This window comes from Ochotona princeps, chromosome 1 (genome assembly GCF_030435755.1).
Source record: "Ochotona princeps isolate mOchPri1 chromosome 1, mOchPri1.hap1, whole genome shotgun sequence".
NCBI classification, from domain to species: Eukaryota; Metazoa; Chordata; class Mammalia; order Lagomorpha; family Ochotonidae; genus Ochotona; species Ochotona princeps.
This window is the reverse complement of record NC_080832.1, coordinates 116589575-117159380: the sequence shown is the minus strand read 5'-3', so window position 1 is coordinate 117159380 and position 569806 is coordinate 116589575. Positions and strand designations below refer to the sequence as shown.

General features: G+C 49.0%; 8 protein-coding genes, 2 long non-coding RNA genes, 2 other non-coding genes and 15 pseudogenes across 69 annotated transcripts; 21 read left to right on the top strand and 6 right to left on the bottom strand.

Moving 5' to 3' along the window:
* Nucleotides 1-1232: 1232 nt before the first annotated feature.
* On the top strand, nucleotides 1233-52471 carry LOC101525636 (tripartite motif-containing protein 26-like). 6 transcript variants are annotated; one of them, XM_058666290.1, is made up of 10 exons: nucleotides 1233-1360; nucleotides 11412-11501; nucleotides 37099-37191; nucleotides 40927-41412; nucleotides 44903-44998; nucleotides 45189-45419; nucleotides 46330-46352; nucleotides 50024-50139; nucleotides 51300-51332; nucleotides 51762-52471. In XM_058666290.1, the coding sequence occupies exons 4-10, from the start codon at nucleotides 40975-40977 to the stop codon at nucleotides 52454-52456; spliced, it is 1632 nt and encodes a 543-aa protein (XP_058522273.1). In that variant the 5' UTR covers nucleotides 1233-1360; nucleotides 11412-11501; nucleotides 37099-37191; nucleotides 40927-40974; the 3' UTR covers nucleotides 52457-52471. The 6 variants fall into 6 exon arrangements, with proteins under 6 accessions (XP_058522273.1, XP_058522290.1, XP_058522283.1 ...); XM_058666279.1 differs by having other exon boundaries at nucleotides 1234-1360; nucleotides 37099-37195; XM_058666307.1 differs by lacking the exon at nucleotides 37099-37191.
* A 39052-nt stretch (nucleotides 52472-91523) lies between these two features.
* LOC101535893 (patr class I histocompatibility antigen, A-2 alpha chain-like) lies at nucleotides 91524-114960 on the top strand (annotated as a pseudogene).
* Nucleotides 114961-115157: 197 nt separating this feature from the next.
* On the top strand, nucleotides 115158-115513 carry LOC101535658 (ATP synthase subunit f, mitochondrial-like; annotated as a pseudogene).
* A 6717-nt stretch (nucleotides 115514-122230) lies between these two features.
* LOC101523895 (patr class I histocompatibility antigen, A-2 alpha chain-like) lies at nucleotides 122231-548523 on the top strand. 46 transcript variants are annotated; one of them, XM_058666545.1, is made up of 9 exons: nucleotides 164952-165053; nucleotides 165335-165604; nucleotides 165810-166088; nucleotides 166625-166900; nucleotides 166989-167090; nucleotides 242989-243021; nucleotides 267505-267551; nucleotides 267775-267808; nucleotides 316807-316948. In XM_058666545.1, exons 1-7 carry the CDS (start codon nucleotides 164981-164983, stop codon nucleotides 267546-267548), a joined length of 1077 nt encoding a protein of 358 aa, XP_058522528.1. In that variant the 5' UTR covers nucleotides 164952-164980; the 3' UTR covers nucleotides 267549-267551; nucleotides 267775-267808; nucleotides 316807-316948. The 46 variants fall into 46 exon arrangements, with proteins under 46 accessions (XP_058522518.1, XP_058522528.1, XP_058522461.1 ...); XM_058666478.1 differs by lacking the exons at nucleotides 165810-166088; nucleotides 166625-166900; nucleotides 166989-167090; nucleotides 242989-243021 and adding exons at nucleotides 241320-241598; nucleotides 266456-266731; nucleotides 266820-266933; nucleotides 267324-267356 and having other exon boundaries at nucleotides 316807-316934; XM_058666525.1 differs by lacking the exons at nucleotides 164952-165053; nucleotides 165335-165604; nucleotides 165810-166088; nucleotides 166625-166900; nucleotides 166989-167090 and adding exons at nucleotides 220176-220262; nucleotides 220535-220804; nucleotides 221024-221299; nucleotides 221875-222150; nucleotides 242489-242599 and having other exon boundaries at nucleotides 316807-316946.
* Nucleotides 141108-143027, top strand: LOC131477952 (HLA class I histocompatibility antigen, A alpha chain-like; annotated as a pseudogene).
* LOC131480650 (peroxisome biogenesis factor 2-like) lies at nucleotides 156412-157731 on the bottom strand (annotated as a pseudogene).
* LOC131479934 (patr class I histocompatibility antigen, A-2 alpha chain-like) lies at nucleotides 170047-188658 on the top strand (annotated as a pseudogene).
* LOC131481961 (U4 spliceosomal RNA) lies at nucleotides 178104-178243 on the bottom strand. The gene has a single exon (XR_009246669.1). It is a non-coding gene; the product is annotated as a U4 spliceosomal RNA (small nuclear RNA).
* LOC105942502 (cAMP-regulated phosphoprotein 19-like) lies at nucleotides 188829-189227 on the bottom strand. The gene has a single exon (XM_036493822.2). The coding sequence runs from the start codon at nucleotides 189221-189223 to the stop codon at nucleotides 188885-188887; it is 339 nt and encodes a 112-aa protein (XP_036349715.2). The 5' UTR covers nucleotides 189224-189227; the 3' UTR covers nucleotides 188829-188884.
* Nucleotides 232457-233733, bottom strand: LOC101525395 (peroxisome biogenesis factor 2-like; annotated as a pseudogene).
* Nucleotides 235986-236480, top strand: LOC118758272 (ATP synthase subunit f, mitochondrial-like; annotated as a pseudogene).
* LOC131480697 (monocyte to macrophage differentiation factor-like) lies at nucleotides 249169-250995 on the top strand. The gene is given in 3 exon segments (XM_058666634.1): nucleotides 249169-249279; nucleotides 249387-249576; nucleotides 249579-250995. Coding segments are annotated over 3 exon segments (714 nt in total). The 5' UTR covers nucleotides 249169-249171; the 3' UTR covers nucleotides 249995-250995.
* LOC131479919 (ATP synthase subunit f, mitochondrial-like) lies at nucleotides 258736-259019 on the top strand (annotated as a pseudogene).
* Nucleotides 283651-315885, top strand: LOC101533943 (patr class I histocompatibility antigen, B-2 alpha chain-like; annotated as a pseudogene). The gene is made up of 8 exons (XR_009245676.1): nucleotides 283651-283754; nucleotides 284008-284277; nucleotides 284433-284708; nucleotides 285128-285389; nucleotides 285461-285549; nucleotides 315236-315257; nucleotides 315646-315678; nucleotides 315828-315885. The product of XR_009245676.1 is annotated as a patr class I histocompatibility antigen, B-2 alpha chain-like (transcript).
* LOC131480722 (uncharacterized) lies at nucleotides 313589-314895 on the top strand. The gene is made up of 3 exons (XR_009245767.1): nucleotides 313589-313654; nucleotides 313888-314163; nucleotides 314775-314895. It is a non-coding gene; the product is annotated as an uncharacterized LOC131480722 (long non-coding RNA).
* On the bottom strand, nucleotides 324344-325707 carry LOC131480681 (peroxisome biogenesis factor 2-like; annotated as a pseudogene).
* Nucleotides 341299-343322, top strand: LOC131480708 (monocyte to macrophage differentiation factor-like). Its single transcript, XM_058666635.1, has 2 exons — nucleotides 341299-341409; nucleotides 341517-343322. The coding sequence occupies exons 1-2, from the start codon at nucleotides 341302-341304 to the stop codon at nucleotides 342123-342125; spliced, it is 717 nt and encodes a 238-aa protein (XP_058522618.1). The 5' UTR covers nucleotides 341299-341301; the 3' UTR covers nucleotides 342126-343322.
* LOC131479914 (ATP synthase subunit f, mitochondrial-like) lies at nucleotides 351195-351496 on the top strand (annotated as a pseudogene).
* LOC131480622 (HLA class I histocompatibility antigen, A alpha chain-like) lies at nucleotides 403229-405172 on the top strand (annotated as a pseudogene).
* On the top strand, nucleotides 407695-409198 carry LOC131480608 (endoplasmic reticulum resident protein 44-like). The gene has a single exon (XM_058666633.1). It carries the CDS (start codon nucleotides 407857-407859, stop codon nucleotides 409075-409077), a length of 1221 nt encoding a protein of 406 aa, XP_058522616.1. The 5' UTR covers nucleotides 407695-407856; the 3' UTR covers nucleotides 409078-409198.
* On the top strand, nucleotides 431416-431726 carry LOC131479901 (ATP synthase subunit f, mitochondrial-like; annotated as a pseudogene).
* Nucleotides 441683-441822, bottom strand: LOC118758341 (U4 spliceosomal RNA). The gene has a single exon (XR_004995639.2). It is a non-coding gene; the product is annotated as a U4 spliceosomal RNA (small nuclear RNA).
* Nucleotides 446109-453417, top strand: LOC131479882 (HLA class I histocompatibility antigen, B alpha chain-like; annotated as a pseudogene).
* TRIM39 (tripartite motif containing 39) lies at nucleotides 470385-485812 on the top strand. 7 transcript variants are annotated; one of them, XM_058666349.1, is made up of 7 exons: nucleotides 470385-470801; nucleotides 472659-473118; nucleotides 474799-474894; nucleotides 481136-481366; nucleotides 482455-482477; nucleotides 482993-483108; nucleotides 483857-485812. In XM_058666349.1, the coding sequence occupies exons 2-7, from the start codon at nucleotides 472663-472665 to the stop codon at nucleotides 484402-484404; spliced, it is 1470 nt and encodes a 489-aa protein (XP_058522332.1). In that variant the 5' UTR covers nucleotides 470385-470801; nucleotides 472659-472662; the 3' UTR covers nucleotides 484405-485812. The 7 variants fall into 7 exon arrangements, with proteins under 7 accessions (XP_058522332.1, XP_004598810.2, XP_058522315.1 ...); XM_004598753.2 differs by lacking the exon at nucleotides 470385-470801 and adding an exon at nucleotides 470816-471338; XM_058666332.1 differs by lacking the exon at nucleotides 470385-470801 and adding an exon at nucleotides 470816-471338 and having other exon boundaries at nucleotides 471878-473118.
* RPP21 (ribonuclease P/MRP subunit p21) lies at nucleotides 486672-487856 on the top strand. Its single transcript, XM_004598792.4, has 5 exons — nucleotides 486672-486798; nucleotides 486880-486980; nucleotides 487057-487139; nucleotides 487461-487586; nucleotides 487734-487856. The coding sequence occupies exons 1-5, from the start codon at nucleotides 486742-486744 to the stop codon at nucleotides 487814-487816; spliced, it is 450 nt and encodes a 149-aa protein (XP_004598849.2). The 5' UTR covers nucleotides 486672-486741; the 3' UTR covers nucleotides 487817-487856.
* LOC118758273 (transmembrane protein 14C-like) lies at nucleotides 502251-502860 on the top strand (annotated as a pseudogene).
* On the top strand, nucleotides 534368-546852 carry LOC101523652 (uncharacterized). Its single transcript, XR_009245765.1, has 4 exons — nucleotides 534368-534479; nucleotides 544767-545062; nucleotides 545861-546136; nucleotides 546675-546852. It is a non-coding gene; the product is annotated as an uncharacterized LOC101523652 (long non-coding RNA).
* Nucleotides 548524-569806: the final 21283 nt, after the last annotated feature.

Sequence of the window (569806 nt, the reverse complement as noted above, 5' to 3'; positions counted from 1 at the left end):
AGTGACAGGCCTTTTCAGATTTCAGAAGGACGTGAGAGGGACTGGAAAGAGTTTATTTTAGCAGAGAGTCTTCAGGTTTGAATTTAACAATTCCCAAAACCCTAGGCAGTTTGTCAGGTAATTGTTGAAGAGCTTCTTGGGATTTAGCTAATTCAGCTACAGATTTAGTAAGGTGGAAGATTTCTTGGGCTGTCACTAGATTGTTAGTAGGGAGAGGTCTCCCATTAGAGCTTCTGAAAAGAGCTTAGTCCTACATTAGAAGGGGTGTCTCTAAAAAGTGTAAACTCTAGGGGTAGCAGGTTTACCCAGGGGAGACGAACTTCCTGGAACAACTTTCTAAGGTGTTGTTTAAGGATGTCATTAGGAGCCGGCTCTGTATCCAGGCAGGTGAAGCTGCTGCTTGCCACACCGGCATCCCGTATGTGTGCAGATTCAAGTGCCAGCTGTTCCACTTTGATTCAGCCTTCTAGCAGTGTGTCTGGGAAAGCAGCAGATGATGGTCCAAGTGCTTGGGCTCCTTCCATCCATGGGGGAGACACAGATGAAACCCCCAGCTCCTAATTTGGCCTGGCACAGCCTTGACCATTGCAGTCATCTAGGGAGTGAAACAGTAGATGGAAGATCCCTCCCCACCCCCAATCTGTCTCTCCCTCTGTGTCTGACTTTCAAATAAACATTTTTAATAGGCTTTTTAATTTTTATTTTTATAATTTTTATTTAAAAAGCAGAGTTACAGAGAGGGAAAGAAATATCATTCGTTCTCTGCTTCACTCCCCAAATATCTACCACAGCTGGAGCTGGGCTAATCCAAAGTCAGAGCCAGGAGCTTCTTCCAGCTCTCCCACATGGGTACAAGAGCTCAAGGACATGGACCATCCTCTGCTACTTTCCCATGCCATAAACAAGGAGTAGGGACACAACCAATGCCCATATGGGACGCTGATGCCACAGGCAGAGACTTGGTCTACTATGCCACAGCACCAGCCCCTTAAAAAATTTTTGGTAGATATATTCCTTGATGAGCAGCTTTGGTTTAAGCAAGAATTCATGACTGCCCCCTAAAAGTTAATTTATGTATGATGGGGGTATAGGAAATTGCTGTGACATGTTTTGTTGTGTTGAGGTTCTTGTGAATTTAAGTGAACTGGTACTTTCATGATGGTTAGTATGGCTGTGCTGTCACAGCCCTAACTATTTGAGCTTTTTTGCTTTGTAACACAAGCTGTGACCACCAAGTAGCTGATTGACAGTGAGAAAGCTGCTCCTTCACGCTGGCTGACTGAAATGCCACACTGACAGTTGTGCACTGAAATGCAAGCAGTCTGAGCCTTTTCCTCCAAGTGGACATCTAGAAGTGAAGGTAACACACCTTCCGGGGCAATGAACGCTGATGCTCAAACTGCTGTCTGAGACCCACCTCACTGTCTCCACTCTGCAAGGATTCACTCTAAAGGTCCCGGCTCCTGCTGGTGTGACCAATCCTTGACTTCACTGCATTCGCTGCTGTCCAGACCCACTGGGCATCACCCAGACTCATGGCATTATGAGTTTGTTTCTAGCACTTTGTGCTTGAGTCACTTTCTTTTTCCTAGTTTTGCCCATTTTTTCCTATGTTTCTTTTGCTTACTTTTGTTTATACTGCTTATGTATGCATTGCAATAAATCAAATATTTAGGAACTATCTTTCTTTATCTGGCTTCTATCCTTCATCTGCCCTTCTTGGAAAACTTCCTTGAGTTTAAAATTGTCACCACATACTGGGGAAACTGTCCTTCACTGGTTGGTTCTATAAGACAAAACTGTTACCCCAAGGGGCCAGAACTGTGGCAAAAGTTAAACCTTCACCTGTGGCATCAGCGTCTCATATGTGTGCCCGTTCATGTCCTGGCGCTGCACTTCCAGTCCAGCTCCCTGCTTATGACCTGGGAGAGCAGTGGAGGATGGCTCAAGACCTTGGGCCCCTATATGCACATGGAAGACCTGGAGGAAGCTCCTGGCTCCTGGCTTAGGATTGGCTTAGCTCTAGCCATTGTAGCCATTTGGGGAGGGAACCAGCAAATGGAAGATCTTTCTATCTCTCACCTTCTCTCTGTACCTCTGCCTTTCAAATAGAAATAATGAAATCTAAAAAAAATTTCTAAGAAAAAATGTCACCCCCAAAAAAGGCACCTTAGAAACTGAAAGGCAGCAGAGGCAGAATGGTTTCCCTGGCCTTCTCTTGCTTCCTTTGAGGTGGGCCGCAGAAGCTGGAGGTCCCCCGAGCTCTCCTTCCCTGGGGCAAGAAGGTCACTCTCTGGTTCACCACCCTCATACCCCACCCCACCCCAGCAGACCCTCATGTAGCAGGCACCCTGCCCTGCACCTGCAGGTAAGGAATGTCCAGCAGGGACACCTAGAAGCAGTGGCCCAAAGAGGCCTCGCTAAGCCACTACAGGTTTGTGATGGTTAGGTTGTCCCCATTTGCCCTCCCATCCGCTTCTGCATAGTTGTCCTTGAAAATGATCTTTCCAGTTTCCTTGGCTCCTCACCGTTGCAGGCTCTCAAGTCAACTGGGCTAAATACACTTAATATTTTAATATGGTTAATCTGCCTTTTGTTATAGGATGTTAGCCCTGAACTTTGGGATGGGTAAAGAAAACAGATCATTTTTTTCTCCCTTCTGCATAGTATAAGCTTATGGCATGAAAATATAGTATTCAGGATTTCAGGATTTTAACAATGCTAGAGTCCTTGAACAGTGGCCCCCAAACAATCAAAGTAGACATTTCACATTGGTGAAGATGCAGAGAATCTGTTCACATCTTTCGTGTGAAAAATATTTTGATGGTTAGGGTTATAATATATGAATGCCTCTAAAGTAAACGTTAAAAGTTGCATAAACTAAGCTGAATTCTAAGTTTCTATTTCTATTTTCCAACAGAGACATAAACTAATCATTTCTGTGTTACGATTTTGTTCCAAGAACTGGCTACAGACTGAAAAGTATCAGGCTTAGTGTCCCCTTTAAAAGGACAGAAAAGCATTTGAATGCTAGTAGCATTCATTGCTAGGTTTAAAAAGAAAATATTGTACAAGCTGAGTCAGTCTCTGTTACTTGCATTGTCTTTTAATATATTTGTATTCCAGAATTATTGCTTCTATATTTTAGTTCAAAATTTAGTGAAAGTATATATGATGATATATTCTATTTTTTATTTAAAAAAAGATTTATTTATTGAAAGTTACAGAGAGAAAGGAGAGACAGAAAGAGATCTCTATCCATTGCTGATTCGCTCTCTAAATGGCAAAAATGGCCCTAGCTGAGCTGGTCAGGAACCAGGAGCTTCTTCTGGGGGTTCCACATAAGCACAGGCAGTCTTGGGCCATCCTCTGCTGCTTTCCCAGGCCCTTAGCAGGGAGCTGGGTCACACAAGTGAGGCAGCTGAGACACAAACCAATTCCCATAGGGAAAACCAGCACCTTAGAGGACTAGCTTACTGTGCCACTCTGCCAGTCCCACATTCTAGTTTCAATATTAAAATTTCTAAGAATTGTAGGCCCTATGTAGTGATGGCATGGTTAATCAGTATGTGAAGTGGAATACTATCATGACATTTAAAAAAATACTATGGGAATTTTCAAACCTGCACAAAAATAGAAAATATGAACCATTGGCTTCAACAATGATCAACATTTTGCTTTCATTGTGCTGTGTTTTCTATTTCCTTTCCCACTTTTTTTTTCATAACAAGTCTTTTAAAGAAAATCCTGGGGCAATGCTGTGGCATAGTAGGTAAAGCTGCCACCCACAGTGCCAGCATCCCATCTGGGCACTAATTCAAGTCCCACAGCCACTACTTACTTGTTAAGAACCTTGGTATGTCCCACCTCTCTGTCCCAGTATCCCCACACAGTGTAACACTTAACAAACACTTCTTCCCTTTCCTACCCACAGCTTAGCTAACTAACAAGAGTTAACCACTGTGGTAGCTGTGACTCACCCACAGTGTGTCCTGTGTCCTGTGACACACTGTTTGCCTAAGAATTCCAGGATCCAGGCCCTGTGTTGTGAGTAAAGCAGCCACCAGAAACATACAGGCTCCAGTTTGTGTCTTGGCTCCTTCACTTCAGAACCAGCTGCTGTACCTGGGAAAGCAGTGGAGGATGGTCCAAGTGCTTGGGCCCCTGTGCCCACATGGGAGACCCAGAAGATCTGCTTCTGGCTTCAGAACAGCTCAGCTTCTTGGGCCATTGCAGTCATAGGAAGTCAGCCAGGAGATGAAAGATATATCTCTCTTTCTCCCCTTCTTTCTTTGAAATAAATACATCTTGAAAAGAAAAAGATCCTATATCTATTTCATTTACCTTGTGAAGTGCTTTTCTAATGGATAGGGTACTTTAAAAAAAAGATTTATTTGAAAAGCAGATTGACAGAGAAATATCTTCCATCCACTGGTTCACTTTCCAAATGACAACTGTGGCCAGAGCTGGGCTGATTAGAAGCCAGGAACCAGGTTCTCCCATGCAGGTACAGGGTGCCAGCTTTCCCAGGCCACAAACAGGGAAGTGGATTGAAAGTTCAGCAGCCAGGACACAAACTGGCACCTACATGTGATATCAGTACTTGAAGGTGGAGGGTTTAGCCCGTTGAGCCATAGTACCAGTCTCTGGCTTGGAATTTTCTCAAATACTAACATATGACTATTTCACTGAATAGAAACAGCCATACAATTGTTGATGGGAATAAAACAGATTTGCATAAAGATTAATGTAAGGTTTATTCCAGAAAGGATATAAGTTCCAAGGCCCAGGGGACATCTCAGGGTTTTTCCTACCAGCATGCCCCCAAGACCACCAAGGGGGTGAGGCAACAGTGTTCTTCTCCCACAAGAACCACTGGGGATGGCCTGTTGGAACAATCCCATTTTTTTTCAAATATTTATTTATTTTTATTGGAAAGGCAGATATACAGAGAGGAAGATCTTCCGTCCAATGGTTCATTCCCTGAGTGAGCACAACTGCTGGAGCTGAGCCAATCCAAAGCCAGGAGCCAGGAGCTCTTCCTCCAGGTCTCCCACGCGGGTGCAGGGTCCCAAGGCTTTGGGCTGTCCTCGACTGCATTCTCAGGCCACAAGCAGGGAGCTAGCTGGATGGGAAGCAGAGCCGCCGGGATTAAAACCGGAGCCCATATGGGATCCCGGCACATGCAAGTTGAGGACTTTAACCACTACACTATCACGCTGGGCCCAGAGCATGCCCATTCATTGTAAAGTGAGCATGACTTATATAGGCTAAGAATGGGGAAGGCAGAAGTGCGTTCCCCGACAGTCCCCCACCCAACAGTGACACTGTCACTGGCTAGAAGGCATGTCTAGCTCTCTGGACCCTCTAACCAAGTCACAGGTCATACTCTGCACACACAGCTAGAAGCTATGCCTCAGGTCACATTCAACACATGTGGCTGGTAAGTAGGTATGAGTCACATTGAACTTAGAGTTAATTATCAAGGAAGTCCCAACAGAGCTCCTCCAAGGATAGAGAAGGGAGACTGGGGTGTGGCCCACCGCTCTCTCCTGCATGACCAGTGAACAAGCCAGGTGGAGGTCTCAGTTAGCTGAAACCATTGCCAGGGATTTCTCCAGGAACATGGTGTGCTATGTGCCTATGACCTCCCACATACGCTAAGCAGGCAGAAATCCAGGGTGATCTCCCAGAAGGACCCAAGCCCAGTGACTTTTATTGAGTCTCAGGAAGTGTTCTAAAGTGGTCAAGTTCTAGTCAGAATGCATGTGTTCCCTAGTAGTAACTCTTCATTCATCCTAATAGAGTGGAAACACAGCCTTTAAGTTCCCAGGGTGAGTTTCCCTCAAGTTGGAGATTATGTTTTTGGAGTGGTTTTATCTCTGAAAAGAACCTACAGAATGAAAAACTACTGATTAATTCTAAGAAGGACATTTATGGCAGATAAGAAATACACAGATAAAGAACATAGGATGCATAAGTTTAAATGGCTAAGACAAAACAGACCCCTTTACACATCGCCTGAACTGAATGGCCCTGGCGTGTCAGAATGCTAACTGTCCAGACACTTCAGAAAGCCTCAGTAGACAGTTGTCTTGAAATCTTTACTAGCTTTCTAGGGAAGGTTTGATTCATAATCACTAATTTCATCATATCACTTAATAACCAGCTCATATTAAAATTCCCTGATCTTATCAAAGATGTCTTTTTATAGTTGAGTGATCTGATTTAGCCCCAAGCAAGGTTCATATGAATAAGGAGGAAAAATCACAACCTTGGAAACAGGCAAAATAATGACTACAAGCCCTTTGTGTGACATTGGAATACTTCTTTAAAAATATTTTTATGGGAAAGGCAGATTTTTTTTAAAGATTTATTTATTACAAAGTCAGATATACAGATCCAAAGTGAGCGCAGCGGTCAGTGCTGCGCCGATCCGAAGCCGGGAACCAGAAACCTCTTCCGGGTCTCTCACACAGGTGCAGGGTCCCAAAGCCTTGGACCATCCTCTACCGCTTTCCCAGGCCACAAGCAGGGAGCTGGATGGGAAGCAGAGCTGCTGGAATTAGAACCGGTGCCCATATGGGATCCCGGGGCGTTCAAGGCGAGGACTTTAGCTGCTAGGCCACGCCGCCGGGCCTAGAAAGGCAGATTTTACAGAGAGAAGGAGAGACAAAGAACTTCTGTCCACTGGCTCACTCTCCAAGCGGCCACAACGGTTGGAACTGAGCCGATCCTAAGCCAGGAGCCTCTTCCAGGTCTCCCACATGGGTGCAAGGTCTTTGGCCATCCTCTACTGCTTTCCCAGGCCATAAGCAGGGAGCTGGAAGAGAATTAAAGCAGCTGGAATATGAACCAGTACTCATATGGGATCCTAAAAAATAAAAAATAAAAAATAAAAAAAATAAAAAAATAAATAAAAACAAGGCAAGACTTTAGACACTAGGCTACTGTGCCAGGCCCAGAATACTTTTTTTTTTTTAAGAAGTAAGAATTTGAGCAAAGTTTCATAAAATGAAAAAAGAGACTACATCTGACTTTCTCTCCTCAGGCGAGAACTGAGAGCCTGGAATAGCTTCTAACAGGCTGCAGAAAAATTACCTGCTTTTCTCAGATAGCTTTACTTCAGGTTACTATTTTAGGATATTTAGAGTTCTCTTGAAGGGTTGACATTAACTTACAAAAAAGGGATATCAGTGCACATGCTTTTTGACCAGTGGATATTAAGTCTTGTTCAGTAGAGAATGAATGATGCATTCCAGGGCACCTGTTTGCTCAGGCTTTTCTGCTTGGGCTTTTGTTTCTTTAAACTGATACTCTTACTAATACATCTTTGATACATGCTCACTCCATACTTGTAAATGCCTTTATTTTCTGTTTTTGACAACACAGACTAAGTGAGTTTTATTATTATATTATTAAAAGATGTATTTCGGTACATGGTTCTCATCCAGGAATGAGAGGCTACATCTGGTTGGAGTCCTGCTGCTGGCAGGGTCTCAAGGCAGCACAGGGCATAGTGTGATAAGGGACAGAGTGAGCCTGTGCGGGTCTCCCCGGTCCTTCTCTCCAGAATTTAATCTTGTGAATTTCTCCTGGAAGACTTTCTCTAAACCCAATCACCTCCCAACATCCCTGCTTCTAAACAGCAGTCAGGTTGTTTCCTAACTCATAATACTCACTATGAGGACTAACTTCCAACTAGAATTTCAAAAAAAACAAACAGCAGTGTGGGAGGGATTTTGTTTTTATCCTCTGGGAAGTTATACTTTGGTAATACATGCTATTTTATTATTGTGTCACTTAAACCTCTTCTCATATATAGCAACCCACCTCCACTTTATTTTCCTACCATGAATTTCATGGAGAAATCAGTTAATTCATTCCATAGAAGTTCCACATTCTGAGGATATCCAGTTGCTTCCTCATGGTGTCAGTTAACTTGTTCTCTGTCCCATTGACATCTTGTAACCAGTATTAAATCAAGAGGTTTAATCAGGTTTGAATGCAATGTTTTTGTTTAAAGGTTTATTTTTATTGGAAAGTCAGATTTGCAGAGAGAAGGAGAGACAAAGGGAAAGATCTTTCAACCACTGGTTCACTTACCAAGTGCTCACAATGGCCATAGCCATTGAGCCAGTCAAGAGCCAGGAACTTCTTCTAGGTTCCCACACAGGTACAGGGTTCCAAGACTTCGGGCTGTCCTTGACTGCTTTCCCAGGCCACTAGCAGGGAGCTCGACTGGAAGTGGAGATTCTAGGACCTGAACCGGTGTCCATATGGGATCCTAGTGCTTAAAGGGGGGAGGATTAGCCAGTTGAGTCATCACACTGGCCACAAGTCAACGTATTAAGGTGAAAATACTTCCTAAGTGATATTGTGTATCAAATGCATTAGATTTAGGGGTATCTGATCACCATTTCACTTTGATGAGAAATATGATGGAAGATTTAGGTATTATAAGCCTAATCCCTCAGTTTCCCCTTGTGTCTATCAGAGATATAATGGCTGCTGATCTCCAGACTTGTTCCCAAGTCCTTCAAATGTTTTTGCAAACCACCAGTTCTGCTATTTTGTCTGCAGGGGGCACCAGAGTCACTGCAGGAACAGTGGCTGACTCAGATTCTGGTACCCTGCTTGCCAGTTCCCACAGCAAGGGCACAGCTTTGGCAATACCTGCTCTGGCAGCAGCTAATGAATCTCTGGCATCTGATATCTGCAGTGTACCATCAGCATCCTCCAAAGCTTCCTGAGTCACCCCTCCCTTGGGAGTCTACACCAGAGTGTCCCCCAGGATGTGAACAGGGAATGAGAACAGGATGAGAACCTACAGGGAAATGATTCCCCATTGGTGATATCCTCACCAGTTAGGAATGGGTGGGCAATGCTTGTGCCACCCACTTGAAGGTGTGACCAAGATTGGATACGCTATGAGGTGACAGAGAGCCCTAGGCTATGGGCCGGGGACCAAGGTGGCTGCTCTGGCTCTTCTGGGTGGCATAGACCAGCTGTAAACCATGGACATGGGATGAAGCTAGGGTGTTGCTCCCTTGTATCCTCTCCATGATCAAGAGGTGGTCACATTACACTTGATCTCACTGATGGTCTTTGGCATTGGAAATCAGTGATTTCACGTCCTGCTGGCTCTAAGACGCAGCAGGGTCTCTGATGTCAGGTACCAGATCCCATGAGTGTGTGTCCTGGCTTCTGCCCACATGTACCCTGTTAGGCCATTGTCTTTTCTGACTCTTGTAGAAAGAAAAGGAACATACCCAGACAAGTTCCATACGAGGCAGCTGTCACACTAAAGAAAACAGTCATAAAGAAATTCAAATCTATCTCTCTAAAGTGGTGAGCTGAGCAGCCCACCACTCAGAATGTCCAAATCCAGAGACTGGCTGTAACCCAGTCATGTTTCTTCTGTCCCACCGCCTCTCCCACTGAGACCCTCCAGGTCCCACCTGTATTAGCTGTGAGAGATGCATCAGAGTCCTGGGCACTGTCACTGCTCTGCGCTGGGACACAGTAAGCAGCAGAGAGAAGTCACAAAAAGTGAGGTAGGTGGGCTCCTCCATGAGCTGTGTACACAGGGTCTCAGAGTGTCAGGGATCACCCCGATCACCCTGACCTGCAGCCTGAGAGTAGATGCCCCCTTCTCTATCTGTCAGAAGGAAATACCCTTTGAGGGGCCAGTGAGTTGGAAGTGCTGTGAAACCCTAAGGAACTCCCAATCCCTGAATCCTTGTAGAAAGAAATCCTGGATCCAGTGAGGTTATAGGACTGAGGCTTCAGACGTGGGCCATGATGAGGACATTCAAGAAAAGCAGGTATGTGGGAAGCATGCCAGCTTCCCTACCAGTGGTGTGTCCTCAGTGGAGACCTTCAGCTGATATGATTCAAGTCCCTGTCACCATGGTCAGCAAGGTGATAGTTCCTTCCCTTATTTTCACATGTGGGACACAGTAGCATAAATGCTGGCATACACAGGACCTGGCTGGGGAGCAGGTGTAGATTGTGCTTTCTGTAAGTGAGAAATGGAACACTGGTGCCAGGGGCTTGAATCCCACAATGAGATCAATAGACATGAGAGCTGAGACCAATCTCTCACCCCTTCGCTATCTGAGCTCCTCTTCCTCTTTATCACAGCAATAACATTGCTGCCATGACTGTAGCTTCTATGAGAAGGCTAGTGAGGACTCTCACAATGAAGATGGTAGACTGTCCTATGTCAATCAGTGGATTCTTCAATGACCTCATTGTGCTTGAAGTGGCGAGACTGGCAGCAATTCAGAACTGTTGAACTATCAAAACCACTTGAGCAAGACCCTCAGAGCATGCCCCACATCAGGGACCTGGGGGGGGTGGGTGACTAGGTGGGCTTCTCCCTTAAACCCCCCAATACCTCAGATATATGAAGGAAACAATATGGAACTAATAGTCTTCCCCATTTTCCTGTAGCCCTTGAACCTTTTTACCCTAATCGACTATGTAAAGATTGTCAAAAATATAATTTAAAAAATGTAAACAAAAGATGGTAGACTGGGAAGATCACTCCAGGGGAGAGAGGGAAGATGAGGCGCCTGCTCTAGTTGGATGTGCTGTATTGTGCAGGGTGTCTATGGGGGAAGTTTGTTCTCCAGTCCGGCATTATGGGGCCCAAGGAGAGGTCTGTCACTGGGGTGCTGTCATTGGAATGACTCAAGGTCAGACCCTGAGTTCTAAAGTTAGAAAGGAGTCCCTCCCTGCCTCGTGACGTGGGCTCTACTCTACTTACCCCTGTCTTGAGCCCCTGCTGCATGGTGTCTCCTTTACTCCTTCCTGAGCCCTCACTTACCTGCCCAGGTCTCTGTCAGCACCAGGGTCCCTGAGAGCAGCAGGAGGAAAGATGGGAACCCCAGAGCCACAGAGCCCATGAGCCCCCATCTCAGGGTCTGTGGAAAGTCCAATCCAGACATTATAAGGGGGAACAAGCAACACTGACCTAAAAACCATTGGGAGTATGACCTAGGCTCATGTCACAAGAGTCCAAGCAGAAGAACCTAGGAGGCAGTTCTCAAGAGAAGGTTGGTTATTGAAACCTAGTTCAGCCTAGGTTTTCTCCATGTGTCCCAACTCCCCACATGATCATTCCTCTGTACCCACTAGCTATGTCCAGCCTTTGCCAGGCATTGAATTAATAAAACTGCCTGATTCTGAACTGTGCCCTCCAAACTAAGTTGTAATAAAATATTTCTTTTCCAAGACACTGCTGTCCCATATTTTAGTTAAGGTAAGGAATATGTAATGATACATTTAGATTTCTCAGTGTCTCAGATGGGATCTAACGCAGCCTTGCCCATTTCCTTGGCTCCATTCTGAACAAATGTACAGAAGGCTGAAGGAGCATCCGGAACTCTCTTGTATCATCACAGGTCCATGGTGTGTCCGAAAATCTCTTAGATCCAGAGTCCCTGTGCTCCTGTTTGTGCTTCTGAGAGTCAGGAGGGAACTCCTTCACTGAGGTAACCACACTCAGTTCACACAGAGTGGCGGGAGGCCCCCGTTCTTGTATCCAGTTGCCCAGAGACACTATTAGGTGCATGCCAAATGAACAATGTTCTTCACCTTTTTTCTGTTGACCAGTTATGCACTAATGGTTAAAATGTGGGGTCCAGATAACTGTGATTGGCTGGATCTCTGGACTAAAGCAACTGGACCTAAAACTGTGAGGATCTGAAAAACTTGTTTATTTGATGTGCAATTAGAGCAAACTTCCCAGGCTCAAATAGAAGCATCATCTAAGAAATATTTCAAGGAATCCAAGGAACTAAAAAATCTGATTTTATGTTTCTCAAAGAAAATAACTCCAGGGGCTGACGTGGTAGAGTTACAGATTAACCCTCCACTTGAAACACAGGCACCCCATGTAGGGACAGTTTTATGTCCTAGCAGCTCACTTCCGATCCAGCTCCCTGCTTATGGCCTGGAAAAGTAGCAAAGGATGGCCCAAAACCTTGAGCCCCTGCACTCCTATGACCTGAAAGAAGCCCAGGCTTCTGGTTTCAGATGCTCAGCTTTGACCTTTGTGGCCATTTGGGTAGTGAACCAGCAAATGGAAGATCTTTCTCTCTGTATCTCCTCTCTGTAAATTTGCCTTTCAAATAAAAACATATATATCTTTTTTAAAAATAGGAAAAACATGGATTTTTAAAACAAAGATAGATAAAAGATTAAAAGCAGTTCATTTAGGCAAAGAAACGTATGCTTATGCTCATAAAACCAAGTCAGCTGCTGCTTTCCCAGTGAATGAGGCAGCCACTCTTTCTCCTTGTCTTCCACCTGCCCCTCTCCTGCCCCCTGCCCCTCTCACTCCGCCTTCCTCTTCCTTCACTGTCTCCTGTCTTCTCCACACCCTGCTCCTTCCAACACCTCTAACTTCCTGTTTCTTCTTCATAGCTCCCTTTAAAATCCTAACCATAGGGTTGGGCACAGATAGGTTGCTTTCTTTCCTGTAATGCAAACAGAATTTCTTGCCTGAAACACTCCCTCAGTTCCCAGAGCAGCTCTTGACTTCTATCACTGGAACGATAATCCTTACTCCCTGAAGCCTAGCTTCTGAGCTTGTCACCAGCTTGTGGATGTGCTCCCAGGAAATGTCCAACTAGCCATGGATGTTCTTGGCAGAAACAGAAGAGACCTTTGAGAACATTGAGAGTTATGGGTCAAGGGTTCCCCAAATCAGAAGAACTTGAAGCAAAAGCATGAAAGGGCTCTTCCATCCACTAAGGGAACAGAAAAGCCATACAGCCTTGTTCCTCACCAGAGATGAGCCCTCCATATCTACTCTGAGACATTTGAACAGATCCTGTGTAATGACATAAGCAGTCTTCCTCTACCAATGAAAGCAGAGCAACAAATTCCAAGGAAAATCATTTCTGATGTAACTGGGTTTAGAGATCCACAAGGACTAAGCTTCAGCCACCATGGGGTAAACAACCAGGACTGCACGTATTCAGGCTCATGTAATTGCTGGCAGGTCTCCCCAAACAGGACACAGCTTTCTCACCAAGCAATACTTCCTTGTTTCCTCTAAGTAAAGCCACTGCAAAATGGCTATGGGGTCCTCCCTCAGCATCTGTGTTCCTCACTTGGTAGGACCCTACTTGTTTCCCCCACACTCTTCATTTCTACACCAGCCACTTGACTGTGAGCTCCTTAGAGCTGCTGGTAAGGATCACTGGAAGTCAGTAACTAGACAGGCTTCTCAATGAGGCCTACGAATTACAGAGAAGATTCCTGATATTGGTAATTACTAATTTTGGAGTACAGTTTCCTAAATTAAAACCATGCTCCCCGTGCTCCAACCTCAGATCCCGTCTCCCTCCCAACCCGCACTCACCCACCTGGGTCTCAGCCAGGGTTGGGGACCCTGGGAGCAGCAGGAGGAGGGTGTGGGGTACCATGCACCTTGTTGGTCAGCTGGGGAGACTGATTCTGGTGGCTCCACGCTGAGTTATAACTGGGATTGGGCGGCGGTGATTGGCTGTTCCCGAAACTGCTCGTCCAATGGGAGTGTGACCTGGGCATTTGTCATCAGTGTCCAGAGTGGAAAGGAGGCCAGAACTTCCTGGCTTTTCCTGTCCAGATCCCACACTCGCTGAGACCCTGAGAGCCACCCTGGGGATCTGAGCCTTTGATCCCAGGCTTGCCTTGGACCCCGCGTGTGGGCTCCTTTCCTACTGTCTTCCTGAAGCCACTAGGGGCTAATTCGGTGGTTCTCAGGTGCTTCCATTGAAACGAAGGATATCTTTGTGCTTTCTTAGTGATGACCCCAAAGAACAACAACTTGGGTTAGCATTGGGTTATGTACCAATAGTCACAAGTGTAGAAATGGAAACCACTCAAATATGGCTAACTCATCTAGTATATCCCACGATTTTTGAATGAATACTGTTTTTACAAGAAATAACTACTTCTAAAATAAACAAGATAGTGAGAATCTTCACTCTTAGCCTCTTCGAAGCTCCTTTTCATGTTTAGGTAGATTACCGGATTTTCACTTTTGTTCTACATTGAGCCCTTTTTTTTTTTTTTTTTTTGTAATATGTGAAGAAAGAAAATCAGCATTAGACAAACATGTGGGAGAACACCTTAATAATGTATTCAAAATATTGTGAATAGTTACCTTTGATCACTAAAGTGATCAAGTGCCAGCTTTTAAAGGGAGAAGCTGAAGCCCTACTGTTGGATATTTGGTTTTCTGGTGTTTTAAAACTTTTAGGTTCATCCTGCACACTGAGTGGATTTTGTGCTAATCATGACTTTTTAACGAGTACTGCAATATATTCTGTTGCCATGTTATTTATCTCCTATTGGCATTTAATTTTCAGATTATTTATCTTTTGTGATATCACAGATTCTAAGAGAAAAGATTGCAAGTATTAGAAAACTAAAATTTATGGTGATGGATACAATTTTTTCAAAACCTCTTTTCCTTTTTAAGGCTTATTTGCTATCTTTGGTAAAAACAACAACAACAAAACAAAAAAAGAGGAAAGAAACAGTGAATTACAAGTGAAAACAACCAACACTCATATTAGCCAATATGGGGATGTGTTCAATACTGTAAACATTTCAAGGTGCCTTGTTTCTGCATTTGCTCAGACAAAATTGTATACTACTCTAATATTTTCTCACTTCATTTCCTTTCTTTTTTCTCTCTTTTGTTTATTCAGAGACAGGGATGGGGGAGGTATGCCACTCAGATGGGCTAGGGGTGGCAGTAAGCTGTACTCCATGGCCTGGGGTCTGAGGTTACCTACCTGGCTCTGCTATGTTACCTGGACCAGCTGTGAGCTGTGGGCCAGGGTCAAGAGCTGCGTGCTACTGCTTGTGTCCTCTCTCTGTCCTGGAGCCTGGTCACCTGACCCTCCTTTCCATTTTGAGCATTGTGCTTGATCTCACTGATGGCCCTTGACACTGACAAGCAACCAGTGACTTCACATCCTGCTGCTTTTTAGACGCATCAAGGTCCTTGATGTCAGGAACCAGAGCCCATGGATGTATGTTCCAGCCTTGGCACCATGTACCCTGTTGGGCCACTCCCCTTCTGACTTGAGCAAACAGAAGGACCATAGCAAGTACACATGAAAGTTAGGTGTGTCTACCTCAGTCAACCAACCTAAGAACTCAAATACCTTTTTTTCTTTGCTTTTTATAAGTTTCTTTAAATGTTGCTATGCTTACAGAAATATACTCATATTGTCTAATAGAACACAATTCAACTTATAATTTTGACCAAAATCCTGGCACATGGTTTAAATTTTTTTTCAAAAGAATCTACAGCCCAGTTTATTTTTCTCTATTACAAATCTATAAAAGATTCCATCAGTGCGGCACAAAGAGGCAGCAAAAACCTTGAGAAATTTACCTTTGGTTTATGTTAGAAGAGTAATACATATTGCAATGCAAATATTTTTGTGAAATTGGTACAATTAAACATTGCAACATAATGTGTGTGGTTCACTGCAATGTGTCAATGCCAGTTTGCAAAGAAGGAGCCTGTGTACACCTGTGGAACTGCAGAGTCCCAGGAGATGGGTCCTATTAGGTCGTATTACACATAGACTGTGAATCTGAACAAACCCAGAATCAGATGATCTCTTCAACCTGAATTAATACTACCAGGTTGCTTCTTCTGCTGAGTCTAATGAGAAACCCAGCAGATTAAGCTTTTCATTAGGAAAAGAAGACACAAAAGAAGAAAATGAAGTTTTTTCCTAGCTTTTCAGTCCAGAGGTGGATAACTGTTAACAAAACCAGAGCCACAATGAAAAGAAACCTTACCAAAACAATACAATTCCCATGAATTATATATTAATATTTTTTTAAAAAGTAGGGCCAAAATAAGCAGCTCTAAAAAGAGAAAAAAATATAACTTAAGTCAGTGTCTGAGGCCCACATCGTTTCGCTGGTGTGGGAGCCCAGCGGAAAAGCATTTCTGTTCCTGGGTGTGTTTGCTGTTGGTTTTGCAGCAGGCCAGCCGAACAGAAAACATGACAGATGCCTCTCCTTTCTAGGCCAAAGGCCACCAGTGACATTACCACGTCCCAGGCTAAACTCTGCTGCTCCTGAGGCCCGCTTCCCTGTCCACCTGTGTGGATGAAGCCTGAAAGTTGACAGGTCCTGGGTTCAAATTTTGAGCTGGCTTGTGGTTCCTTACAAAGGACTCTTAAGAGCAGACAGAAGCTGGGAACTGAGGGAGCCCCATCCCTCTGATCAATGCCAGGAGCCCTCAGTGCTGGTAGCGGTAGGGTGGTACTCTGCCTGGGTTGTTTTTAATAGCTTCCTTTCAGCATATTGATGGTCTGAAATCCAAGGACATGGAACTTCCAGAATGTTGAGCTTTTCAACATCCACACACTACCCAGATGAGTCTGCCTTTATGCAACAGCCACCTACATTGCCCCATAATAACAAGAATTAGAAAGGTACATGAAGGCCCAGACAGGCGGGGGTGGGGGGTTACCTGGGCTTGCCTGTGCCCTCATGTACTGTACCACCAGACCAGGCCTGGGTCCTGCACCCATCAGCTGCAGACTTGGTGGCTATGATTGTCCTGGGATGGGGAATTGGGGATGTGTGGGAGGTGGTACAGTTGAAGAAGTTCATTACAGGTGAGGAATGACTTCTTCGGGACTTCTACAAAAAGAGCCATTGTAATTGCAGGCAAACAAGGGGGCTAGATCATGTGGGTTCTCAAACCAGGACATCTGCCCATGTGGGAGACCTGGACTGGGTATAGGACATTTAGGCTGGTCATGCAAAAGAACTAGATCTGGGCACAGATTCTGAGGGGAATTTATGGGCTTACACCGGTGGGACTACAATACCTACTTGTTTGTGCTAGACCTGGGGGTGATGACAGCTGAGCTGGGCAAGACCACAGAACTCACCAACACCATGAGAACTGGGGTTCAGAATAGACTGGGTTGGTCTAAGCTGCAGCACCTGCAGGTGCACTAAGAATTGCATGTGGGGAAGAATGGAATGCAGGATCCACCAGCACTCACAAAGGCCAAAGCTGAGGGAGGAATATGTTGGGCAGGGCCCTAGCACCCATTGATATGTGTGAGATCCGGGTCTGGGAGCAGGTCCGGTGGAGAAATTTGGGGGTTTCTCCTACTAGGTTGTAGTTCCTGCAGGAGAACAGAAGAGCAGGGGCTGGCTGTGGGCTAGAGCAGGCAGGGCTACCCTACAGTCAGCAGGTGTGTGGGCTGGATGAGGGGGAGGGAAGTGGAGTGGGCAAGACCAGGACAAGTTATAGCATTACACTGACATTTGTGGGAGCCAGGATGTGGTGTGGGCCATGCCAGGCTAGGCTTCTGTACCTGCCTGTTTGCATGAGAGCTGGGGACAGCTTGGGCAGGGCTAGGCTGCAGTACCCACCAGTCAGATTTGGAGCTGAGGGTGGGCCAGGCTAGTGCAGGCTGCAGCATTTGATGGCAAAGGCTAAGCTGGGTGATGGGCCATGCCAGCTGAGTCAGAGCCACCACTGGCAAACACAATATAAGTAGCTGAGAAGAGGTGTGATAGGGGAGATAATGCGTTGTGGGTTGTCTGCTGGGTTGTGGGTCCAGTTGTTGAGTGCGACAGCTGGAATAGGGGTGACAAATGGGCTGGGCATGCCTACAGCATCCTTTGGCATGGGTGTGGAGTAGGCCTGCAAACGTGTTGGATTGAACTAGTCTCCGGCACCTGTCAGTGCTGCTTAGGAAAGCCAAAGTGGATGTAAATGGGCTAGGCTAAGTCTCGGCACCTGTTAAACTACATGAGAGTTGAGTCTGAGGTTGGGCCAGGCAGAACTGAGCTGGGCTATAGCACCCAAAGGTAAGAGCCAGAATGTGTGTGGGTCAGTTGGGTAAAGCCACTATACCTGACAGAGAATGCCAGGATAAGAGGTAGACCAAGTCAGGCTGGGCCAAGCACCCACCAGTGTGCACATGAGATCTGGCACTGGCGGTGGCCTGACAGAGGAGCTTGGGGAACTCCTCTGTCAGAATGCAGTCCATGATGGTGAGCCCAAGAACTGACGCAGGGAGCAGCCCAGACCAGGCCAGGTTACAATACCCACCGGCATACTTGTGAGTCAGGGAGCGGAACTGGTTGGGCCAGTTCATAACACCCACTGGCAAATCTGAGAACCAGGATGGGGTTTGGGACAGCCAGAGTTGATACACAATAACAGCTAATTCACATTAGGGCCAGGACTGTGAGCTGGCTAGCTAAGCTAGAAAGAAAAGAATAGAAGAGAAAAGAAAAGAGAAAGAAAAAGAAGGAAAGAAAGCAAGAGAATGAAAGAAAAAAAGCAAAGAAGGAAGGAAGGAAGAAGGAAAGAAAGAAGGAAGGAAAGGCTGCTTCAGGCTAAATGATAGATTTTTCCTTTTCTTTCTTAATAGTAAATTCATTTTATTTTGATAATGTTTACATAGTTGAGAAGGATTCATGGATTCATGCTCATGTGGACTACAAATGGGGAGGACTGAAGAGAGGCAGAATGTGGATGAGACAACTGCTTCCAATCTCCTTTTCTTTTCTGGTATCTGGGGAAACTGGAGCGAGAAGGAGAGAAGTCCCACCCAGCATCCTAACTGCATCAGTACCAGGAGGTAGGGAACAGTTACCCTATCCAAGGGTACTGCTTAAGTGGTTTGATAGTTCTGAGATGCTGTTGATTTTGTTGCTCCAAGCTTTCGGAAATCCTTCTAAGGTCCATTGACTGACATAGTCCACCTTAGAGTCTCCATTCACCCAGATACTCAATATCAAAGCTTGGCTAGGACAGCTTTCCTCTTTGTTCTGTCCTCCATGGTACTAGATGTCCTCTGCAGACAGTAATGAACTGGTTGTCATGTTCCCCATGAGCGTCTAGGCATGCCATCAATTGCAGAGGCCTCAGCAACTGTGGAGATCCAGTTCTGACACATGCACTCCACAGTCAGACCACATAACCTCTAATTTTCACCATGGTTAGAGCTTGAGTCCAGTGATCCAGTAGGGGGTCCCCATAGAATCCTCATCAGAGGTGGCCCCGACATGGCTCCTGTGTGCCAGTCAATGTGGAGTCCAGCTCAGTCCATCACCCACATCAGCCCCCCCACACACACACTGGTAATTGCAGTCACCTGGTCAGTTCTGTCCCCAGCCCCATCTCTTACACAAATTAATGAATGTTGCATCATAGTCTAACCTTGCCCACACTATGTCTTCATGTACACCAATGGGAACTGCAGCATAGTTGGAATGACCCTTAATTACCTCCTCTAGGCCCACCCCCAGCCCTGGGTCCTGTGCATGCCAGTATGTGCTGCAGACTGATGCAGTCTGTCCCACATCCCATTAACCTCTTAAACACATCAATGGGCATTGGAGCCTGGCTCAACATAACTGACTCCATTATCCATCCCATCAGGAAGGTACCCACAGTTTCTGTACTAGGCCCACTCCCAGCCCCAGATTGTGTACTTTCTAGGTGGTTCTATGATCTAGTCTAACAGGATGTGCCTCCAGTCCTGGCACTTGCCAGCTGATGCTGCAGCAAAGGGCAACCAGCTTGCACATACCCTGGCTCATGCATGCACGAGTCGTTAGCCCAGTCTGACTCTCCTTTTAACCTAGCTCAAATACAAGCCAGCGGGTGTTGAATCCCTGCATTGCCTGATCGGCCCCCTGACTCAGCTTTCAGCTGCATAAGCAGTGCCTCATCACGGAGCCCCCACAGTTCTCTGGGCTTGCCCCCCAACCCAGATCTTACATGTGCTAGTTGGAGCTGTGCACCAGCTTTCCTCACTTTAGCATCCAGCAAGGGATGCTGCAGCCTGGTTCAGTCTGGCCTGCCCCAGCTTCCAGCTCATGATGGCAGGTCATATAGCCTAGACTAACCCAGCCGGCCACACAGTTACTCGCCCTAATGTGGATTGGCTGCTATTGTGGGACAACCCAGTCTGTATTGCACCCCATCCTGGTTCTCAGATCTGGATGGGGGTGCTGTGAGCTGGTTCAGGATGGCCCATCCCCATACCTGGCCCACATGTAAACAGGTAATGTAACCTGGCCTGGTCTGGGCTGCTTCTTGCCTTGGTTCTTCAACTCATCATCAGGAACTGCATCCTGACAAAGAAGTTCCCAAGCTCCTCTGTCAGGCCACCGCCAGTGCCAGATCTCATGTGCACACTGGTGGGTGCTTGGCCCAGCCTGACTTGGTCTACCTCTTGTCCTAGAAGGAACAGCACCCTGGCATGATCAACCCACACCCAATTCCAGCTCTTACCTTTGGGCGCTACAGTCCAGGCACTCCTGATCCACACCCAAACCTAGCTCTTGTGTGCTTCAGTGGGTTCAGAGATCTAACCCAGCCTGTCTTACACCTCGCCTGGCTCTTACGAGCACCAAAGGATTCTGGAGCCTAGCCCAGTCTGACATCCCCAGAGCCAGTACGCACCCTTGCCAAGGGATGCTACATCCATGTCCAGCCCAGTTTGTCATCCCCACTCTAATTCTCACACTCACTAGTGGGAACCACAGCCAAGCAGTGACATCCCCTTAGCTCCCCAATCAAACCTCTTCCTAGCCACAGATCTTGTACATGCTGGTGGTTGCTTCACCCCAGCCCGGCATAACCCATCACCCAACCTGGGCTTTGCCATCGGATCCTGCAGCCTGCCCTGGCCTTGTCTGTCCCCAGTTCCAACTCTCACTGGTGGGTGCTACAGCATAACCCTGCTCAGCTTGTCTCTATCCCTTTCATGCAAATCAGCTGGGGTGATAGCCTAGCATAGCCCAGCATGTTCTACACCCCATCCTGGCTCCTGCACCTGACAGTGTACTATGGTTTGGCCTGTTCTTGCCTGGTCTACCCCCTACAGAGCCAGTCTGCACATCTGCTAACAAGTGAAGCAGCCCTGCCCATCCTGATCAACACCCAGCCCTGATTCACATGCTCAACAGTTGGAGCAACAGCCAACCAGGGGAGTTCCCCAAGTTCTCCCACCAGGCCCACTCCCAGACCCAGATCTCACGAGTGCCAGCGGGTGTTAAGTCTTTATCTGGCAGTATGCATCCCTAGCCATGGCCCTTGTGTGTGTGCTAGTGGGTGTTGTTGCCTGGCCCACCCGATACACAATTCTTGGATGTCCCTGTGGGTGCTACAGCTTGGACCAGCCTGGCCTGTTCCCAGCCCCTGTAACCCATGAGTGTTGTTGAGTTCCATGGTGATGCCTGGCTCATCCTATCCATAACCCCAACCCTTGAGCAAATCAATTGGTATGGCAGTCCCACAGGTGGGAGCCCACTATTCCCCATAGAATCTTCTCCAGACTCAGTTCTCTTGTGAATTTATTAGTGTCATAGCCCAGTCCAACATGGTCCAGCCCCTGCCCCCAAACTCACTGGTAAGTAATGTGATCAAGCCCTGCCAGGCAGGACCCTCAGCCATTGCTTTTGTGTGTGCCAGTAGGCAGTGGTTGATACCAACAATCCCACTCAGGTCTCCTATGTGAGTGAGTGTATAGGTCTGACACCAAAAAGTCCTTTAGTTTCCCTCCTCTAAACCACCTAGTCTCAGCCCCCTCATTTACCTGCAAGTGCAGTAGCCAGGTTGGTAGAAGTCCTCCAGAAGTCACTCCTCACCTGTCACGTTCTCCCTCAGCAGTCCCCCCTCCCACACACCTACAGAAGCATTTCCCTGAGCAGTCCACAGACATGCATGCCCGGTCCTCTGCCTGCTTGCCCTTCCAGCCTGGTGCCCTGCCTGCCCACCCAGAGACTATACATGGGGCACCAGAACCTGTTTACTGGAATGCTGGTGTCTGCCTCTCGACATATCTTTAAAACATTAGAATAGGCAAGTGTGCTGGCACACTGGTATAGTTAACACAAATTTGGCATTAACCAGACCCAGGATGCCTGCCACCTATTCACTGCTTTTCTCCCAGGAGTGTAACACTTGCTTAGTTACAATGCAACCTAGGCCATTGCCTACAGCTGCTGATGTCAGAACCCCAACCATGAAGAGAATATGCCAGTCAGTAGATTCTGAAGAGATTTCATCATGCTTGGAGTGGTGATATTGGCAGCAATTCAGAACTGTTGAACTACCAAAACTGCATGAGCAGGACCCTCGGAGCATGCCCCACATCGGGGACCTGGAGGGGTGGGAAGCTGGGTGGGGCTTTTCCGTTTATCTCTTTCCTTACTCCGGATACAGAAAACAAAATAATATTTATGTGAAAACAATGGTCTTACCCATTTTCCTGTAGCCCTTGACCCTTTGTGCCCTAATCAACTATGTATAGATTACCTTAATAAAAGATTTTAAAAAAGGTTAGGTTTCGACCCCTCTAGTTTTCCCAGGCACTACTCCATGTCTATAAATATCTGCTCTCCTGCCTCAGCGATTACTTTCCTCCTCAGTGAACTACAGTCAAGAGTAGGCAAACGTGTTAAAATGTCCCCCAAGGGAAAAACTGAAATCTTTGATATAAATTTTTTAAGATTTTTTTATCCAGCTACTCCTCCATTTCTCTGCTTTCCATTTAAACTTGAAAATATTTTTTGTACTTTGTTTCCTTTCGTCTTTTCTTTACCCCAAAGTATAAAATACATAATAAGTCAAAAAGAAAATATTTAATGGCATATACACTTTAAAGTGTTACTAAAGATAATAGACATTTTTGTAGTCTCTTCGCTAGCAAATCAAAGCAGTGTGTTTCACTGCCCCACCTCTTTCAAGGTGTTAGCCTGCATTTCTGTGATAATCATTTTTTAGCCGTTCTTCACACTTCTTTTATATGCGTGTGTATCTCCAGGCAGGGTATTGTTTTTATTTTGCTCATATTAAAATTTCATACACATGGAACCATCCTCTATTTGTTCTTTGTGACTTGTCTTTGTTTCTGTGATTTGCTATCTTTCTTTTTTAAAGATGTGTTTACTATTGAAAAGTCAGAGTTACAGAGACTTGTAATATCTTCAGATATGCTCAGCTCTGGCCATTGTGGCCATTTGTGGCGTGAACCACTAGGTGGAAGACCTTCTCTTTCTGTACGTGTCTGTTCTCTGTCTGTTAATCTGCATTTCAAATAGTATTTTTTAAAAATTCTAAAAAATAAAATATCTTACAAACTAGTTTTTGAATATGTATACCATAGAATTGCTATTCCTATGATTAATATCTTAACTCATAAATAATAAAAAACCCACCAGTTCTTTTTAAGTAAAGCTGATTCAAAAATTACATGAAAAATAAATGAAGGCAAGCAAAGAAATTTTTTGTAAGAGTAGTTGAACTGAACTAAGCTTGCTAGATATGAAAACATTATGAAGCCTTCAAAATAAAAACGAAACTATGCAGAAATATAAATGAGCAAATTAAGTGCAAAGTCCAGAAATGGACTGTAGTATATAGTAATCCATAGAATGACAAGAGTGGGATCTCACAGTTCCTGACCCATAGCCTGGAAAAACAGTAGAGGATGGCCCAAAGCCCTGGGACCCTGCATCCCCTTGGCAGACCTGGACAAAACTCCTGGCTCCTAGCTTTGGATAGTGGGATCTCAAATCAGTGGAAAAGATAAATAAATGACTGTGTAGCTACTGGTTTGGGGATAGCCAGATGGCTACATGGAAAACAGTCACCATAACTCCCACTATTCAGCTTGGTAAATTCTAGTTAGGTCAGAGTTTTCAAAGTCAAAGAAAGTATTTTAATTTCAGAAGAATAAAGTCTTTTTGTGACTCAAAATCCCAAAAACTCATGAGAGAATATTAATAAACTGAAAGTAGAAGAATTAAAAGGGAATTTCCAATAGCAAGGAATATCATAAGAAAATTTTGTAAATGGCAACCCAACAATATTTTCAATGCATATGACAATGATCTCCCTAGCAAAAGCAACTGAAAATTGAAATGAGGCTACGAATCCTAGAAAAAAAATGGACAAGATCTACAGACAGTTCACAGTGTCCAGAGAATTCGAAAGAATCTTGGGAAAAGAGACGATGGTTGGCTTTAAATATTTCAGAAAAATACTCAACTCCATTAAGAAGCTAACTGCACAAGATGCCATCAGATTGAGACAAGTCAAAACTTTGACAGTGCTCTCTGTTGGCAGGAAACTAGCAGTTTTCATTTACTGATGCTAGGAGCACAGTTAGGTTATAGAGGGATAATTGGGTCACACTTGTCAGAGTTGTACCTGCATAACTCCCCGCCCCACAATTCCTTTTCCTACAGGGTACTATTATGTACAAGCATATTCACGGCAATGTATCTTACAAAAGAGAGGAGAAAATTCAAGCACCTGGATAATTTGCATGTTTGGCTAGATCAATCGAAGTATACACATCACAGAATCAAAAGATACATTTGTTTTGGTGCAACATTTTTGAGAATCATGTATTTTTTCATAATACACATTTCCATGAACTTATCTCTTAGTTGCATTTTCTGTAAACGTTTGGAAGTGCCCTAAACTCTGATTACTTGCTAAATAACGAGAATTAAGGGGCCAGTGTTGTGGTGCATCAGTTAGGCCACTGTGTCCAACATCAGCATCCCATTTGAGTACCACCATAGTAAGCCAGAGAAAGCAGCAGAAGATGGTCTGAGTGTTGGGTCCTTGCACCCACAGAGGAGATCCATGCAGTTCAGGTTCCTGGCTTCATCCTGGTTCAGCCCTGGCTCAATGTGTGGCAATTTGGGGAGTGAACTAGCAGGTGGAAGGTCTCTCTTTCTCTCTCTTTCTCCCTTCTTCCTTCCCTCTCTCCCTCCATCCCTCTCTCTTTCTCCCTCCCTTCCTCTTCCTTTTTCTCTGTAACTTGGCTTTCAATAAATAAATGAATATTTTTTAAAATATGCTTAGGGGAGCCTTTAAAACAGGGGGTTTGATCGTGTTCAGAGAACTCTAGAAAAGTAGGTTTTAGCAACAGGCTCAGCTGCATCCCACGCACTGGCAGTAGCAGCTGTTGGTCCACTCACTGGCAGTAGAGCTGGATGTGTAGGAGTAACAGTAGCCACCTCCTTGTAAGGACCTCCACAGTTCCCAATGGGATGGCAAGCACCAGAGACCTCGTCTCCAGGTGCGCTGTGGTCCGGGTTGTGTAGCATTTCACCTGCTTCAATTCCTGAATCAAAATAACTGTGTTTCGCCTTGCTGAGAGGGAGGGAAAAAGGAAGGAAAGATGGGAAGCCAGGCTGACTCTGACAAAGATCCCAAGAAATAGTTACCTGTAACTACCAGAAGGGAGCGCCATAGCCTTGTCTAACTAGCATGTTTCTAGCTTCCAGTTTTAAACACCTGAAAACACTAATTACACTATCTCGGTGGAAGACAATCACAAGGGGCCAGATGTCCCTACAGCGACTATGACTGCTTCTTGGTTGCGGCTGGCAGCAGTCACTGACTCTGAAAAGGTGATTCCCTGACCCAGGACACAGTGAATAATTGAGTTGTTCTCTCTGGTAGATCCAAGAATGCCTTGCTACCTCTCTCCTGTCCAGCTCATAATCTGGCACCTCCAGTTGGCAATCTCCTGGAGTCACCAGGGATAAGGCCCAGCTCTTGTCCCCTTTCTGTGTTAAAGGTCTCAATTTAGGATGCAGGGGAACCCCAGAACTCAGAGGCAAGCCTGCAGTGACTCCCCCCAAAACTGCATCGACTGGAGTTGGGGTCCTATTCCCTCAGCGCTGTTCTCAGAGGACTCCACTAAGAATTTGAGTGGGAACTATGGAACCCTGGAGGACAAGCTTTAGAGCCAGATCCCACCATCCCGATCTGTAAGGAGGCCTCCACCGGGGAAACTCCTCAAGTCCATTTCCCCCTTTCTCCTAACCACCCTAGAAGCTCACAGACCACTCTGTTTTCCCTGCCCTTACATGTGTTTCCATTCCCTGTCATGTAGGTCCACTAGCCTCTTACGTCTCTTCTACAATTTTCAGCCTGCCAGCACCTCAGGTCAAAAGCCAGCCACACATTTTCCCATGAGAAGGGGATCTACAGGGAGTGCAGCTCCTGGCAGCTCTCCTTTTTTGTCTTTCTCACAAAGAATCTCATGTCACTTCACAGGGCACTCTTATTCCAGTCCTTCCCATGAAAGCAAGAATATCTGTCTCATTTCTGATAGCCCACCTCCACTTCCAGCCAGAGACATAGACTCAAAGCCATGCCTATCTGACAGCATCTACCATCTACATCTGCAGGCATGTTTGGCTTTTTCCATGTAGTGCTGGTTGCAAGATCCCACAATTGTGGAACTTGTGGCTCCTGGGGACTTGCTGGTGCATGGGAGATGGGCTTGCACCATGCACAGAAGGGCAGGAAGGGTGGTAGTCTGGCTTGTGCTATCCTATGGGCCAGTTGCAGCTGTCCCATGGCAGGTAAGTGGGTTAGATGGAGCCAGAGAAACATAAATTGTCTGAAGCTGTCAATTACCAACCACTAAAGGTGTCACAGAGGAGCTTTCCACACAGTTAAGTTGGCCAAGGCAATTACTGCCCTGGGCCACCTCAGGGTCCACCAGGGAGCTGTCCAGCAGCAGCTGTGCTGAAGCTGTCAGATCCCAGCTCAGCTTCAGCTGTCAAACACCAACCCATGCTGTCTTGGGATCAACCAGGAGCTGTCAAATCTTAGATATTCCCCTAGCTACATACATTACCATGACAATGTCATCTGGCCTTATTTTACATACCCAAAACAAGAGACATAACAATTCCTAAGAGCTGTGTTTCATTGTGAGAGAATGTCAGTTCGGTAACTTGGTATCTGAAACACCAGGCACCACCATGTCTTTAAAATAAGTAGAAGTATGGAATAAATAATAGAAACATAGTTGCTACAGTCTTGGCTTTTATAGCTGTTCTCAAATCTCTGTGGACATTCTAGGCGTGTCCAACTACCCACTCCTCTCTGTTACCACTGCTCTCTGCATACACTTCAACATGTCAGGCTCTTGACCAGGTGATGAGACCCATTTCTATGGCTGCAGGATCTGAAGTGTTGGTAGTCTTGTCTTTATTGCAGTTGTTAGCTTCCCATTGACTAAGACGAGAGTACTAAAGGTCCCCCAAGAACCCTTCATTCAAAGCATATCCTCTGGCAAGTAGGATCATTTACACAAGACAGGACGTTGGCTCCCTTCTCTGCCTACTTGGTGGGTGACACAAACGACCCTAAAAGTCCAGAGTTGTTCCAGGTTCTAGTAAATTAGAACTGTTACTGTGTTTCCTGCTGGAAGTGTTCCTTCTTTGGGTACCACTAAAACCCATAAAGACACCGAACCTAAGATGATGATTTTGAGAAGCAAAAACCTCCAAGTAACTTACTGAGTCACATAGCAGCAGGGGCTGTTCCCAACTCCATCTCTGGACTTCCCTTCCTGTGTAATCTGAATGTGGAGTAGATGGCACCGTATGTTGGTGTGACAGGCCGGGTATGCACTCCAAATATATCCATGCCCTAATTTCCAGAATCTGTGAATGCTTCTTTATATAACTAAAGGGACTTTGCAGCTATAATTCACTCATATATCATTTTTAAAAAAGATTTGCTTGAAAGAAAGCAGGAGAGAGGGAGGAGGGCAGAGGGTGGGAGGGAAAGAAATGGAGAGAGGGAGAAAGGGAGGGAGAGGGAGAGAGAGACTCTTCCATCTGCTTTTTCAATCTTGAAATGGCTGCGATAGTTGGGGTTGGACCAGGTTGAAGCCAGGAACCAGAACTCCTTCTGGGTCTCCCACATGCATGACAAGGGACCAAGTACTTGAATCATTATCTACTGCCTTCCCAAATACATTACCCTGAGCCATCCTCCCCCACCTTCCCAGGCCACAAGCAGGGAGCCAAATGGGAAGTGGAGCACCCGGGACACAAACTGGTACCCATATGGTATCCCAAAAAATGCAAGGAAATTATATAACCGCTAGGTCATCATGTTGGGATGCAGAAGTGGCACTTGAATTGAACCATTCCCCCATGGTCTTCCGTACATGGCCATTGGTTAGGCCACAGAATGATTAATACAGCCACAAGATGAATCAGTGTAACAGATAGTGGGAGGTACTTCCCAGAATCTCTGACCTACCATCTCCTCCAGAACTCCACACTATTCCCTCAGCTGCTGAGAGTCGTGGTGGCTCAGAGTTCACAATTCTTCCAAACAGTGCCCTCTGCCAATGAGAACTGCCTTGCTCAAGGCCACGACCCCTTCCCAGGGCAGCCTACCACTCATGACTAGCCAATGTGGGGTTATAAACAGCTACTGCCTTTGCCCCACTGTTGGGTGACTGCTGTACCGTCTCTGCTCCATAGCCGCTCAGATCGCTGATGGTATGGCTGTGTCTGTATCACGGTCCAGCTTTCCCGTGTGCCCAATACTTCCTTCTTCACTTCTTCCAGATGTTGATTCTGATAGTACTCCCTAACAACTCCCTTCACAATAATCCTTGTTTCAGGATCTGCTACTTAGGAAATTCAGTCTGGGACAGAGGCTACTGGAAGCGGAATCTGAGAAAGTGGCCTTTAAACTGGAATTTTAGAGGTCTATAACCTGCGTGCTGGCTTTCCTCATTACTAGTGGCAGGAGAAACATTGATACCACCTGCACAGGTAGGAGTGCAACTGTTAAAATTTCCAGGACTGGAGAACTGGGTTAAAGTACAGTGGGAGGAAATGTACTGGTGGAGACAATGTATCAGTCACTTGAAAATGTGGAGAAACTAGAAATTATTTTTTAATGGAAATGGATGGCTGTGTGTGGGAGCTTTTGTTATTTTTAGGGAAAGGCTAAGATAATTCATCAATAGTTAAGGACTAGGTGTGAAATCCAAAGAACTTCCCTGGCAACATATAAAGAGACTGATCTCCTGCAACAGAAATCTTTCATCTTCTGACACACTTAGAATCCTGTCACGGCCAAGACTGGTTGAGGTCAAAGCCAAGAACTCCTTCTAGGTGTCCCCTGTGAATGGCAGGGGTTCAAGTACTTGAGCTGCCTGGCAAGATATTTCGGCGGAGTTGGAGTAAAATCAAAACTCGAACTGCCTCTCTGAAATAGAATACTCTGCCTCTCTGAAATAGAATACTCTGCCTCTCTGAAATAAAATACTCTGCCTCTCTGATTTGGATGTTCTAAGCAACAGCTTGGGTTTACACTGCACCACAACAATCATCCCCCGTGTTTAACTTTTGGAGGACTACCAAGGTATTTCCCATGGTGGCTGTTCCATTCTACATTCTCACCAGCAATACACAAAGTTTCCAACTTCACATCTTTGTCAACACTGCTTATTTTCCATTTAAAAATATTGTAACCATTCTCTTTTTGAAAAAAAGATTTATTCATTTCTCTTTATTGGAAAGACAAAGTTACAGAGATAGAAGGAGAGACAGAGAGAGACAAAGAGAGAGCTTGCATTTGCTCGTTCACTCTTGACAATGCCTCAATGACTGGAGCTAAGCTGATCCAAAGCAGGGAGCAGGGAGCTTCTTCTGGGCCTCCCAATTGGGTGCATGGGACCAGGCATCTGGGCCATCTTCTGCTGCTTTCCTAGGCTATATGCAGAGAGCGGGATCAGAAGTGGAGCATACAGAAATTGAATCAGTGTTCATACGGGATGCTGGTGCTGCAGATGAAAACTTTAGCCTGTTCTGCAACCATGCCAGCACCCTAGAACCATTCTAATAGATGTGAAATGGTATTTCACTGTAATTCTGATTTTGTTTCCTTATTAGCTAATGGTGGTGAACACCTTTTCATGTACCTATCAGTCATTTGTATATGTTCCTTGGAGAAATGTCTGTTCAAGTCTTTGCTCCTATTTGAATTATGTCTTTATTGCTGAGTCATAGGAGTTCTTTACACATTCCAGATATTAAGACATTTCCAGATATATTACTTGCAATTTTTCCCTTATGCACATTGTCATTTTGCTTTCTAATATTATTTGATGCACAAAAGCTCTTAACTTAGTAATATATCTATTATTTTCTTCCATTGCGTATACTTTTATGTCTAAGAAATTATTGCTAAGTAGCACATGGTAGATTTGAGTTTTTTAGACTTCTGTGTGAAGATGATGCTTAAAGTGTGGAGAATCAAGATGGCGGAATAGGGTAAGGACACATTTAAACAGACAGAATCGTTAGTCAGTGTGTAGCAGAGAGGGCACATTCCAGGAAGAGGCCGATGGCAGAAGGGCACCTGGAGGCTAACAAACATGGGAAAGTAGTGGACACAATGGTGTGGTGCTGCAGTGACCAGATGCCTTAGTGGCACTCAGTGAGCAGTGATCAGATCCACTGGTGGCCAGAGCTCCACCAGCAGGAGTTCAGCAGGTGAACCCAGGCAAAGAACTGCCTGTTTTGCAGATTTGTTTAATTTGACCAGTAGCAGAGACAGAGCAGCAGATCCTAAATAGGCAGTGTGGGAACAATATGGGTTTCACAGCTCAGACATTCACTAGAGCCACCATGAGGTGTCATTTTGTGTAGGGAGGCAAAGGCTATGGGACAGGACTCTGCATGTACTAAGCTAGGAGAAAACTCATTTCTGGCTTAGTGGATTGCACTGACATGGCATCCTACAGGTTCCACACAAAATAGGTCCAGGTAGCCCAAAACTAACAGTTAGCAGATCTAGAACTCTACAAGTGGCATATCAAATACCATTTTGTACAGGATGGCAAAGGTTATGAGACTTCAAAGACAACAGTGAGCTGCATACGTGCTTGTACTGGGAGCAAACTCACTTTCAGGTTAGGACATTGCACTGGCCCACAGGGAAATAACAGAGACTGTGGTGGGAGTCTATCACAAGAGCCCAGACCTGAAACATGCTGGAGGGAGTGGCACAAGTGACTACAAACAAAGAATTGGGTACCAACCACAATAAGTAAAATCGAACTATAGATTTGAGAGTGACAGAGCTCAGAAACCTATCCAAAGGAGAAGAATCTGCTAACCAGAAGTACAATGACCAAGAGCAAAAGAAGAGACAGAGGCACAATGAATATTACTGAGGACTCTCCTGCAAAGGAGCAAAAGCCTTTGCCAACCTTAGAGTTAACTGAGTACATCGAGAAATAGGGGATACAGAATTCAGAAAACTTGTTATAAAGCTTCTTATCAACAGTGAGAAGCACATACAGGAGTGAGTTCAAAGAATTAAGGAATATGTCACACAGGAAATAGCAGCACTGAAACAAAATCAAGCCAAATTATTGGGAATTAAGGATGCAATAGAGCAAATTTAAAAATCAGTGTAGGGGCCCGGCGGCGTGGCCTAGCGGCTAAAGTCCTCGCCTTGAAAGCCCCGGGATCCCATATGGGCGCCGGTTCTAATCCCGGCAGCTCCACTTCCCATCCAGCTCCCTGCTTGTGGCCTGGGAAAGCAGTCGAGGACGGCCCAATGCATTGGGACACTGCACCCACACGGGAGACCCAGAAGAGGTTCCAGGTTCCCGGCTTCGGATCGGCGCGCATCGGCCCGTTGCGGCTCACTTGGGGAGTGAATCATCGGATGGAAGATCTTCCTCTCTGCCTCTCCTCCTCTCTGTATATCTGGCTGTAATAAAATGAATAAATCTTTAAAAAAAAATCAGTGTAAAATCACAATAAGAAAGTACATGAAGCAGAAGAAAGAATCTCAGAATTGGAAGATATTTCTCATCACAATGGGGAAACAAAAAGCTGGAAGCAGAGCTGGGTGAAGTGAAAAAATGGTGTTCAAGAATTAAGAGATACTATTTAGAGGAAAAATGTAAGAGTTATGGGAGTTCCAGAAGGCACAGAAAGAGAACCTGAGTTTAAAAATGTATTCACTGGGGCCCAGCATGATAGTCTAGTGACTAAAGTCTTCATCTAGCACATGCTGGGATCCCATATGGGTGTCGGTTCACATCCCAGCAACCCCACTTCCCATCCAGCTTCCTGGCTGTGGCCTGAGAAAACAGTCTAGGATGGTCCAAAGCCTTGTAACCCTGAATCTGTGCGGGAGACCAGGAAGAAGCTCCTGGCTTCTGGCTTCTGATCGGCTCAGCTCTAGCTATTGTGGCTGCTTGGGGAGTGAACCATTGGAGAGATCTTCTTGCCTCTCCTCCTTTGTGTATCTCTTTCTCTGATTTTCCAATATAAATAAATAAATATTTACAAAAAATACACTCAATGAAATAATAAAAGAAAACTTCCCTAATCTGGAGAAAGAATTGGGAAACAACATTCAGGAGGGGCACAGAACTCCCAACAGGATTGACCAAAAGTGATCTTTACCATGACACATGACAATCAAACCCACTTCAGTCGAACATAAGGACAAGATCCTTAAATGTGCACATGATAAAAACCAATTGACATATAGAGGAAAGGCAATCAGACTCACAACTGACCTCTCTCATAGGAAACTCTACAGGTCGGAAGAGAATGGTGCGACATATTCCAGATTCTAAAAGGAAAAAATTGTCAGCTGAGAATAATATACCCAGCAAAGCTTTCCTTTGTCTTTGAAAATGAAATAAAATTCTTTCACAGTAAAGAAAAGCTCCAAGAATATGCCTCTTCCAGACCTGTCCTATAAAAGATACTTAAAGATGTTCTCTTGACAGAGAAAAGGAATAGCACCCACCAAAACCAAAGGCAAATGTGAAGGACATCCAAGTAAAATAACAACAGAAGGCTATATCAAACAATGAAAAATCCATTGCTAAAATGACAGGACAAAATTACCACCCATTCACATTAAGCCTGAATGTAAATGGCTTAAACACATCAATCAAACATCATAACTTAGATTGGGTCAAAAAACAAAACCCATCTATTTGTTGCTTACAAGGAGACACATCTCATTAACAATGATCAGTTTTTGATTGTTGACTGTTTCGTGATTTTTAATTTCAGGGAATGTATAGTAACTGTGTGATGGAGACTATTATATCCAGATGTGAGGATACAATGCAGTATGCATCTCTACTTCCAGATCAAAGATGGACTTCCACTGAAACTGTTAAATATATTTTGACAATAGGATGCTGGATTCTTTCAATCCCCATGCCCACAATGGCGGACTTATGACTGTTTGTGTGAAACTATACTGTTTATGGGGGAAATTACTGGCAGAAGAAGAGGTTTGGGGAGGGGGTAGAGGAAATTAAAGAGCATACGGAACTGTATCATAAATAATTTAAAAAATACAAAATAAGAAGAGGGGAATATACACACAAATCTTCACACATGAAAAAATGGATGTAGTAACCACCATTTGTTTTTTAACTTGAGAGGCAAAGAAAGACAGCCTAAAAATACACAGTCTTTCCAACATTTTGGAAAAATTTGAGAAGAATTAGCATCCATTCTTCTTTGAATGTTTGGTCAAGTTTACCCATAAAGATCACCCGTTTAGGATTTTTTTATGACTCATTTTTGATTATTGATTCAATCTCTTTGTGACAGGTCTGGTGACATTTTTATTTCTTTTTCACGTGAATTTGATAATTTCTAAGAGGAGGAATTTCTTGATGTCTTCTAGATCATGTAGCTTTTTGGCATAAAATCACTATTTTTATAAAAGATTTATTTTTATTGGAAAGTCAGATATACAGACAGGAGGAGAAACAGAGAGGAAGATCGTCTGTCCTCTGATTCACTCCCCAAGCAGCTGCAAGGGCTGCAGATGCACCATCCAAAGCCAGGAGCCAGGAACTTCCTCCAGGTCTCCTGCATGGGTGCAGGATCCCAAGGCTTTGGGCCATCCTGGACTACTTTCCCAGGCCACAAGCAGGGAGCTGTATGGGGAGCGGGGCTGCTGGAATTAGAACCAGCAACCATGTGAGAGCATGGCACATGCAAGGCGAGGACTTTAGCCATTAGGTTACTGTGCCAGGCAGCCATAAAATCACTCTTGCAAGATAGCTAGTAATGTCCTCATTTTCACTTTGGACCACAGTTGTGTCTTTTTAACTTTTTTTTTGTCAGTTTGGCTTTAGGTTTATCAATCTTGTTAATCTTTTCAAAGAACTGATTTGATTACATTGATTTTTTTTCTCTATTGTTTTTATACTTGCCATTTTGTTTGTCTGTGGTCCAATCTTCTTTTAAGCATTATTTTGATTTGAAAGACAGAGGGACAGAGACAGAAAGCAATCTTCCATCCACTGAACCAAGTTCCTCCTCTTAACCCCTACCCCCAGGAGCTTGACCCTCAACCCAGGTCTCCTAATGGCACTAGCTGGAAGCTAGAATTGGAAGCAGAGGAGTGTTAGAGCTGGGGACTCCTCTAGCACTCTGATAGTGGGTGGGCCCCTGGATTCTCCTTTTCATTTTTAAATCTTTAGTGCTTTAAAATGTACAGTTAGAAGAGCAGGCATTTAGTCTAGCAATTCAATTTGATTCCCAGCTTCAGCTCCTGATTCTAACTTTTTGCCAGCACAAACCCTGGGAGGCAACAGCTCATGGCTCAAGTGTTTGAGTCCCTACAACCTTCTTCAAGACCTGGGTTGAGTTCCAGGCTTCTGCTCTCGTGAGGGCGTTTGGGAATGTACCACTGTATAGGCATGCTCTCTCTCCCCTACCACTCAATTTTACCAAAAAAAAAAGAAAGAAAGAAAAGTATTTTAAACTTGATTTTGTTAATTTTTAAATTTTATTTTCCACGAAGTTTTCAGCATTTCCTTGTATTCCACCTTTGACCACATATTTGATATTGGGAAACTTCACTTTTGTCCCCATTAATTGGCTGCATGTTGTCATCAGACATTGGTAGTGTGGGATTGTTTTTTAAGGATTTATTTATTTTTATTGGAAAGTCAGATATACAGAGGGGTAGTCTGGCCCAAGAAAGGTTGTTACTGTCTCACATATTCTTTTGGGGGAAAAAAACACATGGCAAGAATTCTAGAATACTAATGGATATGGCTGTGAACCAGTTTCAGCACATCGCTGGGCATGTGTCCCAATTAATTCACCTTGCTGTCCCGCCCTGATACCTCATTTATGCCCCCTGAGTCTTACATTACAAGTTGGGCCACAGCTCCTACAGCCCTCACTGTGTATCCCTCTAAGTCCTCCCATATTGGATGTCAAATAGCTTTGGGCAGTTCTGAGAATCTGAGGGGTTCACAACAAATGCCTCTAAGATATCTCCAAAAGTGCTATGGGGGTGAACTAGGGATCTTAAATATAAACTCCAATATATGGTGTGAATTTCAGAAGCACCTACTCATCTAGATGGCCAAGGGCCAGACGTCCTCCCCTTTGCATCACAGGAATCCGTGGTCCTGCTGGGAACGTGGCTCCGCGTTGCCAGGCAACTAGGCTGCGTTTCCCAGCAGGCCCCCAGACACTGCACGGTTGGAGGCCGCCATTTTAGGCAGTCGTCTTTGCCTCCTTGATGTCTTTGTGCTCAACTGATCTGTAAAATGGGACTACGAGTGCCTTTGAGAACTTCCTCGCAGAACTGCTGAACCTTGCAGCACGGTACAAACAGAAAATTACTATAAAAGCATTCATAGCCCCCGATCCGCCTGGCACCACTGCTGGTGGTGGTGACCTGGGTGGGGGCAGTCAGAAGACAGATTCGCGGGTGGCACGCAGTGCAATGGCTGCTGGCCTTGGACTGCCTGCGTACAGGATTCCCGGAGGGGTCCTAAGGTGAGACGGGGCAGCCTGGATACTGGAGGCGCAGAGGACAGCGGGATTGATGAGGGGGTACTGGGCCTGTGACGGCTGCCGCACAGTTCGGTGCTACAGTGCTGGGTAGCCAGTCATCAGACCGGTGAGGGACCCATCCCAGAGGAGTGCAGGGCCTGGCCAAGCATTTTGGAAGTGCCAGGAGCTGACATAGGACAGAAAGAGACAAGAGGGCAGCCTTGAATGTTCAGGGTCACAGATAATGACTAAAACAAGAGCAGGAGTCCTGATGGTGTGGTGTGCAAATAATAATCAATATTCTCTAGGACATTTAGCTTTGTGAGATTAATTTTTTATGAATTTACCTGATCCCATTTAATCCTTTCTACAGTCCACTGGAATTTGGGGGATGATTATTAGTGTTATTATTGTCAACACCCTTTACTGGGGGATTGGTGAGCTGTGGGGAAATCAGAGATGAATGAAAGCCAAGTGTTGGGCCTGGCACAGTAACCTAACGACTGAAGTCCTTGCCTTGCATGTGCCAGGATCCCATATGAGCGCCGGTTCTAATTCCAGCAGTCCTGCTTCCCATCCCAGGCTTGTGGCCTGGGAAAGCAGTCAAGGATGGCCCAAAGCCTTGGGATCCTGCACCCATGCAGGAGACCTGGAAGAGGCTCCGGGCCATTGCGACCACTTGGAGAGTGAATCAGTAGAGGAAGATCTTCCTCTCTGTCTGTCCTCCTGTCTGTATATCTGACTTTCCAATAAAAATAAATGAATCCTTAAAAAAAAAAGTCAGTCGGCAAGTGCCTATGCCAACCTGGGAATTCCTTCAGGTCTGCTGTTGAGTATGTCTTAGGGCCTTGGGTATTGCTGTCTTCACAAGTTGTCATAACAGCAGCCCTACCATGGCCTACATGTTACTTCTCCTGGTTTATTGAGAAGGGCCCAAGGGTCCGTGGGAGTCACCCAGTGAATTCAGTGCTAGCTGACGGTGTTACCTGAGGACACCTCCACACCAGGCTTTTGAAGTTCGGTCACCTATGGTGCTATGTAACATTTAAGAGAGATGTACCTTAGAAGTGTACCCAACAGTGGAAACAAAACCAAAGAAATGGAGTTGAACGTGGGGATGAGAGAATTAAGGAGGAACAAAACATGGAGGCCACCCTCCCTGGGTACTCTAAATCCAGGCAGACTTTGTGAGTAGTTAACCCAGGGTTGAGATGAACTTGTGGGAAGGGACATGCCCGATCTGAGATCTGGCTACAACCCCTAGCCTTTGCATTTTTAAAATAAATATATATTTTAAAAAAACATTTTGTTTATTAGAAAGGCAGTTATAGAGAGGGAAAAAGAGAATGTTCCATCTATAGCTTAACCTGTTTGCCACTATGCTGCCCCCTGCGGGGTGATTTTGACGCCGCATCAACTCTGCCTTTTTTCCAGCACTGGTATAGCTCTTGAGCCCACCACTCTGTTGGAGCTATTGACTCCATGCGGACTTTTGTTGAAGATCAGACAAGCGGAGTGTTTTCCTAGGTATGTGAGTTTGTGTTCTGTCTTGGGTCTGTATTTTTGTTTTCCATCAATTGTTTAAGCCCATGCTGGTTGCTCTTCCCTCACTGGAGCTGCTCTGACAGCTTGAAGGTGAGTGAACTGGATGGTGTCTCAGAGGAGAGCCAAACATTTTGCTGTGGATGATATCCTCCTTCATGCTCTCACTGAGCAGCTATGACAAGAAGGTGGTAATGCTGTTCTCAACTTCCCAAAGGACAGGGGCACCAATGTCACACACTCCATGGCCCAACTCTGCTAGCCCTTGGTAAAGTATGACCACAGGAGCCAGCAGATAGGAGAAAGCTGTGGGGAAGGGTACAGCATGAGACTGTACTCTTGGTGGTGGAAGGTAAAGAAAGAGGATATTGTTGGAAATAACCTTCTGGATAGAAAGAAGAAATGAGGTAAGTATGTTGTAGATATTTTGTGGGAAGTGAATGCTGTGTAAAATGAGAATGGATGATTGAAATGAAGTAGCAAGCCTTGAGACAAGGGGCCTCCAGAGCAGTGTATGCAAGATGACTTCTTCCCAAGGGTGCAGGTGCCCAGCAGGGAGAGCCGATGAGAGCCCTCAAGCCAAGGAAGGATATAAGGGCGAGTATTTATACCAGTTCTAAATATGCTTGTCTAGCCCTTCATACCCATATGTACATTTGGAAGCAGAAATACTTCTTCACCACAGGTAGGTCCCTTATCAGATATCATCAGAGATCAATTGTTACCTTTCAGTGTCTCTTCTCAGGGAAGCAGCCAGGATACACCACAAGGGACATCGGAAGGGGAGAGGAGAAATGGGTGAGGGCAATCGATCCACAGATCTTGTAGCCAACATGGCAGCTCAGGAAGCTCCCCTCCCTGGGACAGTAGAAGCTGTTTTAATCTGGGAGGACTCCCTTGTGAGGGGCGAGGCCCTAACATTGCCCTATAACATTGCCCTAGTGACTTGAAGTGGGCACTTACCAAGGAATACAAACTTCATCCTTCAGGATGAACTGTAGTTTGAGGAAATTTTGATTCTCACCAGCTAAGCTGGAGTTAAAGCTCAAATCTTTCTCATTTTATGAGTAAATGTTCTGCATCAAGGAAAAATTTTGACAGATGAGGGGATGAGGGGCAAGAAAATAATGATGGAGTAAAAGAAAAAAAAAAGGAAACTTGTGCCTCCCATAGGAAATTTGGTTTTAGAGAAGTTAAAAGGGTGTTGTTTTGTGGCACACGTTTGTGAACTAGCTTACTTCCTATACAAGATAATTGACTACAGATTAAGATACTTCTGATAGGGCTCCATCATTCTGACATCATATTTCTGTAGAAACCTACTGCTTGCAAGACAGATCGTCTCCAATGTTTTGGAAGAATCAGGTGCAAACCCACCCAATAGCAGCAGTTCTAACAGACTCCTTTGAACAGGAAGAGATGGGGAGGAAAGATGGAATGAACATGTGGATGGGATGGTTGGGTTGCTTTAAGACTGTTGTTAATACAACAGAGTCACTGGTGCTAAGCCTTTGCCTGTAGCACTGGCATCTCATAGGGGTGCCAAGTTGAGTCCTGGATACTCCATTTCCCATCCAGTTCCCTGCTTGTACCCTGGGAAAGTAGCAGGGATAACTCAAGTTTTTGGACCCTAGCACACATGTGGGAGACGTGGAAGAAGCTCCTGGCTCCTAGTTTTGGACCAACTGAGCTCTGGTGGCTGTGGCCATTTGCGGAGTGAGCCAGCAGATGGAAGATTTCTCTGTCTTTCCTTCTTAACCTCCGCATTTCAAATAAAAATAAAATCTTTTTTTTTTTAAATACACCAGAGTTTGTAATAAAAGTTCCTTTCCTTACAATAGTTTTGTGTGTGTGTCTTTCTGTCTGCCTGCTGCAACCTGGGTGGCACAGGGAATAGTGAGCCCACCAAGCCGACCTGGGCTGGAATGGTGCCTCAAGGCCCCAGAGAATGAGCATCCCTTCTGGTCTTCTGGCTCCTTGGAGTGGAAGAGCAGGACGGAAGATGAGTGTGTGTGAGACAAGTTTCCTTGTGACTGCACATAAAGGCACAGGGGAGCAATATCGTGTAAAGTTAGCATTTACTTTTAAATGCCCAGTAGAATTCGCTAGTAAAGACGTGGGCCTGTGATTTTCTTTGTGTAAGTTTTAACTAGACTTTCAATTTCTTTTAATGCTTATTTTCCTACTGCCTTGTGGCCTCTGTGGTTTTCAGCTGAGAGATCTATCAGAATTTCAGTTATTCTGCCCTTGATGTGAAACGCTGTTTTCTTCTTTCTGCCTTCAACATTTGTTTTCATTAGTCTGTAATGAACTGAGTTTGATGTATCTGATGTGGTTTTCCTTGACATTATTTTGTTTGGTATTAATATCTTGGCATAAACCTGTCTTTTGCCCTATTTGGGAGGTCTTTGACCGTTCCTTAATATTTATGCAACAGCCTCTTTCTCCTTTCCTGGCACTCTAAGCTGTGCATGTTGGACTTCTTGAGATTGTTCCACAAGCCACCAAGTCCCTACTTTTGTTTTTGTGGTTTTTTTTCCTTCTTTATAACCTTAGATTGGATAATTCTTATTACATGAGCTTTAAATTTCATGTATCTCTTCTCTTTTATCTCCTTTCTGCTTTTGAGATCACACAGTAAAAATGTTCTTTCAAATACTGTATTATTCATCTCACTGACCAGATGTGGAGATGGTAGTGCGAGAGTTAGTGGCAAAGTTGTAGTGGTTGAGACCAATTGTTTTCCAAAGTGCAGGTTACTGTGCCTTGTATGATAATATCACATTTTTCTTTAATTCTAATATCTTAAAAGTGAGTAATAATTTTAAAATCAGAACATAGTACAAATAATGGGGAGTAAATAGTAGTCATTTTATGTATGTTTGTGTGTACAAAATAGACTGAGATGTGAATGAATTTCTTACTGAGAAGTTTCAACAATGTTTAAAAATAGTTTAAACTGTGAAGATGAGATTTCTCAGAATGAATAGTATACCTGTGGTTGACCACAGATATTTGTGATGCATAATTCTTTTGTTATTAGATGAATTTTAGGATGCAGTTACAAATGTTGTAATTCTTATTTTCCATCACAGGAAACTTAAAGATAGATAGATAGATAGATAGATAGATAGATAGATATAATTGGAAAGGCAGATTTACAGAACAAAGGAGAAATAGAGAAATATCTTCCATCCACTGGTTCACTCCCCAAATGGCCACAACAGCCAGAGCTGAGCAGATCAGGGGTCAGGAGCCTCTTCCAGGTCTCCCACATGGCGTAGGGTCCCAAGGCTTTGGGCCACCTTCCATTGTTTCCCAGGCCATAAGCAGGGAGCTGGATGAGAAATGAAGTAGCCAGGACAAGAACTGAAACTTTTTTTTAAATTGAGCTGAATTAAGAGCTTAGCAATATGCTCTTTGGACCATTTTGTGAATTTACTCTCTCATAACCTGAGTACCTCCACTTAATTAGATCTCTGAGCTCACTTTGAGCTGTGGTTTCACTTTGAAATGTTTTTAGCAGAACTAGTTGCTTGATATTAACACCCATCTAATCCTGCAGGCCAGGAACCTTTTCTGATTAGTGCCCTAGAATGAAACTAGATTTTTGAGGGAAAAGTTAGAATAGTCTGAACATAACACTCTTTTTCTCCCAGTCCCGTGTAGATGTTTGTGAAATTCATAGCTTCCTTTTTCTCTTCATGTCTTTCTTGCAAGTGAGTCTCACTGTGCAGGGGAGTTCTGCAGGCCCCGAGCTGGGTGATCATGGCTGCTGCCTCCCTGCTGAGGAACCTGGAGGACGAGGTGTTGTGCTCCATCTGCCTGGACTTCTTGAAGGACCCAGTGACCATCAACTGTGGTCATGTCTTCTGCTACCTCTGCATCATTAAGGTCTGTGAGTCTTCAAAGCAGTCACTGCATTGTTCTCTCTGCAAGATAGCTTTCAAGAAAGAGAACATCCACCACGTGTGGCAGATGGCCAGCCTGGTGGAGAACATCTGGAGGATGAAGATAGATGAGGAACAAAGAACTCGAGAAGAGAGACCCCCGGAGCAGCGAGCAGAAAAGCTGTGCGGGCGGCATCTGGAGCTGCACTACTACTGCAAGGACGACAGGCAGATCCTATGCGTGCTGTGCCGCGAGTCCCGAGAGCACCAGCACCACGCTGCCATTCTCTTGGAGAAAGCTGCACAACCTTTTCGGGTGAGGATCCCCAGCTCTGCCCTTGTAACCCTGAAAAGCTGTGAATCTTCAGGATAAGGTCAATTTTTTTTTAAAAGATTTATTCATTTCATTACAGCCAGATATACAAAGAGGAGAGACAGAGAGGAAGGGTCAATTTTTTTAAAGGTGCAAGTTTCATATACAATTTTTAAAAGATTCATGTATTTTTACTAGAAAGGCAGATATATAGAGAAAAGGAGATATAGAAAGATCCTCCATCTCCTTATTTCACTCCCCAAGTGACCACAGCGCCCCGAGCTGAGCTGATCCAACACCAGGAGCCTCTTCCAGGTCTCCCACGCAGGTGCAGGGTCGCAAGGCTTTGGTCCAATCTTCAATGCTTTCATAGGCCACAAGCAGGAAGCTAGATGGGAAGTGGAGCAGCTGGAATATGAACTGGCACCCATATGGGATCCTGAGCATGCAAGGCAAATATTTAACTATTAGACTATCACAATGGGCCCAGAATATGAATTTTTAAGTTGGGGGTAGAATATACCTGTGAAACCATCACCACTGTCAAAGCTATACACATATCCATCATGTCCCAGAGTCTCCTCTCTCACCCCCTTTTTTTTAATGATTTCTTTCCATGTGTGTATGGTAGCAGCACTTAAAATGCCCTTTTTGCAAATTTTCAGTCTACAGTATAGAAGTATTAGTCATAGGCACAGTGCTTAGGGTGGAATTCCAGAACTGACCTTGTATAACTGAAACTCTGGTCCCTCTCTCACCTCCCTGTCTCTCCTACCCAGTAGCCTCTGGCATCCACCATTCTACTCTGCCGTAGAAGCTCCACTGTTTGAGAACCTCATGCAAGTCAGATCATACAGTATGTGTCTGTCTTATTTCACTAAGCACTGTCTTCTGGGTTCATCTGCATGGCCAAAATGACAGGATTCCCTTCCTTTAAAGGGTAGATAATATTTCACTGTTTGTGTAGAACACGTTTTATTTATTCATTGATCCATTGCTGGACATTTAGCTTGTTTCCACAGGTTTGCTATCGTGAAAAATGTTGCACTGAACATGGCATGTAGCTCTCTCTATGAGATCCCAAATTCCTTTTGAATAAATACCCTGAAATAGGATTTCTGGATCATGCAGTAATTACATTTTTAATTTTTTGAGGAGCCTCCATTTTGTTTTTGTAAGGATTCTCAGTTTGTATTCCCACCAGCTGTCCAACTGTGCATCAGGGATCCCTGTCTGCATCCTCACCTCACTTGTGCTGTTTTGATTTTTAATTGTAAACATCACAACAGGGATGAGGTGATGGGCCAGATGCTTTAACATGAAAGTTCGGGGTAAACTGCCACTCTGACCTTGGATTAAAAAAACAAAAACCTGATTTGTTTCCTTATCAGTTTATGGCAGTCCGATTGCCTTGCCGTTTTGATTTCCAAGGTGTTCAGAGCAAAACTCAATCAGCAAAAGAGGATACCAGTATTACTGTTGCTTCTCATCATTGACAGAAAAGGGATTGTGAAAGTTTTGATTTTTTTTTCCTTGAAGGTGTACTTGTTTAATTAAAAGCAGAGTTACACAGAAAAGGGAGAGATCTTTCATTTACTGGTTCACTTCCCAAGTGGCCATAACACTGGGGGCGGAGACAGACCAAAGCCAGGAGCTGGGAACACTGAATCTTCCAAATGGGTGATGGGGGCCAAATACTTGGGTCATCTGCTGCAGTTTTCCAAGGCGCATAAGCAGGGAGCAAGATGGGAAGTGGAGCAGCCCAGACTTAAAGAGCCACTCACGGAATCCTGACATTGAAGGTGCTAACTTAGTCTGTTGGACCATAATGCCAGTCCACAAATTGAAACTCGAAAAGTTTATTTTTGTGAGGCGGGGGGAAGCTTTGAAACCCATGCACTTTCTTCTCATAAATGTATATTTTAATTGCTTTTGTTTTAAAGAATATTTATTGATTTATTTTAAAGTCAGAAGTAAAGGAGAGAGATTTTTCATCAGCTGGTTCACTCCCCAGATGGCCACAATGGCCAGTGCTGGGCCAAGCTATATGGCCAGGAGCCAGGAGCTTCATTTGGGTCTCCCACACTGGGAGCAGCAGCCTAAACTCTAGGGCTATCTTCCACTGTTCTTCCCAGGCCATTAGCAGGAAGCTACAGTAGAAGTTGGAGAAGCTAAGACATGAACTGAGACCCATATGGGATACTTGTATCATAGGCGGTTTTACCCACTGTGCCACAATGCTGGTTCCATAAACATGTGTCTTCTATGTATTTTTTGAGGACCCTTCTTGGTGGAAATTGTGCCTTCTGCTGTGAATAATTTTTGTAGAAATATTTTTGAGTATATCATATCTTCTATAAAATCTCCATTATTAATTTTCTTTAATAACCTAATAATGAGAGAAATGTTCTTTTCTCTGGGGATACTAGAGTTTTCTTTTTCGTAAAGTTACATTTTAAATATTTATTTATTTTAATTGGAAAAACAGATATACAGAGAGAATGAGATAGAGAGAACTGACACCCATATGGGATCCTGGTGCATCCAAGGCAAGGACTTTAGCCACCAGACTACCACACTGGGCCCTAGAATGTTTTCTCCTGTTTTCTAAAAAGAATTGCATTAACATGTCCCTTTTCTCCTTGACTGACAAAAGTCTTAAAGCAAATTTAGTCATTCTTTCAGTAATTCAGGATTAGCCTTCTCTTTTCATATTGACTTTTAAAGTATAATTTTGATGAAAAAGGAAAACATTAGTATATACATATGTGTGTATGGGGATACTAAAAAATTTATGGGAAGTGTATATTATAAAAATATGATGTATGGATTTCTGAGAACTTTTACACCAAAATAACTTGCTTTTAAATTCTGTTTTCCACGATTTTTTTAAGATTTATTTATTTTTATTACAAAGTTAGGTATACAGAGAGGAGGAGAGACAGAGAGGAAGATCTTCCGTCCTATGATTCACCCCCCAAGTGACCACAACGGCTGGAGCTGAGCCAATCCGAAGCCAGGGACCTCTTCTGGGTCTCCCATGCGGGTGCAGGGACCCAAAGCTTTGGGCCGCCTCGACTGCCTTCCCAGGCCACAAGCAGGGAGCTGGATGGGAAGCGGGGCTGCCGGGATTAGAACCAGCGACTATATGGGACCCCGGTGCGTTCAAAGCGAGGAGTTTAGCCGATAGGCCACGCCGCCGAGCCCTCCACAAATTTTCTGAAGTATTCTCATAAAAACTATAGCATAAGTCTCAGTGGTTGAGTAATGTTAATACATTATTACTATTTTGTCTCACTTCTAGACAACTGCTCTAAGCCAGTGCATCTCTCATTTTGTTTCTTCATCATTAATCTGAAGGGAAACTGCGATTTTTGCTATACACTATAAGGTCAAACATTGTCTAGTTTCATCCTGGAGTCTCTTTGTGTGCCCTTTTTTATTGAGGTCTTTTCTAACTTGAGTTTGAAATTATTCATATATATTTCCATAGGGTAAAATTCTAAGCCATCTGAAGGTACTGAAGGGAGAAAGGGATAGAATTCAGAATTTTCAGTCTACAGGACAGGATGAAATTCAGGCCCTGCTGGTGAGTTTTGAGTCCAGAGAGACTGTTGTGTGTGCATGGGAGTGGGGTCAGGGTGTGTGTGTGCTGAGGCTGAGGGGGAGGTAATGGATAAAATTCTTATTCTAAACGTATCCCCAGAAAATCTCAACTGTCTGGTGCTTGCTAACTTTCCAGAAAAAATTGTCTTTCTCTCTTTACTAATTTATTGTAGACAACATTCCAGAACCACAAGCAAGATATTGCTACAGTGTTTGAACAGGGCCATCAGTTCTTGAGAGAGTGGGAGCAGTACCTCCTGGAGTGGCTGGTGAGACTGGAGCAAGAGCTCACTGAAGGGAGGGACAGCCGTGTCACCAAAGGCTCAGAGGAGGTGGTCCGGCTCGGGACTCTGATCTCCGAGTTGGAGAAGGCGGCTCGGCAGCCAGCCCTGGAGCTTCTGCAGGTGAGGCATTAGCCAAACCACATCTGAACCCTTTTGCTCCAAGCTGTAGTGTTTCATCTTCAATAGCAAAAAAATTGGTCCAGAAGTCAAGACAGACAAAATTTTATTCTCGTTTTGTGAGTTCTTTATCAAGTCCATCAGCCACCCAATAGACTGCAAGCCCTTGCAGTGGGCAAGGGACTATAACATGTAATCGTACAGTATGACATCAAGATATGTATGAATAATTGAATGCTAAATCTTGTGACCTGACTGCAGGCCACAGGAATTCTAGGAAATTTAGAATTTAATCAAGGAAATTTTTACACAAAAATAAGCTCTTGATGTTAGCCTTGAAGAAAATGTATAGATTTGGATTATCAGAAAGGAAGAGCTGAACAGAAAGGAAGCTGAATCAGAAAGAAAGAGGGAAATGGATTGGTTAGAATCAGGTAAATGAACGTCATGATAAACTGGGAGGATGTGGGCAGGTGGGTGTAGGTGCAAAGAAAGCTGGACGGTAAAGTGGTAGGAATACAGGAAGGATCCATGTGAGCAGAGTGAAAGGAGCTACCTCTCTGGTAGAACGAGTTACAGGAAGATGCCACAGCTCGGTTGGGAGTCAGTGGAACAAGCTTTCCAAGGCGCCTGAGATTTCAGTCGTGACTTGATAGACAGAGGGAGATTCTTGGCAGATTGTGTGTAACTCTGACAAGGTGTCCTAGGGATCTAGCGCTCAGGGGAGGCAAGGAGGGAGAGGCACGGTCCCCCGCAAGCTGGTCCTATGGGGCACAGCAGAGCAGGCCCGGGTCCGTCAGAACAGCGCCCTCTGCAGTCTGCGACCCCTTGCTGCTGAGCCCATCAGGACTGGTGAGGGCTCCCCGCCTCCAGAACCCGATTGTTGTGACAGTCTGTCTCCTCTTCCTTTCAGGACCCAAGTGACATATTAAGCAGGTAAATGTATCTTACATTTTTAACAAATACTTATGATATCCCCTTGCTTTCTCTTGTTGTTGTTGTTTTTTGTAACATTTGACAAGAACTGGAAAAAGGGGTAGGATAATTGAAAAGGTGTTTCATGAAATATGGGTAGGAGTGCTGGGAAGGTTTTTCATTAAATTTATGTGAGTTAAGAGAAATGAAATGGCAGATTACAGAAGAGTATTGGAGAAAATGCAGAACTCTGAAACCCGGTTTCCTTTCATGCTATCCTTTTCTGTAGGGTTCGCAGGTGCTTCTTCTGACCACAGTTTCCTCTGTTGAGCACATTATATTATCAGATTGTCCTGCATGCTCAGCAGTGATTTCCTGTGCTCTGCCTGCTCACAGGGCGGAAACACACACACACACACACACACACACACACACACAGGGCACAGGATTCACGAAGTCTCTGGTACTGGGTCTGAGGAAGCATACATCAATATTTAACATAGGCAGTTTTCAAGCTCACAGCCACATGATACACAGGAGCTTTGGACACATTCAAAAAGTGGGCTTTTTTTTTTTAAGATTTATTTATTTTAACAGAAAGGCAGAGTTACAAAGAAGGAGAGAGAGAGCGAGCTCTTCCATCTGCTGATTCACTCCCCAGAGGGCCTCAATGTCCAGAGCAGAGCACATTTGAAGCCAGGAGTTTGCTTCAGGGTCTCCCACATGGGTGCAGGGGCCAAGGGACTTGGGCCATCCTCTGCTGCTTTCCCAGGCAAGGAGCTGGATGGAAAATGGAGCAGTGTCAGTGTCAAAAGGCAGACGTTTTGATTGTCCGCTTTTCATCTTTGGAGACATCCCGGGCTCTTGGCATTTATGAAGCATTTATCTGTGGAAGCAAATGGATAGAAAGGAAAGGAATGAGGTGCCTTACCAGAGCCTGACTGGGGACACTGGGCAGCCATGTCACCGATGAGTAATTACTTAAGAAATGAGGCCAACACAGAATGAGTAATACTTCTTGTCTGACCTATTTTGTCTGATAAAGTTATTGTAGTTCTCTTTCTATTCCTTATTTCTGAATCTGTATTTTATGTGTCTCTCATAAACAGTTTATTTTGTTTTTAGTAAATACATTCTGATGGCTTGTATTTAATAGAAATATTTAATATTTATATCTTCTAGAAAATTGCCATTTCACCTGCATTTTATAAGTTTTTTGCATAGGCAAAATTATATGCCTAAATGTGTGAAATTTTCTTATATATAAATACTTTTTATTTTGTGATTTTCTACTTTTATATCATTTACTTTCTGCCATTTTTTGTTTCTTTGTTTTTTAGAATTTATTTATATGAAAGGCAGAGTTACAGAAAGAGGAGAAACAGGGAGAGAACTAAGTCTTCCACCCTCTGGTTTGCTCCCCAGATGGCCACAATGGCCAGAGCTGAGTTGATCTGAAGCTAGAAGCTAGAAGCCAGAAGCCAAGAGCTTCGTCCAGGTCTCCCACATGGGTGCAAGGCTCCAAGGACTTGAGGCATTCTCTGCTGCTTTCCCAGGTAAATTAGCAGAGAGCTGGAAGGGAAGTGGAACAGTGAGGACATGAACCGGGGGCTCATAGGGGACACTAGCTCTGCAGACAGAGGATTAGCCCGATGAACCACCATACTGGCCCCTATTTTGAACTTTTGAATTTCATTTGTTGTTTAACATAGGATTTAAGAAAATATTTGTCACAAATGCTGCTTTTTAATAAGGCTTTTGTTTCGATAGTTTTAAAATCTTGCAACTAGAGAAAGTGTTGCTTTCTTCTTTTGTTACAAATCTGCAAAATTTCCATGTTGCAAATGTGTATGATTGTTTCAAACACTTGAAAAAAGGTGCAGGGTCTAGTATGGTAGCCTAGTGGCTGAAGTCCTCACCTTGGATGCGCTGGGTTCTCATATGGGTGCCAGTTCATATCCCAGCTGTTCCCCTTCCCTTCCAGCTCCATCATTGTGGTCTGAGAAGGCAGTAGAGGATGACCCAGGACCTTGGGATCCTGTACCCACAATTGAGATCTAGAAGAAGCTCCTAGCTCCTGGGTTTGGATGGGCTCAGCTCTGGCCATTGCGACCGCTTGCGGAGTGAACCACACATGGAAGATCTTTCTGTCTTTCCCTCTTTCTTGGTTTTCCAATAAAAATAAACAAAATTTAATTTTTTTAAATTTTTTTACTTTCTTTTTTTTTTTTTAAAGATTTATTATTATTGGAAAGGCGGATATACAGAGAGGAGGAGAGACAGAGAGGAAGATCCTCCATCCGATGATTCACTCCCCAAGTGAGGCGCAACAGGCCGGTGCGCGCCGATCCGAAGCCGGGAACCTGGAACCTCTTCTGGGTCTCCCACGCGGGTGCAGGGTCCCAAAGCTCTGGGCCGTCCTCAACTGCTTTCCCAGGCCACAAGCAGGGAGCTGGATGGGAAGTGGAGCTGCCCGGATTAGAACCGGCGCCCATATGGGATCCCGGGGCTTTCAAGGTGAGGACTTTAGCCGCTAGGCCACGCCACCAGACCCTAAACAAAATTTAAAAAGAAAGAAAATAAAACACAGCCACTGTTTTCTTGAAATAGAATTTCATATTCTATCTCCAAGATATTTTCCTTTGTAATTTTGTTTGGTTTTCATACTTGTGTTTTGGCTGTTTAGTATGTCCTAGACTGTTTAATGTGTCCTCTTAGAGAGGTCAGTTACAGACCCTTATAGAAATGCTTTCCAAATTGTAGGTTTTGCTTTTTTCTCCTGCCTGTTCTTTAAGGAGAACTATATCTTATTTATAGAGTATAACATTTTAGATAACATAAAATACCTTATATTGTTTGAATGTTTTTCTTCTTTGCTTTCAATCCCATCTGATAATAAGATCAAGACCTCAGATTTGTTTCATTTTGTATTTAGCCTATTTATTTCTTCCCAGCTTTAATCTTAATTTTAAAATTGAAAACTTCTTTTAAAAATTAAATTCAGGGCCTGGCACAATAGCGTAGTGGTTAAAGTCCTCGCCTTGCACGCACCGGGATCCCATATGGTTGCCGGTTCTAATCCCGGCGGCCCTGTTTCCCATCCAGCTCTCTGCTTGTGGCCTGGGAAAGTAGTCGAGGATGGCCCAAAGCCTTGGGACCCTGCACCGGTATGGAAGACCCGGAAGAAGCTTCTGGCTCCTGGCTTCAGATTGGCTCAGCTCCAGCCATTGCGGCCACTTGGGGAATGAACCATCGGATAGAAGATCAATCTTCCTCTCTGTCTCTCCTCCTCTCTGTATATCCACCTTTCCAATTAAAAAATTTTTTAATCTTAAAAATTAAATTTAAAATTTCATCTTAATTTTCATTTATCTGCTATTCATCTTCAAATCATTTCCTTAAAAATCATAACATTAATAGCATATTTTGAAGCACTTCTAAAGCAAAAAAAAAAAAAGGTGATGTTTTGTTTTGAACATTTTATATAAATGGCATGGTGGGGTGTAAGTGGCCCAATCTCAGAGCTGTCTATTTACTCCTTGATACTGGAACTGATGCTTGGAAGCTTAGCGCTTACCCTCTGTCGCTAGGGCCTGTGGTGGGTGTGGCAGGGTGGTTCCCCACACACGTGGGGACAGTGTGAACGCATGTTTTTCTGCTGGCAATTCCCACTGTGACCCTACTCTCTCCAGGTATCCCAGGAAGAAGTTCTGGATTGAAAAGCCTATCAGTCCTGCAATCAAAAAACAGGCAGAAGAATTTTCAGACAAACTTCTTTCTTTAGAGAAAGGACTCAGAGGCTTCCATGGTAAAGGAACGGATGAAGGGAGGGGTCTGAGCCTAGGGGTCTTGTTTTCTGATATTCCCTTTGATTTTGATTCTGCCTTTGCTCTCATGCCAAGTCGCTCACGCCAGGCAGAGGCACTGGGAAGGGAATCACAGTCAGTGCAAACCAGGGCGTCCTTTCATGCAACAGCCGAAAAATGTTGCCAAGGCTAAGGTAGAATCATACATCCCAGAGCTGTTTTTTTTTTTTAATTTATTTATTTCATTGGAAAGGCAGATATACAGAGAGGAGGAGAGACAGAGAGGAAGATCTTCTGTCCGATGGTTCACTCCCCAAGTGACCGCAATGGCCGGTGCTGCGCCGATCCAGAGCCAGGAGCCAGGAACTTTCCTTCAGGTCTCCCACGTGGGTGCAGGGTCCCAAGGCTTTGGGCCATCCTCCACTGCTTTCCCAGGCCACAGGGAACTGGATGGGAAGCAGGGCCACCGGGATTAAAACTGGCGCCCATATGGGATCCTGGCACGTTCAAGGCGCGGATCTTAACCATTACGTTATCACGCTGGACCCCCAGAGCTGGTTTCAAAAAAAACAAAATTCATATATAAAAGTAAAGGATACATATATTGGGAGGCTGAGGAAACAGCATGGCAGTTCCCCGCAAAAATTTAAAAATAGGATATGATCTCTTCACCATATTTCTGGATATGTACCCCAAAGAGCTGAAGGCAGAATGCTAATAAGATTTTCATATACCCATGTTTCTCACAGCGTTATCCAATAGCCAACAGGCACAAACATCTATCTGTAGGTGAATGGATAAAGGAAATACAGTATATCCATGAAGCAGAATATTGTTTCACCGCAAAAGGGAGGGGAAACCAGATGTGCTCCAAAATGGGTAAACCTTGAGGGTACTTACTAAATAAAGTAAGCCAGTCACAAGAAGATGGTATAATGTGATTCCACTTGACTGCTGTTGCCATGGTTACAGGAACAGATCACTGTCACCTGGACAGCTCTGGGTCTCCTGCTTTGTTTCCTGCATTGGCGTCTCTGCTTCGTTTGCGCTTCCATGGGTGCCCTGTCTGCTTTTAAAATTAGGTTAGCTGACACCAAGAAAACTTGCCCTAGAAATATGCGGTGGTACAATCTTTCACTGTATTTTTCTCCGTTCACTCTAGGAAAGTTGATGAGGGATCTGGAATACAAAACAAGTGAGTATACGGAAATAAGGCTAGACTTTTTTCCCTCAGAGTGAAATTTCCATTTCATCGCTAAGCTCCTTTACCTGTATATTATATCTCTAAAAAGGAAGGCCTGTGTCACACCTCTCTGTTATGAACCCCTCAGCTTTCAAAACCAGGAACTTTTGGGGTGCTTTCCCCAGAATTAATGATTCCAGTTCCTCTCTCCTTCTCTTCATGGATGTCATCATGTTGCCTGTGCTCTGTATTTCCTTCCCACGTTCTCTCCATTTTCTAGATATGGGAACCACCAGTAGTATGAGCACAAGGTCTAAAGCATTCTTTGTCTTGGTCCCCAGTGGGAGGCTCTACTCACTGTTAGAAAGGCCCCAGAGCACGTGGGTCAAATGTTGTTTACATATTTTATGATACCACACTTTTATCCCCTTATCCCCACAGTGAGGATCGTCCTGAATTCTCAGACAGCCAGTGGTTACCTGTCAGTGTCTCCAAATGGGAGGAGTATGATATTTACTGGCTCGTGGATGAACAAATACCAGCAGGGCCAGCGCTTTGATCCTGAGCCTGCTGTGCTGGGCAGCAGTGGCTTCACGTGGGGCAAAGTGTACTGGGAAGTCAAAGTGGATAGAATCTGGTGGGGGGCAGAGGAGGAGGAAGAAGCAGTGAGGTGCAGAGGCGGGGTCAGGGGCATGTTCAGCAGTAGCTGTTTTAGTGGATTCTTAGGCATCAGTGAGGGATATGGTGCTCCTGGCTATAGAAATGAGCATGAAGAGTTGGAGGAGGAGGAGTGGTCTCAGGGAAATGGAATATGGCTCAAATTCTGCATAGTAGGGGTGGCAAGAGAGTCGGTGGTAAGAAGAGGATTTCTCAACTTCAGCCCTGAGGAAGGATTCTGGACTCTGCAGCTGTCTTCAGCTGGGGTCTCTGTGTATGCTGGCTCTGATCCTTTCCAGATTCTGTCCTACTGCCCGAGGCAGATTGGAGTCGCTCTGGATTATGATGGAGGGAAGGTAACCTTTACCAATGCTAGGACACAAGAAGTCATCTACGAATTCTCAACTTCCTTTTCTGGGAAAATTTTTCCTTTTCTGTGGCTTAACTGCATGAGATCCAGACTTACACTGAGACCCTAAGACATGACCTTTTCATTTTTTATTTTCATTTCTCTTTTTTATTTTTCCCTTATTCCCCTATATCATTCTAACTTTTGATCTTGGCTAGATCGTCCTGACGGGTTTCCAAATCTGCTGCTGACTAGATCAGTGTGGTAGAGGCAGGAGTCTCATGTCCTCTCTGTTTTTGTCACTAAAGTGCGAATGATAATACTTAATTTCCTTTATCTATAATGAAAAGGTTATAATTTCCTGTACATATTTATTAAAATATATGCTGCTATTAATTTTTTCCCTTTGCCTTTGATTTAGCCCGTGTCTTCATCTGCCACAGAAACAATTGAAGAAATACTGGTTTTAGATTGGCAACCCCTGCCACTAATTGTAGTTGACTACAACATCTGAGAGACAGAGATCTCTGATGAGTTGGTTCACTCTCCCAGATGCTTACAACAGCAGAGGTTGAGTTCTGCCAAGCTAGGAGTCAGGTACTTAAACCCTCACTTGCTACCTCTCAAATATGCATTAGCAGAAAATTGGAACTCACACCTAGGCACACCAATTATAGGATGCAGGCATCCCACGTAGGGTCTCTTTTTTAAGCTTCATTTATTTTTATTGGAAAATCAGATATACAGAGAGGAGGAGAAACAGAGAGAAAGCTCTTCCATCCATTGATTCATTCCCCAAGTGGCCATAATGGCTGAAGCTGAGCCAATCCAAAAGCAAGAGCCAGGAGGTTCATCTGGGTCTCCCATGCTAGTGCCAGGTCTCAAGACTTTGGGCTGTCCTCTATTGCTTTCCCAGCCCATAAGCAGGGAGCTGGACAGGAAGCAGGACTGCCGGGACATGAACCGGCATCCATATGGGATCCCCACATGTGCAAGGCAAGTACCTTAGCCATTACATTACCACACTGAGCCCCAAGTAGGATTTTTTTTTTTGTCTTGACCTTGATAATTTTATTTTATTTTTTATTGTATTTTTGTTGACAATCTTTATATAGTTAATTACGGTAAAAAAAAAAAAAGGTTCAGGGGGTATAGGGGAGTGGGTAATAATATTATGTCCATATTGTTTCCATCATGTATCTGAGGTAACAGGGGATATTGAGGTAGAAGCCCCACCCAGTTTCCCACCCACCCCAAGTCCCGGATGTGGGGCATGCTCTGAGATCCTTGCTCAAATGGTTTTAATAGTCCTCCAGTTATGAATCACTGCCACTCGATGAGGTCGTCCACTGATTGACACAGTCCATCACAGAGTCTTCCTTTGCCCAGTATTTCGCTGCCAACATATAGCTGAGGAGGTTGATTGACTTGCTCTGTCCTCTGTCTTTTCTTGGCTAGGGTTCTGAGTCCAGCAGTTCAATTGGGGAGATCTCCAAAGAAACTTTGAGGTATTCCCAGACCAGATTCTTGTATGCTCTAGCAAGCACAGGGCCCGGCACAGTCCGTCACCACGATCAGCTGGTGGTTTCAATTGCTGGGTTGGTTCTGTTTTCAGTCCTGATTTCCACTGGAACCAATGGGTGTTGCAGTCCAGCCCGGCTCTACCCAGCACACACTCGGCTCTTGCATCAACCAGTGAGAGTTGCAGCCTAGTCGGGGCGACCCACAATAACCCCCACCAGGCCCACCCCCTACCCTGGTTTGCCAGTATGTATAGCAGACTAGTCCAGTCTGGCCCACATCCTATTTGGCTCTTGTACTTGTCAGTGGGTATTAAAGCTTAGTTCCATCTAACCATCTCCACTATCCAGCCCTCACGGATGTTGTTGAGTGCCTCTCTGTCTAGCCACCCCAGCCCCCGTCCTAGTTTTCATGCCTTCCCGCGGGAGTAGTGACCCAAGAGGGGGGAACCCACTATTTCCCTCCCAGGTCTCTCTCACTCCCGGTTTATGCACTCTTTGGGTGGTTCTGTGATTTGACTTGACAGAATTAGTCCCCAGTGCCAGCTTCTGCCAGTTGATGCTGCGGCTAAGCCCAAACATCCCTCACCCACTCTAATTTATGCTTGCATCAGCAGGAATCATCCGCCTAGCCTGGCTTTTCCCTGATCTAGTCCACGTGCAGCGCACAGGTGTTGCAGCCTTGCTTAGTCTGGTCTGTCCCCATGCCAGCCCAAGCTCTCCAGTGGGAGTAGCTGTCTGGCGAGGGGACCAGCCCCTTAATCCCCCCGCCCGCTCTGCCCCTCCCTTCCTGGATCTCGCGCATGCTGGTTGGGTGCTGCAGTCAAATCCAGTACAGGCAACCTCACCCTAGTGTTCCATAGTGTGCAATGGTTTTGTCGTGACCAGTCCCGGCTCGACCCACACTCTGTTCTGGTGTTTGGATTTACCAGTGTATGACATGAACTGATTCAGCCTGGTGTGCCCCTGACCCATGCCAAATGTATGCCAGTGGGAAACTTTCCATGGCCTATTCTGGGCTGTTTCCTATCATGCTTCTTGCGCTTACCTGCAGGGACTGTGTCCTGCCAGAGGAGTTGCCCAGGCTCCTCCATCAGAACCTCTCCCAATGCCAGATTTTGCGCATACCAGGGGGTCCTTGAGCCAGCCCTATTCAGTTCACCTCATGTCCTAGCAGGAACAGTGGCTTTTCCTGGATTGCTTTCACCCCGTTCTGGTTCTTGTTGTTGGATGTTTCAGCCCAGCCATGGCTCGTCCATACCCACGTACAGCTCACTCATGGCTCAATATGGGGTTGAGACACAGCCTAGTCAGTCCCACATCTACCCTGGTTCTCCAGAACACCAGATGATGTTGGGGTCTGGCCTGGCCTGGTGCATCCAATCCCAGTCCACACTAGTGCCTTGGGAGATTGCAACTGTTTCCTAGGCAGAATCCAACCCCATTCCAGCACACACGCCCCTTGGTGGGAACCTCAACCCAGTTAAGGTAGACCAGTAGGTGCAAGAGCATGGCTCGGCATGACCTGTGCTCCGTGCTGGTTGCTAGTTTTGCTTGTAGGCTAAGGTTTGCTCAGTCCTGCCCAGTACATTCTGTTCCATTACCAATTTCTTCAAAGGAGGAGTTACCACCATTGGGAATGTTAAGGATTGACTGAGATCCCAGAAGCACAGTGGGATCAACCTGGAACTACCTAAGCAACGATTCAGACAACGAATACCCCAGAGCTCCCTGGCCGCCAGCTATTAGCAGCTGGGTGGAGCTAGGAATTTTAACCCAGTTCCCAAGTTCCCTCATGGCACACTTACCCTGAGGAAAATGCTCTCTTGGGTCCTGGGTGAGGCCGAGGACTCGTTCACTGCCTTGCGGCAGTGTCTTTGGCGTGAGCCCCCAGCATTGGGTCCGACCCGGCAGGGGCACCCCCCCACAGCCGCCACACTGTGAGGAGCGGCATTTGCCCCCAAACCCAAGGCCCGAACCCCCAAGTAGAATCTTAACTGCTAGACCAAATCCTTCCTCTGATTATAAAACCATTAATGGCATGTTGGGATCATCACTCTATGGCCTCTTTTAATCCTAATTACCTCCAAAAGATCCCACCTCCTGATATTACTAACATATGAATCAGAGGATTAGTTTTCAATACATGAACTTTTGGAGAACATAATCAAACCATAACTTGGAGAAGTACACTCTAATAATGCAGTTGTAAATGGATGTTTTATTGAAAATAAAATCAAACAAATCAAAATCTCTATCAGTATAGCTGGAGAACTATTAAAACCACTTGAGCAAGGATCTCAGAGCATGCCCCACATCCGGGACTTGGGGTGGGTGGGAAATTGGGTGGGGCTTCTCCATCAATATCCCCCTTCACCTCAGATACATGATGGAAACAATATGGACATAATACTATTACCCACTTCCCTATACCCCCGGAACCTTTTTTTTTTTTTACCGTAATTAACTATATAAAGATTGTCAACAAAAATACAATAAATTATTGATAAAAAAACAAATCAAAATCTCTATCAGTATAAGCAAGTAGAAGTAACTGCTAACACTGTATGCTCCAATGTTTGACATTGCAGAGTTGAAGCAATTTACAACCATATTTTTCACATAACAGAGCAATTTTAACTAGTACATTTTAAGTGTTTAACAGTGCAGGTTCAGTAAATTGTAGGATGCAAGAGAACAACTTTTATGGGTTAAGAATCCAGATGCCAGCCCCAGCACAGTAGCCTAGTGGCTAAGTCCTCGCCTTGCATGCGCCAAGATCCCATAAGTGCACCAGTTCATATCCTGGCTGCTCCATTTCCCACCCAACTCCCTGTTTGTGGCGTGGGACAGCAGTGGAAGATGATACAAAGCCTCGTGATCCTGCACCCACATGAAGATCCGGAGGAAGCTCCTGGCTCTTGGCTTCGGATAAGCTCAGCTCCAGTCACTGCGGTCACTTGGAGAGTGAATCAGCAGATGGAAGAACTGTCTTTGTCTCTCATTCTCTCTATAAATCTGCTTTTCCAATAAAAATAAATCTTTTTTTAAAAATCCAGATGTTCCAACAATTTGGGTTTGAAATAACTGTTGAGTTGCAAAAGAATAAACCCAGAATTTGTCAAGACAGTGGTGAGACTGTTCCTCTTTAGAATTTTTTGCAAAGTGAAAGATCAATATTAATACAGCGATCAAGAATTGGAGTAGTTGAGACAAGTACAGAAATTGATATTGAGTCTCCTCTTTAACTGTAGTCTTTGGTTGAATATTACTTTGAGATGCATAGTTTTCACATTTGTGGGCATGTATCCATCTGATAAATTCTTGTAGCCTCTATATACTTGAATACTGGCCAAACAGTTGGTTGCTCCCTGAGTTTAGGGCAGAGCTTACATCAGACCATTAGTTACCTTGCAGGCAATGAATTGTACTTTCAACTTTGTGCTTCATACACATGTTTGCCTATTATTCTCCAACTATGAAGAAGCATGTATCACTGGAAACTGTGATCTCTCCTTTTCTGTGCCCAGATTTTTAGAAAGTCCTGCAAAAAAAGAAATAATTACAGTCTTCCACCATTTTCTCCTGAGACAGAATTCGCACTTTATAAAGCTAGTATAACCTTGCTAAAATCTGCCAAGAACAATACAAAAGGAAAATATCTGAAACTATAATTTACACCAACTGCAGCTAATGACGCATGTAGCATTTTAACTAGGCAAGTGTTACACTCCTAGGAGAAAAGCAGTGAATAGGTGGCAGGCATCCTGGGTCTGGTTAATGTCAAATTTGTGTTAACTATACCAGTGTGCCAGCACACTTGCCTATTCTAATGTTTTAAAGATATGCTGGGAGGCAGACACCAGCATTCCAGTAAACAGGTTCTGGGGACCCCATGTATAGTCTCTGGGTGGGCAGGCAGGGCACCAGGCTGGAATGGCATGCAGGCAGAGGACCGGGCATGCATGTCTGTAGACTGCTCAGGGAAACACTTCTGTAGGTGTGTGGGAGGGGGGACTGCTGAGGGAGAACGTGACAGGTGAGGAGTGACTTCTGGAGGACTTCCACCAACCTGGCTACTGCACTTGCAGGTAAATGAGGGGGCTGAGACTAGGTGGTTTAGAGGAGGGAAATTAAAGGACTTTTTGGTGTCAGACCAATACACCCACCCACATAGGAGACCTGAGTGGGATTGTTGGTATCAACCACTGCCTACTGGCACACACAAAAGCAATGGCTGAGGGTCCTGCCTGGCAGGGCTTGATCACATTACTTACCAGTGAGTTTGGGGGCAGGGGCTGGACCATGTTGGACTGGGCTATGACACTAATAAATTCACAAGAGAACTGAGTCTGGAGAAGATTCTGTGGGGGATGGTGGGCTCCCACCTGTGGGACCATACCAATTGATTTGCTCAAGGGTTGGGGGTGTGGATAGGATGAGCTAGGCATAACAATGGAACTCAACAACACTCATGGGTTACTGGTGTTGGGAACAGGCCAGGTTGGTCCAAGCTGTAGCACCCACAGGGACACCCAAGAATTGGGTATCGGGCGGATCAGCAGCAACTCCCCTGCTTGGCTGTTGCTCCAACTGTTGAGCACATGAATCTGGGCCTGGTATTAATCAAGACAGGCAGAGCTGCTTCACTTGTTGGCAGATATGTAGATTGGCTCTGTAGGGGGCAGACCAGGCAAGAACAGGCCAAACCACAGTACACTGTCATGTGCAGAAGCCAGCATGGTGTGTAGGACATGCTGGGCTATGCTAGGCTTTCACCCCAGCTGATTTGCATGAAAGGAATAGAGACAAGCTGAGCAGGGTTATGCTGTAGCACCCACCAGTGAGAGTTGGAACTAGGGACAGACAAAGCCAGGGCAGGCTGCAGGATCCGATGGCAAAGTTCAAGCTAGCTGATGGGTTATGCTGAGCTGGGTGAAGCAACCACCAGCATGCACAAGATCTGTGGCTAGGAAGAGGTTTGATTGGGGAGCTAAAGGGATGTCACTGCTTGGCTTAGTAAGTGGCTAATTGGGATGAACATGGATGTAGCATCCTTTGGCATGGATGTGGACAGGCTCTGGGGATATGTCAGACTGGACTAGGCTCCAGAATCCTCTGGTGCTCCTAAGAGCCAGGCTAGGTATAGGACAGGCTGGGCTAGATCTCTGTACCTGCTGAACCACACAAGCCCAGAGGGGAACCGCAGGGGCTCCCTGATGAGCTATTGCTTCTGCTGATGAGTCTGAAAGCTGAGTCTGGAGGCCGACCAAGTTGTGCAGGGATTCAGCACCTGCTAGCTTGAATTTGAGCTGGGTTAAAAGGAGAGTCAGGCTGGGCTAAGCAACCATATCCACTGGTGCACACATGAGCCAGGGTAAATGCGGGCTTATTGGGTTTTGCTGCAGCATCATCAGCTGGCAAGTGCCAGGACTGAAAGCACATACTGTTAGACTAGATCGTAGAACCACCTGAAAAGTAAAAGATCTGGGTCTGGTAGTGGGCCTAGTACAGAAACTGTGGGTACCTTCCTGATGGGATGGATAATGGAGTCAGTTATGTTTAGCCAGGCTCCAATGCCTGTTGATGTGTTTAAGAGGTTAATGGGATGTGGAACAGACTGCATCAGTCTGCAGCACATGCTGGCATGCACAGGCCCCAGGGCTGGGGGTGGGCCTAGTGGAGGTAATTAAGGGTCATTCCAACTATGCTGCAGTTCCCATTAGTGTACATGAAGACATAGTGTGTGGTGAGCAAGGTTAGACTGTGATGTAGCACCCATTGGTTTCTGTAAGAGATGGGGCTGGGTTTCAGGACCATAAAAAGAGTGAGGAAAAAGTACAATATAGCCTATCAAGATCAAATCTGGTAATTCATAGACAACAGATTCAAAGCGGCACTAAATAATAGTAAAACTACTATACCAAGGCATGAGGGGGGAATCGGGTGTGATCCTGACAACCTCTTAACAGGAGGTCATGTGCGTGGAGCAGGGGGGCACTCCAGGGTGGAGCAGGTGGCAAGGAGAAAGCCTGGATCCCAACCATGAAGACTCCCAGACCTTCACCACAAACTATTAATACGAGCAACAAGGACATATCCCAACTGCCAAGGAGGCCACAGGGAATTGGATGCCCTCGGAGGCCGAGTACTCTGAGGTCACCCACCCCCAACCGGAGCTTCCACAGGGGATGGAAGAAGTCCAAACACTACCGTACAGAAACCAACGTCATCGGAAAGACAACCAGAAGCCCTGAGCGGTCCGCAGAAACAGAAGAACAATAAACGTCCTTCGGGACCAGGGAGGAGAGCTTTCTCTGGTCCGAGCCTGGCTCCACCTCTGGACCCCCACCCTCCCTTGCAATGACCATCAGGATCGCTCCGAAAACCCCTCATAGCAAACAAACAATCATACAAACTAAAAAAACCTAAAATAAATAGACAAACAACAAAAAGTAGAGCTTGGAATCTGACAGGAAAGAGCTGGCATGGATTTGCTCATGCTCGCTGGGTGGGACACAAAGATTAGTCACTCCTCACCATGGTGTTGGGGATTTTCCTGCACACCCCCCCCAAAAAAAATGTTCTGCACCTTAATTGTTGACAAATGTCTTGTTAGAGTTACAAGCCAGTCTAGATTATCCTAAAATCTGCCAAGATCAGTAAAATTATATTTCAACACAACAAATGGCTAAATACTAAAATGAAATAGACACGAGACAGCTGAATGGTACCTTATAGCCATTTTAAGGTATATAGCAGCCGGTCCTGTATACAAACTAAAATTGAAATGTCAATGAGCAAATCATAGGTTGTGGTTAAGAACTTGTTTTTTGTTTTTTTTTAACATACTGGTTACGCAAAACCATGTCAATTCCATAATGTTACAAATTGCTGTTAATGTTATATTGGGACTCTTAATTGACCAGCTCTAACTTTGGACCAGAAATGGTCTCCCCAAGAAACTGTTCAACCCATCTGGACAATAAGTAGCTGGACTCTATGTTTGGTATATGTTTGCAAGGAAAGAATCTTGATTGAATTTGAACTGTAATACTGCACCAAGGTGGAGGAATCCACCAGGGGGGAGAGGCGTGGGGAGGGGTGGGGGGACTCCCAGAGCCTATGAAACTGTCACATAATGCATAATAATTAATTTAAAAAAAAAGAGACAGGGACCCCCCCCAAAAAAAAAAAGAGATGGGGCTGGGGACAGAACTGACCAGGTGACTGCAATTACCAGTATGTGTGTGTAGGCTGATGTGGATGATGGACTGAGCCGGACCCCACATTGGCTGGCACACAGGAGCCATGTTGGGGTCACCTCTAATGAGGTTTCTTTGGGGACCCCCTACTGGATCATTGGACTCAGAACTCCAACCACGGTAAAATCAGAGGTTATGTGGTCTGACTGTGGAGTGCACGTGTCAGAACTGGATCTCCACAGTTGCTGAGGCCTCTGCAATTGACGGCATGCCTAGATGCTCATGGGGAACATGACAACCAGTACATTAAGGCCTGCAGAGGACATCTAGTAGGGCAGACATCTGGAGGGCAGAACAAAGAGGAAAGCTCTTCTAGCCAAGCTTTGATATTATCTGGGTGAATGGAGACTCTAAGGTGGACTATGTCAGTCAATGGACCTTGGAAGGATTTCCGCAAGATTGAAGCAACAAAATCAACAGCATCTCAGAACTATCAAACCACTTAAGCAGTACCCTTGGAACATGCTCCACATAGGGGACCCTGAGAAGACATTGGGTAACTGTTCCCTATCTCTGGGTACTGGTACAGTTAGGATGCTGGGTGGGACTTGATCTAACTCTTGTTCTGGCATTCACCACCAGGTACAATGGCCTCATCCAACTGGCCCACACACGTTCTGGCTCTTACCTTTGGGTGTTATAACCCAGCTCAGCTCTGCCCGGTCCAACCTCAGACTCAATTCTCATGTAGTTCAACAGGTGCCGAGACCTAGCCCAGCCCATTTACACGCATTCTGGCTTTCATATGCACTGACAGGTGCTGGAGCCTAGTCCAATCCAGCACATTCTGAAGTCCAGTTCATACCCATCCCAAAAGATACTGTAGCCATGCCCAACCCATTTGCCACCCTTATTCCAGCTCTTGCACTCAACGCTTGGACCCACAACCCAGCAGAGGCATCCCTTTATCATCCCTATCACACCCCTTCCCAGCTACTTATATTGTGTTTGCCAGTGGTGGCTCTGACCCAGCCAAGCATGGCCCATTACCCAGCTTGGCTTTTGCCATTAGATGCTGCAGCCTGCACTAGCCTAGCCCACTTTCAGCTGCATATCTGAGGGTGGGTACTGCAGCCTAGCCCTGCCCAATCTGCCTTAATCCCTGGCTCTCATGCAAACAGGCAGGTACAGAACCCTAGCCTGGCATGGCCCACATCACATCCTTGCTCCCATACATACCAGTGTGTGCTATGACTTGTCCTGGCCTTGCCCACTCCACTTCCTTCCCATCCCCCAGTTAGCCAACACATCTGCTGATAGGTAGGGCAGCCTGCCTGCTCTGGCCTGCAGCCAGCCTCAACTCTTCTGTTCTCTGGTGGTATAGCACATTAGGGCACAGGCAAGCCCAGGTAACTGCCCCACCCCGCCGCCTGTCTGGGCCTTCATGCACCTTTCTAATTCTTGTTATTGTGGGGCAATGTAGGTGGCTGTTGAATAAAGGCAGACACTCATCTGGGTAGGGTGTGGTTGTCAAAAAGCTCAACATTCTGGAAGTTCCATGTCCTTGGCTTTCAGACCATCAATATGCTGAAAGGAAGCTATTAAAAAAGGCTCCATGCAGAGTACTGCCCTACCCCTGCCAGCTCTGAGAGCTCTTGGCATTGCTCAGCTTCTGTCTGCTCTTTTAAGTGTCCTTTGTAAGGAACCACAAGCCAGCTCAAAATTTGAACCCAGGACCTGTCAACTTTCAGGCTTCATTCCTCACCCCAAAGCTAAAGAAGCACACAGGTGGACAGGGAAGTGGGCCTCAGGAGCAGCAGAGTTTAAAGCCTGGGACGTGGTAATGTCAGTGCTGGCCTTTGACCTGGAAAGGAGAGGCATCTGTCATGTTTCCCAGCTGGCAAACGCACCCAGGGACAGGAATGCTTTCCCACCAGGCTCCCACACCTGCGAAATCACATGGTGCTCAAACACTGACCTAAGTTATTTTTTTTTTCTCTTTTCAGAGCTGCTTATTTTGGCCCTACTTTTTAAAAAAAATATTAATATATAATTCATGGGAATTGTATTGTTTTGGTAAGGTTTCTTTTCATTGTGGCTCTGTGTTTTGTTATAGTCTTCCAAGAAGGGTCATTTTATTTTTTAGAGTCACTTTTGAAACAGACCTCATCACACAACACCCCATGAATGCTGATAGATGGAAGGAGTGCCCGTAGGAAACCATCACCTCTAGACTGAAAAGCTAGGAAAAAACTTCATTTTCTTCTTTTGTGTCTTCTTTTCCTAATGAAAAGCTTAATCTGCTGGGTTTCTCATTAGACTCAGCAGAAGAAGCAACCTGGTAGTATTAATTCAGGTTGAAGAGATCATCTGATTCTGGGTTTGTTCAGATTCACAGTCTATGTGTAATACGACCTAATAGGACCCATCTCCTGGGACTCTGCAGTTCCACAGGTGTACACAGGCTCCTTCTTTGCAAACTGGCATTGACACATTGCAGTGAACCACACACATTATGTTGCAATGTTTAATTTTACCAATTTCACAAAAATATTTGCATTGCAATATGTATTACTCTTCTAACATAAACCAAAGGTAAATTTCTCAAGGTTTTTGCTGCCTCTTTGTGCCGCACTGATGGAATCTTTTATAGATTTGTAATAGAGAAAAATAAACTGGGCTGTAGATTCTTTTGAAAAAAAATTTAAACCATGTGCCAGGATTTTGGTCAAAATTATAAGTTGAATTGTGTTCTATTAGACAATATGAGTGTATTTCTGTATGCATAGCAATATTGAAAGAAACTTAAAAAGCAAAGAAAAAAAGAGGTATTTGAGCTCTTTGGTTGGTTGTCTGGGGTAGGCACACTTAACTTTCATGTGTACTTGGTATGGTCCTTTTGTTTGCTCAAGTCAGAAGGGGAGTGGCCCAACAGGGTACATGGTGCCAAGGCTGGAACATACATCCATGGGCTCTGGTCCCTGACATCAGGGACCTTGATGCATCTAAAAAGCAGCAGGATGTGAAGTCACTGGTTGCTTGTCAGTGTCAAAGGCCATCAGTGAGATCAAGCACAATGCTCAAAAGGAAAGGAGGGTCAGGTCACCTGTTTCCAGGACACGAAGAGGACACAAGTAGCAACACCCTGGCCCGTGGTTCATGGTCCAGGTCACACAGCAGAGCCAGGTAGGCAACCTCAGACCCCAGTCCATGGAGTATGGCACACTTCCACCCCCCCAGCACATCTGGGTGGCATGCCCAACCCTGTCTCTGAATAAACAAAAGAGAGAAAAAAGAAAGGAAATGAAGTGAGAAAATATTAGAGTAGTATACAATTTTGTCTGACCAAGTGCAGAAACAAGGCACCTTCAAATATTTTTTTTTAAAGATTTATTCATTTTATTACAGCCAGATATACACAGAGGAGGAGAGACAGAGAGGAAGATCTTCCATCCGATGATTCACTCCCCAAGTGAGCCGCAATGGGCCGGTGCGCGCCGATCCGAAGCCGGGAACCTGAACCTCTTCCAGGTCTCCCACGCGGGTGCAGTGTCCCAATGCATTGGGCCGTCCTTGACTGCTTTCCCAGGCCACAAGCAGGGAGCTGGATGGGAAGTGGAGCTTCCAGGATTAGAACCAGCGCCCATATGGGATCCCAGGGCTTTCAAGGCGAGGACTTTAGCCGCTAGGCCACGCCGCCGGGCCCCACCTTGAAATGTTTACAGTATTGAACACATCCCCATATTGGCTAATATGAGTGTTGGTTGTTCTCATTTGTGACTCACTGTTTCTTTGCTTTGTTGTTGTTGTTGTTTTTACCAAAGATAGCAAATAAACTCTAAAAAGGAAAACAGAGGTTTTGAAAAAAATGTATCCATCACCACACATTTTAAAGTTTTCTAATACTTAACAAGCTTTCCTCTTAGAATCTGTGATATTACAAAAGATAATTTGCAAATTAAATGTCAACAGTAGATAAATGACACAGCAACAGAATACATCGCAGTACTTGTTAAAAAGTCATGATTAGCACAAAATCCATTCAGTGTACAGGATGAACCTATAAGTTTTAACACACCAGAAAACCAAATACCCAACAGTAGGGCTTCAGCTTCTCCCTTAAAAGGCTGGCACTTGATCACTTTAGTGTATGATCAAAGGTGAATATTCACAATTTTTGAATATATTATTAAGGTATTCCTCCTACATGTTTGTCTGATTCTGATTTTCTTTCTTCATATACTACAACCTAAAAAGGCTCAATGTAGAACAAAAATGAAAATCCACTACTCTTCTACCTAAAAATCAAAAGGAGCTGCAAAGAGGGAAAGTGTGAAGATTCACACTTCTCACTATCCTGTTTATTTTAGAAGTAGTTATTTCTTGTAAAAACAGTATTCATTCAAAAATCATGGGATATACTAGATAAGTTAGCCATATTTGAGTGGTTTCCATTTCTACACTTGTGGCTATTGGTACATAACCCAGTGTTAACCCAAGTTCTTTTTCTCTTTGGGGTCATCACTAAGAAAGCACAAAGACGTCCTTCGTTTCAATGAATGCACCTGAGAACCACTGACTTAGCCCCTAGTGGCTTCAGGAAGACAGTAGGAAAGGATCCTACATGCCGGTGCCAAGGCACCCCTGGGACCAAAGGCTCAGACCCCAGGGTGGCTCTCAGGATCTTAGCGAGTGTGGGGTCTGGGCAGGAAAAACCAAGAGCGGGAAGTCCTGGTCTCCCTATTTCACTTTTCCCTCTCTAACCTGGGTCTCAGGCTGTGCTTGGACAGTCCAGACACAGATACAGGTCGTGCTCCCATTGGATGAGCAGTTTCGGGTGAGCCAATCACCGCCGCCCAATCCCGGTTATAAACTCAGCTCGGATCCGCCTGAATCTGTCTCCCCCACTTGCCAACTGGATCCATGGCGCCCCATCCTCCTCCTGCTGCTCGCGGGGGCCCTGGCCCTGACCGAGACCCCAGGCGGGTGAGTGCGGGTCGGGAGGGAGACGGGCTCTGCGGGGCAGGAGCGAGGGGAGCGCGGGGAGGGATCACAGGACCCCGGGGAGGCCCCTCTCCCTCCGTCCTTGGGGCAGAAGTCCCTAAGTTGGTCCTGCCGTCCTGCCCTTCCCTCACCCATCCAGCCCCTCTTCTGGGACCCTTTCATTGTCCGATCCTCCCAGCCAGGCCTTTATAAACCTCGGATTCTCGGGTTCTCACCTGGCTCCCCCTCCTGGAGGTATTTCTACACCACTGTGTCCCGCCCCTAAGGGCTATGTGGACGACATGCAGTTCAGTCGCTTCAACAGCGATGCGGAGAACCCTAGAGAAGAGCCACGGGCGCAGTGGGTGCAGCAGGTGGAGCCAGAGCACTGGGACAAGGAGACGAGCAAAAGCAAAAAAGACAAACAGATTTAATTTGAACAACTGAATACCCTGAGCAGCTGCAACAACCAGAGTGAGGTGGGTGAGTGATCACATCACAGTCAAGCCCCTCCCCATCCCAGCTTGTCAGGGTCTCTCCAGGACTTCACCTGTGACCCACTGGATGTGCCGCTTGAACACATCAAGAGCCAGGGCATTCGCTCGGGCTTCGTTATACGTTTAGATGATCTGACCTTCGTCTCCCGTCAGACTCTGATGAACTCTGACTAAGTGGATGTGTTTGTTCCCAGGGAGGGGACATATGACAACTAGGTTAACCTCGGGGCCTGGGGCCAGGTTCTCACATCTTGCAGGCAATGTTCGGCTGTGAGGTCGGGGAAGTCATGCGCCGCCTCCGCAGGTACAGTCTGCATGCCTACGATGGGGCTGACTACTTCGCCCTGAACGAGAAAACAAATTCATGGAACACTGTGCACACCATAACTCACATCTCACAGCCCAACTGGGTTGTGCAGCAGTGTGCCGTCTACCTGGAGAGCGAGTGCGTGGAGTTGCTGCATAGATTCCTGGAGATGGGGAAGGAGGAGCTGCAGCGCACAGGTACCTCCCACCCAGGGTTCCTCTCTGTCACCTGCAGCTCTCCCAGTCCCTTCCCACAAGTGAGAGCAAAACAGTACCCAGATTAGACCATTGCCCTCGCCCGACTGGAGAGGGGCAAGAATCCCTCTAGCTTTCTAGAACAAGTTGGGCCACCACTTCTCTGCAACATCCTTAAGGGTTCAGTGGCTCCACTGTTGGAAAGCTGGAGTCCCCTGTAATAATCAATCAGTAGTCCCCTTTGACCTTAGATGTCCTGGACCAGCACACAAATTCTCTGGAGATCTGACTCCGGCTTTCCAGTCTCTCAACTTCTACCCAGAATAGAACTTAAACTCCCTCTCAGAAACTAAAGCTCCATACTTTGTGCTGTCTGATTCTGACTCTAGAACTCTCCAAGGAAAGGAAAATTTTCCTAGATATCTGAGTCCAGGCTGCTGTCTGAGTTTTGCACTCAGGGACAGGAGCACAGGTACTCAGGGACAGGGAGGCTGCCCTTGCACACCCACTGATGCCTCCCTGGTGCTCTCCTGTGTCCCCTTCTCCAATCAAACATTAAAGTAAAGGAACAGGATTCTGACATTAGCAAGGAAGAAGGATTGCATGCTTTCTCACTCCAGATAAATTCTTGTTGGGTTCTTTGATTTCTTATCACTCCCTCTCCTGCTTTGAGTCCTGATAATCTTAGTGCTGAGTTAAGTAGAAAATCTTGAACTTGTTAAAACAGACTATAGGGCTGACATTGTGACACAAAAATTTGAGCAATACAGAAAATCAGTTAAACCAAATATGACTCTGTAAAGATGAATGAAATTGATGATTGTGAAATGTATGTAAACAAATACGTATGCAGATATCAATTTTATTTTTATGTTTATTAAAATGTATTATATATAGAAGCTCAAATAACCAGGATCAAGAAAATGGAACACAATTACTAACCCTACAATAATGAAAAGAATTTTAAAGTGTACTATAAACACTGTATGCCCAGAAACAGATAGCTTAGATAAAATGGACAAATTCCTAAGTGGGCACAAACTACCGAAGCCAACTCGAGAAGGAATAAACATTCTGAACAACCTGTAATAAGTGAGGTGAATCAATCTTTAGCGTTTTTTCAATACTCCCACAGAGCAAAGTACAGGTCCAAATGGCTTTATTAACAGTCAATAAAAATAAAAAAGTCATGTGGCAGCCGGCCAACTACACTGCTGCAGCAAGTGTGAGATTTGACTGTCTGCATTTGAATCTCAGCTCTGTCGGTTATTGTGCTGTTGGACATGCAGGTGCTTCCTCCATCTTCTGCGCCTCTGCTTTGTATGTAAACCGGGTTGACAATAGTAGCTTTTACCTTACAGGATCACAGGATATTAGAATACTGGACAACTGCAAAATATTTAGAACAGTGCCCAGACACATAATAAGCCCTACAGAAATGTTTGATTTGCAGAGAAATACTTCTAAATCTTAATCATTTTTAAGGATTAAATTCAATTCATTAACTCTTCCCAAAAAAGTGCAAGCAATAGTTTATTCTGTAAGTGCACAAGCAATGACAGTGCGTGAGGAAAGATACAGATCAATATCTCTTATGACTACAGATTCAAAAATACTAAAAAATCTGAGTTGACCAAAATCAGCAACACATACAAAGCCTGAGGCCCAGTGCGATAGGCTAGTGGCTAAAGTGCTTGCATTGCAAGTGCTGGAATCCCATTTGTGTGGCAGTTCTAATCCTGGGCTGCCCCACTTCCCATCCAGCTCCTTGCTTGTGCCCTAGAAAGTAGTGGAAGACAGCCCAAAGCCTTGGGACCCTGAACCCGCATGGGAGACCTAGAAGAAGCTCCTGGCTCCTGGCTTTGAATTGGCTCAGATCCCGCCGTTGCAGCTGCTTAGGGAATGAACCAACAGATGGAAGAGCTTCCTCTCTGTCTCTCCTCCTCTGTGTATATCTGACTTTTCAATAAAATAATAAACAAATGTTTTTTGAATTAGACATCATAATGAAGTACAACTTATCTCAAAACAGCACGTTATCTCAATAAAACATTTTAATAATCACAGAAAAAGTGCTTACTGCAAGTAAAACACATGAAAACTGAAAAATGCAAGTGAAACTATCTCCACTTGTGGGTAAGGAAACCTGAATTCTAAGGAATCCAGCGTAAAGTGCACTAAGAAGAAACCATCAATGTTACAGGAAAGAAGATTGATAAAATACCTTGATTTTGATATACTTAAACAATTCAAAGTGATATTAAGAAATGTATTCCATTTCATAGAATTGGAAGGAATAAAATACAGAACAGATTAAGCTGTTAGAGGAGAGAGCATCAGCCTTCATCTCTCAAGGAACTGTGCAATGTTTGCCAGCACTGACCTCCGCTGAATGGAAACCAGGCTGATTACACTTCAACAAAACGGCCTTACCCCATCCAGCCAGGACTGTCCCACCCACCTGTAGCTGAAAGTCTTCCAACCAGTGACACCGGGTCATCAAGTCTGCAAGAGAGGATTCCCACTAAGCATACAAAATTCAATGCAAGGCAAGAAGAAATGGGGAGAAAGGAAAATATAACATGATTGAAGAATAACAATCGTTTTCCAGGTTCTCATCCTTTAAAATGAACTACTAAACAAGTAGCACCACAAAACCATGCAACAGATTCACGCAGACAGTAGACATTAACCAGCCTCTGCCCTTAGCCACCAGGCTCAGGAAGGGAATATCGATGGTGGAAGAACCGAAGCCACACAAGAATCCAAGGCTTTACTCCTTTCCATAAGCCTGGAATGGTTTCTTCCACAACTGATGTTTCTATAATAAACCATTCCAATAGGTCAACATTGCCTGTAGAAGCCAATCAAACATCTGATGACAAGTGAACATATATGGTCCTGCACTCTGGAAAAATCAGGAATCTTCTGATCTGGACTGTGCTGCATTCCAGGTAGGGGTATGCTCTTCCTTCCCACAGTGTCATATTTGGAACTGCCATCTAAGGGCTTACATGGGATCAGTTTTCTAATAGGGAATCCTACAAAACAGTGCCCCAGACTGAGAACTACTTGACACCCAGAGCAGTCTAACACTGAACATACAGCCCAGAAGTCTACTGGGCCCACGTCACCCTGCAGGACACAGACTCTGCTAGCTGGCAGAGCAGTGAGATGGCCTCTTGGGTTGCAGCTGTCCTGTGATCTCACATGAGAGCCTGCAAGGATAGAGGTCATCCTTCAGCACAAAGAATACACCAAGGCTGAAAGCAACAGCTGAGTTAGGACAGAAGTCTGACAACCAGAGGTAGAAGAAAGTATAATTCTACAAATTCTAAGTCCAGGAACTCACATGCAGTTTGTGTTTTCCATGCTCTCAATGGATACTCCTATAAAAAGTCATTTCCTACAGGGAACACTACAAGAGTATAACTGCCACCTGTTCAATTGGGGATCCTCCTGCCAGTGGAACACCAGGTAAAAAAGGAGCCATTGTGAGGGCAGGAGCACTGATCCTCGCCTTCATGGGGAGCACAGTGTGAGCGTTTGGGTGGCCCTCAGGGATATCTCCTGATCTCTCACACTTATTTATGTCCAAATGAGCAGGTGTGGCAATCAAACGATGGAAAGGACAAGAAGCCAAGGACTCAGACTGCAGAGGGTGAGGACTGGGATCAAACCTCCAGGCAGGGCACCATGAGCAGTACAAGTACAACCCAAGGCTGAGAAAACTGCAGTGTTATGGAGAGCAAGACAGATGTGCCAGATACAAGCATAAGATGTAAGGAGGAGTCTAATAGCCAAGCTTGGTGACTTCAGATACACTCCAGGAACCACCAGACTGCATGGGAAGAGTCAGGAGCTTTTCAAATTGCATTTGCTCGCAGGAGTCAGGGATTTTAAAACCTAGCCCTAGGTGGTGTGTATTATGATTCATTCAACTTAAGTGGCTCATAATGCCAGAAACTTCAGTTCAGATCATACTTTAGACCAATCAGCTAACAAGCATATATACAGAAGCAGATACCTGAGGTTAGCTATGCTTGAAACTTAGTCAAGGAAACAAACTGGAGTCACAGCTGCCCACTGCTACTAGCTACTATCACCGAGCTGCACCCCATCACAGCAGATCCAGCTGAGCTGCCCGTTTAAGCCAAGTGGGGCATGGAGGGCTTTCACTTCTTACATAAGTGTTCTTCGTCATCTCCTTGAAACTGCAATTCACTGCATGGAGAAAACCTCTCGTTACTAAGAGAGCAGAACTGAGAGGATCGAGGTAAACACTGTAGCAGCTGTTTCTGGAACCACATCTGGATTCTGTTTCCCAGACAAAGTCAAGTGTGACAGCCCGGGTGCATGACATGGCTGAAGACTGCTGCCCTGTTCTCCAGTGACAGCCTGCAGCTCCTGGAAGTTGCTTGTTCCTACACAATGTGTTGCAAGGAACTTAGCCACTGGGCAAGGCACAGGGAGATCTAGCCTATAATCCGTGGAACTCTCCATGTTAGAACTCTAAACCTGGATGCTGCCCTCTTCCTCTGCACATTTCTTTTCTCCCTCACTTTCATGCTTTTTCTCTCCTCCTCTTCTTCCCTCATTTCAACTTCTTCTCCACCTAGAAAATTAATACTCATGGAGGCAAGCACAGTGGCAGAGAAGGCCAATCCTCCACCTGCAAACACCAACATCCCATCTATGTGCTTGTTCATGTCCCAGCAGCTCCACTTCCCATCCAGCTCCCTGCTCACTCATAGGGAAGCTGCAGAAGCTGGCCCAAAGCCTTGGGACCCTGAACATAAATGGGTGACCCAGAAGAAGCTCCTGATTTCTGGCTTTAGATCACTTAACTCTGGCCCTTGTAGACATTTGTGCTGTAAAGCTGCAGGTAAAAAAATGTTCTCTCATTTTCTCACTTGCCTTCTCTCTCTCTAAAAATCTGCCTTGAGAATTAATATGAATAAATTCGCTTTGAAAATAAGCAGGGACTGGATGGGGACTGAAGCAGCTAGGAAATGAAGTGGCACCTATATGAGATGCTGGTGCTGTCAGTTGGAAGATTAGCCAATTGAGCCATCACACTAGCCCCCAAATAAATACATCTTAAAAAAGAAAATGATTGGAAGCTAGCAGTCTGGCCACACTATTAGTATTTATCTGAGTGTAGCATGACGTGTTTTTGCCACACCATGCAACAATGCAGGCATCTCAATGAACAGAGTTATCTGTGATTACACTAGCAAAGGTATATAAGGATCTCTGTTGGACTCTAATTGTCGAAGCCAGTGGAAAGGGCGATTCTACTGTCCATGTTGGAAAGGCTTTTGATCATGAATCAATTCTAGCCGGTATCAAATCCTAGCCAGGATATCAATATTCTAACGAGTCTAGCCTAACTGCAAGAAGCAGCCTTCCTGGTCAGTGAAGAATTGGGAATCCCCACAGTGCCCATCAGAATCTGAGGGGTTATCTTGATCCCGGCTTCGGATCAGCTCAGCACCGGCCATTGCGATCACTTGGAGAGTGAATCATCGAACAGAAGATCTTCCCCTCTGTATCTCCTCCTCTCTGTACATTGGAGTTTGTAATAAAAAATAAATAAATCTTAAAAAAAAAAAAACGGGGAAGTCTGGTTTGCATTTCTTGGTCAACTAATCCTGGAAGAAGCAGGTCAAAGAGAACAGTTTTCCTAAAGAGTCCCAAGAAACTGAATGGAAACTCTCTGACACAGATTTCTTATTGGAACAAGCATGGTTTTAATTTAGGCAACTGTACTCCAAAATCAGTAACTACCAATATCAGGAATCTTCTCTGTAATTCGTAGGGCTATTGAGAAGCCTGTCTAGTTACTGACTTCCAGTGATCCTTACCAGCAGCTCTGAGGAGCTCACAGTCAAGTGGCTGGTGTAGAAATGAGGAGTGTGGAAGAAACAAGTAGGGTTCCACCAAGTGGGGAACACAGATGCTGAGGGAGGACCCCATAGCCATTTTGCAGTGGCTTTACTTAGAGGAAACAAGGGAGTATCACTTGGTGAGAAGGCTGTGTCCTGTTTGGGGAGACCTGCCAGCAATTACATGAGCCTGAATACGTGCAGCCCTGGTTGTTTACCCCATGGTGGCTGAAGCTTAGTCCTTGTGGATCTCTAAACCCAGTTACATCAGAAATGGTTTTCCTTGAAATTTGTTGCTCTGCTTTCATTGATAGAGAAAGACTGCTTATGTCATTACACAGGGTCTATTCAAATGTCTCAGAGTATTATGGTGCCATTTATTTTTGCTTTCCCAGGTTTGTTAGCAAGGAGCTGGATCAGAAATGGAATAGGCTGGACCTGAGCTGGCAAACAGCGAAGTTGCCAATATCCTAAGTGGTGGTTTAATTCACTATCCACAGCACCAACCCTTCCATAACCATTTTGTAATAAGTCCATCAGCATTCGTGATTCTCAACCAGACTGAGATCCATGGAGGAGAGATTACATACTGTCTCATTAGAGAGCGGTCTTCTTCCACATTGAAATGTTACCTGTTTCTGGGAAAGAAAATATATATTTCTCAATTACGAGACATGATATTGTGAGGTCATTTCTCTACCATAGGACTTCACCAGATAGAAGGTTCAAGGCATGGTTCTCAGCTCAGCATCACGAAAATCTCAGGATTCTGCTCTCTGAAACTACATTAATCTTTCTAATTTGAACCTAACGGAATTTGCACGTTTTGTTTTGGAGACTAATTTCAATTTGATAGTACCATAGAACCAGGCTTCAGCCAATACAACTAGCAGAAGAATCTTCAGTCCCATTGCTTGGGTCCTGTTCCAAAACCACGGCACCTGCTGCTGGGCACCAATGCCACTGACCATACCACTGCCAATGCAGGATGTGGGCCTCTGGTTAGAACTGCTAGCCCTACTGCTGCAGGAAATGCATCACTACTGCCACTCACATCACCCTTGCCAAACGCATTCCGCACGGTTTCAGCATGTTTGTGTCATGTTGTCTCAGGCATGTGACTGGATAGCATGTGACCATCTAGCTTCTGGAGCCAGAGTCTAATGCAGCATTCAGATGCAGTAATGTTGGAACAAGTAAAATTTCCTTCTTCAGGGAGAGAAATGGCCTCTGCCTCCTGGAAGGGCAGGGGCATGGAAATTTCTTGACAATGGGTTGGAGTTTCTGTCTAGTGGTAGAGGGTTAAGCAGGAGTAACCACACATTTCCATTCCTGGAACAGTGAATTGCTACTGGAACTTATTGTACCATGTAGACACCTCAGTTTGGCCAAGTGAGTGACTCATTAGTGGCATCTGTCAACTTACTCCCTTCTGTTCATATTGAAGTCTTGCTTTGATTTGCTCCAGTTCAAATTCTCAGATGAATGAGGCACACTACTGGATAGAAAAATGAATGCTTAAACTATTACCTTTCTTTTTTATAGGATTTTTAAAATAAATTAAGCCTAGGTCTGTATTATATACAGAGAATCTGCATTTACATTGGCATTTTATGTTACTTCTTGTATTTTATTGTACATGCACATATCTGCTAGGAGATAATTCATAAATGTATTAACTTTATGTGACTTTTCACAAAGATTGAAAAACATTTTTATGTAAATAATATGGTACTCATAATTCATTTACCAACAGCTCTGTGTGAACTTTTTTTCCAGATCCAAATATGACAGAAGTGCTCAAGCAGCTGACTATTAGCACTTCTGGAACAAGGTAAGGTGGAGTTTTACTGGATTAACTTCACTTTTCATTTTTGTATCTCTCCTATTGTAAGATACTTAGAAATAGTTCACAGGTCAGCATTATTCTACCGGGTATACTTTGAGTGGTTGGTCAAGTAGATGGATGGTACAGACAGATTTGTTTTAAATGCTTACTTATTTTCAATTTATTGGAAGGTTTAATCATTTTCATCGGAAAGGCAGATCAAATTTATGGAGAGAAGGAAAGACAGAGAGGAAGATCTTCCACCTGCTGATTTTCTCATCAAATGGCCACAATGACCAGAGCTGAACCAATCCAAAGCCAGAAACCAAGAACCAGAAGCTTCCTCCAGTTCTCCCACACAGGTATAACATTGGTCCCATAGCTTTGGGTAACTGCTTTCCCAATCAATAAGCAGACAACTGGATGGGAAGTGGAGCAGCCAGGACACAAACTAGTGGCCATCAGTGATACTGGCACTTGCAAGGAAAGGATTTAATCATTGAGTCATCATGCCAGTCCCACCCAACAGATTTAACTTATTCCAATTCTGCATCTTGTTAATAAATAATAATGCGTGAATTAAAGCCAGAAATCTCTCTTTGGAGGTGAAGAAAGGCTTCTAGCATAGTTACTCTAGAACAGGGTGCTTCTATGTATACAATAGAACCAAAACTTACAAAACAACCCAGCAAATACAATAAAGTGATGCAAATAGTTTTTAAATATTAATACTGGTCCTCTCCTATTCTTATTTTCAAGCATAAATCACACTTTTCTTTTTATGTAAGGAAGTTTTAATAAGAAATTACACAGCATAGATGAAATTGGATGGACTTGGATTTCAGGAATCAGGGGCAGGCTTGGTTTCACAAAATCAACCTGTAGTGCTAGCATCCCATAGCGGTACCAGTTTATATCACAACTGCTTCATTCCAGAACCAGCTCCCTGATTATGACCTGGAAAGCAGTGGAGGATGGCCCAAAGCCTTGCCCTCCTGACCATGTGGGGGACCCAGAAGAGGCTCCTGGTTCCTGATCTGAGATTGGCTTAGCTCTAGCCATTGCAGCCATTTGAGGAGCGGACTAGTGATTGGAAGATTCTGTGTGTGTGTGTGTGTGTGTGTGTGTGTGTGTGTAACTGTACCTTTTCAAACAAAACAACAGTAAATGTTTACCAAAAACTTCTTATGCATACTTTTGTAAAGTCTGATTTTTTTCCATATGTTTCAACCAAAATAATGAACAAAATGCAGAAGCTGATAGGGAAATCCAGTGGTTCTATAGAAAACTTCCTAAAAATTACGAACTCCAAAATTTTCACTTTCTCACCATACTCTTTTTTTAAAGATCTATTTATTTTTATTGAAAGATCAGATATACAGAGAGGAAAAACAGGGAGGAAGATATTTTGTCCATTGATTCACTCCCCAATGGCGACAAAAACTGGAGCTGAGCCGATCTGAAGGCAGGAGCCAGGGGCTTCTTCTGTCTCCTATGAGGGTGGGATCCCAAAGCTTTGGGATCCTAGTGCATTCAAGGTGAGGACTTTAGCCGCTAAGCCACTGTGCTAGGCCCTGATTTTTTTATTATTATTTTATTATGATACATTTCCATAGGATCTGAGATTTCCTTTCCTTGCCACCCAAGTCCCTGCCCCTTTGGTCCACCTATACTATTACAGTAGTGTAGTCTTTCATTAAAAAATCTCAAGTCTGTCATTCTGCTCTTTAAGTTTATCCTGACATTGTAGATATGGACAATGGTAGAGAGTCCATCATCCTATTGTCAGTATATATTTAACAGTTTCATTCGGAATCCATCTTTCATTTGGAAGTAGAGATGCATACTGCATGGTATCTTCACATCTGGATATGATAATCTGTATTACAGTTACTATACATCCCATTAATTGAAAAGCCATAAAATAAAATCAACAACAGAAAGAAACATAAGAAATTTACAACAACATGAAGTTAAATAACATGCTACTGAATGGCCAATGGCTGCTGAAGAAATGTGAAAAAAAAAAAAATCTTCTTGAAGCAAACAGCACTACTAAATGGTCTATGAGTCAGTAAGAAAATTAATAAAACAAAAATTTTGAAATGAAAATTTTTTAAATGTCAGAACCCATGAGATGTAGGAAAAATGGTATTGAAAGGCTGTTGATCTTACCTTATGTTAGAGAGAATATGATACTTGTTCTTTTGGGATTGACTTACTTCACTACACATAATGGTCTCTAGTTAGGACCATTTGGTCACAAATGGTAAAATTTCATTCTTTTTTTTTTTTAAAGATTTTATTATTATTGGAAAGCCGGATATACAGAGAGGAGGAGAGACAGAGAGGAAGATCTTCCATCGATGATTCACTCCCCAAGTGAGCCGCAACAGGCCGGTGCACACCAATCCGAAGCCGGGAACCAGGAACCTCTTCCAGGTCTCCCACGCAGGTGCAGGGTCCCAAAGCTTTGGGCTGTCCTCGACTGCTTTCCCAGGCCACAAGCAGAGAGCTGGATGGTAAGTGGAGCTGCCAGGATTAGAACCGGCGCCCATATGGGATCCCGGGGCATTCAAGGCGAGGACTTTAGCCGCTAGGCCACGCCGCCGGGCCCCAAATTTCATTCTTTTTAATGTCTGATTAGTATTCCATTGAATAGCTGTACCAGTTACTTTATCTACTCCTCTTTTGACAGGCATCTAGGTTTTTTCCATGTCTTTGCTATTGTAGATTGCGTTGCTATAAATACATTGTTACTGATCCCTTTCTTGTATACAGATTTTATTTCCTTTGAATATTTTTCCAGAAGTAACACAGCTGGGTCATGTAGCAGCTCAATTTTTAGTTCTCTTATTACTCTCCATAGTGGTTGTACTATCCCATTGGTTTCTAGGTCAGCGTCCCCTTTCTCCATCATACAGGCTAAACATGGGTGTGGTGTGGAATCAGGCTTTCCAACAACTTTTAGGATGGAGACTCTAGGGTCTTGCTGCTCTCAGGGGCCCTGGTGCTGACAGAAATCTTGGCAGGTGAGTGTAGTGTCTGGTGGGAGGAGACACCATAATAAAGGGGCACAAGACAGGAACATGTAGGAGGAGAGCACACTGAATGAGGCAGGGAGCTTGCTTTCTAACTGTAGAACTCAGCGTCTGATCTCCCTTTCCCAGAACTCTCTTCCCAGTCCACCACCTCCATCATGGGAGTCTTCACTGGCCTCTTCATTTGAACTGAGGTCACAGCAATGGTAGTCATGTTTCTGATAATGAGGAAGAGGAGCTCAGGCAGGGAAGAGGTGAGAGGTGGGTCTGAGTATTCAAGCCCCAGGCAGCAGTGCACCCAGCCTCACTTACAGAAAGCACATCCTGAATCTGGCATGATGGCTCAATTGCTAAATCCTCACATTGCAAGTTCTGGGACCCACTAGAGCTGTGGTTCCTGTCGCAACTGTGCCACTTTCCATCCAACTCCTTGCTTATGGAATTGCACTGGTTTGGGAGTGAAATAACGGTTGGAAGATCTTTCCTCTCCATCTCCTCTTTGTAAGTCTAGTCTGCCTTTCCAATATAAATAAATAAATCATTTGAAATTTTTAAGGAAAGAAAGCACCATCCACACACATGTTCTCCAGGTCCTGCGTAGGCCAGCACTTATGTTATTGTGTCCAGCATGTGAAATAAAGGCCTCTCTGTCTCTCCTTCTCTCTGTAAATATGCATTTCAATTAAAAAATCTTTAAGAAGAAAAGGAAAGAAAGGAATGACTTATCACCTTGATGACTATGATGACAGGGACGTGAGCTCCATCAGCTGAATGTCCTAGCTGAGGACATACCAGCAGAAGGGAAGCTTGCATGCTCCACACACATCTGCTCTCCTTGCAGATCCTTATCATGGCCCAGGCCTGCAGACACAGGCCTGAGAACCTCCCTGGGTGTCACAGCCCACGCAAATCACTGTCCTCTCACAGGGTATTTCCTTCTCACAGGTAGAGAAGCAGGGAGTTACTCTCAGGCTACAAGTAAGGATGAAGGGGGTGATCCTTTAGACCCTGGCAAAGTGTGTACAAGCCCACGGGAGAACTCGCCCACCCTGTAATTTCTCTGATCTCTGACGGCGGTTAGTGACAGTGCCCAGCACTCTGATGTATCTCTCACAGCTGATCGAGGTGGGACCTGGAGGGTCTCAGTGGGAGAGGGAGTGCGACAGAGGAAACACAACTGGGTTATGGCGAGTCTCTGGATTTGGACATTCTGAGTGGTGGGCTGCTCTTTATGACTGTTTTCTTCTTTGGTGTGATGGCTGCCTGAAATGTAACTCAGCGAGACAAGATTTGTTCAGGATCCTGTCACTGTGACTTCGGGATTTCCCAGTTTATTTCCGCCATCAGCATCTGAAGGTGTCTTTGTTCTGCTGTCACAGTGTGAAGAAATGTGGAGAGTGGCCAGTTCCTGAGCATGAGATCCCCCTTGCTTTTCCCCTCACTGTACTTAGAAAGCCGTGCCAGTCCCAGAGAGCAGGAGGAGCCGTGGACCGGGAGATGCATTTCCAGACCTGTTAAACTTTTGCCCTCTGTCTGTGACTGCTTACCGGATTGTTATTTTCTGTCTTTTCCCCAGTCATTTTCAAGGATCCAGATTGTGGGATTAACAATAAGGAAAGGTGCTGTGATTTCCCATTTTCATCAATTGCTGTTAGGTTTCCATTCTGTCTGTTCACCTATCCCTTCTTACAATGAAAGTCAAATATCAAGTCTTATAAGTCAGAGTCTAATATTCATTTACACTTCTTTGGAAAACAGGGCACATAAGGCTGAGCTGTGCATGATATATGAGGTGTAGGAGCAGAGTGGAAAAGAAGGAACAGCAATACTTGGGTGCAAAGTAGAAGCAGAGCTGACATCTGCATGACAGCCTGCTAGGCTGTGGCTACTGCAGGGCGATGTGTGTGAGGCTGTGTGAACGAAGAAGGTACCTGCTGGCAGGGAAAACTACTCCACACCGACCAGTCAGGCAGCATCTGCTGAGCACTCTGTCAGTCTTTATTTCTGCTACAGCTATAAATTTAAAAAGGCCAATCTTGGGGATTATGTTTTCCTGGAAGAGAACATAAATAAACTCAGGGTGCCACAATGCCTCAACTGGTTAATCCTCCACTTACAAGTGCTGGCATCCCATATGGACACTACTGTGTATGCCAGCTGCTCCACTTCCAATTAGCTCCCTGATGTGATCTCACATTGTGATTCAAAGGATTAAGCCACCTCAGTTTATGCCACCATTTCTAAGCCAGCATCCTCAGTTGGCACTGGTTCAAGTCCCAGGTGCTCCACTTCCAATCCAGCTCCCTCCTTAGGTGTGTGGGAAAGCAGAAAGAAGATGGTGCAAGTATTTGGGTCTCTGCCATCCACTTAGGAGACAAACATGGAGCTCCAAGCCTGGGCCAGCCCCACGGCCATTAGGGCAATGAACAGAGAATGAAAGATAGCTCTCTGTCTCTAATTCTGTCTCCCTGCACCTCTGATTTTCACTTAAAAATAAGTAAATAGGACCCGGCACAACAGCGTAGTGGTTAAGGTCCTCGCCTTGCATGCCCCAGGATCCCATATTGGCGCCGGTTCTAGTCCCATTGGCCCTGCTTCCCATCCAGCTCCCTGCTTGTGGCCTGGGAAATCAGCCGAGGATGGCCAAAAGCCTTGGCACCCTGCACCTAAGTAGGAGACCTGGAAGAGTTCCTGGCTCCTGGCTTCAGATTGGCTCAGTTCCAGCCGTTGCAGCTGCTCAGGGAGTGAACCATCGGAGAGAAGATATTTCTCTCTCTCTCTTCCTCTCTATATATCTGCCTTTCCAATAAAAAAATAAAATAATAAAAAATAAGTAAATAATGTTCATACAAAAAAAAAAAAACCCAAGCAAGAACTCCCATGATTATCCCTCTCCCAGTTCAAGAGGCACAATGTGGAGAAAGACGTATCACTTCCCAATTAGAAGAGCAAGAGTGAATTAAGTCCAGACTTACACTTGAAACCCAGCAGCAGGCCTGCCACAATAGAAACCAGCATCTAACAGGGCATTCCCACAAATTAATACTTCATGTGCTCTTTAGGCAGGTGCCTAAGGGGCCTCCTTCAACTGCCATGAAGCCGAGGAGGACTCCAGCCACCAGAGAGCACGGGAGGAGAGGGAACTCAGGACATTGCCCTATATGGCAGAAGCAGGTGCAGCTGTGAGACCCAGCAACTGGCAAAACCCAAACGCCTCTACCCACAGGCCGGAAATTACAGATGGAGCCTCAAAATTTCTCATGCATCAGAGATGTGCATTGCAGTAGGATAGACATGCTTTGGCATGTGCCACGATCAACTTCACAGGGACTGCACATGGCCCAATAACTGTGAAATTCCCCTGTGGTTTAGTGACAATTTGGTTGGTGAAAAAGCAGCAGGCTTTAATGCCTGTCCCCAAAGCTTGGGCAGAAAGCAAGAAACCACAGGACTCTGCATTGGAGCTCAGTGCTCCAATGGGTCAGATGCTAACGGTCCCTGTCTAGATCAGGACCTGTAGATGGAGCAGCTAGACTTGCCCCAGTATCAGGCAAATCCTTGTGCCTCAGCAGGATGGACTTATCTTGGTGTATATCACTGCCAGCCTCATGTGTGCCTGGGTTTTGACTGAGACTATGCAGTCTGTTGACTGTGAGACCCAGGGTGTGCCAGCTCAGTATCTGCCTGCCTACCCAAGAGCCTGTCTTTACCAACTTCTCCCCTTCCTTGTAATATGATTGTGCTTGTGAAGACAGTGGAAGATGGGTCAAGTACAAGGGCTTCTGCCACTTGTATGGGAGGCCAGGATACAATTTCTGGCTACCGGCTTCAGCCTAGTCCAGCCATGGCAGGTGTAGGAATTTGAGGAGTGAATCAGCAGATGGAACCCTCTCTGTCCCTGTGTCTTTCTGATAAAAAAGCAAAAATCTTTTCTTAAAAGCAGCAAAAGAAACAACTCAAAAGGATTCCTATCCACTTGGACAGCAGATTGTTCACCAGAAACCTCTCAGGCCTGTAGGGAAGGAAATGAGAACCTCACAGTACTGAAGGAGAAACACTGTGTACAGAACAGCTATCCTTTGAAGGAGAAAAAAGGACATTAGCAAACAACAGCCTAGAGAGATTATGACCACATTGGCCTTACAAGAAAAGCAAAGAGAGCAGGGAGGTACAAAACTGAAGTGTAGAAAAACTCACAGTAAGAAGAAAGTATCTGAAGATAAAAGAACCTCACTGCTAAGAGAAGCTTTTCAAATTCAGGTGCTCCAACATGATGACTGACATGGTGTATAAGCTATCCACAGCTTTGTGTGAAAACCACAAATTAAACAATTAAATATGATCAATACATTACTTTCTTGATTAATCTGTTTTTACTGGAAAAGCACATTTACAGAGAAAAAGAGTGACAGAAAGATCTTCCACCTGCTGGTTCACTCCCCAAATGGCCACAATGGCTGAAGCTTTAGCTGATCCAAGGGCAAGAGTCAAGAGCTGGGGTCCCAATGCTTTGACCCTTCCTTCACTGTTTTCCCAGGCTACAAGCAAGGAGTTAGATCCAAAGTGCAGCATCCAGGACATGAACCAGTGCCCACATGGGATACCAGCACTTGCACAGAGAGGATTAGTCAATTGAGCAATTGCACTGGACCAAAATACATTAACATTTTAAAGTACACACTATAGAAAGATGTAAAATAGTGAATGAAGAACTCAAAATGTGGGGAGAAATGAAGCATCATGTGTCTCTATGTATTTGTATTTATAAACTTTATTTTCCTATATCTATAAGCAAAGTCAGATTTCTGTCATTTCAAAATAACTTGCTATAACCAAAGTATTCATAAACCTTGTGAGTCTTTTGCTTACCACAAAACAAATTCTTTAACAGATTTACCAAAAACAATAATGAAAGAATTAAAATAATACTGCAAGAGAAAAATCACATAACCACAAAGGAAAGTTGTAGGATAGGGAGAAAGTAAGAGGTAGGAGAAGGAAAGAAGGAAAAATGAAAAGCAAAGAGAAAGAAGAATGGAGGAAAAGTGAAACTAGAAAAAAATAAATTGCAATAGTCAGATCTTATTAATAATTACCTTACATATCAAAGATCAAATTATTCAGTTAAAAAAGTGACTCAATGAATAATAATCACAAAAAAAATTAAAAAACAAGAAGACCCAACTATATGCTGTGTACAAGAAACTAATTTCACCCCAAAGTATACATACGAACTGAAAGTAAAAGAATAGAGTAAGACACCCCCTATTAGAAGGACTGGCACTGCCGTGTAGCAGGTAAAGTTGCCGCCTGTGATGCTGGCATTCCACATGGGCATTGGTGAGAGTCCTGGCTGCTCTATTTTCAGTCCCTCTCCCTGCTTGTGATCTCGGGAAGCAGCAGAGGATGGCCCAAGTTCTTGGGTCCCTGTGCCCATGTGGGAGATGCAGAAGAAACCTGAACTTCAATCTGCTCAGCTCTAGCCATTGCAAATATTTGGGGAATAAACCAGTGGATAAAGTATCTATCTATCAATATCTATCTATCTATCTATCTATCTATCTATGCCTTTCAAATAAATATAACATAAACCTTAAAAACAAATGAAGAATGAGTCCTATTTCAAATAGCTACCTGCTCCCTCTCGCACCACGCCCCCCCAAAAATCTAGAATTTAATTTAATCAAATAGGTAAAAGATCTCTACCAAAAAAAAAAAAAAACTGTTACATAGGCAGGTCTGTAAGACAGTGTTAAGTCACCACATGGGACACCCACACATTTCACGGATTTCTGCTTCAGCTATTCTACTTCTGATCCAGCTTTCCCCCGCTACATTCCCTGGGAAACTGCAGATAATGGCTCAAGTACTTGGGTTCCTGCCACCCACATGGCAGACTTGCCTTGATTTCCAGGACCCTGGTTTTGACTTAGCCCTAATCAGACTGTTGGTGAAGGAAAGTGAAAAGGACATGAACAAATACAAAGTCAAGCCAAGGACGTAAATTGAGAAAACCAGTATTAGTTAAAATGTCCTAACTACTCAGACCAATTTATAAATTGAATGTAATCTCCATCAAAATATCAGCAACTTTTCAAAGTACCCAAGTTGTGTGGGTAAATTTGTTAAAAAAAAAAAAACTTGTTTGTGGTAAGCACTAGATTTACTAAGTATTAAAAACCAAAGGCAGGGGGGATGGCACGAGGAGGGACTGGGGGAATCCCAGAGCCTATGAAACTGTGTCACATAATGCAATATAATCAATAATAATAAAAAAAAGACAAAAAAAACCAAGGGCAATCTTGAGAAAAAAAAGATCAAAGTGGGAAGCATTATATTAACTGGCTTTAAAATAGAATATGAAACTATAGAGACAGACAGCATAGTGCAGCAGGGTGAACCACCACCTCAGACACCCACATCCCATATGGAATGTCTGAGATCAAGTCTCATCCCTGCTTCTGATCCCTCATGCGGCTAAGCACCTGAGAGGCAGCTGATGATGTTTAAGCAGTTGGGTGACTACCACCCATCTGGGACTCAGATGGGTTTCCGGCTCCAGATTTCAGCTTGGCATAACCCCAGCTATTATGGGGAATTTGGGAAGTAAACCAATGGGCAGAAGCATATTCTCTCTCTCTTTCTCACTTGCTCTCTCTCCCTTTCTTCTTTTATTTAACTAAATACAAATGAACAAATAAAACCCTTTTTTAGGGACCAGCATGGTAGCCTAGTGACTAAAGTTCTCACCTTGCACACACCAGGATCCCATATGGGTGCAAGTTTGTGTCCCAGCTATTCCACTTGCCTTTCAGTTCCCTGTGTGTGGCTTTGGAAATCAGTAGAGGACAGCCAAAAGCATTGGGACCCAGCACCCATGGGGGAGAACCGGCAGAAGCCCCTGGCTCCTAGCTTTAGATTGGCTCAGCTCAGGTCATTGCAGCTGCCTGGGGAGTAAGACCAGCAGACAGAAGACCTTCCTCTCTCTTCTTCTCTGTGTAATCTGACTTTCCAATAAAAAGCAATAAAGCTTTTTTAAATGTTATAATATTAAAACAGCACACTATTGGCATAAAAACAAACACATGGAGCAATGGAACAGAATACAGATCCTAGACATGTCCTCTGCACACAACTCATCTTTGACAAAGGTGTGAAGAACACACATCACCCAAAAATAACATTTTCTAGGAACTCACCTCTTAAAATTAGCCACTACACAAATAGCACTAAAAAACCACGTGAACAGATTCACCAGAGTAGACATTTGCCAGCCTCTGCCCTTAGCCAGCTCAGGGCTTGCATACCAGGCTCAGGAAGGGAGTGTCTGTGGTGGCAGAGCTGCAGCCAGGCAAGAATCCTTGACCTCCTCTTCACAAGCATGGTTTGGTTCCTGCCACAACTGATGTTTCTATAATAAATCCATCCCAATAGGGCATCTTCGCTTTTAGAAGGAAAACAGTCCTGAACTCTGGAAAAATCAGGCATCTTCTGATCCGGGCTGTGTTGCATTCCAGGTAGGGGTATGCTCCTCCTTCCCACAGTGTCATATTTGGAACTGCCATGTAAGGGCTTACATGGGATCAGTTTTCTAATAGGGAATCCTACAAAACAGTGCCCCAGACCGTGGGAACTACTTGATGCTCTGTACAGACAGGCAGTGAGCAGGAATTCTGGAGTTCCACTAGACCCACTTCACCCTGCAGTATACGGACTCTGCCAGCGGGGGGAGCAGTGAGATGGCCTAATGGGAGGCAGCTGTCCTGCGATCTCACATGAGCCTGCCAAGGCTGGGTTCACCGCCTGAGCTCCCGGTGAATGTCTCTTCCCACCTGGTTGCTAGTGGAGTTCCAGCTGTCGATGCAATTCAGATCGCCACTTGCTGAATGCTAGTGGGGTATCAGTCACTGCAACATCACACCGTTTTGTCCACTGCTTTCCTGTGTCTGTCAATCTCCAATTACCCCTCTGCTGTTGTTCTGTCTTCTACTTTCTGGAATGGGCCCTCTCTGCTTCACACTAGGTAATGATTCTCCGCCCGTTTAAACATGTCCTTACCCTATTTCGCCATCTTGATTCCTTATTTAATTCTTCACTGACTCATAGATCATACAGCATCATCATTTTCTGCAAGATAATTCTTGATTTTATTTTTCATTTCTTTAGCAACACATTGGTCATTCAGTAGCATGTTATTTAACTTCTGTTGTTTGTAATTCCTTTTTTTCTTCCTGTTGTTGATTTTGTTTTGTAGCTTTTCATTTAAGGGGATGTACAGTAGCTGTGAGATTTGCAAAGCTTTTTGCTCTTTTGCAGGGGAGTCTTCAGTAATATTCCTTGTGCCTTTGTCTCTTCTTTTGATCTTGGTCATTGTACTTCTGCTTATCAGATTCTTCTCCTTGGGGAAGCTTTCCAAGCTGTGTCACTCACAGGTCTACAGTTGGATTTTACTTATTGCAGTTGGTACATGCCTCGTTGTTTGCAGTCACTTGTGCCACCTGTTAGTTATTTAAAACAGTTTAAGTTCCAGTTCTTAGGATATTATGATATTTTACACGCAGCTAATTCCCACAACCTGGTTCTTTACGGTGAGCTGAAAACACCAGATGCAACAAGGTATTTTAGGAGATTTATTCCAGCGGGGGAGGAAAAGGAGAAGGGGGGAACGGAGGCCGGAAGGAGGAGAGAGAGCTAGAGAGAGACAGCCACACCTGGGGGCCCTTTTTGTCTGCAAGGTGTGGGGGGCGGGGATTGGGAGGGATTGAGGGCAGGCCCCAGGGGATTGGTGCCTGCAGGTAAATGCCTTGGGATGATTGGTGAGTGGGCAGGGTTGGGGATGGGACTGGGGGAATTGGCGGTGGGATTCTCAGGTGAAATGCCAGGTTACTTCTGATTGGTGGATGGCTAGACCTGCGCGAATTTCATGAGATGCGAGGAAGAAGAAATGGCACTGGGTCCAGGGTACGATATTTGAATAACTCCTTACACCACCCCCTCCAGCGAGTTTCAGGTCTGGGTTCTTATGTTAGACTTCCACCATGGTTTCTGTAGCCCTAATCATAGCTCACCACTCACCACCTCAAGTGATTCAATGCTGAGGCTGCACCATTGTCTGTACAACCTTTCTCCCACTTCCAGTTCGGGGCAGTTCCCAGGATTAGGAAGACACCATGAGTCTTATATAACTAGATTGTTGGTGGTGCTGACCTTGCTGGAACCTGTTGGCCATTAGATCTGGTAACCACACGGACCCATTTTGACTCGTACAATGACAAAATCAGTATTTTCTCTGTGGGACCAGTGCAGTGACTGAGCTCAGTGAGTTCACTCCCAGCTCAGCACATGCACAGCTCACTGCTGTTCCTAAAGTCTTAAAACCTTTTCCACACTGTACAACATGGTGCCTGATGTGCCACTACTAGAGTTCTTGATCTGCTGGCCATCAGGTCTGAACACTACCAGGTCCTTTCTTGAGTGGACCCTGTAGGATGCCATGTTGTTGCACTTTGCTGAGCCAGAAATGAGTTCACTCCCAGCTCAGTGCATGCTCAGTCCTTTCCCATAGCCTTTGTCTGTCTAGACAAAATGGCGCCCAATTCGGTTTTAGTGTGCAGACTGGGCTGGTTACACACCACCCATCTGGGACCTGCCACTCTGTCTCTGCCCCTGTTGCAATCAAACAGAAAGGCAAGATGGGCCATTCTTTGTCTGGGTTCGCCTCCTGAGCTCCCGGTGAAAGTCCCTTTCCACTTTGGTACTGATGGAGTTCTGGCTGTTGATTCACTTCAGATTGCTGCCTGCTGAATGTCCTATGGTTTTGGTCACTGCAGCACCCCACTTTTGTGTCCCCTGCTTACTTGTGTCGGTCAATTTCCTGGTACACCTCTACTATCATTCTGTCCTCTCCCATTTCCTAGAATGTGCTCTCTGTTTCACATTGCCCAACATTTCTCCACTTGTTTAAATGTGTCCTTGCCCTATTCTGCTATATTGATCCTAGAGAATAACATTTTCTTATAGACAGATGTTGTATTTATGGCTGAACAAAAACAGCAAAGTGGTATTTGAAAATTGCAAAGCTGAGTTTAGAAAAAAACAGATTCTTCAACTTCTGCAGGCTATTACTTGAAAGATTCTGAGGCCTTAGTTGTAGGGATCTGGCTCAGTTGATCACCCACACCAGCCTATACACACATACACTAGTGGTTGCATTCACCCAGTCAATTCTGTCCCCAGCCCTTTCTCATATGGAAATCAGTGGATGCTGTGGTCTCAACTAAACCTTCCCTCCACACACTCAGCCCTCACACATATCATCAGGAACTGCAAACTAATCAGAGCAACCCCTATAACCCTCACCAGGCCCACCCCCAGCCCTGATTCCTGTGCTTGTTGGTATGTGTAGCAGGCACACATACCACCCCCATACCATCCACCTCTCATATGCACAGCCATGGGTGTTGCAGCCTACCTCAGCCAGATGAACCCTACTACCAGCCCATACTTACACTGTCAGGTGCTACTGCTTGTCCAGTCAGACCCACCCCCAGCCCTGGTTCTCATGTTTACTGGTGGTAGCCACAATCCATCAGAAAGGTGCCTACAGTTTCCCTACTAGGTCCACTCTCAGCCTTGGATCTTGCCCTTTCCAGGTGTGCTGCAGTATAGCCTGATGGACTTACCCCAAGTCTCAGTACTTGCCAGCTGATGCTGTCTTAAATCCCAATCAACCTGCACTTACTCTCCTTCATACATGTACCAATGAATATGGTTACTCAGCCCAGCCAGACTCTTCTCCTAACCCAGTTCACATGCAAGCCTATGGGTATTGTAGCCTTGCCCAGCCTAGTCTGCCCCCAGATCCAGTTTTTACACTCACCAGAAGGAGCAGTGACCTAGTAGGGAAGCCGCCACAGTCCCCCTGCCCAGTTTGCCCCCGCGGAGTCTTACATGTGCTGGTGGGTGCTGCACAGTCTGGTATGGCCAGCCTCAACTCGGCATTCACCGGTAGGTGCTATAGGCTGGCTAACCCATCCCCAGTATTGCGAGGGGATGTTGCAACCTAGCCCAGCATAGTCAGTCCCCAGTCCCAACTCTAATGTGAACTGGCTGGTGTTGTGGCCCAACCAAGTCTGTCCCACATCTGGTTCTGATTCTCAGATCTGCCAGTGGGTGTTATAAACTAACCCAACCTGACCCCTCCCCAGACTTGACTCACAAGTATGCCGGTGGGTATTGTAACCTGGCCTGGGCTGGGCTGCTCCCTGCCTCAGTTCTTGTGCTAACTATCATGGACTGCATCCTGACAGAGGAGTTCCCTAAGCTCCTCTATCAAGCCATGTCCTAGTGGCAGATCTCATGTGGGTGGTTGGCCCAGTCTGACTTGGTCTACCTTTTGCCCTGGCATTCACTGCCAGGTACAGTGGCCTTACCCAACTGCCCCACACACATTCTGGCTTTTACCTTTGGGTACCACATCCCAGCCTAGCCCTGCCTAACCCACCCTCAGACTCAGCTCTCAAGTAGTTCAACAGGTGCCGAGGCTCAGCACAGCCCATTTACACCCACTCTGGCTTTCACAAGCAGCACTGACAGGTGCTGGAGCCTAGTCCAATGTACCACATTCCCAGGCCCAGTCCACATCCATGCCAAAGGATACTGTAGCCATGGCCAGCACAGTTTTCCACCCCATTCCAGCTCTTGCACTCCACAATTGGACCACAGCCCAGCAGAGACATTCCTTTGGGATGACTCTTTCTCACCCCTATTACATCTCTTTCCAGCTACTTATATTGTGTTTGCCAGTGGTGGCTCTGACTCAGCTGGCATGGCCTATCACCCAGTTTAGCCTTTGCCAGGCCTTAACTCTTTTTTGGAAAAAAAAATTAAACCATGTACCAGGATTTTGGTCAAAATTGTAGGATAAGTTATTCATGTTCTATTAGACAATATGAGTACGTTTCTGTAAGCACAGGCACATTGAAATAAAGTTTTAAAACGAAAAAAGAGGTGTTTCAGTTATTTGGTTAGTTGACTGGGGTAGACAGATTTAACATTTGAGTGTACCTGGGTATGGTCCTTTTGTTTGCCTAAGTCAGAAAAGGGAGTAGCGTAACAGAATACATGTGGGTCAAGACCAGGACAAGCACCTACCAGCTCTGGTCCCCGACATCTGAGGCCCTGATGTATTTTTGAACCACCAGAATGCGAAATCACTGTTTGCTTGTCAATGCCAAAAGTCATTAGTAAGCTCAAGTGCAGTGCTAAAAAGGGAAGAATCATGTGACCAGCCTCTTGCTCATGGAGAGGACATGGGCAGCAACACCCCAGCCTCGTCCCACACCCACGGCTCACAGCTGATCCAGGCCACACAGCAGAGCCAGGCAGCAACCTCAGACCCCAGTCCATGGAGTAGGGCTCACTGCCACCCCCAGCCCATCTGGCTGGCATGCCTCCTCCAGTCCTGTCTCCAAAGAAACAAAGAGGGGAAGAAAAAAGAAAGTGAAGATACCAGAAAGTGAAAATACCAGAGTAGTATATAACTGTGTCTGAACAAGTGTAGAAACAAGGCCCTTTGAAATGTACACAATACTGAATATCTCTCCACATGTGTAACTCACTGTTTCTTTTTATTGCTGTTGTTTTTTCCAAAAGTAGCATGTGTGCTCTAAAAAAGGAAAACAGAAGTTTTGAAAACTTGTATCCACCATCATAAATTTTACAGTTTCCAATACTTGCAGCCTTTTCTCTTAGAATCTGTGATATTACAAAAGATGATCACTAATTCGCAAATTAGATGTCAACAGGAGAAAACCTAAATAATATGATCACACAATGTGTTACAGTACTTTCTGAAGTCATGCATTAGCACAAAATCCATTCAGTGTGCAGGATGAACCCGTGAGTTTCAACACACCAGAAAAACAAATATCCAACAGTAGGGCTTCAGCTTCTCCCTTACAAATAACCTTAAAAGCTGGCACTTGGATCACTTTAGTGTATGAGCAAAGGTGAGTAGTCACAATTATTTGAATACATTATTAAGGCATTCCTACTACATGTTTGTCTGAGGCTGTTTCTTTTTTTATATACTACAACGGGGAGGGAGGAGGCTAAATGTAGAGCAAAAGTGAAAATCCAGTAATCTTCTACCTAAACAGACAAAAGGAGCTGCAAAGAGGCAAAATGTAAAGATTCACTCTTCTCACTATCCTATTTGTTTTGGAAATAGTTATTTCTCTTAAAAACGGTACTCATTTAAAAATCATGGGATAGTTTAAATGAGTTAATCATATTTAAATGATTTCCATTTCTGAACTTGAGGTTATTGGTACATTTAGCCCAAGTTCCTTTTCTCTTTGGGGTCATCACTAATTCCGAAGAGCATAAAAGGATTCGGAAACCAAAGCGTCTGAGAACCTCTGATATAGCCCCCGGCAACCCTGGGATCAAAGGCTCAGATCCCGGACTGGTCCTCAGGTCTCAGTTCCATGACTGGTCTATGCTGGGGAAGCCAGGGATGGGCGGGTGGGGCCGGGGAGTCCTGGTCTCCCCTAGTACCACGTTCTCTCTAAGAATGGGAGTCAGGTCCTTCTGTCAGGAGACCAGAGACACAAACCCAGGTCGCACTCCCATTGGGAGGCCGGCTTCCGGGAGGGCCAATCAGAGCTGCCCAATCCCGGGTATGAAGTTGACAAGGTTCCCAAGGAATCGGAGTCTCCCAAGACTCCCAGCATGGGGTCCATGGCGCCCCGGACCCTCCTCCTGCTGCTCGCGGGGGGCCCTGGCCCTGACCGAGACCCGGGCGGGTGGGTGCGGGTCGGGAGGGAGACGGGCTCTGCGGGGCAGGAGCGAGGGGAGCGCGGGGAGGGACACAGGACCCCGGAGGCAGGACTCCACGTCCCGGAGCAGACTTCCTCACAGCGGGACTGCTGTCCCACCCACAAACGCCCAGACCCTTCCCAGTTGTCCATCCGTCTTGTAACCCCACGGACCCTTCCTCCCTGGCCACTCCAGGGAAGTGCGAATTCGGCGTACAACTCAGGGCGAGAGTCGGCCCTGGTCTCAGTACCTCTCTCTGCCAGGCCACCACACCCTGTGGTATTTCAGCACCGGCGTGTCCCGGCCCGGCCTCGGGAAGCCCCATTTCATCGCCGTGGCCTACGTGGACGACACGCAGCTCGGACGCTTCGACAGCGACGCCGAGAACCCGAGTGCAGAGCCGCGGGCGCCGTGGATGCAGCAGGTGGATCAGGAGTACTGGGACAGACACACAAAGCTCGCTAAGAAGCACACACACGATTTCCACGCGTACCTGAACACGCTGCGCGGCTACTACAACCAGAGCGAGGCCGGTGAGTGACCCGACCCCTCCCCACGTGCGCCCAGGTCGCTCCGGGTCCCCGGGGCCGGTTCCCCCACCCCGAGACTGCGCGCCCCGCAGAGACCGGAGGAGCCCAAAGGACACTCGGGTTTCGTTTTGGGTTTCCACTGAAATCGCGAGGGTCGGTGAGGGCGGGGGCGGAGCTGCGTGGCCCCAGCTGACCACGGGCGACGACAGTCTCTCACACGATCCAGGACATGTATGGCTGTGAGGTCGGGGCAGATGGGCGCCTCCTCCGCGGGTACAGGCAGTTCGCCTATGATGGCGCTGACTACCTCTCCCTGAATGAGGACCTGCTCACCTGGACTGCAGCCGACACAGCAGCTCAGATCACCCACCGCAAGTGGGAGGAGGAACATGTGACTGAGCGCAACAGAGCCTACCTGGAAGGGGAGTGTGTGAATTGGCTGCACAGATTCCTGGACTTGGGGGAGGAGCACCTACAGCGCACAGGTGTGCAGGGCAGATAGGGGCTGCTCTCCCCCACCTCCCCTAGGGCTGGGACTGGGGCTGTGGAGGAGGGGAGGAAAGTGAGACCCAGGCCTGTGTCCCTCTCTCTTCATGGTCACAACAGGGATGTACTCCTGGGTTTTGGTCTAGAGACAAAAACCCGCCCTTCCCTCAGTGTGGAGAAGAGAGGCCTGGGTTGTGCAGGCATAGAAAATTCTAAAAAGAATCCTCCTGGTGCCCTGGACTCCCATTGGGTCCTGGGAGCTAATCCTTTTCAGGCCTGTCCTCAGCCTCAAGCCAATGCGCTGAGAGATTCATTCCACGGTTTCTCAGTCTCTCAGACTCCGCTCAGAACAAAACCAAATCCCTTTCAAGCCATCAGAGACCCGAGTCCTCCTAGCCTGAACCATACCTGATTCTACATCTTTGCAGACAACAGATGATCCCATTGTCTTTATCCAGGCCAGGTCTGGGCCTGCACTGCTCCCCCCATCCCTGTCCTCCTGTCCACTCTCAGGATGGACACTGAGTGCAGCTTTGGTGTCACATGAAGAACATGAAAGGCCTGAATTGTTCAAATCTTTCCCTAGATCCACCCAAAACACATGTGACCCACCACCCAGTCTCTGACCAGAAGGCCACCCTCAGGTGCTGGGCCCTGGGCTTCTACCCCAAGGATATCACACTCACCTGGCACCGAGATGGGGAGGACCTGACCCAGGACATGGAGCTGGTGGAGACCAGGCCTGCAGGGGATGGAACCTTCCAGAAGTGGGCAGCTGTGCTGGTGCCTTCTGGAGAGGAGCACAGATACACATGCCACATAGAGCATGAGGGGCTGCCTGAGCCCCTCACCGTGAGATGGGGTAAGGAGGGCAGGATTGAGGAGCGTTCAGCAGGGGCGGGGCTGAGACCAGGCTGCCAGAGCCCCTCACCCTTGCTTCCCCTCTCAGAGCCTCCTCAGCCCACTGTGCCCATGTGGGGAGTCATCGCTGGCCTGGTCCTCCTGGCAGCTGTGCTCACTGGAGCTGTGGTTGCTGCTGTGATGATGAAGAGGAGGAGGAAGCGCTCAGGTAGGTCAGGGTGAGGGCTGCTTCTGAGTCTCCTGTCTGCCAAGAGGAAGGTAACCCTGCCCTGCCCCCTAACTGGGCCCTGGGTGCTCACACTGGCTCTGGTGTGAAGCACAAATGAAGGTGGAGGACAAACACTCCACGGGGATGACTCTGCTCATGAGGACCTGAGCTCCAGCAGCCCCAGGTCAGGGAGAGGTCCCAGCTCAGGACATACCTCCAGGAGAGGTGCCTTCTGACCCTTTGCTGAGTCTGCAACCACCTTTCTGGAATCTTCTCTGACATGACCCAGTCCTCTGGTCTTCCTCTGGGCTTCCTCTATGCAGGTCCCCAGGCCCTGCCTTCTTCTGCCTCTCACTACTTGTTTTCTCTCACAGGTGGGAAAGGAGGGAGCTACACTAGGGCTCCAGGTAAGCAGTGAGATGTGTTTGGGGGCAGGAGAATCCCCAAGACCCTTGTCTTTGTCAGATGCCCATGGGGAAGCTGCCCCGCCCACCCAGTAGCTCCTCCCTCAGCCACACCCCTGGGGCTCTCACCAAGTCCTGATTGGTTCTTTCAGGTGGGAACAGTGCCCAGGGCTCTGACTGCTCTCTCACAGCTTGAAAGGTGAGACCTGGAGGGCCTGGAGTGAAGAGGTGCTGGGGGATCCCCTGCATTTATACATTTTCATGTGTGCTATGCTATTTGTATCCCCATGTGCAGCAGTGACCTGAATTTGACACCTGGTTTCTGCATTGTGGGATCATTGTCTTATTTGGGACAGACTTCCTGAAGTCCCCATCATTGTATCTTCAAAAGCCCCACCCTCCCTTCCTACACAGGCATCTGAGTGTGTTCCTGTGGGCACAGTGTGTGGTTGGAGCCTGGGCCCCCCAGCCCAGCGTGGGCACCTCCGTCCCTGTCTCAAGTCAGGTGCACCTGCTGCAGCTTCATCCTTCCTGTCCAGATCTGAACAGCAAATCATTTTTCCAATTCCAATCCTGAGTGGTTCGTGAGAAAATTAAAAGTAAATTCCAACAATTGGACAGAGAAAATAAACAGAAGCACCAAGAACCTTCTAGAAGCCATGTATTTGCTGTGTTGAATCAACCGCAGGTGGGACAGGAGAGGCTGGGAGGCCCTGCATGAGGACAAGTATTTGCCCAGGTAGTCCCAAGCCCAACAGTCTTGTCGTGTTCACTACCAACCCGGCTCAGCTGCCCCCAGTGTCCTGGTCTTTCTGGTAGGATGTGCCCACCAACACCTGCCATCATAGGACCCAGCTGTGGCCAGACTATCCTACCTCTTGGACGCAAACATTGGAGGCTGCACGAGGCCAGGACAGTCAAAACTCAGGCTTACATTCAACACTTGTTCCTGTCTTCCTGTGTCCATTTTGTTCTTTAGTTTTGTTGGCTGATTGCATCTGCTCTTCCTGTGTGTGAGCTCTGGTGGCCTTCAGGTCTGTGTGTGCAGGAGGCAGTGGGAGGGAGGGAGGGAGGAAGGCAGAGGACACTTGTGAGAAAGCACAGGCCTCTTGGACACCAGCAGGAGAGGATGCTGCTCTACATCAGCCACAGGCTGCCTCTGTCTCGGCTCCACTAATGAAGCCACCAGTTCTAGAATGGGCAGGTGCAACATGTTCATCACTAAACTCTCATTATTGTGGGCCAGACCCAGTGCTGGGCAAGGTGGTCCATAGTGGGTGTGAGGGCTGGGGCAGTGGATGTCTCACCACCATGGTCAGCGTACACTGCCCTAAGTGGGTGACCCTGAGGAAGGTTGGAAGGACAAAATGAGTCACCAGCAAAGGTGTCTGGGCAGGTGCTGTGCTGGAAGGGGACGGCCAGTGCAAATGCCCTGGGCAGGAGCTAAGCTGCACACAGAGCAGGGAGCTGTCAAGAAGGCTGGGTCAGGCACCACCAGCCAGCAGGACAGGTGCTTACTGTAATGCCCAGCCCTGGCTCTGAGTGAGGTGCGAATCATGAGACAGCTCCGAGCAGAGGAAGGACATGTGCACCTTCTCCTGTCCAGGGCCCACCCTGGCTGCTGCATGAGGATGGGGCTGAGAGACTGGGAGGCTGGAGACAAAGTTCTAGGGGCTCCTGCTGTGTCCAGGCAGGGATGCCAGTCACTGTGATGGGTTTGGGCATGTGCAGGGTGGGAGAAAAGAGGTTCTGGAATCTTCTGCAGATGGATGCACAGCACTCCCTCTGGACGGCATCAAAGGAATGAGAAGGAGGGGCAAGGAGGACACCCAGGGCTTCAGGCTGTGTCAGTGGGGATGGCATCACTGTGAGAGAGGGTTGACATGGGAGGGTGGATCCCAAGGGGGTTGCCCAGGCATTCAGTGCAGGAGCAATGGGAGCCAGGACGTGGGTGAGAAGTGACACTGTGGGGCTGCCTTTGACCATGAGTCGGGGGATGAGGGTAAATCTCTGTACTGGAGACACAGTGGAGAGGTAGCTCCACATGGACCATGTTTGCAGTCTGGAGTGGAGATGGGGCACCCAGGAAGTGAGTGGCTATGATGAGAGGGTGCAGAACTGAGACCTGGACCAGCAAAGCTAAGTGGGGGAACCGAGCCCACAGCTTGAGCAGTTGCAGCGCTAGGGTCACTGTGAGAACCAGGGACCACAAATGTGCTGGAAGAGCCCTTGGGCACAGGGAGGGTTGGGACAGTCTAGAGTAGGCAGGACATCTCCATGTGGCTTAGGTGGTTGGTGACAGTGCCACCCCAGGTCACACTCTGGCAACAGGAGGGGAGACAGGACTCCCACCTAGGCCTTAGCCTCCCCTGAAGGGTGGTCACATGAGCACACCTGGGCCCTGGCTGCACATGGCGAGGGGACACTCTGGCAGAAACCTGGGTGCAGGCGGCCCAGCTAACAGCAGTTTTACTTATGATTCTCTAGGCTCACGAGGTGGGAAACACATGCACTCAGTTCTGAGCCACACCCCGCCAACCTCTGACTGTCCCCAGGCTGCTGTGCTGGGCAGGACTGTAACAAGGTGCTGAGTAGGGCAGGGAGTGTTAAGTCCAAGTCCCCTGTATGATCTCCAGAGAGGCCCCAACCTCACCGCTGGGCACCTTCCTGTTTAGCTGGGATGTCAGGGGGGAGGGGCAGTCACCACAGTCTCAGCTTGTGATATTTCAGCTCCCAGTGTTCACATCCGGACTTGACAGAGCAATGGTAAAAGGCACCTGCATTTTCTGAGAGCCCCGCGGTCAACCCTGCTGTCCCTCACCCTGGGAACCCTAGGCCTATGAGCAGAGAGCACCACGAGATGCAGGAAGGGTCAGATCATTATTTTTATTTATTTGAACATGTTTTCATCTTTGTGAAAAGGAGAGTGCGCCCCCATCCCCTGGCTCACTTTCTAAATGTTCACACAGCTGGGGGAGGGACAAAGCCCAGAGCCCAGAACTCAGTCCAGGTGTCCTGCTATATCAGGTGCTGCCTCCCAGGGTATGCACTGGGCAGACACTGGGTTGGAAGTGGAGTCAGGACACAGGCACTGAGAAGGGATTGGGCATCCCAAGCTGCAATCCACCCCTGTGCCAAGTGCCCAAGCTTACATCTGCGTTTTTTCATCACAGAGGAAATGAAAACATACGTGGTCAATCATGACACAGAACATTGGAGACACACAGTACACTCACCTTTGGAGGGACAGCCCAAGAGGATGGTTCAGGAAGAGGCCACAGCTGAGGACACTAAACCTCCCAGGATACTGCTGCCTGCCTCACATGGTGCCCCACACAGCTTCTCACTCCTTGAAGCCCACAGTGAAATCCAGGAGTTACTAAGTTACCCTTCCTTTGGCTGTTTGACACTGTAGCTGACTGAAGGCAGAGGAAATGCAGAGAACCTGGTTGAGGCTGCACAACCAGGAGCAGAATCCATGGCCTCTCCCTGGGTTGTCCCAGCTGGGAACCACAGCCCTGCTGCTGGGCACAGAGGGCACAGCTCACACCCCTGACCCTGGCCTTGGGCCTGCACTAGGACTGCTGTCTGTGCTGACAGCCTGGGCGTCCTGCATTTAGCACCTCTGAGGTGTGATGGAAATGCTTCTGTTGGTTCCAGAGGAGACAAGGTTCACTTCCTGGCTCCCTCAGAATTCCTCTCTCCAGGCAGGTCTCTAATCTCTGACACCAACTAGCAGTCCTGCCCTGAATCCTGGCAGGGACACCTGTAGTTAGTGTCCGACCCACAGGTGCCAGGCCCATCCTTGACACTGCCCTCACCTCCCAGGCCAGCTGCCCTCAACACCCACCTTAGTTAACTACTCTTCTGACCACTGTGGCCACAACTTGAGGTTTTCCACAGTGTTCCTCCCAGGTTGGATCATGTCCTGTAAAAACTCCCAGTCCCCAGGCAGATATTGTACTTCCTGTAACAGTCCACACCAAGGTCACAGAGGAGCAGCCAGATGAGCACAAGGTCTACAAGGATCCTGGTGTCAGGGCCGCTGTGTCCGTGGAGTTGGGCTGCAGCCCCTCCCAGCAGCTGACTGCATGGCCAGTCCAGGGGCTCTTCCCGACCCTTCCTTAGAGGTGTCCATGCAGCTTTCCTTACAGAGTCCTTCTTGTCAGAGTTTATGTTCGTCTGTTTGGGAGGTGAAGACTGACAGACCCATGAGAGGCTCCCCTCCACTGGCTCACTTCCCAGGAACAAGTGAGGGCAGTTTTGTCTCCCTCCGGTGCCCTTAGGATGGCCTCATCCACTGAAAACTAAAAGTAATAGGGGAACTAATAAAGAATTTAGAATACTGATTAAGCAAGAGAATAAGCATTTTGGACAAGAAACAAAAGGGTACAGATATTAACAGGGAAAGGCTGTTTTTATTTGGAGGGCATTTGACAAATTCAGAAAATCCCACCTCTGATTTTCTCAGGCTTTTAGCTGCAGCAGATCAGACAGGAGCCCAGAATCCTTCCTGCGGGGATCTGATAGGAGACGCTACTGCTCCCTCAGAAACTGGGGAACCTGAACTTCACATCTCTGAGACACATGACGACATGTGCTTCAGCCCCTGTGTGAATCAGGTCTTCCCATTCACAATAGCTATAACAAGTGAAATACCTTGGGGTAAATTTAGCCAAGGATGTGAAAGATCTCTACAGTGAAAGTCACACAACCTCAATGAAATACATGAGACACAAACAATGGGGAAAATCTTCCAAGATTCTGAATTAAAAGAATTAATATGATGCCCCAAGCAATTCACAAATTCAATGTGATCTCAGTAAAAATGCCAAAGTCATTGTTCACAGAGAAACAAGAACAAACCAAACCCCAGATTAGCAGGAGGAGAGAGATCAGAATCAGAGCAAACATAAATGAAAGTGAAATGAAGGAAAATGTGAAAGGTAAACAAAAATATAGATTGGTTTTACAAAAGTAAAATAGACAAACATTTAGCCAGACTAACCAAAAACAAAAACAAAAGCAAAAGCTTTGAGAAAAGCTCAGATAAGTAGAATTAGAAATTAAAATGGAGACATTACTGGTCCAGCACATTGGCTCAACTGGCTGATACTCAACCCCCAAGCACCTCATCCCATATGGACACTGGTTCGTGTTCCTGCTACTCTACCCTCCCCCCTCAGTCCCTGCTTGTGCCTGGGAGAGCAGACAGGAGCAGCCCAAAAGCCTGCAAACCTGCACCTGAGTGTGAGACTAGGAGGAAGCTCTTGGTTCCTGGCTCCACATCAGCTCAGCTACGGCCAGTGCACCATTTGGTGAGTGAACCAGATGATGGAAGATATAGATCCCTGATTCTCTTTTTTCTTGTACAATCTGACTTTCCAATAAGAATTTAAAAAAAGCCTTAAAAAATAAAAGTAGGGCCTGTCTCAGTAGCCTGGTGGCTAAAGTCCTCACCTTGCAAACTCCTGGATCCCATATGGGTGCCAGTTCTAATCCCGGGTGGCCCCGATTCCAATCCAGCTCCCTTCCTGCGACCTGGGAAAGCAGTAGAGAATGGCCCAAAGCCTTGGGACCCTACACCCACATGGAGACACAAAAGAAACTCCTGGCTCCTGGCTTCAGATTGCCTCAGGTCTGCCCATTGCTGCCACTTGAGGAGTGAACCAGCTGATGGAAGATCTTTCTCTGTGTCTCTCTGTCTGTGTGTAAATCTCACTTTACAATAAAAAAAAATCTTAAAATAAAAATAAAAATGGAGCCATTACTGCTATTCTAGAGAAACACAGAATCATAAGAAAGTGCTCTAAGGGCCCCCAACTTGGGCATTGATTCAAATCCTAAAGTCTGACGCTCCACTTCAATCAAGCTCCCTGCTGATGGCCTGGGGAAGCACCAGAAGATGGCTCAAGTACTGGTGTGATTCACTAAGGACATAGTGTAGGCTCCTGGCTTAGCCTGGGCCAGCCTTGGCTGTTGCAGCCATTTGTGAAATGAAACAGTGGATGGAAGATCTTTGTGCCCTGTGTCCTGCTCTCTCTGTAACTCTGCCCTTCTGAAATAAAGCCAGAAAGAAGAAAGACAGTAAAAAAAGAAAGAAGAGAGAGACAGTGAAAGAGAGAAAGAAAGAGAAAGAAAGAAAGAAAGAAAGAAAGAAAGAAAGAAAGAAAGAAAGAAAGAAAGAAAGAAAAAGAAAGTTGCCATGAAAATAATATATACTAACAAATTCTATGTGTCAAGCAAAAATAAAATGAGGGGCAACCTTCGGGAACCAACAGTTATATTGACACTGTTAAAGCTGCATCCCACACTGCAGTGCTCAGCATCCAGTCCAGTGTCCTGCTAACGCACACCCTGGAGGGAGCACATGGTCCTTCAAGCACTGGACCACCCACAGGGGAGACCAAGATGGAGGGTTGGACTCAGAATTCATTGTGAGGCCCAGCCCTGGCTACTGCATGTGGGGGGTGAGCCAGCACATAGAGGATCTCTCTCATTTGCCTGCCTCTGTCTGTCTTTTTTTCCTCTCTCTCTCTCTTTCTCACTCTGTCTAACTTTCCAGTGATAGAAGATTAATTTGTTTAGGATAAAAATAAAACCTTAAAATGAAACAACTATTAACCAAGGGGGGAAAATTCTCAGAATCAAATTTCTTTGATTTTTTTAATCCATAAAACTGCACAACAGAGAAATACTTAATTGAAATAATTAGTTTCTACATTTGCTAAGAGAGCATGAGGGTTATTTACTGACCCACCTATCAACTGCAGCCCCAAGCCACCAGCTCTTGGGCAGCCACAAGGCCAGTAGATAACATTCCAGATACCACTTCCTGAAGCCAGAGGAGACCAAGGGATTTTGCTCCCTTGGAATTATGAATGAACTGACACGTGAGAGCCATGGTAAGATTCACTCAGCAGCTAGTGTTTGCTTCCTTCTCTTCACTCTTGGTCAGGCCTGGACTCATCTCCATGACAATGCTGGTCACAGCATCCAAACACCTGCACTCCTCACAGATGGCTGGGACAAAGGACAACAGATGGGCAAGCAGCAGACACACTGCCCAGGCTGGGAAGGAGTGGACAGAGGGATAAGGCTTTGAGAGCTCCCACCTTCACTGAGGAACCTAGGAGCCCACAGGCTCCCCAGGGATAAATGAACACTCCAAACCTGGGGACCTGGGGCTGCAACCACTGGCTGAGCTGGAGGCTCTGTCTGTTACAAGAAACTGATCCTGGTCAGCAGTGCCAGGTCAGCATAATGAGGACATGTCTGAGGACAAAGGAAAGAGAAAGGTTTTCCTACATCAGAAAAGCTCCTTGAAAATGAGGACATAGCAGGACGTGGGGCACAGCTAAGGAGCAACAAGCATTCATTGGATAATATGAAAGCAGCAAAGGCTGTATAAGAGATGGGAACCTCTCCCAGGAGAAGGGGTTTGGTGCAGCTGCTTAAGCTCCTGCGTGTGAAGCCGACATCCCAGAGCAGAGAGCTGGTTCACATTCTGGCTGCTCTGCTTCTGATCCAGCTCCTTGCTGCAGTGCCTGGGAAAGCAGCAGAAGACGGCCCAAGTGCTTGGGCTCCTGACAGCTATGTGGGAGACCTGGCTGGAGTTCTGAGCTCCTGGATTCAGTTTGGACCAACCCCAGCTTTTATATCTATTTGGGGAGTGAACGGTGAATGGAAGAGCCCCTCCTCACACACACACACATCTCCCCCTGTCTCAATCTGACTTTCCTTGTCTCTCTGTCACTCTTCTCTCAAATAAATTTCAATGAGAAGCAGAACTGTAGCAGAGGGCCCGGCGGCGTGGCCTAGCGGCTAAAGTCCTCACCTTGAACGCCCCGGGATCCCATATGGGCGCCGGTTCTAATCCTGGCAGCTCCACTTTCCATCCAGCTCCCTGCTTGTGGCCTGGGAAAGCAGTCGAGGAGGCCCAAAGCTTTGGGACCCTGCACCCGCGTGGGAGACCCGGAAGAGGTTCCTGGTTCCCGGCTTCGGATTGGTGTGCACCGGCCCTTTGCGGCTCACTTGGGGAGTGAATCATCGGACGGAAGATCTTCCTCTCTGTCTCTCCTCTCTGTATATCTGACTTTGTAATAAAATAAATAAATCTTGAAAAAAATAAAAAGAACTGTAGCAGAATCACATGCATCTTTTTTTCCCTTTTCTCCCGTGGCAACACCTGAGCCTGTGGCTAACCAGAGTGTCTGCTCACACAGATCATTCCCACTCACTGGGAGCTCAGAAAGCCTGAGAGAGTGACTGAGGTTGCACAGTCCCCATCTGCATAATCAACATGCCCAAAGCGGGAAATCCTGACCCAGAAGGTGAAGGTGCAGGTGACTGAGGTCAGCACAGCGTGGGCTGCAGGCTGAGTGGGCTTCCTGCTGATGGCAGACACCAGGAGCTCTTAACACGATGCAGCCCACATTGGCTGAGACAGACATTTAGGGGCTCTCAGAAAGACACTGAGTGTGAGACTCGTACCAAGGCTAAGATCAGCTCAGGTGCTGGGAGCGGTGGCCACTGGGAAGGAAGAAACTGAGAAGACACAAAGGGTACTGCTTGCCATCAGAAGTTTTATTTATTTATTTATTTATTTATTTATTTATTTATTTATTTATTATACTTGAATGTTAGAGAGGGAAGAGGCAGTTGGAGATCTCACACTTAATTCTTCACTCCCCAGCTAATCAAAAAGCCACAGCCAGGCCAGGCTGCAGCAGGATTCACTGGCTTCCTGCAATCTTCTGATGGCTGCAGGGTCCCAGCTTCTGCTGCTCTTCCAGGCACAAGGGCAGGGAGCTGACTGAGAAGTGGAGCACACAGGACTCTGTTCCACACGCACATGGGACACATGGGGCATTGCTGGCAGCAGCTTTCCATGTTACACCACAATGCCAGCCTCTCATAAGAAAGCTTCAAAAATAATGAACTCTTTCAACTATCAGTACTTGTAAGTTTGGTTCAAACAAAAGCAAAAACTCCAAGCATGCAAAGGTTTATGGCTGAAGACAACTGAGCATTACAGATGATAGGTGAAGGTCAATCAAACTCAGGCCTCAAAGCATCCAACATGCCTGCAGCAATGTGAGAGAGACAACAGTGCCGAGCAAAACACAACAGCACACATCAGCCAGTGCACCTGCACGGTACCTGAACAAACTCTCCTCTCACCTCCTTCCTGGACTCCAGGACCCCAGGATGACCCCTGAGGGACTCTTGTACTCCCCTGCTCCCAGGCAGAACCTGGTCCACTCCTGCTGCAGGCAGAACACCCAGCCCAGCTCAGGCTGCATCACAGGGAACCTTCAGCTCTCTGTCACTGCTGCCTGGCCTGGGAGGTGCCTGTCCCTCAGGAGCATCCAGGACTAGGAGGCGGCAAGGACAGAGACCCCTCCCAGCCACACACAATGAACCAGGCGTGGCAGCTGCTGGGCTGATCCCTGTGTGTCCACCTCATTCATTCCTCACTCACTCAGTCCTGCCTCCCCAGCAGGGCCCGCCACAGGAGCACTGACCCTGCTCTTCAGCACCAGGATCCCAGGCCCCTGACACCACAGCTCACCCTAGTTCTGTACCCCACAGGGCCCCTCTCAGGGCAGGCATCCCTGACACACCAGAACCTCCTGCAGCAGGGCCAGCCCCTCCTGCTCGGCAGGTCCCTGTGGTCCCTGTCCCTGTATGGACTCGCTCCCCTGGTCACCATGGCAGCAGAGCCCTGCCTCTGCCCCACCCTCACACCTGCTCCTCCAGACTCAACAGTGAGATGCCTGCCAACATGTACATTTCCCACCACAAACGCGGTTACACACACATCATGGATAACCCACGTGGCATTCCTGCACTCACTCACGAATGTCAATTCTTTAATCTGCACTGATACATGGAGAAATGTAACTTATTCCATTTCATTGTTTTAATTTATTTTTGGCTTTATAAGTGACATCTACATTGCAAAAAGAATCTTAATTCACTGCATCACAAGGCTGGTGCATTTTATATTTTTGAAGATTTTTATATAAACATTTATTTTATATTTAAAGGAAAATTTGCTGCCAGAAAAGGACAGATGGAGAGATTTGCCCACTCACTGGTTCACTCACCAAGCAGCCACAATGACCAGTATTGAGCATATCTGAAGCCAGGAGCCAGCAGATTCTTCAGGGTCTCCAATGTGGGTGCAGGGCCCAGGGACTTGGGCCATCCTCTGCTGCTTCCCTAGACCATAACAGGGAGCCAGTTTGGAAATGGAGTAGTAGCAGGAATAAAAATCAGTGTCCGTATGGAATCCTGGAATTGCAGTCAACAGCTTTACCCAAAGTAACACAACAACTTCACCATTGTTTTCCAATTATGAGGTAAGGAAATAGAAGGACTCAGGATGTTGTTGATGAGACCACAGCAATGGGCGATCAGGCCCCTCTCTGCAGATGGTAGGCTGCCTCAGTGGAACCAGGGGACACAAGAGTCGACACCATGGCCTGCCAGCTTGGATTTCTCTTGGCATGGTCTGACGGCGCCACCTGCTGGTCATCTGGGACAGTCGCACTCACAAACCCCGGGGAGAGAACCAAAGTTCCAGGGAGCTTCTTGTCCCCTCAGGACCTCTCACTCCTCTCAAAACTCAGATCCAGCCCTTGTGGGGAGGATGCTGATGACACACGAGCACTCCTATCACCCCGTTTCTCAGCCCTGGCTCCTCTACCGAGTCTCAGTCCACATGAAATCCTGCCATTGCTGTCACCACAGAGCAAGGGAGCAGGGGGCCTCAGGGTGAAGGACCAGATCCAAGAGCAGCCCCCACATGCCCACAGGGCTCAGCCCTGTCCTCTAGGCCCACACAGAGTCACACTCGCTCCTTTTGCTGGGACCCCACTTGCCCCCCACAGGCCATGTCTATCCTGCTGCCCAGCTCCGCACTGCACTCAGCCTCCTCTCCCTACCAAGTCCTGAACCAGCGCTCCAACCTGAACAGCACACCAGGAGGCCAGGGGCATAGATGGCCCATTGCAGCAACCCTGGACAGCCTGAGCTGGCCCTGCCCTGCCTGGAAAGACCCAAGCCAAGGAGGTCCCGGGCCCTTGCCCTGCCCAGCTCCCAGGCTGCAAGATGTCCTCCTGCCCATGCAGACAGCTGCTCCCACAGGCTGTCATGGACCTGGGACTCTGTGGCCTCCCTGCCTCATCTTACCAGAGACCCAGCCAGCCACAGCCCTCAGTGCATCCTCTTCTAAGTGGCAACTCAAGGATCTGAGACCCTGAGCCAGACCACGCCTGCCTCTGCCTGCCCTCCATGCCCTCAGTTGGTCTCTGCCATGACCACCCTCCCTACAAGCAACCACCTGGACAGGGATCTCCATGTTGAGTTCCTGATCCATTTGTTCTCCTCCCAGCCCTGGGGATAGAGCACACTCTAGGGGCCTGTCCCCTTAAAGGAGGACTTGTAAAGATTACCAGCACTAGAACAGGAATCTTTGTCAATTCCTCCCACCCTGCACGCACTGCCACAGGGACAAGGGACACATTCTCCATGGGAGAGGCCTTGGAGAGGACAGGAGCCACCTCACACTTGCCCTACGCTGCCAGGGGTGTCATCTGGACAGAGTCTCCGGGCTAGGACACAGGGATCGTGTCCTCCCATGGTGCCCAGGCCACAGGAGCTGCCTGACCATGAAGCTGGGTCACAGATGAGAGTGTAGGGGACAGACCAGGCTGGAGGAAATGCCCCACACCGAGTTCCAGCCCCATGGCCCTGACCTGCACCCAGGCTGTGCCCCAGGCTGGGTCTGCACTGGCACACACACCCCAGGAACACCCCATCCCTCTCCCTTAGGCTGATTTCTACGGAGGCCATTACAAGGATTGTCCCTGATGCCAGCCCTGACACCTAGAGGCCAGGAACAGGCTCCGCCAGGCCCAGGATGGTGGGGAGGACAGACAGATGGCCTGACACACAGGATGGGGGCAGAGCATGGCCACAAAGGTGCTACTGTCACTCCTGTCCCTCAGCTCGAGCCCCAGGAGCCCTGGCACCACAGCACCCCCAGAGCAGCTGATTCCCTGCTCCCTGCAAGGAGATCCCTGGTGGAAGCCCGTGCTTGGAGGTCCCCTTCCCATTAAGCAGGGCATCCTGGGGCAGCGGGTACAGGGCCAGAGGCAGGGGAAGCCAGGACATTGTTCTCAGATAGCAATCTCTGGCCCAGCACATCAGGTCAAGTTCTTGGCTGGTGCTGCTGCCATGGCCAGGGCAGGGCTGGGTGGGACAAAAGACAGGTCCCCTGAGCTTTGGGGAGTTGGGATTGGGCTCCTTCCCCTGCACCGAAGAATCAAGACCTTGGCCAAGTGCTGGCACAGACTCAGACCCCAGTTGTGACCTTGGGCAGCTGAGTCCCTGAGGGCCCTGCACCAACACAATAGTCACAGTAGCGCTCATGACGCCTGCACAACCCAGTTTTCCAGACCGAGCAGGAGCATTTGCAGGGAGCCGTGCTGGTATCTGATCACACTAGGAAGAGAAGGTGTCTACCTAGTAGAGCACAGAGCTAGCCATGCACCTGGCCAGCGATGTCCTGTTCTAGACACCATGTGAGTCCCAGGGCTGTGGTGTCCGCACAGCCAGACCATGAGCCAAGGCTTCCCCTGCCTCATATGTCCTCAGCCTCCACTCTGGGAAATAGGACAGGAGAAATCCTCAAAGACCCAGGTGTTTCACAGCCCTGGTTCCCAGCTCGTGCTAACTCCTCCCTTCTCCTTGGCCACAGAAAAGCTTCACACACAGGAGACCTCCCTGGCCCCCCAAGACTCCCATGCTCCAATTACCCACAACACCAGAGAATGCGTCTGTCACCTGAGGGTTCCTCAACTGAATGAGAAATCAGGGGAAGGGAAAATGCAGCCAGAGCTCCAAGGAAGACAGAGGTACATTGTTTGTTGGGCAAGTGCAGGAAAGATTCCCACAGGCCTTGGGTCTGCAGGAGGAGGAGAAGGATCAGGAGGAAGAGGCCAAGACTCTCTGGGGTGTTGACTCTGTCAGTCACACACACACCTGCACAGTCCTCAGGGTAGCAAGTGTTATTAAAAACAGAGTGAAACCTCCTGGTGTCCACACCCAACTTCACCTAGACCCACACATGCTCAAGGAGCCCATCCCACAGCCAAGGACAGTGGCCAAGAGCATGAATCCCTCCTGTTGACCATGACCCATGGCCTACCCCAGGGCGACAGGAAGCTGAGGCCTCTTGGGCTCTCCCAGAAGCAGCAACTAAGGGAGAAATCAGAGAGCACATGCATGGCCTCTGCACCCAGCACACAGGGCCTGGGCTGCACAAGGCCACGCTGCCTGCTCTGAGGGTGACCTGACAGGTATACAGGCACTGGAGGAAGCTTTGCTGGCACAGCTGAGCCTCCAGGACTAGATCATCACTCACCTTCACCACTCTGCAGGTACCTGGCTCTTGTCCCTACATCCCACCAGGTTTTTTTTTTACATTTTGTTATTATTATTATCATTTTATAATACACTTCCATAAGCTCTTGGTATTTCCCTTATCCTCTCCTCAATTCCCCCCCCAACTTAGTTCCTCTATATTATTACTAAAGTATAGTTCTTCATACACAGTCATATGTCCATCATTGCAGGCATGGACAATGGCAGAGAGTCCAATATCCTATTGTCAAGATATAGTAAACAGTTTCATTGTAAGTCCATCTTTGTCTGGAAGTAGAAATGCATACTACATTGTATCCTCACATCTGGATGTTAGTCTCCGTTACACAGTTGCTGAACATCCCCTAAATGAAAAGTTGTAATATAAAATCAACAATAGAAAGAAAAATAGAAATTTACAATGCCATAAAGTTAAATGACATGTTACTAGATATGACAGTCTCCATTACACAGCTACTATACATCCCCTTATATGAAAAGCCACAAAACAAAATCAACACCAAGGAGAAAAAAAGAAATTAACAACACCATAAAGTTAAATAACATGCTACTAAATAACTAACGTGTAGCTGAAGAAATGAAAATCAAGAACCTTCTTGAAGAAAATGATGCTACTGCATAATCTACGAGTCATTGAATGATTTAATCAGAAGCAAGTGTTTTGAAGAGATGAAAGTAACCGAAAATATCAAAACCCGTGCAATATAATTTCTGCCGATCTTTGTTGGTGAAGTGTGTCTCTTCTAGGCAACAAATAGATGGGTTTTGTTTTTTAATCCAATCTACTAATCTATGACGTTTGAGCTTAAGTCATTTACATTCAGGGTTAATATGTATGGGTGGTACTTTGGTCCTGTCATTTTAGGAATGGGTTGTTCATTGGTTTAGTCTTCTGTTGTCATTTTGCTGGGATGTTCTTCCCATTTGCCTTTGGTTTTGGTAGGTGCTATTCCTCTTCTCTGTCAAGAGAACATCTTTAAGTATCATTTGTAGTGCAGGTTTGAAAGAGGCAAATTCTTTTAGCTTTTCTTTACTGTGGAAGAATTTTATTTCATTTTCGAAGACAAATGAAAGCTTTGCTGGATATGTTATCCTAGGCCGACAATTTTTTTTCTTTCAGAATTGGAATATGTCACTCCATTCTCTTCTTGCCTGTAGTTTCCTGTGAGAGATTTCCTGTGAGTTTAATTGGCATTCCTTTATATGTCAATTGATTTTTTTTCACGTGCACATTTAAGGATTTTTTCCTTATGTTCGATTGAAGATTGCTTGATGATCATGTGTCTTGGTGAAGATCGCTTTTGATCAGGCCTGTTGGGAGCTCTGTGCCCCTCCTGGATCTTGTTTCCCAATTCTTTCTCTAGATTAGGGCAATTTTCCTTTATTATTTCATTAAATATATTTGTAAAACCAGTTTCTCTTTCTGCACCTTCTGCAACTCCCATAACTCTTACATTTGGCCTTTTAATAGTATCTTTCAATTCTTGAATACTTTTTTTGGCCTGATCCAGCTCTGCTTCCAGCTTTTTGTTTGCTTCCCCCTGATGACAGGAAATACCTTCCAATTCTGAGATTCTTTCTTCTGTTTCCTTCATTCTGTTTTGGAGACTCTCCACTGTACTTTTAATTTGCTCTATTGTGTTCTTAATTTCTGAATTATCAGCCTTGATTTGCTTTATTGCTTCCTTAAATTCTTTGAACTCTTGTATGTGCTTCTCACTGTTGATCAGAAGCTTTAAAATGAGTTTTCTGAATTCTGTGTCCCCCATTTTCTCAGTGTCTTCCTCAGTGAACTCTGAGGTTGGCATAGGGTTTTGCTTCATTGCAGGGGAGTTTTCGGTAATATTCCTTGTGCCTTTGTCTCTTCTTTTGCTCTTGGTCATTGTACTTCTGGTTATCAGAGTCTTCTCCTTGGGGCAGATTTCTAAGCTGTGCCACCCATAGGTCTACAGTGTGATTTTACTTATTGCCGTTGTTATACAACTCTTTGCTTGCAGCCAATTTTGACACTCCCCCCATCAAGTTCCAGGTCTGGGTTCTTATGTTAGATTTCCACTATGGTCTTTGTAGCCCAGCTCCTGGCTTGCCAATCTCCACCTCCTGTGATACCATGCTGAGGCTGCACCATTGTCTCTGCAACCTTTCTCCCACTTCCAGTTGGAGCAGGTCACAGGATTAGAGACACCAGGTGTACTATATAGCTAGGTTGTTGTTGGTGCAGATCTTCCCGGAACCTGTTGGACATTAGGCCTGGGTGCCACAAGGACCTGTTTTGACCCATATGATGCCACAGTTGGCATTATTTTCCTGCAGAACCAGTGCAATCCACTGACCTCAGTGAGTTCTTGCGAGTTCAGCACATGCACAGTTCATTGTTGTCCCCTGCAGTTCTAAAGTGTTTGCCACAGTGAACAAAATGGTGCCTGACATACCACTACTAGAGTTCTTGATCTGCTGGCCATCAGGTCTGAGGGCTACCCAGACCTGTCTTGGGTGGAACCTGTAGAATGCCACGTTAAGCAGTTCACTGAGTCAGAAATGAGTTCACTTCCAGCTCAGCGCATGCTCAATCCTTTCCCTTGCCTTTGCCTACTTATACAAAATGGCGCTCAATTCAGCTTTAGGGGGCTGATGGGGCTGTGAAATCCACCCTGTTCTCACACTGTCCATCTGGGATCTGCTCTGTCTCTACTCCTGGTCAAATCAAATGGACCAGCAGGACAGACAGTTCTTTGTCTGGGTTTACTTCCCAAGCTCCCGGTGAAAGTCCCTTCCCACCTGGTTGCTGGTGGAGCTCCGGCAGCTGGTGGAGTTCAGATCACCATTAGCCGAATGCTGCTGGAGTATCAGTCACTGCAACATCACACCATTGTGTCTGCTGCTTTCCTGTGTCTGTCAGTCTCCAGGTACCCCTCTGCTATTGTTCTGTCTTCTCCTATTTCCTGGAATGTGTCCTTTCTGCTTCATCCTGATTAAATGTTTCTCCGTTCGTCATCCCACCAGGTTCTTCTGATACAGGCGTGTTTACCCAGTACCCTCCACTGAGTGATGTGGCCCCTCCCCTCCTCCTGCCCTGAGAGATGAAGCATCTGGTCCCTCCTGGTCTCTGTGGGAAAGCCGCCTTGTGCTGGAGGGGCCACTGCACAGGATTTTCCCTTTGGGGGGCTGTGCTGTCCCTGATGCCCCAGGGATAGCTCCCACCCAGGAGTCTCTGCTCACCCCTCAGTCTAAGGAAAACTGGAACCCTTGCCCCTGCTCAGCCCCCAGACTCCTGCTGCACTTCTCTTCTCCTCTGTAGAGTGATCACTGCCCACAGCATTGTGAAATGGACCTGTGTTGTGGGCTAAGGAGTTGATTAGTTACACTGGGCAGGAACAGGAACTGGGCTTGTGACTAAAAACACCTACACTACTTGGACTCATCTGTATCCAATTTCCTGGATAAATTAGGACTTGTGGGGGGGAAGAGTATATAAGGAGAGGTGAAGGAGCAATAAAGAGAGACTTTGGAGAGACTTCTACCATCACTGGTCTCCTATCAGTGCTTCATCCACAGACCCTCTCTCCCTGTCCACATTACTGGCTCTGCTGGTCGGAGCAAATGGTACATAACGGGGGCACAGCATAAGGGACAATCTGAGGGACCCCTGGACCTACGAAGGTGAGTTTGAATTAATAATTTTTCAGGGACATAAGTGATTTCATCCCCAGACAATCTCCCTGTCCTGGGCACAAGGAATCATTGGAGGGACCCCTGAGACTTCAGAGGCAAGCTTAGAATTAAATATTTTGCAGAGGCATAAGTAAAATTTATCATGGGACAAGAATTTGCTAAAGTGCAGGTGATTAAGGGAATCCAAGATCTGCTCCACTCACAAGGAACTGACACTAACATTAAGACCTCACAGAAGTTCTGTTACGGGGTGCAGCCAGTGATAGCCAGAACCCATTGACAGTGGGCAAATGAAATTTGGCTGTGTCCCCCAACCTCTGTCCTGAAGGTGGGTCCTACAGCAATGGAATAGGAATTACATCCTCAACCACTTCCCCACATCCTAAATTAGCCAGGATATTGGAAGTCCAATTAGTCTAGGGTTTTTAGCTATAAGCCTAGTTTCTGTTCCTGTCCATCCTAACGAGCGCTAATCAACTCCTTAGCCCACAACACTTAGGTATTCGCTCCTGCCCACCTGTGACTCACCTATCAACTGAGAGGGGACGGTATTGTGTTGTGTGTAACCACTCCCCTCACAAGCCCCTTTAAAAGACATGAAGCAGGGGCTCTCTCTCTCTTTCTGGCCAGGTCTGGCACCTTGACTCTTGGCTGACCCAGGACAGGTAATCCCCTGAGCATGGTCCCTGTGTGCTGCTTAGATGGGACAACGGTTATAATAATGTTGTTACTGGTTTGTGTGCTATCAGGAGTTCCATGAGAGGTGAGGCCTAGCAGTAGAATGTGGGCAAAGAAGCCAGGGAAAGGTGAATGTCTGCAGCTTTATAAGTGTGTCCAGGTTCTTTGTGAGTGTGTCCAGGTTATTTGTTGCATGTCTCTTAGGATAACATATATTGTTGGGGAAGCTGGGACATAGGTTTTCAGCTTAATGGATGGACTTAAGGATGATGACCATTTGTTTCTTTTGGGATTATGATTGGTTGGATTATGATTAGGTGGATTGCTGTATGGACTTGTAATTTGCTATTGTGCTCTGTTGTCTTTAAGCTTGATTAATAAAGACTCCTTAATAAACCTTAGACATGTCTGGTGTGATCTCGCTCACATCCTGCAACAGTTCATTGAAACTGTCTGCAACGTATCCCCATGGTTTGCACCAAGGTCCCAATACTTCCTGCCTTTTCTAAGTGACAGCTTTGTGGGGAATGGGGATGCACTTGCATGCCCCTCCCTGTTCCTTATTCAGGAAGGCAATTCTTCCTATGGAAATTATTAGTTCAATCACTCCTCTGGATTTAAGGACTCACTCACATGGGTGAACCTTAGTTCCTTGAATTTTAAACCCGTGTCTGCCTGTGTTATCCACCCTGTTTTTCTCTCTTACATACAGAAAACGCCTCTGAAGTGAATTGCACCGAGGTCAACTGCACCCTAACAGCATGTTGGAATGGCAATGGTGATACTGCTGTTGTCATGCGGCTGCCCCAAATCCTGCCTGTGCCTGTCAGGGCTAAAGAAGAGGCCTCTGTTGGCCTGATAAGGCCTAAAAGAGACTTTGACATAACAATGACCATCATAGCCAGCATTGCTGTGGCCTCAGCAGCCACTGCCACAGCAGTGGTGACCCTAGGACACCCTACAGCTACCACTGAGACCATGTACAAGCTTGTGGAACTGACTGCGTGAGTTATGGAACAACAGAACTCTATTGATGAACACATGCAGGTGGGCATGTTTATGTTGTAACAGCAGGTTGATTTGCTGGCAGAGGAGCAGCAGATGCTGTGGGATGTGGTCAGGACCTCTTGTTCTCTATCATACGTCTTTATGTTCGTAACACCTGTGTGAGTGCAAAATGTTTCCCAAGCCTGGGAGCTGCTGTCTGCTTATTACTACCAAGCTAAAGATACTCCTAGCTGTGGAACAGGGTTAGCAGCCTCCCCAAGTATGGTTTATGCAGCTGCAGCAGGCAATGCATTGAATGGCAGCCAGTGACAGGTAAGATGGACTGACCTAAGACAGGGGCTCTGAGTGCTACGGAGATTCCTGATGACAGGTAAGGCTGATGACCTGAGAGTCTACAACCTAAGACAGGTGCATTCAAATCTGCTTTAAAACAAAAACGGGAGACCTGTTGTGGGCTAAGGAGTTGATTAATGGTCATTGGGATGAGCAGGAACTGGGCTTGTGGCTAAAAGCACCTAGTCTAATTGTACTCATTTGTATCCAGTTTCCCGGCTTTAAAAAGGACTTAGGGGGAGGGGAAAGTATTTAGGAGAGGTGAAGGAGCAATAGAGACTTCAGAGAGACTTCTACCATCACTGGCCTCCTGTCAGTGCTTCATCCCCAGACCCTCTCCCTGTCAAAGTTACTGGCTCTGCTGGTCGGAACAGACCTATCCATTACTTTCCTTCATTGCCTAATCCCCATCAAGCACAAGTTCGAAGGACAGGCATGTGTTGTTTGCCAAGCACTCAGAATGGTGTCTACACAAAGGAGACTCCCATGAGTGTCTGATTCGTGAGTGAATTCCCACAGTACATTGACAGCACACAGGCTGTTGTTGACATTTAGGGGATTTTAGCCCATTACAAATATCAGTTGGTAACTTAACAATAGATTGAAGTTGTAAAAGGTCACTGATAAAAAAGCAGCTCACACTCCTGGCCAAAGTGTCCTTCTTCCCTTGGACACAGCTATCCTCCTGCCACACTCTCTCCTTTAGCTTCTCTCCTCTCTGTTGCCCTCAGCACTGCAGGGCAACTTCTGGGAAACAACAGATTCACCTTCCTGTTGGACAAGTTGAGTCCGTTCTCTTTCACTGACCTGTTCAAACCATCTGCCTGGGGATGTGTCTTCATCAATCAAAAGAGCCTGTGTGGAACACCTTGGGATTTCTCCAGAACAGAAGCTGCAGGCTGGGAGCCAACACAATCCCTCCCTCCACAGGGTGAGCAGTGAGGGCTACAGGAAGTAGCACCTGCCTCTGCTGCTCACTCCCAGATACCACATCCGGGACCCAGCCCCAAACAGAGGCCTCCTGCAGGAGACTAACGCTGGCTGCTGCTTCCTGCTGCTGCTTACTTGATTTTCTATTTGTTCCGCAGTAACCACATCCTTGTGAAATACATTTTGTACAAAGACACATCCACAGCAGGGAAGGACACTGTCATCAGTGAGCAGCGCTGGGAGAACCAGACCCCACAGGGGACACTGAGTGTGGAGCTGCAGCCGCTCCTGAGCACCTCCATGTGGACTGAAGACAGCAGTGACACACCTGAAGCTGGAATCTGGCAGAAGGACGTGGAGAGGGACACAGTCTGGCAGGGACTGGAGCAGAGACTTCTCCCATAGGACCCCAAACCCAGAGGCGATGGGGGAAATAGAACTTAGGGGCTACATCCACGTGAGCAGCTCCTACAGCAGAGGAAACAGGCCAGAGAGCCAAGGGACAGCCTCCCCTCCGGGAAAGTGTCTGCACATCCCACATCAGGCCAGAGGCTCATGGCCAAACATCCACAGGACTCAGCAACCAGAACTTCACTAATACAAGGACAAAGGACTGGCTTGGATGTTCCTCAGAGAAGACACACGGATGGCCAAAAGACACACAAAAAGTGTTCAGGGGTGGCACTGGGAGACACTGCAATGTGCCCTGGGGGTGGCAGGTGATGACTCAAGCCTTGTGTCTGTGTCTCCCACAGGAAGACCTGAATCAAGTTTATGGCTTCTGACTTTGGCCTAGCCCAGGTCCAGCTGCTGCAGGCATGTAGGGAGTAACCAAAAGATAAAAGATGTCTCTCCTCTCTCCGTGTGTGTGTGTGTGTGTATGTATGTGTATGTACATAATATGTATCTCTAACTTTCATAATAAAATTTTAAGAAAAAACACTTGAAAGAAATGACATTGAGGGGACACCAGGACTCCAAGATGGCATCAGTCATGCCACTGAAGAAGAAACTTATGGATGTCAGACTCACAGAGCTGCCGAGCTGGATACTGAGGCATCAGTGGAACATTTCATGAAAGGCTACCACCGGTGTTATACCAAGTACATCAACATAAAGAGGACGAGCATCGCCGGCATGAACATGGTGCTGGCAGGCTACGTGCTTTTCAGCCACTGCCTTTCATACAAGGAACTCCAACATGAATGGCAGCACAAGTACCACTGGAGAGGCCAATGCGGATGGCGCGCCCTGTATTCCCAACCCAGGCCTTCCAGGCCCACCAACCCTTTATATGGAAATGAATCATCACCAAATCCCTTCACTGTAAAGATCTAACATCCAATAACAATGATGAGAGAACAATTATGACATTGAATTTGTTATAATCCCACTGCTGTGGCTCCAAACACTACCACTTTTAGAGACAAGAATGTCAGAACTAATTTGATGCAGTTGATGTGTGGAAAAAAGCAACAGTTCCCCCAGAGTTGCCGAACAGCAGCAACACTAAATAACGAGGCACACTCTTTGGGGTCCTGGAAAAACCGGAACCACAACCAGACCCCTCACTGCCAAAAGCAGCCGCGTTTAAACCCCTCTCTTCGCTGCCCCTTTCCCCATTGGTCTTAGCTTTCCTCCCTGCTTCTCCAGACCTCTCTCCACCACCCTTCTTCCCATTCCTCTCCTCGCAGGTCTGCATTGCTTTTGTGCCCTTCTCTGCTGCTTTTCCCCGTTCTTGTCCCTGTCCTTCTTCTCCTGGTCCCTTACGCCTTAGCTTTTCCACCCCTCTTGCTACCCCATTCTTCTCGTTCCATCCATCATTCTTCTCCCCGTCTTTCTCCATAGTCCTGCTCCTCTCACTCCGGCCCTCATTCCTCTCCCCATCCACCCTCTCTTAGCTTTTAGCAGCTGCTTTTATACCACTCTCCACCAATCACTTCTCCCCATGGGTCCACTTGGCGTTACCTCATAGGCCAGCAGCAATGACATAATCACAGCGAGGCAACAGCCTATCCCTGTGACTTCCTGTTTACCTGCTGGCGAGACCAACTCCGCCGCCTGGCCCTGGGCCAGCCACCATCTTACAACAGCCCCTCCCAATCCCAGGAGCGGCTTTGGCACCCTGCTCCCCACACCCTAGGTTAAAAAAAAAAAAAATCAGGCCTCAGAGATATACAGTGACAGATCCAGATTTCACATTATAAGATTTATTTCTAGGGCCCAGCGGTGTGGCCTAGCAGCTAAAGTCCTCACCTTGAACGTGCCCCGGGGATCCCATATGGGCGCCGGTTCTAATCCCGGCAGCTCCACTTCCCATCCAGCTCCCTGCTTGTGGCCTGGGAAAGCAGTCGAGGATGGCCCAAGGCTTTGGGACCCTGCACCCTCGTGGGAGACCTGGAAGAGGTTCCTGGTTCCCGGCATCGGATCAGCACGCACCGGCCCGTTGTGGTTCACTTGGGGAGTGAAACATCGGATGGAAGATCTTCCTCTCTGTCTCTCCTCCTCTCTGTATATCTGGCTTTCCAATAATAAGAAATCTTTTTTAAAAAAAAAAAAAGATTTATTTCTAATATTCAAATGACAAAATGACCTACTCATCTCGCAGTGGGGAGACAGCAATAATCTATCGACTCATGCAGTTTAATGAATGGTTATGAAAAGATGAGAGATAAGTGTCAATGTGGTGTGTGTAAAGCCTCTGCCTATGATGCTAGTATCCTATTCAGGTGCTACTTTGTGTCCCAGATCCTCTGCTTCTGATCCAGCTCCCTGCTAATGCCCCTGGGAAGGCAGTGGGAGATGAGCTTGGTGCTTGGGCTGCTTTACCTGTATGGGAGACCCGGAAAGAAGTTCCTGGCTCCTGGCAGCAGGCCCACCCTGCAAGGTGCCATGAAGCTCCTTGGGAAGTGAGCAACAGGTGGAAAATGTGTCTCTCTTCCCCTCCTCTCCTTTCCTCCTCTCTTCCTCTTCTCCTCTCTCTCTGTAATTCTGTCTTTCAAATAAATAAGTCTTTGTCAAAATTAACAATATCATTTGCAACATAATGGATAGAACTGAAAGGCAATTATGCTAAATGAAGTCAGACTTAGAGAGACAGATGTGTGGATGCTAAACAAGCAAACAGGAGTCAGCACTTTGGAGTAGCAGGCTGAACTCCCAGTACTCATCTCACATGGACACCATTTCGAGTCCCGGCTGCTCCATTTTCCATCCAGCTTCCTGCTGTGTCGTGGAAAGTAATGGAAGATGCCCAAGTGCTTGGATCCCTGTCACCCACGGGGGAGAGCTGGATGAAGGCTCAGGCTCCTGACTCTGGCCTGGTCAGTGTCAGCCTGTGCAGCTCTCACTCTCCCTGTGTAACTCTGCCTTTCCAATACAGAAATAAATCTTCAAAACATAAAGAGAAAATAATGTAATGAAAAGGACATGGAAATCATAATTGACCATATTGATCAGTACACACTCCACACATGCATTATAATGCCACAGGGTGCAGAAACACATGCAGTAACCATGCATGTGTAGATCAGGGTACTTGGCATGTAAGGTCCCAATACTGAGTGTGAGGCTGGCCTAGCACGGATTCTGGTTCAGGACATTTCTCTCTCTCTCTTGCTCTCTCTCTCTCTCTCTCTCTCTCTCTCTCTCTCTCTCTGTCTCTCGCACCAACTCTGGAAAAGCCATCTGACTTGGTACACATGGCCCTGAGGAAAGGACCCGAGGCCTCTTCCACCCACCAGCCACCACAGGGGAGCCTTGCCTGCCCCGCCCAGCCTCAGATGGGGCAGCCCTGGCTCTCAGCTCCACTGCTCCCTGGGACAATCTGAGCAGAAGCCTCAGTCAACCTCCCTGCTTCCTGACGTCAGAAACCAGGAGCCAGGCAGGCAGGTGGCAGAAGTGTGATCCGCTCCCTTTGGAATATCCCCATCTCACCTCAGAGCCCCATTTGCCTCCTGGCTGCTCCACTTGGTACCCTGCTTCCTGCTGGTGCCTCCTGCGAGGAGGCAGAGGAAGGCTTGGGGGCTTGGACCCCTGTACCCCACCATTGAGGCCTGGGCAGTATCCTGGGCTCCTGACTCCTGCCTGGCCCAGATCCAGCTGCTGTGGCATCTGGGAGAGGAACAGCAGAAGCTATATCAAGCACATGAAAATAAACACATGAACAGTTCTATGTAAAATAGTGGAAGACAATAAACGTTTGTTTCTTGCTTCCAGATGCTAAATTCTGGAAACTTTCCTATGTGCCATACTGAATAAAACAGCTTCCAGACAGCATGAATTATTGCAATTTAATGACTCTAATAGAAATAAACACGGCAAACATGTCCTTTGGCTTTAAGATATAAGAATGGCCATGCTTCATCAGGGTACATTTCATCACTGTTCTACACTTGACTTTAGCCAGAGGGCAAAAAAGCAGTCATTACTGTTTAAAAGAATCTATCTGACCTTCCATTCTCAACCTGAATTCACTTGAATGTCAAAGGAAGGGAAAGCCAGGCAGCCTGATCTTATAGTGGCCTGGGCAGTTGCACACGGCCCTGTATTCAATCGACTGCTAATGTAGATGCCACTAGGAAGGGATTTTAAAAATGAAATGAAGGTCCCCATCAGCTGACCCTGAGACGGGGGTTGGTCTGGGTTGGTCTGTCCCATCTGGGGAGCCGTTCAAAAGACCGGGCTCTCCCTGTGCGCAGATTCACATGTCTGTCACTCTCTCTCAGTAACAGCCATTCTGACAGGACCAGGGGACATCTCCTCGTGGGTTTTTGTTTGCAGTCCCCTGACAGCTGATGCTGTTAAGCATTTTCCACGCAGGGGTCATTTCTAGTTCTTTCAAGAACTGCCTATCAGGTCTTTTGCCAATATCTTACCGTGTTTGGCTGGTATGGTTTTGTTTGATTGGATTGGGTTTAGTCTGGTTTTAGCAAATGCAAGCAAGATGTGAAGAAAGGGGAAATCGTATACAGTGTTGTTGGGATCATAAATTAGGACAACCATGATGGAAAACTGTGTGGGGACTTTTTAAAAATCTTGTAACAGCAATTTTTTGCATGATCCAGCAATCTCACTCTTGAGGACACAACAAAAGACATGGACTGATTGTGTCACAGTGGAATTCCTCCACAGCTTACAGCAGCACTGCTCACAATGGTCAAGATATGAAATCAACCAAGATTTCCATCATCACATGAATGGATAGAGAAAATATGGTATACAACACAATGAAATACTGTTCAGCTATACAAAGAGTGATGCCTTGGCCAGGGAACAGTGCCTAGTGGATAAGTCCTCACCTTGAACACACCAGGATGCCATATGGCCACCAGTTCTATCCCAGCAGCCCAGCTTCCCATCCAGCTCCCTGTTTATGGCCTGGGAAACCAGTCTAGCATGGCCCCAAATCTTTGAATTTTACACTCATGTGAGAGACCTGAAAGACGTTCCTGGCTCCTGGCTTCAGAAAGGTGCAGCTCCAGCAGTTGTGGTCACTTAGGGAGTGAATCATCAGACAGAAACTCTTCCTCTCTGTCTCTACGCCTCTCTGTACATCTGGCTTTGTAATAAAAAATAAGATAAATTTTGAAAAAAAGAGTGATAGAGTGATGTCTTGTCATTTGCATAAAGATGGTTGGAACTGAAGGACATCGTGCTGCGTAAAATGAGCCACAAAATAAGACAAATACCACATGTTCACCTTCATGTGGGAGCTGGAAATTGAAAAAATAAACCTTGAATATGTACAAAAGAGTAGGGGAGTTAGAGGAGTTGCTGTTAGATGATGACCACCGACCGCCCACCTGCTGGTGGAATAATATCGGCAAGTTGTTCAGAGTTATAATGGAAGCTTTATTGGAAAATCTGCTCCTGGGCCCGCTTCGCACAGAGGGGAGGGAAGAGGGAGGCGAAAACGGCATCTGAGATACGTGTGGAGGAATTTTAAACCCCTCTAGACACATGGGCAGGCAAAGGGGCTGTCTGTGCCAACTATGTAAAGAATGTTCATTCAGGTGCACCATTGGTAACTGGAATCCCGCCAGGTCAGTGATGTAACTGACTCCCATGGCCCCTCCTGTTCCAGGCTGAAGCCTGGGAGACATGCCAGGTCTGGAGCAGACCCTTGTCTCCAGTGCCCTGGGCAGCCATCAGTTGTAACCAAGATAAAGAGAGGGACTCAGCTTGGGTGCGGGCCAGTTGACACATGCCCCTCTCTCCACCTAGCCCCTGACTCTGGAGGACCCTGGGGCAGGGAAGGTGGGGCTCTAGAAGTGGGAGAAGCTCCCCCTGAACCCTGTCCCACAAACAGGACTTCAAGCCTCCACCTGCACGGAGCTGGACTCTTCCCCAAGCTCCAAGGAGGCTTGTGGAAGATTCCAACACCAAGACACCAACTCAGCTCCATGACAGCCTGCCCAGAGAGCAAGGCCACACCAGGCCTGGAGTCTGACCCAATGGGAACAAGGAAGGGGCATGTTTCTGAATGACCAGCTGTGGTAAACTGTGATGCAGGAATGGAAAGGTAGCAATATCCAGGCTCCAGTGTGCACCTGACACCCAGGGAAGTGTCATCCTTGCTGGAGGGATTTGTGAACTCTCGTGAACACTCCTCCCATGAGACAAAACCTTCTCCAGTGTTTGCTGCACTATTTCTTTTATGATTCGCACATTGATACAATTAGACCCCAATATAATCTTGGTCTGGTCTTTGAATTAATTGAGTGCTCACTGTCGGCAGCGATGACAATATGTGCTGTGGTTGCAACTTTGTCCTGCAGCCCCAAATCTGTGCTTATGGGCCCTGCATTCTAGAGGTTTCTCTAAAGTGAAATAAAGCCAGTAGATTGGGTCATGGAAAGGTGCATTTTTTGCTTTTCGCTTATTTATATGAAAGGCAGGGTCAGGAAGGCACTGTGGCACTGGGCAAGTTAAGCTGCCACCTGCAAGCCAAGCACCCCAGATGAGAGCACCTGTGTGGCTCCTGACTGCCCTGCTTGCTGCTCGTCCACCTGGAAAGCAGGGGAACATGGACCTGGTGCTTGGGTCCCTGCAACCACGTGGAGGCCTAGATGGTGTTGTGCTCTCCTGGCTCCAACCCAGGACATAGTGGCCCTTTGGGAGTGAACCAGTGGGTGAGAAATCCCTTGGGGATTTTCTGCTGCCTTCCCAGGTACAGCAACAAGAAGAGGGGTTGAAGTAGAACAGCCTGGACTCCAAGAAGCCCAGGATGTGTGATGTTGACCTTGCAAGTGGCACTTATCTCACTGCACCATAGCAAACGCTGCCGCTGAGCTGCTTTCATGAAGCAATGATCCCCCTGACTCACATCAGCAAGGCAGCTGACCACAGCGGGAATGACTTCCCTGGGTGGCAGGAGAGGGACCCTGCTAGTGTCCCAGTTCAGGACTGGGGGGATGGGGGAGAACCATAAGGAGAGGAGGAAATAATGGGGGAGGATTGAGAGGATGTGAGGACAGGGGCAGAGGTCAGGATTCTAAGGCAGTAGGTGCCCAGGGTTCCATGTGCTTTGCCCTGGATATTATCAGACATGTCCACAGAGCTTCCCTGGGATCCCAACATTCAGCATTAAATGCATCCTGTGGGGCTGCCTGAAATCTAATGTATTTCTGATGTGAATCAAATTGAAAATGAAACATGCACAACTTAGGCATAAATAATTATAAAAATAGACAAATAAAAATGGGCACGTCCTGATCAGGTCTCTCAGGATCCCTCAGCTGGCCCCGGGGCCTATCCTCTGGGAGGGGACATCACACAGGCCTGGGTAGCTGGGCACAGGGTCAGGCACAGTCCCTGGTACCCGCCTGGCCCTCAGGCTCTCAGTCCCAGGGAGGATCTGGGCCAGGGAAGCAAGTGCAGGGAGTCCCCACTTCCTCCAGGGTCACTTCCCCTCTTACAACTTAAGTGAGCTCCTTCTGCCTCAACACTAGTGACGCGGGCACATTTCGCACTCCCATTGGGCAAGCGGCTTCCAGAGACGCTTTTACACCCTCAGCGTGGAGCCACAGGAATCAGTCTCCACAGACTCGATGAATGGCATCTCTAGGGCCATGGACCCTCCTCCTGCTCGCAAGAGCCCTGGCCCTGACCGAGACCCTGGAGCGTGAGTGCGGGTCGGGAGGGAGACGGGCTCTGCGGGGGCAGGAGCGAAGGGAGCACGGGGAGGGGACACAGGACCCCGGGGAGCCGCCTCAGTGCCGCTCCCAGCTCAGAAGTCCCACTTCAGTCCATCCCGCCCTCCCTTCACCCAGACCTTTCGCCTCGTTCCTATTCTGTACCGTAAACCCTGGGACCCTTCCTCCACGGCCGCCTCAGGGAACTTTACCACCACCGCCTCTTAATCCTGGGGCGTGGAGTGGTGGGGGGGCGAGAGTCGGCCCTGGTCTCAGCCCCTCTCTCCTTCAGGCTCCCACTCCCTGATGTATTTCGTCGCCTGCATGTCCCAGCCCGACCTCAAGGAGCCCCGCTTCTTCGCCGTGGGCTACGTGGACGACACGCAGTTCGGGCGCTTCGACAGCGACGCCGAAAACCTGAGGATGGAACTACAGGAGCCGTGGAAGCACCAGATGGAGAACTACGTGGTCAACCACACAGAACTCGCTAGCAGCTGCACACGCTATTTCCGCAACTACCTGAACAAACAGCGCGGCTACTACAACCAGAGCGAGGCCGGTGAGTGACTCGACCCCTTCCCACATGCCCACATGCTGCCAGGTCGCTCCGGGTCCCTGCGTGCCCCAGGGAGACCCTAGGCGGTAGGAGCCCACGAGACACGCCCGGGTTTCCTTTCGGGTTTCCGTGGACAGCGGTGAGTGCGGGGCGCAGCTGCGTGGCCAGGGCTGACCACTGGCGGGGACAGGCTCTCACACGCTTCAGTTCGTCTATGGCTGCGAGATCGGGGCAGATGGACGCCTCCTCCGCGGGAATTCACGGTTCGCATACGATGGCACTGACCACATCGCCATGAATGAGGACCTGCGCACCTGGACAGCGGCTGACACAGCAGCTCAGATCAGCAAGCGCAAGTGGGAGGCTGAGGATGTGGCAGAGCATTACAGAGCATACTTCAAGAGGCAGTGTGTGGAGTTGCGACACAGATTCCTGGAGTTGGCAAAGGAAACACTAAATCACACAGGTGCACAAGGCTGGTAGGGGCTGCCCTCACCCACCTCCCCTAGGGCTGGGGTTGGGGCTGTGGAGGAGGGGAGGAAATAGGATCCAGACCTATGTCCACCTCTCCTCACCGCCACAGTGGGGATGTCCTCTTGGGTTTTGGGTTCAGAGACAGAGACCCACCCGTCCCTCAATGTAGAAGAGGGACCTGGGTGTGCAGGCATAGAAGATTCTGAAAGAATCCTCTTGGTGCCCTGGACTCTTACTGGACCCTATGAGCTGTGACCCTTCCCAGGACTGTCCCCAACCTCAAGCCAATGCACTGGGGGGATACATTCCAGGGTTTCTCAGTCTCTCTGCCTCCATTCAGAACAAAACCAAATCCCTTTCACCCCGTGAAAGACCAGGGGCCTCCCAGCCTGAACCATACCTGATTCTACATCTTTGCAGACAACAGATGATCCCATTGTCTTTATCCAGGCCAGGTCTGGGCCTGCACTGCTCCCCCATCTCTGTCCTCCTGTCCACTCTCAGGATGGACACTGAGTGCAGCTTTGGTGTCTGATGGAAAAACATGAAAGGCCTGAATTGTCCAAATCTTCCCTCAGACCCACCCACAGCACATGTGACCCACCACCCAGTCTCTGACCAGAAGGCCACCCTGAGGTGCTGGGCCCTGGGCTTCTACCCCAAGGACATCACACTCACCTGGCACCGAGATGGGGAGGACCTGACCCAGGACATGGAGCTGGTGGAGACCAGGCCTTCAGGGGATGGAACTTTCCAGAAGTGGGCAGCTGTGCTGGTGCCTTCTGGAGAGGAGCAGAAATACACATGCCACGTGGAGCATGAGGGGCTGCCTGAGCCCCTCACCCTGAGATGGGGTAAGGAGGGCAAGAAGGGGTACAGCCTTCAGCAGGGGTGGATCTGAGACCTGGGGTCAGAGCCTGTCACCCTTTCTTCCCCTCTCAGAGCCTCCTCAGCCCACTGTGCCCATGTGGGGAGTCATCGCTGGCCTGGTCCTCCTGGCAGCTGTGCTCATTGGAGCTGTGGTCACTGTTGTGATGATGAAGAGGAAGTGCTCAGGTAGGTCAGGGTGAGGGCTGAGTCTGAGTCTGCTGTCCCCCAGAGAGAAGGTCTGCCACAACATTCCTGGGAAGCACCATGCAGAGACGCCTGCACCCCCAGCTGGGCCCTGGGTGCTCACACTGGCTCTGGTGTGAAGCACAAGTGAAAGTGGAGAACACTCCACGGGGATAACTCTGCTCACAGGGACCTAAGTTCCAGCAGTCCCAGGTCAGGGGAAGGTCCCAGCTGAGGACATACCTCCAGGAGAGGCACCTCCTGACCCTTTCCTGGTTCTGTAGCCATAGTTCTGGAATCTTCTCTGAGATGACCCAGTCCTCTGTACTTCCTATGAGCAGGTCCTCAGGCCCTGCCTTCTCCCTGTTTCTCACTAGATGTTTTCTCTCACAGGTGGGGAAGCAGCGAGCTACACTAGGGCTGCAGGTAAGCACTGGGGTGTGTTTGGGTGTGGGGGAGTCCCCAAGACCCTTGCCACAGTCAGCTGTCCATGGAGAAGCTGCCCTGCCCACCTGTAGCTCCTCCCTCAGCCACACCTCCAGGGCTCTCACCAAGTCCTGATTGGTTCTTTCAGGTGGAGACAGTGCCCAGGGCTCTGACTGCTCTCTCACAGTTTGAAAGGTGAGACCTGGAGGGCCTGGAGCAGGAGAGGTGGTGGGTCTGAGGAGGAACAAAGGGGCTGGGGAATTCCTTGCATTTGCACATTTTCATATTGTGCTGTGCCTTTCACGTCCCCATGTTCAGTGACCTGAAATTGTACCTTGCTTCTGTAGTGTGAGATCATTTTCTTATTTGGGACAGACTTTCTGAAGGCCCCATCTTGGTGCCTTCCCTTCCTGCACAGGTATCTGAGTGTGTTCCTGTGGGCACAGTGTGAGGTGGGAGCCTGGCCCTCCCAGCCCAGTGCAGGTGCCTCTGTCCCTGTCTCAAGTCAGGTACACCTGCTACAGTTTTGTCCTCACCTGTGTAAATCTGAACAGCAATTCATTTTTTCCAATTCCAATCACAAGGGCTTGATAAGAAAATTAAAACAGAAAATTCCAAAAATTTTGCAGAGCAAATAAACTGAAGCACCAAGAACCTTCCAGAAGCCATATGGTTGCTATGTTGAGTCAGCTGCAGGTAGGACAAGAGAGGCTGTGATGCCCTGGGTGAGAACAGGGTTGTGTCCATGCACTGCTCAACCCATCAGGTTTTGTTGTGGTCACTGCAAACCCGGCTCAGTGCCTCAGGGTCCTGGTCTCTCCGGTAGGATGTGCCCATCAACACCTGCCATCACACGACTCAGCTGTGGCCAGGCTGCCCTGCCTCATGGACCCAAACAGTGGAGGCTGCACGAGGCCAGGGCAGTCAAAACTCACACTTGGATCAGCCCAGGGCTCCCATCTTCCTGTGTCCATTTTGTTCCTTAGTGTTGTTGGCTGATTGCACCTGCTCTTCCTGTGTGTGAGCTCTGGTGCCCTTCAGGTCTGTGTGTGCAGAAGGCAGTGTGGGAGGGAGGGAGGCAGGAGGGCAGAGGACACTTGTGAGAAAGCACAGGCTGCATGGACACCAGAGGGAGGGGATGCCACTATGCAGCGGCCACAGGCAACCTCTGTCTCAGGCTCCACTAATGAACCACAGGGTCTGGAAGGGGCAGGTACAACAAGCTCATCACTCAACCCACCTTGCTGTGGGCCAGACCCAGTGCTGGGCAAGGTCGTCCAGAGTGGGTGTGAGGGCTGGGGCAGCTGGCTGTCTCACCACCGTGGTCAGTGTGCACTGCACTGAGGAGGTGACCCTGAGGAAAGTTGGGAGGACACAGTGAGTCACCAGCAAAGGTGTCTGGGCAGGTGCTGTGCTGGAAGGGGACAGCCAGTGCAAATGCCCTGGGCAGGAGCTAGGCTGCACACAGAGCAGGGAACTGTCAGGAAGGCTGGGTCGAGGCACCACTGTCCAGCAGGCCTCGCACACGCTGGAAAGCTCAGCCCTGGCTCTGATTGAGGTGGGAGCCACAAGACAGCTCCAAGCAGAGGAAGGACGCGTGCACCTTCTCCTATCCAGGGACCACCTTGGCTGCTGCGTGAGGACGGGGCTGAGAGACTGGAGACAAAGCTCTAGGGGCTCTTGCCATTTCCAGGCAGGGATGCCAGTTACTGTGGTGGTTTTGGGCATGGGCAGGGTGAGAGAAATGAGGTTCTGGATCCTTCTGCAGCACTTCCTGTGGACTGCATCCGGGGAAAGAGGAGGAGGCAAGGAGGACACCCCTGCAAGTGGTCATTTGAGCACACCTGGGCCCTGGGCCACACACAGTGTGTGGCCGCTCTGACAGAGACTTGGGTGCAGGCGGCCCAGCTTGGAGTGGTTTCACCTAGGATCTTCCAGGCACAAAATGTGGGAACCAGAGGCACCCAGTTCTGAGCCACATCTCCCTCCTGACCTCTGACTGTCCTGGGGCTGCTGTGCTGGGCAGGACTCTATCAAGGTGCTGGGTGGATAAGGAATCCCAAGTCCAGGTCAGCTGTATGGTCTCCAGAGAGACCCCACCCTCACTGGACACCTTCCTGTTTAGCTGGAATGTCAGGGTGGAGGGGCAGTACTGCAGTCTCAGCTTGTAATGTTTCAGTTTGCAGTGTTCACATCCGGACACAGCTACAGTGAACATCAAGGCACCGGCTTCCTTAAGAGAGCCCACGATCAACCCCGCTGTAACTTACACTGGAACCCTGGACCTGTGAACTGAGAGCACTTCGAGATGGGGGAGGGGTCAGACCATTGTTTTTATTTATTCGAAAATTTTTTCATCTTTGTGAAAAGGAGTGTGAAAAGGGAGCTCCCCCATCCCCTGGCTCACTCCCCAAATGCCTACACAGCTGGGGACAGGACAAGCCAAAGTCTAGAGCATAGAACTCAGTCCAGGTGCATAATCGACTACCTCAAAAGGCCTGCACTGGGCAGACGCTGGGCCAGATGTGGAACCAGGACTCAGAGCACTGAGATGGGATCAGGTGTCCCAAGCTGCATTTCCACTCCTGTACAGAGTGCCCATGCCTACGTCCGTGGTTTTCCACCAAGGAGGAAATAAAGGACACAGGTGGTCAGTGATGACACAGGACACTGGAGACACAAGGTGTCCACTCAGCCAGGGGTTAGCCCAGGGAGAAGGTCTAGGAAGAGGCTCACAGCTGAACACATGGAACCTCCCGGGATCCTGCTGCCTCACATGGTGCCCCACACAGATTTCACTCCTTCAAGCCCCGTGAAATCCAGGAGTTACAAATTCACCCTGTACCTGGCTTGGTGCCTGAAGGCACAGGAAATACAGAGAACCTGGTTGAGGTTGCACAGCCATGAGCAGAATCCATGCCCTCGGGCGCGGCGGCATGGCCTAGGGGCTAAAGTACTCAGCTTGAACGCACCTGGATCCCATATGGACCGGTTCTAATCCCGGCAGCTCCACTTCCCATCTAGCTCCCTGCTTGAAGCCTGGAAAGGCAGTCGAGGATGACCCAAGGCTTTGGGACCCTGCCCCCGTGTAGGAGACCTGGAAGAGTTTCCAGGTTCCCGGCTTCGGAACGGCACAGCACCAGCCATTGCAGCTCACTTGGGGAATGAATCATTGGACGGAAGATCTTCCTCTCTGTCTCTCCTCCTCTCTGTATATCTGACTTGGTAATAAAATAAATAAATCTTTAAAAAAAAAAAAAAAGAATCCATGCCCTCACCCTGGCTGGTCCCAGCTGGGAACCACAGCCCTGCTGCTGGGCACAGAGGGCACAGCTCACACACTTGACCCTGGCCCTGACCCTGGCCTTGGGCCTGCACTAGGACTGCTGTCTGTGCTGACAGCCTGGGCATCCTGCATTTAGCACCTCTGAGGTGTGATGGAAATGCTTCTGTTGGCTCCAGAGGAGACAAGGTTCACTTCCTGGCTCCCTCAGAATTCCTCTCTCCAGGCAGGTCTCTAAACTCTGACACCAACTAGCAGTCCTGCCCTGAATCCTGGCCGGGGCACCTGCAGTTAGTGTCCAACCCGCAGGTTCCAGGCCATCCCATGACACTGCCCTCACCTCCGTGGCCAGCTGCCCTCACCTCCCACCTTGGTTACCTGCTCTTCTGACCACTGTGGCCACAACTTGAGGTTTTCCACAGTGTTCCTCCCAGGTTGGATCATGCTCTGTAAAAACTCCCAGTCCCCAGGCAGATATTATACTTCCTGTAACAGTCTACACCAAGGTCACAGAGGAGCAGCCAGATGAGCACAAGGTCTACAAGGATCCTGGTGTCAGGGCCTCTGTGTCCGTGGAGTTGGGCTGCAGCCCCTCCCAGCAGCTGACTGCATGGCCAGTCCAGGGGCTCTTCCCGACCCTTCCTTAGAGGTGTCCATGCAGCTTTCCTTACAGAGTCCTTCTTGTCACAGTTTATGTTCGTCTGTTTGGGAGGTGAGGACTAACAGATCCATGAGAGGCTCCCAGGAACAAGTGAGGGCAGTTTTGTCTCCACTCATGTGCCCTTAGGGATGGCCTCATTCACTTAAAACTAAAAGTAATGGGAAATCTGAAAGAACTTACAACACTGAACAAACAAGAGAATAAGCATTTAGGACAAGAAGTAAAGGGGTACAGACATTAACAGGAAAGGGTTGTTTTTATTTTAGGGCACTAACAAATTCAGAAAGTCCAAGCTCTGATTTCCTTAGGCTTTTAGCTGCAGCAGATCAGACAGGAGCCCAGAATCCTTCCTGCGGGGATCTGATAGGAGACGCTACTGCTCCCTCAGAAACTGGGGAACATCTTGAGAGGCAGACACATGACAACATGTGCTTCAGCCCCTGTGTCAATCAGGTCTTCCCATTCACAATAGCTATAACAAGTGAAATACCTTGGGGTAAATTTAACCAAGGATGTGAAAGATCTCTACAGTGAAAGTCACACAACCTCAATGAAATACATGAGACACAAACAATGGGGAAAATCTTCCAAGATTCTGAATGAGAAGAATTAATATGATCAAAATGTCCATGTGCCCCCCAAGCAATTCACAGGTTCAATGTGATCTCAGTAAAAATACCAAGGTCATTGTTCACAGAGAAACAAGAACAATCCAAACCCCAGATTAGCAGGAGGAGAGAGATCAGAATCAGAGCAAACATAAATGAAAGTGAAATGAAGGAAAATGTGAAAGGTAAACAAAAATATAGGTTTTGTTTTACAAAAGTAAAATAGGCAAATATTTAGCCAGACTAGCCAAAAAAAAAAAAAAAAGCTTTTAAAAAAACTCAGATAAGTAGAATTAGAAATTAAAATGGAAACATTACTGGTCCGGCACATTGGCTTAACTGGCTGATCCTCAATCCCCAAGCACCTCATCCCATATGGACACTGGTTCGTGTTCCCGATATTTCACCTCCCCCCTCAGTCCATGCTTGTGCCTGGGAGAGCAGACAGGAGCAGCCCAAAAGTGTGAGAACCTGCACCTGAGTGGGAGACTAGGAGGAAGCTCTTGGTTCCTGGCTCCACATCAGCTCAGCTACGGCCAGTGCACCATTTAGTGAGTGAGCCAGATGATGGAAGATATAGATCTCTGATTCTCTTTTTTTTCTTGTACAATCTGGCTTTCTAATAAAAAAATAAATAAGCCTTAACAAACAGGAAGGAGAACTTGGCGGACCTAGTGCCTAAAGTCCCGACCTTGCAAACACCAGGATCCCGTGTGGACACTGGTTCATGTTCCAGCTGCTCAACTTCCCATCCAGCTCCCTGCCTGTGGCCTGGTAATTCAGCAGAGAATGGCCGAAAGCATTGGGCCCTTGCACCAACATGGAGACACAGAAGAAACGTTTGGCTCCTGGCTTTGGTTCAGTTCAGTTCATTTCTAGCCATTGCTGCCACTTGAGGAGTGAACCAGCTGATGGAAGATATTTCTCTCAGTCTCTCTGTAAATCTCACTTTACAATAAAAATAAATAAATCTTTAAAAAAAAGAAAAAGGGAGATTTTACTACTAATTCTATACAAACACAAAGGGTCTACAGAAACTGCTGTAGGGGTCTCCCTTTTGGGCACTGACTCAAATTCTTCAAATCTGACAGCTCCACTTCAACCAAGCTCCCTGCTGATGGCCTGGGGAAGCACCAGAAGATGGCTCAAGTACTTGTGTTCATTCACTCAGCACATATCTTAGGCTCCTGGCTTAGCCTGGCCCAGCCCTGGCTGTTGCAGCCATTTACGGAGTGAACCAGTGGATGGAAGATCTTTGTGTCCTGCTCTCTCTACAACTCTGCCCTTTTGATATAAAGCAAGCAAGGAAAGAAGGAAGGAAGAAAGGAGAAAAGGTAGGAAGGAAGAGAGAGAGAAAGAAGAAGATATTACCATGAAAAGAAATAAATATTAACAAATTCTATGTGTTAATCAAAAATAAAATGAGGGGCAACCTTTGGGAACCAACAGTTATGTTGACACTGTTAAACCTGCATCCCACATTGCAGTGCTCAGCATCCAGTCCAGTGTCCTGCTAATGCACACCCTGGAGGCAGCACATGGTCCTTCAAGCACTGGGCCACCCACAGGGGAGACCAAGATGGAGGGTTGGACTCAGAATTCAGTGAGGTCCAGCCCTGGCTACTGCATGTGGGGAGTGAGCCAGCACATAGAGGATCTCTCTCCATTTGCCTACCTCTGTCTTTCTCTCTGGGACTTTTCAGTGATAGAAGGTTAATTCGTTTAGGATAAAAATAAAACTTTAAAATGAAGCAACTATTAATCAAGAAGGAAAAACTCTCAGAATGAGATTTTTCAGATATTTTAATCCAATAAAACTGCACAACGGAGAAATGTGTGATGAAAAGCGAGCTTCTACATTTGCTGAGTCCATGGGGTTATTTACTGACCCACCTATCAACTGCAGCCTCACGCCCCCAGCTCTCAGGCAGCCACAGGGTCAGTGGTTGACGTCACAAGCACCACTTCCTTACGCCAGAGGAGACCAAAGGACTTTGCTCCCCTGGAATTATAAATGAACTGACACATGAGGGCCATGGTAAGATTCACTCAGCAACTGCTCTTTGCTTCACTCCCTTCACTCTTGGTCAGGGCTGGACTCATCTCCATGACAATGCTGGTCACAGCATCTAAACACCTGCACTCCATAGATGGCTGGGACAAAGGACAACAGATAGGCAAGCAGCAGACACACTGCCCAGGCTGGGAAGGAGTGAACAAAGGGATAAGGCTTTGAGAGCTCCCACCTTCACTGAGGAACCTAGGAGCCCACAGGCTCCCCAGGGATAAATGAACACTCCAAACATGGGGAACTGGGGCTGCAACCACTGGCTGAGCTGGAGGCTATGTCTGTTACAAGAAACTCATCGTGGTCAAGTCAGCATAATGAGGACAAGTCTGCGGACAAAGGAGAGAAAAAGATTCTCACAATGTCATCACAGCTCCTGGAAAATGGGGACATAGCAGGATGTGGGGCACAGCTAAGGAGCAACAAAGGTTGACTGGCTGATCTGAAAGCAGCAAAGGTCGTGTAAGAGATGGGAACCTGTCCCAGGAGAAGGGGTTTGGTGCAGCTGCTTAAGCTCCTGCGTGTGAAGCCGACATCCCAGAGCAGAGAGCTGGTTCACATTCTGGCTGCTCTGCTTCTGATCCAGCTCCTTGCTGCAGTGCCTGGGGAAGCAGCAGAAGATGGCCCAAGTGCTTGGGCTCCTGGCAGCTATGTGTGAGACCTGGCTGGAGTTCTGAGCTCCTGGATTCAGTTTGGACCAACCCCAGCTTTTATATCCATTTGGGGAGTGAACGGTGAATGGAAGAGCCCCTCCTCACACACACACACATCTCCCCCTGTCTCTATCTCACTTTCCTTGTCTCTCTGTCACTCTTCTCTCAAATAAATTACAATGAGAAGCAGAACTGTAGCAGAATCACATGCATCTTTCTTTCCCCTTCCTCCCGTGGCAACACCTGAGCCTGTGACTAATCAGAGTGTCTGCTCACACAGATCACCCACACGCACTGGGAGCTCAGACAGCCTGGGGGAGTGGCTGAGGTTGCACAGTCCTGACTGCACAGTCAGTGTGACCAGAGGGGAATCCTGACCCAGAAGGTGAAGGTGTGGGTGACCGAGGGCAGCACAGTGTGGGCTGCAGGCTGAGTGGGCTTCCTGCTGATGACAGACATCGGGAGCTCTTAACACGATGCGGCCCACGATGGCAGCAGATGGACACTCAGGGGCTCTCAGAAAGACACTAGTGCGAGATGGGGGAGCCAAGGTTAAGCTCAGCTCAGGTGTTGGGAGCAGGGGCCACTGGGAAGGAAGAAACTGAGAAGACACAAAGGATACTGCTTGCCATGAGAAGCTCCATTTATTTTTTTTATTATTATTGGAATGTTAGAGAAGGAAGAGGCAGTTAGAGATCTCACACCTACTGGTTCTCTCACAAAACCAGGGCTGGGCCAGGCTTAAGTAGGATCCACTGGCTTCCTGCTTCTCCCCGATGGCTGCAGCTCCCTGCAGTCAGGCCAGCTTCTGCTGCTCTTCCAGGCACAAGGGCAGGGAGCTGACTGAGAAGTGGAGCACACAGGACTCTGTTCAACGCCCACGTGGGACACTGGCATTGCTGGCAGCAGCTTTCCATGTTACACCACAATGCCAGCCTCTCATAAGAAAGCTTCAAAAATAATGAACTCTTTCAACTATAGGCACTTGTAAATTTGATTGAAATAAAAGCAAAACCTCCAAGCATGTAAAGGTTTATAGCTGATGACAACTGAGCACTACAGATAATAGTTGAGGGTTAATCAAACTCAGGGTCTCAAAGCATCCAACATGCCTGCAGCAATGTGAGAGAGACAACAGCGCTGAGCAAAACACAACAGCACACATCAGCAGGTGCACCTTGCACGGTGCCTGAACAAACTCTCCCCCACCTACTTCTTGAACTCCAGAACCCCAGATAGACCTCCAAGGGTCCCTTGTACCCTCTTGGTCACAGGCAGGCCCTGGTTCACTCCTGCTGCAGGCAGAGCTCCCAGCTCAGCTCAGGCTGCATCACAGGGAACCCTGAGCTCTCTGCCACTGCTGCCTGGCCTGGACTGGGCCTGTACCTCAGGAGCATCCAGGACTAGGAGGCGGCACGGACAGAGACCCCTCCCAGCCACACACAATGAACCAGGGGTGGCAGCTGCTGGGCTGATCCCTGCGTGTCCACCTCATTCATTCCTCACTCACTCAGTCCTGCCTCCCCAGCAGGGCCCCACCCAGGAGCACTGACCCTGCTCTTCAGCACCAGGATCCCAGGCCCCTGACACCACAGCTCACCCTAATTCTGTACCCCACAGGGCCCCTCTCAGGGCAGGCATCCCTGCCACACCAGAACCTCCTGCAGCAAGACCAGCCCCTCCTGCTCGGCAGGACCCTGTGGTCCCTGTCCCTGTACAGACTCCCTCCCCTGGTCACCATGGCAGCAGAGCCCTGCCTCTGCCCCACCCTCACACCTGCTCCTCCAGACTCAACAGTGAGATGCCTGTCACCGTGTACATTTCCCCACCATACACACAATACACACATTTCATGGATAACTCACAGGGTATAGTTGCACTCACTCATGAATGTCAATTCTTTAATCCACACTGATACATGGAGAAATGCAATTCCTTCCATTTTGTTGCTTTGATTTCTTCATTTTGTCTTTATATGGAATCTTAACCCACTGCATCACAAGCCTGGCATGACTTTATTTTTTTTCTTCTTAAGATTATTTATAAACATTTATATTTTTTAAAGATGTATTTATTTTTTACTACAAAGTCAGATATACAGAGAGGAGGAGAGAGAGGGGAAGATCTTCTGTCCGATGATTCACTCCCCAAGTGAGCCGCAATGGGCTGATGTGCGCCAATCCGAAGCCAGGAACCTGGAACCTCTTCCGGGTCTCCCATGCGGGTGCAGCGTCCCAAGGCTTAGAGCTGTCCTCGACTGCTTTCCCAGGCCACAAGCAGCGAACTGGATGGGAAGTGGAGCTGCTGGGATTAGAACTGGCGCCCATATGGGATCCCGGGGCATTCAAAGCAAGGACTTTTGCCGCTAGCCCACAATGCCGGGCCCTATTTTATTTTTAAGAAGTAAATTCGCAACCAGAAAATGACAGATGGAGAAATTCTTCAATTCAGTGTTTACTCACCAAGGGCCACAATGAACAGAGCTGAGCCAACCTGAAACCAGGAGCCAGGAATTTCTTCACAGTCTCCAATGTGTGTGCAGGGCTGAAGGTTTGGGCCATCCTCTGCTGCTTCCCCAGACCATAACAGGGAGCTGGTTGGAAATGGAGTAGAAGGAATAAAAATCGGTGTCTATACGGGATCCTGGAAACAGCTTTACCCAAAGTGCCACAACACCTTCCCCATTTTTTTGCCAATAAGGAAATTAAGAAATTGAAGTGTTCAGGATGTTGGTGAGACTTCAGCATGGGGGAACTCAGATCCCTCTGTGCAGATGGTAGTCTTCCTCAAGTGGAACCAAAAGACACAGGAATAGGCACCATGGCCTGCCAGCTTGGATTTCACATGGCATGGTCTGATGGCGCCACCTGCTGGTCATCTGCAACAGACAGGCTCACAAACAGCAGTGGAAAGAACCAATGTTCCGGGGGCTTCTTATCCCCTCAGGACCTCTCACTCTTTTCAAAACTCAGATCCAGTCCTTGCTGGGAGGATGCTGATGCCCCCACGAGCATTAGTATCACCCCCTTTTTTAGCCCTGGTTCCTCTACCGCATCTCAATCCACATGAAATCCTGCCATTACTGTCACCGCAAAGCAAAGGAGCAGAGAACATCAGGGTGGAGGACCAGATCCAAGAGCAGCCCCCACATGTCCACAGGGATCAGCCCTGTCCTCTAGGCCCACACAGAGTCACACTCGCTCCTTCTGCTGGGACCCCACTTGTCTCTCCTGCTGCCCAGCTCCACACTGCACTCAGCCTCCTCTCCCTCCCAAGCCCTGAGACAGCCCCTCCCACCTGAACAGCACACCAGGAGGCCAGGGGCACAACAGGCCCAGAGCAGCAACCCTGGACAGCCTGAGCTGGCCCTGCCCTGCCTGGAAAGACCCAAGCCAAAGAGGTCGCGGGCCCTTGCCCTGCCCAGCTCCCAGGCTGAACTGTATCCTCCTGCCCCTGCAGACAGCTGCTCCCACAGGCTGTCATTGACCTGGGACTCTGAGGCCTCCCTGCCCCATCCTAGCACACACACAGCCAGGCCACAGCCCTCAGTGCATCCTCTTCCAAGTGGCAACTCAGGGTTCTGAGACCCTGGCCCAGACCATGCTTGCCTCTGCCTGCCCTCCATGCCCTCAGCTGGCCTCTGCCATGGCCACCCTCATCAAAGGCACCCTCCTGCACAGGGATCTCCATGTTGAGTTCCTGATCCATTTGTTTCCTCCCAGCCCTGGGGAGGGAGCACACCCTAGGGGCCTGCCCCCTGAGAGGGGGACTTGTAAAGGCCACCAGCACTAGAACAGGAATCCTGAGCAATCTTGAGGCCATGGAGAGGACAGCAGCCACCGCATACCTGCCTTTCCCTGCCGCAGGTGTCATCTCATCAGGGTCTCCTGGCTGTGACACAGGGACCGTGTCCTTCCATGATGCCCAGGACACAGGGTCTGCCTGACCATGAAGCTGGGTCATAAAAGAGAGGCAGGTCATGCTGGAGGAAGGACCCCAAAAAGAGCTCCAGCCCCATGGCCCTGACCTGCACCCAGGATGTGCCCCAGGCTGGGTCTGCACTGGCACACACACCCCACGAACTCCCCGTCCCTCTCCCTCAGCAGCTTCCTATGAAGGCAATCACAAGGATTGTCCCTGATGCCAACCCTGACCACCTAGAGGCCAGGAACAGGCTCAGCCAGGCCCAGGACAGTAGGGAGGACAGACAGGTGGCCTGACACACAGGATGGTGCAGAGCATGGCCACAAAGATGCTGCTGTCACTCCTGTCCCTCAGCCCAACACCCAGGGGCCCTGGCACCACCCTCACTTTGCCTGCACTGAGCCTGTGAGAAAAGACAGGCTCCTGTTCCATTAACAGAGACTCCAACTTTGCCAATCTCAGAGTTCACTGAGGAAGACATCAAGAAAATGGGGGATACAGAATTCAAAGTACTTATTGTGAAATTCTTATCAACAACATAAAGCAGGCATTCAAAGAAATCAAGGAATATGTCACACTGGAAATGAATCAAATGAAAGCTGATATATCAGAAGTGAAGAATATAGTGGAGCAAATTAAAAGTACAATGGAGAGTCTCCAAAATAGAATAAAGGAGGCAGAATAAAGAATCTCAAAATTAGAAGGTATTTCCTGTCACCAGAGGAAACAAGCCAAAAGCTGGAAGCAGAGCAGGGTCAGGCTAAAAAAAGTATTGAAGAAATGAAACACACTATGAAAAAAACCAAAATTGAAATGTCAATGAGGTGGTCACAGAAGGTGGCTGGGAACTCGCATTTACTTTTAACATATTGGTTACTCATTACTATGTCAATTAATTCCATAATGATGTAAATTTTTGCTGATGGTATGTTGGTTCTTTCAATTGACTGGGATGATACTCTGCTGGCTCTGTCTTCAGGCCAAAGAGGATATACCTAAGAAGATGTTGAACTTGACTGGACAATAAGATGCTGGACTTTATGTTTGGTATACGCTTGCAATGGGGGAATCTCAACTGAACTTGAGTTGTGGTTATGCAAAAAGGTGGAGGAATCCACCATGGTGGGAGGGTATGGGGGGGAGAGAACCCAAGTATCTATGTAACTGTGTCACATAATACAATGTAATTAATGAAGTTAAATAATAAATAATTAAGAAAAAAAAAAGAAAAAGCCAAATATAAAAGTTATGGGAGTCGCAGAAGGTACAGGAGAAGCTGGTTTTAAAGGTATATTTAATGAAATAAAAAGGGAAAATTTCCCTTATCTAGAGAAATAATTGGGAAACAACACTTAGGAGGACACAGAACTTCCAACACAGTTGACCAAAAGCAATCATCACCATGACACATGTTCATCAAGCTCTCTTCAATTGAACATAAGGAAAAGATCCTTAAATGTGCACGCGAAAAAAATCAATTGACATATAAAGGAATGCCAATCAAACTTACAAGAGATCTCTCACAGGAAACTCTACAAGCCAGAAGATAATAGAGCAACATATTTTAGACTCTATAAGCAAAAAATTGTCGGCCCAGGATAACGCACCCAGCAAAACTTTCCTTTGTCTTTGAAAATGAAATAAAGGTCTTCCACAGTCGGAAAAAAAAAAAAAAAAAAAAAAAAAGCTAAAGAATCTGCCTCTTCCAACAGAAAACTAAATCAATGAATAACCCATTGCTCAAATGACAGAACCAAATTACCACCCATTTGTATTAACCCTGAATGTGAATGGATTAAACTCATCAATCAAATGTCATGGATTAGTAGACTGGGTTAAAAAAAAAAAAAAAAAAAAAACATTTATTTGTTGCCTACTGGAGACACATTCCACCAATGGAGATCAGCGGAAACTATCTCATGGATTTTGATTTTTTTTGGTTAGTTTCATCTCTTCAAAATATTTTCTTCTGATTAAATTTTTCAGTGACTCACAGATCATACGGTAGAATCATTTTCTTCAAGAAAGTTCTTGATTTTTATTTATTCAGCGACTTCATGATGTTGTTAATTTCTTTTTATTTTTCTTCCCATTGTTGTTTTTCTTTTGTGGCTTTTCAATTAAGGGGGTGTATAGTGACTGTAATGGAGACTATCAGATCTAGTACCATGTTATTTAAATTCATGATGTTGCAAATTTGTGTTTTTCTTCCTGTTATTAATTTTGTATTGTGGCTTTTCATTTAAGGGGATGTATAGTAACTGTGTAATGGAGACTATCACATCCAGATGTGAGGATACAACACAGTATGCATCTCTAGTTCCAGACAAAGATGGACTCCCAATGAAACTGTTTATTTTATCTTGACAAGAGGATGCTGGATTCTCTGCCATTGTCCATGCCTGTAATGATGGACATATGACTGTGTATGAACTCTACAACTATACTATAGTAATAATATAGGGGGGAGGGAATTGGAGAGGGCATATGGGAAATCCCAGGAGCTATGGAACTGTATCCTAAAATGATTGTGACAACAGTAATAATAATAATAAAAAGCAGTAAAAATTTAAAAAAAGAAACAAGGATGTCAGAACTAATTCGATGCAGTTGATGTGTGGAAAGAAGCAACAGTTCTCCAGACCTCAGAGATGTCCAGTGACAGATCCAGAGTCCACATTATAAGGTTTATTTCTAATACTGAAATGACAAAATCACCTACTAAGCTGAGGAAGAGGGGAATAGCAATAATCTCTGTGTGTGTGTGTGTGTGAATTTTTTTATTGATTACATTGCATTATGTGACACAGTTTATAGGCACTGGGATTCCCCCCCACACCCCTCCCCAACCCACCCCCATGGTGGATTCCTCCACCTTGTTGCATTACCACAGTTCAAGTTCAGTTGAGATTCTTTCATTGCAATCATCTACCAAGCATAAAGTCCAGCGTCTTATTGTCCAGATAAGTTCAGCGGTTTCTTGAGGAGACCATCTCTGGTCTGAAGGCAGAGCTGGCAGAGTATCATCCCAATCAATTAAAAGCCCCGACATTACATCAGTAACCATTTATAATGTTATGGAATTAGTTGACATGGAATTGAGTAACCAATATGCTAAAAAAGAAAAACATGCAAGTTCTGAACCACATCCTCTGACTTCTACATTGACATTTCAATTATTAGTTTATATACAGCCGGGTTCTATACACCTTAAAGTGGCTATAGATTACTATTCAGCTGTCTCATGTCTATTTTAATTTTAGTATTTAGCAGTTTATAGCGTTGAAGCATGATTTTGCTGAACCTGGCTGTTTTTTGGGCAGTCTAACTGTATAACTCTAACAGGACATATGTCAACAGTTTAGGTGAACAGTTTTAGGAGGGGTGTGCAGAGAAATCTTCCATACCCCAGTGAGGAGTAACTAAGCTTTGTGTCCCACCCAGTGAGTTATAAGTGCATCCCCGCTGACCGTTTCCTGTCTGTTTCTAGGCTTTCCTTGTTCTCTATGTATTCTAGTTTTTTTTGGTTGTTTGTTTGTTTGTTTTGAGGAGTTTCTGGAGCGATCCTGATGGTCATTAGGAGAGAAGGTGGGGACGAGAATAGCAATAATCTATCAATTCATGAAGCTTGATGGATGATTATCAAAAGGTGAGAGATAAGGGCCCAGTTTGTGCAGTGAGTAAAGCCTCTGCCTGTGATGCTGGTATCCTATCCAGGTGCTGCTTTGTGTCCTGGATCCTCTGCTTCTGATCCAGCTCCCTGCTGATGCACCTGGGAAGGCAGTGGGAGATGACCCAGGTGCTTGGGCTGCTGCATTCATATGGGAGACCTGGAAAAGGCTGCTGGCTCCTAGTACCAGAACTACCCTGCTCCAGCCATTGCAGCTCTTTGCAAGAGCTCTTTGCAAGCTCTTTGCAGCTCTCAAGCAAATGTACAATGGCTCTCTCCTACCCTCCTCTCCTACTTTCTGCCTCAACTCCTCTCTGTCTGTAACTCTGTCTTTCAAATAAAGAGGTCTTACTCAAAATGAATAATAAATGGGCCCGGCGGCGTGGCTTAGCGGCTAGAGTCCTCGCCTTGAACGCCCCGAGATCCCATATGGGTGCCGGTTCTGATCCTGGCAGCTCCACTTCCCTTCCAGCTCCCTGCTTATGGCCTGGGAAAGAAGTCGAGGATGGCTTTGGGGCTCTGCACCTGCGTGGGAGACCTGGAGGGGGTTCCTGGTTCCCGGCTTTGGATCCACACAGCGCCGGCCGTTGTGGCTCACTTGGGGAGTGAATCAGTAGATGGACGAAAGTTCTTCCTCTCTGTCTCTCCTCCTCTCTGTATATCTGACTTTGTAATAAAAATAAATAAATCTTTAAAATTTTTTTTAATAATGAATAATACAATTTGCAGCATAATGGATAGAGCTGAAAGACATTTATGCTGAATGAATTCACATATGGAGAGACAGATATCTCCTGTTCTCCTTTATATTGTAGACACTAAACAAGCAAACAGGGTCAGCACTGTAGGGTAGCAGGTTGAGCTGACAACACCCATCTCATATGGGCACGGCTCTGGGTCCAAACTGCTCCATTTCTTGTCTAGCTTCCTGCTGTGTCGTGGAAAGTAATGGAAGATGCCCAAGTGCTTGGATCCCTGTCATCCACGGGGGAGAGCTGGATGAAGGCTCAGGCTCCTGTCTCTAGCCTGGTCAGTGTCAGCCTGTGCAGCTCTCACTCCCCCTCTCCCCATCTCTCTCTCTCTCCCTTCCTCTTCCTGGCACCAGCTCTGGAACAGCCATCTGCCTTGGCACACACAGCCCTGAGGAAAGGACCTTAGGCCTCTTCCACCCGCCAGCCACCAGAGGGCGCCACAATGAAGCCCTGCCCTGCCCTGCCCTGCCCAGCCTCAGATGGGGCAGCCCTGGCTCTCAGCTCCACTGGGACAGTCTGAGCAGAAGCCTCAGTCAAACTCCCGGGTTCCTGATGTCACACACCATGGGCAGGGCAGGCAGGCGGCAAAAGTCGGGTCGAACCAATCAGCGCCACCCGAATATAAAGTGGGCGTGGAGGTTCCCAGAAAAGTCACTTTAGTTGTCCCGCATGGGGTCCACGGCGCCCCAGAGCCTCCTCCTGCTGCTCGCGCTGGGCCTGTTCCTGACCGAGACCCTGGGGCGGATGAGTGCGAGTCCTGAGGGAGACGGGCTCTGCGGGGCAGGAGCGAGGGGAGCGCGCCGAGGGACACAGGACCCCGGGGAGCCGCCTCTCCACCGCGCCGGCAGACCTCCCCACTTCTACCTTTCCCCCATCGCCTCACCCAGTCCCTTCTCCACTGACCCTTTACTGTTTAGCAACACCAAGGACCCTGCCTTCCCTGCTGCCCCAGCGAACTTGGACCCCAGCGTACCACTCCATCCCCTCTCTCCCCCAGGCTCCCACTCACTGATGTATTTTCTCACCGGCGTGTCCCAGCCCGGCTTCGGGGAGCCCCATTTCATCGCCGTGGGCTACGTGGACGACACGCAGCTCGTGCACTTCGACAGCGACGCCGAGAACCCGCGGGCAGAACCTCGGGCGCTGTGGATGCAGCAGGTGGAGCAGGTGTACTTGCACAGGCACACACAGAGGGGTAAACAGCAGACGCAGATTAACATTGTGGACCTGAACAACCTGCGTGGCTACTACAACCAGAACAAGGCCGGTGAGTGACCCGACCGCGCCCCCCTCTTGGAGACTGAGGCCCAGAGGAGCCCTTGGGGCGCAACCGGTTTCGGTTCTGGTTTCGGTTTCAGTGAGGTGCGGGTGAGGGCAGGGGCGGAGCAGCGTGGCCAGGGCTGACAGTGAACTGGGGACAGGCTCTCACACACTCCAGAAGATGTATGGCTGCGAAGTCAGGACAGATGCGCGCCTCCTCCGCGGGTACTGGCAGTGGGCCTACGATAACAAGGACTACATTGTCCTGAATGAGGACCTGCGCACCTGGACAGCGGCTGACACGGCAGCTCAGATCAGCAAGCACAAGTGGGAGGCTGACGGTGATGCAGGGGACTTCAGGGTCTACCTAGAGGGGGAGTGCTTAGAGTTGTTAACCAGATTCCTGGAGTTGGGGAAGGAGACACTACAGCGCACAGGTGTGTGGTTCTGGTAGGGACTTCCCTCCCCCACCTCCCCTAGGGTTGGGGCTGAGGCTGTGGAGGAGGGGAGGAAAGTGAGACCCAGGACTGTGTCCACCTCTCCTCATGGCCACAGCAGGGATGTCCTCCTGGGTTTTGGGTCCAGAGACAGAGACCCGCCCTTCCCTCAGTGTAGAAGAAGGACCTGGGTGTGCAGGCATAAATGATTCTGACAAGAATCCTCTTGGTGCCCTGAACTCCCACTGGGTCCTCTGAGCTGTGACCCCTACCAGGCCTGTCCCCAACCACAAGCCAATGCACTGGGAGGATTCACTCCAGGTTTCTCAGTCACTCTGCTTCCACTCAGAACAAAGCTAAATCCCTTTGACCCTTGATGAAAAACATGAAAGGCCTGAATTGTCCAAATCTTCCCTCAGACCCACCCACAGCACATGTGACTCACCACCCCAGTCTCTAACCAGAAGGCCACCCTCAGGTGCTGGGCCCTGGGCTTCTACCCCAAGGACATCACACTCACCTGGCAACGAGATGGGGAGGATCTGACCCAGGACACGGAGCTGGTGGAGACCAGGCCTTCAGGGGATGGAACCTTCCAGAAGTAGGCAGCTGTGCTGGTGCCTGCTGGAGAGGAGCAGAAGGGAACACGAGGGGTTGCTTGAGCCTCTCACCCTAGGATGGGGTAAGGAGGGCAGAAATTGGTACAGCCTTCAACAGAGGCAGGGCTGAGACCTGGAGTCAGAGCCCCTCAACCTTCCATCCCCTCTCAGAGCCTCCTCAGCCCACGGTGCCCATGAAGGGAGTCATCGCTGGCCTGGTCCTCCTGGCAGCTGTGCTCACTGGAGCTGTGGTCCCTGCTGTGATGAAGAAGAGCTCAAGTAGGTCAGGGTGAGGGCTGGGTCTGAGTCTCCTGTCCTCTGGGAAGAAGGTCCCCCTGCCATGAGACAGAGCACAGACGCCTGCATCTCCAGCTGGGCCCCGGGTGCTCACACTGGCTCTGGTGTAAACCACGAGTGAAGGTGCACCATGAACACTCCACAGAGATGACTCTGCTCACAGGGACCTGAGTTCCAGCAGCCCCAGGTCAGGGGAGGCCCCAGCTGAGGACACACCTCCAGGAGAGGCGCCTCCTGACCCTTTCCTGGTTCTGTAGCCATAGTTCTGGAACCTTCTCTGAAGTGACCCAGTCCCCTGGGCTCCCCATAAGCAAGACCTCAGCTCCTGCCTTCTCCCTGCCTCTCACTAGTTCTTTTCTCTCACAGGTGGAGAAGAAGGGAGCTACACTAAGGCTCCAGGTAAGCACTGGGGTGTGTTTGGGGGTGGGGGCGCCCCAAGACCCTTGAAACAGTCAGATGCCCATGGAGAAGCTGCCCCACCCACCCTGTAGCGCCCTGCTCAGCCACACCCCCAGGGCTCTCACCAAGTCCTGATTGGTTCTCCCTGGTGGGAACAGTGCCCAGGGCTCTGACTGCTCTCTCACAGCTTGAAAGGTGAGACCTGGAGGGCCTGGAGGGGAGAGCTGGCAGGGTGAGGGGACACAGAGGGGTTGAGGGATTCCTTGCATTTGCACATTTTTTATTGGAAAGGTAGATGTACAGAGAGAAGGAAAGACAGAGAGGAAGATCCTCCATCCGATGATTCACTCCCCAAGTGGCCGCAACGGCTGGTGCTGCGCTGATCCAAAGCCAGGAGCCAGAAACTTGTTTCCGGGTCTCTCACGTGGGTGCAGGATCCCAAAGCCGTCCACTACTGCCTTCCCAGGCCACAAGCAGGGAGCTGGATGGGAAGCGGGGCTGTTGGGATTAGAACCGGCGCCAATATGGGATCCTGGCATGTTCAAAGCAAGGACCTTAACCGGGCCGGCATTTGCACATATTCATGTGTGCTGAGCTGTTCCTGTCCCCTTATATAGTGACCTGAATTTGTCACCTTGTTTCTGTAGTGTGAGGCAATTGCCTTGTTTGGGACTGAGGGATAGAACCTTGCTCAAGTCCTCATCCTTGTGTCTTCAAAAACCCCCGCCCTCCCTTCCTGCAAAGGCATCTGAGTGTGTTCCTGTGGGCACAGTGTGAGGTGGCAGCCTGGCCCTACTAGCCCAGCTAAGCACCCCGTCCCTATCTCAAAACAGGTGTACCTGCTGCAGCTTCATCCTTCCCTGTGCAAATCTGAACAGCAATCATTTTTTCCAATTCAAATCAGGAGGGGTTGTGAGAAAATTTAAAGAAAATTCCAAAAATAGGACAGAGAAACTAAAAAGAAGTACCAAGAACTTTCCAGAATCCATGTTTCCTGTGATGAATCTGTTTCAGGAAGGGACAGGAAAGGCTGGGAGGCCCTGCATGAGGGCAGGGATGTGCTCAGGTGGTCCCAAGCCCATCAGCCTTTGTCGTGGTCACTGCCAACTTGGCTCAGCTGCCCCAGTGTCCTGGTCTGTCTGGTAAGATGTGCTCATCAACACCTGCCATTTCAGGACTCAGCCATAGTGATGCTTGCCTTGTCTCAGGGACTTGAGGCAGTGGAGGCTGCATGGTGCCAAGACAGTCAAAGCTCACACTTGGGTTCAACCCTTGGCTCCTGTCTTCCTGTGTTCATTTTGTTCTTTAGTTTTGTTGGCTGACTAATTGCACCTGCTCTTCCTGTGTGTGAGCTCTGGTGACCTTCAGGTCTGTGTGTGCAGGAGGCAGTGTGGGAGGGAGGGAGGCAGGAGGGTAGATGATACTTGTGAGAAAGCAGAGGCCATATGGACACCAGTGGGAGAGGATGTCACTCTGCAGTGGCCACAGGCAACCTCTGTCTCAGGCTCCACTAATGAAGCCATCAGGTCTGGAAGGGGCAGGTGCAACATGCTCATCACTCAGGTCATCCTGCTGTGGGTCAGATCCAGTGCTGGGCAAGATGGTCCAGAGTGGGTATGGGAGCCAGGAATGCTGGCTGTCTCACCATCATGGTCAGCATGCACTGCCCTGAGGAGGTGACCCTGAGGAAGGTTGAAAGGACAAAATGAGTCGTCAACCAAGGTGTCTGGAAAGGTGCTGTGCAGGCAGGGAATAGGCAGTGCAAATGCCCTGGGCAGGAGCTAGGCTGCACACAGAGCGGGGAGCCATCAGGGTCGGGTGCACAATGAATGAAGCACCGTGAAGCAGGACACATGCTCACTGGAAGGCTCAGCCTTGGCTCTGAGTGAGGTGGGAGCCATGAGACAGCTCCGAGCAGAGGAGGGACGTGTGCACCTTCTCCTGTCCAGGGACCACCCTGGCTGCTGCGTGAGGATGGGACTGAGAGACTGAGAGGCTGGAGACAAAGTTCTAGGGTGTCGCCGCCCTGCAGCGACACTAAAATGATGAGGAATATTCTTGGAGGGCCAGGAAAAACTGGCAAAAGCGACTGCGTTTTAAAACCTCTCTTGGGGCCGGGCACGTGGCCTAGCAGCTAAAGTCCTCGCCTTGAACACCCCGGGATCCCATATGGGTGCAGGTTCTAATCCCAGCAGCTCCACTTCCCATCCAGCTCCCTGCTTGTGGCCTGGGAAAGCAGTCAAGGACGGCCCAAAGCTTTGGGACCCTGCACCCGCATGGGAGTCCTGGAGGGGGTTCCTGGTTCCCGGCTTCGGATCGGCGCAGCACCGGCCGTTGCGGCTCACTTGGGGAGTGAATCATCAGATGGAAGATCTTCCTCCCTGTCTCTCCTCCTCTCGTATATCCGGCTTTCCAATAATATTAAATCTTTAAAAAAAAAAAAAAAAAGTTCTCTGGTGCTCCTGTCCCCGTCTGTCTAAGCTTTCCTACCCGCTTCTTCGCCAACCTTCCTCACGTTTTCCACCTCCTTTCTTCCTGTTTCTGTAGTCCCCCCATTCCCCATGTAAAGAGCCACCAGAATGTCACGAACCAAAAAGACTTTGCTGAACCAAAAAGGATTTATTGCTGAAAGCGAGCTGCTTAAATACAGTTCTTCCACCAATCACTTCTGCACGTGGTCCACAGGGCGCTATCTGATAGGCCAGCAATCACAGGGCGGGAGAATTAGCCTATCCTTATGACTTCCTGCCTGCCCAGTGATGGGAACAAGTCCGGCCTCCTGGCACTCGGCCAGCCGCCATCTTGAAGCCCCTAATCCATGTGGGGTTGGCCACTCCCCACATCTCCCCCCTTTTTATTTAAATGAGGCCGTGCCTGTCTTAGGTAGCCCGCTGAAGGACAACCTCCTTACCCGTCATTGGGCGGCAGAGCTTCCAGCTCTACGCCCTGTCTTAGGTTGGTAGGTGTCCCCCGCAGGTCTTACCCGTCTTTGACTACCAGTCTAGCATGCTGTACCTGGGGGAAGGCCCCTGCTCCCAGGGCCATCAGGGCCTGTCACATGATGGCATTATCTTGCCCATGTTTTAGGCACATAAACCAGACATGTAGGAAGATCACGAGGCACAATAACCCTCAAAGGGACAAAAACCCAATCCAATGTCTGACCCTATGGACCACAGATTGTACCCGTAACAAAACCATTGTTCCACAGTAGCCACCTCAAACCGGGTGGCATAAATGGTTACAATTTTTCCACACAGCCAGCGTGTACATTATCAAACTGAACATCCAAATCCCATACAAATAAACTGAAAAGCTTCTTTAGCATATAAATTATCAAACTAAACATCTCGAGCCCCATTCAAATAAACTAAAAAGGCTTCTAAATAGATTAGCTGCAAGTTGGAAGCTGAGAGAACCTCAGATAACATGTCCACCTGTTCTTAAATCAAGTCCGCTAATTAGTTCATGATTAGCAAGCCAGTCCAAACATGTTGGTTAAACTGCTCCCGTGTCTGAAGAACCACAGAGGTCTGCCGCGCAAGAGCGTTCACAGTCATGGTCACCGGTGCAGCAGTCACTAGGGCCGCAATGGCCATGTTGTCAGCAGCGGCAGCCGTAGCTATTGTTGTCACAATGGCAGCAGTAGCATCGAAGTCATACTCTGGCCGCAGGTGGACTGACAGGTCTTCTTCTGCCGGAGTGCAGCTCCAGCCGGGTTCGGAACTCGCGAAGGGTGCGTGGAAGAGGCGCAGAAAGAATAAAGAAAGAGACGGACCACCAGGATTCCTTGATGATAGTGGACAAAGCAATAAAGCTGTCCGCTTTATTTATACAGAACCAGTCAAACTCTGGCTCAGACTTTCCATGTCATGGTCAAGTGGGTGTTTCTAAGGACAACCCTGCCACCTGCTTTACCCCAAAACAATAGAAATTCCTGGTACAGTTCTTATTCTACAACTTAATCTTGTATCACAAAGAAAAGGAGAACCTAAAGATTAAGGAAAGAATGAAACCCTAAATACAGGTCTCTTGATTAGCATAAGGTCAATGGGGACAGCCAAGACAGTAGGAAAAATAGAAGGCCCTTTTGTAAGACATTATTATTGACATTAACCTGCAAGCTCACATTGAGTAAAATTTTGGCCAACTCCACAATAGCAACCAATGCCTGGATGGATTAGAATTCTTCCGCAGGGTGGTCTGGTATCCATGCAAAGGAAGGTGGAACTGCATTCAGGTGGTTGTAGAGTCATCCGCCCGGGCCCTGCCTTACAGCGGAAAGTTCCTTGTGGCCCTGCCTACAATGGAACAATACTCCTCACACCCTCGTGTCCCCCACATCCACTGCACGGACCCCAACATTCTTCTTTAACCATCATCGGTCTCGGAAAATAGGTGGGCAGGCACATCACCACAGCCAGTGGGTACTCGGTTGTATTCCAACATTCTGAAGGAAAACAATCTATTCCACAAGTTAAGTGAATCCCTACCTGACTAGCTTTGCTAACAAGAAAACAGAAACATTGGCCTCAGGCACACAGGAGTGGGCCTAAAAGAAAAGCAATGCAATTAGCCACTGCTACCAAGCTCTCAAAAGTATCATTACCTGAAGGAAAATAGAAGCAATTCTGCAACTGGCCTCCAAGAATCATGGACATTGCTGCTCCTACAGCACAAACGGAGGCCTCAGCTCAAAAGAATTTGTGATTATACTCTGCATAGGATTTTTGTAGGAATACTTATGTCCTCTAAATGTACTGTTTTTATCTGTGGGAAAATTTTCCATACAGACCTGGAGAGTGCTCCAGTTGATTCGGGATGAAGCTGAAATTTTCCTAAGGTCTAATTAATCAATACAATGCAGGGTGATGGCACAATAGAATTACTAATATTAATACTCACCTGAAAAAATAATAACTAGCTTGTCCTTTGGGGATCTATATTAATCCCTTATTTCCCCTTTTCTGTTTATATAGCATAGTTTTCATTTTTTTCTTTCTACGCTTCCACAGCTTTATTGCCTCTTGGCACCATTTATTAGCCTGTTCATACGCTAACTGCTTTACCGAAGGCATTGCTGACTCCACCTCCCCAAAAATTCTCGAGGCAGTTTGAATGAGTCTAGCTACAAAATCAGCATAAGGCTCATTGGCTGCCTGAATAACCTTGGAGAGGCGTCCCTGTAGATCCCCAGTGCCTGTAAGCATTTTCCATGCCTTAGTGACAGTAGCACTTATTTGAAGATACTTATTTGCAGCAGTGTCTGAACAAAACTCTTGGTATGCCACTTTCCAATTTAAATATTGGCCACCAGAAAGGGTGGCACGAGCCAAATTCATAAAATCTATAGGCTGATAATATCTGTTGATTTTGATCCTCTAGGACTGGAAACACAGAGGAGGAAGACATAGTTTCCTTCCATCCCCACGGGGCATTGGCACTGCAGGCACATGCCCATGACAGCATGATCCAATGGGGTTATAAGCGGGTGGTGGGGGGGGAAGACGGCACTATTCCTGGCTTCAAAGAGTGCCGTACCAGCTCCTCCCCTGTAAATTCCTTTTCACTATCATTTCCTTCCTCGGAGTCAGAATCTACTTGGGAGGCTCGACTTCCACTTTCCGATAGATAATCCTCCCTAACACTAGAAGTTTCAACCACATTCAGTGGAGCAGATACAACTTGCTCATCTTCTACAGCCAAAGCATCAGATAATTTAAAATCTCACTTTTGTTCTGTCTTCTGTTTAGCAAGAACTTCCTCATACAGTGTCACTTTCATTTAAAAAAAAAAAAACAGAAAAAGAGGAAGTTACTGTAATAACAACTGAAGGAATAAAAACAATAAAATACATTGACTCATAAAACTCCATGGTGCTTTCGTCCTATAAAACCCTGAGCAGCTGAGGAAGGAGATTTAGAAGAAGCAGTGGTGCCGGCTCCGCAGGCCAAGATGCCTGCTCGAGGCGCTGCCACCACTGCAGTCACTCAGGTGCCGTTGAGCCACCCCGCCACTCTGGGCAATCCTGCCCCTTCGGGCAAATTCTGCCTCTCTGGACAATATTCTGCATCTCTGGGCTGTATTCCCGCCTCTCTGGGCTATGTCTCGCCTCTCTGGGCTGTATTTAACTGCCTAGGCAAAAATAAAATATACTTACGCTGGCGCAGGCTGGGGATACCCTGTATGTAGGTACCCTCTGCCGGTTTTCCACACGGTGAGGGGCCACTCTGACAGAGACCTGGGTGCAGACGACTCAGTTTCACTCAGGATCTTCCAGGCTCACAAGGTGGGAACCAGAGGCACCCAATTCTGAGCCACATCTTCCTCCTGACCTCTGACTGTCTCCAGGCTGCTGTGCTGGGCAGGATTCTTAACAACGTGCTGAGAAGGGCAGGGAGTTCAATTCAAAGTCAGCTGTATATAGGACTGGCGGCGTGGCCTAACGGCTAAAGTCCTCACCTTGAAAGCCCCGGGATCCCGTATGGACGCCGGTTCTAATCCCAGCAGCTCCACTTCCCATCCAGCTCCCTGCTTGTGGCCTGGGAAAGCAGTCGAGGATGGCCCAAAGCTTTGGGACCCTGCACCCGCGTGAGAGACCTGGAAGAGGTTCCTGGTTCCTGGCTTCAGATCGGCGCAGCACCGGTTGTTGCGACTCACTTGGGGAGTGAATCATCGGATGGAAGATCTTCCTGTCTCTCCTCCTCTCTGTATATCCGGCTTTCCAATAATAATAAATAATCTTTAAAAAAAAAAAGTCAGCTGTATGATCCCCAGGGAGGCCCCACCCTCACCAGGCACCTTCTTGTTTAGCTGGGATGTCAGGGAAGGGGCAGTCACTGCAGTTTCAGCTGGTGATGTTTCAGCTCCCAGTGTTCACATGCGGACATGGCACAGCCAAGATCAAAGGCACCTGTGTTCTCTGAGAGCCCCGTGAACAACCCCGCCTTCACCCACACTGGGAACCCCTGGGCTAGTGTGCAGAGAACATCTTATAAATGAGGGAGGTGTCAAAGAACTGCCTCACTCCCCAAATGCCCACACAGCTGGGGGAGGGAGAACCCATAGCCCAGATCTCAATCCAGCTGTGCTCATGCATCATCCACTTCCTCCCAGGGCGTGCACTGGGTGGATGCCCGGCCGGAAGTGGAGCCAGGACTCCAACAAAGCACTGAGACGGGACTGGGCATCCCAAGTTGTGTCTCTACACTGTGGTGAGTGCTTATGCGTAAGTTCATGGTTTTCCATCAGGAAGGAAATAAAGGGCACAGGTAGTTAGTGCCAACCCAGGACATTGGAGACATACAGTGTCCTCTCTTCTGGTGGGGCAGCCCAGGAGAAAGGTTCAGAAAGAGGCCACAGCTGAGTACACACAACTTCCCAGGATCTCTCGGGATCCTGCTGCCTCACATGGTGCAGCACATGGATTCTCACTCCTTGGAGCTCACAGTGAAATCCAGGAGTTGCTAATATAGCCTGTACCTGTCCATGTGACTGTCTATGTGACATGAGCCTGACAGAAGGCAGAGGAAATGCAGAGAGCCTGGTTGAGGCTGCACAGCCAGGAGCAGAACCCATTGCCTCACCCCAGCTGGGCCCAGCTGGGAACCACAGCTCTGCTGCTGGGCACAGAGGGCACAGCTCACACCCTTGACCCTGACTCTGGCCCTGGGCCTGACCAGGACTGCTGTCCCCATTGACTCTGATATTTACATTGGAGAGGTCACTGACAGCCTGGGGGTCCTGATATTACAGCTCTGAGGTGTGACAGAAATGCTTCCATCGAGAACGGCATGGTGTCCTAGTGGCCAAGTCCTCACCTTACACACACTGGGATCTCATAGGGTCTCTGGTTCATGTTCTAGCTGCTCCACTTCCCAGCCAGTTCCCTGATTGTGTCCTGAAAAAGCAGAGGAGGACAGCCCAAAGCCTTGGGACTCTGCATCTGAGAGACTGAGTAAGCTCCTGGCTCCACATCAGCTCAGCTATGGCCATTGTGGCCACTTGGGGAGTGAACTGGCTGATGGAAGATATTTCTCTCTGACTCTCCTTTCTTTTCTGTAAAATCTGGCTTTCCAATAAAAATAGATAAATATATTTTTAAAAATGATAAAAGGGGACTTCACTGCTAATCCCAGAGAAGCACAAAGGGTCATAAGAAACTGACTACTCTACTACTCTACTTCTAATCCAGCTCCCTGCTAGTGGCCTGAGAAAGTAGCAGAAGATGGCACAAGTACTTGCGTGCTTCGCCCTCATGAGAGACGCAGAATGTATTCTGGGCTTCTGGCTTTAACCCAGCCCAGCCCTGCATGTTGTAGCCATTTGTGGAGTGAGCCAGTGGTTGGAAGATCTCTGTGTCCTGTCTCTCCCTTTCTCTCTTTCTCTCTCTCTCTAATTCTGCCTTTCAAATACATCATAATAAAGAAATTACCATGAAAGGAACTATGTACTAACAAATTAGAAATCCTTAAGTGTCAATCAAAAATAAAATTAGGGCAGCCATTTGGCACCAACAGTTAGAACGACACTGGCTAAAACTGCACCCCACGTTGCAGTACTCGGCACTCAGTCCAACTTCCTGCTAGTGCACACCGCTAGAGGCAGCACTGGGTTCAATCACTGGCCACCCACAGGTGAAAACAAAACTGAAATTTGGGCTCCTGGCTTTGCCTGGTCTGGCTGTGGATACTGTATTTGGGGAGTAAACCAGCAGATAGAAGATGTGTCTCCATTTGTCTACTTCTGTCTGTCTCTGTGTCTCATTTTTTTCCTCTCTCTGCTTCCATTTGACTTTGCAGTAATAGAAGAAGCTTAATTAGTTTAGGATAAAACAAATGTAAGGGCATGGTATGAGAGCCTAGTGGCTAAATCCTTGCCTTGCAATCACCAGGATCGCATATGGGTGCCAGTTCTAATCCTAGCTGCTCCACTTCCCCTCGAGCTCCCTTCCTTTACTGGTCCAGTAAAGGAAGGCCCAAAACCTTGATACCTTAGACCCTGCAACCATTTGGGAGCTGCAGAAGAAGCTCCTGGCTCCTGGCTTCAGCTCAGCTCAGTTCCAAGCGTTGTGGCCACTTGGGGAGTGAATCAGCAGATGGAAGGTCTTTCTGTCTCTCCTTCACTCTGTTTATCTAACTTCCTAAAAAAACAAAAATAATCTTTTTTAAAAATCTAAAAATAAAATAAAAATTTAAGTGAAGCAACTACTAACCAAGGGAGAAAAGTATTAGAATTAAACTTTCATGAACTTTGTAATCCATTAAAATTACACAACCATGAGAGAAATATTGGATGATAAAACTAGATCTATGTTTGCTAAGAGAACATAAGGGTCATTTTTTTAAAAGATTTATTTATTGGGCCCGGTGGTGTGGCCTAGCGGCTAAAGTCCTCGCCTTGAAAGCCCCGGGATCCCATATGGGCGCCGGTTCTAATCCCAGCAGCTCCACTTCCCATCCAGCTCCCTGCTTGTGGCCTGGGAAAGCAGTCGAGGACGGCCCAAGGATTTGGGACATTGTACCCGCATGGGAGACCTGGAAGAGGTTCCTGGTTCCCGGCTTTGGATCGGCGCACATCAGCCCATTGCGGCTCACTTGGGGAGTGAATCATCAGATGGAAGATCTTCCTCTCTGTCTCTCCTCCTCTCTGTATATCTGACTTTGTAATAAAAATAAGTCTTTAAAAAAAAAGACTTATTTATTTTTATTGGAAAGGCAGATATATACAGAGAGGAAGAGAGACAGAGAGGAAGATCTTCTGTTCAATGATTCACTCCCCAAGTGACAACAACAGCTGGTACCATGGCGATCTGAACCTCTTCCAGGTCTACCACGCGGGTGCAGGGCTTTGGGCCATCCTCCGCAGCTTTCCCAGGCCACAAACAGGGAGCTGGATGGGAAGTGGAGCTGCTGGGATTAGAACCGGCGCCCATATGGGATCTCGGAATGTTCACTGTGAAGACTTCAGCTGCTAAGTCACCACGCCAGGCCCAGCTGGATCATTTACTTATCCACATGCCAACCCCAGTCCCACTTGCCCCAATTTACAGGTGCCACTTCCTAATGCCAGAGGAGGCCAATGGCATTTGCTCCCCTGGAATTATGAATGAGCTGACACATAAGGGCCCTGGCACGGTTCACTCAGCAGCTGCTCTTTGCTTCACTCCCTTCACTCTTGGTCAGGGCTGCACTCATCTCCATGACAATGCTGGTCACAGCATCTAAACACCTGCACTCCTCACAGATGGCTGGGACAAAGGACAACAGATGGACAAGCAGCAGACACACTGCCCAGGCTGGGAAGGAGTGAACAGACAGATAAGGCTTTGAGAGCTCCCACCTTCACTGAGGAACCAAGGAGCCCACAGGTTCCCCAGGGATAAATGAACACTCCAAACTTGGGGACCTGGGGCTGCAATCACTGGCTGAGCTGGAGGCTCTGTCTGTTACAAGAAACTGATCCTGGTCAACAGTGCCAGGTCAGCATAATGAGGACATGTCTGAGGACAAACCAAAAGAAAGGTTTTCAGACATCAGCAAAGCTCCTCGAAAATGAGGACCTAGCAGGATGTGGGGCACAGCTAAGGAGCAACAAAGGTTGACTGGCTGATCTGAAAGCAGCAAAGGTTGTGTATGAGATGGGAACCTGTCCCAGGAGAAGGGGTTTGGTGCAGCTGCTTAAGCTCCTGCATGTGAAGCCGACATCCCAGAGCAGAGAGCTGGTTCACATTCTGGCTGCTCTGCTTCTGATCCAGCTCCTTGCTGCAGTGCCTGGGAAAGCAGCAGAAGACGGCCCAAGTGCTTGGGCTCCTGGCAGCTACCTGGGAGACCTGGCTGGAGTTCTGAGCTCCTGGATTCACTTTGGACCAGGCCCAGCTTTTATATCTATTTGGGGAGTGAACGGTGAATGGAAGAGCCCCTCCTCACACACACACACATCTCCCCCTGTCTCTCTCTCACTTTCCTTGTCTCTCTGTCACTCTCCTCTCAAATAAATTACAATGAGAAGCAGAACTGTAGCAGAATCACATGCATCTTTCTTTCCCCTTCCTCCCGTGGCAACACCTGAGCCTGTGACTAATCAGAGTGTCTGCTCACACAGATCACCCACACGCACTGGGAGCTCAGACAGCCTGGGAGAGTGGCTGAGGTTGCACAGTCCTGACTGCACAGTCAGTGTGACCAGAGGGGACTCCTGACCCAGAAGGTGAAGGTGTGGGTGACCGAGGGCAGCACAGTGTGGGCTGCAGGCTGAGTGGGCTTCCTGCTGATGACAGACATCGGGAGCTCTTAACACAATGCGGCCCACTATGGCAGCAGATGGACACTCAGGGGCTCTCAGAAACACACTGAGTGTGAGACAGGGAGCCAAGGCTAAGATCAGCTCAGGTGTTGGGAGCAGTGGCCACCGGAAAGGCAGAAACTGAGAAGACACAAAGGATACTGCTTGCCATGAGAAGCTCCATTTATTTTTTTTATTGGAATGTTAGAGAAGGAAGAGGCAGTTAGAGATCTCACACCTACTGGTTCTCTCACAAAACCAGGGCTGGGCCAGGCTTAAGTAGGATCCACTGGCTTCCTGCTTCTCCCCGATGGCTGCAGCTCCCTGCAGTCAGGCCAGCTTCTGCTGCTCTTCCAGACATAAGGGCAGGGAGCTGACTGAGAAGTGGAGCACACAGGACTCTGTTCAACGCCCACATGGGACACTGGCATTGCTGGCAGCAGCTTTCCATGTTACACCACAATGCCAGCCTCTCATAAGAAAGCTTCAAAAATAATGAACTCTTTCAACTATAGGCACTTGTAAATTTGACTGAAATAAAAGCAAAAACTCCAAGCATGTAAAGGTTTATGCCTGAAGACAACTGAGCACTACAAATGATAGTTGAGGGTCAATCAAACTCAGGGTCTCAAAGCATCCAACATGCCTGCAGCAATGTGAGAGAGACAACAGCACTGAACAAAACACAACAGCACACATCAGCAGGTGCACCTTGCACGGTACCTGAACAAACTCTCCTTTCACCTCCTTCCTGGACTCCACGCACCCAAGGAGACTCCCAAGGAACCCTCATCCTCTTCTGCTCCCAGGCAGGCCCTCATCCACTCCTGCTGCAGGCAGAGCTCCCAGCTCAGCTCAGGCTGCATCACAGGGAACCCTGGAGCTCTCTGCCACTGCTGCCTGGCCGGGACGGGGCCTGTTCCTCAGGAGCATCCAGGACCAGGAGGCGGCACGGACAGAGACCCCTCCCAGCCACGCACAATGAACCAGGCGTGGCAGCTGCTGGGCTGATCCCTGCATGTCCACCTCATTCATTCCTCACTCACTCAGTCCTGCCTCCCCAGCAGGGCCCCTCCCAGGAGCACTGACCCTGCTCTTCAGCACCAGGATCCCAGGCCCCTGACACCACAGCTCACCCTAATTCTGTACCCCACAGGGCCCCTCTCAGGGCAGGCATCCCTGCCACACCAGCCTGAAATACACCAGAACCTCCTGCAGCAGGGCCAGCCCCTCCTGCTCGGCAGGTCCCTGTGGTCCCTGTCCCTGCACAGACTCCCTCCCCTGGTCACCATGGCAGCAGAGCCCTGCCTCTGCCCCACCCTCACACCTGCTCCTCCAGACTCAACAGTGAGATGGCTAACAACCTGTACATTTCCCCTGCATACAAGCGGTTACACACACATCATGGATAACCCACATGGTATAGCTGCCATAACAAATGTGAATTCTTTTTTTTTTTTCCCAGAGTATCCAAAATCTTTTATTTCTAGAGTTCAATTGCTTTCTAGGAAGTAGCAAAATGAAAGAGCATTCTTAGTAGTCATTTGACAAAACTGTCCATTATTATTATTGACATTGAAAATTGAATGTAATGACTTAAAAATACATTAACATAGAATCATGAGATAGTCATGCCTGAAAGAGAACAGAGGACAGTGGCTAAAAGCATGCTTTATAAAGGACAATTAAATGGCACATTTAAGATGACTAACATTACAGATTTAACATAATATGTTTTTTCCTCTGAGGAACCAATTTTAGTATTTAAAGAGCATTCACTTCAGATATCTCACTTCCTGATTTCAATGGTGAACACTGTGAACCTCTGTTCCACATTTAGGACAAGTGAAGTACATGTCAAATAAGAAACTGCTCAGCACAGTAATAACAGAAGACATGCTCACATCCTATGGTGTGAGGCATGGTGGGCCACTCTCCACACAGGGAACATTCTTTGCCATTGGCGGCTAGTGTGTTGTCACCGTTAGGAGTACCAGTAAGAGGGATGCACCATGAAGATAACTTGGCTTTCAACTTCTGGATACTGATTAAGTGGTAAAAGAAAAATCAGAAATTCAGCAAAACCATGCCAGAGGAGTTCTCTATTGATATACTCAAAGCCAATTTCTCGGACATTTTGGGGTTTGCAAAACACAGAACGAATTCCTATGAGTCGTTCTGTCAAAGTTGCAAATTTACCCCTTTGGAGGAAAATCAAAAAATTGATCAATTCACCTAATTTCAAAAGTCCAACCACAAAATTCAGAGACTGCTTGACTTTTTTGAATGATGCTAAGTGACAGTTTCGAAACAAATTGTAGCATCGTTCTAACCACCTCCCCCCAATCGTACAAACAGCGTACCACAGCTTCTGATTTTTACTTGGTGGCAGGTATTTCAGATTTGGGGAAAAGTCATTTTTGTACTGAATATTCAAAACTGACTGCCCCACAGTGGCATTTTTGGAGTAGATGGTGAACCTCAACAGGAAAAGCCACAGTAATGCTTTCACTTCGGGCTCAAAGTGGGCTCAGAGCCCTGGCTTAAATCCATGAAAGCACTGACTAAACTGGGACCAAACTAGCTGCTCCAGGGCCTTGTCTAGTTCAAGTGCATCCAGCTGACTTATTCTTAGAACCCTATTTGCACTCTTCATATTCTCTTCTCTGGGAGCCATGTCTTCTTTGATGGTCTGGATGGAGGACTTCTTTAGTAGTGACTCCTAGTAACAGGTTCCTTAGTGCTATTTTCCAAACAAATGACTGGACAAGAATGGTTTCTCACACTTCACGGCCAACTGCTTTCTGGAAGGTCTCACTTTCCGCCCTTCCGCCTGCTTCCTCAAGCCTCCACAGCCTACAACAATGGCAAGCGGAATTTTCGCTACAAGTTCTGTGAAATCCTTTGCTCATTCTTGCCAGGGGCTGAGCAGTCTGCCAAACGCCCCCGCTGCACATCTGGGAAACTGGCCTTGACCTGGCCGAAACTGGGTGACCCAGGCTTCCAGAGCTGGTGGGCTTCCGGCAAAATGTGAATTCTATAATCCACACTGATACATGGAGAAATGCAATTCCTTCCATTTTGTTGCTTTAATTTCTTTATTTTGACTTTATAAGGGAATTTTAACCAACTGCACTATAAGGCTGCCACCTTTTGTATTTTTCTTTTTAAGATTTTTAATAAGCATTTATCTTATTTTTAAAGGCAAATTTACAACCAGTAGGACAGATGGAGAGATACTCCCACTCACTAGTTCACTCACCAAGGGGCCACAATGAACAGAGCTGAGCCGACTTGAAACAAACAGCCAGGAATTTCTTCACGGTCTCCAATGTGGGTACAGGGCTCAAGGACTTGGACCATCCTCTGCTGCTTCCTCAGACCATAACAGGGAGCTGGATTGGAAATGAAATAGCAGGAATAAACATTGGTTTCCATATAGGATCCTGGAATTGCAGGCAACAGTTTTACCCAAAGTAACACAATGACTTCACCATTGTTTTCCAATTAGGAGATAAGGAAATAGAGTGTTCAGGATGTTGCTGGTGAGACTTCAGCATGGGGGAACTCAGGCCCCTCTGTGCAGATGGTAGGCTGCCTCAAGTGGAACCAAGGGACACAAGAGTAGACACCATGACCAGCCAGCTTGGATTTCACATGGCATGGCCTCATGGCACCACCTGAGGGTCATCTGGGACGGACGCACTCACAAACCGCCGGGGAGAGAACCAATGTTCCAGGGAGCTTCTTATCTCCTCAGGATCTCTCACTCCTCTCAAAACTCAGATCCAGTCCTTGCGGGGAGGATGCTGATGATACAAGAGCACTAATATCAGCCCCTTTGTCAGTCCTGACTCCTCCATCGCACCTCAATCCACATGAAATCCTGCCATTGCTGTCACCACAGAGCAAGGGAGCAGAGAACATCAGGGTGGAGGACCAGATCCAAGAGCAGCCCCCACATGTCCACAGGGATCAGCCCTGTCCTCTAGGCCCACACAGAGTCACACTCGCTCCTTCTGCTGGGACCCCACTTGCCCCCACAGGCCATGCCCATCCTGCTGCCCAGCCCCAAACTGCACTCAGCCTCCTCTCCCTCCCAAGCCCTGAGAAAGCCCCTCCTACCTGCACAGCACACCAGGAGGCCAGGGGCACAGCAGGCCCAGAGCAGCAACCCTGGACAGCCTGAGCTGGCCCTGCCCTGCCTGGAAAGCCCCAAACCAAGGAGGTCCCAGGCCTTGCCCTGCCCAGCTCCCAGGCTAAACTGCATCTTCCTGCCCCTGCAGACAGCTGCTCCCACAGGAGGCCACGAGCTAAAACTCCACGTCTGCCTGGCCCCATCCTAGCACAGACACAGCCAGGCCACAGCCCTCACTGCATCCTCTTCTAAGTGGCAATTCAGGATTCTGAGACCCTGACCCAGACCATGCTTGCCTCTGCCTGCCCTCCATGCCCTCAGCTGGTCTCTGACACGGCCACCCTCATCAGAGGCACTCTCCTGGACAGGGATCTCCATGTTGAGTTCCTGATCCATTTGTTCTCCTCCCAGCCCTGGGGAGGGAGCACACCCTAGAGGACTATATGCTGAGAGGGGGATTTGTAAAGACCACCAGCACTAGACCCCAAACCTAGAGGCGATGATGGAAATAGATCCAGCAACTGCCCCCACATGAGCAGCTCCTACAGCAGAGGAAACAGGCCAGAGAGCCAAGGGATGGCCTCCCCTCCGGGAAAGTGTCTGCACAGCCCACATCAGGCCAGAGGCTCATAGTCAAACATCCACAGGACTCAACAACCAGAACTTCACTAATACAAGGACAAAGGACTGGCTTGGATGTTCCTCAGAGAAGACACACGGATGGCCAAAAGACACACAAAAAGTGCTCAGGGGTGGCACTGAGACACACTGTAATGTGCCCTGGGGGTGGCAGGTGATGACTCAAGCCTTGTGTCTGTGTTTCCCACAGGAAGACCTGAATCAAGTTCATGGGATCTGACTTTGGTCTAGCCCAGGTCCAACTGCTGCAGGTAAGTGGAGGAGTAACTTGAAGATAAAAGATGTCTCTCCTCTCTCCGTGTGTTTGTGTTTGTGTGTGTGTATATATATGTATGTATTTGTATATAATATGTATCTCTAGTTTTCATAATAAAATTTAAGGAAAAAATACTTGAAAGAAATGACATTGAGGGGACACCAGGACTCCAAGGTGGCATCAATCATGAGCTGCCGAGCTGGATACTAAGGCATCAGTGGAGCATTTCATAAAAGGCTACCACCGGTGTTACACCAAGTACATCAACATAAAGAGGACGAGCATCGCCGGCATGAACATGGTGCTGGCAGGCTACGTGCTTTTCAGCCACTGCCTTTCATACAAGGAACTCCAACATGAATGGCAGCACAAGTACCACTGGAGAGGCCAATGCGGAGGGCGCACCCTGTGTTCCTGACTTGAGCTTTACAGGCACATCTCGTTCTGTGAGGAACTCCATCATCACTGAATCCTTTCATACTGTAACAGATCTAACACCCAATAAAAGATGATGGGAGAAAAATTACAGCATTGACCTTGTTATAATCCCACTGCTGTGGCTCCACAGACCACAACTTTTTTTTTAGATTTTTTTTTATTACAAAGTCAGATATACAGAGGAGGAGAGACAGAGAGGAAGATCTTCCATTCGATGTTTCACTCCCCAAGTGAGCGCAACAGCCGGTGCACACTGATCCGAAGCCGGGAACCTGGAAACTCTTCCAGGTCTCCCACGCGGGTGCAGGGTCCCAAGGCTTTGGGCCGTCCTCGACTGCTTTCCCAGGCCACAAGCAGGGAGCTGGATGGGAAGTGGAGCTGCCAGGATTAGAACCGGCGCTCATATGGGATCCCGGGGCATTCAAGGTGAGGACTTCAGCTGCTAGGCCACGGTGCCGGGCCCCACAGACCACCACTTTTACAACAAGGATGTTGGCCAGAATCAAGGTGGCAGAAAAGGGTAAAGAACACGTTTAAACAGACAGAGAAATGTTACCCAGTGTGAAGTAAAGAGGGGACATTCCAGGAAATAGGAGGAGACAGAACAACAGCAATGGATTTCCTGGAAGCTGACAGACACAGAAAACAGCAGACATAATGGTGTGGCGTTTCAGTGGCCAATACCTCAGCAACATTCAGTGAGTAGCTATCTGAATTGCAGCAACAGCCAGAATTCCACCAGCAACAAGGTGGAATGGGACATTCACCAAGACCTGAGGAGGTGAATCCAGACAAAGACCTGCCCATCCTGCTGGTCTGTGTGATTTGACAAGGAGCAGAGACAGAGCAAAGATCCCAGATGGGCAGTGCAGGAGCAGGGTGGATTTCGCAACCCAATCTGCACCCTAAAGCTAAATTGGGCACCATCTTGTTTAAGGAGGCAAGGGCTATGGGACAGTACTGTGCATGCTTGCTCTGTGAACTGCAACAACATGGTATCCTACAGGTTCCACGCAAGATAGGTCCAGATAGCCCTCAGACCTGACGGCCAGCAGATCAAGAACTCTAGTAGTGGCACATTAGGCACAATTTTGTTCGGTGTGGCAAAGGCCTTAAGACTGCAGGGACAACATGCACTGAGATCAGCAAGAATTCACTGAGCGCAGCGCACTGTACTGGTCCCACAGGAAAATAATTTCAACTTTGGCATCATATGGGTCAATATAGGTCCATGTGGCCCTCAGACCTAATGGTCAACAGGTTCTGGCAAGATCACTAACACCAACAACTTAGCTATATAGGACACCTTGGTGTCTCCCTAATCCTGAGACATGCTGCGACCAGAAGTGTGAGAAAGGTTGTACAGACAATGGTGCAGCCTCAGCACGGTATCACAGGACGTAGAGAGTGGTGAGCCACGAGCTGGGGCTACAGAGACCATGGTGGAAATCTAACATAAGAACCCACACCTGGAACTCACTGGAGGGAGTGGCACCAGTGACTGCAAACAAAGAGCCTAGCACTAATTGCAATAAGTAAAATCAAACTGTAGACCTGTGGGTGACACAGCTTAGAAACCTGACCCAAGGAGAAGAATCTGATAACCAGAAGTACAATGACCAAGAACAAAAGAAGAGACAAATACACAATGAATATTACTAAGGATTCCTGCAAAGGAGCAAAAGTCTTTGCCAACCTCAGTTAACTGAGGAAGACATCGAGAAAATGAGGGATACAGAATTCAAAACACTTGTCATAAAGCTGCTTATCAACAATGAGAAGCATGTAAAGCAGGCATTCAAGGAATTTCAGGAATATGTCACACTGGAAATGAATCAAATTAAAACTGATACATCAGAAATGAAGAATACAGTGGAGCAAATTAAAAGTACAGTGGAGAATCTCCAAAATAGAATGAAGGAATCAGAAGAAAGAATCTGAGAATTGGAAGATACTTTCTGTCACCAGAGGAAACAAACAAAAAGCTAGAAGTAGTGCTGGGTCAAGCCAAAAAAAAAAGTATTCAAGAATTGAAAGACACTATTAAAAGGCTAAATGTAAAAGTTGTGGGAATCCCAAAAGGTATAGAAAGAGAAGCTGGGTTTAAAAATGTATTCAATGAAATAATAAGGGAAAATTTCCCTAATCTAGAGAAGGAATTGAGAAACAACATCCGGGAAGGGCACAGAACTCCTAACAGTGTTGATCAAAAGTGATCTTCACCTCGACACACAATAATAAAGCTCTTCAACTGACATAAGAAAGATTCTCAGATGTGCACGTGAAAAAAGTCAATGACATATAAAGGAATGCCGATCACACTCAGAGCTGACATCTCACAGGAATCTCTACAGGCCAGAAGAGAATGTAGCGACACATTCCTGATTCTAAAAGCAAAAAATTGTCAGCTCAGGATAATGTACCCAGCAAAACTTTCCTTTGTCTTTGAAAATGAAATAAAGTTCTTCCACAATAAAGCTAAAAGAATTTACCTCTTCCAAACCGCCCTACAAAGGATATTTATAGATGTTCTCTTGACAGAGAAGAGGAATAGCACCCACCAAAACCAAAGGTAAATGTGAAGAACATCCCAGTAAAATAACAACAGAAGATTAAATCAATAAACAAACCATTGCTAAACTGACAGGACCAAATTACCACCCATTCATATTAACCCTGAATGTAAATAGCTTAAACTCATCAGTCAAATATCATAAAGTAGTACCAGATTAAAAAAACAAAGACATCTATTTGTTGCCTACACGAGACATATCTTACCAACAAAGATCAGCAGAAACTATATCTCATGGATTTTGATTTTTTTTAGTTTCAGCTCTTCAAAACACATTCTTCTGCTTAAAGTCTTCAATGATTCACAGATCATACGGTTGATTTTCTGTTTCATTTCTTCAGCATCACATTAGTCATTTAGTAGCATATTATTTAACTTCATGGTGTTGTTAATTTCTTTTTTCTTCCTGTTGTTGATTCTGTTGTGTCTTTTCATTTAAGGGGATGTATAGTAACTGTGTACTGGAGACTATCACATCCAGATGTGAGAATACAATGCAGTATGCATTTCTACCTCCAGGTTAAGATGGACTCCCAATGAAACTGTTTAGTATATCTTGACAATAGGATGCTGGAGTCGCTGCCATTGTCTATGCCTACAATGGTGGACATATGACTGTGTATGAAGAACTATACTATAGTAATAATATAGGAGAACCCAGTTAAGGGGGAGGGAATTGGGGACGGGATATGGGAAATACCAGGGCCTATGGAACTGTATCATAAAAGAAGAAGAAGAAGAAGAAAAAGAAAGAAACAAGGATGTCAGAACTAATTCAAAATTCAGATGCAGTTGATGTGTAGAAAGAAGAAACAGTTTCCCAGGTAAAGAATCAGGCCTCAGAGATATTTCTGGAAGTAATGGAAGTAATGGAAGAAATCTCAGAGAGGGAAGAACAGCAATAATCTATCGACTCATGCAGTTTTATAGATGGTTATGAAAAGATGAGAGATAAGGACCAATGTTGTGCAGTGGGTAAAGCCTCTGCCTGTGATGCTGGTATCCTGTCCAGGTGCCACTGTGTGTCCCGGATCCTCTGCTTCTGATCCACCTCCCTGTTAATGCTCCTAGAAAGGCAGAGGAAGATGACCCAGGTGCTTGGATCATTTGCTATGTGAGACCCAAAGAAGCTACTGACTCCTAGCGTCTGACCCGCCCTGCTCCTGCCATGCAGCTATTTGGGAAGTGAACAAAAGATGAAACAATGTGTCTCTCTTCCCCTCCTCTCCTCTCTTCCTCTTCTCTCTCTCTCTCTGTCTGTAACTCTTTCAAACAAGGAAGTCTCAGTCAAAATTAATAACATCATTTGCAACATAACGGTTAGAGCTGAAAGACATTTATGCTAAATGAGGTCAGACATGGAGAGACAGATGTCTCCTGTTCTCCCTTTTATGTGGACGCTAAAGAAGCAAACAGGGCCAGCACTGTGGGGCAGCAGGCTGAGCTCCCAGTACTCATCTCACATGGACACCACTTCAAGTCCCAGCTGCTCCCTTTCCTGTCCAGCTTCCTGCTATGTCGTGGAAAGTAATGGAAGATGCCCAAGTGCTTGGATCCCTGTCACCCACGGGGGAGAGCTGGATGAAGGCTCAGGCTCCTGACTCTCGCCTGGTCAGTGTCAGCCTGTGCAGCTCTCACTCTGCCTGTGTAACTCTGCCTTTCTAATACAGAAATAATCCTACAAAAAAGAAAAAGAAAATAATGTAATTAAAAGGACGTGGAAATCATAATTGACCCTATTGGTCAGTACACACTCCACAAACGCATTTAAATGCCACAGGGTCCAAAAACACATACAGTAATCAATCATGTGTGTATAAATCAGGATACATGGGACTTAAAGTCTCCAATTCTGAGGGTGAGTGTCGCCTAGCATAAATTCGGGTTCAGGACATTAAGCATGTTGGAGCTTCCATTGTTCTCTCTCCTTCCTGGCACCAGCTCAGGAAAAAGCCATCTGCCTTGGCACACACAGCCCTAAGGAATGGACCCGAGGCCGCTAACACCGGCTACCAGAGGGCGCCACAGCCCAGCCTCAGATGGGGCAGCCCTGGCTCTCAGCTCCACGGGACAGTCTGAGCGGAAGCCTCAGTCAACCTCCCTGCTTCCTGACGCCAGAGACGGGGGCTGGGCAGGTGAAAACAAGAAGGCGGGGCGAGTCAGTCAGCCCTGCCTGAGTATAGTCCGCACAGAGGTTCCCGGATAGTCTCCTCAGCCGTCCAGGATGGTGTCCCTGTCGTCCCGGACCCTCTTCCTGCTGCTCGCGGGGATCCTGGCTCTGACCGAGACCCGGGCGGGTGAGTGCGGGTCGGGAGGGAGACGGGCTCTGCGGGGCAGGAGCGAGGGGAGCGCGCGGAGGGGACACAGGACCCCGGGGAGCCGTCTCAATGCCACCCTAAGGGCAGACGTCCCCACCTCGGACGGTCCCGCCCTCCCCTCACCCAGACCCTTCCCCGCGGTAACTTTACCGTTTTGTAAACCTAAGGACTCTTCCTTCCCTGCCGCTCGAGCAAACTTAGACCCCGGCGTCCCACTCGGGGCTGGGATCGGCCCTGGTCTCAGCCCCTCTCTCCCCCAGGCTCCCACTCCCTGATGTATTTCATCACCGGGGTGTCCCGGCCCGGCCTCGGGGAGCCCCGCTTCTTCGCCGTGGGCTACGTGGACCACACACAGTTCGGGCGCTTTGACAGCGACGCCGAGATCCCGCGGGCAGAACTGCAAGCTTCGTGGATGCAACAGGTGGAGCAGGAGTACGTGGACATGCACACACAGCGTGGTGAAGAAGAGACACGCTCTAACGTTGTGTACCTGAACACCCTGCCCGGCTACTACAACCAGAGCGAGGCCGGTGAGTGACTCGACCCCTCCCCACGTGCGCCCAGGTCGCTCGGGGTCCCCGGGGCTGAGGTCCCCCCACCCTGAGACTGCGTGCCCGCGGAGACCCAAGCCTGGAGGAGCCCGGGTTTCATTTCCGGTTTCCTCTGAAATCCCCGCGGGTCGGTGAGTGGGAAGGGCGGAGCTGCATGGCCAGGGCTGACCGCGGGCGGGAACAGTCTCTCACACAATCCAGAAGATGTATGGCTGCGAAGTCGGGGCAGACGGGCGCCTCCTTCTCGGGTACTGGCAGTGGGCCTATGATGGTGCTGACTACATCGCCCTGAATGAGGACCTGCACACCTGGACTGCAGCCGCCGACATGGCAGCTCAGATCACCAAGCACAAGTGGGAAACTGGATGTCAAGCTAAGGACTTCAGGGACTATCTGGAGGGGGAGTGCATGAAGTCACTGCGCAGATTCCTGGAGTTGGGGAAGGAAACCCTACAGCGCACAGGTGTGCAAGGCTGGTGGGGCCTGCCCTCGCCCACCTCCACTAGGGCTGGGACTGTGGAGGAGGGGAGGAAAGTGGGACCCAGTCCCATTACACTCTCCACATAGCCACAGAGGGGATGTCCTCCCTTCCCTCAATGTAGAAGTGAAACCTAGACTGTGCAGGCATAGAAGATTCTGAAAAGAATACTCTTGGTGCCCTGGATTCCCACTGGGTCCTCTGACCCCTACCAGGCCTGTCCCCAACCTCAAGCCAATGCGATGGGAGGATTCACTCCAGGGTTTCTCAGTCTCTCTGCCTCCACTCAGAACAAAACCTTTTACCCCGTCAGAGACCTGGGGCCTCCTAGCCTGAACCATACCTGATTCTATATCTTTGCAGGCAACAGATGATCCCATTGTCTTTATCCAGGCCAGGTCTGGGCCTGCACTGCTCCCCCATCCCTGTCCTCCTGTCCACTCTCAGGATGGACACTGAGTGCAGCTTTGGTGTCTGATGGAAAAACATGAAAGGCCTGAATTGTCCAAATCTTCCCTCAGACCCTCCCATAGCACATGTGACTCACCACCCAGTCTCTAACCAGAAGGCCACCCTGAGGTGCTGGGCCCTGGGCTTCTACCCCAAGGACATCACACTCACCTGGCAACGAGATGGGGAGGACCTGACCCAGGACGTGGAGTTGGTACAAACCAGACCTGCAGGGGATGGAACCTTCCAGAAGTGGGCAGCTGTGCTGGTGCCTTCTGGAGAGGAGCAAAGTTACACATGCCACGTGGAGCATGAGGGGCTGCCTGAGCCCCTCACCCTGAGATGGGGTAAGGAGGGCAGGAAGGGGCAGAGCCTTTAGCAGGGGTAGGTCTGAGACCTGGGGTCAGAGCCCCTCACACTCCCTTCCCCTCTCAGAGCCTCCTCAGCCCACTGTGCCCATGTGGGGAGTCATCGCTGGCCTGGTCCTCCTGGCAGTATTGTTCATTGGAGCTGTGATGATGAAGAGGAAGCGCTCAGGTAGGGCAGGGTGAGGGCTGGGTCTGAGTCTGCTGTCCCCCAGGGAGAAGGTCTGCCACAACATTCCTGGGAAGCACCATGCACAGACGCCTGCACCCCCAGCTGGGCCCTGGGTGCTCACACTGGCTCAGGTGTTCAGCACAAGTGAAGGTGCACCATTTGCACTCCACGGGGATGATTCTGCTCACAGGGACCTGAGTTCCAGCAGCCTCAAGACAGAGGAGGTCTCAGCTGAGGGCACACCTCCAAGAGAGGCACCTCCCGAGCCTCTCCTGGGTCTGTGGCCACAGATCTGGCATCTTCTCTGAGATGAGCCAGTCCTCTGGGTTTCCTCTAGGCAGGTTCTCACCCCCTGCCTTCTCCCTAACTCTCTCTCACTAGATGTTTTCTCTCACAGGTGAGAAAGGAGAGAGCTATACTAAGGCTGCAGGTAAGCTCTGGGGTGTGTTTGGGGATGGGGGAGCCCCAAGATACTTGTCATGGTTAGATGCCCATGGGGAAGCTGCCCCACCAACCCTTAGCTCCTCCCTCAGTCACACCCCTGGGGCTCTCACCAAGTCCTGATTGGTTCTCCCAGGTGGGGCCAGTGTCCAAAGATCTGACTGCTCTCTTACAGCTTGAAAGGTGAGACCTAAAGGGTCTATAGGGGAAATTGGGTGGTTCTGAAGGGAAACTGAGGGGTTGGGGGATTCCTTGCATTTGCACATTTTCATGTGTGCTGAGCTGCCCCTGTCCCCATGTGCAGTGACCTGAATTTGTCACCTTTTTTCTGTAGTGTGAGACAATTGCCTTGTTTGGGACAGAGGGATAGAACCTTGCTCAAGTCCTCATCCTTGTGTCTTCAAAAACCCCGCCCTCCTGATGATATTTTGCCAGCCCTACTTTCAGACCAGGGATGGTTTCCCAATGAAACTGTTGAATTTCAGGGGTTGGGAGAATCCCAGAGCCTATAAAACTTTGTATAGAGCCTATAAAACTTTGTATAAAATGAAATAAATGTAGTTTTTTAAAAAATCTGCCTTTCCAGTAAAGATAAATAATAATAATTAAAGAAGGGTGCGGCAGCGTGGCCTAATGGCTAAGGTCCTCGCCTTGATCCCATATGGCCACTGGTTCTAATCCCGGCAGCTCTACTTCCTCTCTATCTCTCCTCCTTTCAGTATATCTGACTTTGTAATAAAAATAAAAAATAAATCTTTAAAAAAAATAATAATAATTAAAGAAGCACCATGAACCTTCCAGAAGGCATGTGGTTGCTGTGTTGAGTCGACTGCAAGAGATGATAGGAGAGATTGTGAGGCTCTGCAAGAGGACGAGGTTGTCCCCAGGCTGTGCTCAGTCCATCAGGCTTTGTCATTGTCACTGATCCGGCCCAACTGCCCCAGAGTCCTGATCTGTCTGGTAAGATGTGCCCACCAACACCTGCCATCACAGGACTCAGCTGTAGCCAGGCTGTCCTATCGCTTGGACCCAAACAGTGGAAGCTGCACGAGGCCAGGACAGTCAAAGCTCAGGCTTGGGTTCAGCCCTAGGGTCCCGTCTTCCTGTGTTCATTTTGTTCCTTAGTGTTGTTGGCTGATTGCACCTGCTCTTCCTGTGAGCTCTGGTGGCCTTCACTTCTGTGTGTGCAGGAGGCAATGGGAGGGAAGACAAGACAAGACAACAGAGGACACTTGTGAGAAAGCACAGGCTGCATAGACACTAGCAGGAAAGGACGCCGCTCTGCAGTTGCCACAGGCAACCTCTGTCTCAGGCTCCACTAATGAAGCCATCAGGTCTGGAAGGGGCAGATGCAACACGCTCATCACTCAGGTCACCCTGCTGTGTGTATCAGACCCAGTTCTGGGCAAGGTGGTCCAGAGTGGGTGAGGGCTGGAGCAGTTGGCTGTCTCACCATCATGGTCAGCTTTCACTGCCCTGAGGAGGTAACCCTGAAGAAAGTTGGGAGGACACCAGCAAAGGAATCTGGGCAGGTGCTGTGCTGGAAGGGGACGGCCAGTGCAAATGCCCTGGGCAAGAGCTAGGCTGCACACAGAGCAGGGAGCTGTCAGGAAGGCTGTGTCAGGGCACCATCGTCTAGCAGGCCTCGCACACACTGGAAGGCTTAGCCCTGGCTCTGAGTGAGCTGGGAGCCATGAGACAGCTCCAAGCAGAGAAAGGACGTGTGCACCTTCTCCTGTCCAGGGACCACCTGGCTGCTGCGTGAGAACGGGGCTGAAAGACTGGGAGGCTGGAGACAAAGTTCTAGGAGCTCCTGCTGCTTCCAGGCAGGGATACCAGTCACTGTGGTGGGTGTGGGCATGGGTAGAGTTGAAGAGATGAGGTTCTGGATCTTTCTGCAGATGGATGCACATCACTTCCTCTGGACTGCATCCAGGGAATGAGAACAAAGAGTCCAGGAGCATACCAAGGGCTTCAGGCTGTACCAGTGGGGGGTAGCATCATGAGAGAAAGGCGACCTGAGAAGGTGGATTCCAAGAGGTGCCACCCAGGTTTTCAGTGCATTAGCACTGGGAGCCAGGATGTCGGTAAGAATTGAGTGACACTGTGTGGCTGGTAGTGACCATGAATCACGGGCTGAACAGAAATATCTGTGTAGGAGACTCACTGGGGAGGTGACTCCATGTGAAAAACATTTGCAGTCAGGAGCAGAGATGGGGTACCCAGGGAGTGAGTGACTGTGATGAGACTGTGTACAGGGCCAAGCCCCAGACCTGCAGGGCTAAGTGGAGGGACCGAAGCCATAGTCTAACCATGCAAGCCTGAGGTCACTGTGAGAACCTGGAACTTCAGATTTGCTGAGGGCATCCCATGGTCACTAGGAGGCTGGACAGCCTGGAGTGGCCAGGAGATCTGCATGTCACTCAGGTGGGTGTGACAGCACCACCCCCAGAGTACACTCTGGCAGCAGGAGGGGCGATAGGACTCCCACCTGGGCCTCAGCCTCCCCTAAGGGATGGTCATGATGGCATACCTGGGCTCTGAGCCCCACACGGGTAATGACCAGCAGAGACCTGGGTGCAGATGACCCAGTTTCACTTAGGATCTTCCAGGCTCACAAGGTGGGACACACATGCACCCAGTTCTGAGCCACACCTCCCCAACCTCTGACTATCTCTAGGCTGCTGTGCTGGGCAGGACTATCAAGATTCTCGGTAGGGGGCCCGGCGGCGTGGCCTAGCAGCTAAAGTCCTCACCTTGAATGCCCCGGGATCCCATATGGGCGCTGGTTCTAATCCCAGCAGCTCCACTTCCCATCCAGCTCCCTGCTTGTGGCCTGGGAAAGCAGTCGAGGACGGCCCAAAGCCTTGGGACCCTACACCCATGTGGGAGACCTGGAAGAGGTTCCTGGTTCCCGGCTTCGGATCGGCGCGCACCGGCCCGTTGCAGGTCACTTGGGGAGTGAATCATCGGATGTAAGATATTCCTCTCTGTCTCTCCTCCTCTCTATATATCCGGCTTTCCAATAATAATAAAATCTTAAAAAAAAAAAAAAAAAAAGATGCTCGGTAGGGCAGGGAGACCCAAATCAAAGTCAGCTGTATGGTTCCCAGGGAGGCCCCACCCTCACCAGGCACCTTCCTGTTTAGCTGGGATGTCGGGGGAGGGGCAGTCACTGCAGTCTCAGCTTGTGATGTTTCAGCTCCCAGTGTTCACATCTGGACATGGCACAGCAAAGATCAAAAGCGCTTGTGTTCACTGAGAGCCCCACAACCAACCCCACTGTCACCCACACTGGGAACCATTGGCTCATGAGCAGAGAGGAGGTGTCAGAAAATTATGTTTATTTATTTGAATATTTCTGTCATCTTTGCGAAAAGGAGAGTGCTCCCCCATCCCCTGGCTCACTCCCCAGTTACCCACAGAGCTGGAGGAGGGGCAAGCCAAAGCCCAGAGCCCAGACCTCAGTCCAGGTGTCCTCATGCATCATCCACTGCCTCCCAGGGCGTGCACTGGGTGGACGCTGGGCCAAAGTGGAGCCAGGACTCCAACAGAGCTCTGAAATGGGACTGGGCATCCCAAGCTGTGTCTCCACCTGTGAAGTAATAAAGGACACAGGTGGTCAGTGATGACACAGGACATTAGAGACATACGGTGTCCTCTCTCCTGGTGGGGCAGCCCAGGAGAAAGGTTCAGGAAGAGGCCACAGCTGAGCACACAAAACATCCGTGGATCCTGCTGCCTCACATGGTGCAGCACATGGATTCTCACTCCTTGGAGCTCACAGTGAAATCCAGGAGTTGCTAATATACCCTGTACCTGTCCATGTGACTGTCTATGTGACATGAGCCTGACAGAAGGCAGAGGAAATGCAGAGAACCTGGTTGAGGCTGCACAGCCAGGAGCAGAACCCATGGCCTCACCCTGGATGGTCCTAACCCTGCATCTGGGGAAACACAGCCCTGCTGCTGGGCCCTGATTTTTACATTAGAGATGTCTGGGGGTGCTGATATTACAGCTCTGAGGTGTGACAGAAATGCTTCTATCAAGAACGGCATGGTGTCCCAGTGGCTAAATCCTCACCTTGTACACACATTAGGATCTCATAGGGTCTCTGGTTCATGTTCTAGCTGCTCCACTTCCCAGCCAGTTCCCTGATTGTGTCCTGGAAAAGCAGAAGAGGACAGCCCAAAGCCTTGGGACTCTGTGTCTGAGTGGGAGACTGAGTAAGCTCCTGGCTCCCAGCTCCACATCAGCTCAGCTATGGCCATTGTGGCCTTTAGGGGAGCGAACCGGCTGATGACAATATTTCTCTCTGATTCTGCTGTTTTTTTCTGTAAGATCTGACTCTCCAATAAAAATAAATAAACCTGTTTTTAAAAATGATAAAAGGAGACCTCACTGCTAATTCCAGAGAAGCATAAAAGGTCATAAGAAACTGATTACTCTACTACTCTACTTCTAATCCAGCTCCCTGCTAGTGGCCTGAGAAAGTAGCAGAAGTTGGCATAAGTACTTGTGTGCTTCGCCCTCATGAGAGACGCAGAATGTATTCTGGGCTTCTGACTTTAACCCAGCCCAGCCCTGCATGTTGTAGCCATTTGTGGAGTGAGCCAGTGGTTGGAATATCTCTGTGTCCTGTCTCTCGCTTTCTCTCTCACACTACATTTGTCATTCTTCTCTCAAATAAATTGCTTGTTTTAAAACTATCCCAGCATGATATCTTTAAGTGGGGTATCTATCTGAGGTAAGTGGGTGAGTATCCCAGGTGCTCAGAGCTGGGATTGGGGCCCTTCCACAGGGGGTCTGGCTGAGGGGGATTTCCCTCTCACCTTCATCTACATATGAGAATGAGTTCCCAGTAACACAGATACCCTGGGGCATCATAACCCATGCACCTGCCAGTGCCCCACTGTGGGCCCTCCCAGCCCAAAGCACAGGAACTAACACTCAGGCAGTGCCTGAGACAGCAGCACAAAGGGCACTGCACCCTCATGTCACCAAGTGATGGGCCAATAAGATGCAGAACTGCAGCAGGACAATGCACATCGTCTTTTTCCCTTCCTCCTCTGATGACTGCTGAGCTCATGACTAGCCAGAGTGTCCACTCAGATCACCATCACTCCCTGGGAGTTCAAACAGCCTGGGGGAGTGGCTGACGTTACACAGTCCCCACCTGCACAGTCAGCAAGACCAGAGGGGAATCCTGACCCAGAAGATGAAGGTGTGGGTGACCAAGGGCAGTACAGCATGAGCTGCAGGCTGTGTGGGCTTCCTGCTGATGACAGATACCAGGAGCTCTTAACATGATGCAGCCCACTATGGCTGCAGATGGACACTCGGGGACTCTCAGAAAGACACTGAGTGTGACACACAGTCAAGGCTAAGGTCAGCTCAGGTGTTGGTCCACTCCTGCTGCAGGCAGAGCTCCCAGCCCAGCTCAGGCCACATCACAAGGGACCCTGTAGCTTTCTGCCACCACTGCCTGACCTGGGCAGGGGGCCTGTCCCAAGGAGAAGTCAGGACCAGCAGACAGGAAGGACAGATCTGCTGCCCTCCCACACAGGCTCAGCCAGTGGTTACAGCTGCTGGGCTGCTTCCTGCCTGGGCACGCCACCGCTGTATGCTACAGGGCCACTGCTCAAGTTTCAGATCTGTGTTTCCTTAGGGTATCGGCAGGTGTTTGAGGAGTACATGTAGGTTATTAGCCAGCGGTACCCAGACATCCGAATTGAAGGAGATAACTTTTTAAATTTTTATTTTATATCATTTTATGATAGTTTTATAGGCTCTGGGATCCCCCCCAGCCCCTCCCCAATCCCTCCTCCCACACTGAATTCCTCCGTATTGTTTTTTTTTTTCTTAAGGTTTATTTATTTTATTACAAAGTCAGATATACAGAGAGGAAGAGAGACAGTGAGGAAGATCTTCCATTCGATAATTCACTCCAAGTGAGCTGCAACGGCCGGTACTGTGCCAATCCAAAGCCAGGAGCCAGGAGCCAGGAACCTCTTCCAGGTCTCCCACACAGGTCCAGGGTCCCAAGGCTTTAGGCCATCCTTGACTGCTTTCCCAGGCCACAAGCAGGGGGCTGGATGGGAAGTGGGGCTGCCAGGATTAGAACCAGTGTCCATATGGGATCCCGGGGTGTTCAAGGCGAGGACTTTAGCCACTAGGCCACTGTGCCGGGCCCAAATTCCTCCATATTGTTACAGCAATACAGATCATATCCAGTCATTATTCCTTCATTGCGGGTATGGACCATGCAGAGAGTCCAGCATCTTATTGTTGAAGGAAAGAATTATCTCCCTCAACCAATATATAGATGCATAGCATCTTTCCTGTCAGTCCTCAAACTAGTATTAATAGGCTTAATCATTGCTGGCAAGGATCCTTTTGCTTTCTTTGGCATGCAAGCTCCTAGCATCTGCCAGTGGGCCTAGGAAAATAAGGTCTATGCATGTATGATGGATTTCTTCTTGAGCAACATGATTGATAATCAGTGTATGTCAACAGGTGCATTTGAAATAACTTTAAATGGTGTGCCTGTATGGTCTCAACTGGAATCTGGTCACCTTCCATCCATGCAACAACTTAGCAGAAATAAGACCACAGTGTGGAAAAATAGTCATATTGCATCAGTGCAACATACAACTTCGAATTTGGAATACAGTGGTAAGGCTAGTGGTAGGCATAGGTGTTAGAAATAAAGGGATTGAAGGCAACATGAGGTCATTCAGCCTTGGTTTCGCCTAACACGTAGATGTTTTTAAGACCTTATTTGAGCAGTATGGCGGCTGTGGGGGGTGCCCCTGCTGGGTGGGACCCAATGCTGGGGATTCATGCCAAAGTCACTGCCGGAAGGCAGTGAACAAGTCCTCGGCTTCCCCAGGGCAGCTGGTGCACCAAGTGGTGCCAGGCTTTGCCTGCTGGCCGCCCAGCGTCGAACTCTGGGGTTTTTAAAATATGTAATTGCTGCCTGGGGACACCCATGACTAAGGCCAGTTTTAATGTAGGTGAGAAGTGAATTTTGGGTGACTCCCAGTGACAGGGTCATGAAAGTTTTAGGCATGCATGGGGACTGAGACCTGGTGGTTTGGAGGGAAGTATCCAGAAGATAATTTGGGTTAGACAGATTCACCAGCCCAATTAGGAATCCAGAGATGGGCTGTTAGCATAGAACATCACTGATCACCACACACCAGCTCACACCAAAGCTAAGGATGGGGGCCTCTTTGGCAGTGTTAGGTACCATTACCCAACTGGGTGGTGGAGTGGTGGAGTGGTCACATTTGGCAGGGTCAAGACACTATCCAGCACTCAAGAGAACTTGGTCTGGGGGTAGACTCCGTGGGGTTGTGTAGGCCCAACCCTGTGGAAATACAAGTCCCCCTGGTTAGTTCGCAAGCTGAGGTTGTGATGGACTAAGCTAGGTGTGACCATGCCACCTGCCATCACTCACGGGTAAAGGAACCCACAACAGTCAGGGCAGATCAAGGCAGCAGCACCTGAATGTGCATCCTAAAACAGGATGTGGGGTGGGCCAGGCTGCCACTGGAAGCAGGCAGAATGGGCAGGGCCGAACAAACCTTAACTCACAAGAAACAACAGAAATCATGTTGGAACACAGGTCATGCCAAGTAGGCCCTTGCACCTACTGATCTGTGTGAGACAGGGATGCTAAGCCACAGCATCTAAGGGGCCAGGACAAGTGAGGAGCTCTGCCAAGCTGATCTAAGGCTGGGAATAGGCCCAGTTGGGGAGCTAATGGGTACACCCTAGCTGGGTTGAGTTTCCCACCAAGGAGCGCATGGGCTGGAATTGGGACTGTGTTCTGATCAGGATACAACTGTAATCTCACTTGGCACAAGTGTGGACTGGGACTGGAAGTACCAAGCCGGGCCAAACTCCAACACCATTTGGTGTTCTGGAGGACCAGGGGAGATGTGTGACAGACTAGGCTAGGTCTCAGCCCTTACTGAACCATGTGTGAGCTGTATGGGGGTATGGAAGAGTAGTGGCTGGGTTGAAACATCCAACAGTAAGAACCAGTTTGGGTAGGGGCCCGGCGGCGTGGCCTAGCGGCTAAAAGTCCTCGCCTTGAATGCCCCGGGGATCCCATATGGGCGCAGGTTCTAATCCCGGCAGCTCCACTTCCCATCCAGCTCCCTGCTTGTGGCCTGGGAAAGCAGTTGAGGACGGCCCAAAGCCTTGGGACCCTGGACCTGTGTGGGAGACCTGGAAGAGGTTCCTGGTTCCCAGCTTCGAATCGGTGCAGCACCGACCGTTGCGGCTCACTTGGGGAGTGAATCATCGGATGGAAGATCTTCCTCACTGTCTCTCCTCCTCTCTGTATATCTGACTTTGTACTAAAATAAATAAATCTTTCAAAAAAAAAAAGAAGAAGAAGAACCAGTTTGGGTTGAAGGCCAGTCAGGAAAAGCCACTGTTCCTGCTAGGACAGGAGGCTCATGGACCCACTGGTATGCGCGAAATCTGGCACTGGGAATTTCTGATGGAGGAGCCTGGACAACTTCTCTGGCAGGACACAGTCCCTGCAGGTAAGCGCAAGCACAATAGGAAACAGCCCAGAACACACTATGGAAATTATCCCACTGGCATACACATGGCATGGATTGGGGGCAGACCAGGCTGAACCTGTTCACATCACCCGCTGGCGAACCAGAGCACCAGAACAGAGTGTGGGTCGAGCCAGATTCAGTTGCGACACATACCAGTACACATTAAGGAATGCCAAGAGGAGATGAGCCGTATCAGATGTGGTTGCAGCACCCAAACAGCACATGTGATAATCAGGGGGAGGAGGCAAAGCTGGCAGGGGAATGTGGGCTCCCCTGCTGGACAACTACTTCCATTGGAAAGCGTGAGTTGGGATGGGGGCAGATCAGACTAGGCAGGGCTATAACACCTGTGGGCCTCATGTGAGCTAGATAAGGGAAGGGCCACGGTGGGCTGACTGTTTCGACTGGTGCAAGCAAAAATTAGAGTGGGTGAGGGTTGGGCTTAGCCGTACCATTAGCTGGCAGAGACTGGCACTGGGAGCTAATTCTGTCAAGTCAAATGCTAGAACCACCTGGAGAGTACATAATCTGGGAGTGGGTGTGTCCTAGAAGGGAAATAGTGGGCACCTCCCTCGGGGTTACCACTCTCACTGGACAGCACGAAAACCAGGACAGGAGCAGGGGTGGCTAGACAGAAAGGCACCCGCCAGTAGGTGTATGGGCTGGATAGTAGGTTTGTTGGGTTGAACTAGGCTTCAATGCCCATTGACATGTGCGAGAGCTAAATGGGATGTAGGACAGACTGGACAAGCCTGTGGTACATACTGGCAAGCATGGGAACCAGGGCAGGGGGCAGAATTGGTGGGGGTTATGGGGAGTCGCCCCAACTAGGCTGCAGCTCCAACTGGTTTGCATGAGGACTGAGTATGAAGTGGATAGCATCGAGCTGGACTATAACACCTGTTAGTTCACAAGGAAGACAGGGCTGGAAACAGAACGGACCCAGCATGTGCATAAGCTGATTGGTGTGACGGACTGTGTTGGACTTTGTACTAGCAAACTCACGCAAGAATCAGGTCTGGGATCATCTCAGATGAAGTTTCTTCGGAGATCCCTTCAACTGAACTGCTGATCTCAGAACCCCAACCATGAAGAGCCAGTGGACTCTGAATAGGTTTCATTGCGGTTGGAACTGCGAGACTGGCAGCAATCCAGAACTGATGAACTATTAAACTGTTTGAGCAGGACCCTCGGAGCGCACCTCCTGTTGGGGATCTGGGATGGGTGGGAGGTTGGGTGGGGCTTTTCCCTTTGTTTCTCCCCTGACTCCAGATACAGGGAAAAATGATAATATTAGTGTGGAAACAATGGTATAACCCACTTTCACCCTGTAGCCCTTGACCCTTTGTACCCTAATCAACTAAATAAGATTATTTGAAAAAAAAAAAAAAAGATCTTATTTGAGGATATTTCAATGATTCATGGAACGAGGAGTTAAAAGTAGGTTTATTTGGATATAAAAAAAAATTAAAATATATATATATGAAGAATCTTCAAAATTAGTGCAAATGCATATTATGGAAAAGCTATGCACAGATTATGAATTTTTTTACACCAAAATAAACATCTTTAATCCTCTTTTCCATGAACTGTTTGAAATATTTTTGGACTTACATGTTGTACACCTAATGTACCATTCTGGATATTGGTCTGACAGTTCACACCACAAAACTCATTAAGGATTATCCTTTTTGTTAATAATTTAGATTATCTGTTAACAACATCTACTTCTTAATGTAGTGAAATGAAGCTTAAAATTACCTTTGTTAGACACTCCAAACTCCTTATTTTGCGCAAGTTGAAATGTCTTGCTGAATGTTTCCAGGGATCTGTCTTCAGCTGACTTTCCACTAGAGACACAGTTAACTTTATCGTATGTGAACATTCAAACCTTGGGCGTTGAATGTCCCATGGACCTGACAGGTCAAACTATGAAGAACCTAAGATTCAAATACAAATCTCTCCATGTTTGCCTTAGTCTGAATACCGTGTCTTTTGAAGAATAGCTTTAAGTGACTTAGACACTGCTAAAATTCAAACCCTTCCCTTTTATGTTTAATCATACTTAATTAGCAATAATCATGCCTCGGATAAACCCCATTGCCTATGATACTGCCACTGTGCAAAGCTTAGCCATATTTAAATCTAGAGCTTAACAGAATCTAGTGAAGAAAATCTAGTGGGAGACATGAATAAAAAATGTTAAGAAAAAATGTTAAACTATGGAAAGTAAGCTATTTATAATGCAGTGTTACTATATTCTTAACATTTCAATTTCATTGCTTATAAATTTTTAAAAAATTGAATTTATGGGCCCGGCGGCATGGCCTAGCGGCTAAAGTCCTCTCCTTGAAAGCCCCGGGATCCCATATGGGCGCCGGTTCTAATCCCGGCAGCTCCACTTCCCATCCAGCTCCCTGCTTGTGGCCTGGGAAAGCAGTTGAGGACGGCCCAATGCATTGGGACACTGCACCCGCGTGGGAGACCCGGAAGAGGTTCCTGGTTCCCGGCATCGGATCGGCGCGCATCGGCCCGTTGCGGCTCACTTGGGGAGTGAATCATCGGACGGAAGATCTTCCTCTCTGTCTCTCCTCCTCTGTGTATATCTGGCTGTAATAAAATGAATAAATCTTTAAAAAAAAAAAAATTGAATTTATATTCCTAATTGGATTTGTTGCTTATAAATTGGTATAACTGTATGATTTATACATGTATGTGCACTAGTGTATTAATTAGAATTCCATAGAACATGCTAGCAGGTTGGCTAATGTTATTGGACTTTTCAGTATAATTGCCATTATGGAAGAAATTGTTCATCATGCTAATAAAAATGCTAGTAAAACATGGTTTTATACCTCAGTGTGTAAAATGTGCAAGACAAGTATGCTTTGGGAATATAAATGGCATTACTTGCTTAAGACAGTAGGATTATTAATGACAACAGTTGATCAGCCTTTAACAGTGATTTACGATGTAATGGGATCCCAGTAGTATTTCTTATTTTGAATGTTAGTTTGGAACTTTGATTAACTGGCCAACATTCATTAATGCATATTTTAACATTAGCCCTCAGGATTTTTAAACAAGGTTTGATACTCTGAAGCTTTTATTTATTTGTTTATTTATTTATTTACATTTTTTTTGGAGAAATAAGCGAGGAATTGTAAAGTTTGGGGACTTACCTCTTTAGAATTGTGAAAATAAACTTTTATAATGCTGATGTGAGGAAAGAAAGAAAGAAAGAAAGAAAGAAAGAAAGAAAGAAAGAAAGAAAGAAAGAAAGAAAATAAATAAATCTATCTTCCCTCAGCTGGTTCACTCCCCACATAGTCACTACAGCCAGAGTTCACTCCCCAAATGGCCACACAGCCACAGCTGAGCAGATCCAAAGCCACAATCCAGGAGTTTCTTCCCAGTCCCCTATGTGGATGCAAGACCCAAGGACTTTAGCTCTCCCCTGCTGCTTTCCCAGGCCGTAAGCAGCGAGATGGGTCGGAAGTGGAGTCGCAGGGACACAAACCAGCACTGATATGGGATCATGGCATCACAAGCAACAGCTTTATATGATGTGCCTCGCTCTTTTTTTCATTTGGAGATTATGAAACTGGAGCAGCCAAGCTTCAATTTCTGCCTCTGGGAACTCTAGATTCCTTCCTGGCACCAGAAGATCCAGGAGTTGACAGCACAGCCTGACCATTGGGCAGCCTACTGCCATCGTGGTCTCTTGGTGGCCCCTGCTGGTTATCTTGGATAGACTGGCTCACACAAGGAGAGAAACCAATGTTCTAGGGGGTTTTTATTCCTTCAGGACCTTCCCTCCTCAGCTGCTCAAAACTCACATCAGCCCTTGTAGGGAGGAAGCCAGAGAATTTACTCTCACCCCGTTTGTCATCCTGGCTCCTCTCCAGCACCTCCATCCGCATGGCACCCTGTCCCTGATGTCACCACACAGCAACGGAGTGGAGGGCCATGGAGTGGAGGACCAGATCCAAGAGGGGACACGGCCCTCTCCCCCCTGCAGCCCCACATGCCAACAGCACCTTGGCTCTATCTTTCTGGTTCACACAGGACATGAGTGCCTACTGTCAGCAGGTATGACTCTATGAGCTGGAATTGCAACTTTGACCAACAGCCCTAATTTCCTGTGCTTAGGGGCCTTACATTCTAGAAGTTTCTCTAAAGTCAGATGGAGCCATCAGAGTGGGTCAATTTCAGGATGATTTATTTATTTATTTATTTATTTATATGAAAGGTGGGGTCAGGGCAGACACTATGGCATAACAGTTTAAGCCACCACCTGCAACCCAAATGTCCTAGATCAGAGCACCTGTGTAACTCCCAGCTGTCCGTCTGCTGCTGATGCAGCTGAGAGAGCAGGCGAAGATGCCCAGGTGCTCAAGTTCCTCCTCCCTCCTCACAGGCCTGAATTGTGCTACCTCTGCACTTCTTCAGCACATCAGACAGGGGTTTCCTCTCTCTCTCTCTCTCCCCCCACCTCCTTTCTCCCTCTTTCTCTATCTCCCCCTCCCTCTGTGTGTGTGTGTATGTGAAAGCAATCAAATTTAAACAGAAAGGAAGGGCATCAGGCAGCAGTTGAGCTGTTGCTAAGGATGCCTATTTCCTATGTGTCCATGCCCAAGCTTGAGTGACAGTACACTACCAAACTCAGGTTCCTGTTACTGTGCGCCTGGGAGGCCATGGTGATGGCTCAAGTATTTGGGATGGTGAAACACTTTGAGTTCTGTCTTCCTGACTTTCACTTGGCCCAGCCTGGGTTATTACAGTCGTATGAGGGGTGAACCAGCAGGTGGGAGATCTCTCTCTCCCTTGTTCCCTCTTAGTTTCTCTCTTTCCATTAAATAAACAAATTAATAAATAACAGGTGATGCATGAGCACTGCTGAGGAACTCACTGACTGCATTGCACAGCAGCAATCTTGAGATGATTAAAATGTGCAGAAGCTTCTACTTGATACACTCAGTAGCTAACTGTGCCTCAGGGCTTCTCTGGACAACATCATCCCTTCCCCACCCTTACACTGAGCATTCCTTGGCTATATTTCACTTTACATTACTGTTGAGTTATCACTTGGCTATGTTTCACTTTACGTCATTGTGAAATCATTACATGGAGAATTCCAGAAAAAAATTCATAAGCATTAAATTTCACACTTTTTCATTTATGAACTTAATGATTACCTAAAGACAGAGTGACACAAAGATGGCAGGAGCCCTTCTGTCTTCTGATTCTCTCCCCAAGTACCAACAAAGCTAGGTGGGGTCAGTTCCAGTTCCAGGAACCTGCAGCTCCTCCTGCGTCTCCCATGTGGTGGGAGGCACCCAAGCACCTGAGCCACCGCCTGCTGCCTCCCAGGCTGCACTGCAGGAAGCTGGAGCACAAGCAGAGGAGCCAGGCCTCACCAGGTTCTGATACTGAATGGGGGCATCCAGGGCAGAGATTCACCTTTGCATCCACTGCCTGCTCTGTGCTCCGGCGGACTTGGAGGAAATCTCTCACTAATTTGTCTCACATGGGGTGTGAGTCGTGTCTGTGTCCAGCCTGTCCACACTGCACTCACTGCACCCCTGTTAGGCACCTGGAGGCCTCTAGGGTTAGATGGACCTGGTGGTACTGTGTTCCTGTGCTCAGTGTCCTGAGCTGCCCCCACAGAGCCCATCACCCCCTCACTCCATCTCATCACACAGCCATCTACCCCCTCACACTGTCACAGGGAGAGGTACACAGCACCATGACACACTCAGCAATCACAGAGTTCCTGCAATGCATTGCTGTAACTGTGCTGTTTTATTATTGGACGCTGTTGCTAATATGTTATTGCTCAATATTTACACATTCACTTTGTCACAGGTGTGCACAGTGCAGGGGTCGGTGCTGTCCAAGTTATCAGCATCCCCTGGGGGTCCTGGGCTGCATTCCTGGTGGCCATGGAGGGACCCCGTGCTGACTGTGCTCTAGACTCACACAGTCTCAGAGATGAGGAGAACCCAGGGCACAGGTGCACTGTCTGGGAAAGTGAGCCTGGAGCAGTGGGAGTGTGGCTGGGACACTGCTCACTCTGAGGTATGAAGGGGCCACACCAACCTCTGTCACAGATGGGGTTCTGATCACTCAGGGGGTCACCTCTATGCAGCACATGGGGCTGAGAAACTGGAAAGTCTGGGCTCTGGGGGCTTTTAGATAAGACTTCCCAGGGGAGGGGAAGCCCTGGGTCTCCCCCTGTGCTCCCCAGGCCTGCAAACAATCTGCCTGTAAAGTTTCTGCAAGTGAGTTTCCTTCTAGAAGAGTCTGACTGGTGGTCAGAGGAGGATCAGCTCAGCTAAGGGAGACAGATCCTAAAAGAGAAGCGGCGCAGGGCCTGGTCAGGGTCTCTCCAGCCTATCACAGACATTCCCTGGGCAGTCTTAGGGAGGGGACATCACACTAGGTGCTGGGTGTAGGCCTAGGGACAGGCCAAGTCCACAGTCCCGGCATCCCCCTTGTGGTCTCAGTCTGGGGGCTGAACTGGATTACAGAAGCTGAGCAGTGGGGAGGCCGATTCTCCTTTTCACTTCCCTTCTCAGGAACTGAGTGAGTTCCTCCTGCCAGACACTCAACACGAGAACACGTCACGCTCCCATTAGATGTAAGGTTTCCAGAGTTGTCAATCAGCGCCGACAGACCCTAGTTAGAAAGTCAGAACAGAGTCACTCGATTCAGAGTCTCCTGAGAACCTGTTGATGGGGTTCAAGCCACCCTGGACTCTTCTCCTGCTGCTCGCAGGGTCCCTGGCCCTGATCAAGATCAGGCAGGTGAGTGCGGGTAGAGAAGGACTCTGCAGGCAAGTGGGAGTCAGGGGATGGGGAAGGGACAGGACCCGTGGAAGCCACCTCTCAGACGTCCGCACCTCAGCCCCGCCATCCCGCCCTCCTCTCATCTAGACCCTTTCCTGTCACAGGACCCCATGGACCCTTTCTCCCTGGTGACTCAGTGACCTCAGACCCCAGTGTCCAGCTCCATGTGGGAGTCGGCCAGGGTCTCAGCCCCTCTCACCCCCAGGCTCCCAGTCCTTGAGGTATTTCGACACCAGGTGTCCCGGCCCAGCCTCGGGGAACACTGCTTCATCGTCGCAGGCTACATGGATGCTACGCAGCTCCTGCACTTTGACAGCGATGCCTACTCTGCCACGATACCTAGGATGGAGCTTCTGGCACCATGAATGTTGGCAGGTGGAATGCCTACTCTGCCACGATACCTAGGATGGAGCTTCTGGCACTATGAATGTTGGCAGGTGGAGCCAGAGTACTGGGAGGAGCCCAGAATTTGAAAGATTCCAATTTACCCAAGACCCTCAACACCCTCCGTGGCTACTACAACCAGAATGAGTCCGGAGACAGGCCAGGGTCTCCGGGAGGCCATGTGGCATACCCATCGCTGACAGCCAAGGCATTGGCACTACTACTAGTTTCTGTAGAAAAAGGCTCAGCATCACTCCCGTCTGAGTCATGGGTCAGGATTAAGTGGGTGGATTTGTTGCTTGAGTGGGGTCGGCTGGCCCAGGGCTGACGTGGGAGGGGGCCAGAGCCTCATACCTTTCAAGCCATGTATGGCTGCCACGTGGGGCCCAATGGGCGCCCCCTCTTTGGTTACCTGCAGGGAGCCTATGAAGGCACAGACTACATCACCCTGAACAAGGACCTGCGCTCCTGGACCGCAACTGACATGGCAGCTCACTTCTGCAAGCACACGCTGAAGGCAGCAGGTGCAGCTGAGTGCCAAAGGATCTACCTGGAAGGCATGTGCGTGGAGTGGTTGCACAGATACCTGAAGATGGGGCAGGAGTCACTGTAAAGCACAGGTGCGCCGACCCAGGGAGCTGACCCATCAACTGTGGGTCACAAAATATGTACTTCTCACCAGGAGAGGACACTGGGGTCCAGGTTGCACCACCCTCACTCTTCTGAAGAAGAATCTTCCTGCAGCTCTGAGGGTTCCACTTCTTTAGGACAATGGGATGAACTCTCAGGAGAGGGATGGGCAGGCTCTTCCTGAAATACTGCTCAGCAGCATGGTGTGGTACACTCACCCTGAAATGTTGCTCAGCACACCAGAACCCTGCAGCAGCCTCATGCAGGGACTTTCTCTCTGCCTCACAATAATAGGCCTGATGATCTGACCCCAGTTTCTCAGCCTCCACACAGAACCAAGACCAGGGGCAATGTTCTCATCCCCCAGAGACCTAGAACTTCTTACTTGCTCTGGGTTGTCTCACCCTGACTCAAGAAATTTCCAAGAAATTTTCCAAGCTGTGGTGGTTGCACACCTTCCTGACCAGTCTCAGGATGGTCACATGATCGTAGTTCTAGTACACAGTGGGAGGCAATGCAAACTGAATTTCCTGATTCTCCTCAGACCCACCACCCCTTCTCTGACCCAGAAGCCACCCTGAGGTGCTGGGCCCTGGGCTTCTACCCCAAGGACATCACACTGACCAGGCAACGAGATGGGGAGGACCTGACCCAGGACATGGAGCTGGTGGAGACCAGGCCTGCAGCGGACAGAGCCTTCCAGAACAGGCAGCTGTGCTGGTGCCTTCTGGAGAGGAGCAGAGATACACAAGTAGGGCAGGGGGACAGCGCCTCTTAAGAGGTTGCAGAACCATCCTGGACACCTTCAGAGGGTCAGGACTCAGACATGGACATCGGGTCTCATCACTTTTGCTTCCTTCTGCAACTCCACCTCCTCAGGTCACCATTCCCATTGTGGGAATCATTGCTACTTTTGTGTGTGTGTGTGTGTGTGTATCTTTGGAGTTTGGTTACTGTAGCTGTGCTTGCTGTTGTGATGAAGAAAAAGCTCAGGTAGGAAAGAGGATTGGATCCCCCTATCTCCTTACTCTAAACACCACACACATACACACACTTTTTCTGCTCAGGGCTCTGTGAACTACCAGCTGGATAATAAAGGAAAAGTCTTTTACCACATTGTGAAAAATGGGTTAAAGGTTGAAATATTTGGACCATCTTCCACTGCCTTCCCAGATGCATTAGCAAAAAACTGCATTGTAAGTGGAGCAACCAGGACTTGAACCTGCACTCAAATATGGCTTGCTGTTTGCACAAGTGGTGGCTTAACCCACCTGCTCCAACATCAGCTCTCAAATCCGCTTTGCAAAGGGTCATGCTGGCTGTTGCGCTGAGAACAGAATCCAGACGGGAGGGGCAGATGAGGCAAGTGGGAACCTGGAAAGCAGAGGACTCTAGCTGGGAAGGTCAGTTACTTCATTCTTAGTGGGAGCAGGACAAACAGTGGTAAGTCACTGGATTCTACATAGAGCTTCAAAACATACTTTTTATAATTTCTTAATGGAATAATCAAAGGTCAAAGAGTTAAGAAGGATGCACAACATTTCATACCATGTAATTAGGAAGGTGAGAATTGTCAAGAGTGGCCAGGAGACATCTCTGAAAGGAGTGTGAGTGACGACACACTGCAGGCAGACAGTGTGGAGACACTGATGCTAAGATGTCTACTCCACCTGCAGGTGAATGGGGAGGATGGCAGTCAGACCAATCTGGAGATTTTTCAGGAAATGCTTGGGTTGTGGAACAGGTTGGTGAGAGGATACAAAAAAAAGGCGTGTTATAGCCTTAACAACTGATGAGGTCACCAATGCAGTAACTGGCTGTGTGAGAGCCAGGGAACAGACACTGACACTTGGACATTTCATGCTGAGCTGCCTGATGAGACCACAGTCTGGGAGCAGACTGCATGATTCTGGTGCTGTTTCAGGAAGACTTGCAGACCAGGGAGTCTCAGACCAGGCTGGACTTAGGAACCACCTGGACATCATTATAGGGGGAGAGACAGTCCAGCAGGAGATTTCTTTCTTTCTTTCTTTCCAACAGATTAAGTGTATTCCAATTCTGCATCTTGTTAATAGCCAATAATACATGAGTTAAAACCAGAATTTTTATATTTGAATATTTTTGCATCCAACCCAAGCCTCTCCCCCCAAGAAGTGCAGCCCAGACACTTGGGCTGAAAACACCAGACGCAACGAAGTGTCTTAGGAGGTTTATTCCAGCGTGGCAGGAATAGGGTGGGGGTGGTGGAAAAGCAAGGAGGAAAAGGAGAGGCTGGAAGGAAGAGAGACAGAGCCACACCTGGGGGCCTTTTTGTCTGTGATGTGAGGGGCGGGGATTGGGAGGGTTTGAGAGCAGGCCCCAGGGGATTGGTGCCTGCAGGTGAATGTCTAGGGATGATTGGTGAGTGAGCAGAGTTGGGGATGGGGGGTTGGGGGTGGGATTCTCAAGTAAAATGCCAGGTTACATCTGATTGGTGGATGGCTAGACTGGCGCGAATTTCGTGAGCTGTGAGGAAGAGGAAATGGCATAGGGTCCAGGGTGGGATATTCGAATAACTCCTTACAGTCCAAGGTTGGGCCGAGGCCACCTGGAGGATGCGCAAACACCCGAGTCTCCTTTGACCCCAGAAGTACGCACAGGACTACAGCAGGGGTGGAGGAGAGTAAAGGGAGTGTCTCTGACCAGTCCTCTGGGGTCAGTGTCTACACGGGGTGGGGTGTGACTGAGCAAGGGGCAGAGCCAGGCTCTCACACCTACACGTCCATCTGCAGCTGCAAAGTCAGGTAGAGGTAGCCTCCTCTGCTGGTACATTGAGGACGCCTAGGATGGAGCAGACTACAATGACCCTCAACGAGGACCTGCCTTCTGGACCGCGACCAACATGGCGGCGCATATCACCCAGTGCAAGTGGGAGGCGAGCAGTGAGGCTGAGCACCACAAGGCCTACTTGGAGATGGAGTGCATGGAGTGGCTGCACAGATACCTTGAGATGGGGCTGGAGGTGCTGCAATGCGCAGGTCCCTGAGGCACCTCCAAGGCTCTTCTTCATCCGCCTCCCGTGAGGAGAGGAGGAAAACGGAGACCATCAGAAAATTGCTATCCCTTGTGGCCAGAGGGGGATGAGTCCTGGATTTCCAGATCCTGAACTGGAGAGTAACTCAGAATTTCCGCATGCTGGCTCTGTCATCAGACCAGAGAGGGTATACCTAAGAAGCCGTTGAACTTGACTGGACAATAAGATGCTGGACTCTATGTTTGGTATACGCTTGCAATGGGGAAATCTCAACTGAACTTGAGCTGTGGTTATGCAATAAGGTGGAGGAATCCACCATGGTGGGAGGGTTTGGGGAGGGGTGGGGAGAACCCAAGTATCTATGTAACTGTGTCACATAATACAATGTAATTACTGAAGTTAAATAATAAATAATTTAAAAAAAAAAAAAAAAAAAGAATTTCCGCATGCTCTCAGAACCTTAAACCATCAGACTCTGCAGGAACAAAGTGGAAAACGGCTAGAATGAAACTGATCACCAGCGCCCTTTACCTGCACCTGTTTCCTCCTCCATGCTGCATCTCAAGTCTTGAGGGGGAGCGAGGCAGGCAGAGTTGAGTGCAGCTTTTCCAGGGTCTTACCTTAAGTCTCAGAGACCTGGGACTGACTGATTCTGGAACTTACCAGAAAAGGATTCTCCCTAACACCGGAGGCCAGGCTGGTATCTGAGTCTGCACACCTTCCTGCTGTCTGCCAGCCTTGTCCCTTCTCAGGCTGCTCACATGAGCCCTGCTTTGGTGCTCCTTGGGACTTAATGCAAAGTGTCTGAATTTCCTGATTCTTCAGACCCACCCAAAGCACACCACTCCATCTCTGACTGAGAAGAAGGTGTTGAGCCCTGGGCTTCTACCCCAAGGACATCACACTCACCTGGCAACGAGATGGGGAGGACCTGACCCAGGACGTGGAGTTGGTACAAACCAGACCTGCAGGGGATGGAACCTTCCAGAAGTGGGCAGCTGTGCTGGTGCCTTCTGGAGAGGAGCAGAGATACACATGCCACGTACAACATGAGGGGCTGCCTGAGCCCCTCACCCTGAGATGGGGTAAGGAGGGCAGAGCCTTCAGCAGGGGCAGGGCTGAGATTTGTATTGATAGTCTGTGGAACACAAAGGTAAAATTCCTGTGACTAGGTACTGTGAAAAGGTTTATTATCAGTTCTGAAGTTCATGGACATGAGGGCAACATCAGCTCAGCCTTGCCCTGGTGAGGACCCCATTCTAAGAAGAGAGCTCACCTCATGAGGCATGGAGGGGATCCTAAGTTTAGAACTCAGGGTCTGACTTGATTCCTTGCAAGGGCAGTACCCCCAGGACCTAAAGACAACCCCTACTCCCCACCTCCACATTGTCAGTCTGGGAAACAAGCTTCCTCCATAGACACCTTCACAACACAGCACATCCAACTAGAGCAGCCCCTCACCTTCCCTCCCTTTCCCAGAGTGCTCCTCCCAGTCCACCACTTCCATCCTGGAAGTCCTCGCTGGCCTCATCATAGCAAATGCACTTACAGCAGCAGAGGTCATTGCTGTGATAAAGAGGAAGAGGTGCTCAGATAGGGGAGGGCCGAGAGGTGGGTCTGAATATTCATGTATCACTGCCAGATTCAAGACCCAGGTAGCAGTGTGATCACCACACTTACAGAAAGCACAATCCACACACATGCTCACCAGCCAGGTCCTGTGTGTGCCAGCACTTACACTACTGTGTCCCATAGGTGAAAATAAAGGAAGAGGAAAAAAGCTGTTAGTTTCAAATGACTTAAAGAACGAAAGGAAGTAAGATGTGGATCGGCGATACAGTAAGGAGAAAAAGCGGTGAGAATCAGGAGATTCGTGCAGTTCAGCTCTTTTAATCAGCCAGCCAGCTTGCTAGCAACAAGGGAGGGTTTCCGATGAGGAAGGTCCTGTGGAGTGGAAATGTGATCGCCAGTGACCTCCGCTTTATCCGCGGCTGCAGCAGGATGTTGCTTGTTCTTCATTTTTGCTTTTGCCATGTTGTAATCCCCCAAATCAAAATATTTTTGCCCTTTCTGCAGTCGTTTTCTTAAGAAATCTGAGCCTCCAGGCTTTTGTCCCAGATGAGGATACCTTGCTTTTAATTTTGCTTCTTCAGCTTGCTCTGGACTAGTCACTTTATCTTCCATTTTCTTCTGCTCCTCTGTGGAGGCTGTCTCGGGGCCTTCCACGGACATATTGCTCCCTCTTCCCGACAACCCCTCTGCAGCTCTCCTTGATACATTTTCAAACCTGTCAAATTCTTGTCCTCCTCCTGGGAATGTTTATCGGATAGTAATTTTCTGTCTTCCCCCAGTCTTATTCAAGGATCAAGATTATGAGATTAGCAACAAGAAAGGGTGCTATGATTTGCCATCTTCATCATCTAAAAAAAAAAGATTTATTTGTTCTTTATTTGAAAGATAGATTTATAAAGAAGAGGAGAGACAGATCTGTCCGTCTCCTGGTTTGCTCTCCAAATGGCTGCCCTGGCAGGAGCTGAGCCAGTCTGAAGCCAGGAGTCAGGAGATTTTTCTTGAGATTTCACATGGTTGCAGGGGTCCAAGCGCTTGAGCCATGCTCTGCTGCTTTCCCAGGCCATAAACAGAAAGTTGGATGGAAAATAGAGCAGCCAGGACATGAACCAGCACCCAAATGGGATGCAGGTGGAAAACTAACTTATTGAACCACCACAGAGGCCCCCAAACTCTTGAATTTTTGAATTTATTAAACATAGTCTATAGGGCTGGCATTGTGGCACAAAAAGGTGAGCCAACACTTGACTGCCACATCCTATGTCAAGCACATTTCAAGCCCCAGCTGCTTTGTTTCCAGTCCAGGTTCCTGCTACTGTGCCTGGGAAGCATCAGAAGATGACCCAGTACTGGGGCTACTTATACCCATGTGGGAGACCCAGATGGAATTCCTGCCTCCTGCTTCAGCCTTGTCCAACCGTGGCTGTTACAACCATTTAAAAAGTGAACTAGTAGATGGAATTGCGTGTGTGTGTGTGTGTGTGTATGTTTTCCCTTCTATTTTTCTGCTTTTAAAATAAATAGATACATCTTTTTATAAAATGATTTTCTGTGGGGGTGTATCTCTCTTGAAAACCTGCATCCTGGCACACCAGTGCTAGCTCATAGCACCTGCCAATACATGTGAAAATTGAGGATGGGGATGAACTGGACTGAGCAAGGGTAGAGCACCTGCTGGTGAGCACAGGTACTGGAGGGATGGGCCAGGTTAGGGAACGATGCAGCAACCCCCTGACATGCAAAAAAACAGTGCTAAGTTTGAGCCAGGTAGGACTTCTTTGGGGTCACCTTGATTAGGCTGCAGTACCTCCCGTTGCACACAAGAACTGGACATGTGGTAAGGCTGTGCTGGGTTATGCTGAGGCTCCCACTGATTCATGTGAAAATCATGAATTTGTCCAGTCAAGCTGAAGGCAGGACTGACTGGGCAAAGGCACTTGTTCATACATATGTTAGCTGTTGCAGGAGGCAGACTGAACCTAGTCTTATCAAAGCTGGTACACATGAGAACAGGGTCTGGGGACCTACCGGGTGACATTTCTTTGAGGGCTTCAAAACTAAAGCACTCTGCTCAATCTCTGACCTCAGGGAAAATCATATAGAGATGTGGCCTAATCCTGGAGCATATGTTGCAGGACTGGACTACCTCAGTTGCTGAACCTCATGCAAGAATGGAGAACATACCCAGATGGGCGCACACACACACACACACAAAAGAGAGCCGGGATCCCATATGGGCACCGGTTCTAATCCCGGCAGCTCCACTTCCCATCCAGCTCCCTGCTTGTGACCTGTGAAAGCAGTCGAGGATGGCCCAGTGCTTTGGGTTCCTGCACCCGTGTGGGAGACCTGGAAAAGGTTCCTGGTTCCCGGCTTCAGATCGGCACAGCACTGGCCGTTGCGCTCACTTGGGGAGTGAATCATCGGAGGGAAGATCTTCCTCTCTGTCTCTCCTCCTCTCTGTATATCTGACTTTGTAATGAAAATAAATAAATCTTTAAAAAATTTTTTTTAAAAAGATTCAAGGTTTTAAATAGATTGAAACATTGAATGTGCAAAAATATATGTTAACATTGACCATAAGAAAACAGATGTGGTGGGGGTGGGAGCTAGTGCAAAGGAGCGACAGAAAGATCTTCCATCTGCAGGTTCTCTCCCCAAGTGGCCACCATAGCCACAGCAGAACCAATCTGAAACCCGAAGCCAGGAGTCGTTCCCTGATCGCTCATGAGTGTGAAGTGGAGCAAAGACTTGAACCGTCTTTGCTGCTTTCACAGGCCACAAGCAGGGAGGTGGACTGGATGTACAGCAAACAGCTGGGACATGAGTTGGCCCCCATATCAGATGCTAGCACTTGGAGGTATAGGATTAGAGTGTTCAGACACCACACAGGCCTCACATAATAATGCTTTGATCGGTCATATGGATAGATGGTGATCCGTAAGGGTTTATCTCACGATGATGTCATAGCTGTCTTATAGAAGCTTCTACACTGCCATAAAACAAGAAAATAACCTAACAAAGCATGTCTTAGAATCTATTTTTGCCAGTAAACAATACATAGCTGTGCACAAAGAAAAAACTGATAGAAAGGAAGCCAGAAATAGAAGACTTCACTTGAATAATACACATTCAATAATTAATAAACAGCTAATCAACACATCCAAAAGGAACACAAAACGCAAACAGCAATATAAACAATCCAGACCTAAAAGGCATTTGAAACACTGCACTGGAAACAACAGAAAAACATTATTTCAAGTACATGTGGAACATTCTGTGGGATAGCTTATACATTAGACCGCAAGGCCAGCATTAATAAACACAGGCTTCCAGAGAGTTGATGACTGAGGAAGGCAACAATATGATCTTTTCCACATAGAGACAACAATTTGAACAACTATTTGTGTATCAACTCACCTTCACAAGAGGTATGAAAGGCAGGTGAGTGTTGGTTTTCATACAACAATAAGAAAAAACAGTTTTAAGAAAGTAGGAAAGGGGATTTACATTGTAGTTCAGCAGATTAAGCCACCACAGGTTTTGCTGCCATTTCCAAAACCAACATCCTCTATGGGCAGTGGTTCAAGTCCCAGGTACTCCACTTTTAATCCAGCTCCCTTCTTACCCATGTGGGAAAGCAGATAGAAGCTGGTGCAAGCATTTGGGCCCCTTGGAAAAACTAGATGGAGTTCCAAGATCCTGGATTTGGCTTGGCCCAGCCCCAGACATTGTGGCTATTTGGGTTATGAACCAAAACATGGAAGATCTCTCTCTCTCTCTCTCTCTCTCCTTGTCCCTTTACCTCTGCCTTTCACTGAAAATAAATTAATTAATTTTACATAAGAAAGGAAACAAAGAAGAACACCCGTGCTTATCCCTCTCCCAGTTCCAAGAGGCACAATGTGGAGAAATACATCTTGCTTCCCATTTAAGAGAGGGAAACTAAATTAAGTCCAGTTCGTAGACTTGAAACCCAGTAGCAGGCCTGCCACAGTGATCAGGCCCAGTACAATACCCTATTTGCTCAAGTCCTCACCTTGAACATGCCGGGATTCCATATGGGTGCTTGTTCTAATCTCGGCTGCCCCACTTCCCATCCAGCTCCCTGCTTGTGGCCTGGGAAAGCAGTCGAGAATGGCCCAAAGCCTTGGGACCCTGCACCCGCGTGGGAGACCCAGAAGAGATTCCAGGCACCTGGATTTAGATTGGCTCAACTCCAACAATTGCAGCCACTTGGGGAGTGAACCAGAGATCTTCCCCTCTGTCTCCCCTCCTCTCTGTATACTTGCCTTTCCAAAAAACTAAAAATAAATCTTTTAAAAAAATAAACACTTGTGTTCAATGGTGCCCAATTGCCCTGCCCCAGGCCCATAACCACAGACTAAAAGTTTGGATTCTGTTTAGCCAGGCGTCACCTCCACCTGTTCCTGCCTTCTCTGGTACAAAGCAGAGTGAGACTCCAGGCACCAGGGAGCAGGGAAGGAGAGGGAACTTGGAACCTTGCCTTAAATGGCAGAACCAGGTGCAGCTGTGAGACCCAGCAACTGGCAAAACCCAAACGTTTCCACCCACAAGCCAGAACTTACAGATGGAGCTTCAAAATTTTCCCTCATAGTGACTGCACACAGCCCAGTAACTGTGAAATCCACTTGTCGCTTAGTAACAATCTCATTAAAAAGAAAAAGCAGTAGACATTACTGCCCTTCCCCCAACCTTGAGCAGAAAGCAAGGAACCACCGGACTCTGAATTTGAGCTCAATGCTGAGCCAATTAAATCTACACTGGCCAGATGCTAATCGTCCCTATCTAGATCAGGGCTTGCAGATAGAGCTGCGAGACTTGCCCCCGCATCAAGCAAAGCCTTGTGTCCCAGAAGGATGGACTTTTCTTGGTGTATATCACTGCCAGCTCCATGTGTGCCCAGGTACTACCCGACATTGTGCAGGGTCTGTTGACTGTGAGACCCAGGTGATGCCAGCTCTGTATCTGCATGACCACTCGAAGGGCTGACCTTATCACCCTCTCCCCATCCTTGGCAGATGGCAAGAACCATCTCAGTGAGTTTAGGAAGGGAGCAGAAGATGGCTCAAGTACAATATTATTTAAAACATCCATACAACTCAGAGCAATTACTAGATTCAATGCAATTCTATCAAGACACCAATAAGTTTTCAAAGGACTAGAACAAAACAGTACTTTAATTTGTGTTGAATTACAAATATTTCAATAACCAAGACAATCTTGCAAAATAGGTACAAAGAAGGCATTAGCTGACATGTAGGGGAGACCAGGATGCAATTTCTGGCTGTTGACTTCAGACTAATCTAGCCCTGCTTACTGCAAGCATTTGGTGACAGATTCGGAACCATTATCTAAGGGCTTAAATGAATACCGTCTTTTAGTAGGGAATCCTACAAAACATTGTCCCAACTGAGGAAACCACCTAACACCCGGAGCAGTCTGACAGTGAGCACAAAGCCTAGAGGTTGGTCGGACTCATTTCGCCCTGCAGTACAGGAACGCTGCCAGCGGGGGGAGCAGTGAGATGGCCTTTGGGCTGCAGCTGTCCTGTGATCTCACATGAGCCTGCAAGGATAGAGGCCATCCTTCAGCACAAAGAATACACCAAGGCTGAAAGCAACAGCTGTGAGAGGACACTGAGTGTGTCTGACAACCAGAGGTGGAAAAAAATAATTCTACAAATTTTAAGTCCAGGAGCTTACATGCAATTTATGTTTCCCATACTCTCAGCAAACTCTCCTGATCCAGAGAAGAAAGTTCCCACAAGGAACATTACAAGAGCTCCCTTAAACTTGGACTTATGGTATGACTGTCACCTGTTCATTTGGAGCTCCTCGTGCCAGTGGCGCAGTAGCTAAAGGGAGGAGCCACTGTGAGGGCAGGAGCACTGATCCTCAGCCTTATGGGGAGCACAGTGTGAGCACTCAAGTGGCCCTCAGGAATATCTCCTGTTTCTCAAACATCCATTTATGTCCAAATGAACAGGTGTGGCAACCACAGGAAACAAATAACGGTCAACAAGCCAGGGACTCAGATTATAGGGGCGAGGAGTCGGATAAAATCTCCAGCAAGGGCACCTTGAGCAGTACAAGTGTCACCCAAGGTTGGGGAGAATGCAGGGATTGAGAGATATGTTGGATGAGAGTGTAGGAGGTAAGGAGGAGTCCATTAACCAAACTTGATGACCTCAGCTCAGGCTACACTTCAGGAACCACCAGTGTACATGACAGGGAACAGAAGATTTTAGGCTCCCATTGTCATACAGCAGGCAGGAATTTTAAAACCAACTTTTGTGGTGTGCATTACAAACCATTCATTCAACCTAAGTGACTCACAATGCAATCAACTTAAATTCAGACCACACCGGGCCCAGCACGATAGTCTAGCAACTAAAGTGCTTGCCTTGCACATGCTGGGATCCCATATTGGTGCCGGTTCTAATCCCGGCAGGCCCTGTTTCCATTCCAGCTCCCTGCTTGTAGCCTGGGAAAGTAGTCAAGGAGAGCCCAAAGCCTTGGAAGCCTGTGCCTGCATGTGAGACCCAGAAGAGGCTCTGGGCTCCAGGCTTTGGATCAGCACAGATCTAGCTGTTGCAGTGGCTTCGGGAATGAATCAATGAATGGAAGATCTTCCTTTTTGTCTCTCCTGCTCTCTGTATATCTAAATTCCCAATAAAAATTTTAAAAAATTAAATAAAATCTTAAGGAAAAAATTCAGACCACACTTTAAGCCAATCACCTAGCAAGCATGTTCACAGAATCAGATAGCTGTTGTTAGTTATGCTTGAAACTTAGTCAAGGAAACAAAATGGAGTTACATGTGCCCACTGCTATGGGGTGCTATCACCTGGCTGTATCCTGTCACAGCAGGACCAGCTGGGGTGTAATCTTGAGCCAAGTGCAGCAGGGAAGGCTTCCATTTCTTCCATGAATGACATTTGTCATCCCCTTGAAACTGAATTCACTACGTGGAGGAAACCCCTAGCTACTGAGAGAGGAGAGCTGAGAGGATTGAGACAGCTGCTTCTGGAACCACATCTGGATTCTCTTTCCCAGGAAAAGGCACATGTGACTCTGTCCTGTGCATCATGCAGCTGAAGACTGCCGCCCCATTCTTCAGTGACAGCCTGCAGCTCCTGAAAGCTGCTTGTTACTGCACAGTGAGTTACAAGGAACTTACCTGCTGTGCAAAACACACGAAGGTGTGGCCTATAACCCGTTGAGATCTACGTGTTTGAACTTTAAATCTGAATGCTCCCTGCTTCCTCTGCACACCTCTCCTGTCTCCTCCCTCACATTCAGGTTTTCTTGCTCTCTCCTTCCTCCATTTCCCCTTCATCTCCACTTTGAAAATGGATACTCACGGGGACCTACATGGTGGCAGCGTCGGCTAATCCTCAACCTGCAAGAACCAACATCCCATATGGATGCCGTTTCATCTCCTGGCTGCTCTACTTCCCATCCTGCTCCCTGCTTACACATGGGAAATCAGCATAGGATGGCCAAAAACATTCAGATCCTGAATCCACACGAGAGACTCAGAAGAAGCTCCTGGCTCCTGGTTTTGGATCAGTTGAGTTCTGGACATTAAAGCCATTTGTTTGTTTTCTCACTATATATATAAAATCTGCTGTTTAAATGAATCTTATTTTAATTTTTTTTTAAAGCAAGAAGTTGGACAGGAAATGGAACAGCTGGGACTTGAAGTGGCATCCATATGGGACATCGGCAATGGCAGGTGCAGGATTAGTCAGTATGGCCATCCACATCATTAGTATTTATCCCAGTGTAACATCCTGCATTTGTGCCAACACAGACACCACCACATGCAGCAATGCAGTCATTTCATGCAACACAGTTACCCCAGATTAAACTAGCAAAGGGACCCAAAGATCTAAAGGCTCTAATTGCCTAAGCAGTGGAAAGGGCAATTCTGTCGACCACACTGGAAAGGTTTCTGATCATGTATCGATTCTGGCCAGGATCCCAATACTAAAACAAGTCTAGCATAACTGCAAGGATCAACCCCTGCTGGCCGATGGACAATTGGGAATTCCCACAGCTGCACTCATCTGATTCTGAGGGGTTATCTTGAGGGCATCCACCTCTGTTGGTGAGAGCACTCTTACATCTCGGGTGTGTTTTTGTTTGGAGACTGTTGTCAGTCTATAAGACACGTGTGCAGTTAAGTATCTCTCCTCTTTCACCATTAAGATGACTCTCTGTAGGGTGCTGGGGAGGATGAGATGATATTTGGGCCTACAAAAACTAGTTTGTTTCCATCAAAAGAAGGATTTTAGTCACGTGGTAAAAGTCGTCCCTCAAGGCAGCAGTGGCTCAGACCAGGATGTGGACACCTGCCAGGCTGTGGCTTCCTCTGTCTCTGGCCCTTGAAAATGGTGCGATTCACCCTGACTGTAGTGTGGCATGCAGGCATAAGTTTTACACTGGCAAAAATGCTTCCAGGAGAAGCAGTAGATGAACCACTTTCAGAGGCTGCATTCCAACAAGCAGTGGCTGCTGGTGCACGCCTGCAGAATGTGAGGTCTTCACATGCTTGCTCCAGCGCCCACATGAGGACAAAACAGACAATGCACAACATTTTTGGAGGAAAGCAAATTTTGCAGATATGACAGCAAGATGTGATTCAAGATTTAGGGAAGGGAAATATTGAATCACAGAAGTCAGGGCACTCAGGTATCTGTAGACAACTGGCCAAAGCAGCCAGGGAGAGTGTGCTGTGTTTACGCCACTTGGAGATAGAGACATTCCATGCGGTGAAAATGCAAGGGAAAGACTTCCTTAAATTTTTTGTCAACTAATTCTTGACAGAAAATTAACAGTTTTCCTAAAGAGCTCCCAGCAACTGCACAAAAGCATCTCTGGCAGAGATTTCCTTTTGGAGCAAACATAGTTTAATTTAAGCATCTGTGCTCCAAAATTAGCAACCAGGTAACTGATATCTTCATTTTGATATTCAGGGTTCATTTGTAAAGCCTTTGGGGATACTATCCTCCAATGATCCTTACCAGCAATTCTGGGCAAAATCAAACTCAGGTCTGTCAGTCCCAGCACAGAGCTGAATCTCTTTATCACTAAGTTGGAGGAGGGAAGAGAAGCAAAGTCAGCAGTGCCCTGTGTCTGTAGGAGCCTTCAGGATTATCTATATGGAGTGACTGAAGCTCAATAAGTTTTAAGTCTGTGTCACAACCTGACACTTATGAGCTCCTGAAGGAGCTGAGTTGGAGTCACCACCGTGTCCTCTGAGATAGTACCCATTTCCACACCAGCCACAAGCAGCGTTAGGTAAGGGCTCTTCCTGTTGCTCTGCTTGAGGTATGAGAAGCTGATCACCCAGAGCAAGACAGTTATGAGGAAATAGATCATCCACGAGGGCAGCTGGGCCACCAGGTTGGGTGGATTACACTGGCTGACACTGAGAGAGGAACAGGAAGGGGAACTCACAGTCAGGTACAGAAGTGAGGAGTGGGGAGGAAACAAGTAGGATCCCACCAACTGGGGAACACAGACTGAGGGAGAACCCCATAGCCACCTTCGCAGTGGCTTTACTTAGAGGCAGCCAGGAATATTAGTTGGTAAGAAGATAGTGCCCTGTGTTGGGAGATCAGCCAGTGACGACATGTACCTCAAATACTTGCAGTCCTAGTTGTTTACATCCACGGTGACTGAAAATCTGTGCAGGTCTAGATCCAGTTACAAGAGAAATAGTTTGCCCTTAAATGTGTTGCTTTGCTGTCATTGGCAGAGAAAGACCTGTTTTGACTGATTTATAAATAGGCAAGGTCTATTCATATCTTTCAGAGTCATTATACAGGACTCAGCTCTGCTTGGGTGCAAGGTGCATGACTTTCATATTCACCTTGTTGGGGTAACAGCACTTTCATCCTTTGGTTGCATGTACTATATTGTGGAATCCTTGACCCACAGCCAAGTTAATGTTCTCAAGGACTTTTCTCCTTCAGCAGGAGCAGAATATTACCTGAGAGCATGTCCACAAGCTGGTGGATGATTTCAAAAGCCAGGCAATGATGGGGTAAGAATCATGCTCCCTGGGGGATGGAACTTCCAGCAGCCTGCTGGCTCTGGGGATCTCAGGCCAGGGCATCTTCATGCTCAGATCCCCGACTCCAGCCAACACGTGCACGTGGGGAACTGTCCCCGGGCCGGCCTGCATTCCAGGGGCTGCTCCCTTCAGGGTGAGTACACCGAGGAGGGGTAGTCTCTGGGGTCCAGGCGGGCACAGGGTCTACCCACCACCACCATTGTGCGGGGGGTGGGATTGGGGAGGGGCTCAGCCTTGGGCCTGGGGGCTGGAACTTCCAGCAGCCACTGTGCTTCTGGGATGTGAATCAATCCCACCAGCAGCCAGCAGGCTGCCGAAAGTTTCAATCCTCAGACCCCTACCCCGTGTGTTTTAAATAGGAATTATTTTTATGAGAAAAACTTTCCAGGGCTGGCATGGTAGCAAAAGAGACTGATCCTCTCCCTGTGGCACCTGTTCCCCTATGGGCACTGGTTTGTGTTCTGGCTGCTCTATTTCTGTTATGACCTGGCAAAGCAGCAGAGTATATAGATTCCCCCCAATAAAGGCCCTTTTCCAACAGTCAGCCAATGCTCTTCTTTCCCTGGTCGGTGAATCTGACATCTGATAATCTGACATTGAGTGATTGAAAGCAGGAGCCAGGAGCCTTTTCAAGTCCCCCACTTGAGTGCCAGATCCCAAAAGATTGTATTCTTGAAACAGAAAGGGAAGAGTGATTTATACTTAAAAATGAAAGCAGGAGAGGACCAATATTATTATTTAAAAACTATTTGCATTACTTTATTTTTTGTTTATATGCTTATAAGATTTGGTTCTAACATATAAATAGAAGCATCCTGTTGCAGTGTAACTATGCTAGAGGCCTTACTTCATCTTCAAATAGACAAATTCTGGTTTTAATTCATGTATTGTGTAAGAACAAGAAGCAGAACTGGAATACATTTAGATCTGTTGGTACAAAAAAAAAAAGCTGACATCCACAGCTATCTACTTCACCATCCACACAAGGAATACTTGATAGACTAGTGCTGGCCTGTGGACTGTTTCTAAGTAGCACACAATGAGATATATACAGATATGGAGGGTAGGGGTTATTCAGTAAAACTCTACCTTACCTTGATCCTGATGTGCTAATCATAGTCAACCATCTGAGCACTTCTGCCATGTTTGGATCTGGAAAAATAAATTTTGCTCATCAGCTGTTGGTAAATGAATTAGGAGTACCAGGTCATTTAAATGAAAATGTTTTTATGACATTTGTGAAAAGTTACTCCTTGGTCTGCAGGCATCCTGAAACAGCACCAGAATCATGCACTCTGCTCCCAGACTGTGGTCTCATCAAACAGCTCATCACACAACCAGTCATTCCATTGGTGACCTTACCAGTTGTAAAGACTATGACATCTTTTACACCCTCTCCCTAACCAGTTTCTCCAACGCAAACATTTCCTGGAATGTCTCCAAACTGGTCTGACTGCCATCCTCCCCACTGTACCTGCAGTTGAGGTAGACATCTCACCATCAGTGTCCACGCTGCCTGCCTACAGTGTGCCCCCTCACTCACACTCCTTTCAGAGATGTCTCCTGGTCACTGTTGATAATTGTTACCTTCTTAGTTACATGGTATGAAACATTATATGTCCTTAACTCATTGACCTTTCATTTACACATTCAGAAATTTGACCATTTGACCGGTGCGATGCCACGGTCGGTATTTTCTTGTGGGACCAGTGCAATCCACTTACCTCAGCAAGTTCTTGCGAGCTCAGCACATGCGCAGTTCACTGTTGTCCTCTGCAGTCCCAAAGCTATTGCCACAGTGTACAAAATGGCGCCTGATGTACCACCACTACAGTTCTTGATGTGCTGGCCGTCAGATCCAAGGACTACCCAGACCTGCCCTGGGTAGAACCTGTAGAATGCCACGTCGTTGCAGTTCACTGAGTCAGAAATGTGCTCACTCCCAGCTCAGTGCATGCTCCGTCCTTTCCCTTGCCCTTTCCCCCTTACGCAAAATGGCGCCCAATTCAGCTCTAGGGAGCTTATTGGGCTATGAAATCCACTGTTCTCGCACTGCCTGACTGAGATCTGCTGCTCTGTCTCTGCTCCTGGTCAAATCAAACAGACCAGTAGGACGGACAAGTCTTTATCTGGGTTCACCTCCCAAGCTCCCAGTGAAAGTCCCTTCCCACCTGGTTGCTGGCAGAGTTCTGGCTGCTGGTGGAGTTCAGATCACCATGCTGGAGTATCAGTCACTGCAACACCACACTGCTGTGCCCGCTGGTATCCTGTGTCTGTCAGTCTCCAGGTACCCATCTGCTGTTGTTCTGTCTCTTGCTATTTCCTGGAACATGTCCTCTGTGCTTCATCCTGGCTAAATATTTTTCCGTCTGTTTAAACGTGTCCTTACCCTATTCCACCATCTTGATTCTTGAGCCACTCATTAACAAACTACATCAGCACCTGCAGAGAGTGGGGCAATCTTAGAGTCTTAGAGACTGACGTGATGGATGGCATTATCTGAGTGCTTTTGATAGTTCTAAGGTATGAGGTTGAGAAAAACTTTCTAAGATCTACTGTTTGACCAATTTCACCTTAGTACATCTGTAGGCTCAGGAACATGTGACAAAGCTTGGCCAGGAGGGTGGTCCAACTTGTTCTGCTTCCATTCTCTTATGAAACATTCTGTGTCCCCTGTTGGCCTACATTAGCTGGCTCTCTTGTCCCCAGGTGCTTTGGATCCTGCTGTCCATTGCATAGGCATCAGCATGAGGAGGCTCAGTCTTGACACATACACTACAAGGTTATAGCATGTATCTTGTGTTTTTCCCTGTGGCTGGGATTTGAGTCAATCAGTCTTTTTGGGGATGACCTCAGACTTGATTCATTTGTGTCCTGTGTCATGTTCTGGTTCTCACCCATGCTAGTGTGTGCTGTGGACTGGCCCATCCTGGCCCATCCCAATACCCATCTCACGCATATGTTGACTGGTGCTATAGCAAAGCCTGATCTGGCTTGCCTTTAGCCCCAGGGGTCTTGTTCAGCCCAGCCTGATATGGACATAGCCTAGCCTTGGCAGTCACTGGCAGGTACTCTAACCTAGCCTGCATCCATTCTGGCTTTCACCAGTGGGTGCTACAGTGTAGCCCAGCCTGACCCACCCCCAGACCTGGATGTTGTATGAACTGGCAGGTGTTGCGGCATAGTGTGGACTTTCTCACACCCATTCTGGCTCTTGCAAGTCCCAACAGATATAGGAACCTAGTCCAGTCTGGTATAACATCAAAATCAGCCTACATGCATGCTGAGGGGTGCTGCAGCAATGTCTTGGCTATTTAAGCCTTTTCAACTGATTGTGCAGGAAGCAGATGCCAGTGGGGCTGATAAGGAAATAAGGAAGCAACTGTTGGTGGGAGAAGCAGCTGTGGCTAATTATCAGGTGAGCAGCACCACAAAAGCAACCACATCCCCCCACTTCCTGCCAACCTCCTCTGGGTTATCTTTACATGTCCTGGGATTCTGAGACCCTAGACCAGCCTCTCCCCAAATTGCTCCAACATCCAGGGCTGGGGGAGCTTCTTCAAGGTGGAGACCTTGTGTGGCTGTGCCCAAATAGATGGGTCATCATCTGCTATCTTCCCAGAGGCAATAGCTGGAAGTTGGATCAGAAGTGAGGTAACCTAGTACAAAACAGACACCACAGGAGGCTGTTTATCTCTGCAATGGGCCACAGTACTGTCCTTCAACATGAATGTCCTTAACAGCACTGAACAGTACACTTGAAAGGAGCTAAACTGGTCAATGTCAAGTTATGTGTATTTTACAACATTTTTTGAAAAGGAGTGTAACCAAAGACTTGTGAAGCATCTTCAAAGGATCCCCTGGGTGGAACTGGAAGCTGGAGCTGGCCAGAGGCTGGGAAATCAGACATAAAAACTGTCTGTTTAATAAAGGATTTAAAGGCATAGTTACACACACACACACACACACACACACACACACATCTTGTATCTATTGATTCACTCCCCAAATGGCTCCAACATCTTGTGCTATGTTGAACTTCTTCAGGGACTCCCCTGTGTTTCGAGGGCCCAAGCATTTGGGGAGTCTTCCACTGTTCTCCCATGCCATTGGCAAGCAGGTGAAGTGGAGCAGCAGGGACTCCACAACAGAGAGCTGCTTTACCAGCTCTGCCACAGGCCACATCCCTTCTGATATTTGGATTTCTGGATCTCTGGAAGTTCTCTGGCATTAGGGATGAGTCCAAAGGTATTTCAACATATATTAATTTAGAAATGGAAAACATTAAAAATTGTTATATCCTTTGTGCTTTTTTCTTTTTTGTTATTATAGTTTTGATAATCGTTACATAGCTAAAAAGTTTCAAGGGCTACAGGAAAGCGGGTAAGACTATTAATTCTACATTGTTTCCTTCATGTATCTAGGGTATAGGGGGATATTAAGGGAGATGCCTGGGCTCCAAGGGCTTCTCCCTTCAGGGTGAGTGCACCGAGGGAGGAGATCTTGGGAGCTGGCAGGCCCAGGTCCACCCACCACCATCATTGAGTGGGGAGATGGGATTGGGGAGGGCCACAACCTTGGGTCTGGGGTTTGAAACTTCCGGCAGACTGTTGGCTGTTGCTGGCTGCCTCAGCTGGGGAGCTCTGGGGTTTTGGTTCTTTGAATCGCTGCTTAGGTAGTTCCACATTGAACCCACTGTGCTTCTGGGATGTGAATCAATCCTAATGATTCTCAATGACCGTAACTTTTCCTTTGAAGAACTTGTAATCGTTGAACAATGCTGAGCACCAAACACCAGTCCATGCAAAAGCTAAGCCTTGGGGCTTGTCTAGAAGGATAATATCCTATTACCTGACATGATGATGGATTAGGAGACGGTCACATTAGGCAGGGCCATGACATTAACTAGCACACTAGAGAGTCATATCCAGGGGTAGATTCTATGGGGGATGTGTGGGCCAAACCCTGTGGAAATACTAGCCCCACTAGTAAGCTCAAGAGTTGGGTGGGTGATGGACTAAGCTAGGTATGATCAAGGAGCTTGCCATCACTCACAGGTAAAGGAACTGACAACAGTCTGGGCTGGTCAAGGCAGCAACACCTGAATGTGCATCCTAAATAGGATGTTGGGTGGGCCAGGCTGCAATGTTCACCAGCTCATACAAGGCCAAATGGAAGGCCAGAATATGCCAGGCACTGGCCTAAAACCTGCAGGGCCTGTTCTCCCAAGGGTTAACCAGGAGTAGAGACAGAGCAGCAGATCTCAGTCAGGCAGTGCGAGAACAGAGTGGATTTCATAGCCCAATAAGCTCCCTAGAGCTGAATTGGGCGCCATTTTGCGTAAGGGGGAAAGGGCAAGGGAAAGGACGGAGCATGCACTGAGCTGGGAGTGAGCACATTTCTGACTCAGTGAACTGCAACGACGTGGCATTCTACAGGTTCTACCCAGGGCAGGTCTGGGTAGTCCTTGGATCTGACGGCCAGCACATCAAGAACTGTAGTGGTGGTACATCAGGCGCCATTTTGTACACTGTGGCAATAGCTTTGGGACTGCAGAGGACAACAGTGAACTGCGCATGTGCTGAGCTCGCAAGAACTTGCTGAGGTAAGTGGATTGCACTGGTCCCACAAGAAAATACCGACCGTGGCATCGCACCGGTCAAAATAGGACCGTGTGGCACCCAGACCTAACGTCCAACAGGTTCTGACAAGACCAGCGCCACCAACAACCTAGCTATACAGGACACCTGGTGTCTCTAATCCTGGTACCTGCTCCAACCGGAAGTGGGAGAAAGGTTGTACAGACAATGGTGCAGCCTCAGCACGGTATCACAGGACGTGGAGAGTGGTGAGCCAAGAGCTGGGGCTGTGGAGACCATGGTGGAAATCTGACATAAGAACCCAGACCTGGAACTTGCTGGAGGTTGTGGCACAAGTGGCTGCAAGCAAAAATTGTGTACCACTGCATTAAGTAAAATCGCATTGTAGACCTGTGGGGGACACAGCTTAGAAACCTGCCCCAAGGAGAAGAATCTGATAACCAGAAGTACAATGATCAAGAGCAAAAGAGACAAAGGCACATAAATATTACCGAAAACTCCCCTGCAAAGGAGCAAAACCCAATGCCAACCTCAGAGTTCACTGAGGAAGACATCGAGAAAATGGGGGACACAGAATCCATAAGACTCATTTTAAAGCTTCTGATCAACAGTGAGAAGCTCATGCAAGAGTTCAAAGAATTTAAGGAAGCAACAAAGCAAATCAAGGCTGATATGTCAGAAATTAAGAACACAGTAGAGCAAATTAAAAGTACAGTGGAGAGTCTCCAAAATAGAATGAAGCAAGCAGAAGAAAGAATCTCAGAATTGGAATATATTTCCTGTCACCAGGGGGAAGCAAACAAAAAGCTGGAAGCAGAGCTGGATCAGACCAAAAAATGTATTCAAGAATTGAAAGACACTATTAAGAGGCCAAATATAAGAGTTATGGGAGTCCCAGAAGGTGCAGAAAGAGAAGCTGAGTTTCCAAATGTATTTAATGAAATAATAAAGGAAAATTTCCTAATCTGGAGAAAGAATTGGGAAACAAGATTGAGGAGGGGCACAGAACTCCCAACAGGCTTGATCAAAAGCGATCTTTACCACGACATATGATAATCAAGCTCTCTTCAACTGAACATAAAGAAAAGATCCTTAAATGGCACGTGAAAATAATGAATTGACATATAAAGGAATGCCAATTAAGTTCACAGGAGATCTCTCACAGGAAACTCTACAGGCAAGAAGAGAATGGAGTGACATATTCCAGATTCTAAAAGAAAAAAATTGTCGGCCTAGGATAACATATCCAGCAAAGCTTTCTTTCATCTTTGAAAATGAAATTCTTCCACAGTAAAGAAAAGCTAAAAGAATTTGCCTCTTTCAAACCTGCACTACAAATGATACTTAAAGATGTTCTCTTGACAGAGAAGAGGAATAGCACCTACCAAAACCAAAGGCAAACAGGAAGAACATCCCAGCAAAATGACAACAGAAGACTAAACCAATGAACAACCCATTCCTAAAATGACAGGACCAAAGTAACACCCATGTATGTTAAACTCTGAATGTAAATGGCTTAAGCTCAATCAAACATCATAGATTAGTCGACTGGATTAAAAACAAGACCCATCTGTTTATTGTCTGGAGGGGACACACTTCAACAAAGATCAGCAGAAATTACATCACATGGGTTTTGTTGTTTTCTGTTGGTTTCATCTCTTCAAAACACTTTCTTCTGATTAAATCATTCAATGACTTGTAGATCATGCAGTGGCATCATTTTCTTCAAGAAGTTCATGATTTTCATTTCTTCAGCTATACATTAGTCATTTAATAGCATGCTATTTAAAACTCGGTGTTGTTAATTTCTTTTTTCTCCCAGATGTTGACTTTGTTTTGTGGCTCTTCATTTAAGGAGATGTATAGTAGCTGTATCATGGAGACTGTCATATCTAGTAACATGTCATTTAACTTTATGGCTTTGTAAATTTCTATTTTTCTTCCTATTGTTGATTTTGTATCATGACTTTTCATTTAAGGGGATGTACTATGAAATGGAGATGCAGTGTAGTATGCATTTCTGCTTCCAGACAAAGATGGACTTACAATGAAACTGTTTACTTTATCTTGACAATAGAATTCTGGACTCTCTGCCATTGTCCATGCCCGCAATGATGGACATATGACTGAGTATGAAGAACTATATGTTAGTAATGATATAGAGGAACTAGGTGGCGGGGGAGGGAATTGTGGAGGGGATAAGGGAATATGGAGCTGTACCATAAAATGATAGCAATAATAATAAAATGTAAACAAAAAAACAGGTCACAGAAACTGCCCAACTCTAAGAAGGGGTAAGAGAACTTTGAGGACGGTGGAGCCATATCTGTTTGACACGCTCTTTCATAATACATTCCTTGAGATCATCTGGGGGATGTAATGGGAACTGCAACACACAATTTGACAACCACTGCTTTGAGTCGGAAATGATAAAAAGAAATTAAGGCAGATAAAACAATACAAATTTATTTTTCGCTTAACTACTATGAAGAACATGCAAATGATTACCTAATACTTTAATAAGACTGGCAGTGGGGACAGTTTTTAGAGTACTGTAATACTCTAGATAGCAAATAAATTCGTGAATCAGGATGATGTTTAATATAACAGCCTGTGGGGCTGAGAATTCTTGGATTTAGATATGAAATTTAGAGACATAGCCAAAAAATCTTAAAAAGATTGCAAGCAAGCTAGTTGAAAGCAAACATCTTCAAATGTCTTGGATTTAGCTTGACTTAATAACACAGGTTTACATGCTGACAAGTTTTAAAAAAATAAAGAAGTGGCTCTCTTCATTCCTGCCTCCCTGAGTAAAATGAGAAAAAAAAATTGAAGGATTTGTCTCACCTAACTTCCACCATACCTCGACCTTTCCCACCCTAATTGGAGATTCACACAGGATGAATCCCTCTCATCTATGTAAATAATATAAAAAATATATTTTTAATTATTTAAAAAAGAAAGGGCTAAGTTACCACTCTGGTGACCATAGTGACTGGGACCTGAATCCCATCAGCCGAAGGTCCCACCCAAAAACACACCAGAAGGAAAGTTGGCCTGATCCCCTTACACCTGCTTTCCTTGGGTGTCTTCATCTTGGCCTAGGTCTAGAGGCACAGGCCTGTAAGAAACCTCCCTGGGTCTTAACAAGGTGTTTAGAGTGTCACAGCCCTTGTTCCTCACTGATCTCTCACAGGGTATTTCCTTCCAACAGGTAGAGAAGCAGGGAGCTACACTCAGGAAGGGGGTGATCCCTAACACCCTGGGACCGTGTGGACACAGTCCATGGGAGAGCTCACCCAACCCTGTAATTCCTCTAATCTCTCTGGTGATTGTTTGTCCCACCACAGGCAGTGACAGTGCCCAGGACTCTGATGTGTAGAGACACAGCTAATACAGGTGGGACCTGGAGGGTCTCAGTGGGAGAGGGCGGTGAGACCGAGAAAACAAGACTGGGCTAAAGTGATTCCCCGGATCTGGACATCCTGTACAGTGGGATGCTCGGGTCACCACTTTAGAGAACCATCTGAATTTGCTCATGATTCTATCTTTCTTTAGTGTGACAGCTGCCTCTATGGGACTCAGCAAGAAAAGGTTTGCTCAGGATGCCACCACTGTGACTTCAGGAGCTCCCTGGATTCTTCCTGCCATCAGCATCTGAAAGTGTTTGTGTCTTTGTTCTGTCCCTACAGTGTGAAGAAATGAGGAGACCAGCTGATTCCTGAGCAAGAGGTCTCCCTCGCTTTTTATCTCACATGCTTAGAAGGATCCATCAGACCCCACACAGGGCAAGGCTCCGTGGATCAAAATATGCATTTTCAGACCTACCATACTCTTGCCCTGCTTCTGGGACTGTTTACCAGAAGGTTATTTTCTGTGTTTCCCCCAGTCTTTCCCAAAGTTCAGATTGTAGGGTTAGCAACAAGGAAGATGCTGTGATTTCCCATCTTCATCAGTTGTTGTTAGGTTTCCATTCTGTCTGCTCACCTGTCCCTTCTTACAATGCAAATCCAACATTATGGCCTTATAAGACAGGGACCAATATTTATTTATCTTTGGTTGGAAAACAGGACACATAAGGCTGGGGTATCTTTTCTTTTTTTCTAAAGATCAATGAAAATATACTATTTTAATGAAAGTAATTATCCACAATAGTTCCTGCCCATAAAAATAAAGTAGAATAGAATAAGTTTAGATTATAGTTGTTGCAATTTTTTCCATATCTATATTTCTGAAAGAAAAAAACGATAATCAACTTATTCCAAATGTTTAAAGGTACAAAGATTCTTTTTTACTAGAAGGTGAGTAGTTCTTAACACAGTGTCTTTATAAATTTTATTTTGTCTTTTTTTATTTGTAGACGATGTTTACATAGTTGATCAGGGTGGGAAGGATCTAGGGTTAGGGAGAAGTGGGTGTGATCATTGTTTCCAAGTTTTCTATTTCTTCCCATTTCTGAGGGATGGGAGATATAGGGATAGGCCATACCTGGCCTCCCAAACATCCTAGTATCCGAAGATGGGGAAGGGCCACCTGATATCAAGACAGAGTCACAATAGCACATGTTCCAAAGGTTCTGCCCAGGTGGATGCAATAGTATCAAAATACTGTTGATCTTGCCGATTTATGGATGAGGAATCACTTCCATTGTCCATTGGCTGACACCATCGACCTTATAGTCTCCAATCACCCAGATATTTGCTGTCATCATTTGGCTGGGGTAGCTGTCCATATGCTCTGTTCTCCATTCTCTGCTCTGGTACCAGATGTCCTCTGCAGGCCCCAATGAGCTACAATGTCTTCCATGTGCACCATGGTCTGCCATTCAGCACTCCATCCTCTATATTGAGGAGGACCAGTTCTCCTAGGTGGGCTCATGGACCTGAGCCAGGCAACCTGGGCCATGCCAAACCCCCACCCCTGGGACTCACAGATCAAGCAACAACCTTGCAGGTGACCCCATGGCCCTGGACCATGCAGCCCAGAACCTGCTGGACCCCAGACTCACAGCGCCAAGATTAATGGGTCCAAGCCCCACAATACAGACAGACCTAACAACCCATGACCCTCTATGTCCCCTGCCCCAGGGGCTCAGGGAATCCAGCACCCTCTGTGTAGGCAAACCAAGGAAAAGGACCCACTGGAGACCCAGGTCCCACCTAAATCCCCACCCCTGGGGACCATGGAGCTGGCCTCCACCACACAGGCCAGGCCCAATGACCTAGACCAGGAGACCCAGGTTTTTTTGGATCCCCAACCCCTGGGACTCATGGACTGAACACCCACTGCCTCCAGACTGACATGACTCATCCTTCCTTGGTATCCACCAATGGATACCTCAACCTAGTTAGATCCAATCTGTCCCCAGGTTCAGCTTGTGCTGGTTGGTGCTGTAGCCTAGCCTTTCCCAGTAAGCTTCCAGTCCTGCCTTGAGCATAAACTGGCTGGCGTTGTGGCTGGACCTGGCCTCCCTGCACATTGTCTTGGTTCTAGGCTCTGCCAGTTGTTGTTATGAACTGGCCTGGCCTGGCCCAACCTCTAACCTGACCCACATGTATGCTGGCAGGTACTGTAATCTGGTTGGGTTTGGGCTGCTCCTTGCCTTGGTTCTTGCACTTACCAGCAGAGACTGCATCCTGACAAAAGAGTTCACCAAGCTCCTCTATCCAGTCTCCTCCCAGTGGCAGATCTTGCACATACTGGTGAGTCTCTGGCCCAGGTTGACTGTCCACCTGTTCTCCTGGCAGAAACAGTGTCCTCGCCCAATCGGCCCATACCCTTTCCAGTTCTTACTATTAGTTGCTGCAGCCCATCTACACTGGTCCGTACCAAGACACAGCTCTCACATGGTTCAGCAGAAGCTGAGATATAGCCCAGCCTGTTCTACACCCACCCTGACTCTCATGAGTATCAGTGGGTGCTTGAATGTAGCCCAGCCAGAACCTCCCCAGACCCAGGTCACACCCATGCAGAGGGAGATTGTAGCCATGTGCAGCCCAGCACACTGCACAAAATCTACCAATTACATTCACCGATGGGAATTACAGCCCAGCCAGAAGCTCCCTTAGCTCCCCAATTGTTGTGGGCTAAGGAGTTGCTTAATGCTCGTTGGCCAGGGCAGGAACAGTATCTGGGCTTGTAGCTAAAAACACCTGGACTAATTGGACTCATCTGTGTCCAATATCCTGGTTAAATTAGGACTGGGGGAAGAGTATATAAGGAGAGGTGAAGGAGCAATAAAGACTTTGGAAAGACTTCTACCATCACTGGTCTCCTGTCAGTGCTTCATCCCCAGACCCTCTTCCTGTCCACATTACTGACTCTGCTGGTCGGAGCACCCAACCAGGCCTAGTTCCAGCCACAGTTCTTGCGCATGCCAAGAGATTGCTGTTCAACATGGATGAGCCCACATACTCCCCTACAGATTCTACTCTCAGACCTGATTTACTCACTTATTTGTCAACTTCATGGCTTAGCCTCACAGAACCTGTTCCCACTTCTCATGCTGCTTGGTAGGTTCCAAGTTTTAGCCCTTTAAGTAGAGTGGCCTTGTCCATGGAAGTTCTAGAGAACTCATTCCTTACCTGGACCTGACCATAAGGTCTTTGTTAATCCACACCTGTGCCATCTCTCAGATTCCCTGTAAACCCACACCCCCAAGATTCCAAAGTACATTGCCAGGCGGCACACGGGCTTTGCCCAACAATGTTGGTGCCTGCAATGCCCAGCCTGGGTCTCCCCAGCAGCCATGGGTGCTCGACCCTGCTGGGAGAGTTGAGCACCCATGCCTCTATAGGTCAAACTCACCATTCCAGGTCTGCTTGATGGGTGCTACAGCCTATCCATCCTGGACCACTCCCAGACCCAGCTCTCATGTCAACCAACAGATGCTGCATTGTAGCCCAAACTGTCTAGCACCCTTTCTGGCTCTTGGAAGTGCCAGCAGGTGCTGCATCCCAGCAGCCAGGTCCTGCTTACCCCCAGACCCAGCCCGCCCACATGCCAGTGGGTGCTGCAGCACTGTCCAGCTTAGTCCAGCTCCAGCCAGGTCCTGCTTACCCCCAGACCCAGCCCGCCCACATGCCAGTGGGTGCTGCAGCACTGCCCAGCTTAGTCCAGCTCCAGCCTTGGCTCTCATGCTCACAATTCAGAGCTTCAGCCCAGCAGTGGAGTTCCTCAAAAGTCCCCTACTATGCCCACTTCCTGCCTCAGATCTTGTGCAGGCCAGGAGGTGCTGTTCAGCCCTGCTTAGCACAATCTGCCCTGACCATGATCAGTCCTGACCTTTGCATGTCTAGGACATGCTGCAGACTGGTTCAGCCCAACTTCCTCCCAGCACCGGCTCCCACACATTGTGAGTTCCACAATTTAGCCTGGCTCAACCAGTCACTACCCCCAGCTCTTCACGTAAACTGGTATTACAGTTCCACAGGTGCAAACCCACAAGTCCCTTACAGAATCTGCCCCCAGATCCAGTTCTTTCCTGTTCTGGTAGGTGCTCTGGACCAGGCTGACATTGCTTACTCCCTGATTCAAACTCGCAGGTGGGTACTACGGCCTATGCCAGTCAGGCATGCCCACCAGCCCCAGCATTCCTATATGTCAATGAGCATGGGATGATGTTACTTACTGAATCCAGGTGTCGCACCTGGGTGGGTGCTCTGCCTGACTCACACAAGCCCTCAGTCTCTCCCCCTCTAAACCCTACTGTCTCAGCTTTTTCACCTTCATGCAAGTGCAATGACCTGGTCTATGCAAGTATCCAAAAATCACTCCTCACCATACCCTCAGTGGCCCTCACTCAAGCCCATGCCCAGACCAACCTCCTTCTCTAGACAATCTAAAGCCCTCCTGCCATACGGTGCATGTCATACTTGGGAGTCAGGGTGGCATGCTGTGGCCTGGTGTCTCCTGCCTTTCCTGCATCTTTAAAAATAAATAGAAATAATAAAGTAAGAAACTGTTGGCACACTGGTATAGTTAACACAGGGTTGGCATTAAGCAATCACAGAATGCCCACCAGCTACCAGCTGCTTTTCTCCCAGCAGTGTTAACAGTTGCCAAGCACAAGGCTACCTAAGCAGTTGGCTACAGCTGGGGAGTAAATCCATGATTGATAGCCTGCTGCCTTCTCCTGAGTTATTTTGCCTTGTTTTCCATTATTTTCCATTTTTAATCTTACAAGTCATCACTGAATCAGAAATTCCTACAATGATTTCTTCATTTACAAGAATTCCTTTTTGCTTTTTGTATAAAAGTTTTTGGAAATTCTAATGTTTCATTAATGCCATATTTACAAACATTTTTAGGTACATTTTAGTAGCAGTGGCCCTGTTAGATCTGATAACTGCCTTCATGTTTCCACAAATCTTTCTTCATGTCAATGAGTTTATATTTATCATTGGAATATTGGAGAATGTGCTAAAGTGGTGACTCCTGTAAGACAGGGCATATGTCTTGTTACTTAAGCTCTTCATTGCATATTCAGTGTCTAACCAAACACATGATTCACCAGAGACCTTGGATATGCAAAGCATGAACAGACTTGGGGTGATTTTGCCAGTGAACTCACATAACACCTGGCTGTCTTGCCAGAGAACTCTGAGACACTAAAATAGTTCACTGGATTGGATTACTGAGTCACACCCACTCCCTGTTGAACAGCAAATGCACTAACAACCTCGGAAAAATCTCAAGTTTCACATCAGCTCTCTCACCTTCTCTACCCAATCCTGGTTTCTGCTCCGACCAGCACAGTCAGTAATGTGGACAAGGAGAGGGTCTGGGGATGAAGCACCGACAGGAGACCAGTGATGGTAGAAGTCTCTGTGAAATTCCCCTTAATTGTTCCTTCACCTCTCCTTATAGACACTTCGCCCACCCCACCTCACCCCGCCCAAGTCCTACTTTAGCCAGAAAATTGGTTACAGGTGAGTCCAATTAGTCTAGGTGTTTTTAGCCACAAGCCCAGATCCTGTACCTGCCCAGGCCAACAAGCACAAAAGAGATTTTTGCTTGGCACACACTCTATGGGCACATGCTCTACGGTGGAGGATCCTTGGCAAACTCACTTCTATCCTCTTCCCTTTCCTCCTCCTCAGAAGAGGGCCACGAATCTTCTTCATGCTGTTTCTGCAGAATTAGTCTGGTCTGGGGTTCCTTCTTTATTAACTTGGTTTGGGGTCCCCTCTGTGTTCCTACTCTGGCTTGGGGCTCTCTCCCCCTTCTTACGAATAATTTTTAAAGGAACGGTTGCACCAGCGCTTGAGGAGATGACAAAGCATTTTTTACCAAGCACCAGAGGAAAAAGGTGGCTACAAGGAGAGCAAACCATGGGGATACATTGCAGACAGTTTCAATGAACTTCTGCAAAGCCTTCAGCTTAAAGTCAGTGCCTTGTGACTGCAGCAGATCTCTGATTTCCTTAATCATCTGCACTTTAGCAGTTCTTGTCCCACGATAAGTTTTACTTATGCCCCTGCAAAATATTTAATTCTAAGCTTACCTCCAGATTTCCGAGGTCCTTCACATTATCCCTCTTACCCAAGACAGGGAGAAGGTCTGGGGATGAAATCATTTATGCCCCTCCAGAGTTCCAGGGGTCCCTCAGATTGTCCCTTGTGCCCTAGGACAGGGAAAGGGTCTGAGGATGAAGTTACTTATGCCCCTACAATAATTTTTAATTTTAAGCTTACCTTTGTAGGTCCAGGGATCCCTCAGATTGTCCCTCATGCCATGCCCCACATTGGGCACCATTTTGTTCCAGCCAGCAGAGTCAGTAACGTGGACAGGGAGAGGATCTGGGAATGAAGCACCAACAGGAGACCAGTGATGGTGGAAGTCTCTATGAAGTCTCTCTTTATTGCTCCTCCACCTCTCCTTATATAATCTCCTCCCCCCACCTCGTCCTAATTTAGCCAGGAAATTGGTTATAGATGAGTCTAATTAGTCTAGGTGTTTTTAGCCACAAGCCCAGTTCCTGTTCCTGCTCAGGCCAATGAGCACTAATCAACTCCTTAGCCCACAACAGGTTTCCCTTTCCTCATCTGCACAAAAAGATCATACACTGGGTTCTTCATGCTTTTTCTTTCTTTTTTGCTTTTTTTACATTTATTTTTCTTTTTTCTTCTTGATGATGTTTACATTATTGATCAGGGTGGGAAGGATTGTGAGTTAGGTAAAAGTGAGTGTGATCATCATTTCCAAATTTTCTATTACTTCCTTTTTCTGGGAGAGGGGAAATACAAGCAGAGAAGCAATACTCAGCCTCACAAGTGTCCCATTACCCAGGAATGGGGAGCAGTCACCCGATATCAACACAGGGTCTTGTGTGGTGCATGCTCAAAGTGTTCTGGTCTAGTGGTTTTGAAAATTCTGAAACGCTGTTGATTTTGCCAATCAAAGGTTGAGGAAATCCTGCCAATATCCATTAGCTAACAAAGTCAAACTTAGAGTCTCCATTCGGCCAGATATTTGTCGTCATCCTTTGACTGAGGTAGTCGTCCAATTTATTCTGTTTTTCTTCCTCTTCTAGGGTACAGATAACCACTGCAGGCCCCAGTGAGCTGCCATATTCTCAATGTGCATCAGGGCCAGCCATCCACTGCTCTGTCTTTTCCACTGAGGAGGACCAGTTTTCACAGACAAGCCCAAGACCCAGGCCCTGCCAGACCCTCCACATCCAGGTCTCACACTTAGCACTATTGTGGGGTGCAGCCAGTGATAGCCAGCACCCATTGACAGTGGACAAATGAAATATGGCTGGGTCCCCTATCCTCTGTCCTGAAGGTGGGTCCTAACAGCAACAGAATGATAATTCCATCCTCAACCACTTACCCATGTCCTAATTAACCAGGATATTGGATGCAGACAAGTCCAATTAGTCTAGGCATTTTTAGCTACAAGCCCAGTTCCTGTTCCTGCCATCCCAATGAGCACTAATCAACTCCTTAGCCCACAACACTTAGGTATTTGCTCCTGCCCACCTGAGATTCACCTATCAACTGAGAGGGGACGGTATCGCATTGTCGTGTAACCACTCCCCTCACAAGCCCCTTTAAAAGGCCCATGAAGCAGGGGCTCTCACTCTGTTTCTGGCCAGGTGCTTCCATTACTCTGGCACCTTGACTCTTGGCTGACCCAGGACAGGTAATCCCCTGAGCATGGTCCCTTTGTACTGCTTAGATGGAGCAATGGTTATAATAATGTTGTTTCTGGTTTATGTGCTGTCAGGAGTTCCAGGAGAGGTGAGGCCTAGCAGTAGTGGAATGTGGGCAGAGAAGCCAGGGAAAGGTGAATGTCTGCAGCTTTGGAAGTGTGTCCAGGTTATTTGTTGCATGTCTCTTAGGATAACTTACATTGTTGGGGAAGCTGGGACATAGGTCTTCGGCTTAATGGATGGACTTAAGGATAATGACCATTTGTTCCTTTGGGGATTATGATTGGTTGGATTGCTGTATGGACTTGTGATTTGCTATTGTGCTCTATTATCACCAAGCTTGGTTAATAAAGACTCCTTAATAAGCCTTAGACATGTCTGGTGTGATCTCGCTCGCACCCTGCAATAGCACCTACCGTGCAGGTTGGGCCAAGGACCTCTTCCTCTGGTGCTCACTGAGCCTCACCTAATGCACAGGCAAGACCCCTCATGGATTTTTTTTTGAACTACAGGAAGTGTTCCACTATTCCTAGCTATAATCATTATATTAATTAAAGCACTTAGATTCTGTCTAGCTATTTGACTTTATAAACCACAATTCAAGAAATATTCAAAATATATATCTATTTGAGATATGTATTATAACCTCAGGGAAAAAAATCTCAAACTGAATTGCATGCAACAAAACAGGTGCATTTTTAAATTGTTAAACTGTTTTACAAACCATCTTTAGAAATTCGTTTTTCAATTTCTAAACCTCTCAACATTCATGACAGTATATTTTCCCTGTCCTAAGCCAATATAGAATTAAATGATAATGTGAATTGCATAAGAACTGTCTGAAGCCTCTTTGAACTCTCAGCAATTACTTTCATTTTGCAAAGTTGATAGATGTACATTTTTATTCCCATTAATAACCACATGTTCTCACTTTTGTCCACTGTAATTACAACAATACTTGACTGACATTTATATTTCTTATTTTTCAACGTCTGTTCAAAGACTCTTTTTGGTCTTCCCATAGAGATGCACTTATTTCTGAGAAATATAAAGTGGTTTTTTTTTCTTTTCAGTTATTATTTGAAAGGCAGAATTGCAAAAGAGAGACAGAAAGAAAGTTCTTACATCCACTGGTTCACTGTCTAGATAGCAAAAACGGCTAAAGTTGGGCAGGTCTAAAGCCACTCAGGAGCTTCTTCTGGGTCTCTCATGTTGAGATGCAAACCCCAAACACTTGAGCACACTAGCAGGGAGCGTCTGTCCTTTGTCCATGAGAAGAAAGAAGGCACCGTTTCCCATTGCCAGGTTTCTTATGAGCCTGGAAAGGAAAGATGTTATTTTAAAAATAAAAAGATAAGATAAAACAAATATCCTAAGTCTCAGCTAAGAGGAACAACACCCTGAGGAAGGGGTCATTTGATTAACTGGTAGGCACAGAGGATTATATAAGACAGGGGAGGTGTGGCTTCCAACTCATGACACTAAGCTAGCTACCTGCCTGTCCCATCTCATTGCTCCCTCAGAGATTTATAACCCTCACTCTTAGGGAAACTAAAGAGTGTAAATTCATCACATCTTGGGTAACTACTTCCTGCTGACAGGACTTAAACACACTGCCTATCCCAGATTCAGAAATTTCTCTCTTTTCATCTAAAGGATTCATGTCACAAGCTAGAGAATTACCAGTCAGTGCCAATGATTGTGTTCCCTGTGTGTTCCTCCTTCCTCTGAGCAGATATTGGCTTTTGAAACAGACAAGTTTATCAATCAACATGAGCAAAACTGGAAAGCAACAGATTGCAAGTGGGGTGCTCCTTAACAAGTGAGGATTATATTTTATCCTTTCCCGAGTACTCTGTGTTGATAGATTGTTCCTATAAAGATTTCTAAACTAGCCAACTTGAGCATAAAAGCATTTAATGTACCTTTCAGAGAGCATACCACCATGAGAATAAAGGTGACAGATTTCTATTAATCCCTCCTGTTTTTCTTGGGGGGGGGTACCTCAAGTTGTTATTTATTTTCATTAAGGGGGAAAGAGGACCCTTTTAAATAGTGAAAATATACTTTATTTGTTTAATACAGTAGCTGCCAGCAATATACTGGTATTGATATTCCAAAAAGAGAAAAAAGAAACAACATTCCAGAAATTCTAAACAAAATACTCCAGTTCTGTTCAGTGTTACAGCTTGGGGAGTGGAAAAAAAAAATATGGTAAAAATAAAAATATGAGTGGCTCCTGTCTGGTTAATTTGTAGTGAATGTAATTTGAATGCTTTCTCCTCTTTGAATTCAGTACTGATTATAACCAGCGTAAGAAATTGGTGAATTAACAAACTTGATAAAATGCATATCAAAATGTTTATAAAAAATAACTTGTATTCCTCTCAGTTTCACTTTGTAAGTATTTTCTAAATGAACATTTTTAATGCACAGAAATAAAGCTGTCTACATACAACTCTGTAGAGGCTTGGAAGTTAACACAAGTAAAAACCACCTAGGTTGGTCTACTCAGCCTAAGCAAAAATGTCATCAACCGCTTACCTGTATACAGATTGTTCAAGGGTTTAAAGACAAGTCGTGAAAGCTAACGTTGGCAAGAAAGACAATTCTTACCCTGGATCAGCTGGAACAGCACAGACACCCCAGCTGCTGAACACAAAACTGCCTCGGCACCCGTGAGGAACAGTGAGGCCCTCCCCTTGGACTGTGTGTGTTCACTGCAGTGTAACCAAGCAGGGAGCACACGAGGGGTCCCCGGTAGTCGGAGGAACCAAACCCAGCTCCATTTTCACACTGTCAACCCCATACCCTATAGGAATTGCCATGGAAATTTCTATATCCCAAACCTCTGAAGATTTTAAGCCATGAAACCTGAGATGTAACATTAGCCTTTTTATGAGCTTTGTCTTTTACCAATCGCCATCCAACTTCCTTGACTAAGTTATAAAACCTTGTCTCTATGGGAGAAAAATAATCCTGTTTCATCAAAATTTCAGGATCTGCCTTCCTGAGACACCAGAGGGACAGCCACATGTAATCACTGGGCAGTAAAAACAAGGACAAGAACCATCTGGAGAGGAACTACCTCCTGGCCTGGTGATGTTCACCGCTGTCCTGGGGGGACATGGCCCTGACTTGGCACCACTGGGCCCACCACTCACTAAAAGGCACAGGTGCCCCCCGACCCCTCCTCTGATATTGTCACACTGGAAACCTCAAGACAGGGTTCAGCAGACCTCCCTGACACTTGCCTGGGCTCTGGAGTAGACAGGACACCACCACCAAGCTAGTGCACTGGGATGGCTCACAGACAACAGCCCTTCTGCCAAGAGCTGGACTGTGCTTCCTCACAAAACGGGTGTTCAGGTTCGTGGTTCGGAGCATAGAGTACTGAGACAGGTAAGGGCTTCCTGTCCTAAGTCCATTACAGAGAGCAGGACACACAGCGCTGCCACAGCCAGGAGGGATGCTGCCCTGTTACAGCATTCACATTTCCAAGAGAAAACTCTTGGAAAAAAGTGTGAAAGAACACTTTTAAAACCAGTGATATGCAAATTACCCAAAGTGTTTGCAGTCCTGACCACAGTCTTAAGAGCAGCCCATTTTGCTCAAAAATAAATAAATAAATAAATAAATAAATAAATAGTACATAGTAACCTTTACTTTCATCAAGTTCAATAGTTCCATTTCCCTTGTTAGAGCACAAATAATTCATGGCTTAGGACTACAATTAAAAAAAAAAACCCACACTCAATGCTATTCCTTCCTGTGGCTGTAAAAAGATTTAGCTCAAGGAAGTATACTGATTCAGAGTAGGCAAAAGTGCAGTGAAATACACTGTGGCAACTTCACATCAGTCCGGCGGGTGTGGACATGCCTTCACGCAGGACCTAACGGTAACGGAGACCAGCCGGGAACGGCCATCATGCACGTTGACCTCACGTTTCAGGAAGAATAGACTTCACACCTTCTCGCTTACCAACGTTAAATACACTTTAGGAGCAAAATTCACTTAATATTTTGCCAAGCCCACGTTAAACGTCTTCATTTCTTTGAGTGTGAAGTTTTTCCTAATCATTAACTAAACCAACTAAACATTAGTCTGAAAGATCTATAGAAGGGGCTCGGTGCCACCTCAGCAGCGCGTTTAAACCAAGGAGAGCGCGCCAGGGCGCTGAAGGCAGCAGCGCATCTCCACCCCGGCTTGGGCGCTCCCTAGCACTCCTCTAACGACAGCGCCAGCTTGGACCTGGAAAGCTTCACCCTTCTCTCTCACCTGAGCCTCTTTCTTGTGACAGGATGAAAGCTACTTCTGAATTTGAACTATTGGTACACATAATCCAACTTCTCTTTCTGTTTGGGGTCATCACTAATTCTGTAGAGCATAAACATCCTGAAACCAAAATGTCTAAGAACCACTGACTTAGTCACTGACTCTGTCTCAGGAAGACAGTGCAGAAGGAGCTTCTGTGCCAGGTGTTAGTGCAAACCTGGGATAAAAGGCTCAGATACCCAGGGTGGCTCTCAGTGACGCAGTCCCAGGGCAGATCTGGGCTGGGGAAGCCCAGCCTTGTGGAGTCCAAAGTCAAGTTCCCAATCACAAGGGAGTCAGATCTTTTGCCAAAACATTTGGGACACAGCACTGCCAACACTCCCATTGGACAAGCGGTTTTCGGAAGAGCCAATCAGCGCAGTCACTCCCATACTGATTTTAAAGTTGGAGCCCTCAGGCGGGAGATCAGTCTTCCCCAGACCCTCAGGATGGGGTCCAGGACGCCCCAAATCCTCCTCCTGCTGCTCGCAAGGGCCCTGACCCTGACTGAGACCGGGCAGCGTGAGAGCTGGTTGGGAGGGAGACGGGCTCTGCGGGGCAGGAGCGAGGGGAGCGCGGGGAGGGCACACAGGACCCCGGGGACAGGCCTCTGTGCCACCCCGGGAGCAGATGCCCCCACTTCAGTCCGTCGCGCCCTCCCCTCACTCAGAACCTTCCCCTCCGCCCCTTTACTGCTTAGCAATTCCAAGGACCCTTCCTTCCCTGCAGCCTCCACAAACAAAAATCCCGGGAATATCTCCAAGGTCCGGGTCTAAGCCGTTCTCTCCCTCCAGGTTCCCACTCCCTGATGTATTTCATCACCGGAGTGTCCCGGCCCAGCCCCGGGGAGCCCCATGTCATCGCCGTGGGCTACTTGGACGACACGCAGCTAGGGCGCTTCGACAGCGATGCCGAGAACCCGCGGGCAGAACCACAGGCCCCGTGGATGCAGCAGGTGGAGCAGGAGTACGTGGACAGGCACACATGGCAGGGTAAAGAGCAGACACACTTGACCCATCTGTACCTGAACACCCTGCGCGGCTACTACAACCAAAGCGAGGCCGGTGAGTAAGGCGACCCCTCCCCACATGCACCCAGGTCACTCCATGTCCCCAGGGCCAAAGTCTCCCCACACTGAGACTGCACGCCCCGCGGAGACCCTAGGCTGGGAGGAGCCTACAGGACACTCCCGGGTTTCATTTTCGGTTTCTACAAAATCCCCGCGGGTCGGTGAGGGTGGGAGCGGAGCTGCGTGGCCGGGGCTGACCTTGGACTGGTGACAGGCTCTCACACACTCCAGAAGATGTATGGCTGCGAGGTTGGGACAGATCGGCGCCTCCTCCTCGGGTACTGGCAGTGGGCCTATGATGGCGCTGACTACATTGCCCTGAATGAGGACCTGCGCACCTGGACTGCAGCCGACATGGCAGCTCAGATCACCAAGCACAAGTGGGAAGTGACAGGTGAAGCTGAAAGATACAGATCTTACCTGGAGGGGGAGTGCATGAAGTCACTGCACAGATTCCTGGAGTTGGGGAAGGAGACCCTGCAGTGTTCAGGTGTGCAAGGCTTGTAGGGGCTGCTCTTGCCAACCTCCCCAAGGGCTGGGGCTGAGGCTGTGGAGGAGGGGAGGAAAGTGGGACCCAGGACTGTGTCCTCCTCTCCTCATGGCCACAGCAGGGATGTCCTCCTGGACTTTGGGGCCAGAGACAGATACCGGCCATTCCCTCAGTGTGGAAGAGGGATCTGAATTGTGCAGACATAGAATTCTGAAAAGAATCCTCTTAGTGCCCTGGACTCCCACTGGGTTCTGTGAGCTGTGATCCCTACCAGGCCTGTCCCCAACCTCAAGCCAAGGCACTGGGAGGATTCACTCCAGGGTTTCTCAGTCTCTCTGCCTCCACTCAGAACAACACCAAATCCCTTTCACCCCATCAGAGACCTGTGGCCTCCTAGCCTGAACCATACCTGATTCTACATCTTTGCAGACAACAGATGATCCCATTGTCTTTATCCAGGCCAGCACTGCTCCCCCATCCCTGTCCTCCTCTCCACTCTCAGGATGGACACTGAGTGCAGCTTTGGTGTCTGATGAAGAACGTGAAGAACATGAATTGTCCAAATCTCCCCTCAGACCCACCCACAGCACACGTGACCCACCACCCAGTCTCTGACCAGAAGGCCACCCTGAGGTGCTGGGCCCTGGGCTTCTATCCCAAGGACATCACACTCACCTGGCACCGAGATGGGGAGGACCTGACCCAGGACATGGAGCTGGTGGAGACCAGGCCTGCAGGGGATGGAACCTTCCAGAAGTGGGCAGCTGTGCTGGTGCCTTCTGGAGAGGAGCAGAGATACACATGCCACGTGGACCATGAGGGGCTGCCTGAGCCCCTCACCCTGAGATGGGGTAAGGAGGGCAGGGAGGCAGAGCCTTCAGCAGGGGCAGGGCTGAGACCAGGGATCAGAGTCTCCCTATTCTCCCTTCCCTCTCAGAGCCTCCTCAGCCCACTGTGCCCCTGTGGGGAGTCGTCACTGGCCTGGTCCTCCTGGCAGTATTGTTCATTGGAGCTGTGGTCATTGCTGTGATGATGAGGAGGAGGAGGAGGAAGATCTCAGGTAGGTCAGGGTGAGGGCTGGGTCTGAGTCTCCTGTCCCCTGGAGAGAAGGTCCTCCTTCCCTCAACCCTGGAAGCACCATGAACACACACCAGCTCCCCCAGCTGGGCCCTGGGTGCTCACACTGGCTCTGGTGTAATGCACAAGTGAAGGTGAAGCATGCATACTCCATGAGGATGACTCTGATCACCAGGACCTGAGTTCCAGTAGCCCCGGGTCAGGGGAAAGTCCCAGCTGAGGACACACCTCAAGCACCTTCTCCTGGGTCTGTAGCCACAATTCTAGAAACTTCTCTGAGATGAACCAGTCCTCAGCCCCTGCCTTCTCCCTGCCTGTCACGAGCTATTTTCTGTCACAGGTGGGAAAGGGGGGAGCTACACTAAGGCTGCAAGTAAGCACTGGGGTGCATTTGGAGGTGGGGCAATCCCCAAAGCCCTTGCCATAGTCAGATGTCCATGGAGAAGCTGCCCTGCCCCACCCTGTAGCTCCTCCCTCAGCTACACCCCCAGGGCTCTCACCAAGTCCTGATTGGTTCTCCCAGGTGGGGACAGTGCCCAGGGCTCTGACTGCTCTCTCACAGCTTGAAAGGTGAAACCTGGAGGAACTGGATGGTTAGAGGAGCAGGTCTGAGGGGACAGAGGCGCTGGGGATTCCTTGCATTTGCACATTTTCTTTTTTTTTTTAAAGATTTATTTATTGGGCTCGGCAGTGTGGCCTAGTGGCTAAGGTCCTTGCCTTGATCCCATATGGCCGCTGGTTCTAATCCCGGCAATTCCACTGTCTCTCCTCCTCTCAGTATATCTGACTTTGTAATAAAAATAAAATAAATCTTAAAAAAAAAAAGGATTTATTTATTTTTATTGCTTAGTCAGATATATATATAGAGGAGGAGAGACAGAGAAATATCTTCCATCCAATGATTCACTCTCCAAGTGACCTCAAAGGCCATAGCTGCACCAATATGAAGCCAGGAGTCTTCCAGGTCTCCCACTTGGGTGCAGGGTTCTAAAGCTTTGGGCCGTCCTTGACTGCTTTTCCAGGAAAAGCAGGGAACTGGATGGAAAGCGGCGATACCAATATAATAACAGGTGTCCATATGGGATTCCAACGCATTCAAGACAAGAACTTTAGCTGCTAAGCCATGGCTGTGGGCCCATATTTGCACATCTTCATGTGTGCAGAGCTTTTCCTGTCCCCATGTGTAGTGCAATTTCTCACATTGTTTCTGTAGTGTGAGACAATTGCCTTGTTTGGGACTGAGGGATAGAACCTTGCCTAAGTCCCCATCTTGGTGTCTTTTAAAAGCCCTGCCCTCGGGCCCGGCAGGATAGAATAGTGGTTAAAGTCCTCACCTTGCATGTACTGGGATACCATATGGGCGCCGGTTCTAGTCCCAGCGGCCCCACTTCCAATCCAGCTCCCTGCTTGTGGCCTGGGAAAGCTGTCAAGGACAGCCCAAAACCTTGGGACCCTGCACCCGTGTGGCAGACCCAGAAGAGCATCTTGCTCCTGGCTTTGGATTGGCGCAGCACCGGCCGTTGCGGCTCACTTGGGGAGTGAATCATCAGAGATCTTCCTCTCTGTCTCTCCTCCTCTCTGTATATCCGCCTTTCTGCCTTTCCGATAAAAATAAATAAATCTTTAAAAAAAAAAAAAGCCCCGCCCTCCCTTCCTGCACAGGCATCTGAGTGTGTTGCTGTGGGCACAGTGTGAGGTGGGAGCCTGGCCCTCTCAGCCCAGCGTGGGTGCCTCCATCCCTGTCTCAAGGCAGGTGCACCTGCTGCAGCTTCATCCTTCCTGTGCAGATCTGAAGAACAATTCACTTTTTTCCAAGTCCAATCATGAGTGGTTCATGAGAAAATTAAAAGGAAATTCCAAAAATAAGACAGAGAAAAAAGCAGAAGCACCAAGAACCTTCCAGAATCCGGTGTTTCCTTGTTGAGTCCACTGCAGGTGGGACAGGAAAGGCTGGGAGGCCCTGGGTGAGAACAGGGTTGTGCCCAGTTGGTCCCAAGACAGTCTTTGTCGTGGTTACTGCTGACTCAGCTCGGCTGCCACAATATCCTGGTCTCTCTGGTAAGATGTGCGCACCAACACCTGCCATCACAGGACTCAGTCATAGTTAGCCCTGCCTTGTCTCACAGATCTGAGGCAGTGGAGGCTACATGGGGCCAAGATAGTTAAAATTCACACTTGAGTTCAGTTCTGGGCTCCCGTCTTCCTGTGTCTATTTTGTTTCATAATGTCGTTGGCTGATTGCACCTGCTCTTCCTGTGTGCGAGCACTGGTAGCCTTCATGTCTGTGAATCCAGGAAGCAGTGTGGGAGGGAGGGAGGCAGGAGGGCAGAGGACACTTGTGAGAAAGCACAGGCCACATGGACACCAACAGGAGAGGACGCCGCTCTGCAGCGGCCACAGTTGGCCTCTGTCTCAGCTCCACTAATGAAGCTGCAAGGTCTGGGAGGGACAGGTGCAACAAGTTCACATTACTGTGGGTCAGATCCAGTGCTGGGCAAGGTGGTCCAGAGTTGGTGTGAGAGCTGGGGCTGCTGGCTGTCTCACCATCATGGTCAGCTTTCACTGCCCTGAGGAGGTGACCCTGAGGAAGGTTGGAAGGACACAATAAGTCACCAGCAAAAGTGTCTGGGCAGGTGCTGTGCAGGCAGGGGAATGGGCAGTGCAAATGCCCTGGGCATGAGCGAGACTACACACAGAGTCAGGAAGGCTGGGTCGGGCACCACCATCCAGCAGGCCTCAAACACACTGTAAGTCTCAGCCCTGGCTCTGAGTGAGGTGGGAGCCATGAAACAGCTCTGAGCAGAGGAGGGACATGTGCACCTTCTCCTGTCCAGGGACCACCATGGCTGCTGTGTGAGGACAGGGCTGAGAGACTGCGAGGCTGGAGACAGAGTTCTAGGGGCTTCTGCTGTGTCCAGGCAGGGATGCCAGTCACTGTGGTGGGTGTGGGCAGAGTGGGAGAGATGAGGTTCTGGATCCTTCTGCAGATGGATGCACAGCACTTCCTGTGGCCTGCATCCAGGGAATGAGAAGGAGGAGGCAAGGAGGACATTCAGGGCTTCATGCCATGCCAGTGGGGGATGGCATCATGAGAGGGTGACCAACAAGGGTGGATCCCAGGAGGGACCACCCAGGCATTCAGTGCATTAGCAACGGTAGCCAGGGTGTTGCTGAGAATTGAGTGACACTGCAGGGCTGGCAGTGACCATGAATCAGGGGCTAAAGGGAAATGTCTGTGTGGGAGACACACTGGGGAGGTGGCTCCACATGGACTAAATTTTTGCAGTCAGGAGCAGAGATGGGGCAACCAGGAAGTGAGTGGCTATGCTGAGAGCATGCACAGGACCAAGACATGGGACCTGCAGAGATAAGTTTGGAACTGAAGCCACAGCCAAAGCAGCTGCAGGGCTGAGTTCACTGTGAGAACCAGGGACCTCAGATGTGCAGAGGGGATTCCATGGTCACTAGGAGGCTGGACAGTCTGGAGTGGCCAGATCAGCGTGTGGCCCAGATTGGTGCTGACAGCGTCGCCCCCAGGGCACACTCTGGCAGCAGGAGGGGAGACAGGACTCCCACCTGGGCCTCAGCCTGTGCTGAGTGCCCAAGCCTACATCCATGGTTTTCCATCAGGAAGGAAATAAAGGGCACAGGTGGTCAGTGATGACACAGGACATTGGAGACACACAGTGTCCTCTCTCCTGGGGAGCAGCCCAGGAGGAAGGTTCAGGAAAAGGCCACAGCTGAGCACACGGAACCTTCCGGGATCCTGCTGCCTCACATGGTGCAGCACACGGATTCTCACTCCTTGAAGCTCACAGTGAAATCCAGGAGTTGCTAATATACCCTGCACCTGTCTATGTGACTGTCTATGTGACATGGGCATGAAAGAAGGCAGAGATGTTGCTGACAGCTTGGGGGGCAGCGAAGGTTCTGATTTTGCAGGTCTGAGGTGTGATTTTGCACGTCTGTCTGGACACAGCATGGTGTCCCAGTGGCTAAATCCTCACCTTGCACACACAGGGATCCCACAGAGGCTCTGGTTCATGTTCTAGCTGCTCCACTTCCCATCCAGCTCCCTGATTGCGTCCTGCAATAACAGAGGAGGACAGTCGCAGGAGACTAAGAGGAAACTCGTGGCTCCTGGCTGCACATCAGCTCAGCTATGGCAAATGTGGACACTTCGGGAGTGAACCAGCCAGTGGAAGATATTTCTCTCTGATTTTCCTTTTTTCTGTACAATCTGATTTTCCAATAAACATAAATAAATTTGTTTTAAAAGATGATAAAAGGACACAAGACAGCTGAATAGTACCCTATAGCCATTTTAGGGTCTATAGAACCCAGTTGTATATAAACTAAAATTGAAATGTCAATGAAGTAGTCACAGGATGTGATTAAGAACTTGCATTTTTTAACATATTAGTCACTCAATACCATGTCAATTAACTCCATAATGTTGTAAATTATTGTTGATGTTGTGTTGGGGCTTTTAAGTGTTTGGGATGATATTCTGCCAGCTCAGCCTTCAGACCAGAGATGGTCTCCCCAAGAAACCGTTGAATGTATCTGGACAATAAGATGCTAGACTCTATGCTTGGTATATGCCTGCAATGAAAGAATCTTGACTGGATTCGAGCTGTAATATTGCAGCAAGGTGGAGGAATCCACCATGGGGGGAGGGAATGAGGAGGGGTTAGAGGAATCCCAGAGCCTATAAACTGTAACAAAATTAAATGCAATCAATTTAAAAAATGATAAAAGGAGATCTCACTGCTAATTCCAGAGAAGCACAAAAGGTCATAAGAAACTGACTAATCTACTTCTAATCCAGCTCTCTGTTAGTGGCCTGAGAAAGTAGCAGAAGATGGCACAAGTACTTGTGTACTTTGCCCTCATGAGAGACGCAGAATGTATTCTGGGCTTCTGGCTTTAGCCCAGCCCAGCCCTCATGTTGTAGCCATTTGTGGAGTGAGCCAGTGGTTGGAAGATCTCTGTGTCATGTCTCTCCCTTTCTCTCTCTTTCCCACCCTCTCTCTCTCTCTAATTCTGCCTTTCAAATAAATAAAATAAATCTCAAGAAAGAAACTACCATGAAAGGAGCTATGTAGTAACAAATTAGAAATCCACTAAGTGTCAATAAAAAAAAAAATTAGGGCAGCCATTTGGCACCAACAGTTAGAACGACACTGGCTAAAGCTGCATCCCACGTGGCAGTACTCAGCACACAGTCCAACTTCCTGCTAGTGCGCACCCCTAGAGGCAGCACTGGATTCAATCACTGGCCACCCACAGGTGAGAACAGAACTGAAATTTGAAGGTCCCCACCCTCTCTGGCAATGAGGGTCCCCACCCTCTGTCGCAATGACCATCAGGATCGCTCCGGAAACCCCTCCAAACAAACAAACAAACAAACAAAAAATCTAGAATAGACAGACAGAGAACAACAAGCTTAGAATCAGACAGGAAACGGTCAGCGTGGATTCACTTATACCTTACTAGGCAGGACACAAACATTAGTTACTCCTCACTAGGGTACAAAAGATTTCTATGCACATCCCTCCTAAAACTGTTCTGCACCTAAACTGTTGACATATGTCTTGTTAGAATTAAAGCCCGTCTAGACTACCCGAAAAAATAGCCAGATTCAGCAAAATTATGCTTCAACGCTATAAAATGCTAAATACTATAATGAAAATAGACACAAGACAGCTGAATAGTAATCTATAGCCATTTTTTTTAAGGTGTATAGAACCCGGTTGTATATAAACTAAAATTGAAATGTCAATGAAGAAGTCACAGGATGTGGTTAAGAACTTGCATTTTTTTGTTGTTTAACATATGTGACCAGAGGGGAATCCTGACCCAGAAGGTGAAGGTGTGGGTAACCGAGGGCAGCACAGTGTGGGGTTACTCAATACTATGTCAATTAAGTCCATAATGTTATAAATTGTTACTGATGTTACGTTGGGGCTTTTAATTGATTGGGATGATAGTCTGCTGGCTTTACCTTCAGAGCAGAGATGGTCTCCCCAACAAGCCCTTGAACGTCTCTGGACAATAAGATGCTGGACTCTATGCTTGGTAGATGCTTGCAATGAAAGAATCTCAACTGAATTTGAACTGTGGTAATGCAAAAAGGTGAAAGAATCTATCATGGGGGGAGGGTTTGGGGAGGGGTTGGGGGAAATCCCAGTGCCTATAAAACTGTATCACATAATGCAATGTAATTAATAATTTAAAAAAAAAAGAAAGAAAGCAAAGGGATTTACATCAAAAAAAAAAAAAAAGGAAGAAAGAAAGAAAAGAAATTTGAGCTCCTGGCTTTGTCTGGTCTGGCTGTGGATACTGCATTTGGGGAGTAAACCAGAAGATAGAAAATCTGTCTCCATTTATCTATTTCTGTCTGTCTCTGTCTTTCCTTTTTTTCCCTCTCTCTCTTTCCATTTGACTTTGCAATAATAAAACAAACTAAATTAGTTTAGGATAAGAAAAAAAAAAGTAAGGGCCGGTATGATACCCTGGTGACTAAATCCTTGCCTTGCAATCACCAGGATCCCATATGGATGCCAGTTCCAATCTGGCAGCTCCACTTCCCATCCAGCTCCCTGCTTGTTGCCTGGGAAACCAGTAGAGGAAGGACCAAGGCCTTGGGACCCTGCACCTACTTGGAAGATGCAGAAGAAGCTCCTGGTTTCTGGCTTAGCTAAGCTCAGCTCCAAATTTGTGCCCACTTAGGGAGTGAACCAGAAGACGGAAGGACTTTCTTGGTTTTCTTCATTCTGTTTATCTGACTACCTAAAAATAAAATGAATCTTTTATAAAAATCTAAAAATAAAAGTTTAAAAGAAAGTAAATAATAACCCAAGGGAGAAAAGTATCAGAATCACATTTTCCTGAACTTTGTAATCCAAATAAAATTACACAACCATCAGAGAAATATTGGATGAAAAAACTACTTTTTATGTTTGCTAAGAGAACATGAGGGTCATTTACTTATCCACCTGCCAATTCCAGCCACACTGGCCCCACATTCCAGAAACCATTTCTGGAAGCCAGAGGAGGCTGAATGCACTTTGCACCCCAGAGTTGTGGGTGAACTGACACATGAGGACCCTGGAGAGGTTCACTAAAAGTTGGTCTTTGCTTCACTCCCTTCATTCTTGGTCAAGGCTGCACTCATCTCCATGACAATACTGATCACAGCATCTAAACACCTGCACTCCTCACACATGGCTGGGACAAAGACAACAGATGGACAAGCAGCAAACTGCCCAGGCTGGGAAGGAGTGGACAGAGGCATAAGGCTTTGAAAGCTCCCACCTTCACTGAGGAACCTAGGAGCCCACAGGCTCCCCAGGGATAAATGAACACTCCAAACATGGGGACCTGGGGCTGCAACAGCGGCTGAGCTTGAGGCTCTGTTTGTTACAAGAAACTCATCCTTCTCAACTAAACTTGACTGTGGTTATGCAACAAGGTGGAGGAATCCACCATGGTGGGAGGGTTTGGGGAGGGGTGGGGAGAACCCAAGTACCTATAAAACTGTGTCACATAATACAATGTAATTAATGAATTAAAAATAATTTTTTAAAAATCAGTTACGTAAAAAAAAAAAAAGAAAAGAAACTCATCCTGATCAACAGTGCCAGGTGAGCATAATGAGGACAAGTCTGAGGACAAAGGAAAGAGAAAGGTTTTTACAAATGTCAACACAGCTCCTCGAAAATGAGAACATAGCAGGATGTGGGGCACAGCTAAGGAGCAAGAAACCTTCCTTGCCTGATCTGAAAGCAGCAAAGGTTGTGTAAGAGATGGGAACCTGTCCCAGGAGAAGGGGTTTGGTGCAGCTGCTTAAGCTCCTGCATGTGAAGCCGACATCCCAGAGCAGAGAGCTGGTTCACATTCTGGCTGCTCTGCTTCTGATCCAGCTCCTTGTTGCAGTGACTGGGGAAGCAGCACAAGAAGGCCCAAGTGCTTGGGCTCCTGACAGCTATGTGGGAGACCTGGCTGGAGTTCTAGTTTGTGAATTCATTTTGGACCAGCCTCAGCTTTTATATCCATTTGGGGAATGAACAGTGAATGGAAGAGCCCCTCCTCACACACACACACATTCCCCCTGTCTCTCTCTCACTTTCCTTGTCTCTCTGTCACTCTCCTCTCAAATAAATTACAATGAGAAGCAGAACTGTAGCAGAATCACATGCATCTTTCTTTCCCCTTCCTCCCGTGGCAACACCTGAGCCTGTGACTAGCCAGAGTGTCTGCTCACACAGATCACCCACACGCACTGGGAGCTCAGACAGCCTGGGAGAGTGGCTGAGGTTGCACAGTCCCGACTGCACAGTCAGTGTGACCAGAGGGGAATCCTGACCCAGAAGGTGAAGGTGTGGGTGACCGAGGGCAGCACAGTGTGGGCTGCAGGCTGAGTGGGCTTCCTGCTGATGACAGACATCGGGAGCTCTTAACATGATGCGGCCCATGATGGCTGCAGATGGACACTCAGGGGCTCTCAGAAACACACTGAGTGTGAGACAGGGAGCCAAGGCTAAGCTCAGCTCAGGTGCTGGGAGCAGTGGCCAGTGGGAAGGCAAAAACTGAGAAGACACAAAGGATACTGCTTGCCATGAGAAGCTCCATTTATTTTTTTATTATTATTGGAATGTTAGAGAAGGAAGAGGCAGTTAGAGATCTCACACCTACTGGTTCTCTCACATAACTAGGGCTGGGCCAGGCCAAAGCAGGATCCACTGGCTTCCTGCTTCTCCCTGATGGCTGCAGGTCCCAGCAGCCAAGCCGGCTTCTGCTGCTCTTCCAGACACAAGGGCAGGGAGCTGACTGAGAAGTGGAGCACACAGGACTCTGTTCAACGCCCACATGGGACACTGGCATTGCTGGCAGCAGCTTTCCATGTTACACCACAATGCCAGCCTCTCATAAGAAAGCTTCAAAAATGATTAACTCTTTCCATTGGTACTTGTAAGTTTGGTTCAAATAAAAGGAAAACCTCCAAGCATGCAAAGGTTTATGGCTGATGACAACTGAGCACTACAAATGATAGTTGAGGGTCAATCAAACTCAGGGTCTCAAAGCATCCAACATGCCTGCAGCAATGTGAGAGAGACAACAGCACTGAACAAAACACAACAGCACACATCAGCAGGTGCACCTTGCACGGTACCTGAACAAACTCTCCTTTCACCTCCTTCCTGAACTCCACGCACCCAAGGAGACTCCCAAGGAACCCTCATCCTCTTCTGCTCCCAGGCAGGCCCTCATCCACTCCTGCTGCAGGCAGAGCTCCCAGCCCAGCTCAGGCTGCATTCAGGGAACCCTGGAGCTCTCTGCCACTGCTGCCTGGCCGGGACTGGGCCTGTTCCTCAGGAGCATCCAGGACCAGGAGGCGGCACGGACAGAGACCCCTCCCAGCCACGCACAATGAACCAGGCGTGGCAGCTGCTGGGCTGATCCCTGCATGTCCACCTCATTCATTCCTCACTCACTCAGTCCTGCCTCCCCAGCAGGGCCCCTCCCAGGAGCACTGACCCTGCTCTTCAGCACCAGGATCCCAGGCCCCTGACACCACAGCTCACCCTAGTTCTATACCCCACAGGGCCCCTCTCAGGGCAGACATCCCTGCCACACCAGCCTGAAACACATCCAGAACCTCCTGCAGCAGGGCCAGCCCCTCCTGCTCGGCAGGTCCCTGTGGTCCCTGTCCCTGCATGGACTCCCTCCCCTGGTCACCATGGCAGCAGAGCCCTGCCTCTGCCCCACCCTCACACCTGCTCCTCCAGACTCAACAGTGAGATGCCTGCCAACATGTACATTTCCCCTGCATACAAGCGGTTACACACACATCATGGATAACCCACATTATATAGCTGCCCTAACAAATGTTAATTCTTTTTTTTTTTTTTCCCAGAGTATCCAAAATCTTTTATTTCTAGAGTTCAATTGCTTCCTAGGAAGTAGCAAAATGAAAGAGCATTCTTAGTAGTCATTTGACAAAACTGTCCATTATTATTATTGACACTGAAAATTGAATGTAATGACTTAAAAATACATTAACATAGAATCATGAGATAGTCATGCCTGAAAGGGAACAGAGGACAGTGGCTAAAAGCATGCTTTATAAAAGACAATTAAATGGCACATTTAAGATGACTAACATTACAGATTTAACATAATATGTTTTTTCCTCTGAGGAACCAATTTTAGTATTTAAAGAGCATTCACTTCAGATATCTCACTTCCTGATTTCAATGGCTGAACACTGTGAACCTCCGTTCCACATTTAGGACAAGTGAAGTACATGTCAAATAAGAAACTGCTCAGCACAGTAATAACAGAAGACATGCTCACATCCTATGGTGTGAGGCATGGTGGGCCACTCTCCACACAGGGAACATTCTTTGCCATCGGTGACTAGTGTGTTGTCACCATTAGGAGTACCAGTAAGAGGGATGAACCATGAAGACAACTTGGCTTTCAACTTCTGGATACTGATTAAGTGGTAAAAGAAAAATCAGAAATTCAGCAAAACCATGCCAGAGGAGTTCTCTATTGATATATCAAAGCCAACTTCTCGGACATTTTGGGGTTTGCAAAACACAGAACGAATTCCTATGAGTCGTTCTGTCAAAGTTGCAAATTTACCCCTTTGGAGGAAAATCAAAAAATTGATCAATTCACCTAATTTCAAAAGTCCAACCACAAAATTCAGAGACTGCTTGACTTTTTTGAATGATGCTAAGTGACAGTTTCGAAACAAATTGTAGCATCGTTCTAACCACCTCCCCCCAATCGTACAAACAGCGTACCACAGCTTCTGATTTTTACTTGGTGGCAGGTATTTCAGATTTGGGGAAAAGTCATTTTTGTACTGAATATTCAAAACTGACTGCCCCACAGTGGCATTTTTGGAGTAGATGGTGAACCTCAACAGGAAAAGCCACAGTAATGCTTTCACTTCGGGCTCAAAGTGGGCTCAGAGCCCTGGCTTAAATCCATGAAAGCACTGACTAAACTGGGACCAAACTAGCTGCTCCAGGGCCTTGTCTAGTTCAAGTGCATCCAGCTGACTTATTCTTAGAACCCTATTTGCACTCTTCATATTCTCTTCTCTGGGAGCCATGTCTTCTTTGATGGTCTGGATGGAGGACTTCTTTAGTAGTGACTCCTAGTAACAGGTTCCTTAGTGCTATTTTCCAAACAAATGACTGGACAAGAATGGTTTCTCACACTTCACGGCCAACTGCTTTCTGGAAGGTCTCACTTTCCGCCCTTCCGCCTGCTTCCTCAAGCCTCCACAGCCTACAACAATGGCAAGCGGAATTTTCGCTACAAGTTCTGTGAAATCCTTTGCTCATTCTTGCCAGGGGCTGAGCAGTCTGCCAAACGCCCCCACTGCACGTTGGGGAAACTGGCCTTGACCTGGCCGAAACTGGGTGACCCAGGCTTCCAGAGCTGGTGGGCTTCCGGCAAAATGTGAATTCTATAATCCACACTGATACATGGAGAAATGCAATTCCTTCCATTTTGTTGCTTTAATTTCCTTATTTTGACTTTATAAGGGAATTTTAACCAACTGCACTATAAGGCTGCCACATTTTATATTTTTCTTTTTAAGATTTTTAATAAGCATTTATCTTATTTTTAAAGGCAAATTTACAACCAGTAGGACAGATGGAGAGATACTCCCACTCACTAGTTCACTCACCAAGGGGCCACAATGAACAGAGCTGAGCCGACTTGAAACAAACAGCCAGGAATTTCTTCACGGTCTCCAATGTGGGTACAGGGCTCAAGGACTTGGACCATCCTCTGCTGTTTCCCCAGACCATAATAGGGAGCTGGATTGGAAATGAAATAGCAGGAATAAACATTGGTTTCCATATAGGATCCTGGAATTGCAGGCAACAGTTTTACCCAAAGTAACACAATGACTTCAACATTGTTTTCCAATTAGGAGATAAGGAAATAGAGTGTTCAGGATGTTGCTGGTGAGACTTCAGCATGGGGGAACTCAGGCCCCTCTGTGCAGATGATAGGCTGCCTCAAGTGGAACCAGGGGACACAAGAGTAGACACCATGGCCAGCCAGCTTGGATTTCACTTGGCATGGCCTCATGGCACCACCTGAGGGTCATATGGGACATACGCACTCACAAACCGCCGGGGAGAGAACCAATGTTCCAGGGAGCTTCTTATCTCCTCAGGATCTCTCACTCTTCTCAAAACTCAGATCCAGTCCTTGCGGGGAGGATGCTGATGACACAAGAGCACTAGTATCAGCCCCTTTCTCAGTCCTGGCTCCTCCACCGCACCTCAATCCACATGAAATCCTGCAATTTTGTCACCACAAAGCAAGGAGCAGAGGGCCTCAGGGTGGAGGACCAGATCCAAGAGCCGCCCCCACATGTCCACAGGGCTCAGCCTGTCCTCTAGGCCCACACAGAGTCACACTCGCTCCTTCTGCTGGGACCCCACTTGCCCCCACAGGCCATGCCCATCCTGCTGCCCAGTCCCGCATTGCACTCAGCCTCCTCTCCCTCCCAAGGCCTGAGACAGCCCCTCCTACCTGCACAGCACACCAGGAGGCCAGGGGCACCACAGGCCCAGAGCAGCAACCCTGGACAGCCTGAGCTGGCCCTGCCCTGCCTGGAAAGACCCAAGCCAAGGAGGTTCCAGGCCTTGCCCTGCCCAGCTCCCAGGCTCCAGGCAAGATGTCCTCCTGCCCCTGCAAACAGCTGCTCACACAGGAGGCCACAAGCTAAAACTCCACGTCTTCCTGGCCCCATCCTAGCACAGACACAGCCAGGCCACGGCCCTCACTGCATCCTCTTCTAAGTGGCAATTCAGGATTCTGAGACCCTGGCCCAGACCATGCTTGCCTCTGCCTGCCCTCCATGCCCTCAGCTGGTCTCTGCCATGGCCACCCTCATCAGAGGCACTCTCCTGCACAGGGATCTCCATGTTGAGTTCCTGATCCATTTGTTCTCCTTCCAGCCCTGGGGAGGGAGCACACCCTAGAGGACTATATGCTGAGAGGGGGATTTGTAAAGACCACCAGCACTAGACCCCAAACCTAGAGGCGATGATGGAAATAGATCCAGCAACTGCCCCCACATGAGCAGCTCCTACAGCAGAGGAAACAGGCCAGAGAGCCAAGGGATGGCCTCCCCTCCGGGAAAGTGTCTGCACAGCCCACATCAGGCCAGAGGCTCATGGCCAAACATCAACAGGACTCAACAACCAGAACTTCACTAATACAAGGACAAAGGACTGGCTTGGATGTTCCTCAGAGAAGACACACGGATGGCCAAAAGACACACAAAAAGTGCTCAGGGGTGGCACTGAGACACACTGTAATGTGCCCTGGGGGTGGCAGGTGATGACTGAAGCCTTGTGTCTGTGTTTCCCACAGGAAGACCTGAATCAAGTTCATGGGATCTGACTTTGGTCTAGCCCAGGTCCAACTGCTGCAGGTAAGTGGAGGAGTAACTTGAAGATAAAAGATGTCTCTCCTCTCTCCGTGTGTTTGTGTTTGTGTGTGTGTATATATATGTATGTATTTGTATATAATATGTATTTCTAGTTTTCATAATAAAATTTAAGGAAAAAATACTTGAAAGAAATGACATTGAGGGGACACCAGGACTCCAAGGTGGCATCAATCATGCCACTGAAGGAGAAGAAACTTATGGATGTCAGACTCACAGAGCTGCCGAGCTGGATACTGAGGCATCAGTGGAGCATTTCATAAAAGGCTACCACCGGTGTTATACCAAGTACATCAACGTAAAGAGGACGAGCATCGCCGGCATGAACATGGTGCTGGCAGGCTATGTGGTTTTCAGCCACTGCCTTTCATACAAGGAACTCCAACATGAATGGCAGCACAAGTACCACTGGAGAGGCCAATGCGGAGGGCGCACCCTGTGTTCCTGACTTGAGCTTTACAGGCTCATCTCGTTCTGTGAGGAACTCCATCGTCACTGAATCCTTTCATACTGTAACAGATCTAACACCCAATAAAAGATGATGGGAGAAAAATTACAGCATTGACCTTGTTATAATCCAACTGCTGTGGCTCCACAGACCACCACTTTTTTTTAGAATTTTTTTTATTACAAAGTCAGATATACAGAGAGGAGGAGAACAGAGAGGAAGATCTTCCATCCTATGTTTCACTCCCCAAGTGAGCGTAACAGCCGGTGCACACTGATCCAAAGCCGGGAACCTGGAACCTCTTCCAGGTCTCCCACACGGGTGCAGAGTCCCAACGCTTTGAGCCGTCCTCGACTGCTTTCCCAGGCCACAAGCAGAGAGCTAGATGGGAAGTGGAGCTGCCAGGATTAGAACCGGCGCTCATATGGGATCCCGGGGCATTCAAGGTGAGGACTTCAGCTGCTAGGCCACGGTGCTGGGCCCCACAGACCACCACTTTTACAACAAGGATGTTGGCCAGAATCAAGATGGCAGAAAAGGGTAAAGAACACATTTAAACAGACAGAGAAATGTTACCCAGTGTGAAGTAAAGAGGGGACATTCCAGGAAATAGGAGGAGACAGAACAACAGCAATGGATTTCCTGGAAGCTGACAGACACAGAAAACAGCAGACATAATGGTGTGGCGTTTCAGTGGCCAATACCTCAGCAACATTCAGTGAGTAGCTATCTGAATTGCAGCAACAGCCAGAATTCCACCAGCAACAAGATGGAATGGGACATTCACCAAGACCTGAGGAGGTGAACCCAGACAAAGACCTGCCCATCCTGCTGGTCTGTGTGATTTGACAAGGAGCAGAGACAGAGCAAAGATCCCAGATGGGCAGTGCAGGAGCAGGGTGGATTTCACAACCCAGTCTGCACTTAAAGCTAAATTGGGCACCATCTTGTTTAAGGAGGCAAGGGCTATGGGACAGTACTGTGCATGCACTGTGCTAGGAGTGAACTCATATCTTGCTCTGTGAACTGCAACAACATGGTATCCTACAGGTTCCACGCAAGATAGGTCCAGATAGCCCTCAGACCTGACAGCCAGCAGATCAAGAACTCTAGTAGTGGCACATTAGGCACAATTTTGTTCGGTGTGGCAAAGGCCTTAAGACTGCAGGGACAACATGCACTGAGATCAGCAAGAATTCACTGAGCTCAGTGCACTGTACTGGTCCCACAGGAAAATAATTTCAACTTTGGCATCATATGGGTCAAAATAGGTCCATGTGGCCCTCAGACCTAATGGTCAACAGGTTCTGGCAAGATCACTAACACCAACAACTTAGCTATATAGGACACCTTGGTGTTTCCCTAATCCTGAGACATGCTGCGACCAGAAGTGTGAGAAAGGTTGTACAGACAATGGTGCAGCCTCAGCACGGTATCACAGGACGTGGAGAGTGGTGAGCCACGAGCTGGGGCTACAGAGACCATGGTGGAAATCTAACATAAGAACCCACACCTGGAACTCACTGGAGGGAGTGGCAAGAGTGACTGCAAACAAAGAGCCTAGCACTAATTGCAATAAGTAAAATCAAACTGTAGACCTGTGGGTGACACAGCTTAGAAACCTGACCCAAGGAGAAGAATCTGATAACCAGAAGTACAATGACCAAGAACAAAAGAAGAGACAAATACACAATGAATATTACTAAGGATTCCTGCAAAGGAGCAAAAGCCTTTGCCAACCTCAGAGTTAACTGAGGAAGACATCGAGAAAATGAGGGATACAGAATTCAAAACACTTGTCATAAAGCTGCTTATCAACAATGAGAAGCATGTAAAGCAGGTATTCAAGGAATTTAAGGAATATGTCACACTGGAAATGAATCAAATTAAAACTGATACATCAGAAATGAAGAATACAGTGGAGCAAATTAAAAGTACAGTGGAGAATCTCCAAAATAGAATGAAGGAATCAGAAGAAAGAATCTGAGAATTGGAAGATACTTCCTGTCACCAGAGGAAACAAACAAAAAGCTAGAAGTAGTGCTGCGTCAAGCCAAAAAAAAAAGTATTCAAGAATTGAAAGACACTATTAAAAGGCTAAATGTAAAAGTTGTGGGAATCCCAGAAGGTATAGAAAGAGAAGCTGGGTTTAAAAATGTATTCAATGAAATAATAAGGGAAAATTTCCCTAATCTAGAGAAGGAATTGAGAAACAACATCCGGGAAGGGCACAGAACTCCTAACAGTGTTGATCAAAAGTGATCTTCACCTCGACACACAATAATAAAGCTCTTCAACTGACATAAGAAAGATTCTTAGATGTGCACGTGAAAAAAGTCAATGACATATAAAGGAATGCCGATCACACTCAGAGCTGACATCTCACAGGAATCTCTACAGGCCAGAAGAGAATGTAGCGACACATTCCTGATTCTAAAAGCAAAAAATTGTCAGCTCAGGATAATGTACCCAGCAAAACTTTCCTTTGTCTTTGAAAATGAAATAAAGTTTTTCCACAGTAAAGCTAAAAGAATTTGCCTCTTCCAAACCGCCCTACAAAGGATATTTATGAATGTTCTCTTGACAGAGAAGAGGAATAGCACCCACCAAAACCAAAGGTAAATGTGAAGAACATCCCAGTAAAATAACAACAGAAGACTAAACCAATAAACAAACCATTGCTAAACTGACAGGACCAAATTACCACCCATTCATTAACCCTGAATGTAAATAGCTTAAACTCATCAGTCAAATATCATAAAATAGTACCAGATTAAAAAAATAAAGACATCTATTTTTTGCCTACACGAGACATATCTTACCAATAAAGATCAGCAGAAACTGTATCTCATGGATTTTGATTTTTTTTAAGTTTCAGCTCTTCAAAACACTTTCTTCTGTTTAAAGTCTTCAATGATTCATAGATCATAAGGTTGATTTTCTGTTTCATTTCTTCAGCATCACATTAGTCATTTAGTAGCATATTATTTAACTTCATGGTGTTGTTAACTTCTTTTTTCTTCCTGTTGTTGATTCTGTTGTGTCTTTTCATTTAAGGGGATGTATAGTAACTGTGTAATGGAGACTATCACATCCAGATGTGAGAATACAATGCAGTATGAATTTGTACTTCCAGGCTAAAGATGGACTCCCAATGAAACTGTTTAGTACATCTTGACAATAGGATGCTGGAGTCTCTGCCATTGTCTATGCCTACAATAGTGGATATATGACTGTGTATGAAGAATTATAGTATACTAATAATATAGGAGAACCCAGTTAAGGGGGAGGGAATTGGGGATGGGATATGGGAAATACCAGGGCCTATGGAACTGTATCATAAAAGAAGAAGAAGAGGAGGAGGAGGAGGAGGAAGAAGAAGAAGAAAATAAACAAGGATGTCAGAACTAATTCGAAATCCCAATGCAGTTGATGTGTAGAAAGAAGAAACAGTTTCCCATGTAAAGAATCAGGCCTCAGAGATATTTCTGGAAGTAATGGAAGATGCCCAAGTGCTTGGATCCCTGTCACCCACGGGGGAGAGCTGGATGAAGGCTCAGGCTCCTGACTCTGGCCTGGTCAGTGTCAGCCTGTGCAGCTCTCACTCTCCCTGTGTAACTCTGCCTTTCCAATACAGAAATAAATCTTTAAAACATAAAGAGAAAATAATGTAATTAAAAGGACATGGAAATCATAATTGACCCTATTGGTCAGTACACGTTCCACACACGCATTTAAATGCCACAGGGTCCAAAAACACATACAGTAATCAATCATGTGTGTATAAATCAGGATACATGGGACTTAAAGTCCCCAATTCTGAGGGTGAGGCTGGCCTAGCGTAAATTCTGGTTCAGGACATTAAGCATGTTGGAGCTTCCATTGTTCTCTCTCCCTCCTGGCACCAGCTCAGGAAAAAGCCATCTGCCTTGGCACACACAGCCCTAAGGAATGGACCCGAGGCCGCTAACACCGGCTACCAGAGGGCGCCACAGCCCAGCCTCAGATGGGGCAGCCCTGGCTCTCAGCTCCACGGGACAGTCTCAGCAGAAGCCTCTAACTCCCGGGTTCCTGACGCCAGAGACGGGGGCTGGGCAGGTGAAAACAAGAAGGCGGGGCGAGTCAGTCAGCCCTGCCTGGGTATGGAATCCGCGTAGAGGTTCCCGGATAGTCTCCTCAGCCGTCCAGGATGGGGTCCCTGTCGTCCTGGAGCCTCCTCCTGCTGCTCGCGGAGACCCTGGCTCTGACCGAGACCGGGCGGGTGAGTGCGGGTCGGGAGGGAGATGGGCTCTGCGGAGCAGGAGCGAGGGAAGCGCGCGGAGGGGACACAGGACCCCGGGGAGCCGTCTCAATGCCGCCCTGAGGGCAGACGTCCCCACCTCGGACGGTCCCGCCCTCCCCTCACCTAGACCCTTCCCCGCGGTAACTTTACTGTTCAGTAAACCTAAGCACTCTTCCTTCCCTGCCGCTTGAGCAAACTTACACCCCGGAGTCCCACTCGGGGCTGGGGTCGGCCCTGGTCTCAGCCCCTCTCTCCCCCAGGCTCCCACTCCCTGATGTATTTCATCACCGGGGTGTCCCGGCCCGGCCTCGGGAAGCCCCGCTTCTTCGCCGTGGGCTACGTGGACCACACACAGTTCGGGCGCTTTGACAGCGACGCCGAGAACCCGCGGGCAGAACTGCAAGCTTCGTGGATGCAACAGGTGGAGCAGGAGTACGTGGACATGCACACACAGCGTGGTGAAGAAGAGACACGCTCTAACGTTGTGTACCTGAACACCCTGCCGGTGAGTGACTCGACCCCTCCCCACGTGCGCCCAGGTCACTCGGGGTCCCCGGGGCAGAGGTCCCCCCACCCTGAGACTGCGCGCCAAGCCTGGAGGAGCGCTCATCCGGATTTCAGTTTCGTTTTCGGTTTCCTCTGAAATCCCCGCGGGTCGGTGAGGGGGAAGGGCGGAGCTGCGTGGCCAGGGCTGACCGCGGGGCGGGAACAGTCTCTCACACAATCCAGAAGATGTATGGCTGCGAAGTCGGGGCAGATGGGCGCCTCCTCCTCGGGTACTGGCAGTGGGCCTATGATGGCGCTGACTACATCGCCCTGAATGAGGACCTGCACACCTGGACTGCAGCCGCCGACATGGCAGCTCAGATGACCAAGCACAAGTGGGAAACTGGAAGTCAAGCTAAGGACTTCAGGACCTATCTGGAGGAGGAGTGCATGAAGTCACTGCGCAGATTCCTGGAGTTGGGGAAGGAAACCCTACAGCGCACAGGTGTGCAAGGCTGGTGGGGCCTGCCCTTGCCCACCTCCCCTAGGGCTGAGGCTGTGGAGGAGGGGAGGAAAGTGGGACCCAGTCCCATTACACTCTCCACATGGCCACAGCGGGGATGTCCTCCCTTCCCTCAATGTAGAAGTGAAACCTAGACTGTGCAGGCATAGAAGATTCTGAAAAGAATCCTCTTGGTGCCCTGGACTCCCACTGGGTCCTGCCTAGGTTTGCCCTTAAGCCAGTGCACTGGGAGGATTCACTCCAGGGTTTCTCAGTCTCTCTGCCTCCACTCTGGCCAATACCAAACCTCTTTCACCCCGTCAGAGACCAGGGTTCTCCCATCCTGAACCATACCTGATTCTACATCTTTGCAGACAACAGATGATCCCATTGTCTTTATCCAGGCCAGGTCTGGGCCTGCACTGCTCCCCCATCCCTGTCCTCCTGTCCACTCTCAGGATGGACACTGAGTGCAGCTTTGGTGTCTGATGAAAAACATGAAAGGCCTGAATTGTCCAAATCTTCCCTCAGACCCACCCACAGCACATATGACTCACCACCCAGTCTCTGACCAGAAGGCCACCCTGAGGTGCTGGGCCCTGGGCTTCTACCCCAAGGACATCACACTCACCTGGCACCGAGATGGGGAGGACCTGACCCAGGACATGGAGCTGGTGGAGACCAGGCCTGCAGGGATGGAACCTTCCAGAAGTGGGCAGCTGTGCTGGTACCTTCTGGAGAGGAGCAGAGTTACACATGCCACGTGGACCATGAGGGGCTGCCTGAGACCCTCACCCTGAGATGGGGTAAGGAGGGCAGAGTGGACAGAGCCTTCAGCAGGAGCAGGACTGAGCCCTGGGGTCAGAGCCCGTCACCCTTTCTTCCTCTCTCAGAGCCTCCTCAGCCCACTGTGCCCATGTGGGGAGTCATCGCTGGCCTGTTCCTCCTGGCAGCTGTGCTCACTGGAGCTGTGGTCACTGCTTTGATGATGAGGAAGTACTCAGGTAGGAGAGGGTGAAGGCTGGGTCTGAAACTCCTGTCTTCTAGAAGGTTCACCTGTCCCCAAACCTGGAATACCATGTACACACACCTGCATACCCAGCTGGGCCCAAGGTGCTCACGCTGACTCTAGTGTGAAACACAAGTGAAGGTGGGGATGAACACCCCACGGGGATGACTCTGCTCACAGGGACCTGCGTTACAGCAGTCCCAGGTCAGGGGGAGGTCCCAGCTGAGGACACACCTCCAGGAGAGGCACCTCCTGACCCTTTCCTGAATCTGTAGCCATAGTTCTGGAATCTTCTCTGAGATGACCCAGTCTCCTGGGCTCCCAATAAGCAAGACCTCAGCTCCTGCTTTCTCCCTGCCTCTCACTAGTTGTTTTCTCTCACAGGTGGGAAAGGAGGGAACTACACCAAGGCTGCAGGTAAGCACTGGGGTTTGTTTGGGGGTGTGGGGGAGTCCCCAAGAGCCTCACCTTGGCCAGATGCCCATGGAGAAGCTGCCCCACCCACCCTGTAGCTCCTCCCTCAGCCACACCCCTGGGGCTTTGACCAAGTTCTGATTGGTTCTCCCAGGTGGGGACAGTGGCCTAGGCTCTGACTGCTCTCTCACAGCTTGAAAGGTGAGACCTGGAGAACCTGGAGGGGAAATTGGATGTGGCCAAGGGACACAGAGGTGCTGGGGGATTCCTTGCATTTGCACATTTTCATGTGTGCTGAACTGTTCTCTCTCTCTATGTGCAGTGATCTTGTCACTGATCTTGTCACCTTGTTTCTGTAGTGTGAAACAATTGCCTTGTTTGGGACAGAGGGATAGAACCTTGTTCAAGTCCTCATCCTTGTGTCTTCAAAAACCCCGCCCTCCCTTCCTGCACGAGCATCTGAGTGTGTTCCTGTGTGCAGTGTGAGGTGGGAGCCTGGCCCTCCCAGCCCAGCATGGACGACTCCTTCCCTGTCTCAAGGCAGATGCACCTGCTGCAGCTTCATTCTTCCTGTACAGATCTGAACAGCGCATCATTTTTGTAATTCTGGTCAGAGATGTTGGTGAGAAAATGACAAGAAAATTCCAGAAATTGGACAGAGAAAATAAACAGAAGCACAAACAACCTTCCAGAAGCCACGTGTCTGCTGTGTTGAGTCAGCTGCAGGTGGGATAGGAGAGGCCATGGGGCCCTGCGTGACGATGGGTTTGTGCCCAGGTGATCCCAAACCCAACAGTCTTTGTCATGGTCACTGCCAATTTGGCTCAGTGTCCTGGTCTGTCTGGTAGAACGTGTCCTGGTCTGTCTGGTAAGATGTGCCCACCAACACCTGCCATCACAGAACTCAGCCATAGTGAGGCTTGCCTTGTCGCATGGACCTTAGTCAGTGGAGGCTGCATGAGGCCAAGACAGTCAAAGTTCACACTTGGGTTGAGCCCTGAGCTCCCATCTTCCCCTGTCCATTTTGTTCCTTAGTGTTGTTGGCTGATTGCACCTGCTCTTCCTGTGTGTGAGCTCTGGTGGCCTTCACTCTGTGTGTGCAGAAAGCAATGGGAGGGAGGGAGGCAGGAGGGCAGAGGACACTTGTGAGAAAGCATGGGGACACCAACAGGAGAGGATGCCGCTCTGCAGTGGCCACAGGCAGCCTCTGTCTCAGGCTCCACTAATGAAGCCATCAGGTCTGGAAGGGGCAGATGCAACACGCTCATCACTCAGGTCACCCTGCTGTGTGTATCAGACCCAGTGTTGGCAAGGTGGTCCAGAGTGGGTGTGAGGGCTGGGGCAGCTGGCTATCTCACCACCATGGTGAGCATGCACTGCCCTAGGAGGTGACCCTGAGGAAGGTTGGAAGGACACCAGCAAAGGAATCTGGGCAGGTGCTGTGCTGGAAGGGGACGGCCAGTGCAAATGCCCTGGGCAGGAGCTAGGCTGCATACAGAGCAGTGAACTATCAGGAAGGCTGGGTCAGGGCACCATCGTCCAGCAGGCTGCGCACTCACTGGAAGGCTCAGCCCTGGCTTTGAGTGAGGTGGGAGCCACGAGACAGCAGAGTGATGTGTGCACCTTCTCCTGTCCAGGGACCACCCTGGCTGCTGCGTGAGGACAGGGCTGAGAGACTGGGAGGCTGGAGACAAAGTTCTAGGGGCTCCTGCTGTGTCCAGGCAGGGATGCCAGTCACTGTGGTGGCTGTGGGCATGGACAGAGTGGGAGAGATGAGGTTCTGGATCCTTCTGCAGATGGATGCACAGCACTTCCTGTGGACTGCATCCAGGGAATGAGGAGGAGGCAAGAAGGACACCTAGGGCTTCATGCCGTGCCAGTGGGGGGATGGCATTGTGAGAGAGGGGCGATCTGGGAGGGTGGATCCCAGAAGGGGCCACCCAGATTTTCAGTGCATTAGCACTGGGAGCCAGGAGGTTGGTAAGAATTGAGTGACACTGTGGGGCTGGTAGTGACCATGAATCAGGGGCTGAACAGAAATATCTGTGTGGGAGACTCACTGGGGAGGTGACTCCATGTGAAAAACATTTGCAGTCAGGAACAGAGATGGGGTACCCAGGGAGTGAGTGACTGTGATGAGACTGTGTACAGGACAAAGCCCCAGACCTGCAGGGCTAAGTGGAGGGACCGAAGCCATAGTCTAGCCATGCAAGCCTGAGGTCACTGTGAGAACCTGGAACTTCAGATTTGCCAAGGGCATCTCATGGTCACTAGGAGGTTGGGCAGTCTGGAGTGGCCAGGAGATCTGCATGTTGCTCAGGTTGGTGCAACAGCACTACCCCCAGGGTATGCTCTTGGCAGCAGGAGGGGAGACAGGAATCCCCACCCAGGCCTCAGCGTCCCCTAAAGGACGGTCACATGAGCACACCTGGACTCTGGTTCCCACACGGTGAGGGGTCCGCTCTCAGAGACCTGGGTGCAGACGACCCAGTTTCACTTAGGATCTTCCAGGCTCACAAGGTGGGACACACATGCACCCAGTTCTGAGCCACACATCCCCCAACCTCTGACTGTCTGCAGGCTGCTGTGCTGGGCAGGACTATCAAGGTGCTTAGAAGAGTGGGGAGTCCCAAGACCAAGTCAGCTTTATGGTTCCCTTGGAGGCCCCACCCTCACCAGGCACCTTCCTGTTTAGCTGGGATGTTGGGGGAAGGGCAGTCACTGCAGTCTCAGCTTGTGATGTTTCAGCTCCCAGTGTTCACATGTGGACATGGCACAGCCAAGGTCAAAGGCGCCTGTGTTCTCTGAGAGCCTTGTGACCAACCCCGCTGTCACCCACACTGGGAACCACTGGGCTAGTGTGCAGAAAACATCACAAGATGGGGAGAGGTGTCAGAAAATTATGTTTATTTATTCAAAGATTTTTTTTCATCTTTGCGAAAAGGAGAGTGCTCCCCCATCCCCTGGCTCACTCCCCAGTTACCCACAGAGCTGGAGGAGGGGCAAGCCAAAGCCCAGAGCCCAGACCTCAGTCCAGGTGTCCTCATGCATCATCCACTGCCTCCCAGGGCGTGCACTGGGTGGACGCTGGGCCAAAGTGGAGCCAGGACTCCAACAGAGCTCTGAAATGGGACTGGGCATCCCAAGCTGTGTCTCCACCTGTGGAGTAATAAAGGACACAGGTGGTCAGTGATGACACAGGACATTAGAGACATACGGTGTCCTCTCTCCTGGTGGGGCAGCCCAGGAGAAAGGTTCAGGAAGAGGCCACAGCTGAGCACACAAAACATCCGTGGATCCTGCTGCCTCACATGGTGCAGCACATGGATTCTCACTCCTTGGAGCTCACAGTGAAATCCAGGAGTTGCTAATATACCCTGCACCTGTCCATGTGACCGTCTATGTGACATGAACGTGACAGAAGGCAGAGGAAATGCAGAGAACCTGGCTGAGGCTGCACAGCCAGGAGCAGAACCCATGGCCTCACCCTGGGTGGTCCAAACCCTGCATCTGGGGAAACACAGCCCTGCTGCTGGGCATAGAGGCCACAGCTCACACCCTGGCCTGACATTGGCCCCGGGCCTGCACCAGGACTGCTGTCCCCACTGCCTCTGATTTTTACATTAGAGATGTTGCTGACAGCCGGGGGGTGGGGGAGGTGCCGATTTTACAGCTCTGAGGTGTGACAGAAATGCTTCTATTGGGGAACGACATGGTGTCCCAGTGGCTAAATCCTCACCTTACACACACTGGGATCTCATAGGGTCTGGTTCATGTTCTAGCTGCTCCACTTCCCAGCCAGCTCCCTGATTGCGTCCTAGAAAAGCAGAGGAGGACAGCCCAAAGCCTTGGGACTCTGCATCTGAGTGGCAGACTAAGAGAAAACTCCTGGCTCCCAGCTCCACATCAGCTCAGCTATGGCCATTGTGGCCACTTGGGGAGTGAACCGGCTGATGGAAGATATTTCTCTCTGATTCTCCTTTCTTTGCTGTAAAATCTGGCTTTCCAATAAAAATAGATAGCTATGTTTTTAAAAATGATAAATGAGACCTCACTGCTAATTCCAGAGAAGCACAAAGGGTCATAAGAGACTGACTACTCTACTACTCTGCTTCTAATCCAGCTCCCTGCTAGTGGCCTGAGAATGTAGTAGAAGATGGCACAAGTACTTGTGTGCTTCGCCCTCATGAGAGACGCAGAATGTATTCTGGGCTTCTGGCTTTAGCTCGGCCCAGCCCTCATGTTGTAGCCATTTGTGGAGTGAGCCAGTGGTTGGAAGATCTCTGTGTCCGGTCTCTCTCTCTCTCTCTCTCTCTCTCTCTCTCTCTCTCTCTCTCTCTCTGATTCTGCCTTTCAAATAAATAAAATACATCATAATAAAGAAACTACCATGGTACTATGTACTAACAAATTAGAAATCCACTAAGTGTCAATCAAAAATAAAATTAGGGCAGCCATTTGGCACCAACAGTTAGAACGACACTGGCTAAAACTGCACCCCACGTTGCAGTACTCGGCACTCAGTCCAACTTCCTGCTAGAGGCAGCACTGGGTTCAATCACTGGCCACCCACAGGTGAAAACAAAACTGAAATTTGAGCTCCTGGCTTTGCCTGGTCTGGCTGTGGATACTGCATTTGGGAAGTAAACCAGCATTTAGAAGTTCTGTCTCCATTTGTCTACATTGTCTGTCTCTCTCTATTTTCCTCTCTCTTCATCCATTAACTTTGCAATAATAAAAGAAGCTTAGGGGCCCGATGCAGTGGCCTAGTGGCTCACTTTGAACTCCTCACCTTGAACCCCCCAGGATCCCATATGGGCTCTGGTTCTAATCCCGGCAGCTCCACTTCCCATCCAGCTCCCTGCCCGTTGCCTGGAAAGCAGTTGAGGACAGCCCAAAGATTTGGGACCTTGCACCCACGTGGGAGACCTGGAGGAGGTTCCTGGCTCCTGGCTTCGGATCGGGGCAGCATCAGCCATTGTGGTCACCTGGGGAGTGAATCATCGGATGGAAGATCTTCCTCTCTGTCTCTCCTCCTCTTTGTATATCTGACTTTGCAATAAACATAAATTAATAAAAAATCTTTTAAAAATTTTTTAGATAAAAAAGCTTAATTAGTCTAAATAAGAAAACAATTAAGGACCCAATGTGATAGCCTAGTGGCTAAATCCTTGCCTTGCAATCACCAGGATCCCATATGGGTGCTGGTTCTGACCCAGCTGCTCCAATTCCCATTCAGCTCCCTGCTTGTGGCCTAAGAAACCAGTAGAGGATGGCCCAAATCCTTGGAAGCCTCGACCCTGCACCCACTTGGGAGATGCAGAAGAAGCTCCTGGCTCCTGGCTTCAACTCAGACCAGCTCCAAGTGTTGTGGCCACTTGGGGAGTGAACCAGCAGATGAAGGTCTTTCTGTCTCTCCTTCTTCTCTCTTTATATGACTTTCTAAAAAATAAAATAAGTCTTTTTTAAAAATACAAAAATAAAATAAAAAGTTTAAATGAAGCAACTACTAACCCAAGGGAGAAAAGTATCAGAATCACATTTTCCTGAACTTTGTAATCCAATCAAATTACACAACCATCAGAGAAATATCGGATGAAAAAACTAGCTTCTACATTTGCTAAGAGAACATGAGGATCATTTACTTAGCACCTGACAACCCCAGCCCCACCTGCCCCACATTGCAGGCACCACTTCCTCCTGAAGCCAGAGGAGGCTGAATGCACTTTGCTCTCCTGGAGTTATGACTGAGCTGACACATGAGGCCCCTGGAAAGATTCACTCAGCAGCTGGTCTTTGCTTCACTCTCTTCACTTGTTGTCAGGGCTAGACTCTCATCCCTGAAAATGCTTGCTACAGCCTCTAAACACTTGCACTAGTGGAGGAGCCGGGGAGGCGGGAGGCTCCGGGGCAGTTTAAGCGGCCTCCCTCCCGCCCGCCCCCAAGCCACCCGGTCTGGCCCCGGTCCTCTCGACCACCACCACTCTCCCCTCTTTACCCCACACCCGGCCTGGCCCACTCCGGCCTTGCGCAGTTGAGGGCTCTGCCTGGCACACAGGCCGCCTCCGGAGCAGCTGAAGCCCATGAGGGCCCTGCGCCTGGCCGCCGCTGCTGACGAGACGGAGCTCCCGGTCCGGAAGGAGTGGAGGATCAATGTGGTTCAACAATCGATTCCAGCAGTACATGAACCATCGAGCCCCAGCCAATGGCCGCTACAAACCAACTTGTTATGAACATGCTGCTAACTGCTACACACATGCAGTCATCAGGGACTGTGTGAACCTGGGGAACAATTGGAGTGTTCTGACCTATCGTCAACTCTTTTCTGGAATTCTCTTCTCCATGAAGAAAAAGATTAAGATCCCCAGTTCCTCATTGTTCCGGCCATCGTGGGCAGTGCCCTCCTGCATCGGCTGTCGGAGGACTGCTGGGAAAAGATAACCGCACGGATTTACGGCATGGGCCTCTGCGCCCTCTTCATTGTTTCTACAGTATTTCACATTGTGTCATGGAAAAAGAGCCACCTAAGAACAGTGGAGCACTGCTTGCACATGTGTGACGAATGGTCATCTGTTTCTTCATTGCTGCTTCTTATGCTCCATGGTTAAACCTGCGGGAACTCGGACCACTGGCATCTCACATGCGTTGGTTTATCTGGCTCATGGCAGCTGGAGGAACAATTTATGTATTCCTCTACCACAAAAAGTACAAGTTGGTTGAACTCTTTTTCTATCTCATAATGGGATTTTCTCCAGCCTTGGTGGTGACATCAATGACTAACACCGATGGACTTCACGAACTTGCCTGTGGGGGCTTAATTTATTGCTTGGGAGTTGTGTTCTTCAAGAACGATGGCATCATTCCATTTGCCCATGCCATCTGGCACCTGTTTGTGGCCACAGCAGCTGCGGTGCATTATTACGCAATTTGGAAATACCTTTACCGAAGTCCTACAGACTTTATGCGACACTTATGACCAGTGTGTAGTAGGTCTCCAAGCCAGTGTTAACTCAGTGATGGCACTTGGGATTGGGTGAGCGCTGAAAATTGCACAGGGAGAGGAGAAACAAGATAACTGCACTGACTTTAAGTATTTTGAATATAATTACTGTGAAAAGTATATAGAAGCTGTGATCTGGAATCTTCCCCCTCACGGCAAACAGTAGTGGATTAATCCCCCATTCCATTCCACTATCACGGAGAACTCTGAACAGACTTGGCCAACTGATGTTTACAAACCTGAATTTTGTATTTTAACTTTACAGATTTTTCTACATGGTTTTTCTAAATTACTAGGTCAGGTTGTCAAAGTCAGTGCAATACCCAATGTTTCCTTTTTAAGAAAAAAACAGTTTCTCTCTATCAGTTTCCCATTTGCTGCACAAAGAATCATGGGTGGAACTGACACTACTTTTACCATGTTTCATCTTGGAATAACATGGTTCTTTTTTAAATAGAAACTTTTAGTTTTTTGTAAATTTTTAAAAGCTGTTTCATTGAAGCGCATCTTTGCGGTTCCTCATTCATGTTGTAAATTTTTGCAGCAGTCAACATTCCACAAACAAACAAACATTATACCTCTTTGGATACTTTCATTAAGTGTGGAGAAATTGCCAATTTTACAAACTGCAGTTTTCCACACTTTTCTGCCAACCTCTGACTCTGAATTCAGTGCTGCTTTGGACCACACACTTGACCTAGAGTTTGGTTTACCAGTGATGAAAAAGTATTTTGATATTGTTAACTTTTTCAAAAGATCCAGCTTTTCTCAATGCCTTTGCTGTGTTGTCTTCAGGGTCTCTTACAAGAAGTGGATGCTCTTTATATTATGGTAGTGTTGTTGAGTTGGCCGTTGGCTGACAGCTCTTGACGAGCATTATGTGTTAACACTGAATGGCTGCTTTGTGGGTTTGGTGCCCAACAGTCAGGCCATTGTCATGTAGCTTTACATGCATAGTTTGATACTCATTTTAAATTGTGGAACTAGATGATAAGTTGACATTTCTGCTTTTCCATTGCACCTCCTAATAGAATGTGTTTTTTTTAATAGAAAAATATTTAAAACATTGTGTGGTTAGTAGAAATGTGTGTGTATATAGTCCACGAGTTATATCCTGCCTCAGTGGAGTGTTATTTATATATTCTTTTGGATTTTCCCAAAGTGTCTTAGATTAAGATTACTTTGTTGATTAATCTTTCTTTCAGTATTTTTAATAAATGAAATAACCTTGCCTTTAGGTTGGGTGCTGATCTAGCCTGTTTTCTAAGAATGGGGTTGAGCAATGGAATTGTCAGTTTGATGATGAAGCAGATTAACTGAAATTTTGTACTGATGTAGCATTAAAACGAGGTTTATTTTGTGTGTATATATATATATCCAGAACTCTCTAATTTGGTGAATTATACAGGAACGAGGAATGTATGAATGGATACTTGCTAATGAATTTAGGCACGGTACCCTGCGACAACATTAACCAGACCACCCCTATCTGCATGTTTCTGAACATCTGAATGCCTGTTCTGTAACTGTGTATATATTATTGTTAATATATTAACTTTTGTGGATTCATCTGAAGTCTGCTCAAAAGCAACACTGTCAAAACCACTAAAACATGTGTGAAAATTGTGCTGTAGATTAGAATAAAATTGTCACTTGGATTTGTTCCACTGTTTCTAAATTAAATGACTGTGAAAATTAAAAAAAAAAAAAAAAAACACCTGCACTCCTCACAGATGGCTGGGACAAAGGACAACAGATGGACAAGCAGCAGACACACTGCCCAGGCTGGGAAGGAGTGAACAGAGGGATAAGGCTTTGAGAGCTCCCACCTTCACTGAGGAACCTAGGAGCCCACAGGCTCCCCAGGGATAAATGAACACTCCAAACCTGGGGACCTGGGGCTGCAACCACTGGCTGAGCTGGAGGCTCTGTCTGTTACAAGAAACTGATCCTGGTCAACAGTGCCAGGTCAGCATAATGAGGACATGTCTGAGGACAAACCAAAAGAAAGGTTTTCAGACATCAGCAAAGCTCCTAAAAAGTGAGGACATAGCAGGAGCAACAAAGTTGGGTTGCTTCATTTGAAAGCAGCAAAGGTTGTGTATGACATGGGAATCTGTCCCAGGAGGAGGACGTTTGATTAACAAGCAGCTGGGTAAGCTCCTGCATGTGAAGCCGACATCCCAGAGCAGAGAGCTGGTTCACATTCTGGCTGCTCTGCTTCTGATCCAGCTCCTTGCTGCAGTGCCTGGGAAAGCAGCAGAAGACGGCCCAAGTGCTTGGGCTCCTGACAGCTATGTGGGAGACGTGGCTGGAGTTCTGAGTTCCTGGAATCAGTTTGGACCAACCCCAGCTTTTATATCCATTTTGAGAGTGAACAGTAAATGGAAGAACACACTCTCTCTCCCTCTCTCTTCTCTCTCTCTCTCTCTCTCTCTCTCTCTCTGACACACACACACACACACACACACACACACACATTCCCCCTGTCTCTATCTCACTTTCCTTGTCTCTCTGTCACTCTTCTCTCAAATAAATTACAATGAGAAGCAGAACTGTAGCAGAATCACGTTCATCTTTCTTATCCCTTCCTCCAATGGTGACACCTAAGCCTGTGACTAACCAGAGTTTCTACTCACACAGATCACCCACACGCACTGGGAGCTCACACAGCCTGGGAGAGTGGCTGAGCTCCAGCTGCAGGTGTGACACCTATGAATTTTAACCCACTGCATTACAAGCTTGGCACCATTTTGTATTTTTCTTTTTAAGATTTTTAATAAGCATTTATCTTATTTTTAAAGGCAAATTTACAACCAGAATAGGGCAGATGGAGAGATACCTTCACTCACTAGTTCACTCACCAAGGGGCCACAGTGAACAGAGCTGAGCCGACTTAAAACCAGGAGCCAGGAATTTCTTCACGGTCTCCAATGTGGGTACGTGGCCCAAGGACTTGGACCATCCTCTGCTGTTTCCCCAGACCATAGCAGGGAGCTGGATTGGAAATGCAGTAGCAGAAATAAGTATCAGTGTCCACATGGAATCCTGGAATTGCAGTCAACAACTTTACCCAAAGTAACACAATGACTTCATCATTTTTGTTCAATTAGGAGATAGGTCTCAGGATATTGTTGATGAGACCACGGCATTGGGACCATCAGGCCCCTCTCTGCAGATGGTAGGCTGCCTCAAGTGAAACCAGGGGACACAAGAGTAGACACCATGGCCAGCCAGCTTGGATTTCACTTGGCATGGCCTCGTGGCGCCACCTGCTGGTCATATGGGACATACGCACTCACAAACCGCCGGGGAGAGAACCAATGTTCCAGGGAGCTTCTTATCCCCTCAGGATCTCTCACTCTTCTCAAAACTCAGATCCAGTCCTTGCGGGGAGGATGCTGATGACACAAGAGCACTAGTATCAGCCCCTTTCTCAGTCCTGGCTCCTCCACCGCACCTCAATCCACATGAAATCCTGCAATTTTGTCACCACAAAGCAAGGAGCAGAGGGCCTCAGGGTGGAGGACCAGATCCAAGAGCCGCCCCCACATGTCCACAGGGATCAGCCCTGTCCTCTAGGCCCACACAGTCACACTCGCTCCTTCTGCTGAGACCCCACTTGCCCCCCCCCCCACAGGCCATGTCCATCCTGCTGCCCAGCCCCGCACTGCACTCAGCCTCCTCTCCATCCCAAGGCCTGAGCCAGCCCCTCCTACCTGCACAGCACACCAGGAGGCCAAGGGCACAACAGGCCCAGAGCAGCAACCCTGGACAGCCTGAGCTGGCCCTGCCCTGCCTGGAAAGACCCAAGCCAAGGAGGTCCTAGGCCCTTGCCCTGTCCAGCTCCCAGACTGCAAGGTGTCCTCCTGCCCCTGCAGACAGCTGCTCCCACAGGATGCCACGAGCTGAAACTCCATGTCTGCCTGACCCCATCCTAGCACAGACACAGCCAGGCCACAGCCCTCAGTGCATCCTCTTCCAAGTGGCAACTCAGGGTTCTGAGACTCTGGCCCAGAGCATGCCTGCCTCTGCCTCTGCCTGCCCTCCATGCCCTCAGCTGGCCTCTGCCATGGCCACCCTCACCACAGGCACCCTCCTGGACAGGGATCTCCATGTTGAGTTCCTGATCCATTTGTTCCCCTCCCAGCCCTGGGGAGGGAGCACATCCTAGAGGACTATACGCTGAGAAGGGGTCCTTGTAAAGGCCACCAGCACTAGAACAGGAATCCTGAGCAATCTTGAGGCCATGGAGAGGACAGCAGCCACCTCATACCTGCCTTTCCCTGCCGCGGGTGTCACCTGAACAGGGTCTCCTGGCTGTGACACAGCAACCGTGTCCTTCCATGGTGCCCAGGACACAGGGGCTGCCTGACCATGAAGCTGGGTCATAAAAGAGAGGCAGGTCATGCTGCAGGAAGGGTCCCACACAGAGCTCCAGCCCCATGGCCCTGACCTGCACCCAGGCTGTGCCCCAGGCTGGGTCTGCACTGGCACACACACACCCTAGGAACTCCCCGTCCCTCTCCCTCAGGCAGCTTCCTATGGAGGCAATCACAAGGATTGTCCCTGATGCCAGCCCTGACCACCTAGAGGCCAGGAACAGGCTCAGCCAGGCCCAGGACGGTGGGGAGGACAGACAGATGGCCTGACACACAGGATGGGGGCAGAGCATGGCCACAAAGGTGCTGCTGTCACTCCTGTCCCTCAGCCCAACCCCCAGGGGCCCTGGCACCACCCTCACTTTGCCTGCACTGAGCCTGTGAGAAGAGACAGGCTCCTGCTCCGTTAACAGAAACCCCAACTTTCATCCCCCGTCCCACGTGGGACCCTCCTCCCTGTGCAGGAGGAAGTGCCAGGAGACCCACCTGCCAGATAGTACCTCACCACCTCCCCAGCCAGGGAGACCCTATAAAAGGCTCCCCTTTGGCCTCTGGAGGTGACTTCCTGTGGCAGATCACACAGGGAGAACTGGTGGCCACCAGAGCAGGAGCAGCAAGGGACCCAGGCAGCCAGGCACTCAGTGTGGGAAAACAAAGCCTCCCTGTGCACATGGCACCTGCCCAGGCCCACCCCGTCCAGAGCTGCCCTGAGGCTCCACAGCACATGACACATAAGGTGAGCACCTGCTGCCTGCCACAGCACCCTCTCAGCAGCTGGTTCCCTGCTCCCTGCCAGGAGATCCCTGGTGGAAGCCCGCACTTGAAGGTCCTCCTCCCATCGAACAAGGCATCCTGAGCCAACAGGGATAGGGCCAGAGGCAGGGGAGGCCAGGGCGATGTTCCCAGATAGCAATCACTGGCCCAGCACATCAGGTTAAGTTCTTGGCTGGTGCTGCTGCCAAGGACAGGGCAGGGTGGTGTGAGGAAGGACACGCCCCCTCTGCTTTGGGGAGGTGGGACTGGGTGGGACAGAGCTCCTCTCCCCACCCTCACCCCCCACCCCAGAAATCATGATGCTGGCCAAGTGAGCACAGGCTCAGACCCCAGTTGTGACCTTGGGCAGCTGAGTCCCTGAGGGCCCTGCATCAGCATGACAATCACAGTAGCACCCATGACACTGGCACAGGCCAGGATTCTAAACCAAGCTGGGGCATTCCCAAGGAGCCATGCCCAATATGTGATCACACTAGGAAGAGCAGGCATCTCCCTAGTAGAGCACAGAGCTAGCCATGCACCTGGCCAGGGATGTCCTGCTCTGGACACCATGCGACTCCCAGGGCTATGGAGTCCACACAGCCAGATTGTGAGCCAAGGCCGCTCAAGCCTCCTATGCCCTCGGCCTCAATTCTGGGGAATAGGAGAAGAGAAATCCTCAAAGGCCCAGCTGTTTCACAGCCCTGGTTCCCAGCCCATACTGACTGCTCCCTTCTTCCCGGCCACAGAGAAGCTTCACCCACAGGGGACCTCCCTGGCCCACTAAGACTCCCATCCGCCAACCACCCACAATACCAGAGAACGCGTCTCTCACATGAGTATTCCTCAACTGCATGAGAAATCAGGGGAAGGGAAAATGTAGCCAGAGCTCCAAGCAAGACAGAGGCACCACGTTTGTTGGACAAGTGCAGCAAAGACTCCCACAGGCCTTGGGTCTGAAGGAGGAGAAAGATTGGGAGGGAAAAGCTGATGCTCCGCTGTGTGCTCTGTCATTCACACACACACCTGCCCAGGCCTGGGGTAGCCGGTGTCCCTAAGAACAGAGGGAAGCCTCCTGGTGTCCACACCCAACTTCACAAAGACCCACACATGCCCAGTGTGCAGTTCCCACAGCTAAGGACAGTGGCCAAGAGCCTGAAGTCCCTCTTTCCTCAACCTGATCCATGGCCCGCCCCATGGGGACACGAAGCTGAGGTCTCTTGGGCTCTCCCCAGAAGCAGCAACTAAGGGAGAAATCAGAGAGCACACATGGCTTCTGCACCCAGCACACAGAGCCTGGGCTCCACAAGGCCACGCTGCCTGCTCTGAGGGTCACCTGACGGGCCTGTGGGCACTGGAGGAAGCTATCGTGACCACGCTGAGCCTCCAGGACTAGCTCATTGCTCACAATCACCTCCCTCCAGCAGTGTCTGTAGGTCCCTGGCTCTCATCCCTACATCCCAGCAGGTTCTTCCAATGAAGGCAAGTTTACCCAACACCCTCCACTGAGTGATAAGGCTATCCCACTGCCCTGTCCTGAGGGATGAAGCATCTGGTCCCTCCTGGTCTCTGTGGGAAAGCCGCCTTGTGCTGGAGGGGCCACTGCACAGGCTGCTCCCTCTGCTGGGACTGTGTTGCCCCTGATGCCCCAGGGACAGTTCCACCTGGGAGTCTCTGCTCACCCCTCAGCCTGCAGAAACCTGGAAGCCCTGCCCACAGCCAGCCCCCAGACTCTTACCACACTTCTCTGTATACGGATCACCACCCACAGCATTGCGTAATGGACCTGCTCATTTTTTTTCTTCATTACTTGATCCAGTTCATGTGAAAGTTTAATGGACAGGCACATGTTGTTTGCCAAGCACTCAGAATGGGGCCTACATGGTGGAGACCCCCAGTGAGTATCTGATGAATGAATGAATTCCCACAGGCACTGCAAGCATATACAGGTTGCCATCGACAATTGGGGGATTCTAGCCCAGTGCAAATGCTAGTGGATAATTTAACATTAGATAGAAGTAGCAAATGGTCACTAATACAAAAGCAGCCTGCTCTCCTGGCCACAGGGACCTTCTCCCTTTTAACACAGCTCCCCGCCCTGCCATGCTCTCTCTCCTCTAGCTTCTCCCTTCTCTGTTGCCTTCAGCACTGCAGAACAACTCCAGGGAAACTACGGATTCTCCTTCCTGCTGGACAGGGTGAGTCCGTCCTCTTTCCCTGACCTGTTCAGAGCAATCCGCCTGGGCACGTGTCTTCATCACTCAGAGGAGCCTGTGCAGAACACCTTGGGATTTCTCCAGAACAGAAGCTTCAGGCTGGGAGCCAACACAGCCCTCTCTCAGCTGGGGTTGAGCAGAGAGGGCTGCAGGAAGTAGCACCTGCCTCTGCTGCTCACTCCCAGATACCACATCCGGGACCCAGCCCCAGACAGCGACCTCCTGCAGGAGACTAACACTGGCTGCTGCTTCCTGCTGTGCTTACTCGATCCTCTATTTGTTCCGAAGTAGCCACATCCTTGTGAAATACATTTTGTACAAAGACACACCCACAGCAGGGAAGGACACTGTCATCAGTGAGCAGCGCTGGGAGAACCAGACCCCAGAGGGGACACTGAGTGTGGAGCTGCAGCCGCTCCTGAGCACCTCCATGTGGACTGAAGACATCAGTGACACACCGGCAGCTGGAGCTCAGCAGAAGGTTGTGGAGAGGGACACATTCTGGCAGGGACTGGGGCACAGACTTCTCCCATAAGACCTCAAACCCAGAGGTGATGGTGGAAATAGACCCAGGGGCTACATCCACATGAGCAGCTCCTACAGCAGAGGAAACAGACCAGAGAGCCAAGGGACGGCGTCCCCTCCGGGAAAGTGTCTGCACAGCCCACATCAGGCCAAAGGCTCATGGCCAAACATCCACAGGACTCAACAACCAGAACTTCACTAATACAAGGACAAAGGACTGGCTTGGATGTTCCTCAGAGAAGACACACGGATGGCCAAAAGACACACAAAAAGTGCTCAAGGTGGGGCACTTGGACACACTATAATGTGCCCTGGTGCTCCGACCAGCAGAGCCAGTAACGTCATCTGACAGGAGACCAGTAATGGTTGAAGTCTCCTTTAGTACTTTCACTTCTCCTTACATACCCTTCGCCAACCGGTCCAAGTCCTTTAGCCAAGCAAGTGGATACAGCTGAGTCCAATTAATCTAAGTGTTTCAGCCTGTGCTTCTGCTGTAACCACAAGCCCAGTTTCTGTTCCTGCTCAGTTTAATGAACCCTAATTCACTCCTTAGCCCACAACATCCTGGGGGTGGCAGGTGATGACTCAAGCCTTGTGTCTGTGTCTCCCACAGAAAGACCTGAATCAAGTTCATGGCTTCTGACTTTGGCCTAGCCCAGGTCCAGCTGCTAAAAGCAAGAGGGGAAGTAACCAGAAGATAGACCTCTTTCCTCTCTCTGTGTGTGTGCGCGTGTGTTTAATATATATATATATATATTTAATATGTATCTAGTTTTCATAATAAAATTTTAACATATAATACTTGAAAGAAATGACATTGAGGGAACACCAGGACTCCAAGATGGAATCGGTCATGCCACTGAAGGAGAAGAAACTTATGGATGTCAGACTCACAGAGCTGCCGAGCTGGATACTGAGGCATCAGTGGAGCATTTCATAAAAGGCTACCACCGGTGTTATACCAAGTACATCAACGTAAAGAGGACGAGCATCGCCGGCATGAACATGGTGCTGGCAGGCTACGTGCTTTTCAGCCACTGCCTTTCATACAAGGAACTCCAACATGAATGGCAGCACAAGTACCACTGGAGAGGCCAATGCGGAGGGCGCGCCCTGTGTTCCTGACTTGAGCTTTACAGGCTCATCTCCCTCTGTGAGGAACTCCATATTTCATACTGTAACAGATCTAGCGCCCAATAAAAGATGATGGGAGAAAAATTACAGCATTGACTTGTTAAAACCACTGCTGTGGCTCCACAGACCACCACTACTTTTAGAAACAACAATGTCGGTGACAATCAACACACTGGAATAGAGTAAGGACATGTTTAAATGGATGGAGAAGTATTACCCAGTGTGAAGCAGAGAGGCCACATTACAGGAAATAGGAGAAGACAGAACAACAGCGGGGGGGTACCTAAAGAAGGACAGACACAGGAAAGCAGCGGACACAATGGTGTGGCGTTGCAGTGACCAATACCCCAGCAACAGCCAGAACTCCACCAGCAACGAGGTGGGAGGGGATGTTCACCGGGAGCTCAGAGGGTGAAGCCAGACAAAGAACTACTCATCCTGCTGGTCTGTTCTGTTTGAACAGGAGCAGAGACAGAGTGGCAGGTTCCAGACAGGCAGTGCGGGAACAGGATGGATTTCACAGCCTAGTCCGCCCCCTAGAGACAAGTATGTCATCATTCTGTTTAAGGAGGCAAAGGCTAGGGAAAGGACTGAGCTTAGGCTGAACTCCTTTCTAGCTCTGTGAACTGCAAAAACATGGTATCCTACAGGTTCCACCCAAGATAGGTGCGGGTAGCCTTCAGACCTGATGACCAACAGACCAACACCTCTAGTAGTGGCACATCAAGTACCATTTTGTATGGTGTGGGAAAGAATGCAGGGACAACAATGAGCTGCGGGTACGCTGAGCTCAGTAAGAACTCACTGAGTTCAGTGCATTGCACTAGTCCCACATGGAACCTAATTCTGACTTCGGCATCATATAGGTCAAAATAGATCCACGTGGCCTCAAACCTAATGGCCAATAGATTCCAGCAAGATTATCACCAACAGCAACTTAGCTATATAGGATTCCTTGTGTCTCCCTAATCCTGGGACCTACTCATGGGAAGTTGGAGAAAGGCCACACAGACAACAGTGCAGCTTCAGCAGGAAATCACAGGAGGTAGAGAGTGGTGAGAGAGGAGCTGGGGTAATGGAGACCATGGTGGAAATCTAACATAAGAACCCAGACCTGGAACTCGCTGGAAGGAGTGGTAAGAGTGGTAAGAGTGGTAAGATTGCAAACAAAGAGCTGTGCACCAACTGCAATAAGTAAAATCGAACTGTAGACCTGTGGGTGACACAACTTAGAAACCTGACCCAAGGAGAAGAATCTGATAACCACAAGTACAATGACCAAGAGCAAAAGAAGAGACAAACGCACAGTGAATATTACTGAAGACTTCCCTGCAAAGGAGCAAAATCCTTTGCCAATCTCTGAGTTCACTGAGGAAGACATCGAGAAAGTGGGGGATACAGAATGCAAAGTACTTGTTGTAAAACTTCTTATCAACAACATAAAGCAGGCATTCAAGGAAATCAAGGAATATGTCACAAAGGAAATGAATCAAATGAAAGCTCATTTATTAGAAATGAAAAATACAGTGGAGCAAATTAAAAGTACAATGGAATGGAGCAGGTGGATAGGAGGAGGCTTGTATCCCAACCCTGGGGACTCCCGGATCCTCACCAAGGACCATCAGTATGGGCACCAAGGACTACATCCTGGCTGCCAAGGAGACCACGGGGAATTGGAATGCCTTCGGAGGCCAAGAACTCTGAGGTCATCCACCCCCGTTTGGATCTATCACATGGCATGGAAGAAGCCCAAACCCTTCCTTGCAGGGTCCAAGGTCATCGGAATAGTAAGCTTCCTTCAGGACTAGGGAGAGGAGCTTTCTCTGGTCCTCACTTAGTTCCAACTTTGGATCCCCACCCCATCTTGCAATGACCATCAGGGTTGTTCCAGAGCTCTCCACCCCAAAACACACACACACACACACACAAATTGGAATAGACAGAGAACAACAAGGAAAGCTTGGAACCAGACAACAAACGGTCAGCGTGGATTCACACATGCCTTACTAGGTAGGACACAAAGATTAGTTACTCCTCACTAAGGTATTGAAGATTTCTCTGCACACCCCTCCTAATACTGTTCTGCACCTCAAGTGTTGACATATGCCTTGTTAGAGTTATAAGCCAGTTTAGACTATCCTAAAATCTGCCAAGTTCAGCAAAATTAAGCTTCAACACTATAAACTGCTGAATGCTAAAATGCAAATAGACATGAGACAGCTGAATAGTACCCTATAGCCATTTTAAGGTGTATAGCAGCCGGTTCTGTGTATAAACCAAAATTGAAATGTCAATGAAGTAGTCACAGGATGTGGTTAAGAACTTGCATTTCAAGCTGGGGCCCGACACCGTGGCCTAGCGGCTAAAGTTCTCGCCTTGAAAGCCCCGGGATCCCATATGGGCTCCGGTTCTAATCCCAGCAGCTCCACTTCCCATCCAACTCCCTGCTTGTGGCCTGGGAAAGCAGTCAAGGACGGCCCAATGCATTGGGACCCTGCACCCGCGTGGGAGACCTGGAAGAGGTTCCAGGTTCCCAGCTTCGGATCGGCGTGCATCGGCCCGCTGCGGCTCACTTGGGGAGTGAATCATCGGATGGAAGATCATCCTCTCTGTCTCTCCTCCTCTCTGTATATCAGGCTGTAATAAAAAAATGAATAAATCTTTAAAAAAAACTTGCATTTTTTTAACATATTGGTTACTCAATACCATGTCAATTAATTCCATAATGTTGTAAATTGATGTTGATGTTATGTTGTGGCTTTTAATTGAACAGGATGATATTCTGCCAGCTCTGCTTTCAGACCAGAGATGGTCTCGCCAAGAAACCGCTGAATTTATCTGGACAATAGATGCTGGACTCTGCTTGCAATGAAAGAATCTTGACTGAATTTGAACTGTAATACTGCAACAAGGTGGAGGAATCCACCATGGGGGGGGGGGGGAGGGTATGAGGAGGGGTTGGGGGAATCCCAGGGTCTACGAGACAGTGTCACATGATGCAATTTAATCAATAAAAAATAATTTTTTTAAAAAGTACAATAGAGAGTCTCCAAATTAGAATGAAGGAGGCAGAAGAAAGAATCTCAAAATTAAAAGGTATTTCCTGTCACCAGCGGAAACAAACCAAAAGCTGGAAGCAGAGCTGGGTCTGGCTAAAAAAAAGTATTGAAGAATTGAAACACATTATGAAAAAGCCAAATATAAAAGTTATGGGACTCACAGAAGGTGCAGAAAGAGATGCTGGGTTTAAAGGTGTATTCAATTAAATAAAAAGGGAAAATTTCCCTAATCTAGAGAAAGAATTGGGAAACAATATTCAGGAGGGGCAGAGACCTCCCAACAGGGTTGACAAAAAACAATCTTTACCACAACACATGATAATCAAGCTCTCTTCAATCGAACATAAGGAAAAGATCCTTAAATGTGCACATGAAAAAAATCAACTGATTGCCAATTAAACTCACAGGAAACTCTACAGGCCAGAAAAGAATGGAGTAACATATTTTAGATTCTAAAAGCAAAATTGTTGGCCCAGGATAATGTACCCAACAAAACTTTCCTTTGTCTTTGAAAATGAAATAAAGTTCTTCCACAGTCAAAACAAGTTAAAGGATCTGCCTCTTCCAAACCTGTCCTACAAATGATACTCAAAGAAGTTCTCTTGACAGAGAAAAGGAATAGCGCTCACCAAAACCAAGGGCAAATGTGAAGAAAACCCCAGTAAAATAACAACAGAAGACTAAATCAATGAACAACCCATTGCTAACATGACAGAACCAAATTACCACCTATTTGTATTAACCCTGAATGTGAATGGATTAAACCCATCAATCAAATGTCAGATTAGTAGACTGGGTTAAAAAATAAAACCCATCTACTTGTTGCCTACAGGAGACACATTCCACCAACGGAGATCGGCGGAAATATTATCTCATGGATTTTGATTTTTTTTTCATTAGTTTCATCTCTTCAAAACATTTTCTTCTAAATTTTTCAGTGACTCATAGATTATACGGTAGAATCATTTTCTTCAAGAAAGTTCTTGATTTTTTGTTTATTCAGCGACATAGTAGTCATTCAGTAGCATGTTATTTAACTTCATGGTGTTGCTAATTTCTTTTTTTCTTCCCGTTGTTGTAGAAAAAGAAACAAGGGGCCCGGCACCGTGGCCTAGCACCTAAAGTCCTCGCCTTGAACGCCCCGGGATCCCATATGGGCGCAGGTTCTAATCCCGGCAGCTCCACTTCCCATCCAGCTCCCTGCTTGTGGCCTGGGAAAGCAGTCGAGGACGGCCCAATGCATTGGGACCCTGCACCCGCGTGGGAGACCTGGAAGAGGTTCCAGGTTCCCGGCTTCGGATCGGCGCGCATCGGCCCGTTGCGGCTCACTTGGGGAGTGAATCATCGAACGGAAGATCTTCCTCTCTGTCTCTCCTCCTCTGTGTATATCTGGCTGTAATAAAATGAATAAATCTTTGAAAAAAAAAAAGAAACAAGGATGTCAGAACTAATTCGAAGCAGTTGACATGTGGAAAGAAGCAACAGTTCTCCACGTAAAAAAATCAGACCTCAGAGATGCCCAGTGACAGATCCAGAATCCACATTATAAGATTTATTTCTAATATTCAAATGACAAAATGACCTACTAATCTGAGGAAGAGGAGAATAGCAATAGGATATCAATTCTGCAGCTTGATGGATGGTTATAAAAAGGTGAGAGAAAAGGGCCCAGTTTGTGCAGTGGGTAAAGCCTCTGCCTGTGATGCTGGTATCCTATTCAGGTGCTACTTGGTGTCCCAGATCCTCTGCTTCTGATCCAGCTCCCTGCTAATGCACCTAGGAAGGCAGTGGGAGATGACCCAGGTGCTTGGGCTGCTGCATTCATATGGGAGACCTGGAGGAAGCTGCTGGCTCCTAGTACCAGACCTACCCTGCTCCAGCCACTGCAGCTCTTTGCAAGGGTGGCAGCAAATGTACAATGGATCTCTCCTACCCTCCTCTCCTACTTTCTGACTCATCTCCTCTCTCTCTATAACTCTGTCTTTCAAATAAAGAGGTCTTACTCAAAATGAATAATATCATGTGCAGCATAATGTATAGAACTGAAAGACATTTATGCTAAACAAATTCACACATGGAGAGACAGATGTCTCCTGTTCTCCCTTTTATGTGGACGCTAAAGAAGCAAACAGGGCCAGCACTGTAGGGTAGCAGGTTGAGCTGACAACACCCATCTCATATGGGCACGGCTCTGGGTCCAAACTGCTCCATTTCTTGTCTAGCTTCCTGCTGTGTTGTGGAAAGTAATGGAAGATGCCCAAGTGCTTGGATCCCTGTCACCCACGGGGGAGAGCTGGATGAAGGCTCAGGCTCCTGACTCTGGCCTGGTCAGTGTCAGCCTGTGCAGCTCTCACTCCCCCTCTCTCCCCATCTCTCCCTCTCTCCCTTCCTCCTCCTGGCACCAGCTCTGGAACAGCCATCTGCCTTGGCACACACAGCCCTGAGGAAAGGACCTTAGGCCTCTTCCACCCGCCAGCCACCAGAGGGCGCCACAATGAAGCCCTGCCTGCCCTGCCCTGCCCAGCCTCAGATGGGGCAGCCCTGGCTCTCAGCTCCACTGGGACAGTCTGAGCAGAAGCCTCAGTCAAACTCCCGGGTTCCTGATGTCACACACCATGGGCAGGGCAGGTAGGCGGCAAAAGTCGGGTCGAACCAATCAACGCCACCCGGATATAAAGTGGGCGTGGAGGTTCCCAGAAAAGTCTCTTTAGTTGTCCAGCATGGGGTCCACGGCGCCCCGGAGCCTCCTCCTGCTGCTCGCGCTGGGCCTGTTCCTGACCGAGACCCTGGAGCGTGAGTGCGGGTCGGGAGGGGAGCGCGCGGAGAGGACGCAGGACTCTGGGGAGCCGCCTATCCACCGCCCCGGCAGACCTCCCCACTTCTACCTATCCCCCATCGCCTCACCCAGTCCCTTCTCCACTGACCCTTTACTGTTTAGCAACACCAAGGACCCTGCCTTCCCTACTGCCCCAGCGAACTTGGACCCCAGCGTACCACTCCATCCCCTCTCTCCCCCAGGCTCCCACTCACTGATATATTTTCTCACCGGCGTGTCCCAGCCCGGCCTCGGGGAGCCCCATTTCATGGCTGTGGGCTACGTGGACGACACGCAGCTCGTGCACTTCGACAGCGACGCCGAGAACCCACGGGCAGAACCTCGGGCGCTGTGGATGCAGCAGGTGGAGCAGGTGTACTTGCACAGGCACACACAGAGGGGTAAACAGCAGACGCAGATTAACATTGTGGACCTGAACAACCTGCGTGGCTACTACAACCAGAGCAAGGCCGGTGAGTGACACGACCCCTCCCCACGTGCGCCCAGGTCACTCCGGGTCCCCGGGACGAGGTCCCCCCACGCCTAGACTGCGCGCCCCAGGGAGACCCACAACAGGAGGAGCCCGCGGGACACGCCCGGGTTTCGGTTTCGGTTTCGACTGAAATCCCCGCGGGTGGGTGAGGGCAGGGGCGGAGCAGCGTGGCCAGGGTTGACAATGGACTGGGGACAGGTTCTCACATCCTCCAGAAGATGTATGGCTGCGAGGTCGGGGCGGACGGGCGCCTCCTCCGCGGGTACTGGCAGTGGGCCTACGATAACAAGGACTACATTGTCCTGAATGAGGACCTGCTCACCTGGACAGCGGCTGACACGGCAGCTCAGATCAGCAAGCGCAAGTGGGAGGCTGACGGTGATGCAGAGGACTTCAGGGCCTACCTGGAGGGGGAGTGCTTAGAGTTGTTAACCAGATTCCTGGAGTTGGGGAAGGAGACACTACAGCGCACAGGTGTGTGGTTCTGGTAGGGGCTTCCCTCCCCCACCTCCCCTAGGGTTGGGGCTGAGGCTGTGGAGGAGGGGAGGAAAGTGAGGCCCAGGACTGTGTCCACCTCTCCTCATGGCCACAGCAGGGATGTCCTCCTGGGTTTTGGGGCCAGAGACAGAGAACCGCCCTTCCCTTAGTGCAGAAGGACCTGGGTTGTACAGGCATAAATGATTCTGACAAGAATCCTCTTGGTGCCCTGAACTCCCACAGGGTCCTCTGAGCTGTGATCCCTACCAGGCCTGTCCCCAACCTCAAGCCAGTGCACTGGGGGGATACATTCCAGGGTTTCTCAGTCTCTCTGCCTCCACTCAGAACAAAACCAAATCCCTTTCACCCCGTCAGAGACCTGGGGCCTCCCAGTCTGAACCATACCTGATTCTACATCTTTGCAGACAACAGATGATCCCATTGTCTTTATCCAGGCCAGGTCTGGGCCTGCACTGCTCCCCCATCTCTGTCCTCCTGTCCACTCTCAGGATGGACACTGAGTGCAGCTTTGGTGTCTGATGGAAAAACATGAAAGGCATGAATTGTCCAAATCTTCCCTCAGACCCACCCACAGCACATGTGACCCACCACCCAGTCTCTGACCAGAAGGCCACCCTGAGGTGCTGGGCCCTGGGCTTCTACCCCAAGGACATCACACTCACCTGGCACCGAGATGGGGAGGACCTGACCCAGGACATGGAGCTGGTGGAGACCAGGCCTTCAGGGGATGGAACTTTCCAGAAGTGGGCAGCTGTGCTGGTGCCTTCTGGAGAGGAGCAGAAATACACATGCCACGTGGAGCATGAGGGGCTGCCTGAGACCCTCACCCTGAGATGGGGTAAGGAGGGCAAGAAGGGGTACAGCCTTCAGCAGGGGTGGATCTGAGACCTGGGGTCAGAGCCTGTCACCCTTTCTTCCCCTCTCAGAGCCTCCTCAGCCCACTGTGCCCATGTGGGGAGTCATCGCTGGCCTGGTCCTCCTGGCAGCTGTGCTCATTGGAGCTGTGGTCACTGTTGTGATGATGAAGAGGAAGCGCTCAGGTAGGTCAGGGTGAGGGCTGGGTCTGAGTCTCCTGTCCCCCAGGGAGAAGGTCTGCCACAACATTCCTGGGAAGCACCATGCAGAGACGCCTGCACCCCCAGCTGGGCCCTGGGTGCTCACACTGGCTCTGGTGTGAAGCACAAGTGAAAGTGGAGAACACTCCACGGGGATAACTCTGCTCACAGGGACCTAAGTTCCAGCAGTCCCAGGTCAGGGGAAGGTCCCAGCTGAGGACATACCTCCAGGAGAGGCACCTCCTGACCCTTTCCTGGTTCTGTAGCCATAGTTCTGGAATCTTCTCTGAGATGACCCAGTCCTCTGTACTTCCTATGAGCAGGTCCTCAGGCCCTGCCTTCTCCCTGTTTCTCACTAGATGTTTTCTCTCACAGGTGGGGAAGCAGCGAGCTACACTAGGGCTGCAGGTAAGCACTGGGGTGTGTTTGGGTGTGGGGGAGTCCCCAAGACCCTTGCCACAGTCAGATGTCCATGGAGAAGCTGCCCTGCCCACCTGTAGCTCCTCCCTCAGCCACACCTCCAGGGCTCTCACCAAGTCCTGATTGGTTCTCCCAGGTGGAGACAGTGCCCAGGGCTCTGACTGCTCTCTCACAGCTTGAAAGGTGAGACCTGAAGGGCCTGGAGCAGGAGAGGTGGTGGGTCTGAGGGGAAACAAAGGGACTGGGGGATTCCTTGCATTTGCACATTTTCATATTGTGCTGTGCCTTTCACGTCCCCATGTTCAGTGACCTGAATTTGTACCTTGCTTCTGTAGTGTGAGATCATTGTCTTATTTGGGACAGACTTTCTGAAGGCCCCATCTTGGTGCCTTCCCTTCCTGCACAGGCATCTGAGTGTGTTCCTGTGGGCACAGTGTGAGGTGGGAGCCTGGCCCTCCCAGCCCAGTGCAGGTGCCTCTGTCCCTGTCTCAAGTCAGCTGCACCTGCTACAGTTTTGTCCTCACCTGTGTAAATCTGAACAGCAATTCATTTTTTCCAATTCCAATCACAAGGGCTTGATAAGAAAATTAAAACAGAAAATTCCAAAAATTTTGCAGAGCAAATAAACTGAAGCACCAAGAACCTTCCAGAAGCCATATGGTTGCTATGTTGAGTCAGCTGCAGGTAGGACAAGAGAGGCTGTGATGCCCTGGGTGAGAACAGGGTTGTGTCTATACACTGCTCAGCCCATCAGGTTTTGTTGTGGTCACTGCAAACCCGGCTCAGTGCCTCAGGGTCCTGGTCTCTCCGGTAGGATGTGCCCATCAACACCTGCCATCACACGACTCAGCTGTGGCCAGGCTGCCCTGTCTCATGGACCCAAACAGTGGAGGCTGCACGAGGCCAGGACAGTCAAAACTCACACTTGGATCAGCCCAGGGCTCCCATCTTCCTGTGTCCATTTTGTTCCTTAGTGTTGTTGGCTGACTAATTGCACCTGCTCTTCCTGTGTGTGAGCTCTGGTGGCCTTCAGGTCTGTGTGTGCAGGAGGCAGTGTGGGAGGGAGGGAGGCAGGAGGGCAGAGGACACTTGTGAGAAAGCACAGGCCATGGGGACACCAGCAGGAGAGGACGCCGCTCTGCAGCGGCCACAGGCAACCTCTGTCTCAGGCGCCACTAATGAACCACAGGGTCTGGAAGGGGCAGGTGCAACAAGCTCATCACTCAACCCACCTTGCTGTGGGCCAGACCCAGTGTTGGGCAAGGTGGTCCAGAGTGGGTGTGAGGGCTGGGGCAGCTGGCTGTCTCACCACCGTGGTCAGTGTGCACTGCACTGAGGAGGTGACCCTGAGGAAAGTTGGGAGGACACAGTGAGTCACCAGCAAAGGTGTCTGGGCAGGTGCTGTGCTGGAAGGGGATGGCCAGTGCAAATGCCCTGGGCAGGAGCTAGGCTGCACACAGAGCAGGGAACTGTCAGGAAGGCTGGGTCGAGGCACCACTGTCCAGCAGGCCTCGCACACGCTGGAAAACTCAGCCCTGGCTCTGAGTGAGGTGGGAGCCACGAGACAGCTCCAAGCAGAGGAAGGACGTGTGCACCTTCTCCTGTCCAGGGACCACCCTGGCTGCTGCGTCAGGACGGGGCTGAGAGACTGGAGACAAAGCTCTAGGGGCTCTTGCCATTTCCAGGCAGGGATGCCAGTTACTATGGTGGTTTTGGGCATGGGCAGGGTGAGAGAAATGAGGTTCTGGATCCTTCTGCAGCACTTCCTGTGGACTGCATCCGGGGAAAGAGGAGGAGGCAAGGAGGACACCCCTGCAAATGGTCATTTGAGCACCCCTGGGCCCTGGGCCACACACAGTGAGTGGCCGCTCTGGCAGAGACTTGGGTGCAGGCAGCCCAGCTTGGAGTGGTTTCACTTAGGATCTTCCAGGCACAAAATGTGGGAACCAGAGGCACCCAGTTCTGAGCCACATCTCCCTCCTGACCTCTGACTGTCCTGGGGCTGCTGTGCTGGGCAGGACTGTATCAAGGTGCTGGGTGGATAAGGAATCCCAAGTCCGGGTCAGCTGTATGATATCCAGAGAGACCCCACCCTCACTGGACACCTTCCTGTTTAGCTGGGATGTCAGGGGGGAGGGGCAGTCACTGCAGTCTCAGCTTGTGATGTTTCAGTTTCCAGTGTTCACATCCGGACATAGCTACAGTGAACAACAAGGCACCTGCTTCCTTAAGAGCGCCCACGATCAACCCCGCTGTAACTTACACTGGAACCTTGGACCTGTGAACTGAGAGCACTTCGAGATGGGGAAGGGGTCAGACAATTGTTTTTACTTATTCGAAAATTTTTGCATCTTTATGAAAAGGAGTGTGAAAAGGAGATCCCCCATCCCCTGGCTCACTCCCCAAATGCCCACACAGCTGGGGACAGGACAAGCCAAAGCCTAGAGCACAGAACTCAGTCCAGGTGCATAATCGACTACCTCAAAAGGCCTGCACTGGGCAGACGCTGGGCCAGATGTGGAACCAGGACTCAGAGCACTGAGATGGGATCAGGTGTCCCAAGCTGCATTTCCACTCCTGTACAGAGTGCCCATGCCTACGTCCGTGGTTTTCCACCAAGGAGGAAATAAAGGACACAGGTGGTCAGTGATGACACAGGACACTGGAGACACAAGGTGTCCACTCAGCCAGGGGTTAGCCCAGGGAGAAGGTCTAGGAAGAGGCTCACAGCTGAACACACGGAACCTCCCTGGATCCTGCTGCCTCACATGGTGCCCCACACAGATTTCACTCCTTGAAGCCCACTGTGAAATCCAGGAGTTACAAATTCACCCTGCACCTGGCTTGGTGCTGAAGGCACAGGAAATACAGAGAACCTGGTTGAGGCTGCACAGCCATGAGCAGAATCCATGCCCTCGGGCCCGGCACCGTGGCCTAGCGGCTAAAGTCCTCACCTTGAACGCGCCCCGGGATCCCATATGGGCACCGGTTCTTATCCCGGCAGCTCCACTTCCCATCCAGCTCCCTGCTTGAAGCCTGGGAAAGCAGTCGAGGACAGCCCAGTGCTTTGGGACCATGCACCCGCGTGGGAGACCCAGAAGAGGTTCCTTGTTCCCAGCAACGGATCGGCACAGCACCAGCCTGTTGCGGCTCACTTGGAGAGTGAATCATCGGATGGAACATCTTCCTCTCTGTCTCTCCTCCTCTCTGTATATCTGACTTGGTAATAAAATAAATAAATCTTTAAAAAAAAAAAAAAAGAATCCATGCCCTCACCCTGGCTGGTCCCAGCTGGGAACCACAGCCCTGCTGCTGGGCACAGAGGGCACAGCTCACACGCTTGACCCTGACCCTGGCCTTGGGCCTGCACTAGGACTGCTGTCTGTGCTGACATCCTGGGCGTCCTGCATTTAGCACCTCTGAGGTGTGATGGAAATGCTTCTGTTGGCTCCAGACGAGACAAGGTTCACTTCCTGGCTCCCTCAGAATTCCTCTCTCCAGGCAGGTCTCTAATCTCTGACACCAACAAGCAGTCCTGCCCTGAATCCTGGCAGGGACACCTGCAGTTAGTGTCCAACCCACAGGTGCCAGGACCATCCTTGACACTGCCCTCACCTCCGTGGCCAGCTCCCCTCAACTCCCACCTTGGTTACCTGCTCTTCTGACCATTGTGGCTACAATGTTGAGGTTTTGCACAGTGTTCCTCCCAGGTTGGATCATGCTCTGTAAAAACTCCCAGTCCCCAGGCAGATATTGTACTTCCTGTAACATCTACACCAAGGTCACAGAGGAGCAGCCAGATGAGCACAAGGTCTACAAGGATCCTGGTGTCAGGGCCTCTGTGTCCGTGGAGTTGGGCTGCAGCCCCTCCCAACAGCTGACTGCATGGCCAGTCCAGGGGGTCTTCCCAAACCTTCCTTACAGGTGTCCTTGGAGCTTTCCTTACAGAGTCCTTCTTGTCAGAGTTTATGTTTGTCTGTTTGGGAGATGAAGACTAACAGACCCATGAGAGGCTCCCAGGAAGAAGTGAGGACAGTTTTGTCTCCCTCATGTGCCATTAGAATGGCCTCATCCACGGAAAACCAAAAGTAATAGGGGAAATCTGAAAGAACTTACAACACTGAACAAACAAGAGAATAAATATTTAGGACAAGAAGTAAAGGGTACAGACATTAACAGGAAAAGGTTGTTTTTATTTTAGGGCAGTAGACAAACTCAGAAAATCCCAGCTCTGATTTCCTCAGGCTTTTAGCTACAGCGATGAGACAGGAGCCCAGAATCCTTCCTGCGGGGCTCTGATAGGAGACGCTACTGCTCCCTCAGAAACTGGGAAACCTGAACTTCACATCTCTGAGACACATGACAACATGTGCTTCAGCCCCTGTGTGAATCAGGTCTTCCCATTCACAATAGATATAACAAGTGAAATACCTTGGGGTAAATTTCGCCAAGGACGTGAAAGATCTCTACAGTGAAAGTCACACAACTTCAATGAAAGAACATGAGACACAAACAATGGGGAAAATCTTCCAAGATTCTGAATGAGAAGAATTAATATGATCAAAATGTCCACGATGCCCCCAAGCAATTCACAGGTTCAATGTGATATCAGTAAAAATACCAAGGTCATTGTTCGCAGAGAAACAAGAACAATCCAAACTCCAGATTAGCAGGAGGAGAGAGATCAGAATCAGAGCAAACATAAATGAAAGTGAAATGAAGGAAAATGTGAAAAGTAAACAAAAATATAGGTTTTGTTTTACAAAAGTAAAATAGACAAACATTTAGCCAGACTAGCCAAAAAAAAAAAAAAAGCTTTTAAAAAAAACTCAGATAAGTAGAATTAGAAATTAAAATGGAAACATTACTGGTCCAGCACATTGGCTTAACTGGCTGATCCTCAATCCCCAAGCACCTCATCCCATATGGACACTGGTTCGTGTTCCCAATATTCCACCTCCCCCCTCAGTCCCTGCTTGTGCCTGGCAGAGCAGGGGAGAATGACCCAAAAGCCTGAAAACCTGCACCTTAGTGCGAGACTAAGCTCTTGGTTCCTGGCTCCACATCAGCTCAGCTACGGCCAGTGCACCATTTAGTGAGTGAACCAGATGATGGAAGATATAGATCTCTGATTCTCTTTTTTCTCTTGTACAATCTGGCTTTCTAATAAAAAAATAAATAAGCCTTAACAAACAGGAAGGAGAACATGGCGCACCTAGTGGCTAAAGTCCTGACCTTGCAAACACCAGGATCCCGTGTGGACAACGGTTCATGTTTCAGCTGCGCAACTTCCCATCCAGCTCCCTGCCTGTGGCCTGGTAATTCAGCAGAGAATGGCCGAAAGCATTGGGCCCTTGCACCAACATGCAGACACAGAAGAAACGTTTGGCTCCTGGCTTTGGTTCAGCTCAGTTCTAGCCATTGCTGCCACTTGAGGAGTGAACCAGCTGATGGAAGATATTTCTCTCAGTCTCTCTGTAAATCTCACTTTACAATAAAAATAAATAAATCTTTAAAAAAAAGAAAAAGGGAGATTTTACTACTAATTCTATACAAACACAAAGGGTCTACAGAAACTGCTGTAGGGGTCTCCCTTTTGGGCACTGATTCAAATTCTTCAAGTCTGACAGCTCCACTTCAACCAAGCTCCCTGCTGATGGCCTGGGGAAGCACCAGAAGATGGCTCAAGTACTTGTGTTCATTCACTCAGCACATATCTTAGGCTCCTGGCTTAGCCTGGCCCAGCCCTGGCTGTTGCAGCCATTTATGGAGTGAACCAGTGGATGGAAGATCTTTGTGTCCTGTGTCCTGCTCTCTCTACAACTCTGCCCTTCTGAAATAAAGCAAGCAAGGAAAGAAGGAAGGAAGAAAGGAGAAAAGGAAGGAAGGAAGAGAGAGAGAAAGAAGAAGATATTACCATGAAAAGAAATAAATACTAACAAATTCTATGTGTTAATCAAAAATAAAATCAGGGGCAACCTTTGGGAACCAACAGTTATGCTGACACTGTTAAAGCTGCATCCCACATTGCAGTGCTCAGCATCCAGTCCAGTGTCCTGCTAATGCACACCCTGGAGGAAGCACATGGTCCTTCAAGCACTGGACCACCCACAGGGGAGACCAAGATGGAGGGTTGGACTCAGAATTCAGTGAGGTCCAGCCCTGGCTACTGCATTTGGGGAGTGAACCAGCACATAGAGGATCTCTCTCCATTTGCCTGCCTCTGTCTTTCTCTCTGGGACTTTTCAGTGATAGAAGGTTAATTCGTTTAGGATAAAAATAAAACTTTGAAATGAAGCAACTATTAATCAAGGAGGAAAAACTCTCAGAATCAGATTTTTCAGATATTTTAATCCAATAAAACTGAAAAAAACGGAGAAATGCGTGATGAAAAAGTGAGTTTCTACATTTGCTGAGACCATGGGGTTATTTACTGACCCACCTATCAACTGCAGCCTCACGCCCCCAGCTCTCAGGCAGCCACAGGGTCAGTGGTTGACGTCACAAGCACCACTCTCTGATGCCAGAGGAGACCAAGGGATTTTGCTCCCCTGGAATTGTGGCTGAGCTGACACATGAGACCCATGGTAAGATTCACTCAGCAACTGCTCTTTGCTTCCCTCCCTTCACTCTTGGTCAGGCCTGGACTCATCTCCATGACAATGCTGGTCACAGCATCTAAACACCTGCACTCCTCACAGATGGCTGGGACAAAGGACAACAGATGGGCAAGCAGCAGACAGACTGCCCAGGCTGGGAAGGAGTGAACAGAGGGATAAGGCTTTGAGAGCTCCCACCTTCACTGAGGAACCTAGGAGCCCACAGGTTCCCCAGGGATAAATGAAAAACCTGGGGACCCTGGGGCTGCAACCACTAACTGAGCTTGAGGCTCTGTCTGTTACAAGAAACTCATCCTGATCAACAGTACCAAGTCAGCATAATGAGGACATGTCTGAGGACAAACCAAAAGAAAGGTTTTCAGACATTAGCACAGCTCCTCAAAAATGAGGACCTAGCAGGATGTGGGGCACAGCTAAGGAGCAACAAAGGTTGACTGGCTGATCTGAAAGCAGCAAAGGTTGTGTAAGAGATGGGAACCTGTCCCAGGAGAACGAGATTTGGTTAACAAGCAGCTGCTTAAGCTCCTGCATGTGAAGCCGAGATCCCAGAGCAGAGAGCTGGTTCACATTCTGGCTGCTCTGCTTCTGATCCAGCTCCTTGCTGCAGTGCCTGGGAAAGCAGCAGAAGACGGCCCAAGTGCTTGGGCTCCTGACAGCTACCTGGGAGACCTGGTTGGAGTTCTGAGCTCCTGGAATCAGTTTGGACCAACGCCAGCTTTTATATCCATTTTGAGAGTGAACGGTGGATTGAAGAGCGCCCCCCCCCACACACACACACACATCTCCCCTGTCTCTATCTCACTTTCCTTGTCTCTCTGTCACTCTTCTCTCAAATAAATTACAATGAGAAGCAGAACTGTAGCAGAATCACATGCATCTTTCTTTCCCCTTCCTCCCGTGGCGACACCTGAGCCTGTGACTAACCAGAGTGTCTGCTCACACAGATCACCCACACTCACTGGGAGCTCAGACAGCCTGGGAGAGTGGCTGAGGTTACACAGTCCTGATTGCACAGTCACCATGATCAAAGCAGGGAATCCTGACCCAGAAGGTGAAAGTGTGGGTGACCGAGGGCAGCACAGTGTGGGCTGCAGGCTGAGTGGGCTTCCTGCTGATGACAGACATCGGGAGCTCTTAACACGATGCGGCCCACGATGGCAACAGATGGACACTCAGGGGCTCTCAGAAAGACACTAGTGTGAGATGGGGGAGCCAAGGCTAAGGTCAACTCAGGTGTTGGACGCAGTGACCACTGGGAAGGCAGAAACAGAGAAGACACAAGGATACTGCTTGCCATGAAAAGCTCCATTTATTTTTTTTATTATTATTGGAATGTTAGAGAAGGAAGAGGCAGTTAGAGATCTCACACCTACTGGTTCTCTCACAAAACCAGGGCTGGACCAGGCCAAAGCTGGATCCACTGGCTTCCTGCTTCTCTCTGATGGCTGCAGGTCCCAGCAGTCAGGCCAGCTTCTGCTGCTCTTCCAGGCACAAGGGCAGGAAGCTGACTGAGAAGTGGAGCACACAGGACTCTGTTCAACGGCCACATGGGACACTGGCATTGCTGACAGCAGCTTTCCATGTTACACCACAATGCCAGCCTCTCATAAGAAAGCTTCAAAAATAATGAACTCTTTCAACTATCAGTACTTGTAAATTTGATTGAAATAAAAGCAAAAACTCCAAGCATGTAAAGGTTTATGCCTGAAGACAACTGAGCACTACAGATGATAGTTGAGGGTCAATCAAACTCAGGGTCTCAAAGCATCCAACATGCCTGCAGCAATGTGAGAGAGACAACAGCGCTGAGCAAAACACAACAGCACACATCAGCAGGTGCACCTTGCACGGTGCCTGAACAAACTCTCCCCCACCTTCTTCTTCAACTCCAGAACCCCAGATAGACCTCCAAGGGTCCCTTGTACCCTCTTGGGCACAGGCAGGCCCTGGTTCACTCCTGCTGCAGGCAGAGCTCCCAGCCAAGCTCAGGCTGCATTCACAGGGAACCCTGGAGCTCTCTGCCACTGCTGCCTGGCCTGGATTGGGTCTGTCCCTCAGGAGCAGCCAGGACCAGGAGGCGGCAAGGACAGAGACCCCTCCCAGCCACACACAATGAACCAGGGGTGGCAGCTGCTGGGCTGATCTCTGTGTGTCCACCTCATTCATTCCTCACTCACTCAGTCCTGCCTCCCCAGCAGGGCCCCACCCAGGAGCACTGACCCTGCTCTTCAGCACCAGGATCCCAGGCCCCTGACACCACAGCTCACCCTAGTTCTGTACCCCACAGGGCCCCTCTCAGGGCAGGCATCCCTGCCGCACCAGCCTGAAACACACCCAGAACCTCCTGCAGCAGGGCCAGCCCCTCCTGCTCGGCAGGTCCCTGTGGTCCCTGTCCCTGCACAGACTCCCTCCCCTGGTCACCATGGCAGCAGAGCCCTGCCTCTGGCCCACCCTCACACCTGCTCCTCCAGACTCAACAGTGAGATACCTGTCACCGTGTACATTTCCCAGCATACACACAATACACACATTTCATGGATAACTCACAGGGTATAGTTGCACTCACTCATGAATGTCAATTCCTTAATCCACACTGATACATGGAGAAATGCAATTCCTTCCATTTTGTTGCTTTGATTTCTTTATTTTGTCTTTATATGGAATCTTAACCCACTGCATCACAAGCCTGGCATGACTTTATTTTTTTTCTTCTTAAAATTATTTATAAACATTTATATTTTTTGAAGATGTATTTGTTTTTTACTACAAAGTCAGATATACAGAGAGGAGGAGAGACAGAGAGGAAGATCTTCCGTCCGATGATTCACTCCCCAAGTGACCACACGGCCAGTGCTGTGCCAATCCAAAGCCAGGAGCCAGGAACTTCCTTCCGGGTCTCCCACGTGGGTGCAGGGTCCCAAGGCTTAGAGCTGTTCTCTACTGCTTTCCCAGGCCACAAGCAGCGAACTGGATGGAAAGTGGAGCTGCCGGGATTAGAACCGGTGCCCATATGGGATCCCGGCGCATTCAAAGCAAGGACTTTTGCCGCTAGCCCACAATGCCGGGCCCTATTTTATTTTTAAGAAGTAAATTCGCAACCAGAAAATGACAGATGGAGAAATTCTTCAATTCAGTGTTTACTCACCAAGGGCAACAATGAACAGAGCTGAGCCAACCTGAAACCAGGAGCCAGGAATTTCTTCACAGTCTCCAATGTGGGTGCAGGGCCCAAGGTTTGGGCCATCCTCTGTTGCTTCCCCAGACCATAACAGGGAGCTGGATTGGAAATGGAGTAGAAGGAATAAAAATCAGTGTCTATATGGGATCCTGGAAACAGCTTTACCCAAAGTGCCACAACACCTTCCCCATTTTTTTTCCAACAAGGAAATTAAGAATGGAATGTTCAGAAGTTGGTGAGACTTCAGCATGGGGGAACTCAGATCCCTCTCTGCAGATGGTAGGCTGCCTCAGTGGAACCAAGAGACACAGGAATAGACACCATGGCCTGCCAGCTTGGATTTCACATGGCATGGTCTGATGGCGCCACCTGCTGGTCATCTGCAACAGACAGGCTCACAAACAGCAGTGGAAAGAACCAATGTTCCAGGGAGATTCTTATCCCCTCAGGACCTCTCACTCTTCTCAAAACTCAGATCCAGTCCTTGCTGGGAGGATGCTGATGCCCCCACGAGCATTAGTATCACCCCCTTTTTTAGCCCTGGTTCCTCTACCGCATCTCAATCCACATGAAATCCTGCCATTACTGTCACCACAAAGCAAAGGAGCAGAGAACATCAGGGTGGAGGACCAGATCCAAGAGCAGCCCCCACATGTCCACAGGGCTCAGCCCTGTCCTCTAGGCCCACACAGAGTCACACTCGCTCCTTCTGCTGGGACCCCACTTGTCTCTCCTGCTGCCCAGCTCCACACTGCACTCAGCCTCCTCTCCCTCCCAAGGCCTGAGAAAGCCCCTCCCACCTGAACAGCACACCAGGAGGCCAGGGGCACAACAGGCCCAGAGCAGCAACCCTGGACAGCCTGAGCTGGCCCTGCCCTGCCTGGAAAGACCCAAGCCAAAGAGGTCGCGGGCCCTTGCCCTGCCCAGCTCCCAGGCTGAACTGTATCCTCCTGCCCATGCAGACAGCTGCTCCCACAGGCTGTCATTGACCTGGGACTCTGAGGCCTCCCTGCCCCATCCTAGCACAGACACAGCCAGGCCACAGTCCTCAGTGCATCCTCTTCCAAGTGGCAACTCAGGGTTCTGAGACCCTGGCCCAGATCATTCCTGCTTCTGCCTGCCCTCCATGCCCTCAGCTGGCCTCTGCCATGGCCACCCTCATCAAAGGCACCCTCCTGCACAGGGATCTCCATGTTGAGTTCCTGATCCATTTGTTTCCTCCCAGCCCTGGGGAGGGAGCACACCCTAGGGGCCTGCCCCCTGAGAGGGGGACTTGTAAAGGCCACCAGCACTAGAACAGGAATCCTGAGCAATCTTGAGGCCATGGAGAGGACAGCAGCCACCGCATACCTGCCTTTCCCTGCCGCAGGTGTCATCTGAACAGGGTCTCCTGGCTGTGTCACAGCAACCGTGTCCTTCCATGGTGCCCAGGACACAGGGGCTGCCTGACCATGAAGCTGGGTCATAAAAGAGAGGCATGTCATGCTGGAGGAAGGGCCCCACACAGAGCTCCAGCCCCATGGCCCTGACCTGCACCCAGGCTGTGCCCCAGGCTGGGTCTGCACTGGCACACACCCCAGGAACTCCCCGTCCCTCTCCCTCAGGCAGCTTCCTATGAAGGCAATCACAAGGATTGTCCCTGATGCCAACCCTGACCACCTAGAGGTCAGGAATAGGCTCAGCCAGGCCCAGGACAGTAGGGAGGACAGACAGGTGGCCTGACACACAGGATGGTGCAGAGCATGGCCACAAAGGTGCTGCTGTCACTCCTGTCCCTCAGCCCAACCCCCAGGGGCCCTGGCACCACCCTCACTTTGCCTGCACTGAGCCTGTGAGAAAAGACAGGCTCCTGTTCCGTTAACAGAGACTCCAACTTTGCCAATCTCAGAGTTCACTGAGGAAGACATCAAGAAAATGGGGGATACAGAATTCAAAGTACTTATTGTGAAATTCTTATCAACAACATAAAGCAGGCATTCAAGGAAATCAAGGAATATGTCACACTGGAAATGAATCAAATGAAAGCTGATATATCAGAACTGAAGAATACAGTGGAGCAAATTAAAAGTACAATGGAGAGTCTCCAAAATACAATAAAGGAGGCAGAATAAAGAACCTCAAAATTAGAAGGTATTTCCTGTCACCAGAGGAAACAAGCCAAAAGCTGGAAGCAGAGCAGGGTCAGGCTAAAAAAAGTATTGAAGAAATGAAACACACTATGAAAAAAACCAAAATTGAAATGTCAATGAGGTGGTCACAGAAGGTGGCTGGGAACTCGCATTTACTTTTAACATATTGGTTACTCATTACTATGTCAATTAATTCCATAATGATGTAAATTTTTGCTGATGGTATGTTGGTTCTTTCAATTGACTGGGATGATATTCTGCTGGCTCTGTCTTCAGGCCAGAGAGGATATACCTAAGAAGCTGTTGAACTTGACTGGACAATAAGATGCTGGACTCTATGTTTGGTATACGCTTGCAATGGGGGAATCTCAACTGAACTTGAGCTGTGGTTATGCAACAAGGTGGAGGAATCCACCATGGTGGGAGGGTATGGGGGGGGGAGAGAACCCAAGTATCTATGTAACTGTGTCACATAATACAATGTAATTAATGAAGTTAAATAATAAATAATTAAAAAAAAAAGAAAAAGCCAAATATAAAAGTTATGGGAGTCGCAGAACGTACAGAAGGAGAAGCTGGTTTTAAAGGTATATTTAATGAAATAAAAAGGGAAAATTTCCCTTATTTAGAGAAATAATTGGGAAACAACACTTAGGAGGACACAGAACTTCCAACACAGTTGACCAAAAGCAATCATCACCATGACACATGTTCATCAAGCTCTCTTCAATTGAACATAAGGAAAAGATCCTTAAATGTGCACGCGAAAAAAATCAACTGACATATAAAGGAATGCCAATCAAACTTACAAGAGATCTCTCACAGGAAACTCTACAAGCCAGAAGATAATAGAGCAACATATTTTAGACTCTATAAGCAAAAAATTGTCGGCCCAGGATAACGCACCCAGCAAAACTTTCCTTTGTCTTTGAAAATGAAATAAAGGTCTTCCACAGTCGAAAAAAAAAAAAAAAAAAAAAAAAGCTAAAGAATCTGCCTCTTCCAACAGAAAACTAAATCAATGAATAACCCATTGCTCAAATGACAGAACCAAATTACCACCCATTTGTATTAACCCTGAATGTGAATGGATTAAACTCATCAATCAAATGTCATGGATTAGTAGACTGGGTTAAAAAAAAAAAAAAAAACATTTATTTGTTGCCTACTGGAAACACATTCCACCAATGGAGATCAGTGGAAACTATCTCATGGATTTTGATTTTTTTTGGTTAGTTTCATCTCTTCAAAATATTTTCTTCTGATTAAATTTTTCAGTGACTCATAGATCATACGGTAGAATCATTTTCTTCAAGAAAGTTCTTGATTTTTATTTATTCAGCAACTTCATGATGTTGTTAATTTCTTTTTATTTTTCTTCCCATTGTTGTTTTTCTTTTGTGGCTTTTCAATTAAGGGGGTGTATAGTGACTGTGTAATGGAGACTATCAGATCTAGTACCATGTTATTTAAATTCATGATGTTGCAAATTTGTGTTTTTCTTCCTGTTATTAATTTTGTGTTGTGGCTTTTCATTTAAGGGGATGTATAGTAACTGTGTAATGGAGACTATCACATCCAGATGTGAGGATACAACACAGTATGCATCTCTACTTCCAGACAAAGATGGACTCCCAATGAAACTGTTTATTTTATCTTGACAAGAGGATGCTGGTTTCTCTGCCATTGTCCATGCCTGTAATGATGGACATATGACTGTGTATGAACTCTACAGCTATACTATAGTAATAATATAGGGGGGAGGGAATTGGAGAGGGCATATGGGAAATCCCAGCAGCTATGGAACTGTATCCTAAAATGATTGTGACAACAGTAATAATAATAATAAAAAGCAGTAAAAATTTAAAAAAAGAAACAAGGATGTCAGAACTAATTCGATGCAGTTGATGTGTGGAAAGAAGCAACAGTTCTCCAGACCTCAGAGATGTCCAGTGACAGATCCAGAGTCCACATTATAAGGTTTATTTCTAATACTGAAATGACAAAATCACCTACCAAGCTGAGGAAGAGGGGAATAGCAATAATCTCTGTGTGTGTGTGTGTGAATTTTTTTATTGATTACATTGCATTATGTGACACAGTTTTATAGGCACTGGGATTCCCCCCCCCACCCCTCCCCAACCCACCCCCATGGTGGATTCCTCCACCTTGTTGCATTACCACAGTTCAAGTTCAGTTGAGATTCTTTCATTGCAATCATCTACCAAGCATAAAGTCCAGCGTCTTATTATCCAGATAAGTTCAGCGGTTTCTTGAGGAGACCATCTCTGATCTGAAGGCAGAGCTGGCAGAGTATCATCCCGATCAATTAAAAGCCCCGACATTACATCAGTAACCATTTATAACGTTATGGAATTAGTTGACATGGAATTGAGTAACCAATATGCTAAAAAGGAAAAAAATGCAAGTTCTGAACCACATCCTGTGACTTCTACATTGACATTTCAATTATTAGTTTATATACAGCCGGGTTCTATACACCTTAAAGTGGCTATAGATTACTATTCAGCTGTCTCACGTCTATTTTAATTTTAGTATTTAGCAGTTTATAGCATTGAAGCATGATTTTGCTGAACCTGGCTGTTTTTCGGGTAGTCTAACTGTATAACTCTAACAGGACATATATCAACAGTTTAGGTGAACAGTTTTAGGAGGGGTGTGCAGAGAAATCTTCAATACCCCAGTGAGGAGTAACTAATCTTTGTGTCCCACCCAGTGAGTTATAAGTGCATCCCCGCTGACCGTTTCCTGTCTGTTTCAAAGCTTTCCTTGTTCTCTATGTATTCTAGTTTGTTTGGTTGTTTGTTTGTTTTGAGGGGTTTCCGGAGCGATCCTGATGGTCATTAGGAGAGAAGGTGGGGACGAGAATAGCAATAATCTATCAATTCATGAAGCTTGATGGATGGTTATCAAAAGGTGAGAGAAAAGGGCCCAGTTTGTGCAGTGGGTAAAGCCTCCGCCTGTGATGCTCGTATCCTATCCAGGTGCTGCTTGGTGTCCCGGATCCTCTGCTTCTGATCCAGCTCCCTGCTATTGCACCTAGGAAGGCAGTGGGAGATGACCCAGGTGCTTGGGCTGCTGCATTCATATGGGAGACCTGGAAAAGGCTGCTGGCTCGTAGTACCAGACCTACCCTGCTCTAGCCATTGCAGCTCTTTGCAAGAGCTCTTTGCAAGCTCTTTGCAGCTCTCAAGCAAATGTACAATGGATCTCTCCTACCCTCCTCTCCTACTTTCTGCCTCAACTCCTCTCTGTCTGTAACTCTGTCTTTCAAATAAAGAGGTCTTACTCAAAATGAATAATAAATGGGCCCGGCGGCGTGGCTTAGCGGCTAAAGTCCTCGCCTTGAACGCCCCGAGATCCCATATGGATGCCGGTTCTGATCCTGGCAGCTCCACTTGCCTTCCAGCTCCCTGCTTATGGCCTGGGAAAGAAGTCGAGGACGGCCCAAAGCTTTGGGACTCTGCACCTGCGTGGGAGACCTGGAGGGGGTTCCTGGTTCCCGGCTTCGGATCCACACAGCGCCGGCCGTTGTGCTCACTTGGGGAGTGAATCAGTAGATGGGCGGAAGTTCTTCCTCTCTGTCTCTCCTCCTCTCTGTATATCTGACTTTGTAATAAAAATAAATAAATCTTTAAATTTTTTTTAAAAATGAATAATACAATTTGCAGCATAATGGATAGAGCTGAAAGACATTTATGCTAAATGAATTCACATATGGAGAGACAGATATCTCCTGTTCTCCTTTATATTGTAGACACTAAACAAGCAAACAGGGTCCCGCACTGTAGGGTAGCAGGTTGAGCTGACAACACCCATCTCATATGGGCACGGCTCTGGGTCCAAACTGCTCCATTTCTTGTCTAGCTTCCTGCTGTGTCGTAGAAAGTAATGGAAGATGCCCAAGTGCTTGGATCTCTGTCACCCACGGGGGAGAGCTGGATGAAGGCTCAGGCTCCTGACTCTGGCCTGGTCAGTGTCAGCCTGTGCAGCTCTCACTCCTCCTCTCTCCCCATCTCTCCCTCTCTCCCTTCCTCCTCCTGGCACCAGCTCTGGAACAGCCATCTGCCTTGGCACACACAGCCCTGAGGAAAGGACCTTAGGCCTCTTCCACCCGCCAGCCACCAGAGGGAGCCACAATGAAGCCCTGCCTGCCCTGCCCTGCCCAGCCTCAGATGGGGCAGCCCTGGCTCTCAGCTCCACTGGGACAGTCTGAGCAGAAGCCTCAGTCAAATTCCCGGGTTCCTGATGTCACACACCATGGGCAGGGCAGGTAGGCGGCAAAAGTAGGGTCGAACCAATCAGCGCCACCCGGATATAAAGTGGGCGTGGAGGTTCCCAGAAAAGTCTCTTCAGTTGTCCAGGATGGGATCCACGGCGCCCCAGACTCTCCTCCTGCTGCTCGCGGGGGCCACGGCCCTGACCGAGACCCGGGCGGGTGAGTGCAGGTCGGGAGGGAAACGGGCTCTGCGGGGCAGGAGCGAGGGGAGCGCGCCAAGGGACTCAGGACCCCGGGGAGCTGCCTCTCCACCGCGCCGGCAGACCTCCCCACTTCTACCTATCCCCCATCGCCTCACCCAGTCCCTTCTCCACTGACCCTTTACTGTTTAGCAACACCAAGGACCCTGCCTTCCCTGCTGCCCCAGCGAACTTGGACCCCAGCGTACCACTCCATCCCCTCTCTCCCCCAGGCTCCCACTCACTGATGTATTTTCTCACCGGCGTGTCCCAGCCCGGCCTCGGGGAGCCCCATTTCATGGCTGTGGGCTACGTGGACGACACGCAGCTCGTGCACTTCGACAGCGACGCCGAGAACCCGCGGGCAGAACCTCGGGCGCTGTGGATGCAGCAGGTGGAGCAGGTGTACTTGCACAGGCACACACAGAGGGGTAAACAGCAGACGCAGATTAACATTGTGGACCTGAACAACCTGCGTGGCTACTACAACCAGAGCAAGGCCGGTGAGTGACCCGACCGCTCCCCCCTCTTGGAGACTGAGGCCCAGAGGAGCCCTTGTGGCGCAAGCGGGTTTAGGTTTCGGTTTCGGTTTCAGTGAGGTGCAGGTGAGGGCAGGGGCGGAGTTGGATGGCCAGGGCTGACAGTGGACTGGGGACAGGCTCTCACATCCTCCAGAAGATGTATGGCTGCGAAGTCGGGGCAGATGGACGCCTCCTCCGCGGATACTGGCAGTGGGCCTGCAATAACAAGGACTACATTGTCCTGAATGAGGACCTGCGCACCTGGACAGCGGCTGACACGGCAGCTCAGATCAGCAAGCGCAAGTGGGAGGCTGACGGTGATGCAGAGGACTTCAGGGCCTACCTGGAGGGGGAGTGCTTAGAGTTGTTAACCAGATTCCTGGAGTTGGGGAAGGAGACACTACAGCGAACAGGTGTGTGGTTCTGGTAGGGGCTTCCCTTGCCCACCCTCCCTAGGGTTGGGGCTGAGGCTGTGGAGGAGGGGAGGAAAGTGAGACCCAGGGCTGTGTCCACCTCTCCTCATGGCCACAGCAGGGATGTCCTCCTGGGTTTTGGGTCGAGAGACAGAGACCTGCCCTTCCCTCAGTGTAGAAGAAGGACCTGGGTGTGCAGGCATAAATGATTCTGACAAGAATACTCTTGGTGCCCTGAACTCCCACTGGGTCCTCTGAGCTGTGACCCCTACCAGGCCTGTCCCCAACCACAAGCCAATGCACTGGGAGGATTCACTCCAGGTTTCTCAGTCTCTCTGCTTCCACTCAGAACAAAGCTAAATCCCTTTGACCCTTGATGAAAAACATGAAAGGCAAGAATTGTCCAAATCTTCCCTCAGACCCACCCACAGCACATGTGACTCACCACCCAGTCTCTGACCAGAAGGCCACCCTCAGGTGCTGGGCCCTGGGCTTCTACCCCAAGGACATCACACTCACCTGGCAGCGAGATGGGGAGGACCTGACCCAGGACATGGAGCTGGTGGAGACCAGGCCTTCAGGGGATGGAACCTTCCAGAAGTGGGCATCTGTGCTGGTGCCTTCTGGAGAGGAGCAGAGGGAAACACGAGGGGTTGCTTGAGCCCCTCACCCTAGGATGGGGTAAGGAGGGCAGGAGGGGCAGAGCCTTCAACAGAGGCAGGGCTGAGACCTGGGGTCAGAGCCCCTCTCAGAGCCTCCTCAGCCCACGGTGCCCATGTGGGGAGTCATCTCTGGCCTGGTCCTCCTGGCAGCTGTGCTCATTGGAGCTGTGGTCCCTGCTGTGATGAAGAAGAGCTCAAGTAGGTCAGGGTGAGGGCTGGGTCTGAGTCTCCTGTCCTCTGGGAAGAAGGTTCCCCTGCCATGAGACAGAGCACAGACGCCTGCATCTCCAGCTGGGCCCTGGGTGCTCACACTGGCTCTGGTGTGAAGCACAAGTGAAGGTGCACCATGTACACTCCACGGGGATGACTCTGTTCACAGGGACCTGAGTTCCAGCAGCCCCAGGTCAGGGGGGAGGCCCCAGCTGAGGACACACCTCCAGGAAAGGCGCCTCCTGACCCTTTCCTGAATCTGTAGCCATAGTTCTGGAACCTTCTCTGAGATGACCCAGTCCCCTGGGCTCCCCATAAGCAAGACCTCAGCTCCTGCCTTCTCCCTGCCTCTCACTAGTTCTTTTCTCTCACAGGTGGAGAAGAAGGGAGCTACACTAAGGCTCCAGGTAAGCACTGGGGTGTGTTTGCGGGTGGGGGATCCCCAAGACCCTTGAAACAGTCAGATGTCCATGGAGAAGCTGCCCTGCACACCCTGTAGCGCCCTGCTCAGCCACACCCCCAGGGCTCTCACCAAGTCCTGATTGGTTCTCCCAGGTGGGAACAGTGCCCAGGGCTCTGACTGCTCTCTCACAGCTTGAAAGGTGAGACCTGGAGGGCCTGGAGGGGAGAGCTGGCAGGGTGAGGGGACACAGAGGGGTTAAGGGATTCCTTGCATTTGCACATTTTTTTATTGAAAAGGTAGATGTACAGAGAAAAGGAGAGACAGAGAGGAAGATCCTCCATCCGATGATTCATTCACTCCCCAAGTGGCCACAACGGCTGGTGCTGCGCTGATCCGAAGCCAGGAGCCAGAAACTTGTTTCCGGGTCTCCCACGTGGGTGCAGGATCCCAAAGGTTTGGGCTGTCCACTACCGCCTTCCCAGGCCACAAGCAGGGAGCTGGATGGGAAGCGGGGCTGTTGGGATTAGAACCGGCGCCAATATGGGATCCTGGCATGTTCAAAGCAAGGACCTTAACCGGGCCGGCATTTGCACATATTCATGTGTGCTGAGCTGTTCCTTTCCCCTTATATAGTGACCTGAATTTGTCACCTTGTTTCTGTAGTGTAAGGCAATTGCCTTGTTTGGGACTGAGGGATATAACCTTGCTCAAGTCCTCATCCTTGTGTCTTCAAAAACCCCCGCCCTCCCTTCCTGCAAAGGCATCTGAGTGTGTTCCTGTGGGCACAGTGTGAGGTGGGAGCCTGGTCCTCCCAGCCCAGCTAAGCACCTCTATCCCTGTCTCAAAACAGGTGCACCTGCTGCAGCTTCATCCTTCCCTGTGCAAATCTGAACAGCAATCATTTTTTCCAATTCCAATCAGGAGGGGTTGTGAGAAAATTTAAAGAAAATTCCAAAAATAGGACAGAGAAACTAAAAAGAAGTACCAAGAACTTTCCAGAATCCATGTTTCCTGTGATGAATCTGTTTCAGGAAGGGACAGGAAAGTCTGGGAGGCCCTGCATGAGGGCAGGGCTGTGATCAGGTGGTCCCGGCCCATCAGCCTTTGTCGTGGTCACTGCCAACTTGGCTCAGCTGCCCCAGTGTCCTGGTCTGTCTGGTAAGATGTGCTCATCAACACCTGCCATCACAGGACTCAGCCATAGTGATGCTTGCCTTGTCTCAGGGACTTGAGGCAGTGGAGGCTGCATGGTGCCAAGACAGTCAAAGCTCACACTTGGGTTCAACCCTTGGCTCCTGTCTTCCTGTGTTCATTTTGTTCCTTAGTGTTGTCGGCTGACTAATTGCACCTGCTCTTCCTGTGTGTGAGCTCTGGTGACCTTCAGGTCTGTGTGTGCAGGAGGCAGTGTGGGAGGGAGGGAGGCAGGAGGGTAGATGATACTTGTGAGAAAGCAGAGGCCATATGGACACCAGTGGGAGAGGATGTCACTCTGCAGTGGCCACAGGCAGCCTCTGTCTCAGGCTCCACTCATGAAACACAGGGTCTGGAAGGCGCAGGTGCAACATGATCATCACTCAGGTCATCCTGCTGTGGGTCAGATCCAGTGCTGGGCAAGATGGTCCAGAGTGGGTATGGGAGCCAGGAATGCTGGCTGTCTCACCATCATGGTCAGCGTGCACTGCCCTGAGGAGGTGACCCTGAGGAAGGTTGGAAGGACAAAATGAGTCGTCAACCAAGGTGTCTGGAAAGGTGCTGTGCAGGCAGGGAATAGGCAGTGCAAATGCCCTGGGCAGGAGCTAGGCTGCACACAGAGCAGGGAGCCATCAGGGTCGGGTGCACAATGAATGAAGCACCGTGAAGCAGGACACATGCTCACTGGAAGGCTCAGCCTTGGCTCTGAGTGAGTTGGGAGTCACAAGATAGCTCCGAGCAGAGGAGGGACGTGTGCACCTTCTCCTGTCCAGGGACCACCCTGGCTGCTGCGTGAGGATGGGACTGAGAGACTGAGAGGCTGGAGACAAAGTTCTAGGGTGTCGCCGCCCTGCAGCGACACTAAAATGATGAGGAATATTCTTGGAGGGCCAGGAAAAACTGGCAAAAGTGACTGCGTTTTAAAACCTCTCTTGGGGCCCGGCACCATGGCCTAGCGGCTAAAGTCCTCACCTTGAACACCCCGGGATCCCATATGGGCACAGGTTCTAATCCCAGCAGCTCCAGTTCCCATCCAACTCCCTGCTTGTGGCCTGGGAAAGCAGTCCAGGACGGCCCAAAGCTTTGGGACCCTGCACCCGCATGGGAGACCCGGAAGAGGTTCCTGGTTCCCGGCTTCGGATCGGCGCAGCACCGGCCCGTTGCCGCTCACTTGGGGAGTGAATCATCAGATGGAAGATCTTCCTCCCTGTCTCTCCTCCTCTCGTATATCCGGCTTTCCAATAATATTAAATCTTTAAAAAAAAAAAATTCTCTGCTGCTCCTGTCCCCGTCTGTCTAAGCTTTCCTACCCACTTCTTTGCCACCCTTCCTCCCATTTTCCACCACCCTTCTTCCCAATTCTTCCTGTTTCTGTATTCCCCCCATTCCCCAGTTTGAATAAGTCTAGCTACAAAATCAGCATAAGGCTCATTGGCTCCCTGAATAACCTTGGAGAGGCGTCCCCGTAGATCCCCAGTGCCTGTAAGCATTTTCCATGCCTTAGTGACAGTAGCACTTATTTGAAGATACTTATTTGCAGCAGTGTCTGAACAAAACTCTTGGTATGCCACTTTCCAATTTAAATATTGGCCACCAGAAAGGGTGGCACGAGCCAAATTCATAAAATCTATAGGCTGATAATATCTGTTGATTTTGGTCCTCTAGGACTGGAAACACAGAGGAGGAAGACATAGTTTCCTTCCATCCCCGCGGGGCATTGGCACTGCAGGCACATGCCCATGGCAGCATGATCCAATGGGGTTATAAGCGGGTGGGGGGGGTACACGGCACTATTCCTGGCTTCAAAGAGTGCCGTACTAGCTCCTCCCCTGTAAATTCCTTTTCACTATCATTTCCTTCCTCGGAGTCAGAATCTACTTGGGAGGCTCGACTTCCACTTTCCGATAGATAATCCTCCCTAACACTAGAAGTTTCAACCACATTCAGTGGAGCAGATACAACTTGCTCATCTTCTACAGCCAAAGCATCAGATAATTTAAAATCTCACTTTTGTTCTGTCTTCTGTTTAGCAAGAACTTCCTCATACAGTGTCTCATTAAAAAAAAAAAAAGAAAGAAAAAGAGGAAGTTACTGTAATAACAACTGAAGGAATAAAAACAATAAAATACATTGACTCATAAAACTCCATGGTGCTTTCGTCCTATAAAACCCTGAGCAGCTGAGGAAGGAGATTTAGAAGAAGCAGTGGTGCCGGCTCCGCAGGCCAAGATGCCTGCTCGAGGCGCTGCCACCACTGGTCACTCAGGTGCCGTTGAGCCGCCCCGCCACTCTGGGCAATCCTGCCCCTTCGGGCAAATTCTGCCTCTCTGGGCAATATTCTGCATCTCTGGGCTGTATTCCCGCCTCTCTGGGCTATGTCTCGCCTCTCTGGGCTGTATTTAACTGCCTAGGCAAAAATAAAATACACTTATGCTGGCACAGGCTGGGGATACCCTGTACGTAGGTACCCTCTGCCGGTTTTCCTATGCCAGCGCAGGTCAAAAAATTTGTCTCAGCCGCTCGTTTGCGCAGGCTGAAAAGTTTCTGTCTCAGCCACTTGTCCTATGCTGGCGTAGGCTGAAGGTTTTTTCTTTTTCCCCATATGCTTTTCTATGCTAGCACAGGCTATAAAATTTTTTTCCTTTCCCCGTACGCTTTTCTACTTGTCGCCGCAGCGACACTAAAAACGCCAAGGCTGAAGGTTTCCCTATACGGGCCACCAGAATGTCGCCGCCCTGCAGCGACACTAAAATGACGAGGAATATTCTTGGGGGTCCGGGAAAAACTGGCAAAAGAGGCTGCATTTAAAACCTCTTCTCCGCTGCTCCTGTCCCCGTTTAAGCTTTCCTACCCGCTTCTTCGCCACCCTTCCTCCCGTTTTCCACCACCTTTCTTCCCAATTCTTCCTGTTTCTGTATTCCCCCCATTCCCCACGTAAAGAGCCACCAGAATGTAACGAACCAAAAAGACTTTGCTAAACCAAAAAAGGTTTATTGCTGAAAGTGAGCTGCTTAAATACAGTTCTTCCACCAATCACTTCTGCACGTGGTCCACAGGGCGCTATCTGATAGGCCAGCAATCGCAGAGAGGGAGAATTAGCCTATCCTTATGACTTCCTGCCTGCCCAGTAGTGTTGTGGGCTAAGGAGTTGATTTACATTCCTTAAGCTAAGCACTCAGGAACCGGGCCTAAGGCAGTAGCACCTAGCCTTTCCAGATTCATTGGCGTCCTATTGTCCTGTTGATGGGCTTGGGGGAAAGAGGAGATAATATGGTAATAAAGAGGCTTGAGGAGAGACGGCGAGAGAGAGACCGCTCCCAGCACTGGTAACACCATCATGGTCTCCGTGTGTCGGTGCTTTTCGCTCGGACATTCGCCGTGCCTACTATGCCGGCTCGGCTAGCCGCGACAAATGGCGCCGCAACGTGGGGCATGGCACAGCGCAAAGGACGTCCGAGGGACCCCTGGAACTATGAAAGTAAGGAATTAGGAATTAAGGAATTTTGAATTAAGAATTCGGAATTTGGAAACTCTGCAGGGGCATAACTGATTTAATCCCCAGACCCTCTCCCTGTGCTAGGGCACGAGGGACAATCTGAGGGACCCCTGGAACTCTGGAGGGGCAAATTAATCTCATCCCCAGACCTTCTCCCCATTCAGGGGCACGAGGGACAATCTGAGGGACCCCGGAAATCCGGAGGCAAGTTTAGGATTTAACTCTAGAGGGGCATAATTAATTTCATCCCCAGACCTTCTCCCCATCTTGGGGCACGAGGGACAATCTGAGGGACCCCGGAAGTCTAGAGGCAGGTTTTATAATTTTTACAGGGGCATAAGTAAAATTTATCATGGGGCAAGAACTCTCTAAAATGCAGGTAATTAAGGGAATCCGAGATCTGCTCCAGTCACTAGGCACCGACACTAAGCTTAAGGCCTCGCAGAGTTTTTTTGAAACTGTCTGCGACGTATTCCCATGGTTTGCTTTCATTGTAGTCATCTTTTTTCTCTGGCGCTTGCTAAATATTGCTTGGTCATCCCGTCAAGGAGTGGTGGAAGCCCGCCGTAAGAAATTGTCCGTTAAAAGTAGGAGAGAGCTGCAAACCAGGGTAAATAAGGAGAAGGAACCCCAGACAAGACAAAGTCTGGAGAAAGTGCGCAAAGGAGATTCGTGGTCCTCTTCTGAGGAGGCTGAGGAGGAAAAGGATGGAAGTGAGTTTGCTGAGGATCCTCCACCTGTAGAGCGTGTGCCAAACAAACATCCCTCTTGGACAGGCACAGAGCTCTCTGCGCCGCCTGAGCCATTGGCGCCATCATGTCTGAGCACAGTTGTAAAAGGTTTACAAGAGCAACTTCAGCGCCTCTCCCTTCAGTTGAGGCAGGAACAGAGTGGATGCACAGTTGGGGCTTGTGTTGGACCCCCGCTTTCAACTTCTCTTTCAGCTGTGGAACGTGCAGTAAAGCAAGCACAGGAGCAGGGAGACTCTGAGGCAGCTACCCTTGCTAGGCGCTTTACCTTCCCAGTAGTTGAGGTAGAGAATCAGCAGGGGCAGAGAATTAGACAGCACCTGGCACTGTCCTTTAAGGACATAAAGAGTCTGAGGGACGCTGTTGCCACGTATGGTCCATCGGCTCCCTTTACTGTTTCTATGGTTGAAGCCTTAGCACCTAACAATTTGACTCCGGCCGATTGGAAACAGCTCTGTAAGGCTACTCTGGATGGGGGCGATTTTCTAATGTGGAAATCTGAGTTTGTTGAGCTTTGCCTTGACACAGCACGGCAAAATACTCAGGCAGGCTTTCCTGAGAGAAATCATGATATGTTGACAGGAGAGGGGAATTTTGCTAATGTACAGGATCAGATTAATTATGACCCAGGAGTTTATGCACAGACCGCTGCTGCTGCAGTGAGGGCCTGGAAGTCTTTATCACCAAAGGGCTCACTACATTTACATCTCTCTAAAATTGTCCAAGGCCCGGATGAGCCTTACCAGGCATTTGTAGATCGCCTACTGGTAACTGCAGATAGGGTATTTGGCGATGCAGATCAAGCCATGCCTTTTGTAAAGCAACTAGCATATGAAAATGCCAACAAATGGTGTCAGGAAGCAATTAGACCTTGGAAGCGTGAGCCCCTTAACACGTATCTTAAACTTTGTAAGGACATTGGGAAAGGACAGAATATGGGTGCAGCCATTGCAGAGGCATTGCGTGGTGGCACAACTGTGGGCTCAGGAGCTCGCCCAAAACAAGGATGTTATAAATGTGGCCGGCTAGGGCATATCCGCCGGAACTGCCCACTCCAAGGTTGTGCACAGGCTGCTAATATGGACAGGCAGTCCCCAGGAGTTTGCCCTCGATGCCAACGTGGAAAACATTGGGCAAATGAATGCAGGTCCAAGACAGACATCTCCAGGCAGCCATCTGTGCCAGGAAACGGGAGCAGGGGCCAGCTCCGGGCCCCGCAAGCACCAATGTACGGGGCAGCGATTCAGTTTATTCCTCAGGGACAAAGGCCATTCATGACCTTGTCCGAGGGAGCCCAGGCAGTGGAGGATGGGACCTCCATACCACCTCCTACATAGTATTGACACCCCAAATGGGGGTACAGGCTATTCCTACAGGAATTTATGGGCCACTACCCCCTGACACTGTAGGGCTTCTGCTGGGATGTAGCAGCACGGCCTTGAAAGGAGTTCATATTACCCCAGGAGTGATTGATGCAGACTATACAGGGGAAATTAAAGTTTTAGCCAGTGTTCATGCTGGAGTTGCAGTTTTGCCCCAAGGGGCACGAATAGCACAGTTAGTGCTGCTCCCCACAGTGAAGTCAGATAATGCTTGCAGGCTTGGACAGAAGAAAGCAGGGTTTGGTTCCAGCAGTGAAGCCTCTGTTTATTGGGTCGCTGATATGGCAAGCCGCCCTACTTTGGAGTTGAGTATAGAAGGAAAGAAATTTACTGGGCTTTTAGACACTGGTGCTGTCACCACTCTTATTTCACATAAATATTGGCCCCCAGGTTGGCCTGTTACACCCACCATGACCACTTTGCAAGGATTGGGGATTACCCAAAGCCCCCTTGCTAGCTCCAGGCCTCTAGCCTGGAGGGATAAGGAAGGAAATGGTGGCCATGTTACTCCCTATGTAGTACCAGGTCTGCCAGTTAATTTGTGGGGGAGAGATGTTTTGCAACAAATGGGGGCAGTATTAGTATCTGGTCAGGAATTAGCTATGCAGCAGATGGAGAGGTACGGCTACATTCCTGGAAAAGGTATAGGAAGAAAGCTGCAAGGAATTTCTCAACCAATCTCCGTGGAACATAAGAAGGACCCCTTGACTGGTAAGTGGCTAGGCCCAGATCCCGTCCTCATTTGGGGGCGAGGATCAGTTTGTGTTTTCCCAGAAAATGAAAATGGTCCGAGGTGGATTCCTGAGAGGCTTGTCCAGCAAGCTTCTGCTGCAGAGTCTTATGAGAGCTCGGATACTGGACAAGATGATGGCATTTGAGTCGGAAGATCGACGGGACAAGCAAGTATATTAGGCTTTTATATTTAACATAAGTATATCAGTATTTTGTCGCTGTTCTGCAGCGTATTCCCTGACTGATGGCAAAGCCGAAGTTTATCGGTGGCTTTGGACTTTGTTCTCTGAGAGGCATGTGGGATGGGGGAGGAAGTATTGAGCCTTGCTATTACCCATCCGTGCTTTGATTTGAAACTCCTTTTGTTTTGTTTATATTTTCCCCACCTTGTCTTGGATTCACCTGAGCATGTCTCTCCCAGGACAAATGCTTATCTTAACAAGTACTTACTTCCCCAACAGACAAGGGTGACATTTGCATTTCTATTCCCCACCTGAAGCCTCAGCCCACTTCTCCAGGCTTTGCCAAGGAGGAGGGCTTCAGCCTGGCCTCTTTATCATTTGAAAGGGACCTAGGAAGTTGGCCAGTGACACCTTTCTGGCCTTTTGTCCCTAGGCCAGGTACCATGGATACCAGCAATTTTCTTTGTTTTTGGAGAAACAGCTTTGAGAGGAAACTTTACGGGTTTTTCTCTCTTGTTTTTCCTCCTGCCACTATGGCAGAGGATTAGTTTCTTCTTTCCTCTGAACCTGAGGACTCGCTCTTGTGAGTGAACCTTAGCTCTTGAATTTGAAGCTTGTGTTTGCTTGTGTTATCCTTATGCTTCTCTCTTAAGTACAGGAGATGCCTCTGAAAGGAATGACACCAAGTTCCAGTGCACCCTGACAGCATGCTGGAATGGCAATTGCGATTCTGCTGTTATCCTGCAGCTGCCCTGAATCCCGCCTGTGCCTGTTGGGACTGACGGAGAGGCCTATGTTGGCCTGATAAGAATAAAAGAGACTTTGGCATAACGGCGACCATCATAGCCAGTACGTCAACAGCCACTACCACCAGCTACCATGGTGACTGTGAACAAGGTTGCAGAACAGACTGCCAGAGTTATGGAACAACAGGACTTTACTGATGAACATGAGCGGGTGGGCATACTGGACTATGCTGGACTGTGGGTTGATTTGTTTGAAAAAGAAAATAGCAAATGCTGTTAGATTTGGTCTAGGCCTCCTGTACCCCATCATATGCCTTTCTGTTGTATTGTATGCATTTCTGTTTTATCATCTGTGCAAGTGCAAATTGTTTTCCTAAGCCTGGGAAATGCTGTCTGCTCATTGCTACTGAGCTAAGTTACTCTTAAGATCATGGCCTCTTGCCTCCCATTGTGCCTTTTATGTATGTTTCACCTGTGAAGTGCTTTGTTTTCCCAAGCCCGGGAATTGCTGTTTGCTCTTTGCTACTGAGCTGATATTCACTCCTGGCCTTGGAACAGGGTTACCAGCTTCCCCAAGTATGGTTTGAGCAGCTGCAGCAGACAAGGCATTGAATGGCAGCCAGTGACGGGTGAGATGGACCGGGAACTGACCAACCTAGGACAGGGTCTCCGTCATGCTACGGAGGTTCCCGATGACGGGTAAGGCTGATAACCTGAGAGTCCACAACCTAAGACAGGCGCATTCAAGTCTGCTTTAATACAGAAGGGGGAATATGTTGTGGGCTAAGGAGTTGATTTACATTCCTTAAGCTAAGCACTCAGGAATCGGGCCTAAGGCAGTAGCACCTAGCCTTTGCAGACTCATTGGTGTCCTATTGTCCTGTTGATGGGCTTGGGGGAAAGAGGAGATAATATGGTAATAAAGAGGCTTGAGGAGAGACGGCGAGAGAGAGACCGCTCCCAGCACTGGTAACACCATCATGGTCTCCGTGTGTCGGTGCTTTTCGCTCGGACATTCGCCGTGCCTACTATGCCGGCTCAGCTAGCCGCGACACAGTAGTGGGAACAAGTCCGGCCTCCCGGTACTCGGCCAGCCGCCATCTTGAAGCCCCTAATCTATGTGGGGTTGGCCGCTCCCCACACTAGGGGCTCCTGCTGTGTCCTGGCAGGGATGCCAGTTATTGTGGTGGGTGTGGGCAGAGTGGGAGAGATGAGGTTCTGGATCCTCCTGCAGCACTTCTGATGCACAGCACTTCCTGTGGACAGCATCCAGGGAAAGAGGAGGAGGCTAGGAAGACACCCAGGGCTTCAGGCTGTGCAAGTGGGGGGGAGGCATCACTGTAGGAGAAGCGTAACCTGGAAGAGTAGATCCCAGAATGGGCCACCCAGGCTTTCAGTGCAGGAATGGTAGGAGCCAGGATGTCAGTGAGAATTGAGTGACACTCTGGGGCTGGCTTTGACCACGAGTTAAGGGCTAAAGGGAAATGTCTGTGGGAGACACACTGGGGAGGTGACTCCACATGGACCACATTTATAGTCAGCAGAGAAGATGGGACACCCAAGGAGTGAGAGGCTGTGATGAGAGTGTGCATAGGACCAAGCCCCGGACCTGCACAGCTAAGTCCAGGTACCAAAGCCACAGCCCAAGCAGCTGTGTGATTGAGTTCACGGTAAAAACCTGGAACTTCAGACGTGCAGAGGGGATCCCATGGTCACTAGGAGGCTCGACAGTCTGCAGTGAGCAGGGGATCAGAGTGTGGCTCCGGTGAGTGCTGACAGCACCACCCCCATGGCACACACTCTGGCAGCAGGAGGGGGACTGGTCTCCCTCCTGAGCCTCAGCCTCCCCTGAAGGACAGTCATGGGAGCACACCTGGGCTTTGGACCCCACACGGTGAGGGGCCACTCTGACAGAGACCTGGGTGCAGACGACTCAGTTTCACTCAGGATCTTCCAGGCTCACAAGGTGGGAACCAGAGGCACCCAATTCTGAGCCACATCTTCCTGCTGACCTCTGACTGTCTCCAGGCTGCTGTGCTGGGCAGGATTCTTAACAATGTGCTGAGAAGGGCAGGGAGTTCAATTCAAAGTCAGCTGTATATAGGACTGGCGGCGTGGCCTAGCGGCTAAAGTCCTCGCCTTGAAAGCCCCGGGATCCCATATGGACGCAGGTTCTAATCCCAGCAGCTGCACTTCCCATCCAGCTCCCTGCCCAATAAGCCTACAGATGTACTAAGGTGAAATTGGTCAAACAGTAGATCTTAGAAAGTTTTTCTCAACCTCATACCTTAGAACCCTCAAAAGCACTCAGATAATACCATCCATCACGTCAGTCTCTAAGACTCTAAGATTGCCCCACACTCTGCAGGTGCTGATGTAGTTTGTTAACGAGTGGCTCAAGAATCAAGATGGTGGAATAGGGTAAGGACACGTTTAAACAGACGGAAAAATATTTAGCCAGGATGAAGCAGAGAGGACATGTTCCAGGAAATAGCAAGAGACAGAACAACAGCAGATGGGTACCTGGAGACTGACAGACACAGGATACCAGCGGGCACAGCAGTGTGGTGTTGCAGTGACTGATACTCCAGCATGGTGATCTGAACTCCACCAGCAGCCAGAACTCTGCCAGCAACCAGGTGAGAAGGGACTTTCACTGGGAGCTCAGGAGGTGAACCCAAAGACTTGTCCGTCCTACTGGTCTGTTTGATTTGACCAGGAGCAGAGACAGAGCAGCAGATCTCAGTCAGGCAGTACGAGAACAGAGTGGATTTCATAGCCCAATAAGCTCCCTAGAGCTGAATTGGGCGCCATTTTGCGTAAGAGGGAAAGGGCAAGGGAAAGGACGGAGCATGCACTGAGCTGGGAGTGAGCACATTTCTGACTCAGTGAACTGCAACGACGTGGCATTCTACAGGTTCTACCCGGGGCAGGCCTGGATAGTCCTTGGATCTGACGGCCAGCACATCAAGAACTGTAGTGGTGGTACATCAGGCGCCATTTTGTACACTGTGGCAATAGCTTTGGGACTGCATGGGACAACAGTGAACTGCGCATGTGCTGAGCTCGCAAGAACTTGCTGAGGTAAGTGGATTGCACTGGTCCCACAAGAAAATACCAACTGTGGCATCGCACCGGTCAAAATAGGTCCGTGTGGCACCCAGACCTAACATCCAACAGGTTCTGACAAGATCAGCGCCACCTACAACCTAGCTATACAGGACACCTGGTGTCTCTCTAATCCTGGTACCTGCTCCAACCGTAAGTGGGAGAAAGGTTGCAGAGTCAACGGTGTAGCCTCAGCACAATATCACAGAAGGTGGAGAGTGGTGAGCCAAGAGCTGGGGCTGTGGAGACCATGGTGGAAATCTGACATAAGAACCCAGACCTGGAACTTGCTGGAGGTTGTGGCACAAGTGGCTGCAAGCAAAAATTGTGTACCAACTGCATTAAGTAAAATCGCATTGTAGACCTGTGGGTGGCACAGCTTAGAAACCTGCCCCAAGGAAAAGACTCTGATAACCAGAAGTACAATGATCAAGAGCGAAAGAAACAAAGGCACTTAATATTACCGAAAACTCCCCTGCAAAGGAGCAAAACCCAATGCCAACCTCAGAGTTAACTGAGAAAGACATCGAGAAAATGGGGGCACACAGAATCCATAAGACTCATTTTAAAGCTTCTGATCAAAAATGAGAAGCTCATGCAAGAGTTCAAAGAATTTAAGGAAGCAACAAAGCAAATCAAGGCTGATATGTCAGAAATTAAGAACACAGTAGAGCAAATGAAAAGTACAGCGGGGAGTCTCCAAAATAGAATGAAGCAAGCAGAAGAAAGAATCTCAGAATTGGAAGATATTTTCTGTCACCAGGGGGAAGCAAACAAAAAGCTGGAGGCAGAGCTGGATCAGGCCAAAAAACGTATTCAAGAATTGAAAGACACTATTAAGAGGCCAAATATAAGAGTTATGGGAGGCCCAGAAGGTGCAGAAAGAGAAGCTGAGTTTCCAAATGTATTTAATGAAATAATAAAGGAAAATTTCCTAATCTGGAGAAAGAATTGGGAAACAAGATCCAGGAGGGGCACAGAGTTCCCAACAGGCTTGATCAAAAGAGATCTTTACCACGACATATGATAATCAAGCTCTCTTCAACTGAACATAAAGAAAAGATCCTTAAATGGCACGTGAAAATAATGAACTGACATATAAAGGAATGCCAATTAAGCTCACAGGAAACTCTACAGGCAAGAAGAGAATGGAGTGACATATTCCAGATTCTAAAAGAGAAAAAAATTGTCGGCCTAGGATAACATATCCAGCAAAGCTTTCTTTCATCTTTGAAAATGAAATTCTTCCACAGTAAAGAAAAGCTAAAAGAATTTGCCTCTTTCAAATCTGCCCTACAAATGATACTTCAAGATGTTCTCTTGACAGAGAAGAGGAATAGCACCTACCAAAACCAAAGGCAAATGGGAAGAACATCCCAGTAAAATGACAACAGAAGACTAAACCAATGAACAACCCATTCCTAAAATGACAGGACCAAAATAATACCCATGTATGTTAAACTCTGAATGTAAATGGCTTAAGCTCAATCAAACATCATAGATTAGTCGACTGGATTAAAAAACAAAACCCATCTGTTTATTGTCTGGAGGGGACACACTTCAACAAAGATCAGCAGAAATTACATCACATGGGTTTTGTTGTTTTATGCTAGTTTCATCTCTTCAAAACACTTTCTTCTGACTAAATCATTCAATGACTTGTAGATCATGCAGTGGCATCATTTTCTTCAAGAAGGTTCATGATTTTCATTTCTTCAGCTACAATTAGTCATTTAATAGCATGCTATTTAAAACTTGGTGTTGTTAATTTCTTTTTTCTCCTGGATGTTGATTTTGTTTTGTGGCTCTTCATTTAAGGAGATGTATAGTAGCTGTATCATGGAGACTGTCATATCTAGCAACATGTCATTTAACTTCAGGGCATTGTAAATTTCTATTTTTCTTCCTATTGTTGATTTTGTGTCATGACTTTTCATTTAAGGGGATGTACTGTGAAATGGAGACTAACATCCAGATGTGAGGATGCAGTGTAGTATGCATTTCTGCTTCCAGACAAAGATGGACTTACAATGAAACTGTTTACTTTATCTTGACAATAGAATTCTGGACTCTCTGCCATTGTCCATGCCCGCAATGATGGACATATGACTGAGTATGAAGAACTATATGTTAGTAATGATATAGAGGAACTAGGTGGTGGGGGAGGGAATTGTGGAGGGGATAAGGAAATATGGAGTTGTATCATAAAATGATAGCAATAATAATAAAATGTAAACAAAAAAACAGGTCACAGAAACTGCTCAACTCTAAGAAGGGGTAAGAGAACTTTGAGGACGGTGGAGCCATATCTGTTTGACACGCTCTTTCATAATACATTCCTTGAGATCATCTGGGGGATGTAATGGGAACTGCAACACACAATTTGACAACCACTGCTTTGAGTCGGAAATGATAAAAAGAAATTAAGGCAGATAAAACAATACAAATTTATTTTTCGCTTAACTACTATGGAGAACATGCAAATGATTACCTAATACTTTAATAAGACTGGCAGTGGGAACAGTTTTCAGAGTACTGTAATACTCTAGATAGCAAATAAATTCATGAATTAGGATGATGTTTAATATAACAGCCTGTGGGGCTGAGAATTCTTGGATTTAGTTATGAGATTTAGAGACATAAGCCAAAAAATCTTAAAAAGATTGCAAGCAAGCTAGTTAAAAGCAAACATCTTCAAATGTCTACTGTCTTGGATTTAGCTTGACCTAATAATACAAGTTTACATGCTGACAAGCTAAAAAAAAAAAAAAAAAAGGAGTGGCTCTCTTCATTCCTGCCTCCCTGAGTAAAATGAGAATAAAAAATTGAAGGATTTGTCTCACCTAACTTCCATCATACTTCGACCTTTCCCACCCTAATTGGAGATTCATACAGGATGAATCAATCTCATCTATGTAAATATAAAAAATATATTTTTAATTATTTAAAAAAGAAAGGGCTAAGTTACCACTCTGGTGACCATAGTGACTGGGACCTGAATCCCATCAGCCGAAGGTCCCACCTAAAAACACACCACCAGAAGGAAAGTTGGCCTGCTCCCCGTACACCTGCTTTCCTTGGGTGTCTTCATCTTGGCCTAGGTCTAGAGGCACAGGCCTGTAAGAAACCTCCCTGGGTCTTAACAAGGTCTTTAGAGTGTCACAGCCCTTGTTCCTCACTGATCTCTCACAGGGTATTTCCTTCCAACAGGTAGAGAAGCAGGGAGCTACACTCAGGCTACAAATAAGAAGGGAGGGGGTGATCCCTAACACCCTGGGACCGTGTGGACACAGCCCATGGGAGAGCTCACCCAACCCTGTAATTCCTCTAATCTCTCTGGTGATTGTTTGTCCCACCATAGGCAGTGACAGTGCCCAGGACTTTGATGTGTCTCTCTCAGCTAATACAGGTGGGACCAGGCGGGTCTCAGTGGGAGAGGGCAGTGAAACCAAGAAAACAAGACTGGGTTAAAGTGATTCCCTGGATCTGGACATTCTGTACAGTGGGATGCTCAGGTCACCATTTTAGAGAACCATCTGAATTTGCTCATGATTCTATTTTTCTTTAGTGTGACAGCTGCCTCTATGGGACTCAGCAAGAAAAGGTTTGCTCAGGATGCCACCACTGTGACTTCAGGAGCTCCCTGGATTCTTCCTGCCATCAGCATCTGAAAGTGTCTGTGTCTTTGTTCTGCCCCTACAGTGTGAAGAAATGAGGAGACCAGCTGATTCCTGAGCAAGAGGTCTCCCTCACTTTTTATCTCACATGCTTAGAAGGATCCATCAGACCCCACACAGGGCAAGGCTCCGTGGATCAAAAGATGCATTTTCAGACCTGCCATACTCTTGCCCTGCTTCTGGGACTGTTTACCAGAAGGTTATTTTCTGTGTTTTCCCCCAGTCTTTCCCAAAGTTCGGATTGTAGGGTTAGCAACAAGGAAGATGCTGTGATTTCCTATCTTCATCAGTTGTTGTTAGGTTTCCATTCTGTCTGCTCACCTGTCCCTTCTTACAATGCAAATCCACCATTATGGCCTTATAAGACAGGGACCAATATTTATTTATCTTTGGTTGGAAAATAGGACACATAAGGCTGGGGTATCTTTTCTTTTTTTCTAAAGATCAATGAAAATATACTATTTTAATGAAAGTAATTATCCACAATAGTTCCTGCCCATAAAAATAAAGTAGAATAGAATAAGATTAGATTATAGTTGTTGCAATTTTTTCCATATCTATGTTTCTGAAAGAAAAAAATAATAATCAACTTATTCCAAATGTTTGAAGGTACAAAGATTCTTTTTTACTAGAAGGTGAGTATTTCTTAACACAGTGTCTTTATAAATTTTATTTTATCTTTTTTTATTTGTAGACAATGTTTACATAGTTGATCAGGGTGGGAAGGATCTAGGGTTAGGGAGAAGTGGGTGTGATCATTGTTTCCAAGTTTTCTATTTCTTCCCATTTCTGGTGGGATGGGAGATATAGGGGATAGGCCATACCTGGCCTCCCAAACATCCTAGTACCTGAAGATGGGGAAGGGCCACCTGGTATCAACACAGAGTCACAATAGCACATGTTCCAAAGGTTCTGCCCAGGTGGATGCAATAGTATCAAAATACTGTTGATCTTGCCGATTTATGGATGAGGAATCACTTCCACTGTCCATTGGCTGACACCATCGACCTTATAGTCTCCAATCACCCAGATATTTGCTGTCATCGTTTGACTGGGATAGCTGTCCATATGCTCTGTTCTCCATTCTCTGCTCTGATACCAGATGTCCTCTGCAGGCCCCAATGAGCTACAGTGTCTTCCATGTGCACCATGGTCTGCCATTCAGCACTCCATCCTCTATATTGAGGAGGACCAGTTCTCCTAGGTGGACTCATGGACCTGAGCCAGGCAACCTGGGCCATGCCAGACCCCCACCCCTGGGACTCACAGATCAAGCAACAACCTTGCAGGTGACCCCATGGCCCTGGACCATGCAGCCCGGAACCTGCTGGACCCCAGACCCACAGCGCCAAGATTAATGGACCCGAGCCCCACAATACAGACAAACCTAACAACCCGGACCTGGAGAACCATGACCCTCTATGTCCCCTGCCCCAGGGGCTCAGGGAATCCAGCACCCTCCGTGTAGGCAAACCAAGGAAAAGGACCCACTGGAGACCCAGGTCCCACCTAAATCCCCACCCCTGGGGACCATGGAGCTGGCCTCCACCACATAGGCCAGGCCCAACGATCTAGATCAGGAGACCCAGGTTTCTCTGGATCCCCAACCCCTGCGACTCAGGGACTGAACACCCACTGCCTCCAGACTGACATGACTCATCCTTCCTTGGTATCCACCAATGGATACCTCAACATAGTTCGATCCAATCTATCCCCAGGTCCAGCTTGTGCTGGTTGGTGCTTTAGCCTAGCCTTTCCCAGTAAACTTCCAGTCCTGCCTTGAGTATAAACTGGCTGGCCTTGTGGCTGGACCTGGCCTCCCTGCACATTGTCTTGGTTCTAGGCTCTGCCAGTTGTTGTTATGAACTGGCCTGGCCTGGCCCAACCTCTAGCCTGACCCACATGTATGTTGGCAGGTAGTGTAACCTGGTTGGGTTTGGACTGCTCCTTGCCTTGGTTCTTGCACTTACCAGCAGGGATTGCATCCTGACAAAATAGTTCACCAAGCTCCTCTATCCAGTCTCCTCCCAGTGGCAGATCTTGCACATACTGGTGAGTCTCTGGCCCAGGTTGACTGTCCACCTGTTCTTCCTGGCAGAAACAGTGTCCTTGCCCAATCGGCCCATACCCTTTCCAGTTCTTACTATTGGTTGCTGCAGCCCATCTACACTGGTCCGTACCAAGACACAGCTCTCACATGGTTCAGCAGAAGCTGAGATATAGCCCAGCCTGTTCTACACCCACCCTGACTCTCACGAGTATCAGTGGGTGCTTGAATGTAGCCCAGCCAGAACCTCCCCAGACCCAGGTCACACCCATGCCGAGGGAGATTGTAGCCATGTGCAGCCCAGCACACTGCACAAAATCTACCAATTACATTCACCGGTGGGAATTACAGCCCAGCCAGGGTGTTCCCTTAGCTTCCCAATTGTTGTGGGCTAAGGAGTTGCTTAATGCTGGTTGGCCAGGGCAGGAACAGTATCTGGGCTTGTGGCTAAAATCACCTAGACTAATTAGACTCATCTGTGTCCAATATCCTGGTTAAATTAGGACTGGGGGAAGAGTATATAAGGAGAGGTGAAGGAGCAATAGAGACTTTGGAAAGACTTCTACCATCACTGGTCTCCTGTCGGTGCTTCATCCCCAGACCCTCTCCCTGTCCACATTACTGACTCTGCTGGCCGGAGCACCCAACCAGGCCTATTTCCAGCCACAGTTCTTGCGCATGCCAAGAAATTTCTGTTCAACATGAATGAGCCCACATACTCCCCTACACATTCTACTCTCAGACCTGATTTACTCACGTATTTGTCAACTTCATGGCTTAGCCTCACAGAACCTGTTCCCACTTCTCATGCTGCCTGGTAGGTTCCATGTTTTAGCCCTTTAAATAGAGTGGCCTTGTCCATGGAAGTTCTAGAGAACTCATTCCTTACCTGGACCTGACCATAAGGTCTTTATTAATCCACACCTGTGCCATCTCTCAGATTCCCTGTAAACCCACACCCCCAAGATTTCAAAGTACATTGCCAGGCGGCGCATGGGCTTTGCCCAACAATGTTGGTGGCCGCAATGCCCAGCCTGGGTCTCCCCAGCAGCCACCACACTGCTGGGAGGGTTGAGTACCCATGCCTCTATAGGTCAAACTCACCATTCCAGGTCTGCTTGATTGGTACTACAGCCTATCCATCCTGGACCACTCCCAGACCCAGCTCTCATGTCAACCAACAGATGCTGCATTGTAGCCCAAACTGTCTAGCACCCTTTCTGGCTCTTGGAAGTGCCAGCAGGTGCTGCATCCCAGCAGCCAGGTCCTGCTCACCCCCAGACCCAGCCCACCCACATGCCAGTGGGTGCTGCAGCACTGCCCGGCTTAGTCCACCTCCAGCCTTGGCTCTCATGCTCACAATTCGGAGCTTCAGCCCAGCAGTGGAGTTCCTCAAAATTCCCCTACTAGGCCCACTTCCTGCCTCAGATCTTGTGCAGGCCAGGAAGTGCTGCTCAGCCCTGCTTAGCATGATCTGCCCAGACCATGATCAGTCCTGACCTTTGCATGTCTAGGACATGCTGCAGACTGGCTCAGCCCAGCCTCCTCCCGGCACCGGCTCCCACACCTTGTGAGTTCCACAATTCAGCCTGGCTCAACCAATCACTACCCACAGCTATTCACGTAAACTGGTATTACAGTCCCACAGGTGCAAACCCACAAGTCCCTTACAGAATCTGCCCCCAGATCCAGTTCTTTCCTGTTCTGGTAGGTGTTATGAACCAGGCTGACATTGCTTACTCCCTGATTCAAACTCGCAGGTGGGTACTACGGCCTATGCCAGTCAGGCATGCCCACCAGCCCCAGCATTCCTGCATGTCAATGAGCATGGGATGATGCTACTTACTGAATCCACGTGTCGCACCTTGGTGGGTGCCCTGCCTGACCCACACAAGCCCTCAGTCTCTCCCCCTCTAAACCCTACTGTACCAGCTCTTTCACCTTCCTGCAAGTGCAATGGCCTGGTCAATGGAAGTATCCAAAAATCACTCCTCACCATACCCTCAGTGGCCCTCACTCAAGCCCGGGCCCAGACCGACCTCCTTCTTTAGACATTCTGAAGCCCTCTGTTATGTGATGCATGTCATACTTGGGAGCCAGGGTGGCATGCCATGGCCTGGTGTCCCCTGCCTTTCCTGCATCTTTAAAAATAAATAGAAATAATAAAGTAAGAAACTATGGTGGCACACCGGTATAGTTAACACAGGGTTGGCATTAAGCAAGCACAGAATGCCCACCAGCTACCAGCTGCTTTTCTCCCAGCAGTGTTAACAGTTGCCAAGTACAAGGCAACCCAGGGAGCTGGCTACAGCTGGGGAGTAAATCCTGCTGCCTTCTCCTGAGTTATTTTGCCATGTTTTTCATTACTTTCCATTTTTAATCTTCCAAGTCATCACTGAATCAGAAATTCCTACAATGATTTCATTTAAAAGAATTTCTTTTTCATCCTCACCAAGGACCATCAGTACGGGTACCAAGGACCACACCCCAACTGCCAAGGAGACCACAGGGAATTGGAGTGCTTCAGAAGCCAAGAACTCTGAGGTCACCCACCCCCTTTTGGTTCTACCACACAGGATGGAAGAAGCCTAAATCCTTCCTCGCAGGATCCAAGGTCATCGGAACAGCCAGGAACCCTCAGCAGTCCGCAGAAACAGAACAGTAAACTTCCTTCAGGACTAGGAAGAGGAGCTTTCTCTGGTCCTTACTTAGTTCCAACTTTGGATCCTTCTCTTGCAATGACCATCAGGGTGACTCCGGAGCCACCAACCCCAAAACACACACACACACGCACACACACACACACAAATTGGAATAGATAGAGAACAACAAGGAGCTTAGAACCAGACAGGAAATGGTCAGTGTGGACTCACACATACCTTACTAGGTAGGACACAAAGATTAGTTACTCCTCACTAAGGTATTGAAGATTTCTCTGCACACCCCTCCTAAAACTGTTCTGCACCTCAATTGTTGACATATGCCTTGTTAGGGTTATAACTCTAACAGTTTAGATTAACTAAAATCTGCCAAGTTCAGCAAAATTAAGCTTCAACGCTATAAACTGCTAAATAGTAAAATGGAAACAGACATGAGACAGCTGATTACTATCCTATAGCCATTTTAAGGTGTATAGAAGCCGGTTCTATATAAACTAAAATTGAAATGTCAATGAAGTAGTCACAGGATGTGGTTAAGAACTTGGCGTTTTCTTTAACATATTGGTTACTCAATACCATGTCGATTAATTCCATAATGTTGTAAATTGTCGTTGATGTTATGTTGGAGCTTTAAATTGATCGGGATGATATTCTGCCAGCTCTGCCTTCAGACCAGAGATGGTCTCCCCAAGAAACTGTTGAATTTACCTGAACAATAAGATGCTAGACTCTATGCTTGGTATATGCTTGCAATGAAAGAATCTTGACTGAATTTGAAATGCAATACAGCAACAAGGTGGAGGAATCCACCATGGCGGGATGGGTTCGGGGGGGGGGTGGTTGGGAGATTCCCACAGCCTATGTAACTGTGTCACATAAAGCAATGTAATTAATAAAATACATATACATATGTATATTAAAAATAATCCCTTTTTCCTTTTTCTATAAAATTTTATGAAATTCTAATGTTGTTCCATTAATGCCATCTTTACAAGCATTTTTAAGTACTTTTTTAAAAAATTTATTCATTAATTACATTGTATTATGTGACACAGTTTCATAGGTACTGGGATTCTCCTCTCCCCTCCCCAAACCCTCCCCCATCTTGATCCATCTTGATGCATAACCACAGCTTAAGTTCCATTGGGATTCCCTCATTGCAAGCATATACCATACATAGAGTCCAGCATCCTATTGTCCAGTCAAGTTCAACGGCTTCTTAGGGAGGCCCTCTCTGGTTTGAAGGCAGAGCCAGCAGAGTGTCACCCTGATCAATTAAAAGCTCCAACATACCATCAGCAACAATCCAGATACAATGAGGCTGGTGCAGAGTCCACTGATTGACATAGTCCATCATAGAGTCTCCCCTTATCCAGTATTTCACTGCCAACATAGAGCTGAGGTGGTTGATTGATCTACTCTATCTTCCATCTTTTCTTGGTTAATGTTCTGATGCCTCCATTTCGATTGAGGGAGTCCCCAAAGAAACTTTGAGGTGTTCCCAGACCAGGTTCCTATAGGTACTAGCAAGCACAGTGCCTGATACGGTCCATCACCCCGATCAGCTGGTGGTTGCAACTGCTGGGTTGGTTCTATTCTCAGACCCAACCTTCATTGGAACCAATGAGTATTGTAGTGCATCCCAGCTCTGCCCATCACACTCGGCCCTCACCTAAACCAGTGGGAGGTATGCTGTTTGGGTGCTGCGTTCCTAACCGGCACAGGCAGCCTCGCATTGGCATTTTGTGTTGTGTACTGTTTTTATCACAACCGAACCTGGCCAGACCCCACCCAGTTCCAGCGCTCGGGCTTGCCAGTGGATGACGTGAGCTGACTCAGCCTGGTCCGCCCTCAACCCAAGCCAGATGTATGCCAGTGGGACACTTTCCATAGCCTCTTCTGGGTTGTTTACCTCCATGCTTCCTGCGTTTATTTGTAGGGTCAGTGTCCTGTCAGAGGAACTGTTCAGCCCCCTTCCAGTTCCTGCGCCCCTTAGTGGGAAACTCCACCCAGCCAGGGCCTCCCCCTAACTCCCCAACCAGGCAGTTTCCCAGCCAGTGTTAAGTATGCCAGTGGTTGCTCTGGGTCAGCTTAGTATTCCCAAGCCTGTTGCACCTCCTGCCTTGTCTCCACCAGCCCTCCTAAGCCATCCAGTGGGGTCAGAATTCCCACAGGGTTTGGCCCACACATCCCTGACACATTCTACCCCCGGGTATGGTTCTCGAATGCCAGTCAAAGTCATGGTCCTGCCTACCGTGACCCCTCTGCTGATCCCTCATCCTATTAGGCAATGGGGACATCCTGCTGGACAAGTCCGGATTTTGGCTCTTGAATGAACTGGTGTTCGGTAGTCTGCATTATAAAATGATTACAGGTTCTTCAGAGGAAGATTTACTGCCATTGAGAATCTTTAGGACTGATTCACATCCCCAGAGCACTGTGGGTTCAGCATGGAGCTACTCAAGGAGTGTATCAAAGAACCAAAATTCCAGAACTCCCTGTCCGGGCGGCCTAAAGGCAGAGCCTGGCACCAAATGGCGCACTGGCCGCCCGGAAGCTGCTCACCACATGTATGTACGTACATGGTGGCAAGCGTGGGGGTTCCAGGCTTGAGACACGGCCATCCTGAGGCTCCCCAGACAGCCAGACGGCTGCCCAGAGGTTGAATCCCTCGGGCCCCAGTCCCCACTGGAGAGGACCAGCTTTCACAGGCAAGCCCAAGATCCAGGCCCTGCCAGACCCTCCACATCCAGGTCTCACACTTAGCACCTACCACGCAGGTTGGGCCAAGGACCTCTTCCTCTGGTGCTCACTGACCCTCACCTAATGCACAGGCAAGACCCCCTCGTGGATTTCTTTGAAATACAGGAAGTGTTTCACTATTCCTAGCTATCATCATTATATTAATTAAAGCATTTAGATTCTGTCTAGCTATTTGACTTTATAAACCTCAATTCAAGAAATATTCAAAATATATATATTTGAGATATGTATTATAACATCAGGAAAAAATCCCAAACAGAATTGCATGCAACAAAATAGATGCATTTTTAAATTGTTAAACTGTTTTACAAACCATTTTTAGAAATTTATTTTTCAATTTCTAAACCTCTCAACATTCATGACAGTACATTTTCCATGTTCTAAGCCAATACAGAATTAAAAAATAATGTGTATTGCCTAAGAACTGTCTGAAACCTCTTTGAACTCTCAACAATTATTTTCATTTTGCAAAGTTGATAGGTGTACATTTTTATTCCCATTAATAACCACATGTTCTCACTTTTGTCCACTGTAATTACAACAATACTTGACTGACATTTACATTTCTTATTTTTCAATATTTGTTCAAGCACTCTTTTTGGTTTTCCCATAGAGATGCACTTATTTCTGAGAAATATAGAGTGTTTCTTTCTATTCAATTATTTTTTGAAAGGCAGAATTGCAAAAGAGAGACAGAAAGAAAGTTCTTACATCCACTGATTCACTGTCTAGATAGCAAAAATGGCTAAAGTTGGGCAGGTCTAAAGTCAGGACTCAGGAGCTTCTTCTGGGTCTCTCATGTTGAGATGCAAACCCCAAACACTTGAGCACATTAGCAGGGAGGTCTGTCCTTTGTCCATGAGAAGAAAGAAGGCACCTTTTCCCATTGCCAGGTTTCTTATGAGCCTGGAAAAGAAAGATGTTATTTTAAAAATAAAAAGATAAGATAAAACAAATATCCTAAGTCTGAGCTAAAAGGAACCCTGAGGAAGGGGTCATTTGATTAACTGGCAGGCACAGAGGATTATATAAGACAGGGGAGGTATGGCTTCCAACTCATGACACTAAGCTAGCTACCTGCCTGTCCCATCTCATTCCTCCCTCAGAGATTTATAACCCTCACTCTTAGGGAAACTAAAGAGTGTAAATTCATCACATCTTGGGTAACTACTTCCTGCTGACAGGACTTAAACACACTGCCTATCCCAGATTCAGAAATCTCTCGCCATTTCATCTAAAGGATTCATGTCACAAGCTAGAGAATTACCAGTCAGTGCCAATGATTGTGTCCCCTGTGTGTTTCTCCTTCCTCTGAGCAGATATTGGCTTTTGAAACAGACAAGTTTGTCAATCAACATGAGCAAAACTGAAAAGCAACAGATTGCAAGTGGCTTCTCCTTAACAATAGAGGATTATATTTTATCCTTTCCCAAGTACTCTGTGTTGATAGATTATTCCTATAAAGATTTCTAAACTAGCCAACTTGAGCATAAAAGCATTTAATGTACCTTTCAGAGAGGATACTACCATCAGAATAAAGGTGACGATTTGGGGGGAGGAGCTTTTTTTACCTCAAGTTGTTATTTTTTTCATTAAGGGGGAAACAGGACCCTTTTAGATAGTGAAAATATACTTTATTTGTTTTATACAGTAGCTGCCAGCAATATACTGATGTTGATATTCCAAAGAGAGAGAGAAAAAAACAACATTCCAGAAATCCTAAACAAAATACTCCAGTTCTGTTCAATGTTACAGCTTGGGGAGTGGAAACTTCTTCCCATGGTAAAAATAAAAATATGAGTGGCTCCTGTCTGGTTAATTTGTAGAGAATATAATTTGAATGCTTTCTCCTCTTTGAATTCAATACTGACTATAACCAGTATAAGAAATTGGTAAATTAACAAACTTGATAAAATGTTTATGAAAAAATAACTTGTATTCCTCTCAGTTTCACTTTGTAAGTATTTTCTAAATGAACATTTTTAATGCATAGAAATAAAAGCTGTCTACATACAACTCTGTAGAGGCTTGGAAGTCAACACAAGTAAAAACCACCTAGGTTGGTCCACTCAGCCTAAGCAAAAATGTCATCAAAATGTCGCTTACCTATATACAGATTGTTCAAGGGTTTCAATACAAGTCGTGAAAGCTAACATTGGCAAGAAATACAATTCTTACCCTGGATCAGCTGGAACAGCACAGACACCCCAGCTGCTGAACACAAAACTGCCTCAGCACCCCTGGAGAACAGTGAGGCCCTCCCCTTGGACTGTGTGTGTTCACTGCAGTGTAGCCAAGCAGGGAGCACACAAGGGGTCCCCGGTAGTCGGAGAAACCAAACCCAGCTCCATTTTCACACTGGCAACCTATAGGAATTGCCATGGAAACCCTATAGGAATTGCCATGGAAATTTCTACATCCCAAACCTCTGAAGATTTTAAGCCATGACCTTTCTAGAAACATGAGATGCAACATTAGCCTTTTTATGGGCTTTGTCTGTTACCAATCGCCATCCAACTTCCTTGATTAAGTCATAAAACCTTGTCTCTATGGGAGAAAAATAAGCCTGTTTCATCAAAATTTCAGGATCTACCTTCCTGAGACACCAGAGGGACAGCCACATGTAATCACGGGCAATAAAAACGAGGACAAGAACCATCTGGAGAGGAACAACCTCTTGGCCTGGTGCTGTTCACCACTGTCCTGGGGGGACATGGCCCTGACTTGGCACCACTGGGCCCACCACTCACTAAAAGGCACAGGTGCCCCCCGACCCCTCCTCTGATATTGTCACACTGGAAACCTCAAGACGGGGTTCAGCAGGCCTCTCTGACACCTGCCTGGGCTCGGGAGTGGACAGGACACTGCCACCAAGCTAGTGCACTGGGATGGCTCACAGACAACAGCGCTTCTGCCAAGAGCTGGACTGTGCTTCCTCACAAAACGGGTGATCAGGTTCGTGGTTCGGAGCATAGAGTACTGAGACAGGTAAGGGCTTCCTGTCCTAAGTCCATTACAGAGAGCAGGACACACAGTGCTGCCACAGCCAGGAGGGATGCTGCCCTGTTACAGCATTCACATTTCCAAGAGAAAACTCTTGGAAAAAAGTGTGAAAGAACACTTTTAAAACCAGTGATATGCAAATTACCCAAAGCGTTTGCAGTCATGACCACAAGTCTTAAGAGTAGCCCATTTTGCTCAAAAATAAATAAATATATAGTACATAGTAACCTTTATTTTCATCAAGTTCAATAGTTCCATTTCCCTTGTTAGAGTACAAATAATTCATGGCTTAGGACTACAATTAAAAAAAAAAAAAACCCACACTCAATGCTATTCCTGTGGCTGTAAAAAAATTTAGCTCAAGGAAGTATACTGATTCAGAGTAGGCAAAAGTGCAGTAAAATACACTGTGGCAACTTCAGATCAGTCCGGCGGGTGTGGACATGCCTCCACGCAGGACCTAACGGTAACGGAGACCGGCCGGGAACGGTCATCATGCACGTTGACCTCACGCTTCAGGGAGAATAGACTTCACACCTTCTTGCTTACACTTTAGGAGCAAAATTCACTTAGTATTTTGCCAAGCCCACCTTAAACGTCTTCATTTCTTTGAGTGTGAAGTTTTTCCTAATCATTAACTAAACCAACTAAACATTAGTCTGAAAGATCTATAGAAGGGGCTGGTGCCACCTCAGCAGCGCGTTTTAAACCAAGGAGAGGCGCCAGGGCGCTGAAGGCAGCAGCGCATCTCCACCCCGGCTTGGGCGCTCCCTAGCACTCCTCTAACGACAGCGCCAGCTTGGACCTGGAAAGCTTCACCCTTCTCTCTCACCTGAGGCTCTTTCTTGTGACAGGATGAAAGCTGCTTCTGAATTTGAACTATTGGTACACATAATCCAACTTCTCTTTCTGTTTGGGGTCATAACTAATTCTGAAGAGCATAAACATCCTGAAACCAAAATATCTAAGAATCACTAACTTAGTCACTGACTCGGTCTCAGGAAGACAGTGCAGAAGGAGCCTCTGTGTCAGGTGCTAGTGCAAACCTGGGATAAAAGGCTCAGATACCCAGGGTGGCTCTCAGTGACGCAGTCCCAGGGCAGATCTGGGCTGGGGAAGCCCAGCCTTGTGGAGTCCAATGTCAGGTTCCCAATCACAAGGGAGTCAGGTCTTTTTGCCAAGACATTTGGGACACAGCACTGCCAGCACTTCCATTGGACAAGCGGTTTCCGGAAGAGCCAATCAGCGCAGTCACTCCCATACTGATTTTAAAGTTGGAGCCCTCAGGCGGGAGATCAGAGTCTTCCCCAGACCCTCAGGATGGGGTCCAGGACGCCCCAAATCCTCCTCCTGCTGCTCCCAAGGGCCCTAACCCTGACTGAGACCAGGCAGTGTGAGAGCGGGTTGGGAGGGAGACAGGCTCTGCGGGGCAGGAGCGAGAGGAGCGCGGGGAGGGCACACAGGACCCCGGGGACAGGCCACTGTGCCACCCCGGGAGCAGATGCCCCCACTTCAGTCCGTCCCGCCCTCCCCTCACTCAGAACCTTCCCCTCCGCCCCTTTACTGCTTAGCAATTCCAAGGACCCTTCCTTCCCTGCAGCCTCCACAAACATAAATCCCAGGTATATCTCCAAAGTCCGGGTCTAAGCCGTTCTCTCCCTCCAGGTTCCCACTCCCTGATGTATTTCATCACCGGAGTGTCCCGGCCCAGCCCCGGGGAGCCCCATGTCATCGCTGTGGGCTACTTGGACGACACACAGCTAGGGCGCTTCGACAGCGATGCCGCGAACCCTAGAGCAGAACCACAGGCCCCGTGGATGCAGCAGGTGGAGCAGGAGTACGTGGACAGGCACACACAGCGGGGTAAAGAGCAGACACACTTGGCCCATCTGTACCTGAACAATCTGCGCGGCTACTACAACCAAAGCGAGGCCGGTGAGTAACGCGACCCCTCCCCACGTGCGCCCAGGTCGCTCCGGGTCCCCGGGGCCGGTTCCCCCACCCCGAGACTGAGCGCCAAGCTGAGTGCGCCAACAGACTGCGCGCCAAGCCTGGAGGAGCGCTCATCGGGATTCGGATTTCGGTTTCGGTTTCCTCTGAAATCCCCGCGGGTTGGTGAGGGCGGGGGCGGAGCTGCGTGGCCAGGGCTCACCGCGGGACGGCGATAGTCTCTCACACAATCCAGAAGATGTATGGCTGAGAGGTCGGGGCAGATGGGCGCCTCCTCCTCGGGTACTGGCAGTGGGCCTATGATGGCGCTGACTACATCGCCCTGAATGAGGACCTGCTCACCTGGACTGCAGTGGACTTGGCAGCTCAGATCACACAGCGCAAGTGGGAAGTGACAGCTGAAGCTGAAAGATACAGAGCCTACCTAGAGGAGGAGTGCTTGAAGTCGCTGCACAGATTCCTGGAATTGGGGCAGGAGACATTACAGCACTCAGGTGTGCAAGGCTTGTAGGGGCTGCCCTTGCCCACCTCCCCAAGGGCTGGGGCTGAGGCTGTGGAGCAGGGGAGTAAAGTGGGACCAGGCCTGTGTCCACCTCTCCTCATGGCCACAGCAGGGATGTCCTCCTGGACTTTGGGTCCAGAGACAGATACCCACCCTTCCCTCAGTGTGGAAGAGGGATCTGAATTGTGAAAGCATAGAAGATTCTGAAAAGAATCCTCTTGGTGCCCTGGACTCCCACTGGGATCTGTGAGCTGTGACCTCTACCAGGCCTGTCCTTGGCCTCAAGCCAATGCACTGGGAGGATTCAATCCAGGGTTTCTCAGTCTCTCTGCCTCCACTCAGAACAAAACCAAATCCCTTTCACCCCGTCAGAGACCTGGGGCCTCCTAGCCTGAACCATACCTGATTCTACATCCTGATTCTGCAAAGATTCTACACCTTTGCAGGAAACAGATGATCCCATTGTCTTTATCCAGGCCAGGTCTGGGCCTGCACTGCTCCCCCATGCCTGTCCTCCTGTCCACTCTCAGGATGGACACTGAGTGCAGCTTTGGTGTCTGATGAAGAACATGAAAGGCCTGAATTGTACAAATCTTCCCTCAGACCCACCCAAAGCACATGTGACTCACCACCCAGTCTCTGACCAGAAGGCCACCCTGAGGTGCTGGGCCCTGGGCTTCTACCCCAAGGACATCACACTCACCTGGCACCGAGATGGAGAGGACCTGACCCAGGACATGGAGCTGGTGGAGACCAGGCCTTCAGGGGATGGAACCTTCCAGAAGTAAGCAGCTGTGCTGGTGCCTTCTGGAGAGGAGCAGAGATACACATGCCACGTGGAGCATGAGGGGCTGCCTGAGCCCCTCACCGTGAAATGGGGTAAGGAGGGCAGGGGGGCAGGGCCTTCAGCAAGAGCAGGCCTGAGCCCTGGGGTCAGAGCCTCCCTACTCTCCCTTCCCCTCTCAGAGCCTCCTCAGCCCAATGTGCCCATGTGGGGAGTCATTGCTGGCCTGGCCCTCCTGGCAGTATTGCTCATTGGAGCTGTGGTCACTGCTGTGATGAAGATGATTAAGAGGAAGCGCTCAGGTAGGGCTGGATGACGGCTGTCTCTGAGTCTCCTGTCCCCTGGGGAGAAGGTCCTCCTTCCCTAAACCCTGGAAGCACCATGAGCACACACCTGCACCCCTAGCTGAACCCCAAGTGCTCACACTGGCTCTGGTGTGAAACACAAGTGAGGGTGGAGGACAAACACTCCATGAGCATGACTCTGCTCACAGGGTCCTGAGTTCCAGCAGTCCCAGGTCAGGGGAGGTCCCAGCTGAGGACACAGCGCAAGCACCTTCTGATCCTCTGCTGGGTCTGTAACCACAATTCTAGAAACTTCTCTGAGATAACCCAGTCCTCCAGGCCTCCTCTAGACAGGTTCTCAACTCCTGCCTTCTCCCTGCCTGTCATCAGCTCTTTTCTGTAACAGGTGGGAAAGGAGGGAGCTACACTAAGGCTGCAAGTAAGCACTGGGGTGTGTTTGTGGGTGGGGGAGTCCCCAAGGCCCTTGCCATGGTCAGATGCCCATGGGGAAGCTGCCCTGCCCATCCTGTAGCTCCTCCCTCAGCCACACCCCCAGGGCTCTCACCAAGTCCTGATTGGTTCTCCCAGGTGGAGACAGTGCCCAGGGCTCTGACTGCTTTTTCACAGCTTGAAAGGTGAGACCTGGAGGAACTGTAGGGTTAGAGGGGCAGGTCTGAGGGGACACAGAGGGGCTGGGGATTCCTTGCATTTGCACGTTTTCTTTTTTTTTTTTTTTTAAGATTTATTTATTAAAAAAAAAGATTTATTTATTTTATTGCTTAGTCAGGTATATATAGAGAGGAGGAGAGACAGAGAGAAATATCTTCCATCCAATGATTCACTCTCCAAGTGACCTCAAAGGCTATAGCTGCACCAATATGAAGCCAGGAGTTCTTCCAGGTCTCCTACACGGGCGCAGGGTTCTAAGGCTTTGGGCCGTCCTTGACTGCTTTCCCAGGAAAGCATATGGGATTCCGGCACGTTCAAGATAAGAACTTCACCCGCTAAGCCACAGTTCTGGGCCCATATTAGCACATATTCATGTGTGCAGAGCTGTTCCTGTCCCCATGTGTAGTGCAATTTCTCACCTTGTTTCTGTAGTATGAGACAATTGCCTTGTTTGGGACTGAGGGATAGAACCTTGCTTAAGTCCCCATCTTGGTGTCTTTTAAAAGCCCTGCCCTCGGGGCCGGCGGCGTGGCCTAGCAGCTAAAGTCCTATCCTTGAACCGGGATCCCATATGGGCACCGGTTCCAATCCCAGTGGCCCCACTTCCCATCCAGCTCCCTGCTTGTGGCCTGGGAAAGCTGTCAAGGATGGCCCAAAGCTTTGGGACGCTGCACCCGCATGGGAGACCCAGAAGAGCACCTGGCTCCTGGCTTCAGATTGGCGTAGCACCACCGGCCGTTGTGGTCATTTGGGGAGTGAATCATCGGACAGAAGATCTTCCTCTCTGTCTCTCCTCCTTTCCAATAAAAATAAATAGATCTTAAAAAAAAGAAAAAGAAAGCCCCACCCTCCCTTCCTGCAACAGCATCTGAGTGCGTTCCTGTGAGCACAGTATGAGGTGGGAGCCTGGCCCTCCCAGCCCAGCACGGGCACCTCCATCCCTGTCTCAAGTCAGGTGCATCTGCTGCAGCTTCATCCTTCCTGTGCAGATCTGAACAGCAACTAATTTTTCCAATTCCAATCATGAGTGGTTCATGAGAAAATTAAAAGGAAATTCCAACAATTGGGCAGAGAAAAAAACAGAAGCACCAGGAACCTTCCAGAATCCGTTGTTTCCTTGTTGAGTCCACTGCAGGTGGGACAGGAAAGGCTGGGAGGCCCTGGGTGAGAACAGGGTTGTGCCCAGTTGGTCCCAAGACTAACAATCTTTGTCGTGGTCACTGCTGACCCAGCTCAGCTGCCATAATATCCTGGTCTCTCTGGTAGGACGTGCACCCTCCCATGACAAAACTCAGCCAGAGTTAGCTTTGCCTTGTCTCACAGACCTGAGGCAGTGGAGGCTACATGGGGCCAAGATAGTCAAAATTCACATTTGAGTTCAGTTCTGGGCTCCCGTCTTCCTGTGTCTATTTTATTTCTTAATGTCGTTGGCTGATTGCACCTGCTCTTCCTGTGTGTGAGCTCTGGTGGCCTTCACGTCCGTGAATCCAGGAAGCAGTGTGGGAGAGAGGGAGGCAGGAGGGCAGAGGACACTTGTGAGAAAGCACAGGCCGCTTGGACACCAGCAGGAGAGGATGCCGCTCTGCAGCCGCCACAAGCGGCCTCTGTCTCAGCTCCACTAATGAACCACGGGGTCTGGGAGGGGCAGGTGCAACACGCTCACATTACCGTGGGCCAGACTCAGTACCAGGCAGGGTGGTCCAGAGTGGGTGTGAGAGCTGGGGCTGCTGGCTGTCTCACCACTATGGTCAGCTTTCACTGCCCTGAGGAGGTGATCCTGAGGAAGGTTGGAAGGACACCGTGAGTCACCAGCAAAGGAATCTGGGCAGGTGCTGTGCAGGCAGGAGACGGCCAGTGCAAATGCCCTGGGCAGGAGCTGGTCTGCACACAAAACAGGCAGCCATCAGGAAGGCTGTGTCAGGGCACCACCGTCCAGCAGGCTGCGCACTCACTGGAAGGCTCATCCCTGGCTCTGAGTGAGCTGGGAGCCATGAGACAGCTCTGAGCAGAGGAGGGACGTGTGCACCTTCTCCTGTCCAGGGACCACCCTGGCTGCTGCATGAAGACGGGGCTGAGAGACTGTGAGGCTGGAGACAAAGCTCTAGGGGCTCCTGCGATGTCCAGGCAGGGATGCCAGTCACTGTAGTGGGTGTGGGCAGAGTGGGAGAGATGAGGTTCTGGATCCTTCTGCAGATGGATGCACAGCACTTCCTGTGGCCTGCATCCAGGGAATGAGAAGGAGGAGGCAAGGAAGACATTCAGGGCTTCAGGGCATGCCAGTGGGGGGATGACATCACTCAGTGAGAGGGTGACCAGCAAGGGTGGATCCCAGGAGGGGCCACCCAGGCATTCAGTGCATTAGCAACGGTAGCCAGGGTGTTGCTGAGAATTGAGTGACACTGCAGGGCTGGCAGTGACCATGAGTCAGGGGCTGAAGGGAAATGTCTGTGTGGGAGACACACTGGGGAGGTGGCTCTACATGGACTAAATTTGCAGTCAGGAGCAGAGATGGGGCAACCAGGATATGAGTGGCTATGCTGAGAGCATGCACATGACCAAGACATGGACCTGCAGAGCCAAGTTTGGAACTGAAGCCACAGCCCAAGCAGCTGCAGGGCTGAGTTCACTGTGACAACCTGGGACCTCAGATGTGCAGAGGGGATTCCATGGTCACTAGGAGGCTGGACAGTCTGGAGTGGCCAGATCAGCGTGTGGCCCAGATTGGTGCTGACAGCGTCGCCCCCAGGACACACTCTGGCAGCAGGAGGGGAGACAGGACTCCCACCTGGGCCTCAGCCTCCCCTGAAGGATGGTCACTTGAGCACACCTGGGCTCTGTGCCCCACATGGTGTGGGGCCACTGTGGCAGAGATCTGGGTGGAGACGACCCAGTTTCACTTAGGATCTTCCAGGCTCACAAGGTGGGACACACATGCACCCAGTTCTGAGCCACACCTCCCACAACCTCTGACTGTCCCCAGGCTGCTGAGCTGGGCAGGACTATCAAGGTGCTCAGTGGGGCAGGGAGACCCAAATCAAAGTCAGCTGTATGGTTCCCAGGGAGGCCCCACCCTCACTGGGCACCCTCCTGTTTAACTGGGATGTCAGGGGGGAGGGGCAGTCTCAGCTTGTGTTGTTTCAGCCCCTAGTGTTCACATCTGGACATGGCACAGTCAAGGTCAAAGGCACCTGTGTTCTCTGAGAGCCCTGCGCACAACCCTGCTGTCACTCACTGGGAACCACTGGGCTGGTGTGCAGAGAGCACCACAAGATGGGGGAGGGGTCAGAAATTTATGTTTATTTATTTGAAGATTTCTTTCATCTTTGTGAAAGGAAAGTGCTCCCCCATCTCCTGGCTCACTCCCCCAAATACCCACAGAACTGAGGGAGGGGCAAGCCAAAGCCCAGAGTCCAGAATTCAGTCCAGGTGTCCTGGTGCATCATGTGCTGCCTTCCAGGGTGTGTACTGGGTGGTTGCTGGGCCAGAAGTGGAGCCAGAACTCCAACAGAGTACTGAGACTGGATTAGGAATCCCAAGCTGTGTCTCTACCCTGTGGTGAGTGCCCAAGCCTACATCCATGGTTTTCCATCAGGAAGGAAATAAAGAGCACAGGTGATCAGTGATGACACAGGACATTGGAGATACACAGTGTCCTCTCTCATGGGGAGCAGCCCAGGAGCAAGGTTCAGGAAGAGGCCACAGCTGAGCACACCAAACCTTCATGGATCCTGCTGCCTCACATGGTGCAGTACATGGATTCTCATGCCTTGAAGCCCACTGTGAAATCCAGGAGTTGCTAATATACCCTGCACCTGTCTATGTGACTGTCTATGTGACATGGGCATGAAAGAAGGCAGAGATGTTGCTGACAGTTTGGGGGGCAGAGGGGGTACTGATTTTGCATGTCTGAGGTATGATTTTGCACGTCTGTCGGGACACAGCATGGTGTCCCAGTGGCTAAATCCCCACCTTGCACACACAGGGATCCCACAGAGGCTCTGGTTCATGTTCTAGCTGCTCCACTTCCCATCCAGCTCCCTGATTGCGTCCTGCAATAACAGAGGAGGACAGTCGCAGGAGACTGAGAGGAAACTTCTGGCTCCTGGCTCCACATCAGCTCAGCTATGGCAAATGTGGACACTTCGGGAGTGAAACAGCCAGTGGAAGATATTTCTCTCTGATTTTCCAATAAAAACAAATAAATTTGTTTTTAAAAATGATAAAGGACACAAGACAGCTGAATAGTACCCTATAGCCATTTTAGGGTGTATAGAACCCGGTTGTATATAAACTAAAATTGAAATGTCAATGAACAAGTCACAGGATGTGGTTAAGAACTTGCATTTTTTAACATATTGATTACTCAATACTATTCAATTAACTCCATAACATTTTAAATTGTTACTGATGTTATGTTGGGGCTTTTAATTGATCAGGATGATACTCTGCCGGCTCTAACTTTAGATCAGAGATGGTCTCCCCAAGAAACCATTGAATGTATCTGGACAATAAGATGCTGGACTCTATGCTTGGTATATGCTTGCAATGAAAGAATCTCAACTGAATCTGAACTGTGCTTATGCAACAAGGTGGAGGAATCCACCATGAGGGGAAGATTTGGGGAGGGGTTGGGGGAATCCCAGAGCCTATGAGACAGTGTCACATAATGCAATGTAATTAATAATTTAAAAAAAGAAAGAAAGCAAAGGGATTTACATCAAAAAAAGAAAAGAAAAGAAAAAGAAATTTGAGCTCCTGGCTTTGTCTGGTCTGGCTGTGGATACTGCGTTTGGGGAGTAAACCAGCAGATAGAAGATCTGTCTCCATTTGTCTATTTCTGTTTGTCTCTGTCTCTCCTTTTTTTCCCTCTCTCTCCTTCCATTTGACTTTGCAATAATAAAACAAAATAAATTAGTTTAGGATAAGAAAAAACAGAAAAATAAGGGCTGGTATGATACCCTGGTGACTAAATCCTTGCCTTGCAATCACCAGGATCCCATATGGGTGCCAGTTCCAATCTGGCAGCTCCACTTCCCATCCAGCTCGCTGCTTGTGACCTGGGAAACCAGTAGAGGAAGGACCAAGGCCTTGGGACCCTGCACCTACTTGGGAGATGCAGAAGAAGCTCCTGGTTTCTGGCTTAGCTCAGCTCAGATCCAAGTGTTGTGGCCACTTAGGGAGTGAACCAGAAGATGGAAGGACTTTCTTTCTTTGTTTCCTTCATTCTGTTTATCTGACTTCTTAAAAATAAAATAAATCTTTTATAAAAATCTAAAAATGAAAGTTTAAATAAAGTAACTACTAACCCAAGGGAGAAAAGTATCAGAATCAAATTTTCCTGAATTTGCAATCCAAATAAAATTACACAACCATCAGAGAAATATGGGATGAAAAAACTACTTTTTATGTTTGCTAAGAGAGCATGAGGGTCATTTACTTATCCACCTGCCAATTCCAGCCACACTGGCCCCACATTCCAGAAACCACATCTGGAAGCCAGAGGAGACTGAATTCACTTTGCCTCCCAGAGTTGTGGCTGAGCTGACACATGAGGACCCTGGAGAGGTTCACTAACAGTTGGTCTTTGCTTCACTCCCTTCACTCTTGGTCAGGCCTAGACTCATCTCCATGACAATGCTGGTCACAGCATCTAAACACCTGCACTCCTCACAGATGGCTGGGACAAAGGACAACAGATGGACAAGCAGCAGACACACTGCCCAGGCTGGGAAGGAGTGAACAGAGGGATAAGGCTTTGAGAGCTCCCACCTTCACTGAGGAACCTAGGAGCTCACAGGCTCCCAGGGATAAATGAACGCTCCAAACCTGAGGACCTGGGGCTGCAACTACTGGCTGAGCTGGAGGTTCTGTCTGTTACAAGAAACTCATCATGGTCAGCAGTGCCAAGTCAGCATAAAGAGGACATGTCTGAGGACAAAGGAAAGAGAAAGATTTTCAGACATCAGCAAAGCTCCTTGAAAATGAGGACATAGCAGAACGTGGGGCACAGCTAAGGAGCAACAAAGGTTGACTGGCTGATCTGAAAGCAGCAAAGGTTGTGTAAGAGATGGGAACCTCTCCCAGGAGAAGGGGTTTGGTGCAGCTGCTTAAGCTCCTGCATGTGAAGCTGACATCCCAGAGCAGAGAGCTGGTTCACATTCTGGCTGCTCTGCTTCTGATCCAGCTCCTTGCTGCAGTGCCTGGGGAAGCAGCAGAAGACGGCCCAAGTGCTTGGGCACCTGACAGCTATGTGGGAGACCTGGTTGGAGTTCTAGTTTGTGGATTCATTTTGGACCAGCCACAGCTTTTATATCCATTTGGGGAATGAGCAGTGGATGGAAAAGCATTCTGGCGCTCTCTCTCTCTCTCTCTCTCTCTCTCTCTCTCTCTCTCTTTCTCTCATACAAACACACACACACACACACACACACACACACATCTCCACCTGTCTCTATCACACTTTCCTTGTCTCTCTGTCACTCTTCTCTCAAATAAATTACAAAGAGAAGCAGAACTGTAGCAGAATCACATGCATCTTTCTTTTCCCTTCCTCCCGTGGCGACACCTGAGCCTGTGACTAGCCAGAGTGTCTGCTCACACAGATCACCCACACTCACTGGGAGCTCAGACAGCCTGGGAGAGTGGCTGAGTTTGCACAGTCCTGACTGCACAGTCAATGTGACCAGAGGGGAATCCTGACCCAGAAGGTGAGGGTGTGGGTGACCGAGGGCAGCACAGTGTGGGCTGCAGGCTGAGTGGGCTTCCTGCTGATGACAGACATCGGGAGCTCTTAACACAATGCGGCCCATGATGGCAGCAGATGGACACTCAGGGGCTCTCAGAAACACTATGAGTGTGACACAGGGAGCCAAGCCTAAGATCAGCTCAGGTGTTGGGAGCAGTGGCCACCGGAAAGGCAGAAACTGAGAAGACACAAAGGATACTGCTTGCCATGAGAAGCTCCATTTATTTTTTTTATTGGAATGTTAGAGAACGAAGAGGCAGTTAGAGATCTCACACCTACTGGTTCTCTCACAAAACCAGTGCTGGGTCAGGCCAAAGCAGGATCCACTGGCTTTCTCCTTCTCCCTGATGGCTGCAGGTCCCAGCAGCCAAGCCAGCTTCTTCTGCTCTTCCAGACACAAGGGCAGGGAGCTGACTGAGAAGTGGAGCACACAGGACTCTGTTCCACACGCACATGGGACACTGGCATTGCTGGCAGCAGCTTTCCATGTTACATCACAATGCCAGCCTCTCATAAGAAAGCTTCAAAAATAATGAACTCTTTCAACTATCAGTACTTGTAAATTTGATTGAAATAAAAGCAAAAACTCCAAGCATGCAAAGGTTTATGCCTGAAGACAACTGAGCACTACAAATGATAGTTGAGGGTCAATCAAACTCAGGGTCTCAAAGCATCCAACATGCCTGCCGCTATGTGAGAGAGACAACAGCGCTGAGCAAAACACAACAGCACACATCAGCAGGTGCACCTTGCACGGTACCTGAACAAACTCTCCTTTCACCTCCTTCCTGGACTCCACGCACCCAAGGAGACTCCCAAGGAACCCTCATCCTCTTCTGCTCCCAGGCAGGCCCTCATCCACTCCTGCTGCAGGCAGAGCTCCCAGCTCAGCTCAGGCTGCATTCAGGGAACCCTGGAGCTCTCTGCCACTGCTGCCTGGCCTGGACTGGGCCTGTTCCTCAGGAGCATCCAGGACCAGGAGGCGGCACGGACAGAGACCCCTCCCAGCCACGCACAATGAACCAGGGGTGGCAGCTGCTGGGCTGATCCCTGCATGTCCACCTCATTCATTCCTCACTCACTCAGTCCTGCCTCCCCAGCAGGGCCCCTCCCAGGAGCACTGACCCTGCTCTTCAGCACCAGGATCCCAGGCCCCTGACACCACAGCTCACCCTAATTCTGTACCCCACAGGGCCCCTCTCAGGGCAGGCATCCCTGCCACACCAGCCTGAAATACACCAGAACCTCCTGCAGCAGGGCCAGCCCCTCCTGCTCTGCAGGTCCCTGTGGTCCCTGTCCCTGCACAGACTCCCTCCCCTGGTCACCATGGCAGCAGAGCCCTGCCTCTGCCCCACCCTCACACCTGCTCCTCCAGACTCAACAGTGAGATGGCTAACAACCTGTACATTTCCCCTGCATACAAGCGGTTACACACACATCATGGATAACCCACATGGTATAGCTGCCATAACAAATGTGAATTCTTTTTTTTTTTTTCCCAGAGTATCCAAAATCTTTTATTTCTAGAGTTCAATTGCTTTCTAGGAAGTAGCAAAATGAAAGAGCATTCTTAGTAGTCATTTGACAAAACTGTCCATTATTATTATTGACACTGAAAATTGAATGTAATGACTTAAAAATACATTAACATAGAATCATGAGATAGTCATGCCTGAAAGAGAACAGAGGACAGTGGCTAAAAGCATGCTTTATAAAGGACAATTAAATGGCACATTTAAGATGACTAACATTACAGATTTAACATAATATGTTTTTTCCTCTGAGGAACCAATTTTAGTATTTAAAGAGCATTCACTTCAGATATCTCACTTCCTGATTTCAATGGTGAACACTGTGAACCTCCGTTCCACATTTAGGACAAGTGAAGTACATGTCAAATAAGAAACTGCTCAGCACAGTAATAACAGAAGACATGCTCACATCCTATGGTGTGAGGCATGGTGGGCCACTCTCCACACAGGGAACATTCTTTGCCATTGGCGGCTAGTGTGTTGTCACCGTTAGGAGTACCAGTAAGAGGGATGCACCATGAAGATAACTTGGCTTTCAACTTCTGGATACTGATTAAGTGGTAAAAGAAAAATCAGAAATTCAGCAAAACCATGCCAGAGGAGTTCTCTATTGATATACTCAAAGCCAATTTCTCGGACATTTTGGGGTTTGCAAAACACAGAACGAATTCCTATGAGTCGTTCTGTCAAAGTTGCAAATTTACCCCTTTGGAGGAAAATCAAAAAATTGATTAATTCACCTAATTTCAAAAGTCCAACCACAAAATTCAGAGACTGCTTGACTTTTTTGAATGATGCTAAGTGACAGTTTCGAAACAAATTGTAGCATCGTTCTAACCACCTCCCCCCAATCGTACAAACAGCGTACCACAGCTTCTGATTTTTACTTGGTGGCAGGTATTTCAGATTTGGGGAAAAGTCATTTTTGTACTGAATATTCAAAACTGACTGCCCCACAGTGGCATTTTTGGAGTAGATGGTGAACCTCAACAGGAAAAGCCACAGTAATGCTTTCACTTCGGGCTCAAAGTGGGCTAAGAGCCTGGCTTAAATCCATGAAAGCACTGACTAAACTGGGACCAAACTAGCTGCTCCAGGGCCTTGTCTAGTTCAAGTGCATCCAGCTGACTTATTCTTAGAACCCTATTTGCACTCTTCATATTCTCTTCTCTGGGAGCCATGTCTTCTTTGATGGTCTGGATGGAGGACTTCTTTAGTAGTGACTCCTAGTAACAGGTTCCTTAGTGCTATTTTCCAAACAAATGACTGGACAAGAATGGTTTCTCACACTTCACGGCCAACTGCTTTCTGGAAGGTCTCACTTTCCGCCCTTCCGCCTGCTTCCTCAAGCCTCCACAGCCTACAACAATGGCAAGCGGAATTTTCGCTACAAGTTCTGTGAAATCCTTTGCTCATTCTTGCCAGGGGCTGAGCAGTCTGCCAAACGCCCCCGCTGCACATCTGGGAAACTGGCCTTGACCTGGCCGAAACTGGGTGACCCAGGCTTCCAGAGCTGGTGGGCTTCCGGCAAAATGTGAATTCTATAATCCACACTGATACATGGAGAAATGCAATTCCTTCCATTTTGTTGCTTTAATTTCTTTATTTTGACTTTATAAGGGAATTTTAACCAACTGCACTATAAGGCTGCCACATTTTGTATTTTTCTTTTTAAGATTTTTAATAAGCATTTATCTTATTTTTAAAGGCAAATTTACAACCAGTAGGACAGATGGAGAGATACTCCCACTCACTAGTTCACTCACCAAAGGGCCACAATGAACAGAGCTGAGCCGACTTGAAACCAGGAGCCAGGAATTTCTTCACGGTCTCCAATGTGGGTACAGGGCTCAAGGACTTGGACCATCCTCTGCTGCTTCCTCAGACCATAACAGGGAGCTGGATTGGAAATGAAATAGCAGGAATAAACATTGGTTTCCATATAGGATCCTGGAGATGGAGGCAACAGTTTTACCCAAAGTAACACAATGACTTCACCATTGTTTTCCAATTAGGAGATAAGGAAATAGAGTGTTCAGGATGTTGCTGGTGAGACTTCAGCATGGGGGAACTCAGGCCCCTCTGTGCAGATGGTAGGCTGCCTCAAGTGGAACCAGGGGACACAAGAGTAGACACCATGACCAGCCAGCTTGGATTTCACATGGCATGGCCTCATGGCACCACCTGAGGGTCATCTGGGACGGACGCACTCACAAACCGCCGGGGAGAGAACCAATGTTCCAGGGAGCTTCTTATCTCCTCAGGATCTCTCACTCTTCTCAAAACTCAGATCCAGTCCTTGCGGGGAGGATGCTGATGATACAAGAGCACTAATATCAGCCCCTTTGTCAGTCCTGACTCCTCCATCGCACCTCAATCCACATGAAATCCTGCCATTGCTGTCACCACAGAGCAAGGGAGCAGAGGGCCTCAGGGTGGAGGACCAGATCCAAGAGCAGCCCCCACATGTCCACAGGGATCAGCCCTGTCCTCTAGGCCCACACAGAGTCACACTCGCTCCTTCTGCTGGGACCCCACTTGCCCCCACAGGCCATGCCCATCCTGCTGCCCAGCCCCAAACTGCACTCAGCCTCCTCTCCCTCCCAAGGCCTGAGAAAGCCCCTCCTACCTGCACAGCACACCAGGAGGCCAGGGGCACAGCAGGCCCAGAGCAGCAACCCTGGACAGCCTGAGCTGGCCCTGCCCTGCCTGGAAAGCCCCAAACCAAGGAGGTCCCAGGCCTTGCCCTGCCCAGCTCCCAGGCTAAACTGCATCTTCCTGCCCCTGCAGACAGCTGCTCCCACAGGAGGCCACGAGCTAAAACTCCACGTCTGCCTGGCCCCATCCTAGCACAGACACAGCCAGACCACAGCCCTCAGTGCATCCTCTTCTAAGTGGCAATTCAGGATTCTGAGACCCTGGCCCAGACCATGCTTGCCTCTGCCTGCCCTCCATGCCCTCAGCTGGTCTCTGACACGGCCACCCTCATCAGAGGCACTCTCCTGGACAGGGATCTCCATGTTGAGTTCCTGATCCATTTGTTCTCCTCCCAGCCCTGGGGAGGGAGCACACCCTAGAGGACTATATGCTGAGAGGGGGATTTGTAAAGACCACCAGCACTAGACCCCAAACCTAGAGGCAATGATGGAAATAGATCCAGCAACTGCCCCCACATGAGCAGCTCCTACAGCAGAGGAAACAGGCCAGAGAGCCAAGGGACAGCCTCCCCTCCGGGAAAGTGTCTGCACAGCCCACATCAGGCCAGAGGCTCATGGTCAAACATCCACAGGACTCAACAACCAGAACTTCACTAATACAAGGACAAAGGACTGGCTTGGATGTTCCTCAGAGAAGACACACGGATGGCCAAAAGACACACAAAAAGTGCTCAGGGGTGGCACTGAGACACACTGTAATGTGCCCTGGGGGTGGCAGGTGATGACTCAAGCCTTGTGTCTGTGTTTCCCACAAGAAGACCTGAATCAAGTTCATGGGATCTGACTTTGGTCTAGCCCAGGTCCAACTGCTGCAGGTAAGTGGAGGAGTAACTTGAAGATAAAAGATGTCTCTCCTCTCTCCGTGTGTTTGTGTTTGTGTGTGTGTATATATATGTATGTATTTGTATATAATATGTATCTCTAGTTTTCATAATAAAATTTAAGGAAAAAATACTTGAAAGAAATGACATTGAGGGGACACCAGGACTCCAAGGTGGCATCAATCATGAGCTGCCGAGCTGGATACTGAGGCATCAGTGGAGCATTTCATAAAAGGCTACCACCGGTGTTACACCAAGTACATCAACGTAAAGAGGACGAGCATCGCCGGCATGAACATGGTGCTGGCAGGCTACGTGCTTTTCAGCCACTGCCTTTCATACAAGGAACTCCAACATGAATGGCAGCACAAGTACCACTGGAGAGGCCAATGCGGAGGGCGCGCCCTGTGTTCCTGACTTGAGCTTTACAGGCTCATCTCGCTCTGTGAGGAACTCCATCGTCACTGAATCCTTTCATACTGTAACAGATCTAATGCCTAATAAATGATGGTGGGGAACAAATTACAGCATTGAACTTGTTAAAACCACTGCTTTGGCTCCACAGATCACCACATTTAGAAACAAGAATGTCGGTGAAAATCAAGATGGCGCAATAGGGTAAGGACACGTTTAAATAGACAGAGAAATGTTACCCAGTGTGAAGTAAAGAGGGGACATTCCAGAAAATAGGAGGAGACAGAACAACAGCAATGGGTTTCCTGGAAGCTGACAGACACAGAAAACAGCACACATAATGGTGTGGTGTTTCAGTGGCCAATACCTCAGCAACATTCAGTGAGTAGCTATCTGAATTGCAGCAACAGCCAGAATTCCACCAGCAACAAGGTGGAATGGGACATTCACCAAGACTGAGGAGGTGAACCCAGACAAAGACCTGCCCATCCTGTTGGTCTGTGTGATTTGACAAGGAGCAGAGACAGAGCAAAGATCCCAGATGGGCAGTGCAGGAGCAGGGTGGATTTCACAACCCAATCTGCACCCTAAAGCTAAATTGGGCACCATCTTGTTTAAGGAGGCAAGGGCTATGGGACAGTACTGTGCATGCACTGTGCTGGGCGTGAACTCATATCTTGCTCTGTGAACTGCAACAACATGGTATCCTACAGGTTCCACGCAAGATAGGTCCAGATAGCCCTCAGACCTGACGGCCAGCAGATCAAGAACTCTAGTAGTGGCACATTAGGCACAATTTTGTTCAGTGTGGCAAAGGTTTAAGGCAGTCTTAAGGACTGCAGGGACAACATGCACTGAGATCAGCAAGAATTCACTGAGCTCAGTGCACTATACTGGTCCCACAGGAAAATAGTATCAACTTTGGCATCATATGGGTCAAAATAGGTCCATGTGGCCCTCAGACCTAATGGCCAACAGGTTCTGGCAAGATCACTAACACCAACAACTTAGCTATATAGGACACCTTGGTGTCTCCCTAATCCTGAGACATGCTGCAACCAGAAGTGTGAGAAAGGTTGTACAGACAATGGTGCAGCCTCAGCACGGTATCACAGGACGTAGAGAGTGGTGAGCCAAGAGCTGGGGCTGTGGAGACCATGGTGGAAATCTAACATAAGAACCCACACCTGGAACTCACTGGAGGGAGTGGCACCAGTGACTGCAAACAAAGAGCCTAGCACTAATTGCAATAAGTAAAATCAAACTGTAGACCTGTGGGTGACACAGCTTAGAAATCTGACCCAAGGAGAAGAATCTGATAACCAGAAGTACAATGACCAAGAACAAATGAAGAGACAAACACACAATGAATATTACTAAGGATTCCTGCAAAGGAGCAAAACCCAATGCCAACCTCAGAGTTAACTGAAGAAGACATCGAGAAAATGAGGGATACAGAATTCAAAACACTTGTCATAAAGCTGCTTATCAACAATGAGAAGCATGTAAAGCAGGCATTCAAGGAATTTCAGGAATATGTCACACTGGAAATGAATCAAATTAAAACTGATACATCAGAAATGAAGAATACAGTGGAGCAAATTAAAAGTACAGTGGAGAATCTCCAAAATAGAATGAAGGAATCAGAAGAAAGAATCTGAGAATTGGAAGATACTTCCTGTCACCAGAGGAAACAAACAAAAAGCTGGAAGTAGTGCTGCGTCAAGCCAAAAAAAAAAGTATTCAAGAATTGAAAGACACTATTAAAAGGCCAAATATAAAAGTTGTGGGGATCCCAAAAGGTATAGAAAGAGAAACTGGGTTTAAAAATGTATTCAATGAAATAATAAGGGAAAATTTCCCTAATCTAGAGAAGGAATTGAGAAACAACATCCGGGAAGGGCACAGAACTCCTAACAGTGTTGATCAAAAGTGATCTTCACCACGACACACAATAATAAAGCTCTTCAACTGACATAAGAAAGATTCTCAGATGTGCACGTGAAAAAAGTCAATGACATATAAAGGAATGCCGATCACACTCAGAGCTGACATCTCACAGGAATCTCTACAGGCCAGAAGAGAATGTAGCGACACATTCCTGATTCTAAAAGCAAAAAATTGTCAGCTCAGGATAATGTACCCAGCAAAACTTTCCTTTGTCTTTGAAAATGAAATAAAGTTCTTCCACAGCAAAGCTAAAAGAATTTGCCTCTTCCAAACCACCCTACAAAGGATATTTATAGATGTTCTCTTGACAGAGAAGAGGAATAGCACCCACCAAAACCAAAGGTAAATGTGAAGAACATCCCAGTAAAATAACAACAGAAGATTAAATCAATAAACAAACCATTGCTGAACTGACAGGACCAAATTACCACCCATTCATATTAACCCTGAATGTAAATAGCTTAAACTCATCAGTCAAATATTATAAAGTAGTACCAGATTAAAAAAACAAAGACATCTATTTGTTGCCTACACGAGACATATCTTACCAACAAAGATCAGCAGAAACTATATCTCATGGATTTTGATTTTTTTTAGTTTCAGCTCTTCAAAACACATTCTTCTGCTTAAAGTCTTCAATGATTCATAGATCATAAGGTTGATTTTCTGTTTCATTTCTTCAGCATCACATTAGTCATTTAGTAGCATATTATTTAACTTCATGGTGTTGTTAATTTCTTTTTTCTTCCTGTTGTTGATTCTGTTGTGTCTTTTCATTTAAGGGGATGTATAGTAACTGTGTAATGGAGACTATCACATCCAGATGTGAGAATACAATGCAGTATGCATTTCTACCTCCAGGTTAAGATGGACTCCCAATGAAACTGTTTAGTATATCTTGACAATAGGATGCTGGAGTCGCTGCCATTGTCTATGCCTACAATAGTGGATATATGACTGTGTACGAAGACTATACTATAGTAATAATATAGGAGAACCCAGTTAAGGGGGAGGGAATTGGGGACGGGATATGGGAAATACCAGGGCCTATGGAACTGTATCATAAAAGAAGAAGAAGAAGAAGAAGAAAAAGAAAGAAACAAGGATGTCAGAACTAATTCGAAATTCAGATGCAGTTGATGTGTAGAAAGAAGAAACAGTTTCCCAGGTAAAGAATCAGGCCTCAGAGATATTTCTGGAAGTAATGGAAGTAATGGAAGAAATCTCAGAGAGGGAAGAACAGCAATAATCTATCGACTCATGCAGTTTTATAGATGGTTATGAAAAGATGAGAGATAAGGACCAATGTTGTGCAGTGGGTAAAGCCTCTGCCTGTGATGCTGGTATCCTGTCCAGGTGCTGCTGTGTGTCCCGGATCATCTGCTTCTGATCCAGCTCCCTATTAATGCTCCTAGGAAGGCAGTGGGAGATGACCCAGGTGCTTGGATCATTTGCTATGGGAGACCCAAAGAAGCTACTGACTCCTAGCGTTGACCCGCCCTGCTCCTGCCATGCAGCTATTTGGGAAGTGAGCAAAAGATGAAACAATGTGTCTCTCTTCCCCTCCTCTCCTTTCTTCCTCTTCTCTCTCTCTCTCTGTCTGTAACTCTTTCAAACAAAGAAGTCTCAGTCAAAATTAATAACATCATTTGGAACATAATGGTTAGAGCTGAAAGACATTTACGCTAAATGAGGTCAGACATGGAGAGACAGATGTCTCCTGTTCTCCCTTTTATGTGGACGCGAAACAAGCAAACAGGGCCAGCACTGTGGGGCAGCAGGCTGAGCTCCCAGTACTCATCTCATATGGACACCACTTCAAGTCCCAGCTGCTCCCTTTCCTGTCCAGCTTCCTGCTGTGTCGTGGAAAGTAATGGAAGATGCCCAAGTGCTTGGATCCCTGTCACCCACGGGGGAGAGCTGGATGAAGGCTCAGGCTCCTGACTCTGGCCTGGTCAGTGTCAGCCTGTGCAGCTCTCACTCCCCCTGTGTAACTCTGCCTTTCCAATGCAGAAATAATCCTACAAAAAAGAAAAAGAAAATAATGTAATTAAAAGGACGTGGAAATCATAATTGACCGTATTGGTCAGTACACACTCCACAAACGCATTTAAACGCCACAGGGTCCAAAAACACATACAGTAACCAATCATGTGTGTATAAATCAGGATACATGGAACTTAAAGTCTCCAATTCTGAGGGTGAGTGTCGCCTAGCATAAATTCTGGTTTAGGACATTAAGCATGTTGGAGTTTCCATTGTTCTCTCTCCTTCCTGGCACCAGCTCAGGAAAAAGCCATCTGCCTTGGCACACACAGCCCTAAGGAATGGACTCGAGGCCGCTAACACCGGCTACCAGAGGGCGCCACAGCCCAGCCTCAGATGGGGCAGCCCTGGCTCTCAGCTCCACTGGGACAGTCTGAGCGGAAGCCTCAGTCAACCTCCCTGCTTCCTGACGCCAGAGACGGGGGCTGGGCAGGTGAAAACAAGAAGGCGGGGCGAGTCAGTCAGCCCTGCCTGGGTATAGAATCCGCACAGAGGTTCCCGGATAGTCTCCTCAGCCGTCCAGGATGGTGTCCCTGTCGTCCCGGACCCTCCTCCTGCTGCTCGCGGGGATCCTGGCTCTGACCGAGACCCGGGCGGGTGAGTGCGGGTCGGGAGGGAGACAGGCTCTGCGGGGCAGCAGCGCGGGGAGCGCGCGGAGGGAACACAGGACCCCGGGGAGCCGTCTCAATGCCGCCCTGAGGGCAGACGTCCCCACCTCGGACGGTCCCGCCCTCCCCTCACCTAGACCCTTCCCCGCGGTAACTTTACTGTTTAGTAAACCTAAGGACTCTTCCTTCCCTGCCGCTCGAGCAAACTTAGACCCCGGCGTCCCACTCTGGGCTGGGGTCGGCCCTGGTCTCAGCCCCTCTCTCCCCCAGGCTCCCACTCCCTGATGTATTTCATCACCGGGGTGTCCCAGCCCGGCCTCGGGGAGCCCCGCTTCTTCGCTGTGGGCTACGTGGACGACACGCAGCTCGGACGCTTCAACAGCGACCCCGAGAACCCGCGGACAGAACTGCAAGCTTCGTGGATGCAGCAGGTGGAGCAGGAGTACGTGGACAACCACACACAGCGTGGTGAAGAAGAGACACGCTCTAACGTTGTGTACCTGAACACCCTGCCCGGCTACTACAACCAGAGCAAGGCCGGTGAGTGATCCGACCCCTCCCCACGTGCACCCAGGTCGCTCGGGGTCCCCCCACCCTGAGACTGCGCGCCAAGCCTGGAGGAGCGCTCATCCGGATTTAGGTTTCGTTTTCGGTTTCCTCTGAAATCCCCGCGGGTCGGTGAGGGGGAAGGGCGGAGCTGCGTGGCCAGGGCTGAACCCGGGACGGGAATAGTCTCTCACACAATCCAGAAGATGTATGGCTGCGAAGTCGGGGCAGACGGGAGCCTCCTCCTCGGGTACTGGCAGTGGGCCTATGATGGTGCTGACTACATCGCCCTGAATGAGGACCTGCGCACCTGGACTGCAGCCGACATGGCAGCTCAGATCACCAAGCACAAGTGGGAAGTGACAGGTGAAGCTGAAAGATACAGATCTTACCTGGAGGAGGAGTGCATGAAGTCACTGCGCAGATTCCTGGAGTTGGGGAAGGAAACCCTACAGCGCACAGGTGTGCAAGGCTGGTGGGGCCTGCCCTCGCCCACCTCCCCTAGGGCTGGGACTGTGGAAGAGGGGAGGAAAGTGGGACCCAGTCCCATTGCACTCTCCACATGGCCACAGAGGGGATGTCCTCCCTTCCCTCAATGTAGAAGTGAAACCTAGACTGTGCAGGCATAGAAGATTCTGAAAAGAATCCTCTTAGTGCCCTGGACTCCCACTGGGTCCTGCCTAGGTTTGCCCTTAAGCCAGTGCACTGGGAGGATTCACTCCAGGGTTTCTCAGTCTCTCAGCCTCCACTCAGGCCAATACCAAACCTCTTTCACCCCGTGAAAGACCAGGGTTCTCCTAGCCTGAACCATACCTGATTCTACATCTTTGCAGACAACGGATGATCCCATTGTCTTTATCCAGGCCAGGTCTGGGCCTGCACTGCTCCCCCATCCCAGCCCTCCTGTCCACTCTCAGGATGGACCCTGAGTGCAGCTTTGGTGTCTGATGGAAAAACATGAAAGGCCTGAATTGTCCAAATCTTCCCTCAGACCCTCCCATAGCACATGTGACTCACCACCCAGTCTCTGACCAGAAGGCCACCCTGAGGTGCTGGGCCCTGGGCTTCTACCCCAAGGACATCACACTCACCTGGCACCGAGATGGGGAGGACCTGACCCAGGACATGGAGCTGGTGGAGACCAGGCCTGCAGGGGATGGAACCTTCCAGAAGTGGGCAGCTGTGCTGGTGCCTGCTGGAGAGGAGCAGAGATACACATGCTACGTGGACCATGAGGGGCTGCCTGAGCCCCTCACCCTGAGATGGGGTAAGGAGGGCAGAGTGGACAGAGCCTTCAGCAGCAGCATGGCTGAGCTCTGGGGTCAGAGCCCGTCACCCTTTCTTCCCCTCTCAGAGCCTCCTCAGCCCACTGTGCCCATGTGGGCAGTCATCAATGGCCTGGTCTTCCTGGCAGCTGTGCTCACTGGAGCTGTGGTCGCTGCTATGATGATGATGAGGAAGTACTCAGGTAGGGCAGGGTGAAGGCTGGGTCTGAAACTCCTGTCTTCCAGAAGGTTCACCTGTCCCCAAACCTGGAAGCACCATGTACACACACCTGCACACCCAGCTGGGCCCAAGGTGCTCACGCTGACTCTAGTGTGAAACACAAGTGAAGGTGGGGATGAACACCCCACGGGGATGACTCTGCTCACAGGGACCTGCGTTACAGCAGTCCCAGGTCAGGGGGAGGTCCCAGCTGAGGACACACCTCCAGGAGAGGCACCTCCTGACCCTTTCCTGAATCTGTAGCCATAGTTCTGGAATCTTCTCTGAGATGACCCAGTCTCCTGGGCTCCCCATAAGCAAGACCTCAGCTCCTGCTTTCTCCCTGCCTCTCACTAGTTGTTTTCTCTCACAGGTGGGAAAGGAGGGAACTACACCAAGGCTGCAGGTAAGCACTGGGGTTTGTTTGGGGGTGTGGGGGAGTCCCCAAGAGCCTCACCTTGGCCAGATGCCCATGGAGAAGCTGCCCTGCACACCCTGTAGCTCCTCCCTCAGCCACACCCCTGGGGCTTTGACCAAGTTCTGATTGGTTCTCCCAGGTGGGGACAGTGGCCTGGGCTCTGACTGCTCTCACAGCTTGAAAGGTGAGACCTGGAGAACCTGGAGGGGAAATTGGATGTGGCCAAGGGACACAGAGGTGCTGGGGGATCCCTTGCATTTGCACATTTTCATGTGTGCTGAACTGTTCTCTCTCTCTATGTGCAGTGATCTTGTCACTGATCTTGTCACCTTGTTTCTGTAGTGTGAAACAATTGCCTTGTTTGGGACAGAGGGATAGAACCTTGTTCAAGTCCTCATCCTGTGTCTTCAAAAACCCCGCCCTCCCTTCCTGCACGAGCATCTGAGTGTGTTCCTGTGTGCAGTGTGAGGTGGGAGCCTGGCCCTCCCAGCCCAGCATGGACGACTCCTTCCCTGTCTCAAGGCAGATGCACCTGCTGCAGCTTCATTCTTCCTGTACAGATCTGAACAGCGCATCATTTTTGTAATTCTGGTCAGAGATGTTGGTGAGAAAATGACAAGAAAATTCCAGAAATTGGACAGAGAAAATAAACAGAAGCACCAACAACCTTCCAGAAGCCATGTGTCTGCTGTGTTGAGTCAGCTGCAGGTGGAACAGGAGAGGCCGTGGGACCCAGCGTGACGATGGGTTTGTGCCCAGGTGATCCCAAACCCAACAGTCTTTGTCATGGTCACTGCCAACTTGGCTCAGTGTCCTGGTCTGTCTGGTAGAATGTGTCCTGGTCTGTCTGGTAAGATGTGCCCACCAACTCCTGCCATCACAGAACTTCAGCCATAGTGAGGCTTGCCTTGTCGCATGGACCTTAGTCAGTGGAGGCTGCATGAGGCCAAGACAGTCAAAGTTCACACTTGGGTTGAGCCCTGAGCTCCCATCTTCCCCTGTCCATTTTGTTCCTTAGTGTTGTTGGCTGATTGCACTTGCTCTTCCTGTGTGTGAGCTCTGGTGGCCTTCACTCTGTGTGTGCAGAAGGCAATGGGAGGGAGGGAGGCAGGAGGGCAGAGGACACTTGTGAGAAAGCATGGGGACACCAACAGGAGAGGATGCCGCTCTGCAGTGGCCACAGGCTCTGTCTCAGGCTCCACTAATGAAGCCATCAGGTCTGGAAGGGACAGATGCAACACGCTCATCACTCACGTCACCCTGCTGTGTGTATCAGACCCAGTGCTGGGCAAGGTGGTCTAGAGTGGGTGTGAGGGCTGGGGCAGCTGGCTATCTCACCACCATGGTCAGCATGCACTGCCCTGAGTAGGTGACCCTGAGGAAGGTTGGAAGGACACCAGCAAAGGAATCTGGGCAGGTGCTGTGCTGGAAGGGGACGGCCAGTGCAAATGCCCTGGGCAGGAGCTAGGCTGCACACAGAGCAGGGAGCTGTCAGGAAGGCTGGGTCAGGGCACCATCGTCCAGCAGGCTGCGCACTCACTGGAAGGCTCAGCCCTGGCTTTGAGTGAGGTGGGAGCCACGAGACAGCAGAGTGATGTGTGCACCTTCTCCTGTCCAGGGACCACCCTGGCTGCTGCGTCAGGACGGGGCTGAGAGACTGGGAGGCTGGAGACAAAATTCTAGGGGCTCCTGCTGTGTCCAGGCAGGGATGCCAGTCACTGTGGTGGCTGTGGGCATGGACAGAGTGGGAGAGATGAGGTTCTGGATCCTTCTGTAGATGGATGCACAGCACTTCCTGTGGACTGCATCCAGGGAATGAGGAGGAGGCAAGAAGGACACCTAGGGCTTCATGCCGTGCCAGTGGGGGAATGGCATTGTGAGAGAGGGGCGATCTGGGAGGGTGGATCCCAGAAGGGGCCACCCAGATTTTCAGTGCATTAGCACTGGGAGCCAGGATGTCGGTAAGAATTGAGTGACACTGTGTGGCTGGTAGTGACCATGAATCAGGAGCTGAACAGAAATATCTGTGTAGGAGACTCACTGGGGAGGTGACTCGATGTGAAAAACATTTGCAGTCAGGAGCAGAGATGGGGTACCCAGGGAGTGAGTGACTGTGATGAGACTGTGTGCAGGGCCAAGCCCCAGACCTGCAGGGCTAAGTGGAGGGACCGAAGCCATAGTCTAGCCATGCAAGCCTGAGGTCACTGTGAGAACCTGGAACTTCAGATTTGCCAAGGGCATCTCATGGTCACTAGGAGGTTGGGCAGTCTGGAGTGGCCAGGAGATCTGCATGTCGCTCAGGTGGGTGCAACAGCACCACCCCCAGGGTATGCTCTTGGCAGCAGGAGGGGAGACAGGAATCCCCACCCAGGCCTCAGCGTCCCCTAAAGGACGGTCACATGAGCACACCTGGACTCTGGGTCCCACACGGTGAGGGGTCCGCTCTGGCAGAGATCTGGGTGCAGACGACCCAGTTTCACTTAAGATCTTCCAGGCTCACAAGGTAGGACACACATGCACCCAGTTCTGAGCCACACCTCCCCCAACCTCTGACTGTCTCCAGGCTGCTGTGCTGGGCAGGACTATCAAGGTGCTTAGAAGAGTGGGGAGTCCCAAGTCCAAGTCAGCTTTATGGTTCCCAGGGAGGCCCCACCCACACCGGGCACCTTCCTGTTTAGCTGGGATGTTGGGGGAAGGGCAGTCACTGCAGTCTCAGCTTGTGATGTTTCAGCTCCCAGTGTTCACATGCGGACATGGCACAGCCAAGGTCAAAGGCGCCTCTGTTCTCTGAGAGCCTTGTACCAACCCCGCTGTCACCCACACTGGAAACCACTGGGCTAGTGTGCAGAAAACACCACAAGATGGGGAGAGGTGTCAGAAAATTATGTTTATTTATTCAAAGATTTTTTTCATCTTTGCGAAAAGGAGAGTGCTCCCCCATCCCCTGGCTCACTCCCCAGTTACCCACAGAGCTGGGGGAGGGGCAAGCCAAAGCCCAGAGCCCAGACCTCAGTCCAGGTGTCCTCATGCATCATCCACTGCCTCCCAGGGCGTGCACTGGGTGGACGCTGGGCCAAAGTGGAGCCAGGACTCCAACAGAGCTCTGAAATGGGACTGGGCATCCCAAACTGCCTCTCTACCCTGTGGAGAAATAAAGGGCACAGGTGGTCAGTGATGACACAGGACATTGGAGACACACGATGTCCTCTCTCCTGGTGGGGCAGCCCAGGAGAAAGGTTCAGGAAGAGGCCACAGCTGAGCACACAAAACATCCGTGGATCCTGCTGCCTCACATGGTGCAGCACATGGATTCTCACTCCTTGGAGCTCACAGTGAAATCCAGGAGTTGCTGATATACCCTGCACCTGTCCGTGTGACCGTCTAATGACATGAGCCTGACAGAAGGCAGAGGAAATGCAGAGAACCTGGTTGAGGCTGCACAGCCAGGAGCAGAACCCATGGCCTCACCCTGGGTGGTCCAAGCCCTGCATCTGGGGAAGCAAAGCCCTGCTGCTGGGCACAGAGGCCACAGCTCACACCCTGGCCTGACATTGGCCCCGGGCCTGCTCCAGTACTGCTGTCCCTACTGCCTCTGATTTTTACATTAGAGATGTTGCTGACAGCCGGGGGGTGGGGGAGGTGCCGATTTTGCAGCTCTGAGGTGTGACAGAAATGCTTCTATTGGGGAACGACATGGTGTCCCAGTGGCTAAATCCTCACCTTACACACACTGGGATCTCATAGGGTCTGGTTCATGTTCCAGCTGCTCCACTTCCCAGCCAGCTCCCTGATTGCGTCCTAGAAAAGCAGAGGAGGACAGCCCAAAGCCTTGGGACTCTGCATCTGAGTGGCAGACTGAGAGACTGAGTAAGCTCCTGGCTCCACATCAGCTCAGCTATGGCCATTGTGGCCACTTGGGGAGTGAACCGGCTGATGGAAGATATTTCTCTCTGATTCTCCTTTCTTTTCTGTAAAATCTGGCTTTCCAATAAAAATAGATAGCTATGTTTTTAAAAATGATAAATGAGACCTCACTGCTAATTCCAGAGAAGCACAAAGGGTCATAAGAAACTGACTACTCTACTACTCTGCTTCTAATCCAGCGCCCTGCTAGTGGCCTGAGAAAGTAGCAGAAGATGGCACAAGTACTTGTGTGCTTCGCCCTCATGAGAGACGCAGAATGTATTCTGGGCTTCTGGCTTTAGCCCAGCCCAGTCCTCATGTTGTAGCCATTTGTGGAGTGAGCCAGTAGTTGGAAGATCTCTGTGTCCGGTCTCTCTCTCTCTCTCTCTCTCTCTCTCTCTAATTCTGCCTTTCAAATAAATAAAATACATCATAATAAAGAAACTACCATGAAAGGAACTATGTACTAACAAATTAGAAATCCACTAAGTGTCAATCAAAAATAGAATTAGGGCAGCCATTTGGCACCAACAGTTAGAACGACACTGGCTAAAACTGCACCCCACGTTGCAGTACTCGACACTCAGTCCAACTTCCTGCTAGTGCACACCGCTAGAGGCAGCACTGGATTCAATCACTGGCCACCCACAGGTGAAAACAAAACTGAAATTTGAGTTCCTGGCTTTGCCTGGTCTGGCTGTGGATACTGCATTTGGGAAGTAAATCAGCGTTTAGAAGATCTGTCTCCATTTGTCTACATTGTCTGTCTCTCTCTATTTTCCTCTCTCTTCATCCATTAACTTTGCAATAATAAAAGAAGCTTAGGGGCCCGATGCAGTGGCCTAGTGGCTCACTTTGAACTCCTCACCTTGAACCCCCCGGGATCCCATATGGGCTCTGGTTCTAATCCCGGCAGCTCCACTTCCCATCCAGCTCCCTGCCCGTTGCCTGGAAAGCAGTTGAGGACAGCCCAAAGATTTGGGACCTTGCACCCACGTGGGAGACCTGGAGGAGGTTCCTGGCTCCTGGCTTCAGATCGGGGCAGCATCAGCCATTGTGGTCACTTGGGGAGTGAATCATCGGATGGAAGATCTTCCTCTCTGTCTCTCCTCCTCTTTGTATATCTGACTTTGCAATAAACATAAATTAATAAAAAATCTTTTAAAAAAATTTTAGATAAAAAAGCTTAATTAGTCTAAATAAGAAAACAATTAAGGACCCAATGTGATAGCCTAGTGGCTAAATCCTTGCCTTGCAATCACCAGGATCCCATATGGGTGCTGGTTCTGACCCGGCTGCTCCAATTCCCATTCAGCTCCCTGCTTGTGGTCTAAGAAACCAGTAGAGGATGGCCCAAAGCCTTGGAAGCCTCGACCCTGCACCCACTTGGGAGATGCAGAAGAAGCTCCTGGCTCCTGGCTTCAACTCAGATCAGCTCCAAGTGTTGTGGCCACTTGGGGAGTGAACCAGCAGATGAAGGTCTTTCTGTCTCTCCTTCTTCTCTCTTTATATGACTTTCTAAAAAATAAAATAAGTCTTTTTTAAAAATACAAAAATAAAATAAAGTTTAAATGAAGCAACTACTAACCCAAGGGAGAAAAGTATCAGAATCACATTTTCCTGAACTTTGTAATCCAATCAAATTACACAACCATCAGAGAAATATCGGATGAAAAAACTAGCTTCTATGTTTGCTAAGAGAATATGAGGATCATTTACTTAGCACCTGACAACCCCAGCCCCACCTGCCCCGTTGCAGGTACCACTTCCTCCTGAAGCCAGAGGAGGCGGAATGCACTTTGCTCTCCTGGAGTTATGACTGAGCTGACACATGAGGCCCCTGGAAATATTCACTCAGCAGCTGGTCTCTGCTTCACTCTCTTCACTTGTGGTCAGGGCTAGACTCTCATCCCTGAAAATGCTTGCTACAGCCTCTAAACACTTGCACTGGTGGAGGAGCCGGGGAGGCGGGAGGCTCCGGGGCAGTTTAAGCGGCCTCCCTCCCTCCCGCCCCCAAGCCACCCGGTCTGGCCCCGGTCCTCTCGACCACCACCACTCTCCCCTCTTTACCCCACACCCGGCCTGGCCCACTCCGGCCTTGTGCAGTTGAGGGCTCTGCCTGGCACACAGGCGGCCTCCGGAGCAGCTGAAGCCCGGCTGCCGCTGCTGACGAGACGGAGCTCCCGGTCCGGAAGGAGTGGAGGATCAATGCGGTTCAACAATCGATTCCAGCAGTACATGAACCATCGAGCCCCAGCCAATGGCCGCTACAAACCAACTTGTTATGAACGTGCTGCTAACTGCTACACACATGCAGTCATCAGGGACTGTGTGAACCTGGGGAACAATTAGAGTGTTCTGACCTATCGTCAGCTCTTTTCTGGAATTCTCTTCTCCATGAAGAAAAAGATTAAGATCCCCAGTTCCTCATTGTTCCGGCCATCGTGGGCAGTGCCCTCCTGCATCGGCTGTCGGAGGACTGCTGGGAAAAGATAACCGCACGGATTTACGGCATGGGCCTCTGCGCCCTCTTCATTGTTTCTACAGTATTTCACATTGTGTCATGGAAAAAGAGCCACCTAAGAACAGTGGAGCACTGCTTGCACATGTGTGACAGAATGGTCATCTGTTTCTTCATTGCTGCTTCTTATGCTCCATGGTTAAACCTGCGGGAACTCGGACCACTGGCATCTCACATGCGTTGGTTTATCTGGCTCATGGCAGCTGGAGGAACAATTTATGTATTCCTCTACCACAAAAAGTACAAGTTGGTTGAATTCTTTTTCTATCTCATAATGGGATTTTCTCCAGCCTTGGTGGTGACATCAATGACTAACACCGATGGACTTCACGAACTTGCCTGTGGGGGCTTAATTTATTGCTTGGGAGTTGTGTTCTTCAAGAACGATGGCATCATTCCATTTGCCCATGCCATCTGGCACCTGTTTGTGGCCACAGCAGCTGCGGTGCATTATTACGCAATTTGGAAATACCTTTACCGAAGTCCTACAGACTTTATGCGACACTTATGACCAGTGTGTAGTAGGTCTCCAAGCCAGTGTTAACTCAGTGATGGCACTTGGGATTGGGTGAGCGCTGAAAATTGCACAGGGAGAGGAGAAACAAGATAACTGCACTGACTTTAAGTATTTTGAATATAATTACTGTGAAAAGTATATAGAAGCTGTGATCTGGAATCTTCCCCCTCACGGCAAACAGTAGTGAATTAATCCCCCATTCCATTCCACTATCACGGAGAACTCTGAACAGACTTGGCCAACTGATGTTTACAAACCTGAATTTTGTATTTTAACTTTACAGATTTTTCTACATGGTTTTTCTAAATTACTAGGTCAGGTTGTCAAAGTCAGTGCAATACCCAATGTTTCCTTTTTAAGAAAAAAACAGTTTCTCTCTATCAGTTTCCCATTTGCTGCACAAAGAATCATGGGTGGAACTGACACTACTTTTACCATGTTTCATCTTGGAATAACATGGTTCTTTTTTAAATAGAAACTTTTAGTTTTTTGTAAATTTTTAAAAGCTGTTTCATTGAAGCGCATCTTTGCGGTTTCTCATTCATGTTGTAAATTTTTGCAGCAGTCAACATTCCACAAACAAACAAACATTATACCTCTTTGGATACTTTCATTAAGTGTGGAGAAATTGCCAATTTTACAAACTGCAGTTTTCCACACTTTTCTGCCAACCTCTGACTCTGAATTCAGTGCTGCTTTGGACCACACACTTGACCTAGAGTTTGGTTTACCAGTGATGAAAAAGTATTTTGATATTGTTAACTTTTTCAAAAGATCCAGCTTTTCTCAATGCCTTTGCTGTGTTGTCTTCAGGGTCTCTTACAAGAAGTGGATGCTCTTTATATTATGGTAGTGTTGTTGAGTTGGCCGTTGGCTGACAGCTCTTGACGAGCATTATGTGTTAACACTGAATGGCTGCTTTGTGGGTTTGGTGCCCAACAGTCAGGCCATTGTCATGTAGCTTTACATGCATAGTTTGATACTCATTTTAAATTGTAGAACTAGATGATAAGTTGACATTTCTGCTTTTCCATTGCACCTCCTAATAGAATGTGTTTTTTTAATAGAAAAATATTTAAAACATTGTGTGGTTAGTAGAAATGTGTGTGTATATAGTCCACGAGTTATATCCTGCCTCAGTGGAGTGGTATTTATATATTCTTTTGGGTTTTCCCAAAGTGTCTTAGATTAAGATTACTTTGTTGATTAATCTTTCTTTCAGTATTTTTAATAAATGAAATAACCTTGCCTTTAGGTTGGGTGCTGATCTGGCCTGTTTTCTAAGAATGGGGTTGAGCAATGGAATTGTCAGTTTGATGATGAAGCAGATTAACTGAAATTTTGTACTGATGTAGCGTTAAAACGAGGTTTATTTTGTGTGTATATATATATCCAGAACTCTCTAATTTGGTGAATTATACAGGAATGAGGAATGTATGAATGGATACTTGCTAATGAATTTAGGCACGGTACCCTGCGACAACATTAACCAGACCACCCCTATCTGCATGTTTCTGAACATCTGAATGCCTGTTCTGTAACTGTGTGTATATTATTGTTAATATATTAACTTTTGTGGATTCATCTAAAGTCTGCTCAAAAGCAACACTGTCAAAACCACTAAAACATGTGTGAAAATTGTGCTGTAGATTAGAATAAAATTGTCACTTGGATTTGTTCCACTGTTTCTAAATTAAATGACTGTGAAAATTAAAAAAAAAAAAAAACACCTGCACTCCTCACAGATGGCTGGGAAAAAGGACAACAGATGGGCAAGCAGCAGACACACTGCCCAGGCTGGGAAGGAGTGAACAGACGGATAAGGCTTTGAGAGCTCCCACCTTCACTGAGGAACCTAGGAGCCCACAGGCTCCCCAGGGATAAATGAACGCTCCAAACATGGGGACCTGGGGCTGCAACAGCTGGCTGAGCTGGAGGCTCTGTCTGTTACAAGAAACTCATCCTGATCAACAGTGCCAGGTGAGCATAATGAGGACATAGCAGGATAAAGGAAAGAGAAAGGTTTCCATACATCAGCACAGCTCCTAAAAAGTGAGGACATAGCAGGAGCAACAAAGTTTGGTTGCTTCATTTGAAAGCAGCAAAGGTTGTGTAAGAGATGAGAACCTCTCCCAGGAGAAGGAGGTTTGATTAACAAGCAGCTGCTTAAGCTCCTGCATGTGAAGCCGACATCCCAGAGCAGAGAGCTGGTTCACATTCTGGCTGCTCTGCTTCTGATCCAGCTCCTTGCTGCAGTGCCTGGGGAAGCAGCAGAAGACGGCCCAAGTGCTTGGGCTCCTGGCAGCTACCTGGGAGACCTGGCTGGAGTTCTGAGCTCTTGGATTCAGTTTGGACCAGCCCGAGCTTTTATATCCATTTTGAGAGTGAACAGTAAATGGAAGAACACACTCTCTCTCTCTCTCTCTCTCTCTGACACACACACACACACATTCCCCCTGTCTCTATCTCACTTTCCTTGTCTCTCTGTCACTCTCCTCTCAAATAAATTACAATGAGAAGCAGAACTGTAGCAGAATCACGTTCATCTTTCTTATCCCTTCCTCCAATGGTGACACCTAAGCCTGTGACTAACCAGAGTGTCTGCTCACACAGATCACCCACACTCACTGGGAGCTCACACAGCCTGGAAGAGTGGCTGAGCTCCAGCTGCAGGTGTGACACCAATGAATTTTAACCCACTGCATTACAAGCTTGGCACCATTTTGTATTTTTCTTTTTAAGATTTTTAATAAGCATTTATCTTATTTTTAAAGGCAAATTTACAACCAGAATAGGGCAGATGGAGAGATACCTTCACTCACTAGTTCACTCACCAAGGGGCCACAGTGAACAGAGATGAGCCGACCTGAAACAAACAGCCAGGAATTTCTTCACAGTCTCCAATGTGGGTACGTGGCCCAAGGACTTGGACCATCCTCTGCTGTTTCCCCAGACCATAGCAGGGAGCTGGATTGGAAATGCAGTAGCAGAAATAAGTATCAGTGTCCACATGGAATCCTGGAATTGCAGTCAACAACTTTACCCAAAGTAACACAATGACTTCACCATTTTTGTTCAGTTAGGAGATAGGGCTCAGGATATTGTTGATGAGACCACGGCATTGGGACCATCAGGCCCCTCTGTGCAGATGGTAGGCTGCCTCAAGTGGAACCAGGGGACACAAGAGTAGACACCATGGCCAGCCAGCTTGGATTTCACTTGGCATAGGCTCATGGCGCCACCTGCTGGTCATATGGGACATATGCACTCACAAACCGCCGGGGAGAGAACCAATGTTCCAGGGAGCTTCTTATCCCCTCAGGACCTCTCACTCTTCTCAAAACTCAGATCCAGCCCTTGCGGGGAGGATGCTGATGACACAAGAGCACTAGTATCAGCCCCTTTCTCAGTCCTGGCTCCTCCACCGCACCTCAATCCACATGAAATCCTGCAATTTTGTCACCACAAAGCAAGGAGCAGAGAACCTCAGCATGGAGCACCAGATCCAAGAGCAGCCCCCACATGTCCACAGGGATCAGCCCTGTCCTCTAGGCCCACACAGAGTCACACTCGCTCCTTCTGCTGGGACCCCACTTGCCCCCACAGGCCATGTCTATCCCAGCCCCGCACTGCACTCAGCCTCCTCTCCCTCCCAAGGCCTGAGACAGCCCCTCCCACCTGAACAGCACACCAGGAGGCCAGGGGCACAACAGGCCCAGAGCAGCAACCCTGGACAGTCTGAGCTGGCCCTGTCCTGCCTGGAAAGACCCAAGCCAAGGAGGTCCCAGGCCTTGCCCTGCCCAGCTCCCAGGCTGCAAGGTGTCCTCCTGCCCCTGCAGACAGCTGCTCCCACAGGATGCCACGAGCTGAAACTCCACGTCTTCCTGGCCCCATCCTAGCACAGACACAGCCAGACCACAGCCCTCAGTGCATCCTCTTCCAAGTGGCAACTCAGGATTCTGAGACCCTGGCCCAGAGCATGCCTGCCTCTGCCTCTGCCTGCCCTCCATGCCCTCAGCTGGTCTCTGCCACGGCCACCCTCATCAGAGGCACTCTCCTGCACAGGGATCTCCATGTTGAGTTCCTGATCCATTTGTTTCCTCCCAGCCCTGGGGAGGGAGCACACCCTAGAGGACTATACGCTGAGAAGGGGGCCTTGTAAAGGCAACCAGCACTAGAACAGGAATCCTGAGTAATCTTGAGGCCATGGAGAGAACAGGAGCCACCTCACACCGGCCCTACCCTGCCACGGGTGTCATCTCATCAGGGTCTCCTGGCTGTGACACAGGAACCGTGTCCTTCCATGATGCCCAGGCCACAGGGTCTGCCTGACCATGAAGCTGGGTCATAAAAGAGAGGCAGGTCATGCTGGAGGAAGGACCCCAAAAAGAGCTCCAGCCCCATGGTCCTGACCTGCACCCAGGATGTGTCCCAGGCTGGGTCTGCACTGGCACACACACCCCAGGAACTCCCCGTCCCTCTCCCTCAGGCAGCTTCCTATGAAGGCAATCACAAGAATTGTCCCTGATGCCAACCCTGACCACCTAGAGGCCAGGAACAGGCTCAGCCAGGCCCAGGACGGTGGGGAGGACAGACAGGTGGCCTGACACACAGGATGGTACAGAGCATGGCCACAAAGATGCTGCTGTCACTCCTCTTCCTCAGCCCAACACCCAGGGGCCCTGGCACCACCCTCACTTTGCCTGCACTGAGCCTGTGAGAAGAGACAGGCTCCTGTTCCCTTAACAGAGACTCCAACTTTCATCTCCCGTCCCACGTGGGACCCTCCTCCCTGTGCAGGAGGAAGTGCCAGGAGACCCACCTGCCAGATAGTACCTCACCACCTCCCAGCCAGGGAGACCCTATAAAAGGCTCCCCTTTGGCCTCTGGAGGTGACTTCCTGTGGCAGATCACACAGGGCGAACTGGTGGCCACCAGAGCAGGAGCAGCAAGGGACCCAGGCAGCCAGACACTCAGTGTGGGAAAACAAAGCCTCCCTGTGCACATGGCACCTGCCCAGGCCCACCCCGTCCAGAGCTGTCCTGAGGCTCCACAACACATGGCACATAGGGTGAGAACCTGCTGCCTGCCACAGCACCCTCTCAGCAGCTGGTTCCCTGCTCCCTGCCAGGAGATCCCTGGTGGAAGCCCGCACTTGAAGGTCCTCCTCCCATCAAACAAGGCATCCTGAGCCAACAGGGATAGGGCCAGAGGCAGGGGAGGCCAGGGCGATGTTCCCAGACAGCAATCACTGGCCCAGCACATCAGGTCAAGTTCTTGGCTGGTGCTGCTGCCAAGGACAGGGCAGGGTGGTGTGAGGAAGGACACGCCCCCTCTGCTTTGGGGAGGTGGGACTGGGTGGAACAGAGCTCCTCTCCCCACCCTCACCCCCCACCCCAGAAATCATGATGCTGGCCAAGTGAGCACAGGCTCAGACCCCAGTTGTGACCTTGGGCAGCTGAGTCCCTGAGTGCCCTGCATCAGCATGACAATCACAGTAGCACCCATGACACTGGCACAGGCCAGGCTTCTAAGCCAAGCTGGGGCATTCCCAAGGAGCCATGCCCAATATGTGATCACACTAGGAAGAGCAGGCATCTCCCTAGTAGAGCAGAGAGCTAGCCATGCACCTGGCCAGGGATGTCCTGCTCTGGACACCATGCGACTCCCAGGGCTATGGAGTCCACACAGCCAGATTGTGAGCCAAGACTGCCCAAGCCTCCTATGCCCTCGGCCTCAATTCTGGGGAATAGGAGAAGAGAAATCCTCAAAGGCCCAGCTGTTTCACAGCCCTGGTTCCCAGCCCATACTGACTGCTCCCTTCTTCCCGGCCACAGAGAAGCTTCACCCACAGGGGACCTCCCTGGCCCACTAAGACTCCCATGCTCCAACCACCCACAACACCAGGGAAAGAGCCTGTCACATGAGGATTCCTCACCTGCATGAGAAATGAGGGGAAGGGAAAATGTAGCCAGAGCTCCAAGGAAGACAGAGGCACCACGTTTGTTGGGCAAGTGCAGCAAAGACTCCCACAGGCCTTGGGTCTGAAGGAAGAGAAAGACTGGGAGGGAAAAGCTGACACTCCCCTACATGCTCTGTCAATCACACACACAAACACACACACACACACACACACCTGCCCAGGCCTGGGGTAGCCGGTGTCCCTAAGAACAGAGCGAAGCCTCCTGGTGTCCACACCCAACTTCACAAAGACCCACATATGCCTAGGGTGCCCATCCCACAGCCAAGGACAGTGGCCAAGAGCCTGAAGTCCCTCCTTCCCCAACCTGATCCATGGCCCGCCCCATGGGGACACGAAGCTGAGGCCTCTTGGGCTCTCCCAGAAGCAGGGACTAAGAGAGAAATCAGAGAGCACACATGGCCTCTGCACCCAGCACACAGAGCTTGGGCTGCACAAGGCCATGCTGCCTGCTCTGAGGGTCACCTGACAGGTCTGTGGGCACTGGAGGAAGCTATCGTGGCCACGCTGAGCCTCCAGGACTAGCTCATTGCTCACAATCACCTCCCTCCAGCAGTGTCTGTAGGTCCCTGGCTCTCATCCCTACATCCCAGCAGGTTCTTCCGATGAACGCAAGTTTACCCAACACCCTTCACTGAGTGATGAGGCTACCCCACTGCCCTGTCCTGAGGGATGAAGCATCTGGTCCCTCCTAGTCTCTGTGGGAAAGCCGCCTTGTGCTGGAGGGGCTGCTGCACAGGCTGCTCCCTCTGCTGGGACTGTGTTGCCCCTGATGTCCCAGGGACAGTTCCACCTGGGAGTCTCTGCTCACCCCTCAGGCTATAGAAAACTGGAAGCCCTGCCCACAGCCAGCCCCCAGACTCTTACCACACTTCTCTGTATACAGATCACCACCCACAGCATTGCGAAATGGACCTGCTCTTTTTTTCATTATTTGATCCAGTTCATGTGTAAGTTTAATGGACAGACACACCTGTTGTTTGCCAAGCACTCAGAATGGGCCTACATGGTGGAGACCCCCAGAATGGGGCCTACATGGTGGAGACCCCCAGTGAGCATCTGATGAATGAATGAATTCCCACAGGCACTGCAAGCATATATAGGCTGCCATTGATAGTCGGGGGATTCTAGCCCAGTGCAAATACCAGCTGATAATTTAACATTAGATAGAAGTAACAAATAGTCACTAATACAAAGGCAGCCTGCTCTCCTGGCCACAGGGACCTTCTGCCTTTTAACACAGCTCCCCGCCCTGCCAGGCTCTCTCTCCTCTAGCTTCTCCCTTCTCTGTTGCCCTCAACACTGCACGACAACTCCAGGGAAACTACGGATTCTCCTTCCTGCTGGACAGGGTGAGTCCGTCCTCTTTCCCTGACCTGTGCAGAGCATTCCGCCTGGGCACATGTCTTCATCACTCAGAGGAGCCTGTGCAGAACACCGTGGGATTTCTCCAGAACAGAAGCCTCAGGCTGGAAACCAACGCAGCCCTTCCCTCAGCTGGGGTTGAGCAGTGAGGACTGCAGGAAGCAGCACCTGCCTCTGCTGCTCACTCCCAGGCAGCACATCCGGGACCCAGCCCCAAACAGAGACCTCCTGCAGGAAACTAACACTGGCTGCTGCTTTCTGCTGTGCTTACTTGATTTTCTATTTGTTCCAAAGTAGCCACATCCTTGTGAAATACATTTTTTTAAAGATTTATTATTATTGGAAAGCTGGAGAGACAGAGAGAAGGAGAGACAGAGAGGATGATCTTCCATCCGATGATTCACTCCCCAAGTGAGCCGCAACGGGCCGATGCACGCCGATCCGATGCCGGGAACCAGGAACCTCTTCCAGGTCTCCCACGCGGGTGCAGTGTCCCAATGCATTGGGCCGTCCTCGACTGCTTCCCCAGGCCACAAGCAGGGAGCTGGATGGGAAGTGGAGCAGCCGGGATTAGAACCGGAGCCCATATGGGATCCCGGGGCTTTCAAGGCTAGGACTTTAGCCGCTAGGCCACGCTGCCGGGCCCGTGAAATACATTTTGTACAAAGCCACATCCACAGTGAGAAAGGACACTGTCATCAGTGAGCAGCGCTGGGAGAGCCAGACCCCACAGGGGACACTGAGTGTGGAACTGCACCCTCCCCTGAGCACCTCCATGTGGACTGAAGACAGCAGTGTCACACCTGCAGCTGGAGCTCAGCAGAAGGTTGTGGAAAGGAACACGTTCTGGCGGAGACTAGGGCAGAGACTCCTCCCATGGGACCCCAAACCCAGAGGTGATGGTGGAAATAGACACAGGGGCTGCGTCCACATGAGCACCTTCTACAGCAGAGGAAACAGACCAGAGAGCCAAGGGGCAGCCTCCCCTCCGGGAAAGTGTCTGCACATCCCACATCAGGCCAGAGGCTCATGGCCAAACATCCACAGGACTCAGCAACCAGAACTTCACTAATACAAGGACAAAGGACTGGCTTGGATATTTCCAAGAGAAAGACACAGATGGCCACCAGACTCAGAAAAAGTGCTCAGAGGTGGCACTTGGACACACTATAATGTGCCCTGGTGCTCCGACCAGCAGAGCCAGTAACGTCATCTGACAGGAGACCAGTAATGGTTGAAGTCTCCTTTAGTACTTTCACTTCTCCTTACATACTCTTCGCCAACCGGTCCAAGTCCTTTAGCCAAGCAATTGGATACAGCTGAGTCCAATTAATCTAAGTGTTTCAGCCTGTGCTTCTGCTGTAACCACAAGCCCAGTTTCTGTTCCTGCTCAGCTTAATGAACCCTAATTCACTCCTTAGCCCACAATACCCTGGGGGTGGCAGGTGATGACTCAAGCCTTGTGTCTGTGTCTCCCACAGGAAGACCTGAATCAAGTTCATGGCTTCTGACTTTGGCCTAGCCCAGGTCCAGCTGCTGAAAGCAAGAGGGGAAGTAACCAGAAGATAGACCTCTTTCCTTTCTCTGTGTGTGGTGTGTGTGCGTGTGTGTTTAATATATATATATATATATATTTAATAATATATATATTTAATAATATATATTTAATATGTATCTAGTTTTCATAATAAAATTTTAACATATAATACTTGAAAGAAATGACATTGAGGGGACACCAGGACTCCAAGGTCGCATCAATCATGCCACTGAAGGAGAAACTTATGGATGTCAGACTCACAGAGCTGCCGAGCTGGATACTGAGGCATCAGTGGAGCATTTCATGAAAGGCTACCACCGGTGTTACACCAAGTACATCAACGTAAAGAGGACGAGCATCGCCGGCATGAACATGGTGCTGGCAGGCTACGTGCTTTTCAGCCACTGCCTTTCATACAAGGAACTTCCACATGAATGGCAGCACAAGTACCACTGGAGAGGCCAATGTGTATTCCTGACTTGAGCTTTACAGGCTCATCTCCCTCTGTGAGGAACTCCATATTTCATACTGTAACAGATCTAGCGCCCAATAAAAGATGATGGGAGAAAAATTACAGCATTGACCTTGTTAAAACCACTGCTGTGGCTCCACAGACCACTACTTTTAGAAACAACAATGTCGGTGACAATCAACACACTGGAATAGAGTAAGGACATGTTTAAATGGATGGAGAAGTATTACCCAGTGTGAAGCAGAGACGCCACATTACAGGAAATAGGAGAAGACAGAACAACAGCAGGGGGGGTACCTAAAGAAGGACAGACACAGGAAAGCAGCGGACACAATGGTGTGGCGTTGCAGTGACCAATACCCCAGCAACAGCCAGAACTCCACCAGCAACGAGGTGTGAGGGGATGTTCACCGGGAGCTTAGAGGGTGAAGCCAGACAAAGAACTACTCATCCTGCTGGTCTGTTCTGTTTGAACAGGAGCAGAGACAGAGTGGCAGGTTCCAGACAGGCAGTGCGGGAACAGGATGGATTTCACAGCCTAGTCCGCCCCCTAGAGACAAGTATGTCATCATTCTGTTTAAGGAGGCAAAGGCTAGGGAAAGGACTGAGCTTAGGCTGAACTCCTTTCTAGCTCTGTGAACTGCAAAAACATGGTATCCTACAGGTTCCACCCAAGATAGGTGCAGGTAGCCTTCAGACCTGATGACCAACAGACCAACACCTCTAGTAATGGCACATCAAGCACCATTTTGTAAGGTGTGGGAAAGAATGCAGGGACAACAATGAGCTGCGGGTACGCTGAGCTCAGTAAGAACTCACTGAGTTCAGTGCATTGCACTAGTCCCACGTGGAACCTAATTCTGACTTCGGCATCATATAGGTCAAAATAGATCCACGTGGCCTCAAACCTAATGGCCAATAGATTCCAGCAAGATTATCACCAACAGCAACTTAGCTATATAGGATTCCTTGTGTCTCCCTAATCCTGGGACCTACTCATGGGAAGTTGGAGAAAGGCCACACAGACAACAGTGCAGCTTCAGCAGGAAATCACAGGAGGTAGAGAGTGGTGAGAGAGGAGCTGGGGTAATGGAGACCATGGTGGAAATCTAACATAAGAACCCAGACCTGGAACTCGCTGGAAGGAGTGGCAAGAGTGACTGCAAACAAAGAGCTGTGTGCCAACTGTAATAAGTAAAATCGAACTGTAGACCTGTGGGTGACACAACTTAGAAACCTGACCCAAGGAGAAGAATCTGATAACCACAAGTACAATGACCAAGAGCAAAAGAAGAGACAAACGCACAGTGAATATTACTGAAGACTTCCCTGCAAAGGAGCAAAATCCTTTGCCAATCTCTGAGTTCACTGAGGAAGACATCGAGAAAGTGGGGGATACAGAATGCAAAGTACTTGTTGTAGAACTTCTTATCAACAACATAAAGCAGGCATTCAAGGAAATCAAGGAATATGTCACAAAGGAAATGAATCAAATGAAAGCTCATTTATTAGAAATGAAAAATACAGTGGAGCAAATTAAAAGTACAATGGAGTGGAGCAGGTGGATAGGAGGAGGCTTGTATCCCAACCCTGGGGACTCCCGGATCCTCACCAAGGACCATCAGTATGGGCACCAAGGACTACATCCCGGCTGCCAAGGAGACCACGGGGAACTGGAATGCCTTCGGAGGCCAAGAACTCTGAGGTCATCCACCCCAGTTTGGATCTATCACATGGCATGGAAGAAGCCCAAACCCTTCCTTGCAGGGTCCAAGGTCATCGGAACAGTAAGCTTCCTTCAGGACTAGGGAGAGGAGCTTTCTCTGGTCCTCACTTAGTTCCAACTTTGGATCCCCACCCCATCTTGCAATGACCATCAGGGTTGTTCCAGAGCTCTCCACCCCAAAACACACACACACACACACAAATTGGAATAGACAGAGAACAACAAGGAAAGCTTGGAACCAGACAAGAAACGATCAGCGTGGATTCACACATGCCTTACTAGGTAGGACACAAAGATTAGTTACTCCTCACTAAGGTATTGAAGATTTCTCTGCACACCCCTCCTAATACTGTTCTGCACCTCAAGTGTTGACATATGCCTTGTTAGAGTTATAAGCCAGTTTAGACTATCCTAAAATCTGCCAAGTTCAGCAAAATTAAGCTTCAACACTATAAACTGCTGAATGCTAAAATGCAAATAGACATGAGACAGCTGAATAGTACCCTATAGCCATTTTAAGGTGTATAGCAGCCGGTTCTGTGTATAAACCAAAATTGAAATGTCAATGAAGTAGTCACAGGATGTGGTTAAGAACTTGCATTTCAAGCTGGGGCCCGACACAGTGGCCTAGCGGCTAAAGTTCTCGCCTTGAAAGCCCCGGGATCCCATATGGGCTCCGGTTCTAATCCCAGCAGCTCCACTTCCCATCCAACTCCCTGCTTGTGGCCTGGGAAAGCAGTCAAGGACGGCCCAATGCATTGGGACCCTGCACCCGCGTGGGAGACCTGGAAGAGGTTCCTGGTTCCCAGCTTCGGGTCGGCGTGCATCGGCCCGCTGCGGCTCACTTGGGGAGTGAATCATCGGATGGAAGATCATCCTCTCTGTCTCTCCTCCTCTCTGTATATCAGGCTGTAATAAAAAAATGAATAAATCTTTAAAAAAAACTTGCATTTTTTTAACATATTGGTTACTCAATACCATGTCAATTAATTCCATAATGTTGTAAATTGATGTTGATGTTATGTTGTGGCTTTTAATTGAACAGGATGATATTCTGCCAGCTCTGCTTTCAGACCAGAGATGGTCTCGCCAAGAAACCGCTGAATTTATCTGGACAATAGATGCTGGACTCTGCTTGCAATGAAAGAATCTTGACTGAATTTGAACTGTAATACTGCAACAAGGTGGAGGAATCCACCATGGGGGGGGGAGGGTATGAGGAGGGGTTGGGGGAATCCCAGGGTCTACGAGACAGTGTCACATGATGCAATTTAATCAATAAAAAATAATTTTTTTAAAAAGTACAATAGAGAGTCTCCAAATTAGAATGAAGGAGGCAGAAGAAAGAATCTCAAAATTAAAAGGTATTTCCTGTCACCAGCGGAAACAAACCAAAAGCTGGAAGCAGAGCTGGGTCTGGCTAAAAAAAAGTATTGAAGAATTGAAACACATTATGAAAAAGCCAAATATAAAAGTTATGGGACTCACAGAAGGTGCAGAAAGAGATGCTGGGTTTAAAGGTGTATTCAATTAAATAAAAAGGGAAAATTTCCCTAATCTAGAGAAAGAATTGGGAAACAATATTCAGGAGGGGCAGAGACCTCCCAACAGGGTTGACAAAAAGCAATCTTTACCACAACACATGATAATCAAGCTCTCTTCAATCGAACATAAGGAAAAGATCCTTAAATGTGCACATGAAAAAAATCAACTGATTGCCAATTAAACTCACAGGAAACTCTACAGGCCAGAAAAGAATGGAGTAACATATTTTAGATTCTAAAAGCAAAATTGTTGGCCCAGGATAATGTACCCAACAAAACTTTCCTTTGTCTTTGAAAATGAAATAAAGTTCTTCCACAGTCAAAACAAGTTAAAGGATCTGCCTCTTCCAAACCTGTCCTACAAATGATACTCAAAGAAGTTCTCTTGACAGAGAAAAGGAATAGCGCTCACCAAAACCAAGGGCAAATGTGAAGAAAACCCCAGTAAAATAACAACAGAAGACTAAATCAATGAACAACCCATTACTAAAATGACAGAACCAAATTACCACCTATTTGTATTAACCCTGAATGTGAATGGATTAAACCCATCAATCAAATGTCAGATTAGTAGACTGGGTTAAAAAATAAAACCCATCTACTTGTTGCCTACAGGAGACACATTCCACCAACGGAGATCGGCGGAAACTATATCTCATGGATTTTGATTTTTTTTTTCATTAGTTTCATCTCTTCAAAACATTTTCTTCTAAATTTTTCAGTGACTCATAGATTATACGGTAGAATCATTTTCTTCAAGAAAGTTCTTGATTTTTTGTTTATTCAGCGACATAGTAGTCATTCAGTAGCATGTTATTTAACTTCATGGTGTTGCTAATTTCTTTTTTTCTTCCCGTTGTTGTAGAAAAAGAAACAAGGGGCCCAGCGGCGTGGCCTACCAGCTAAAGTTCTCGCCTTGAAAGCCCCGGGATTTCATATGGGCACCGGTTCTAATCCCGGCTGCTCCACTTCCCATCCAGCTCCCTGCTTGTGGCCTGGGAAAGCAGTCAAGGACGGCCCAATGCATTGGGACCCTGCACCCGCGTGGGAGACCTGGAGGAGGTTCCAGGTTCCCGGCTTCGGATCGGCGCGCATCGGCCCGTTGCGGCTCACTTGGGGAGTGAATCATTGGACGGAAGATCTTCCTCTCTGTCTCTCCTCCTCTGTGTATATTGGCTGTAATAAAATGAATAAATCTTTGGAAAAAAAAAAGAAACAAGGATGTCAGAACTAATTCGATGCAGTTGACATGTGGAAAGAAGCAACAGTTCTCCACGTAAAAATATCAGACCTCAGAGATGCCCAGTGACAGATCCAGAATCCACATTATAAGATTTATTTCTAATATTCAAATGACAAAATGACCTACTAATCTGAGGAAGAGGAGAATAGCAATAGGATATCAATTCTGCAGCTTGATGGATGGTTATAAAAAGGTGAGAGATAAGGGCCCAGTTTGTGCAGTGGGTAAAGCCTCTGCCTGTGATGCTGGTATCCTATCCAGGTGCTGCTTTGTGTCCCGGATCCTCTGCTTCTGATCCAGCTCCCTGCTAATGCACCTGGGAAGGCAGTGGGAGATGATCCAGGTGCTTGGGCTGCTGCATTCATATGGGAGACCTGGAGGAAGCTGCTGGCTCCTAGTACCAGACCTACCCTGCTCCAGCCACTGCAGCTCTTTGCAAGGGTGGCAGCAAATGTACAATGGATCTCTCCTACCCTCCTCTCCTACTTTCTGCCTCAATTCCTCTCTGTCTGTAACTCTGTCTTTCAAATAAGGAGGTCTTACTCAAAATGAATAATATCATGTGCAGCATAATGTATAGAACTGAAAGACATTTATGCTAAACAAATTCACACATGGAGAGACAGATGTCTCCTGTTCTCCCTTTTATGTGGACGCTAAAGAAGCAAACAGGGCCAGCACTGTAGGGTAGCAGGTTGAGCTGACAACACCCATCTCATATGGGCACGGCTCTGAGTCCAAACTGCTCCATTTCTTGTCTAGCTTCCTGCTGTGTTGTGGAAAGTAATGGAAGATGCCCAAGTGCTTGGATCCCTGTCACCCACGGGGGAGAGCTGGATGAAGGCTCAGGCTCCTGTCTCTAGCCTGGTCAGTGTCAGCCTGTGCAGTTCTCACTCCCCCTCTCTCCCCATCTCTCCCTCTCTCCCTTCCTCCTCCTGGCACCAGCTCTGGAACAGCCATCTGCCTTGGCACACACAGCCCTGAGGAAAGGACCTTAGGCCTCTTCCACCAAAATCCATGAGATATAGTTTCCACCAGAGGGCGCCACAATGAAGCCCTGCCTGCCCTGCCCTGCCCAGCCTCAGATGGGGCAGCCCTGGCTCTCAGCTCCACTGGGACAGTCTGAGCAGAAGCCTCAGTCAAACTCCCGGGTTCCTGATGTCACACACCATGGGCAGGGCAGGTAGGCGGCAAAAGTCGGGTCGAACCAATCAACGCCACCCGGATATAAAGTGGGCGTGGAGGTTCCCAGAAAAGTCTCTTTAGTTGTCCAGCATGGGGTCCACGGCGCCCCGGAGCCTCCTCCTGCTGCTCGCGCTGGGCCTGTTCCTGACCGAGACCCTGGAGCGTGAGTGCGGGTCGGGAGGGGAGCGCGCGGAGAGGACGCAGGACTCTGGGGAGCCGCCTATCCACCGCCCCGGCAGACCTCCCCACTTCTACCTATCCCCCATCGCCTCACCCAGTCCCTTCTCCACTGACCCTTTACTGTTTAGCAACACCAAGGACCCTGCCTTCCCTACTGCCCCAGCGAACTTGGACCCCAGCGTACCACTCCATCCCCTCTCTCCCCCAGGCTCCCACTCACTGATATATTTTCTCACCGGCGTGTCCCGGCCCGGCCTCGGGGAGCCCCATTTCATGGCTGTGGGCTACGTGGACGACACGCAGCTCGTGCACTTCGACAGCGACGCCGAGAACCCGCGGGCAGAACCTCGGGCGCTGTGGATGCAGCAGGTGGAGCAGGTGTACTTGCACAGGCACACACAGAGGGGTAAACAGCAGACGCAGATTAACATTGTGGACCTGAACAACCTGCGTGGCTACTACAACCAGAGCAAGGCCGGTGAGTGACACGACCCCTCCCCACGTGCGCCCAGGTCACTCCGGGTCCCCGGGACGAGGTCCCCCCACGCCTAGACTGCGCGCCCCAGGGAGACCCACAACAGGAGGAGCCCGCGGGACACGCCCGGGTTTCGGTTTCGGTTTCGACTGAAATCCCCGCGGGTGGGTGAGGGCAGGGGCGGAGCAGCGTGGCCAGGGTTGACAATGGACTGGGGACAGGTTCTCACATCCTCCAGAAGATGTATGGCTGCGAGGTCGGGGCGGACGGGCGCCTCCTCCGCGGGTACTGGCAGTGGGCCTACGATAACAAGGACTACATTGTCCTGAATGAGGACCTGCTCACCTGGACAGCGGCTGACACGGCAGCTCAGATCAGCAAGCGCAAGTGGGAGGCTGACGGTGATGCAGAGGACTTCAGGGCCTACCTGGAGGGGGAGTGCTTAGAGTTGTTAACCAGATTCCTGGAGTTGGGGAAGGAGACACTACAGCGCACAGGTGTGTGGTTCTGGTAGGGGATTCCCTCCCCCACCTCCCCTAGGGTTGGGGCTGAGGCTGTGGAGGAGGGGAGGAAAGTGAGGCCCAGGACTGTGTCCACCTCTCCTCATGGCCACAGCAGGGATGTCCTCCTGGGTTTTGGGTCCAGAGACAGAGAACCGCCCTTCCCTTAGTGCAGAAGGACCTGGGTTGTACAGGCATAAATGATTCTGACAAGAATCCTCTTGGTGCCCTGAACTCCCACAGGGTCCTCTGAGCTGTGATCCCTACCAGGCCTGTCCCCAACCTCAAGCCAGTGCACTGGGGGGATACATTCCAGGGTTTCTCAGTCTCTCTGCCTCCACTCAGAACAAAACCAAATCCCTTTCACCCCGTCAGAGACCTGGGGCCTCCCAGTCTGAACCATACCTGATTCTACATCTTTGCAGACAACAGATGATCCCATTGTCTTTATCCAGGCCAGGTCTGGGCCTGCACTGCTCCCCCATCTCTGTCCTCCTGTCCACTCTCAGGATGGACACTGAGTGCAGCTTTGGTGTCTGATGGAAAAACATGAAAGGCCTGAATTGTCCAAATCTTCCCTCAGACCCACCCACAGCACATGTGACTCACCACCCAGTCTCTGACCAGAAGGCCACCCTGAGGTGCTGGGCCCTGGGCTTCTACCCCAAGGACATCACACTCACCTGGCACCGAGATGGGGAGGACCTGACCCAGGACATGGAGCTGGTGGAGACCAGGCCTTCAGGGGATGGAACTTTCCAGAAGTGGGCAGCTGTGCTGGTGCCTTCTGGAGAGGAGCAGAAATACACATGCCACGTGGAGCATGAGGGGCTGCCTGAGACCCTCACCCTGAGATGGGGTAAGGAGGGCAAGAAGGGGTACAGCCTTCAGCAGGGGTGGATCTGAGACCTGGGGTCAGAGCCTGTCACCCTTTCTTCCCCTCTCAGAGCCTCCTCAGGCCACTGTGCCCATGTGGGGAGTCATCGCTGGCCTGGTCCTCCTGGCAGCTGTGCTCATTGGAGCTGTGGTCACTGTTGTGATGATGAAGAGGAAGCGCTCAGGTAGGTCAGGGTGAGGGCTGGGTCTGAGTCTGCTGTCCCCCAGGGAGAAGGTCTGCCACAACATTCCTGGGAAGCACCATGCACACACACCTGCACCCCCAGCTGGGCCCTGGGTGCTCACACTGGCTCTGGTGTGAAGCACAAGTGAAAGTGGAGAACACTCCACGGGGATAACTCTGCTCACAGGGACCTAAGTTCCAGCAGCCCCAGGTCAGGGGAAGGTCCCAGCTAGGACATACCTCCAGGAGAGGCACCTCCTGACCCTTTCCTGGTTCTGTAGCCATAGTTCTGGAATCTTCTCTGAGATGACCCAGTCCTCTGTACTTCCTATGAGCAGGTCCTCAGGCCCTGCCTTCTCCCTGTTTCTCACTAGATGTTTTCTCTCACAGGTGGGGAAGCAGCGAGCTACACTAGGGCTGCAGGTAAGCACTGGGGTGTGTTTGGGTGTGGGGGAGTCCCCAAGACCCTTGCCACAGTCAGATGTCCATGGAGAAGCTGCCCTGCCCACCTGTAGCTCCTCCCTCAGCCACACCTCCAGGGCTCTCACCAAGTCCTGATTGGTTCTCCCAGGTGGAGACAGTGCCCAGGGCTCTGACTGCTCTCTCACAGCTTGAAAGGTGAGACCTGAAGGGCCTGGAGCAGGAGAGGTGGTGGGTCTGATGAGGAACAAAGGGGCTGGGGGATTCCTTGCATTTGCACATTTTCATATTGTGCTGTGCCTTTCATGTCCCCATGTTCAGTGACCTGAATTTGTACCTTGCTTCTGTAGTGTGAGATCATTGTCTTATTTGGGACAGACTTTCTGAAGGCCCCATCTTGGTGCCTTCCCTTCCTGCACAGGCATCTGAGTGTGTTCCTGTGGGCACAGTGTGAGGTGGGAGCCTGGCCCTCCCAGCCCAGTGCAGGTGCCTCGGTCCCTGTCTCAAGTCAGCTGCACCTGCTACAGTTTTGTCCTCACCTGTGTAAATCTGAACAGCAATTCATTTTTTCCAATTCCAATCACAAGGGCTTGATAAGAAAATTAAAACAGAAAATTCCAAAAATTTTGCAGAGCAAATAAACTGAAGCACCAAGAACCTTCCAGAAGCCATATGGTTGCTATGTTGAGTCAGCTGCAGGTAGGACAAGAGAGGCTGTGATGCCCTGGGTGAGAACAGGGTTGTGTCCATACACTGCTCAGCCCATCAGGTTTTGTTGTGGTCACTGCAAACCCGGCTCAGTGCCTCAGGGTCCTGGTCTCTCCGGTAGGATGTGCCCATCAACACCTGCCATCACACGACTCAGCTGTGGCCAGGCTGCCCTGTCTCATGGACCCAAACAGTGGAGGCTGCATGAGGCCGGGACAGTCAAAACTCACACTTGGATCAGCCCAGGGCTCCCATCTTCCTGTGTCCATTTTGTTCCTTAGTGTTGTTGGCTGACTAATTGCACCTGCTCTTCCTGTGTGTGAGCTCTGGTGGCCTTCAGGTCTGTGTGTGCAGGAGGCAGTGTGGGAGGGAGGGAGGCAGGAGGGCAGAGGACACTTGTGAGAAAGCACAGGCCATGGGGACACCAGCAGGAGAGGACGCCGCTCTGCAGTGGCCACAGGCAACCTCTGTCTCAGGCTCCACTAATGAACCACAGGGTCTGGAAGGGGCAGGTGCAACAAGCTCATCACTCAACCCACCTTGCTGTGGGCCAGACCCAGTTCTGGGCAAGGTGGTCCAGAGTGGGTGTGAGGGCTGGGGCAGCTGGCTGTCTCACCACCGTGGTCAGTGTGCACTGCACTGAGGAGGTGACCCTGAGGAAAGTTGGGAGGACACAGTGAGTCACCAGCAAAGGTGTCTGGGCAGGTGCTGTGCTGGAAGGGGATGGCCAGTGCAAATGCCCTGGGCAGGAGCTAGGCTGCACACAGAGCAGGGAACTGTCAGGAAGGCTGGGTCGAGGCACCACTGTCCAGCAGGCCTCGCACACGCAGGAAAGCTCAGCCCTGGCTCTGAGTGAGGTGGGAGCCACGAGACAGCTCCAAGCAGAGGAAGGACGTGTGCACCTTCTCCTGTCCAGGGACCACCCTGGCTGCTGCGTCAGGACGGGGCTGAGAGGCTGGAGACAAAGCTCTAGGGGCTCTTGCCATTTCCAGGCAGGGATGCCAGTTACTATGGTGGTTTTGGGCATGTGCAGGGTGAGAGAAATGAGGTTCTGGATCCTCCTGCAGCACTTCCTGTGGACTGCATCCGGGGAAAGAGGAGGAGGCAAGGAGGACACCCCTGCAAATGGTCATTTGAGCACCCCTGGGCCCTGGGCCACACACAGTGAGTGGCCGCTCTGGCAGAGACTTGGGTGCAGGCGGCCCAGCTTGGAGTGGTTTCACTTAGGATCTTCCAGGCACAAAATGTGGGAACCAGAGGCACCCAGTTCTGAGCCACATCTCCCTCCTGACCTCTGACTGTCCTGGGGCTGCTGTGCTGCGCAGGACTCTATCAAGGTGCTGGGTGGATAAGGAATCCCAAGTCCAGGTCAGCTGTATGATATCCAGAGAGACCCCACCCTCACTGGACACCTTCCTGTTTAGCTGGGATGTCAGGGGGGAGGGGCAGTACTGCAGTCTCAGCTTGTGATGTTTCAGTTTCCAGTGTTCACATCCGGACATAGCTACAGTGAACAACAAGGCACCTGCTTCCTTAAGAGCGCCCACGATCAACCCCGCTGTAACTTACACTGGAACCTTGGACCTGTGAACTGAGAGCACTTCGAGATGGGGAAGGGGTCAGACAATTGTTTTTACTTATTCGAAAATTTTTGCATCTTTATGAAAAGGAGTGTGAAAAATGAGCTCCCCCATCCCCTGGCTCACTCCCCAAATGCCCACACAGCTGGGGACAGGACAAGCCAAAGCCTAGAGCACAGAACTTAGTCCAGGTGCATAATCTACTACCTCAAAAGGCCTGCACTGGGCAGATGCTGGGCCAGATGTGGAACCAGGACTCAGAGCACTGAGATGGGATCAGGTGTCCCAAGCTGCATTTCCACTCCTGTACAGAGTGCCCATGCCTACGTCCGTGGTTTTCCACCAAGGAGGAAATAAAGGACACAGGTGGTCAGTGATGACACAGGACACTGGAGACACAAGGTGTCCACTCAGCCAGGGGTTAGCCCAAGGAGAAGGTCTAGGAAGAGGCTCACAGCTGAACACACGGAACCTCCCTGGATCCTGCTGCCTCACATGGTGCCCCACAGATTTCACTCCTTGAAGCCCACTGTGAAATCCAGGAGTTACATATTCACCCTGCACCTGGCTTGGTGACTGAAGGCACAGGAAATACAGAGAACCTGGTTGAGGCTGCACAGCCATGAGCAGAATCCATGCCCTCGGGCCCGGCACCGTGGCCTAGCGGCTAAAGTCCTCACCTTGAACGCGCCCCGGGATCCCATACGGGCTCCGGTTCTTATCCCGGCAGCTCCACTTCCCATCCAGCTCCCTGCTTGTGGCCTGGGAAAGCAGTCGAGGACGGCCCAATGCATTGGGACCCTGCACCCGCGTGGGAGACCTGGAAGAGGTTCCAGGTTCCCAGCATCCGATCGGCACGCACCGGCCCGTTGCGGCTCACTTGGGGAGTGAATCATCGGATGGAACATCTTCCTCTCTGTCTCTCCTCCTCTCTGTATATCTGACTTTGTAATAAAATAAATAAATCTTTAAAAAAAAAAAAAAAAGAATCCATGCCCTCACTCTGAGCGGTCCCAGCTGGGAACCACAACCCTGCTGCTGGGCACAGAGGGCACAGCTCACACCCCGACCCTGGCCTTGGGCCTGCACTAGGACTGCTGTCTGTGCTGACATCCTGGGCGTCCTGCATTTAGCACCTCTGAGGTGTGATGGAAATGCTTCTGTTGGCTCCAGACGAGACAAGGTTCACTTCCTGGCTCCCTCAGAATTCCTCTCTCCAAGCAGGTCTCTAATCTCTGACACCAACTAGCAGTCCTGCCCTGAATCCTGGCAGGGACACCTGCAGTTAGTGTCCAACCCACAGGTTCCAGGACTATCCCATGATACTGCCCTCACCTCCCAGGCCAGCTCCCCTCAACTCCCACCTTGGTTACCTGCTCTTCTGACCATTGTGGCTACAATGTTGAGGTTTTGCACAGTGTTCCTCCCAGGTTGGATCATGCTCTGTAAAAACTCCCAGTCCCCAGGCAGATATTGTACTTCCTGTAACATCTACACCAAGGTCACAGAGGAGCAGCCAGATGAGCACAAGGTCTACAAGGATCCTGGTGTCAGGGCCGCTGTGTCCGTGGAGTTGGGCTGCAGCCCCTCCCAGCAGCTGACTGCATGGCCAGTCCAGGGGATCTTCCAAAACCTTCCTTACAGGTGTCCTTGGAGCTTTCCTTACAGAGTCCTTCTTGTCAGAGTTTATGTTTGTCTGTTTGGGAGATGAAGACTAACAGACCCATGAGAGGCTCCCAGGAAGAAGTGAGGACAGTTTTGTCTCCCTCATGTGCCGTTAGGATGGCCTCATCCACGGAAAACCAAAAGTAATAGGGGAAATCTGAAAGAACTTACAACACTGAACAAACAAGAGAATAAATATTTAGGACAAGAAGTAAAAGGTACAGACATTAACAGGAAAAGGTTGTTTTTATTTTAGGGCAGTAGACAAACTCAGAAAATCCCAGCTCTGATTTCCTCAGGCTTTTAGCTACAGCGAAGAGACAGGAGCCCAGAATCCTTCCTGCGGGGATCTGATAGGAGACGCTACTGCTCCCTCAGAAACTGGGGAACCTGAACTTCACATCTCTGAGACACATGACAACATGTGCTTCAGCCCCTGTGTGAATCAGGTCTTCCCATTCACAATAGCTATAACAAGTGAAATACCTTGGGGTAAATTTCTCCAAGGACGTGAAAGATCTCTACAGTGAAAGTCACACAACTTCAATGAAAGAACATGAGACACAAACAATGGGGAAAATCTTCCAAGATTCTGAATGAGAAGAATTAATATGATCAAAATGTCCACGATGCCCCCAAGCAATTCACAGGTTCAATGTGATCTCAGTAAAAATAACAAGGTCATTGTTCGCAGAGAAACAAGAACAATCCAAACTCCAGATTAGCAGGAGGAGAGAGATCAGAATCAGAGCAAACATAAATGAAAGTGAAATGAAGGAAAATGTGAAAGGTAAACAAAAATATAGGTTTTGTTTTACAAAAGTAAAATAGACAAATATTTAGCCAGACTAGCCAAAAAAAAAAAAAAAAAAAGCTTTTAAAAAAACTCAGATAAGTAGAATTAGAAATTAAAATGGAAACATTACTGGTCCAGCACATTGGCTTAACTGGCTGATCCTCAATCCCCAAGCACCTCATCCCATATGGACACTGGTTCGTGTTCCCAATATTCCACCTCCCCCCTCAGTCCCTGCTTGTGCCTGGCAGAGCTGGGGAGAATGACCCAAAAGCCTGAAAACCTGCACCTTAGTGCGAGACTAGGAGGAAGCTCTTGGTTCCTGGCTCCACATCAGCTCAGCTACGGCCAGTGCACCATTTAGTGAGTGAGCCAGATGATGGAAGATATAGATCTCTGATTCTCTTTTTTCTCTTGTACAATCTGGCTTTCTAATAAAAAATAAAATAAATAAGCCTTAACAAACAGGAAGGAGAACATGGCGCACCTAGTGGCTAAAGTCCTGACCTTGCAAACACCAGGATCCCGTGTGGACACCAGTTCATGTTCCAGCTGCACAACTTCCCATCCAGCTCCCTGCCTGTGGCCTGGTAATTCAGCAGAGAATGGCCGAAAGCACTGCGCCCCTGCACCAACATGGAGACACAGAAGAAACGTTTGGCTCCTGGCTTTGGTTCAGCTCAGTTCTAGCCATTGCTGCCACTTGAGGAGTGAACCAGCTGATGGAAGATATTTCTCTCAGTCTCTCTGTAAATCTCACTTTACAATAAAAATAAATAAATCTTTAAAAAAAAGAAAAAGGGAGATTTTACTACTAATTCTATACAAACACAAAGGGTCTACAGAAACTGCTGTAGGGGTCTCCCTTTTGGGCACTGACTCAAATTCTTCAAGTCTGACAGCTCCACTTCAACCAAGCTCCCTGCTGATGGCCTGGGGAAGCACCAGAAGATGGCTCAAGTACTTGTGTTCATTCACTCAGCACATATCTTAGGCTCCTGGCTTAGCCTGGCCCAGCCCTGGCTGTTGCAGCCATTTATGGAGTGAACCAGTGGATGGAAGATCTTTGTGTCCTGTGTCCTGCTCTCTCTACAACTCTGCCTTTCTGAAATAAAGCAAGCAAGGAAAGAAGGAAGGAAGAAAGGAGAAAAGGTAGGAAGGAAGAGAGAGAGAAAGAAGAAGATATTACCATGAAAAGAAATAAATACTAACAAATTCTATGTGTTAATCAAAAATAAAATGAGGGGCAACCTTTGGGAACCAACAGTTATGTTGACACTGTTAAAGCTGCATCCCACATTGCAGTGCTCAGCATCCAGTCCAATGTCCTGCTAATGCACACCCTGGAGGAAGCACATGGTCCTTCAAGCACTGGGCCACCCACAGGGGAGACCAAGATGGAGGGTTGGACTCAGAATTCAGTGAGGTCCAGCCCTGGCTACTGCATGTGGGGAGGGAACTAGCACATAAAGGATCTCTCTCCATTTGCCTACCTCTGTCTTTCTCTCTGGGACTTTTCAGTGATAGAAGGTTAATTCGTTTAGGATAAAAATAAAACTTGAAAATGAAGCAACTATTAATCAAGGGGGAAAAACTCTCAGAATCAGATTTTTCAGATATTTTAATCCAATAAAACTGCACAACGGAGAAATGCGTGATGAAAAGCGAGCTTCTACATTTGCTGAGAACATGGGGTTATTTACTGACCCACCTATCAACTGCAGCCTCACGCCCCCAGCTCTCAGGCAGCCACAGGGTCAGTGGTTGACGTCACAAGCACCACTTCCTTATGCCAGAGGAGACCAAGGGACTTTGCCCCCCTGGAATTATAATTGAACTGACACATGAGGGCCATGGTAAGATTCACTCAGCAAAGGCTCTTTGCTTCACTCCCTTCACTCTTGGTCAGGGCTGCACTCATCTCCATGACAATGCTGGTCACAGCATCTAAACACCTGCACTCCTCACAGATGGCTGGGACAAAGGACAACAGATGGACAAGCAGCAGACACACTGCCCAGGCTGGGAAGGAGTGAACAGACGGATAAGGCTTTGAGAGCTCCCACCTTCACTGAGGAACCTAGGAGCCCACAGGCTCCCCAGGGATTAATGAACGCTCCAAACATAGGGCCCTGGGGCTGCAACCACTGGCTGAGCTGGAGGCTCTGTCTGTTACAAGAAACTCATCGTGGTCAAGTCAGCATAATAAGGACAAGTCTGCAGACAAAGGAGAGAAAAAGATTCTCACAATGTCATCACAGCTCCTCAAAAATGGGGACATAGCAGGATGTGGGGCACAGCTAAGGAGCAACAAAGGTTGACTGGCTGATCTGAAAGCAGCAAAGGTTGTGTAAGAGATGGGAACCTGTCCCAGGAGAAGGGGTTTGGTGCAGCTGCTTAAGCTCCTGCATGTGAAGCCGACATCCCAGAGCAGAGAGCTGGTTCACATTCTGGCTGCTCTGCTTCTGATCCAGCTCCTTGCTGCAGTGCCTGGGAAAGCAGCAGAAGACGGCCCAAGTGCTTGGGCTCCTGACAGCTACCTGGGAGACCTGGCTGGAGTTCTGAGCTCCTGGATTCAATTTGGACCAGCCTCAGCTTTTATATCCATTTGGGGAGTGAAAAGTGGATGGAAGAGCGCGCGCTCTCTCTCTCTCTTCCTCTCTCTCTCGCTCACATACACACACACACAAAACCACTCCCGCACACACATCTTCCCGTCTCTATCTGACTTTCCTTGTCTCTGTCACTCTTCTCTCAAATAAATTACAATGAGAAGCAGAACTGTAGCAGAATCACATGCATCTTTCTTTTCCCTTCCTCCCGTGGCGACACCTGAGCCTGTGACTAACCAGAGTGTCTGCTCACACAGATCACCCTCACTCACTGGGAGCTCAGACAGCCTGGGGGAGTGGCTGAGTTTACACAGTCCTGACTGCACAGTCAGTGTAACCAGAGGGGAATCCTGACCCAGAAGGTGAAAGTGTGAGTGACCGAGGGCAGCACAGTGTGGGCTGCAGGCTGAGTGGGCTTCCTGCTGATGACAGACATCGGGAGCTCTTAACATGATGCGGCCCACGATGGCAGCAGATGGACACTCAGGGGCTCTCAGAAAGACACTAGTGTGAGATGGGGGAGCCAAGGTTAAGCTCAGCTCAGGTGCTGGGAGCAGTGGCCAGTGGGAAGGCAGAAACTTAGAAGACACAAAGCATACTGCTTGCCATGAGAAGCTCCATTTATTTTTTTATTATTATTGGAATGTTAGAGAAGGAAGAGGCAGTTAGAGATCTCACACCTACTGGTTCTCTCACATAACTAGGGCTGGACCAGGCTTAAGCAGGATCCACTGGCTTTCTCCTTCTCTCTGATGGCTGCAGGTCCCAGCAGCCAGACCAGCTTCTGCTGCTCTTCCAGGCACAAGGGCAGGGAGCTGACTGAGAAGTGGAGCACACAGGACTCTGTTCAACGCCCACATGGGACACTGGCATTGCTGACAGCAGCTTTCCATGTTACACCACAATGCCAGCCTCTCATAAGAAAGCTTCAAAAATAATTAACTCTTTCAATTATAGGCACTTGTAATTTTGATTGAAATGAAAGGAAAAACTCCAAGCATGCAAAGGTTTATAGCTGATGACAACTGATCACTACAGATAATAGTTGAGGGTCAATCAAACTCGGGTCTCAAAGCATCCAACATGCCTGCAGCAATGTGAGAGAGACAACAGCGCTGAGCAAAACACAACAGCACATATCAGCAGGTGCACCTTGCACGGTACCTGAACAAACTCTCCCCCACCTACTTCTTGAACTCCAGAACCCCAGATAGACCTCCAAGGGTCCCTTGTACCCCCTTGGGCACAGGCAGGCCCTGGTTCACTCCTGCTGCAGGCAGAGCTCCCAGCCCAGCTCAGGCTGCATCACAGGGAACCCTGAGCTCTCTGCCACTGCTGCCTGGCCTGGACTGGGTCTGTCCCTCAGGAGCAGCCAGGACCAGGAGGCGGCAAGGACAGAGACCCCTCCCCGTCCACACACAATGAACCAGGCGTGGCAGCTGCTGGGCTGATCCCTGCATGTCCACCTCATTCATTCCTCACTCACTCAGTCCTGCCTCCCCAGCAGGGCCCCACCCAGGAGCACTGACCCTGCTCTTCAGCACCAGGATCCCAGGCCCCTGACACCACAGCTCACCCTAGTTCTATACCCCACAGGGCCCCTCTCAGGGCAGGCAACCCTGCCACACCAGAACCTCCTGCAGCAAGACCAGCCCCTCCTGTGGCAGGACCCTGTGGTCCCTGTCCCTGTACAGACTCCCTCCCCTGGTCACCATGGCAGCAGAGCCCTGCCTCTGCCCCACCCTCACACCTGCTCCTCCAGACTCAACAGTGAGATACCTGTCACCGTGTACATTTCCCCACCATACACACAATACACACATTTCATGGATAACTCACAGGGTATAGTTGCACTCACTCATGAATGTCAATTCCTTAATCCACACTGATACATGGAGAAATGCAATTCCTTCCATTTTGTTGCTTTGATTTCTTTATTTTGTCTTTATATGGAATCTTAACCCACTGCATCACAAGCCTGGCATGACTTTATTTTTTTTCTTCTTAAGATTATTTATAAACATTTATATTTTTTAAAGATGTATTTATTTTTTACTACAAAGTTTGATATACAGAGAGGAGGAGAGACAGAGAGAGGGGAAGATCTTCTCTCTGATGATTCACTCCCCAAGTGACCACACGGCCAGTGCTGCACCGATCCAAAGCCAGGAGCCAGGAACTTCCTTCCGGGTATCCCACGTGGGTGCAGGGTCCCAAGGCTTAGAGCTGTTCTCTACTGCTTTCCCAGGCCACAAGCAGCGAACTGGATGGAAAGTGGAGCTGCCGGGATTAGAACCGGCGCCCATATGGGATCCCGGGGCATTCAAAGCAAGGACTTTTGCCACTAGCCCACAATGCCGGGCCCTATTTTATTTTTAAGAAGTAAATTCGCAACCAGAAAATGACAGATGGAGAAATTCTTCAATTCAGTGTTTACTCACCAAGGGCCACAATGAACAGAGCTGAGCCAACCTGAAACCAGGAGCCAGGAATTTCTTCACAGTCTCCAATGTGGGTGCAGGGCTGAAGGTTTGGGCCATCCTCTGTTGCTTCCCCAGACCATAGCAGGGATCTGGTTGGAAATGGAGTAGAAGGAATAAAAATCAGTGTCTATACGGGATCCTGGAAACAGCTTTACCCAAAGTGCCACAACACCTTCCCCATTTTTTTTGCCAATAAGGAAATTAAGAAATTGAAGTGTTCAGGATGTTGGTGAGACTTCAGCATGGGGGAACTCAGATCCCTCTGTGCAGATGGTAGGCTTCCTCAAGTGGAACCAAGAGACACAGGAATAGACACCATGGCCAGCCAGCTTGGAAATCACTTGGCATGGTCTGATGGCGCCACCTGCTGGTCATCTGCAACAGACAGGTTCACAGACTGCAGTGGAAAGAACAAAGGTTCCAGGGAGCTTTTTTTTTTTTTTTTTTTTTTTTTTTTGTATTTCCAGTAATAGTTTATTGATTTCCAAATGCACAGGGGTGCCAAGTCCAAACATTCTGGGATAGCAGTAAATCTCTTCTTACAAAATAATTTACAGTATGAAAATGATATACTGAAACATTAACTCAACATGTAATTCCCTTGAAAGATTGAGTGTTCCCTTGTTTAATATAAATGGTGGAAGGGGAAGATGACTAAGGAGGGAATGTGACTGTGCACAGAAAACAGGCAGCGGACGATGGATTTGTTGGTTCTCCCGACTCATGCACTGCAGCCTGTCACTGCAGAACGACCGGTCAGCTTCAACTCATCGCATATGGATCTGCTGTGCTGTGCCTTCAAGAGTGCAATGCATTTGGAGCTCCCAGCCCAGCCCGTTCCCAGAGCCATGACAGAGAACCTGCTACTGGGGCCCTGGTAGGTGAGACACTATCATTTGGAAGCACACGAGAAATACCAGGGCCAAGGTCAGAACAGGAAAATGAAAATACACCGAGACATTTAAGAATACAGTGGAAAAGAAAAAATAAAATAAAACCACAGAGCCCAGGCTGGACTGAGCAATCTCCAGGGAGCTTTTTATCTCCTCAGGACCTCCCCCTCTCTTAATATCTCTAAACTCAAATACAGCCCTTGCGGGGAGGATGCTGATGTCCCATGAGCTCTAGTTTCACCCCCTTTATCAACCCTAGCTCCTCCACCACACCTCAATCCACATGAAACCCTGCCATTTTGTCACCACAGAGCAAGGGAGCAGAGGGCCTCAGGGTGGAGGACCAGATCCAAGAGCAGCCCCCACATGTCCACAGGGATCAGCCCTGTCCTCTAGGCCCACACAGAGTCACACTCGCTCCTTCTGCTGGGACCCCACTTGCCCCCACAGGCCATGTCTATCCTGCTGCCCAGCTCCGCACTGCGCTCAGCCTCCTCTCCCTACCAAGGCCTGAGAAAGCCCCTCCCACCTGAACAGCACACCAGGAGGCCAGGAGCACAGCAGGCCCAGAGCAGCAACCCTGGACAGCCTGAGCTGGCCCTGCCCTGCTTGGAAAGCCCCAAACCAAGGAGGTCCCAGGCCTTGCCCTGCCCAGCTCCCAGGCTGAACTGTATCCTCCTGCCCCTGCAGACAGCTGCTCCCACAGGATGCCACGAGCTAAAACTCCATGTCTACCCGGCCCCATCCTAGCACAGACACAGCCAGGCCACAGTCCTCACTGCATCCTCTTCTAAGTGGCAACTCAGGGTTCTGAGACCCTGGCCCAGAGCATGCCTGCCTCTGCCTGCCCTCCATGCCCTCAGCTGGTCTCTGCCATGGCCACCCTCACCACAGGCAACCACCTGGACAGGAATCTCCATGTTGAGTTCCTGATCCATTTGTTTCCTCCCAGCCCTGGGGAGGGAGCACACCCTAGGGGCCTGTCCCCTGAGAGGGGGACTTAAAAAGGCCACCAGCACTAGAGCAGGAATCCTGAGCAATTCTTATTTTTTTTTTTGAAAGTGGGTAATACCATTGTTTCCACACCAATATCATTTTTCCCTGTATCTGGGGTTAAGGGAGTAACAAAAGGGAAAAGCCCCACCCAACCTCCCACCCATCCCAGATCCCCAATGAGTGGCGCACTCTGAGGGTCCTGCTCATACAGTTTTGATAGTTCATCAGTTCTGGATTGCTGCCAATCTCTCAGTTCCAATCGCAATGAACCCTATTCAGAATCCACTGGCTGACAGTCTCTTCATGGTTGGGGTTCTAAGATCAGCAGTTCAGTTGAAGGGATCTTCGAAGAAACTTCATCTGAGATGATCCCAGGCCTGATTCTTGCGCCAGTTTGCTAGTACAGAGTCCGACACCATCCGTCACACCAATCAGCTTATGCACATGCTGGTCGTTGAGATTGCTGGGTTCATTCTGTTTCCAGCCCTGTCTTCCTCGTGAAACAACAGATGTTGTAGTCCAGTTCAATCCTGCCCACTTCATACTCGGTCCTCACGCAAACCAGTTGGAGCTGCAGCCTAGTTGGGGCGACTCCCCATAACCCCCACCAGCTCTGCCCCCTACCCTGGTTCCCATGCTTGCCAGTACACACCGCAGGCTTGTCCAGTCTGTCCGACATCCTGTTTAGCTCTCGCACGTGTCGATGGGCATTGAAGCCCAGCTCAACCCAACCAACCTACTATCCAGCCCACACACCTACTGGCAGGTGCCCTTCTGTACAGCCACCCCTGCCCCTGTCCTGGTGTTCGTGCTGTCCAATGAGGGTGGTAGCCCCGAGGGAGGTGCCCACTATTTCCCTTCTAGGCCACACTCACTCCCAGATTATGCACTCTCTAGGTAGTTCTGGCATTTGACTTGACAGAATTAGCTCCAAATGCCAGCCTCTGCCAGCTAGTACTGCGGCTAGCCCAACCAACCCTCACCCACTCTAGTTTTTGCTTACACCAGTCGAAACAGTCAGCCCACCGTGGCCCTTCCCTTATCTAGCCCACATGAGGCCCACAGGTGTTACAGCCCTGCCTATTCTGATCTGCCCCTATCCCGACTCACGTTTTCCAATGGAAGTAGTTGTCCAGCAGGGGAGCCCACATTCCCCTGTCAGCTTTGCCTCCTCCCCAATTATCACATGTGCTGTTTGGGCGCTGCAGTCACATCTGGTACGGCTCATCTCACCTTGGCATTCCTTATTGTGTACTAGTATGTGTCGCAACCGAACCTGGCTCGACCCACACTCTGTTCTGGCGCTCGGACTCACCAGCGGGTGATGTGAACAGGTTCAGCCTGGTCTGCCCCCAATCCATGCCATGTGTATACCAGTGGGATAATTTACCCCCATACAGCTTACACATGGTTCAGTAAGAGCTGAGACCTAGCCTAGTCTGTCACACATCTCCCCTGGCCCTGCAGAGCACCAGATGGTGTTGGAGTCTGGCCCGGCTTGGTGCTTCCATTCCCAGTCCACACTTGTGCCAAGTGGGATTACACTCGTATCCTGATCGGAACGCAGCCCCATTTACAGCCCATGAGCTTATTGATGGGAAACTCAACCCAGCTAGAGTATTACCTTAGCTGCCCAACCGGGCCTATTCCCAGCCTTAGATCTTGTGAAGGCCAGTGGTTGCTCTGATTCAACTTGGTAGAGCCCCTCTCTTGTCCTGACACCTTAGATGCTGTGGCTTAGCATCCCTGTCTTACGCAGATCAGTAGGTGCAAGGACCTACTTGGCATGACCTGTGCTCCAACCTAATTTCTGTTATTTCTTGTGAGTTAAGGTTTGTTCAGCCCTGCCCGTTCTGTCCCCTTCCAGTGGCAGCCCGGCCCACCCCACATCCTGTTAAAGGATGCACTTTCAGGTGCTGCTGCCTTGACCTGCCCTGACTGTTTTGGGTTCCTGCACCCATGTGTGATGGCAGGTGGCATGGTCACATCTAGCTTAGTCCATCCCAACGCCAGCTTGCGAACTAACCAGGGGAACTTGTATTTCCACAGGGTTGGGCCTACACAACCCCACGGAGGCTACCCCCAGACCAAGTTCTCTCGCATGCTGGATAGAGTCTTGACCCTGCCAATTGTGACCACTCCACCACTCCATCAAACAGTTGGGTAATGGTACCCATCACTGCCAAAGAGGCCCCTATCCATAGCATTGGTGTGGGCTGGTGTGTGACGATCAGTGATGCTCTATGCTAACAGCCCATCTCTGGATTCCTAATTGGGCTGGTGTATCTGACCAATCGTAATTGTCTCCTGGGTACTTCCCTCCAAACCAGCAGGTCTAGTCCCCATGCATGCCTAAAACTTCCATGACCCTGTCTCTGGGAATCACCCAAGATTCACTACTCACTTACACTAAAATTGGACTTAGTCATGGGTGTCCCCAGGCAGCAAACATATCTTTAAAAACCCCGAAGTTTGCCGCCGGGCGGCCAGCAGGCAAAGCCTGGCACCACTTACACTGGCCGTCCTGGGGGAGGCTGAGGACTCGTTCACTGCCTTCCAGCAGTGTCTTTGGCGTGAGCCCCCAGCATTGGGTCCGACCCGGCAGGGGCACCCCCCACAGCCGCCACACTGTGAGGAGCGGCAATTGCCCCCAAACCCAAGGCCCGAACCCCTCCCAAACTCACCCAGCCGCAAGAAATTAGCAGCTGGGCAGAGCTAGGATTTTTTTTTTTTTTTTTTTAGATTTATTCATTTTTTATTACAGCCAGATATACACAGAGGAGGAGAGGCAGAGAGGAAGATCTTCCGTCCGATGATTCACTTCCCAAGTGAGCCGCAACGGGCCGATGCGCGCTGATCCAAAGCCGGGAACCTGGAACCTCTTCTGGGTCTCCCACGCGGGTGCAGGGTCCCAATGCATTGGGCCATCCTCGACTGCTTTCCCAGGCCACAAGCAGGGAGCTGGATGGGAAGTGGAGCTGCCGGGATTAGAACCGGTGCCCATATGAAATCCCAGGGCTTTCAAGGCGAGGACTGTAGCCACTAGGCCACGCCGCTGGGCCCGGAGCTAGGAATTAACCCAGTTCCCAAGTTCCCTCATGGCGGACTTACCCTGAGGAAAGAGTTCTCTTGGGGCCTGGAGGAGGCTGAGGACTCGTTCACTGCCTTCCAGCAGTGTCTTTGGCGTGAGACCCCAGCATTGGGTCCGACCCGGCAGGGGCACCCCCCACAGCTGCCACACTGTGAAGAGCGGCACTTGCCCCCAAACCCAAGGCCCGAACCATCCTGAGCAATTCTTCCCACGCTGCACACTGCCACAGGGGACCAGAAGGGACACGTCCTCCATGGGAGAGGCCATTGGAGAGGACATACCTGTCCTACCCTCCCATGTGTATCACCGGGACATGGTCTTCTGGCTGTGACACAGGGATCGTGCCCTCTATGTTGCCCAGGCCACAGGGGCTGCCTGACCATGAAGCTGGGTCATAAAAGAGAGGCAGGTCATGCTGGAGGAAGGGCCCCACACAGAGCTCCAGCCCCATGGTCCTGACCTGCACCCAGGATGTGTCCCAGGCTGGGTCTGCACTGGCACACACACCCCAGGAACTCCCTGTCCCTCTCCCTCAGGCAGCTTCCTATGGAGGCAATCACAAGGATTGTCCCTGATGCCAACCCTGACCACCTAGAGGTCAGGAACAGGCTCAGCCAGGTCCAGGATGGTGGGAGGACAGACAGGTGGCCTGACACACAGGATGGGGTAAGGCATGGCCACAAAGATGCTGCTGTCACCCCTCTCCCTCAGCTGAATCCACAGGAGCCCTGGTACCACCCTCACTTTGCCTGCACTGAGCCTGTGAGAAGAGACAGGCTCCTGTTCCCTTAACAGAGACTCCAACTTTCATCTCCCAGTCCCACGTGGGATCCTCTTCCCTGTGCAAGAGAAAATGCTAGGGGACCCACCTGCCAATCAGTCCCTCCCCACCTCCCCATCTCCCCGCCTACTCACTGTCCAATCCCACAGAGCACCCCTTGGGCCGCCAGAGGTGACTTCCTGTGGCAAATGACCAGGGAAATGGCGGCCACCAGAACAGGAGCAGCATGGGACCCAGGCAGCCAGGCACTCAGTGTGGGAAAACAAAGCCTCCCTGTGCACATGGCACCTGCCCAGGCTCACCCCGTCCAGAGCTGTCCTAAGGCTCCACAGCACATGGCACATAGGGTGAGCACCAGCTGCCTGCCACAGCATCCCCTGAGCAGCTGTACATCTGCTCCCTGGCAGGAGATCCCTGGTGGAAGCCCGTGCTTGGAAATCCCTCTCCCATCGAGCAGGGCATTCCAGGCCAGCGGAGACAGGACCAGAGTTGGGGGCGTCCAGGGCAATGTTCCCAGATAGCAATCACTGGCCCAGCACATCAGGTCAAGTTCTTGGCTGGTGCTGCTCTCAAGGCCAGGGTGATGTAGGACACACCCCTGTGCTCCTGGGAAGCAGGACTGGGTGTCACAGCGCTCTTCCCACCTCCCCGGGAAATCAAGACTCTGGTCAACTGCTTACAGAGGCTCAGACCCAAGTCATGACCTTGGGCAGCTGAGTCCCTGAGCACAATGCGCCAGCAAGACAGTCACATTAGCACTCATGAGACCAGCACAGTCCGGGCTTCAGGACCTAGCAGGGGCGTTCACAGGCAGCCATGCTGGTATCTGAACACACTAGGAAGAACAGGCATCTTCCAGCCCAGTGCAAATACCAGTTGATAATTTAACATTAGATAAAAGTAGCAAATAGTCACTAATACAAAAGCAGCCTGCACTCCTGGCCACAGGGACCTTCTTGCTGGGGTCCGTGTGATGGATGTAGAAAAACAGGAAGGTGTGAGAAACATTGCTTCCATTGCAGGCAAGGCCGCGAAGGAACTCCCCGCCGAGCAGGGCTCCGGTGGGACGTTGTTTTGATCACCTGAATGCAGCCCGCTTTCCATTGCCGGACACCAGACTTCCCCACTGAGTTTTCAGTAATCTGCCTAGGCATTGTCTGCCCCTGCGGAGTTAACAGTTGATGTATGGTATCTGTGCGAGCTTGGAAGTTAATGTTACTGATATTCGCTTCTAGCATAAAGGTTTTTACCTACTACTGCTACGGCTGCCACCATTGCTATGTTAATCAAAGGTGTCCCGTCCCCAGGTGGCGGGGACTTGTTTACAGCCTTTCCTCTCCCAATGACGATATGTTAAGGGTGCTAACTTCCCAGGTATAGGGGAAACCCATTCTTTCTTTCTCTCTCTCTTTGATCTTTTGGGTCCTGCCTCCGGACACATTCCTCCCTTAGCTGATTCAAGAGGTATGTGTTACTGGTTGAGCTTTCCTTAGGTGAGACAAACGGCAGAATTATCTTTAGCAACACCCATTTGATCATGACGTAAAAAGTCTGAGCCAGAGTTTGACTGACTGTATAAATAAAGTGGATGGCTTTATTGCCGTGTCCACTATCATCATGGAATCCTAGTGGTCCGTCTCTTTCTTTCTGCGCCTCATCCACGCACCATTCCCAAGTTCCGAAACCCAGTCTGGAGCTGGACTCCAGCACCTTCTCCCCTTGGACACAGCTCCCTGACCTGCCACACTCTCTCCTCTAGCTTCTCTCCTCTCTGTGCCCTCAGCACTGCAGGATAACTCCTGGAAAAGTACGGATTCTCCTTCCTCCTGGACAGGGTGAGTCTGTCCTCTTTCCCTGACCTGTTCGAAACATCTGCCTGGGGACATGTCTTCATGAATTAAAAGGGCCTGTGCAGAACACCTTGGGATTTCTCCAGAACAGAAGCTTCAGGCTAGGAGCTGACCTGGCCACTCCCAAACCTGTGGTTGACCAATAAGTGTTGCAGGAAGCAGCACTTGCCTCTGCTGCTCACTCCCAGGCAGAACATCAAGGACCCAGCAGCCTCCTGCAGGAGACTAACACTGGCTGCTGCTTTCTGCTGCTGCTTACTTGATTTTCTATTTGTTCAAAGGAGCCACATCCTTGTGAAATACATTTTGTACAAAGCCACACCCACAGCAGGGAAGGACACTGTCATCAGTGAGCAGCGCTGGGAGAACCAGACCCCCCAGTGGACACGGAGTGTGGAGCTGCCGCCGCTCCTGAGCACCTCCATGTGGACTGAAGACAGCAGTGTCACACCTGCAGCTGGAACCTGGCAGAAGGACGTGAAGAGGAACACAGTCTGGCAGGGACTGGGGCAGAGACTCCTCCCATAGGACCCCAAACCCAGAGGCGATGGTGGAAATAGACCCAGGGGCTACATCCATGTGAGCAGCTCCTACAGCAGAGGAAACAGACCAGAGAGCCAAGGGATGGCCTCCCCTCCGGGAAAGTGTCTGCACATCCCACATCAGGCCAGAGGCTCATGGCCAAACATCCACAGGACTCAGCAACCAGAACTTCACTTAAATAAGCACATCAACGTAAAGAAGGGGAGTATCACCAGTGTGAACATGGTGCTGGCAGGCTACGTGGTTTTCAGCCACTGCCTTTCATACAAGGAACTCCAACATGAATGGCAGCACAAGTACCACTGGAGAGGCCAATGCGGAGGGTGCGCCCTGTGTTCCTGACTTGAGCTTTACAGGCTCATCTCCCTCTGTGAGGAACTCCATCGTCACTGAATCCTTTCATACTGTAACAGATCTAACACTCAATAAAAGATGATGGGAGAAAAATTACAGCATGGAACTTGTTATAATCATGCTGCTTTGGCTCCACAGACCACCACTTTTAGAAACAAGGATGTCAGAACTAATTCGATGCCGTTGCTGTGTGGAAAGAAGCAACAGTTCCCCAGGTTAAAAAAAAAAAAATCAGGTCTCAGAGGTGTCCAGTGACAGATCCAGGATACAAATTATAAGACTTAGTTCTAATATTCAAATGACAAAATAACCTACCAATCTCAGAGAGGGGAGAACAGCAGTAATCTATCGACTCATGCAGTTTGATGGATGGTTATAAAAAGATGAGAGATAAGGACCAATGTTGTGCAGTGGGTAAAGCCTCTGCCTGTGATGCTGGTATCCTGTCCAGGTGCTGCTGTGTGTCCCGGATCATCTGCTTCTGATCCACCTCCCTGTTAATGCTCCTAGAAAGGCAGAGGAAGATGACCCAGGTGCTTGGATCATTTGCTATGGGAGACCCAAAGAAGCTACTGACTCCTAGCAGACCCGCCCTGCTCCTGCCATGCAGCTCTTTGGGAAGTGAGCAAAAGATGAAACAATGTGTCTTTCTTCCCCTCCTCTCCTCTCTTCCTCTTCTCTCTCTCTCTCTCTCTGTAACTCTTTCGAACAAAGAAGTCTTAGTCAAAATGAATAATATCATTTGCAACATAATGGATAGAACTGAAAGACATTTATGCTAAATGAAGTCAGACGTGGAACACAGATGTCTTGTTCTCCTTTTTATGTGGACGCTAAACAAGCAAACAGGAGCTAGCACTGTGGAGTAGCAGGCTGAGCTCCCAGTACTCATCTCACATGGACACCATTTCGAGTCCCGGCTGCTCCATTTTCCATCCAGCTTCCTGCTGTGTCATGGAAAGTAATGGAAGATGCCCAAGTGCTTGGATCCCTGTCACCCACGGGGGAGAGCTGGATGAAGGCTCAGGCTCCTGACTCTGGCCTGGTCAGTGTCAGCCTGTGCAGCTCTCACTCTCCCTGTGTAACTCTGCCTTTCCAATACAGAAATAAATCTACAAAAAAGAAAAAGAAAATAATGTAATGAAAAAGACATGGAAATCATAATTGACCATATTGATCAGTACACACTCCACACATGCATTAAAATGCTACAGAGTGCAGAAACACATAAAGTAATTATGTGTGTGTGTAGATCAGAATACTTGGGTCTTCAAGTACAAATTCTGAGCGTGAGGCTGGCCTAGCATGGATTCTGGTTCAGGACGTTTCTCTCTCTCTCTCTCTCTTTCTCTCTAGATAGATAGATAGATACATAAATAGATAATCCCCCTTTCTCTCTCACTCCTGCATCAGATCTAGAAAAGAATTCTGCCTTGGCACGCAGCTAAATAGTCTCCCCAAGAAGCTGCTCAATCCATCTGGACAATGAGCAGCTGGACTATGTGCTTGGCATCTGTTTGCAAGGGAAGAATCTTGATTGAATTTGAACTGTAATGCTGCAACGGGGGGGGGGGTCCACCGTGGGGGAGGGGCATGGGGAGGGGTGGGGGGAATCCCAGAGCCTATGAAACTGTCACATAGTGCAAAATAACTAATTTTTTAAAATGTAAAAAAAAAAAAGAAGAAGAAGAAGAATTAATGGCACAAAGAAAAAAAAAAAAAAAAAAGGACTCGAGGCCTCTTCCACCCAACAGCCACCAGAGGGCGCCACAGGACAGCCCTGCCTGCCCCGCCCAGCCTCAGATGGGGCAGCCCAGGCTCTCAGCTCCTCTGCTCCCTGGGACAGTCTGAGCAGAAGCCTCAGTCAACCTCCCTGCTTCCTGATGCCAGAGACCAGGGCCTGGCAGGCAGGGGGCAGAAGTGTGATCCGCTCCCTTTGGAATATCTCCATCTCACCTCAGAGCCCTATTTGCCTCCTGGCTGCTCCACTTGGGGCCCAGCTTCCTGCTGGTGCCTCCTGGGAAGAGGCAGAGAAGGGCTTGGAGGCTTGGACCCCTGCACCCCAGCATTGAGGCCTGGGCTGTGTCCTGGGCACCTGACTCCTGCCTGGCCCAGCTCCAGCTGCTGTGGCATCTGGGAGAGGAACAGCAGAAGCTGTATCAAGTAGATGAAAATAAACACATGAACAGTTCTATGTAAAATAGTGGAAGACAATAAACATTTGTTTTTTTCTTGCTTCCAGATGCTAAATTCTGGAAACTTTCCTATGTGCCATACTGAATAAAACAGCTTCCAGACAGCATGAATTATTGCAATTTAGTGACTCTAACAGAAAGATGATTAACATGTCCTTTGGCTTCAAGATACAAGAATGGCCATGCTTCATCAGGGTACATTTCATCACTGTTCTACACTTGACTTTAGCCAGAGGGCAAAAAAGCAGTCATTACTGTTTAAAAGAATCTATCTGACCTTCCATTCTCAGCCTGAATTCACTTGAATGTCAAAGGAAGGGAAAGCCAGGCACCTGATCCTATAGTGGCCTGGGCAGTTGCACACGGCCCTGTATTCAATCGACTGCTAATGTAGATGCCACTGGAAAGGGATTTTAAAAATGAAATGAAGGTCTCCATCAGCTGGCCCTGAGACAAATGTTTTTCTGTGTTGGACTTTAATATTTGGGGAGCCGTTCAAAGGACCGGGTTCTCCCTGTGTGCAGATTCACATGTTTGTCCCTCTCTCAGTAAGGGCCATTCTGACAGGGCCAGGGGACATCTCCTTGGGGGTTTTGGTTTGCATCTCCCTGACAGCTGGTGCTGCTGAACATTTTCCATACATTGTTCATTTACAGTTCTTGTCAGGCCTGACTATTAGATCTTTTCCTCATATCTTACATTGATTGGTTGGTATGGTTTTGTTTGGTTGGGTTGGGTTGAGTCAAGTTTTTAGCAAATGCAGGCAAGGGTATGAGGAAAGGGGAAATCATATATAATGTTGTTGGGATCATAAATTAGGACAACCATGATGAAAAACAGTGTGGGGATTTTTAAAAATCTTTTAACAGCAGTTTCCACATGAACCAGCAATCGTACTACTGGGCACACAACAAAAGACATGACTGATTGTGTCACAGTGGAACTGCTCCACAGCTTACAGCAGCACTGCTCACAATGGGCAAGATGAGAAATCAACTAAGATATCCATTGTCAGACGAATGGATAGAGAAAATACAGTATGCACCCAATGGAATACTGTTGAGCTATACAAAGAGTGATGTCTTGGGCAGGGAGTGGTGGCCTAGCGGCTAAAGTCCTCAGCTTGAATGCACCAGGATGCCATATGTGTGCCTGTTCTATCCCAGCAGCCCAGCTTCCCATCCAGCTCCCTGCTTGTGGCCTGGGAAAGCAGTCGAGGATGGCCCAAAGTCGGGATTCTGCACCCATGTGGGAGACCTGGAAGAAGTTCCTGGCTCCTGGCTTTGGAACGACACAGCTCCGGCTGTTCACTTGGGGAGTGAACCATCGGACAGAAGATCTTCCTCCCTGTCTCTATGCCTCTCTGTATGTCTGAATTTGCAATAAAAAATAAAATAAATCTTTTTTAAAAAGAGTGATAGAGTGAGGTCTTGTCATTTGTATCAAAATGGTTGGAACTAAAGGACATCATGCTGAGTAAAATGAGCCACAGAATAAGACAAATACCACATGTTCACCTTCATGTGGGAGCTGGAAATTTAAAAAATAAACCTTGAATCTGTACACAGGAGTAGGGGAGTTAGAGGAGTTGTGACCAAAGTAAAGAGAGGGACTCAGCTTGGGAAGGGTCCAGTTGACACATGCCCCTCTCTCCACCTAGCCCCTGACTCTGGAGGACCCTGGGGCAGAGAAGGTGGGGCTCTAGAGGTGGGAGAAGCTTCCCCTGAACCCTGACAGCTGTCCCACGAACAGGATCCCAGGCTTCCACCTGCACGGAGCTGGACTCTTCCCCAAGCTCCAAGGAGGCTTGTGGAAGACTCCAACACCAAGACACCAACTCAGCTCCGTGACAGCCTGCCCAGAGAGCACGGCCACACCAGGCCTGGAGTCTGACCCAATGGGAACAGGAAGGAGTGTGGTTCTGAATGACCAGCTGTGGTAACCTGTGATGCAGGAATGGAAAGTTAGCAATATCCAGGCTCCAGTGTGCACCTGACACCCCAGGGAAGTGTCATCCTTGCTGGAGGGATTCGTAAACTCTCGTGAACACTCCTCCCATGAGACAAAGCCTTCTCCAATGTTTGCTGCACTATTTCTTTTATGATTCGCACATGATACAACTAAACACTAATACAATCTTGTTTGGGGTTTGAATTAATTGAGTCACTACTGTCAGCAGGGACGACAATACGTGCTGGGGTTTCAGCTTTGACCTACAGCCCTAAGTCTGTGCTTATGGGCCCAACACTCTAGAGGTTTCCTTAAAGTGAAATGAAGCCAGTAGAGTGGGTCATGGAAATGTGCGTTTTTTTGCTTTTTGTTTATTTATATGAAAGGCAGGGTCAGGAAGGCACTGTGGCACTGGGCAAGTTAAGCTGCCACCTGCAAGCCAAGCACCCCAGATGAGAGCACCTGTGTGGCTCCTGACTGCCCTGCTCGCCCACCTGGGAGAGTAGGGGAACATGGACCTGGTGCTTGGGTCCCTGTACCCACGTGGAGGCCTAGATGGAGTTGTGGACTCCTGGCTCCAACCCAGGACATAGTGGCCCTTTGGGAGTGAACCAGTGGGTGAGAAATCCCTTGGGGATTTTCTGCTGCCTTCCCAGGTACATCAACAAGAAGGTGAGTGGGTGCAGAACAGCCTGGACTCCAAAAAGCCTAGGCTGTGTGATGTTGACCTTGCAAGTGGTACTTATCTTGCTGCACCACAACAAATGCTGCCGCTGAGCTGTTTTCATGAGCAATGATCCCCCTGACTCACATCATCAAGGCAGCTGACCACAGTGGGAACAGCTTCCCTGGGTAGCAGGAGAGGGGCCCTGCTAGTGCCCTAGTTCAGGACTGAGATGGGGTAGGGGGACCACAGGGAGAAGAAAAAATGACAGGGGGAAGGTTGAAAGGAGGTAAGGACAGGGGCAAAGGTCAGTATTCTAACGCAGCAGGTGCCCAGTGCTCAGAGTGTCACTTCCCTTCTCACACCCTGAGCTCCTGCTTCCTGGACACTTCTGAGGTGAGCACACCTCTCACTCCCATTGGGCGAGTGGCTTCCAGAGGAGCCAATCAGCCCCGCCTCATTCTAGTTATAAAATTGGCACGAAGAATCCTGAGTCAGAATCTCCTCAGAAGTCCAGGATGGGGTCCATGGCGCCCCGGACCGTCCTCCTGCTGTTTCCAGGAGCCCTGGCCCTGATTGAGACCCGGACAAGTGAGTAAAGCTCGGGAGGGAGATGGACCTGTGGGGCCGGAAGGAAGGAAGGAACCCATGGAGGCGACGCAGGACACCAGAGAGACACCTTTAGGACAGTTGTCTCCACGTTGGGCCCGCTGTCCCTCCCCGCCCCCCTCACCAGACCCTTTACTGTTAAGCAACCCCAAGGACCCTGCCCTGCCACCCCCAGTGAACTTAAGATCCCAGCGGGAGCTCCTGTTGGGGTAGATCCGGGTCTCAGCCCCTGTCTTCCCCAGGCTCCCATTCCATGAGATATTTCAGCACCGGCGTGTCCCGACCCGGCCTCGGGGAACCCCGCTTCATCTCCGTGGGCTACGTGGACGACACGCAGGTCGTGTGCTTCGACAGTGACGCCCAGAACCCCAATGTGGAAACGAGGGCGCCTTGGATGCAGCAGGTGGAGCCAGAGTACTTGGCCAGGCACACAAAGCTCGCTAAGAGCACCACACAGGATTTCCGCGTGGACCTAAACACCCTGCGTGGCCGCTACAATCAGAGCGAGGCCGGTGAGTGACCCGACCCCTCCCCACCTGCGCCCAGGTCGCTCTGGGTCCCAAGGCCGAGGTCCCGCCACCCCGGGACTGCGCGCCCCGTGGAGACTGAGGCCAGGAGGAGCCCTCAGGACACGCCCGGGTTTCATTTTCGGTTTCCGCTGAAATCCCTGAAATCCCCTCGGGTCAGTCAGGGCGGGGGAGGAACTGTGTGGCCAGGGCTGACCATGAGCCTGGGACAGACTCTCACACGCTCCAGAACGTGTATGGCTGCGAGGTCGGGGCAGATGGGCGCCTCCTCCGCGGGTACATGCAGTCCGCCTATGATGGCACCGACTACATCGTCCTGAATGAGGACCTGCGCACCTGGACCGCTGCGGACAAGGAAGCTCAGTTCACCAAATCCAAGTGGGAGGCTGAAGATGTGGCTGAGCAGCACAGGTCCTACCTGGAGGGGGAGTGTGTGAAGTGGCTGCGCAGATTCCTGGAGTTGGGGAAGGAGACACTACAGCGCACAGGTGCTCAGGGCAGGGAGGGATTGTCCTCATCCACAACCCCAGGGCTGCCCCTGGGACTGTGGAGGAGGGGGGAAATTGGGACCCAGGACTGTGTCCACCTCCCCTCATGGCCACAGCAGGGATGTCCTTCTGGGTTTTGGGGCCAGAGACAGAGACCCGCCCTTCCCTTAGTGCAGAAGGACCTGGATTGTGCAGGCATAGAAGATTCTGAAAAGAATCCTCTTGGTGCCCTGGACTCTCACTGGGTCCTATGAGCTGTGACCCCTCCCAGGCCTGTCCCCAACCTCAAGCCAATGCGATGGGAGGATTCACTCCAGGGTTTCTCAGTCTCTCTGCCTCCACTCAGAACAAAACCAAATCCTTTTTACCCCGTCAGAGACCTGGGGCCTCCTAGCCTGAACCATACCTGATTCTACATCTTTGCAGACAACAGATGATCCCATTGTCTTTATTCAGGCCAGTTCTGGGCTTGCACTGCTCCCCCATCCCTGTCCTCCTGTCCACTCTCAGGATGGACACTGAGTGCAGCTTTGGTGTCACATGAAGAACATGAAAGGCCTGAATTGTTCAAATCTTTCCCTAGATCCACCCAAAACACATGTGACCCACCACCCAGTCTCTGACCAGAAGGCCACCCTGAGGTGCTGGGCCCTGGGCTTCTACCCCAAGGACATCACACTCACCTGGCACCGAGATGGGGAGGACCTGACCCAGGACATGGAGCTGGTGGAGACCAGGCCTGCAGGGGATGGAACCTTCCAGAAGTGGGCAGCTGTGCTGGTGCCTTCTGGAGAGGAGCACAGATACACATGCCACGTGGAGCATGAGGGGCTGCCTGAGCCCCTCACCCTGAGATGGGGTAAGGAGGGCAGAGCCTTCAGCAGGGGTGGGTCTGAGACCTGGAGTCAGAGCCCCTCACCAACTTCCTTCCCCTCTCAGAGCCTCCTCAGCCCACTGTGTCCATGTGGGGAGTCATCGCTGGCCTGGTCCTCCTGGCAGCTGTGCTCACTGGAGCTGTGGTCACTGCTGTGATGATAAAGAGGAAGCGCTCAGGTAGGGCAGGGAGGGCTGGGTCTGAGTCTGCTGTCCCCCAGGGAGAAGGTCTGCCACAACATTCCTGGGAAGCACCATGCACACACACCTGCACCCCCAGCTGGGCCCTGGGTGCTCACACTGGCTCTGGTGTGAAGCACAAGTGAAGGTGCACCATGTACACTCCACGGGGATGACTCTGCTCACAGGGACCTGACTTCCAGCAGCCCCAGGTCGGGGGAAGGTCCCAGCTAGGACACACCTCCAGGAGAGGCACCTCCTGACCCTCTTCTGGGTCTGTGGCCACAGTTCTGGAATCTTCTCTGAAGTGATCCAGTCCTCTGTACTTCCTATGAGCAGGTCCTCAGGCCCTGCCTTCTCCCTGCTTCTCACTAGATGTTTCCTCTCACAGGTGGGAAAGGAGAGAGCTACACTAGGACTATAGGTAAGCACTGGGGTTTGTTTGGGGGTGGGGGAGTCCCCAAGAGCCTCACCTTGGCCAGATGCCCATGGAGAAGCTGCCCTGCCCACCTGTAGCTCCTCCCTCAGCCACACCTCCAGGGCTCTCACCAAGTCCTGATTGGTTCTCCCAGGTGGAGACAGTGCCCAGGGCTCTGACTGCTCTCTCACAGCTTGAAAGGTGAGACCTGAAGGGCCTGGAGCAGGAGAGGTGGTGGGTCTGAGGGGAAACAAAGGGGCTGGGGGATTCCTTGCATTTGCACATTTTCATATTGTGCTGTGCCTTTCACGTCCCCATGTTCAGTGACCTGAATTTGTCACCTTGTTTCTGTAGTGTGAGGCAATTGCCTTGTTTGGGACTGAGGGATAGAACCTTGCTCAAGTCCTCATCCTTGTGTCTTCAAAAACCCCCGCCCTCCCTTCTTGCAAAGGCATCTGAGTGTGTTCCTGTGGGCACAGTGTGAGGTGGCAGCCTGGCCCTCCCAGCCCAGTGTGGGTGCCTCCGTCCCTGTCTCAAGTTGGGTGCATCTGCTGCAGCTTCATCCTTCCTGTGCAAATCTGAATAACATATCATTTTCTCATTCTTGTCAGAGGTGTTAGAAAATTTAAAGAAAATTTCAAAAACTGGACAGAGAAAATAAACAGAAGCACCATGAACCTTCCAGAAGGCATGGGTTTTCTGTGTTGAGTCTGTTAAAGGAGGGGACAGGAGAGGATGGGGGCCCTGCATGAGGACGGGGTTGTCCCCAGGCTGTGCTCAGTCCATCAGGCTTTGTCATTGTCACTGCAAACCCGGCTCAGCTGCCCCAGTGTCCTGGTCTCTCTGGTAAGATGTGCCCACCAACACCTGCCATCACATGACTCAGCTGTGGCCAGGCTGCCCTGTCTCATGGACCCAAACAGTGGAGGCTGCACGAGGCCAGGACAGTCAAAGCTAAGGCTTGGGTTGAGCCCTAGGGTCCCATCTTCCCCTGTCCATTTTGTTCCTTAGTGTTGTTGGCTGATTGCACCTGCTCTTCCTGTGTGTGAGCTCTGGTGACCTTCACTTCTGTGTGTGCAGGAGGCAGTGTGGGAGGGAGGGAGGCAGGAGTTCAGAGGACACTTGTGAGAAAGCACAGGCTGCATGGACACCAGCAGGAGAGAATGTCGCTCTGCAGTGGCCACAGGCAACCTCTGTGTCAAACTTCACTAATGAACCACACGGTCTGGAAGGGCAGTTACAGCATACTAAATACTCAGATCACATTTCTGTGGGCCAGACCCAGTGCTGGGCAAGGTGGTCCAGAGTGGGTGTGAGGGCTAGGGCAGCTGGCTGTCTCACCATCATGGCCAGTGTTCACTGCCCCAAGGGAGGTAACCCTGAGGAAGGTTGGAAGGACACAGTGACTCACCAGCACAAGTATCTGGGCAGGTGCTGTGCTGGAAGGGGACGGCCAGTGCAAATGCCCTTGGCAAGAACTAGTCTGCACACAGAGCAGGGAGCCATCAGGAAGGCCATGTTGTGGCACTATCATCCAGCATGAGACAACACACTGGAAGGCTCAGCCCTGACTCTGAGTGAAGTGGGAGCCACGGGACAGCTCCGAGCAGAGGAGGGACATGTGCACCTTCTCCTGTCCAGGGACCACCCTGGCTGCTGCATGAGGACAGGGCTGAGAGACTGGGAGGCTGGAGTCAAAGTTCTAGGGGCTCCTACGGTGTAGGCAGGTATGCCAGTCACTGTGGTGGGTGTGGGCGTGGGCAGAGTGGGATATATGAGGTTCTGCATCCTTCTGCAGATGGATACACAGCACTTCCTCTGGACAGCATCAGGGGAATGAGAAGGAGCAGGCAAGGAGGACACCCAGGGCTTCAGGCTGTGTCAGTGGGGATGGCATCACTGTGAGAGAGGGTTGACATGGGAGGGTGGATCCCAAGGGGGTTGCCCCGGCATTCAGTGCAGGAGCAGTGGGAGCCAGGACGTCAGTGAGAAGTGACACTGTGGGGTTGGTAGTGACCATGAGTCGGGGGATGAGGGGAAATCTCTGTGCTGGAGACTCACTGGTTCGGTAGCTCCATGTGGACCACATCTGCACTTGGGAATGGAGATGGGGCACCCAGGAAGTGAGTGGCTATGATGAAAGCATGCACAGCACCAAGCCTTGGACATGGAGAGCTCAGTGGGGAACTGAGCCCATGGCTTGACCAGCTGCAGTGCTGGGCTCAGTGTGAGACACAAATGTGCTAGGGGATCCCTTGGGCGCAGGGAGGGTTGGGACAGTCTAGAGTGGGCAGGGCATCTGTATGTGGCTCAGGTGAGTGCTGACAGTGCCACCCCAAGTCACACTCTGGCAGCAGGAGGGGAGACAGGATTCTTACCTGGACCTCAGCCTCCCCTGAAGGGTGGTCACGTGAGCACACCTGGGCCCTGGGACCTACACAGTGAGGGGTCACTCTGGGAGAGACCTGGATACATGTGGCACAGCTTAGAGTGGTTTCACTCCGGATATTCCAGCTTATGAGATGGGAAACACCTGCACCCATTTCTGAGCCACACCTCCATCCTGACCTCTGACTGTCCCCGGGCTGCTGTGCTGGGCAGGACTCTTAACAATGCGCTGGGCAGGGCAGGGAGTCCCAAGTCCAAGTCACCTATATAATCCCCAGGGAGAACTCACCCACACTGGGAACCTTCCTGTTTAGCTGGGGGAAGGGGCAATCACTGCAGTCTCAGCTTGTGATGTTTCAGCTCCCAGTGTTCACATCCGGACATGGCACAGTCAAGGTCAAAGGTGCGTGAGTTCTCTGAGAGCCTGGCGATCAACCCCTCTGTCACCCACACTGGGAACCCCTGGGCCCATAAGCAGAGAGCACCACAAGATGTAGTAGAAGTAAAAAAATATTTCTATTTATTTGAAGATTTTTTTTTTCATCTTTGTGAAATGGAGAGTGCTCGCTATCCCCTGGCTCACTCCACAAATGTCCAAACAGCTGGGAGAGGGGCAAGCCAAAGCCCAGAATACAAACTCAGTCCAGGTGTCCTGGTGCATCATGTGCTGCCTCCGAGAACGTGCAACTGGGTGGACGCTGAGCAGGAAGTGGAGCCAGGACTCAAACAGAGCACTGAGATGGGATTGGGCATTCCAAGTTGCGTCTCCACCCCTGTGCCAAGTACTCACACCTATGTCCATGGTTCTCAGTCAGGGTTAAATAAAGGGCACAGGTGGTCAGTCATGACACAGGACATTGGAGATACACCGTCCTCTCTCCTAGTTGGGGCAACCCAGGAAGAAGGCTCAGGAAGAGGCCACAGCTGAGCACACGGAACCTCCCAGGATCCTGCTGCCTCACATGGTGCCCCACATGGATTCTCACTCCATAAAGGCCACAGTGAAATCCAGAAGTTGCTAAGTTACCCTTCGCTTGACTGTGTGACACTGTAGCTGACTGAAGGCAGAGGAAATGCAGAGAACTTGAATGAGGCTGCACAGCTGCCGGAGTCCAGCTCCAGCCGAGAGTTCGGAGCTCGGGAAGGGTGCGTGGCGTCGGCGATAAAGAAAGACACAGACACTGACACTTGATGGCTTCTTGCTATATGCTTTATTCTCCAAAAGAAGCTGTCCTTTTTATTTACTTAGACACATCACTAGCCTCTGCACAAACGTTTGATTTTTTTATCTTTAACTTTAGAACTAAGACAGCATACACAGATGTCCAATTAATTTTTACTTCATGGTCAACCAGGTGCTCTTAAAGATAATTCTGTAAGTTACTATAATCAGTTTCTTTAAAGCAAACCATTATTCATTCTTCAGAAGTAGCCATTAGGTGACAGCCAGAACTCCAAGGCCGAGGCACAGATGGTTACCTACTAATCAGTAAAACATTCCTACCTACTACATTTTATTTTCACAACTTATCTATCACATAATGGGAAAGTACATCAAAAGAAAAGAACACAAGGATCTAAGGCAAAAAGTTCCAAACGTTAAATCCCCCTACAACTGCAAACCCTACAACCCCATAAACAATTAAACAATAATCAAAAGTATATCTCTGTGATATTAGTAGAATTGCCCTATATTTCCTCTAGTTAAAAAATTATAAAAACAGCTAAAACAGCTGCATTTTCTATGCTCTAAAAGTTGCAAGGACAGGCTAACCTTTAAGGTCACAGTAACTATATATTTTTTGCCATAGCAGTTTCCACTCATACTCCCATCAATTCTGTTAGTTTGTAAAATTCTTATTAAGCCATTTTCCAGAAGGCATGCTATATGTCTGGGCCAGATTTCAGGACAATGGGTAGGCACACAACAAGGTGTCCAGAAATGGCATGGGTTTAATTGTACTCCTGTGCGCAGTTAAAGGCCCACTCACCAAGACATTATCAGTAACATTAGCTCTCAAGCTGATATTATTTGCCAAAGCCATCTCACAGGGGCAAACAATGCCTCAATAGATTACAGGATTCTTAGCAGGGTGCTTGAGTGTCCATGCAAAAGAGTGGTGAGACTGCATCAAGGTGGTCAGAGAGAAATCCGCCGGGCCCTGCCAAACAGCTGGAAGCTCCCCCGGGCCCTGCCAAGCAGGGGAGCTGTTCTCTTCACACCTTCGTGCCATCTACACCTACTGCACGGTCCCCTGCACACAGCCAGGAGCAGAATCCATGGCTTTCCCTGGGTTGTCCCAGCTGGGAACCACAGCCCTGCTGCTGGGCACAGAGGGCACAGCTCACACCCCTGACCCTGGCCTTGGGCCTGCACTAGGACTGCTGTCTGTGCTGACATCCTGGGCGTCCTGCATTTAGCACCTCTGAGGTGTGATGGAAATGCTTCTGTTGGCTCCAGACGAGACAAGGTTCACTTCCTGACTCTCCCTCAGAATTCCTCTCTCCGTGGGTCAGTGAGGGAGGGGCTTTCACTCCCTCCAAGCAGCTCTCTGATTCTCTGACACCAACTGGCAGTCCTGCCCTGAATCCTGGCAGGGACACCTGCCGTTAGTGTCCAACCCACAGGTTCCAGGACCATCCCATGACACTGCCCACCCTCCCAGGCCAGCTGCGGGGGGTCCTCAGGTCACCTGCTCTTCTGACCATTGTGGCTACAATGTTGAGGTTTTCCACAGTGTTCCTCCCAAGTTGGATCATGCTCTGTAAAAACTCCCACAGCCAGGCAGATATTGTACTTCCTGTAACAGTCTACACCAAGGTCACAGAGGAGCAGCCAGATGAGCCCAAGGTCTACAAGGATCCTGGTGTCAGAATCTTCTGTGTCCGTGGAGTTGGGCTGCAGTCCCTCCCAGCAGCTGACTGCATGGCCAGTCCAGGGGCTCTTCCCGACCCTCCCTTAGAGGTGTCCATGCAGCTTTCCTTACAGAGTCCTTCTTGTCAGAGTTTATGTTCATCTGTTTGGGAGATGGAGACTGACAGACCATGAGAGGCTCCCCTCCACTGGCTCACTTCCCAGGAACAAGTGAGGGCAGTTTTGTCTCCACTCATGTGCCCTTAGGATGGCCTCATCCACTGAAAACTAAAAGTAATGGGGGAACTATCAAAGAATTTACAAAATGAATAAGCAAGAGAATAAGCATTTAAGACAAGAAGTAAAGGGGTACAGACATTAACAGGAAAAGGTTGTTTTTATTTTAGAGCACTAGAAAAATTCTAGCTCTGATTTCCTTAGGCTTTTAACTGCAGCAGATCAGACAGCAGGCGCAGAATCCTTCCTGCGGGGATCTGATAGGAGACGCTCCTGCTCCCTCAGAAACTGGGGAACCTGAACTTCACATCTCTGAGACACATGACAACATGTGCTTCAGCCCCTGTGTCAATCAGGTCTTCCCATTCACAATAGCTATAACAAGTGAAATACCTTGGGGTAAATTTCGCCAAGGACGTGAAAGATCTCTACAGTGAAAGTCACACAACTTCAATGAAAGAACATGAGACACAAACAATGGGGAAAATCTTCCAAGATTCTGAATGAGAAGAATTAATATGATCAAAATGTCCATGGTGCCCCCAAGCAATTCACAGGTTCAATGTGATCTCAGTAAAAATAACAAGGTCATTGTTAGCAGAGAAACAAGAACAAACCAAACCCCAGATTAGCAGGAGGAGAGAGATCAGAATCAGAGCAAACATAAATGAAAGTGAAATGAAGGAAAATGTGAAAGGTAAACAAAAATATAGGTTTTGTTTTACAAAAGTAAAATAGACAAACATTTAGCCAGACTAACCAAAAACAAAAAAAAGCTTTTAAAAAAACTCAGATAAGTAGAATTAGAAATTAAAATGGAAACATTACTGGTCCAGCATATTGGCTTAACTGGCTGAACCTCAACCCCGAAGCACCTCATCCCAAATGGACACTGGTTCGTGTTCTGCTACTCTACCTCCCCCTCAGTTCCTGCTTGTGCCTGGGAGAGCAGACAGGAGCAGCCCAAAAGCCTGAAAACCTGCACCTTAGTGCGAGACTAGAAGGAAGCTCTTGGTTCCTGGCTCCACATCAGCTCAGCTACGGCCAGTGCACCATTTAGTGAGTGAGCCAGATGATGGAAGATATAGATCTCTGATTCTCTTTTTTCTCTTGTACAATCTGGCTTTCTAATAAAAAATAAAATAAATAAGCCTTAACAAACAGGAAGGAGATCATGGCGGACCTAGTGGCTAAAGTCCCGACTATGCAAACACCAGAATCCCGTGTGGACACTGGTTCATGTTCCAGCTGCACAACTTCCCATCCAGCTCCCTGCCTGTGGCCTGGTAATTCAGCAGAGAATGGCCGAAAGCATTGGGCCCTTGCACCAACATGGAGACACAGAAGAAACTTTTGGCTCCTGGCTTTGGTTCAGCTCAGTTCTAGCCATTGCTGCCACTTGAGGAGTGAACCAGCTGATGGAAGATATTTCTCTCAGTCTCTCTGTAAATCTCACTTTACAATAAAAATAAACATATCTTTAAAAAAAAAAAAGGAAAAGGGAGATTTTACTACTAATTCAACAAACAAAAAGGGTCTAAAGAAACTGCTGTAGGGGTCTCCCTTTTGGGCACTGACTCAAATTCTTCAAGTCTGACAGCTCCACTTCAACCAAGCTCCCTGCTGATGGCCTGGGGAAGCACCAGAAGATGGCTCAAGTACTTGTGTCTTTCATTCAGGCTTTAGCCTGGCCCAGCCCTGACTGTTGCAACCATTTATGAAGTGAACCAATGGATGGAATATCTTTGTGTCCTGTGTCCTGCTCTCTCTACAACTCTGCCTTTCTGAAATAAATCCAGAAAGGAAAGAAGGAAGGAAGAAAGGAGAAAAGAAAGAAAGGAAGAGAGAGAGAAAGAGAGAGAGAGAGAGAGAGAGAGAGAGAGAGAGAGATACTACCATGAAAAGAAATAAATACTAACAAATTCTATGTGTTCATCAAAAATAAAGTCAGGGACAACTATTGGGCACCAACAGTTAAATCAGCACTGTTAAAGCTGCATCCCACACTGCAGTGCTCAGCATCCAATCCAGTGTCCTGCTAATGCACACCCTGGAGGGAGCACATGGTCCTTCAAGCACTGGGCTACCCACAGGGGAGACCAAGATGGAGGGTTGGACTCAGAATTCAGTGAGGTCCAGCCCTGGCTACTGCATGTGGGGAGTGAACCAGCACATAGAGGATCTCTCTCCATTTGCCTACCTCTGTCTTTCTCTCTGGGACTTTTCAGTGATAGAAGGTTCATTCGTTTAGGATAAAAATAAAACTTTAAAATGAAGCAACTATTAATCAAGGAGGAAAAACTCTCAGGATCAGATTTTTCAGATATTTTAATCCAATAAAACTGCACAACGGAGAAATGCGTGATGAAAAAGTGAGTTTCTACATTTGCTGAGACCATGGGGTTATTTACTGACCCACCTATCAACTGCAGCCTCACGCCCCCAGCTCTCAGGCAGCCACAGGGTCAGTGGTTGACGTCACAAGCACCACTTCCTTATGCCAGAGGAGACCAAGGGACTTTGCTCCCCTGGAATTATGAATGAGATGACACATGAGGGCCATGGTAAGATTCACTCAGCAACTGCTCTTTGCTTCCCTCCCTTCACTCTTGGTCAGGCCTGGACTCATCTCCGTGACAATGCTGGTCACAGCATCTAAACACCTGCACTCCTCACACATGGCTGGGACAAAGGACAACAGATGGACAAGCAGCAGACACACTGCCCAGGCTGGGAAGGAGTGAACAGACGGATAAGGCTTTGAGAGCTCCCACCTTCACTGAGGAACCAAGGAGCCCACAGGCTCCCCAGGGATAAATGAACACTCCAAACCTGGGGACCTGGGGCTGCAACCACTGGCTGAGCTGGAGGCTCTGTCTGTTACAAGAAACTCATCCTGATCAACAGTGCCAAGTCAGCATAATGAGGACATGTCTGAGGACAAACCAAACGAAAGATTTTCAGACATCAGCACAGCTCCTCAAAAATGAGGACCTAGCAGGATGTGGGGCACAGCTAAGGAGCAACAAAGGTTGACTGGCTGATCTGAAAGCAGCAAAGGTTGTGTAAGAGATGGGAACCTCTCCCAGGAGAAGGGGTTTGGTGCAGCTGCTTAAGCTCCTGCATGTGAAGCCGACATCCCAGAGCAGAGAGCTGGTTCACATTCTGGCTGCTCTGCTTCTGATCCAGCTCCTTGCTGCAGTGCCTGGGAAAGCAGCAGAAGACGGCCCAAGTGCTTGGGCTCCTGACAGCTACCTGGGAGACCTGGTTAGAGTTCTGAGCTCTTGGATTCAGTTTGGACCAACCCCAGCTTTTATATCCATTTGGGGAGTGAACAGTGGATGGAAGAGCGCTCTCTCTCTCTCTCTCTCTCTCTCTCTCTCTCTCTCACATACACACACACAAAACCACTCCAGCACACACATCTCCCCCTGTCTCTATCTCACTTTCCTTGTCTCTGTCACTCTTCTCTCAAATAAATTACAATGAGAAGCAGAACTGTAGCAGAATCACATGCATCTTTCTTTTCCCTTCCTCCCGTGGCGACACCTGAGCCTGTGACTAGCCAGAGTGTCTGCTCACACAGATCACCCACACGCACTGGGAGCTCAGACAGCCTGGGAGAGTGGCTGAGGTTACACAGTCCTGACTGCACAGTCAGTGTGACCAGAGGGGACTCCTGACCCAGAAGGTGAAAGTGTGGGTGACCGAGGGCAGCACAGTGTGGGCTGCAGGCTGAGTGGGCTTCCTGCTGATGACAGACATCGGGAGCTCTTAACACGATGCGGCCCACGATGGCAGAAGATGGACACTCAGGGGCTCTCAGAAAGACACTAGTGTGAGATGGGGGAGCCAAGGTTAAGCTCAGCTCAGGTGCTGGGAGCAGTGGCCAGTGGGAAGGCAGAAACTGAGATGACATGAAAGATACTGCTTGCCATGAGAAGCTCCATTTATTTTTTTATTATTATTGGAATGTTAGAGAAGGAAGAGGCAGTTAGAGATCTCACACCTACTGGTTCTCTCACAAAACAAGGGCTGGGTCAGGCCAAAGCAGGATCCACTGGCTTTCTCCTTCTCCCTGATGGCTGCAGGTCCCAGCAGCCAGACCAGCTTCTGCTGCTCTTCCAGGCATAAGGGCAGGGAGCTGACTGAGAAGTGGAGCACACACGACTCTGTTCAATGGCCACATGGGACACTGGCATTGCTGACAGCAGCTTTCCATGTTACATCACAATGCCAGCCTCTCATAAGAAAGCTTCAAAAATAATTAACTCTTTCAATTATAGGCACTTGTAATTTTGATTGAAATGAAAGGAAAAACTCCAAGCATGTAAAGGTTTATGGCTGAAGACAACTGAGCATTACAGATAATATGAGGGTCAATCAAACTCAGGGTATCACAGCATCCAACATGCCTGCAGCAATGTGAAAGAGACAACAGCGCTGAGCAAAACACAACAGCACACATCAGCAGGTGCATCTTGCACGGTACCTGAACAAACTCTCCCCCACCTACTTCTTGAACTCCAGAACCCCAGATAGACCTCCAAGGGTCCCTTGTACCCTCTTGGGCACAGGCAGGCCCTGGTTCACTCCTGCTGCAGGCAGAGCTCCCAGCCCAGCTCAGGCTGCATTCAGGGAACCCTGAGCTCTCTGCCACTGCTGCCTGGCCTGGATTGGGTCTGTCCCTCAGGAGCAGCCAGGACCAGGAGGCGGCAAGGACAGAGACCCCTCCCAGCCATACACAATGAACCAGGGGTGGCAGCTGCTGGGCTGATCCCTGCATGTCCACCTCATTCATTCCTCACTCACTCAGTCCTGCCTCCCCGGCAGGGCCCCACCCAGGAGCACTGACCCTGCTCTTCAGCACCAGGATCCCAGGCCCCTGACACCACAGCTCACCCTAGTTCTATACCCCACAGGGCCCCTCTCAGGGCAGGCAACCCTGCCACACCAGAACCTCCTGCAGCAAGACCAGCCCCTCCTGCGGCAGGACCCTGTGGTCCCTGTCCCTGTACAGACTCCCTCCCCTGGTCACCATGGCAGCAGAGCCCTGCCTCTGCCCCACCCTCACACCTGCTCCTCCAGACTCAACAGTGAGATACCTGTCACTGTGTACATTTCCCCACCATACACACAATACACACATTTCATGGATAACTCACAGGGTATAGTTGCACTCACTCATGAATGTCAATTCCTTAATCCACACTGATACATGGAGAAATGCAATTCCTTCCATTTTGTTGCTTTGATTTCTTCATTTTGTCTTTATATGGAATCTTAACCCACTGCATCACAAGCCTGGCATGACTTTATTTTTTTTCTTCTTAAGATTATTTATAAACATTTATATTTTTTAAAGATGTATTTATTTTTTACTACAAAGTCAGATATACAGACAGGAGGAGAGACAGAGAGGAAGATCTCTCTGATGATTCACTACCCAAGTGACCACACAGCCAGTGCTGCACCGATCCAAAGCCAGGAGCCAGGAACTTCCTTCTGGGTATCCCACGTGGGTGCAGGGTCCCAAGGCTTACAGCTGTTCTCTACTGCTTTCCCAGGCCACAAGCAGCGAACTGGATGGAAAGTGGAGCTGCCGGGATTAGAACCGGCGCCCATATGGGATCCCGAGGCATTCAAAGCAAGGACTTTTGCCGCTAGCCCACAATGCCGGGCCCTATTTTATTTTTAAGAAGTAAATTCGCAACCAGAAAATGACAGATGGAGAAATTCTTCAATTCAGTGTTTACTCACCAAGGGCCACAATGAACAGAGCTGAGCCAACCTGAAACCAGGAGCCAGGAATTTCTTCACAGTCTCCAATGTGGGTGCTTTACCCAAAGTGCCACAACACCTTCCCCATTTTTTTTCCAATAAGGAAATTAAGAATGGAATGTTCAGAAGTTGGTGAGACTTCAGCATGGGGGAACTCAGATCCCTCTCTGCAGATGGTAGGCTGCCTCAGTGGAACCAAGAGACACAGGAATAGGCACCACAGTCAGCCAGCCTGGATTTCACACGGCATGGTCTGATGGCGCCACCTGCTGGTCATCTGCAACAGACAGGCTCACAAACAGCAGTGGAAAGAACCAATGTTCCAGGGGGCTTCTTATCCCCTCAGGACCTCTCACTCTTTTCAAAACTCAGATCCAGTCCTGGAGGGGAGGATGCTGATGCCCCCACGAGCACTAGTATCACCCCCTTTTTTAGCCCTGGTTCCTCTACCGCATCTCAAGCCACATGAAACCCTGCCATTACTGTCACCACAAAGCAAAGGAGCAGAGAACATCAGGGTGGAGGACCAGATCCAAGAGCAGCCCCCACATGCCCACAGGGATCAGCCCTGTCCTCTAGGCCCACACAGAGTCACACTCGCTCCTTCTGCTGGGACCCCACTTGTCTCTCCTGCTGCCCGGCTCCACACTGCACTTAGCCTCCTCTCCCTCCCAAGGCCTGAGAAAGCCCCTCCCACCTGAACAGCACACCAGGAGGCCAGGGGCACAGCAGGCCCAGAGCAGCAACCCTGGACAGCCTGAGCTGGCCCTGCCCTGCCTGGAAAGACCCAAGCCAAGGAGGTCGCAGGCCTTGCCCTGCCCAGCTCCCAGGCTGAACTGTATCCTCCTGCCCCTGCAGACAGCTGCTCCCACAGGATGCCACGAGCTAAAACTCCATGTCTACCTGGCCCCATCCTAGCACAGACACAGCCAGGCCACAGCCCTCAGTGCATCCTCTTCTAAGTGGCAACTCAGGGTTCTGAGACCCTGGCCCAGAGCATGCCTGCCTCTGCCTGTCCTCCATGCCCTCAGCTGGCCTCTGCCATGGCCACCCTCATCAAAGGCACCCTCCTGCACAGGGATCTCCATGTTGAGTTCCTGATCCATTTGTTTCCTCCCAGCCCTGGGGAGGGAGCACACCCTAGGGGCCTGTCCCCTGAGAGGGGGACTTGTAAAGGCCACCAGCACTAGAGCAGGAATCCTGAGCAATCTTAGGACAGCAGCCACCTCATACCTGCCTTTCCATGCCGCGGGTGTCATCTCATCAGGGTCTCCTGGCTGTGACACAGGAACCGTGTCCTTCCATGGTGCCCAGGCCACAGGGGCTGCCTGACCATGAAGCTGGGTCATTAAAGAGAGGCAGGTCATGCTGCAGGAAGGGCCCCACACAGAGCTCCAGCCCCATGGCCCTGACCTGCACCCAGGATGTGTCCCAGGCTGGGTCTGCACTGGCACACACACCCTAGGAACTCCCCGTCCCTCTCCCTCAGGCAGCTTCCTATGGAGGTAATCACAAGGATTGTCCCTGATGCCAGCCCTGAGCACCTAGAGGCCAGGAACAGGCTCAGCCAGGCCCAGGACGGTGAGGAGGACAGACAGGTGGCCTGACACACAGGATGGGGCAGGCATGGCCACAAAGGTGCTGCTGTCACTCCTGTCCCTCAGCCCAACCCCCAGGGGCCCTGGCACCACTCTCACTTTGCCTGCACTGAGCCTGTGAGAAAAGACAGGCTCCTGTTCCGTTAACAGAGACTCCAACTTTGCCAATCTCAGAGTTCACTGAGGAAGACATCAAGAAAATGGGGGATACAGAATTCAAAGTACTTATTGTGAAATTCTTATCAACAACATAAAGCAGGCATTCAAGGAAATCAAGGAGTATGTCACACTGGAAATGAATCAAATGAAAGCTGATATATCAGAACTGAAGAATACAGTGGAGCAAATTAAAAGTACAATGGAGAGTCTCCAAAATAGAATAAAGGAGGCAGAATAAAGAATCTCAAAATTAGAAGGTATTTCCTGTCACCAGAGGAAACAAGCCAAAAGCTGGAAGCAGAGCAGGGTCAGGCTAAAAAAAGTATTGAAGAAATGAAACACACTATGAAAAAGCCAAATATAAAAGTTATGGGAGTCGCAGAAGGTACAGAAGGAGAAGCTGGTTTTAAAGGTATATTTAATGAAATAAAAAGGGAACATTTCCCTTATCTAGAGAAATAATTGGGAAACAACACTTAGGAGGACACAGAACTTCCAACACAGTTGACCAAAAGCAATCATCACCATGACACATGTTCATCAAGCTCTCTTCAATTGGACATAAGGAAAAGATCCTTAAATGTGCACGCGAAAAAAATCAACTGACATATAAAGGAATGCCAATTAAACTTACAAGAGATCTCTCACAGGAAACTCTACAAGCCAGAAGATAATAGAGCAACATATTTTAGACTCTATAAGCAAAAAATTGTCGGCCCAGGATAACGCACCCAGCAAAACTTTCCTTTGTCTTTGAAAATGAAATAAAGGTCTTCCACAGTCGAAAAAAAAAAAAAAAAAAAAGCTAAAGAATCTGCCTCTTCCAACAGAAAACTAAATCAATGAATAACCCATTGCTCAAATGACAGAACCAAATTACCACCCATTTGTATTAACCCTGAATGTGAATGGATTAAACTCATCAATCAAATGTCATGGATTAGTAGACTGGGTTAAAAAAAAAAAAAAAAAAAACCATTTATTTGTTGCCTACTGGAAACACATTCCACCAATGGAGATCAGCGGAAACTATCTCATGGATTTTGATTTTTTTTGGTTAGTTTCATCTCTTCAAAATATTTTCTTCTGATTAAATTTTTCAGTGACTCACAGATCATACGGTAGAATCATTTTCTTCAAGAAAGTTCTTGATTTTTATTTATTCAGCGACTTCATGATGTTGTTAATTTCTTTTTATTTTTCTTCCCATTGTTGTTTTTCTTTTGTGGCTTTTCAATTAAGGGGGTGTATAGTGACTGTGTAATGGAGACTATCAGATCTAGCACCATGTTATTTAAATTCATGATGTTGCAAATTTGTGTTTTTCTTCCTGTTGTTAATTTTGTATTGTGGCTTTTCATTTAAGGGGATGTATAGTAACTGTGTAATGGAGACTATCATATCCAGATGTGAGGATACAACACAGTATGCATCTCTACTTCCAGACAAAGATGGACTCCCAATGAAACTGTTTATTTTATCTTGACAAGAGGATGCTGGATTCTCTGCCATTGTCCATGCCTGTAATGATGGACATATGACTGTGTATGAACTCTACAACTATACTATAGTAATAATATAGGGGGGGAGGGAATTGGAGAGGGCATATGGGAAATCCCAGGAGCTATGGAACTGTATCCTAAAATGATTGTGACAACAGTAATAATAATAATAAAAAGCAGTAAAAATTTAAAAACAGAAGCAAGGATGTCAGAACTAATTTGATGCAGTTGACGTGTGGAAAGAAGCAACAGTTCTCCAGCCCTCAGAGATGTCCAGTGACAGTTCCAGAGTCCACATTGTAAGGTTATTTCTAATACTGAAATGACAAAATCACCTACTAAGCTGAGGAAGAGGGGAATAGCAATAATCTGTGTGTGTGTGAATTTTTTTATTGATTACATTGCATTATGTGACACAGTTTTATAGGCACTGGGATTCCCCCCCCCACCCCTCCCCAACCCACCCCCATGGTGGATTCCTCCACCTTGTTGCATTACCACAGTTCAAGTTCAGTTGAGATTCTTTCATTGCAATCATCTATCAAGCATAAAGTCCAGCGTCTTATTGTCCAGATAAGTTCAGCGGTTTCTTGAGGAGACCATCTCTGGTCTGAAGGCAGAGCTGGCAGAGTATCATCCCGATCAATTAAAAGCCCCGACATTACATCAGTAACCATTTATAACGTTATGGAATTAGTTGACATGGAATTGAGTAACCAATATGCTAAAAAAGAAAAAAATGCAAGTTCTGAACCACATCCTCTGACTTCTACATCGACATTTCAATTATTAGTTTATATACAGCCGGGTTCTATACACCTTAAAGTGGCTATAGATTACTATTCAGCTGTCTCATGTCTATTTTAATTTTAGTATTTAGCAGTTTATAGCATTGAAGCATGATTTTGCTGAACCTGGCTGTTTTTCGGGTAGTCTAACTGTATAACTCTAACAGGACATATATCAACAGTTTAGGTGAACAGTTTTAGGAGGGGTGTGCAGAGAAATCTTCAATACCCCAGTGAGGAGTAACTAATCTTTGTGTCCCACCCAGTGAGTTATAAGTGCATCCCCGCTGACCGTTTCCTGTCTGTTTCTAAGCTTTCCTTGTTCTCTATCTATTCTAGTTTTTTTGGTTGGTTGTTTGTTTGTTTTGAGGAGTTTCTGGAGCGATCCTGATGGTCATTAGGAGAGAAGGTGGGGACGAGAATAGCAATAATCTATCAATTCATGAAGCTTGATGGATGATTATCAAAAGGTGAGAGATAAGGGCCCAGTTTGTGCAGTGAGTAAAGCCTCCGCCTGTGATGCTGGTATCCTATCCAGGTGCTGCTTTGTGTCCTGGATCCTCTGCTTCTGATCCAGCTCCCTGCTATTGCACCTGGGAGGGCAGTGGGAGATGACCCAGGTGCTTGGGCTGCTGCATTCATATGGGAGACCTGGAAAAGGCTGCTGGCTCGTAGTACCAGACCTACCCTGCTCCAGCCATTGCAGCTCTTTGCAAGAGCTCTTTGCAAGCTCTTTGCAGCTCTCAAGCAAATGTACAATGGATCTCTCCTACCCTCCTCTCCTACTTTCTGCCTCAACTCCTCTCTGTCTGTAACTCTGTCTTTCAAATAAAGAGGTCTTACTCAAAATGAATAATAAATGGGCCCGGCGGCGTGGCTTAGCGGCTAGTCCTCGCCTTGAACGCCCCGAGATCCCATATGGGTGCCGGTTCTGATCCTGGCAGCTCCACTTCCCTTCCAGCTTCCTGCTTATGGCCTGGGAAAGAAGTCGAGGACGGCTTTGGGACTCTGCACCTGCGTGGGAGACCTGGAGGGGGTTCCTGGTTCCCGGCTTTGGATCCACACAGCTCCGGCCGTTGTGGCTCACTTGGGGAGTGAATCAGTAGATGGACGGAAGTTCTTCCTCTCTGTCTCTCCGCCTCTCTGTATATCTGACTTTGTAATAAAAATAAATAAATCTTTAAAATTTTTTTAAAAATGAATAATACAATTTGCAGCATAATGGATAGAGCTGAAAGACATTTATGCTAAATGAATTCACATATGGAGAGACAGATATCTCCTGTTCTCCTTTATATTGTAGACACTAAACAAGCAAACAGGGTCAGCACTGTAGGGTAGCAGGTTGAGCTGACAACACCCATCTCATATGGGCACGGCTCTGAGTCCAAACTGCTCCATTTCTTGTCTAGCTTCCTGCTGTGTCGTGGAAAGTAATGGAAGATGCCCAAGTGCTTGGATCTCTGTCACCCACGGGGGAGAGCTGGATGAAGGCTCAGGCTCCTGACTCTGGCCTGGTCAGTGTCAGCCTGTGCAGCTCTCACTCTCCATGTGTAACTCAGCCTGTATATATTTCTCTCTCTCTCTCTCTCTCTCTCTCTCTCCCGCCCCCCCGCATCTGCCTGAAGAACGGACCCGAGGTGTCTTCCACCGGCCACCAGGGGGAGCCACAGCCCAGCCTCAGATGGGGCAGCCCTGGCTCTCAGCTCCACTGGGACAGTCTGAGCAGAAGCCTCAGTCAACCTCCCGGGTTCCTGATGTCACACACCATGGGCAGGGCACGTAGGCGGCAAAACTAGGGTCGAACCAATCAGCGCCACCCGGATATAAAGTGGGCGTGGAGGTTCCCAGAAAAGTCTCTTTAGTTGTCCAGCATGGGGTCCACGGCGCCCCAGACCCTCCTCCTGTTGCTCCCGGGGGCCCTGGCCCTGACCGAGCCCCGGGCGGGTGAGTGCAGGTCGGGAGGGAGACGGGCTCTGCGGGGCAGGAGCGAGGGGAGCGCGCCGAGGGACACAGGACCCCGGGGAGCCGCCTCTCCACCGCCCCGGCAGACCTCCCCACTTCTGCCTATCCCCCATCGCCTCACCCAGTCCCTTCTCCACTGACCCTTTACTGTTTAGCAACACCAAGGACCCTGCCTTCCCTGCTGCCCCAGCGAACTTGGACCTCTGCGTACCACTCCATCCCCTCTCTCCCCCAGGCTCCCACTCACTGATGTATTTCATCACCGGCGTGTCCCGGCCCGGCCTCGGGGAGCCCCATTTCATGGCTGTGGGCTACGTGGACGACACGCAGTTCGGGCGCTTCAACAGCGACGCCGAGAACCCACGGGCAGAACCTCGGGCGCTGTGGATGCAGCAGGTGGAGCAGGTGTACTTGCACAGGCACACACAGAGGGGTAAACAGCAGACACAGATTAACATTGTGGACCTGAACAACCTGCGTGGCTACTACAACCAGAGCAAGGCCGGTGAGTGACCCGACCGCGCCCCCCCCCCCCCCTTGGAGACTGAGGCCCAGAGGAGCCCTTGGGGCGCAACCGGGTTTCGGTTTCGGTTTCAGTGAGGTGCAGGTGAGGGCAGGGGCGGAGCAGCGTGGCCAGGGCTGACAGTGGACTGGGACAGGCTCTCACACACTCCAGAAGATGTATGGCTGCGAAGTCGGGGCAGACGGGCGCCTCCTCCGCGGGTACTGGCAGTGGGCCTACGATAACAAGGACTACATTGTCCTGAATGAGGACCTGTGCACCTGGACAGCGGCTGACACAGCGGCTCAGATCAGCAAGCACAAGTGGGAGGCTGACGGTGATGCAGAGGACTTCAGGGCCTACCTGGAGGGGGAGTGCTTAGAGTTGTTAACCAGATTCCTGGAGTTGGGGAAGAAGACACTACAGCGAACAGGTGTGTGGTTCTGGTAGGGGATTCCCTCCCCACCTCCCCTAGGGTTGGGGCTGAGGCTGTGGAGGAGGGGAGGAAAGTGAGACCCAGGACTGTGTCCACCTCTCCTCATGGCCACAGCAGGGATGTCCTTCTGGGTTTTGGGTCCAGAGACAGAGACCCGCCCTTCCCTCAGTGTAGAAGAAGGACCTGGGTTGTACAGGCATAAATGATTCTGAAAAGAATCCTCTTGGTGCCCTGAACTCCCACTGGGTCCTCTGAGCTGTGACCCCTACCAGGCCTGTCCCCAACCACAAGCCAATGCACTGGGAGGATTCACTCCAGGTTTCTCAGTCTCTCTACTTCCACTCAGAACAAAGCTAAATCCCTTTGACCCTTGATGAAAAACATGAAAGGCATAAATTGTCCAAATCTTCCCTCAGACCCACCCACAGCACATGTGACTCACCACCCAGTCTCTAACCAGAAGGCCACCCTGAGGTGCTGGGCCCTGGGCTTCTACCCCAAGGACATCACACTCACCTGGCAACGAGATGGGGAGGATCTGACCCAGGACACGGAGCTGGTGGAGACCAGGCCTGCAGGGAATGGAAACTTCCAGAAGTGGGCAGCTGTGCTGGTGCCTTCTGGAGAGGAGCAGAGGGGAACACGAGGGGTTGCTTGAGCCTCTCACCCTGAGATGGGGTAAGGAGGGCAGAAATTGGCAGAGCCTTCAACAGAGGCAGGGCTGAGACCTGGGATCAGAACCTCCCTATTCTCCCTTCCCTCTCAGAGCCTCCTCAGCCCACAGTGCCCATGTGGGGAGTCATCGCTGACCTGGTCCTCCTGGCAGCTGTGCTCATTGGAGCTGTGTTTGCTGCTGTGATGAAGAAGAGCTCAAGTAGGTCAGGGTGAGGGCTGGGTCTGAGTCTCCTATCCTCTGGGAAGAAGGTCCCCCTGCCATGAGACAGAGCACAGACGCCTGCATCTCCAGCTGGGCCCTGGGTGCTCACACTGGCTCTGGTGTGAAGCACAAGTGAAGGTGCACAATGTACACTCCACGGGGATGACTCTGTTCACAGGGACCTGAGTTCCAGCAGCCCCAGGTCAGGGGGAGGCCCCAGCTGAGGACACACCTCCAGGAGAGGCGCCTCCTGACCCTTTCCTGGTTCTGTAGCCATAGTTCTGGAACCTTCTCTGAGATGACCCAGTCCCCTGGGCTCCCCATAAGCAAGACCTCAGCTCCTGCCTTCTCCCTGCCTCTCACTAGTTCTTTTCTCTCACAGGTGGAGAAGAAGGGAGCTACACTAAGGCTCCAGGTAAGCACTGGGGTGTGTTTGGGGGTGGGGGATCCCCAAGACCCTTGAAACAGTCAGATGCCCATGGAGAAGCTGCCCCACCCACCCTGTAGCGCCCTGCTCAGCCACACCTCCAGGGCTCTCACCAAGTCCTGATTGGTTCTCCCTGGTGGGAACAGTGCCCAGGGCTCTGACTGCTCTCTCACAGCTTGAAAGGTGAGACCTGGAGGGCCTGGAGGGTTGAGCTGGCAGGGTGAGGGGACACAGAGGGGTTGAGGGATTCCTTGCATTTGCACATTTTTTTATTGGTAAGGTAGATGTACAGAGAGAAGGAAAGACAGAGAGGAAGATCCTCCATCCGATGATTCACTCCCCAAGTGGCCGCAGCGGCTGGTGCTGCGCTGATCCGAAGCCAGGAGCCAGAAACTTGTTTCCGGGTCTCTCACGTGGGTGCAGGATCCCAAAGCTTTGGGCCGTCCACTACCGCCTTCCCAGGCCACAAGCAGGGAGCTGGATGGGAAGCGGGGCTGTTGGGATTAGAACCGGCGCCAATATGGGATCCTGGCATGTTCAAAGCAAGGACCTTAACCGGGCCGGCATTTGCACATATTCATGTGTGCTGAGCTGTTCCTGTCCCCTTATATAGTGACCTGAATTTGTCACCTTGTTTCTGTAGTGTGAGGCAATTGCCTTGTTTGGGACTGAGGGATAGAACCTTGCTCAAGTCCTCATCCTTGTGTCTTCAAAAACCCCGCCCTCCCTTGCTGCAAAGGCATCTGAGTGTGTTCCTGTGGGCACAGTGTGAGGTGGGAGCCTGGCCCTCCTAGCCCAGCTAAGCACCTCTGTCCCTATCTCAAAACAGGTGTACCTGCTGCAGCTTCATCCTTCCCTGTGCAAATCTGAACAGCAATCATTTTTTCCAATTCAAATCAGTAGGGGTTGTGAGAAAATTTAAAGAAAATTCCAAAAATAGGACAGAGAAACTAAAAAGAAGTACCAAGAACTTTCCAGAATCCATGTTTCCTGTGATGAATCTGTTTCAGGAAGGGACAGGAAAGGCTGGGAGGCCCTGCATGAGGGCAGGGCTGTGCTCAGGTGGTCCCAAGCCCATCAGCCTTTGTCGTGGTCACTGCCAACTTGGCTCAGCTGCCCCAGTGTCCTGGTCTGTCTGGTAAAATGTGCTCATCAACACCTGCCATCACAGGACTCAGCCATAGTGATGCTTACCTTGCCTCAGGGACTTGAGGCAGTGGAGGCTGCATGGGGCCAAGACAGTCAAAGCTCACACTTGGGTTCAACCCTTGGCTCCTGTCTTCCTGTGTTCATTTTGTTCCTTAGTGTTGTTGGCTGACTAATTGCACCTGCTCTTCCTGTGTGTGAGCTCTGGTGACCTTCAGGTCTGTGTGTGCAGGAGGCAGTGTGGGAGGGAGGGAGGCAGGAGGGTAGATGATACTTGTGAGAAAGCAGAGGCCATATGCACACCAGTGGGAGAGGATGTCACTCTGCAGTGGCCACAGGCAACCTCTGTCTCAGGCTCCACTAATGAAGCCATCAGGTCTGGAAGGGGCAGGTGCAACATGCTCATCACTCAGGTCATCCTGCTGTGGGTCAGATCCAGTGCTGGGCAAGATGGTCCAGAGTGGGTATGGGAGCCAGGGAAGCTGGCTGTCTCACCATCATGGTCAGCGTGCACTGCCCTGAGGAGGTGACCCTGAGGAAGGTTGGAAGGACAAAATGAGTCGTCAACCAAAGTGTCTGGAAAGGTGCTGTGCAGGCAGGGAATAGGCAGTGCAAATGCCCTGGGCAGGAGCTAGGCTGCACACAGAGCAGGGAGCCATCAGGGTCGGGTGCACAATGAATGAAGCACCGTGAAGCAGGACACATGCTCACTGGAAGGCTCAGCCTTGGCTCTGAGTGAGGTGGGAGCCATGAGACAGCTCCGAGCAGAGGAAGGACATGTGCACCTTCTCCTGTCCAGGGACCACCCTGGCTGCTGTGGGAGGATGGGACTGAGAGACTGAGAGGCTGAAGACAAAGTTCTAGGGTGTCACCACCCTGCAGCGACACTAAAATGATGAGGAATATTCTTGGAGGGCCAGGAAAAACTGGCAAAAGCTACTGCGTTTTAAATCCTCTCTTGAGTTCGCCGCTGGAGCTCCGGGTCGGGAGGACTAGGTGCGGCTGCTGCTACTGGGAGACTCCTCAGCTGCTGCCGGCTCCTGGAGCCCAGCCCTCTCCTTACTCAGCCCAGCCCAGTCCCCGCCGCCTACGCCTGTCCCTGCAGCCGACCCCGGCGCTACCATGAATCCCGCCGTCTTCCTATCCTTATCCGACCTCAGATGCTCCGTGCTGCTCCTGGTAACTTGGGCTTTTACTCCAGTAACAACTGAAATCACAAGTCTTAATACAGAGAATATAGATGAAATTCTAAATAATGCTGATGTTGCTTTAGTAAATTTTTATGCTGACTGGTGCCGTTTCAGCCAAATGTTACATCCAATTTTTGAGGAAGCTTCCGATGTCATTAAGGAAGAATATCCAAGTCAGAATCAAGTGGTGTTTGCCAGAGTTGATTGTGATCAGCACTCTGATATAGCCCAGAAATACAGAATAAGCAAATACCCGACTCTCAAGTTGTTCCGTAATGGAATGATGATGAAGAGAGAATACCGAGGACAGCGATCCGTGAAAGCACTTGCAGATTACATCAGACAGCAAAAAAGTGACCCAGTTCAAGAAGTTCAGAACTTAGCAGAAATCACCTCTATTGATCGCAGCAAAAGAAATATCATTGGATATTTTGAGCAAAAGGATTCAGACAACTATAGAGTATTTGAAAGAGTAGCAAGTATTTTGCATGATGACTGTGCCTTCCTTTCTGCATTTGGGGATGTTTCAAAGCCAGAAAGATATAGTGGAGACAACATAATCTACAAACCACCAGGGCATTCAGCTCCAGATATGGTGTATTTGGGATCTATGACAAATTTTGACGTGACTTACAATTGGATTCAAGATAAATGTGTTCCTCTTGTCCGAGAAATAACTTTTGAAAATGGAGAGGAATTGACAGAAGAAGGACTGCCTTTTCTTATACTCTTCCATATGAAAGATGACACAGAAAGCTTAGAAATATTCCAGAATGAAGTAGCCCGGCAGTTGATAAGTGAAAAAGGTACAATAAACTTCCTACATGCAGACTGTGACAAATTTAGACATCCTCTTCTGCATATACAGAAAACCCCAGCGGACTGCCCTGTGATCGCTATCGACAGCTTTAGGCATATGTATGTGTTTGGAGACTTCAAGGATGTATTAATTCCTGGAAAACTCAAGCAGTTTGTATTTGACTTACATTCTGGAAAACTACACAGAGAATTCCATCATGGACCTGATCCAACTGACACAGCTCCTGGAGAGCAAGTCCAAGATGAGGCAAGCAGTCCACCTGAGAGCTCCTTCCAGAAACTAGCACCCAGTGAACATAGGTACACTTTATTGAGGGATCGAGATGAGCTTTAAAAACTTGAAAAACGATTTGCAAGCCTTTTGACCACAGCATCAACTTACATGGTGGAAATAGTAAACCTATATTTTCATAATTCTATGTGTATTTTTATTTTGAATAAACAGAAAGATGTTTTGGGTTTTTTAAAAAAAAAAATAAATAAAAAAATAAATCCTCTCTTGAGGCCCGGCGGCGTGGCCTAGCGGCTAAAGTCCTCGCCTTGAAAGCCCCGGGATCCCATATGGGCGCAGGTTCTAATCCCAGCAGCTCCACTTCCCATCCAACTCCCTGCTTGTGGCCTGGGAAAGCAGTCGAGGACGGCCCAAAGCTTTGGGACCCTGCACCCGCATGGGAGACCCGGAAGAGGTTCCTGGTTCCCGGCTTCGGATCGGCGCAGCACCGGGCCCGTTGCCACTCACTTGGGGAGTGAATCATCAGATGGAAGATCTTCCTCCCTGTCTCTCCTCCTCTCGTATATCCGGCTTTCCAATAATATTAAATCTTTTAAAAAAAAAAAAAAAAGTTCTCTGCTGCTCCTGTCCCCGTCTGTCTAAGCTTTCCTACCTGCTTCTTCGCCACGCTTCCTCCCGTTTTCCACCACCCTTCTTCCCAATTCTTCCTGTTTCTGTATTCCCCCCATTCCCCACGTAAAGAGCCACCAGAATGTCACGAACCAAAAAGACTTTGCTGAACCAAAAAGGATTTATTGCTGAAAGTGAGCTGCTTAAATACAGTTCTTCCACCAATCACTTCTGCACGTGGTCCACAGGGCGCTATCTGATAGGCCAGCAATCGCAGCAAGGGAGAATTAGCCTATCCTTATGACTTCCTGCCTGCCCAGTGGTGGGAACAAGTCCGGCCTCCTGGTACTCGGCCAGCCGCCATCTTGAAGCCCCTAATCCATGTGGGGTTGGCTGCTCCCCACATCTCCCCCCTTTTTATTTAAATGAGGCCGTGCCTGTCTTAGGTAGCCCGCTGCAGGACAACCTCCTTACCCGTCATTGGGCGGCAGAGCTTCCAGCTCTACGCCCTGTCTTAGGTTGGTAGGTGTCCCCCGCAGGTCTCACCCGTCTTTGACTACCAGTCTAGCATGCTGTACCTGGGGGAAGGCCCCTGCTCCCAGGGCCATCAGGGCCTGTCACATGATGGCATTATCTTGCCCATGTTTTAGGCACATAAACCAGACATGCAGGAAGATCACGAGGCACAATAACCCTCAAAGAGACAAAAACCCAATCCAATGTCTGACCCTATGGACCACAGATTGTACCCGTAACAAAACCATTGTTCCACAGTAGCCACCTCAAACCGGGTGGCATAAATGGTTACAATTTTTCCACACAGCCAGCGTGTACATTATCAAACTGAACATCCAAATCCCATACAAATAAACCGAAAAGCTTCTTTAGCGTATAAACTATCAAACTAAACATCTCGAGTCCCATTCAAATAAACTAAAAAGGCTTCTAAATAGATTAGCTGCACGTTGGAAGCTGAGAGAACCTCAGATAACATGTCCACCTGTTCTTAAATCAAGCCCGCTAATTAGTTCATGATTAGCAAGCCAGTCCAAACATGTTGGTTAAACTGCTCCCGTGTCTGAAGAACCACAGAGGTCTGCCGCACAAGAGCGTTCACAGTCATGGTCACCGGTGCAGCAGTCACTAGGGCCGCAATGGCCATGTTGTCAGCAGCGGCAGCCGTAGCTATTGTTGTCACAGTGGCAGCAGTAGCACCGAAGTCATACTCTGGCCGCAGGTGGACTGACAGGTCTTCTTCTGCCGGAGTGCAGCTCCAGCCGGGTTCGGAACTCGCGAAGGGTGCGTGGAAGAGGCGCAGAAAAAATAAAGAAAGAGACGGACCACCAGGATTCCTTGATGATAGTGGACAAAGCAATAAAGCTGTCCGCTTTATTTATACAGAACCAGTCAAACTCTGGCTCAGACTTTCCACGTCATGGTCAAGTGGGTGTTTCTAAGGACAACCCTGCCACCTGCTTTACCCCAAAACAATAGAAATTCCTGCTACAATTCTTATTCTACAACTTAATCTTGTATCACAAAGAAAAGGAGAACCTAAAGATTAAGGAAAGAATGAAACCCTAAATACAGGTCTCTTGATTAGCATAAGGTCAATGGGGACAGCCAAGACAGTAGGAAAAACAGAAGGCCCTTTTGTAAGACATTATTATTGACATTAACCTGCAAGCTCACATTGAGTAAAATTTTGGCCAACTCCACAATAGCAACCAATGCCTGGATGGATTAGAATTCTTCCGCAGGGTGGTCTGGTATCCATGCAAAGGAAGGTGGAACTACATTCAGGTGGTTGTAGAGTCATCCTCCCGGGCCCTGCCTTACAGCGGGAAGTTCCTTGTGGCCCTGCCTACAATGGAACAATACTCCTCACACCCTCGTGTCCCCCACATCCACTGCACGGACCCCAACATTCTTCTTTAACCATCATCGGTCTCGGAAAATAGGTGGGCAGGCACATCACCACAGCCAGCGGGTACTCGGTTGTATTCCAACATTCTGAAGGAAAACAATCTATTCCACAAGTTAAGTGAATCCCTACCTGACTAGCTTTGCTAACAAGAAAACAGAAACATTGGCCTCAGGCACACAGGAGTGGGCCTAAAAGAAAAGCAATGCAATTAGCCACTGCTACCAAGCTCTCAAAAGTATCATTACCTGAAGGAAAATAGAAGCAATTCTGCAACTGGCCTCCAAGAATCATGAACATTGCTGCTCCTACAGCACAAACGGAGGCCTCATCTCTCAAAAGAATTTGTGGTTATACTCTGCATAGGATTTTTGTAGGAATACTTATGTCCTCTAAATGTACTGTTTTTATCTGTGGGAAAATTTTCCATACAGACCTGGAGAGTGCTCCAATTGATTCGGGATGAGGCTGAAATTTTCCTAAGGTCTAATTAATCAATACAATGCAGGGTGATGGCACAATAGAATTACTAATATTAATACTCACCTGAAAAAATAATAACTAGCTTGTCCTTTGGGGATCTATATTGATCCCTTATTTCCCCTTTTCTATTTATATAGCATAGTTTTAATTTTTTTCTTTCTATGCTTCCACAGCTTTATTGCCTCTTGGCACCATTTATTAGCCTGTTCATATGCTAACTGCTTTACCAAAGGCATTGCTGACTCCACCTCCCCCAAAATTCTCGAGGCAGTTTGAATGAGTCTAGCTACAAAATCAGCATAAGGCTCATTGGCTCCCTGAATAACCTTGGAGAGGCGTCCCTGTAGATCCCCTGTAAGCATTTTCCATGCCTTAGTGACAGTAGCACTTATTTGAAGATACTTATTTGCAGCAGTGTCTGAACAAAACTCTTGGTATGCCACTTTCCAATTTAAATATTGGCCACCAGAAAGGGTGGCACGAGCCAAATTCATAAAATCTATAGGCTGATAATATCTGTTGATTTTGGTCCTCTAGGACTGGAAACACAGAGGAGGAAGACATAGTTTCCTTCCATCCCCGCGGGGCATTGGCACTGCAGGCACATGCCCATGACAGCATGATCCAATGGGGTTATAAGCGGGTGGGGGGGTAGACGGCACTATTCCTGGCTTCAAAGAGTGCCGTACTAGCTCCTCCCCTGTAAATTCCTTTTCACTATCATTTCCTTCCTCGGAGTCAGAATCTACTTGGGAGGCTCGACTTCCACTTTCCGATAGATAATCCTCCCTAACACTAGAAGTTTCAACCACATTCAGTGGAGCAGATACAACTTGCTCATCTTCTACAGCCAAAGCATCAGATAATTTAAAATCTCACTTTTGTTCTGTCTTCTGTTTAGCAAGAACTTCCTCATACAGTGTCACTTTCATTTAAAAAAAAAAAAAACAGAAAAAGAGGAAGTTACTGTAATAACAACTGAAGGAATAAAAACAATAAAATACATTGACTCATAAAACTCCATGGTGCTTTCGTCCTATAAAACCCTGAGCAGCTGAGGAAGGAGATTTGGAAGAAGCAGTGGTGCCGGCTCCGCAGGCCAAGATGCCTGCTCGAGGCGCTGCCACCACTGCAGTCACTCAGGTGCCATTGAGCCGTCCCGCCACTCTGGGCAATCCCGCCCCTTCGGGCAAATTCTGCCTCTCTGGGCAATATTCTGCATCTCTGGGCTGTATTCCCGCCTCTCTGGGCTATGTCTCACCTCTCTGGGCTGTATTTAACTGCCTAGGCAAAAATAAAATACACTTACGCTGGCGCAGGCTGGGGATACCCTGTACGTAGGTACCCTCTGCCGGTTTTCCACACGGTGAGGGGCCACTCTGACAGAGACCTGGGTGCAGACGACTCAGTTTCACTCAGGATCTTCCAGGCTCACAAGGTGGGAGCCAGAGGCACCCAATTCTGAGCCACATCTTCCTCCTGACCTCTGACTGTCTCCAGGCTGCTGTGCTGGGCAGGATTCTTAACAACGTGCTGAGAAGGGCAGGGAGTTCAATTCAAAGTCAGCTGTATATAGGACTGGCGGCGTGGCCTAACGGCTAAAGTCCTCGCCTTGAAAGCCCCGGGATCCCGTATGGACGCCGGTTCTAATCCCAGCAGCTCCACTTCCCATCCAGCTCCCTGCTTGTGGCCTGGGAAAGCAGTCAAGGACTGCCCAAAGCTTTGGGACCCTGCACCCGCGTGGGAGACCTGGAAGAGGTTCCTGGTTCCTGGCTTCAGATCGGCGCAGCACCGGCTGTTGCGACTCACTTGGGGAGTGAATCATTGGACAGAAGATCTTCCTCTCTGTCTCTCTTCCTCTCTGTATATATCTTCCTTTCCAATAAAAATAAATAAAAAAAATAAAAATAAATAAGTCTTTTTTTTTAAAGACTTATTTTTATTACAAAGTCAGATATACAGAGAGGAGGAGAGACAGAGAGGAAGATCTTCCATCTGATGATTCACTCCCCAAGTGACAACAACAGCTGGTACCATGGCGATCTGAACCTCTTCCAGGTCTACCACGCGGGTGCAGGGCTTTGGGCCATCCTCCGCAGCTTTCCCAGGCCACAAACAGGGAGCTGGATGGGAAGTGGAGCTGCTGGGATTAGAACCGGCGCCCATATGGGATCTCGGAATGTTCACTGTGAAGACTTCAGCTGCTAAGTTACCACGCCAGGCCCAGCTGGATCATTTACTTATCCACCTGCCAACCCCAGTCCCACTGGCCCCAATTTACAGGTGCCACTTCCTAATGCCAGAGGAGACCAAGGGACTTTGCTCCCCTGGAATTATGAATGAGCTGACACATGAGGGCCATGGTAAGATTCACTCAGCAGCTGGTCTTTGCTTCCCTCCCTTCACTCTTGGTCAGGCCTGGACTCATCTCCATGACAATGCTGGTCACAGCATCTAAACACCTGCACTCCACAGATGGCTGGGACAAAGGACAACAGATGGGCAAGCAGCAGACACACTGCCCAGGCTGGGAAGGAGTGAACAGAGGGAGAAGGCTTTGAGAGCTCCCACCTTCACTGAGGAACCTAGGAGCCCACAGGCTCCCCAGGGATAAATGAACACTCCAAACCTGGGGACCTGGGGCTGCAACCACTGGCTGAGCTGGAGGTTCTGTCTGTTACAAGAAACTGATCCTGGTCAACAGTGCCAGGTCAGCATAATGAGGACATGTCTGAGGACAAAGGAAAGAGAAAGGTTTTCAGACATCAGCAAAGCTCCTCAAAAATGGGGACATAGCAGGATGTGGGGCACAGCTAAGGAGCAACAAAGGTTGACTGGCTGATCTGAAAGCAGCAAAGGTTGTGTATGAGATGGGAACCTCTCCCAGGAGAACGAGGTTTGATTAACAAGCAGCTGCTTAAGCTCCTGCATGTGAAGCCGACATCCCAGAGCAGAGAGCTGGTTCACATTCTGGCTGCTCTGCTTCTGATCCAGCTCCTTGCTGCAGTGCCTGGGGAAGCCCAATCATTGGGCACCTGACAGCTATGTGGGAGACCCATTGAGAGTTCTGAGTTCCTGGATTCAGTTTGGAACAGTACTAGTTTTTATAACCACTTGTGGATTGAACAGCAAATGGAGATTTCTCTTGCTCCTCCCCCTCCACTCTCTGTGTCACTCTTCTCTCAAATAAATTACTTGTTTAAAAACTATCCCAGGGTTCCCCTCGGAGGCTGAGTACTCTGAGGTCACCCACCCCCAACCGGAGCTTCCACAGGGGATGGAAGAAGTCCAAACACTACCGCGCAGAAACCAACATCATCGGAAAGACAACCAGAAGCCCTGAGCAGTCCTCAGACACAGAAGAACAATAAATGTCCTTCGGGACCAGGGAGGAGAGCTTTCTCTGGTCCGAGCCTGGCTCCACCTCTGGACCCCCACCCTCCCTCGCAGTGACCATCGGGATCGCTTCGAAAACCCCTCACAGCAAACAAGCAGTCATACAAACTAAAAAAAAAAAACTAAAATAAATAGACAAACAACAGAAAGTAGAGCTTGAAATCTGACAGGAAAGAGCTGGCGTGGATTGGCTCATGCCTTGCTGGGTGGGACACAAAGATTAGTCACTCCTCACCATGGTGTTGAGGATTTTCCTGCACACTCCCCCCCCCAAAAAAAAATGTTCTGCACCTTAAATGTCGACAAATATCTTGTTAGAGTTACAAGCCAGTCTAGATTATCCCAAAATCTGCCAAGATCAACAAAATTATGCTTCAACACAACAAATGGCTAAATACTAAAATGAAATAGACACGAGACAGCTGAATGGTACCCTATAGCCATTTTAAGGTATATAGCAGCCGGTCCGGTCCTGTATATAAACTAAAATTGAGATGTCAATAGGTTGTGGTTAGGACTTTTTTTTTTTTTTAACATACTGGTTATTCAAAACCATGTCAATTCCATAATATTGCAAATTGCTTTTGATGTTATATTGGGACTCTTAATTGACTGTGATGATATTATACCAGCTCTGACTTCGGACCAGAAATGGTCTCCCCAAGAAACTGTTCAACCCATCTGGACAATAAGTAGCTGGACGCCATGCTTAGTATATGTTTGCAAGGAAAGAATCTTGATTGAATTTGAACTGTAATGCTGCATCAAGGTGGAGGAATCCACCAGGGGGGAGGGGAGGGGAAGGGGTGGGGGGATTCCCAGAGCCTATGAAACTGTCACATAATGCAAAATATTAATAAAAATATGAAAAAAAAACGATCCCAGGGTGATATCTTTAAGTGGGGTATCTATCTGAGGTAAGTGGGTGAGGATCCCAGGGTGCTCACCGCTGGGGCTGGAGCCCTCCTACTAGAGGTCAGGCTGGGGGGATTTCCCTCTCACCTTCATCTGCATTAACAAGAAGGGAAGTGGTAGTAGAGCAAGCTGGACTCCAAAAAGCCCGGGATGTGTGATGCTGGCCTTGCAAGTGGCACTTATCTCACAGCACCACAACAAACGCTGTGAGATGAGAGAGAGAGAGAGAAAGAGACAGAGATGGGGTGGCTGCAAGGCAGTTGTGGCAAGGATTAGGAGGGATTGAGGGCAGTCATCTATGACTACCTCAGGATGATTGGTAAATGGGCGGGGCTGGGTGGACGGACTGGGAGCTGGGTGGTGGGGGTTCTTAGGTGAAATGCTGGGTTACATCTGATTCGTGGGCAGATGGAACAGAGTTTATTTCGTGAGGAGAAACAGGCGCCGGGTCCAGGGAGGAATGCTCCAATCACACCTTATGCGAGGACCAGAGGGAGAAGAGAAAATGACAGGGGGAGGGCTGAAAGGAGGTGAGGACAGGCCCCAGAGTTCAGGACTCTAAAGCAGCAGGTGCACACAGCTCCGTGGTCTGTGTCCCGGTTTTTACAGAAATGTCCACAGAGCTTCACTGGGATCCCAGCATTCAGCATTTAATATATCATGCGGGGCTGCCTGAAATCTAACGTACTCCTGATGTGGATCAAGTTGAACAATAAAACACGCACAGGCCTAGGTATAAATAATCATAAAAATAGACAAATAAAAATGGGCGATCCGGATCAGGTCTCTCAGTATCCCTCAGCCAGCCCCGGGCCTATCCTCAGGGAAGGGACTGCACACAGGCCTGGGCAGCCGGGCACAGGGTCAGGACACAGTCCCAGGTACCAGCCTGGTCCTCAGGGTCTCAGTCCCAGGGCGGGTCTGGGCCAGGGAGGCAAGTGCAGGGGAGTCCCCACCTCCTCCAGGGTCACTTCCCCTCTCACAACCCCAGTGAGCTCCTTCTGCCCGGACACACACGCGGGCACACCTCGCACTCCCATTGGGCGATTGACTTAATGGAAGAGCCAATTGGCACCGTCCCTCCCAGAGCAGTCTCCTCAGCCCCCAAGGATGGGATCCACGGCGCCCCGAAGCCTCCTCCTGCTGCTCGCGGGGGCCCTGGCCCTGACCGAGACGCAGGCGGGTGAGTGCGGGTCGGGAGGGAGACGGGCTCTGCGGGGCGACGCCTCAATACCGTCCTGAGGGCAGACGTCCCCACCTTGGGCCTGTCCCGCCCTACACTTCCCCTTGGTAACTTTACTGTTTAACAAGCCCAAGGACGCATCCTTACCCATCCGCCCCCAGCGAACGTAGACCCCGAGTATGACTCCAGGCTGGGGTCGGCCCTGGTCTCAGCCCCTCTCTCCCCCAGGCTCCCACTCCCTGATGTATTTCATCACCGGCGTGTCCCGGCCCAGCCACGGGGAGCCCCATTTCATGGCTGTGGGCTACGTGGACGACACGCAAATAGGGCGCTTTGACAGCGACCCTGAGAACCCGCGGGCAGAACTGCAGGCCCCATGGATGCAACAGGTGGAGCAGGAGTTGGTGGACAACCACACACAGCGTGGTAAAGCGGAGACACACTCTAACATTGTGTGCCTGAACACCCTGCCCAGCTACTACAACCAGAGCAAGGCCGGTAAGTGACCCGACCCCTCCCCACGTGCGCCCAGGTCGCTCAGGGTCCCCGGGGCCGAGGTCCCCCCACCCTGAGACTGAGCGCCAAGCTGAGTGCGCCAACAGACTGCGCGCCAAGCCTGGAGGAGCGCTCATCCGGATTTCAATTTAGGTTTCAACTGAAATCCCCACGGGTGGGTCGGTGAGGGCAGGGGCGGAGCTGCGTGGCCAGGGCTGACTAGGACGGCGATAGTCTCTCATACAATCCAGAAGATATATGGCTGCGAAGTCGGGGCAGATGGACGCCTCCTCCGCGGGTACTGGCAGTGGGCCTATGATGGTGCTGACTACATCGCCCTGAATGAGGACCTGCGCACCTGGACTGCAGCCGACACAGCAGCTCAGATCACCAAGCGCAAGTGGGAAACTGGAAGTCTAGCTAAGGACTTCAGGACCTATCTGGAGGAGGAGTGCATGAAGTCACTGCGCAGATTCCTGGAGTTGGGGAAGGAAACCCTACAGCGCACAGGTGTGCAAGGCTGGTGGGGCCTGCCCTCGCCCACCTCCACTAGGGCTGAGGCTGTGGAGGAGGGGAGGAAAGTGGGACCCAGTCCCATTGCACTCTCCACATGGCCACAGCGAGACCTAGACTGTGCAGGCATAGAAGATTCTGAAAAGAATACTCTTAGTGCCATGGACTCCCACAGGGTCCTCTGAGCTGTGACCCCTACCAGGCCTGTCCCCAACCTCAAGCCAGTGCACTGGGAGGATTCACTCCAGGGTTTCTCAGTCTCTCTGCCTCCACTCAGAACAAATGACTTTAATCCCATCAGAGACCTGGAGCCTCCTAGCCTTAACCATACCTGATTCTACATCTTTGCAGACAACAGATGATCCCATTGCCTTTTTTTTAAATTTATTTATTTTATTACAGTCAGACATACAGAGAGGAGGAGAGGCAGGGAGGAAGATCTTCCTTCCGATGATTCACTCCCCAAGTGAGCCGCAACCGCCAGTGCGCGCCGATCCGAAGCTGGGAACCAGGAACCTCTTCCAGGTCTCCCACACGGGTGCAGGGTCCCAAATCCTTGGGCCGACTTCGACTGCTTTCCCAGGCCACAAGCAGGGAGCTGGATGAAAAGTGGAGCTGCTGGGATTAGAACCGGCATCCATATGGGATCCTGGCACGTTCAAGGCGAGGACTTTAGCCGCTAGGCCACGCCGCCGGGCCCCGATCCCATTGTCTTTATCCAGACCAGGTCTCCCCTATCCCAGTCCTCCTGTCCATTCTCAGGATGGACACTGAGTGCAGCTTTGGTGTCTGATGGAAAAACATGAAAGGCCTGAATTGTCCAAATCTTCCCTCAGACCCACCCACAGCACATGTGACTCACCACCCAGTCTCTAACCAGAAGGCCACCCTGAGGTGCTGGGCCCTGGGCTTCTACCCCAAGGACATCACACTCACCTGGCAGCGAGATGGGGAGGACCTGACCCAGGACATGGAGCTGGTGGAGACCAGGCCTGCAGGGGATGGAACCTTCCAGAAGTGGGCAGCTGTGCTGGTGCCTTCTGGAGAGGAGCAGAGATACACATGCCATGTGGGGCATGAGGGGCTGCCTGAGACCCTCACCCTGAGATGGGGTAAGGAGGGCAGGAAGGGGCAGAGCCTTCAGTAGGGGTGGGTCTGAAACCGGGGTGTCAGAGCCCCTCACCAACTTCCTTCCCTTCTCAGAGCCTCCTCAACCCACGGTGCCCATGAAGGGAGTCATCGCTGGCCTGGTCCTCCTGGCAGCTGTGCTTATTGGAGCTGTGGTCACTGCTGTGATGATAAGGAGGTGGTAGAGGAAGCGCTCAGGTAGGGCAGGGGAGGGCTGGGTCTGCGTTTGCTGTCTCCCAGAGAGAAGGTCTTCCACCCCATTCCTGGGAAGCACCATGCACAGACGCTTGCACCCCCAGCTGAGCCCAATGATCACACACAGGCTCTAGTATGAAACACAAGTGAAGATTGGGACGAATACTCCATGAGGCTGACACTGCTCATGGGGACCTGAGTTCCAGCAGTCCCAGGTCAGGGGAGGTCCCAGCTGAGGACACACCTCCAAGAGAGGTGCCTACTGACCCTTTCCTGGGTCTGTGGCCACAGATCTGGCATCTTCTCTGAAATGAGCCAGTCCTCTGGGTTTCCTCTAGGCAGGTTCTCACCCCCTGCCTTCTCCCTGCCTCTCACCAGCTCTTTTCTGTCACAGGTGGGAAAGCAAGGAGCTACACTAAGGCTGCAGGCAAGCTCTGGGGTGTTTTTGGGGGTGGGGGAGCCCCAAGACACTTGCCATGGTTAGATGCCCATGGAGAAACTGCCCTGCCCACCCTGTAGCTCCTGCCTCAGCCACACCTCCAGGGCTCTCACCAAGTCCTGATTGGTTCTTCCAGGTGGAGGCAGTGTCCATGGCTCTTACTGCTCTCTCACAGCTTGAAAGGTGAGAGCTAAGGGGGCTATAGGGGAAATTGGGTAGTTCTGAAGGGAAACTGAGGGGTTGGGGTATTTCTTGCATTTGCACATTTTCATGTGTGCTGTGCTGTCCCTGTCATCATGTTCAGTGACCTGAATTTGTCACTTCGTTTTTGTAACATGAGACAATTGCCTTGTTTGGGATTGAGGGATAGAACCTTGCTCAAGTCCTCATCCTTGTGTCTTCAAAACCCCCGCCCTCCCTTCCTGCAAAGGTATCTGAGTGTGTTCCTGTGGGCACAGTGTGAGGTGGGAGCCTGGCCATCTCAGCCCAGCGTGGGCATCTCCTTCCCTGTCTCAAAACAGGTGCACCTGCTGCAGCTTCATCCTTCCTGTGCAGATCTGAACAGCAACTCATTATTGTCATTCTTCTCTGAGGCGTTTGTGAGAAAATTATAAGAAAATTCCAAAAATTTGACAGAGAAAATAAAAAGAAGCACCAAGAACCTTTCAGAAGCCATGTGTCTGCTGTGTTGAGTCAGCTGCAGGTGAGACAGGAGAGACTGGGGGCCCTGCATGAGGGCGGGTCTCAGCCCAGGTGGTCCCAAGACCATCAGCCTTTGTCATGGTCACTGCCAACTTGGCTCAGCTGCCCCAGTGTCCTGGTCTCCCTGGCAGGACGTACCCAGCAAACCCTGTCATCACAGGACTCAGCCACAGTTAAGCTTGCCTTGTCTCATGCACCTTAGTCAGTGGAGCTGTGTGGGGCCAAGACAGTCAAAAGTCACACTTGGGTTCAGCTCTGGGCTCCTGTCTTCTTGTCCTATCCAGCAGGACAGTCAACGGGGGTCACAACCACCTCGGAGAGAATGACTGGACAAGAGACACAAAGAATGGACAGCAAGACAGTAGGTCTGATCAAGCTGTCAGTTTATTGATTTCAACTGAGGGTTTTTATATTCTTCAGGAACTAAGGCTCAGGGAGGGAAGGAGAAACTGGGATGCAGGCCATGGTTTCAAGACTGATTGTTCTTGAGCAGCCACCATATCAACAATAGTAACCACAATATTAATAATAGTGTAGGTATAGGATGTTGGCAGGTACAGCATAAATTACATTCTGAAACAGTTGCTAGAAACAATTGAAGCTAAGCGTGTGATTAGTTTCATAACTTCTTTCCCAAGCATCTAGCCAACAGGGGGTTTTCCACTGTCCCATAGGTCTATATTCAAAATGGCTTCAGTGTGGCTATAGTACACGGCTCATGACATCTTCCCCTGTCCATTTTATTCAATAGCATCATTGATTGCACCTGCTCTTCCTGTGTGTGAGCTCTGGTGACCTTCAGGTCTGTGTGTGCAGGAGGCAGTGTGGGAGGGAGGGAGGCAGGAGGGTAGATGATACTTGTGAGAAAGCAGAGGCCATGTGGATACCAGCAGCAGAGGATGTCGCTCTGCAGTGGCCACAGGCAACCTCTGTCTCAGGCTCCACTAATGAAGCCATCAGGTCTGGAAGGGGCAGGTGCAACATGCTCATCACTCAGGTCATCCTGCTGTGGGTCAGATCCAGTGCGCAAGGTGGTCCAGAGTGGGTATGGGAGCCAGGAATGCTGGCTGTCTCACCATCATGGTCAGCGTGCACTGCCCTGAGGAGGTGACCCTGAGGAAGGTTGGAAGGACAAAATGAGTCGTCAACCAAAGTGTCTGGAAAGGTGCTGTGCAGGCAGGGAATAGGCAGTGCAAATGCCCTGGGCAGGAGCTAGGCTGCACACAGAGCAGGGAGCCATCAGGAAGGCTGGGTCGGGCATCACTATCCAGCATGCCGTGAGCACACTGGAAGGCTCAGCCTTGGCTCTGAGTGAGGTGGGAGCCATGAGACAGCTCCGAGCAGAGGAAGGACATGTGCACCTTCTCCTGTCCAGGGACCACCCTGGCTGCTGTGGGAGGACGGGGCTGAGAGACTGCGAGGCTGGAGACAAAGTTCTAGGGGTTCCTGCTGTGTCCAGGCAGGGTTGCCAGTCACTGTGGTGAGTGTGGGTGTGGGCAGAGTGGGAGAGATGAGGTTCTGGATCCTCCTGCAGATGGATGCACAGTACTTCCTGTGGACTGCATCCAGGGAATGAGATCGAGGTGAGGACACCCAGGGCTTCTGGCCATGCTGGTGGGGGGATGGCATCACCACGAAAAAAGGGCAACCTGAGAGGTGGATTCCAACAGGGGTCCCCAGGTACTCAGTGCAAGCGCGGTGGGAGCTGGGATGTTGGTGAAAAAATGAGTGACACTGTGGGGCTGGCTTTGACCATGAGTCAGGGGCTAAATGGAAATGTCTATGTGGGAGACACACTGGGGAGGTGACTCCACATGGACAACAGTTGTAACCAGGAGCAGAAAGGGGCACTCAGGAAGTAGTAGGTATTATGAGAGCGTGCACAGGACCGAGCCCTGGATTTGCAGAACTAAGTGGGTGAACCGAGCCCATGGCCCAAGCAGCTGCAGGGCTGAGGTCCCTGCAAGAACCAGGGACCACAGACAGGCTGAGAGGATCACTTGGGCATTGGGAGTCTGGACAGTATGGAGTGAGCAGGGGATCTGCGTGTGGCTCGGGTGGATGCACACAGTGCCACCCCCCAGAGCACACTCTGGCAGCAGGAGAGGAGACAGGACTCCCACCCAGGCCTCGGACTCCTCTCAAATGGTCATGTTAGCACACCCCTGACCCTGAGCCCCACACAGGTAGTGGCCGCTCTGGCAGAGACCTGGGTGCAGGTGGCCCCACTTAGAGTGGTTTCACTTAGGATCTTCCAGGCTCAAAATGAAGAAAATATATGCACCAAGTTCTGAGCCACACATCCCCCCATCCCCCACTGTCCTTCAACTGTCTCAAGGTTGCTGTGCTGTGCAGAACTCTATCAAGGTGCCAGGCAGAGCAGGGAGTCCCAAGTCCAAGTCAGCTGTATGATCCCCAGGGAAGCCCACCCTCACTGGACACCTTCCTGTTTAGCTGGAATGTTTGGGGCAGGGGCAGTCACTGCAGTCTCAGCTTGTGATGTTTCAGCTCCCAGTGTTCACATCCGGACATGGCACAGCAATGATCAAAGGCGCCTATGTTCTCTCAGAGCCCTGCGATCACTCCACTGTCACCCACACTGGGAACCCCTGGGCTGGTGGGCAGAGAGTACCACAAGATGGGGGAGGGGTCAGAAATTTATGTTTATTTATTTGAAGATTTTTTTTTATCTTTGCAAAAAGGAGAGTGCTCCCCATCTCTTGGCTCATTCCCCAAATGCCCACACAATACGGATAGGGCAAGCCAAAACCCAGAGCCCAGAACTCAGTCCAGGCAACCTGAGGCTTCATCTGCTGCCTCCCAGGGAGTGAACTGCATGGATACTGGGCCAGGTGTGGAGCCAGGACTCCAACAGAGCACTGAGATGGGATCAGGTGTCCCAAGCTACATGTCCACCCCTGTGCCGAGTGCCCACACCTATATCCATAGTTTTCCAAGAGAGGAGATAAAGGACATAGGTAATCAGTGACAACACAGGATATTGGAAACACAGTGTCCGCTCTCCTGGTGGGGCAGCCCAGGAGGAATGTTCAGGAAGAGGACACAGCTGAGCACACAAAAGCTCCCTGGATCCTGCTGCCTCACACAGCGAGCCACAAAGATTCTCACTTCTTGAAGCCCACAGTGAAATCCAGGAGTTACTAATTTCCCCATCACCTGGCTGTGTGACACTTTAGCTGACGGAAGAGGAAATACAGAAAACCTGGTTGAGGCTGCACAGCCAGGAGCAGAATTAATAGCCTCACCCTGGTTGGTCCCAGCTGGGAACCACAGCCCTGCTGTTGGGCACAGAGGACACAGTCACACCCCTGATCATGATGCTGGCCTTGGTTCCTTACATTCCAGAAAACAATTCCTGATGCCAGAGGAGGCCAAAGGGGTTTTGCGCCCAAGGAATTGTGGCTGAGCTTACACGTGAGGGCCATGGTAAGATTCACTCAGCAACTGCTCTTTGTTTCACTCCCTTCACTCTTGGTCAGGGCTGGACTCATCTCCATGACAATGCTGGTCACAGCATCTAAACACCTGCACTCCTCACACATGGCTGGGACAAAGGACAACAGATGGGCAAGCAGCAGACACACTGCCCAGGCTGGGAAGGAGTGAACAGAGGGAGAAGGCTTTGAGAGCTCCCACCTTCACTGAGGAACCAAGGAGCCCACAGGTTCCCCAGGGATAAATGAACACTCCAAACCTGGGGACCTGGGGCTGCAACCACTGGCTGAGCTGGAGGTTCTGTCTGTTACAAGAAACTCATCCTGATCAACAGTGCCAGGTCAGCATAATGAGGACATGTCTGAGGACAAACCAAAAGAAAGGTTTTCAGACATCAGCAAAGCTCCTCGAAAATGAGGACCTAGCAGGATGTGGGGCACAGCTAAGGAGCAACAAAGGTTGACTGGCTGATCTGAAAGCAGCAAAGGTTGTGTAAGAGATGGGAACCTGTCCCAGGAGAAGGACATTTGGTGCAGCTGCTTAAGCTCCTGCATGTGAAGCCGACATCCCAGAGCAGAGACCTGGTTCACATTCTGGCTGCTCTGCTTCTGATCCAGCTCCTTGCTGCAGTGCCTGGGAAAGCAGCAGAAGACGGCCCAAGTGCTTGGGCTCCTGACACCTACCTGGGAGACCTGGCTGGAGTTCTGAGCTCCTGGATTCAGTTTGGACCAACCCCAGCTCTTATATCTATTTGGGGAGTGAACGGTGAATGGAAGAGCCCCTCCTCACACACACACACATCTCCCCCTGTCTCTCTCTCACTTTCCTTGTCTCTCTGTCACTCTTCTCTCAAATAAATTACAATGAGAAGCAGAACTGTAGCAGAATCACATGCATCTTTCTTTTCCCTTCCTCCCGTGGCGTCACCTGAGCCTGTGACTAATCAGAGTGTCTGCTCACACAGATCACCCACACGCACTGGGAGCTCAGACAGCCTGGGGGAGTGGCTGAGTTTGCACAGTCCTGACTGCACAGTAGTGTGACCAGAGGGGAATCCTGACCCAGAAGGTGAAAGTGTGGGTGACCGAGGGCAGCACAGTGTGGACTGCAGGCTGAGTGGGCTTCCTGCTGATGACAGACATCGGGAGCTCTTAACACGATGCGGCCCACGATGGCAGCAGATGGACACTCAGGGGCTCTCAGAAACACACTGAGTGTGAGATGGGGGAGCCAAGGCTAAGGTCAACTCAGGTGTTGGACGCAGTGGCCACTGGGAAGGCACAAATTGAGAAGACATAAAGGGCACTACTTGCCATGAGAAGATTCAATTTTTTAAATTTTTTTGGAATGTTAGAGAAGGAAGAGGCAGTTAGAGATCTCACACCTACTGGTTCTCTCACAAAACCAGGGCTGGGCCAGGCTTAAGTAGGATCCACTGGCTTCCTGCTTCTCTCTGATGGCTGCAGGTCCCAGCAGCCAGGCCAGCTTCTGCTGCTCTTCCAGGCACAAGGGCAGGGAGCTGACTGAGAAGTGGAGCACACACGACTCTGTTCAACGCCCACATGGGACACTGGCATTGCTGGCAGCAGCTTTCCATGTTACACCACAATGCCAGCCTCTCATAAGAAAGCTTCAAAAATAATTAACTCTTTCAATTATAGGCACTTGTAAATTTGATTGAAATAAAAGCAAAAACTCCAAGCATGTAAAGGTTTATGGCTGAAGACAACTGAGCACTACAAATGATAGTTGATGGTCAATCAAACTCAGGGTATCACAGCATCCAACATGCCTGCAGCAATGTGAGAGAGACAACAGTGCTGAGCAAAACACAACAGCATGCACCAGCAGGTGCATCTTGCACGGTACCTGAACAAACTCTCCCCCACCTACTTCTTGAACTCCAGAACCCCAGATAGACCTCCAAGGGTCCCTTGTACCCTCTTGGGCACAGGCAGGCCCTGGTTCACTCCTGCTGCAGGCAGAGCTCCCAGCCCAGCTCAGGCTGCATCACAGGGAACCCTGAGCTCTCTGCCACTGCTGCCTGGCCTGGATTGGGTCTGTCCCTCAGGAGCAGCCAGGACCAGGAGGCGGCAAGGACAGAGACCCCTCCCAGCCATACACAATGAACCAGGGGTGGCAGCTGTTGGGCTGATCCCTGCGTGTCCACCTCATTCATGCCTTGCTCACTCAGTCCGGCCTCCCCAGCAGGGCCCCACCCAGGAGCACTGACTCTGCTCTTCAGCACCAGGATCCCAGGCCCCTGACACCACAGCTCACCCTAGTTCTGTACCCCACAGGGCCCCTCTCAGGGCAGGCATCCCTGCCACACCAGCCTGAAATACACCAGAACCTCCTGCAGCAGGGCCAGCCCCTCCTGCTCTGCAGGACCCTGTGGTCCTTGTCCCTGCACGGACTCCCTCCCCTGGTCACCATGGCAGCAGAGCCCTGCCTCTGCCCCACCCTCACACCTGCTCCTCCAGACTCAACAGTGAGATGCCTGCCAACATGTACATTTCCCCACCACAAACGCGGTTACACACACATCATAGATAACCCATTGGCACAGCTGCACTCATAAATGTGAATGTTTGAATCCACACTGACACAGAGAAATACAATTTCTTCCATTTTGTTGCTTTGTTTTCTGTACTTTGGCTTTATAAGGGATTCCCACATTGCAAGAGGAATTTTAACCCGCTGCATCACAAGCCTGGCACCACTTTATTCTTTTTTTTTTTTTCTTCTTAAGATTATTTATAAACATTTATTTTATTTTTAAAGGCAAATTTACAACCAGAAAAGGACAGATGGAGAGTTACTTCCACTCTCACTAGTTCACTCACCAAGGGGCCACAATGAACAGAGCTGAGCCAACCTGAAACCAGGAGCCAGGAATTTCTTCACGGTCTCCAAAGTGGGTACAGAGTCCAAGGACTTGGACCATCCTCTGCTGCTTCCCCAGACCATAATAGGGAGCTGGATTGGAACTGGAGTAGCAGAAATAAGCATCAGTGTCCATATGGGATCCTGGAGATGGAGGCAACAGCTTTACGCAAAGTGCCACAATGACTTCACCATTGTTTTCCAATTAGGAAACTAGGAAATCGACGTGTTCAGGATGTTGCTGGTGAGACTTCAGCATGGGGGAACTCAGGTCCCTCTGTACAGATGGTCTTCCTCAAGTGGAACCAGGGGACACCGGAGTAGACAGCATGGCCTGCCAGCTTGGATGGCGCCACCTGCTGGTTATTTGCAACAGGCCGGCTCACAAACAGCAGTGGAAGAGAACCAATGTTCCAGGGAACTTTTCATTCCCTCACATCTCTTCTGCTCCAGCTGAGTTCGCAGCTCTGTGTGGAGTTGGCGATAATAAAAAACACAGACGGCCCGGCAGCGTGGCCGAGTGGTTAAAGTCCTCGCCTTGAATGACCCAGGATCTCTTATGGACACCGGTTCTAATCCCAGCGGCTCCAATTCCCATCCAGCTCCCTGCTTGTGGCCTGGGATAGCTTCGAGGACGCCCCAAAGCCTTGGAACCCTGGCTTCGGATCAGTACAGTACCGGCTGTTGCCCTCACTTGAGCAGTCACTTGAGCAGTCACTTGAGCAGTGAATCATCGGATGGGAGATCTTCCTCTCTGTCTTTCCTTCTCTCTGTATATCTGACTTTACAATAAAAATAATAAATAAATATTTTTTAAAAAGACACACGCACTGTCACTTGGTGCCACACTGTCACTTGTAACAGCTCCATAAGAAGCTGTCCTTTTTATTTACGCAGACACATCACAAGCCTCTGCACAAATGTTTGATTTTACTATCTTTAACTTCAGAACTAAACCGGCATGCACAGATGTTCGATTAATTAATTTTTACTTCATGGTCAACCAGACGTTCTTAAAGATAATTCTGTAAGTTACTATAATCAGTGCTGGACAGCACTCCTCTCCCCACCCTGGGAAATCACTACATTGGCCAAGAGCTCCTGCAGGCTCAGACCCAAGTCATGAGCTTGGGCAGTTGAGTCCCTGAGCACCCTGCACCAGATGACAGTCACAGTAGCATTCATACATCAGCACAGCCCGGGCTTCAGGATCTAGCAGGGGCATTCACAGGAGCTATGCCCAGTATCTGTTCACACTAGGAAGAGCAGGCATCTCCCTAGCAGAGCACAGAGCTAGCCATGCACCTGGCCAGGGATGTCCTGCTCTGGATGCCATGTGACTCCCAGTCTATGGTATCTGCACAGACAGACCGTGACCCAAAGCTTCCTATGCCTCCTATACCTCCTATGTCCTAGTCCTCAACTCTGGGAAATAGGAGAGGAGAAATCCTCAAAGGCCCAGCTGTTTCACAGCCCTGGGTCCCCACCTGTGCTGACTCCTCCCTTCTCCTTGGCCACAGAAAAGCTTCACTCACAGAGGACTTTTCTTGGCCCCCCAAGGCTCCCATCCGCCAACCACCTGCAACACCAGAGAAAGAGTCTATCACCTGAGGGTTCCTCAACTACTTGAGAAATGAGGGGAAGGGAAAATGTAGCCAGAGCTCAAAGGAAGACAGAGGCACCACGTTTGTCGGGTAAGCACAGGAAAGACTCCCAACAGGCCTTGGGTCTGCAGGAGGAAAAGGATCAGGAGGAAGAGGCCAAGACTCCCTGGGTGCTGACTCTGTCAGTCACACATACACCTGCACAGTCCTGAGAGTAGCCAACGTCACCGAGAACAGAGGGAAGACTCCTGGTGTCCACACCCAACTTCACCTAGACACACACATGCCCAGGGAGCCCATCCCACAGCCAAAGACAGTGGCCAAGAGCCTGAATCCCTCCTGACGAACCTGACCCATGGCCCACCCCATTGGGGCAGGAAGCTGAGGCCTCTTGGGCTCTCCCAGAAGCAGGGACTAAGAGAGAAATCACAGAGCACGTGGCACTGACTCTGCACGCAGCACACAGGGCCTGGGCTCCACAAGGTCATGCAACCTGCTCTGAGGGTCACCTGACAAGTCTAAGGCACTGGAGGAAGCTTTCCTAGCTCAGCTGAGCCTCCAGGACTAGATCATCACTCACTCATACCTCTGTGCAAGTGCTTGGCTCTCATCCCTACATCCCAGCAGGTTCTTCTGACCCAGGCAGGTCTACCCAGCACCCTCACTGAACAATGCAGCCTCTCCCCTCCTCCTGTCCTGATGGATGAAGCATCTGGTCCCTCCTGGTCTCTGTGGGAAAGCTGACTTGTGCTGGAGGGGCCGTTGCACAGGCTGCTCCCTCTGCTGGGACTGTGCTGCCCCTGGGGCCTCAGGGACAGTTCCACATGGGAAACTCTGCTCACCCATCAGTCTAAGGAAAATTGGAAATCCTGCCCACACCCAGCCCCCAAACTCCTGCTGCACCTCCCTTCTCCTCTGCAGACTAATCACTGCCCACAGCATTGTGAAATGCACCTGCTCATTATTTTCCTTCATTACCTAATCCCCATCAAGTGCAAGTTTGAAGGAGAGGCACATGCTGTTTGCCAAGCACTCAGAATGGGGCCTGCACATAGGAGACTCCCATGAGTGGCTGACTCGTGAGTGAATTCCCACAGTAAACTGACAGCACACACAGGCTGTTGTTGACATTTAGGGGATTTTAGCCCATTACACATATCAGTTGGTAACTTAACATTAGATTGAAGTTGTAAAAGGTCACTGATTAAAAAGCAGCCTGCATTCCTGGCCACAGGGATCTTCTTCCTTTGGACACAGCTCCCCACCCTGCCACGCTCTCTCCTTTAGCTTCTCTCCTCTCTGTTGCCCTCAGCACTGCAGGACAACTCCAGGGAAACTGCAGGTTCTCCTTGCAGCTGGACAGGACGTGCCCATCCTCTTCCCCTGACCTTTCTCTGTGTCTTCATCAATCAAAAGAGACAGTGCAGAACACCTTGGGATTTCTCCAGAACAGAAGCTGCAGGCTGGGAGCCAACACAGCCCCTCCCACCGCAGGGTGAACAGGGAGGGCTGCAGGAAGCAGCACCTGCCTCTGCTGCTCACTCCCAGATACCACATCCGGGACCCCGCCCCAAACAGCGACCTCATGCAGGAGACTAACGCTGGTTGCTGTTTTTTGCTGCTGCTTACTTGATTTTCTATTTTTTCCGAAGTAACCACATCCTTGTGAAATACATTTTGTACAAAGACACACCCACAGCAGGGAAGGACACTGTCATCAGTGAGCAGCGCTGGGAGAACCAGACCCCAGAGGGGACACTGAGTGTGGAACTGCACCCTCCCCTGAGCACCTCCATGTGGACTGAAGACAGCAGTGTGACACCTGCAGCTGGAACCTGGCAGAAGGACGTGGAGAGGGACACAGTCTGCCAGAGACTGGGGCAGAGACTCCTCCCATAGGACCCCAAACCCAGAGGTGATGGTGGAAATAGACACAGGGGCTACATCCACATGAGCAGCTTCTACAGCAGAGGAAACAGGCCAGAGAGCCAAGGGACGGCCTCCCCTCCGGGAAAGTGTCTGCACAGCCCACATCAGGCCAGAGGCTCATGGCCAAACATCCACAGGACTCAGCAACCAGAACTTCACTAATACAAGGACAAAGGACTGGCTTGGATGTTCCTCAGAGAAGACACACAGATGGCCAAAAGACACGCAAAAAGTGCTCAGGGTGGTGGCAGGGTGGTGCCCCGGGGGGTGGCAGGTGATGACTCAAGCCTTGTGTCTGTGTCTCCCACAGAAAGACCTGAATCAAGTTCATGGCTTCTGACTTTGGTCTAGCCCAGGTCCAGCTGCTGAAGGCATGTGGGGAAGTAACCAGAAGACAGAAGATCTCTTTCTTCTCCATGTGTGTGTGTGCACGCGCATGTGTGTAGTATATTTGTATATACATGTAAATAATATGTAATGTATATGTATATATGTACGTATATGTATATATAATGTATGTACATAACATATATGTATATAATAGTTTTCATAATAAAATTTTAAGAAAGAATACTTGAAAGAAATGACATTGAGGGGACACCAGGACTCCAAGGTGGCATCAGTCATGCCACTGAAGAAGAAACTTATGGATGTCAGACTCACAGAGCTGCCGAGCTGGACACTGAGGCATCAGTGGAACATTTCATGAAAGGCTACCACCGGTGTTATACCAAGTACATCAACGTAAAGAGGACGAGCATCGCCGGCACGAACATGGTGCTGGCAGGCTACGTGCTTTTCAGCCACTGCCTTTCATACAAGGAACTCCAACATGAATGGCAGCACAAGTACCACTGGAGAGGCCAATGCGGAGGGCGCGCCCTGTGTTCCTGACTTGAGCTTTACAGGCTCATCTCGCTCTGTGAGGAACTCCATCATCACTGAATCCTTTCATACTGTAACAGATCTAATGCCTAATAAATGATGGTGGGGAACAAATTACAGCATTGAACTTGTTAAAACCACTGCTTTGGCTCCACAGATCACCACATTTAGAAACAAGAATGTCGGTGAAAATCAAGATGGCGCAATAGGGTAAGGACACGTTTAAATAGACAGAGAAATGTTACCCAGTGTGAAGCAGAGCGGCCACATTACAGGAAATACGGAGGACCAAACAGCAGCAGAAGGGTACCCAGAGACTGACAGACACAGGAAAGCAGCACTCACAACAGTGTGGTGTTGCAGTGACCAATACCCCAGCAACATTGAGTGAGTGGTGATCTGAATTACAGGAACAGACAGAACTCCACCAGCAACGAGGTGGGAAGGGACGTTCACCGGGAGCTCAGGAGGTGAAGCCAGACAAAGAACTGCTTGTCCTGCTGGTCTGTTTGATTTGACCAGGAGCAGAGACAGAGTGACAGATACCAGATGCACAATGCAGGAACAGGGTAGATTTCACAGCCCAGTCTGCCACCTAGAGCCAAATCAGGTGCCATTTTGTCTAGAGGGACAAACGCTAGGGAAAGGACTGAGCATGCACTGAGCTGAAGAGTGAACTCATTTCTGGTTCTGTGAACTGCAGCAACATGGAATCTTACAGGTTCCAGCCAAAATAGGTCTGGGTAACCCTCAGACCTGATGGTCAGCAGATCAAGAACTCTAGCAGTGGCACATCAGGCACTATTTGTATGGTGTGGCAAAGGTTTTAAGCCTGCAGGGACAGGGCCCAGCTGCATGGCCTAGCGGCTGGGGTTCTCGACTTCAACGCATCTGGATTCCATATGGGCGACCTGGTGTTTGGGCTGCTGCACCCGCATGGGAAACCTGGAAGAAGCTCCTGACTGCTAGAGGTTAGCTGTTAGCTCCTGGCATCAGACCTGCCCTGATCCACCATGTGGCTCTTTAGGAAGTGAGCAACAAATGGAAAATGTGTCTCTCCTCCCCTCCCCTTCCCTCCCCTACTCCCCTCCTCTCCTCCCCCCCTTCCTCCCCTCCTCTCCTCCCCTCCTCTTTCTCTTCTCCGCTCTTTCTCTCTGCAATTCTGTGTTTCAAATAAGTAACTCTTAGTCAAAATGAATAATATCATATGCAGCATAATGGATAGAGCTGGAAGACACTTATGCTAAATGAGAGAAGTCAGACATGGAGAGACAGATGTGTCTTGTTCTCCCTTATATGTAGATGCTAAACAAGCAGGAGCTAGCATTGTAGGTTAGCAGATTGAGCTCCCAGTACTCATCTCATATGGGCACCACTTCGAGTCCCAGCTGCTCCATTTCTCATCCAATTTCCTGCTGTGTCGTGGAAAGTAATGGAAGATGCCCAAGTGCTTGGATCCCTGCCACCCACGGGGGAGAGCTGGATGAAGGCTCAGGCTCCTGACTCTGGCCTGGTCAGTGTCAGCCTGTGCAACACTCACTCCCTGTGTAACTCTGCCTTCCCAATACAGAAATAAATCTTTAAAACATAAAGAGAAAATAATGTAATGAAAAGGACATGGACATCATAATTGACCATATTGATCAGTACATGCTCCACACATGCATTACAATGCCACAGGGTGCAGAAACACATACAGAATCATGCGTGTGTAGATCAGGGTTATGGGACTTAAAGTCCCAGTTCTGAGAGTGAGTATGGCCTAGCATAGATTCTGGTTCAGGACGTTAAGCACGTAGAACTGCCATTGTTGCTCTCTCTATATCTATTCATCTATGTATCTCACCACATTCTCCCTCACTCCTGGCATCAGCTCAGAAAAAGCCATCTGCCTTGGCACACACAGCCCTGAGGAATGGACCCGAGGCTTCGTCCAACGGCCACCAGAGGGCGCCACTGTCCAGCCTCAGATGGGGCAGCCCTGGCTCTCAGCTCCTCTGCTCCACTGGGACAGTCTGAGCAGAAGGCTCAGTCAACTTCCCCTGCTTACTGACGTCAGAGACCAAGGGCGGGGCAGCTGAAAGCAAGAAGGCGGGGTGAGTCAGTCAGCCCTGCCTGGGTATGGAATCCGCATAGAGGTTCCCGGATAGTGTCCTCAGCCGTCCAGGATGGGGTCCCTGTTGTCCCGGACTCTCCTCTTGCTGCTCGCGGGGGCCCTGGCCCGGACCGAGACCACAGAGCGTGAGTGCGGGTCGGGAGGGAGACAGGCTCTGCGGGGCAGGAGCGAGGGGAGCGCGCGGAGGGGACACAGGACCCCGGGGACCCGCCTCAGTGCTGCTCCCTGCAGGCGTCCCCACTTCAGTCCGTCCCGCTGTCCCTTCACCCAGACCCTTCCCATCCGCCCAGCGAACTTGGACCCGGGGCATGACTCCAGGCTGGGATCGACCCTAGTCTCAGCCTCTCTCTCCCCCAGGCTCCCACTCCCTGATGTATTTCATCACCGGGGTGTCCCGGCCCGGCCTCGGGGAGCCCCGCTTCTTCGCCGTGGGCTACGTGGACGACACGCAAATAGGGCGCTTCGACAGCGACCCCGAGAACCCGCGGGCAGAACTGCAGGCCCCGTGGATGCAGCAGGTGGAGCAGGAGTTGGTGGACAACCACACACAACGTGGTAAAGAAGAGACACGCTCTAACGTTGTGTACCTGAACACCCTGCCCGGCTACTACAACCAGAGCGAGGCCGGTGAGTGACCCGACCCCTCCCCACGTGCGCCCAGGTCGCTCGGGGTCCCCGGGGCAGAGGTCCCCCCACCCCGAGACTGAGCGCCAAGCCTGGAGGAGCGCTCATCCGGATTTCGTTTTCGTTTTGGTTTTCGGTTTCCTCTGAAATCCCCACGGGTCGGTGAGGGGGAAGGGCGGAGCTGCGTGGCCAGGGCTGACTAGGGCGGGAACAGTCTCTCACACAATCCAGAAGATGTATGGCTGCGAGGTCGGGGCAGATGGACACCTCCTCCTCGGGTACTGGCAGTGGGCCTATGATGGCGCTGACTACATCGCCCTGAATGAGGACCTGCGCACCTGGACTGCAGCCGCCGACATGGCAGCTCAGATCACCAAGCACAAGTGGGAGACTGGAAGTTATGCTAAGGACTTCAGAGCCTATCTGGTGGGGGAGTGCATGAAGTCACTGCGCAGATTCCTGGAGTTGGGGAAGGAAACCCTACAGCGCACAGGTGTGCAAGGCTGGTGGGGCCTGCCCTCGCCCACTTCCACTAGGGCTGGGACTGTGGAAGAGGGGAGGAAAGTGGGACCCAGTCCCATTACACTCTCCACATGGCCACAGCGGGGATGTCCTCCCTTCCCTCAATGTAGAAGTGAAACCTAGACTGTGCAGGCATAGAAGATTCTGAAAAGAATACTCTTGGTGCCCTGGATTCCCACTGGGTCCTCTGAGCTGTGACCCCTACCAGGCCTGTCCCCAACCTCAAGCCAGTGCACTGGGAGGATTCACTCCACGGTTTCTCAGTCTCTCTGCCTCCACTCAGAACAAAACCAAATCCCTTTTACCCCGTCAGAGACCTGGGGCCTCCTAGCCTAAACCATACCTGATTCTACATCTTTGCAGACAACAGATGATCCCATTGTCTTTATCCAGGCCAGGTCTGGGCCTGCACTGCTCCCCCATCCCTGTCCTCCTGTCCACTCTCAGGATGGACACTGAGTGCAGCTTTGGTGTCTGATGGAAAAACATGAAAGGCCTGAATTGTCCAAATCTTTCCCTAGACCCTCCCACAGCACATGTGACTCACCACCCAGTCTCTAACCAGAAGGCCACCCTGAGGTGCTGGGCCCTGGGCTTCTACCCCAAGGACATCACACTCACCTGGCAGCGAGATGGGGAGGACCTGACCCAGGACATGGAGCTGGTGGAGACCAGGCCTGCAGGGGATGGAACCTTCCAGAAGTGGGCAGCTGTGCTGGTGCCTTCTGGAGAGGAGCAGAGATACACATGCCACGTGGACCATGAGGGGCTGCCTGAGCCCCTCACCCTGAGATGGGGTAAGGAGGGCAGGAAGGGGCAGAGCCTTTAGCAGGGGTGGGTCTGAGACCTGGGGTCAGAGCCCCTCACTTTCCCTTCCGCTCTCAGAGCCTCCTCAGGCCACTGTGTCCATGTGGGGAGTCATCGCTGGCCCGGTCTTCCCGGCAGCTGTGTTCATTGGAGCTGTGATGATGAAGAGGAAGCGCTCAGGTAGGGCAGGGTGAGGGCTGGGTCTGAGTCTGCTGTCTCCCAGGGAGAAGGTCTGCCACAACATTCCTGGGAAGCACCATGCACAGACGCCTGCACCCCCAGCTGGGCCCTGGGTGCTCACACTGGCTCAGGTGTTCAGCACAAGTGAAGGTGCACCATTGGCACTCCACGGGGATGACTCTGCTCACAGGGACCTGAGTTCCAGCAGCCCCAAGACAGAGGAGGTCTCAGCTGAGGGCACACCTCCAAGAGAGGCACCTCCCGAGCCTCTCCTGGGTCTGTGGCCACAGATCTGGCATCTTCTCTGAGATGAGCCAGTCCTCTGGGTTTCCTCTAGGCAGGTCCTCAGCTCCTGCCTTCTCCCTGACTCTCTCTCACTAGATGTTTTCTCTCACAGGTGAGAAAGGAGAGAGCTATACTAAGGCTGCAGGTAAGCTCTGGGGTGTGTTTGGGGATGGGGGAGCCCCAAGACACTTGTCATGGTTAGATGCCCATGGGGAAGCTGCCCCACCAACCCTTAGCTCCTCCCTCAGTCACACCCCTGGGGCTCTCACCAAGTCCTGATTGGTTCTCCCAGGTGGGGCCAGTGTCCAAAGATCTGACTGCTCTCTTACAGCTTGAAAGGTGAGACCTAAAGGGTCTACAGGGGAAATTGGGTGGTTCTGAAGGGAAACTGAGGGGTTGGGGGATTCCTTGCATTTCCACATTTTCATGTGTGCTGAGCTGCCCCTGTCCCCATGTGCAGTGACCTGAATTTGTCACCTTTTTTCTGTAGTGTGAGACAATTGCCTTGTTTGGGACAGAGGGATAGAACCTTGCTCAAGTCCTCATCCTTGTGTCTTCAAAAACCCCGCCCTCCTGATGATATTTTGCCAGCCCTACTTTCAGACCAGGGATGGTTTCCCAATGAAACTGTTGAATTTCATGGGTTGGGAGAATCCCAGAGCCTATAAAGCTTTGTATAGAGCCTATAAAACTTTGTATAAAATGAAATAAATGTAGTTTTTTAAAAAATCTGCCTTTCCAGTAAAGATAAATAATAATAATTAAAGAAGGGCGCGGCAGCGTGGCCTAGTGGCTAAGGTCCTCGCCTTGATCCCATATGGCCGCTGGTTCTAAACCCGGCAGCTCTACTTCCTCTCTATCTCTCCTCCTTTCAGTATATCTGACTTTGTAATAAAAATAAAAAAATAAATCTTTAAAAAAATAATAATAATAATTAAAGAAGCACCATGAACCTTCCAGAAGGCATGTGGTTGCTGTGTTGAGTCGACTGCAAGAGATGATAGGAGAGATTGTGAGGCTCTGCAAGAGGACGGGGTTGTCCCCAGGCTGTGCTCAGTCCATCAGGCTTTGTCATTGTCACTGCTGATCCGGCCCAACTGCCCCAGAGTCCTGATCTGTCTGGTAAGATGTGCCCACCAACACCTGCCATCACAGGACTCAGCTGTAGCCAGGCTGTCCTATCGCTTGGACCCAAACAGTGGAAGCTGCACGAGGCCAGGACAGTCAAAGCTCAGGCTTGGGTTCAGCCCTAGGGTCCCGTCTTCCTGTGTTCATTTTGTTCCTTAGTGTTGTTGGCTGATTGCACCTGCTCTTCCTGTGAGCTCTGGTGGCCTTCACTTCTGTGTGTGCAGGAGGCAATGGGAGGGAAGACAAGACAACAGAGGACACTTGTGAGAAAGCACAGGCTGCATGGACACTAGCAGGAAAGGACGCCGCTCTGCAGTGGCCACAGGCAACCTCTGTCTCAGGCTCCACTAATGAAGCCATCAGGTCTGGAAGGGGCAGATGCAACACGCTCATCACTCAGGTCACCCTGCTGTGTGTATCAGACCCAGTTCTGGGCAAGGTGGTCCAGAGTGGGTGTGAGGGCTGGGGCAGCTGGCTGTCTCACCATCATGGTCAGCTTTCACTGCCCTGAGGAGGTAACCCTGAGGAAAGTTGGGAGGACACCAGCAAAGGAATCTGGGCAGGTGCTGTGCTGGAAGGGGACGGCCAGTGCAAATGCCCTGGGCAAGAGCTAGGCTGCACACAGAGCAGGGAGCTGTCAGGAAGGCTGTGTCAGGGCACCATCGTCTAGCAGGCCTCGCACACACTGGAAGGCTTAGCCCTGGCTTTGAGTGAGCTGGGAGCCATGAGACAGCTCCAAGCAGAGAAAGGACGTGTGCACCTTCTCCTGTCCAGGGACCACCTGGCTGCTGCGTGAGGACGGGGCTGAAAGACTGGGAGGCTGGAGACAAAGCTCTAGAGGCTCCTGCTGTGTCCAGGCAGGGTTGCCAGTCACTGTGGTGGGTGTGGGCATGGGTAGAGTTGAAGAGATGAGGTTCTGCATCTTTCTGCAGATGGATGCACATCACTTCTTCTGGACTGCATCCAGGGAATGAAAACAAAGAGTCCAGGAGCATACCAAGGGCTTTAGGCTGTGCCAGTTGGGGGTAGCATCATGAGAGAAAGGCGACCTGAGAAGGTGGATTCCAAGAGGTGCCACCCAGGTTTTCAGTGCATTAGCACTGGGAGCCAGGATGTCGGTAAGAATTGAGTGACACTGTGTGGCTGGTAGTGACCATGAATCAGGGGCTGAACAGAAATATCTGTGTAGGAGACTCACTGGGGAGGTGACTCGATGTGAAAAACATTTGCAGTCAGGAGCAGAGATGGGATACCCAGGGAGTGAGTGACTGTGATGAGACTGTGTACAGGGCCAAGCCCCAGACCTGCAGGGCTAAGTGGAGGGACCGAAGCCATAGTCTAGCCATGCAAGCCTGAGGTCACTGTGAGAACCTGGAACTTCAGATTTGTTGAGGGCATCCCATGGTCTCTAGAAGGCTGGACAGCCTGGATTGGCCAGATCTGCATGTCACTCAGGTGGGTGTGACAGCACCACCCCCAGAGCACACTCTGGCAGCAGGAGGGGCGATAGGGCTCCCACCTGGGCCTCAGCCTCCCCTAAGGGATGGTCATGATGGCATACCTGGGCTCTGAGCCCCACACGGGTAATGACCAGCAGAGACCTGGGTGCAGATGACCCAGTTTCACTTAGGATCTTCCAGGCTCACAAGGTGGGACACACATGCACCCAGTTCTGAGCCACACCTCCCCCAACCTCTGACTGTCTCCAGGCTGCTGTGCTGGGCAGGACTATCAAGATTCTCGGTAGGGGGCCCGGCACAGTGGCCTAGCAGCTAAAGTCCTCGCCTTGAATGCCCCGGGATCCCATATGGGCGCCGGTTCTATCCCGGCAGCTCCACTTCCCATCCAGCTCCCTGCTTGTGGCCTGGGAAAGCAGTCGAGGACGGCCCAAAGCCTTGGGACCCTGGACCTGTGTGGGAGATCTGGAAGAGGTTCCTGGTTCCCAGCTTCGGATCGGTGCAGCACCGACCGTTGCGGCTCACTTGGGGAGTGAATCAGTAGATGGACGGAAGATCTTCCTCACTGTCTCTCCTCCTCTCTGTATATCTGACTTTGTAATAAAATAAATAAATCTTTCAAAAAAAAAAAGAAGAAGAAGAACCAGTTTGGGTTGAAGGCCAGTCAGGAAAAGCCACTGTTCCTGCTAGGATAGGAGGCTCATGGACCCACTGGTATGCGCGAAATCTGGCACTGGGAATTTCTGATGGAGGAGCCGGGACAACTTCTCTGGCAGGACACAGTCCCTGCAGGTAAGCGCAAGCACAATAGGAAACAGCTCAGAACACGCTATGGAAATTATCCCACTGGCATACACATGGCATGGATTGGGGGCAGACCAGGCTGAACCTGTTCACATCACCTGCTGGCGAACCAGAGCACCAGAACAGAGTGTGGGTCGAGCCAGGTTCAGTTGCGACACATACCAGTACACATTAAGGAATGCCAAGAGGAGATGAGCCGTATCAGATGTGGTTGCAGCACCCAAACAGCACATGTGATAATCAGGGGGAGGAGGCAAAGCCGGCAGGGGAATGTGGGCTCCCCTGCTGGACAACTACTTCCATTGGAAAGCGTGAGTTGGGATGGGGGCAGATCAGACTAGGCAGGGCTATAACACCTGTGGGCCTCATGTGAGCTAGATAAGGGAAGGGCCACGGTGGGCTGACTGCTCCGACTGGTGCAAGCAAAAATTAGAGTGGGCTTAGCCGTACCATTAGCTGGTAGAGACTGGCACTGGGAGCTAATTCTGTCAAGTCAAATGCTAGAACCACCTGGGGAATACATAATCTGGGAGTGGGTGTGGCCTAGAAGGGAAATAGTGGGCACCTCCCTCAGGGTTACCACTCTCACTGGACAGCACGAAAACCAGGACGGAGCAGGGGTGGCTAGACAGAAAGGCACCCGCCAGTAGGTGTATGGGCTGGATAGTAGGTTTGTTGGGTTGAACTAGGCTTCAATGCCCATTGACATGTGCGAGAGCTAAATGGGATGTAGGACAAACTGGACAAGCCTGTGGTACATACTGGCAAGCATGGGAACCAGGGCAGGGGGCAGAACTGGTGGGGGTTATGGAGAGTCGTCCCAACTAGGCTGCAGCTCCAACTGGTTTGCATGAGGACCGAGTATGAAGTGGATAGCATCGAGCTGGACTATAACACCTGTTGGTTCACAAGGAAGACAGGGCTGGAAACAGAACGGACCCAGCATGTGCATAAGCTGATTGGTGTGACGGACTGTGTTGGACTTTGTACTAGCAAACTCACGCAAGAATCAGGTCTGGGATCATCTCAGATGAAGTTTCTTTGGAGATCCCTTCAACTGAACTGCTGATCTCAGAACCCCAACCATGAAGAGCCAGTGGACTCTGAATAGGTTTCATTGCGGGTGGAACTGCGAGACTGGCAGCAATCCAGAACTGATGAACTATTAAACTGTTTGAGCAGGACCCTCGGAGTGCACCTCCTGTTGGGGATCTGGGATGGGTGGGAGGTTGGGTGGGGCTTTTCCCTTTGTTTCTCCCCTGACTCCAGATACAGGGAAAAATGATAATATTAGTGTGGAAACAATGGTATAACCCACTTTCACCCTGTAGCCCTTGACCCTTTGTACCCTAATCAACTAAATAAGATTATTTGAAAAAAAAAAAAAAGACCTTATTTGAGGATATTTTAATGATTCATGGAACGAGGAGTTAAAAGTAGGTTTATTTGGATATAAAAAAATTAAAATATATATATATGAAGAATCTTCAAAATTAGTGCAAATGCATATTATGGAAAAGCTATGCACAGATTATGAATTTTTTTACACCAAAATAAACATCTTTAATCCTCTTTTCCATGAACTGTTTGAAATATTTTTGGACTTAACATGTTGTACACCTAATGTACCATTCTGGATATTGGTCTGACAGTTCACACCACAAAACTCATTAAGGATTATCCTTTTTGTTAATAATTTAGATTATCTGTTAACAACATCTACTTCTTAATGTAGTGAAATGAAGTATTACAATTTGAGGTCAAATTTCCTTTAAAATTATTGTTAGTTATCCCTGAGAAAGCTTAAAATTACCTTTGTTAGACACTCCAAACTCCTTATTTTGCGCAAGTTGAAATGTCTTGCTGAATGTTTCCAGGGATCTGTCTTCAGCTGACTTTCCACTAGAGACACAGTTAACTTTATCGTATGTGAACATTCAAACCTTGGGCGTTGAATGTCCCATGGACCTGACAGGTCAAACTATGAAGAACCTAAGATTCAAATACAAATCTCTCCATGTTTGCCTTAGTCTGAATACCGTGTCTTTTGAAGAATAGCTTTAAGTGACTTAGACACTGCTAAAATTCAAACCCTTTCCTTTTATGTTTAATCATACTTAATTAGCAATAATCATGCCTCGGATAAACCCCATTGCCTATGATACTGCCACTGTGCAAAGCTTAGCCATATTTAAATCTAGAGCTTAACAGAATCTAGTGAAGAAAATCTAGTGGGAGACATGAATAAAAAATGTTAAGAAAAAATGTTACGAAACTATGGAAAGTAAGCTATTTATAATGCAGTGTTATTATATTCTTAACATTTCAATTTCATTGCTTATAAATTTAAAAAAATTTGAATTTATATTCCTAATTGGATTTGTTGCTTATAAATTGGTATAACTGTATGATTTATACATGTATGTGCACTAGTGTATTAATTAGAATTCCATAGAACATGCTAGCAGGTTGGCTAATGTTATTGGACTTTTCAGTATAATTGCCATTATGGAAGAAATTGTTCATCATGCTAATAAAAATGCTAGCAAAACATGGTTTTATACCTCAGTGTGTAAAACGTGCAAGACAAGTATGCTTTGGGAATATAAATGGCATTACTTGCTTAAGACAGTAGGATCATTAATGATAACAGTTGATCAGCCTTTAACAGTGATTTACGATGTAATGGGATCCCAGTAATATTTCTTATTTTGAATGTTAGTTTGGAACTTTGATTAACTGGCCAACATTCCATTAATTCATATTTTAACATTAGCCCTCAGGATTTTTAAACAAGGTTTGATACTCTGAAGCTTTTATTTATTTGTTTATTTTTTTATTTACATTTTTTTGGAGAAATAAGCGAGGAATTGTAAAGTTTGGGGACTTACCTCTTTAGAATTGTGAAAATAAACTTTTATAATGCTGATGTGAGGAAAGACAGAAAAAGACAGAAAGACAGAAAGACAGAAAGACAGAAAGAAAGAAAGAAAGAAAATAAATCTATCTTCCCTCAGCTGGTTCACTCCCCACATAGTCACTACAGCCAGAGTTCACTCCCCAAATGGCCACACAGCCACAGCTGAGCAGATCCAAAGCCACAATCCAGGAGTTTCTTCCCAGTCCCCTATGTGGATGCAAGACCCAAGGACTTTGGCTCTCCCCTGCTGCTTTCCCAGGCCGTAAGCAGCGAGATGGGTCGGAAGTGGAGTCGCAGGGACACAAACCAGCACTGATATGGGATCATGGCATCACAAGCAACAGCTTTATATGATGTGCCTCGCTCTTTTTTTCATTTGGAGATTATGAAACTGGAGCAGCCAAGCTTCAATTTCTGCCTCTGGGAACTCTAGATTCCTTCGTGGCACAAGAAGATCCAGGAGTTGACAGCACAGCCTGACCATTGGGCAGCCTACTGCCATCGTGGTCTCTTGGTGGCCCCTGCTGGTTATCTAGGATAGACTGGCTCACACAAGGAGAGAAACCAATGTTCTAGGGGGTTTTTATTCCTTCAGGACCTTCCCTCCTCAGCTGCTCAAAACTCACATCAGCCCTTGTAGGGAGGAAGCCAGAGAATTTACTCTCACCCCGTTTGTCATCCTGGCTCCTCTCCAGCACCTCCATCCGCATGGCACCCTGTCCCTGATGTCACCACACAGCAACGGAGTGGAGGGCCATGGAGTGGAGGACCAGATCCAAGAGGGGACACGGCCCTCTCCCCACTGCAGCCCCACATGCCAACAGCACCTTGGCTCTATCTTTGCGGTTCACACAGGACATGAGTGCCTACTGTCAGCAGGTATGACTCTATGAGCTGGAATTGCAACTTTGACCAACAGCCCTAATTTCCTGTGCTTAGGGGCCTTACATTCTAGAAGTTTCTCTAAAGTCAGATGGAGCCATCAGAGTGGGTCAATTTCAGGATGATTTATTTATTTATTTATTTATATGAAAGGTGGGGTCAGGGCAGACACTACGGCATAACAGTTTAAGCCACCACCTGCAACCCAAATGTCCTAGATCACAGCACCTGTGTGACTCCCAGCTGTCCGTCTGCTGCTGATGCAGCTGAGAGAGCAGGCGAAGATGCCCAGGTGCTCAAGTTCCTCCTCCCTCCTCACAGGCCTGAATTGTGCTACCTCTGCACTTCTTCAGCACATCAGACAGGGGTTTCCTCTCTCTCTCTCTCTCCCCCCACCTCCTTTCTCCCTCTTTCTCTATCTCCCCCTCCCTCTGTGTGTGTGTGTATGTGAAATCAATCAAATTTAAACAGAAAGGAAGGGCATCAGGCAGCAGTTGAGCTGTTGCTAAGGATGCCTATTTCCTATGTGTCCATGCCCAAGCTTGAGTGACAGTACACTACCAAACTCAGGTTCCTGTTACTGTGCGCCTGGGAGGCCATGGTGATGGCTCAAGTATTTGGGATGGTGAAACACTTTGAGTTCTGTCTTCCTGACTTTCACTTGGCCCAGCCTGGGTTATTACAGTCGTATGAGGGGTGAACCAGCAGGTGGGAGATCTCTCTCTCCCTTGTTCCCTCTTAGTTTCTCTCTTTCCATTAAATAAACAAATTAATAAATAACAGGTGATGCATGAGCACTGCTGAGGAACTCACTGCATTGCACAGCAGCAATCTTGAGATGATTAAAATGTGCAGAAGCTTCTACTTGATACACTCAGTAGCTAACTGTGCCTCAGGGCTTCTCTGGACAACATCACCCCTTCCTTGGCTATATTTCACTTTACATTACTGTTGAGTTATCACTTGGCTATGTTTCACTTTACGTCATTGTGAAATCATTACATGGAGAATTCCAGAAAAAAATTCATAAGCATTAAATTTCACACTTTTTCATTTATGAACTTAATGATTACCTAAAGACAGAGTGACACAAAGATGGCAGGAGCCCTTCTGTCTTCTGATTCTCTCCCCAAGTACCAACAAAGCTAGGTGGGGTCAGTTCCAGTTCCAGGAACCTGCAGCTCCTCCTGCGTCTCCCATGTGGTGGGAGGCACCCAAGCACCTGAGCCACCGCCTGCTGCCTCCCAGGCTGCACTGCAGGAAGCTGGAGCACAAGCAGAGGAGCCAGGCCTCACCAGGTTCTGATACTGAATGGGGGCATCCAGGGCAGAGATTCACCTTTGCATCCACTGCCTGCTCTGTGCTCCTGCGGACTTGGAGGAAATCTCTCACTAATTTGTCTCACATGGGGTGTGAGTCGTGTCTGTGTCCAGCCTGTCCACACTGCACTCACTGCACCCCCGTTAGGCACCTGGAGGCCTCTAGGGTTAGATGGACCTGGTGGTACTGTGTTCCTGTGCTCAGTGTCCTGAGCTGCCCCCACAGAGCCCATCACCCCCTCACTCCATCTCATCACACAGCCATCTACCCCCTCACACTGTCACAGGGAGAGGTACACAGCACCATGACACACTCAGCAATCACAGAGTTCCTGCAGTGCATTGCTGTAACTGTGCTGTTTTATTATTGGACGCTGTTGCTAATATGTTATTGCTCAATATTTACACATTCACTTTGTCACAGGTGTGCACAGTGCAGGGGTCGGTGCTGTCCAAGTTATCAGCATCCCCTGGGGGTCCTGGGCTGCATTCCTGGTGGCCATGGAGGGACCCCGTGCTGACTGTGCTCTAGACTCACACAGTCTCAGAGCTGGGGGTGATGATGAGGAGAACCCAGGGCACAGGTGCACTGTCTGGGAAAGTGCGCCTGGAGCGGTGGGAGTGTGGCTGGGACACTGCTCACTCTGAGGTATGAAGGGGCCACACCCACCTCTGTCACAGACGGGGTTCTGATCACTCATGGGGTCACCTCTATGCAGCACATGGGGCTGAGAAACTGGAAAGTCTGGGCTCTGGGGGCTTTTAGATAAGACTTCCCAGGGGAGGGGAAGCCCTGGGTCTCCCCCTGTGCTCCCCAGGCCTGCAAACAATCTGTCTGTAAAGTTTCTGCAAGTGAGTTTCCTTCTAGAAGAGTCTGACTGGTGGTCAGAGGAGGATCAGCTCAGCTAAGGGAGACAGATCCTAAAAGAGAAGCGGTGCAGGGCCTGGTCAGGGTCTCTCCAGCCTATCACAGTGCAGGGCCTGGTCAGGGTCTCTCCAGCCTATCACAGACATTCCCTGGGCAGTCTTAGGGAGGGGACATCACACTAGGTGCTGGGTGTAGGCCTAGGGACAGGCCAAGTCCACAGTCCCGGCATCCCCCTTGTGGTCTCAGTCTGGGGGCTGAACTGGATTACAGAAGCTGAGCAGTGGGGAGGCCGATTCTCCCGGAATTTCACTTCCCTTCTCAGGAACTGAGTGAGTTCCTCCTGCCAGGACACTCAACACGAGAACACGTCACGCTCCCATTAGATGTAAGGTTTCCAGAGTTGTCAGTCAGCGCTGACGGATCCTAGTTAGAAAGTCAGAACAGAGTCACTCGATTCAGAGTCTCCTGAGAACCTGTTGATGGGGTTCAAGCCACCCTGGACTCTTCTCCTGCTGCTCGCGGGGTCCCTGGCCCTGATCAAGATCAGGCAGGTGAGTGCGGGTAGAGAAGGACTCTGCAGGCAAGTGGGAGTCAGGGGATGGGGAAGGGACAGGACCCGTGGAAGCCACCTCTCAGACGTCCGCACCTCAGCCCCACCATCCCGCCCTCCTCTCATCTAGACCCTTTCCTGTCACAGGACCCCATGGACCCTTTCTCCCTGGTGACCCAGTGACCTCAGACCCCAGTGTCCAGCTCCATGTGGGGGTCGGCCAGGGTCTCAGCCCCCCTCACCCCCAGGCTCCCAGTCCTTGAGGTATTTCGACACCAGGTGTCCCGGCCCAGCCTCGGGGAACACTGCTTCATCGTCGCAGGCTACTTGGATGCTACGCAGCTCCTGCACTTTGACAGCGATGCCTACTCTGCCACGATACCTAGGATGGAGCTTCTGGCACCATGAATGTTGGCAGGTGGAATGCCTACTCTGCCACAATACCTAGGAGGGAGCTTCTGGCACCATGAATGTTGGCAGGTGGAGCCAGAGTACTGGGAGGAGCCCAGAATTTGAAAGATTCCAATTTACCCAAGACCCTCAACACCTTCCGTGGCTACTACAACCAGAATGAGTCCGGAGACAGGCCAGGGTCTCCGGGAGGCCATGTGGCATACCCATCGCTGACAGCCAAGGCATTGGCACTACTAGTTTCTGTAGAAAAAGGCTCAGCATCACTCCCGTCTGAGTCATGGGTCAGGATTAAGTGGGTGGATTTGTTGCTTGAGTGGGGTCGGCTGGCCCAGGGCTGACGTGGGAGGGGGTCAGAGCCTCATACCTTTCAAGCCATGTATGGCTGCCACGTGGGGCCCAATGGGCGCCCCCTCTTTGGTTACCTGCAGGGAGCCTATGAAGGCACAGACTACATCACCCTGAACAAGGACCTGCGCTCCTGGACCGCAACTGACATGGCAGCTCACTTCTGCAAGCACACGCTGAAGGCAGCAGGTGCAGCTGGGTGCCAAAGGGTCTACCTGGAAGGCATGTGCGTGGAGTGGTTGCACAGATACCTGAAGATGGGGCAGGAGTCACTGTAAAGCACAGGTGTGCCGACCCAGGGAGCTGACCCATCAACTGTGGGTCGCAAAATATGTACTTCTCACCAGGAGAGGAGAACACTGCGGTCCAGGTTGCACCACCCTCACTCCTCTGAAGAAGAATCTTCCTGCAGCTCTGAGGGTTCCACTTCTTTAGGACAATGGGATGAACTCTCAGGAGAGGGATGGGCAGGCTCTTCCTGAAATACTGCTCAGCAGCATGGTGTGGTGCACTCACCCTGAAATGTTGCTCAGCACACCAGAACCCTGCAGCAGCCTCATGCAGGGACTTTCTCTCTGCCTCACAATAACAGGCCTGATGATCTGACCCCAGTTTCTCAGCCTCCACACAGAACCAAGACCAGGGGCAATGTTCTCGTCCCCCAGAGACCTAGAACTTCTTACTTGCTCTGGGTTGTCTCACCCTGACTCAAGAAATTTCCAAGAAATTTTCCAAGCTGTGGTGGTTGCACACCTTCCTGACCAGTCTCAGGATGGTCACATGATCGTAGTTTTAGTACACAGTGGGAGACAATGCAAACTGAATTTACTGATTCTCCTCAGACCCATCACCCCTTCTCTGACCCAGAAGCCACCCTGAGGTGCTGGGCCCTGGGCTTCTACCCCAAGGACATCACACTGACCAGGTAACGAGATGGGGAGGACCTGACCCAGGACATGGAGCTGGTGGAGACCAGGCCTGCAGGGGACAGAGCCTTCCAGAACAGGCAGCTGTGCTGGTGCCTTCTGGAGAGAAGCAGAGATACACAAGTAGGGCAGGGGGACAGCGCCTCTTAAGAGGTTGCAGAACCATCCTGGACACCTTCAGAGGGTCAGGGCTCAGACATGGGCATCGGGGCTCCTCACTTTTGCTTCCTTCTGCAACTCCACCTCCTCAGGTCACCATTCCCATTGTGTTTTTTTTTTTGTTTGTTTTTTGTTTTTGTCTTTGGAGTTTGGCTACTGTAGCTGTGCTTGCTGTTGTGATGAAGAAAAAGCTCAGGTAGGAAAGGAAAGAGGATTGGATCCCCCTATCCCCTTACTCTAAGCACCACACACATACACACACTTTTTCTGCTCAGGGCTCTGTGAACTACCAGCTGGATAATAAAGGAAAAGTCTTTTACCATATTGTGAAAAATGGGTTAAAGGTTGAAATATTTGGACCATCTTCCACTGCCTTCCCAGATGCATTAGCAAGAAACTGCATTGTAAGTGGAGCAACCAGGACTTGAGCCTGCACTCAAATATGGCTTGCTGTTTGCACAAGTGGTGGCTTAACCCACCTGTTCCAACATCAGCTCTCAAATCCGCTTTGCAAAGGGTCATGCTGGCTGTTGCGCTGAGAACAGAATCCAAATGGGAGGGGCAGATGAGGCAAGTGGGAACCTGGAAAGCAGAGGACTCTAGCTGGGAAGGTCAGTTACTTCATTCTTAGTGGGAGCAGGACAAACAGTGGTAAGTCACTGGATTCTTCATAGAGTTTCAGAACATACTTTTTACAATTTCTTAATGGAATAATCAAAGGTCAAGGAGTTAAGAAGGATGCACAACATTTCATGCCATATAATTAGGAAGGTGAGAATTGTCAAGAGTGGCCAGCAGACATCTCTGAAAGGAGTGTGAGTGAGGACACACTGCAGGCAGACAGTGGGGAGACACTGATGCTAAGATGTCTACTCCACCTGCAGGTGAATGGGGAGGATGGCAGTCAGACCAATCTGGAGATTTTTCAGGAAATGCTTGGGTTGTGGAACAGGTTGGTGAGAGGATACAAAAAAAAGGCGTGTTATAGCCTTAACAACTGATGAGGTCACCAATGCAGTAACTGGCTGTGTGAGAGCCAGGGAACAGACACTGACACTTGGACATTTCATGCTGAGCTGCCTGATGAGACCACAGTCTGGGAGCAGGCTGCATGATTCTGGAAGGGCTGCAGGACCAGGGAGTCTCAAGGGGATTCAGGAATAACCTGGATGTCACTGGAGGGGGAGATAGTACAGCAGATTTCCTGTTGGTAGCTATATCAGTGCTGGTGCTGACACTGCCAGTCTGCAGGTCACACTTTCAGTAGCAACCACCATGACCAGCATCCCAGGCTGAGCACCAGCCTCACCCCTAGGCCTTGGGAAACCACTGACTCTTATTGTGTTCAACATCAAACACAGCGAACTTGTGGAGAGAAATGAGTATTTTTTTTAGGAAATGAGAATTTTTAGATTTGTTTATTAATTTGGGAGGCAGAATTACAGAAAGAATAAGACACAGAGGAAGAGAGAGATCTTCAATCTGCTAGTTCATCTCCCAAATGCTTAAATAGCTGGGCCATGCCATACCTAAGCCAGGAGCCTGGAGCTTCATCCTGGTCTCCCATGTGAGTGCAAGGGCCCAACACTGATGCCATCTTTCACTGCTTTCCCACAAACATAAGCAGGGAACTTGATCAGAACTGGTACAGCTGGGAGTCCTAACAGCACCCAGATAAAGGTGTCTATTCCAAAGTGGTGGTTTAATTTGCTGTGTCACTGCATCAACCACACATGAATGTTTTGAAGCCAGAGATCAGAACGTGTATCACTAGCGACAGGTAATATTGAAATGTTACCTGTTTCCGGGGAAGAGAATATGTTTCCTCAATTATGACAATGCAAGACCCATGTCACTCCTCTACCATAGGATACAACCAGATAGAAAGTTCAGCTCATGGTTCTCAGCTCAGCATAATCAAAACCTTGGGATTCTGCTCTTTGAAACTGCTGCTCGCATGGATTTCTACCACTTCTGGGAGCAAACAATGGAATGCAAATCTTTCTAACTTGAACCTAACAGAATTTGTATGTTTTGTTTTGGAATCCGATTTCTTTTCGGGTGGGCCAAAGAACTTGGCCTACACAACCTGAACTTGCTGCCTACATAGCCAGCAGCAGAATGCTCAGTCCATCTCAGGGAGATCCTGTGCCAGAACCATGGCACCCTCTGCTGGGCACCAATGAAACTGATCATACCACAGCCTCAGGAAGCTGGACATGGCCTCTGGCTAGAATTCCTATCCCTGATACTCCAAGAAATGTTCCAGTACTATCACTCACACCACCCTTGCCAGATGCATTTGGACATGCCAGCCTGTTTGTGTCATCTTGTCCCAGGCATATGACTGGATCACATGTAGCCATCTACCTGCTGGAGCCCGAGTCTAATGCAGGGGCCAGCTGCAGTGACGTTGGAGCAAGTAAACTTTTCTGCCTCCTGTAAAGACAGTTAAGTGTGGGAATTTCCCTTCAAAGGACAGAGTTTCTGTCTAGGGCTAGAGAGTTAAGGAAGAATAACCACACATTTCTACTCCTGGAACAGTGATCTGAGACTGGAACATCATTGTATTGTGTGGCACTTGAGTTTGGCTGAATGAGTGACTAATTAGTGACATCTGTCAGCTTACTCCCTTCTGTTCATTTTGGAGTCCTGCTTTGATTTACACCAATTCATACTCTCAAATGGAGGTGCCAAACTGTTATGTTTCTCTCTCTTAGGATTTTTAAGTGAATAAAACCTAGGTTTATAAGACAGAGAATCTATATGTACGTTGACATGTTAACTCTAGTATTTTATGGTATATGCACATATTTGCAGGGAGATTATCCATAACACTTATCAATTTCATGTGACTTTTCACAAAGATTGTAAAAACATCATTTACATGACATAGTATTCAAACTTGGTTTACCAACAGCTGATGAACAAAGTTTCTTTGTTTGTTTGTTTTCCAGATCCAAATGTGAGAGAAGTGCTCAGGGGGTTGACTATTAGTACATTCAGGACAAGGTAAGGTTGAGTTTTAGTGGAAAACCCTCACTCTTTATTTCTGTATGTATCTCATTGTGGGATATTTGGCACAGTCCACAGACCAACACTATTCCACAAAGTATTCCTTGAGTGGATGGTTAAGTAGATGGACATGGATTTCAGCTTTTTGTCTTTCATTTTTTTTTTTTTGTACCAGCAGATCTAAGTGTATTCCAATTCTGCATCTTGTTAATACCCAATAATACATTAATTAAAACCAGAATTTTAATATTTGGAGATTGTTGCATTCAACCTGAGCCTCTCTCCAAGAAGTATAGCCCAGACAACTCTGCTAAGCAACAAAGCTTATTGAGGAGGCAGATAAACAGACCAACCAGCTGGGGTCAGCTCTCCTTTCCTTCAGAGAGTGACCCCAAGGTGAGAGTTACATGGGTTTTTATAGAAAGAGTGAGTTATAACAGCCATGGGAACCAGGTGAGTTGGACAGTCGCAGGAGGCTGCCATGGGAACATTGCGTGGGCTTGGGCAGCCACAGGAGGCAGTCATAGGAACAATGAGTAAATAAATCATACAACATCGATCCTGGAACCAGGGTTTGCTGGCAGGGCACGTTATTCCTTGTGATCTGGCCAAAAAGCAGGAAACTGGCAAAGCGTTTTGTACAGAAGCATAAAGAGCAGGTTAGCAAACTTACACAGACCTGAACCAAAGTGACTCATTTTGTGACTGGATTTTATAGAGATGAAAACAGGCCTCTAGCATAGTTACGCTAGAAGAACATCCTACTGTTTATCCATTAAAACCAAAACTTACAAAACAACCCAGCTTAGAAACTATAAAACGATGCAAATGCTTTTTAAATAATAATGGTCCTCTCCTGCTTTCATTTTTAAGTATAAATCACTCTTCGTTTTCTACTTAAAGTAGTTGTTACAAGAAGTCCCACAGCATAGGTGAACTTGGATTTCAAGAAATTCGGGGCCAGTGTGGTGTCAAAAGAAGTTAAGCCTCTACTTGGAGCTGTGGCATCACACCTGGGTGCCAGTTTGCCTTCTGGCTGCTCCATTCTAGGTCTAGCTCTCTGCTAATGGTCTTGGAAAGCAGCAGAAAATGACTCAAGCACTTGGGTCCCTGCACCCACATAGGAGACCCAGAAGTAGTTCCAGCCCTCTGGCTTTACATCAGCTCAGTACTGACCACTGCAGTTATGGAAGATTCTCTCTCTCTCCCTGCATTTCTCTCTGTAACTCTACCTTTCAAAGAAAAATAAATCTTTACCAAAAAGCCACAGTTTCTCTCTGCTTATTTTTATAAAACTTTTCATACATTTCAGTCATAATAAAGATTAAAATGCAAGAGGAAATACAAAATCCAGTGGTCTTATAAAAAATATCTAAAAAACACAAACTAAATAATTTCACTTTCTCACTACACTCTTTATTGTGGAAAATAGCTGCTTTTCAGGCTTAAAAATATTATACAATGGTTATCATTCTCAATGAGTAAGGAGTTTTCAAAAGGTTTAACATTTTAATATTATTTAAATACAAGTCAAAACAACAAATTACCTTTGGAGTCCTCATCAATTTCTAAGAGCATATACAGATTCTGCTGTATATGCTGGGACAGAACTCCTAGGAGATGGCTCACCAGGTGAGGGCAAAGTCGCTAACATCCCAGTTTCACCTTTCCTCTCACAACCTGGGTCGGATTCTTTTGCTCCAAAACTCATGACACAGGCCCAAGTCACACTCCCATTGGTTCCTGGATCAGCACCGCCCGTTCATTTCCCTTCATAAAGTCCTAGCTGACCTTTTCTGTCTGAACTGTTCACTTTCCCTACACTCTCAACATAGCGACTCTGGGGCTCCAGCCCCTCCTCCTGCTGCTCTTAAGGGCACTGGCATTGAGACAGGGGTAGATGAATGCGGGTCCAGGTCCGGAGAAAAAGAGGACACCACGTGACAGGGGCACAGGACCCCGGGGAGGGAGAGTCCCAGCCCTTTATCCTGTCCCTGACCCATCTCGCAACCGCTTCCTGCTCTGCAACCTGTGCAGACCCACGCCTCATCCGCCAGGCTTCTGGGGACGCACGCAGATGAAAGGTCTCTTCCAGCATTTCCCCTTGTCCCCTAGGCTCCCAATCCCTGCTGTTCTTTACCATTGCAGTGTCCTGGTACCTCTCCATCAACTATGTGGATGACATGGAGTTCACGCACTTTGACAGTAATGCTGCGAAACCCATGCGTGGAACCTTGGGTACCTTGGATGTGGCAGGTGGAGCCGGAGTACTGGGATCGGAACACACAGATCATCAAGTGCAGTGCACAGATCATCAAGATTTACCGAGTTAGTTTGAACCTGCACAGCTACTGCAACCAGAATGAGGCCAGTGAGTGAGGCAGGCAAGCGGGAACACGCACACAGCCAGTTGTCAAAAGTCAGGCCCAGGCGTCCCAGAGGATGCAAGACAGCTCCAGTCTCCTTTGACCCTTAAGATTATGACAGGGAGGGCCCGGCGGCATGGCCTAGCGGCTAAAGTCCTCACCTTGAATGCCCCGGGATCCCATATGGGCGCCGGTTCTATCCCCGCAGCTCCACTTCCCATCCAGCTCCCTGCTTGTGGCCTGGGAAAGCAGTCGAGGACGGCCCAATGCATTGGAACACTGCACCCGCGTGGGAGACCTGGAAGAGGTTCCAGGTTCCCGGCTTCGGATTGGCGCGCGTCGGCCTGTTGCGGCTCACTTGGGGAGTGAATCATCGGACAGAAGATCTTCCTCTCTGTCTCTCCTCCTCTGTGTATATCTGGCTGTAATAGAATGAATAAATCTTTAAAAAAAAAAAAAAAAAAGATTATGACAGGGATAAGGGGCAATAAAGGGAACAGCTCTATCCTTTAGGATCAGTGTCGACATGCGGGTGTGACTGAGGGGTGGGACCAGGCTTTCACACCTACCAATCAATCTGTGGCTGGGAAGTCAGGGCAGAGGCGCCTTCTCCACAGGTACAGCAGGACGCCTGCAAAGGCAAGGACTACATCGCCCTGAATGAGGACCTGCGCTCCTGGATGGTGGCCCAGACCACCCACCTCAGTGGGAGGCAAGCCCTGAGGCTGAGCTCCGCAAGGCCTACCTGGAGGGCACATGTGTGGAGTAGCTGCAGATTCCTGGATATGGGACAGGAGACTGCAGCGTGCAGGTACCTGAGACACCTCCAGGTCTCCTTCTCTTCACCTGCCTCCCATGAGGGGAGGAAAACAGAGGCCATCAGAAAACTGCTGTCCCTTGGGGCCAGAGGGGAATGAGTACTGGATTTTCAGATCCTGTACTAGAGATTAACTGTATTCTCTCAGCCCCTTAAGCATTCAGATCCTGGACGACCCAAGGGGAAAGCAGCTAAAATGACCCATTAGTCACAGGTTCCTGTGTGTCCTCAATTGTGCATCAGCTGTCTTGGATAGGGGAGCCCTGGGCCTCCTGTGCATGCCCAGAGCTGACAGCAGAGCTGGTGCCACTCCTGAGACCCACAGACATGCAGCCCTAGGCTTTCTCGAGTGCAAAACCCATCTTGACAGTACCATGAAGCTCAGACGTTCCACTGCCAAACAGGAGAGTCTGCATTGGTAGTAAGCTAGTTGTTGCTGCTAGTCTAGAGACCACACTTCTGGTGGCACAAATGGTGACCACGACTGTAAGGTGAGAGAGCAATACTGGTATTCCACCACATTGGGAACCACCATGGTCAGTGGGTGGAGTGCCAAAACAGAGCAGTTTTGAATCCACATTTAGATGTTGTTTGTCACAGGAAAAAAAAGACAGTTTGGCTGATTATAAGACAAGATGCTGGCAGACAAGTCATTTACTCTACTATGGGCTTTAGCCAGGTAAAGCAGAGAGGACATGATTTAGCTTGGGATAAAGCTCTCTATGCTGTTTTCTGAACCTACTCCCTAGCACTGATTTATCATTCCTTTTTTTAAAAAAAAGATTTATTTATTTTTATTGTAAAGTCAGATATACAGAGAGGAGGAGAGACAGAGAGGAAGATCTTCTGTCTGATGATTCACTCCCCAGGTGAGTAAAACACCCAGTACTGCGTCAATCTGAAGCCAGAAGCCAGGAGTCAGGAACTTCCTCCAGGTCTCCGACACAGGTGCAGGAACCCAAGGCTTTGGGCCGTCCTCAACTGCTTTCCCAGGCCGCAAGCAGGAAGCTGGATGGGAAGTGGGGCCGCTGGGATTAGAACCGGCACCCATATGGGATACTGGTTTTCAAGGCGAGGACTTTAACCACTAGGCCACCATGCCAGGACCCTACCACTCACTTCTTAAATAGTAGAATGCACCTCCCCTTTTTTTTCTCCTAATTTAAGCATGAAGGGATTTACATGTACTTGGGTGCATAAATATGGCATTGGCACTCATTGTATCTTGAGCTAACCCACAGAACCAAGTTTGAAGCTAGCTATACATTCAGAAACAGAATTCAGTCTACCTGAGATCAAGTCCCACACAGAAACCACTTCCCCTGCTGTTGACACTGTAATGCTGGACATGGGCCCCTGTGGTTTGGAATGCATCACTGCTAGTCTTGGATTCTGAGTATTACTACTGACACTCACACCATCTTCAAATGCATTCCGCTGGGGTCAGCACTGTGGCTCAACAGGCTAATCCTCCATCTTCAAGCACTGACATCTCATATGGGCACTAGCTCATGTCCGGGCTGCTCCACTTCTCATCCAGCTCCCTACTTATGGCCTGGGAAAGCAGCAGATGACTCAAGCCCTTGGGACGCTGCCACTGCACTTGCAGTTAGACAAGGGAGCTAAGAGGGGGTGGTTTGGATAGGAGAAACCGGAGGGTATATCTGGTGAGACCAAGGCACTTACCTACATGGGAGACCTAAACTGGGCTAACTAAGTAGCATCACCTACTGCCCTCTGACATATGTGAAAGTTGGCACTGGGGATTGGGAATTGGGGGACCTGCCAGGCAAGATTAGGTCACAGTACCAGCCAGTGAAGTGTCAGGACAAGGGATGGACTGTGCAAGGTTGGGCCATGGTACCAACTGGCTCCCGAGAGAACCAGGTCTGGGGACAGATTCTGTAGGGAACTTGTGGGCTCACCCTTGAATATCTGCAAGTTTGCTCAAGAGCTGGGTGTGGTGATGGACCAAGCCAGGCATGACCACAGAACTCACCAACATTCACAGGAGCTAGAGTTGGAAGCAGGCCATGTTGGGCCAGGCAGTAACACCCACTGGTGCACCTGAGAACCAGGTCTGGAGGAGGCCCGGGCTGGGCCACAACACCCACCAACACATGTAAAGGTCAGGACCTGAGGCAGACCATGCCAGGCAAGAGCATAGCACACACTGACACACGAGACTAGGGCTGAGAGCAGGCCTAGAAGGAAAACTTGGAGAACTACCTTATTAGGCCATAGTTCCCATTAGTGAGCGTAAGACCTAGGCTGTAGCACTAAATCAGTGTGATATGGGCTGGGTCTGGAAATAGGTCAGGTTGTGAGTCATGCCAGGATAAACAGCCACACCCACCAGTTTGTATGAGAGCCAGGGGTAGGGCTGGGCCAGGCCAGACCAGGCCAGGCTGCAGCATCCACTAACAAATGCTAAGACTAGGGGTGGGCTCATGCCAGGCCAGGTCAAAGCACCCACGGGAATATGCAAGATCCAAGATTGGAGTGGACCTGGAGGGGGAACTATGGGGACTTCCCTGATAGGCTGCAGTTTCCATTAGTGAATGCAAAGGGTGAGAGTCCAGGCTGAATGAGGCTGCAGCACCTGTTGGCATGCATGTGAGCTGAGTCCAGGGGCAGATAGGACTGGGCTAGGCCCCAGCATCCGCTGACACTCATAAGAGTCAGAATGGCTGTCCACATGAGAGCCAGGTCTGGGGGTGGGCCAGGCAGGGCTGGGCTGTTACACCCACTGGCAAGAGCTGGAATGGGTGCACACTGGTCGTGATGGACCACAGTAACCTCCAGCAAGTGTGGGGACCACAGCAGGCCATGTCAGGCTTGGCCAAGTATCCACCAGTGTGTAACATTCATGCCTGGCAGCAGGTCTGCCAGGGGAACTCCTCTGTTAAACAGCAGCCCCTGCTGATGAGCTTGAAAGCCAGTGCTGGGAACAGTCCAGACAAGGCTGGGCTACAATACCACTTGGCACATATGTGGGCCAGGTGTGGGGCAGGCAAGGCTGGGCTACTCTACAGAATTTGCTGGCATGTGCAAAACCCAGGGATACAAGCCAGACACAAAACTTGCCAGTTCACTTGAGGACTAGAAGCACGCCAGGCAGAACCAGGCTGCAGCACCCAATAACAAATGCCAAGACATGGGAGGCCATGCCAGACTGGACCCAGAACCCACTAACATAGCCAAAATCCAGAACTGGGAATGGGCCTGGAAGGGGAGCTTAAGGGACTCCCCCTGCTAGGCTGCTGCTTCCACTAGTGAGCTTGAGAGCTTAGAATGAGGGTGTGCAGGGCTACAACACCCATAGGCCAGCATGTGGGCTGGACATAGGAAAGGGCCAGGCTACGCTGAGCCACTGCACCAGCTGGAGCATCCAAGAGCCAGAATAAATGTGGATCAGCCAGGCTTTATCTCATCACCCACTGGCAAGAGCCTGGGCTGAGCTAAGCCACAGCACCTATAGGTGTGCAAAAGAGCCAGATGGGATGTAAGCCAGGCCAGGCCAGGCCAGACCACAGCACTTGCCGGTACATGTAAAAACGGAGAGACCAGCCTGGTGAGGATTATTGGGGGTCATCCCAACTAGGTCACAGAACCTGTTGGTATGTGTGAGGACTGGGCCTGTGGTGGGCTGGGCTGGACCAGGCAGCTGCATCCACTAGAATGTGCACTGCCTGGCACAGATGACAAACCAAATCTGATCCTGTACTGGCTGGCATACATGAGAATCAGGTCTGAGGTAACCCCAGACAAGGTTTCTAGGGAGACTCCCCAACTAGACCACTGGACTCGAACCCTGATCACGGGGAAAGTCACAAGATATATGGTCTGGCCTTGAAGTCCACATGGCAGGTCTGGGCTTCCTCAGTTCCTGATGCCCATGCAGTGGAAAAGCAAACACAGATGATGTGCACAGAGGACATGGCAGCCAGCTCAGCGAGGGCAGCAGAGGATTTTTTTAATATACAGTTTTATTTTATTTTTGATGTTGTTCACATAGTTGACAAGAACGCAGGTCCACAAGGGCCATCAAATAGGAAGGGGAGCGGTATGATATGGGGGAAGGAGGCTGGGGCAAATACTTTAAATTTTCCTTCCCTTTTCTCCTGTATCTAGTCAGGGGGTGTAGGGAACTGCTCCCAGCTGCCAAACTACATCAGTACACATTTGATGTCATCTCAGAAACCCAAATGTAGAGAAGAATGTTCCAAAGATATTGCTTGAGTTTTCAAAGTTTTGAGTAGTTTTGAGAGTTTGGAGACACTGTTGGTTTCACTGCTCCAAGTTTGAGAAAATCCTCCCAAGGTCCATTGGTTGATATAGAGTCCACTCTAGTGCTCCACTCATCCAGACACTTGCTGCCAAAGCTCAACCAGCAGTTGTCCAACTTGTTCTGCTCCCCATCTTCTTACATGGCATTCAATGTCCTCTACAAGCCAAAATGAGCTGGTCATCATGTCCTCCATAGGCACCTGGGCATGCCTTCCACTGCCCGAATATAAATCCTATGATTGTCCCTGTGACCAGAGTTTTGAGTCCAGTGGTCCAACAGGGGGTCTCCCAAGAAACCTCACATGAGGTGACCCCAGATCTGACTCTTGTATGTGCTAGCCAGTACAGGGTCCAGTTCAACCCATCACTTGTATTAGCCTACGCACACACTGCTGATTGCAGTTGCCTCATCAGTCCTGTCCCCAGCCCCCATGCAAACCAATCAGTATTGCAACCCAGCCCAGTGTCACAGACCAGAAACTTGCGCACACCTAGTGGGAACTGTAGCCTAGCTGGATAACACCCACCAGGCCTGCCCCAGCCCCAGTTGCTACACATGCCAGTATGTCCAACAGACTGTTCCAGCAGTGCCACACCCCAAATGGGCTCTTGCATACATCCATGGGTATTGCAGCTTAGCTCAGCTCACCCCACCCACGAACCAGTCCACATATATGCCAACAGGTGTTACCACCTTGTCCAGCCTAGCCTGCTCCCACCCCTGGCTATCATGCACACCACAAGAGCTACTGCCCAGCAGAGTGCCCAGAGCTTCCCTATTAGGACCAGTCCCAGTCCCTGATCTTGCACTTTCCATGGAGTACCGTGATCCAGCCTGACACAACATGCACCCTGTCCCAGCACTTGATAACACATGCTGTGGCAATACCTGACCAGTCAGCAATTATCCTGGCCTTTGCATGCACCAGGGAATGCAGTGGCCTGGCCTAACCCAGCCCTCCCACAAACCCAGCTCACATACAGGCTGAACGTTGTTGCAGCAGTCCTGCCTGTCTGCTGCAACCACCATCTGCCCACAGTCCCAGCTCTCATGCTCACCAGTGAGATCAGTAGCCCAGCCGGGGAGCCCCTGCAGCCTCCCTTTCCAGGTTCACTCCCGGCCTGGGGTCTTGCATGTCCTGGTGAGTACTATGGCCCATCTCACCCCGTGTTTGCTCACAGGTGCTGCAGCCTGGCTCTGCCTAGCCTGCCCCTAGTCCCAGCTCCTGTTAGGGGTGCTTCAGCCTAGCCCAACCCAGCCAGCCCCCAGTCTTGGCCTTAATGTGAATTTGTGGGTGATGCATCCCATCCTGGCCTACCCTGCTCCCTATCCTGATTCTCACACCTACCAGTGGGTGTTGCAGACTAGCCCAGCCCAGCTCAACCCCAGTACTGACCCATATGTTCGCTGAGGGGTACTACAGCCTGGCCCAAACTGAACTGTCCCCAGCTTTGGTTCCCGCACTCACCAGCCAGAGCTGAATCTTAACAAGGGAGTTGCCCAGAACTCCCCTAACAGACCAGCTCCAAGTCACGGATATCAAAAACACTAGTGGGTGTATGGCTCAGCCTGATTTGGCCCATCTCTAGTCTCGATCTTCACCAGTTGGTACTACGGCCTTGCCAGACCAGCCCACACCAGTTTAAACTCTCACTGGTGAGTGCTACGGCCCAGTCCTACCTAGCCCACCCCAAGACCTAACTCTCATGTGGATCAGCAGGTGCTGCACCTACCTCAGCCCGTCTCACATCCACTCTGGCTTTCACAAGCGCCAGTGGATCCTAGAGCCTAGCCCAATCCAGCACGTCCCCATACCCAGCCCATTGCTCACGCCAAGGGATGTTGCAGCCATGGGCAGCCAGGTCTGCCCCCATTCCTAGCTCTTATGCTCACCAGTGGGAACTGCAGCACAGGAAGGGCATCTCCTTAGCTCCCTAACCATGCTCGCTCAGTCACAGACTTTACACATACCAGTCTGACATGGCCCACCCCGCATCGTGGCCCTTGTCACTGGATACTGAGTGCCTCATCAGAAGATGGAGATTGGGCCTGGCAGCGTGGCCTAGCGGCTAAAGTCTTTGCCTTGAACGCACCGGGATCCCATATGAATGCTGGTTCTAGTCCCAGCAGCTCCACTTCCCATCCAGCTCCCTGCTTGTGGCCTGGAAAAGCAGTCAAGGATGGCCCAATGCATTGGGACCCTGCACCCGTGTGGGAGACCCGGAAGAGGTTCCAGGTTCCCGGCTTTGGATAGGCATAGCACCGGCTGTTGCGGCTCACTTGGGGAGTGAATCATTGGACGGAAGATCTTCTCTGTCTCTCCTCCTCTCTGTATATCTGACCTTGTAATAAAAATAAATAAATCTTAAAAAAAAAAAGAAGATGGAGAGTGGAACAAGTTGGACAGTTCTGATGACCAAACTTTCCAACATGTTTCTGGGCCTCTGGCATACACCTCTGCATGAGTTACTAATTTCTCTTCCTGTAACTTTCTTACTAGCAAATGGGGTGACCTTGGCTTGAACCAAGAGAAGACAGGAAATGCTTTATACCCTACAATCAGACCTCAACTAACAGTGATACAAAAACACTCCAGCTTCCTCATCTGTCAGTTGCTATAATTCTGAGTAATCTAGTGGGCTTGAGATGTAGGTACCTACAGTGGCAACTAGGATGCTTTCTAGAATAACTTCCCCCTGTTCTCATATGTCTCAGATGACCTCTTCTGGAAGCCAAGCCAAGCCAAGCCAATCTTACAAGCCAACTCTTAATTATTTGTAGCTATTTGGAACACAGTATAATAAATACATTTAAACATGCATTCAACAAGAATGGATATAATAATAGTAACATTGGCCATCACCATAGCAATGAGTGGTTTTTTTTTAAGATTGATTTATTTTTATTGGAAAGTCAGATATACAGAGAAGAGAGTCCACAAAGGCCGGTGCTGTGCTGATCCGAAGTCAGGAGCCAGGAACTTCCTCCAGGTCTCCCACGCGGGTGCAGGGTCCCAAGGCTTTGGGCCATCCTCGACTGCTTTCCCAGGCCACAGGCAGAGAGCTGGATGGAAAGTGGGACCACTGGGATTAGAACCGGACCCCATAAGGGATCCCGGTGTGTTCAAAATGAGGATTTTAGCCGCTAGGCCACCGTGCTGGACCCAAGTGGTGGTTTTTTAATCTGAATGATGAAAGACTGTATTTGGACTTGCCAGACAAAAAGCAGTTGTTAAGGATGGTAAGCAGCAGCTGATCGCTACCACAGTAACCGGAGAAGGGTGGAGTTTGCCTCCAACCAAACCCAGAATGGATGGTGTAATTCTGGCGGGCCCCTCAGGCTTTGAGACCAACGTTGCACCAATAAGGGGCCAAACCCATATTCCCCACCCAACCAATAAGGACCGAGGCAACCCCATTTCGGCTTCTGTGTCGAGGAGAGTTTAAAATGCCCCTTCCCCGCCCGGCAGCGTGGCCTAGCTGCTAAAGTCCTTGCCTTGAATGCCCCGGGATCCCATATGGGCGTCGGTTCTAGTCCCAGCAGCTCCACTTCCCATCCCACTCCCTGCTTGTGGCCTGGGAAAGCAGTCGAGGACAGCCCAATGCATTGGGACCCTGCACCCGCGTGGGAGACCCGGAAGAGGTTCCTGGTTCCTGGCTTCAGATCGGCGCGCACCAGCTGTTGTGGCTCACTTGGGGAGTGAATCATCGGATGGGAGATCTTCCTCTCTGTCTCTCCTCCTCTCTGTATATCTGACTTTGTAATAAATAAATAAATCTTTGAAAAAAAAAAAGCCCCTTCCCCATATCTTCCATATTTTTCTTTCTCTGCAGCTCACTCCTTCACATCTGTCTTTCTGCTGCATGGGGAAGGGAAGCCTGTGACCGTGGTTCCCTGAAATAAAGGCCATCTAAATTCTTTTCATATATTCGGCTGAGTTATTCTTTCCCTGGTGGTAGGCGAATCTAACATTTTTGCAATTGGCAAATGTAACAGCAGTTACAAGGTGATCTATCCATTATAAATACGTTTGATCAATTAAGATAGAAGCTAGCAACTACTTAAAAAGGATATCAACCTGGATGAGTCTCCATAACCTGAGAGTAGTTCATGAACCAAACCAGAAAGAAAACAAACTAAGATTTGCCAAGGCTGTGCTCAACAAAGGACCACAGTCCTGGGAGCACCTCCAATCTCCTCAGCAAAGAGTGGAAAATAAGGAAGGTCAAGGGACTAATTTTGAAAACTGCCAACAGATAGTATCAGCAACAGCTCCTCCTCTAATCATTTCACTGCCCCTTGTCACAGATCTCTCGCTGGTCTTGCATGGTCTTTTCAGAACAGTATAAAGTACTGATATATTTGGACCTATGCTACCACTGAAACTAAACCTGGCAACTGTTCAGCCATTGAGATGTCACACCATGAGACACTGGTAGACACTAGCTTGAGAATGTGTTGCAGGAAAGCTCTTCAAGACCGGGGGAGGGAGGGGTGGCCAGCGCAGTAGCCTAGCAGCTGAAGTCCTCACCTTGCACTCGCCACTGCCAATCCCAGAGGCCCCGCTTCCCATCCAGCTCCCTGCTTGCTGCCTGGGAAAGCAGTCAAGGACTACCCAAAGCCTTGGGACCGTGCATTCACATGGAAGACCCAGTAAAGGCTCTGGCCTCCTGGCTTCGGACCAGCTCAGCTCCAGCTGTTGCAGGCCTCTTGGGGAGTGAATAAGCAGATGCAAGATCTTCCTCTCTGTGTCTCATCCTCTCTACCTGACTTTAATACAAAAATAAATCTTCAACAAAAATAAATAAAAAACTAGGCGGAAACAATGATGGGTTTCCATTACAATGGCTAATGTTCTGAATGGCTACATCCCTATTCAACGTTTAGGAAAAGCCACCAGAAGGCATGTGAAAACGCCTTCCTTTGCAGATTGTGACACAAATTCAGCGACATAATCAGCCCAGGAGTAAAGAAACTTGTCTAGCTAGAGACTAGGGATTTTAAAATGAGGCACCGACCTTGCCAAGAAACCTTGAAGTAACTGCCTGAGGCAGTATCTGGCTCAAGACAAGTTTCAGGAAACACAAACATCATTCTACAAGGCTGGCAACAATGTTAATTAATTCCACAGTCACCCTGTCTTAGAATACAAAGACACTCAGCACTCTAACTCAGGATTTATCTGTTTCTATGTAACCAAGCCCTTTATTAATAAACATGCAACAATCACGGTAGAGCACAACAGTTTTGACTTCAGGCTTTCACTTTTGATATAGAAAGTACTGCAAAGATCATTGTTAAGGTGCTGGTAAGAAAAAGTCAAAAGATCTGGGCCTAGCACAGTAGCCTAGCAGTTAAAGTCCTCACCTTGAACGTGCCAGGATCCCATATGGGTTCTAATCCCGGCAGCTCCACTTCCTATCCAAATCCCTGCTTGTGGCCTGGGAAAGCAGTTGAGGACAACCCAAAGCCTTGGGACCCTGCACCCACGTGGGACACCTGGAAGAAGCTCCTGGATCCTGGCTTTGGATCGGCTCAGCTCCAACTGCTGTGACCGCTTGAGGAGTGAATCAATGGACAGAAGATCATCTTCTCTCTCCTCCTCCCTGTATATTTGACTTTCCAATAACATAAATCAATCTTAAAAAAAGTCAAAGTATCAACAAAATCGTAACTCTCCTCAACCTCTTTAGAGAGCTACACAAGTCACCAGAGGCAGAGCCCTGTAGAACATGGTGCTATCATGTAGACGGACACAAAGCACTTGCCTGGTGTTATCCTGTGAACTGCTGGAGAATAGCACGAAACGAGAGAACTCCCGACAGCCACAGACACAGGAGTTATTAGCCACTTACACACTTTTGTCCAGAGACCTCCACAGTTACTCAGGAGAGAAATAGGAGAGGGGCAGGGAAAAAGATCAGAGAACAGCTCCCTCATGACACAGACCTAAAGAGGGAAGATGGCAGCATTACAGACAATTCCCACATGCACACTTCTCACCTAAGGAACAAAAGGCACAAAGGTTTCCCTGTGAATTCTAACACTGAAGGAAGAAAGAATACCAATTGTATACAATCTCTTTCAGGAATCAGGTGCAATGCTAAAAACTAAATAAATACATTCAAAAACTGGGCTTAACTTTGCCTCTTCTGTCAGTTCTCTCTGAAGTCACCCATAGATTCATAGAATATTTTTTGTAGACATTCATAATTTGCTTCTAAAATTTATAAGGAATGGTGAAAGAATTAGAATAGGCAAAAACAATGGAAAAAAGATAGTTTGAAATCATAACATTGGTACAAGTATAAATAGATTAAAAAAAAAAAAGACTGTCAATAGTTTCCTTTCCCTCACTCACATTTTAAACAAACAATCTAGAAAGCCTAATATTCTGAAATGTTTCTACCAGCTTGATGGCTTTCCTTTGCAATGCTGCCATCCCATATGGCTGCAAGTTTGAGTTTCAGCCTCTCCATTCCCAATCCAGCTCCCTGCTAACTTAATGGGGTGCAGTGGTTGATGCCTAGCACCCACTTGACAGGTTAATTGACAGCAGGAAAGGAGGAAATGGAGTTTCTGAACCCCACCATTTTTTACCTCCTCTAGTGCCATTCAAGATTGGTGAGGCCCTTACCTTCAGCTCCTGCCTCCTACTGTACTAGGTTAAGTTAGGGTAATTAACTACAGGAAAACTTTGGGCTCTGGTAACTCCCCTCCTGTCTGCTGCACACGGAATCTTTATTTTTACTGCATGGCTCTCAATCTGATTGAAGGATGAGAGCTTAAAAAATCCCTGATTTTGGCCGCCCAACCTGGGGCAGTAGTTCCTGGAATGTAGCGGGAGCTGCTGTTACCAAGCTTAAGCAATAAAGACTCCTTCTAATATCCTACACTTGGGTCCAGTGTGATCTCTCTCTCTCCACTCCACAACACTAATGTACTCACTCACCAATAAAATGACAAAACCAGAAAACCTGACAACAGCACCTATGGCACAGATCAAGGAACTGCAACTGCCCAGACATTGCTGGTAGGAGTGCATGGCATCCCTCAGTGTGTTAAACTACATGTTTGTTGAGGCTTTCCTCCTAGATTCACCTGGTGCTGCTTTTGTAGCCAAGCCTTATTTTCCAGAATAGACACAATCCAGATGTAATTCCATCATGATGCCTCGTATATATTGCAATTAGCCTAAAATACAGGAAGTCATATCAAACTGTTTTATAAATAACTTTAACAATACAAATCTGGAATTAACTAGACCACTCCTTTACAGAAAATAACAGGTGACTCTCTTTGCAGTTTACAGGTGAAAAGTGCTAAAGCTACATAATCAGTAACAGTAGGAGGTAACAGTTGAAGTTTTGACAGTGTGACATCAAATCTGTTTCTCATTACACCGTGGAGTATTCCATTATCTCCCTTTGTCACTTAGCTAGATTACAGGTTTCTGTTCTAAATTATTTTCTCCTCATGCTCTACTTGCACCCTCCTACTCACCCTGCTTCTGACTAGATACAATGCTTGCCAGCAGCTGGCCTCCAACCCTACCCACAAACTACCTCCCGAGAGGAAGGGAAAACAAGCAGAGCAGAGAAGACCCATGGGTCACCACCGCCTTCCAACACCCCTCCGCACAGCTTGGACCATTCAGGTACCGCAGTCCCAGCCACAGCACACTGTGGCTCCGCCCAGGTTTAGACCTGCCTTCCCAGGACTTCTCATCCGTAAACCTGTATTTTTAAGTAATTAACTTGGGCATCCCCTAACTTCAAATTGGGCATCTATTTCTTCTTGACATCCCTTTATTTGTTCTTTTTCTGTTATCCACTTGGAAATCATTTCCTCAGTAAAACATTCTAAAATCCATTTTCAGCATCGCACTCTATAGCCAAGACCACCAGAAGCTTCCTAGTATCTATTTACATTGAAAGTTCTCAGTGTTACCAAGGAAATTGTTTCATATTTTCCTCAACACCATTAAGTCACTTGAGCTGACCTATGGCCACGCTGAAGACCAGCTTGTAAAACAGTGAATCTGTAGTTGTTTCTAACAATTACTGGCTATGTGTCACAGCAGTTACATGCTGAGAAAAAGGCCCTGGCCTGAGGTCTAGGCTGGCCTTGCAGTGGTGCAGGCATTTGGGAAATGAGGCAACATGTGAAAGATTTGTATGTCTCTGTCTCTCTTTCATGCAACTTAAAATATTTTAAAACATCATGTAAGGAACTTTTTTATATACAAACAGGCAAACCATATACAGGGAAGTGCAAAAATCACAAACATCCACAAAGCAAAATGGAAACACACTTGTGCTACCCAGAAGCACCTAGGTAGATGGAGAGGCAGTACCCGAAGAATCTGATCAGAGAGGACACTCTGCATTTCCCTCATCTTGCTTTCCTTTGTGTAACAGAGGACACCTGGCTAGAGACTTGAAACGCTAGACAAATGCTGTTGTTGTCACAGGGAGGAAAAGCGAGCAAGTCAAAGATGGGCTAGAGAAGGCCAGAAAGACTGCTTCCAAGACCTGCCAGCAGCATTCACGAGTCTCAACACTGGCCACCTATCAGTTTTAGAGGGAAACAATTCATTACTTTTCACTTCCTAACTAGGACTATCCTCAAACTCCTTCCCCAGCCTCCATCTTCCCAGGACTGACCTAGCCAGAAAGCTTGGAAGAAAAAGCTGAGCAAGCTTGGCCTGGCTCCTTGTCCTTTTTCCCTTCAAGCCTGCATGATTTCTCCTCTCTCCCCAGCCATGCCCAGCTTAGAAGGCAAGTTCAGATGGGGGTTGGAGTGGAGGTCTGGTGCAAGTTCAATTCAAGGGGGAATAAACAAATACACTGGCTATTTCAGAGCTATTCCCTCTAATTATAGCCTCACAAAATGAACAGGTGATATTTTACTCTTTATGATTTATTTATTTTTATTGGAAAGTCAGATCATATTTACAGAGAGGAGACACAGTGAAAAGATCCTCCATCTGCTGGTTCATTCTTGTATCTCCTTCAAGCTCTGCAACTGGTAGGGAAAAAGATATTATCTATTGTGCCCCCTAAAAGTCCCAACAAATAAGTGATTAACACAGAGAATTTTCTTCTCCTTATTAGTGACAACCAGGAATAACCTCCTCCAATAAGCTAAAATTTAACTTTCAATCAACAGCCAACAAAATCCACGATCAAGATCTGTCTACATTTAGGATCACAAGTGATACAAGTCTCTATTGAAACTTAGTAGCTTTTACTCTTAAATGCATTCATTAAAGACTGAAACATAAGGCAGGAGAACAGCTCAATCAGGATCTGTGTACATTTAGGATCACAAGTGATACAAGTATCTATTGAAACTTTAGTAGCTTTTACTCTTAAATTGCTTTCATTAAAGACTGAAACATAAGGCAGGAGAACAGCTCAAAAAAATCAGAGTACTAAAATTTCACACTCAGATGAGCACAACACAACAGCAGAGGTCCCAGAAAACCCAAAACAGCAGAGCAGTGTGTGCTGGGCAGCACAGCCACAGTCCTGGCAGGGATCAGGGCTGCCTTCCTGAAGTCGTGAGCCCCAACATTTTCCTCCAAGTTGTTTAGCCAAGAAACCATGAAGTAAAATTTCATCTCTAGCTACTTACTCTTCCTGGGGAAAAAAAATATATACACACACTATGCTCCTCTTCTCATTTTCATTATTTCATTGATCATCATCATGGGAGAGGAACAGGAATCCTAAACACAGAGAATTCATTCCACTTGCCTTGCTCAAACAACAACAACAGAAGAATTAAAAAAGAATAAAAGAGGTGAACCAGCAACATGGCACAGTAGGCTAAGGCTCTAACTGTAGCGCCAGCATCCCATATGGTGCCGGCTCTTATCTCAGCTGCTCCACTTCTGATCCTGCTTATGACTTGGGAAAGCAGCTGAGAAAGGCTCCAGTGTTTGGGCCTGCCCCTGCACCCTCTTGGGAGACCTGGAAGATACTCCTGGCTCCTGCCTTCAGATAAGCTCAGTTCTGGCTGTTGTGATCATTGGGAGAACAAACCAACAGATAGAAAAATCTTTCTCTCTCTGTAATGTTCACTATTTTCCCAATGAAAAGAAATAAATCCTTTTTTTAAAAAAATTATAACGTTTGCACGAATAAAATTTTAAGATCTTACTGAATAAAAACGAATTAACAAGGCAAACCATTCTTGGATGGGAAAAAAACAGGAAAAATGCCAACCCCATCCAAACTAAAATCTATACTTATTGCTCTCCTACCCAGAATCACAACAGAAGCTTTTCTTGTGAGAAGACAATAAAAAATTAATAAAAGAAAACCCAAGATGCCAGCGTCAAGTAATAATGAAAGGATTAGCATACAGAATCAAAAGTCAGAAAGAAATAAGGGAGTTCCAGGCAGGCAGCCCCTCCCTGCTGCCACAGAAGTTTCTCTGCTTCCTCCAATAAACCTTCACTTCCTCTTCCTTCCAAATGCCTCACTGTTGTTCAAGGTCAGGAGACAAAGATGACCCCACCCTACCCCGCTCCTGCAGAGAAGAGAAGCTGCAACACAACAGGCTGTAACACTCATAACCTATGCAGAAAGAAACTGTGACCTAACTGGAGAGAGAAGACCAGCTGTAACGGGGAACTGCGCAATAGTGACAACACAAAGGGTTGTAAAAAAAAAAAAAAAAAAATCCAGATACGCTGCCACATTTCTTGGAGATGAGACAGACTGCGCAACTAAAGCTGCAGACTCCTCCCGCTGCGGCTCCTGCAACATTTTGAAGCAGAGGGATGGAGAGACAAAAGATTTTCCACCTGCTGGTTCAAACCCCAAATGACTCCAAAGGCCGGCTGGGTCGGAGCCAGTGGAAAGTCAGGACAGGAGAACCCCTTCCCAGTCTCTCCCCTACGGGTCAAGGAAGGAACCATCTTCCTTTGCATTTCTAGGCACAGTAGCGGGGAGCCTCAGTTCCGATGTGGAGTGCTGGAGCTGCAAGCTTCAGCGTAACCCGCAGGCAACTGATCATGTTTCTTGCAGGTAAACGCCCTCTGGAGCCCAGCATGAGCAGCTAACGCGGCACGGTGCCAGACTACTTTCTCTGCAAGGACACCAACATTTGCTCTTGTCTTTCTTTACATATGTATATACATATATATATTTACTCTATTTGACAATCTTTACATAGTTAATTACGGTAAAAAGGTTCAGGGGCTATAGGGAAGTGGGTAAGACTATAATGTCCATATTGTGCTCTTGTCTTTCAATCAGCATCCTGCACGCCAGGAGCCGGGCTGCCTATTCTACCCTTTAGGACACACCCCTCCTAGCACTGACTCCTCCTCTGGCAGTAGACTTGTCTCACCCCCTTCCTCCAAACTCGCAGCTCTGCAAGGCTTTCCGCTGCAGAGCAGGAGCTATAAGGCAAGTCTCCCATGCAAGCACTATGGTAGAAGGCAGAGATCACAGCTCCCAAAGGGAGCTGTTCTCACCAGCAATCGCTGGTTCTCACCCGTTAGACTAGTGTTGACCAGACCCAAAAGCGAGTTGCCTCGCGGCGGCCTCCGCCCTAGCGACAGGGGTGGAAACGCTCGGAAGAGGCCCACCCAAGCAGGGGGCAGGATAAGGAACATTACAAACCTGCCGCGGGGAGAACTCACCTAATCCTCGCAGAGACTAAAGCTCAACCAGTCGGAAGTGACGTGCAGACGGGACCTGCAGGTCCGCCACGCAATTGGCCGCAGCCTCAGCTTGGCCACCGGCTCGCCGCGCTGCCCCGAGAGAGGACACGTGTGGCTGAACGCCGACCACCCGCTGCGGCAACTCGCAAACCTCCACCCCATCCCTCCAACCCCACGCAGGACCTGCAGAGCCGGGCCAGCGCCAGGGGTCCGGGCCCGCAGCCCCGACAGGACGGACTCACGGGGCGCCCCGGCCGGCCATGGGCTCTCAGCGCTGGGGCGCGCGCATGCGCAGCCTTCCCGTTCCAAAGGATTCCTCGGGTCACCGGGACGCCAGAGCCTCCGCCACCTGCCACCGCGGGTCCCTTGGCGGCCTGGGCTCCTCCCGCCGGCGCTCACCGCCGGCCCCCCGCCGTCGTGCAGACCCTCCCGCAGCCTCCGGCAGACACGCCGGCTTCCACTGACACGGGTCTGGGCGCGGAACGGCTTCCGCTTCCGGCGAGTATTGTGTGTCGCGCGCCGCGGGGCGGGGGCTGGGGGAGGAGGAAGGAGGGAGGAAGCGCTCCGGCGGCTCCTCGCCGCGCTCTCCCGGACCCCGCAGCCGGGAAGGTAGGTGCCGCCCCTCCGCCGCTGCGCCAGGGCCGGGGCCGGGGGCCTGTCCCCGCCGGCCAGCTCTGCACGCCGCGTCCCTGCGCCCCGCGACTGCGTCACCGGCCCCCCGCACGTAATCACCGCTGCCTCCGCCCGCCTCGGGCCCGGGCGGACGTTTTGCCGCCCCGGCGACGTCAGCGCGTCCGGCGTTGCTTGGCTACCCCGCGGTTCCCCCTAGTCCTCTCTGCCTCTCGCTTTCCCGGGTGGAAACTCCTGGCTGCATCTTGACGGGTCTCGGCTGCATCAGAGCGGCAGGCATCCCACCTGCACGTAACGGCTCTGACTCACCTGGACACGCGTGCCTCCCAACCCCGCGCCCACCATCACATTTCCTCTCCCTCTCCAAATAACCCTGCCCCAGATCTGGCGGGAGAAGATGGAGACGCGGGGGGCACCGAGTTTGGGACGTCGCTCGGGAGAGGGTCGCCAAATGATAGCCGCGACTGGAGGCCGTCCCTGAAGTTTGTCCTTGTACGGAGACACGTGGAATGGAGGGTGAGGAAGGATACCCTGAGGCATCCCAGGCCTTCCTGCCGCTATAGTGCCAGGTCGCTCCATCTCTCCCCACCCGCTTTGCCCATCTTTCTTCCCCATCACTTCTTGGCCCGTGTGGAATCATACTGGTTCCTCACCGTGCATACAATGCCACTCATCACAGGTGAGGAGGCAGCTTCCTTTCTGGAAGACTGGGGAAGGGAGCAGGGGTGCTAGTAAATCATTGCATTCCCACAGGCAAGAGAAAGTCCCATCTGCTTTCACTTTTTTCCCCTGTGGCGGGTAGAAATTCAGGTGCAAATAAGTTACCAGCCCTTACTGCAAATCAGATACTTTGTGTCAAAAACAGGCACCAGAAAGATTCTTGCTAACCTGGCTGTCCTTCCCTAGTACCTTAGGCCTACCAGATGTGTCCTGTTAAGTGCCTGGGGGTGAGGGCTGGGGAAATGTAGAGGGGATTATGGAGTGAAAAGTATTGATGTTGTAAGGATGGGGTGGAAGGCCAGCTTTTGTTTTATAAATCTCTTATGCATTCCCAGGTCTTCTCAGGTGTCGCTTGATTGCCTCATTTGTTTACTCTTAATTCTCAACCACTTCAGAAACCTAATCATTGGAGATAGCCTTTGTCCAAGGAATTAACTGTCATTAGCTATTTTGAAGGACTCCAGTCTTTGGTGAATTCAGACTTGTCAGCTTTCAGGAAGCTACCAGCCTAGGCTCCGTAACATATGTCTCAGAGGAGGCGCAGATTCCAAATCCGTATAGCTAGTACTGGGATTAAGACGTGTCAAGAAGAGAGTCCATGTCCCTGTAGGCTTGTCACATTGTCCTGAAGAGCGGTCACTGCCTTCACCTGACTTATTGAATTGATCACCAAGCAAGACCGTTGCAGAGAATCGGGCTTGGGCTCCAGCATACTATAATGAAAAACGTCTCTGTGACATGAACCTCTACACAGCATTTCAGAAGTCTTAATTAAGACTTTGAATTTTATGCCACTTTTCACTCCTCTCTCGTCTGTTAGAAGAAAAAAAAATGTGTGCAAGTAGGATACTTTGGTCTGGAAACTAAAGTTCACGTAGAATGGACCTAGATCGGGAGAAGCAGGCTGGGCTGGGACTGAAGATCTGTCTCTGAAAAGAACACATTGACGCCTGGGAGTTTTAGAAATGAGGAAACAGAAGGTTGAATCTAGAAGATGATGAAAGACTGGAGTTACTGTGTGTAGCATGAGAGCAAATGCCAGGCCGGGAATTAAAAAAAAAAAAAGTGAAACCTTCAGCTAACCTTTTCTTTGAATGTCCACTTTCCTTCCCCCAGCTAAATGATGGCAGAGACAAGTCTGTTAGAGGCCGGGACTTCTGCGGCCTCCACAGCTGCAGCTCTGGAGAACTTACAGGTGGAGGCAAGCTGCTCCGTGTGTCTGGAGTATCTGAAGGAACCAGTCATTATTGAGTGTGGACACAACTTCTGCAAGGCTTGCATCACCCGCTGGTGGGAGGACCTGGAGAGGGACTTCCCTTGTCCCGTGTGTCGGAAAACCTCTCGCTACCGCAGCCTCCGGCCCAACCGGCAGCTCGGAAGCATGGTGGAAATCGCCAAGCAGCTCCAGGCAGTCAAGCGGAAGATCCGGGACGAAAGCCTCTGCCCCCAGCACCATGAGGCCCTCAGCCTTTTCTGCTACGAGGACCAGGAGGCTGTATGTTTGATATGTGCAATCTCTCACACGCACCGGGCCCACACCGTTGTGCCGCTGGACGACGCCACCCAGGAGTATAAGGTGGGCAGCTCGACCTGATCTCCCATATGTGGGGGAAAGGGAGGAAAGCAAGGGAGAGTGAGATACTCTCGCTGTAGAGATAACTGAACATTGCGCAGGGCAAGGTTGTGTCTGGTCCTTCTGTTGGTTGCTTCAGAGCTACCCACATAGGACACAGTGTTCTGGAACTATAGGCCTGAGACTCAGGTGGGATGGGCTGGACTTAGAGCGAGCTGTGTTTCTAGCAGAGAAGAGAGCTTGGGAGTTTGTCTCAGTGTCTTGTCAGTTGTCCTCTACATGAAAAGCAGTGGTGAGAGATACCCAAAATTTCTTTGCAGTTTTTGCCACACATTTGAGTCTTGTGGATTAATATTGGTACGTGTGGTCTTAGAATATCATGTTTTTCATAAATGAATGAAATTTCAGGAAAAAGAGTAAACCTAAGGAAAACTAAAAAGTAGTCTGCTTTGTTTGTCCTGCCACCTTGTTTAGAATGCTGTCGGTTTTCCCTTTGGGGCTGGGACTAGGTGACATCAGTTTGAACAGTCACCTTTCAAGCTGGTCAGTCTGTTTGCCTCTTTCCCAGATAGTGACTACTGGTTTAATTTGTTGCTGGAACATAGGATATGTGTTTGAGGAATAGAAACTAAATTTTTTTTAAGATTTATTTATTTTACTTGAAAGACTTAATATGTGGATGGAAGATCTTTCTGCCTCTCCTCCTCTCTATAGATTTGTCATTACAATAAAAAGTAAGGGTTGCCGAGAGAGATCTTCTACCCACGGGTTCACTCCACACATGGCTGCAGTGACTGGAGCCAGGAGCCTACGGCCTTGGGCCATCCTCTGCTGATTTTCTAGGCCATAAGCAGAGAGCTGAATCAGGATGAGCACCTGGTGCTAGAACCAGCACCTGTATGAGCTGCTGGCACCGCAGGCAAAGGATTATCTATAGTGCTGGCCGTGGAACCAGGGGTTTTTTTTGTTTTGTTTTTTTGTTTGTTTGTTTGTTTTGTTTTGTTTTTGTTTTTTTAATGTCTTAGCACTTTTCTTTCTTTCTTTCTTACTCTCTCTCTCTTTTTTAAGAAAAAGAGACAGGTCTTCCATCTACTGGTTCACTTCCTAAATGGCCACAATGGCTGGAGCTGGATTGATCTGAAGTCAGGAGTCTGGAACTTTTTAGGTGTCTCATATGGGTGCAGGGGCCCAGGACCTAGTGCCGCAAACAAGGCGCTGAATTATAAGTGGAGCAGCTGGGATGTGAACTGCCACCCATATGGAATGCTGGTGCTTGGAGGACTTTCCTTATGTTAATGAAATATTAGGAACAAGATTTAATGCAATTTATAGTATAAGTAGTCAAGTTTCTGCTAGCTCTATAGGTAGAGTTGGGTGCGAGGACAGGTTTAAAGGAGGTTATCGGCAAGCAGAAGGACTCAGAGTTGGTGACAGGTGGAAACTGTCTTAGTTCAGCGAGGAGAAAATACATAATATGACCCGGAATGATGATGGAGAAAAGTTGGTGGCCAGAGGAATGACCAGTAGGAGGGTGACACCCAAGTGACAGGTAAGGAGAAAGAAATTGGATCACAAGATGGACCATGGATAGGAGGCAAACATGGTTTAACACAAATGAATCAGCCTCTGAACACTACCTGACAGCAAATATTACCCCTCTCTCTCATCCTCCCTGACCCTCAGGAAAAGCTGCAGAAGTGCCTGGAGCCATTGGAGCAGAAGCTGCAGGAAATTACCCGTTGCAAATCCTCAGAGGAGAAGAAGCCAGCCCAGCTCAAGGTAAAGGCCTGTGGGCTGCTCTGCACGCCACCTGCCTACAAGGAAACTAAGCACACAGTGTGTAATCCACAAGGTCTGGTCCATTGGCAGAAGACTGCTTGCTCTCTCCAAAACTGGTAGCATTTTACCAGGTTTGATTGTAATGTTATTAAACATTGTACTTAAATTGCTCATCAGGAATTAAAGAGTGAGATAAAGGACAGACAGCATCTTGCCCCTGGTGAACTGAGGAGTCCATAGTTCATGCCCACTGATTCTATTTGTTGCTTCTTTAAAGCAAGGAAAGAGGCTGCCTGCTAAAAACGGGCACAGGGGTTTCTTAAAGGGACTGAGTAAAGGAAATCTTAGAAGCGGGGGGTGGGGGGGAGGGAATACCCAAGAGCAACCAGAAGAGAACTCCCCAGTAACCTCAGGCCCCCATTCTTGTAACTAGAGCTGCAGTATATTACCTGATGTTGATTCATTTCCTGGAATGTCTCCCCATGATAGGATCCTAACCATCTCTAGGCAATAGGAAAGTCACTTTCCCTGCATCCTTTCCTAGTCCTCCAAAGTAATTTTTTTTCTTTTACATAATTGTGTATCTCTTTAGTTGCATTGTTCACTCAGTAAGAATCGATAACAGCAAAAGCATAACTATTGTTGAGTCCAATGCATTGACTTGTTGTATGTCCTTGACATTTCAAACTTACAGGGTGGTTTTTGGTCTTAGTATGTTGCCCAGATTAAACAGGCCATACTCTGGGAAAAGTGGGACAAAGGGCAAACTTAGATAGCCTATAATGTCAGTATTATTACTCTAGTACACAGGAGGAAATGGAACTTAGGTAATTGTCTGGTCCAAGATCATCCAGCCAATAAGTGGCAAAACCAGGGATACTGGTTCTTGCTGAATTGGTAAATATTTATTCAGCTCCTGAAAAAGGCCAAACCCTGTGTTTGGCACCAGAACCATGATAAACAAAATGCGGTCCTTGCCCTCCTTGAGCTTAAAGTCAATGGAGAAAGTAGAAAATGACATTGAACAGAAAGCACAGCTGTAAGTTCATAGGACAGAAATGTGACCTAATCAGATGCTTCCAGAAGAAGTGATGAGTATTCAGACTTGGCATTTAGGGATCAGTGAACATGAGGGTGTTTTTTTGTTTTGTTTTACAACAAATGACATTGGTTATAAAAGTGACCTTTAAAAATAGTTCTTTGTTCTTTTGGAGGACTCCTGAGAAAATTAAAGCATATAAAACAGAGCTTATTACCAGTCGTTAAATTTCCTCTTCCTGCTGATCACCTTAAAGGTAAAAGATGGATACAGAAATAAATCTTTTTTATTTTTAAGATTTATTTATTTTTATTACAAAGTCAGATATACAGAGAGGAGGAGAGATAGAGAGGAAGATCTTCCGTCCGATGATTCACTCCCCAAGTGAGCCCTAATGGCCGATCCGAAAAGCCGGGAACCAGGAACCTCTTCCAGGTCTCCCATGCGGGTGCAAGGTCCCAAAGCTTTGGGCTGTCCTCAGCTGCTTTCCCAGGCCACAAGCAGGGAGCTGGATGGGAAGTGGAGTTGCTGGGATTAGAACCAGTGCCCCTATGGGATCCCGGCACGTTCAAGGCAAGGACTTTAGCGGCTAGGCCACGCTGCTGGGCCCAGAAATAAATCTTTTAATACCCCATAAATACTTCAACAAGAGCTATAGTGCTATTTATTTTAAACCTTTTTAAGCTTTTAAAATTTATTTAGAAGAGTGACAGAGGAAGGAAGAGAGCTTTTCCATCCCATGGCTCACTCCCCAAATGCTCACCAGAGCTGGGGGATGGACTGGTGGCAGGAACTCCATCTGGGTCTCCTGCCCAAATCCTTAGGCCATCATCTGCTCTGTGCCAGGATTGCACACTAGCAGAGCGCAGGACCAGAAGCAGAGGAAGGTGATTTTATTGCTGACAATCCCCTGTAAGACACTGGTTGCTCACTGAGCTGCAACCCTGCCCAGCCCCTTAGCGTTTTCCAAATGACAAATTATCATCTCAGCGGTCTTTGATACCACCACCCACATACCTTTGGTACCATTTAAATTCTTTTGCCTCCTCCCTCCTCCCACCTGCAGTTATCCCAGTACTTCTTTTCTAAAGTTTGTCACTGTCCTTGGGTCCCCTGCACCCACTTGGTAGAAGCAGAAGAAGCTCAGCTCTGGCCATTTCAGCCATTTGGGAAGTGAACCAATGGATGGAAGATCTCTCCCTCTCTCTGTCTTCCTCTCTGTAAATCTTTCAAATAAAAGTAAGTAAATCTTAAAAATAAATGAATGTATTAAATTTTTTGAAGTTTATTTTTATTGCAAAGTCAGATAGACAGAGAGGAAGATCTTCCATCTGCTGATTCACTCCCCAAGCAGCCGCAATGGCTGGAGCTGAGCTAATCCAAAGCCAGCAGTCCAGAGCCTCTTCTGGGTCTCCCATGTGGGTGCAGTTACCCAAGGGTGGGGCTTTCCTGCTTTCCCAGGCCACAAACAAGAAGCTGGATGGGACATGAGGCCACCAGGATACAAACCAACACCCATATGAATCCCAGCGCGTGCAAGACAAAGACTTTAGTCACTAGGATATCACACCAAGTCAAATATTTTTTTTTTAAGATTTATTGATTTTTATTGCCAAGTCAGATATACAGAGAGGAGGAGAGACAGAGAGGAACATCTTCCGCACGATGATTCACTCCCCAAGTGACCCGTGCTGAGCCAATGCAAAGCCAGAGGCCAGGAACTTCCTCCAGATCTCACACAAAAGAAGAATTTTCATGCAAACTCTAGTTTGCAATGCAGGATTTATTTAGGAAAAAGGAGAAAAGGGCTCCTGCCTTGCCTGCAAGAGGAAGGAAAGAAGTTAATGGTGGGAGATGGTGTCTTTTATGCACCATATCTGGGGAGTTACTCAAAAGACAAAATCCTTCACAATGGCATCTGGTTTCAAATCAAACCTCAAAGGGTAGGACTGGTTAATTTCCTCTTCCCACTGAGCCACTATCTCTTTGACAGTGACTCAGAAATAAGATTAGATAGGGTACTTCTTGATTTTTTTTACAACTCTGAAATGGCTAATTGATATATTAATTCTGCCCCTTTGTTCTCCCTCAAGGGGAGAAAGTGCTCTTAGAAAGTAAATTTTAAGAAATAATTTCATGGGCCCGGCACAGTGGCCTAGCGGCTAAAGTCCTTGCCTTGAACGCCCCGGGATCCCTTATGGGCGCCAGTTCTAATCCCAGCAGCTCCACTTCCCATCCAGCTCCCTGCTTGTGGCCTGGGAAAGCAGTTGAGGACGGTCCGATGCATTGAGACCCTGCACCCGCATGGGAGACCCGGAAGAGGTTCCAGGTTCCCGGCTTCGGATCGGCTCTGCACCGGCCATTGCGGCTCACTTGGGGAGTGAATCATCGGACAGAAGATCTTCCTCTCTGTCTCTCCTCCTCTGTGTATATCTGGCTGTAATAAAATGAATAAATCTTTTAAAAAATAAATAAATAAATCTTAAAAAAAAAATAATAATTTCACCAGGGACTAAAAACTGCCTACTATCTCGTCTGGTCAGTGTGACCAGACCCTCAAGCAGCCAAGCTGTGGGTGTCTTGAAGTTTCAAAATAGTAATGTTTTGTAAAGTTCTTACAAAAGCAATAACATTCTTATTTTACTGAGTTTTATTTACGGGCCATTTCCAAATAAAACTTCAATACACTAGACCTGGCACAGTAGCCTAGTGGCTAACATTCTCACCTTGTACATGCTGGGATCCCATATGGGCACTGGTTCTGATCCCAGCAACTCCACTTCCCATCCAGCTCCCTGCTGTGGTCTGGGAAAGCAGCCAAGGACAGACCAAAGCCTTGGGAGCCTGCGCCCGCATGGGAGACCTGGAGGAGGTTCTGAGCTCCTGGCTTCAGACTGTCTCAGCTCTGGCTGTTAGGGCCACTTGGGGAGTGAATCAGCAGACGGAAAATCTTCCTCTGTCTCTCCTCCTCTCTGTATATCCGACTTTGCAATAAAAATAATTCTTTAAAAAAAAAAAAAACTCCAGTGTACTAAAACCATGAAAGAATTAGTCTGTGTTTAAATATAAAAATGGCGTCCAAACCAGGCCTCTCTTTTTCAACACAGAAAACGTTTCCATTGCAGAACAATGGCCGATGGTGCAGGACAGGTGCATGGTTGTCTCATACACCAGAGGGGTGCTAGCATCCTTGCCAGAAGTACCTTCCCCCCAGATACACAAACACCATGCAGGCCTTGTAATGCTACAGGTTCAGCTGCCTGCTGGAACATCCCATAGCAGAGTGGCTGGTTAGCTTTCTGCCAATGTTTCTGGGAAGGAGCAGGTGATAAGTACATGGCTTCCTGCCCATCTGGTGGGAGACCCTGACTTCTGGCTTGGCCTGGCTGTTACGTTTTGAGAGTGAACCAGCAGATGGATGCTCTCTCTGTCTCTCCCTCTTTTTAAGATTTATTTATTTTTATTGGATAGTCAGATATAAAGAGAGGAAGATCTTCTGCATGCTGGTTCACTCCCCAAGTGGCCGCAACGGCTCTTGCTGAGCTGATCCAAAGCCAGGAGCTGCTTCTGGGTCTCACACGCCAGTGCAGCGTCCCAAGGCTTTCAGCCGTCCTCAACTGCTTTCCCAGGCCACAAGCAGGGAGCTGGATGGGAACCAACACCCATATGGGATTCCGACATGTGCAAGGCGAGGATTTTAGCCACTAGGCTACCACACTGTGCCCAAATCCCATACTTCTACCCACGTCACCCGTAAATTCTCACATGCTCACACGTGTATGACCTAAGGCAATGTTTTTCTTCAAAAACAGAAGTCAAAATAAATTCTACTGTAGTGTTGCACCCGAGAAGGTAGTAGTGGGAAGGAAAGCAGCAAATAGCCCTGGAACCACACATCATTTGTCAGCTCCTGTAGGGAGCTAGACTGAAGGCCCTGAATTCCAGGCTTGTGCAGCCCACCCTGGCTTTCGTCTGTTCTCCTTTCACTCCCAGCGTGGCCTTCCAGGCTCCGGTCTCTTCCTCTTTCCACCCGCCCAATATTGTTTCTCACTTTGCTTCACACTCTGGTTGGTGTATCCTCATCAGTCACGAGTGTTAGAGTATGTTCCTTGGGTGCCCACACAGAAGAAAAAGGGGCCTGATAATCCTTACAAAGTGCAGTGGCCAGTGTTAGAGTACACTATCAAATTTCAGGAATGCCAGAGGTATATGTGCAGGAAGTCTGATTCAAACTTGAGGTGACTAATTCAATAGCAAACTTTCGCAACTTGTTCCAGGATGGGACTACACATTCTCTGAAGTGACTTGAAACTATTTAACCTATTTTGCCCTGAAATCCATATACGTTTCATAACAAGTCATTAAACTTACTGATTCTATTCTTCTGATTGATTTTCTGGTTTTTACCCCTTATGTGCCTTGTAATATACAAATGGTGACAGGTTAGCTTTCCAGTGTCTGTACTTCCCTTTTCTCAACAGATTGCATTGACTAGAACCCAGATATCGGGAATAACATAAATGTCTCTAATGCCATAATAGTAGGTGACATCACACCGAGTACTTATTACATGAGTATATTTTATTAAGACTTAAAAACACAACTGGGCCCGGCGCGATAGCATAGTGGTTAAAGTTCTTTCCTTGCACGCCTGGGATCCCATATGGTTGCCAGTTCTAATCCCGGCGGCCCTACTTTCCATCCAGCTCCCTGCTTGAGGCCTGCGAAAGTAATCAAGCATGGCCCAAAGCCTTGGGACCCTGCACCCATGTGGGAAACCCAGAACAGCTCCTAGCTCCTGGCTTCGGAATGGCTCAGCTCCGGCTGTTGCAGTCACTTGGGGAGTGAATCATTGGACGGAGGATCTTCCTCTCTGTTTCTCCTCATCTCTGTATATCCACCTTTCCAATAGAAAAAAAATAAATCTTTAAAACACAACTGCTTTTGAAGTTTATGAAGAAAATAAAAATATTTTTACATGTTGATTTTCTTTCTTATGCTCCCCCATCTTTACTGTCAAGCTTTCCGTGGCAGTGACAGGGATAATGCCATTTTTACAGGAGGAAATTCCACAGAGAATGAGTGTTATCCTGTGAGCAAATGTCAGTGACACTGGAAGTCTGTAGACGTGCGTGCATGGTAGACCAGGAGCCTTCCTTGCCCGCCAGCTATGCTGATGTAGCGTCTTCCCTGTCTCCTTAGAGACTAGTGGAGAGTCGCCGGCAGCAGATCCTGCGGGAATTTGAAGAGCTTCACAGGCGGCTAGATGAGGAGCAGCAGGTGTTGTTCTCACGGCTGGAGGAGGAGGAACAGGACATCCTACAGCGACTGCGAGAAAACGCAGCTCACCTGGGGGACAGGCGCCGGGACCTCGCCCACCTAGCTGCAGAGGTGGAGGGCAAGTGCTTACAGTCGGGCTTCGAGATGCTTAAGGTTCGACAGTTGCCCCTGCGTAGCCCCTCAGGTCCTGCACGGTCTAGCTTCGCACAGCCAGTATGTGAGCCCAGGGTGGTCGCTGTGGTGCTCAGCTTCCCCTAGGCTCCAGTCCTTCCTTCCAGACACACCCAGAAGGATCCTTGCCTACAGGAAGTCTTCTGATTCTTCCATCCCTTTCCAACCATGATATTATGTCTTGTCAATAATTATGTACTTCATTTGTGCCCAGAAGGTGGGAAGTCATTTTTTTTAAGTCTTGGATTTTGAATTTCCTAGAGCTAAAAAAGAATAGAAACAGCTTAAATGACACATGAAGTTATGTGTGAATAATATATTGCTTTGATATATGAATGATGCCTCTAAAATATTTGAGGGTGGTCTTGTTCTCTTAAACAGAGGAATGGTGCTAGGAAGGCTATAGGGAACATACATCTTAAGGATCAGATTACCAGCATTTGAATCCTGAAAACTTCATTTATTTGCATGTTATGTTGCTCAGTATTTATTCCTGTGTCCTTTCATGTATGTGTCTCCTGCTTTCCACATTAAACTGGAAAATCCTTAAGGGGCAGAGATTTGTCGTCTTTGTCTCCTGGACCCCAGGTATTCTCAAATCAGGATTGGCACACAGTTACTAATGTTTGTTAGCCAATACCGGCGAGGAGGTGCCAGACCACATCGGGAAACAGTGGTTTGTTTTAACCTGCCAGTCTGAATCATGTGACCCAAGAACCTCAGAGAGACACAGGTCTGTGGCCGGCACTTGGGGGACAGAGTAAAGAGCAGACGCAGTCCCTGTCCGTTGCAGGGAGCTCCTTGTGTTCCTGAGGAGCAAAGATAAACAGTTAAGAAATCTTTTGGAAATGATTCCAAATATCAAGCTTCATGATGACCAAAAGTTGAAAAGGGGGATCAGGTTGGGGGGGCACCCTCTGCTACCTCTGGAACTCCCCTTGCATTGTTACCCTCAGCTTGCTCTGTGCTTCCTTGCTGGATCTGGAGCTCTTGGGAGGAGGGAAAACCTGTGGCCTTCAGTACCCCTGAGCACCAGAACCAATATTGCTTTCTTTTCTCCTTCCCTCTAGGATGTCAAAAGTACCCTGGAAAAGTAAGTGATCCTTATGTCTCTCTGAGTGAGTTAGGGTTTGGCTTATAGACTGAGGGTCCTGCACGAAGTCGGGAGAGTCAGGAAGCGAAAGCCCTGCAGTCTGGTAGGATATGGGAGGTCACTTGCATCAAGAAACCAGTGTGAGAACAAAGTCATCAGAACCAGTAATCCCCCTTACATTTTCCCCTTTGAACATCAGGGCTTCTCAGTAAAACAAGTGATAATGTAGAACCAGTTCCTTGTGCCTGTTGGTAAAAGTGTGTCCCAACAAGATGGCAGGAGGAAGGGGTTGGGTTGGTAGGACAGGCACTTTCCCATTGGTCTGAAATACGCTACACCCCTCCCCATACCCACTGCTGAGCTTGTCAAGAGCCTGCCCTGGGAAGTGGTAGCTTTCTGTAAATTGGTGGAAGGAAGCACTTGTCTTCAGGGAGGAGGGAGAAAATGACAGCATCTGGATAGCTAATTGGCTTCAGCTTGGCCTAACCTTGCCCTTGATCTCCCATCCCTCCTAGATGTGAGAAGGTGAAGACCATGGAGGTGACATCAGTATCTATAGAGCTGGAAAAGAACTTCAGCAATTTTCCCCGACAGTATTTTGCCCTAAGGAAAATCCTTAAACAACTAATAGGTGAGTTCTTCCCAAAAGGAAATTAGCAGAGGGAAATACCACAGAGAACAAAATCTTCAGACTCTAACTTATATGGGCTTCAGTTACCCCACCTCTCTTGACATATACACCACACCACATCACACCACACTTTCGCTCAATTTTCAAGGTCACCCTGAGTCACAGAACTCAAAATGAGAAGAAGCCTAATGTATCACCTGTTCTTAGATCCATACTTTTCTAAATAGGAACCCAGAAAGGTTAAATATAGGTTTACCCAAGCCATTAGGTAGGGTCACCATATAATTTATCTAAACTAGGACAAAGTTAAGCATCAACAGGAGTTTCATTAATATTTATGCAGGAAAAATGGTCATAAGTCAGGACAGTTCCCAGAAAATACACACAGGGTCACCCTGTGGCTGGACCCCAGTGCTGTTTGCTAGGTATCCTTAACACTTTGCTCTCTAGCCCACAGACCATGCCTTGCACTTCTCTTTGCTGTGAACTAAATGATGATGTCGGAGGGAGATAGGAAGGGTGGGAACCTAGACTGCCTGTCCCTGCAGGGTCAGAGGTCATTATCCCTTTATCTGAGGGTTAGGATGAGAAGGGAACCACCCTGCTCTCCCTTCCCTTGGGTGTCACTGCTGACTGATGGTTAACCCTTTAGGGACCAGGCTCTCTGAAGGTAGGCGGGGACAGTGAGGCAGGGACCTTTAGCTATTCCCATCCTCATCTAGCTCCCCACTCTGGCTTCTCCCGCCAGCGGATGTAACCCTGGACCCCGAGACTGCTCATCCTAACCTAGTCCTCTCTGAAGATCGTAAGAGTGTCAAGTTCGTGGAGACAAGACTCCGGGACCTCCCAGATACGCCACGGCGCTTCACCTTCTACCCCTGTGTCCTGGCTACTGAAGGCTTCACCTCAGGTCGACATTACTGGGAGGTGGAGGTGGGCGACAAGACCCACTGGGCAGTGGGCGTGTGCCGGGACTCCGTGAGCCGGAAGGGCGAGCTGACTCCACTCCCTGAGACTGGCTACTGGCGGGTACGGCTGTGGAATGGGGACAAATATGCAGCCACCACCACCCCATTCACCCCGTTGCATATCAAAGTGAAACCCAAGCGGGTGGGCATATTCCTAGACTATGAGGCTGGCACGCTGTCTTTTTATAACGTCACAGACCGCTCTCATATCTACACCTTCACCGACACTTTCACAGAGAAACTCTGGCCACTCTTCTACCCAGGTATCCGGGCCGGTCGGAAGAATGCTGCACCACTCACCATCAGGCCTCCAACGGATTGGGAGTGACCGGGTGGGACGTGGGAAAAATCGGGATAAGGCAGGGTCCAGAATACAGGCCTTCCCATGGCCTGCAGGAGTGGCTTCATGTCAGCCCGGTTGTTAGTCGGGAATCATCTCAGAGAAACTCTGGTTTCCTTGATGGTTTGTGGGCAGGAGTGGATATGAATGGGCTGCAGTGAGCGTCCCTCCTAACCGTTAAGATGGGGAGCTGGTTCCCAGGGGCTCATCCCCCCCGGAGTCTACGAGGTTTTCTGTTGCACAGGAATAGTTTGGCAAGGAAGGAGGGTCTTTTACTTTAAAAAAAAAAAAAAAAAAGTCCAGGGGAGGCGCTAACTTAAACTGGAGAAAGAAGCCAAAACACCACAATATCCTCCAGGGGGTGCTTCAACCCAGGATAGTTTTGTTTCTAAGGAAGGTGACAGGTCTGTGCACCTCTAGATTGAAGGAAAGATGAGTGACAGCTGCTGTCACACATCTGAAAATTGAGTTGTTTCAAGGGCGAAGAAGAGTAAAATGAAGGTCAGGACAGAAGACGTGAAAAGTCCTAGAGACAAATGAAAGGGTAGAGGATTTCTTCACCTTTTGATCCCAGGATGGGTTTGTGATTATGAAGAGGAATGACCAAAAAACTAGAAATGTAGGGAAAAAGGGCAGATGAAAAGACAGGAGGCCCCAGATCCCCACCTCACCTGCCAGCAGAGCAGGCTGCTTGCTGGCTCCCTCATGGTGGGGCGGCTTGGCTGCAAGAAGTCACTCCCCCTGCTGCTCCCCAGAAGCAGGTTGGAAGAGAACCAGTGAGACACATCTACCATTTCCCAGTTTTCCCCAAGGGGACAGGGCAAGGAGCAAGTCAGGCATCAGAGAAAGGGGATCAAAAATGGCAGCAGGCAGTGTGCAAGCCGAAGGGGAAGAAAGGTAGCGGAGTCTCTCACCCTGAGGACAGGGTAGAGGAGGGTGGTGTGTGTGCATGTGTGTGTGTGTATAAAAGAAAGGGCCAGAAAAGTGTCCTCCTTCAGCCTTTGTGCATCTGGCCTGGTGTTGCTGTTCATGCGAGGCAGGCTTTGGCTTGTTTGTCACCATCATCTCTCACCATTCCCCTCTTCAGAGAATATTAAGTCATGTTTAATGTTAGGCCAAACTAAACAACCAGTAGGGTGCATAAAAAAAGGGTCAGCACTGCATGCCAAGCCAAACTCCAGCATCTCGGGTGACCTGCTGCTTGTGTGTTGATCTCCAAAGAAGACCAGGACAAGCAACTGCAGCTCTCCAAGGGCGTTTGTTCTTCCTACCACCTCAGCAGGACCACGTCCGCACTCCTCCTCTTACCTTTGTGCCTTGACTGTGGTTCTTTGTGGCAAGATACTTGGGTTGGTTTAAAAAAAAATTATATGGAACAAAGGATCCACTGAAGCGATCCCTGTGTCATGTGGTGTTTTGGCAGTGGCCTCACACCCATGCGTGAGAACCACCAAGCACTGGAGACATGTTCCCAGGCTTCCCCTCTCTGTGTGATCATGGTCTGCATGGGGGTTAACCTCTGGATCTAAGGACCCTCAAACAACTCAGCCCATACATCAGCTGATTTCTGTCCTCTGAGCTGGAGACTGGTTCTCTGCTGCCTGCCACGAGGGTCCCAGAGGAGAGAGCAAACCCTCCCACCTCCCAGAGCTCATGTATACACTGCCTCTAGGGTTGGCCACCTCTGGACTTCTGTCCTCAAGAACCAGTGGCTCCTTGAATCGGAAGTAAACAGGAAGGCAGAACAAATGGGAGATGGAAAGAGGTCAGGACGTGGGCTGAAGTGTAGTTTCAGGAGCAGGGGATGCTGATGACAGGTATCTGTTATATGTCAAAACTAGCAGTGGGAAACACAAGTGAGGATGACTTAATGCATGCACAGCACTTGGTAGCCCAAACAAAGTGCTCCTTGAGTAGATGGAAAAGTGAGAGTAAAGTTTTCTGAGTGCCGAGAGGCATTTTCCTCCGCACCCCACGGTTCTTGACCCTTCCACAAGCCCCACGGGCACTCAGTTTTATGAACACACACGGCGACCCCTATCCTCCAAGGGAAACAGGCCTCTGCTTTTGGCTTCAGAGACTGATGAGGAAGGTCTAGCTGGGCATACCTCACACACAATCTCCGCAATCTGCATTTAAGACACCAAACCTGCTCATAGATTCAGGGAGGGATTGCAGAGCAGGGGAAAAGGGTTTACACAAGATTTTGTGAGGCGGCAGCGGGTGGTTCATCCAGACCCGGGACTACATTTCCCAGAAGGCTTTACGCGGTCGCGGTGGGCGGAACTGGAGGCTGTGCCAGCCAGAGACGCCGGCGCTGTGTGGATGGCGGGGCCAGTGAAGGACCGCGAGGCCTTCCAGAGGCTCAACTTTCTCTACCAGGTGAGTCCCGGGTTAGGATGTGCAGAGGGGAGCGGACCCGGTGCCTTCGGGCTGGCAGTGACCCTACCCCGCCGTCCCCAGGCCGCCCACTGTGTGCTCGCGCAGGACCCGGAGAACCAGGCGCTGGCGAGGTTTTACTGCCACACGGAGCGGACCATCGCGAAACGGCTGGTCCTGCGACGGTGAGGCGGGGCGGGGCGGGTGTGGGACGCGGGAGGCCTGGCAGGCATCGAGACTCGCCTTCGCCTCCGCCCCCAGGGACCCCTCGGTGAAGAGGACCCTGTGTCGCGGCTGCTCTTCCCTGCTCGTCCCGGGCCTCACCTGCACGCAGCGCCAGAGACGTGAGTACTCCCTGCAGGATGGCGGGCCGCGGCTGCCTCGCCCGAGCGTCGTAGCGCACGCTCCACTGCCACTTGTTCACCCAAGAAATTGTTTTCCGAAATCTGTCAGGTGCTAGACTTAGGGGAATGACAGTCTGTTGGGATTGAAGGGGAAACAGTTGAAGCAGTGTAGCAGCCTGAAAGCAGGATGCTAACCTGCCGTGGTGGTGAGATTCCTGATAAACAAGGAAATTCCCGGCAAGGGTGAGGGTCTTTGTCGCCATGAGACCTTGGTTTCTGCTAATGCACGCTCTCTACTCCTTCCTGACACTGGCATCCCAGGCCGCAAGGGGCAGCGCTGGACAGTGCAGACCTGCCTGACATGCCAGCGCAGCCAGCGGTTCCTCAACGATCCCAGGCACGTGCTCTGGGGAGACCGGCCTGAGGCGCAGCTGGGAAACCAAGCAGGTAGGGGGAGCCGGTGAAGAAAATGGGGGACACCCACGAGGAGTTGGGCATGGCAGTTGTAGGGCTGCAGGGGACACTTGGGTGGGCTCTGCTGCGTGTCAGGAGCCACAGTCTTCGAAAACTGATGCCGCCTGCTTCTCTCCTCAGATCCCAAACCTGCACAGCCTCTGCCAGACACAGCCCCGCTGCCGGAGGAGGCAGCGCAGACCCGGAGCTCCAGGCCCCAGTGATGCGTTACCCCTGTAGTCCAAGTAAATACAATTAACTCTGTTTTGCTTTGTGTGATCCTGTGCTGTGCAATAACCATTTCCTTTCTTTTTAAAAGATTTATTTTTTGGAAAGGCAGAGGACAGAAGGAGAGGGAAAAAAGATCTTCTATTTGCTGATCCATTCTGCAAATGGCCACAACAGTTAGTGTTGTGGTCTAGATTTGGGCCAGATATTTATTTCCTAGGTTCTTTGCTTTTATCTAAAAAACATTTTAAGCACAGGCACCAACATAACATGGCTTAAACAAGTGGTGAAGTTTATTCAGAGGGTGAGGAATACAAACTAACCTGAGCCAGAAAGAGAAAGGGTAAAGAAGAGAGGTTGTTACCTTTTGTTCTTAAGAGTTTGCCGGCAGGAAGTAAGAGAAGGAGAAAGGAAGGGGTGAAGAGAGGGAAAGCTCAACCTAGGAAGCAGGAGACCAAAACCAGAAGATGAGCCCCTCCTCCCATGGGCTTGAGAGGGGAATGGCTAGCAACAATGCAGCTCTGACCCCTCCACCACTGACACACTGGTGAGCAAAGAATCACAGGCAGGGTGAAATATCACAGGCAGGGAGGTACAACTTCCTGACCTGAACTAGCTGCTTGCCTAGACCATATATATCATTAGGACTAGACCACACTGAAGTCAAGAACCCAGAACTTCATCCAGATCTCCGGTGTGGGTGGCAGGAGCCCAAGCACTTAAACCGTCTGCTGCTCCTGAGATGTATTAGCAGGAGGCTGGATCAGAACCAGAGTAGCCAGGACCCAAACCAGCACTTCACTATGAGTCACAGGTGTCCCAAGCAGCTGCTTAACCTGCTGCTCCTAATTCTTTGGCATTGTTGAGAGTACCCACTCAAGGACCGAATTCTCAGACTGACTCCAATCAGGTCACACCAGAAGCTCACAAAGAAAATTCAGTATTCCCAGAATGCATTTCCCTACTTCCCTTTTTCTTAGAATTCCTTTGTTGCACTTACTTATTACTGCAATTAAAAATCACTTCTAAATATTGTAGCCTGAAATATTAAGAATCTAGGCAGAGAACTCTGACAGATCTTTTTGCTCTGTGTGGAGTTAGCTGACTTTACTTGTGGCTGGGCTGGAAACTCAGGATGCCTGCTGGATTATCAAGTGCTTCATTGCTTCACCACATGGCCCCTAGCTGGCCTACTTTTGTTTGCTATTAATGTTTACTTGTTTTTTTGCAGAGATTTATGTGCTGGGTTGCTCCCCAAATGTCCACAGCAGCCAGGGCTGAGCAAGACCAAACCAAAAACACAAATTATTATTTTTCCTAAGATATATTTAAACGTATTTATTAAATTTACTTAAATTTGATTGGAAAGGCAGATTTACAGAGAAAGAGATACAAAGATCTTCCGCTGGTTCACTCCCCTAGCTGGTGGCAACGGCCAGAGCTAAGCCAATCTGAAGCCAGGAGCCAGGAACTTTCCCAGGCCACAAGCAGGGAACTGGATGGGAAGTGGAGCAGCCAGGACACAAGTGCCCATATGGGACCCTGGCACTTACTAGGTAAGGATTTAGTCACTGAGCCATCATGCCGTGTCCCAGAAACCCAAATTCGAATCTCAGACTCTAACTGGGTAGCAGACCCAAACACTTGAGCCATTGTCTGCTGCCCCCAGGGTGCACATCAGCAGGAAGCTGAAATCAGAAATGGAGCAGGAACTAAGGCAGTGTCTAGGGGATGCAGGCATCGCATACAGCTGTTAATCGCTTCATCTCTCAGAGCAATTGAACCTACATTCTGGAATGCCAAGAAGATAACCCCCAAGTGCAAGTGTTTATCGAGCCTGTTGGGATCAGGCTTGTTAATGTCACCTTTCCTAAAGCAAAGCCCAGGGCTAAAGCCACCTGCGGTATGGAAAGTCCACAGCTGGATCTGAACACTAGGAGGCTCCTTGATTTTCTGACTGCTGGTGTAATAACTCACCATATTGTTTCCACTTTGTCCACAACTCAGCCTTTTTACTGACTTTACATCCAGTAAATTGCGTAAAACACACTAAATAGTATGCAAGGAACTAAATGCTTCTGAGTTATTGCTTGACAGTTTATTTCTGGAGATAATGCCGCCCCAAGTGTACTGTAGTAGCCAACAGAAACATGTAGCCAGGAAGTGCACCTCCTCTGGGGCAACATTATAGCTCCTCAGGTGGGTGCTGGTTGGCTGCCACACTTCCAATCCAGCTCCATGTTAATGCGCCTAGAAAAGCACCTAGAAAAGGCCCAAAGTGGTTGACCCCTGCCATTCACTGGTGAGATCTACAAAGAGTTCTGGGTTCCTGGTTTCAACCTGGACCAGTTTAAGCCAGTGTAGGGTTGAGGGTTGAGCGAGCAGATAGAAGAGATCTGTGTCGCTCTATAACTCTGCCTTTCAAATCCTTTTTAAAAAGCATTGATTTCAGATTTTTGTGTTTTTTTTTTACGTCGAAGTACATATCTCTTTCTTTGTGTCTAACTTCTTTCACTTGGCATAATGTTTTCAACATTTATGTGGGTTGTAACTCATATCAGTGCTTCACTTTTTTGATACCAAGTAATATTACATGGATCCACTACATTTTATAAATTTATTCAGTAGTGGATAGACACGAGTTCTTTCTATGTTAGATTATTATTAATATTGCTGCTATAGTCATTGAGTATAAGTTTCCATGTGAAGATGCTCATGTTTTCATTTCTTTACCTCTTCCCAGGAGAGCATTGGCAGGTCAGGTAGTAACTTAATGTTTAACCTTTTAAGGAGCTGCTGGCCTACTTTCCAAAGCTCCATCACTTTACATTCCCACCAGCTGTGTAGGAAGATTCGAGACTCCAATTCCTCCCAACCTCACCGATACTCAGCACTATCTATTACGTTGTCGCCATGCTTGTGGGTGGGAAGTGAATGTTGGGGCAATTTTCCAACTCCCATTAATATGCCTGTTTTTTACATTTTTAATATCATTATAAATTTGAATTTTCTCTTTCCAACTCCTCTCAGCACTGGGCAACCACCATCCTACGTCCAGTCTCCAGAGATGTGCCTGTTCTGAACATTTTGTAGAAATTAAATTATAAAATATATTGCCTTTTTTGGATCACCCATAGATAGTCTATGGAAATTCAAATGAGTTTTGTTTTTGGATCTTTTCCCCTACCAGTTTACCAGTCACTTATTGGTTTCAATTTTTCTTAGGGGAGATGTTGTTTTGGATTTTTGTGTGTGTAAGATCATATAATCAGCAATAGATAAAGTTTTATTTCTTCATTCCCAATGTAGATGACTTTGATTTCACATCCTTGTCCATTATAACTTCTTAAAGTTAGATTATGGTATTTGTGGTACCGTGCTATTTGATGTTTATTTCTGTATGTTGTATCATAGACATCCTGTTGATTTCATATAAAAAGTTTCTGACATCATTTTCAGTATTATCCTGTACTATGCCTTACACAGCTACTTTCCTATCGATAAATATTTAGATCATCCCTGCTTTTAGTCTCTCTAGAGATCTTTACTCCTGGCACCGCTTACGGAGGCCCCGTCCTCTACACTTCAGTGCTGCCACCCAGACCAACACTTCTCTTGCGGCTTTGTGTCTACACATGCTCGTCTTCCTGCTGAGGAAGTGTCCCAGACACTTCCTCTATAGACTGCTCTTTTCTTCTTTATAAAACGCTCATGGACATATCATTGTACAGATAATGATGGGTCCGCTGTGATATTTCAGTGCATATATTCAGCAATTAATCATCAGATAAGGATAATTGGCATGTCATCACTTCAGATGTGTATTATTTCTCTGTCTTGGGAACATTCAAAATTGTCTCTACCAATTATTTTGAAACACAAAGTCAGTTGTTGTCAACCCACTGTGCTGTGCAACATCTGTAATTGACCTTGCTGCCCAGCTCCTGCTCTTTACAACCTGTTAGCCACTATGTGTCCTCCCCACTTCTCCCCTCCCCATCCTTTGGTAGCCACGAGGCCAGCTTCATTAGCATCTACTGATTTGCAAAACATGAAGCATTTATTGTATTGTGCTTGAGTATTTCCATCCCACAGATTGGTCATGTTTTTGTTTGTTTTTTATTGCAAAGACAGATATATAGAGAGAAGGAGACATGAAGAGAAAGATCTTCCATCCGCTGGTTCATTTCCCAAATGGCCACATGGCCAGAGCTGAGCCAACCGGAGCCAGGAGCCTCTTCGAGGTCTCCCACGTGGAGGCAGGGTCACAAGGTTCTGGGGTGTCCTCAACTGCTTTCACAGGACACACGCAGAGAGCTGGAAGGGAAGTGGAGCAGCCAGGATTAGAACTGACAATCATATGGAATACTGGGATGTGCAAGGTGAGAACTTTAGCCATTAGATTACCAAGCTGGGACCTCATTTTTGTTTTTTGTTTTTGTTTTAATTTATTTATTTTTATTGGATAGGCAGATCACATTTATGGAGAGGAAAGACAGATCTTTCATACACTGGTTCACCCCTTCAATGGCTGTAATGGCTGGAGCTGAGCTGATCCAAAGCCAGAAGCTTCTTCTGGGTCTCCCACATGGGTGCAAGGTTCCGAGGCTTTGGGACATCCTGTACTGCTCTCCTTGGTTATAAGCAGGTAACTGGGTTGGAAGTGCAGCAACTAAGACACAAAGCAGCATCCGTGTGAGATCCCTGTGCTTGCAAGGGGAGGATTTAGACATTGAGGCATTGTGTCAGTCCCCAAATGTTCATGTTTCTTAAAATGATAGAACTCCGGAACCAACATGGTAGCCTAGTGGCTAAATCCTACCCTTGCAGCTTTGGAATCCCATATGAACACCAGTTCATGTCCCAGCTGCTCCTCTTCCCATCCAACTCCCTACTTGTGGCCTGAGAAAGCAGTCGAAGACGGTCCTGAGTCTTGGAGCCCTGCACCTATGTTGGAGACCCAGAAGAAACTCCTGGATCCTGGCTATGGATCGGCTTAGTTCTGGCCTTTGTGGCCATTTGGTGCGTGAACTTGTAGATGGAAGATTTTTCTGTGTCTCCTCAATATATATCAGTCTCCAATAAAAATCAAGAAGTCTTTTTATTATAAATGGACAGAATTTCACCTTAAATTTTTATGGTTGCAGAATATTCAATTCTGTGTATATATGTATCATACTTTCTCTCTCTCACTCTCTCTTTAAAGATTTATTCATTTATTTTTCAAGAATTTCAGAGCGATATCCATCCGCACTGAATGCCCAGAGGGTTACAAGGGCCAGGGAAGGAACAGGCTGAACCTAGAACCCAGGAGCTTCTTCTGGGTCTCCCACATGGGTGTAGGCACACAAGTACTTGGGCCGTCACCTGCTCTGCTTTTCTGGGATACTAACAGGGAGCTGAATTGGAAGTGAAACAGCCAGGACACAAACTGGCATCTGTGTGATATGCCAGCATTGCAGGCAGCAGCTTAACTCACTACACTCCAGCACTGACCCCTGGATCACATTTTCTGCCTCCATTCTTCAGACTGCAACTTTACAAACTCTCAGCCTTGAAAGAAAAAGTTTATTTGGAAATCATTCTTTTTCCACAACATCAGGCAAAGTTGTAACATGACTCCAGAAGATACTGCCAACCAACACTCATATTCTGGAGTCAAAAGAAACCTGTGACCAAGCTGTGGGAGCCTCTGTGATATGCACATCACAGTAAGTCCAGCAAAACAAGTGCTGACTTATCAGGTCCTGGGACATCCTTTGTGTGGACCTATGCAAAGGAAACTTCCAGAAGGTGTTGCAGGGAAAACAACAGCAGCAACAGTGATGAGAGTAATCACAGCTGTGTTTGATCTGGGCTGTATTCCATGCACTGCGTTCAGTACTTACCTGTGTACTTGGTTCTTCATTTACTGTAACCCTTTGAGAAGTTATTTTCCAGAATACAATAAAATCTAGAAAATGCAAACCATTTATTCAAGAAAGTCAGGTTAGGAAACATTAACTGAACAAGAAAACATGGCTATGAGGTGTCAGGGCTAGAATTCAGTTCTGGGCAGTTTTATTCTAGATCTCACTTTTTGCCGCTTTGCATTATTGGCCAGGATTGCTTGAAGCTGCCTTCTCTCTGGCCAAACAGGTCCTTTAGCATAGTGAACATGAAATGCATGACTAATGGAGGATTGGGAAACTAGAGGAAAGAGAATGTATTGAGACTGTGGCTGCTGACTGCGTTTGAAATCAGAATGCTGGGGGCCAGGGTGTGGTGCATCAGGTTATTCTGCCACTTGCCAGTTTGAGTCCCAGCCATTCCACTTCCAGTCCAGGTCCAGCTATGCCCCTAGAAAGGCAGCAAACACTGGCTCAGATACTTGGGCCACTGTCACCTGGGTAGGACACCCAGATGGAGTTCCTTTCTCCTGGCTTCAGCCTAGCCCAGCCCTAACTCAACCCTGAACAGCCATCGCCAAGCGACCTAGTCAACGGATAATATCTGTCTCTTCCTGCATTCCTCTTTCTTCATCATTCTGTCTTTTTAATGGATAAATCATTCGCCATTCTGTGGCCATTAATCCCTGATTTCCCACTGTATGCTGCATCTAGCTCCCAAGCCTTAGAATATGTAGATGATTCTGACAGATATGACCTGGCATCACCTGTTAACTTTGTGAATGGTATTCTTCTGCAGAAAACTTCCCATTGGTGAAAATCCTAAATTTAAATTGGCATATTCAGTGCCCAGTGCAATAGCATAACAGCTAAAGTCCTCACCTTGAATGCGCTAGAATCCCATATGGGCACCAGTTCTAATCCCAGCATCCCTGCTTCCCATCCAACTCCATGTTTGTGCCCTGGGAAAGCAGTCAAGGATGGTCCAAAGCCTTGGGATCCTGCACCTATGTGGGAGACTCGGAAGAAGCTACTAGCTCCTGGCTTCGGATTGGCTCAGCTCCAGCTGTTGCAGCCGCTTGTGGAGTGAACCATCAGAAGGAAGATCTTCCTCTTCTCTCTCTCCTCCTCTATATATCTGTCTTTCCAGTAAAAATAAGTAAATCTTTAAAAAGGAAAAACAATAATGGTATATTCAGTGCCAGCTTAGTGGCGTGGAAGGCTAAGTCCATCCTCCACCCTGCAGGATCAGAATCCCTTATGGGTAGCAGTTTATGTCTCAGCTGCTCCACTTCCAATTCAGCTTTCTGTTTACGATTAACAAAGCAGTAGAGCAGAATTTTTTGGTGGGCCCATGCACCCATGTGCAAGAACTCCTGGCCTCTGGCTTCAGAGCAACTCATCTCTGGCCATTGCAGCCATTTGGGGCGTGAATCAGATGGAAGACATCTCTCACTTTCTTTCCTCTTGCTGCAGAATCTACTTTTCCAATAAAAATTAATGAATCTTTAAAAATATAAATAAGATAAATTCACGTAATCAGTACTGATAAGACTAGTACACATGAAGTACTGAAAATTCCAGAAATAAGTTGAAACTGTAACACCGAAGGACCAATAGAATACAGAGCACTCTCTTGGTAGAAATCTAAATTCCTGTGGTGAAATTTCAAAGCAAAACCAAAATGGACCACATATTGAGAGAAATATCTATCTTGAAAATTTTTTTTTAAGATTTTTTTGGAAAGTCAGATATACAGAGAAGAGGAGAGTCACAGAGGAAGATTATTACCATGTCCGATGATTACCACCCAAGCAGCCTCAACGGCTAGAGCTGAGCCAGTCCGAAGCCAGGAGCCTCTTCTGGGTCTCCCACGTGGGTGCAAGGTCCCAAGGCTTTGGGCCATCCTCTGCTGCTCTCCCAGGCTACAGGTAGGGAGCTGGATGGGAAACAGGGCTGCTGGGACTAGAACCGGTCCCCATGTGAGATCCCGGCATATTCAAGACAAGGACATTAACTGCTGCGCCATCGCACCAGGCCCATAGGCATTCCCATTTTTTTTTTTTTAAACAGAAACAATTTACTATGCATTTCCTTTAAGTTTGTTTAAATTTTGGTTTAGCTAACGTCCTCAGAATGTCACCTTTTGCATGAAGTAAATATATATATATATATATATATATATATATATATATATTTATTTATTTATTTATTTATTTATTTATTTATTTATTTATTTTAGTTTGTTTCAATCTTATTTGAAAGGCAGACACAGAAATCTTCCACCCACTGGTTAACTCCCCAGATAACCCTCAACTTCCAGGAACAGCTCGGGCCCAACCCAGCAGTACTGAATTCAGTCCAGCCTCTCACATGGGGGCAGTGCACTGCTGTGCCTAAGCAGTTAAAAGCAGCTGACTTGGAAGCAGGGAAGCAGAAAGGCCTAAGTACTTGGGCCCCTGAACCAGTGCAGGTGACCTGGAAGAAGCTCCAGGTTCCTGGCTTCTCACTAGCGCAGGAGGTGTGAGGTGTGAACCTGTAACTCTTGTCTTTCAAATGGATAAAAATCAATCTTTAAAAAGGAAAGAAAAGGACCCAGCATGGTGGCCTAGCAGCTGAAGTTCTTGCCTTGTATGCCCCGGGATCCCATATGGGCACCAGTTCTAATCCCAGCAGCTCCACTTCCCATCCAGCTCCTTGCTTGTGGCCTGGGAAAGCAGTCAAGGATTGCCCAAAACCTTGGGATCCTGCACCTGCGTGGGAGACCTAGAGAAAGTTCCTGACTCCTGGCTTCAGCCGGCGCGGCACCAGCCATTGTGGTCACTTGGGGAGTGAATCATCGGATGAAAGATATTTCTGTCTCTCCTCCTATATATATATATATATATATATATATATATATATATATATATATATATATGACTTTGCAATAAAAATAAATCTTTTTTAAAAAAAGAAAAGAGCAAGTATTCAATGCTCTCTAGAGTTGTGCCTGAGGACAATAACATTGTCCCTGGTTTCAAAGCCTTCCCGTATCTGATTACTCAGCTATGTGAAAAAGGCCCTCTGCCAACCCTTTGCCCAGAGAAGAGAATTGAGGAGGCCTGGCAGCGTGACCTAGTGGCTAAAGTCCTCACCTTGAATGCCCCGGGATCCCATATGGGTGCCGGTTCTAATCCCGGCAGCTCCACTTCCCATCCAGCTCCCTGCTTGTAGCCTGGGAAAGCAGTCGAGGACGGCCCAAAGCTTTGGGACCCTGCACCCACGTGGGAGACCTGAAGGAAGAGGTTCCTGGTTCCCGGCTTCGGATTGGCGCAGCACCGGCCCGTTGCAGCTCACTTGGGGAGTGAAACATCAGATGGAAGATCTTCCTCTCTGTCTCTCCTCCTCTCTGTATATCTGACTTTGTAATGAAAATAAGTAAATCTTTAAAAAAAAAAAGAGAGAGAGAGAATTGAGGACCAGAATCCCAAGGATGCATTCTAAGGTCGTCCCACCCTTCAGCTTAAACACAGGGACGGCTTCCTGTGTGGTCCTGAGAGACAGAGAAGGTAACAGCATCTGGGATTGTGTTTCTTGTTGCAGCTGCTGCAAAGGAAACAGATCTGCAGTGACTCAGACTCTTGTAACAGAGGGTGCAGCTGTGACCCTAGTAAAAGCCACACAATGACCCTAATTTTCCCTGTGTGGGGTTAGAGAGGTGTGTGGTCTGACACACAAATTCACACACATAATTGTGAAAGAAAATTAATATTGTAAGCCATGACATTTCCCTTATATATCTTTCCAGAAGTTGAAGGAAATCCCCCAGATGGTGAATTTACCAACGATAGATAAAGATCTGGAGTCTGTGGTATGTGGCATCAACCCTTGAGAAGTGAAGGGACTTACCAGGAATGTGGTAGAGTGGGAAGGGAGTTGCCAGAACAGCAGATCAAGAAAAGTACAATGTGAGCCAGCATTGTGAAAGCAGCAGGCAAACCACCTTCTGCAGTGCCAACATTCTAGGAGCCAGTTGGGCTCCCAGCTGCTCCGCTTCTGATCCAACCCTGCTATTTTACCTGGGATAAGTATGGAAGATATCACCAGTGCTTGGGTCCCTAACCCCCACATCGGAGACCTGGATGGGATTTTTGGCTCTTGGCTTTGGCTTGCCTCAGCCATGGCCATTTCAGCCATTTGGGAGAGTGAACCAACAGATGAAAAATCTCCTTGTTTGTTGTCCCCTCTCTCTAACTGGGAGGGGATGAGAGGGGAAAGACCCAACCTGAGCCTTCTCTATTGTTCTTGACATCCAAGGGTCTATAAAGCTCTAAAGTCCACATCATGGTCAAAATGGCACAAATCCTGTGTGCCGCCCCATCTCCTTTTAAATAAAGGGAAAACTAGGAGCTATTGGCTCACCCATGGCCTTAGGCATATCAACCCAATCACAGTACCCTAGAAAATAAGAAGAAAGAAGCATGCTAGGCCATGACAGATAGCTACAACACCCACCAGAACACGAGAGATCCAGATGTGGGAGCAGATTGTATAAGGAATTTGTAGGTTCACCTCTGGGACTGCAGCACTCGCCACGCTGAACATAGCTGGGGATGGAGACGGACCAATCCAAGCTAGACCGTGGAACTCAGCCTATGACAAGAACTCACTTGGCACTCACAGGTCCAGAGGCTGCGAGGAGACCATGACAAGCCAGGACTGATGGCAGACCATGCCAAGCAGGACCAGTATCCCTGCTGGCACACCTAAGATCTGGGGTTGGGAGACAAACTTGAAGAACTCCACTACTAAGGTCACGGCCAGTTTCCTGCCAGGTCATGGCACAAGAGCCATAGCTCCTGCTGGAGAGCACATGATCTAGGGTGAATCAGTTCAGGCAAGTTTTTAGCACTTGTCAGGGTATATTGGGCTGGGTCTGGGGCCAAGCCTTACACCCACTGGCACAGAAGAGGGTGAGAGCTGTGCCTGGCCTGGCTAGGCCAAAACACCCACCAATGAATGCTGAGACTGAACCCATGCCAAGCTGGATTGAAGCACCAGCCACCACTCACAAGATCCAGAGCTAGCAGCAGGTCTTATATGAAACCGTGGGCACTACTCTGCTGCACTGCAGCTCCTGCTGGTTACCATAAGAGTAATGGCTGGGCGGTCCTGTATATAAACTAAAATTGAAATGTCAATGAGCTAATCATAGGATGTGAATAAGAACTCGCTTTTTTTTTTTTTTTTTTAACATACTGGTTACTCAAAACCATGTCAATTCCATAATGTTGCAAATTGCTGTTGATGTTATATTGGGACTCTTAATTGACTGGGATGATATTCTACCAGCTCTAACTTCAGACCAGAAATGGTCTCCCCAAGAAGCTGTTCAACCCATCTGTACAATAAGTAGCTGGACTCTATGCTTGGTATACGTTTGCAAGGAAAGAATCTTGATTGAATTTGAACTGTAATACTGCATCAAGGTGGAGGAATCCACCAGGGGGGAGGGGAGGGACGTGGGGAGGGGTGGGGGGATTCCCAGAGCCTATGAAACTGTCACATAATGCAAAATAATTAATAAAAAAAAAAAGTAATGGCTGGGGATGGACTGGGCTGGGCAAGGTGGCAGCACCCATTGGCATGGGAGTGGGTTGGGCTCAGCTAAGCTGCGGCACACGTGTGTGTTCATGAGAGCCAGATGGGATATGGGATGGACCAGACTAGACAACAGCACGTACATTCAACATTCAGGGCTGCTTGTATGCCTAGTGGGGATTATTGGAGGTCACCTGGACTATGCTGTAGCATCCACTGGAATGTGTAAGAACTGGGTCTGTGGAGGGCTGGGTTGGGCTGGGCTGCGGCACCTATCAATTGACATGAAATGTGGGGTGGAAGGAGGAACAGACCAGGCAGTTGCATCTACCAATATGTGCATTGGCCGGTGCAGATGACAGACCACACCTGACTCTAAACTGGCTGGCACATACAAGAGTCAAGTCTGAAGTCACCCCAAGCAAGGTTTCTTCAGACCCTGACCGCAAGGAAAATGTGTGGTCCAGTCTGAAGTGCTTGTTTCGGAAATGAGCCTCCTCAGTTGCTGATGCCTGTGTGATGGATAGCATGTCCAGATGTACACAGAGGACACAAAAGTTAGCTAATCTAGGCCAGCAGAGGATGGAAAGAATGCTTTGTCAGAGGATGGAAAGCAAAACAGATTGGACAACTCTGATAAAGCTTCACAACAAGTTTCTGGGTCTGTGGCTGCACTAACATGGACTTTGTGAAACAACAGACTCTTGGAAAAATTTTCTCAACCCTGGAATAAAAAAGATAATAAGTCTCAGGGCTATCAACACCTCTCAAGTAACACCCTCAGAACATTCTTCCCTATGTCAGGGTCTCTAAGACCAAAGGACCATCACCCACCCCTAAGTGCTGATGTAGTTTGACAGCAAGAAGTGGACATCCGAGACCGGGCGCGTTCAGGGCAGTATGGCCGTAGACAAGCAGTGGACATTGTACCTTCCTTCCAGGCAGATACAGAAGAAAAAAAAATTAAAACGTGTCCCACACTTTCTTCCATACCTTGACCCTCCTCACCTAATAAGAGACCCACATAGCTGTGCATCCTTCTCAATTATGTAAAAAATGTTAAAAAAATAAAGTCATGAGGAAAAAATGAAAAGTAAAAGGGATGGCATAGGACTGGACTACCACTCATTTCTGGGCCTATTTTTAGAAGTTATGGGAATTGCCATGCAGCCAGCACATGATGGAGTTGCCTTACCATCATGCCATTTGATCATAAGGTCAATCAAATGACTCAAAAGGTCACTGGGAACCACAGTCTCTAGTCATGTTATTTCCAACTAGCACTAGTAGCAAGTTCTTATCATTGTGCAACCTGTGCTGGTTTCTATTTCTCATAAAGGAACCGAGGCTTGTGGGAAGAGCAGATCAGTCCTTTCTACTCAGCACACAGATGGAGTGGCTTGCCTTGTGCCCAAAGAGAGAAGGTACTTTGGATGTGCACAGTACAGGTCTTGGAAGGCTCACCTGTCTCTTACACCGATTCCTCTGTGGCTTGCAGCCCATGTATCCCCAATTTTTTGATTTCTCCATCACTTTTGTTTCCCATCTAGTAATGTTCTAAGGGAGGGAGGAAAACATGAAAAATAAAAAGGTAAAAACTTCAGCAACTTAACATGTTTTTAGACCACCAATCATGTCTTGACATTTCTTTCAGAAATGTCATTTTAATGTGTCTTGTTGTAGGTCTGTTTTTATCTGCTGTGGTAGAAACTTGGTCAGAGGATTCGGTGCTGTGGTGTAGTAGGCGAGGCCTCAGCCTTTGGTGTCAACATCCCATATAGATGCCAGTTGGAGTCCCAGCTTTTCCATTTCCAATCCAGATCCCTCTTTGTGGCCTGGAAAAGCAGAGGAAGATGGCTCATGACCTTGCGTCCCTGCACCCATTGGGAAACCCCAGGGAAACTTTTGGCTCCTTGCTTTGAATCAACTGATGTGCAGCTATTGCAGACATTTGGAAAATGAACCATTGCATGGAAAATCTGTCTCTCCTCTGTGCAACTCTGCCTTCCAAATGAAAATGAAAATAAATCTTTAAAAAAAAGTTGGTCAAATGCAAATTTCATTTGAATGTCAACTACAGTTAAGCATGTGCCGTTTGTTTTTCTTACTCAGGTTTTGTAATTTGATGGAATGTTTTTATCACAATTTAATAAATGTTTGCTTTATTTAATAAAAAAAAGAAAAGAAAAAGTTGGTCAGAATGAATGTGTAACACGAAATAAATTCTTGATTATTATGAATCATTTCCTGTTCTCTATTCTAAGTGAAACTTGTGTCATGATATTGGAATTTCTTTTAGTTTCTATTATTTTGAATCACTTTTCCGTTTTACTATGGATTAAACCTAATTCATATATTGAATCATTTAATTTCTGTGATTCTCAGATTCTATGATAATGACAATGTGATTCTGTGACAATATTAATACCATGACCTCATTCTATCATTTCATGTAAGTGTGTCTCTGTTTCATAAATCCCATTGTGTTTTCTTATATATTTCATATGTAATTGATAATGGTGTCAGGAGATCTATTGTGACTCCTTGTTAATTGTTTTCATGAAATTTTCACTCACAGGGCCCGGCACAGTGACCTAGCGGCTCAAGTCCTCACCTTGAACACCCCGGGATCCCATATGGGCACCGGTTCTAATCCCGGCAGCCCTGCTTCCCATCCAACTCCCTGCTTGTGGCCTGGGAAAGGACGGCCCAAAGCCTTGGGACCCTGTACTGCGTGGGAGACCTGGAGGAACTTCCTGGCTCCTGGCTCCGGATCAGCACAGCACCGGCCATTGCACTCACTTGGGGAGTGAATCATCAGACAGAAGATCTCTCTGTCTCTTCTCCTCTCTCTCTCTCTCTATATATATATATGACGTTGTAATAAAAATAAATAACTCTTAAAAAAATTTTTTTCCCTCACAATTCAGTACCAATTTCGCGTCTATGTAGGAAAGTGTTGTTAAGTGTCTATCTTATTCCACACAGTGCAAGTTCCAAATTATCAGGAGCTATTTTGGCTCTTGCATTTCCAGTAAACAGCTGATTCACAGGAAGCCTTGGAAGTCGTGCTGGATAATGTGGAGGTTTCTTACAAATTATAAACATGTCCCAGGGCACAGTGAGTCTTCATGTCATTTCCGGTTGTACCTCAGCTCCTTGATTTACCACTTGCGTGCTCTCTACCTGCAGCCCAGGCCTTTGGGAAAGCAGTTCTGGTACAGGTTTGGCAAGAGTCTCCTCCTGTCTGCACAGAGCAAGAAGAGGACAAGGGAGAGGAACTTGGGCCGATGGTACCTTTACATCATTTTGGCTTTGACCTCTCAGTGATGGCTGCTATTGATGGAATTACTGGCTACACAGAAGCAAGTAGTGTGCCCTCCTGGCTGCAGGGTTCTTCTTCAGGGCTTACCAGCTGTCTAAGGACCCAAGGGGCTCTTAGGTATACCAGGCTACATCTGGGACCATGGCTGGCATTACGGGAATGAGATGCTACCAGTCTGGAAAAGGTTTGCCTGCACGTTATTTGTGCCAGTTTACTAATGGTCGCCAAAGTTGGAATCAGTTAAATTCAATCAGTAAGCATCATGGTCCCAGCCTGCATTCAAAGAGTTAATCTCCAAACTTCACTATTTTCAACGTTTTTGAGGAATAAGTGCAGTGTTTTTACATACTGTGATTTTTTACCTTTAAAAAAAAATGACATCAAAGGGCCTAGCACAATAGCCTAGTGGCTGAAGTCCTTGCCTTGCACCTGCCGGGATCGCATCTGGGCGCCAGTTTGTATCCTGGCTGCTCCACTTCCCTTCCAGCTCCCTGCTTGTGGGCCAGGAAAGCTGCTGAGGATGGCCCAAAGCCTTGGGAGCCTGCACCCACGTGGGATACCCAGAAAAAGCTCCAGACTCTTGGCTTCGAGTCAGTTCAACTCCGCTCTTTGTGGCCACATTGGGAGTTAACCAGCAAACACAAGATAGCTCTCCTCTCTGTAAATCTGATGTAAAAAAATAAAAATTGAACCTGACAAGGGAAAAATTAGTCATTACTACTACAACCACACAAAGGTGGCAAATATTGTTAGGAGCCACAGACTTATGGGCCTTAGACCTGGCCTACCTGACAGCCTGTTGCATTGCAAAAGCCTGCAAGCAGGGCTACAGCAAGCAGGATATTAGGCCGAAACATCCTCTGTAGAGCAAGCAGAATTGAACCTGCACCCTTGTTCCTGTTCAAATAATTAGTTCCTCCCCTGTTTCAATATAGCTGATTAGTTCCTTCCCTGCTTCAGTGAAGATAATTACTCTCAGGAAACCCCTCCCTTTCTCCCCCTCCCCTAGAGAAGAAGGTATATATATGAGGAGAAAAAAATAAACAGAGGCACTTTTTCCACCAAGTACGAGTGTCCGTGTGTTTCTTGGGCCATCAGCCCGGGGCTACCAGCCCGGCATTCCCAGTCCACCCTCAGGGTTTGAGCGTCGTGTCCTGCAGGTTGGGACAAAATATACCATGCAAGGACTTAATGATAACCTCACACTTTGATTCTTATATTTTTTAATGATTTGTTTTATTTGAAAGATTTACAGAGAGAAGGAGAGAGAGAAATCTTTCACCCACTGGTTCTCTCCCCAGATGGTCTCCCACATGGGTGCAGAGGCCCCAGGACTTGAGTCATCTTCCACTGGTTTCCCATGCCATAAGCAGGGAGCTGGATTAGAAGTGGTACGATCGGGACATGAACCAACACCCATATGGGATGTTAGCTCTAGCAGGTGGAGGGTTAGTGTTTACGCTACAGCACAAACCCACAGTTTGATTCTTGTACCTTGATGTTACCTTTCTCCTTTCTGTATCTGTGGGTAAAATCTCAACTTGTGAAATGTTAGTTGTCAAACAGGGAGAAGAAACTCTTCTGATGAGTTAGCCTGTGTTTTCTTGTTCTCATCTTAGAGTCAGATCCTCTTGGAAATTATGTTAAATGAAATATCACATAAATAATAAAGATTATGCATTTTTTAAAAACCCTAGAGATAGACTGGTCGTATGCTCCAGAAACCCACTGGTATGTACCCAAAAGACGTGAACACAGTGTGTCAAAGAGATGCCTGCACTACCAGGTTTATAACAGCACTGTTCACAACAGTACAAACAGGATATCAACCATGGTGCCATTTATCTGATGAACAACCAATATGGGCATACCATTGGGAAGGCAGAAGTCCTTGGCCCCTGCACCCACTGGGAACACCAGGAAGGAGCTCTTGGTTTCAGTAGTAGGTTTGCCGCCAGTGCCATGGGGAATGTGGGTGTCACAGGTAGTGACAACACAGTGTGCCACACACCAGCCCTTAAAGGTGTTTTACATTTTTTTTCTTTAAGATTTATTTATATTAGGGCTTGGTGCAGTACCCTTGCATGCTCAGGGATGCCATACGGATGCCGGTTCATGTCCCAGCACTCCACTTCCTGTCCACTACCTGCTTGTGGCCTGGGAAAGCAGTCAAGGATGACCAAAGAAAAGCAGAGCTACAGAAAGCAGATACAGAGAGAAAGATATTCTGTCTGCTGGTTCACTCCCCAAGTGGCCAGAATGACAAGAACTGAGCTTATCTGAAGCCAGGAGCCTGCAGCTTCTTCCGGGTCTCATACACAGGTGCAGCTTCCCAAGGCTTTGGGCTGTCCTTAACTGCTGTCCCAGGCTACATGCAGGGAACTGGATGGGAAGCAGGGCTACTGGGATTAGAACAGACGCCCATACAGGATCCTGCCTCATGCAAGATTAGGACTTTAGCCACTACGCTACAGCTCTGGGCCCAAATAAAAATAAATCTTAAAAAAAAAAAAAAAGGGAAGGTGGATGGTGCCATGGCTCAAATGGCTAAATTCTCACCTTGCAAGCTCCAGGGATCCCATATGGGTGCTAGTTCATGTCCTAGCTGCTCCGCTTTCCCTCCAGCTCCCTGCTTGTGGCCTGGGAAGGCAAAAGATGGCCCAAAGCCTTGAGACCCCCACACCTGTATGGAAGAGCTGGAAGAAGCTCCTGACTCCTCACTGAGGATCTGCTCAATTCTGGCTGTTGTAGCCATTTGGCGCGTGAACAAGTAGACGCAAGAACTTTTTGTCTCTCCCCTGCCTTTCCAATAAACTTAAAGAGAGAGCGCGCGCCAGAGCGCCCGGCAGGGTGCACTAGCGACCCAAATCCTTACCATGAACGCGCTGGGATATGGATGGGCGCCGGTTCTGTCTCATCCAGCAGCCCCACTTTCCATCCAGCTCCCTGCTTGTGGGAAAGCAGTCGAGGACAGCCCAAGGCCTTGGGAGACCTGGAAAAAGTTTCTGGCTCCTGGCTTCGGATCAGCGATTATTATAGTCAGAGATCAAGAATATTATAACCGGAACTGCACAGTCCGCGCGACTCATAGTTCTCGGTACCCGCGGGGATGGATCAGGCTCTTGGCCCTGGCTTGTCCCTCAGGATCTCTGTGCCCAGCAGAGCGCTGCAGAGTTCCTGTCTCAAGAGATTGCTGTTTTTAAAGATTTGTTTTTATTGCAAAGTCAGATATACAGAAAGGAAGATCTTCCCCTTAAGTGACCACAACGGACCGGCCGATCCCAAGCCAGGAGACAGGAACTTCCTCCAGGTCTCCCAGGGTCGCCGGGATTAGAACTGGAGTCCATTTGGGATCCTGGCGCTTTGAAAACAAAGCATTGAGCTCCCAGGCCACCAGACCGGTTTTGAGTTTCTCTTTTGAGTAACACCCTAAGCAGATCTTTCCACCTCGTTACTGGTGTTGCTTGCCCTGGCCGCATTCGCATTGGAGAGCAGTTTGCAAAAGAGCCAATCAGCTCAGCACGCACGGGGATCGGTATAACCGGACTCGAAATCCGAGTCTGCCCTACTCGGATCGTCATTTCCCCAGACTCGGAGTCACAGTCTGCCTGACTAGAGATCGTCATTTCCCCAGACTCGGAGTCACAGTCTGCCTGACCAGAGATCGTCATCTCCCCGGACTCGGAGTCACAGTCTGCCTGACTAGAGATCGTCATCTTCCCGGACTCGGAGTCACAGTCTGCCTGACTAGAGATCGTCATCTCCCCGGACTCGAATTCAGCGTCTCCCCGGACTCGGGATTGTCATCTCCCCGGACTCGAATTCAGAGTCTCCCCGGACTCAGGATTGTCATCTCCCCGGACTCGGGGTCAGCGTCTCCCCGGACTCGGGGTCAGAGTCTCCTCGGACTCGGGGTCAGCGTCTCCCCGGACTCGGGGTCAGAGTCTCCTCGGACTCTAATGGAGCTCCAAAACCTGCTCCTCCTGTTGCTCGCAGGGTCCCTGGCCCTGACCGAGACCCGGGCGGGTGAGTGCGGGTCCGAGGTAGACCGGCTCTGCAGGGCAGGAGCGAGGGGAGCGCGCGGAGGGGACACAGGACCCCGGGGAGCCGCCTCTCCATGAACACACATCCCCTACCCCTCGTGTTGTTTCCTTCGCCATATCTAAGACCCTTCTTTCTCCAACCCACACAGCATTTCGCGGTCTTGGCACTTCCTGAGTGCCCAGCCCAGCCCCACAGACCTCGGAGACAAGAGTCGGCCAGGGTCTTGTAAAATTAGTGAATAGTTTTAAGTAATGATAAGGATTGATTAGGGATCTTAATGGAATCGTGAGAAGTAGATGAGGAAAAGGTAATGAGTCATAAAAAGGTGTTTGAATACTAGGCAACATTAGAATTGAGTATTGATAATCTGCTAATCTTACTTCTGTACTGATTGCTTTTACTTAAGTGTAAAGAGACAAGACTAACACCACTTATGCTGTTAAGTAAGAAAATAGGCCTAAGTTTCATTTCCCAAAGTTGACAGCACACGAGGAGAAATGTAACCACGCCCCAGAGAAATGTAACCGAGATAAAAAGCCCTTAGCTTTAGCTCTCACAGTCCTTTGTGTAATTTGATCTGCACTACGTGAACATGCTGTGCTGATTGGTGTACCTGAGTAAGAGGAAATAAAAGCTGCCTAGGAGGACCAAGGGGGTCCTTGTCGGGACTCCACTGTCTTGGATGAAACTATCAATAAAGTCTCTTTGCGTTTGCCTTGTTGCATGTGTAACTTGTCTGTCCACAGTCTGGGGATCTTTTGGACCTAACAGTCAGCCCCTCTATCCCCCAGGCTCCCACTCCCTGAGGTATTTCGACACCTCTGTGTCCCGGCCCGGCCTCCGGGAGCCCCGCTTCATCTCTGTGGGCTACGTGGACGACACGCAGTTCGTGCGCTTCGACAGCGACGCCGAGAACCCGAGGACAGAGCCGCGGGCGCCGTGGATACAGCAGGTGGAGCAGGAGTACTGGGACCGGAACACACGGTACGCCAAGAACACCGAGTTGTCTTTCAGAGCCAACCTGCAGACACTGCTTCGCTACTACAACCAGAGCGACACCGGTGAGTGCTGGTGGGCCTGGGTCACAGATCATGATCCCTCCCCGGGTTCCATGGACAGGCCAAAATCCACAGGATTCTCTGGGTTTGACCTTCATCCAGAAACCCATCTCCACTGCACAAGTCCGGTTCTCAGTTTCAGCAGGCAGGGGAGCAGTGGATATAAGTCACCGTGCCTTTTCCAGGCTCTCACACGCTCCAGTGGATGTATGGCTGTAAGGTCGGGGCAAATGGGCGCTTGCTCCGCGGGTACATGCAGTTTGCCTATGATGGAACAGACTACATCGCCCTCAACGAAGACCTGCGCTCCTGGACCGCTACCGACGCAGCATCCCAGAGGAGCAAGCTCAAATATGAGAGCTCCAGCGAGGCTGAGCACCACAGGACCTACCTGGAACGCGAGTGTGTGGAGTGGCTGCGCAGATACCTGGAGATGGGGCAGGAGACTCTGCAGCGCACAGGTGGGTGGGACTTGCAGGACCCTCAGCCAACTCCTCACTAGCTGGTGGCCACCCAGGGCTAGAGGGAAGTAGAGTAGAATCCTCCCAGGTAGCTAGACCCTGCTCCTCAGAGTGACTGTCGGGCCCACCCTTCTCAGGGTGGAGAGGGAGACTGCTGAGCCCTTGGTGACTCTCCAGCAATGCTGCTCTCTCAGGCCTGGCCTCCGGCCCAGCTCAGGGTCTTGGGGTCTAACAGCTGAATCTGATTTTTCCTAGTCTCCTCACCTCCACCAATGTGAATGAAGACTGGAATCCCACCGCACCCCACACGGGGACCTGAGCTGTGGGACACTGGGACTTCTTACCTCCACGCTAGAGTTAGTGCAGGAACAAGGCATGATCCTGAAGCCTGTGACCAGGCCAGGTCTGGGTTGTGTACCCCGCCCCCTACCCAGAATCCAGTCCACTCTCAGGATAGTCCTCTAGGTATAGCTTTAGTGTCCCTTAAAAAACACAAAGGGCCTGAATTTTCTTATTCTTCCCTCAGACCCTCCCACAGCACATGTGACCCACCACCCAGTCTCTGACCAGAAGGCCACCCTGAGGTGCTGGGCCCTGGGCTTCTACCCCAAGGACATCACACTCACCTGGCACCGAGATGGGGAGGACCTGACCGCGGACATGGAGCTGGTGGAGACCAGGCCTGCAGGGGATGGAACCTTCCAGAAGTGGGCAGCTGTGCTGGTGCCTTCTGGAGAGGAGCAGAGATACACGTGCCACGTGGAGCATGAGGGGCTGCCTGAGCCCCTCACCCTGAGATGGGGTAAGGAGGGCAAGAAGGGGCAGAGCCTTCAGCAGGGGCAGGGCTGAGAGCTGGTGTCAGAGCCGCTTATTGTTCCTTCCCCTCTCAGAGCCTCCTCAGGCCACTGTACCCATGTGGGGAGTCATCATTACCCTGGTCCTCCTGGCAGCTGTGCTCATTGGAGCTTTGGTCGCTGTTGTGATGATAAAGAGAAAGCGCTCAGGTAGGGCTGGGTGAGGGCTGGGTCTGAGTCTGCTGTCCGCCAGAGAAAAGGTCCCCCTACCTCATTCCTGGAAAGCACTGTGCACACACACCTGCACCCCTAGCTGAGCCCCAGGTGCTCACACTGGCTGTGGTATGAAGCTTGAGTGAAGGTGGAGAACAAACACTCCACGGGGATGACTCTGCTCACAGGGACCTGAGTTCCAGCAGCCCCAGGCCAGGGGGAGATCCCAGCTGAGGACACGCCTCCAGGAGAGGCACCTCCTGACCCTTTTCTGGGTCTACAGCCACAGTTCTAGAAGCTTCTCTGAGATGAGCCAGTCCTCTGTACTTCCTGTGGGCAGGTCCTCAGCTCCTGCCTTCTCCCTGCCTCTCATAGTTCTTTTCTGTCACAGGTGGAAAAGGAGGGAGCTATACTAAGGCTGCAGGTAAGCACTGGGATGTGTTTGGGGATGGGGGAGTCCCCAAGACCCTTGCCATGGTCAGATGCCCATGGAGAAGCTGCCCTGCCCACCTGTAGCTCCTCCCTCAGCTACACCCCTGGGGCTCTCACCAAGTCCTGATTGGTTCTCCCAGGTGGGGACAGTGCCCAGGGCTCTGACTGCTCTCTCACAGCTTGAAAGGTGACACCTGAAGGGCCTGGAGAGAAGAGAGGGCATGACAGAGGGAAACAGAGCAACTGGGGGATTCCTCACATCTGTGCATTTTCAAAGTGTGCAATGCTGTTCATGTCCCCGTGTGTAGTGACTTGAATTTTTCACCTTGTTTCTGTAGCTTGAGACAACTGTCTTGTTTGGGACTGAACTATTCAAGTCTTGCTCAAGTCTCCACCTCTGTGTCTTCAAAAAGCCTTGCCTTCCCTTCCTGCGAAGACATCTGAGTGTGTTGGGTCCGGCGCGATAGTGTAGTGATTAAGGTCCTCGCCTTGAACGCACCGGGATCCCATATGGGCGTCAGTTCTAATCCCAGCAGCCCCGCTTCCCATCCAGCTCGCTGCTTGTGGCCTGGGAAAGCAGTCGAGGATGGCCCAAAGCCTTGGGACCCTGCACCTGTGTGGGAGACCTGGAGGAAGTTCCTGTCTCCTGGCTCCGGATCAGCAAAGCACCAGCCGCTGCACTCACTTGGGGAGTAAATCAATGGACGGAAGATCTTCCTTTCTGTCTCTCCTCCCTCCTCTTCTCTGTATAGCTGACTTTGTAATTAAAAAAAAAAAAAAAAAAAAAAAAAATTTGGGCCCGGCACAGTGGCCTAGCGGCTAAAAAGTCCTCGCCTTGAAAGCCCCGGGATCCCATATGGGCACCGGTTCTAATCCCGGCAGCTCCATTTCCCATCCAGCTCCCTGCTTGTGGCCTGGGAAAGCAGTTGAGGATGGCCCAAGACATTGGGACACTGCACCCGCGTGGGAGACCTGGAAGAGGTTCCAGGTTCCCGGCTTCGGATCGGCGCGCATCGGCCCATTGTGGCTCACTTGGGGAGTGAATCATTAGACAGAAGATCTTCCTCTCTGTCTCTCCTCCTCTCTGTATATCTGGTTGTAATAAAATGAATAAATCTTTTAAAAAAATTAAACAAGAAAGATTTTAAAAAGAAATTTTTGTCTTGGATTTTTGTGTTTTTTCCCTTGTAACCTATTTTCCCATTAAATAATGGGTAAATTGTAGAAATAGAAATGTGGTAGGAATGTATTACTGATTAGCAGGTAATCGCATATGCCTTGGCCTTGGAGTCCTGGCTGTCTCTCCATGGCTACTACTGAAGAACAAATAATGGCTTGCTTTGAAGAATATGAATACAGTATTTTTTTTTTAAGATTTTTATTATTATTGGAAAGCTGGATATACAGAGAGGAGGAGGGACAGAGAGGAAGATCTTCGATCCAATGTTTCACTCCCCAAGTGGCCGCAACGGGCCGGTGCGTGCTGATCCGATGCCAGGAACCAGGAACCTCTTCCGGGTCTCCCACATGGGTGCAGGGTCCCAAGGCTTTGGGCCGTCCTTGACTGCTTTCCCAGGCCACAAGCAGGGAGCTGGATGGGAAGTGGAGCTGCCAGGATTAGAACCGGCGCCCATATGGGATCCCGGGGCATTCAAGGAGAGGACTTTAGCCACTAGGCCACGCCGCCGGGCCCTGAATACAGTATTTTGCAGAATTCGCTTTTGGGGCACCTGCTTAGCCCTGAAGTGCAGACGGAATGACCAAATGTCTACAGGCCCTCTTAGTCTTGAAGTAAAAATAGAGCAATTAGTTGTTTGTGTAGAAGTTTGTGAGGTGTCTGAGTAAATAAAAAAAAGGACAGCTTCTTGAGCTGTTGCAAGAGCACACGAAGTGACAGTGTCCGTGTCTTTCTTTATCGCCAACTCCACGCACCCTTCCCAATATCCGAACTTGGCAGGAGCTGGACTCTAGCAATCTTAAAAGCCTGTTGGGGTTATTGTAGATTGTTCAGACTAGGTTACAACTCCCACTGTTTGGTGTGGGGGCCGATTGTGCGATGGGCAAGAACAGACTGGACTGAAACACCCATTGGCTTGCGTAGAAGACAGGGCTGGAGTCAACTGACCCAGCAACTGCAACTAACAGTGTGCCTGTAGGCCGATTTGGGCGACAGACTGTGCCAGATCCTGTATTGGCATGCACACACAAGAATCATATCAGATGAAGTTCTTTGAAAATCCCCCACAACTGAACCACTGGACTCAGAACTCCAACCTTAGAGAAAATTACATGGTCTAACAGTGGAATGCGTGTTACAAAGCTGAGCCTCCTCAGTGGCTTAGACGGAGTGGTGGACAGCATATCCAGGTGCACATGGAGGATGTGGCAGTACACTGGATCCTGTAGAGGACACCTGGTATCATAACAGAAGATAGAGGACAGAACAAATCAATCAACTACCCCAGGCAAGTATTGGCAGTATATACTGGGCAAGCAGTCTTTTAAGGTGGACTAAGTCAGCCAGTCAAGTCTGGAGAGACTTCATTGTGTTTGGAATGGTGAGATTGGCAGCAATTGAGAACACTTGAACTATCAAAACCACTTGAGTAATGCCCTCAGAGCATGCCCTACGTTGGGGACCCTGAGATGGTTGGGAGGCTGGGTGTGGCTTCTCCCCTTCTCTCTCCTCTTCCTCCAGATACAGGAAGGAAAAAAGAGAATATGAAAACAATGGTCTCACCCACTTTCCTCTAGCCCTTGACCCTTTGCACCCTAATCAAACATGTAAAAAGTATCAAAAATTAATTTTTTACAAAAAAAGCAAGTTACACACCTCTAAGAGACTATGCTATAGTTAAATCAAGGATTTGATTAGTGCCTAGAAGAGGGGGAAACAAAGTTGAAAACAAAATGGAGTTAACATGACATTGTTAATTGCAATACTTTTTTTTTTTTTTTTGTAACTTGTGCTTTGCTTGCTCAGCTGTGAAACTATGTGCGACTCTGTGAGCTCACAGGTCGAGCCGTCTACATGATCTTCAGCATGGATGGTTCTCAGTATACAGGAAATCAAAGTCTGAGTCCGGTTATCTCACAGGTGACTTCAAGGCCTAAGTCTGGTTATCTTGAATACTAGACCCAGAAGAGCCAGGCACATGTTGTCCAACCACAACAAGCTTTTGTAAACTGCCTCATAAAAACCCTATGAATGTGCTGTTTGGGGCTGTACTCTGTTAAGGGGTGTTGGTCCCAGTTGGTCTGTTGGTTGCCTTACCTCTCATTATAATAAAATTTGTGATGAGTGCAACATTCTGTTTTTGTGGTTGAGTGTGGATGCAACAAAGGACATAAAAGGATGTTGGTAACAACTAAGCAGCAACAAACATTGATTGGCTGATATCTTACAACTGCAAAGGATCATTCAAGAGATGAGAAATTCCCAGGAAAAGGAGGTTTGACTCGGGGAGTTAAGCTCCTACATGTGAAGCTAATGTTTCACAGCAGAAAACTGATTCACATTCTGGCTGCTCTTCTGATCCAGCTCCTTGCTAATGTGCCTGGGAAAGCAGCAGAAGATGGCCCAAGTGTTGGGCCCCTTACAGCTATGTGGGAGACCCAATTGGAACTCTGAGTTCCTGAATTCAGTTTAGACCAGCTGCCAGCTTGTCCCATCCATGTGGGGATTGAACAGTGAATAGAAGAGCTCTCTGACTCTCCTTGTCTTTCTGTAACTCTTCTCTCAAATACCAATTACTTATTTAAAAAAAAAAAAAAAAACTATCCCAATGCGATAAGTTTAAGTGGGGAGTCTTATTGAGATAAGTGGATGACGAGCCCAGGATGCTCACAGGTGGGATTGGGGCCCTCCTAAAAGAGCTTGGGCTGAGAGGGGTTTTCCTCTCACTTTCATCTACGTGTGAGACCAAGACTCCTCCCCAGAGTCCCCAGCACTGATACCTGGGGTATCAGAACCCATGCACCTGCCAGTGCCCCACTAGGGGCCCGTCTAGCCCACAGCACAGGAACCAACATGCATCTGTTCAGGCAGTGCTCTGGACAGCAGCACTCTCACATCACCAAGGGACATGCCAATAAGAGGCAGAACCTCAGCAGGACCATGCGCATCTTTCTTTTCCCTTCCTCCTCTAGCGATTCCTGAGCCTGGAACTAACCAGGCTACTCAGATCACCTCCACATGCTGGGAGTTCTGACAACCTGAGAGAGCAGCTGAGGTTGCACAGTCCCCCACCTGCACAGTCAGCGTGACCAAAAGGGGGAATCCTGACCCAGAAAGTGAAGATGAGGATAACCAAGGATAGCACAGCATGGGCTGCAGGCTAAGTGGGCTTCCTGCTGATGACGGACTCTGGGAGTCCATGATGGCTGCGGATGGACACTCAGGGGCTCTTAGAAAGACACTGAGTGTGAGACAGGGAGCCAAGGCTAAGCTCAGCTCAGGTGTTGGGAGCAGTGGCCAGTGGGAAAGCAGAAACTGAGAAGACACAAAGGGTACTGCTTGCCATGAGAAGCTTTATCTTTTATATGAAAGACAGAGAGGGAAGAGGCAGTTAGAGATTTTCAAGCTGCTGGTTCGCTTCCCAGATGGTCACAAAGTCAGGCCAAAGCACGATCCAGAGCTTTCTCCTTCTCCTTGGTGGGTTGAGGGGCCCCAGCAGTCAGGCCAGCTTGTGATGCTCTTCCAGACTGACTGAGAAGCGGAGCACACAGGACTCTGTTCAACGGCCACGTGGGGCACTGGCATTCCTGGTAGCAGCATTACATGTTGTATCACAATGTCAGCTTCTCAATAGAAATCTTGAAGAATATTTAACTCTTTCAAATATAGGCATTGCCAAGTTTGATTCAAATAAAACCAAAACGTTGAAGCACGTGATGGTTTTATGGCTGATGACAGCTCAGTAACACAAGTGATATTTGAGGTCAAACTCAGGGTGTAGCAATATCTAACATGCAGCTGTTGTTGGGAGAGACAACAGCCTTGAGGCACCTCTTGCATGGTGCCTAAACAAACTCTCCCCTCACTCCTTTCCTGGACCCCAGGGACCCAACCAGGGAGACCACCGAAGGCCACTCATCCTCTTTTGCTCATAGCAGGCCCTGATCCACTCCTGCCTCAGGCAGAGCTCCCAACTCAATTCAGGCCTCACCACAGGGGACCCTGAAGCTTTCTGCCACCACTGCCTGGGCTGGATGGTGCCTGTCTCCAAGGGGCAGGAAGGACAGAGACCCCTCCCAGCTCACACAGGCTGAAGCAACAATGGCAGCTTCTGGGCTACTCCCTGGAAGTCCACATCATTCTTTGCTCACTCACTGAGTTCCACTGCCTCTACAGTGGTCAGCCAAGCATTGAGCCCCCACCTCTTCATCACCAAGACCCCAGGCCCTGCCCCCACCCTGCTGCTCACCCCAGCTCTGTCTCCATTCAGGGCCCCTCTCAGAGCAAGGGTCCCTGAAACCCAGGCCTGAACCACACCCAGAGGCCCCTGCAGCAGAGCCAGCCTTCTGCTTTACAGGACCATGTGGGTCCTGCACAGATTCCCTCATCTGTGTTACCACGGAAACAGAGCCATGCCTCTGCCCTGCCCTCACACCTACACCTCCCAGACTAACAGTAAGATGCCGGCCAACATGTGCATTTTCCTACACACACGCGGCTACACACACACATCACGGATAAACGACATGACATAGCTCCACTCACTCACAAATGTGAATTCTTTAATCCACAATGACACACATGGAGAAATACAATTTCTTACTTTGATTTCTTTATTTTGGTTTTAAGTGGGATGCCCTCATTGCAAGAGGAATATTAACTCACTGCATCACAAGGCTGGCACCATTTTTTTTCTTCTTTTTTTAAGATGTGTTTATTTTTATTGCAAAGTCAGATATACAGAGAGGAGGAGAGACAGAGAGGAAGATCTTCCATCCAATGACTCAAATCCAAAGTGACCGCAACGGCCGGTGCTGTGCCGATCTGAAGCCAGGAGCCAGGAATCTCTTCCAGGTCTCCCACATGGGTGCAGGGTCCCAAAGCATTGGGCCATCCTCGACTGCTTTCCCAGACCACAAGCAGGGAGCTGGATGGGAAGTGGAGCTGCTGGGATTAGAACCAGCAGCCATATGGGATCCTGGCGCATTCAAGGCGAGGACTTTAGCTGCTAGGCCACTGTGCTGGGCCCATTTTTTTTCTTTTTAAGATATTTTAAAAAGATTTCTTTTATTTTTTAAAAGTATTTCTTCATTTTCATTGGAAAGTCAGATTTACACAGAGAAGGGGAAACAGAGAAAAAGATTTTCCATCCACTGGTTCACTCCCCAAGTGGCCACAATGGCCAGAGCTGGGCCAATCTGAAGCCAAGGGCCCGGCACTTCCTCCAGGTCGCCCATGCAGGTGCAGGATCCAAAGTCTTTGGGCCATCCTTGATTGCTTTGCCAGATCACATGCAGGGAGCTAGAAGAAAAGTGAAGCAGCCAGGATAAGAACCGGCGCCCATATGGGATCCCAGCACAATGCAAGGTGAGGACTTTAGCCACTAGGCTACTGCACTGGGCCCTACTTTATTTTATTTTTTTTTAAAGATTTATTCCATTTTATTACAAAGTCAGATACACCGAGAGGAGGAGAGATAGAGAGAGTGGAGCTGCCGGGACCAGAACCAGCTGCCACATGGGATCAAGGCGAGGACCTTAGCCACTAGGCCATGCTGCCAAGCCCTACTTTATTTTTTAAAGGCAGATTTGCCACCAGGAAAGGACAGATGGAGAAATTCTTTCACTTGCTGGTTCATTCACCAAATGGCCACAATGGCCAGAGCTGAGGCCAGCTGAAGACAGAAGCCAGAAGCTTCATCAGGGTCTCCCATGTAGGTACAGGAGTCCAGGGATTTGGACTATCCTCTGTCACTTTCGCAGACCATAAGCAAGTAGCTGGATTGGAAGTGGAGTAGCTAGAAAACAATCTGGCACCTATTTGGGATCCTATTGCAATTGCAGGCAACAGCTTTACCCAAATTTGCCACAATGCCTTCTTCATTTATTTTCCAAATTAGAGATAAGAAAATTAAATTAAAATTCTCAGGATGTTGTTGGTGAGACTTCAGCACAGGAGGACTCAGGTCCCTTTCTGCAGATGGTAGGCTGTCTCAAATGGAACTAGGGGACACAGGAGTTGACACCATGGCCTGCCAGCTTGGATTTCTTCCGGTGTGATTTCTTGGCACCACCTGCTCATCATCTAGGGCAGACAGGCTCACAGACAGCAGGGAAGATAAACCAGACGATGTTCCAGGGAGCCTTTTTATTCTCTCAGGACATTCCCTTCCCTCAGCTGCTCTAAACTCAGACCCAGCCTTTGCGGGGAGGATGTTGATGCCCCACGAGCATTCGTATCACCCACTTTGTCAGCTCTGGCTACTCTCCTGCAACACTGTCCACATGGCCACCTGCTCCTGCTGTCATCACATATCGAGGGAGTTGAGGGCCTCTCGAGCGGAGGACGAGCTCCACGAGAAGACGCAGCCTTCTCCTCCCAGCAGCCCGCGTGGTGGAACTCAGCACTGTCTTTCTCCCAGCAGCTCTGAGTGACACTGTGACCTGTGGGAGCTTTACGAAGCACACCTGGGGTCTGCTGGGCCTGCTGGAGACAGGAAAGGGCCCTCACCTGTGCAGTTCACGAAATAACACTTCTGTGCTGCATTTGCCCAGCTGGGTCTGCGAATTAGAAGATGGAGAACAAACACCAGAATCTACCTGGGCCCAGTGTTCCCCTCCCCTGGTTTCCTGAGGGACAGATAGCAAATGGCACCCTGTGGATCTGAGAGTTACACTCGGTGATGCTGAACTGACAGAAGCTGTGACCACAAAAGATAAAGGCAGAGTCCCTTGTGTCCTCCAGATGCCACAGGTCACCTCTCCCAGGAGGGTCCATCATGGCCCAGCCACTATGACCTCAGTGGAGGGTGTGCCCTGCAATTCCTTCTCCAGTTGTGCCTCTGGGTACCAAGATGCAGTGTGACACGGGACATGGCCTGCCATGGGAGAGGAGCTATTAAGGAGGGAGAGAGATGACAGGTGACATCTCCTAGCTGGATCCTCTCCAACCTGCCCCCCAGTCCTCACCCTCAACATTCTCACCCTCCAATGCTTCCCCACACAAGGGCTGAGTGTCCTTTCTCAGTGGAAGTCTCACCTTCTCTGGTCCCAGCACCAGGCTTTGGAGCCTACAAGGATAACCTGAATCATCAGCCTCTCCTCCCACTATGTTCCCTCCAGCCATGAGAGCCCAAATGGTAGAATATAGATTAAATGTCAAGTATATGCTTTCTTTGAATGCTTGTGTGTGTATGTATGTATGTATGTATGTATTTACTTGAAAGGCAGAGCAACTTAGAGATTTTCCACTCACCAATTCACTCCCCAAATGCCTATCTCAGCTGGGCCAAAACCAGAATCCAGGAACTCCATCTTGGTCTCCTTTGTGAGTGTCAGGGACCCAAGTATTTGTTGCCTTCCCAAGTTGGATCAGAAATGAAGGAGCCAGGACTTGAACTGGCACTCTGATATGGGATGCTGGCCTCAAGGGGTGGCTTCACTCTCTGCCCCACAACACCATCCCTACCAGGGTTGTCTAAGTGTGGTGGACAACAGGCCATTCTGGACTCACTCCAAGCTCTCCATTCATGTATGAAAGTGTTTAAGGTGGAGACATCAAGAGATGCAGGAAGCAGTATTTACTTAAAGCAAAGGAAAAGTGAACACTCAGGATATGAGTGTCAGGGCCCCACATTGTGGTGTTGTGCTTAAACCTGCCATCTGCAACACCAGCATCCCATATAGGTAAAGGTTCATCTTCCTGCTGCTCCACTTCTGATCCAGCTCTCTGCTAATGGCCTGGGGTATCAGCAGAAGTTGGCTCAAGTGCTTCTGCCTCTGATTCTGGGCTTCATCTGGGCCCTTCTCTGGCTGTTGTGACCACCTGGGGAGTGAACCAGAGCACGGAAGTTCTCTCTCAGTCTCTCTCTCGGTTTCACTCTTTTTGTGTGATTCTGACTTTGAAACAGAGATGTGTAGGCAAGCTGCAGAGAATGAATGTCTCTAAAAAGGTTTCAAAGACAAGGAGTAAAAAGCTAAAGCACAAAAGACCTTAACAAAGTTCAAGCTGTCTTTTTATAGTATTAGGAGGCATAATGTGGTGTACAGGAAGAGGCCTAACTGAATATTCAAATTGTAGAGATTTGGCATGGAGCTTGTGTGTCCACATCTCTACACCCTTTTTTTGGGGGTATCTAAGAAGTGTAGTGGGCCCAGGGTGATGACTCATTGTCTAATCCTCCCCCTGCAAGTGCCAGGATCCCATATAGGCACAGTTTGTGTCCCAACTGCCCCACTTCCAATCCAGCTCCCTAGTTGTGGTCTAGGAAAACAGAAGGGGGTGGCCCAAATCTTGGGACCTTGCACCCACATGGGAGACCTAAAAGAAGCTCCTGCCTCCTGGCTTCAGATCAGCTCAGCTCTGGCCATTGTGGCCATTTGGGAAATGAACAAGCAAATGGAAGATTCTCTCTTTCTCTCTGTCTCTCCTCTCTGTGAAAAGCAGCTTTCCAATTAACATAAATAAGCATTTTTTAACAATATGTGTCATAGTGTAAGTACATGATGGGAATGGAATTTCCCCCTATAGTAATTATAATGACATGATGTTATGACATTTCTGTATATATATATACATATGCATCTGTGTATATCTACATATATATAAAACATCTGCAGCTGTATCGGACATGTCCAGCAGGTGCTGGTCTGCATTGAGATATGCAGATCTTTTGGTTTCCTGTAACATGAAAATGCTGGGGTCCCAGAAGGCAGGATTGGAGAAAGTAGGCTGGTCTGTCAGGTTGGCAGAGTGGGCAGCATGGGCTCTCCCCTCGGGGGGCTGGCTAAAGGTGCTGAGCCAGATTGGCTAGAGCTTCCGCATGGGTTAAATGCTGCATGGGATCAACGGGCCTTGCTACCTACCACACAGGTCAGCAGGCAGCCTCATGTCAGGTCAGCCACAGTGCTGTTGCACCAAGAGCTACCTGGAACCATCAAGCCTCAGCTCCTGCCCTCAAACATGATGCACTTGCCCACACTACAAATACCTCACGTGCATGAGCTCAAATGACCCTCAGCATCCATAAAGCATCATCCTCTCCAGCACACTGTGAATGCAAACTTGTCCAGGGTTCCATGGTCGTGCTGGGGAGGGAAAAGTGCTCAAACCTAGGTGGTCCTGGGGGTAGGCAGCACTCCTGAGCACCACACTGCAGCTGTGCCACATCCACTTCTTTGGACTCCATCTAGCACACCTGAGTGTAACAGCAAGAACTTCCCAGCTCTCTCACAGACTGTCCTGCCCTGGCGTTGCAGCTGTGTGCACTGGGCTCACTGCACCCCTTGCAGAGAGGATGTCCTGAGCTGCTCCAAGGCAAGGTGGGCCCTGAGCTGTTCTCCAAATGCCTTCCACTTTGTGCTGTTTGTGGGAGCAGAGAGTAGGAAGGCAAGGACAAGGGATGAGGCTCAGATGAACAATAAGAATAATGGCAATAATGGCTTTTTGTTATTGTTATACTTTTGTTTTCAAAAGATTAATTTTTCTGGCCGAAAGTCTTAATTATTTTAGAGGTAATCTGTGACTACTTTGCCATGTGTGTGTTTTTCCTTTCTTCCTGTGTGTTCCATGAGGAAGATATTCTGACTTTGTAGATGAAACATGCTTATGCTTTATTGTATAAGAAGTCTTATGTTTTTAAAGCGAATAAAGGTGTTTTAAAAAAAAAAAGAATAATGGCAACTGTTTATTGTAAAAGGAGGTCCACTCCTTAGACAGCAGAAGTGCGCCAAGATTCCTGATAAGCGACATGGTGAGTCCAACCAATCTCTGAAATCACCAAACACCCACCCAGGAATGCTTAGGTGAGGAAGTTGACTTAGACTGATATGCTCAGGGCCTTGTCTATACAGGATCCTGGCATACAGAATTGGACTGACTTTAAGGGTCTACATTTCTTTAATTAAATTAGACTTAACACTGGAATAGACTTGACTGTCATGCAGTGAGTTTTCTATCACTAATGTGTAACCACTTGCTCTTTTTTTTTTTAAAGATTTATTTATTTTATTACAGCCAGATATACACAGAGGAGGAGAGACAGAGAGGAAGATATTCTATCCGATGATTCATTCCCCAAGTGAGCCACAACGGGCCGGTGCACGTCGATCCGAAGCCGGGAACCCGGAACCTCTTCCGGGTCTCCCACGCAGGTGCAGGGTCCCAATGCATTGGGCCGTCCTTGACTGCCTTCCCAGGCCACAAGCAGGGAGCTGGATGGGAAGTGGAGCTGCCAGGATTAGAACCGGCACCCATATGGGATCCCGGGGCATTCAAGGCGAGGACTTTAGCCGCTAGGCCATGCCGCCGGGCCCGTAACCACTTGCTCTTGATTTCATGTGGAGAATGATGACTGACACTGAGGGTGTCAGACCCTTTCCTGACGGCACAGATCTGCAGAGAGGTGATAAGCAGGGAAACATCTTCCATCTGCCAGTTCACTACCTAAGCAACCTCAAAGCCTGGAGCTGAACTGATCCAAAGCCAGGAGCCTGGGGCTTGTTCTGGGTATCCCACATGGGTGAAAAGTCCCAAAGCTTTGGGCTATCCTCAACTGCTTTCCCAGGCCCTAAGGAGGGAACTGGATGGGAAGTGGAGCAGACGGGATATGAATCAGCAGCACATGGGATCCTGGAGTGTGCAAGGAGAGGATTATCCACTAAGCCATCAGACTGGGACCAAAAACAGAATTGCTTTTTTTATTATTCGTTTTTTAAATATAATAATAAATTTATTTTACTTTTGATGGTGTTTAGATAGTAAAGAGGGACGCATGCCCATCTGGACCACTAATTAGGATGGGGCAGGGTCAAGTAATGGGGGAAAGTGGACAAGACAACTGCCTCCACATTCTTTCCCCAACCCCCGTATCTGGGAAATATGGAGAGAGAAGGAGAGAGGGCTCCTCCCAGCAGGACAATCACATCAGTATCCAGGAATGGGTGACAGCCACCTTATGTCACCCCACATCCCCAATGTGCAGCATGTTCTGAGGGAACTGCTTAAGTAGTTTCGAAAATTCTGAGATGTTGAGAAAATCCTTCCAAGGTCAAATGACGACATAATCTACCTTGGAGTCTCCATTCACCCATATACTTGCTATCAAAGCTTGGCCAGAAGGGCTGTCCAATTTGTTCTGCCCTCCATGGTGCTAGACGTCCTATGGAGGCCTCAATGCTGGTTGTCCTTTCCCTCATGTACGGTTGGGCATGCTGTCTCCTGCACAAGCTTAAATAACTGAGGAGACCCAATTCTGACACATGCACTCCAGGTCAAATCCTGTGATTTTCACTGTGGTTGAAGTTCTGAGTCCATGGTCTAGTTGTGAGGAGGTCCCCCAAAAAACCTCATCTGAGGTGACGCCAGACCTGATTCCTGTGTGTTCCAGCCAGTTTGGGATCCAGTTTAGTCCATCACCCACATCAGCCTATACACACACTAGTGGTTGAAGGAAGTTGCATGGTCAGTTCTGTCCCATGCCCCATCTCTTTCACAAACCAATGGATGTTGCAGCTCAGCCTAACCCTGTGTACCACACACTTGGTTCTCACATATACCAGTGGGAACTGCATCCTAAATGGAATAATCCCATTAATCCCAACCAGTCCCAGTTTCTGTGCATGACAGTGTGTGCAGCAGACTGGTCCAGTCCATCCCACATCCCATTTAGCTCTCATACACATCAGTGGAAGTTGGAGCCTAGCTCAGCACAACGTACTCCACTATCCAGCCCACACTTTTGCTGGGTATTGTCACTGTATGTCCAGCCAGGCCTGCCCACAGTCCTGGTTCTCATACTCACTGGTGGGAGCTGCAGTCCATAAGAGAGATGCCCACAATTTCCCTGGTAGGCCCACTCCCAGCCTCAGGTCTTGCATTTTCCAGGTGGTTCTGTGGTCCAGCCCGACAGAACTTGCTCCCATTCCCAGCATTTGCCAGTTGATGTTGCAGCCAAACCAGCCAGCCTGCCCTTACTCTGGTTCATGTACATTTCCATGGGTATGGTCGTTTCGCTCAACCTGGCTCTCCCACTAAACCAGCTCACATGCAGGCCAATGGGTGTTGTAGCCTTGCTCAGCTTGGTGTGCTCCCAGTTTCAGTTCTTATTACCAGCAGGAGCAGTGGCACAGCAGGGGAGCTCTTGCAGCTCCCCTAACACCCTCCCCTGACCCTCAAGTGTCTGTGTGTTGCTGATGCTATGGCCCAGACATGTCTCACCTCACTTTGACATTCTCCAGCAGCTGCCATGCCTGGCTTGATCCACTCTGCCCTCACTTTCAGCTCACACTGGTGGGTGCTTCAGTCTAGCCCAGCCCAAGCAGCCTCCAATCCCAGCTAGCCCCTAATGTGAACTGGCTGATGTTGCAGCCCAACCCAGATTGTCCTGCACTCTGTCTACTCTGTCCTGGTTCTCAGATCTGCTAGTGGGTGCTATGAACTAGCCCAGCCTGGTCCATGCCCAGACCTGACCCACATGTATGGTGTGGGTGCTGTAACCCAGCCTGGTCTTGGCTGCTCCCAGCCCTGGTTCTTGTGTTCACCTGCAGGCACTGTGTTCTGACAGAGGAGTATCCTAATCTCCTCTATCAGATCACTATCTAATGGCAGATCTTGTGCACTCTGGTGTGTTCTTGGCTCAGCCTGACTTGGCCCACATCCTGTTCTGGCAGGATGTGACCTTGGCCAAATAGCCTACACCCATTCCGGCTCTTATTGTTGGGTGATACAGCCCAGCCACACATGTTGCAAGCCCAAACTCAGCTCTTGCAAGAGTCAGCTGGTGCTGTAGTCTAGCCCAGTCTGGCACACCCCAGACCTAGTCCATTCGCATGACAAGGGATAATTGAGCTATGTCTAGCGCAGTTCGCTGCCCCTGTGTCAGCTCTCGCACTCACCAGTGGGAACTACAGCCCAGCAAGGGCATTCCCTTAGCTCCCTGATCAGGCTCGCTCCCAGCCACAGATCTTGCATATGCCAGTGGGTGCTGTAATCCAGCCTGGCATAACCCATCACCCAGTTTGGCCTTTGCCATCAGATGCTGCAACCTGGCCTAGTATGGCCCACACCCAGTCCCAACTCTCACTGGTGGTTGCTAGCTTAGCCCTCCCCAGCCTTCTCCCAGCCTTGACTTTCATGCAAGACAGTAGTGTGAAAGCATTTTTTTTTAACATATTGGTTGCTCAATACCATGTCAATTAACTCCATAATGTTGTAAATTGCTGCTGATGTTATGTTGGGGCTTTTAAGTGATCGGGATGATGTTCTGCTAGCTCAGCCTTCTGACACAGATGGTCTCCCCAAGAAACCATTGAATGTATCTGACAATAAGAGGCTGGACTCTATGCTTGGTGTATGCCTGCAATGAAAGAATCTTGACGGAATTTGAACTGTAATACTGCAACAAGGTGGAGGAATCCACCATGCGGGGAGGGTACGAGGAGGGGTTAGGGGAATCCCAGAGCCTATAAAACTGTGTAACAAAACAAAATGTAAACAATAATTAAAAAAAAATGTTCTGGCCTGGCGGCGTGTAGCCTAGCGGCTAAAGTCCTCGCCTTGAATGCGCCAGGATCCCATATGGCCGCCGGTTCTAATCCTGGCAGCTCCACTTCCCATCCAGCTCCCTGCTTGTGGCCTGGGAAAGCAGTCGAGGATGGCCCAAAGCTTTGGGACACTGCACCTGCGTGGGAGACCCGGAAGAGGTTCCTGGTTCCCAGCTTCGGATCGGCATAGCACCGGCCGTTGCGGCTCACTTGGGGAGTGAATCATCGGACGGAAGATCTTCCTCTCTGTCTCTCCTCCTCTATGTATATCTGACTTTGTAATAAAAATGAATAAATAAAATCCTAGAATAAGCCAGTAGATGGAATACTCTTTAAAAAAAAATGTTCTGGCTATTCCCCAGTCTTTTTTTTTTTTTTTTTTTTACTATTATTATTTTATTTTGGTAATCTTTACATCATTGATTAGGGCACAAAGTGTCAAGGGCTACAGGAAAGTGGGTAATACCATTGTCTCCACATTAATATTGTTTCTTTTTCTTTGTCCAGGGTAAAGAAAGAGATAAAGGGAAAAGCCCCACCCAACCTCCCACCCATCCCAGGTCCCCAATATGGGGCATGCTCCAAGGGTCCTGCTCATGCAGTTTTGATAGTTCAACACTTCTGAATTGCTGCTAATCTCGCCGCTCCAAGCACGATGAAATCTCTTCAGAATCCACTGGCTGACATAGTCTCTTCATGGTTAGGGTTCTGAGATCAGCAGTTCAGTTGGAGGGATCCCCAAAGAGACTTCGTCTGAGGTGATCCCAGACCTGATTCTTGTGTGTGCTTGCCAGTGCAGGGTCCGGCACAGTCCGTCGCCCTAATCAGCTTATGCACATGCTGGTGGTTGCAACTGCTGGGTCAGTTCTGTCTCCAGCCCTGTCTTCCACGCGAACCAATAGGTGTTGCAGTCCAGCCCAATCCTGCCTACTTGATACTCGGCCCTCATGCAAATCAGTGGGAGCTGCAGCCTGTTTCAGGATGCACGTTCGGGTGCTGCTGCCTTGACCTACCCAGACTATTGTCAGTTCCTTTACCTGTAAGTGATGGCAGGTTCCATGGTCACACCTAGCCCAACCATCACCACCTCAACTCGCAAGCTAACTAGCGGGACTTGTATTTCCACAGGGTTGGGCCCACACTTCCCCCACAGAGTCTACCACAGGACCTAGTTCTCTCACATGCTGGTTAGTATCCTGACCCTGCCAAGTGTGACCCATCCCCTGTTCCACCACTCAGTCAGGTACTGGTACTTAGTCCTGCCAGACAGGTCCCCAGCCATAGCTTTCATGTGGACTGTTGTGTGGCAGTCAGTGATGCTCTACATTAACAGCCCATCTCAGGATTCCCATGTGGGCTGGTGAATCAGTCTGGCCCAAACAGAACTTATGGACTCCATACCCTTAGATCTCAGTCCCCATGCTTGCAAGCAAGTTCTGTGACCCCATCGCTAGGAATCACACAAAATCATTCCTCACCTACACTCACACTAGCCTTATCCCTGGGTGTCCTTAGGCAGCAACTACGTACCCTAAAAACCCTAGAGCTTGACGCCTGGCGGCCAGCAGGCAGAGCCCGGGGCCAAATAGGCGTACTGGCCGCCCAAAGCCTAGGACTCAGTCACCGTGTGGCGACGGCGCCAATGGGCCAAGTCCCAGACATTAGGTCCAACCTGGCTCGGGAACTCTCCACAAGCGGGTCGCCACCTCTAGGGAGGGCTGCTGTCACCCAAGCCACCAACGTCGAGCTCTCTCTTTTTTTTTTTTAAGATTTATTTATTTTTGTTGGAAAGGCAGATTTACACAGAAAAATCATCTACCTGCTGGTTCACGCCCAAATGGCCTCAAAGGCCAAAGCTGAATCCATCTGAAGCCTAGAGCCAGGAGCTTCTCCTGGGTACCCACACAACTGCAGGGTCCCAAAGCTTTGGGCCTTCCTCTGCTGCTTTCCCAGGCATCAAGCAGGGAGCTGAATAGAAGCCAAAGCAGGTCTCAAGCTGTGGGCTGCTGAATGATATTCTGGGCACAGGAGCCACCAGGGCCAGCAGTCAAGGCTTGCAAGAGGCACCGATACATTCAGATCTATGCTAAACTCTGCCCTCTCCCCATACCCACCAGGAGCATGAAAGGGACTAAAATATTTTTGCCAAGCTTGGGAAAGAAGCATGCATGTTGGATAGCAAAAAGGATTTGGGGGATGAAAGGCAGTGCAGTAGCCTAGTGTCTAAATCCTCACCTTGCAACCACCGAGATCCCATATGGGCACCAGTACATACTCCAGATGCTCACTTCCCGTCCAGCACCCTGATATGATCTGGGAAAGCAGTGAAGGATGGCCTAAGTCCTTGGGACTCTGTACAAGTATAGGAGATTGGGAAGACGCTTCTGGCTCCTGGCTTCAGATCAGCTCAGCCCTGGCTATTGCGACCACTTCGAGGGTAAACCATATCTCCTTCTCTCCGTAAATCTGCCTTTCCAGTAATAAATGAATAAAACTTTTTTTTTAAAAAAAGAATTTTTGCTGTGTGTTGTGTCTTGCCAGAAAACATCCATAAACATTCTCCTTGTTGCACAGGACAAGAGATAACCTCTTGGCGCCCTCAGTTAAAGCCACAGAAGGGCTAGAACCCACATAGGATATCTTGTTAGAAACATCCGCATAGATACTTCTGAAGAGGAAGAAGACTGGGTGGGTCTGGCGCTGGACATTCAGCCTGAGGACAGCCAGGCTGAATTCTCCAGGCCTGAACTTGACCTCTTTCACATATTCAGTTTTTTTAAGCAAAACAGTCCTCTCCTGTCTTGGCTTCTGCCTCCTCATTTCAGGGTGAGCCATACAATACGTGACAGCACAGCTGAGAGCTGGCAAGGTAGGAAGCAGAATAACTTCAGCAGACACCAACACTGATGCTGCTGCTGATAATGACAATGAGGAAGTAGAAGAGGATGAAAACAATGGTAACAACGATGTAGCAGGGCCCGAGTGCACGTCCCAGCCACCTGCAGTTTGCAGTATTAGCTGTGCCAGAGTTCCAGTCCTGAACCCAGATTCTCCTCAACGGGATAGCTGTCCCCAAATTTGATCACATTCATGTCAATGTACAGAAAGAACTGAGGACCTACAGCTCAAAGGCCAAGTTTGTCTCTCTCTCTCGCTCTCTCTTTTTTTTTTTAGGATTTATTTATTTTTATTGGTAAGGCAGATTTAGAGAGAAGGAGAGAGAGAAAGATCCTCCGTCCACTGATTCAGTCCCCAAGTAGCTGCAATGACGAGAGCCAAGCCTATCTGAAGCCAGGAGCCAGAAATTTTCTCTGAGTCTCCCACACAGATGCAGAGTCCCAAGGCTTTGGACTGTCCTCGACTGCTTTCTCAGGCCACAAGCCGGGAGCTGGATGGGAAGTGGATGGAGCAGACAGGACATAAACTGATGTCTACATGGGATCCCAGCATTTGCAAGGCGAGGATTTAACCGCCAGACCACCATGCCAGGCCCTCAAATCTGTCTTTACGAATGATTTTCACTGTGAACTGAGGACAGAGGCTCACTGCAGGGTGTGGAAACATTAGAATGCAATGTTCCTGCGGGCCTGTGGACACACAGTGTCCACGGTTCGCTGGGCTTTTTTTCCGTCCTGAGAGTACTGATTGTGAAACTCAGATTGTTTACTGCAAGTGGCCTCAGCTACTGCAGGAGGACATCCTGTCACCTTAGTGCCCCTTCATCCTGTTCTAGTGAAAGCCACTTGGGTGTTGCCCACTTCTGTTCTTTTTAGATAAGTTCACGGCCAATGCAGTATTCTGGATGTTCACTTTATTAGTTACATATAATTTAATTTTTTAAAGTTTTATTTATTTTTATTGGAAAGGCAGGGTTACAGACAGAGAAGGGGATTCACACAGAGAAAAAAAACTTTCAACCACTGCTTCACTCCACAAATGACCACAATAGCCAGAACTGAGCTAGCCTGAAGTTGGGATCCTGAAGTTGGCCCAACAAAGCCCGATCAGGGGAAGGGTGGGAAGAGGCAGGAACCAAGAACTAACTAGGTGGGAGGGATCGGTTTACTTCCCCCCCCGCCCCAGGTCAAATTTACTTGGGCATGGCAGTTCCTGGGGCTCCTGCCGGTTCCTTTCCACACGGAAAAGGTTTGAAAGGGGGGTCCCAGAGTGGTGGCCCAGCGGCTAAAGTCCTCACCTTGAACGTGCTGGGATCCCATATGGGCACTGGTTCTAATCCCGGCAATCCCGCTTCCCATCAGCTTCCTGCTTGTGGCCTGGGAAAGTAGTCAAGGACGGCCCAAAGCCTTGGGACCCTGCACCCGCGTAGGAGATCCGGAAGAGCTCTGGGCTCCTGTCTTCTGATTGGCACAGCACTGGCCATTGCGGTCATTTAGGGAGTGAATCATCCAACAGAAGATCTTCCTCTCTGTCTCTCCTCTTCTCTATATATCTGACTTCACAATAAAAATAAAGAAAGAAAGAAAGAAAGAAAGAAAGAAAGAAAGAAAGAAAGAAAGAAAGAAAGAAAGAAAGAAAGAAAGAAAGAAAAAGAGTTGAAAGGGGTTCCAGGCTCTGTGGAGGAGGAGGTGGCCACAGCAGGAGCCACGTCATTCTCAAACGCTTGACAACACTTGGCTAACACATTTGTCAGTGAGGACAGTGCGGTTGTTCCAGCTCTGATCTGCAGATACTGGAGGGGTGTGGCAGTGTTTACCATACTTGAAGTGTCTCAGGAAAGTTTCTGTGTGATCGCCTTGCTGTAGTTGGGCCTGTCTGCTGACCAGCATCAACACACTAACCACCATCCACGTGCACACAGTAAAGTTAGGGCTGGGGGCCTACCTGGTAGGGCTAAATCACAGTATCCACCACTGAGAATTGAACCAGGGGATGGGTCATGTTAGCCTGGGCCATGACACTAACCAGCACACAAAAGAATCGGGTCTGGGAGCAGATTCTGTGGGGGATATGTGGGCCCACCCTTGTAGAAATGCAATTTCTGCTGGTTTCCTCAAAAGCAGAGAGTAGTGATGGGCTGAACTAAACACTAAACATGACCATGGAATGATCATGACCAGACACTCATGGTTGCTGGGGTTGGGAACAGCCCAGGCTGATCCAAGCTGCAGCACCTGCACCTGCAGGAGCACCCAAAATTAGAGTGTGTGGCAGGCCAGGCCACAACATCCACCAGCTCATACAAAGGCAGAGACAGAGGGGAGAAACTATGCTGATCCAGCACATGTGAGATCTGGGTCTGGGAGTGGGCCTGGTGGAGGAACTTGGGAAATTCCTCTGGTGTGCCATAGCTCCCACTGGTGAGCATGTGATTTAGGCCAGGCAAGGTAGTTCCTTATCTTAGTAAGTGTGTGAGTTGCTTCTGGGTGGGGTAAACTGAGCAGGGCCAAGCCAACCTAGTTCACTAGCAAATGCAGGAACCAAGCTAGAATACAGTTAGGGTTATGATTAGCCAGACTAGGATATCACATCTATCGGTTTGCATGAGCCAGGGATAAAAGCAGATAGGGTAGTTCTAGGCTATAGAACCCACCAGCAAGAGTTGGGACTGAGGGCTGGGACAGGTCAGGTTGCAGCATCTGATGACAAAGGCCAAGACAGGGGATGGTCTATGCCAGGCTAAGTCAAAGGAATAATTGTCATGTACAAGATCTGTGGCTGGGAATAGGTCTGGTTGGGGAAATAAGGGGATGCCCCAGCTGGGTGTGATTCCTACTGGTGAGTGCAAGAACTGAATAGGGGCAGTCAACTGGGCTGGACATGACTGCAGTGTCCATCGGCATGAGTGTGGACTGGGTCTGGGGTGTTCCAGACTAGGCTAGACTCCAGCACTCACTGGTGCTCACAAGAGCCAGGATGGCTATAGGATAGGCTGGGCTAGGTCTCTGTACCTCTGAACCACATGAGAGCTGAGACTGGGCATGGACCAGGTGTGGCTGGACTGTGGTACCCAACAGTAAGAACCAGGATGGGTGTGGGCCAGTCGGGCAAGGCCACTGTTCCTGCCAGGACAGAAAGTGAACCAAGTCAGGCTAAACCAAGGACTCACTGGTATGCACAAGATCTGCACTGAGAAGTAATCTGATAGAGGAGCTTGGGGAACTCCTCTGTCAGCATGCAGTTTCTACAGGTGAGCACAAGAACCAAGACTGGGAGCAGCCCAGACTAAGCCAGGTTACAGTACCAGCTGGCATATGTGGGGGTCAGGTCTGGGGGCAGGACAGGCTGGGCCAGTTCATAACACCCACTGGCAGATGTAAGAACCAGGACGGGATATGGGACATGCCGGGTTGGGTTACCACACCAGCCAGTTCACATCAGGGCTCGGACTGGGGGCTGACTGGGCTGGGCTAGGCTGTAGCACCCACCAGCATGAGCTGGGACAGATCAGGCCAAACCAGGCACCTCACCCACCAGCAAATGCTGAGGTGAGATGAGACATGACAGACTAGGCTACAGTTCCCACCATCACACACGAGACCACGGTTTGGCAGGGATGTCTGGTAGGGGACAGTGAGGACTCCCCTGCTGGGCCTCTGCTCCCACTGATGAGCGTAAGAACTGGGACCAGGGAAAGCCCAGGCTAGGCAAGACCCAGGCTGGGCTAACTGACCATATCCACTGGTACATGCATGAGTCAGAGTAAGTGTAGGCTGGTTAGGCTTTGCTGAAGCATCAACTGGTAAGTGTTGGGAATGGGGAAAGTCCTGTCAAGCTAGACCATAGAACCACCTGGAAAGTGAAAGATCCAGGGTTGAGACTAGGTCATGTAGGGAAACTGTGGGCATCTCTCTAATGGGCTGCAGCTCCCACTGGTGCGCATGAGAACCAGGACTAGGGTTGGACCTGGCTAGACAGGCAGTAGTATCCATCAGCATAAGTGTGGACTGGATAGGGGGTCAGTTGTGCTAAGCTAGGCTGTAGCACCCACTGATGTACAAAAGCCAAATGGGATGTGGAACAGACTAGAATAGTCTGCTGCACTTACCAGAATGCGTAGGAACCAGTGCTGGGGTCAGGTTTTGTGGGGATTATTGAGGGTCGCTCCAACTGGGCTGTAGCTCCCACTGACGTACATAAGGACTGAGAGTGTGATGGTCAGGCTTGGGCTGGGCCACAGCATCTATTGGTTTGTATAAGAGCTGGGGCTGGAGAAGAACTGACCCAGCAACTGCAATCATCCCTGTGTGTGTGTAGGCTGATGTGGATGATGAACTGAGCCAGACCTTGTACTGGCAAGCATACACAAGAGTTAAGTGTGGGGTCACCTCAGTTGAGGTTTCTTTGGGGTCCTCCCCCCAACTGAACCACTGGATTCAGAACTCCAACCATGGGGAAAATTGCAGGATCTATGGTCTGACCATTGAATGCATGTGTCAGAACTGGGCCTCCTCAGTTGCTAGGGCAAAGCAGTGGACGGCATGCCCAAATGCACATGGAGGATACTGCAGTCCATTGGGGCCTAAAGAGGATATCTAGTACTATAGCAGAGAATGGAGGGCAGAACAAATTGGGCAAGAGTTGAGAGCAAATATCTGGGCAAATGGAACCTCTAAGGTGGACTATGTCAGCCAATGGACCTTGGAAGGATTTCCTTATCCTTGGAGCAATGAAATCAACAGCATTTCAAAATTATCTAAATCACTTGAGCAGTACTTTTTTTTTTTTTTAAGATTTATTTATTTTTACTGTAAAGTCAGATATATAGAGAAGAGGAGAGACAGAGAGGAAGATCTTCCGTCCGATGATTCACTCCCCAAGTGAGCCGCAACGGCCGGTGCTATGCCTATCTGAAGCCGGGAGCCTGGAACCTCTTCCGGGTCTCCCACGTGGGTGCAGGGTCCCAAAGCATTGGGCCATCCTCGACTGCTTTCCCAGGCCACAGGCAGAGAGCTGGATGGGAAGTGGAGCTGCCGGGATTAGAACCGGCGGCCATATGGGATCCCGGGGCATTCAAGGCGAGGACTTTAGCCTCTAGGCCATGCCGCCGGGCCCCGAGCAGTACTCTTGGAGCATGCTCCCCACTGGGGACTCTGGGATGACATCAGGTGGCCATGCCCCATCCCTGGGTACTGATGCAATTAAAAAAGAAATTATTGTGAAAACTAGAAAAAATTAGGGAAAGCTTAATTTAAACATAAATTCAGCAGAAGGAAAAACATAGGAAAATAGGATTGGAGATTAATGAAGTCAAAAATGGAAAAACAAAGACAACAGATGAAAGCATAGTGCTGTGATGAGCTCAGCAGTACCAGCAACCCTTGTCATGACCTAACCAAAACGAAAGGAAGACACACAACACCAAGGCCAGGAAAGAAAAACCACTAACATTTCCAAAGAGATATAAGACAGGGATGAAATGCAATGAACAAGCAGAAACAAGGGAGTGCTACAAACATAAGAAACGATGATGGAGGGCCAGTGCAATGGCCTAGTGGCTAAAGTCCTCACCTTACATGCGGTTCTAGTCCTGGCTGCTCCACTTTCCATTCAGCTCCCTGCTTGTGGCCTGGGAAAGTAGTCAGGGATGCCCAAATCTTGGGACCCTGCATGCATGTGGGAGACCCAGAAGAAGCTCCTGGTTCCTGGATGTGGGTCAGTTCAGCTCTGGCCTTTGGGGCAATTTGAGGAGGGAACCAGCAGATAAAAGATCCTTCTCTCTGTAAATCTGACTTTCCAATTTAAAATGTAAATAAAAATTTTTTAAAGATTTATTTATTTTTATTGCAAAGTCAGATATATAGAAAGGAGGAGAGACAGAGAGAAAGATCCTCTGTCCAACGATTCACTCCCCAAATGACCGCAATGGCCGGTGCTGCACCAATCCGAAGCCGGGAACCAGGAACCTCTTCCAGGTCTCCCACGCGGGTGCAGGGTCCCAAAGCTTTGGGCCGTCCTCTACTGCTTTCCCAGGCCACAAGCAGGGAGCTAGATGGGAAGTGGAGCTGCTGGGATTAGAACCGGCGGCCATATGGGATCCCGGCGCGATTAAGGCGAGGACTTTAGCCTCTAGGCCACTGTGTCGGGCTCATAAATAAAATCTTAAAAAAAAAATAATAGTGGGAACATTATTAGTGACTTCTAAGGAGAGTTTAATCCGTTGGGTCACCACACACGTCCCTTTGTTCTCATTTGAAAGAAGGGCAGAGGCAGTTTCCGCCCAATGAATCAGTGAGCTTGTGTTCACTGGCTGTTCCAGAAAGCTTGTCTCCACCCTCCTCCACACCCGGCCCACTGCACTGCCTTGCCCCTATTTTAGCAACCCCAAAGGGTCTCGGGTCTTGCCACAGAGCCGGGCAGCCATGCAGGAGACGGAATATAATCCTTGAGGACACTGAAGGGGGAATGTCACTTGGCTTTGATTCCTGGTCTCTACCCCTCCCACACACACACACACTTCCTAGATCCATAACCTGCGCCAGCAAGCTGCACCAGAAGGTGCTCGCCCAGCCAGGTCCAGTCCCCATTCTGAGTCTGAGCCCATCCAGACCTGCTGAGGTCTTGGCCACACCTTCAGGTGGGCGGCACCAGCATTGCCCCACCCATTTTCTAAACTAATTAAGAGAGCACCAATGGGGAACATCTTACCTGTAGGTTCCCCCAACAAGGAGGGGTCAAGGAATGCTTAAAACCCCAAGACCTTTCCTCAAACCTTTGGGTCTCTCCCTCCTCTTTGGAGAGGTACCCCACCTCCAGGCTTTCTCTCAGGAGGTGCTTCCCTTCCCTTTGCCTTCCCTGCTCACCTGGTCCCTTCAGAAATAAACTTTTCTATCTGCAACAGATTCCCGGCTTTTTATTTGTATACTAAGCTGAGGAAAGAACCCTCCGGGCATTTCTGGTAACAGAGTCGCCGAGTGCTTTCCCTAAACGGCCTCTTCCGAGAGGATGTCTGGAACAGAGCGAGCAGTTTCTTATCTGGAATCCGCCTCCAGCAGCCACTGGCCTCTTTCCATTCCTCCCCCGCGCTGCAAACGACGTGAACTTCCGCAGTAACAGCAAAACAGAAAATCGCTCAGCCTGGCAGTTTCCCCTCCCCCGCCCCCCGGGGGCCATTCTCCAAAGCGAGGGCAATGCGGTGGGCGCTGGTCCTCTGGCAGGTGAGCTTGCTGGAGGCCGTCCAGCTCCGTGAGTAGGGGCAGGGGGTTGGGAGCACACCCAGGTGGGGCTTTTCCCACAGTTTCTGGGTGAGAGCGATCACAGGCCTGTCACTGTGAGGAAGGGGTTAAAAACACCGTACTCTGGTTCAAAGAATTAAAAGTGGGAAAAGGCAGGCCCCATGACCGTGTTAGCAGTTCTTAAGAAACAGAACTTGTGTGTGCAAAACTAACCAGTCTGGTAGGAGTTGTGGGTGCCCCTTCCACAGCCACCTAAGGCTGGGCAACCACGTTTAAGACTCGGGCTGCTGCTTCTGTTCCGGTGTAGGCATCCATCCTCCAGAAAATTGCAGAATGGAGAGTTTTTTTGTTTGTTTGTTTGTTTTGGTGGGGGGGACTGCCCCTCCCTCCCACCCTGCTGCCCCGAGGGAGATTCCACTAGCCCCACCCCAGGGAGAGGGTGGAAACCCTAACAAAACAAATAGTTCAGATGCCTAATTGCTAGCTCATGCTGATTCCTAACTTCCTCACTCCACAGCCCAGAAACTGCCACTCTCTTAAAAAACAAAAATCCGCATTTTCTTTGGCCTCTCACGCCTGCTAATGCCTGCCTAGTATCTAACAGTCAACAGGACCTGGAGGCTGGACCAAACCTTAAGAAGTAAAGAGGAAAAACAATTGTCCTTTAGCATCTTTCTTGTGTTAAGACCGAGGCCAAACCTGCCTTCTGAACGGGACGTGAGGTCGCTCGGTGAAGCAGCACACACCAGCCGAAGGATGCAAAGCAAAAGGTTTATTTCATTCGCGAATGGGCAGCAACACCCCAGTACTCCTGGTAGCTGCTGCTGCCCCGAACAACATTTCTCCAGGGTTTTTATTGTCTCAAAACCATATACCATAAACTTACACAAACAACTTGACCTTTTTCTGCTATTGGCTAGTTTTACTCTAACAGCCTATTTCAAAACTACAACTAATAATTTCCTCATTCTTCTACTACTTACCTCATTTCGGGGAAACAGAAACTTATATCTAACATGGCGGCTATTCTTAAAATGGTTGCACTATGTTAAGCCTTATTCTATTAGCAAGCAGAGTACAGAAGCAAACCAGCATCATTAAAATCATAAACACTTATAAAAAGACTTTAAGACTCTTCACTTGCACCTGCCGTTCCCAGTCATGCCCTGGACATGGTCTTTAATTTTATAATAATATAAAAAACAAGCAGAGTGGCACAGCGAAAGAGTGCTGGGCCCATAATTTTAGAATAATATAAAAAATTATCATGTATCTTCTCTATAATTTCTATCCCTAACCTCCTTGCAAGGCACATGGATCCTTCATTTCCTGTGTGTGAGAGAAAAATGGGTAAAATTAAGTGTTTGTGGAGCCACTGACAAGGTGTAATGCTAAACTTCTGACATCCCTTCTAGACACTGGTTTGAGTCCCAGCTGTTCCACTTCTGATCGAGCTCCCTGCTCATGGCCTAAGGAAGCAACGGAGGTGGCCCAAGTTCTTGGGCCCCTGCACCCACGTAGGAGAGCTGGAAGAAGTTCCTGGCTCCGGGATTTGGCTGCATTGACTCAGCTCTGGCAGTTGTGGCCATCTGGGGAGTGAAGCAATAGATGGAAGAATCTTTTAAGGTGGGGGGAGTGGAAATAGAACAGTGATATGTTAAAAATGTTAAGTGTTTGTGGCTTGGTGTTTGTGATGGTTCATTTTATGCATCTGTGGTATTTGGATATTTAGTCCCAGGTTATTCTGAATTTTTTTTTTTGAGACAGAGAATTGTATTTGAGAAGTGACCAGGTAAACAGGGAGAAGAGGAAGAGGAAAGCACCTCCTGAGAAAAAGCCGGAAGATGAGGTGTCTCTTGAAAGGAGAGAGGGAGAGACACCAAAGGTTTGAGAAAGGGTCTTTGGCTTTTAAGCCTTTCCTGACCCCTCTTGTTGGGCGACAACCCACAGGTCAATGTTTCTCCATTTGGTGGTCTCTTAATCAATTAGGAACTGGGTGGGCAATGCTTGTGCCACTCACTTGAAGGTGTGGCTAAGACCCCAGCAGGCCTGGATGGTCTCATACTCCCCTCTTGGAATCCCACACCCTACTTCTGTAAGGGTAAAGGGCAAAGATATCTTCTAGCTACTTTCTGCTGAAATAGGGTGTCATTCAGGTAAAGGGGCCCCTGGAGGCATGGGATCCACAGAGCAATGGCCTGGGTCATCCAAGTTGCTGTGAAAGAAGTTGGTCCTCATACAAGGTTGCATGTTCTGAGCCATGTGGAGTCTTGTGAAGTCGGGCCACATGGCTTTTTGAAAGCACCTCCCGAGAGAAAACCGGGAGGTGGGAAGTGGGGTGCCTCTTGAGAGAGGGAGAGACCCCATATTCTGAAATTTGGTCAGGATGTTTACGAATGAAATGTGCTGAGACCAGTGGTGCCCTCTAGTGGCTTTGCCGCAATAGCATTTAGAAGCAGCCAGATTGGTGAGGCACCTGCTGGGGAAGGGCCACAAGCCAGGTGCAGACAGGGGGCCTGGGGGAGAGGTTTCCGTAGTGAAAAACAAAAAAGCCTGAACTTCCCCTGCCCTCTTCTGCTTTCTCAGTGAACATGGAAAGTCCCTTTGCAAGCATCCCAGATCCCCTTCTGTCTGCATGGTACAGTCCTCATAAACATCTCCCAAAGCCAAAACCAAGGCTCTCAGTGCTCTATGCTGCGACTCATCCATTCAAGACCACTCCCACCATAATCCCAACTTCTGGGTATCACACGAAATAGTTAATGACACAGATCAAAGCGGTAGGCTGCTTGTAGCCAACTTAGGTCCTCCTGCCCTAGGCCCACAGCCCACTCTGGGCCCCATGCTGCTGCTCTATAGTGAGAGCTTGGGTTTATTCCTTCTTCCCTGTGATTCAGGAACCTTTTGTTTTGCATCTGGGACTATTTATACTGAAAAGGGTTTAAAACAAACGAAACGAAAACAGGTAGCAGTTTCCCCAGGCTATGAATCCTTCAGCTGATAGAAAACCCCAATGTGTCAGCAGCAGGAGAGAGCACCTCCTATTTTTGTGCTCTTCCCTGGCAGGCAGATGGTAAATCTATAACCCAGTAGTTCTCCTTGACCACGAGTTACAGAAGCAGGATAATCCCACCCCTATCCCCACCCACTCCCAGGACTCAGGTGAAAGTAGGCAGCGGGTACCTTCCTGGAAAGCTAACGTTTGAACAAGACTTAAGATAGCCAACAAGGAGACTAAACCTCAAGGATGGAAAGGCATATCGGCAATATCCCAGATGCCCTTACTTTTTTTTTTTTTAGGATTTATTTATTTTTGGGGTCTGGCATGGTAGCCTAGTGGCTAGGGGCCTCGCCTTGTATGCGCTGGGATTCCATATGGGCAGCTCCACTTCCCATCCAGCTCCCTGCTTGTGGCCTGGGAAAGCAGTCAAGGATGGCTCAAAGCCTTGGGACCCTGCACCCATGTGGGAGACCCAGAAGAAGCTCTGGGCTCCTGACTTCAGATTGGCTCAGCTCTGGCCATTGCGATCACTTGGGAGTGACTAAATGGATGGAAGATCTTCCACTCTGTCTCTCCTCTTTGTATATCTTTTTCTTTTTTAATTGTTTATAATGATTATAATGGTTGATCAGTGTGGGAAGGATCGAGGTTTAAGAAAAAATGCATGACCTTATTATTTCCAAATTTTCTGTTTTTTCTTGTTTCTGGGGGAAGGGAAGAGACAAAGGAAGAAGCCACACATGACTTTCCAAATGTCCCAGGAGCCAGGGATGAGGAATCACTGTTAAACCCGAGTGGGCAGGGGCCAGGGACCCCTCGCCCCACGACGAACGGAGCCCTCCGGCAGACACGAGACAGGAGACCAAGAGATGTAATCACGCATGAGGCAAGGTTTATTTCACACGGGCTCGTGGGCGCTCCCGCTTGATCTAGTAAGGAGTCGCGCCGAGCCGCACAAGCTGGGTCTTTTTTATAGGATATGGGAAGCAGGAAGCGGGGTTACAGAAGCAGATGCATAGTTACAGGGATCCCATTGGCACTTTTAAGTCACACAAGGCTATGATTGGTACAGGAGCTGCCCCTGCTTAAAAGGCAGTTTTCAAGCATGGCTCAGAGTCCGAGAAATAGAAACTTATCTCTTTCTTGGGAAATAGAAACTTGGGAGACTGAAACTCAATTGTCTTAGCTGTTGGAAAGCATCCAACGGCTCCTAGCTCTCTATCTTGCAAGGTCTTCTGCCTCTCCTTATCCTACAAGGTCTTCTGCCTCTCCTTATCCTACAAGGTCTTCTGTCTGCAGGCATCCTATTGACCCTTTTTCTGCTGGAGCTAAATTTGGGCTCTACATCACCACCTCATATCAACCCAGAGTCTCCATGTGTACGTATTCTGAGGGTTCTACCCAAGTGGCTTGGATAGTTCTGAAATGTTGTCAGTTTCACTGACTCAAAGATGAAGTCACCCTCCCAATGTCCATTGACTGACATAGCAATCCTCGAGTTTCCGTTCACTGAGATTTTTTGCTGTCGTTGTTTGACTGGGGTAGCTGTCCAGTTTGTTCTGTTCTCCTTCTTCTGCTGCGACACCAAAGGAGCTGCCATATTCTCCTTTTACAGCTGGGCCTGCACCCACTGCTCCGCCTTTTTCACTAAGTAGGAAATGCTCCTTCAGGTAAGCCCAAGGACCTAGGCCAGGCATCCCAAGCCTCGCTGGATCCCCCACCCCTAGAGCTCTCAAACCTGGCACCCACCTCCCAGGCCAGGCGGGCCCCAAGCCCTGCTGGATCCCCCACCGCTGAGGCTCACAAACCCAGTATCCCCCTCGCTGATGGCCCGAGGATTCAAGCCAGGCGACCCAAACCCCGCAGATTTCCCCACCCCCTGGGCTATGAACCCAGCACCCCCCTTAGCACCAGATCCCCCACCCCTGAGGCTCACAAACCTGACACCCACCTGGTACACAGGCCCCAGGGCCCAGGCCAGGCGACCCAAGCCTCTCTGGCTTCCCATCCCCAGGGTCTCACAAACCTGACACTCACCTCATAGGCAGGTCCCAGGACCCGGTCTAGATGACCTGAGTCCTGCCAGATCTGCCCTCCTGCCAGTGGTCATGAACCCAGCCCCTACTACACAGGTGTGCCCCAGGAACTGAGCCAAGATACCTAAACCCTGTCAGATCCCCCACCCCTGGGATTCACGAACCTGGCCCCTGCTGACCCCAGACTGGCACATGACTCGCCTCACCTCAGCATCCACAATCTTACTGCACGGCCTGGCCTGGTCTAGCCTGCCCACTATTCCTGCTCCAGCTGGTTGGTCCTGCAGCCTATCCCAGTCCTAATGTGAACTGGCTGGTGTTGCAGCCCGATCTGGCTCTTCCTGCCCCTTGCCTTGGTTTTCAGATCTGCCAGTGGATATTATGAACTGGCCCAGACTGTCTGTCCCCACATGTGTGACAGTGGGTACTGTAACCTGGCATGGTCTGGGCTGCGCCTTGCCTTGATTCTTTTGCTCACCTACAGGGACTGCGTTCCGATGAAGGAATTTCCCAAGCTCTTCCATCAAGTCTCCCCCCAATGGAAGTTCTCGCGCACACCAGTGGGTCCTTCACCCAGTTTGACTTTGTCCATCTTCTGTCCTGGTAGGAACAGTGGCCTTGCTCAACCAGCCCACACCCATTCTGGTTCTTGCTGTTGGGTGTTGCAGTCCAGCGATACCTGGTCCATGCCCACAGCTTTCACATGGTTCAGCAGGAGTCAAGACCTATGCTTTCCTGTTCTACATCCAACCTGGCTGTCAACCAGTAGGGGTCAGAGTCTAGCCCAATCTGTCACTCCCCAAACCCAGCGCACACCAGCACCAGTGGAGGCTATAGCCATGTCCAGCCCAGCTTGCTGCCACAAATCATACTCTCATCCTCCCAGTGGGAAACCCAACCCATCTGGGGCATCCCCTTAGATCTCCAGCCAGGCCTGTTCCCATCAGCAGTTCTTCGGCAAGCCAGCAGGGATTGCAATGCCACTGGGATAAGCCCACATTTGCCTCACAGATTCTGCTATCAGACCCTCTTCTCTGACTCTTGTTCTCCCCTCCAAACCAACTTGATCTTGGTTCTTCCTCTCTCTCTCTGTCCTCTTCTCTGTATATCTGACTTTCCAATAAAAATAAATCTTTAAAAAATTTATTTTATTAGAAAGATTTACAGAGAGGAGACTTCCATCTACTGGTTTACTCCACAAGTGGCTGCAATGGCCAGAGAGTTGAGCTATCAAAGCCAGGAACCAGGAGCCAAGAGCTTCTTCTGGGTCTCCCACATAGGTGCAGGGTCCCAAGGGTCTGGGACATCCTAGATTGTTTTCCCAGGCCACAAACACGGAGCTAGCTGGAAAGTAAGTGGAGCAGCTAACATAGGAATCAGTTCCCATATGCGACCCTGGCATCTGCAAGGCTAGGATTTTAGCCACTAGGCTACCATGCCAGGCCACACCCTTGTTTATTTAAAACCCAGTTACAGAAAGATAAGTAAGCAGTAGGGAGCATGTGCTGGTTTATCTCACAATAACTAGGAGCAAGAGCTCTTTTGTTGTTGTTGTTGTTGTTGTTGTTGCAAACACAAAAGTTTATTTGCAAAGTGACCAGGTGAGCAGGGAAGGGAGAGGGGTGCCTCTCGAAAGAGAAAGAGACACCCAAAGTAGTAGCTCTTTAGCTCTTCTGGGACTAAAACCGTTAGCAGTCAGCACAGCAACCAGAGCTCGTACAGGGGCCCCTCACCACAGGTGGTGGCGGTTTAGCTAACTGCCCTCCCTTCTGTGGGCTACTTGGCTGTTTACTGTATCTCTGTAACCTCTAAGTGAGGTTTTTCAAGTGTGACTTTTTTAACTTGCAATTTCCTTTTCTGCACTTCAAATAACGCTTTGCTGTCCCAAGGCTGGGTTTTCTTTTCTAGTTTATTTTTAAATGTTTCTTGATAGGTGAGGGGATTGCAGACCCATGCAGTTCTCCAGGAGGGATAGAAAGGGGTCAGGGAGGTGAGGGGATTACCCTGACCTTCTTTCTGAAGAAGAGGGAGATGTTACACCTCTCTTTGCTGCAGTATACCATCAGCACTAGGGGCAGAGAAGGTCCCCTGGTTTTTAGGGCAGAAGAATGTCCTGAGGGGGCTCGGCGGCGTGGCCTAGTGGCTGAAGTCCTCGCCTTGACCGCGCCAGGATCCCATATGGCCGCCGGTTCTAATCCTGGCAGCTCCACTTCCCATCCAGCTCCCTGCTTGTGGCCTGGGAAAGCAGTTGAGGACGGCCCAAAGCTTTGGGACCCTGCACCCGCATGGGAGACCTGGAAGAGGTTCCTGGTTCCCAGCTTCGGATTGGCACAGCACCGGCTGTTGAGCTCACTTGGGGAGTGAATCATCGGACGGAAGATCTTCCTCTCTGTCTCTCCTCCTCTCTGTATATCCGACTTTGTAATGAAAATAAATAAATCTTAAAAAAAAAAAAAAGAATGTCCTGAGGGTGTTACTGGAGTAGTCTTAATTGTTCTGAGATGGTGTTGGTTTATTTGCAGCAGGTAGGAGATACCACTTCCCATAGTTGCTTTCTATGTTTTGGTATCTCCAAAACCTTAGGTATTTGGTGGAGAATTTGGCCTGTAGAATTATTCAATCTGCTCTTCTTTCCATCTTTGGGTGAGGTACTCAAGGTCCTCTGTTGAATCAGAGAGGCTGGCTGTCCTGTCTTTCATGTTTGGTTTAGTATGTTGTCTCTACATTGAGTCAACAGCGAGGACAACCCAGTCCCACAAACACGTGCTCTGAGGCCAGATCAGATGTCCATGTTCCCTGATGTTGGGATCAAGTGGAGTGGAGGACCTACTGGGTTGGTACCCAGATCTGGCTCTCACATGCACCAATTTAACATTGCAGCCCAGCTCAGCCAGTCCCACCTCCCAAACCCAGCCTCATGTGCACAGATGAATTCTACAACCTCGTCAGGGTGACCCACAAGAACCCTGATCAGGCCTGTACCTAGACCCAACACTTTCTTGTACCAGCAGGTGCTATGGCCTAGCTGAGGAAGCCTGAGGTCCCCTTCCAGGCATTGCCCCTGACCTGATGCTCATGCACACTATGCTTCCAACCCCAGTTCCTGTGTGTGCTGCCAGATGCTGCAACCTAGCCCAGCCCAGCCTGCTCCTAGCCCCAGCTCTCGTGCACTCCTGCAGGTGCTGTGGCTTAGATGGGTATCCCCTATCAGGCCTACTCGCAGCACTGATTCTCATGTGTGCTGGCAAGTGCTACAGCCCAGCTGAGCATGATCCACCCCCTGCCCTGACACTCACCAATGGGTGCTGTGATGTGTTTGGGATAACTCTGAAGAATCCCCACCAGACCCACTGCCAAGCATGGCACTCGGGCATGCCAGCAGGTGCTGCAACCCAGCCTGTCCCAGTCTGCCTCCAGCCATGGCTTGTGTGTGCAAGCAGGTGCTTTGGCCTAACAAAGGGAGGTCCAGTGGATTTCCCCTTATGGTTCACTCTATCTCAGCTCCCTGGATTACCTGTGGATGCAGTGACCCCACCCATGGAAGCCCCAGAAATTATTTTATGTATGTCAAACAAGCCCTCAGTGCCCCCCTTTTTTATCTGATCCTGTAAGGCACCCCAAAAGGGAAAACCTTACCGTCTGTCTCGAGAGAGTGTGTTTCCCCCAAAGACCACCGAAGACGAGGCTTGATGCAAAAGCAAGAGGCTTTATTTGATTACCAGCGCGCTGGGGCCAGGGCCAGTTCCTCACGCAGGAGCCTGAGCACACCGACCCCGAGTCCTTTAATTACATTCTTTTTAAAGGCTAAGTCACAAGCAGGGAGGGGGGAGTCACACAATTAGGGGCTTTCCGCTCCCAGGCCATAATTCTTGAGATGCCCATTCTAAGACCTCTCAGGTTTCTGGGCTATATTTCCTGAGACCCTTCCCATGACCTCATCAGGATACAGCTACAGGAGCCCCTGATCTCTCAGGCTCGCAGGTCATGTTTAGACTTCCTTACTCCCCTCCCTAATCGTAAAATGCCTGTTCAGCTATTCACTATTCTCCACCGCAAGCAGACTACAGCAGGCAAAAAACATTTTAGCAGAATATAGAAAGCAAAAGCAAGTTAAATCCTCTGGCCTTCCAATTCTGAATATTTCTTTTCAATCCCAGTCCCTTAGACTCTAGCAGTGTACCTCCCCCCAAACACATACGCTTGTGGCAGCAGTGATGGTAGTAAGATGGCCCGACTAGTGTGTGCTCACAGTGGCATGGTGGGTGGTTCACCTCCTTCCCCCAGACCACTTTTTTTTTTTTTTTAGATTTGATTTTTATTTGAAAGGAAGATTTTTACGAAGAGAAAAGGAGAGATGCTGAGACATCTGTCCACTAGTTCTATCCCCAGATGGCTGCAACAGCCAGAGCTGGGCTGATCCAAAGCTGGGAGCCAGGAGCTTCTTCCAGATCTCCCAGGTGGGTGCAGGATCTTGAGGCTTTGGATCATCGTTTTCTGCTTTCTCAGGCCATAAGCAGGGAGCTGGATCAGAAGTGGAGCAGCTGGGACACAAATCAGTGGAAAATACAGGATGCTAACCCTTGCAGGCAGAGGTTTAGCTTGCTATGCCATCACATCAGCGTCTCCACCCAGATCTTAAAAAAAAAAAGATAAGAAAAGATAGAATAGGCAACTATGTGATCACACTGGTATAGTGGTATTAACCAGGCCCAGAATGCCCGCTGCTTTTCTCCCGGCAGTGTAACCCTTGCCTAGGCCAATAGCTACAGCTGGAGACCCCCTGGTGTTTCTAACAAAATGACTTTGTTCTAGAATTAAAGAACTGGGGCCCTCAAGGGAAGGTGGATCCCCCCAGGATACAGAATATGACAGTGACAGCAAAGTGAGCTGAGGAGGGGACATGGAGGGATCAGAGGTAGAGATGCTGGCCCCTAGCAGGAAGCCAGAAGGAAGGTACTATCTGAGAACCCCTCAACACATGTTCTGCGCGTGTCTAGGTCCTTCCCTGGCACAGGTCCCAAGTTCTGCCAGAGAACAGCCCTCAAGGCACCTTGCACTAACATTTTTGTTTCTCCAAGTTCTTGGTGCCCACCAGGCAGGTGTGAACTCCTTGGTGCTGCTAGGTTGTATTGAAATGGCCTAACCATCATCTCACATAGGGTCCTGTCTCTCCCATCTCGCATGCAGGGACACACACTGGGAGCTGTGCTCTCACTCAGCAAGCCACGTGGCTCACCCTGAATCACTCTTCCTACCACAGGCTCACACTCTCTTCTGTATTTCTACTTCGCTTCATCGGAGCCAGCTCCAGGAGTCCCTGTCTTTTCTGCCTCTGGCTTTGTGGACGCCAGCGCTTCATCCTCTACGACAGCAAGACGAGGAAGGTCAAAGCTTCTGTGCAGTGGCTGAGGGAGGCACCCAGTTACTTTGAGGATGAAAGCAAGATCTTCACCAACTGGATGAAGATTTTCCAGCTGAGCCTGCACAATGTGCAGCAGTACTACAACCAAACCCTGAGTCAAGGCCCACATCCAGAGCAGCCGCACGTGCCAGCAGGTGGGTGAAGGGGAGAGGGTGGGCAGGAAGCTCTCTCTGTTGAATTCCCATGGGGAGGAGTGCACACAAGGTGTCACTTGAGGATGAAGGCCACCCAGCCTGGTCACAGGCCACCTGCTAGGTCTGTGTCACCATTAGTCATTCACTCAGAGAGTCTCACTGCATCACAGACACCTCCCCTATGCCTTTTTTGTTTTTTTGCTTTTTTAATTGCTTTATTAACTTTATGATGTGAGATGAACATCTTTCTACGCAAGTTGATGACACTCCCCTGCTGACAAACACAGAGATAAGGTCAAAGAGGAAAATGTGCAATCAGCAAATGGCAAGAGAATACCAAAAGATTCACTGTTAAGCTTACATCAAGAAATGTTAGTTTGAAAAGCAGGGGGATTATTATTAGCCTCAAGATTCAAGGCATAAGGCAAAATTCATCATGATGATCATGGTGAGGTGGGTCCCCTATAAGGATGCGCAGACTGTATTCTCAATTATAAGCAGGTGTCTGTACTCTGAGAACTGTCATTTCCATGGGGAGGAGCCCATCGACCCATCTAGGAATGCTTTCGGGGTTCTTGGAGGCACAGCCAAGGTGCCAGAGGCACCCCGCTCCAATCTGTGCTTCCTCAGCACCTGCTGGATCTTTCCCTAAGCATGCAGATCTGAACCAGGGACCAAACCCAATTGCCTCGAGCAAGAAGGTCCCCCAAAGAGAAGCCCAGGGGGCAGGCAGGCGGGCTGTGATGGTCCACAGGTGCATCTGCCCTTGCTGACACCTGGCCCACGGGGGTCGGGCAGGGCCTCACATCTTACAGTTCACCTAGGGCTGTGAACAGCGAGATGACGGCAGCATCACCGGGCACTGGCAATATGGCTATGACGGTGGCGACTACCTGAGCCCGGATTTCGACTCACTGCAGTACACAGCGACCTCGCCTCTGGCCCACTTCAACAAGCAAAGGTGGGAGGCCAGTAGGGACTTCAAAAACAAACTCAAGACATACCTGAAGAAGGAATGCATCGTGTGGTTGCACAAATACCTGAAGTCCCGAGGGGAAAACTCTAACCACACAGGTCAACACCTCCCCTCTTCCCAGCCATGCTGCCCTCCGCCATGCCTGGCAGGGACCACTACCCTAGTTGGGGTAGTGCAGGGGGACCCCAGAGTTACTCCAGTCTAGAGATGCAGGCTCTCTAGTGTGGGTGGGCCCATGTCCAAAGGGTGGAGACCCCACAAGCAGGAGCTGGGGATGTAGTGTGCTCCCCGGCAGCGCTCCCCTGCCTCTTTCCCAAACCCACCTCAGGGTGAAAGAACTCCCTGGAGACCTCTGGGCATGGGCCCAGGGTGAACCAGGCTCTCTCATTGTCGCTGCTTTCCCCCAAGACATCTGGCAGCATGGCCTGAGGGCCTGGGGACAGGGTACGGAGAAGAGTGTCAGGCAGCTACTGGGCCCCCTCTTTTTATCTCTGTTCAGCCCACCTACATAGCAAATGGTCCTGCCACTCGTCCCCTGTGCTTTATCTGGCCAGCCCCCATGCTGGCAGGAGCAGTGACATCCCTATCCTTGGACTGGTTGCCTTATCCCAGCAATCTCTGTATTGCCTGTCGCAGACGCGCCCACAGCACATGTAATCCATCACCTTGTCTCTGACCAGAAGGCCACCCTGAGGTGCTGGGCCCTGGGCTTCTACCCCAAGGACATCACACTCACCTGGCATCGAGATGGGGAGGATCTGACCCAGGACATGGAGCTTGTGGAGACCAGGCCTGCAGGGGATGGAACCTTCCAGAAGTGGGCAGCTGTGCTGGTGCCTTCTGGAGAGGAGCAGAGATACACGTGCCACATGGGGCATGAGGGGCTGCCTGAGCCCCTCACCCTGAAATGGGGTAAGGAGGGCAAGAAGGGGCAGAGCCTTCAGCAGGGGCAGGGCTGAGAGCTGGTGTCAGAGCCGCTCACCCTTGCTTCCCCTCTCAGAGCCTCCTCAGCCCAATGTGCCCATGTGGGGAGTCATTGCTGGCCTGGTTTCCTGGCAGCTGTGCTCACTGGAGCTGTGGTCGCTGGTGTGATGATGAGGAGGAAGAGCTCAGGTAGGGCTGGGTGAGGGGTGGGTCTGAGTACCCTGTGCCCCAAGGAGAAGGTTCTGGCCTGGTCTCAAAGAACATCATGCACACACAGAAGAGCATGCATGATTGCAGGCCTTGTGCTGGACTGCTCTGTAATGCCAGTGGAGGGTAGAACAGTCTGTTCTCTTGGGGACAGGCAGCAGTCACAGGCCAGCCCTTGTGAGGGCAGACCTGCAAGAGGGACTGGCTCCGGCCTTGCCCTTCCCACTCCCCTCCCCAAGTGCTGATCCTGCTAGAATCTGCTCTGTAAACTGCCTCAGGGCTCAGCACCAAGGGCTCCCTAGGGCTCCTGGTCAGCCTTCTCCAAGGCTTCCATGAGACTCCGTGTTCTCACAGGTGGAAAAAGAAGAAACTATGCTGAAACTACAATGTAAGTGTGAAGGGGGGAGACCCGTGTCCTTAGGCGGTATGGGCAGAGCCATGGGGGGGTTCACCCTCGCCAGAAATTCTTTCTTAGGCCACTACTGCCCTGGGATCTCACAGAAACTTGGTGTTGGTCCAGCATTTTTGTAAAGGATGGGGACCTGCACGTGGAGGGAAGGTGTGGTGGGGGTGCCCAGCTGGTCATTCCTTGGGGTTGACATGACCATGGGGACCTGCATGGGGAGGTGGGGTTGGATAGCCAGCCGGGCCCTGAGTGTTCCTTGGGGTTCACATTTTAAGTGATGAGTGATGCCCTCCAGAGTGCCCACATTTGACCCATGTTGTTCTCTGATGAATTTCTTCCATAGCATAAACAGCTACTAACTGGCTAAATGTCTGCAAGTGAGTGCCTGCCCGGGCATCGAGACAAGAGAGGAAGAAGGAAACTAGAAATAAGATCGGAAATTGTTACGGCATCTCTCCAACAGGACGTCAGAGTGGTGGATGGGTGTTCTGGGCACCTCACGGGAATATTTTCTGCTCAGGCTTCTAACAACTGCACATCCACCAAGCGCCGGTATGAGCCTGAGCTCCATTCTCCTGCCCTGCTCTGTAGCAGTCACTTCTGCAGCATCCAGCTGGTTGTCTAATCCTGTCAGCGAGGCTTCCGCCAGCACTGAAGCTTTCCAACTACAGAGAGCCACCAGTCAGGCGGGCAGATGGCCAAACATCCTGTTGAGACTGAGAAAAGTCGAAGGAAAGATGAGAGTCAAAGATGGCATGGCTGGAGCCAGCACCATGGAATAGCAAGCTAAAATTCCACCCGTGGCGCTAACATCCCATATGGGTGCCAGTTCACTTCCAATCCCACTCCCTACTAATGTTTCTGGGAAAGTGGTAGAAAATAGCCCAAGGGCCCAGCACAGTGGCCTAGCAGCTAAAGTCCTCACCTTGAAAGCACTGAGATCCCATGTGGGCGCTGGTTCCAATCCCAGCAGCTCCACTTCCCATCCATTTCCCTGGTTGTGGCCTGGGAAAGCAGTCGAGGACAACCCAAAGCGTTGGGACCCTGCACCCGCGTGGGAGACCTGGAAGAGGTTCCTGGCTCCTGGCTTTGGATCAACGCAGCACTGGCTGTTGCACTCACTTGGGGAGTGAATCATGAGACGGAAGATCTTCCTCTCTGTCTCCCCTCCTCCCTTTATATCTGACTTTGCAATAAAAGTAAATAAATAAATAAATATTTTTAAAAAAATTAGTCCAAGTGTTTGGGCCCCTCAGCCCAGGTAGGAGACCCAGAAGCTCCAGGCTCCTGGCTTCAGCCCGGCCTAGCCCTAGTTATTGCAGCCATTTGAGGAGCGTATCAGTAGATGGAAGGTATTCTCTGTGTGTGTGTGACTAGTGTGTCTGTCTCTACACTCTTTGCTGAAACTTTGTGCTGCAAATGAAAATAAATAAATATAAAAATTAAAAAATACATACACCCCAACTGTAGGCAACTACCTAGGATGCACTGTACCTAGGCAAGTGTTAGAACTGCTGAAAGAAAAGCAGCTAATAGCTGGCAGGCATCCTAGACCTATTTAATGCCAAATTTGTGTTAACTATATCAGTGTTCCAGCATACTTTCACATCTTTTTATTTATTTATTTATTTTAGGATATGTTATGACCGGGGACAGATGCCAGCATACCATCAGACAGGGTCTGAGGACACAGGCATGAGTGTGCATGGGCCTGTGTGGGCAGACAGGGCCCCAGGCTACACGACACACTTCCAGAGGACCCAGATTGGGGAGATTCATGCTCGTGGGCATTAGGGGCTGTGGATCTGGAGATGTGGGAGGGAGGACTGCTAAGAGAGAATGTGACAGGTGAGGAGTGACTTCTAGAGGACTTCCACCAACCTGGCTACTGTAATTGCAGGTAGAAGAGGAGGTGAGACATGGTGGTTTAGAGGAGCGAACCCAGAGGACCTTTCAGGGCCAAACTAATGCATCCACCCACATGGGAAACCTGAGCTGGGATTGTTCATATCAACCACCACCTACTGGTGTACAAAAAAGCCTGGCAGGGCTTGACCACAGTACCCGCCAGTGAGTGTTGGGGCAGAGGGTGGGCCATGACACTAACCAGCTCATGAGAGAACTGGGTCTGGGAGCAGATTCTGTGAGGGATCATGAGCTCATCCCTGTGAGACTGCCATACCAGCTGGTTTGCTCAAGGGCTAGGGTGGTGATGGGCTGGGCTAAGCATAACCATGGAACTCAACAACACTCATGGGTTACTAGGTTTAGAAATAGTCTGGGCTGATTCAGGCAGTATACCCGTAGGCACACCCAAAAATATCATATGGGTTGAACCAGACCTCAACATCCACCACCATGGGCAGACTGCCAGGTAAGGGCCTACCATCCACTGGCCCATGTGAGGTCTGGGAATGGTCCTGCTGAGGGAAGTTGGGAAACTCTCCTGGTGGATTGCAGCTCCCACTGATGAGTACATGAGTCAGGGCTAGGTGTTGGTCAGGCCAGATAGGGTTGTTTCATTTATCGGCAGGGATGTAGGTTGGTTCTGAAGAGACTGGACTTGTAAGGGCCAGGCCAAACCATAGCACACTGGTATGTGCAGGAGCCAGGATAGGTTGCAGGCCATGCCAAGCTAGGCTAGGCCATCATACCTACTGATTTGCATAAAAGCCAGAGATGGGGGGCAGAGTGGGAAGGGCTAAGCTGTAGCACCCATCGGAAAGAGTTGGGACTGGACACAAGCCATGCGAGGACAGGCTGCAGCATCTGATAGCAAAGACCAAGATGGGTAAGGGGTTACACCAGGGTCAGAGCAACCACTGGCATGCACAAGATCTATGGCTGGGAAGAGACCTGGTCAGGCAGCTAAGGGGACACCCAGGCTAAGCTGCGGTTCCACCAGTGAGCATGACAGCTGGAATGAGAAACAGTCAACTGGGCTGGATATGGCTGCAATATCTCTCAGCATGGGTGTGGACTGGGTCTGAGGTGGGCCAGACTGGGCTAGGCTACAGCACCAGCTGGTGCTTGCAAGAGCCAGTGTATGTGTAAGACTGGCTGGGCTGGGTCTTGACACCTGCTGAACCACGTGAGAATTGGATCTGGGGGTGGACCAGGCATGGCTGAGCTGTAGTCCCCAACAGAAAGAGCCAGAATGGATATGGGCTGATCAGGCAAGGCCACTGTTACTGCCAGGATAGGAGGTGGGCCAAGTCAGCCTGGGCCAACAACCCACCAGTATGTACACAAAATCTGCTACTGGGAGGTGACCTGATAGAGGAGCTTGGGGAACTCCTCTGTCAGGATGCAGTTCCTACAGGTGAGCACAGGAATCAAGGCTGGGAGCAGGCCAGGTCAAGTCAGGATAGTACCTGCCAACATTCAGGTGAATCAGGGGCAGGCCAGGCTGAGCCAGTTCATAGCACCCACTGACTAACGTGAGAACCAGGACAGGGTGCAGGCCAGGCCAGGTTGGGCTACAACACCAGCCAGTTCACATTAGGGCTGGCTGTGCTGGATTAGGCTGTAGCACCTGCCAACCTGAGCTGGAACTGGGGGCAGGCCAGACCAAGCCATGCTGAAGCACCCCCGGTGGATGCTGAGGTGAGGTGAGACACGCCATTCTGGGCTGCAACTCCCTCCATCATGCATAAGACACATAAGCCTGGGTGCTCCCCTGCTGGGCCTCGGCTTCAACTGGTGAGTGTGAGAAGTGAAACTGGGGCAGATCAAGTTGGGCAGAATTACAACAGCCATTGACCTACCTATCTTCAGGGTTAGGAGGAAAACCAGGCTGGGCCTAGCCACTATATCCGCTGGTACATGCATGAGCCAAAGTAAGTGCAGGCTGACTGTGTATTGCTGAAGCATCAGCTGGCAAGTGGGAATGGGGGCAAGAACTGTCAGACTAGACCACAGAACCACCTGGAAAGTGCAAGATCCAGTGTTAGAAATGAGCCTCATAGGGAAACTGTGGGTACCTCTTTGATGGGCTGCAGCTCCCACTGGTGAGCCTGGGGCTGGGTGTAGGTCTGCCTACACAGCAGTGGCACCTTCCAGCGTGAGTGTGAGGTGGATAGTGGATGAGTTGTTTTGAGCTAGGCTCCAATGCCAATTGATGTGTAAAAGAGAGCCAAATGGGATGTGTAACAGACTAGACCAGTCTGCTGCACATCCCATCATGTGCAGGAACCTGGGCTGGGGTCTGGCCTGGTGGGGTTATTAGAGGTCTCTCCCACTAGACTGCAGTTCCCACTGGTGTACGTGAGGCAAAGTGTATGGTGGGCAGGGTTGGGCTGAGTCGCAGTATCCATTGTTTTATGTATGAGATGGGGCTGGAGACAGAACCGACTGGGTGACTGCAATCATCAGTTTGTGTGTATAGGCTAATACGGGTGATAGACTGAGCAGGACCCCACATTGACTGGCGCACACAGAAGTCAGGATGGGGTCACCTCTGGCAAGTTTTCTTTGGGGTCCTCCCACAACTGGATCACTGGACTCAGAACTCCCAACCACGGGGAAAATTGCAGGATCTGTGGTCTGATCATGGAGTACATTTGTCAGAATTGAGTCTCCATGGTTGATGAAGCCTCTGCAGTTGATGGCATGCCCAGGTGCTCATGGGGGACATGACAACAGTTCATTGAGGCCTGCAGAGGAGGGCTAATATCATGGAAGGCAGGACAAACTGGACAGCTCTCCCAGCCAAGTTTTGACAACAAATATCTGGGTAAACGGAACCTGTAAGGTGGACGATTCAGCCAATGGATGTTGGAAGGATTTCCTCAAACTTGGAGCAATGAAATCAAACAGTCTCTCAGAACTATCAAAATGACTTAAGCAGTACATTCAGATGCTAGTTATCGGGACCCTGGGATGATATCAGCTGGCCTTCTCCCATCCATTCCTAGGTACTGATGCAGTTGGATTGCTGGGAGTGTCTCTCTCTCCTTCTCTCTCCATTTTCCTCAGATACAGGGAAAAAAAGAATTTGGAGGCTGTTGTCTTGTCCACTTTCCCCCATTCCTTGACCCTCACCTCCCTAAATAGTGGTCCACAGGGGCATGCATCCTTTTCAACCATGTAAGCACCATTAAAAATAAAATGAATTTGTTATTTATTTATTTTTCAAAGAATTATTTATTTTCATTACAAAGAAAGATATACAGAGAGGAGGAGAGACAGAGAGGAAGATCTTCCATCCGATGATTCACTCCCCAAGTGAGCACAACAGCTGGTGCTGTGCCAATCTGAAGCCGGGGGCCAGGAACCTCTTCCGGGTCTCCCACACGGGTGCAGGGTCCCAGAGCATTGGGCCGTCCTCAACTGCTTTCCCAGGCCACAAGCAGGGAGCTGGATGAGAAGTGGAGCCGGCGGGATTAGAACCAGTGCCCATATAGGATCCCGGGGCTTCCAAGGCGAGGACTTTAGCCGCTAGGCCACGCCGCTGGGCCCTGAATTTGCTATTTAAAGAAAAAAAAAATCATGCGATACAGTGGCATTCAGAGGAAGGATTTGCCCATGAGGGCATCTGAGGCAAGTTTTTTGCAAGCAGATGCATAGGGCAGGAGCTTGTCCGTGCTCCAGGAAGAGTGGTGGGACTGACATAGTAAAAGTTGAGCCAGCAAATGGAGAGGAAGTAGGGGTATATCCAAATCTGTGGGTCTCTGGCTGAGTTATGACTAAAATGGAAATTGCTGAGTTCTGAGCAGAATAATTTCTCAAAAGGAACTTAAAAAAAACCTGAAGTGCTACATATTTTTCATCAAATGGCCGGTTCAAATTCTGGCTACTCAGCTTCCGGTTCAGCTCCCAGCTAATGCATTTGGGAAGGCAGTAGAAGACTGTCCAAGTGACTGGACCTCTGCCCCCACCTGGGAGGCCTGAATAGAGCTTCTGGCTCTTGGCTTCAGCCTGGCCCAGTTCTGGTCATTACAGCCATCTGGGCAGTGAACCAATGGATGGAAGATTTCTCACTCTCTCCTTCACTGTTGCTCTGCTTATAAAATAAATACAAATAAAGCAAGCAATCAAATAACAAAAAACCTGCAGGTGGCATCGCTGGGTTGGCATTAGACCAGCGTGTCTGGAGCAGAGGGGAAATCCATGGCTGGAGAAACAGACTGAAGAGATGACACTGTATACACGACAGGGAGGGGGGCACCGAGGGGGTAATTGGATATGAAGGGGAGAGAAGGCACAGGACCTTCAGTGCTCGGTGGTGGAGCAGATCACACAGCAGGGCAGCATCTTAGCCATGGCAGCAAACATCCGCCCCCAACTGCAACTGCACAGCCCCGACCCCACCCTTAGAACCAAGCAGCCCCAGACATGTCGACACACTTGTATGTCTTACTACCTGTTGGGGACGCCACCATCCAGCACAGACTCCTCCAGGGTGCTACCTAAGAAGCAGGGGCTCTGTGGGGATGGGGGTGGGTAGCCTGCCGTAGGCCAGGGATTTATGTTCACATCCATGAGAAATCAAGACGCAGCCTCCGGGCCCAGAGCGGTGGCCTAGTGGCTAAAGTCCTCGCATTGAAAGCACCAGAATGCCATATGGCCGCCGGTTCTAATCCCGGCAGCTCCACTTCCCATCCAGCTCCCTACTTGTGGTCTGGGAAAGCAGTCAAGGACAGCCCAAAGCCTTGGGACCCTGCACCTACATGGGAGACCTGGAGGAAGTTCCTGGCTCCCGCTTCAGATCGGCACAGCACCGGCTGTTGCAGTCACTTGGAGATTGAATCATTGGATGGAAGATCTTTCTCTCTGTCTCTCCTCCTCTCTGTATAACTGACTTTGCAATAAAAATAAATAAATCTTAAAAAGAAAGAAAGAAACAGCCTTCAACTGGCATCAGGTAAGCTCTCATCAAGACCCTGGGACTCCTCCTTCCAAAGGACCAAGTCTTAAAAAAGCAGCAGTGGAAGATCAGAAACAGAAGACCCACTGCACCTGAGGACTTCACACAGATGGTCCCAGGCAATGAACGTGTTGAAGGCTGGGAGAACGCACCTGTGTTGGCGCAGAGGGACAAAGCCAAGAGAAAGGCAAAAAGGGAGGAAAGAGATCTGAAATCGTGGGAAGATCCTCTGTTTTCTGGGAATCATCTAGAAGGCCTCCAAGGGGCAGCCGTGTGGCTATGTGGAAGGAGCAGGACATGAGACTGAACGCCAGCCTCGGAATCTACAGCCAACACCACCCGAATGTCTCCTCTATGGGGTTGGCAAAAGCACCCAGTTTGGGGGGCATGACAAGCATTGTTATCTTATTATATATATTTATTTAATTTTATTTGAAAGGTAAAATTAAATCGAGAAAGAAAGACAAAGAATGAGAGATCTTCCATCTTCTTGTTCACTCCCCAAATGGCTGTAACTACCAGAGCGAGGACAATGTGAAGCCAAGATCCTGGAGCTTCTGGGTTTCCCACGTGGGTTCAGGCTCCCAAGCACCTGGGTCATCTTCCGCTGCTTTCCCAGGCACCTTACCAGGGAACTGGATCAGAAGCGGAGCAGCCTGGAATGGAACTGGCACCATGTGGAGGATTAACTTGCTATGCCACAGTGCCAAGCCCCAAGAAGTCCTATTTTAAAGGCTTCAAATAAGATGAGCATCAGGCACAGTGGCATTATGTCACCACCTGGGACATTGACATCCTTCATCAGGGGCTGGGTGATTGTACTGCCTATGCAGCTTCCTGCTGGTGGGCACCCTGGAAGGCAGGAGATGATGGCTCAAGCAGAGTACTGTCACTCACATGGAAGACCTGAATGAAGTGCTGAACGTCACCTTGAACCTGGCGCTGGGCAGGGCAGAAGACTCGATGCCCTCGTTTGTTTCTAAACAATCCTAAGCAATTGCTGATCCTTTGAACCTCTCCATAGTTTTGTCTTTCCCTAAAAATCACAACGTTGGAATCATGCAATACAAAGCCTTCTTTTAAAAGCTCTTCTTTTTGGGCCCGGCAGCATGGCCTAGCGGCTAAAGTCCTCGCCTTGAACGCTCCGGGATCCCATATGGGCGCCGGTTCTAATCCCGGCAGCTCCACTTCTCATCCAGCTCCCTGCTTGTGGCCTGGGAAAGCAGTCGAGGACGGCCCAATGCTCTGGGACCCTGCACCAGTGTGGGAGACCTGGAAGAGGTTCCTGGTTCCCGGCATCGGATTGGGGCGCACTGACCCGTTGAGGCTCACTTGGGGAGTGAATCATCGGATGGAAGATCTTCCTCTCTGTCTCTCCTCCTCTCTGTATATCCGGCTTTCCAATAATAATAAAATCTTAAAAAAAAAAAAAACTCTTCTTTTTTAGAAAAAAAAATTTTATTGGAAAAGCAGATCAGATTTATGGAAAGACAGAAAGATCTTCCATCTGCTGATTCACTCCTCAAATGGCTGCGACATTCGGAGCTGAGCTGATCCAAAGCCAGGAGCCAGAGCCTCTTTCCCACATGGGTGCAGGGTCCCAAGGACTTGCTACATCCTCTGCTGCTTTCCCAGGCCACAAATAGGGAGCTGGATCAGCAGTGGAGCAGCTGGGAGTCAAGCCAGCACCCACATGGGATGCTGCATTTGCAGGTAGAGGATTAGCCAATTGAGGCATCACAGCACCCACGGTTTATAGCCTTTTTATATTAAATTGGCTTCAGCGATTCACAGAGCAGCGTGGACTAACACTTCCAGACCCAAAGCCTATTTCTTTTAATCACTGAATAGCATTCCATTATCGGGGTTCATCAGTCTATGCGTCACTCACTTCCTAAGGAATACCTTTGCTGCTTCCAAGTGTTGGCAGTTGTGAACAAAGATATAATAACTATCCAGGGGCACTTTCTTTTTCTTTTCTCTTTTTTTTCTAAAAGATTTATTCAGGGCCTAGCACGATAGTGTAATGGTTAAAGTCCTTGCCTTGAACATTCCTCAGGATCCCATATGGGTGCCGGTTCTAATCCCGGCAGCCCTGCTTCCCATCCTGCTCCCTGCTCGTGGCCTGGGAAAGCAGTAAATCTTTGGTGATTGACTGTTCAGATCAGGCTCAGCCTACTTTTTAAAATATTTATTTATTTGGAGCTGGCATGCAGGCTAATCCTCTGCCCTGTGGCTCCTACATCCCATATGGTGCTGGTTCATGTCCCAACTGCTCCACTGCCCATCCAGCTCCCTATTTATGGTTTGGAAAAACAGTGGAAGATAATCAAGTTCTTGGGCCTCTGCACCCACATGGGAGACTCAGAAGAAGCTCCTGGCTTCAGATCAGATCAGATCAGCTCCAGCCATTGCAGCGATTTGGGTAGTGAACCAATGGATCGAAGACCTCCTCTCTTTCTTTCTCCTCTCTGCAAAAGTGACCTTCAAAATAAAAAGAAATCTTTAAGCTATATTTTTATTTAGGGTCCGGCGCCATAGCCTAGTGGCTAGGGTCCTCGTCTTGTATGCACTGGGATGCCCATATGGGCACCAGTTCTAATCCCGGCAGCCCCGCTTTCCATTCTGCTCCCTGCTTGTGGCCCGGGAAAGCAATCAAGGACAGCTCAAAGCCTTGGGACCCTGCACCCATGTGGGAGACCTGGAAGAAGCTCCTGGCTTCAGATTGGCACAGTTCCCACCGTTGCGGCAGCTTGGGGAGTGAACCATCAAATGGAAGACCTTCCTCTTTGTCTCTCCTCTCTGTATATCTGACTTTCCAATAAAAATAAATAAATCTTTACATATTTTAAAGATTTTATATAAAGATATATATAATTTTATATAAAATGCAACATTTAAAAGACAGAGTTACAGAGACAGGGGAGAGACAGATCTTCCATCCACTGGTTCACTTCCCAAAAGGCCATAACAGCTGAGGCCAGGACAGCCTCGGGCCAGGAGCCTAGGACAATATCCAGGTCTCCCATGGGAGTCATAGGGCTGCATAAACTTCATTCCGTCTTTGCTGCTTTCCCATGTGCTTTAGCAGGGAGCTGGATCAGCATAGCAACAGCTTGAATTCAAACTGGTGCTATTAGGAGATGCCAGCCCCACTGGCAGTGGCTCAACCTGCTGCACACAGCATTGGCCCCTTAGTCTGTGTTTTAATTGAGTTGTTTATTTCCTTATCGTGGAAGTTAAAATGCTTTGCACATTTTGGATAGTATTACTGATCCCATATGCATTTTGCACATATTTTCCTGCAGGCTATGGCTTTTTCATTCTCTCTACAATGACTCTCACAAAGTTTTGTTTTTTTTGTTTTTTTTGGTTTTTGTGGTTTTTTTTTTTTTTTTTTGCAGAAGCTAAAGGTTTATTTTTATTTTATTTTATTTTATTTTTTTAAAGATTTTATTGTTATTGGAAAGCCAGATATACAAAGAGGAGGAGAGACAGAGAGGAAGATCTTCCGTCCGATGATTCACTCCCCAAGTGAGCCGCAACGGCCGGTGTGCGCCGATCCGAAGCCGGGAACCTGGAACCTCTTCCAGGTCTCCCACACTGGTGCAGTGTCCCAATGCATTGGGCCGTCCTCAACTGCTTTCCCAGGCCACAAGCAGGGAGCTGGATGAGAAGTGGAGCTGCCGGGATTAGAACTGGCGCCCATATGGGATCCCGGGGCGAGGACTTTAGCCGCTAGGCCACCGCTCCGGGCCCAGGTTTATTTTTATTTTTAATATTGGTTACATATGTAAGAGGGACACATGCCCATGTGGGCCTCTGATGGGGTGAGCTCAGGGGCAGAGGAAGGCATGTGGGACACACATTTCAGTTGTTTTTAATCCTCTGTCCTCAGGAGAAGTGAAGGACAGATTCAATTCTTGCCATCAAACCACATCAGCACCTAGGGATGAGGGACGGTCCTTTGATGACACCCTAGAGACCTCGATGTGTGGAAGAGTATTCTGAAGGGTGTTACCTTCAGTGGTTTTGATCGTTCTGAGAAGTTGTTGGTTTCATTGTACCAGGGTTGAGAAAATCTATCCAAGATCTCTTAGTTGACAAACTCACCCTTAGTGCAGCCACAGACCCGGGCACGTGCCACAAAGCTTGGCCAGGAGAATTATCCAACCTGTTCTACACTCCATCCACGAGGCAGTTGATGTTCCTTGCTAGTTTGGAGCTCGCTATCATGGCTTCCCCCTCGTCCCATGTGCATCTGGGTGTACTGTCCACTGCATAGGCATCAGATATGAGGAGGCCCAGTGCTGATATATATGCACTGCAAGGTCAGACCACACATCCTGTGACATACCCTGTGGCCAGGGTCTGAGTCCAGCAGTCCTGTTGGGGAGTCCCCTAAAGACCTTGTCTTGGGTAAGCTCAGAAGTTAGCTTTTTTTCAAAGATTTATTTTATTTTTATCGGAAAATCAGATATACAAACAGGAGGAGAGACAGAAAGGAAGATCTTCCATCCATTGATTCACTCCCCAAGTGACCACAATGGCCAGAGCTGAGCCGATCTGAAGCCAGGAGCCAGGAGCTTCTTCCAGGTCTCTCACGGGCCGTTTTCAACTGCTTTCCCAGGCCACAAGCAGGGAACTGGATGGGAAGTGGGGCTGCCAGGATTAGAACCGGTGCCCTTATGGAATCCCAATGTGTTCAAGGTGAGGACTTTAGCCGCTAGGCCACTGTGCCAAGCCCTGGTGATCGTTTTTTAAACATTTATTTATTTAACTTGAACATCAGAGTTAAGAGAGGGAGATCAAGACACAAAGAGGGAGATCTGCCATCCACTGGTTCATTCCCAGTTGGCCACAATGGCCAGAACTGAGCTGATCCAAAGCTTGAAGGCAGGGGCTTCTTCAGGGTCTCCCATGTGGGTGCAGGGGCCCAAGGACTTGAGCCATTGTATGCTGCCAGGCCTTAAGCAGGGAGCTGGGTGGGAAGTGGAACAGCCAGGACAGGAAACGAGTGCCACAGGTGGACAATTAGCCTGCTACACCACCATGTAGCTCTGAGGGAGTCCAGCTCCAGCCAAGTACAGAGCTCAGAAAGGGTGCGTGGAGTCGGCAATAAAGACACGGACACTGTCTCTTGGTGCCCTCTTGCAATAGCTCAAGAAGAAGCTGTCCTTTTTATTTACTCAGACACATCCCAAGCCTCTGTACAATCATTTGATTGTTCTATGTTTACTTCATGACTAAGTGGGTATGCACAGATGTTTGGTTATTTTATTTTTACTTCATGGTCAATCAGGTGCTCTTAAAGATAATTCTGTAAGTTACCATAATCAGTTTCTTTAAAGCAAGCCATCATTTATTCTTCAGTAGTGGCCATTGGGTGACAGCCAGGACTCCAGGGCCAAGGCACAGATGGTTGCCTGCTAATTAGTAAAACATTCCTACTACATTTTAATTTCACAACTTATCTATCACTTAATGGGAGAAATACATCAAAAGAGAAAAACATAAAGATCCAGATAAAAGGTTTCAACCATTAAATCTCCCTACAACTGCAGGCTGTACGACCTCATAAACAGTCAAACCATAATCAAAGGCATATCTCTCTGATGTTAATAAAATCACCCTATAATTCTTCTAGTTAAAAAATTATGAAAGCAGCTGCATTTTCTATGCTCTAGAGGGTTGCAAGGAAGGCTAATCTTTAAGGTCACAGTAACTTTGTTTTTTGCCATAGCAGTTTCCGCTCATACTCCCATCAGTTCCATTAGTTTGTAAGATTTTTATCAAGCCATTTCCCAGAAGACATGCTACATGCCTGGGCCAGATTCCAGGGCAATGGGTAGGCACACAATAAGGTGTCCAGAAACGGCATGGGCTTAACTGTGCACCTGTGTGTAGTTAAAGGCCCACTTATCAATAACATTAACTCCCAAGCTCACATCAGTTACAGAAGCCACCTCACAGGGGCAAGCAACAATGCCTCAAGAGATTACAGAATTCTTAGCGGGTTGCTTGAGTGTCCATGCAAACAGGTGGTGAAACTGTGTCAAGGTGGTCAGAGAGAAATCCACCAGGCCCTGCCAAACAGCTGGAAGCTCCCCTGGGCCCTGCCAAACAGGGGAACTGTTCTCTTCACACTTTCGTGTCATCCACACCTTCTGCACAGACCCCGGCATAGCCCTGTATAGTGATTTAAACAGGAACTCAATATAAAGAATTACTGGGTTGGTACATGGAGACCCACCTTGGGTCCCCAGCACCTGGTTTCAGCCCTTCCAGCCCTGGCTGTTGGAAGCTTTTGCATAATGCACTAGGACTTGGGCCATCTCGGTCTGCCTGTGGGTCATTCTGTCTCTCTGCCTCTCAACAAAAATAATAATAATAATAATAATTACTGGGTTGGGAAGCCAGTAGTGAAGTACAGTAGGTTAAGCTTCTGCCTCTTCTGCCAGCATTCCCTATGGGCACAGGTTTGGGTCCGGATGCTCCAGTTCCTATCCAGATCCTTGCTGATGTGCCTGGGAAAGCAGCAGAGGACAGCTCAAGTGCTAAGACCTCTACATGGGAGACCTGGAAAAAACTCCTGGCTTCAGTCTGTCCAAGCCTTGACTATTGCAGCCATTTGGGGAGGGAACCAGCAGCTGAAAGATCTCGCACTCTGTCTCCTCTCTCTCTCCAACTGTGACTTTCAAGTAAATAAAATTTTAAAATATGTATATAAGGAATTATTGAACAGTAATGAATGGGAAATCCCACATGGTAAGAAAACTCCAAATGAGACCCAGGTTTAGGAGGGGTAAGTCAGGAATGACAGACTGAGGACTTCAGCAATCACCGGGTGAGGTAGCTGCTGCTCACCACACTGCGAAGCCTGTTTTTCTGGGCCAGGTGAGTTCAACACAATGAGTGGGTTAGCAAGAAGGTAAGGCCTAGGCAGGACCCAGGCTCAGGCAAACCAGATCAAGTGACCGGAACAGGGTGTGCAGGGCCTAGGGGGTGCTGGCGCAACCAGAAAGGCCAAAGCACATGATTTCCACACTCCATAGGGAAGTTGCTGCAAGTTTTGGAGTTTTACAACGACACTTCCTCCTCTCCCCTCTCCTCCCCTCTCCTCTCCCCTCCCCTCCCCTCCCCTCCTCTCCCCTCCCCTCCCCTCCCCTCCCCTCCCCTCCCCTCTCCTCCCCTCTCCTCTCCTCTCCCCTCCCCTCCCCTCCCCTCCCCTCCCCTCCCCTCTCCCCTCCCCTCTCCTCTCCTCTCTCCTCCCCTCTCCTCTCCTCTCTCCTCTCCTCTCCTCTCCCCTCTCCCCTCTCCCCTCTCCCCTCTCCCCTCTCCCCTCTCCTCTCTCCTCTCTCCTCTCCAAACGTCACTTCTTTCCACACTTGAACCTGATGAGTAACCATTAGGTGGCCCGGCTCAGCAGGCTGACATCCTGATCGACGGACGCCCTCTGGCGGTCGAAGCGGAGTGACAGCCTCCATACCATACCTGATTAAAGCCGTTCATGTAAGGTACTTTTGTTTCAAGCTGCTTTTTTTTTTTTTAAGATTTATTTATTCTACAGGCAGGATAATATACAGAGAAAGAGATTTTCCATCTGCTGGTTCACTTCCAGAATGGCCACAATGACCGATGCTGGTCCAGGCTAGAGTCAGGAGCCAGGAGGGTCTCCATATGGAAGGCTGGGACCCAAGTGCTTGGACCATCTTCTGCTGCCATTGGAGGCACAGCAGCCAGGATTCTTTTTTTTTTTCTTTTGAAGATTTATTTTTATTACAAAGACAGATATACAGAGAGGAGGAGAGAAAGAGAGGAAGATCTTCCGTCCGATGATTCACTCCCCAAGTGAGCCACAACGGCCGGTGCGCGCCGATCCGAAGCCGGGAACCTGGAACCTCTTCCAGGTCTCCCACGCGGGTGCAGGGTCCCAATGCATTGGGCCGTCCTCAACTGCTTTCCCAGGCCACAAGCAGGGAACTGGATGAGAAACGGGGCTGCTAGGATTAGAACTGGCTCTCCTCCTCTCTGTATATCTGACTGTGTAATAAAAATAAAATAGATCTTTAAAAAATAAAATAAAATAAACTCTTCCTTTCAAAAAAAAATCCATCAAAGCCACTGTGAGGGCCTGGTGCGATAGCCTAGCGGTTAAAGTCCTCACCTTGAATTCTAATCCCAGCAGCTCCACTTCCCATCCAGCTCCCTGCTTGTGGCCTGGGAAAGCAGTGGAGGATGGCCCAAACCCTTGGGATCCTGCACCAATGTGGAAGACCAGGAGGAAGCTCTGGGTTCCTGGCTTTGGATCGGCACAGCACCGGCCGTTGCAGTCACTTGGGGAGTGAATCACCGGATGGAAGATCTTCCTCTCTGTCTCTCCTATCTATCTATCTATCTATCTATCTATCTATCTATCTATCTATCCACACACACATATATATAAGGAATTATATATATAATACATATAATATGTAAATATAATTAATGTGCCTTTCCAATAAAAATACATAAATAAATATTTTTTTAAAAAAGCCACTGTGAGAGGGATGCTGTACCACATCCCATTTGCCATGAGGTTTTCATGAGTCCCCATCCTCAGAAACTAAGTGGCCTTAGTTAGAACATTTTGGATGTGGGAATAAATGCGCTAATTCTGAGTCAGGATCGAGTCCATCTCAGAAGGCATGAAAAATTCTCACTTCCCAGCACACATTCCCCTGGATCAATAGGACCCACTGCAGAACCCTGTTGCAAGCTTCCCGTCACTCCAGGTGTTCTGTCCATGAACTTTATAAACAGTTGTGAGTTTCCAATACAGAGATGCAAAGCAAGTTACGCTCTTGTAACCCAGCACCTGTGCTTGCACCGGCTCAGGTGGAGCAGCACCTTGGCCAGCTGCCACGGCCCCCTGCAGCGGGCCATCTTCCCAAGCCCCCATCCCAGACCCCCCATTCATTTCTTTATGGAGCCAGGGATTATTGTGGTCGTTGCATGTCTCGTACACTGAGGGCGCTGTTGCTGTCCCCTGTCACTCAGCCAATCCTTGGCACAAAACTCAACTATATGCTTTTTTTTTCCTTCCAAGTTCTGTCTTGTTTGTTTGTTTTGTTTTGTTTTGTTTTTTTCTGTTTCTGGGGGTAGGGAAGGAAATAAATAGGGGGAGATAAAGGGAGAAGCCCCATCCACCCTCCCAACCATTACAGGGTCCCGAATGTGGGGCATGCTCCAAGGGCACTGCTCAAGTGGTTTTGATAGCTCAACTGTTCTGAATTGCTGCCAGTCTTGCCATTCCAAGCACGATGAAATCTCTCCAGAATCCACTGGCTGATATAGTCCACCCTACAGTCTCCATTTGCCCAGATTTTCACTGCCAACACTTAGCTGGGGTAGTTGATCAATTTGTTCTGTCCTCCGTCCTCTGTTATGGTACCAGGTGTCCTCTGCAGGTTCCATTGGACTGCCGTATCCTCCGTGTGCACCTGGATATGCTGTCCACTGCTCCATTTGAGCCACTGAGGAGACTCAGCTTTACACATGCACTCCATGGTCAGACCATGGAACCTGCAATTCTCTTCATGGTTGGGGTTCTGAGATCAGCAGTTCAGTTGGAGGGATCCCCAGAGAAACTTCATCTGAGGTGATCCCAGACTTGATTCTTGTGTGTGCTTGCCAGTACAGGGTCTGGCACAGTCTGTTGTCCCAATCAGCTATGCACATGCTGGTGGTTGCAATTGCTAGGTCAGTTCTGTTTCCAGCCCTATCTTTCATGTGAATCAATGAGTGTTGCAGTCCAGCCCGATCCTGCCCACTTCATACTCAGCCCTGCCCGCCCCCTGCCCTGGTTCCTATGCTTGTCACTATGTACAACAGACTGATCTAGTCTGTCCCACATCCCATTCAGTTCTCCTACATGTCAATGAGCATTGAAGCCTAGTTAACTCAACCAGCTCCACTATCCAGCCCACGCACGTGACGGTGGGTGCCATTTTGTCTAGCCATGCCTGTCCCAGTCCTGGTTCTCATGCTCACCAATGGGAGTGGTAACCCAAAAGGGAGTGCCCTCTATTTCCCTACTGGGCCCACTCCCATTCCCAGATTATGCACTCTCCAGGTGGTTCTGCAGTTTAACTTGACAGAACTTGCCCCCAGTGCCAGCCTCTGCCAAATTATGCTGCAGAAAAGCCCAACCAACCCACACCTACTCTGACTTATGCTTGCAGCAGTAGGAACAGTCAACCCAGCCTGGCTTTTCCCTGATCTAGCTCACATGAGGCCCACAGGTGTTGTAGCCCTGCTCGGTCTGGTCTGCCCCCATCCCAGCTCGCGCTCTCCAGTGGGAGTGGCGGTCCAGCAGGGGAGCCCACATTCCCTCTGTCGGCTTTGCCCCCTCCCTCCTGGTTCTCACATGTGCTGCGACCCAGCCTGGCAGAGCCTGTCTCACCTTAGCATTTGCCAGTGGGTGCTGTAACCTGGCCCAGCCTGGCCCACCCCCAATTCCAGCAGAGGGGCCATCTCCCATAGGAACAGGCATGTTCTTGCCTGTTTGACAAATCACTGCCTTCTATTCTGTTATGGGAGGTGCTTCCCTCTCGGGAAGCAGGAAGCCGCTGAGGCATTTCCTGAGAAGGCAGAGCAGGGAGGGATAGGAATGTTCAGAGTTCTCCCTGAGCATCTTTTTGTATATTTATTTGTTTTATTTACTTCAAAGGCAGAATTCACTTCCCAGATAGCTACAATAGCTGGAGCAAAGCTGACCCAAAGCCGGGAACCAGGAGCTTCTTCTGAGTCTCCCATGTGGGTGCAGGAGCCCAAGGACTTGAGCCATCCTTTGCTGCTTTTGCAGGTTATTAGCAGGGAGCTGGGCTGGAAGCTTCAAACCAGAGCTCCTCTGTGGGACCCAGCATTACACAAAGTGACCTGACCTGCTGTGTCACAAAGCCAGGGCAATAGATCCATCTTAACACTGCACCTGAATCCATATGAGGGCATGCTTTAGAAACATTCTGGGAGTGTATGTGTATTCAGTAGAGGAACAACTTTACAGTATAACCTAGCACCTCAAAATCAGGAACCCTGTTTTCAACTGTTCACACACAATGCATAGAACTGGAAATAAAATATCAGAAGCCATCCATTCATATTCATTGTAGGCGTCTTGCACATTTAGTAAGTGGGAAAAAAAGGATAGGAAATCTTTCTTCCAAATAAAAATACGTTTTTTTAAAAGATTTATTTTATTGGAAAGACAGATGTACAAAGAGGAGGAGAGACAGAGAGAGAAAGATCTTCCATCCAATGATTCACTCCCCAAGCAGCCACAACGGCCGGTGCTGTGCCGATCCGAAGCCAGGAGCCAGGAACTTCTTTCTGGGTCTCCCACACGCGGGTGCAGGGCTCCAAGGCTTTGGGCTGTCTCAACTGCTTTCCCAGGCCACAGGCAAGGAGCTGGATGGGAAGTGGAGCTGCCAGGATTAGAACCAGTGCCCATATGGTATCCCAGCACGTTCAAGGTGAGGACTTTAGCCACTACGCTATCGCACCAGGTCCAAAAAATATGTATGTTTTTAAAAGATTTATTTATTGGAAAAACAGATCAGATTTTAAGGAGAAACAGAAAATGAGAAAAAGGTCACTCACTGGTTCACTCCCCAAATGACCACAACGGCCAGAGCTGAGATAATTTAAAGCCAGACACCAAGAGCTTCTTCCAGGTCTCCCACATAGGTGCAGGGTCCCCAAGAACCTGGGCCAGCTTCTGCTCTTTTCCCAGGTCACAAGCAGGGAGTTTTGGAAACTCCGCAGCCAAGACATGAACCGGTGCTTATATGGAATCCCAGAGCTTGCAAGAGGAGGATTTAGCCAAATGAGTCCTCATGCTGTTGCAAGTTGACGAAATCCACCCCAGAAATGAGTCAGAGGCAGAGCCTTAGAAACTCAGGACTCTGTTCACCAGCCGGTGGACTGTTGGGTTCCACCACATGCAGAAGAGGGGAGCAGCCCCGACCAGCCATGTCCAGGGGTTTCTAAAGTAACAATCATCCAAACAGCAGAGAGCACTGGTCCATGATAGCAATCATTTAATCAACTAAGCTTACGTCCGTCGATGCACAAAATAAATCAGCCAATCAACTGTCGCGGCCTGGAACACAGACACCCAGCCATTTCATTCATTGTGCGCTCTAAACTATTCAGTCAGTAAGAGCCGCATCCCTCCTGGCAGCAGAACCAGGTGGACGGGTTCTTCGTGTACAGAAACCAAAGTTAGCTCTCATCCTGGAATGAGACGTCTCCTTGTGATAAGCCCTCTCACTCCCCTCTTGGGACTTCCAAGAACCCAAGGTTATGGCAAAGACCAGGTTATGGACACATCCCAGAAATGTCTTGGAAGACCTGTCCTTACTGTTGCCATTTTCTATTGTCTGGGCTGTCACAGCGCCAGGCCCATAAATAAATACTTCTAATGTGTGCACTTACCAGAAGTGCCTGTGTGTTTAGACGGGTTTGAAGCGGCCCTAGTATCCTTGTCTGTGTGACAGCTAGAAAGGGCTAGAAAGCGACCAGCATGAGGAAAACCCTGGGGGAGGAAACCAGGGCTTCTCCGTCCTGGCAGCTAACCCAGTCAGGGGCTCAGCCAGTGACACAGTGGCAGTCATTCTTGTCTGCTTCCTTCTGAGCTGCTCCTGAAATCCCTTCTGACAGGAACAAGCTTCTGGGAGCCTCCCGGGGCCAGCTCCTCCTGGCATCGGCCCTGTTGTACTCCAGATGAGACCTGTCGTCATCCTCCACTTGGAGAATTGTTCCTTAATGATTTCTGCCAAACTGCCTCTCTGGGTGCCAGGAAACCAGACCTCCGGAAGTGTCCTCCCCGGCTGCACCACGCCCTGGTCGGGCAGTGCAAGGATACCCGGTGGACAGACATCCCCTGACTCAACCAGCCTGCCTTGAGCAGCTGGTAGCAGCGCTCCGCCAGGACCGAGGTCCGAGGTCCGAGGTCCGCGTGGCTGCACATGTCCTGGCAGCGCTGTCTCAGCTGCAGACCACGGATGGAAGTGTACACAGGAATATTTACAATAGCACGAGCAGCTAAGAGAACCACCGCCTTCGCCCGCCTCCCCGCCAATCTGGAAGCAGTAGCTTAATATGCTATGCCACGCTGCCAACCTCAAACTGATGTCAGCAACATATACCAATGAATTAGTTCTAGCTTAAAACACTCAAAAATAGGCCCGGCGGCGTGGCCTAACGGCTAAAGTCCTCGCATTGAAGGCGCCGGGATCCCATATGCGTGCCGGTTCTAATCCTTCCCATCCAGCTCCCTGCTTCTGACCTGGGAATGCCCCCGGTGTGGGAGACCTGGAAGAAGTTCCTAGATCCTGGCTCTGGCCCTTGTGCTCACTTGAGGAGTGAATCATCGGATGGAAGATCTTTGTCTCTGTCTCTCCTCCCTCTCTGTATATCTGACTTTCCAATAAAAATTAAAAATAAATCTTAAAAAAAAAACTCAAAAATTTGTTAAGTTTTTGCCTGAAACTGATTTTTCTCCTTTGCATTAAATGACAGAAAAATCCAAGTATGTTTTCATGTAACTGCTTTTGTGGAAAACATATTTTCTCAACTGTCCACAACATAACAGTTGTAATTTGAGTTGCTGTTCTACTTGCCAATACAGAAAAATCAATTCAACTCTCAAATACTTGTATTTTACAAAAATTACTGAAACACGCTACATTTTCAAAATTTTTCATTTTGTATGAAAGGCATAGTAGACTAAACCTCAGTCTATTGTATCAGTATCCCATATGCACACAAGTTCATGTCCCAGCTGCTCAACTTCCCATCCAGCTCTCTGCTTATGCCCTGGGAAAGCAGCAAAGGATGGCCCAAGTCCTTAGGGCTCCTGCACCTATGTGGGAAGCCTAGAAGAAACTCCTGGCTCCTGGCTTTGGATTGGCTCAACTCTGGCCATTGCAGCTATTTGGGGAGTGAACTCCTGGATGGAAGATCTTTCTCTCTCTGTCTCTCCTTGTCTGTCTGTAAAATCTGCCTTCCCAATAAAAATAAATAAATCTTTTTTAAAATTTCCCAATGCCAGCTGCAGGTAACTTCCAGGTTTTTTTTTAAAGGTTTATATATTTTTATTGGAAAGGTGGATATAGGGCCCGGCGGCGTGGCCTAGCGGCTAAAGTCCTCACCTTGAAAGCCCCAGGATCCCATATGGGCGCCGGTTCTAATCCCGGCAGTCCTGCTTCCTATCCAACTCCCTGCTTGTGGCCTGGGAAAACAGTAGAGGATGGCCCAAAGCTTTGGGACACTGCACCCGCGTGGGAGACCCGGAAGAGGTTCCTGGTCCCGGCATCGGATTGGCGCGCACCGGCCCGTTGCAGCCACTTGGGGAGTGAACCATCAGATGGAAGATCTTTCTTTCTGTCTCTCCTCCTCTGTATACCCACCTTTCTTTCTTTGGAAAGATGGTTCACTGATGGTTCACTCCCCAAGTGGCCGCAACGGGCCGGTGCGCGCCAATCCGATGCCAGGACCAGGAACCTCTTCCGGGTCTCCCACGCGGGTGCAGTGTCCCAAAGCTTTGGGCCATCCTCTACTGTTTTCCCAGGCCATAAGCAGGGAGCTGGATGGGAAGTGGAACTGCTGGGATTAGAACTGGCACCCGTATGGGATCCCAGCACATGCAAGGCGAGGATTTTAGCTGCTAGCACCCTCTTTTCTTTTTACTTCAGGGAACACTGGGCTGGACTACGCTGCTGTTCGCACTGGTAAGAAATGGACTGTGGGTGGGCTGGGCTGAGATAGACTGCAACACCTGCTACCAAATGCTGAGACTGGAAACGGGCCAGCTGACTGGGCTGCAGCACCCGCTGGCATGTGCAAGACCCGGGGCTGGGAGCAGGCCTACTTGGGAAACTGCCAAGACTCCCCTGCTAAGCAACTGCTTCCATGAATGAGCGTGAGAGCTGGGACTGGCGATGGGCCAGGCTGGGCTAGGCTGCCACACCTGCCATGCAGCAGAGCCAGAATGGGAGTGGGCCAGTGAGCTAGGCCACACTGGCAAGTGTCAAGACTGACACAAATCATGTCAGGCTATACCACAATACTCCCTGGCAGACACAAGATTCAGAGCTGGAAACATGCCTGGCAGGGAAACTGCAGGTACGCCTTTGTTATGTTGTATCTCCCACTGGTGAGCACAAAGAACCAGGGCTGGGGGTGGGCCAGAATGGACAAAGCGGCATGTGTTGGCATCTGTAAGGGCCACGTCTGAAGGTAGGGAGGAGTGAAGTGAGCTGCAGTACCCATGGGTGTGTATGAGAGCAAATGAGATGTGGGCTGGGCCGGAACAGGCTG

Excerpts from the sequence above, each read along its gene's own strand:
- LOC101523895 (XM_058666376.1), top strand. The coding sequence starts at position 506,576 with ATGGAGCTCCAAAACCTGCTCCTCCTGTTGCTCGCAGGGTCCCTGGCC. Across the intron at positions 508,180-508,705 it reads GGAGACTCTGCAGCGCACAG|ACCCTCCCACAGCACATGTG; the intron begins GTGGGTGGGACT and ends TTCTTCCCTCAG. Across the intron at positions 508,982-509,069 it reads GCCCCTCACCCTGAGATGGG|AGCCTCCTCAGGCCACTGTA; the intron begins GTAAGGAGGGCA and ends TTCCCCTCTCAG.
- LOC131480708 (XM_058666635.1), top strand. The coding sequence starts at position 341,302 with ATGCGGTTCAACAATCGATTCCAGCAGTACATGAACCATCGAGCCCCA. Across the intron at positions 341,410-341,516 it reads CTAACTGCTACACACATGCA|TTCCTCATTGTTCCGGCCAT; the intron begins GTCATCAGGGAC and ends TAAGATCCCCAG.
- RPP21 (XM_004598792.4), top strand. The coding sequence starts at position 486,742 with ATGGCGGGGCCAGTGAAGGACCGCGAGGCCTTCCAGAGGCTCAACTTT. Across the intron at positions 486,799-486,879 it reads GGCTCAACTTTCTCTACCAG|GCCGCCCACTGTGTGCTCGC; the intron begins GTGAGTCCCGGG and ends CGCCGTCCCCAG. Across the intron at positions 487,587-487,733 it reads GCAGCTGGGAAACCAAGCAG|ATCCCAAACCTGCACAGCCT; the intron begins GTAGGGGGAGCC and ends TTCTCTCCTCAG.
- TRIM39 (XM_058666349.1), top strand. The coding sequence starts at position 472,663 with ATGATGGCAGAGACAAGTCTGTTAGAGGCCGGGACTTCTGCGGCCTCC. Across the intron at positions 473,119-474,798 it reads ACGCCACCCAGGAGTATAAG|GAAAAGCTGCAGAAGTGCCT; the intron begins GTGGGCAGCTCG and ends CCTGACCCTCAG. Across the intron at positions 483,109-483,856 it reads AATCCTTAAACAACTAATAG|CGGATGTAACCCTGGACCCC; the intron begins GTGAGTTCTTCC and ends TTCTCCCGCCAG.
- LOC101525636 (XM_058666307.1), top strand. The coding sequence starts at position 40,975 with ATGGCTGCTGCCTCCCTGCTGAGGAACCTGGAGGACGAGGTGTTGTGC. Across the intron at positions 44,999-45,188 it reads ATGAAATTCAGGCCCTGCTG|ACAACATTCCAGAACCACAA; the intron begins GTGAGTTTTGAG and ends AATTTATTGTAG. Across the intron at positions 46,353-50,023 it reads CCAAGTGACATATTAAGCAG|GTATCCCAGGAAGAAGTTCT; the intron begins GTAAATGTATCT and ends TACTCTCTCCAG.
- LOC131480608 (XM_058666633.1), top strand. The coding sequence starts at position 407,857 with ATGAATCCCGCCGTCTTCCTATCCTTATCCGACCTCAGATGCTCCGTG.
- LOC105942502 (XM_036493822.2), bottom strand. The coding sequence starts at position 189,223 with ATGTCCGTGGAAGGCCCCGAGACAGCCTCCACAGAGGAGCAGAAGAAA.